The 483,887-nt window shown below is 46.6% G+C and overlaps 6 protein-coding genes, 1 long non-coding RNA gene and 1 other non-coding gene across 27 annotated transcripts; 5 read left to right on the top strand and 3 right to left on the bottom strand.

Annotated features, from left to right (window-relative positions):
* Positions 1–697: 697 nt before the first annotated feature.
* Positions 698–11,501, top strand: LOC140912915 (uncharacterized). Of its 3 annotated transcripts, XR_012159416.2 has the most exons (4): positions 698–2,418; positions 9,348–9,535; positions 10,067–10,396; positions 10,631–11,501. It is a non-coding gene; the product is annotated as an uncharacterized LOC140912915 (long non-coding RNA). The 3 variants fall into 3 exon arrangements; XR_012159415.2 differs by lacking the exon at positions 10,067–10,396 and having other exon boundaries at positions 698–2,397; XR_012159414.2 differs by lacking the exon at positions 10,067–10,396.
* CSTPP1 (centriolar satellite-associated tubulin polyglutamylase complex regulator 1) lies at positions 5,483–151,435 on the bottom strand. Of its 5 annotated transcripts, XM_073348272.2 has the most exons (12): positions 151,296–151,338; positions 134,401–134,535; positions 132,121–132,179; positions 129,135–129,237; positions 98,170–98,300; positions 62,769–62,810; positions 24,363–24,447; positions 17,959–18,044; positions 16,106–16,301; positions 12,023–12,132; positions 8,092–8,155; positions 5,483–7,310 (listed from the first exon to the last, which is right to left on the bottom strand). In XM_073348272.2, exons 4-12 carry the CDS (start codon positions 129,212–129,214, stop codon positions 7,130–7,132), a joined length of 975 nt encoding a protein of 324 aa, XP_073204373.2. In that variant the 5' UTR covers positions 129,215–129,237; positions 132,121–132,179; positions 134,401–134,535; positions 151,296–151,338; the 3' UTR covers positions 5,483–7,129. The 5 variants fall into 5 exon arrangements, with proteins under 5 accessions (XP_073204373.2, XP_073204374.2, XP_073204372.2 ...); XM_073348273.2 differs by lacking the exon at positions 134,401–134,535 and having other exon boundaries at positions 151,296–151,381; XM_073348271.2 differs by lacking the exons at positions 62,769–62,810; positions 132,121–132,179; positions 134,401–134,535 and having other exon boundaries at positions 151,296–151,435.
* A 36,919-nt stretch (positions 151,436–188,354) lies between these two features.
* LRP4 (LDL receptor related protein 4) lies at positions 188,355–293,148 on the top strand. The gene is made up of 38 exons (XM_073348230.2): positions 188,355–188,559; positions 236,641–236,787; positions 253,498–253,614; positions 255,941–256,054; positions 256,568–256,684; positions 259,048–259,176; positions 259,702–259,821; positions 259,952–260,077; positions 262,087–262,212; positions 262,679–262,813; positions 263,008–263,133; positions 264,093–264,323; positions 264,583–264,739; positions 265,361–265,578; positions 265,955–266,131; positions 267,182–267,304; positions 268,086–268,294; positions 269,027–269,108; positions 269,738–269,843; positions 270,980–271,181; positions 271,529–271,718; positions 271,963–272,094; positions 272,853–272,993; positions 274,031–274,117; positions 274,335–274,506; positions 274,606–274,768; positions 275,046–275,271; positions 276,568–276,871; positions 277,292–277,510; positions 277,904–278,038; positions 278,249–278,357; positions 278,684–278,828; positions 281,390–281,503; positions 281,835–281,958; positions 283,661–283,728; positions 284,311–284,398; positions 287,890–288,031; positions 290,003–293,148. The coding sequence occupies exons 1-38, from the start codon at positions 188,355–188,357 to the stop codon at positions 290,336–290,338; spliced, it is 5,862 nt and encodes a 1,953-aa protein (XP_073204331.1). The 3' UTR covers positions 290,339–293,148.
* Positions 293,149–299,808: 6,660 nt separating this feature from the next.
* On the top strand, positions 299,809–399,846 carry CKAP5 (cytoskeleton associated protein 5). Of its 9 annotated transcripts, none has more exons than XM_073348198.2 (44): positions 299,809–299,928; positions 313,730–313,821; positions 316,918–317,111; positions 320,616–320,822; positions 323,881–324,052; positions 325,370–325,502; positions 325,826–325,929; positions 326,292–326,405; positions 334,902–335,006; positions 343,765–343,854; positions 343,981–344,145; positions 344,743–344,871; positions 345,731–345,913; positions 347,228–347,341; positions 348,741–348,851; positions 349,927–350,019; positions 357,296–357,481; positions 357,735–357,829; positions 366,585–366,642; positions 366,723–366,848; positions 374,154–374,293; positions 374,499–374,673; positions 375,318–375,431; positions 377,392–377,520; positions 378,222–378,416; positions 378,787–378,922; positions 380,859–380,947; positions 382,190–382,315; positions 383,078–383,227; positions 383,753–383,956; positions 384,216–384,351; positions 385,404–385,597; positions 386,930–387,102; positions 388,325–388,498; positions 389,053–389,173; positions 389,953–390,132; positions 392,052–392,239; positions 393,603–393,678; positions 394,156–394,344; positions 394,425–394,562; positions 395,076–395,159; positions 395,258–395,417; positions 397,402–397,556; positions 399,061–399,846. In XM_073348198.2, exons 2-44 carry the CDS (start codon positions 313,765–313,767, stop codon positions 399,313–399,315), a joined length of 6,117 nt encoding a protein of 2,038 aa, XP_073204299.2. In that variant the 5' UTR covers positions 299,809–299,928; positions 313,730–313,764; the 3' UTR covers positions 399,316–399,846. The 9 variants fall into 9 exon arrangements, 8 of the variants coding, with proteins under 8 accessions (XP_073204299.2, XP_073204297.2, XP_073204298.2 ...); XM_073348196.2 differs by lacking the exon at positions 299,809–299,928 and adding an exon at positions 299,995–300,093; XM_073348197.2 differs by lacking the exon at positions 299,809–299,928 and adding an exon at positions 300,582–300,711.
* LOC140913962 (small nucleolar RNA SNORD67) lies at positions 389,228–389,338 on the top strand. Its single transcript, XR_012159723.1, has one exon. It is a non-coding gene; the product is annotated as a small nucleolar RNA SNORD67 (small nucleolar RNA).
* A 2,773-nt stretch (positions 399,847–402,619) lies between the features above and the next one.
* On the bottom strand, positions 402,620–416,620 carry F2 (coagulation factor II, thrombin). Of its 3 annotated transcripts, XM_073348210.2 has the most exons (14): positions 416,435–416,576; positions 415,069–415,232; positions 412,154–412,178; positions 411,908–411,958; positions 411,294–411,399; positions 411,024–411,160; positions 408,100–408,402; positions 407,533–407,634; positions 406,248–406,374; positions 405,520–405,687; positions 405,009–405,182; positions 404,600–404,778; positions 403,350–403,420; positions 402,620–402,894 (listed from the first exon to the last, which is right to left on the bottom strand). In XM_073348210.2, the coding sequence occupies exons 1-14, from the start codon at positions 416,511–416,513 to the stop codon at positions 402,751–402,753; spliced, it is 1,830 nt and encodes a 609-aa protein (XP_073204311.1). In that variant the 5' UTR covers positions 416,514–416,576; the 3' UTR covers positions 402,620–402,750. The 3 variants fall into 3 exon arrangements, with proteins under 3 accessions (XP_073204311.1, XP_073204312.1, XP_073204310.1); XM_073348211.2 differs by lacking the exon at positions 403,350–403,420 and having other exon boundaries at positions 402,734–402,894; positions 416,435–416,587; XM_073348209.2 differs by lacking the exon at positions 402,620–402,894 and having other exon boundaries at positions 402,916–403,420; positions 416,435–416,620.
* An 11,877-nt stretch (positions 416,621–428,497) lies between these two features.
* ZNF408 (zinc finger protein 408) lies at positions 428,498–433,958 on the bottom strand. The gene is made up of 4 exons (XM_073348208.2): positions 433,422–433,958; positions 432,580–432,641; positions 431,513–431,835; positions 428,498–430,536 (listed from the first exon to the last, which is right to left on the bottom strand). Exons 1-4 carry the CDS (start codon positions 433,773–433,775, stop codon positions 428,576–428,578), a joined length of 2,700 nt encoding a protein of 899 aa, XP_073204309.1. The 5' UTR covers positions 433,776–433,958; the 3' UTR covers positions 428,498–428,575.
* A 19-nt stretch (positions 433,959–433,977) lies between these two features.
* On the top strand, positions 433,978–482,529 carry ARHGAP1 (Rho GTPase activating protein 1). Of its 4 annotated transcripts, none has more exons than XM_073348207.2 (13): positions 433,978–434,107; positions 440,496–440,666; positions 441,328–441,420; positions 467,829–467,916; positions 468,254–468,385; positions 468,976–469,062; positions 469,768–469,866; positions 470,718–470,825; positions 472,295–472,371; positions 474,720–474,797; positions 475,576–475,704; positions 476,073–476,176; positions 478,480–482,529. In XM_073348207.2, exons 2-13 carry the CDS (start codon positions 440,534–440,536, stop codon positions 478,657–478,659), a joined length of 1,308 nt encoding a protein of 435 aa, XP_073204308.1. In that variant the 5' UTR covers positions 433,978–434,107; positions 440,496–440,533; the 3' UTR covers positions 478,660–482,529. The 4 variants fall into 4 exon arrangements, with proteins under 4 accessions (XP_073204308.1, XP_073204305.1, XP_073204307.1 ...); XM_073348204.2 differs by having other exon boundaries at positions 433,979–434,107; positions 440,484–440,666; XM_073348206.2 differs by lacking the exon at positions 433,978–434,107 and adding an exon at positions 434,237–434,284 and having other exon boundaries at positions 440,484–440,666.
* Positions 482,530–483,887: the final 1,358 nt, after the last annotated feature.

Genomic DNA, 483,887 nt, shown 5'->3' with positions numbered 1-483,887 from the left:
GTAGAACATACCCTTACACAAGTGTGGATGAGGAAGTCACTCTGCCTCCACCTCAGGCAGCTGGAGAGCATAGCGGGTGGAGCTTATTTTTGTGGGCTGGGATTGCCAGGGCTAAGACTAACCAGAGATAGATGCAAAACAGTTGAGCTTGTGAGGGAACAGAGATATTTCTCCGCACTCCACTGTAGCTACCCACCATGGCCACCTTAGGGAGGTGGTAGGCAGAAAAATCCCCTGAAACAGCTCCCCAAAGCAGGGGTTAGGCTGGTACTTCAGAGCCAAGCTCAGGGCCTGTGCGGAGGCAATTCTGAGCCCTGGTTTGGGGGGTGGGTGTAGTGGGTGCCAGACTTACGGCTCTTGGCAGAGTGGGTGAGGTAGGGGCTGAGGTGCCACTGGAGGTTGGAGGTGGGCTCTGCTGTGCCAACTCAGGTCCGATCAAAGTCAGGCATGGGGATGACAAACCAGCTTCGGAAAAAGGCAGAGGCCCGAGCGGCTGATCACAACAGCGAGGCACAGCTGGCCTGGCCAGCCCCGCCCCGCCCCGCGAGAGGGCCGGGAGGGAGGCGGTGGGCAAGCTCGGCGGACACCCCGATAACAGCGGGAGGCTCTGGACGCTGTGAATGGGGTTCTGGGGACTGGAGGGGGGCCCGTGGCCAATAAGCAGGGAACAGGCCATGGGGCTCAGGGGCAGGGAAAGGGGTGATGTGACGTGGGGAGAAGCCCGGCCTGGGATCCCTTCCTCTCCCCTGGGCCTTTGCAGCTTCCGCGCTGGGCCTGGTTTGTGCTGGGGGGGCCCGAGCCGGAGAGGAGCTTTTCTTCCTTCCCTCCCTCCGTGCCCGGCCGCCCCCAGCTCCCCATCGGGCCTTGGCGCGCGGCCCGCAGCGGGCTGCCTGGGGCAGAGGCGCGCGGGCGCGCACGTAGCGGTCGAACGCAACGAGAGGCTGCGGCGACAGCTGCCCCGTGCTCGCGCATGCGCCAGTAAGACTGCGGAGCCGCGTGAGTGGGCCTGCAGCGGGGGCGAGGCTGCGTGGCGGGCGGGGTGGGGCCAACAGTGCAGGGTAGCATCTCTGAGCCCCTCCCCCTCATGGGGTCAGAGCCCAGGCTCCAGCCCAAGCCTGAATGTCCACGCTGCAGTTTCGGAGCCCCCCAACCCGGGTCAGCTGGCCTGGGCCAGCCTTGGCAGTGCCCCAGTCTTTGACTGCAGTACAGACGTACCCCAAGGTACTAGTAGGGTTGTGGAATAGGTGTGTGGGGTGGGGGTGGCTACACTGCAAGGAAAGGCCAGGGTTCAAACTAAGGTGCAAACCTAATTTCCCCCACCTACCATCTATACACAGATTAAGCTAACTCAAGGCTTGGACTACTCCTGGGGGAATTCCGTGGTATGTGCAGAATTCATGTCCCCTGCAGATTTTGTTTCCATATAGAATACAGTAACTCCTTACTTAGGGTGACCAGATAGCAAGTGTAGAAAATCAGGGTGGGGGGTAATAGGTGCCTATATAAGAAAAAGCCCCCAAAATCTGGACTGTCCCTATAAAATTGGGCCATCTGGTCATTCTATTCTCTCTTAATGTCCTAGTTATGTTCTTGAAAAATGCAACTTTAAGTGAAAGGATGTTAAGCAAATCCAATTTCCCCATAAGCATTAATGTAAATAAGGGGTGGTTAGGTTCCAGGGAAATTATTTTGCCAGACAAAAGACATTATATACATATACGGTATACCTTTTAAATAATACTGTACTCACCAATGATGATTGTGACGCTTGGTTGAAGCAGGGGCGTAGCGGAGTCGGGGCACAGGGGCTTGCCCACTCCCTGGCTAGAATGCTGGGTGGGTGAAGCAGGGCAAGTCCCCGCATCCTGACCCTGCTCCCCAGCAGGAGTGCCAGGCAGGCAGAACTGGGCAAGGCCCCATTCCCTGACTCTGTCCCCAGCAGGAGTACGGGGCAGGCGGAGTTGGGGGAGCCAAACAGTGTTATAAGGGAACATTGCAGGTCTTTAAAGGTGTCTGTTCTCCAATAGGTCAGCGACCTAATAATGAAACAACGTTAACGTGGACGATGTTAAGTGACAGGTTTCAGATTAACAGCCATGTTAGTCTGTATTCGCAAAAAGAAAAGGAGTATGTGGCACCTTAGAGACTAACCAGTTTATTTGAGCATAAGCTTTCGTGAGCTATAGCTCACTTCATCTGATGAAGGTGCCACAAGTACTCCTTTTCTTTTTTTGATGTTAAGTGAGGAGTTACTGTAATATATTCTCCTGGAGTGGCACTGCAATTACACCTTTTGCCCACCAGGGGCTGCTGTGGCACCAGAAGAGTGAGCAGCTGGCTCACACACTGGAGCAGCCGGCAACGGAGAGGGAGAGAGCAGAGACTGCTTTTCTCACGGTGACATGCCTGCAGGGCCAGGTGACGGGGGGGGGCAGTATATGGGATGGATGGACAGAGTGGGGAACATAGGGCTGCTGTGGGAGTCACATAGACTAGGGTTCAGAAGGGCTAATGGGGGATAGACTGGGGTGGGGGCACAAGAGCTAGTGGGGTGATAGCATTGTGCCAGAGCTGAATGGGAGCGGGGTGTAGGGACACACGGGGGGAGGGCGGTGCAGGGAAAGTTGGGGATGGAGCAGATGTTCCTGAATGAGTGGGAGAACCAAGGGGCAACTAGGGTGTGTAAGGGGGAGGCTCCTCAATTCCCTAACAATCTTTCCCCCACCACTTCAAAGAAAAAACTATTTCATACTTCTCCCCGCAGCCACCCAACAACCTTCCAGGTTCGCTCCCAGGATTACTTCCTTCTCCCTCAGCTCCTTCGTTACCCTTGACTCCCCCAAGCCTTTGTACATCTTCTGAGGGGTGTGGGAAATATGTTTCTCTATTGTAGTTTAAATTAATTATTACTCAAAGTTCTATATTAATATGCCTAGTAAGGAATTTGTCAAAAAAACATGTCCTGAATCTTTTTTTGGTGTCTAAATTGTTACAGACAGACTTGCTGATTGGTATTTTGAAATAAATTACCAAAATAATTGAAACTGGTATGATTCTTTTGTTATTTTGACAAATAAAATATGCAGAATTTTAAAATATTGAGCACAAATGTAAAACAAAAATTTGGCACAGAATTCTCCTGGGAGTAGCTTGGAACTAGGGGTGGAGGGTCCAAGCCTGAGTCAAGTGGAGACCTAGGCTTTATGCACTATTGCTTTGCCCACTGGCCTAGTATTCTGGGAGTCAGCCAAAAGTATTCCACAAACCCACAGGCTTACTTCCTTTGTTCTCTGGACAGTCAAGTTTGGTGGCCAGTCCAGTTTTTCTCCATATCGCACCATGAGTGAAGGGTTAGAGCAGCCACATTTAGGGAGGGCACTAGAAAGTCTGGGATATGGGTGGTTGGACTCAGGTCCTCCCCATAATGCACTATAGACACTGGAACCACAGGTTGGGACTCAGAGTTCAACAATTCCTAACCTGGGGTTACAAATGAATGTAGATGCTCAAGCCTCAGGTGAACAAACTCCAGGTCTGCTAACTTCAGGTGTACTAGCCCTGGACTTACATTGCTACATAGACATAACTCCTAGTGCATGAGTTTAGGGTGGGCTGCATCTACACTGAAAAGCAAAAGGCTTGATCCCTGGGTCCTGGTTTGACTCAGGCTTGGACCCTCCATTCCCATGGGGTCCTGGGATGCTGGGTCTGAGCCCTAGCTTAGAAGAATTTGCATGTAGCTGGAAAGGGGGTTAGGCTTGGGCCCGAGTTTGAACCATAGATTTATACTGAAGTGTAAACATGCCCTAAAAAAATCTCATGGCTCTTCATTGATCTCCATCCCTGCTGTGGTAGTGGGGGGTCAGAATGCCCAGGATGGCTATTTGAAGACTTCAGTATCTGCCTCACACCAACCCTGTTGATGAAACAATGTTAAATCTCTCCCTCTACCGGCCTGAGACATCGCCTTCACCCAGCATGCCAAGGATGCAGATCATGCTGCATGAAGTGATTAATCAGAGTGCTGAAAAGAGGCAAAAGTTCAGGCCTTCCTGGGTATTGCAGCAATTGTTCCTATAGGAGCACCAATAAGTCAGGGCATTTGAAGCAAAGTAGAACTTGAGCCTGAGTTGAGAGAGAAAGCTGGACTTTGGCTGTGTGATTACTAGAGGCCTAACCTTGTGGACTAGCCTCAGTGTTACCACTAAAGACAGGGTGTCCATTCCACCCTGGCTGATTGGGTGCTAGTACTGAATAATAGTTGTAACTACACTGTCCTCTGGGGGTGTCTAGTCCCACAGTCCTTGCTACAGCTCACTAATGCAGTGATTTCTGGAAGCCTTCTGGGAACGCAGGGGAATTGTGGGAAAAGGGATTGAACTCTAGGGAAATTCCCATAATTCCCAGCGGGAAGTACATTAAGCCCTAATGTACTGGCAGCATTTCTTAGAGCTTCCTCCCTCCCCCTAAAAGGAGGCTAGAGTGAATGCTGAGCTCCTGCTTGGTGAGCGAGGTTTCCTTAGGAGCTGCTGAAAAACAGTCATGCAATATCAGAGGCAGCTGTGGTCAGGCAGTGCAGAGTGTTCTGGCAGGCCCTGTGGAGTGACAGACCAGCAGATAAGGGTGGTTTTGCTGGAATGGCCAATGCATCATAAGACAGGCTCAAAATTAGTCTTTCATTAGTGAGCACTGAATATAAACACATTGTAGACCTGTGCATAACATGAAACAAAAGGATAAGGGGCAGATTCATCCCTGCAGTGGTGGTAGGCCCACTGTAGGGACACAGGGAGTTTCCTTGATCTTTTGCCATAGAGTAATGATGAATCAGGCCTTATATGTGTCCATATCAATGACACAGCCTCCCTTAAATATGTAGTTACCAAAGCCAAGCTAACAGAAATAATACATTAAAATCAGTCTATAGGCCAGAGTTAAGGTTCTTGTGATGAACAATGCATCTCTTTGTGCTGGATAAGAATCATATGTTTATTATATGGGACGTGTAAGACCCTTAATTATTCATGCCTTTCCTTGCTTTTAACTGTGAGCAGTTTATACATGGTTGGTAAGTACATTGTTCTCAGAAACTTTACCTGGTTTTTGAAACAAAGTTTGGTATTCAGAAGTATGTTTATTGAGTGCTGTCAGTGCATTTCATCCAGTATAGAATATAGTGGAAGACATGGGGCCCTCTCTAGTATCGAGTTGACATAGAGAGAATAGTCCAAAGACTGTTCACATTGCACAGCCAGAGAATGTGGACACCCTCCCGTACTTTCTGCTCTCCTTGGGAACATGATCTCCACACCTACTGGCTCCTTTATTGCCAGTTTGCAGGTTATACACTATCACTTAGGTTAGTTGGGTGTTCTGACACCTTCCTCCATTCAGCAAACACAGTGCTGTGAGCTGCATTAGCTCATGTGTTTGGGGGTGCTGACTCCTTCAGAGATGACACAGCAAAGTGGGAGCCCCAGACTTAGTATTCATCTTGCACTAAGTGCTTTATTCCCTCGATTGTGTAGTTACTCAAAGACAGACAGGACCGTTACAGCAGTTTAAATAAAATAAATTACAATACATAAATAACTTTCCTACCAGCTCTTCTCAGCTGGGGCTGGTGCAGGGGCACAGGCTGGGGAGGATTTGAGCAAGCTTATTCTTATAACAGATCGCTCTAGGGCCAAGTCCATCCTGATGCCATTAAATGGAGCCTAACTTTTGGCTGCGTAGCATTGCCCAATTTAATCCCAAACCTCAGATGAACTGCTCCAGGTGTTCTTCACTTCACAAACCTAGGGGAAGGGGGAAAGACTCCCTGAGAATCAGGAGAGTGAAACCCTGGGGAGATAACTAGCCTATGGGGCAGACCAAGGCAAATTATGAAACGCCAAACTCCGTTTAGGCCTCCAGGGCAGTGGAGACTAAACTGCTACAGTTCCATAGTCTGATTATCCAGTAATAATGCATAAGGGAGGGGGTTCATTCTTGTAGGGGCAGAATCCAAGAGATGTTGACTCCACTGCTGCTATATTAGTGCCTGCACTCTCACAACAGATAACTGCGGTTTAGTGAAGATAACTCTGACCCTTTCTTTCCCCCTATGCACAAGACGCCATCCTATCTAACACAGTAGTTAGGACACTGTATGTTTGTGGACCACAAGGTCTGTGGCCAGGGAATTTATATGCTGTGTCATCCCAGATACTGGATTGAGGATAACAGGTACTTCTCCCTAGCTGATGTAATTATAGAGAGGGTGGTCCCAGGGAGACAGGCTCTAGAGAGAGGGCTCCGAGAGGATAACCTAATACAACAGATGAGCCATACATCTATACTATAACTACAACTTGAGTACTACAATGGTATAGTACTTATTAACTGAAACCTTGTGTCCTTTTACTTTGGTATCTCTTAGACACTCCCTCTGAGGAGAAAACACTGATGGTGTGAAGAGGACAACAGCTAGGTCTTTTCTAATTTTAGGAACTTCTCCTGCCACTGCTCTCACACAGATGCAGCTTTGCCAGGAGTAATTATAGTAGAAGCACTAGTGTGGACCAGCTGCTAACCACCAGATTGTCTACATCAGGTCTGAGCAGAGTTACACAACAAAACACCCACTGTTGCTAGAATCTGTCCAACTGCACCAGGGTGAGACCAACAGCAGGAAAATTTCCTACCACTCTCTGAGTAAGAGGAAGATTGAGTGGAGAGGTCTTCCCAGAGCATGCTTCCACTGGTTTGTCTGATTTGCCAGCAGAGGGCAGCATAACTCTACAGCTGGAATCAGAGTAACAGCTGTGTTAGTCTGTATTCGCAAAAAGAAAAGGAGTACTTGTGGCACCTTGGTTAGTCTCTAAGGTGCCAGAAGTACTCCTTTCTACAGCTGGAAGTGACCTCTGGATGAGAGATTCCTCAGCTAATTAGGGGATAGGAGAATGGTGTTGTTTTGGCTGGGATGGGATTGGTGGTCCTGGTAATGGGGAATGGTGTGGATGTACCTGCACCTAGATGCAGGTGCAGAATGGGTGGGACCCATCTTAAGAGGCAATGCCATCACCTTTCAGCATCTGGAATGAGGTGCTGTTCCCCCACATGAGCCTAGGGACAGCCAGGAGGGGGATTAGTTCTCAGAGGATTCTGTCTCGTCGGTGGAGCCATCGCTCTCTGTATCCACTTTCTGGCGGTGGTGAAGAGGTTTCCAGGGGGAGCTGATTCTGGGGGAGGTGCGGGTAGGCAGGTTCGCAATGTCCCCACTGGAGCCGGCTGGAGTGGAGATGGAGAGCCCTGAAACCTGAGATAGTCTGAAAGAGAAATGACAAACCCCAGGTGGCCTAGTCTGTCATATTCACCCCTTACTCAGCAGCAGGTCTGGAGCAAGCCCAGGATAGGATCACAGATCCAGAGCTGATCTCACAGAACTAGTCCTGTAACACAGGGAGAGATGCTTACAGCAGACCAGGGAACGCTCTGCAGTGGTACCTGGCAGATGGATCCTGTCTGGCTTTTGATTCTGTCACTCCTTCCTCATGTTTCAATAGGTCAACCCCATGCTCTCGGTGTTCCTAAATCTCTGTCAGAAGCTGGGACTGGATGGCAGGGGATGGATTACTCAATAATTGCTCTGCTCTGTTCATTTCCTCTGAAACATTTGGCACTGTCCACTGTCAGAAGACAGGATATTGGGCTAGATGGACCACTGGTCTGACCCATTATGGCCATTCTTAGGTTCCTCTCCCCAAGTCACAGCCTCTACTTCCCCAACTGTCTTGCTATTTTCACCACTGCATGAGACTTGATCCTCCACAATAAAAGGTCCTTTGCTTGGGGTTCTCCACTGCCTCTGTGTCTCCCTGCAGACAGGTCTCTTCTCTGCATTTGAAGACCATCCCAACAACTTAGTCTGCTACACCTAGGAACACTCCACAAAAGGGCCTTTGCTGCCTAGGCTGAAGGACTGCCTCATCAACTGCTCCATTGTCCTATGGCTGGGTGAGAGGAAAGGGGACAGCTCCCAACCCCAGGCTCCCATCATGCTGCCTTGGATCTGCCACCTTCCTTCCCACTCTGGACAACTGCACTTACAAGTTCTCCAATTCCTTATCCATGGGAGGGTCAAGAAGCAGGTCTCCTTTATCTGGCAGAGCCCCTGGAAAACAGCAGCAAGAAAACACTCAATGCAGAGGGTGGCCATGTGGGAACAGGCTCCATGCACAATAGAGTTCAAGGACTCTATAGCATAGAGCTATGCAGTATCAGATCTACAAAAGAGAGGAGGCCCTCCTTCCCACCTGGTCTATGGCTGTACACTGTTCACTGACACAGCCCAGCTCAGCCTGAATGTAAGGCGTTGTCCGCACTAAGGCACAGAAGTCTTTGTGACCTGTGCATGGCACACTCTGCTGATGCGACACAGCCGCCTTTTTCACAGTACAGCCATGTGTCAAATGTGTTTGCACAGTCACACTCACGAGGCTGCCTGACTCTACTGGTATCAGAGCATTCTGAGAAAATCCAGGCAGCTATCCCAGAGTGCTGCAGCAGGGGACAGAATACCCAGAGGACATGCATAGAGAGCAGTACTAGCAGTACATGGGGCATGCACTCTGGGATGTCCTACTACACACAGAGCTGGAGAAAAGAGGACGAGCCAAAAAAGTTACACAGGCACGATTGGGGGTCCCAGCCACTGTGCAAAATAACTGTACAAGGGCCTGGTCCACTGCCAAACACAGCACCCAGTTAGCAGCTATAGTCACTATCAGAGCATTGACCCTGTTCTGTGGGCACAAACCAGCTTTAGAGCAAAGTATGTCACTGACTGTTACACACTCAGGTAGCAGTTACAGCATAGACAGGGCTGAATCTCAGAGACTCAGAAATTTGTGGCTGGGAGAGCAGATTTGTCAGTGCTTGTGGCAGCTCTGAGCTCAGGCCTGGGGCTAAACCATTCCGCACCCCAGACAGCACCTCTAGTATATTCCCAGGGACAGGAAGGCTGTCAGGCCCAACCCTGGTTTTCTATGAGATCTGAGGAACTGCAGATAAGTGGATGGGCCACACTCTGTCAGCAGCTGCTGCCAGGGTGCAAGAGGGATGGGCCCAGTAGGATGGGTCAGAGATCATCTCCCCCATTTCTCACTGTAAGACCAGGATATTGACGAGGGCATGTTAACTGGGGCTGGTATATCCCTATTCAGGATGAGGCATGTGCAGTGTGGTCAGGTGACTGTGCCTGTTGATGCTTCAGGGTTCACACTGAGTTACACTGGAAAGGAGGGCAGCAGTCTGTTAGGAAGTCCCTTCTTCTAAACCTGTGGTTAACTCCCCCCTGTACACAGATCCAGGAAGGATGTGGGCCAGGCCAACACAAAGAGGATAGGAACTGCCTTGCCCTGGCCAGGACACTGCCAGAGCAAAACCCCAAGTATAAACAAGGCTTCAGAACAATTGCAGAGCTGGACCAATGGCTCAGTGGGGTGTGCTCTGCTGTGCATGAAACCTAGATGCCACAGTCAGTGTCTTTGGGGTAAGTGCTTTATACTACTATGTGGGAGATCTGGATTTGGTTAATAGCCCTGGTCTCTTGTTCCCCAAGGAGGCAGGGCCTGGGGATTCATGCACTCCTTTATAGGAGCCTTGTCAGAGGCATTCAGCTACTGCAGTGATGGGCACCAAATAAGAACCCACACCAACGACAGCTGACCCTCAATTTATTCCAGTTTGGGGGGCCCCCACAACCACCAGAGAAGCCAGATGCTCTAGTGCTCCTGTCACCATGACCGAGAAGCCCAGGAGTGCTCCAACCTGCTGCTTGCCATGGGCCTAATTAGAAGAATAAGTCAGATAAAGCCTGGGCTTGTTTCTGCATTTGCAGAACATGTAGTGAGGTCTCTGGGGCACTTGAATTACTTGGGAGAATTGGTAAATAACTCTCAAAAGGATTCATGAATCAATATTGACACTGGAGTTAGGCTGCAGATTCCAATCTGCCTGACAAACTCATCAATGGTGCCCCAGCCAGAATAAATCACTCTAATCCCCATCCCTATTCTACTAGCCCGGCAGCTTCCTGCGAGGCCCCAGTGAGACTAAAGAACACAGGGCCCTGATTGAAAGCTCCTTTGCCTCTGAAGCTCTCGCCTGGAACTGCCCTTGCTGCAGGGCATTGGGGAGCCTGTGATCCCCTGCAGCCCAAAGACTATTCAAATCATCATGCAAGAAAGCTTAAAAGACAGTAGGAGAAGAATCCTTCTTCCTTGCCAAGATGCTGCACCTGTTAGACTTGCGGCTGCTACCCCTCCCATGAGAGGCCTCAGCAGGAGGCTGGCAGGGGGCCAGAGGCCAGGGCTGTGTTAATGGAAAGGAAAACCCACAGACTTTGAACAAGGTACAATGGAAGCTGTGGGCAGGGATTTCTCAGCCCATCTGTTTTTTTTCCACCTTGCTGGAAGTGGATTTCATAGAGCTAAGGGGAAAAAGCCTTGCTTGGTGCAATCCAGGCATCACCTTCTCCAGTGAATACACTGTTTTCTAAGTCTGTTCGCAGAGGGGATTGCTGGGTTGTATTCATGTCCCTTTGATATATAATCTCTGTGTTGTTTTTTGTTTGTTTGGTAAACAGCCCTGCCTGAGAGGAGTATTCACAGGTCAAATGGTCTGTAGAGGGCGGAGGCTCAACCAGGCTCAGCTCTCTGCCAAGACACACACCTGTGAGAAGGAGCAAGCATTTCAGGAAGGGGAAGCTACTTTCCCCTGAGGCTCTTCTCTGAAGTATGGGGACTATTGGAGAATCAACCCTGGAACTAGAGGGAGAAACTGTCCAATAGGATGGAAGTCCTGTTGATTGGGTCTCATCATGTGAAGACTAAGAGGTGGAAAGCCCCAGGCATCCAGATATTCCTCCTAAGCCCTGAGACAGCCTTGGGGTTACAGGTTCAGCCTGTTAAACTCAGCCAACAAGTGACCTCTGTTCACTTTTGCGGAAGGGAAGGGGAAGCACAAGCAAGGAACAGGGGATCTGCATGGAATAAAGAGTTTGAAACCTATAAAAATGAGGCATAGGCAAGGAGCAGTCCAGTTCCCCTGCTCTTGGATAACACTGACCTGCGCATCAGAGGAATGGGACCGAGCTGTGAGAGGCCATGTGCTCTGCACCACCCAGGGCTGACACTTTACAGCCAGCCCCCTTCTTCCCCTGGGTTCCAACCCAGTCTGGTGCAGAATTCTCCAGCAGCTTCAAATATGTTCACAATGGGAGGATGTGACAACATTAAATATGACCCTGAACAAGCCAACCAATTCAGTTTCCCTTGTGCCTTTTTCTGACAATAAATTCAATGTATTTTACATAGGCCCCACATCTTTAATATTGCACAGGTTTTTGAACTGACAACATATAACTGCCTTGGAGGGGTTATTTGGGAAAGCTGGAGGCTCAGCAGTTGGGGTGGGAGACAGTTGGGAAGGTCTGGGAGGCAGTTTGGTCTTTGGCCCCAGGGAGGTATTGGGGATGAGGATGCATTTTTTTCTTCCTTTTCACTTGTAGCCAAAGATGAAGATCATTTAACATTTGGGGGAAAGGAGACTTGAACTCAGTTCCCCACCCTAGCAACTTCTGAGAACAATGAGCGGTCTTACTCGCCCCCGATGCACTACTTGTGCCTTCCAACATGAATGGATAAACACATTAAATTAGATGGATATTTCTGTTAAAATGATCAGCAAGTAAATAGTTAACAGTACTGCTATTATCGGTGTCAATGTCAACATCTCAAATCTCAATACTCCCTAGACCTATTGTTTCAGGCATTCTGCAGACTCAGACAGATGTTGCTGCATCAGACTATGTTTTCATTTGTTTCATAAGGTTTCATTTGTGACCACAAGGGAGGGAGACCTTTATTTTCAATGATAATTTAAAATCTGCTGCATGATTCTACAGAAAATTCCACAAAAAATGCAGAACGAGGAAAAACCTAGGGCCATATCCACAGGGCTCTGTTCCTCTCCTTACCTAGGGCTCTGTTGATCCCATGATGCTTTGCAAGAGCCATAAGGAATCCATAGAAGGTCAGTCTCTGTACACTGCTCAGCACCTCTTTGACAAGGGCAGATGGGGGACAGCTAGATGGAGAAGAAGAGAGAGGAAAATAAAACCTGGCATGAATCATAGAACATCTTCATCCTTCTAACTCCCTGATATCTGACCACCCTGAAGCAGCCCTAGCTGTGTTCCCTGACTATATCCTCCTGGAATGGATTGGAGGAAGTAAACTGGTACTTCCACCTGTTGCCTTTTGCTAAGCAAGACCTTCAAGCTAGGGTAGATCCCCAAAATCAGCCATAATTGCCTTCAGTCCAAGGAGAGGAGAAAGCCTTCTGGAAGGGCACATTCCATCTACCTGGACAAATAGGAATCTTAGCAGATGAGGATACAGAAATCTGTATCTGTAAGGCCTGGTGTTCTTCTATGCTGTGCTGAAGGAAGAACAGTCTTGTAGACTGGGCACCGGACTGTGACTCTGGTGATCTATGGGTGTACTGCTGCCTCTAATAGACTCCCTTGGACAAGTCACTTGTTTGTTCGGTGCCTGAACTCCTCATTAGTACAATGAGTTAATGATAGATTCAAGCTCCTGGGGCTGTTGTGAGAACAACTTTATGAATGTGCCTGGGTGCTCAGATACCAAGACAATGAGTACCACTGAAATACCTTCCATAATCAAAGCATACTTCTAACAAAAAGAAAAGGAGTACTTGTGGCACCTTAGAGACTAACAAATTTATTTGAGCATAAGCTTTCATGAGCTACAGCTCACTTCATCGGATGCATGCCGTGGAAAATACAATGGGGAGATTTATATACACAGAGAACATGAAACAATGGGTGTTACCATTCACACTGTAACAACAGTGATCAGGTAAGGTGAGCTATTACCAGAAGGAGAGCCGGGGGGGAGGGGAGGGGAACACCTTTTGTAGTGATAATCAGGGTGGGCCATTTCCAGCAGTTGACAAGAACGGGTGAGGAACAGTACGGGGGGAAATAAATATGGGAAAATAGTTTTACTTTGTGTAATGACACATCCACTCCCAGTCTTTATCCAAGCCTAAGTTAATTGTATCCACTTTGCAAATTAATTCCAATTCAGCAGTCTCTCGTTGGAGTCTGTTTTTGAAGTTTTTTTGTTGAAGAATTGCTACTTTTAGGTCTGTAATCGAGTGACCAAAGAGATTGAAGTGTTCTCCGACTGGTTTTTGAATGTTATAATTCTTGACGTCCGATTTGTGTCCATTTATTCTTTTACGTAGAAACTGTCCAGTTTGGCCAATGTACATGGCAGAGGGGCATTGCTGGCACATGATGGTGTATATCACATTGGTAGATGTGCAGGTGAACGAGCCTCTGATAGTGTGGCTGATGTGATTAGGCCCTATGATGGTGTCCCTTAAATAGATATGTGGACACAGTTGGCAACAGGCAACTTCTGGGTACTCTTCTGGCTCTGTCAATCTGTTTCTTCACTTCAGCAGGTGGGTATTGTAGTTGTAAGAACGCTTGATAGAGATCTTGTAGGTGTTTGTCTCTGTCTGAGGGGTTGGAGCAAATGCGGCTGAATCGTAGAGCTTGGCTGTAGACAATGGATCATGTGGTGTGGTCTGGATGAAAGAGCCAGAAGAGTACCCAGAAGTTACTTACTACAGGACAGGCCCAACAAAGAAAATAACAGAACGCCAGTAGCCGTCACCTTCAGCCCCCAACTAAAACCCCTCCAACGCATCATCAAGGATCTACAACCTATCCTGAAGGACGACCCATCACTCTCACAGATCTTGGGAGACAGGCCAGTCCTTGCTTACAGACAGCCCCCCAACCTGAAGCAAATACTCACCAGCAACCACACACCACACAACAAAAACACTAACCCAGGAACTTATCCTTGCAACAAAGCCCATTGCCAACTGTGTCCACATATCTATTCAGGAGACACCATCCTAGGGCCTAATCACATCAGCCACACTATCAGAGGCTCGTTCACCTGCACATCTACCAATGTGATATACACCATCATGTGCCAGCAATGCCCCTCTGCCATGTACATTGGCCAAACTGGACAGTCTCTACGTAAAAGAATAAATGGACACAAATCGGACGTCAAGAATTATAACATTCAAAAACCAGTCGGAGAACACTTCAATCTCTTTGGTCACATGATTACGACCTAAAAGTGGCAATTCTTCAACAAAAAATCTTCAAAAACAGACTCCAACGAGAGACTGCTGAATTGGAATTAATTTGCAAAGTGGATACAATTAACTTAGGCTTGAATAAAGACTGGGAATGGATGTGTCATTACACAAAGTAAAACTATTTCCCCGTGTTTATTTCCCCCCCTACTGTTCCTCACCCGTTCTTAAAAAGAAAAGGAGTACTTGTGGCACCTTAGAGACTAACCAATTTATTTGAGCATGAGCTTTCGTGAGCTACAGCGAAGTGAGCTGTAGCTCACGAAAGCTCATGCTCAAATAAATTGGTTAGTCTCTAAGGTGCCACAAGTACTCCTTTTCTTTTTGCGAATACAGACTAACACGGCTGTTACTCTGTCACCCGTTCTTGTCAACTGCTGGAAATGGCTCACCTTGATTATCACTACAAAAGGTGTTTCCCCCTGCCGCCCCCCCCACCCCGCTCTCCTGCTGGTAATAGCTCACCTTACCTGATCACTGTTGTTACAGTGTGAATGGAAACACCCATTGTTTCATGTTCTCTGTGTATATAAATCTCCCCACTGTATTTTCCATGGCATGCATCCGATGAAGTGAGCTGTAGCTCACGAAAGCTTATGCTCAAATAAATTTGTTAGTCTCTAAGGTGCCACAAGTACTCCTTTTCTTTTTGCAGATACAGACTAATATGGCTGCTACTCTGAAACTTGTCATACTTCTAACAGGCATCTTTGTGAGCCATGGCCCCTCCCTGCAGTGCTAGTTTGCTGCTGGAGCACTATGCTTGAAAGCCTTTTGCTTCCCCACAAGCTGCCTGGTGTTATACTTAGGACCCTACCAAATTCACAGTCCATATTGGTCAATTTCATGGTCATCGAATTTTTAAAATCGTAAATTTCATGATTTCAGCTATTTAAGTCTGAAGTTTCATGATGTTGTAAGGGAGGTTGCAGTACTGCTACCCTTACTTCTGCACTGCTGCTGGTGGCGATGCTGCCTTCAGAGCTGGGCAACTGGAGAGTGGCGGCTGCTGGTCGGGAGTCCAGCTCTAAAGGCAGAGCCGCTGCCAGCAGCAGCGCAGAAGTAAGGATGGTATGGTATCGTATTGCTACCCTTACGTCTGCGCTGCTGCTCGCAGGATGCTACCTTCAGAGTTGGGCGCCTGGCTAACAGCTGCCGTTCTCTGACTGCTCAGCTCCAAAGACAGCACAGAAATAAGGGTGGCAATACTTCAATCCCCTTAAAATAACCTTGTGACCCCGCCTGCAACTTCCTTTTGCATCAGGACCTCCAATTTGAGAAATGCTGGTCTCCCCCATGAACTCTGTATAGTATAGGGTAAAAGCACACACAAGACCAGATTTCATGGGGGGAGGCCAGATTTAGTTGCCCATGACGCATTTTTCATGGGCATGAATGTGGTAGGGCCCTAGTTATACTGTACACTGCATCTTAGTGACTAGCTACTGCACCTCTACAAACTTCTCTGATGCTAAGAGACCTTTCCTACCACTCCCACCTCCAGGAAGCCAACAGTGTTTTGCTCATTCCCTATTGTGAACACACTTTGCCTACTGAGCCTTTTCCATAGCCGAGGAGGTCAGGGCAGAAGGACAATCTCCAAAGGAAAGCATAGTCCCAATGCGAACCATTTACCTCGATGATCAGCTAAACCCCCTCAATGCTTATGTCTGTGAAATAATTTCTCTTTCTTTGTTAGGCCTGTTACACAGAGTTCTCTCCCTTCACACCCATTCAAGGAGGCTTAGAGGGGTCCACAGCTGATGCAAAGCCCTGTAGTTCCTCAGAGCTCCACCCTTCCTAAAACAATCTTCCAGGTACTGGCTGTGAGTCTGCCCCCACTCCTTACCTGTATTTTGACCTATCACAGAGGGACTCTAGGCAGTGGTAGAACAGAGATGCCTCCACCCCATCAAGAGGGCTGCACTCACTTGGAGCCTGGCGTGAACGGTGCTGCCCAGAGGATGATGTTGGCACAATCACAGTGTTCGGATTCTTACCAGTCAACAGATCTTGATAAATGGCAGCAACGCTCTCCAGGAACTCTGCAAAGCCAGAAGATGGCTTAGCACTCAGGGCTATAATAGGATTGACAATTAGAACATTCACCTGATCTACCAGGTTCTGGCCAGAGCTGGTACTAAACCGTCATCTGCAGCTGTATGTAAGACCGGTATGACCTCAACACATGTACAGCACTGAGGCATCCTGCCTCTTTACGTCACATACCATACAGGCCCATGTGCTGCACAGAGGCATCTTCCATATAAACTGCTAGCTTGAAGAGCTGCAAGGGGAGGTACCCAAAGTTACTGCAGGTAGCCACTCACTCTAATGTAGTTCATCTAAGGGGGAAAGGAAGCTACATGTGGGTAAAAAAGTACGGTGTGGGGGCTAATGTCAATGCCACCCTGCCAGATTAGTTTCTAAACCACAAAAATCTCCCCTCCCCTTCCATTTCCATTGAATAAAACATCACCCAAGTTAGGAACTGAATGTTAGGAATTGCAGTAGGAGCCGAGGGAGCGGGTTAGCCAGGCTCCAGTCTGCATCCCAGGCTGCCTCAGCACGTCTCCAAAGTAAATACAACATGGGATCTAAAAGAAAGGCCAGGATGGGCCAGACCTAGAGCTGGCAGAAAGCACTTTCCTCAGGCTCCCAGTACTGCCCACTGTTTACTGCAAGAGTCTAATTTTAAACAAGTTTGTTTATGGATGTGGTCAACAGTTTACAAATCTAGATTCCACTTGGAGTGGTTTGCATGTGTGTGGGTTGGTGGGAGAGTGTGCAAGCGTGTGTGTGTGCACGGGTGTGCATGTGCGAACAAAAATGGGGTGGTGTGTTTTGGGTGTGTGTATATGGGAGAGGAAATGTGTATGAAATGCATATGTGAATGAGACCATGTTGGGGGGGGCAGTGGGGTGACTTCTGAGGCTGTGTTGAGGTTCTGTAGCTCACTGTGGAAATATCTGCTGTATCAAGGAAAGTTTTTCCAACCACATGCCATTTCTCAGACTTTTCCCATCCCTGACTCAGGGCACTCCAAACCTATTTCAGTCCACCCCTCACAAAACTAGTACCCTGAGCTGCTTCACCTTTATGACATGGTCATGGATAAAGCTGGGCTCCACAGAGGGAATTCACAGCAGGACAGACCTCATCAGTTAGTTTGCAGAGAAGCAGTCTTGAGAAAGGCAGATATTTGTACTGTGGACAGGGGCTGAATCTAACTGCACAGCTTGAAATATAGGAATTGCCATACCGCATCAGACTAGCAGGCTATCTAGTTCAGTATCCTGTCTCCAGCAGGGGCCATTACCAGCTACTTCAGAAAAAGAAACCCTGCAGTAGATAGATATATGAAAATCTGCCCCCTAAGCCTGAATAGTTAGAGGTTGACATATGGCTCAAGGTTTGACAGTTTATATCCCTTATAAGGCTCTTTTAAATATAAATGTATTTACCATTATAACTCTCCATATTAATGTTTAATTTCCTTTTGAATCCTGCCAGGCTCCTGATTTCAGTGATATTCTGTGTCAGTGAGTTCCCCGGGCTGCATGTGTATTTTGTGTGAAAAGTATTTCCTTTTATTAGACTTGAAAGAGTGCAAGAGACACTTGGGGGCTGAGAAGCTGCAACAGAAAGAGACAAGCTAGGGCAGATGGTGGAGGCACCAGCCTCCCAGGAGACTGGACTCACCTGAGTAGTAAAATTGTATCTGGAAGGCAAAGAGGAAATCAGAAAAAGACATCAAGCAGTCCATGGCGTCATCCATGAGCACAATCCTGGGAGCAAGAGGAGGAGAGAGAGAATTCAGCAAACACAAGGAGCCAACACTCTGCAACCAGCTCCTTTTCCTCACAGTAGGTCAGAAAGTTCAGACCTTGGAAGAAGGTGGTCACTCAAGGGGAGCTGTGAACCCCCAAACCTAGTGGAAAGAACCCCATCACGGGGACTTGGGAACTCCCAGATCTGTGTGCGTGACCCAGGGGTGTCAGATGAGGAAAGCTTAGTAACGCAGACTCAGGGGAAGGCCCCTGTCTATTACTGCTAGTAGCTCAGCCTCAATGATTGTGAACAGGGACTTTGTCTCACAAAGCAGAACAAATACCAAGCAGCAATTGATTCAAAGTGCATAACAGTATGATGAACATGGTAGAATGCACATTGGCAGCCACACAGGTTTATAAAAATTGCAGGCCTGGTTTTGATCTGAAACTAGTGTAAATCAGGAGTAACTGAACTAAGGAAAATGAAGTTACGCTGGTGTAAAATTGGTGTAAGTGAAAGGAGAATCAGGCCCTATATGTGTAAAGGAGTGCTCCAAATTAGGCCATTTTCCATTTCATGGTGAAGATGACAACGATGAATGACTCCCACTCCCAGGTCAAGCAAATCCCATTTCTATAAAAAGGGAAATAGCATGATGTGCACCTGGCACAAGGAGCCTCCTAACTGCACTGTGTCTGAAAACCTCCTACCCTTCCTCATGCAAGAGGTTGTTTCTCCCTGAATGTCGTCATGACAGGTCTCCTGGAGACTGACCACCTCTTTGGGCAGGGACAATGTCTTCTTTCTTTCTGCAAAGCACCAGGCACAGCTATGGAGCTATATACACCACATGTTGCACCGTACATCATAAATACAGATAATATCAACCAAGGCCATGGAGGCTGTAAGGATGGGGCTGAAATGGCAGCAAAGTCAACTCCTTTTAGGGATACCTCTGTTCTGGGGGAACCTCTGGATTCCAGAGCCATGCAAGAACAAAGGCCAGCAGGGGCTCAGAGGTGAAATCCCAGGAACAATACTCTGACCACTGCTGCTATGGGAGGAGACAGAGGCCAGACTCTCAAGGAGGAAGGTAGAGGCTGAGGTCTGACAAAGGGAGAGGCACCCAGCAAAGGAAGAGGAGGGAAACCTGAGCTCCGATACCCAGGTAGGCCGGGGAGCCCTCAGAGTGTGCTAAAGGGCTCGGGGGGTTATGCTCTACCTCATGGAAGAGGCTCTAGGAAGCTCTGTGGGAAGCTAAGTTAAAAGAGCTATTGGACCCATCTGTGTGAGAGGCTTCCCTCCCTGCCACTCGGACCTACTCAACTCACTGTGGCATAACAAGCACACAGAGCAGCATGAATTAATTACCTCAAAGAAGAAACACTGGGGCTAAGAGGGTCCCCAGGAGAAAAGTTACTGTTTAAAACAAAACCCTTTGAAGATGTCAAAGTGCTTCTGATTTATTTATTATGTCCCAGAAACCTCCTCCTGTCTAGAGCAGCAGCAGCTTCAGTTCTTAATTCTCACTAATAAGCATGTTCCCAAGATTGTCAGTGGCCACATCAAGGAGATGGCTTTGAAGCTGGCAGGCAGAGCATCTTCATCTCCCAGGCAATGCAGCTCAGCCACTGGCATGTCAAACCACTCTTCAAGCACTGGAAATGCTACAGGCCACATCACTTAGAAGTGGGATTCCCTCCCTTCACATCCTGATCTTCTCGCCAGATAACCTTAACACGCCGATCCCATCGCTTTTGCCAATACAATTCTCCTTCCTGCACACGGTGGGCAATGGTAGGAGTACGCTTCTCTTGTGAAATCTAAAGCTGCAGTGTCAGTGCCTGAGCCCGTGCAGTGGCAAGACTCTCTCCCCTACGTACAGAAGAGCAGCAGGGAGTTGGTACTAGTTTGGGTATTTGCTGAGATGTTTGTAGCTGTTCAATAAGGACACAAAGCCAGGATATAAAATTCTGCTGCCTGAATCTGAAGAGGGAAGTGTCTGAGTGGAAACAGGTGCACTCTGGTGCTGGGTTACTGACTCCAGTTGTCCATGGTGTCTGCACTCCAGAGAGATTGAGAAATGTGTAAATCCAACACAATCACTTTACTGGCCTGCAGCTCTGCTATATCCCCAAACCACCAGCTGACTGCACAGCTGGGAAGGTAGGAAAGTACCATAAGCAACATGTCTGCACATCTCTCCTAAAGTGCTTGGTTAGAGGAGAATCCCAGCCACAAAGGGTCTGCAACCCAGGCAGCATGCCAAGTCTGACAGTCTGAAAAAGGGACTCCCAGGAGCTCTGTTGGGGGTTATTTTGTGGGGGATTCTTCATTCTCTCTTTCCTGTTGTCTGAACTGGACTGTAAGCTCCTCAGGGCTTTTTACATGTGTGGGTGGTACTTTGCACACTTTATAGCACTCAGGTCCAGATCCTCAGATTTTAGGTTCCTAATTCCCATTGATTTCCATGGAAGTTAGGAGCCTAAATACCTTTGTGGATCTGAACCTCAGTGAATAATAATAACCACAATAATGAAGATCAAGGGAACAAACTCTTTGGAAAGGGATGAAGAAAAGTGCTTCCAACTGAGGGACCTTGTGATGGGTGTACTAGGCTGTCAAGGTTCAAGTGGGTTTGTTGGGACTTGTTACTCTGCCAATGAAGAAACTCTCTGACCTGCTGATTGTGGCTAGGATCTCAGAAGCTCAGTCCAGCCAGTGAGGCCCCGGGAAGGGTTCTAACCCTGACTAGGGGGAAGGAGGATTCCTCTCAGTTTTGACTGTGCACTTATCTTTGCTGCTATAAAGACTAACAGACACAGTGGGTTGGTTCACATTTAGGCTCAAGCCTAACACAAAATCTACACAAAACTGTGTTAACTCAGGGCTTGGACCCAGCATTCCAGGACCCCCGGGGGGCAGAGAGTCCGAGCCTGAGTCAAGCTGGGATCCAGGGTTCAAGCCCTGTTGCTTTGCAGTGTAAATGTGTTTCCACTGGACTCGTTCCCTGGGAGTCCACCTAAAGTATATCACAATCAACTTTCTTTGTCCTCTGGACAGTCAAGTTTGGTGGACAGTCAAGTTTTCCCATACTGCACCACAAAAAAAAGGGCTAGAGCAGCCACATTTTGGAAGGGCTCTAAGAAGTCTAAGGTATGGGTGGTTGGGACTCAGGCCCGCATAATGCAGTGTAGATGCTGGAGCCCCAGGTTGGGACCCAGGGTTCAACAATTCCTAATCTGGGGTTCAAATGAATGTAGATCCTCAAGTCCTAAGTTAACAAACCCCAGGGTCTGCTAACTTGAGTTCTGATAACCCTGGGTTTAAATTGCAGGGTAGACAAACCAAGCTTCCCTAAGGCAGAGAGGGCTTGGGTCTCGTGGGGTTAGGTTTGCTTTCTGCTGTTAAGACCTTAAAATAAATAGAGCATCCTTAAAATATAAAAAAACAAAATGGAGAAACTTTTTTTTTTTAAATTAAGCATAGGATCTGGTGTCTCTCTTTTGAGAAGGCAAGTGTGGGCTCAGATTCTGTCCCTGGCTCATGATCTCAAACAAGAAAATCCCTCTTCTTCACACCTTTCTCCAAGTCAAAGACTCTGCAAACTAGACAACTCCTCTGAAGACAAAACCCTTTAACTTGCCAGTGGCTAATGCCCTGCTGAGCGCCAGTGCATCCAAGGTATCTGATGAAGGTATATAGCCACTAGTCTGGTTCTTTTGCACTGCACCTTGAACAGAGGAACTGTGTTCCTTGTGCTTTGATGCCAATAAACTGTATTGTCGTTGCCTCTGTTCTTCTGCCCTGACCTCTTTCCCTTCCAATGTTTGTTATCAGTGCATAGCAACAGCTCCTGGAAGAGCAGAGCATGCAGTGTCATGAGATCATCTCAGCCATGCAGCTATGAGGTTACCACAAGGATGTTCTCTGACTAACGGTGCCTATGATTTCACAGTCCCCAGCTTTAACAATGAATGCTGTTACTGCCACCACCACTGCTTTATTCACTCCTCTTCTCAAAGCAAAGCAATCACAGAGCTGTCGGAGTGTGCAGACTGAATGGGGGCAATCTCATAGGTCTGTCTGTGACACCCACACCCTGCATGGAATCAGTCAAATGGGATAGGAGAAATAACTCCCTGAAATTTGTATGCAGTGTAATTGTAGAAGTGTCGGTCCCAAGATATTAGAGAGCAGATAGGTGAGGTAATATCTTTTATTAGACCAACTTCTGTTGGTGAGAGAGACAAGCTTATTTAGCTGTGACACTCTGAATTAGTTTCCCAGACCTGAAGAAGAGCCCCATGTAAGCTCAAAAGCTTGTCTCTCTCACCAGGAGAAGTCGGTCCAATAAAAGGTATTGCCTCACCCACCTTGTCCCACTGAAATTTATCTTTTTAAACCGTAGACGCTAAAGGGGAGAGTGGGTAGAGCGACATAACTAGAGGGGAATTCAGACAGAGACCAAAAAAAGGGATGCGGATGTGGAGGAAAGAGGAAGTTGGTTTTAGACTTAAAACAAGGTTTATTACCCTCACTTAACTAGATTAGCGTGTAACAACAAAATAATATTAATGTGAGTGTGTAGTTCTCTAGCCAGGCAGGAAGTGAGGTCGTCCCCACCTGAGCCTAGGTGCCTCAGACAGAGATCTCATTTCTCTTGCACACCTGTTCCCAAACCCCAGTCTGTCTGTCTCTAAGACATACATGCAACAGTGCAGTTGTGGGAAGCCTGCCCCTGAATGGGGCCTCTAGTTTACAACAGCCTTGCGGATTAAATTTCTTTTAGCAAACATCATAACGTGTAGACACACTGAAATCTCACTTTTATGCCCTGTCCCAAATCCCTGCTCAGCTCAGCTGGAATCTGTGGAATACAGGCCCATGCACAGGGCAGTGCTTTTGCACCTCCATGAAAGGCAGCAGCAGCAGCAATGTCCTTGCTCTATGGTTAGTGCTCCATCATGGTCTAATGCTGAAGGTCAGGGACTTACATTCAGGGGAGCCAGAAAAACCAGGATTCCTCACCAATGAGCTAGAGGGAGCAGTGCTGCTCTACTTCTAGTTTTAACTGGACCTAACACAGCATTAACTGCACTTCAATTGCGACAGCAGCACCTGGGAGCCAGGGAGGCACTCAAAAGAGCCCAGCGGTGTGGAAATATTGGCAGATGGGAATACACATCTCTTGGTTGCTCGCTCTCACTCTCTCTCTCTCTCTCTTTTTTTATATATATATATATTTTTCATGGGAATATGATGCTGGTAAAAGGCACTAGATGACTCGTAGAGATTGCACCCCTCTTCATCCACAGACCAGAAACAAAACAGGCAGCAGCCAATGTCCTGCCAGTGTACCTATGCTCTGACCTGGAAGGGCTGGGAAGAGAGTTCAGTCTCCCTGACCTCTCTCTGTTACAACCAGCAAAGAGACCATTTATTCTTTGACCTTACTGTTGACATGTAGATATGCTCACTGGGATCTGGACTGACACGCCCACCCCATTTCACTTAGAAAGGCCATCTTTGCCATCAGATGGTTAATAAACCAACAATTTGGGCTGGATTGGAACCAGTGACTGAGAGGTGGAGGGCTCCATATCATGTTACCAATGTCCTGAGCAATCTCCCCTCTTCAAATCTTGTGTAGGATATGAAAATAAATTGTTTTAAAACAGATTGGCTAACTAACATGTTTCTAACTAACATGATTTTAAACACTATTGCAGAAAGGGTTTAGTATAATGTGTAGCTGGCTGTGATCAACCTTAGAAGGGATAGAAACACATTTTAAAAGATGTTAAATGCCATCTACAATAATGTTTAAAGTTGTGTTAGTTAAAATGTGTTAGCTACCACTGCTTTATACACAACTTGTTTTCTGAGTGTAGACAAAGCCAGAGACAGCAATGTTGATATGTTAGCATCACGCTGGTATTTCATTCCCAGCATATTATAACAACAGACCACTTCTTATTTGCTAAGGAAAGCCCCCCTTCTCAATCGCAAATCTTGGTGCCTCTCTGCCCTAAAAGCATTTCGGCCTTATCTCTAAGGGTAAGTCTACACTGTAGCTGAAGGTGTAATTTCCATCTTGGGCAGATGTACACGCGCTAGCTTAGATACAGCAAGTGTGCTAAAAATAGCAGTGTAGCTGTGGTGGCACGGGCTATCACGTATACTTCTGGTTGAGCTGGAAATTATACCTCCAGCTGCAGTGTAGACATACTCTAAATGTCCTTTCTCACATTTTAACCCTTTCAGCGCCAGGGACTAAAGCCATTGTAGGGCTGATCTACCTAACGAGAAAGAAATGGATGAAGACCCACCTTGCTGCCTTCTGAGTAAGTTCCACTGGGAAGTCAGGGCAGAGCAGCTGCAGCAGACAGTGGTACTCCTTCGCTGTAAGCAAATCTGCAGCAGAAACAGACAGGAGAGCATCAGAATCTTTTCTGAGGTTGTTCCTTCCCCTCCCTCCCTGCCCAGGCAATATGTCTGCTCTTATTCTCTTCAGGAATCAGGATTGGTAAGAGTAGCAGCCGTGTTAGTCTGTATCCGCAAAAAGAAAAGGAGTACTTCTGGCACCTTAGAGACTAACAAATTTATTTGAGCATAAGCTTTCGTGAGCTACAGCTCAATTCATCGGATGCATGACATGGTAAGATTGGTAAGGCTGGTATTAAGGACAAAAGAACTGCCATTATTTTTGTAGAGATGCCTTTTAGATGGAGATTCCAGCAAAGCAGGCAGTCAGGAAGAGGCATGGCAAAAGGAGAGAGCTATGGAAGTGAATCCAGCAGACAGAACTGGTAATTCAGGGTGAAAAGGGGTAATAAAGCAGGGGAAGCTCAAGTGTCAATTCAAGTTCATTTAACTTGAGTATAACTAGCTGGAAAAGAGAACCATTTCAAAGCTGCTTAAATTTGCTGAAATTCACTGGCATGGCAACATTCACCACAACATGCCTGAAAACCATCCACAGAACGTCTGGCAGCAGTAGGGAGGGCTATGGAGTATAAACCCACAGACATTATTATTTTGGCATCCAATAATGCAGCTGGATAGCTTCTTTTGGAATAGCATGTACAAATCCGGTCACTGTATTATAGGACACACAGAGCAAAGATCCAAAATATACAAGAAGGGCAACCAAATGATTCATGTTTTAGGGAGCTGCTTTGAGACACACTGGTCAAAAATGGCCTTTGTGGTTCAGCAGAAGGAGATTGAGAGAGGTGAATCTCAAGGAGGTTTATAGGATCCCAAGGGAATGGAAAAACAGTGATGTCAAAAAGCTCTACATGATTGTATGTTCACAGTCCAAAAGGCTGTGGACTAAAGTTAAGGAGGGGACTAGCTGAACAACAGCAATTTTACAGTATTTCTACTTACAGAAGTATGCAAAGCATGGAAGAAAGAGCCAGTGGTAGAATTAGAGCCAAGCTAGCAGTCAGGAAGGGAATCCAAAGGGCAAAGGCATGAGCACTGTAGTACAGGGCTTGGGCTCTTTTACCACCGTTAGCTGTTAGCCCTCTGTAGCCCACAAAACTTTTGATCCAAATATTCAGCCGATGCATTTTCTAATAAATGGCCTCTCCCTTATCCCTTATGATGGCCCCAAGCTCCCTCATCAAAGGCTCCGGAAAGCCTGACAGCCTCACAAGAGCAAGAGAGACAAAGGAGAAATTCTACCGATTCACTGGACATCAAAGAGGAAGATGTGGTTTCACTGCAGGGCCTCAGGCAGCTAAATGGGTGTTTTCCTATATTCAAGAATAACTAAAGACACATTGCTGGGGGACTCTCAACAAAATCAGATTCCAACCTTTTCCCTTAGCTCCCCCTTACTGGGGGTGGGGGTTTGTCCTAACAGATCTCCCATTTTTCTTCTCAATTTAAGAATCTCTTTCTTGCTGAGAAAGGCTGGCTGATGACCTGGGTCTTGGATATGTGGGTAAAGGCGCTCCAGGCTTTTCAGGAACGGCACCGTCATGGGATGGGTGAAGACTGACCTGCCTTGAAATGGAGGGTGGAACGCCGAAATGACCACAAGGTGCACCTTGACTGAAGACAGCAATAGGCCCTGGAGCTTAAGGTGCAGCAAATAGTCCAGGACTGTCTTGCAGCGGGGCCTCTTCCACACAGATGTGAAGATCCGAGGCCCAACACATGAACCACTTCGACTTTGCCACATAGGTAGCTCTGGTGGAGCGTTTCCTGCTGCCCAGCAGGACCTGCTAGACATCAGCAGAAGACCGTCATTCATCCCCACTTAGCCACGCAGCAGCCAGGCTCTCAAGTGCAGCACCGCCAGGTTCGGGTGGAGGAGATTGCCATGGTTCTGGGAGAGCAGATCCAGCCGAAGAGGCAGCTGCAGGGGGGTGGCTGCTGACAGACTCAGCAGCGTACCGAACCAGTGTTCATGAGGCCATGCTGGGGCTACAAGGATGACAGTTGCTTTGTCTTGCTTCACCTTTAGCAGGACCTTGTAGATCAATGGCACCATTGGGAAGGTGTACATCTGCGCTCCCGACCATGGAATCAGGAAGGCATCCGACAGGGAGCCCTTGTCCCTGCCCTGCAGAGAGCAGAACCTATGGCACTCCTGTTCTGCCTGCACGCAAACAGGTCCACCTGGGGAGTCCACCCCCTGTGGAAGATTAGGCTGACCGTTTCCAGATGGAGCGACCATTTGTGGCGAGACGAAAAGGTCCTGCTGAGCAATCCACAAGGACGTTCTTGATTCAGGGCAGGTGGGCAGCCACCAAATGGATGGCATGCCACACACAAAAGTCCCAGAGGCTGAGCTCTTCCTGACAAAGGGCTGAAGACCTGGTGCCGCCCTACCTGCTGATGTAATACATTGTGGCGGTATTGTCTGTCAGGACCTGCACCACCTTGCCTTTCAGGTGGAGCAAGAAAGCCTGGCAGGCCAGGCGAACTGCTTTGAGCTCCCTGACATTGATATGAAGGGCTAGGTCATGTTGTAGCCAGCGGCCCTGGGTGTTGAGCTCACCCAAGTGGGCTCCCCAGCCCTGATCTGATGCATCTGTTGCTTGTCTTTTTCGATAGCTGCAGAGATGACCAACGAGCCCGGGGGAGGGTGGATATAGAGATACACAAACCCTTTGGCCGGGACATAGTATTTTTTCTCTGCCTTCTTGGAAGTGGGAGGGATGGACGAGGGGTTTTACCATAGAGCCTTTGGCGATCTTTAAGACCCCTTCATGGACTGGCAAAGCAGGCAGGGGTGGAAGCTGAAAGGACATTAAACAACAAGTCCGTCTGCTCGGCTATTTCCTTCACTTCCAAGCCCAGATTTTCTGTCACTCTTCTGAGCAGAGCCTGATTCTCCTTCAAGTCATCTGCTGGGCTAGGTCTTGAAGGACCTGCAACCGCCTCGTCCGGGGACAACGAGGATGACTGAGTTACCGGAGGGGGTTCCGGGCCTTTGTCCACCACTGGGGAGGGAGGTTTAGGGGTAAGAACTGCTTCCTCTGCCCCAGCCTCTGAGTGATCTGCACGCACCGAGCCCAGTGCCGTTGATGCCACCAGCACTGCCAGTGCCTCCTGCTGTTGCTCTGAGGTAGCGGCCAATGATCGCTGGGAAGGGAGCATTCCCCATGAACCCCAATAAGGCCACTGGGTTAGCCACTGGGTTTGATGCCTCAGCTGCGCCATCGCAGTTGACATGGTGTCAGGCCCTAATCATGCCAGGGGACCTGGGCAAGGAGCTAAACCGTCCCTCCATGCTGGAGGAGTCCCCTTCCAGTGACCACAGAAGAGCCGTCGATGCCTGGGTGTGCCTGCTAATGGTTGCTGTTGGAGACCGGTGATTGGAGCAGGATGACTGGTGTCAGTACCGAGGCGAATGGTAGCAGCACCTGGGAGACCGCAGTCTGGATGGGGATCGTTCCCATGTGGCAAGCGATGGGGATCTTCGATAGGAAGCCAGCTGGTAATATGGAGACCGATGTCGATCATTAGGTGAACCATGCCTGGGTGGCAGTGACTGAGATCGCGGTGCTGGTGACTGGGGGTGAGCTCCAGAGGATCTGGGCTGTAGATCCGGGGTTTTGGGTACCTGGGGTGGGGAGCGCTGTCTCATCTCAGAGGATCGTTGGCGATCCACTATTTCCCCAGGTGTCACGGCGGCTGGCTTGCCCTCTGGGGGAGCCTTTGCCGCATACTGCTGCTCCTGCTGCGTTGACGGTGCCGGTGGAGGCCTCTGCTCTCTCTGCACCGGGGAGGCCTGGGCAGGTGCCGGTGCTGGCAGGAGCTTGTGTCCCTTACCAATCCCTTGAGTCAGTGATGGACCTTTCAAGGGGCTCAGAGCCCCAACAGGAGAGGCATGCACTCGTGGCTCCGGAGTGGCCAGGCGGCCCAAACTAGCTTGCTGACCCGAAGATCTAGAGCCTTTTTGCCTGGTGCCAAAGAGCTGTGCTTCCACGCCTTCTTCTTAGGCACCAGAGCTGTTGATTGGTGCCGGGCAGATTCTGGTGCCGGGGGTGTGCTACACACCAATGCCAAGGTGCTCGCTGATTCTTGGCAGGAGAGCTCGGATACCGGGTGAAGGGCCGACTCCATTAGAAGGGCTCGGAGTCGGATATCCCGCTCCTTCTGAGTTCGTGGCCGAAAGTTTTTACAAATATGGCACTTGTCTCAAGTGCTTGGGAGAATCGCATGTCAAAGAGAACTGCGTTGGGAATTGCTAACAGGCATAGGCCTATTACAGTCTGTTCAGGGCTTGAACCCAGGGGACTGGGACATGCCCCGCCTGGGGCAAAGTCCTACTGGGGTCTCTAACTACTAACTACAACTATAAGTAACTATCAAGAACAATTAAAACTATGTACAAAGCCCTAAGGCTGAACGGCTCTTAATAAGGAGAGAAAATTGCTAACCATTTGCAAGGCAAGGGAGAGAGGTGCTCAGACTAACCACCACGGGTGGTAAGAAGGAACTGAGAGGGCATAGGCTGGCAGCGCCTGATATACCGCGGCATGAGCACGGCATTTCACTGCCAACCCTAGAGATACTGCTAAGGCAAAAGTCTCCGATGACCGCGCATGTGGGCACATGCACACCTAGAATGGAATCGACATGAGCAAACACGGGAAGAAGATCTAGTTCATTCTCCTTCCTCAGTGACCAAGTCAGGAATGGTTTCTAGAGACTATTCTTCTGGGCTTGGTCCAGTCTAGTTTTAAATGACTCTAGCAAAGGAGTTCCCACCACATCTCTGGAAAGACCATTTCACAATCTAAACAGATTGCACTATCTGGAAGCTTTACCTAATATTCAACCTGAATTTCTTTTGCTTAGTTTCAAATTCCTCTCATTTACACCGTCTTATACCACTCTACATATTTTCTTTTGCCCTCTGGTGTTCCTCCCTTTCACATATTATTATAACTCCATCCTCTATCTATACACAACTTAGGTTAGCCAAGCTATTAGCTCTTTTAAGCTCTCATCCTAAATCTCTCTTTCTGGCCCCCCAATCATTTCTGTTGCCTTTTTCTGAATTCTGTTCAGTTTTTGGTACTCAGGTGCCAGAAGAGGAACACAGTATTTAAGATCTGTTCACAGCAGACATGAACATAGACATAGAGAGGATCGCCTGCCAACCTTGGATAGGATACTTATCCCCAGGCAGGCCAAAAATCTCCACTGGGGTATCAGAGCAAAGTATCCCCATTCTGTAAGTTCTATATTTTTTTACCAATTTTTTCTCAACAGTTCAAGGAATGATGGCAGCAGCAGGTTTCCTGCACAGCAGAGGAAGCTGAAATTGTCTACAGCATCAATGATCCCCAGCTGAGGCGGCCTGAGACACTGACTGAGCACTACTTACGCCTCAAGTGAACCCTCTAACTTGCAGGAGTGAATCTTCTACTGATTTTTAATAAACTCATAATTTCTGCCCCTTTTTCTCCCTAAAGCCTGATGCTGAGTGACAACAGTTTCATCATTTCTGCATCAGGAAACCATCAAGAACAAAGCATAGCAATTGTGAATCTTTGCTCAGAAGAACTCTGGGAACATGCTGGCAAAGAAACTGACCTAGAAGAGATCAGGGCCATTCTTAGAGACACCTATTCCCAATGCGAAGAAATTATATTGTTTCAGTCTAGGAGCAAGTGGTTCATCTAGGTCAGGGCTGCATGCAATGAAGAGTGCAGAGAAGCTCAGGTGCCTGAGAAGCCAAAAGACTGAATTCCCTCTGTTGCGAGACGAGGGAGTACTGCAAACCCAGTGATCAAAATGGGGACCAGTCTGAGCAGCCCCTTTTGGAATGCAATGACGCTCAGCACTGTACATCTCAGGGGACTGACTAATATAGCATATCCGTTTCACTGACTTAGATGGATATCCACTACACAGGAAAGGAATCACCACAAGCCTTAAGAGGTGTCTCCAGTTTGCTGTGATGACTGTTTTCCTAGTCACTGTAATGGGGCCACTGAGTACCATGCAGAAAAATGACACTAGCCCATGCACCCATCCTGTCTGCCAAGAGCCATTCAGAATAAACAAGGGCAGTTTTGGTCCATGACCACATTGCTCCTTCCTGTCTCCAGGGCACAAAGGCTCAAATCCAGGCCACAGCTGAGTAAATAGTCTTCATTGTTGTGCTATGAGGAAAGAGAGAGAAGATGGAAGGAAGGTACCAGTCAGAATGAATAAAAACTGGAATCCCCAAGGGCCACTTTTGGTTGGTACCACAAATTACTGTATCTAAAATTCCAGTAACAAACAAACTACATCACGGTCTTCAGTCCTGACCCCATAAACCAGGGGAGTCAGACATATGCAGTCTACCATATCCCCAAAACTGATATGGCCTCTGAAATCCCAGATACCCAGAGAGAGAACAAGAGATACTGAACTTTGTGTACTAACCATATTTAGTTACAATGGAACACAATAACATTCCAGGGCTGCAGAACCAGGGGGAGCAAAGGGGCGGGCCAGTGATCCCACAATGGAAATATTGTGGGGCTCTGGCCTCGTGTAAACCTGCGCATACCCAAGGCGGTGGGGGAGGAGATGAAAGCATGGATTGAGAAGCACTGCATGCTGGGAGAGTTTCTGCAGGCCAACTTTCTGTAGGAAATCAGCGTTGTTAACCCCAGACACTCAAAAGTCCATGTATCAAGCTCCAAAAAAATCATGAGATTGGCTTAAAGATAATGAGATATTAAAATAATAATTTAGGGTTTTTTCTTTGCCTTCTGAACCTTTAGGGTGCACTTAAGTCATGTTTTCAGCTTTATTCACAACCATGAATGCTAGAAACTTTGCTTTTTAAATGAAAGTTGAGATATTCTTGTAATCAGCTGCCTCCAGAACCTAGGGCTTCAAGAAAAGCATCAATATAATGATGCATTAATGAGAGATGGTAACACTGGCAACTCCACGTGACACATTTGGCCTGTGGGCTACTCTCTGGACACATCTGGTTCATAGGAAGGCTGTAGCATGGCCTCCCCAGCCCTCTGTAACTTTACAAATAAACAACAATATGAAAACCAAAAATTCTATGAGATTTCATGCCTTAAACTTAAAAAGCAAAACATATTTGTGTTTTTAAAAAAAGCTTTAATTTGAAAAAAGGTTAATATTAATTCCCACCCCCCAGCGCTTTATTATTTATAAAGCTTTGTGTTGAAACGTTTTATGAGCTATTAGATGACAGAACTGTTTCTGTTAGATGTGGGTTTTTTTCAAATAAGAGTTCTGAAGAAAATAAAATCATACAAGTGTTCCTTTCTGGACTAATCTGCTTTTTCCACTGACAAGAACAGTTATAAAATAAATAGAAACCAGGGCCAGAATGTGCATTTGTCTTATTTTAAAAATTGATCTTCCTCCTTTTCCAAACAAACAAAAACAGTGACAGCAGCTCACACAGTTATTCCCACCATTGAGACTGAAACTAAAAAATGAAGAATAAACATCCACAGTTCTGCCTGAAAGTGTGGATGTGTGTGTGTGTGTCAGCGTATATAAACACATGGGTCCACTCTGAACTTGATGCTCACGCATAACTCCCACAGTGACTGGAAAGTAGACCTAAGAATCTAGAGAAATGAGAAGGAAAATTGAAAAAGGGGGAGTCAAAGAGATCCCCAACTCTGGCTACATTGAGTTATGGTTGATGGAAAAACATTAGCAGTCCAACACTCTTCTGCAGTATTTCCAGAGCTGAGAAAGGAGTCTCTGCGCAGAACTTCGTGATGTCATGCAAGCAGCCCTGCTGCAAGCCACAGAACAAAACAATTCCAAGTTGCTGCTGGCAGTCGCGCAGCAGCTGAACACGGTGGAGCACTGTTTTTGGTCCCAGGAAACAAGCACTGACTAGTGGGATCGCACCATTATGCAGCTGTGGGATGACAAGCAGTAGCTGCAGAATTTTCGAATGCAGAAGGTCACTTTCCAGAAACTTTATGCAGAGCTTTCTCCGGCCCTGAAGCACAGCAACATTAAAAAGAGACCTACTTTGACAGTGGAGAAGTGAGTGGCAATCGCTCTGTGGAAGCTTGCAATGCCAGACTGCTACTGGTCAGTGAGGAATCAATTTGGAGTTGGTAAATCCACTGTGGGAGCTGTTGTGATCCAAGTGTTGAGGGCCATTAATTGACTTCTGCTAAGAAGGGCACTGACTCTGGGCAATGTGCAGGATATAGTGGATGATTTTGCCACAATGGGTTCCCTATCTGTGGGGGGGAGGGGAAGAAATAGATGGCATGTATATCTCTATCTTGGCACCAGACCACCTACCCAAAGACTACATAAACCATCAGGGATAATTTTCAATGGTATTGTAACTGGTGGATCACAGGGAGTGTTTCACCAACATCCACGTGGGATGGTCAGGAAAGATGCATGATGTGCATGCACGTCTGTAGGAACACAGGTCTGTTCAGAGAACTGCAAGCAGGGACTTTCTTTCCAGATCGCAAAATAACCATTGAAGATGTTGAAATGCCAATAGTGACCCTGGGAGACCCAGCCTACCCCTTGCTCCCATGGCTCATGAAGCTGTACACTGGCCACCCAACAGCAGTAAGGAGTGGTTCAACAATAGGCTGAGCAAGTGCAAAATGGTGGTGGAGTGTGCCTTTGGACATTTAAAGGGTCACTGGCACAGTTTGCTTACTAGGTTAGACCTCAGTGAAAGCAATATCCCCATTGTTATCGCTGGATACTGTGTGTCCCATAATATCGGTAAGGCAAAGGGAGACAAGTTTCCGCGGGGGTGGGGCATGGAGACGGATAGGTTGTCAGCTAATTTTGAGCAGCCAGATACCAGGGCAATAAGAAGAGCCCAGCAAGGAACTCTGCGTCTCTGGGAGGCTTTGAAAACCCATTTCAGTAATGAGCATCAGCAATGTGTGCTGGTTATCTGCATTGTGCCTTTCTATACCATCCTCTCGGTTGCATTAATTTCCCTGAATAACCGCCCCCCCCCAAAGTCCTCATGATTGGATTAAATTCTCGAAACATTGACTTTTATTGAACAAACATAAAGAAACTGAAAGAACAGGAAAATAATTTAACCTTGTGCAAACAGTGTGATAAAATTGGGAGGGGGGAAACCAAGTCAGCTTGTCTGTGAAAGCACAGAAGTCTTACCCATCAAAGGTTTCCAAATGGCCACCTTTTGTTCTTAGTACCCACTCCCGGTGTTGAGTGGAAGGGATACTGAACTCCGCCACCGCAACCCCTGCCTCCTGGAACATTTGAGGGGAGGGAGATTGGGAATAGGGCGATGTTTGCAGGCAATCCTGCAGGGACTGCAGAGGGAATCTAGCCTCAAGCTGCTTTTCTTGCAGCTCAACCAGATGCCTCAACATGTCTGACTGGTCCTTCATAATCCGCAGCATCTCATCCTGCGTGGCATGCTCATGCTCCTGGGATGCTCTCCTGTTCTCTATGTCCATGTCCACTTTTTCAGACAATGAAATCCTCCAGGGTCTTTGCTCCATGTCAGCTGTACCAGAGGTGTTCATTATCTCGCTGAACATGTCGTATCACATTCTTTTTTTCCACCTTCTAATCTGCAAAAGCCTCTCTGCCACTGTGGAGGATGTGCTGAAGGCCAAGCTCTCCACTGTAAGGCATGCAAAGCACGAGGCAACCATTGTCAGTGAATACCCTGGTTGCTATTTAAAAAACACTCCCCTTATTTCACTCAAGTGCAAGACAGAACATATTCAGAATCCCTAGCTATTCAACAAAACGGTTTGCTGTTCCAGCCATGGTGAGTATGATCCAGTGGCATGGGCGACGGGCCTTGTGCTGCAACTTGTGGGAAACTCATGTCGGGCGCACATATGGGCAGGAAGACAATTCCCCCTCCCCTTGGCAACATGGATGTTGCTTTGAGACCAGGGAGCAGCGTTAAGTCTCCCAAATTAGCTCTGGGGGGAAGGGGAGATGGTATGAGGCCACAAAATAACACAGGAAGCCCCCTCTTGATGCTGCTGATAATAGTTGCCCTGAATCTGAGGTCAACGCCAATCCTTGCCAACCAAACCACAGGCATGTTAGGGACAGCGTGGTTGAGGGACCTGGAAGTCACCATGTATGGTGGATCACATGCTCTATTGTTTGCAGTATGAGCACTTGTAATGAAAACTTCCACTGTCTCCCTAGGTGATCCTACGTGATATCAGTCTCCTGAGGGTAACAGAGGTGGCAAGGGAGCAGATGCTGCAAGTGTCTGGGTACAGACCGGGTCCTTATGTGTACCGCAATGAGGCCAGCAGAGTTAATACTGGAGTGGCATGGGAAAGTGTCCTATTGTGGTGGAATAAATAAGGGAGCCCTCCCCAGACACCTTCTGCAAGAATTGCAGAGTATCTCCATGAAAGTTTCCTAGAGATCGCCATGGAGAATTCCCGGGCCATCCCTGTGCACATAAACAGTCTTTACCATGGGACACCCTCTGCGTAGCTGGAACTGCCATTAGGAAGCAGATACCCCCTGCACCTCACTTTTCCTTCAAATTAAACATCAAATATAAGAGCACGTAACCCCTACAGTTTGATCGGAATTGCATACTCACCAGAGGTGCCTTCCCAGGCATCACACTCGGCCACCATGCTGTCCTGCAACCGGCTCGGCTCCAGGATTAAAAATAGTTCCTGGCTCTCAGGGAGAATGAATCCACTGCTCACTTGTCTCCCACTCTCCTCCGCCTCCTCTTTCTCATCCAGAATGTCCTCCTCATCGTTGCTTGAGGTGGCCCAGGACTCAAACTCCTGGGAGGTATCCACGCTGCATTTGGGGGTAATGGTGGGGTAGCCACCAAGAAATGCATACAGCTCATTGTAGAAGCAAAATGTCTGTGGTGCAGAACCAGAACAACTGTTCGCCTCCCTTGTCTTCTGTTATGCCTACCGAAGTTCTTTGATTTTCACGCAGCACTACTGCATATACCTGCTGTAGCCCTTCTCCCCCATGCACCGTGCAATCTTTTAATTTTAATTTAATCGATGTCTACGTTTCTTTGGCTGGATCAGAGCTATGTCTGCACAGACTCTTCTCCACACAGACCAATAAGTTCCACCACCCGCTGTGTACTCCAGGCTGGACCACCTTTGGGGCATTGAGTTGCCATGATCAGCTGGGATGGCGAGCTCTCCATGCTGATCAAACAGGAAATGGCAATCCAAAAGTTCCCAGGGCTTTAACAGGGGAGAGGCTGTTTCCTGTGTCCTTGGCTGCTGTGCAGCAGAGTTGAAAACCATCTCCAGAGTGGTCACAGCAGAGAATTGTGAGACTCCTCCTGGAGGCTAATTCAGTAGATTTACACAACGCTGCATTTACACTGCCTCTCTATCAACCAATCAACACTGAATTAAGTGCTACGCCTTTTGCGGAGGTGGAGTAATTAAGTCGACATTACAGGCGAGTTAGGTTGGCAGAAGGGATCTGGTAGTGTAGACGCATACATTATTAGGTTGACGTAAGGCATCTTTCATTGACCTAAGTTTGTAGTATAGACCAGGCCTGAGAAGTAGTTCAAAGATCTCCATAGTAACAAGCGGGCTGGGTGCAAGAGCCTAACAGTCATTATGAGCACCTGTGTGATACAACGCCTGAAAACTTAACCCACTAGTCTGGGATATTGCCTTTGACCTAGAGAGCAAACACGCACTTCAAGGGTCTTTAAAGGGCACATTAGACAGAACAACATCTTCCTTTCTAACATGAAGGATGAGTGTGAGTTAAAGTTCACAAAAGCCAGGAAACTGCAAGTTAAAGGTAGAGCCTTCGCATCATCCTGGCTCACCCTGTTGTGTCTAGGTGTCGCATCACAATCTGCAGCACAAATAATATAAGACTGCTGCCTGACAGTACTAGTCACGGACACGGTGCAGTTTTCTGGCTTTGCTAGGATTTTGCATCAGAACTTTAATGTTATTTGTTTACAGTTTTCTGGGGTTTGTTTAATCCTTGTTTCAGAATAATTGCCAGGAATACGCCAATAATAATAGACGCCTGTTTATTCTTAGGTAAACATCAGTTCTAGCCAGGATATGAATGTGAAGGCAGCTCTTTGAAGGCAGCTCCTACACACAGGGTGCTCTTCATCTTTCTCCCATATGCTGAGGTTGCTGGAAATGACCCCTCAAGTTAAATGAACATTTTCCACCAATGGATAAGCAACACATCCAAACTATCCAAGTATCCTAATTTTCCAGTGACGTGGTTTTGCCAGTCCAACAGTCAGAAGATCTGGAGTGAAGTATGTCATCTACACTGAAAATTGCATGATAGGATCCAATATTTTAAACACATTTAATCTGTCAGAGTCTCATTCAGTCACCTCCATACCTTCTTCTATGTACCTATCGATGGTATGACCTCTCTGGGCTCATCTGCAAGGCCCCTATGCTATCCATATTTAAGTTCCTCTTAATTATTCACTTCTGCTGTTCTGCATATAGTGATTCAAGTTAACTTGTATCTAAATTGCTTATTGTTATTCCTCTTCCCCTGACCTCTGTCTGCTTGTTTGTCTTAAGCCTGTGAGCACCTCAGAGAAAGGAACATCCTCCTTAAGTGCTTATTAGAATGTGCCTAACACACAGTGGACATTATCACTAATAAAATAAAAAATAATAATTACTATTTTATCATTTCTGAAAAATCACAGACTACCGAAATATAATCTTAGTCTACTTCATGCACAGATTCATAGAGTTAAGGCTAGAAGGGGCCATTAGATTATCCAGTCTGATCTCTAGTATATCACAGGCCATTAAATTTCACCCATTTAGCCCATATTGTGGCAGATATCTTGTGTTTGACTAAAGTATAATGTGAGTTTAGCTAAAGCATGTCTTCCAGAATGCATCCAATCTTGAATAGAAGACATCAAGAGCTGGAGAATCCACCACTTCCCCCGGTAGTTTGTTCCAATGGCTAATCACCTTCACTGTTAAAATTTGTGCCTAATTTCTCATTTGAATTTCTCTGGCTTCCAGCCATTTGTTCTTGTTCTGTCTTTCTCCACTAGACTAAAGAGCTCATTATTACTGAATATTTTCTCCCATGAAGGTATTTATACCCTGTAATGAGGTCACCTCTTAATCTTCTTTTTGATAAACTAAAGAGATTAAGCTCTTTAAGCCTGTCACTGTAAGGAATCTTTTCCAGCCAACAAATTATTTTTGTGGCTCTTTTATGCACCTTCTGCAACTTTTCAACATCCTTTTTAAAATGTGGGCACCAGAACTGTACACAGTATTCCAGTTACAGTCTCATCAGTGCTGTATACAGAGGTAAAATCACTCCCTACTTCTTCTGTAAATATGGTGTTGACTAGAAGCGTATTCTTTTAATTCACCATAAAATCGGAGTATTGGCCAAACATCTTTAATTAGAATTATTTACTCAGATCTTGCAGATTGCTTTGAAAATCTCAACCTAAAGTGTTCAATGACTAACAGCTGGTCTCTACCCTGCCTTTTCCAGGAATTGACAACAAAAGGGCTGTGGCAGACCAACTCCAACAGCATCCAATATCCTCAAACTCCTTGGATCCCACCCACACCTGTTTTAGACCTGAGTATGGCATGTAAACAGAATTAAGTGCAGTGATTCACCTTCAGTGTGGTTCCACACATTTTTCTCAGCCCTGGTCTCCACTAGGAGTTGAGGTCGAATTTAGCAGCGTTAAATCGATTTAAACCTGCACCCGTCCACATGATGAAGCCCTTTTTTTCTACTTAAAGGGCTCTTAAAATCTATTTCCTTACTCCACCCCCAACAAGGGGACTAGCACTGAAATCGACCTTGCTGGGTCGAATTTGGGGTACTGTGGAAGCAATTAGACGGTATTGGCCTCCGGGAGCTATCCCACAGTGCTCCATTGTGACCGCTCTGGACAGGACTCTCAACTCAGATGCATTGGCCAGGTAGACAGGAAAAGGCCCGCAAACTTTTGAATTTCAATTTCCTGTTTGGCCAGCATGGCAAGCTGCAGGTGAGTGCAGAGCTCATCAGCAGAGGTGATCATGATGGAGTCCCAGAATTGCAGAAGAGCTCCAGCATGGACCGAACGGGAGGTACGGGATCTGATCACTGTATGGGGAGAGGAATCTGTGCTATCAGAACTCTGTTCCAGTTTTCGAAATGCCAAAACATTTGTCAAAATCTCCCAGGGCATGAAGGACAGAGGCCATAACAGGGACCCGAAGCAGTACCAAGTGAAACTTAAGGAGCTGAGGCAAGCCTACCAGAAAACCAAAGAGGCGAACGGCCGCTCTGGGTCCGAGCCCCAAACATGCCACTTCTATGATGAGCTGCATGCCATTTTAGGGGGTTCAGCCACCACTACCCCAGCCATGTTGTTTGACTCCTTCAATGGAGATGGTGGCAACATGGAAGCAGGTTTTGGGGATGAGGAAGATGATGATGATGAGGTTGTAGATAGCTCACAGCAAGCAAGCGGAGAAACCATTTTTCCCGACAGCCAGGAACTGTTTCTCACCCTGGACCTGGAGCCAGTACCCACCGAATCCACCCAAGGCTGCCTCCCGGACCCACCAGGCGGAGAAGGGACCTCTGGTGAGTGTACCCTTTAAAATACTATACATGGTTTAAAAGCAAGCATGTTTTATGATTAATTTGCCCTGGCATTCGTGGCTCTCCTGGATATACTCCCAAAGCCTTTGCAAAAGGTTTCTGGGGAGGGCAGCCTTATTCCATCCGCCATGGTAGGACACTTTACCACTCCAGGCCAGTAGCACGTACTCGGGAATCATTGTAGAACAAAGCATTGCAGTGTATGTTTGCTGCCGTTCAAACAAGATCCGTTCTTTATCTCTCTGTGTTTTCCTCAGGAGAGTAATATCATTCATGGTCACCTGGTTGAAATAGGGTGCTTTTCTTAAGGGGACACTCAGAGGTGCCCGTTCCTGCTGGGCTGTTTGCCTGTGGCTGAACAGAAATGTTCCCCGCTGTTAGCCACAGGGAGGGGGGAGGGGGGAGGGGCTAGCCACGCGCTGGGGGGAGGCAAAATGCGACCTTGTAAAGAAAGAACATGTGCTATGTATGTAATGTAAACAGCAAGGTTTACCGTGAAAGAGTGTACCCATTGTACTATTAAATGTGTCTTTTTAAATACCACTGTCCCTTTATTTCTCTCCACCAGCTGTATGTGTTTCAAGGATCACAGGATCTTCTCCTTCCCAGAGGCTAGCGAAGATTAGAAGGCGAAAAAAATGCACTTGTGATTAAATGTTCTCTGAGCTCATGCTGTCCTCCCACACTGACAGAGCACAGATGAATGCATGGAGGCAGACAATGTCAGAGTGCAGGAAAGCACAAAATGACTGGGAGGAGAGGTGGCAGGCTGAAGAGAGTAAGTGGCAGGCTGAAGAGAGGGCTGAAGCTGAAAGGTGGCGGCAGCATGATGAGAGGAGGCAGGATTCAATGCTGAGGCTGCTGCAGGATCAAACCGATATGCTACAGCGTATGGTTCAGCTGCAGGAAAGACAGCAGGAGCACAGACCGCCGCTACAGCCCCTGTGTAACCAACCGCCCTCCTCCCCAAGTTCCATAGCCTCCTCACCCGGACACCCAAGAACACAGTGGGGGGGGCCTCCGGCCACCCAGCCACTCCACCCCAGAGGATTGCCCAAGCAACAGAAGGCTGGCATTCAATAAGTTTTAAAGTTTTAAACTTTTGAAGTGCTGTGTGGCCTTGTCCTTCCCTCCTCTACCACCCCCCCGGTGCTTTTCTCCTCCACCACCCCTCCGGGGCTACCTTGGTAGTTATCCCCCTATTTGTGTGATGAATGAATAAAGAATGTATGAATGTGAAGCAACAATGACTTTATTGCCTCTGCAAGCGGTGATCGAAGGGAGGAGGGGAGGGTGGTTAGCTTACAGGGAAGTAGAGTGAACCAAGGGGAGGGGGTTTCATCAAAGAGAAACAAACAGAACTTTCACACCGTAGCCTGTCCAGTCATGAAACTGGTTTTCAAAGCTTCTCTGATGCGCACTGTGCCCTCCTGTGCTCTTCTAACTGCCCTGGTGTCTGGCTGTGCGTAACCAGCAGCCAGGCGATATGCCTCAACCTCCCACCCCACCATAAACGTCTCCCCCTTACTCTCACAGAGATTGTGGAGCGCACAGCAAGCAGTAATAACAGTGAGAATATTGGTTTTGCTGAGGTCTAACCGAGTCAGTAAACTGCACCAGCGCGCTTTTAAATGTCCAAATGCACATTCTACCACCATTCTGCACTTGCTCAGCCTGTAATTGAACAGCTCCTGACTACTGTCCAAGCTGCCTGTGTATGGCTTCATGAACCATGGCATTAAGGGGTAGGCTGGGTCCCCAAGGATAACTATAGGCATTTCAACATCCCCAACGGTTATTTTCTGGTCTGGGAAGAAAGTCACTTCCTGCAGCTTTTGAAACAGACCAGAGTTCCTGAAGATGCGCACGTCATGTACCTTTCCCGGCCATCCCACGTTGATGTTGGTGAAACGTCCCTTGTGATCCACCAGTGCTTGCAGCACTATTGAAAAGTACCCCTTGCGGTTTATGTACTCGGCGGCTTGGTGCTCCGGTGCCAAGATAGGGATATGGGTTCCGTCTATGGCCCCACCACAGTTAGGGAATCCCATTGCAGCAAAGCCATCCACTATGACCTGCACATTTCCCAGGGTCACTACCCTTGATATCAGCAGATCTTTGATTGCGTTGGCTACTTGCATCACAGCAGCCCCCACAGTAGATTTGCCCACTCCGAATTGATTCCTGACTGACCGGTAGCTGTCTGCTGTTGCAAGCTTCCACAGGGCTATTGCCACTCGCGTCTCAACTTTGAGGGCTGCTCTCATCTTGGTATTCTTGCGCCTCAGGGCAGGGGAAAGCAAGTCACAAAGTTCCATGAAAGCGCCCTTACGCATGCGAAAGTTTCGCAGCCACTGGGAATCGTCCCAGACCTGCAACACTATGAGGTCCCACCAGTCTGTGCTTGTTTCCCGGGCCCAGAATCGGCGTTCCACTGCATGAACCTGCCCCATTAGCACCATGATGCCCACATTGCCAGGGCCCGTGCTTTGAGAGAAGTCTGTGTCCATGTCCTCATCACTTACATCACCGCACTCACGTCGCCTACTCGCCCAGTATCGCTGCTCCAGGTTCTGGTGCTGCATATACTGCTGGATAATGCGTGTGGTGTTTAATGTGCTCCTATTTGCCAAAGTGATCTGAGCGGGCTCCATGCTTGCTGTGGTATGGCGTCTGCACAGAAAAAAGGCGCGGAACTATTGTCTGCCTTTGCCCTGATGGTGGGAAGGGCGACTGACGACATGGATTACAGGGTTGGCTTACAGGGAATTAAAATCAACAAAGGGGGTGGCTTTGAAAGAAACTGAATGGCTCCCTCAAGAATAGAACTCAAAACCTCACGGATAGAACTCAAAACTGGATTTAGCAGGCCGTTGATTTCACAGAGGGAGGGAGGGAGGGAGGAGAAAATGAATACAAAACAAATCTGGTCTATTTCTTGTTTTGAGCTACTTCATCTATCTTTATACATCTTGCTGGCAGCAGACTGTGCAGTACGACCGCTAGCCATCGTCATCTCCTGGGTGCTCGGCAGAAGACGGTGCAGTATGACGACTAGCCATCATCTTCTGCTAGCTGCACGTTAAAAGACAGTGCACTGCCGGTAGGACTCAATCGCCACGAAACGAAACAAGGGAAATGACCTGGCTGAGTCACTCCCATGTTTGCCCAGGCGCCCGGTTAAAAGAGCACCCAGGACTACGTCGATGACGGCTACCAGTCATACTGCACTGTCTGCTGCCAAAAGGCAATAAACTGCTGCTGTGTAGCAATGCAGTACCACGTCTGCCAGCACCCAGGAGACATACGGTGACGGTTAGCTGAGCGGGCTCCATGCTTGCCGTGGTATGGCATCTGCACAGGTAACTGAAGAAAAAAGGTGCAAAACGATTGTCTGCCCTTGTTTTCACGGAGGGAGGGAGGGAAAGGAGGCCTGACAATATGTACCCAGAACCACCCGCGACCATGTTTTAGCCCCATCAGGCACTGGGATTTCTACCCAGAATTCAAGTGGGCGGCGGAGACTGCGGGAACTGTGGGATAGCCACCCACAGTGCAACACTCCGGAAGTCGACGGTTGCCTCGGTACTGTGGACACACTCCGCTGACTACATGCACTTAGAGCATTTGTGTGGGGACAAACACAATCAACTGTATAAAAACGCTTTCTAGAAAACCAACTTCCATAAATTCGACCTAATTTCGTAGTGTAGACATACCCTTAGTGCAATCCCAAAGGGTGGTGCTGGATGACTGCTCCTCTTACCCAAGGACTCTCATCTGAAGAGTCATACAGGGTTGAATCCTTGCCATAGTTATCCATGCTTTGGATACTTTGAGACTGATTCACTGCAACAAAGTCTTTCAGGGCCCAACCATGAAAGCTACTTAGAAGTCTTGGCTAGTACAAAATGAGGCTCCCCACCTTCTGGATAAGAAGGACCACCATGAGCTGATTACATCTATGGCTGCATTCTGCACTGTCTTCTGGGTGAAATTCAAGATGCTGGTTATGACCTAAATGGCCCAGGTCTTTGTTACATTAGAGATAGCCTATACATTTTTGTGCACCTCTGTTCATCTGGAATACTTCAGTTATCTGACCCAAAGGTGAACACTCTTGCAGGAGCCGGAGGCCAATTCTGTGACTAAGTCTGAACCTGATCACTTTTAGAATGAACTGAAAAATATACCTGTACAGCTTTCCCACTAGCCATGGGTACTGCAATACCAGACACCTAGCCTATTGGCCACATTTCTTCATCTTATTTTTAAACAATTAAAGTGCTGGAGCAGGGAAGGGAGAGAAATGTAGTCTATGTACTTCGTATGGGCCTCTGAATCAATAGTCAATGGCACTACTCACATGAGTAAATGTTGCAGAATCTGTCCCTATATTCAGGAAATGCTATTTGCTCTTACTACAAACCACGTAAAGTGCATTGAGATACTATGGCCCTGGTCACCTTTATATACAGGTGTAAAAAAATAGTAAGAAAGAAAACTAAACTCAGACCAAAGGAATCGAAAGTAGAACTGGATCGGGTTCTGAATGAGGAAGCTGACATAAGAGTACATTACATGACAAAACTGATGGAGGAATCATTAGTTATCTAGGAGCAAAGACTATGGAGCATGTAAGCTGTGTAGAGCAGTGGTTCCCAAAGCCGGTCCGCCGCTTGTGCAGGGAAAGGCGCTGCTGGGCCTAACCGGTTTATCTGCCGCGACGGCAGGTTTGGCTGATTGCGGCTCCCACTGGCCGCGGTTCGCCACTCCAGGCCAGTGGGGGCTGTGGGAAGTGGCGCAGGCCAAGGGACGTGCTGGCCGCCCTTCCCGCAGCCCCCATTGGCCTGGAGCGGCAAATTGCGGCCAGTAGGAGCCACGATCGGCCGAACCTGCGGACGCAGCAGGTAAACAAACCGGTCCGGTCCGGCAGGGGCTTTCCCTGCACAAGCGGCGGACCGGCTTTGAGAACCACTGGTGTAGAGAATACTTGAACCCCATTACAATATCAATGAGCTAGGGTAATGATTATAAATGACTATACACTTCAGAATTAGCCTGAGAGCACAGCAGCATGAATACTTTCACACAGAAAATAAAACAAAACAGAAACAAAGATCCAGGCAAAACTACCCCTTCTAAGGGAGTGTTTTTTGGCTAAGATTCTTTAATCTCTCTCTTGCTTTAAACTCTTATGATATTACAGTAAGTATAGTTATTGTCCTAACAAGACAGAGAAGTAAATGAGTTTTCCTTCTGCATTTCAGGACTAGGTACATTCTTTAATATAACTTTATTTATTTTTTGCAGTGAATGTCTGTGCTAATGAAAGTGAAGTGTCTAGCACTGCTTCAAGCTCCAGAGGACAATACAAGCAGCTACTCTGGACTTTCCTTTGCATTAAACCCTGAGCACAGAAAATGCTCAGATACTACCTGATGAAGGCAATATAAAAACCTGGACAGAACAGACTGCCTCCTACTCTGAAAGTAGAAAGGAATGTGCTCTGTAGGATATTTTCTTGTTGCTTCACAGAGCCTTCCTCGAGAAAGCACAGGCCATCTACTGCAGTGCAAGTGTGGAGATGGATGTCCTCCCTCTACCCCCATAGTCCTTGCTACTTCAGGCTGCAACAGATAGTATTCAGTAGTTTAATCTCTCCCCCTCACGATGAGGTGAAGATCCTGAACTGAAACTGAGGGTCTTGACTGGGAAGAATCTCAAATGACACAGAAGTGATTGGGCTGTGGTTTAACAGAATTTTCAACAAGTAACTCTTTGACCAACTATGATTAGTCTTCTGTGAGAACCCCTGTATGGATGCATTGTAGCTGGGATGCATCTCTTCAGCAGAGAGTGTCAAGTGGGACCAACGTAGGATCTTTAGAGACATGAAAGATCACCCCTCACATGAAATAAAAAATAATGGGAATCATAACACCAAAAGCTCCATTAATTCAGGGTAACGTCCAGCCCATCTACACACAGCAGCGAAACCTTGGTCTCCACCAAAAGGACCCTGTGAAACATTATTTCAGTTAATGCCTCAGCTGCAGTCCTTCTACACAACTCTGCCCATCTTTTTTCTCTGTCTGTGCAACAAGGTCATGATTCTTCAACCTCAGCCTGACAAGCAGTGTCATGGAAATGCCTACAGTACTATATGCCTGCTGTGTGGGAGGAAGGACAGGAGTTGAACTGCAGAATTGCAAAGCAGAACCCTCTCTTCCAACATCTCCACCAATTAAAGACTTGCAAAACACATGTTCAGTTCAATATTGTTTCCATTCTTTTTCTCTCAAGTGATAGAGATTAAGAACAATTCTGAAAGTCTAGTAGTGTCAATCACAGAGCTCATGTGTGGCTCAGTGGTCTAAATAGCAGGGTTAAATACCGGTATCTCAATTTAGTACTTCCTTTTCACTGAGCACCATGTGGTTTACAGTGTGACAAGGCTTTCAAACCAGACCTTAAAAGCTGAGGTCTGACCTGCTTCATGCAGACTTTAATGATCCCATGGCACTTTCCGTTAGAGTAGGGATTTGCATCCTGGTATCCTTGACCTAAATTTCCCCTATGTGCTTTGTTTAGCATGCTTCACCCCTGAAGCAGCTGCTTTTTAGGGGTGTTCTGTGTGCAGATAGTGAAGTGGTTGTTAATGGAAGGTGCTATATAAATATAAAAATAAGAGTTCTTCCACTCCTACCCCTCTCACTTTCACACAACATCCATTTTTCCAACTATCCATCTCTGAATGTGCACATGCACCACTGTCCACCAACATTCCAAATCTGCGTCACACTTCCTTGGTTTGAGTCTCCCACCAACCAGCAGGATCTGGGCCTCTGTATTTGCAAGTGATGCTCATGAAACACATAGGATTCAAGAGAATCATAGAAATGTAGGTCTGGAAAGGACCTCAAGAAGTCATAAAATCCAGCCCCCTGTGCTGTGGCAGGACCAAGTAAACCAAGACCATCCCTGACAGGTGTTTGTCCAATTTATTTTTAAAAACTTCCAAGGATGGGGATTCCACAACCTTCCTTGGAATCCTATTCCAGAGCTTAACTATCTTTATACTTAGAAAGTTTTTCCTAATATCTAATCTAAATCTCCCTTGCTGCAGATTAAGCCCATTACTTTTTGTCCAATCTTCACTGAACATGGAGAACAATTGATCACCACCCTCTTTATAACAGCCTTCAACAAGTTATCAGGTCCCCCCCTCAGTCTTCTTTTCCACTAAACATGCCCAGTTATTTTAACCTTTCCTCATAGGACAGGTTTTCTAACCTTTTATCATTTTTATTGCTCTCCTCTGGACTCTTTCCAGTTTGTCCACATCTTTCCCAAATTGTGTTGCCCAAAATTGGACACTGTACTCCAACTGGAACCTCACCATTCCCAAGTAGAGCAAGACAATTACCTCCTGTGTCTTACATACAACACTCCAGTTAATACACATCAGAATCATATTAACCTTTTTTGCAGTGGATCACATTGATGACTCATATTCAGTTTGTCATCCACTATAACTCCCAGATCTTTTTCAGCAGTGCTACCACCATCCTAGACAATTATTCCCCATTTCGTAGTTGTGCATTTGATTTTTCCTTCCTAAGTGAAGTAATTTGCACTTGTCTTGATTGAATTTTATTTTGTTGAATTCAGATCAATTCTCCAATTTGTCAAGGACATTTTGAGTTTTAAATCTGTCATCCAGAGTGCTTGCAACCCCTCCCAGCTTGGTGTCATCTACAGATTTTATAAGCATACTCTCTACTCCTTTATCAAAGTCATTAATGAAAATATTGAATAGTAAGAACATAAGAACATAAGCACAGCCATACTGGGTCAGACCAAAGGTCCATCTAGCCCAGTATTCTGTTTTCCGACAGTGGCCAATGCCAGGTGCCCCAGAAGAGATGAACAGAACAGGTAATCATCAAGTGATCCATCCCCTGTTGACCATTCCCAGCTTCTGGCAAACAGAGGCTAGGGACACCATCCCTGCCCATCCTGGCTAATAGCCACAGATGGATCTATTGTCCATGAACATATCTAGTTCTTTTTTTAACTCTGTTATAGTCTTGGCCTTCACAATATCCTCTGGCAAAGAGTTCCACAGGTTGTCTGTGCATTGTGAGAAGAAATACTTCCTTTTGTTTGTTTTAAACCTGCTGCCTATTAATTTCATTTGGTGACCCCTTAGTTTTTGTGTTTTGAGAAGAAAATAACACTTCCTTATTTACTTTCTCCACACCAGTCATGATTTTATAGACCTCTATCATATTCCCCCTTAGTCATCTTTTTTCCAAGCTGAAAAGCCCCAATCTTATTAATCTCTCCTCATATGGAAGCTGTTCCATACTCCTAATAATTTTTGTTGCCCTTTTCTGAACCTTTTGCAATTCCAATATATCTTTTTTGAGATGGGATGACCACATCTGCATGCAGTATTCAAGAAGTGGGCGTACCATGGTTTTATAGAGAGACAATACAATATTTTCTGTCTTATCATCTATCCCTTTCTTAATGATTACCAGCATTCTGTTAGCTTGTTTGACTGCCGCTGCACATTTGAGTGGATGTTTTCAGAGAACTATCCACAATGATGCCAAAATCTCTCTCGAGTGGTAACAGCTAATTTAAATCCCATCATTTTATATGTATAGTACTAGATCCAGGCTTGACCCCTGTAGGGGCACACTAGATAAGCCCTCCCAATCTGACAGCAAATCACTGAGAAGTACTCTTTGAGTACAGTGTTTCAACCACTTGTGCATCCACCTTACAATAATTCCACCTAGATCACACTTCCCTAGTTTGCTTATGAGAATGTCATGCAGAACTGTGTCAAAAACCTTACTAAAAGCAAGGTATATCACATCTACTGCTTCCCTCTATCCACTAGGATCTATCCACTATCCACCCTATCAAAAAAGGAAATTAAGTTTGTTTAGCATGATTTGTTCTTGGAAAATCCATGCTGACTATTCCATATAAATCTATTATCCTCCAGGTGCATACAAACTGATTGTTTAATAATTTGCTCCAATATCTTCCCAGGTATTGAAGTTGGTCTATAATTCCCTGTGTCCTCCTTGTTCCCCTTTTTAAAGATAGTGTTAGTAACAGATATTTGACCCTGAAAGTATGGAGAAAATATGTCCCCTCCCCCACCACCATGAGCTCTCAACAGTTCAATGAACAATTAGAACTGAAAGGAGACAGCAAAGCTATTCAGCTGTTTCACAGATACAGAAGTGATTTTCTGGGCTGGCCCACTGGGCTATAGGTTCTGACTTCCTAGACCAATGGAATGCTGAGATCCCAGGCTGATAGGCATAGGGAGCCCTGAGGCCTAAGCTGGTGGGCAATGAACACTGAGGTAACAGTGTTGCAGTCTGAGGCTGGCATCAAGGCTGCCAGTTTATCTGTACTACATGGAACACATATGGAAAGTCATTTTCTGTTTAATTAGATGTTTATCAGGAGAAAAACAGATCTTCTCATTATTTACTTCACTTTCCTTTTAGGAGGAAGCTTTCTGGGGTTTATCAATAAATAAACAGAGAGATTGAGAGGAAAGTAGGGTGAAATACTGTGCTTGTTTTCAATCTGTATACACAGCTGTGACTCTCTTGGATGTAACTAGGACAGCCTTTTGCTGTGTGGAGTCCAAAAGCAGATGAGCTTTCCCCATAGCCAAGTGGTTAAAGCACTCACCCCGGATGTGGGAGACCAAATTCAAATCCACCCTTTCTGAGTCAGAGTAAGGACTTGAACCCAAGTCTCCTAAATCACAGAAAAGTGCCTGATCCACCATGGTAGAGGGTATTCAAAGGTACAGCTATCTTTCAATGTCACCTATGGAAGATGCTCCACTTTATATAAAAGACAACTATTAACTAGAACAGGGACTGGAACCCAGGTCTCCGAGGTGAGTGTGCTAATTACTAGATTTTGGAGCTGGGGCGAGGATAGGGCAGCAGCATCATGATTTGTTGTTTTTTGCTTGTTTGTTTTTTCAAGAAAGGGCTGAACTCACTTAGGCATTTAACTCTAGGAGAGCGTTCATGGCTGTGAATCCCATGTGGAGATAGGTACCTTGCTTTAGGTTGGTGTGACGCATGACCAGAAAGGGTTAAGCGTCCTGCAGGATGAATGACTCAAATTCAACCCTTAAAGACATAGGGGAGATAATGTTTGTGTTTTTGTGTATTTACATATATATTGGTAATGGTCAACAATGTAATCAACAGTCCCTGTCTGGGCTGTATTCTGCTAATTCAGAGAGCAAAAGAACAGCTTAACATTTAAATGAACTGTAAACATAGGATGTGGCTGTATTCATCTCTCTTTGAAATGTACAGCAAATCATCTGTGAATGGTGAAAGCACAGGCAATTGCCTTATGTTAATCTGTGTGAATAATTACCGTGCCATGCTTAAGAAGTAAACCTACTTCAAAGTCACCCTGATTGCCTTTTGTTTACCCAGGACTGTATGGTCAAGTGGATGCTAGAACACTGTATAAAAGATCCTTGGGTCCTGATCCTGTCATTTCAGATCTGCTTAAGCTTCATCAGGGGAAGCTTGAGTCACAAGACTGAGATTCCAGTTAAACTGGAACACCCTGAATATGATATTGGACATTGGACTATAATATATGGACTAAATTCTAAAAGAACTCTATGCAACTACAAAGCTCACCATCTCTGCTATGAATCTGAACCTCAAGAATTGAACTTATCTCTGTATGTATATTGATCTTTTAACCATACTCTCTCGCTTTTCTTTTTAAATAAATTTTAGTTTAGTTAATATGAATTGGCTGTAAGCGTGTATTTGGGTAAGATGTGGGATATTCATTAACCTGGGAGGTAATGTGTCTTATCCTTTGGGATTGGTAAACTTTTTTATATGATGAATAAGGTTTTCATTAATTCTCATCATATCTGACTTGGGTGTCTAAGTGGAGGCCTGAGGCTGGGTTACTTTAAGAGAACTGTGTTCTTGACTTCTGGGTAACCAGTAGATAATAAAGAAACTGTTTTATGCTGGCTTGGTAAATCTAAAGATATTAGAATATCCACCAGTTTTGGGGATTATCTGCCCCATTCGTTGCAGTTCACCCTAACTGACTGACCTCAGCTGGCTCCCCTTGGGATACTGTCATACTTGGACTTAGCATATAACTCCTTTTGAGGGGCAGAATTTAGGTCCCATTCCTCTCCTCATCATTTCCTATTGGTTAGCTTAAACAGCACCAACTCACTATGCTGGCTTTTATTAATCCCATTCTTTAGATCGCTTTCCTCATGCACAGTATAGGGAGCCTGGGTGTTTAACTCAGGAATTCCATTGGTTAGCAGGGCACCTAAAATTAAGTGTTGCAATATTGAACCTAAGTCCAGGTGGAAGACAGGTAGATAACTGGTCAGCAGGTATGTGGTAGGCTGATTTATTGTTGATAAAATCTGATTTCCCTTAAATCTGTTTCCCACTTTTGTTCTAAATAAACAACATTTTGCTGTAAGGAAGCTGTTTGGTCACTGATTACCACTGTCATCACTCTCAGAGGGAACAGAACTGCAGGATCTGAGCCTAAATCAAACCTACTAAGGTAGTCCTGGTTAGTACTGGCTGACTGTGATCCAGGGCCTGATCTGAGAGTGGGAGAACTGTACAATCCTCCCCTGAGCCAGACAAAGCTAGAGGCTTTAGACCCGAGAGGGGGGATGCACTCAGCAGGACTAGGAGGGGTCAGATGTGCAGTTAGCCCAGTATCTTATTCACCCTTAGTGCCTACCCAAACTCCGCTGCCTTGCACATAGGGGGTAGAGGATGAATCTCCTCATCTTCTGACAACTTGCTCATGCATATTGTGTGTACATTCCTTTTTACCCCTCTGCACCCTAGCCAGAATTGGAGCAGGCCCTACATGGCTGAGCAGGGTGGGAATTGGAACTTACCTCCTCTTACTGCATTGCATGGCTACACAGGACCAGAGCAAAACCTTGGCCTAGTTTTTTAAAGTAAATTTTTTTAAAAGGAAACTCTCCTAAAGCAATGGACCCTAGGTCAAGTCTTGGCCTGTCAGTGTTCTCATAATTCATTTGCTCTGTGAATGACAATCTCATGGACTATTAAATGGGTCTAGACTAAACGTATTTTGTGAATTCCCACCTCTTATATGAGAAACAGACCTCTCTAGAAACTGGGAGGTTTGATTAGCTACCCTCCATTAACTAGGATACTTCACCTGTAAAAGGCAAGCAGTGAGAGATGTGTTTACACAAATATTCTAGTGTGGACATGAGGGAAGATGCACTGACTGGCTTACAAAGGTCCTGACTGTGCCAGTCTTGAGTATATGTGCATGGGATTATGATTCAGCCAACTGTTACCAAAACATTACATCAAAGCAACACACTTTACAGAAAGTGTTGTTTTGCAAGAGGTATATGCTTCTGCTTCACAGCACACCAAAGGCATGAGCCACAGGCCTGATTATGTGTTATTGCCTGTGAAGTATGAGAGATCCCTGGGGCATAACCACATAGGCAGACACACAGAACACTTCAGACACTCAGATTATGGGTTCACTCTCAAAACAGCATTGAATTATTTTCCTCTTCAGCTCTTGTGCCAATTATCATTGAAAGACTAATTGTGTGTTATCACTGACTGAACAGAGAAGAAACTATGCAATAAACTGACTGAATTCCAGTGAAGAGTTCTGAGAAAATCATAAAGCACAGACACCAGTGGAACACCAAACAAAATCTCCTTTTATTACACTGTTGAATATTCTAATTTTTAAAATATAAAGTCATACAAGTTTCTATTTCAAGAAATAGTTCAGAATAGAAAATTAGCATCCACTGGAACTGGAGCCCAATAACAACTGTATAGGAGAGCCTTTAAGTCAGAGGTGGACAAACTACGGCCCGCAGGACCCTCCTGCCTGGCCCTTGAGCGCCCGGCCTGGGAGGCTATTCCCTCTCCCCCTGCAGCCTCAGCTCACTGGGCGCAATGCTCTGGGCGGCGAGCTCCTGAGGCAGCACAGCTGCAGAGCCCAGCCTGACCCGGTGCTCTGTGCTGCGCGGCGGCATGGCTGGCTCCAGCCGGGAGGTGCGGCTGTAGCACCACCAGCCACCGGTGCTCCAGGCAGTGCGGTAAGGGGGCAGGGAGCAGGGGGAGGGCGGGTTGGATAGAGGGCGGGGAGTTCAGGTGCTGGTCAGGGGGCGGGGATAGGGGTTGGGGTGGTCAGAGGGCAGGGAGAAGGCGTGGTTGGATGGGGCAAGGGTCCCGGGGGCCCAGTCAGGAAGGAGAAGGGGGGTTGGATGGGGCGACAGGGGACAGTCAGGGGCAAGGGTCCAGGGGCAGTCAGGGGACAGGGAGAAGGGGTGGTTGGATGGGGTAGGGGTCCTGCGGGGGGCAGTCAGGAATGGGAGGAAGAGTTGGATAGGGCAACAGGGGGCAGTCGGGACAGGGGTTCCAAAGACACTCAGGGGACAGGGAGTGGGGGAGGAGGGGGTTGGATGGGGCAGGAGTCCCAGGGGGGGGCCTATCAGGGGGCAACAAGCAGCAAGGGGGGCACGCGAGTATAGGGCACAGGGGCTGGGCCATGCCTGGCTGTTTGGGAGGCACAGCCTCCCCTAACCAGCCCACCATATAATTTCTGAAACCCGATGCGGCCCTCAGGCCAAAAAGTTTGCCTGCCCCTGCTTTAAGTGATAGTGCATGATGCTACATCTAATTGTGCTCCTGTGCCACTCTGCATAATGAGTGTGGGACGAAAAACAATAGTTTTTCTTCATGTGGAGCCCAATAAGGGAAGTTCTGGGCTTGCCACACAAAACTTCTTTAATAATGCAATCTGGTGCCTTTGATTTGACGAACATGCTGAAGAATAAACAAACCTCTTGACTACAACTATTGTATCAAAATGCAAAGCTGCTTCTCTCCCACCCATTAAGTTACTTAGGGGAAAAACACAGGAATGATTTTGATGTAGGTGCTCCATCAGAACGTACTATGCAAAGAAGCATCTGTTGCCACATGAAGGCATGTGGATGCAACCCAATAGTCCCGAGATAAATACGAGCAGTGTAATGTTACCCAGTGAAGAGCAAGAGCCATTAGGCCAGTCTGTTCTCAGTTGGTGGCAGACTCAGGGCTGAGGCAGCCAGTAGTAATTTTGTTTGCTTCACATTCTCAGGGTCTTGGTTGTTTGGGGTGAGTCTGAAATGATCTGCAAGTGAACTATATGACTAGTGCCCTGGCTAACTGAGGTTATGTGTACAGTAGAACTGTAATTTTCACAATGGGCAGATATACCCACACTAGCTCTAGTTGAGCTAGTGCACTAAAAATAGCAGTGTAACTGCAGCTGCACGGGTAGCAGGATAGTCTAGCCATGCTGAATACAATTCCATCCAAGACCTGTTGTGACTACTGGGCCTACAAAATGTACCCCCTACTGTAAGCTCAAATGTAAGAAGTAAGTGAAAGTTCATAAGATGTTACTATAACCTGTAATTTTTGCCTACTTGGAAACTAACCATTAAAAATAGGTTGCATTGTTTTCAATTAATATTATAAACAGGTGCAAGAGACCCAGACAAAGAAAATGGATTAGTCGATCCAAAAAAGACCTACTGATATGACTCATGACTGATATGACTCGACGACTGCTTCCCTCTCTTTTGGCTTTTCATCGAATCCTAAAATCAATTCAACTGCATCCACTGAACCCTGCCTTGTCTAAGGAGAAAAAACCCAGCCAGATGACATCCCTAACTGGAATGTGAATCAGTTTCCAAGCAATAGCTGCTGTGGTCCACCAGCCAGCCAAAGCATCTATCCATTCACCAGCCATCCAGTCTTCCAAAGACAAAAGCTATATTTCCTCCTCTTGTTTATCCCCTCTCTCCTCCACCTTGTGTCAGTCTGCTAGAAACAGAAGTAGTATATACCCTTTACACATCAGGACTGAGAATAAAATTAGCCCTTCTTCATCACAGAAACATTGTTTTGAAAATAAGAGACACTGGTATTTTGCCTTCAAAAGGAGAGAGACTATAGGATTTGATTGACTGTTTTGAATAATCAATCAATTTCAGTTGCAATTTAAATCTTGTGGGTTTTTTTTTTTTGTTTTTTAAATCAATAAACTTCCAACTTTGGAATAAATGCTTTTGGGTGTTTTAGGAAATCAAGTGCACGAAGGTCGCTGTAAGAACACCAGACCTCTTTGTATTGCTGTTTTTATGTTGGACAGTAAAAGAGTTTAACACCTTTAACTCTTTTGACCTTTGAAACACAACCTACGCTATATGCATACTCAGGGCACCTAGCCCTCCCCACCACCTGTGCACCTGCAGCTATACTGCCATTTTTAGCATAAAAGCTCAATCAGACAAGCATGGGTATGCCTACCCGAGCTGGAAATTACACCTCTAGCTCCAATATAGACACACTCTGAGAAGCTGCCTTTTGCCCTATACCGTGCCACTGCAGTTGCAGTCAGCATAAGTGCTTTTGCTATCAGTCTCTAGATTTAAACATCTGAAACATCTGTTTTAGAAGAAACCTTGGCAGTGGAATTTGCTTTTCCCCCAGCTCACTGGTGTGGCTCAGCCCAAGTCTGCTGCTCTTGAGCACAAACTTCAAGATCCACCTCTTTTCTTAGGCTTTCATCTGTGGGTATATTTAAACATTTTGGGATGGTGTAAATATGGCTACATCCTTGGTCCCAAAAAAGCTCTTTTCCCACAGCTTAGGAAATGTATAGAGACCATAAAGTTGCCTTAACCAGCAGCTGAGGATTTCCACAGTTTGAGCTTGTGTAAAATGCATGGTACATTTTGACCAAAATCCGCCATATTCCTGTTGTAAACTTTAACATACAGCTGGTAGTTGGATGCAAATATAGACACACAATATTCCTGAGAGTTCCAATGACTGATGGCCTACTGAATTTTTTGTAATGGGCTCTTGAAATATTACATTGTTCTAGTAGTTTTGGGAAGAACAGTGAATCCATAAATTGACAAGATAAGAGTTCACATCATACAGGATTTTTTTTTTAAACTATCTGTGAACTAAGAACCGATAAGACCTTGGAACATAAATAAAGTGCAGTGAAAGTCTCCAGTTTCTGAAATTGTTTTGATTCTAGATTGCTCCTAGAGCCAGCATGCTAACTGTCTTTCTGCTTTGTAGTCTGCTTTCCCAATGTGATCAGTAGCACCTAGACAAGACAACTTCACAGTGAGCTGTCCATAATTTGTTAAATTTGTAAACAGCAGATACAAGGTTTGTGTCATTTTTCTTCGGAATGGGAAGCAATTTCTGTAGTAAGGTGGGATGCTGCTTTTTGGTTGATAATTACTTCATATCTTCTATGTTCTTGTGTTTTTAAAAATATACCAAGGATGCTCTTTGGAGTGGGGTTTATATAAGACCAAAATCACTATTCAGTGAGTTTGCCCTGACAGACTCTCTTTTTCACTACTGAATAAGTTATTTTCCCTGGAAAGTAGGCCAAATGCTTTTGCTAGCATGGGTTTGAAAGTGTGTGTCTGAGCACTGGCTTCTAAATAAATGTGTTTCTCTGTTGGTAGAAAGGGTTTTAAAGAAAAACTCCAGGACAGGGAGGCAACAACTCAACCATATTTCGGGTTTCTTTGTGGATTATGCCCAAGATTATCAGAGCATGATCTGATATTTCAATTGTTCCATTATACGTGGTAACTGTCATAGTAAAAAAAAAAAAAAAAAAAAAATCATGTGAAATACACGAATACTCTTTGCAAAAGTGTTTGGACCAGTGAAAAGCAGGAAATGTCAGTTTAACTGTCTGCTGCATCATGCAATCCTAAATCATTAAGGAGGCAGTATAGGGCAATAGTGGCAAGAGAATTAGAGGGGTAAATCATTCCCAATATGTAAGGCCCTACCAAATTCATGGTCCATTTTGTTCAATTTCACAGTCATAGGATTTTTAAAATAGTAAATTTTATGATTTCAGCTATTTAAATCTGAAATTTCACAGTGTTGTAATTGTAGGGATCCTGACCCAAAAAGGAGTTGTGTGTGTGGGGGGGGGGCGTTGCAAGGTTACTGTGGGGGGGGTGCAGTACTGCTACCCATACTTTTGCACTGCTGCTAGTGGCAGCGCTGCCTTTAGAGCTGGACAGCTGGAGAGCGGCGGCTGCTGGCTGAGAGCCCAGCTCTGAAGGCAGAGCCACCGCCAGCAGCAGCACAGAAGTAGGGATGACATGGTATGGTATTGTCACTTTTACTTCTGCATTGCTGCTGGCGGGGTGCCGCCTTCAGAGCTGGATGCCCAGCCAACAACCACCACTTTCTGACCACCCAGCTCTGAAGGAAGCACAGAAATAAGGGTGACAATACCATGACCCCCCTGCAACTCCCTTTTGGGTCAGGACCCCCAGTTTGAGAAATGCTGGTTTCCCCTGTGAAATCTGTATTGTATAGGGGAAAAGCACACAGAAGACCGGATTTCAAGAGGGGAGACCAGATTTCATGGTCTGTGATGCATTTTTCATGGCCATGAGTTTGGTAGGGCCCTACCAATATATCTAACAAAGGATCTACTGCAAGGATAAAAAACTCCTTACTGAATGAGTGCCCTATGCCTCCTATTACATAGCTAATTATGAATGAATTCAGGATCTTCTTAATTAAGGGTAAAGGAATTATCATCTTTGAATCATTCTCTTTAATAATCCACAACAAATTAACTTCTCTCTCTTTTGTAGTATCTGGAATCTGAGAATGTTTCTATTAAATAAAATAGGAATGCCCTTGGCCCCAAGCAAAAAGTCATTAGATCCAACCAGTCACACCCTGCCTCTCTGGAGCGCTTGGGTTTCTGACTCGGAGAGGCGTGTCGCCTTCAGAAGTGCCATGTCTACTTTAAAGTTTTCATTTGGAAAAATGAGTCAAAATTTTATTTTGCGTAACAGCACTATTTATTCCTTTGAAGTTCTAAGAGTTTTTTTTAAAAAGAGAGAGAATTGCTTATGATTATCAGAGAATTGAAAAAAGGCAATTAATTTTGAAATTACCAGATCCATATATCTAATGGGGTCCCACGGGGGTTCTTCCAGGGTCCAACGCTATTCAGTATTTCATTAATGACGTGGATAAAGGAGTGGAGAGTATGCTTCTAAAGTTGGTGAATGACACCAATATTGATAACTAATAATTTGCCAATAATCAATAACCAATTAATAGATAACCAGCAATACATTTTAATTGAGAATATATGTTTAGTTAAAGAGGTTCTCTCAACTGTGGATTAGCTTAATACCAAACTTGGCTAAATCAGCTTGATTGGATTTACTGATTATTAACTAGTAAAGTTAGCACATTACACAGAGAGGCAACTGTCCACAGCTGTTAAAAAAATATCTCCTTGTCGTTGTCCCTGGCAGCCTGTGTCCAGTCTACTGATGGTCTCCTCCCACTCCACAAATGCTCAGAGCAATTATGCTTTCCTTAACCCTTCTTGTTTACCATGACAATGCTTATCTACCTCCTCCTTGTGGTACTTATTACTTCTTAGGTTATTTCCTGATCTTTCTGTTTCCTCATAACTTTCTAACTATCTTAAGAGCTGGTGGTTAGTCACTGTTTATCCCCTCACTCAATTTTAGTCGTTATACATTTTGCTCATATTTTGTACTTGGTAATTTTAAAATTTACTAAAGGTTACAGCTCACTGATAATCCAACTTTAAAGAATGGAACAACTCCAAAGCATCAAGGGACTTTTGCTCCCAGCAAGTCTAAGGCCTTGTCTACACTACGGGAGTAAGTTGACCTAAGTTACACAACTCTAACTACGTGAATAATGTAGCTGGAGTCAACGTAGCTAAGGTCAATTTACTGCGCTGCGTCGACAGGAAATGATCTCCCGTCAACTTACCTTATGCTTCTCGTTCCGGTGGAGCACTAGAGTCAACGGGAGAGCGGTCTGCAGTTGATTTAGTGGGTCTTCACTAGACCCGCTAAATCAACTCCCGGTGCATCATGAATCCCTGGTAAGCGTAAACATGCCCTTAGATTCTCTCTTCCACCTGTTTAAATATCAACATCAAGCTGGGAAACGAAACATTCCAGCACTTTGGATGATAGGGTTAGAATTCAAAATTACCTTGATCAGTTAGAGAATTGGTCTGAAATCAACAAGATGAAATTGAGTAAAAGCAAGTGCAAACTGCTACACTTAGGAAGGAAAAATCAAATGTGCAAATAAACCTTAGGGAATAACTGGCTAGGCCGTAGTACTGCAGAAAAGGATATGGGGGTCATAGTGGATCACAAATTGAATATTAGTCAACATGATGTAGTTGTGAAACAGTCTAATATAATTCTGGGTGAATTAACAGGATTAGTGTGTGTAAAACACAGGAGGTAACTGTCCCACACTGCTCTGGTGAGACCTCAGCTGGAGTGCTGTAATCAGGTTTGGGAGCTACACTTTAAGAAAGATGGGAACAATTTGGAGAGAGTCCAGAGGAGAGCAACAAAAATGATAAAAGTGTTAGAAAACATCACCAGGACAGAATAAAAAAACTGAGTATGTTTAATCCTGACAAAAGACTACTTGAGGGGCACCTGATAACAGTCTTAAAATATGTTAAGTGATGTTATTAAGAGGATGGTGATTGGTTTTTTCCCATGTCCAGGGAAAGTAGAACAAGAAATAATCATCTTAATCTGCAGCAAGAGACATTTAGTTAGATATTAGGAAAAGCTTTCATACCACAAAGGACAGTTAAATACCAAAACAGGTTACCAAGAGAAAAGTTGTGGAATCCCTGTCATTGGAGGTTTTTAAAAACAGGTTCCAATGGTTCTCGACCTGCTTATCCTTGTGGGCCTCAGGCTGAGAACCACAGTGCCCCCCAAACCCTTCCCCCCAGATTCCTATGCCCAGCGCCTAAATGCCCTCTAAGCTCTGCGGCCACGCAGCAGGCTATAAAGGGCCACGCAGGTGTGCAGCCACAGGGGCCTGGTGAGGAGGGGAGCAAATTGGGGCATGCAGAGCAGCCACGGGCCTCTTCCCCCAGCCCTGGCCCCGCTGCCGGCAGGGAGAGAGGTGCCTCTCCCCCGGAGTTGCCGCTTCCAGCGGGAAGAGGGCTGTGGGGAGTCCTCTGACCCCAGCCCTGGGGCAGCCTGCACCCCAAACTCCTCATCCCCGCCATACCCCAGAGCCCGCACCCGCAGCTGGAGCCCTCACCCCACAACCCTGAGCCCCCTCCCACACTCCAAACCCCTCGGCCCCACCCCGCCACACATCACCTCCATATTAGTACACATAACAAAATTCACTCCACACTTCCATATAAAAAATTAGAGGGAACGTTGCCAGCACCCTCCCCCCCACACCCAGAGACCCCTCCACAGAGTGGGGCCAGGAACAGAGCCTCCATCGTGCTGGGACGGGCTGGGCAGCAGAACAGCCCCAACCCCACACTCTGTGTGGCCGGGCAGCAGGGCAGCCCAACCCTGCCAGACCAGGAGGCAGACCTGACCCCACGGTACAGCCAGGACCCGAGACCCCACCACGTGGGTTGGGCAGTGTTTAGCACAAAGTTTTTCCAGAGCAAAAGTTCCCTAGGGTACCTATGTTTCTGCCTCTGAGCATGTGCACTGCTGCCTCCTTCTAGGTGTCTGGACAGAGTGTGAGTGTGAATCCAGTGTTGGGCAACTCACTTGGTTGGTTGGAGACTCCAGGTCGAGTCTCCTTGCACCAGTCACTAATTATCATATATTAACCTCCTTCTAATTGTACTTCAGTATATTAGGAGCAAAAGTAATCTGAACACTGGTATCGGCCCATTACTAGAGAGAAATAGTGAAACTATCAATACTAATGCAGAACGGCAGAAGTATTAAAAAAAACTGTTCTGTATAAAAAGGAGACTGATGTATTCATATAATATGATAAAATACTTTCAATTCCAACAGTAATTCAGAAGGATGTTAAAAGAGCAGTAACTAAAAAGTTTAGACACATTTAAATTGGCAAGTCTGGATAACTTGTAGCCAAGAGTTTTAACAGAGGTAACCAAGTAGTATTCTAGACTAGTGGTTTTCAAACCATGGGTCACAACCCAGAACTGGGTCACACAACGGAAGGGACTGGGTTGCAGCGGCTCTGGTCAGCACTGCCGACCGGACTGTTAAAAGTCCTGTGGGTGGTGCTGCCCAGCTAAGACAGGCTAATCCCTACCTGTTCCAGGGTGCTGCGCGGTGTCGGAAGCAGCCAGCAGCAGGTCCAGTTGCTAGGCGGGAGGGCCATGGGGCTCCATGCATTGTCCCTGCCCCAAGCAATGGCTCCACACTCCCATTAGCCAGTTCCCGGCCAATGGGAGTGGGGGGCGGGGTGGTGCCTGCGGGCGAGAGCTGTGCAGAGTTGCTTGCGCGCCTCCACCTAGAAGCCGGACCTGCTGGTGGCCACTTCTGGGGCACAGTGCAGTCTGCAGTGCCAGGATAGACAGGAAGCCTGCCTCTGCAGCCCCACTGCGCCGCTGACCGGGAGCTGCCCAAGGTAAGCCTGCACCCCAATCCTCTGCCCCAGCCCTGAGCTCCCCCCAAACCCAGAGCCCCTTCCTGCACCCCAAACCCTGCACCTCATCCATGGCCCCAGCCCAGAGCCCTGACCCCCTCCCACACCCTGAATCCCTCATTCCCAACCCCACCCCAACCCCACAGCCCTCACTCCAACCCTCTGCCCCAGCCCTGAGCCCCTCCCACATCCCAAACCCCTCATCCCCAGCTCCGTTGGGTCACAGGCATCAACAATTTTCTTCAGCTGGGTCACCAGAAAAAAAAGTTTGAAAACCACTGTTCTAGACCATTAATGTTGATTTTCTTGGAACACAGGGGGAGACCTGCAATGGAAGAATGCTAATGGTGTGTCACTATTTAAAAAGGGAAAATGGAATGACCTGGGTAATTGTAGGCTTTCCAGCCTGACATCAATCCTAGGCAAAATAATGGAACACTGATAAAGGACTCAGAGAATTAAAGGATGGTAATATAATCAATGCCAACCAACATGGGTTTATGGAAAATAGATTTTGTCAAATTAATCTAATATTTTTGGAGAGGATTCTAAATTTGATTGATAAAGGTAACAGTGCTGACATACTAAGATTTCTATAAAGCATTTGACTTTGCACCGCATGACCTTTTGATAAAGAAACTAGAATACAAATTAAACTTGGCACACACTAAATGGATTAAAACCTGGCTAACTGATAGGCCATCACTGAGTGGGTGCATTTCTAGTGGGATCACGCAGAGATTGGTTCTTGGCCCTATGCTAGTCAGCATTTTTACAAATGACCTGCATCATGACCACATAATCATTATTGACTGAATTTGCAGATCACAAGAAGATTGGTGTAATGGTAAATAATGAAAAGGGAGGGTCACTGATACAGAGAGATATGGATCACTTGGTAAGCTGGCACTTGGCAGTACCAAACAATATGGTAAAATGTAAAGTCATATGGTTAGGAACAAAGAATGGAGGACATATTTACAGAATGGGAGACTATCCTGGGAAGCAGTAACTCTTTTACTTGTGGGTCAAGAATGACATTCAGCTGAACCTGACCTTGCAGTGCAATGCTTTGGCCAAAAGGGCTAACGAAATCCTTGGATGTATAAACAAAACAACATCCAGAAGTTATTACCTCTGTATTTGGCATTGGTATGATAACTACTGGAATATTCTATCCACAATTCAAGAAGGATATTGAGAAATTAGAAAGGATTCAGAGACGAGCCAAGAGAATGATTGGAAAACATCTCTTACAGTGATAGATTCAAGGAGTTTAATCTATTTAATTTAACAATAGAGAAGGTTAAGGGGATTTGGAAAAACTGACCTATGAGGAAAATAAGCTCTGGAATAGGCTTTTAAACGAGGTTGTGAAATCCCCATCATCGGAGATTTTTAGGAATGGGTTGTACAAACACCTGTCAGGGATGGTTTAGGTTTACTTGGACCTGCCTCACTGCAAGGGGCTGGACTTGATGACTTCTTGCAGCTTCTTCTAGCCCCACATTTCTATGATCATAGTCTATAAGGAGAACAAACATTTGATAATGGGCTCTTCAATCTAGCAGATAAAGGTGCATCATGACCCAATGGCTGGAAGCTGAAGCTAGGCAAATTCAGAGAAGAAATAAGATACACATTTTTAACAGTGAGGGTAATTAACCATTAGAACAACTCAGCAAAGGTTGTGGTGGATTCTCCATCACTGGAAAGTTTTACATCAAAAGTGGATGTTTTTCTAAAAGATATGCCGTAATTCAAAAAGGAATTAATTCAGAGAAGTCCGATGGCCTGTATAGTAAGAGATCAGACTAGATTATCCCTTCTGATTTTTAATTTATGAGTTGACAATTTTAAAAGGATGCTGAAAAATTCAGGAGGGTGCAGAACAGAGCCACAAAAAGTAATTTGAGGGCTGGAGAAAATGCCATACAGCAAGAGACTTAAAGAGCTCAATCTCTTTAGCTCATCAGAAAGAAGATTGAGAAGTAAATGTATAAGTACCTTCACAGAGGGAAAATGCTGAGTATGCAGGATTTCTGTAATCTAGTGGAGAAAGACATAAAAGGAACCAATGAGTGGAAACTGAAGCCAGACAAATTCAAGTTAGAAATGAGGCAAAACATTTTTTTACTGCGAGGGTGATTAATTATTGGAACAAACTGCCATATCTTTAGGTCTTCAGATCAAGACTGGAGGCCTTTTTGGAAGACATGCTTTAGCCAAATACAAGTTATGCTTGAGTCAAACACCAATTGTTGGACTCAATACTAACATAAGTGAGTGAAATTTAATAGGGCAAACTAGATGGTGTAACGGTCCTTTCTGGACGTAATCTCTATGAACGTGTTATCGTCTATCAGACACACAGCCCAAGTAGTACTCCCCCATGATTGGACATTGACCAAGCTGTTGTGTTTAGGGCCCATTTCACTAACTGGGCCCTGTGTACTTTCTATCTAAGCTTCTATCTGAGTAGGCTGCAACAGTCTGTTCCCTTGGGTTCTGTGGAGCATTTTCTGGGCACAGGTTTTCTGTCTGTTACTACTTCATGGAAATGAGAGCACACAGTCCAGTAGTTCAACCCGCCAGGAGCAGTGCCTTCAGATTCCCCCCAAAACTTACTCTTCAGGTAGCACAAAAATATATAGATCTAGACAGAATAAACGCACTGGTATGCACCTCCTTGCCTCAATTTCCTTACCATTCTGGAGAGTTCTTTGGGTTTAGGTCAGAGTCCTCTGAGGAGTCCAGGATCCCCCTCCTGAACGTGGTTTCTCTCCAGAATCATGGTGTTTCTCTCACTCACCTCTGCAATTGGTGCCCTTCCACTTCTCTGTTCAAGCTTCCTCTGCGTCTCTAAGTCAGCTTTAACCCCCTGCTTTGTCATTTCTATTCCTCTGTTCTACTCCTGGTTTTCCCAAGCCCCTGCAGAGAAACTTGGTTGAACTGGTTTCAGAGTAGCAGCCGTGTTTGCCTGTATTCTCAAAAAGAAAAGGAGTACTTGTGGCACCTTAGAGAAGTGCATCCAATGAAGTGAGCTGTGGCTCACGAAAGCTTATGCTCAAATAAATTGGTTAGTCTCTAAGGTGCCACAAGTACTCCTTTTCTTTTTGGTTGAACTTGTTTCCCTAGTCTTCAGCCACCCCATTGTTCCAAAGTGCTTCCATCTGAATAGGTGATCCACATCACTGTAGCTAGCTGTTCTGGGAAGGAGTGCTACAGCCCTGAAAGCAGATGGCTGACTCCACATTCACACTGAGGCATATCATGATACAATTTCATAATTTCATATCAACAGGAATCCATAAATTGTACATAGATTCACCAAATTCTCTTCTGAAGAGTTTAGAAGAAAATGTATGAATATATTGTACTATGTGAGAAACATTACATGATGAACTAATTAGAGACAGTGAGCCAAAGTCTCTCCTGGTACAAAGTATCTACCAGCACTTTCAACATTATGGTTTACTCCTTATCAGTTTGTCTATACTAGAGTTTTTACAAATTGCCAGTTAATCTGAGGTAGTTAACAGATTTATAAAGGCTCATCTGGAACTCCCCAAATGTTTGTTCCAGACTACAAATGTTTGTAATTTATCCTAGGGAGCAGCCTCAGAGAGGCTTCCTTGCCCTTATGAGAGCAGGCTGTACCATGCCTAGTAGTTTTCACAAATGTTAAACTGAAGTTTTTTCACTGCAGAACTAGGAAAGTTCATTGAAAGGGCATTCCAGCTGATCACCACAGGTGCTTTGCAGCTAACCAAAAGGTCAATAACCCAGTTGGGCCTTTTTGAACTAGCTGTTCTTTCAAAAGAAAGAAAGATAGAAAGAAAGAAAGAAGTGCTCAGCAAAGAGAACAGGTCTCAGCATGCAGTACTCCATCCTGGTCTGAACAGTTTATCCCCATTGCCTATTGGAATACATAGTCTCCATGGTCTACCCATCCATATTATAGAAAAAGTGGGGTCCTGGGTAGAATCATAGGATAGGAGCAGTTACAATAGATAATGGACAACTCTAAGGGGTATGCTTTGGTCACCCCACGGCCTTCTTCCATCTGTTGAGACAAACCCAGTAATCTGAGGACATTAGAAGCATTGCCAGGTTCTCGGATCAAGTGACAAATATTCCATTAGGCCCAGGAATTAATACTTGCTATCTATAGCAAGGTCACTAGTAAATCTACTCGCAGATACAAAAGCGCAGCACCTTTCCCAGCCAGCAGTAGCTTTTTGAGGACACTATTAATATGAATACTATGCAGCACTCTACACCATTTGAAGCTTATTTACAACCATTCTTTTCATATGCTAATGAGTGACACCAGATCTTCAAAGAGAGGGGAGAGATTTCACTCCTCTTGCCAGCATAGCCTTGGCAAACTGTCCCTTGAAACAGAAGTTTTCAGTGAGGGATTGCAGCCAAAGAGAGGGAATGCTGGAGAAGGCAGAATGATGTGAAAAGAATGTCTGCAATTTTACAGGGAGAGGGACCAAGCTGCTAGTAATTCAGAGGTGGTTACGTTTTAAACAATATGATGTTATTCCATCAAGCCAACCATAAGGGTGTCAGAAAAGTCCCAGGATAAAGAGGCAGCGCTTTCCACCTTTAACTCTGAAACCTTATCTTTTGATATTATAGCTTTAATTGCATCATTACAGTGCTTTTTTCTACAACTTAAACAGGCATAAAACAATTCTACTACTGTGTACTAATTAGTCTGTATGCCAGACAAAGCCCTGGTCTACACTAGGAGTTGAGGTCGAATTCAGCAGTGTTAGATTGATATAACCCTTCACCCATCCACATGACGAAGCCCTTTTTTTCTACTTAAAGGGCTCTTAAAATCTATTTCCTTACTCCACCCCCAACAAGGGGATTAGCACTGAAATCGGCCTTGCTGGGTCGAATTTGGGGTATTGTGGAAGCAATTAGACGGTATTGGCCTCCGGGAGCTATCCCACAGTGTTCCATTGTGACCGCTCTGGACAGGACTCTCAACTCAGATGCATTGGCCAGGTAGACAGGAAAAGGCCCGCAAACTTTTGAATTTCAATTTCCTGTTTGGCCAGCATGGCAAGCTGCAGGTGAGTGCAGAGCTCATCAGCAGAGGTGACCATGATGGAGTCCCAGAATTGCAGAAGAGCTCCAGCATGGACCGAACGGGAGGTACGGGATCTGATCACTGTATGGGGAAAGGAATCTGTGCTATCAGAACTCTGTTCCAGTTTTCGAAATGCCAAAACATTTGTCAAAATCTCCCAGGGCATGAAGGACAGAGGCCATAACAGGGACCCGAAGCAGTACCAAGTGAAACTTAAGGAGCTGAGGCAAGCCTACCAGAAAACCAAAGAGGCGAACGGCCGCTCCGGGTCCGAGCCCCAAACATGCCACTTCTATGATGAGCTGCATGCCATTTTAGGGGGTTCAGCCACCACTACCCCAGCCATGTTGTTTGACTCCTTCAATGGAGATGGAGGCAACATGGAAGCAGGTTTTGGGGACGAGGAAGATGATGATGATGAGGTTGTAGATAGCTCACAGCAAGCAAGCGGAGAAACCATTTTTCCCGACAGCCAGGAACTGTTTCTCACCCTGGACCTGGAGCCAGTACCCCCCAAACCCACCCAAGGCTGCCTCCCGGGCCCGCCAGGTGGAGAAGGGACCTCTGGTGAGTGTACCTTTTAAAATACTATACATGGTTTAAAAGCAAGCATGTTTTATGATTAATTTGCCCTGGCATTTGCGGCTCTCCTGGATGTACTCCCAAAGCCTTTGCAAAAGGTTTCTGGGGAGGGCAGCCTTATTCCATCCACCATGGTAGGACACTTTACCACTCCAGGCCAGTAGCACGTACTCGGGAATCATTGTAGAACAAAGCATTGCAGTGTATGTTTACTGGCGTTCAAACAAGATCTGTTCCTTATCTCTCTGTGTTATCCTCAGGAGAGTAATATCATTCATGGTCACCTGGTTGAAAAGGGTGCTTTTCTTAAGCGGACGTTCAGAGGTGCCCATTACTGCTGGGCTGTTTGCCTGTGGCTGAACGGAAATGTTCCCCACTGTTAGCCACGGAGAAGGGGTAGGGGGGGGAGGGGCTAGCCATGTGGTAGGGGGAGGCAAAATGCAAGCTTAGAACGAAAGCACATGTGCTATGTATGTAATGTTAACAGCAAGGTTTACCGTGAAAGAGCGTACCCATTGTTCTAGAAAATATGTCTTTTTAAATACCACTGTCCCTTTTTTTTTTCCTCCACCAGCTGCATGTGTTTCAAGGATCACAGGATCTTCTCCTTCCCAGAGGCTAGCGAAGATTAGAAGGCGAAAAAAACGCACTCGCGATGAAATGTTCTCTGAGCTCATGCTGTCCTCCCACACTGACAGAGCACAGACGAATGCATGGAGGCAGACAATGTCAGAGTGCAGGAAAGCACAAAATGACCGGGACGAGAGGTGGCAGGCTGAAGAGAGGGCTGAAGCTGAAAGGTGGCAGCAGTGTGGTGAGAGGAGGCAGGATTCAATGCTGAGGCTGTTGGAGGATCAAACTAATATGCTCCAACGTATGGTTGAGCTGCAGGAAAGGCAGCAGGAGCAGAGACCGCAGCTAAAGCCCCTGTGTAACAAACCACCCTCCTCCCCAAGTTCCATAGCCTCCTCACCCAGACGCCCAAGAACACGGTGGGGGGGCCTCCGGCCACCCAGCCACTCCACCCCAGAGGATTGCCCAAGCAACAGAAGGCTGGCATTCAATAACTTTTAAACTTTTAAAGTGCTGTGTGGCCTTGTCCTTCCCTCCTCCACCACCCCTCCCGGGCTACCTTGGCAGTTATCCCCCTATTTGTGTGATGAATTAATAAACAATGCATGAATGTGAAGCAAGAATGACTTTATTGCCTCTGCAAGCGGTGATCGAAGGGAGAAGGGGAGGATGGTTAGCTTACAAGGAAGTAGAGTGAACCAAGGGGCGGCGGATTTCATCAAGGAGAAACAAAGAGAAATTTCACACCGTAGCCTGTTCAGTTATGTAACTGGTTTTCAAAGCTTCTCTGATGCTCACCATGCCCTCCTGTGCTCTTCTAACCGCCCTGGTGACTGGCTGTGCATTATCAGCGGCCAGGTGATTTGCCTCAACCTCCCACCCAGTCATAAATGTCTCCCTCTTACTCTCACAGAGATTGTGGAGCGCACAGCAAGCAGTAATAACAGTGGGAATATTGGTTTCGCTGAGCTCTGAGTCAGTAAACTGCGCCAGCGTGCTTTTAAACGTCCAAATGCACATTCTACCACCATTCTGCACTTGCTCAGTCTGTAGTTGAACAGCTCCTGACTTCTGTCCAGGCTGCCTGTGTACGGCTTCATGAGCCATGGCATTAAGGGGTAGGCTGGGTCCCCAAGGATAACTATAGGCATTTCAACATCCCCAATGGTTATTTTCTGGTCTGGGAAGAAAGTCCCTTCCTGCAGCTTTTGAAACAGACCAGAGTTCCTGAAGATGCGCGCGTCATGTACCTTTTCCAGCCATCCCACGTTGATGTTGGTGAAACGTCCCTTGTGATCCACCAGTGCTTGCAGCACTATTGAAAAGTACCCCTTGCGGTTTATGTACTCGCTGGCTTGGTGCTCCGGTGCCAAGATGGGGATATGGATTCCATCTATGGCCCCACCACAGTTAGGGAATCCCATTGCAGCAAAGCCATCCACTCTGACCTGCACATTTCCCAGGGTCACTACCCTTGATATCAGCAGATCTTTGATTGCGTTGGCTACTTGCATCACAGCAGCCCCCACAGTAGATTTGCCCACTCCAAATTGATTCCCGACTGACCGGTAGCTGTCTGCTGTTGCAAGCTTCCACAGGGCTATTGCCACTCGCGTCTCAACTTTGAGGGCTGCTCTCATCTTGGTATTCTTGCACCTCAGGGCAAGAGAAAGCAAGTCACAAAGTTCCATGAAAGTGCCCTTACGCATGCGAAAGTTTCGCAGCCACTGGGAATTGTCCCAGACCTGCAACACTATGCGGTCCCACCAGTCTGTGCTTGTTTCCCGGGCCCAGAATCGGCGTTCCACCGCACGAACCTGCCCCTTTAGCACCATGATGCCTGCATTGCCAGGGCCCGTGCTTTGAGAGAAGTCTGTGTCCATGTCCTCATCACTCTTGTCACCGCGCTGACGTCACTTACTCGCCCGGTTTCGCTTTGCCAGATTCTGGTGCTGCATGTACTGCGGGATAATGCGTGTGGTGTTTAATGTGCTCCTAATTGCCAAAGTGATCTGAGCGGGCTCCATGCTTGCTGTGGTATGGCGTCTGCACAGAAAAAAGGCGCGGAACGATTGTCTGCCATTGCCCCGACGGAGGGAGGGGCGACTGATGACATGGCTTACAGGGTTGGCTTACAGGGAATTAAAATCAACAAAGGGGGTGGCTTTACATCAAGGAGAAACAAAAACACCTGTCACACAGAATGGCCCCCTCAAGGATTGAACTCAAACCCGTGGGTTTAGCAGGCCAATGCTCAACCCACTAAGCTATCCCTCCCTCTGGTATTTCAGGCAGGACTTCATGGAGGGAGGGAGGGAGGGGGAGCAAATGAATACAAAACAAATCTGGTCTATTTCTTGTTTTGATCCACTCCATCTATCTTTTAGATCTTTGGCTGGCAGCAGACGGTGCAGAAGGACTGCAAGCCATCCACATCTCCTGGATGCTCAGCAGAAGATGGTGCAATAGGACTGCCAGCCATCCTCATCTCCTGCCTGCCTGGCAGAAGATGGTATTATAGGACCTCTAGCCATCCACATCTCCTGCCTGCTCTCCATAAGATGGTACAATAGGACTGCCTGCAGGACTAAAGCGAATGACCTGGTCGAGTCACTCCTAATTTAGTCCCTGCACCCATATCTGCCCAGGCGCTCCTGACCGACCTTACCGAGGTGACCAGGAGCCCCTCAGATATGATGAGTATGGTTTTCAGGCCTATTGTACCATCTGCTGCCACAAGGGAATGGGTTGCTGCTGCTGTGTAGCAATGCAGTACCGCGTCTGCCAGCATCCAGGAGACATACGGTGACAGTGAGCTGAGCGGGCTCCATGCTTGCCGTGGGATGGCATCTGCACAGGTAACTCAGGAAAAAAGGCGCGAAACGATTGTCTGCTGTTGCTTTCACAGAGGGAGGGAGGGAGGGAGGGCAGGCCTCATGACATGTACCCAGAACCACCCATGACAATTTTTTTTGCCCCATCAGGCATTGGGATCTCAACCCAGAATTCCAATGGGCAACGGAGACTGCGAGAACTGTGGGATAGCTACCCACAGTGCAACACTCTGGAAGTGGACCCTAACCTCGGTACTGTGGAAGCACTCCGCTGAGTTAATGCACTTATAGCATTTTGTGTGGGGACACACACACTCGACTATATAAAAACCATTTCTAAAAAAACAACTTCTATAAATTCAATCTAATTTCATAGTGTAGACATACCCAAAGACAATCCTACATTTGATCTTAGCCAAAAGTCCAAGAAGCAACAAAGAAAATGCAAATCATTTATTTACAAAAGGACTCCTCATCCTGCGAGACACACCTGGAAGTTGGTCTCATCACCCAGGCTAAGAAACAAAACAAAAACAAAAATCTAAAATCCTGATAGGATCCAATGAGATCCAAGGAAGGTGAGCAAAGGAGCATGCTTCCCCATCTACTGCCTCTGCCCCACATCTTTACCAATTCTGCTGCATCTCTTTCAGCCCTTCCTTTCTATCTCATATTAATGGGCACTGTTTCAAAGATAATGGGTTCAATATTCTAGTTCTTCTGGGATAAAATAGGTGAGTGAGTGTGCCACAGATATACTGCAGCAAAATTTATGCACAATTGAGAAACGAATGCACAATCCATTTTATTACTGTCCTAATCTCCCCGTGGCAGGTGTTTCCTAGAGCTTCTGGCATAGAAATATGAAAGGCACAGCCTATGGTAATGGGATAAAGAAAGAGAATGGGTCCTTTATGAAAAAGATAGTAAGTTAATCAAAAGGGAAATGTTGTAGGTAGAACACCCCCCCAAAGGGCATCTGCCTTCACCATCATGTCTGGAAGAAAGCAAAATAGTTTATGCTCAAGTAATAGTTCATCCTGCCCATGTAAACCTAACAAGAAAACAATTGTAATGATATTCAAAGATGGTAAGCACCTGTAGCTCTCATTGATGTTGGTGGGGTTTGTGAATGCTCAGTGCCTTTCAGACTTAGACCACATGACGTTTTGGATAAACTCCCTCCTGATCAGCTAATCCACCAGCCTTGATTTTGCAGAAAATGGTCTGACAGACCCTGATCCAGTGTCCACAGAAGACAATGGCAGCCTTTCTATTTAATTCAACGGGGTGCTGTATCAGGGCTTTTATCCAAAAGAAATATATTCACAGCACTAATCTTTATAAATCTATGGTACACCCACACCTCGAATACTGTGTGCAGTTCTGGTTGCCCCATCTCAAAAAAAGATATTTTAGAATTGGAAAAGGTACAGAGAAGGGCAACAGAAATTATTAGGGTTTTGGAACTGCTTCCATTTGGGTAGAGATTAAAATGACTGGGACTTTTCAGCCTGGACAAGAGATTACTGTGAGTGACACTCTGTATCTCAGAGTAGCATCCTGGAACCCTCATATTCACCTCTGTAATATAATTATGATATGTTTTGTACAAAGTATGCCTTTGGACTATCATTTTAAAAGTCTTGATCTGATGAACATTAATATCCTGTTGGATTGTATGTGAGGTTATGAAGTTTTGCTCTGTATGTTACTGAAATATGTTGTGAGCACCTTTCAGGTACAACAACGGAGTAGTCAAAAAGAGGTTAATGGTTCATCAACATTCATCAAGGAAAGAATCCACTATCCCAGGAACTGTATACGATAGAGACTTCTCAGAGAGCACATGTAGACAATGGAGACTGCTTGACCAAGGGGGACTGCTGGATCCCCATGTCAGAGCAAAGGTCTTTCCAGCATGCCAGAAGAAACTATGGAAGAGTGGAAGTGACATCATCACTTAGCCTCATTCTCCACACAACACCACCTGGAAACACATCTGGAGGACAAAAGACGTTGAACTGGGAGAGGGGGGTCCTGGGCTGGAAGGCAGTTCCAGCCTGTGTATTGAAGATCTATGACCTGGTCATAGATCTGTGACAGATGTTTGTACCATCTGTTAGGGTGAGACACTGCATGATTAAAATCCTGTTTAGTTTGTAGAACTCACACTGAAAATTAATCTTTATTTGTTAAGTAAGCATTTTTGATCTCTACGCTTGCTACTTATAATTGCTTAAAATCCCTATCTTTCTGTGATTAATAAATCTGTTTTATATTTTATCTAAACAGTGTGTTTTGGTTGAAGTGCTAGGGAAATCTGCTAAGGTTACAAAGGCTAGTACACCTCCACTTTCCTTTCTAGAAGTGGAGAAATGGATAATGAACTTATGGTGGTCAAGCATCTGACCAGTGCAATATGGTACAGTTTTGGGGTGCAAGACTGGGGATCTGGGGGGCATTGGCTGGAACCTCTCTAGTGCTGGTTCATGGGTGGCTGGGGAAAGCATTCATGTAACTTAGTTAGGTGTGAACCTGCCTGTGGATGTCTGTGTAAGTGCAGTATCTGCAAGAGGTTTGTGGCTTGACACAGCATCAGAGTGAGACACCTCAGGCCCGTGGGACTGAGGGCTTAGTGGTCCCACAGCCCAGGTTGCACCCCAGGAATCCCATCACAGTGACTAAGGGGGCATATAATAAAGTTATATAAAATAATGAATGGGGTAGAGAAAAAGTGTTATTTACCCCTTCACATAACACAAAAATCTGGGGTCACCCAATGAAATTAATAGGCAGCAGGTTAAAAACAAACAAAAGGAAGTATTACTTTATATTATCCACAGTCTACCTGTGGAACTCATTGACAGGGGATGTTGAGACCAAAACTAAAACTGGGTTCAAAAAGGAATTAAGTAAATTCATTGAGGATAAGTCCATCAGTGCCTATTAGCCAAGATGATCAGGGATGCAACACCGGGCTGTAGGTGTCCTAAGCCTCTAGCTACCAGAATCTGGGAGTGGAGGACAGCGGATGGATCACTCGATAACTGCCCTGTTCTGTTCATTCACTGTCTGAAGACAGGACACTGGGCTAGATGGACCATTGATCTGACCCTGTACGGCCATTCTTATGTTCTGTGACATTTTTAGTGGAAAGAATCCAACATAGTAGCTCATTCCTTCTGAGAGTCCACCAAAAACCCAAGTCTAGGGAACTGCAGGGCACAATGACGTTTTGTTTTTTGTAAACAATGAGAATTTATATTAATTCAGCATTACAAAACAGTCAAGAAAAACATATCGCCTGATGCACAGGAGCACCCAGTGAGATGCTGTGTTCAAAAGCGCTAATGTAATCCTTGGGCTTGGTGAAGAGCCCCAAGAATGATTAAAGGATCAGAAAACATACCTTAGAACAATAGACTGAAAGAGTTCAATCTATTTATAAGTTACAAGGTTTTTTTTTTAAGTATTAATTTAAATAAAAAAAAATCAAATTTAAATATTTTTTTAAATCTTCAATTTTTATTCACTCTGACTTCCACCCATTGGATCTTGTTATACCTCGCTCTGCGAAACAGAAGAGCCCACTATCAAATTTTTATTCCCCATGTAAATACTTATAAACTATGGTCAAGTCGTCCCTTAACCTTCTCTTTGTTAAATTAAATAGATTGAGCTCCTTCAGTCTATTGCCGTAAGGTATGTTTTCAAATCCTTTAATCATTTTTGTGGCTCTTCACCAAACCTAAAGATTACATTAGTGCTTTTGGACACAGTGTCTCACTGGGAGCTCAGTTTTCTTCACATGTTCCAAGATTTTTTTTAAATAGTCTTTGTTTTGCAAACACAGAGATATTTCAGCCTAAAAATTAGTGTTTTTCAAAAATCTGTAATAACCTGAAAGTAGGTGCTTAGAAAAGATATGGTTTCATAGTTCCAGAACCACCTCTCAGTGGAGAGCAAACTCATCTCAGAAATCAGAGGTAGAAGAAACTTAATATCTCATTGAATTAATTCCCTGCCGTTCAGGATTTCCTCCTATAGCTCATTTATTGGTGCAATCTAATTTTAAACTGACCATTACTGAATGATAATGTATTTTAATATAAATACCTTTTGCCAAGTTTGACTTCTTGTGTTGCTTGCTGCCATATTACATACAAATGGAAATTCAGAGGTGCAATAAGCACTTTCCTAAGATGGACTAACTTGGCAGCATCTGAAGTGACCAATAATTTGATGTTTTTGTAAATATGATAGAGCATATTTAGCACTTACCTAAGCCCTTTTTCATGCTCAAAGCAGTTTACAAACATTAACTGATCTGTCAGCACAACATTCCTAAGAGAAGGCAGTGTGCTGAGGTCTGTACTCAGAAAAAAGTTTGCCTCTGCTTGTAACATACATGTGTTTTGATTTGTAACCTCCTTCCATCAAAACTGACCAAACCATTACAGGTTACCTTTACAGCATCACATCTCATTCACATCACCCTGATTTCCGAAGACAGGTGACAAAAAACATCCCTTGTTTCCCTTACATGCCTGGACCCAGCCCCAGCGATGACAGGTGCACTTTCTGATTGCCAGTATCAGACCTGCAAACCAGCAAGGTCTGAGACCACTCTACAGAAAAATACTCACCTTTAACATTGCATTTGTTGTGCAGGGTGCAGCAGACCATAATCACACAGACGGCATTGGCCACACTATCATCCAAACGGTTTGGTGGGCAGTGTCATCTTCCCTTCCGCCTGCCACATGCGCACTCCACTATCATCCTGCAACTTTTGAGCGTGTAACTGAACCTTGTCTTGCAAGGCCCTCTGATATCAGGGTATGGATTCATGAGCTAGGGCAGAAGTGCATAGGTGGGGTCCACCAAAACTACAGCGGACACTAACACCCCACTGATCACGTCATTAGGAGGAAATAAGGTCCTTGCTTCTCCCAGCAGGTAGACTAGATCGCCTAAGCACCGTGGCCTTGTGCACCTTGACAGTACATGTTTCACGAACCTGCTTCTGGTCGATCAAGGAGTGCAGAATCAGGGAGTACTACCCTTTGTAGTGACAATCACTTGCCCCTTCTGGCAAGCAAATTATGGGCACATGTATGCTATCAATGGCCTCAGCGTAGTTTGGAAATCTCATCCTCTGAAAACCAGCAATTATTTCAGGCACATTTTTAATGCCCACCACCCGTGGGTATCCCACAATGTTAACTGCCTCACAAATCTCCATTACCGCAACACCAACAGTTACCTTTTCAATACCAAAATGGTTTGCAGCATACCTGTAGCTGTCCAGGGCAGCCAGCTTCCAGAGTGCAATTGCAACCACATATATACTGGTAAAGCCTCCCTCAGTCGAATGTTCTGGCACCAGATGGTCAAGACAAGCAGCTCACACAGCTCCATGACGGTCTGCTTCCTTTTGTGTAAGTTTTGGAGCCACTACTGGTCTTCCCAGGTCTGTCTGATGATGTGGACCCAGCATGCTGTGCTGGTTGTCCTGCATCCTTCGCACCAGTCTACACAGAAATTGCAGTATTCATCATTGCTGTTCAGTCTGCTGTGAACCTCCATCCAAGTCCCTTCTGCATCTCAGAAAGTACTCCTGAAATGTTTCCAGCAACTTGCCTAACAGCGACTCTGGTACTCACCCACAAGCAGAAGCAGCTCATCTAGTGGATCCATGGCTTGTACCCCAGTTGAAAGAAACAGAAGTGCGGAACATGCAGAGCCAGAAGTGCCTCAGCTTAAACATAGTGGGTGTGACAGTGCACCCCATAAGGCTTTATGGAAATATGCTTATGAATGTGTGTGTGTGTGTGTGTATATATATATATGTGACATAACTGGAATATGTTTTATACTACATATGCCATGTAACATATCTATGTAAAGGTTATGATCTATTGAATATATTCATCCTATTTGTATGCATGTGTCATTATTGTATTTGAAGTTACGAATATTGGCTGTATACTTGTTTGATTTTAAATAACCTTAGTAAGGCATTTGGTCAGCTTCTTTAGAAAGGAATTTGCAAGTTAAGTGCCCAATCAAGAAGCACTTAACACACAATGGCTCTTGGAAGGCTCCAATCCACATAAGAAGTCTACATGAGGACGTTCAAGGTAGCATGTGAGCAATGGCTGCTGCCTGTAAAAACTGAGTCATGAATGGACATGTGACTTGCCCAGGTGACTCCAAAACTCCATCTTGGAGCTGGACGTTGCATAGGAGAGAGGAGGGGGGTCTCCATCCACAAGAGAAAGTCTATTTAAACCCATGGGAGACCCCCTCCGTTTGGTCTTCAGCTGGCTAAAGAGATAGCCTCTCCATCCTCAAAGATACCTGAAAGAAACTGGAACAAAGGACAGTAACTACAGGGGGTGTGAGTGATTGCTGGACCCAGACTAGAAGGAGACTAGTCTGTAAAAGGAAGCTTACTGGAATTCCTGTACAGGGTGAGGTTTTATCTGTATTCAGTTTTCTTAGACATAGACTTGTGTGTTCCATTTTATTTTGCTTGGTAATTCACTTTGTTCTGTCTGTTACTATTTGGAACCACTTAAATCCTACTTTCTGTATTTAATAAAATCACTTTTTACTTATTAACCCAGAGTATGTATTAATACCTGGGGTGGGGGCAAACAGCTGTGCATACTTCTCTATCAGTGTTATAGAGGGCGAACAATTTAGGAGTTTACCCTGGAAGCTTTATACAGGGTAAAACAGATTTATTTGGGGTTTGGACCCCATTGGGAGTTGGGCATCTGAGTGTTAAAGACAGGAACATTTCTTAAGCTGCTTTCAGTTTAAGCCTACAGCTGTTAGGGAACATGGTTCAGACCTGAGTCTGGGTTTGCAGCAGATTAGCGGGTCTGGCTCAAACCAGGCAGAGCACTGAAGTCCCAAGCTGGGAGGGCAGGGAAAGCAGGGGCAGAAATAGTCTTGGCACATCAGTTGGCAGCCCCAAACAGGTTTCTGTGATCCAACCCATCACAGCAGGCTAAAACCACTTCTGCACAGGGGTCTAGGAAGGATAAGTTCTCCCACAACACATCACAAACCAATTCCTAGAGCAATTGAAGCTGGTGAGGCACTAAGAACCCTGGGATATGCCCCCAGAAATCCAAGCATTAAATATGTATAGCTGTAATGTCACTATGAATGAGAGTATACTGTGTATGGCATATGTGGCTCTGCAGTGTGGAGTAGTGGAGGCAGGCTTGGCTAAAGCGTGACCCAGGTACACACTGCAATGCAGCGATAGCTTAAGTGACTTGCCCAAGGTCACACAGGAAGTAGCTGAAACACAGAATAGAACCTGATCTCCAAAGTTCTTGGCTACTGCCCTAACCACTGGACCATCTTTCCTTTTTCATTTCTGCTGCCAGAGCTACTCTGGATTTTAACATGTGATCTCTGACATTGTGATAGACAGTCAGGCCTCTAAGCCACCAACATTATTCTTTCCACTGGCCAACTGAATCCCTAGCAACAGCTGATTACTTCCCTCCCTTATGTATTAATTTCCTCCCGCACCTAAGTCCTACCTCTCTCTGGCTCCATCTTATAAGAGTTCAGCTTAGCCAGCCAGGACAAGTCTCTCCTTACAACACAATACATCCCCCCTCCCCAGTGATTTACTCCAGTTCTGGTAAAGTTTGCCAGGTCTCAGAGGTACGTCTACACCAGTGGTTCTCAAGCTAGGGCTGCCACTTGTTCAGGGAAAGCCCCTGGCGGGCCGGGCCAGTTTGTTTACCTACTGCGTCCGCAGGTTCGGCTGATCGCAGCTCCCACTGGCCAGTTTGCCACTCCAGGCCAACAGGGGCTGCAGGAAGGGCAGCCAGCACATCCCTTGGCCCACACCGCTTCCCGCTAATAATAAGACTGTAGCGTGGCTGCAATTTTCCTGCAGCTGAGCTGCAAGTAACAGACAAACTGTACTTTCACAATCTTTGTCTATTCTGTTTTGGTTAGTTTTGACTAAAAAAAAAAAAAAAAAAAAAACAGGATTGGACCTCAAGGACTACTATTTCTAACCGACTTTCCTTTGCCCCAAAAGTGCTTTTAATACCATCTGAATAACTTAAAATTAAGGATTTTCCCTTTAAATGACTAAACCAAAATAAATTAAGTTTTATTTATCTTTTTACATTTCAAACGCTTTAATAATTTCCCCTTGCTTTGTGTGTGTATTTAATAAAGGGTTAAAATATTTTTATGGAGGGAAGAAAGCTGAAGCTTTGTGCAAATCCCTAGCTACAACTGTTTTACGTTGTTCCAGTAAAACAGGGTTTTTATTAGCACGATTTATAGGGCAGGGGTGACCAGCCTGAGAAGAGCCAGAATTTATCAACGTACATTGCCAAAGAGCCACAGTAATAAGTCAGTAGCCCTGCATCAGCTCTCCCCCACCTCCCACCCACCGGCGGCCCCACCAATCAGTGCCTCCCAGCCCAATCAGCCGTTTCGTGGCATGCAGGGGTGGAGTGGGGGCAAGGCCTGTGGCAGAGCCAGGGGTTGAGCAGTGAGCACTCCCTGGCACATTGGAAAGTTGGCGCCCATAGCTCCAGCCCCAGAGTCAGTGCCTGTACAAGGAGCTGCATATTAACTTCTGAAGAGCCGCATGTGGCTTCGAGCCACAGGTTGGCCACCCCTTTTATAGGGCATCATTAGGTGGTTTCAGCTTCGGCATCCTGAACCAAAATTGTGGGTTCAGCGACTATCTGGTTCAATACAACAGGAAGCAAGCATCCTCCCCAGCTTACACACTGATAAGCTGACATGTCAAGTTTAAGTGGCGTGCCCAAAGCTACAGAGGGCATCAGGATTAGAATACAGGAGTTTCCAACTTCCACTCCTTTGCTCATTCCACACTTTATCATCCCATGGCCACAAAGAGAGCACAAAAGTTGACATCTTGGGCTTCTCATAAATTAAAATCTGTGTCATACACTTAGGCTCCAGCTCTCTACACTTTGTCTCACTTCAGATGGACTAATTGATCCAATTTATGTCCTTACTGAAAACAGAAATACCCATCAGAGCATGCAATCTCAAGTCCACTTTAATTTGAATTCTCTTGCACTACAACAACACGAACACAAACCACAGTGAGTTAGCAATGCAGATAACAAGCACCTTTCTTCCAATAAGGACAGGCCAAGGGAAACTAAAGGAGAATAATCCTTACTTTTTAGTGCAAATATGTACTATAGATGGACTGTTTCCCTTAGTAACCATGTCTAATTGCTGCATCTGCTAAAGCTGGTAGTGTTCATTATCTGAGAAATAGCTGGATAGCATTTAACTGGAATTTTTCCCATAACATTAGTTCTGCAGGCTTTCCGCAGATGTCTTAACTGGGCTTCCAAAGGAAATTGCTCAAGAGATTATAACTTGATCTTAACACCTCTCTACTGATGGTTTTTAACTCCTCCTGTTTAATGTGGTACAGTGGAGCATTCCCCTTTGTTTCCTCTGGTAAATTGCTATCATAAAAAACTGTAAAATGGAGGAAAGTTCACCGGGGGAAGAAAGCCATATTAGCAACGTCTCTTGCTCAAGGTTTATTCATGAAGGTTATAGGGGAATACAAAAAGAAAAGAATTTAGCATTACCAGAATGACTTTCCCTGCTTGGGGTTCAATGCAGTACTATGAATCAGGTATTCTCCACCTCCGTTTCCCAGGTAGTCATTCTTATAGACTTTCCCCGAGCACCTGTCCAAGGGGAATGGGAGCTGGAATAAGTACTTTGTTCTCCAAATTGTGTCTCTTCCTCCTGTCAGAGGCACCTTTCCAGTAATTCAGAAGAGGAGCCAACAGGAATGATACCCACAACTGCTATTTCTTAGAAGTATCAGTGCAGCTGCTCTGCAACATAATGAAAGTCTCTTTACAAAGGGCTCCAAAATCCCACCTCATCAGGCTTGAGACCCAAAGCTTGGCCTTAAATCTGCTTTTCCAAGTAAGCAGCACTGCACTTCACACCCAGTTTAGGCTCTTGGCTTTCTACATCTTGTGACTTAAGAAAAATAACTCAGAAGATGGTTATTCAGGGAATAGACCTGCTTAGGAATCCTCTCTCTAGTCCCTAATTTAAGTGAGAAACAGCAAGTGGACTGGGCCTAATGGGAGGAGAAAACAGTGTTTCATAGGGTTGTCTCTTGAGGACAGTTGTGCTTTAGTGAGAATATGCTGATTATAAGACAAGGAATATGCAAACAGAAGCATTTCACAAAAGGAACTGTTCTGGTTTTAAAATGAAGGAAGACACACAAACAGTTAGGTAGCCAAGAAGCATATATAGTACTTGCTACTTTGGGCTCCCTCAGAAAGGGGAATTTATCACCAACCTTGATAGAAGGCAGGGAGTGTACTGATCTGAGGGACCACCTTTAGGAGGCGAAACTTTATGAGTAATTTATAGAATCATACAAATGTAGGGCTGGAGAGGTCATCAAATCAAGTCCCCTCTGCTGACAAAGGATCTAGACTAGGTGTTCTCAAACTGTGGTCCACGGACCACCAGTCATCCGCAAGCTCCATTCAGGTGATCCGCAGATAGTTCCCTCTAAGGTGTGTGCCTGGGTGGCCACACACAAGAGAATGAAGGGCCACCTACCTACTTAGTGGAGCCACGCAGGCAGAGCTCCACTAATTAGGTGCCTGGACCCCGGAGAAGATGCACATGAAAGGTGAGGTGGTGGCCTTTGGGGGGGAATATGGGGTAGGTGGGAGGGGGCAGTGAGGTCAGAATAGGGGGTGGGGAAAATTTGGGATGTGCAGGGCTGCAGCAGCCAGAGAAAGAGGTGACTTTCCCCAGCTCCAGGGCTGTGGCTGCCAGGGAAAGACCCCCCCCTCCTTCCCAGCCCCAGCTCAGAGGCTGCCACGACAGGGGGTAGAGGGAACATCCAGCACATTAGAAAGGTAGACTATTGATATTAAAATATGAGTTGTGTGCTTTTATTTGTAGAATAAAAAAACATTTATGTTTGTGCTTTTATCCAAAATGCTTTACAATGGTTAGCGAACAGTACAAACAACATTTGGAAAGATCATTAAGTGATCCGCCGAGACCCTCAGCAATTTTCAAGTGGTCTGTGGAAAAAAAGTTTGAGAACCACTAACCTAGATCATCCCTGACAAGTGTTTGTCTAACACTTTAACCTGTTCTTAAAAACGTTCATTGATGTAGATTCTACAATCTCCCTTTATAACCTGTTCCAGAGCTTAAATATCCTTATAGTTATAAACTTTTTCTTAATATTGTGACAAAGTTCCTCCTCTACCTTGGTGGGTCTTGCGCTTATTGGCGGATTTGCTTGCCTTGGAGCTTCATGGCAGCCCTCAGCTTGGCCGTTTTTCTGAACCCACAGTCCAGGTCGACTCCTCCTGTGTCTGACCAGGAGTTGGGAGGTTTGGGGGAACCTGGGCCCGCCCTCTACTCCGGGTTCCAGCCCAGGGCCCTGTGGAATGCAGCTGTCTAGAGTACCTCCTGGAACAGCTGTGTGACAGCTACAACTGCCTGGGCTACTTCCCCAAGGCCTCCTCCCAACACCTTCTTTATCCTCACCACAGGACCTTCCTCCTGGTGTCTGATAATGCTTGTACTCCTCAGTCCTCCAACAGTATGCGTTCTCACTCTCAGCTCCTAGCACCTCTTTCTCCCAGCTCCTTACACGCATACCACAAACTGAAGTGAGCTCCTTTTTAAATCCAGGTGCCCTGATTAGCCTGCCTTAATTGATTCTAACAGCTTCTTGATTGGCTGCAGGTATTCTAATCAGCATGTCTGTCTTAATTGTCTCCAGAAGGTTCCTGATTATTCTGGAACCTTCCCTGTTACCTTACCCAGGGAAAAGGGACCTATTTAACCTGGGGCTAATATATCTGCCTTTAATTACTCTCTTGTAGCCATCTGGCCCGACCCTGTCACAATATCTAACCTAAATCTCCCTTGCAGATTTAACCCATTACATTTTGTCCTACCTTCAGCAGATATGGAGAACAATCTATCGCTGTCCTCTTTATAACAGCCCTTAAGATAATTGAAGACTTATCAGTCCCATCTCAATCTTTTCTCAAAGCTAAACATGCCCAGTTTAACCGCTCCCATAGGTCAGATTTTCTAATGTTTTATAATTTTTGTTGCTCTCCTCTAGACTCTATCCAACTTGCCCATATCTTTCTTAAAGTGTGGTGCCTAGAACTGGACACAGAACTCCAGGTGCCTCGGTGCTAAGCAGAACGGGACAACAACTTCCCATTTCTTACGTATGACACTCCTGTTAATACACCCTGGAATGATATTAATCTTTTTAGCAACTGCACCACATTGTTGACTCAGTCAATTTGTGATCCACTATAACCCCCAGATCCTTTTCAGCAGTATTACTGCCTAGCTAGTTATTCCCCACTTCATAGTTGTGCATTTGATTTTTCCTTCCTGTGTGTCATACTTTGCACTTGTCTTTAGTGACTTTTACCTTGTTGATTTCAGACCAATTTGTCAAGATTAGAGCTGTCAAGCAATTAAAAAAAATGGATTGCGATTAATTGCTCTGTTAAACAATAGAACACTATTTAAATATTTTGGATGTTTTCTACATTTTCAAATATATTGATTTCAACTACAACACAGATTACAAAGTGTACAGGGCTCACTTTATTTTATTACAAGTATTTGCATTATAAAAAAGAAAAGAAATAAGTGAATTGAAAAATGCTAATACAAGTACTGTAGTGCAATCTCTATCATGAAAGTTGAATTAACAAATATAGAATTATGAACAAAAAAATCTGCATTCAAAAATAAAACGATGTAAAACTTTAGAACCTACAAGTCCACTCAGTCCTACTTCTTAGTCAGCCAATCGCTCAAACAAGTTTGTTTACATTTGCAGGAGATAATGCTGCCTGTTCCTTGTTTACAATGTCATCTGAAAGTGAGAAAAGATGTTTGCATGGCACTGTTGTAGCCAGCGTCGCAAGATATTTATGTGCCAGATGAGGTAAAGATTCATATGTCCCTTCATGCTTTGCCCACCATTCCAGAATACATGCTTCCATGCTGATGAAGGGTTCTGCTCAATAACAATCCAAACCAGAACATGGGTAAAACAGAGCAGGAGACATATAATTCAGTCACAAATCTAATTTACACATTTTTTTAATGAGAATCATCAGCATGGAAGCATGTCTTCTGGAATGGTAGCCAAAGCATGAAGGCGCATACGAATGTTTAGTATATCTGGCATGTAAATAACTAGCAATCCCGGCTAAAACAGTGCCATGCGAACGCCTGTTCTCACTTTCTGGTGACATTGTAAATAAGAAGTGGGCAGCATTATCTCCCATAAAGGTAAGCAAACTTATTTGTCTTAGAGATGGGCTGAACAAGAAATAGGACTGAGTGGACTTGTAGGCTCTAAAATTTCATATTTTTTTGTTTTTGAGTGCAGTTATGTAACAAAAAAATCTACATTTGAAAGTTGTACTTTCATGATAGAGATTGCATTACAGTACTTGTATGAGGTGAATTGAAAAATACTATTTTTTATCATTTTTACAGTGCAAATATTTATAATAAAAATAATATAAAGTGAGCACTATACACTTTGCATTCTGTGTTGTAAATTGAAATAAAATATTTGAAAATGTAGAAAAACATTCAAAATATTTAATAAATTTCAATTGGTATTCTATTCTTTAACAGTGTGATTAAAACTCATTAATAGCGATTAAATTATTTTGAGTTAATTGCGATTAATCGACAGCCCTAGTCAAGAATATTTTGAATTCTAAACCTGCCCTCCAAAGTGCTTGCAACCCCTTTCAACTTGGTGTTATCTGCAAATTTTATGAGTGTACTCTCCATTCTATTATCCAAGTCATTAACAAGAATACTGAATAGTACCAGACCTAGGCCAGACCTCTGCAGAACCCCACAAGATACATCCCTCACATTTGACAGTGAACCATTGATAACTACTCCTTGAGTATAGTCTTTCAACCAGTTTTGCACTCCCTTATAGTAATTTCATCTTTACGATATTGGTGTTAGCTGATAAAGTCAATCTTGATCCAAGGCAAGAAATGGAAAGGCTTATATCACTAATCCATTGCTGCATGGTAAAGAATTCCCATATATGAGGGGCTGGGGGGGGGATGCAAAGAAGGGGAGGAGCTTTATCATTAATTTGGTACAGACTAACAATGTGGGGCTACTGGAGAGATAGCAAACAGGACAGCTATCCTGACTTGTGCCTTGTTTGGATGGTGGAGATTTTTAAAGGCCCAGCACGGCAGATGGTAAACGTGTTAGAATGTCTAAGGGACTAAAATTAGAACAGGAAAATTCTGAGTGACTTTGAGATTAGCTTTGTACAAGTTTGCTTCCTCACCAGAGCCAAAACACATATTACATCATTCTATCCAGATCACGCACAACCATCTGCAAATCTTAGTGAGCCAAGGATCACTTGAAAGCTTTTTAAAAGAAAGAAAAAGGAGTGGGCATTTAAAGTCCTTAAAATAATTTAATCTTTGCAATATTGCTTAATAGTAATGTGTGTGTTTTTCTACTTCTCTAATAGCAAAGGCAACTTACATTAGTAGGTAAAGTATGGTTTGTGGCTAAAGCACAGGACCAGAAGTCTAGAGATCTATCTTCTACTCTAGGCTTTGTGAAAAGGAGTACTTGAGCTACAGCTCATCACGAAAGCTTACGCTCAAATAAATTTGTTAGTCTCTAAGGTGCCACAAGTATTCCTTTTCTTTTTGCGAATACAGACTAACACGGCTGCTACTCTGAAATCTAGGCTTTGTGTGATCTTAAGCAAGCACTTGACTTTTTCCATGTTCCCAAACTGTAAAACAGGAATAATATTGACAGGAGTGGAGACACAGAATTCCTTAATACTTGTAAAATGGTTTGAGATTTTTGGATGGCAGATGCTAGAGAAGGAAAAAAGTGTTATTAATCAGAGTTTTGAAGTTAGAACAGGGCTCACACTTGAGATTCTTTATGATACAAATCCTCAACCCCTTTAAGCCTTAAAGATGATTACCCTGGCTTAGTCATTTCAAGGGTTTGACAAAAGACTTATTTGATCACAGCAGACAGCAAAATCAAATTATTTCAGGAAAAGACTGCAGTATTAACTATTCATTATCCTAATTATGTTGTCTAATATGTGCTTTGCATTGCAGTTTCCTACAAGAAAGAAGTGCAGTAACAAGGATTCTTGTGCAATAACAATGATTCTTCGAGAGGTGTGTCCCTATGGGTGCTCCACTGTAGGTGTGCTTGCATCCCTGCACTGCTTATGGAGGAACTTTGGTAGCAGTGTCCATTAGCCCATGCATGCACTGTCGCTCCTCGTGCCACACCACAAGGCTAGCCAGTGTGCATGGGCTAACCTCCCTCAGTTCTTTCTCTACCACAGAGTCACTGACAAGAACTCCGAAGTAGAGGGGAGGAGGTGGGCTGTGGAGCATCCATAAGAGGGACACATCTTGAAGAAGCATCATTACTGCATAGGGCGAGTAACTACTACTACTTCTGCGAGTAGCGTCCCTATTGGTGCTCACTGTAGGTGACCCCTGAGCACTATCCCTACTGGAGGGCTGGGGCTTTGGAGTCAGGTCAGTTAGAGATGACAATACTGTGGAGCCAAAGATAGCATCTGAGGTGGAGTCTCCAGTGATCGCATAAGGATCTGGAAAGATGTGGAGTGACGCCCATGTCACCACTCTACAGATTCCTGAGATAGGGACATTCTTAAAGAAGGTGACAGACTAAGAGATTGACTTTGTGGAGTGTGTGCAAATGCTATCTGGCAGGGTCATGCTGCGGATCTGATAACATTGCCTAATGGAGTTTGAAACCCACTTGGAGAGTCTCTGGGCTGATATTGCTGAGCCCTTAGATCTTCCCGCAATAAGGAGGAAAACTTTAGGAGACTTCCTGAAAACCATTGTCCTATCCAGGTAAAAGGCTAGGGCTCTCCTGACATCTAGTGTGTGTAATAGCCTCCCTGATGTCATGGTGAGGTTTGGGGTAGAAAATTGGAAGGTAAATCAATTGGTTCATGTGGAATGGAGAGGATAATTTAAGGGTAAATTTTGGATGTGGTCTGATCGTAACCTTGTCCCAAAAGAATACCGTGGGGGGGCAGGGGATGTGCCATCAGAGCCACTCTTTCACCTAGCCGAGGTGTTTGCTATCCGGACAGCCGTCTTCACGGAAAGGTGTGTAAGTAAGCAGGTGGCCATAGGTTCGAAGGGAGGTCTAGTCAGGCCTCTCAATTCCAGGTTCAGGTCCCATAAGGGAGTAGGATGTCAGGGTTGTGGGGGAAGTTTACTATACTCCTAAGGAATTGTTCTGTGATCGGTTGAGATAGCACTGAGTATCGTTCTATCTGGCAGCTATAGCAGCATTTCACTGCCAAGTGGATATGGAGGGAGCTCAGAGATAGTCCCGATTTTTTTTCTTAGAGTCGGTACATAATCTAAGATCTTTGGAAAAGCCACTGATGTCAGGGAGATTTGATGGGAAGTGCACCATATCCGAAACCCGGACTTTTTTCTTTTTTTTTTTTAGGTAAGTCCATCGTGTTGAAGACTTTTTACTGTGTAGTAGTATTTCTTGTACCTCCTTCAATCAGGAGCTCTCTATACACTGGAACCATGAAGGAGCCAAGCCTTGAAGCGAAGAAATTCCCAGGTTGGAATGTAGGGTGCATCCTTTGTTCTGCAACAGCAGTTCTGGAGTGGAGAGAGATCGGTGGGCATGTTGCGAGTTGTGACAGGTAACGGTACCAAGTCTGTGTCAGCCAAGTGGGAGCAATCAGTGTGATGTACGCGCTCTCTCTTTATTTTTAATAGGCTCTTCACCAATAGCGGGAATGGAGGTAAGGCATAGAGAAGGCCTCTGCCCCAGGGAAAGACTAGCATTGCCCAGGGAGTGTTGCCCCAGCCCTGCTCTCAAGCAGCAGCGTAAACATTTCTTGTTCAGATAAATGGTGAACAGATTTCGACTCTCACTCCAGTGAAGTGGATCTGGAATTCATAGGTGTCGAACTCAACTCTTTACAGGCCAGAGCTTTCCTACCTCAACACAGATTCCTTCCTTTGGCCACACTCAGAGACCATTCAAAACAGCCCACAAATATCAGCCAAACACTGTCTACAACTCTTGGGTCATATGGCAGCAGGCACAGTGGTAATACCACATGCCAGGTGCGATGCCACCAGATGTGGTTCTGTTAACTTTACAGACCAGACCAGAGACAGGCTAGACAACTATCTGTCACTATCCACTGTCCTTAGACTAGAGTAAAGACGCAGTAAATGTTTGCAAGGGGATCCTCTTTCCACAAACCTCCCCGTGGTTTTTTCTCACCACGAATGCATCCCTGATAGTTTGGATGGCATGCATCTAAACAATCTCACAATACAAGGCAGGTTGTCATCCACATAGATATCCTTCCACATCAACCTCCTCAAACTCAGGGCAGTCAGGAATGCCTGTGCCCATTTCCTCCTGCTGATCAAGGGATCACACATAAAGAGTCCTAACAGACAATATAATGTATATGTACTACATTAACCAACGTGGGGAGCCAACGTGGGGAGCCAGGTTGCCCTCCTTCTGTGCAGAAGTAATGAGACTGTGGAACTGGTGCATTTCCCACGATGTCACACTATCAGTGGCTTTCCTCCCGGCCACTCAAAACTCGATAGCAGATGGTCTCAATCACAAATTACAAGTGGAAGATAAATTCAGTGGTACTTCACAACCGGTCACGAGAGTTGATAGCGTCCACCACAATGGAGTTGAGTGGAGGGTAGAAGAAGAGGAATTCCATCTCCCTTGCTGCGACATAATATTTTTTTTTATTTGGACCACTTGCAGTTAGGCACCACTGATCCGGTGTTCTTCCATATGGCTTTTGTGGGGTCTAGGAGAGCCTCATTAATGGGCAGAGCTATTTTGTAAGGTGAGGAGGATTGTAATGTCAAGGAGCTTGGGATGGGTGTCCTTGACGTTTTCTAATGGTATCTGTAGAGTATCTGCCACTCTCTTTGCTAGGTCCTGGAAAATGTGGAAGTCATTGGAAGGATGGTGGCGGAGGCATGATGGCCTCATCTGGAGAGGAAGAGGATATTGTTGGTCCTTGGAGTCATTTCTTCCTCAATATCTTCCTTTTCCTCTATGATCTCTTCCGGAGGTTCTGAGGTTTGGTACACCATGGCCGAGGGGAGCGTCTTGAGGTTCTTGGGTGAGGCTAGAAGCCCAAGAAGCATGAGGACAATATGCAGCCCAAGGATCCCAGTATGGCTACTGGAGGGGTGGTATAGAGCCCGGTGGTGGTGCCCATGGTTGCCTGTACCAAGACGGTGGTCGTAGGGCCATCTGAGGGTATGTTCAGGGGCCCTGTTGGTATTGGGCAACATAGGGACCCCGGGAGGAGTACTGTAATACAGCTTCCTCTGGTTCGCTGTCTGAGTCTGCACTAGGAAGTGGGCGAGTGTGGCAGAGCAGCAGGGAAGACTCTTGTGCCAGAAGATGACTTGCACTGAGGTCCCAGCACCGAGAAGTGGAGACTCCAGTACACTGGCTATATGGAGGTCTCTCTAGTGCTGGAATTCCAGTGATATCAACCGACTTGGTGCCACTGGCGGTACCAGGGGGTTGGAGATCTTACCCAAACTGACCACTCCAGGGCTGAATGGAGCATTGATGATGGTGCTGGTGGAGCAGTGCGCACCAGTAGCGTCATCTTAGAGTGCTAGCTTCTGCCTTTGTCCTTCAGTGCCATTGACTCAGTGCCCTGCCCATTGGGTCTGTAGGCATGTCAATGGCACCTGCTGCTCCAGATCTTCATGAGCCGTGGGTACTGGGCTGGGATTATCTTGGTGCTGAGCTGTGGGTACTGGGCTGGGATTATCTTGGTGCTGAGCTGTGGGTACTGGGCTGGGATTATCTTGGTGCTGATGGTACAGAGGATACCAAGAGTGACAGAGATTGTTTATGGGTGGCTTGAGGCTCACTCTGGGGACTTCACACTATCTTTTTTGATGAGTGGTCAGTAGCTGATTTCTTCAACCCATCATCCTTGGATATTGAGGACTGTGGGGAAGACTCATGTCAGCCAGATGACTTTCGGCACAGATTCAGGGAGGATTGCCTCCATGAAAATGATCTTCTGTCTCTATTCCCTTGTCTTTGCGAGACCTGTGCCTGAGTTGCTGGCAGAGACCACACTTCTGCACTTGTAGCATATGCAGCAGGAGTACTTGCCTGCTACAGGGATAGCCTCTTTGCAGGAGAGGAACTTCTTGAAGCCTGGTGAATCAGGCATACCCTGCTGGGGTACAAAAAAGCAGGACAATAAAACCTCTCTTTTTGGAAGTGGAGGGAGAAAGTGTAAAAGAAAAACTACAACTACTACTGGGGCAACTCACGAGCAGTAGAAATATAAACAAAGGTAATGGTTGCTAATGGACTGTTAATAGTTCCATCTCTAGCCAGGGCAGTTGAGAAGGAACTGAAGGGAGTTAGCCTGCACACCCGGGCAGCCTCGTTGTGTGGCAGAAAGAGAGACAGCGCATGTGCGGGACTAACAGACACTGCTACCGAAGTTCTCCAATCAGCAGCACAGGGACACAAGCACACCTACAGTGGAGCACCCATAGGAACACTACTTGAAGAACAACTGTTCCATCTGTCATTGCTAGCAGAAATGAAAAACTACATGGTGGTCAGTAAAAAAAAAAAAACAGAAACAAGTTTCTGATGCAGACAGAGTGTCACACTAAGTTTGTTGGTGGCTTGACTTAATTACTGCTAAGATGACGTGAAAGGGGTCCTGGAGATAAAAAGGAGAGATGCGGGTGAGCAACAGAAGACATCTGAGATGGCTCAAAGGGGGAGGAGAAGACAAAGGCATGGTAGACTAACTAGCACTGTTTGAGGAAAACAAATATGTGAAGAAAAGATGACAAAAACAAATACACATGTGGAGAGAAAACCCAGAAGGATGATGTCAGGAAGAGGAGATCAAGTAATACAATAGGTACTGGGAAGCGAGTGGGTGAGGAGACAAAGAAAAATCAAAGGAGTGGGATGTACATGTCACAGGACGAAATTTGTATTTTAAGAGCAGGAGTCGGAACCAAAAAAGGAGAAAATAGTAGAAAAGCTAAAGGTTCCATTCCAACAGGCCCCACAAAAACAAGCATGCTCATACAAGCCTTCAGAGATCTCTCCACCCTTCTCCACACACTCCCATACCTCCCAACCAAATCAAATATTTCTCTTCAACCTCCCCTCATACTCAGCTGAAAGGTTGGCTCTCCTTATGAATACAGTACAATCAGCTCTCTGGCCAAGTATTTCCTTGGACCCATGGTGACTCCCCTTTCCTCCAATACTTTTCTTCCTGGCCACAACCAGCACTATGCCTCACTGTAACTACTGATATCCCACAAATTCCATTGCTGAAGGTCTGGCAGTTTGCTGAGTCTGCAGCTGTCAAAGTTTCCCCATGATTCAGGGCCTAGATCTGAGGTTTGTTTCACATTCTGGGATTTTCTAATCCAGGGAAGCCTAATAGTGGGCAAGATTTAAAAACAGTATTTAGTCCAGCAGAAACAGACAGACTTGCTGAGCCCCTGCAATAGATTTTGCTGGAGACTGCCAAAAGACAGGGAAACCAGCTAAGAGTTGAGGGAGGGAGGGAGGGTGGGCAGGGGTGGCGGCAAAGGGTGTGTTTTACTTATTCCAGGGAGATTTATACCTTAGCAAAAGTTTTCTTTGAGTTTTGTTCATACTTATTTCTACCTCAATTCTCCTGGATTTAATTTTTCAAAAAGTAAATAAATCATGTTCTGTTCTTCCTAATACACACACAGGCAAAAAGGGTGAGGTGGAAAATATCGTGCCATAATTAAATAAATCATGCAGCCCTGTAACATCATGACTTTTTTTTTTTTCCCGCAGAGAAGAAAGGAGAGCACCTACCCCACCCACCCTGGGGAGAAAGCTTCCCTAATTAAAAGTTTCATTAGCGTATAAGAATAAAGGGTTTAGATGACATAGCTCAAAGGTTTCTTGTTCAAATGTCTGAGATTTTATGTCATGCTCAGTTCCCTACTGAGGGAGACTTAAATCAATTTGTTCCACAAATAGGTTCAGAAGAACACAGAGTATATATGTCAAATTCAGAAAACTAACATATCTTATCATGCCAATTAGGGATTCCCCTCTGCCAGAGCAGAAACTGTTTTTTAAAAATTATTATTTACACCAAGTAAATTTTAGTTGACTGCTTTAGTCTGTTCAAGTTCTTCTACTACTCTCATCAACGTGGTATCTGACTGAATGCCTTCTGATTCCTAAGCAAACTTACTTCCTTAATTCTCTTTACTTTCACCTCACCTTCCACCTTCAGGGTGAAACCACTCAAGTGCACTGTAAACGCCAGTGATTCCCTTCATGCCCACACTTTGCCACTTTAGTGAATGAAATGCAGAAGTCAGAGCTGCAGATATGTACGGCTGATAGAATATCTCCCTGACTGGATTGCACTTGGGATGTAGGCTACAGATTTTAAAAAATGGATTTCAGGTAAGCACCAATTTCCTATTGAGCACCTTTAACACCAACAACTAAAGGACAATTTTGTAGCAGGCAACGGTTCCTGAAGATCTCATAGCCTACCAGGGAGGGGAATATAGTATCTTCATGTTGGAGAAAGTGGCTCTCTCTGCTCCAAATTCCTTTCCTAATTTCAACCTCTGCGGAGATTCTCTAGAATCTTGGAACAGCAGAAAACACAACTTCATTTTGTATGACATCTTCCATACAAGCTACACAAAAAGGATCTGCAGACTTAAATGATACGCCAGATAGCAATAATATACATTACAAAAGCAGGGGTGTAAGAGGGTAACAAATAAATTCAAGAGTTACATCGTAGGGGCAACAGCAAGGGAGAGAGGCACTAAGCCATCAGCATGGGGAAACACAGATTTTAAGACAAGATATGAAGAGAGATAACGATAATTCTCTCCTCAGCACTGACAGACCTGAAAAGCAGTTTAGCAGCCAAAAGATGTCTTGAAAAGGACTGAGTCTTTACAAGGGGTCCTGTTCTCTTACAACTCTTTTCAAAACGGCAAGTATAGTGAAGAAAGAACAGCTTTCATCTTTCTTCTCCTCCTCCACATCTGTTGACATGGCTGCTGCTGCAGTGCCATCAAAAAAGCATGTTGGAGTTCCATACTAATTAATGCAGCTAATTCTTCAAATAATCTCCACTGGATGGTTTCGTAAGTGCAACTAGTGTGCATATTACCCACAATGCTTTCCTACAGGTGCAGGGAAGACATCTCCTGAGAACATTCAGTGAGACTTGGAGCTTTCAGATTCACGGTACAGATTACACAACCCAGAATGCATTTTATTCCAGGGGATTTCCCCACATTTTGGATGTATTAACTCTCCAGACCACAACACAGTAATGTAATGCTGTGTCTCAGGAATCTTTAACTGAAAAATTAATTCCAATGGGGTTGAATAAGAATGTTGTCAGGAGGACTGGAAACTGGCCTAAAGACCACAAAACAAAGGGTAACAAACAGCCATTGACTGTTGGGGAAGTGCCTAGCGGAGTATCACCACAGTGATCAATGTCAGAGCTAGTCTTATTTAACAGTTTCAGTATAACTAGAAGAGGAAGTAAAGAGCACACTAATAACATTAACATGATACTAAATTGGGAAAATTGTGAATATCTGTAAGGATAGAGAAATATAAAAAACTCCAACAGAGGTTAGAAACAGGGAGAAGGGAAAAAAGTTTTGGAAGAATGCAGCTAATATACCTGGAGAAAAATAATTCAATACAAAGATATTTAATGGGAGGAAGAAACTTAGGAAGCAAGAAGAATGACACACCTAGGAGTGAGAACAGACAGTAAATTAGATACGAGTTTACAATAAGATATGGTTGCAAAGAGAGGAGGAATTTAATTTTGGGGTTGCATATGCAAAGGGATCAGATCAGATTATGGAGAAGAAACTTTCTGAGACACTGTGTTCAATTCTCTGCACTACATAACCATAAAAGCACTGATAAATTGCAGTTTGGATGAGGACATGGCCACAATGATCAATTCACCACCTCCAGACTAGATCACTGTAACACTCTACACCGATGCAATGCAGAAGCTCCAGTTTGTATAGAATGCAGCTATATACTCTTTAATGGAAGGGGCCACAGTGAACCCATAACCCCAGGCTCTGATCCCTCCACTGGCTCTCAATCTGCTTCAGTTGCTAGTTGAAGCTCTTTGTTCCGATCTTCAAAAGCCAACAATGAGTCAAAACTGAGCTACATCAATGGCCACATTTCAATCCATGCTCCACCAGGACAGCTGTATTTCTTTGGGACAATGCAGCTCACAGAGTGTGAGAGAGATGGAGATCAAGTATTCGCAGTGTGTGTGTGGGGGGGGGGGGGAGAGAGATGACACGGGTCTAGCTGTGGAATGAGCTTCCAAAAGAGATTATACTAAATCCAGAGTTTGACCACCTTTAGGGCATGTGGTAAAACCCTGCCCACAATACCTAGAGTGATATTCAAAATAAATTATAAATATAAAGCCTAAATAGATCTTCCTGTAATCAGAGAAGGGGGAGAGCAGAAGATGCCATGATATCCACTAGGGTCCTCACTATATAGCTCTAATGTAGCTAGGAAATGCCTAGAGGCTATGGTGATGGGTGTTATCAAAAACAAATTGATTAGACAAATTAGATACATAGTTCAAAGAAAGGCAATACAAATTATCATGGGACTGACTTCAGGAATCACAAAAAGCTAAATATGTATAACCTGACTAAGCAACAAATATAGGGGATACAATAACACTCCTCATGTATTTGAAGGTGGAGAGAGTGAATTTAGTTTAGTTCGCGGAGACATAGCTAGGGGTAATGGCATGAAAATAAGAAAGAAAATGTTGGCTGAACTGCAAGAAAATCTTGACAGTGAAATGTATTTGGCTATGAAAGTCTTCCCAGGAGAAGTTATTGGAGTGAGATGGTCTTTTCAATTTCTAACTTCCTCTGAATCATATGGACCTGGTGCTGCCCTAGTTTTTGTTAATATTCTAATCTTGAGGCTCTGTAGAATCAAGAAGAATGGTCCACAGCCCATACACAGCCCTTCTCCATAGGTCAGTCCATATAACAAGCTCATTATAGAGGTGATATGCTTGGTCTAGGGAGGAGAACAAAGCACCCCCCATTACAGCAATTTCAAAGGCAGTTAGGCTTCTGCCTTCCCAGCTGGAAGTAAGGAAGCATGAGGTGGGGACTACACAAAATGTGAAATCTGAAAAAATTAAAAAGGGGATATAAAATGATGATTCCTAAAGTAAAGAGATGGGCAAAAGCCCACACTGCACTTGTGTGTGCGCACACGCACATGTGTGAAAAGATGGGGGAGGGGAAGAGGACTGAACAGTAGGGGGAAAGTTACCGAAACCGGAAAACTTTTTCCTCAGGCTTGCAGCAGTTTCGTGTTTCAGTGGCTGCAATCATCTAAAGTAATCAAATTTCCCATCCTGTCTGGAATGATAGAATCCTACATCTAGTCTTGAATACCTATCTACAGGGGTATGCCTAGAGGATCGGGCAATTTCTATCTTCACTGGAGGCAATTTCACATTGCAGAGACAGCAGCTGCTGAAAAGCTCTATAAAGAATGGGAGCTCTGGAAGGAGCTCTGCACCTTTCCATGTATGTGTACTGATGGCCCTGACTGGGCCTGCCTCCTCCACACATGCTGGGCCTGAAGCAGATTCCTCAGAATAAAATGCCTTTAATTGGCTGGAGAGCATTTGAAGCAAAAATCCCTTTAATTAAAACCATAGAGAGTCAACAAAATGTGAGAGTCATGGCGGTTGGGAGAGGCATGTGCTGACCTTCTGAAACTTCACAGCAGATCTCAGCAAGGGCTGTTTATACTGAGAAAGCACAGTTTTAATTGAACAGTCCTAGAGAACAAAAACACAAGGAGTAGATTACCTAGAGTCCAAAAGCTCAATTTAAGTATATGCAGAGGAAACAAGATTCCTGGTTACTCTACCTTCCTTAATATACTGTTAATACATATTTTCTGTGTACAGTACTCAGCATTTGAGGCAGACATCCACCATGGGAGATGCTGTGTGTGTTAAACTGGCAATTTAATGGAGCTATATTGACCCCAGTACAATACTAACCATATCTGTTTGGTAAGTGCTTAAGGGAAGGAGGAACACCTGACAAGGCATAGTCTACTCGACACTCTTGATGCTGTTGCTAGATCACATACTGAAATAAACCCAGTGGTATTTCCTTTAGTGTGTGGAATGCCAGATTTATGCACACTTACATTTATAACTGCACCTCAGCAAATTTTTTTTAAAGATAGTTGGAAGTCCTATTCAAAACAAACCCCCTTTTTGTTCAGATTTAGCTGCCAGAACCTGTTCAGATGGTAACAGATGACCTGTTGCTAGCCACTCTTTCATAACACTTTAAGGAACGTGGCCCACCTAAAAGCCACCAATTCCAGAGCAAAAGGAGGTAAGGCGGCAAGGCGGCAATATAACGGACAACTGGTAGTCAGTAATGCTTTTCGTGATGACACTGAACACAAAGTAAAAGCAGCTGCTTGAGTCTAACCAACTGCACCTCTGCACAAAACCTAACAAGCCAACCAGGCAGTAAAGTCAAGAGGATAGGAAACTCAGTGAGGAGGTGGTGCCTGCAGCATTCTCCCAAGAGAAATCATCTTATTGCACCTATTTCCTGTCAATAAATATACAAAGTTGTACACAACGTTCACCTAAGTTCCAATATAAATTACTCCTAATCGATGGGAGATTTCTCCCTCACTGGAGCTACATACAGCCTTCTGAATGCATGGCTACATGTATATGCTGGCTGACCCAGGAAAGCTCAGAGTGAGGCACATGCATTCTCCAAGTGACGGCATGTTTATTGCATGACTGATAGACCAACAGCAAGTACCACTTGGGGTTTTTTTCTGTATACAGTGGGAGCTGCTGGCAGGCTGGTTAAACTCTTGATTCAGTCCTTTGCTGAGCTTCTAAAATCTCAGTGGAAACCCCACTTCCTGTACAGGGATAGCTACTGCTCTGAAATCCGAATAGAAACACAAACAAAATCTTTTTCTGATCTCAAATCTCAAACGTAGGAACTATATTATCCTACATCTATAACTTCATTCTTCTTTGCCTCACAACCTTCATTCTTCTTTGCCTCACTTTTCCATGGCGTATGTTATATATATTTTCTCATTTGTTTGTCAAGTCCACAACTGGCACAGAAGGGAGTATTATGTAGTTTCTCAGGGGCACCTACCACATTTGTGGGTGCTATAAAATAATAACCGCTTTACCCTCAAGATAGAAATTCAAAGCCTGAATGGAATGTAAAATTGAGAGCAATGATAGGCAGAAAAGAATTCACTTCCAAACAATAGCTAGACAACAGCATTGGGGACACAGAGGAAATAGGGGATGCAGTCTTGACCTAGGAAAGTCCGAGAATAGCTTGGAGGTCCTGTGCTAAGTGAGACCTAGGACAAGGCACTGAACCATAGAGTAGAGCCCTGCCCCAATAGAAATCCAGGAGAGGAAACTAAATCAAAAGACTGGAATCCCAGTCTAGATGACAAAGGACATATCCTTTCCTAATTCTGCATGTGGCATTATTGCTTAAATGAACAGGAGTTCCAAACACAAATCTAGAAGCACTTATACTTTGACCCACTCATTACAAAAGCACCAAGCCTGCACAGACAGAACCTCCCTCTGGTCTCCACCGAGTTTCCTGTCTGATTTGTGTTGTCTGTTCTTGGGGCAGGGATGGTGTCTTTCTATGATTTGTACAGCTATGAACCCAGGTGCTATGGCGATGCAGAATATGTAAACAGAGCCTGGATCTCATGGATACTGTTTAAATTGTTTCAAAAATACAAAACCTCTTCTTTAAATGTAGTTTTTGTAAGGAAGATGGTTTAAAAACTATGAATTATCTGAAAGCCCAGATCAGAACCACCACATTACTGATCACTTTAGCCATTGTACTTAAGGAACCCCTGAGTCAAAGTATCTTTTGCTCTGGGCATCACTTAAATTTCTCCGCTCTAGGTACTTGTGCCCTTTGTAGATGTTTTGTGCATTAAGTCATTGAAGGTCTTGTTTCTGGCCACTGCAATTTGCTGTTCATCTTCAATACACCTTGAGTTCCTCCTACATTCACGAAAAAGAAAAAAGAAAAATCCAATCCTAGACTATCTGTGTGCGAAGACAGCCAGTCCTTCATGCCCACTATGGTGTTTGCATGAGTTGGCCGTTTTTGATTGGTAGTTTAGACCTGATAGAGAATCAACTGGGTGATGTTCTGAACTCTCCTGTGAAACATTCATAGTGGATGCTATTTCACTGCAGATGCATAGAATGGAAATTAAAGTAAGCCGCCTAGAGAACGTTGCCAGGGGCTGTGACGTATTTTGAATTGCCTCTTTAAGGACAAGAAGTTTCTAGTAAATAGGATGGAGATGCTTGAAAACAGAGTGCTTACCTTCTATCTAAGAAAAATAGTATAAGAGCTTGGAGAATTTTTTTTTTTTTGGTAAGTTGCTGGATGAATTATTGGCAGCACATATTCCAACGTTCTGTTTCCCCCTGTGCGTCTAACAAATCCTTGTCTGTACAAAGTCCATAAAGTACACTAATAATTTGGGACTCTCAATCATGAAAAAAGTTCTTGAATTCTTTGAGGAGCACGCCTAAAGGGTACTAATGGGCACCTGAGCCTCTGCCACACATCTACTCTTGAAGCGCCACAGGATTTTATTCTCTTCCCTGATCTATTCAATATTTACATGCAGCTGCAAGGAGTAAACGTGAGACTTCATAAACTTGAATGACAACATTATTAGATAACACCACCCTGTTCTTTATAACCTACAACACCACCACTATCAAACAGCTATTCCAGTGTCTGGCGGAGATAAGCTCGTGGATATGGAACAGCTAGCAGAAGTTAAACTCCAACATGCCACTATGGTGGTGTTTTCATTGGTGGAGGATGTGTGTCCATTATACATGAAGACAGTTAGCAATTTAGGGCAGCTTTAATACTGCATGCTGACACTAGGCTCTCACAGTGATGGATTTTGGAACGCTTACCTCCATTTTTACCCACTGCTCGGAAGCATCTCCAGAAGGTCCGTAGGAAGGATGCCCTGTTGTGGGGTGTGGCTTGGATGAAGCTGAACTCTCGGAACAAAATGTGAGTTCCTTGACGCACACTGTTAAAACTGCAGAGATAAAGTCAAAATGAGAATTCGATGTAGTATTAGGAAACTGAACCCAATATGGAAGCCTGGGGCCAGCTGTTATAAACAACAATCAAATCACAGGCAAAGTTACACTTTCTGAAACAAATCTCTAAACCATATCACACTTCACATCCATCAGTTTTCTAGACAGAAGTCTAGTTGCATGAACTGGATCTCAAAATTTCAAATTTGTGATTCAAGGGCTCTTGAAACTCAGATAAATTCATTCTAAAACATCTACAGATCCCAGGTGCCCAAGAGTCACTGGAAGGTTTGAAAGACTGAATAATCCTTCTCTTTGCCCCCTGGGAAATGGGTGAGTTTTACAGTTGCCTGTCTGTTCAGAAAATACATCTCCCTCTAGCTCATTTTGAATTGCACTTCCTGTCCCATCATAATTCTCCCTGCAGCCACCCAAGATGCAACTTGATCAGTGATTTTTGGATTTTCATTTCCAGGTTATTGAAATTTGCACACATTGTGGATGTGGAATCTATTTCAGTTTTGGATGTGATGTAAGTGGCAATTCATGGAGTGACACTGACGCTAGCACTACGGAGGGAGCATTATTATATTCCACCTTTCAAGCCAGATATAAGCCTTTACATGACAGTCAGTTTCTCCTGAAGATTCTCATACTCAGGTGCAAGGCTCCAACATTTAAGTTGTAAACACTATAGGACAACATCTATTGGCTCAATTAACTATTTTCATTTGATTTTCTCCTCTTTTTTCCTTTTAGATTTTAAGAAACATTTTTATTGACCCCAGATGTTGTGAAGGTTTGGAAATACCCTTTTAAGGTGCAATGAAGATCAACATGTGAAGGAAATAGAAACAAGAATACAAATAACATTAAAACCAAAGTCACAACGATAAGGTCTCCTCTAATAAAAATTGAGTCATCCATGCATTTTGCTGTGCTTCTTACAAGCAGGGCAAAGATTTTATACACTCCAGAGAGATCATTAAGGGATTCCCCAAGGACAGCAGCTTAGTCCATCTCCCGCAGGAGAGTTAATGAAAAGATTCAAAGTTTATTCTTGATCACGGCAGAGCTTTTCCACAGGTAACTTCTCCACAAAAGCCATAATCCACTGGTCAGCAGGGAGCCTCTTAGTTATTTACCTATTTTTAAAAATGTATCCTGCATTATAACTTAATATTCAAACCACTTGATTACAGATGAAATTCCCTTCGGAGGATAGGGAAGGGTCTTTTTTGTGACATAAAGGCAGTCAGTCAGTCAACCAGACATTCAGAGCTCTTTTGTAGAACAGCAGTGGCATGTCACTTTATAAAAATTAAATATAAGAATTACATTTCTGCCATAGGAGTAGGAAGTCTCTGTTTGGGTATAGAGTAGGCTTTTACTATCATGATCTTCAGGTTAAAGTTCATTAGATTTCTTTAGATTTCCTACTTTATCAGTATAATTTTAATTAACTCTAGCAATACATCAAGTGACAATGCCATCAGGAGATTTCTGAAGGCAAGAATTAGAAGCCCTAAAAATGGAACTATATAGGCACATAAGCGGTCCAGTATGATTTTTTCATTAGTTACCTTGAACTTTGAGATTTGTCAACACTGCTAATTTTATTGCAAGTCTCACAATAGTTGGTCTCTCTCAAATGCTTTAGTTCCTGGAGGCATATGAATACATGGGAATCTTAGGTTTCACTAAAATAATAAATTAGTTTCTTATCCTCATGGTTGCAAGAAAAACCTTGAAAATGTGACTCAAGCATACTTCAAAGACTCATAAAACAGAAGGCAAATAAAAGGAACCCAAATAATCAGCTTTTGATTTTGGGGGCCTGACTCATGATTTCTGAGCTCTTAATGTTGCCAGTACTGTTTCTGCAAATACTACAGGCCTAACTATTATTACATATTTATTGAGCACTACCAGTGTGCTCAGTGCTGTACAAATTGGATGAAGACAGTCACTGCTCCAAGAAGCTTATAAGCACAACAGGCCCCTCCAAAAAGAGAGGCAATGAATCAGGGGTCTGATTCACTTATTTCACCGGACTTTGCTTCACGCTTTAGATCAGCGTTTCTCAAATGCAGCCACCAGGGGCTTTTCTTGCGGCCACAGCCTCCTGGGCAGTGACTCGAGCAGGGGCGTAAAGCAGTACCTCTCCCGCAGGGCCATCAGAAGGGGTTGGGCCCTCCCCTATTCTGAAGCCACAAACTCCAGATGAGCAAGCAGCCAGTGAGTTCCCCACCTTCCCAGGTGTGGTGAAGCCCGGGCTTCAGCCTGGGGCAGTGGGCGACAGGTTCCGGTCATGGGACTTTGGTCTCTGGCCCTGGACCCCAGCCACACAGCGGGGGATGCTGGCTCTGGGCTCACACATGCCCCCATTGGGCCTGGCCCCCGCAACCTCCTCCAGCCCCGGGCTCTGGCCATGCGGTGGCGGGCTTTGGTCCTGGACCCTGGGCTCACTGCCCGCTCCCCACCCCCATTGCCCTTGGCCCCCACTGTCTCTCTACCCACCTCTACATCAAGTGCTTAATTTGTCCCCTGGCTTCCCAGGGCTGAGTAAGTCTGCTTGATATGTGTACAGTTGTTAATATCATTTTTCACAGCCTCCCAGCTAGCTAGGAAGTCCGCTAGGAAAAGTGATATTAACAAACATACAAATATTACTTTTCGCAGCAGCAGACTTACTAGCTAGCAAGTCTTAAAAAAAAATAAGGCAAACAAACACAAAAGAAACAACAACAAATGACAAGAATGCGCAAAGCACCTTATTTGTGTTTCTATTATGTTTAGGTCTAGTAAAGAATAGAGAACTGTACACTATTTTTATTACTGAATCTGCAAAAAAACCCTACATAAATAAATAATGATTTGGACATATATATGTGCATATTTATTCGTTTTTCCTAAAGTTAATTAAGTATTTTACGAAAAACTGTCATAGCAAGAGTTGGTGGCTGCACTCTGAGGCCAGCAAAAAATTTACTGTGAGATGACTAAAGACAGATTAACGAAGTGTTACTACTCTGTTTTGATTTTAAATAATTATAAAAATACTTTGCCATCTGAGGATCTCAACATACTTTACAAATGTTAATGACATAATTGAAATTTTTATTGTGTTAGTGTCCAGCTGCCTCAGCCAAGCCAGGCCCCATTGTGCTAGACACTGTACAAACATACTAAATAGCATTCCCTTTCCCAAAGAATTTACAATTCAAAAGAAAAAAAAAAAAAGATAACAGGTGGATGAATCCAGTATGGTTGGGACAAGGTTGGAGGCATTAAGGCCAAAGGGTTTACAGTAGCAATGGTATGATAGCACTGGACAAGAGTTTTGACAGGCAGAGAGACAAGGTCAGATCTTGGAGATACTGTGAAGGAAGAAGCAGCAAGTTTTAGATAGCCTGGAGGTGTGAGTCAAAAGATCAGACCATGTCAAAGACAAAGCTGAGGTTAAGTACTTTGAGTAGGGCTCTACCAAATTCGTGGCCATGAAAAACACGTCATGGACCATGAAATCTGGTCTTGTGTGTGCTTTTACACTATACTATACTGATTTCACGGAGGAGACCAGCGTTTCTCAAATTGCGGGTCCTGACCCAAAAGGGAGTTGTGGGGGCGGGGGCGGAAGGAGTTCACAAGGTTATTTTCAGGGGGTTGCAGTATTGCCACCCTTACTTCTGTGCTGCCTTCACAGCTGGACCAGATGGAGAGCAGCGGCAGTTAGCAAGTTGGGCACCCAGCTCTGAAGGCAGCATCCCACCAGCAGCAGCACAGAAGTAAGGGTGGCAATACCATACCATGCCATCCTTACATCTGAACTGCTGTGGCAGTGGTTCTGCCTTCAGAGCTGGGCTCCCAGCTAGCAACCGCCTCTCTCAAGCTGCCCAGCTATAATCTTGTGACCTCCCCACCAACTCCTTTTTGGGTCAGGACCCTTACAATTACAACAGATTTAAATAGCTGAAATCATGAAATTTATTATTTTAAAAAATCCTATGACCGTGAAATTTACCAAAATGGACCATGAATTTGGTAGGGCGCCAGCTTGAGTACCAGGGTGGTGCTGATCATTTAAGAGACAATAGTATTTAGGCTCAAAGAGAGGGGAAGTAACTTGCTGAAAGTCACAGAGATGCCAGTGATAGAGCTGGGAATGGAACCCAGATCTTTCAGCCCCAAACCATAGCTGTAAAGTCCTTCTTCCTTTCCCAGTGCTTTGTTGCCGAATTAGGATGGCAGCCTGCTTGGAAGAAGACCCAGGCATGAATTTAATGAAGGATCTGAATGAAGAGGAGACGGATAGAAAGGAAGAAGAGAAAAGAAGGCAATATATGAGAAGGATAATGTAATCCTTAGAACGGAGGTTTAAATAGAATGAGATGCAGAAGAAAGAAGAAATGAAATGAGATGCAGCCAATTTTGTAGAGCCTTGAAAAAATCAGGATGAGAAGCTTGAACTTGATGTGGAAAAGAAGGCCTAGCTGCAAGTTGAGACAACTAGAAGCTCAGGAGCACACGGTGGTGCCACTGGAGAACAGGCAAAGGCCTGGCAGCATGTCCTGGCATAACTGGAATGCAAAGACTCAGGCATGAATTCAGTGCACTCTGATTTTATGGTAGTACACCAGATTATTACTGGGACTGAGGAGTAATAAGTCCGCTCACGAGTCACCAGTATTCTCAGCACAGGATAGATCTAAAGTCAGCAGGTAGAAAAGCATGATAACTACGCAAGCAGTAACATGACAAGGCATGGGTGCATATGTCAGAACATCAGCACACATAGGTATTACATCTGCACTACTCAGTTGGCTGACAGAATATTTCTCTCATCCCTCTCTTCTAGCAGTATGTTATCAGTTTTATAAAATGGGAGTAGTCTGTCCAACGAGCTCAAACCTGTGTGGTCATCCTGGATCCCAGCATTGAACTTTGCTACAGTTAAGATGGCTCTTTTTTAACCAGCCCATTTTATAAAGACATATATATTTTCTCATGGGAAATGTTTGCTTTGGCCTCAAGGAAAGCAATCTTCTTATCAGCTGCAGAGCTTGCCAAGCCAATCTGCAGCAGCCCCATCAGTGAAGTGAAGAGCCCAGATATGAGGGAAACCAATAGGACACTCTCTTTGCCTACAGTCACATGTGGGATACACTTGGTGGTCCCAACCGTGAAGGCTGGCTGCATGTTGACCCTGGCCCATTTGAAATAAATTCAGAAGGACCCATGAGTGGCATGAAATCAAAGTCAGGTGCATGCATGGTTGGATCAGCTATAAGAAAATGATTTTTGACAGCAGCTGCAGACCATTCTTCACACCACATTTATGTTGCAAAGCAAGTTGGCCCACACTAGGTGACTTGATGACAAACATGCTCTTTAGTACCCAAAGGGGTCTGCGTACAGTGATAGGCTCAAGTTTGCTCTGATCTTTTCAACCATTCTGGCTGTAGCTTGTTCATGACAGATGTGTGGAGGAGTGACGTTGCTTAACACAGGGAGCTACGAGACTGGTGTGGGTTGATTCTTCCCAGTTACAATGTGCATAGTTGAGTCAACCAACTTGACATGAGATGAATGGAGCCAGACAGGGGCACTGTATTTTGTTGCAGAGTAACAGAGATACTCCTGAAGATCGGAGAGTTTGAGCATTTGCTCCCCATGAAGTGTCAGCCAATTTGCTTAGAAAGTATAGTTTTCCTCAGGTGGCTAAGATAACAAGACCTGTATCTAGGGTTGCTCTAAGGAAAACCAGGTGGAATTTGTGTTTCAAGCGATGTACGTTAAGATATTCTGTTCTTGGGCTGCTCTGCCATTGTAAAGATGGAACACATTCAAAACTGTCTTGGTCATGCTTGGTTGTAAAATGTCACAGACTACAGTGTTTGGCCATCTTAATCAAGTCAGCATTTAAACAGTCATCAAGTTCTGGGAATGACCAAACTTGGACACCTAAATGTCATCTGCATATGTGAAGCTGCAGGATTGGGTAAGTGGAAGGTCTTTTGTGTACAGGCTGAAAAACATCAGTACAAGCATAGAGCCTTGGGTTAGACCATTGCTTTCTCTTTTCCACCATCTAACTCGGTCTTCCATGTACACTCCTGTTGTGGAGGAGGAGGAGGAGGTCAATGATACTGACTACCCATGCTGGAAGTGCTCTTGACAATTGTGTAAGAGCCCCATATGCTCGAATGTGTCATATGCCTCTGTCAGGTCCAGAAATATAGCTCCCATCTTCAGGGTTGTTTTTTTTTTTAAACTGTTTTTGTTGAACAATGTCAAAGCCAGTACTCGATCACAGGTCCTCTAACCTCTCCAAAAGCCTGCTTGCTCGACGCCAAGTACTGACTCTTCAGTGCATCTCCCCAGAAGTGGAATGAGATACTCCAGCACCTTGAATGGCACTGACAACAGGGATGTAGGTTGATAGCTTGCAACTTTATGTGGGTCCTTCCCCAGTTTCAGGAGAGTAACAACTTTTGACATTTGCCACACCTTTGGAAGTTGCTCTTTGTTGAGCGCTCATGTCAAGAACTGTGCCAGCCACTGATGTACACAAGTCCCGAGGTGCTTCAAGAACTCTGGCAATATATTATCATAGCCAGCAGCCAGTGCTACTCCTAATATCACTCAGAATTTTGTCTAACTCTGTGGCTGTGAATGCCCTCGGTGTACTGCTAAATGGTGTTTCTCTGATGGAACTGACGCCATTTGTCATGGACCTGATGGCTGACATGCTTCTCATTTGGGCCCACTGACACATTCAACAGATGGCTGGCAGCTTGGTTTGACACAACAGGTGATCCATTCAGGGCAGGTGCTTGCTGAGCTGCACTGAGATGATGAATCAAATTCCAGCATTTCTGGATTGAGTAAGTGACATCTAGATTCCAAGTTGTCTCTTCCTATCTAGTAGCATCCAGTGACTTGATTAGGTGATCAACAATATCTGGATCATCTTCCAGGACCAGACCTGATGCAGGTTAGGAGTGACCAAAGAAACTAGTCATCTGTTCTAGTTGTGGAATGAGGCTACCCAGGACTCAATAATCACTAATATACAAGAATGTCTACCCTTAGACAGGACCAAAGGCACTAGTGGAGAGAAACAAGAATGGTTCGGCTCCACTGTGTTTTCAAATTCCTTCATATTGGGTAAGGAAGATGGCAGTAAAGAAATAACCAGTTATTGATGTTCGTGCTGATAAGCCAGGACAGACAGGATGATTGTACATATCTGTAAGTAGACCCCTTTCCCAGTCTGGTCTACACACACAGCCCACTAGTATGAGACCACATATGTTCCCCTCCCTCAAAGAGTCTAGCTTTCTTAACCAAGACATCAACACATAGACACTGTCTCCGTGGGCGATCCAGGGCTGGAGCACCCACTGGGGAAAAAAATAGTGGGTCCTCAGCACCACCGGCAGCCCCACCAATCAGCTCCTCCCCTGCACCTCCCACCAACTGCAATCAGCTGTTCAACGACATGCAGGAGGCACTGGGAGAGAAGGGGTGGAGCTGGGACAGGAAAAGGTGGAGGAAGGGTGGGGCACGCTCAAAGGAGGGGGCAGAATGGGCAAAGCACAGGTCGAGCCCCCCTTGGGAATTCAAAGTGGGCACCTCTGCATCAACAGTAAGGTAACAAAGCTTGGTTTCTCTCCAGGTTTAGCTGCTGCTAAGGTTCCTCCCTTACTGCTCAGCCCATACCCTAGAGCAGGGGTAGTCAATACCCAGACTGAAGGCCAAATCTGGACGGCCAGATGCTTTAGAATGGACCCTGAAATCTATCTTACTTATTTTTTATTAATTATTATTATTATATTACAATTTTCTTTGGACCTTGACTATACCTTGACCAATATATTTGGACCTTAACAAAAAATATTTGACTACCCCTGCCCTAGAGTCTCCTCCATGGGACAATCCCCATCCCTTATATCCAGGTAAGTGAACAGTCAGAGCCCACTTAAGGGAATCAACACATCCTAGTAAACAAGGCTATTTCAAACGCAGTCATTTTCTCCTCAAGCAGCCAATAAGAAGAGGTTTTGGTTTACTGAAAAGCAGCAAAACAGAAAACACTATCTATTCCTTTAGCTATATGAAGTACTGCTTCTCACCTCCACTGTGTGGTGTAGCCACCTGCATGTGTGCCCTGTGGAAGAAAAAAAGAATTGTACTAACTCTATATCAGGGGTGGGCAAACTTTTTTTTGTGGCCAAGGGCCACATCGGAGTATGGAAATTGTATGGCGGGCCATGAATGCTCACAAAATTGGGGGTTGGGGTGCGGAAGGGGGTGAGGGATCCAGCCGGGGGTTTGGGATCTAGGGTGGGGCCAGAAAAGAGGAGTTCACGGTGTGGGAGGAGGCTCCAGGCTGGGGCAGGCGGTTGGAGTGTGGGCTCCGACTGGGGGTGCGGGCTCTGGGGATGAGGGGTTGGGGATGCAGAAGGGTACTCCAGGCTGAGACCAAGGTGTTCAGAGGACGGGAGGGGGATCAGGGGTAGGGCAAGGGGTTGGGGCATGGAAGGAGGGCAGGCTCTGGGGGGCACTTACCTCAAGCAGCTCCCAGCAGCAGCAGCAGCTGATCCCCCCTCCGGCTCCTACGCAGAGGTGCAGCCAGGCGGCTCTGTGCGCTGCCCCATTTGCAAGCACCACCCCTGCAACTCCCATTGGCCATGGTTCCTGGCCAATGGGAGCTGCGGGGGCAGCATGTAAAGCCCTCTGGTTGCCCCTATGTGTAGGAGACGGAGAAGGGACACATCACTGTTTCTGGGAGCTGCAGAGAGCGAGACAAGCTCCTGACCCTGCTCCCTGGAGCTGGGCAAGCCCCGGACCTCTCTTCCCAGCAGGAGCCTGAGGACCAGATTAAAACATCTGGAGGGCCGGATGCGGCCCCTGGGCCATAGTTTGCTCACCCCTGCTCTATATGCTTCAAAACCACTGATTTCAGACATGGTAAGAAGCTTAAGGTTGCTTGGTTCCCCCGCCCCCCCCCCCCCCTAAAAAAGCAGCCACCCTCACGGGAGGCAGGCAAATTAGCACATTAACTGAAGTTACCATGGATGCAATTCCTGATTTGTCTAGTTGCACCAGAAATTAAACTACAAGCCCTCATTAGTTCACTCTAATATACTGTAAGCACTTGTGCTTCACGCCAAAGTTTTGGTAGGTATATGGGTAATCCTTGCATTAGCAAAGCTGCCTTTCCCACCGCTGCAATGAGTGAACTGGGGAGAGGAGAGAAAAATAAACCCCAGGATCTTGGCTGGGTCCAGAAGTTGAGAAAGCCCTTTGCAGAGAGGACTTCAGCAGAGATCTGTGCATTTTCACTCCTTGTTCTTACATGCCCCACAGCAGCCAAGCTGCAGAAAGGAATCTCCTTAAGATGCCAGTATTGAGAATGATGGGTCTTGCAGCGCACTTGCTACACCTGTGGGATGGGCATAAGAGAGGAAGAAAGAGGGTTCAGGAGGACATGGTGATAACATAGCCAAAGCTCTCACAAAAGGCTGTGCTGGGAACTCCAGCACTCAGGTGCTGCTTTTCTGAACAGAAGCAGTTTTCAATGGGGCTTTGTCTTTTGTGTAATTACATTTCGGCATCCTGCCAGAGTTCAGAAACTTTCAAGCACTCTTTTCAAACCTTTAGCCCTCTAAATAGATTGTAAAAGTCCCAGGATGCTATGGTAACGTCCCAATAGAAACCTACCACACTGGTTACTCTCTGCCTGCTGGAAACAGGCAAAGCCAAAATGCACTAAGCAAAGAGAACCTCATGTCCTAGAGAAGGACAGAAGAGCTTGACAGGTGGCCCCCCTTTGGTTACTAATATTAAGCACTGAATTAATTCACAGGACCCCTCCCCTATCAAAAGGGAAGCATGGCAAATGGACTGTGGCTCCCTGACTCAAAGAGCATTGCATTCATTTGCACCAAGAGCACGAAGCAAAGGCAGCGAGTTCTCTCTAAAGGGAAACTCCAATGTAAGATGAAAGATTAAATCGCTACACCTAATTACAAAGCAGAGTAGATCATTAAAACAAAATTAAGAGTCAAATACAAAGAATCAGGCAGGAAGCTTCCATCTTGACGATTTGATGATGAAAAATATGACAGAACTAGCTCTGCTAATAGCAAGCATTGGAATCTTGAGGTTTCAAAACTCAGGCATGTTCTGCCATTTAAAAAAATGTGTGTATGTAGTTAACGACTGTTAACCATCCACACTGAGTGCTAAAATTACAGTGATTACCTTATGACAAACTCTGAAGCCTTCCAATTTGCAATGCTTTATAATGGCAAAGCTGGTCCTTTTCAGCCCTAGTTTTCATCACCAGACAGGACTCCTGTGGAGACACATTATTATGATGGCAGCTCCCATTGAGAGACAACATTCTTATTCACTGATGAAGGTAGTGAAATTCTCTCTCTCACACACACACAATTCTTATTTAAGGCCCCAATTCTACAGCTGCTAGTATTATATTTAGTTCTAATGATTTAAGTAGCCAAATCACTGGAATGTTCATTTACTTACCTATCCTGAAGAAAAGAGGTGGCATATTCACAACCACTCAGTAAAAAACTGCTGCATCAACTGCATTTTTTCCTTCAGCCTCCCCCATGACTTAAAGACTATGAAATCAGCCTTAGGAAAAACAAAAAAACAACGAGGAGGACTTGTGGCACCTTAGAGACTAACCAATTTATTTGAGCGTAAGCTTTCATGGGCTAAAACCCACTTCATCAGGTGCATGGAGTGGAAAATACAGTAGGAAGATATATATAACAGTACATGAAAAGATAGGAGCTGCCTTACCAAGTGGAGGGGTTGAGACAATTCATTTAGGGTGGGCTATTATCAACAGGACGAAAAAATCACTTCTGTAATGGTAATTAGAGTGGCTCATTTCAAACAGTTGACAAGAAGGTGTGAGTAACAGTAAGGGGTAATTAGCATGGGGAAATTAGTTTTTAGTTCTTGTAGTGACCCATCCACTCCCAGTCTTTATTCAGGCCTAATTTGATGGTGTCCAGTTTGCAAATTAATTCCAGTTCTGCAGTTTCTCATTGGAATCTGTTTTTGAAGTTTTTTTGTTGAAGAATTGCCACTTTTAAGTCGGTTATTGAGTGTCCAGGGAGATTGAAGTGTTCTCCGACTGGTTTTTGAATGTTATAATTCTTGACATCTGATTTGTGTCCATTTATTCTTTTGTGTAGAGAGACTGTCCAGTTTGGCCAATGTACATGGCAGAGGAGTATTGCTGGCACAGATCACTTTGGTAGATGTACAGATGAATGAGCCCCTGATGGTGTGGCTGATGTGGTTAGGTCCTATGATGGTGTCCTTGAATAGATATGTGGACAGGGTTGGCAACGGGGTTTGTTGCAAGGATAGGTTCCTGGGTCAGGAACACTGCTACCACTCTGAAGCCTAAGGAAAGAATGACATCTTCCTTTAATGCAATTAACGATAGATTTTGAGGAATTCCTCTGAAACTCTGCAATAATGTTAAGATATGAAACAGTTGCTGTGGATTTATTTCTGACAATTAGCTTTAACAAAGGAGAAATCCTTACTAAACTGTGGGTAGATGTGAGGTGATAATTAACACATTTAATATCCTGGCACGGTTGGACCACATAACACTGCAACTGCAGACATCAGGCTTCCAAAGATATTTCCTTGTCTCACCTACCCACAAAGTTTATTTCATCTGAAAAGGGACGTGGCTCAAAAAATAAAAAAAATCTTTTTCACGTTACTTGGCCTGGGCTCACGATAGGGTTTGACTCTGCAGAGAGAACATAGGTGGCATGGAGATGATCCCCAAGTAATGTTTCAAGAGGAAATGAACCAGCAGCACCTGTGACACAGCTCAGAGTAGGCAGTGAGCCAGCTTCCTGATATTGCTTTTTATCAGAGGGAGCCCTCCAAGCCAAGGTTATGCCTTCTAAAGAAGGGGAGGATTTAAAAAAAAAGTTCCCCTCCCCTTTGCCTTTCCTATACTAGGTCAGGTTTCAGAGTAGCAGCCGTGTTAGTCTGTATTCGCAAAAAGAAAAGGAGTACTTGTTAGTCTCTAAGGTGCCACAAGTACTCCTTTTCTTTATACTAGGTCAGTAATTTAACACCCTGGGCTCTCAAATCAAAGCTTGCAATGACCTTGCTGTGTTGAATTATTAGCCCAGGGTATTATAAAAAAGAAAAGAAAAAACCTCTGAAATAACAGAAGCCTTTTGATCAGAGCACCATACTGTAGCTCACTGTAACTCAAGCTGGCCATTCTTATATAGCAGGAATTAAGGACTCTCCCCCACCAGGCAGGACCCTATTAAAGGACAATAGCTGTCTGAAAAAGGATAAGCAAGCTGATATGGATATAATAGGCCACATACGGGGGACCCTTTTTACTCTGAAATAAAGCTTCTTCTAAGAGTTATATGCTGGGAAATCCAGTATTCAGGGAGATGGGAAGGGAGTATAATAGAAAAGGGTGAGTAGCCATGCAGAAATGTTTGAAGGTACTTAAGGAAAAGGGAAGGGAGCTTCAGAGAGAAGCATCAATCATTAAACATTAGTACTTTCAGACTGATCAGGTGCAATTCCAGGCCACGTGGTAATTTAGTGACAGACCAGAAGGGACTGGCTGACAGGATTTTAAAAAAATTTTAAAAGAAGAAGCAGAAGAAGCAGTAGTAGTAAGTAGCAAAGAATTGAAACTCAGTGGTAAATCATCCACTAGAAAGAGGGGGCCGCTTGGTACTGGTGCAGACAGTTTATGGTGGTCACTACAATTTACTGCCCAACTTTCCCCACAATAACTTATACTCTCCTTACTCCTCCCCAAAAAGCATCAGGCTAATAAAAACTTGCCATTGTACTGCAAACAGTGGAGGCTTCTAATCCTTACCTACCAGGTATCTGATGCTTTGTTGAATATACAGGTATGACTGGGCACAACTGGAAAGAGAAGACAGTTTCTGCTTCAGCTGTTCTGTGACTTTCACTCTGTGTGGATACTCTTGTGGTTGAGGCACAGGATTGAGAGTTGGGAGGTCCAAGTCCTTGGTGCACAACTTTGTACCTCAGTTTCTTCATCTATAAAATGAAGAGGAGACTTCCTGGCCTTGCAGGGAGTTATGAGGATGTGTTTGCAACATACTCAAACTATAATGGTGAACTCCATAAAAATGTCTATTAAAGAAAAATAAACATTACAGAATGGCTTTCTGCTTCCCTTCAGCCAGGTGACCCACGGAGAGAACTACTCCTCCCTGCATAGCATCCCCTGCTGTTCTCTGACCTAGCCTGTGAAACTCCCAGTGAGCCAAAAATAGTTCACCATTGGTAAAATGCCACCATAATGTCATTTTAAAATATAAAAAACTTTCAAAATTGAATGAATTAATCATTGGTACTGAACACTAGATTTCATCTAGAAAAGCCCAGGAAACCAAGTTCTCTCTTTTCTGTTTTTTGACTATATCACAGAAACAAAATGGTAGATTTCTTGGACTCTGGTGAACACATCTACTTTTTAGGATGCATTAATTCATGAATCCCTTGTCTTGATGCACTTCAAATTGGGAAGAAAAATTCTACCCTGGCCCCAGACATCATTTATTAATTTTTTGGCATATGACTTGCGGCTTTTAGAAAGGAGAGGTGGTACAAAAATTGCGCCTATCACAGAAACTCAATGTCACCTTTTTAGGAAGTGGCTATTGCCATGCCATAATACAATACAGCCAATTAGGTTCAAACAATATACCCAGACACTCCTGCACATTGGATAACATCAATTGGGAAGAGATTGCTGTGCAACAGAAGGAAAGAAACAACTTACAGGAACACCAGCTTTTAGATACCTAGATACTAGGGCATTTCTCAGACTACTTAGTCCTCTCCCTTCCTGCATTACAATCTGCCCTAAATCTGTAGCTGTCCTTCATTACTCTGCATTGTACACACTAGTCAGAGGAGTGCTACAAAGAATAGAGTTTGGGTTATGTTAAGAGCTTTTAAAACAGGGAGAAATTATGTTTTTAATATAGCATACTTTAAACAAAAGGATAAGATAGTTTTCAGGTCCTCTCTTTAACCCACACTGTTTTTAAACAGCACCTTAGAGTCCTGTTTTCAGGATTAGGACAGGCTCGGTCTGCCATGGAATTCTAGACGGTATACATACCAGAACTCACGGTCATCTCCTAGGGTGGGAATGCAGTGGACAGCTACTGATCACTAGGAAGGGGAAGAATGCAGCTAAATGGGGGGAAAACCACACAGCCATAAAGAAAATACATATTAATTTTTTTTTAGTAAAATTAGCTTTCAAAATAGCATTGAAGTAGCTGTGGGATTTATAATGAGCAGAGATGGCTAAGGTACCAAAACATGAATGTCTCACAGACAGAAGCAGATAGCTTGGCACAGAAAACGTAACAATGGCTGAATAACTGCATCCACTGTGAGAGCTGGCAGGGAAGAACTACCCAGCACCACTTTTTCATCCTAATAAAGGGCAAATTAATCCACAACTGCTTCATAAAAAGAAAGGGACTTTCAAAAACAATTTAAGAGAGAGTTTGCAATTTTTCAGAGACATTATTAAGGGCACAAGAGCAAACGATCCCACCGCATAGGAAAGATAGGAAGCATGGCAAGAGACCACCCTGGCTTAACCAGGAGATCTTCAATGATCTGACAACAGGACAAGAGTCCTACAAAAACTGGAAACTAGGTCAAATTCAAAGGATTAATATAAACAAATAAACACAAGTATGTAGGGACAAACTTAGAAAGGCCAAGGCACAAAACGAGATTAAACTAGCTAGAGACAAAGGAAAACTAGCTAGAGACAAGAAAATATTCTACAAATACATTTGAAGCAAGAAGAGGACCAAGAACATGGTAGGCCTGTTACTCATTGAGTGCGGGAAACCAATAAACAGAAAATGTAGAAACGGCAAAAGTGCTAAATGACTTTTGTTTCAGTTTTCACCAAAAAGTTTAGTAGTGATTGGACATCTAGCATAGTGAATATCAGTGAAAAGGAGTTAGGATCAGAGGTTAAAATAGGTAAAGAACAAATTAAAAAATATTTAAACAAGTTAGATGTCTTCAATTCACCAGGACCTGATGAAATACCACCCTAGAATACTCAAGGAGCTGACTGAGGAGATATCTGAGCCATTACTGATTATCTCCAAAAAGTCATGGAAGACTGGAAAAATTCCAGAGGACTGGAAGAGGGTAAGTATAGTGCCAATATACAAAAAAGGGGAACAAGGACAACCTGGGGAATTACAGACCAGTCAGCTTAACTTCAGTACCCAGAAAGATAATGGAGCAAATAATTAAGCAATCAATTTGCAAACATCTAGAATATAATAAGGTAATAAGTAACAGTTAGCATGGATTTGTCAAGAACAAATCATGTCAAACCAACCTAATAGCTTTCTTTGACAAGGTAACAAGTCTTGTGGATGGGGGGAAAGCAGTAGATGTGATATCTCTACATTGTAGTAAGGCTTTTGATACAGTCTTGCATGCCTTCTCATAAACAAACTACGGAAATACAGCCTAGATGGAGTTATGATGAAGTGGGTGCAGAATTGATTGTAAAACTAATCCCAGAGAGTAGTTATCAGTGATTCATAGCTGAGCTGGAAGGGGATATTAAGTGGGGTCCCGCAGGGACCAGTTCTGGGTCCGGTTCTGTTCAATATCTTCATAAATGATTTAGATAATGGCACAGAAAGTACACTTATAAAATTTGCGAACAATATGAATCTGGAAGGGGTTGCAAGTGCTTTGGACGATAGGATTAAAATTCAAAATTATCTGGACAAACTGGAGAAATGGCCTGAAGTAAACAAAGTGAAATTCAATAAGGACAACTGCAAAGTACTCCACTTAGCAAGGAACAAATCTATTGCACAAATGGAGAATGGGAAACGACTGCCTAGGAAGGAGTACTGTGGGAAGGGATCTGGGGGTCATAGTGGATTGCAAGCTAAATATGAGTCAATAGTGTAACACTGTTGCAAAAAAAGGAAACATCATTCTGGGATTTTTAACAGGAGCGTCGTAAGCAAGACAAAAAGTAGTAATTTTTCTGCTGTACTCCGCGCTGATTAGGCCTCAACTAGAGTATTGTGTCCAGTTCTGGGTGCCACATTTCAGGAAAGATGTGGACAAATTGGAGAAAGTCCAGAGAAGAACAACAAAAATGATTAAAGGTCTAGAAAACAAACTATGAGGGAAGACTGAAAAAAATTGGGTTTGGTTAGTCTGGAGAAGAGAGGACTGAAGCAGGGGACATGATAACAGTTTTCAAGTATGTAAAAGGTTGTTACAAGGAGGAAGAAGAAAAATTGTTTTTATTAACCTCTGAGGATAGGACTAGAAGCAATGGGCTTAAATTGCAGCAAGGGAGGTTTTGGCTGGACATTAGGAAAAAATTCTTAACTGTCAGGGTAGTTAAGCGCTGGAATACATTTCTTAGGGAAGTTGTGGAATCTCCATCATTGGCGATTAAGATTAGAGAAACACCTATCAGGGATGGTCTAGATAATACTTAGCCCTGCCTTGAGTACAGAGGACTGGACTAGAAGACCTCTCAAGGTCCCTTCCAGTCCTACAAGTCTATGACCTGTGTATTCCCAAGAGCAGTGACCTGTATGCTTAGTCTCATCTTGTACTGAGTTGTCTTTGTCCTCTGATAATGGGACAGAGCGTTCAAGACTGGATTGCCATGTTTTACAATTAACCACTTGTTAATCAGCATAAAACTATACCAGCATGGTTGCACCATGATTTGGATGACCTAAGCTCTACTGCAATACAAATAACCATGATGAGACAAGATAGGACCCTGTACAGACAAACATGCTGCTCCCACGCTTGCACTGTGGGTGCTACCAACCACCTGTTCAGTTACCCTGATAGGAGCCATATCACAGACAAGGCTTTATCAACTCTTGGTGTTCCCATTGTCAATTGAACGTTGCTAAAATTCCCTGGTACAGATACAGTCCTCATTGCTGATGTTAATGTTAACTCTGCACTTGGAGAAATTTATTTAGGTAAGAAGCTCTAAACTCACTACTGCTTCCTGGTTTCTGTTGTGAACTGGTTACAGTCTGTCCCATCTAGAAGGGGACACAGCAGGATTAGTTGATCAAGTTTCCTTCCAGCCACATGCAGCATGAGCAATTATTGATGGAGCCAGGAGATGGCATCTTCCTGATTTGCTATGGTTTCAGAGCACTGTAAGCAGAAAGCCTCCAGCTCTTTGGGGTTTTCAGATTTCCCAGAACTAGACAAGGAAACATGTTTAAAGAATGATACAAAACCAAAGTGAAAAATCATAAATTTTCAAGACAAGTCAGTCAGAATTACAGGACATTTCAGAAGCTTGCTATTCATGTTGTTAGGGAGACAGTCATGGAATTAAACACCTGGGATTTTCCTAGTCGTCTTAAAAGTCATATCTGGTTCTTGCAGACATTTGCTGATGTTGCACCTTCAGCACATCCACGTTTTCCAGACTTTGAAGAGATTCCAAATTCTTTGGTCCTATCCATATTGGGATCAGACCTATTAACTGCTCGGTTAAAAGTATTCCCATCAATATACTATGACTTAGCAACATTCTGCAGTTAAAGGATGAATGTCAAACTTCTTCTAAAAAGGAACAAAACCAAGAAAACCCCATAAACTGTGCCAGCATCTCTTGAGGAGCCTTCTGAGTAAGGAGAGAAATTGTCCTCAAACAACCATATTTTATTCCAACACAACACAAGCTCTAGAACCTAGAATGGCTAGAAGTGAAGGCCAATCACTCCTCACAAGTCAGCAAACTGAGCTGCTGTTTGGACGCAGCAGAACAGACTCAGGTTTAATCCAACATATCCCCTACTCTACAATATCCCAAAATGCTTTTTTAAAAATATTTTTTAAGAGCATAAGAAAGCAGGGGAACGTATAGACCAATACAGCAGCCATGAGGTATTCAACAATGGTCTCACACAGCTCTGGACAACAATTTTTTTTATGGAGAGAAAGAAAAACCCTGTCAATGCGTTCCACAATGTCTCCCTCCCAGAAAACAATAAAACACGTTCTAAAGAATCATGCAAAAGCCATCCTAAACACATGATTAAAAAAAACTATCAAATTACCTGTTGCTCCTACTTTTTCATATGTAGTGCTGCTGATTTGAATATACCTTTGGTGGCTTAATGGCAAAGTCCTTCAGAACATACATACAGATAACTGTAGAGAATCCGCTCCATATGGCATGTGAGCGAATGTGACCCAGGAATCTCTTGATGCGAACTGGCAGACAACACAGGGATGCATACACATTTACAGGGACTCCTGCATCAGTTTTGTGCATAATAATTCACTAAAAGATGACATATGAGGTCTACTGAGAGCCAGTGACACACTGGTCATCATAATCATTGTGAAATGCACGTAAGGATAATATTTAAGGGAGTTATACACCTCGACTAGAAATTACTTTCTCAAGGTCTGAGTTAAAACCGGTCACCAGAAGGTGACAAAACATGTTCCTTTCACACAGGCAGGAGGCACTTATCTATTTGGTTATATGCAACTGAGTATTGTTTACTTCACAATGGATACCTATCTGAATGCTAAACCACTAGCTAATCAAGATTAAGAAATTAACAAGACTGCAAAATCTACAGGAAAGAACACAGCAGGAAGGTGTCCAGTTTATGAGTAAAGAAAGATCAAAGGATTGTGTTGATATATCAGGGGCTGCAAAGGGTCACCCTAGTGTCTCACTTAGGAAGTAAGCTGTCAGTGGGCTTGCTTCATGAATGGAAGGTCCCAATCAAGCTTGGTTGTAATATACTGGAAGGATTTGGGGACAGTTTTTGCTCTTATGACATAATGTCCTATTAGTTAAGTTTAAGCTCTAGAATGTGTGTTATGATTTTATATCTAACCCTTTGTTTCCAGTATTCCTGCTTATCAGTTGAATATTTTTTTTTGTTAAATAAACTTATACTTGCTATCGACAAATCTTAAGTGCTGTGTGTTAAGTGAAGCTACGTTCTATCCTATAACTGGTAACCTGAACTGTTTCTTTGGGAACAGAGGATCTGTAGTTCTGTGAGCGTCCAATGGATCAGGGGTTGATCTCCAGGGAGATGCTCAAAGGACGCAGGAGTTGGAGTGTGCCTATTACTAACCTGCAGAGGAACAGCAGAGCCCATGTGGGCTGAGAGGCAAATGCTTGTGTTGCCTTTGGCTGGTGATGTCAGGAAGCTGACCCCTGGCAGGCTCAGACAAGGCTCTCATGCTAAGGGCAGGTGGTAGTGATGTGCCCTACAACTCTGGGTATCCATGGGAAGTAGCTTAGTCAGTAGGAGCCACACCCAAAATTGCTGGTTAGTTAAGTGTCACACCCTGGATACTTTTATACCAGATACTGAGAGATTAACAAGGGAGAAGATTGGAAACAAAACGCAAAAGTTTACAGTTTATTATTATCATCATCATCATCTGTTCATTCCAGATAAGGGAAACAGAACAAAAGAAGACCAGAATGAGTAAACCAAAGACAAACTAAACTTAACAGGCAATATTTAGAAAGACTGTGTACAGCTCATGGCTTGAATGCTGCAGAGAGAAATGTGGATAGGATGAGATCTCAACTCATGGGACAAACAGTCAGAAGATCTGAATGATCCATCCACAGGCCTGAGACCGAGGGAAGTGCAGACTTACAGAACCAGCCTGGTACCTATTCCAGAGAGGCAGCCATAAAGCTCAGACCGGTCAAGTTAGAGATCCAAAGGCTGCAGATAGCAGCAAGGGCCAAAAGGCTAGAAATAGTGAACAACAAACACAACGAGCATACAAAGGGAAGATCATTGCTTTACACATAGTAGTACAGATGGTGTGTCAAAGGCTGTAAAATATTCCCACCATGTCTGGTTAAGGATGTACATCTATTTACCTTTTTGCCATGTGGTTTTTCTACAGCATGACCAGATATCCCAGTTTTATAGGGACAGTCCTAATATTTAGGGCTTTGTTTTATATAGGCACCTATTACCCCCTCCCATCCACTGTCTCAATTTTTCACACTTGCTATCTGGTCATCCTATTTTTCTATGCATTCCATTAGTACAGAAGATGAGCAGAGATAAATGGCTTCACAGAATGAGCTGCCAGTATGGAGGTATGCTGCTGAGCAATGACCTCATGTGGAATGTCTTTTTTTTGCTTTGCATTAGGATGAGTTCCTCACTATACTTGTTCAGTGGAGGGAGGACAACTGAGATAGTTGCTGTTCACCATGTACGGCCCAAGAGCACCTTCACTTCTCCAACATCACAAATTGAAGGAAAGAAGAGCTCTACAGTCAAAATTGCAAGACAGAGAAAGAACCCTCCAATACACAGATCTTGAGGACCAGTAGGATATTCACAAAGACGGTAATGAAACAAACATCCAACTTAAATCTAAAAAGAGAACACAAGGTGTTAGTCTATGGAACGTTTGACTGTGTCCATCTCTGAAGTAAGTCACTACAGAGAAGTGACCACATAAACAGAACATGCGTGATCTTGTATGGAGACGTACGCTCTCGCTGCTACTTGAGAAAGCATGACAAAGCAATAAAGAGAAGACTATATCAAAGTGTTTTTGTGCCAAAACACATCCCTGTTGGACACCACTATAGTTTTCAAAGCTGTCAGATTGATCACCATCATACTGGACTGTAGCCTTCATGCCATCACTGAAGGATCGAATCAGACTGAGGAAGACTTGGGGGCAACCGATTCTCTCTAGCAAGTGGAAAAGGACCTTCCTGATGACCAGGTCAAAACCTTTATAAGAGCTATGAAGGCAATGTAGAGATGTTTTCCTTATTCTTGACACTTTTCTAGAAACTGACTAAGTGCAAAGACTATGTCAATCATTGACCTACCAGCACAGAAGTGACACTAACTCTTTGGATATATGCATTCAGCAAGAACTTGCAGTCTTTTGAGAATGATCCATGCAAATGCCTTACCAGGAACATTGAGGATGGAGATTTCTTGTAGCTGTTGCAATCACTCTGATAGTCTCTGTTCTTATATGTTATGCTGTTGACATCCTCATGTCTTCTGGTACCCGTCCTTCCCTTCAGCAAGCAAGCAAGCCATTATGCAGATGGTTAAGCACAACCGGTCCTCCTTTGTTTCAGTACTTTAGCTGGAATTCCATCTTTTCCTGTAGCCTTTCCTGGTGCTTGGGAGACAGATGCCTTTTCAAGCTCATTTATAGGCAGTTCTATATCAAGCTCCTCAACAGTCTGGAGCATGGGGACTCGCATTTACCACTGTTTCTGAAGCAGAGCTTTCACTTGAATAGAGTTTGCAATAGTGTTCCACCCAGTGTTGCGTCTGTTTTCTTCTTCAATGATGTCTCCATTAAGTGACTTGAGTGGGACAGCCTTCTTGACTGAAGAATCTATTTCTTTCTTGATTTCATCATACATACCTCTTAGATCTCCATTCTCAATGGATGTTTACACCTTCTCGTACAGATTGAGCCAATATGATTGAGCACATTGATTTGAGGTTTGTGACAATGCACTCTTAGCCAATCTGCAGTTACCACACGTATCAGGAGAAGGGTTCATGTTTGAAGCAAAATGCACAGCATATCTCCACCAACACCTGCAACCATTTCTTCAGAGTATGCTGCAAACCCATCTATCTTGTACAGAGCTTTTACCTAGAGCTAAGGTTGCAGTATGTAGATATTCATTCTGTGCATGTTCCATGATGCATCTGCATTCAATGGGGGAGACACAAATCAATGACATAGCTTTCCAGAGATTCATAATGAATTGGAGAGACCTTCCTTGGTCTTTTGTGTTGTTGCTGTTAATGCATAGGCAACAGTTTTATTTGGTATGAGAAAACCTGGATTTGTGCTGGAAATGGCCCAACCTGATGATCACTTTAGATAAGCTATTACCAGCAGGACAGTGGGGTGGGAGGAGGTATTGTTTCATATTCTCTGTGTGTATATAAAGTCTGCTGCAGTTTCCACGGTATGCATCCGATGAAGTGAGCTGTAGCTCACGAAAGCTCATGCTCAAATAAATTGGTTAGTCTCTAAGGTGCCACAAGTACTCCTTTTCTCTCTGAGAAGAAAAACAACATGAGAGACAGAGTGCATGTGCACAGACCTTTCAGCAGTTATCTTTACATAGAAAGCACAAGTTAATAAATGAGGGGTCACAGACAGATCTGGAGAACTAACCTTAGTTTTTGGACAATGACACTTGACAATCTAGCACTCCCAGTCAACAAGTCAGAATAATTTCTCTTTTTTGATTTATTTGATTACACATAGCTGGATTCATCTGGATGTTTGTTCACATATAAAATCTGCAAATAAGTGGGAAGTACCAGCCCCATTTTCCAATATTTTGTAAATATATTTTGGAAAACATAAAATCTGTACTGGAAAATTGCTGTGTGTTATTCCAATGAACATAAAGCAACCTGCCATAGACAAGGACAGTGTATTTACCTAGTTTAATAGTCCACTACTTACTGGGACACTGCTAAGGAGGAAGCAACACAAAAGTTAAATGAGGGTTTCATCACCCTGTATGTGGGATGTGGAAGTTGCTGCTATCAAACTATTCTATAGCATATGGGTCTCCATTCAGACAGCAAATCTATTCCTTGTGCCTGAAACTAGTTTAGTTTTGTCACAAAGTGAATCTGAGCTACAAGTCCCAAATCCATTTCCATGAACATTTGTATAAACCTTCACTAGGAAAAATGTTTTCAAAAAGCAGAGGTGGTAAACTGAAATTCAGTTTCTGAAGGAAGCAAATAATTGTCCCCCATCTTTAAGCAAGACAAAGATACAGTGACCTTCCCATTCCACTGCAAGTCTTCTCTCCATTGGAACCGTTGGAAGTAACATGAGTACATTGCAGAGGCGGCAACCCCTTCTCTACCATGCTCTGTGGCAAGATTTTCAAAGGGCTGAGTTAGATCCTCTCTCTCTGAGTGGCTTATTCACATGTGCTGCAATCCACCATTACTCTGACACCTTAAACACAGGAGCAGAACTGCCTGTCTTCATGTGACTATCAGCCTCTTTCCACAGATAACTGGAGAGTGAAGGAGTGGCAGATTTCTTCCAGCCAGCAGTGCCCTTAGGGAGCAGGGAACCACAGCTAACACAGCAGCAGACCTGTCAAGAATCAGCAGCACACAATTCCAGTGGAGATTTCTAGCCAAAAGGCTTGTTTCACAGTCAAGTTGGTGACAGCAGTAATTTTACATCTGTCACATGGCTCACTGCAGCCAGGCAGTCCACATGTCATAACCCTGTCATTTCCTCACTAGAGCAGAAGAGATGCAGGGACCTGGTGGGTGTTTGAGGAGCTGAGTGAATATTGTCATTTTTGCAATAGTTGGAGATTATATTTGAGTGAGAGAGAAGGAAAAACTGGGCGTATATGCTTTGGGGCTCCCTGGCATAGATCATGTGGGAGAAATTCAAGAGCCTCATCAACCCCTGAAAATGTGAATCAAAAATTTAAAACAAAGCTTCCAATCTCGCTAAATAGTTTTAATTATGACAGCAATTGGGCTGTTCAGCTCTGAGGGTTTCTCTCCCACCTAAAGTCTGGTGGATCATCAGTGCCCTGAAGATTTCCCGATGGCAGCTCCCACTGGCAGAGGTTCACCCCTCCAGGCCAATGGGGCTGTGGTAAGCGGTGCGGGCTGAGGGATGTGCTGGCCGTCGCTTCCCGCAGCCCCCATTGGCCTGGGACGGTGAACCACACCCAGTGGGAGCTGTCATCGGCTGAACTTGCAGACGTGGCAGGTAAACAAACTGTCCCAGCCTGCCAGGGGCTTTCCCTGGCAGGCTGTGTGCCAAAGGTTGCCGATCCCTGGTCTATTCCACAACTGGGAGTGTGATTGCAGCACATAGGTATACCTGAACTAGCTTTGATCTCGTTCAAGCTAGTTTGAGTAACAACAACAGTGGGCAGTACAGGCAGTGCCCACTTGAGTATTTACTCAGGATCCTGGGCAGGCATGGCTAGCCCATGCCCCCCACCCGTGCTGCCTCAGCTCCACTATTGTTGCTCAAGATAGCTTTGGTCTAGCTAGATCTAAATGAGCTTGGGTATGTCTACACATGCTGCAAACACACCTCCCAATTTCAATGTAGACATACGCTAACCGTAAACCACTGGGCACAACCTGACCTTGCCTGTATGGGGGATTCCAGAGGGCAAGGGAAGCAGGTGAGATTGGAGAACCAGAATAAGTTATTTTCCAATGATAGGCAGCTCACTACTCTGCTAATATCTAGGTCCCTCCTTCTGGTCAATTATTCTCCACTTTAAAGGAGCAATCTCCCACATTTCATATATCCTACATTGAGCACTTTCACAACTCAGAATTACTTCTTAGTCTATTTCTGTTCTGATACTGGGGCACTGAGTGTGGCTTGTGGCCTCTCCAGCCTTAGCATAAGACTGCAACAATGGCAAGTTCTACTTTAATTACCAGAGAAAAAGGGACAGAGGCATCTGATAACTGCTTCCTGTAATATGGAAATAGTCAGCAGCTCTACGGAGTATTCAACATGAACACAAAAGCGCTCTGGTATTTCATATCCCCTTTTCAGGTGTGTCAGGGAAACATGAACTCAGCTCAGGGCATCTCAATCTTACAAAGCTGCACACACTGGCAAACACTCATGTTCTACAATGGCTTCACATTTACAGGCACAAATCAGATTTGTTTGAAAATACCAAGAACCAAAAGAGTACCGTAGGCCAGGGTGGGCCAAGAGCAGAATGGGAGGAGATGAGAGGGGCTGGGCAGCAGGATCTAACATGAAGAAATACTGCATAGAAACATTCTAAGAGCAGTTTCAAAGAGGTAGGGAGGGGTTCTTTCATCGTCATTCAATTTTTAAGTTACTGATGACCAGAAGTTTAAAAAGGCCCCGAGGAGTGAACTTGAAAGGAGATGCAAACCAAATCTGCTCTGGAAGAGTGCCCGGATAATGCCAGCTGGATGTGTCATAGCCTCCTCACTCTCAACCCTAACAAAACAGAAGTCTGGTTGATAGGCGGAGGTCATAGTCTCTCTCTCTCTCTCTCTTCCTTCAAGTCCTTGCTTATTGAGAGAACTTGTTCAGAGTTGATAGGGAAGGTTAACAATCTGAACATCACTTTTCAAAGAAAGCCATATACATCAGAAACAGTATGGTGTCTCCGACCTGTATCATTTGCACAATCTGCACCTTCATTTGTCCCAATAAACTTTCTGACATGGATCCAATCATGCAATCCCCTCTTAGCAGGGGATTACTTGTGATCCAAGGACCTCTTGATGCCAACTAACAGAGGGCACAGGCATGCAGAAGGATTACAGGGATCTCCTGGGTCTGGTAGTTACATACTAGGCTGCCAAAGAGTGTTACGTAAGGTCTCTACTGAAAGCCTGTGTCACATGGATTATCAGAACCATTGTGAAATGTTTCTACAGCTAATATGTAAGGATTTGTGTGTGTGTACACTACAAACTGTGTTCTTAAAGTATGTAAGACAAGTCACCAAAAGGTGAAAAACAGATTCTGTCCAGACAAGGGATAGGAGGCACTTATCTCCCTGGCTGACCGTTGTGTGTCTTACAATGGAAATCTATTTGCATATAGAATCACCAGCTAATCAAGATTGTGAAGTCGAGGAGATCACAAAATCTACAGGAAGGAAGGAACACACAGCAGGAGGATGTCTAATTCATGACTAAGATCCAAGAAGTAGTCTGATATACCAGGAGAAGGCATGGAGACACCCAAGGTCTTCCACCTAGGAAGTGAACTGACATTGTGTTTGCATCATGAAAAATGGTTTCAGAGTGGTAGCTGTGTTAGTCTGTATCAGCAACAACAACGAGTACCACCTATGGCACCTTAGAGAGTAACAAATTTATTTGAGCATAAGCTTTCGTGGGCTAAAGCCCACTTCATCAGATGCATCACATCAGCCACACTATCAAAGGCTCGTTCACCTGCACATCTACCCATGTGATATACGCCATCATGTGCCAACAATGCCCCTCTGCCATGTACATTGGCCAAACTGGACAGTCTCTACACAAAAGAATAAATGGACACAAATCAGATGTCAAGAATTATAACATTCAAAAACCAGTTGGAGAACACTTCAACCTCCCTGGACACTCAATTACAGACCTAAAAGTCGCAATTATTCAACAACAAAAACCTTCCAAAATAGACTCCAATGAGAAATTGCAGAGTTGAAATTAATTTGCAAACTGGACACCATTAAATTAGGCCTGAATAAAGACTGGGAGTGGATGAGTCATTACACAAACTAAAAACTATTACCCCAGGCTAATTTTCCCCCTACTGTTACTCACACCTTCTTGTCAACTCTGTGAAATGGGCCATCCTGATTATGACTACAAAAGCTTTTTTTTCTTCCTGCTGATAATAGCCCAGCTTAATCTATTAGTCTCTTTAGAGTTGGTATGGCAACCCCCATTTTTTCATGTTCGTTCTCTATATATCTATCTTCCTACTGTATTTTCCACTGTATACATCATGAAAAAAAGATCACAGCCAGGCTTGGGGTGAGCTAAACTTAATGAGACAAGGGGTCTTGATAGTTAAGATTAGCCTCTAGTATGCATGCTGTGATTTCATTTTATATGTAACCTTTTGTTTCCAATATTCTTGCTTTCTATGATTTGAATCTCTGTTCTTTGTTAAATTTATACTTGTTCTCTCTATAAACAAATCTAAGGGCTGTGTGTTAATTGGAGCTATGTTCAATGGTGTAACTGGTAAGCTGTGGTGTATTGTTCCTTTGGGATAGGCAGGTCTGGTGACTGTGTGTGTCCAGTGATCAGGGTCTGGACACTGCAGCGGGAAATTCAGGGAACTCAGGGGTTGGAGAAAGTGGGACCTGCAGAGGCATAGAGGAAAGTGCTTGTGTTGCCAGTAACCAGTAAATTCAGGGAGCCGACAAGGGCCCTTCTTCACGCTAAGGGCAGGTGGTGATGAGGTGCCTCACAACCTTGGGTATCAATAGGAAGCACCACACTTCCATCAGAGCAACTTGTTCAGGACAGAGAAGTACCCATGATTGTGTTATAGGCACCCTGTATTCTTGACACTGGCTGTTCATACAGAGGGACTATTTTTAGAGTTAAACCTGGGGGGAGGGAAGGAAGCGTTAACCCCTTTCACCAAATCAAGATTCAGAATCAAGATTGGGCCTGGAGAAGGAAAAAAGTGTCCTTCAGACATCTAAGCACAACCTAGCCACACTCCCAGCAAAAAGGCCAGTGGCTCAAACTTTCATTGCTTTCTGTCAGTCAATCTGCAAGTAAGAGGCCTTCAACTAGCCACTAAAGACTTACCACCAATGAAGGAGTTGCTGGAGCTCCTGTCAAAGCAAGCAAAGGTTCCCCCCGCATCACCTCCCACTATGTACTAGTCTGAATCCAACGACAGCACCTAACAATGGATTTTAATTTCTCTTTCTCCCTCCCTTGGAGAAATCAATTTCTACAAAACATCACAATACACAAATAAGATAAAAATTCATTTTCCATTTTCGAATCAAGACAGACAACTTGAATTCAGGGTTCATGTCTTTTTTATTTTCTACACTACTGAGCACAATGCCAGAACTTGTAATGCCCCCTGGAATTGCATTTACATTAATTTTGCTTGATTTTTAAACCCAAAACCCACTGTCTTTTCCCATAATGGGGCAGAGGGAGGAGAGGCTGGCACCACTTGTTTGTTAAAACCCAGAAGGGTGAGGACCACAACACATACAAGATGTCCTTGTTGAACTTCACCTTGAAGAAGGTCTGTGCTCTGGTACCAGCTGTCTTTTAGGGATTCCACCATAACATCTTTGGTCAGCAAGAAATCAGACATTAACTGAGGCTGTAAATCCCTCCTCCAGACATTTCTTATTCTCTTCCCCACACTACTTTTAAAAACATCTTGAAATCTTCTTTCCTAGGTGTCTTTATAAATATGGAATCAACGTGACACATACTATCTTCCATGCATATCTCTTTATCCCCTTTAATCTTGCATTTTGCTACATCTCAGTTAGTTTTACTTCTATTTTTAAGAGGCTGGACTTTTAAGGATCACCTATGTTTTTATTGAATTGTATATTGTTTTTATATGTAGGCCACCTGGGTAGGGTGCTTTATAAATACCAGTAATTACTAGTAGGATGATTGCAGTGAGTGTATAATCTACCTGCAGAACTCACTGCCATTATATATCACTGAAGCTATAAGCTAAATAAAATTCCAAAAGAGGGCTGGCCGCTACACGGATAAGGAGACCATCCACAGTTATGTTACGAAAGATAATTTTATAAAGCAATATAAATCCATATGCTTCAGAGCATAAATCAACTACAAGATGATATGTGTTAGAAATAAATTTAACCTACAGGCAGGTTATTTTATAATAATCCACCATGCAGTATTTTACATTTCTATCTGAGGCATCTGGTATTGGACAATGTCTGAGACAGAGGAGCTCTGCTGTCCAAATCAATTATGTGATTTTGGTTGAGGTTTCTGAATTGACACTGATCTTGGCCAAAACAGGGAAGCTTGTAACTGCTGTCTAGCCAATCAGAACACAGTTAGCAGTGATCTATACCACCAGAACACATCAGCCTATACTACGAGGAGGCATCCCAATGAATCAAACCCACATTTGTATTGTGTTGCTGTGGGATGTATGTTCGGAGACAGTTTGTACAAAAGGTTCTCTACAGAATAAAGCTGTTACGTTTGAAAGGTGAACGTTCTACAAATGCAGAGATTTTGGTGCAGCCCCTCACCTTCCTCCTCCTAATCTGGGTTTCTGGGGTCTCTTGAGATCAGTGATCATCACCATTGTGGCTATGCTGAGCCATATATAATGGTTATTGGGTCTGGAAGAGCCAGGCAACAGCATGCCAAGCAAATAAAGGGAGCTTTACAAGAACCAGACTGTGATGGTCCTCACTTGGAGGTTGGTTGGTAGCTTTGCCTAGTGGTCGGGGTTATGCCCATGACCTGCAGGGAGGATGTTGGTAGGAGAGCCCGAGTCCACTCCATGAGGCTCCAACCCACAGCCCTTTGAGGGCTATCAGTGATTTGAGCCAGGGGCTGCTTAAGGCTGCTCTCCCTGGGCCACTTCCTATCACCCCCCTGCAACTGTCCCAAAGTCGTTATCTGGGTTAAGGTGGCATGAAGGGCATTCTCTCATCACAAGGCACCTTCTGGAGGTAGCATGTACTATGGTAGCTCTCTTCCTCTCTCAGGCAGCAACTGCCTCCTTCTGAACTATGGCCCACCCTCCTGGGCCAGCTCAGGCATAGGGATTTCCCCTGCTGGGGTAGTCCAAACAAAGTAAAGAGGAATTAACAAAACTCTGAGTCCATATGAGAGGGAGGGGGGACTGCTTCCCTCTCAGGCTGTCTCTGTAGCAGGTCATCCCCTCCCTCAGGGAGGGACCTTTGGGCAGTTGTCTTCAGGAGAGATTCTGCCTTTCCCTCAGCTCTCCTATGCTGGGGTTGCAGGTCTACTCTCTTCCCTGGTCTGCCACCAAATGAGCTGCTCCCCTGCCTTTTAACTCCTCCTCCAGTTAGAGCATTTCCTACAGATGTGGCAGGCTGGGGTTGTCTGAGCCCAGAGCAGTTCCTTAACCCCTGGCTGCCCAGAGTGGGGTTTGTATTCCCCATCACAGACACAAAAACAAAAACACAGGTTTCAGAGTAGCAGCCATGCTAGTCTGTATCCGCAAAAAGAAAAGGAGGACCTGTGGCACCTTAGAGACTAACAAATTTATGCATCTGATGAAGTGATCTGTAGCTCACGAAAGCTTACGCTCAAATAAATTTGTTAGTCTCTAAGGTGCCACAAGTCCTCCTTTTCTTTTTACAAAACAAAAAGAATAGCTGGGACAAGACTGAACAGCAAAATGGATAATTCAGAGAGAGGAGGATAAAGTGAGCACATTAGCAAGGACACTGATGTGAACCAGAGGGAGGAGGTATCACAGGGAACCAGTACTCTTACCACAGATCCATCTACTAAAGAGAGCTACTATACACAGAGACCTTGCAATATGTCCCATATCCCCTCTGCTCTGTTTGGGACTATGAAAAAGAAGAGGGCCTGGAGCCTGGCTTGGCAGCTCAGCAAGAGTCAGTCTCAAGATATTAAGATGTAACCTTCCTCTCTCTGTCCCAACCCATTTTCTTTCAGAACATCTGCCCAGTCCCACTATAGTCTTCAATGGGAAAGAGTGTACTGCTGGTACAACTAGAGACTTCCCCTTTTTCCGTGTCTGTGAATGAGAGCATGAATTAAAAAAATAAATTACTATCAAAGATAGATATTATATGATGACCCAGATACAGTAGTAAAACAGAGAATAGAAGCCCTATCTGGGCCAAATTCAGCCTCAGAATAAGTAAGCACAACTGGTGAAGCCAACAGGAGTTGCCCCGCTTTTAAATCAGGTCTGAATTTGACCCATTGTCCTGAATAAGCACGTCTCTGAAACATGCTCAGGCAGCCCTTGGCTAACCTACTCAACTCCAATATTCACTGCCACAACATAATCAGCATGTATCCAGTTCCATTCTCCATGTACCCTGCCTGCTTCCAAGAGCCTCCCCCAGGGTGGTCCTATTGGCAGACTCCTGATATACTTACTATTCAGTGAAGAATCTGGCAATGCCATACTGACTAATATCTTCTCTGTTCTCCAGCAGCTGGCTCACTGCATCCTCCATGTACGTGAGGACATGTCTCTGAGCTACAAACAAAAGAGCAAGAGAGAGATTAGAATACAAGGGACTTGCAAAGCCCAGAGCCAGGCCAGGCTATTAGTGTTCATCCTTGCCTGACTATTACCACTTGTTCTCATCACATAGAGAGAGACAAGCAGAGGTTCTCATTCTGTTAAGTATTACTCCTGAGGGCATTGTGCCAAAAAAGTAAAAGTTCTGCATAAAAAAATTAAGAATTCTGCACACAATATTTTGAGATTCTGCAAGTTTTATTTTTCAATAAATAAACGCAGAGGCTCCAGCATGACAGTGGAGCACAGGCCACTGGCTCCATGAAGAAGAGAGATCACCCTGCAGCCTCCCTACTGCCGGGACACGGACTCAGTGGTGAGGCTACACTCAACCCTGACACAGCACAAGGCCTGGGCCTGCCCCAGAAACACCCTGGGTCCCTGCCCCTCTGTGCCAAGTGCACCAAGTGTGGGGCAGGGAGGCTTAACCAGGCAGAATCCAAGTGTGGAGGGGCTCAGTGTGGCGGGATCCAGGTGTGGGGTGAGAGGATTCTGTGTGGGACAATCTGGGTGCAGGCAGCTCAGTGGGGGGGTCTAGGTGAGGGAGGATCTGGATGCACAGAGGCTCATTGGGGGGTGGGGGGTCCAGGTGCAGGGACAATGGGACTCTGCAGGCGCTTCCAGGTGAAAGTGATTGGGGCTCAGCAGAGGGGTCTGGGTGCTGGGGTCTCAGCAGGGGGAGTCCGAGTGCTGGGGAAGTGGGGCTTGGTGGGGTAGGGGTCTGAGTGCAGGGAACTCAATGGGGGGATGGTCTGGGTGCAGGGGTCCAGAGGCAGGGGGTCTGGGTGCAGGGGGCTCCAGATTAAGGGGTTGAGGTTCAATGGGGTGGGGTTTGGGTATGGAGGGCTAGGGCGGTTCTGGGTGTACAGGGTGAGGCTTGGCAGGGGTGTCTGGGTATGGGAGGTCTGGATGCGTGAGGGTTGGGTGGATGGGGGAGCAGCTGAAGAGCGGTGGGGGCAGGAAACAGGGGAAGATGCTGAGCTTCCTGCAGCTGGGGGAGGCTTCTTGAGGTGGGTCTAACACAGGCCCAATCACTCCTTGCAGGGGATGGGGAAGTCCCGTTCTCGCCTGCCTCCAGCCCAGCTGGGACTAGCAGCTGATCCTGGTTCAGTGTAGGAGCCACTGGCTGGGTGTCCACAGCCCTGCAGTGATTTTCATCTCTGCTGGCTGCTCCAGATGCCTGAAGCAATGTACCGTGCAGCTAGGGAGTGGTGTGTGACTGCTCCTGCAGCTTCCCTTTGCTTCCCTGTCAGAAAGTCATTTTTCTGCGGGGAAGCAAAGAAATAAGCGGGGGCATGAATTCTGCACACACACAGTAGCGCATAATTCCTTCAGGGGAATAAGTATGACTGGTGAAATATCTGACTTGAATGTTACTTCTCCCCTCTGGCTACACAGAGTTACTCATTTATGCACTGGTGGTCCTTCTTTAATCTTTCTAGGTTTTAGAGATGAAGGGGGCAGATGAGGGTTGCAGCATCACCAGTTTTGAAACCATGCAACATGAAATGCCTGGTAGGGACCCTCTAGAAGCCCTGAATTCCTCTTCTCTGCCCTGTATTGCAACAACCTTCCTTACACAGATTATGAATACCATACTGGTAGGAGTCTAGTAGGGTTGCTGCAGACCTTACCAAGGTCCTCCCACCTCACCTTTCAGGGACCGTGCATTGTTTTAAATGCTGGTCTGTAGAAAACATTTTCTGGAAGACACAAATCAAAGCACTTCTGTCCTCCTGAAAGCACCAAAAGGGATGTTTTCAGAATGGCAGGTAGGGAATTGGGTGCAGAGCTGGGTGATATAGTGCTGGATCTGTCATTATCTAACAAAAGAATGCTACTTGTTTGTGATAAGCACTGGGGGCAGGGACAACTTGGTGCAATACATTAACCATCTCACTGCTTCCACAAAAGGGCAGGGAGAGCACAGGCAGTGCAGATACCAAATGGAAATAGTGTGGCCTCTTTGATGTTGGCTTGAAATGAACCAAAGCAGAAAAAGTCTAGGCTGATGCTCCACTTAGCAAGTGGAAGAGTTGCCAAATCCAGGAGTTCAACAATCAGGAGACAAACCACAACAAACAAAAGAGAACCATTCCCAATCTAAAGTGCACACGAACCCTGTTCCCAGTGCATACACCCCTGTCCCAAACAAGTACATTATAGAACTACTGCAAGTAGCAGCCGGTCCTGAAAAGAGCAGGAAAATATCCTCAGGGTAGGGATGGCAGATGCTGTGCTTGCTCTTTACCATGATGCTACTTTGCTACCACTACCCTCAGAGACCCATTTCCTCCCTACTGGAACTCTAGCACCCTGCAGCTTCCAAGCAGGAGGCTTACTGGGTGGTTTTCTCCCTTCACCCCGATACTAAGTCTTTCATTGTTTGAGGGCATCACACAAGCAGTTTGGGGAAAGCATTTTAGTATCCCCAATATCCTTGGGATTGTCCCAATGACAGTTCCCATTTTTCCCTTCATCACTCTCAGGGCCCCATTGCAGCTGCCTTCCTCCTAGCAAAAAGATAGTAAGATGGGGTTTCCAGATAGAACACTGCAGACTATTCCAGACTCAATGGCATGACTCCTTTACCAGCAATCAATCTGCTTTAGAAACACATCAGAGTTCTGCAAGCCACTTAAACCCAAATTCATGCCCCATCCGTACTTGGTACATTTCATCTTGGTGTGGGGTAGGTGGAGCTCAAAAGAGGCCCGGAAAACATCCCGAATGGGCACAATGATTAAAAGTTCACACTAGCACTAATTGCTGTCAGAGGATTTCTCTGCCTATAATACTTTTCACATTCATTACAATGGCAGAATGGGTTAAGCATACCCTGAAAAATACCTTGCAGCTGATAGCAAGATGGTAAGCCAAAGGTTCAAAGTTCTTATCTGGCAATAAAAGATACAGGGCGTAACTTTATTTAATTATTTTAATGCAAAGGAACACATTTTAATTTATGTGAGTGATTAAAGAAAATAACTCTGCGCACCTGTGTCCCCTGAGGGAGGAATGAGTCCGTGCAGCTCAGTCACACTCTTAAGATAACAGCAACTGGGAAAGACTGTTTTTCATTCTATCCCATCCCATTCCTCCCTCTTCAGTATGTGGCTCATGCTATGCTCAGAGATCATCTTCTCAGACACTATCACATTTTCCCTTGTCAGAGTACCACACAAATATTAGTTAATTCCCACCGCCCACACCTAAACCCTCATGAGATTTGTAGGTATTATCAGGGCCCCTTATACTCCATGGTGCAATGAGACCAAGTTCCATAGCAAGAAGCCCTAGAGTATATGGCAACAACTTTTAAATTCCAGGTGAAAGTTGTTTCATGATGATACACTAAAAGGCCTCCCATTCCCCATCTCCTCACAAACACACAGAGCTACAAATGGCTCAATGCTGAAAACAGTCTCGGACATAAAATTAATCAACGGTTCTTTCTGGAGAGGAGATTTTTTGCTACGCTCTTCAGGCGATTTGACTCCAAGAATATTGTCTAAGTGCCCTAGCACAGCACCTTCTTCTCCCCATGTGTGCCAGGGAAGGGGATGGAGGGTGCTTGTGGTCTGTTTTTGAGATTCATCTCCCTCACACCCCAGCTGCTGTGCTTTTTTCCAGGTTACCCAGCTCACCAGCCTATGCTACCAGTTCCCACAGCTTTCCGACTGCAAACTGGACTCTAGCTCTGGCTCCCTGACCTGCTGCTGCCTGGCTCCACAGAACAATGTGGGGTGCTTGCACTGTAATCCAATTAACTCCTTCTTGTGGGGGGAAAACTGGAAAGCAAGATGCAATTGCAAGCAGGTCCTAGCAGGACAGGGAGATAAAACAAAATGCCAGGTTCCTGGAAGTAAAAATAGTGATTTCCATGGTAAAAATGCTGAATTTTCCATCTTGAAGGTTCACCAGTTTCTACAAGCACAGGATTATGGAGTCCCATGAGGCCTTGTTTGAGATGAATGAGACAGTTCACACCTCTTAGGACTGTTGTTTCAGGCTCTTTGAAAAATCAGACAGGTAATACTGCATCAATTTACACTGCTCTCATATGCAAGGTTCTCTCTGCAATCACAAGGGCTTGAAACATATTGTGATGTTACACCCCTTAATCTTCACAGAAATAGGATTATGATATGAATATGGCCTAAGATATATTTTATATAAGATGGGTCTTGTAAGGTATCACTGGAAAGGTTATGAATTACTGAATGTGATTATCCAATTTGTATGAATGTATCATTTTTGTATTTAAAGTTGTGAATATCAACTATGTAACAATTATAACTGTGTGAGTATTTGGGAGACACCCACCAGATAACCGGCCATCACAGCCTTGATAGGCCATTAGGAAAAAACTATAAGACTGTGAAGATACTAGTCTCCCTCCTTCCTAAGAGATGTAGCTGTGACACTCCAGGTCAGGTGATAAGATCACCGGGTACAAAATACCACCTTGGACACTGCTGGTACTTTTCCTCTGTAGAGGGTTGGGGATCAAACAAAGGTTTCCCACCGTAGGTAAATCCCTGTTAAGGCTGGGGAGGGGGTTAATCTGGAATCTCCTCCACTGCCTACCCAAGAAGGACTACTGAAAGTACCTGAAAGGACAAATGAATTAACCTGAGGGGAAAGGCAGAGGTGAGTCCAGACTGAGACAGGGGTCCAGTCTCTAAGAAGAAAACAGGAACTCTAAGCTACAGAAACTCTGCAACTTGCCTAAAATAACATTTAGGATGAGAAATTACTTCTTGAAACCAGTCTCTTAAAGATCTTAAGCTTAGTAAGTGTGTTTTATTTGCTCAGTAATCTGCTTTGTTCTGTTTGCTATCCCTTATAATCATTTAAAATCTGCCTTTTATAGTTAATAAATTTGTTTTGTTTATTATTAAACCCAGTTTGTGCAATTTTTAACTGGGGGAGGGGGGAGAAGTTGTGCCTATTTCTCTTCACATTGAGGGAGAGGGCAAATTTTTATGAGCTTGCACTGTGCAGCGCAAGACACTATTATTTTGGGTTTATTCACCAAAAGAGGTGAGCACATGAGTGCTAGGTGAATCCTCTCACACAGAGCTGACTTCAGTCTTCGTCTGGGTGTGGCCCTACCTGTGTGCGTGTACTGCAAGAGGCCGGAGAGCCTAATTCAGCAAAACAGGGAGAGGGAATCCAGGCTAGTGGAGCAGGAGGGGCTCAGGGAAACCCCAGTACATCAGGTGGCATCACGGGGCAGGGTTGTCCAACCTGTCACATATATATACATAATGAATAAAATTAAAAGATTCTGGAGCACAATTCTATAGCAAGGAATAGATCTGCTCTGTAGATGAAGAAACTGGAGCACAGATAGGCTTAGTATTGTAAATTCAGACAGTGAGTCAATGGCAGAGTCAGTGTTTAACGTGGCAAGGGATCACCAGATCATCTAGTTTGGTAGCCAGCTGAACTCTGAAGGATGAGCTTTTAGGAACACAAGACAAACTGAAAATGAGACAAACTGGCTGCTGAGCCTGCCCCTCTACCATCACAAGCTACCCAATCATACAATTGCATTCATAAATTTGTCCAGCTCTTCATAAATTTGTCCATATTACAATTCATATAGGCCCAGTCCACTAGAAAATGATGCTACTTTGCTACCACTACCCTCAGAGACCCATTTCCTCCCTACTGGAGCTCTAGCACCCTGCAGCTTTCAAGCAGGAGGCTTACTGGCTGGTTTTCTCCCCTCACCCCTGATACTAAGTCTTTCATTGTTTGAGGGCATCACACAAGCAGTTTGGGGAAAGCATTTTAGTATCCCCAATATCCCTGGGATTGTCCCAAAAGATAGCAAGATGGGGTTTCCAGACAGCACACTGCAGAGCAAAATGAGGCACTCTCTACACCTCTGCCTCCCAGATGCTTAATTCATTCTGCCCTGACAACCCAGGGAGCGAGACAGTGACACTGGAACAATTTGTATAATGCAGGTGCTAAGAGCCATTGTACCAAATTGTAAATCCTATATACGATGGAAACCACTTCAACCCAGAGGGTGAGGCAGCACCCGCACCCCTAGTTCCAGCACCTATGGAGAGAGATCAGGATCAGGGAATTAAACCCAACGCACAAGCTCTCTAGTTGTAACCAGCACTAAGAAAGAGCCCGCATCTTTCTTCTTTGAAAGAGACACAGTACCCACCAACACACATTCATATGCCTCAACACTCCATCATATTTTGTTATCTAGAATCTGTCTCTTTACTCCTGACAGAGTCTGGGGAGAGTTACAAATCCACTTTATTGAGAATCTGCCCACCTCCGTCTGATCCAGAAACTGAACTTAATATCCCACTTAAAAAGAGGGAGTGAATTAAGGACTAGCAGGAAGCTAAAAATATACCAGGTTGATAAGGGCCAGCAAAACAGCATCAGAGAAAAGGAGGTTATGCAGGACAACCATCACCAAATCAAAGCTATGGAACTTGGATCCCCCATTTAGACAACCATTTGACAGTTAATGGTTCAATTCCTTCCTGAAACACATCATTTAACTGCCCAAAATAAGTTTACACAACGTCCCTGTATGCTGAGCACCTGGTCACACTGACAAGCTATTGAACAGCTTTGGTGGAAAGATGAAAATTTGATGGGTCAAGGCAATTTTACACTGGAGTCTTCTGGATCCAAATATGAAATAACTGAAGTCCAGATGTTAAGCTGAGGATGTACTTATTAGCCACATTCTTGACAACTTTGCACAAATAATCTTAATAGAGACTTAATAGCTGTGTGACACTTCCACATTAATATACAATTTCTGTACAAGCATTAGCTCTATACATAATACTGCTCCTCCAAATTCAACCCTTTGTTTCTCCTCCCAAGGAGGATGGGCTTTTTATACTGAATATACTTCGTATATTGCATATGATGTCATTAGTGTCAGATTCACTTGCCTAGCCTCTACATGCCCTGGTGTGCGTGCCCCTTAGGAGGTCATGAGCAAAGACTGGCACTAATACACTTTGGCTTCTAACCAACTCAGAATTTAGCAACGGCTGTTGAACTTAGGGGTGGCCAACGGGTTACGATAGTTTGGACAGCCACAAATATAGCATTAAACTGGATTATTACAGTTAAAAAGATATGGGTTAATCCTGGTCTCTACTCCATGATGGGTTTTTAACCTGGTTATAAATAATAGCCTTTTCCAGAAAGCTCAGTTTGGCGCAGCCTAACTCTTCTCACCCACACCACCACACCTTTTTGTGCAGACAAAGGAAAGGCCTAAAAATATTGCTGTTAGAACAAATGGAAGCTGTATTTCAGTCTTAGTATGTTAGTTGTTGATGCTGAGATCTGTGGGGTTGGTTACAATTGTAAAAAGGAAATCTGATACTTGAGCAACTTGGAAAGAAAGTGATATTCAGTGCAAAAAATACATATGGTTATGAAACAGCATGACTGAGAATTTAAATGCATGAAAAAAAAAAAAGACAGGAAATTTTGAAGAATCCCACAGCACCTTTCACTTGGCCACATTGCACACATAATATTTTGTATTACTACAGACACTCAGGTACTCTGGTGATGAAGGTCATGTAAGTATCTAGACAGAGAACTGTTCAAAGTACCTTAGAATATGTTGCAAGAATTAATTTCTTCAAGTTTATGCATTTAAGTACACAACCTTCATGCTGTGTTAACAGGGAGCTTCTCTTTCTGCACTGAATTTCCCTGTTCTCAAACAAAATAAAAAACATAAAAAGTAAAAAAATGAGTCACAGACCTTTCTTGGCAGAGGGTCCGCCACTACAGCACAGCAAGGGATGCCGAGAGTCAGGAGTGAGCTGCACTGGGTTATCAAACTGATCTTTGTTCATTATTTGCCACATCATTAACTGAAGTGTTGAGAATATAAATATTTGATGCAGAGTAAGAAAACTTGCTCTATTTTTTTTTCTGTTTCAACTATCGGGAGTTAAAAGAAAAGGAGTACTTGTGGCACCTTAGAGACTAACCAATTTATTTGAGCATGAGCTTTCATGAGCTACAGCTCACTTCATCACAAAAGCTCATGCGCAAATAAATTGGTTAGTCTCTAAGGTGCCACAAGTACTCCTTTTCTTTTTGCAAATACAGACTAACACGGCTGTTGCTCTGAAACCTATCGGGAGTTAGTTAACGTTAGAAGTATTGCAAAATGGACCTTAAAATAGATAAATAAATCTCTCCAAAATAAACTAGAGATAGGAGAACATATATCTAGGAAGCAATGCTTAGACAAGCTACATTTTAGAACAAACTGCTGAGAGCATAACAAGGCTCTCTTGCACTATCACACAGAAGAGCCACAGCAATAGGAGCATGCATACACACATTTTACAGAGTACGAACAGAACTGTTTTCAGGATGGATTGGTTTAAAAATCAGTGCAATTTTAACCATTATTTAAATCACCAAAAGCATGAAATCTTGTTGTAAATAATCAATTTTTATAAATTGTGTTTTGATTTGTACTTTTTAGCTATTTTCCTAAAGAAGGATACCAACTGACAAGATTGAACCTATCAAAACATGTTGATTTGCAATTAAATACAGCCTTTATACTAAATTGGGTATTTCTGGTTAGCAACAATATACTATGTCTATACACATTTAAGCAATTATAACTTAATTTAATGTAGTCAGATTCTTAACTTTTATATTTTGTGTTATATTAGAAAATGATGACTGGTTGTATTTCTTATTTGCTAGATATTATTAATTTTTTTTACTTGTGATTTATGTTAAGCTCTATTTGGATGGAATTAAAATTCAATTAAAATGCACAAAAGCAGTATTTTTTTTTATTAATTAAAACTACCTTAAAAGTGCTGGATACATAAGAAAAAGTTTATCACAACATTTTGCATTTAAAATTAACTGATTTATTTATTTACAGTGTAGCATAGTTAGTGAATTGAGCCGATTGTTTCTAGCACGTCTTTCAAGATTTTAGACCTAGTAGATCTCACCCTTTCATGCCTGTTTTTTTCATAGACTAGAATACAAACTTCTCTGCTTTTTCAACTCACAATTGGTTTCTTCACTTTTAACAAACTAGTCATTGAAGACATTTTCCTTCTCCACCTGCAGAATAGGCTACTGCTGTCAAAAGCTGGTTTAGCACTTCTACAAACTCTATCCAGTGACTTCCACCAGTTCAATGGTTTGACTTTCTTTAAAATTGGGCAAACATGTGCTGCTTAATAGTTTTTGTATTTAATTTTAATCGTTTATAGTAAGTTTAAGCCTGAACACTGAAAATAACCTATTTTAATTAGGTCTATTTTTTAAAATAAATCTGTATTTAATTAACATAAAAAATCCAATTAAAAAATTGGGGTTTTTTTGTGTTTGATTTTTAAATCATCCTTTTTTATCCTCTGAGATTGTCTCTGTAGCTTTTCAACATCAGTAAATCATTCCAAGATATTCTTTTAACCACTTTAAACATCGCTATAGAACAGCCTAAACGAGACAGACATGCCTTAAACCAAATACTAAACCTCTGTCCTCATAGCATGCACCACTCAGAGCCCTTCATGATTTTTTTTGACAGAGTAATTTTTTTTTTTTAATTAATCCTAATAGCATTTACTGTTAAGGAACAAAGCTCCCCTACCATGTGGCACAATGTGTCAGTACAAGGGGGTCATACCACAGATAACATTACAATGCACGGCATGTGCTGCTGAAAGGCTACACAATCCAACAGTGAAATATTTTTAACACTAAGGATTTCAAAACCACTTGGGACAAACAGTCTAAATTAAGAATCAAAACTTTTCTTGGTCTTGAGAACTACTGAGAACAAACATTCTTACAATAAGACAGCATAACAATTACAGAGTACAGCATTTACTCTATTCCAAACCTGCACACAGATCGGCCTCTGTGTCTTCTTAGTTTAGTGTCTACTGCTCTCCAACAGGTCACCTCTGATGTGACAGTAGCATAGCACCTGGCAGGGGTGAGACTCCTCCGAAGTGCACTGCTATGTCAAAGCACTATCAATATTAGTCCACTCCCTCAGGAAGCAGCACATTGAAGACCATTCACTTAAATACCTGCCAGAAGAATAAACTGGAGGGGATGCTTAGTGGTACAATGGATTAATGCACCCACTGTTCAGCCCTAGAGATCTGAGATCACATGTACATCACACAAGTTTTAACATCTCAATCTAGACCCCGATAAATGTCTGTCCACAAGACAAAGCCAGTGCATAATTTGACAAAACTGACAGTTTCGCTCAAAAGAGCAAGGACTGCAAGGGGTCAGAGGTGGATACAGCCAGCAGGTAAAGCTTGGCAGGCACTGGAAAAGTTGTGGTTTAAACTTGCAGAAAGCCTGTCTGCATTCTTAATTGACTTTGGCTACTCTATGTTACCCAGTCCCTCACTTTTACAATCACATAATACTCATGACACCAATTTGTACTGCTGATTAATGTAGAGTACTAGCTGAACTGCCTCATTAATACCACTCATTCCTACAAACACACAAAATTACTGTCCAGCCTTCTACATTAACTAGCTTGGGGTGGTTTGTTTATTTTTAAAAGGGTCTCAGCCATCATAAAATCTAGCCAATTACATTTTCTTATTAAAAAACAAAATTATTTCCACATTGCTATGTGAAAATCCAGCACAAAAAGGGAAAGTCACTGATCATGCAGAGGAAACAACGGACTCTGAACAAAGTGCAGTCAAATGTATAAACAAATGGGCTGAAAAAGAGAAAAATATTTTCCTTTAACCTCGTTCATTTATAGTAACCTTAAATGTTACAAGTAGCAATGGAACATACAGTAACTCCCCGCTTAACGTTGTTTCGATCTTATGTCCCTGCTCCATTACAGAACATGTTCCATTTAAAGTTGTGCAATGCTCCACTATAACGTGGTTTGGCTACCTGCTTTGTCCACAGCTGGCAGCCCCCCTACCAAATCCCCTACGCCGCCCCCCCCAGCACCTCACGCCCACCAGCAGACCCTGTGGATCAGCGCCTTCCCCTTGCTCCCCCCTCCTCCTGCCCGTGGCAATCAGCTGGTTTGCAGCGTTCAGGAGGCGCGGGGGGGGAGGAGCAAGGACTTGGCGCGCAGGCTCCCCCTCCCTCCCCTGCCTCCTGAACACTGTGGGCAGGAGGCGGGGGAGGGGAGGAGGAGGAGCGAGGATGCAGTGTGCGGAGTAAAGGGTGGCTTGCAAATCCTGAGCGATGACTATCCTGACAAGGAACGCAGCTCCAAAGTGATTAGGGGAGTTAATTATCTAATGACTTGCTATAAAGAAATTTACCAAGAAAAAAAAGGAAAGCAAAACAATATTCAGAAAGTTCAGCAAGAACAGCAAGATGAGCAGCCAGACAATCCACCCTCTTCCACTCTGACTCCATGATGACTGTAGTATTAAATTGTTTCTTTAAAATTGTTTAAAGCTTATACCTGTATTAAATTGCTTGTTTAAAATGTATATAATGCCTTTCGTCTGGCAAAAAAAATGTCCCTGGAACCTAACCCCCCCATTTACATTAATACTTAGGGGGAAATTGGATTCGCTTAAAAGTTGCATTTTTCAGGAACATAACTACAACGTTAAGTGAGGAGTTACTGTAAATAGTTTTCATACAAACATGTGAATTTTAAGGTGACCGTGGTCATTTAACAGAAAATTCCCTCTCAGGCATCTGTCCCTAGACAGAGGTACCCCAAATTCACTGAATTAAAGGGGGGGATTTTTCTTTTTACTATGTTGCACAGTGACAGGATTTGAAAAGTAGAGGCAGAACTAAGATGATGGGAGCCTTAGAAATAAAAGTAAGCTAAATAGTTATCTAACAAAGCAGAATAATTCCAGAGTCAGGTCCTTTTGGCTTGGCCTGCTCCAGAATTCTAGCAGTGGTGCAGGAAGCAAAAAAGCCAAGACACCAGGCTTGTAACAGCATACCTAGAACATGGAAAGAGTATCAAATTGGGCTTACCTTCTCAGGGGAAGGTTTTACTTTATCAAGAAGACAGAAGGACTTCTCTTATGGTCAAACACACACGAGCATGATAGTCATATTGATGTTCACATGCGCTAAGCTGAGGAACATCTGTTTGGCTGTTATTTCTCTTTCTGTGTGGAGTTTCCTACCACTATGCTATAGAGAACTGTGTTCTAATAACATATTTCAAATGTGCCTGTCTCCTATCTATTCCGATTCAAATTGTAATGCAAGAGCTCCATTACTCTCCAGACTCCCATATTTCTCTACAAAAGGAGGATAAGTAAGGAGATAGGGCAGGCACAGGGAAAGAACTGCCCATTGAAATGCAAACATCTCTTTCTCATTCTGAAAATAAGGAACTGTTTCCATCCACTCACCCTGACCTTATTGTAGCAGCTATATTTAAGGTTCTCTTGATACCTTTCCAGCTGGGATGGTGGTTCCAGTAATACAACCACAGCTCTGAGATGAAAGATGGCTTTGTGGTTAAAGCATCGGACTGGGACTCAAGACCCAGATTCAATTCCTAACTCCATCATAGACTTCCTATGTAACATTGGGCAAGTCACTTACTCTCTTTGCATTTCAGTTCCACATCTGTAAAATGGGGATAATATTTCCTTTCTCCCACTCTTTTGTCTTTTCTATATAGAATGTGAGCTCTTCCAGGCAGGAATCATCTTTTATTATGAGTTTATACCATGAATAGTACAATTTGTCCCAATCTCATTTGAGGTCTCTAGTTGCATCTGTAACACAAATATAATTAACTAAATATTTCAGTTAAAGAAAATAAATTATATCTACATCCCCAAACCAAATACTCCAAAAACTGTGTAGAAGGGAGGTGGAGCCCTGGCTGTCAGAAAACACATCGCATAACTGCAGTTTTCCCCTGAAAAAAGTTTCAGTGCTGCAAGAGTCTGGGGGCCCTTTGGATGCCGAGAGCACAAAGATTCTCGCTCCTCATCACTTCTTGGTTCTCTTTCCTCACCACTGCTCTGTCATGAGAGCTCTGTATGTCTAGCAATAAAGAGGCCCATGTTTTACAAGGTGCAGATTCCCCCTGGCACAGGGTTCTTGTTCTCATATGTCTGCAGTTGGCTAAGGATGAAGGGAAAGAGCTTTGGGGATGGGAGAGGGAAAATGGATTAATATATAAAAATCACAAAGTGCTACAATCCATTAAATCTCCTTTATAATAGATGAGTGCCTTCCACTACAGTTTGAAGCTGCCATAGACAATATTCTAAATGCCTAATCATCTTCCTCAGACTTTGGGGCATGCTTTATCAGCTATAAACAAAGAATATTAAACAACCATCAGTTACAGAACCATAAAAGTCAGGGTTGGAAGGGACTTATTAAGACTATAGTTACCACCTCTATGGTTTCCCAGAGTGTCAGCCCTACAGAATGTCACAGAATGTTAACTACACCCAAAGGACCTGATCCCCAACTTCAAATTGCTTCTCACTGACTGCAGGATCCAGTTTTTAAAACGTCTTACTTGTTACAAAATCATCACAGACTCATTTACACTTAAACGAAAACCTCATCTCCCTAGTCTAAACCCATCCCCATTAATTGAGCTCTGACCTCCTCTGTGCAACCTCACCATCACTGGATCAAGAGCCTTACTACCATCTGCAGCTCCTGCCATCTGGGGCTGTCAGACTCACTGAACACTCTTTATTTCAAATCACTTTTCTCTATACCAAATACCTATTTTCTTTCTCCCTGTTACTTTCTATTTAACTCCGAGCAGCTATACTTCTCTTTAGGTTTAGAATATACATTTAAACTGTACTGCTCTTAGCACATGAGATAATTCTACCATGTCTATCTTCAATATGAAAAAACATTGAGACACCAAAAGACATGGCACATAATGCTGCTCTGGACACTCATCTGACCTGTCAGAATTCTGTTTGCAATGGGGGGCTTAAAGGCAGCTCACCTATCCCAGATGAGAAAAAAAGCAGAGAGCAGGCTGATCTCAGATTCTCTTCAAAGAACACCTGATTATGTTGCTCCAGGCAGCCCTGACTTCTGAATGAGATTAGAGAAACCTAATCGTGTTTGTTTTTAATCACAATTACCTGTAATCTCACAACCAGATAATGGAATTAACAAGACCCTGACACACACAATAGGGCTGGAGACAGGTTATCTTCTCTAAAGAATTAGGCTTTTACACAGCTAGGTCAATGCAAAAAAAAAAAAAAGAGAAAAAGGCTCAAAGGTGCTTTCTAAAAAGCATTATTTACTTGTACTAGGTTTCTACTAGGCAAACAAAACTCAGTCAATAGCTTTTGCGAAAAGCACATTTGGTAATTTCAGAATAATTGTGGGGTTTTTTAAGTACTATTTCATTTTCAAGTGCCCCTTAAAGGGATTCTTTACACCTTCTCCACCCCCCGCAATTTTTAATGCATGCATCCTATGTAAAAACTACACTTGTCCAACAATCACTAGCTCATTAAAAAAAATAAATTAAAGTCTGCTAACTCTTAAAAAAATCTGTTATCCAAGTTTCATCTCAGAAAATCTCTTTGGAGTAGAATTATAAATCCCCTCCAGAAGGGCTTAGATTGAAAACTTTGAATGAGACAAAAGCAAAGTGACAAACCAGCAATCCGGCTTCAGAGCACAATGAGCTTCCATGTGAGTAGGAATCTGTGTTCAGTCACTTCTTCCCACACCTGAAGAGGCTCCAAACGCTTTAGAGATAACGTGTGTACCCTAATGAAAGAAAGCACCACACATCACTCTAGTGCAGGGTAGTCAATAGGCAGGCCACAGACCAAATCCAGACCATTAGACACTTTTGAACAGACCCCAAAATATTTTTTATTTACTTTTTATTATTTTCTCTGGAATCTGGACCTTGACCAAGAAATTTGGACCTTGACAAAAATAATTGACTACCCCTGCTCTAGTGAATCCCTCTGGATGATGGACACAGGTTGTAGGAGCTACATCCATATCTCTTTGGCTGAAGAGAGGGCTTTCCTGCAGCATTAAACCTTTGAAAGGTAAGAGAACTATATCAGAAGACACCCCAAAAAAACCCCAAACAATTTATGGCACACAATTGAGCTAATCTATCTGTGCTTAAGTGCACAGCCAATAGGACTGAAATAACTAAGTACTGAAAGCTATATTCAACCGAAGTCCTGTGCCACCCATATTTGGTCCTCCAGTGCCAATAATGTATTGTTAAACTGAGGAATTAAAGAGTTTTTTTGGGTGGGGACACACTACCTTGTAAATGAGGTTACCAGAGCTAAATACAAGTGCTAATATATTTGGAAAAATTCAATGAGAAGACTTGGGTAACTATAAATCTTTTACCCTGACATCAAACCCATGCAAAATAATGGAAAAGCTGATATTGGATTCAACTGAAAAGAATTAAAGGTTAGAAATAGAATTAATGCAAGTCAAAATGATGTTACACAAAAAAGGTCTTCTCAAAGAAGACTTATTTGAGGAGATTACAAATTTGGTTGATAAAAGTAACTGTGCAGAAGTATTATTTAGACTTTTGTAGGGCATTTGACTTAGCCCTGGTCTACACTGGCGGGGTGGGGGGAAGAGGGAAAATAGATCTAAGTTACGCTACTTCAGCTACATGAATAATGTAGCTGAAGTCGACATACTTAGATCGACTTACCGTGGAGTCTCCACCACGGTGAGTCGACTGCTGCCACTCGCCCGTTGATTCTGCCTGAATCTCTCGTGGTGCTGGAGTACAGGAGTTGATGGGAGAGCACTTGGTGGTCGATTTATCATGTCTAGACTAGACACTGCCCACCGATCCAGCATGTAGCGAAGACATACCCTCAGTAACACATACCTTTCTGATTAAATAATTAGAACTACACAATGTAAATAGAGCACATATGAAATGGGTTAAGAACTGGATAGCTGACAGATCTCAAAAGAATGAGGAATCATCATGAATGGAAGTGCTTTTAATGGGATTCTGCAAGCATTGGTACTAGGCCCAGTGCTATTTGACATTTTCATCAATAATCTGGAAGTAAATTTAAAATCACCGCTGATAAATTTGCAGATGACATCAAGACTGGCTGGCAGAGTGATAAATAATGAAGAGGACAGAGGAGTCATACAGTGTGATCTGGATTGCTTGGCAAACTGGGCGCATTCAAACAAAATGTGTTGTAATACAGCCAAAGGCAAAAACAGACATCTAAGAATAAGGTATGCAGGTCATATCTACAGAATGGGGAACTGTATCTGGAAAACATTGACATGAAAAGGATTTAGGGGTCATAGTGGACAAGAAATCCAATGGTTTCAGAGTAACAGCCGTGTTAGTCTGTATTTGCAAAAAGAAAAGTAGTACTTGTGGCACCTTAGAGACTAACCAATTTATTTGAGCATAAGCTTTTGTGAGCTACAGCTCACTTCATCAGATGCATACTGTGGAAAACACAGAAGACGTTTTTATACACACAAACCATGAAAAAAATGGGTGATTATCACTACAAAAGGTTTTCTTTCCCCCCACCCCACTCTCCTGCTGGTAATAGCTTATGTAAAGTGATCACTCTCCTTACAGTGCATACGATAATCAAGGTGGGCCATTTCCAGCACAAATCCAGGGTTTAACAAGAACGTCTGAGGAAGGGGGCGGGGAGGGGGGTAGGAAAAACAAGGGGAAATAGGTTACCTTGCATAATGACTTAGCCACTCCCAGTCTCTATTCAAGCCTAAGTTAATTGTATCCAATTTGCAAATGAATTCCAATTTAGCAGTCTCTTGCTGGAGTCTGGATTTGAAGTTTTTCTGTTGTAATATTGCAACTTTCATGTCTGTAATTGCATGACCAGAGAGATTGAAGCGTTCTCCGACTGGTTTATGAATGTTATAATTCTTGACATCTGATTTGTGTCCATTTATTCTTTTACAAAGAGACTATCCAGTATGACCAATGTACATGGCAGGGGGGAATTGCTGGCACATGATGGCATACATCACATTGGTAGATGTGCAGGTGAACGAGCCTCTGATAGCGTGGCTGATGTTATTAGGCCCCGTGATGGTGTCCCCTGAATAGATATGTGGGCACAGTTGGCAACGGGCTTTGTTGCAAGGATAGGTTCCTGGGTTAGTGGTTCTGTTGTGTGGTATGTGGTTGCTGGTGAGTATTCGCTTCAGGTTGCGGGGCTGTCTGTAGGCAAGGACTGGCCTGTCTCCCAAGATTTGTGAGAGTGTTGGGTCATCCTTCAGGATAGGTTGTAGATCCTTGATAATGCGTTGGAGGGGTTTTAGTTGGGGGCTGAAGGTGACGGCTAGTGGCGTTCTGTTATTTTCTTTGTTAGGCCTGTCCTGTAGTAGGTGACTTCTGGGAAGTCACCTTGATTATCATACACATTGTAAGGAGAGTGATCACTTTAGATAAGATATTACCAACAGGAGAGTGGGGTTTTTTGGCGGGGGGGTCGGGGGGGGGAGAAAACCTGGATTTGTGCTGGAAATGGCCCACCTGGATTATCATACACATTGTAAGGAGAGTGATCACTTTACATAAGCTATTACCAGCAGAAGAGTGGGGTGGGGGGAAAGAAAACCTTTTGAAGTGATAATCACCCATTTTTTCATGGTTTGTGTGTATAAAAACGTGTTCTGTATTTTCCACAGTATGCATCCGATGAAGTGAGGTATAGCTCACAAAAGCTTATGCTCAAATAAATTGGTTAGTCTCTAAGATGCCACAAGTACTCCTTTTCTTTTAAGAAATTCAATAAGCACCTGTACAATGCTGTGGTATTAAGGGCTAAATAGATCCTTGGTTGTATAAACAGGAGAGTGACGAGTAGGGAGTGATTTTACCCCTTTATACGGCATCTGTGAGACCATAACTGGAATACTGTGTACAGTTCTGGTGTCAACATCTTAAAAAGGATGTTCAAAAATTGGAGCGGGAGCAGAAGAGCCACAAAAATTATTTGAGGGCTACAAAAGAGGTCTTACAGTGCGAGACTTAAAGAGGTCAATCAAAAAGAAGATTGAGAGATGACTTGATTACAGTGTATAAACACCTTCAAAGGAAGAAAATATCCAGTACTAAAGAACTAATTTAGTGGAGAAAAACTCAACAAGGACCAGTGACTGGACCCTGACACTTGACAAAAATTAACTTAGAAGTTAGGCACATATTTTTAACAATTGGAACAAACTACCAATGGAATTGGTAGATTCTCCATCTCTTGATGTCTTCTAATCAAGATTGGATGCCTTCTGGAAGATATGCTTTAGCCAAACACAAATTATTGGGCCCATTACATTTCTCCCAGTTGGGTCTGTAATAGCATGTGATATAAAGGAGGTCAGATTAAAGGATCTAATAGTCCCTTTTGTCTTTAAACTCTATGAGTCTATTAATTATAGATATTAAAAAACTAGAAAAGGGAGTAAATTGGCAAAATCTGGAGAAGATACAAAATTATTTAGGTTAATCAGCTGCAAAGAGGAGGAACCGTGAGGAACTTCAAAAGGACATAACCAAGCAAAGTGAAAGGGTAATACAAGCAACATACATTAGAGAGAAAAACTAGAGCTACCTTACAGGTTTCTAAATTAACTATAATTACTCAGGGAAAAGACCCGTGCATCGCTGTTGACAAAGACTGCTGCTCAACGCACAGTTGTGGTAAAAAAAAAAAATCACAAAAAGTTAGGGTACAAAAGGAATGGTTTGGTGTTTACTATGGAAAATATTTTTATATAAAATCAACGGAGCAGCCTCATCTGGAATACTGTTTTCAGTACTGGTCAGCCTAGCTCAAAAACGTCACTGCCATATTAGAGGGAGTTGAGAGACTAACAAAGAGAATGATTAGGGACATGGAAAACATTTCATATGAAAAATGATTGAAAAGATTAGAACTGTTCACTTGAGAGAGAAAATAAATAAGAAAGGACAAGGTAAAGCATACAGAATGAATGAATAGTGTTTAGAACATACATCAGGAACTTCTATTCATCCTCTTGCATAATACAAAAAGCAAAGGGACAGTCAAACTAAAAGGTGGCACATTCAAATCTGATAAAGGAAATACTTTTTCACACAATATATAATTAGACTTTGAAACTCTCAGCCACACAAAATTGTTGAGGCCAAGAAATTTGCAGGATTCAATGAAGGACTGGTTAATTATATGGGTAACAAGAACATGAAGTAATGAAAGAAAATACTAAAAAAAGTTTTGGAAGGGCTATAAAACTTCATATTTCAGGGGTTAAGTCCATCTCTTACTATTAGGGGTTAAAAAGAGATTCATCCAGGGGAAGAGGGATGTAGATTATCCCACATTTGCCTACACAGAGTTTCTTCTATCTTCCTCAAAGCATCTGGTACTGTCCACTGTTGCAAATATGATACTGTACTAGATGGACCAAGATTATCCAATCCAATATGGCAATTGATGTGCTCCTACCTAGCCTGGGGTACTCACAAGATAGCATGATATAATTTTAAGTCCAAAAAAACTTACCATCCTACTTTCCTCCCAGTTCAGTTCCAACACAATTTTAGCAGTTGCTACCTTGGGAACTGCTAGGGATAGAATCCAATCCATACTATACAAATGTTTGGCACGCTGGTGATTAGGGGGGCACAGACTACTAAATTCATGTCAGAACTGTTTTTGTGTTTGTTTTTAAATGTAAGATTGTGATGTTAAGGGCCAATACCTCGTGACTTGCCAAAGCAGGGAATATGATTATGGGTCCAGTGGTCAAAAAAAAAAAAAATCACTTGTATTCTTGCCGTTTCGTATAAAAGAAGCCTCTGTACTCTGGACAAACAAGCACAATAGCTACTTATACACAAGTTACCCTGACTTCAGAACATCCCTAACCATCTGGGGGCAGCAAGCCAAGGAGTTCTGAATGTAAAAGCTGTAAGGGATTCAAACATTAGGCAGCACTTTCCAACCTCCTTTTGTCTTTCTCATCCCAGCTTCTCTCTAATCATTAAGTGAAGTCATACATTGATTTTATTTTACCATAGTTATTTCCATTCAACACACTGATGCCAGAAACCTTTTCTCTTTAGTCCAATGAAACGTTAAGCAGTACCACAGAGTATACTAGGCTCAATCTAGAGAGGACCAACACCCACAGCTGAGGAAAGAGAAAAAGCAGTTCCTTAGAGCGTTGCTGCAGAAGATTTGTAGTCTCTGTTATATTTGACAAGGGGAGAATCACAGAAGAATGTTATTGAGTTTCATTTCAGTGGTGGATGAAAGTTTCTTTCAAGCCATGTCTGCCAACTCCTGCAGCTCCCATTTCAATGTGGAGACACTTGAACCAACAATGAGCAAAGGAAGGGAATCTGTATGCAAGTAGATAAAGAAATACAATAGGCTGTATGGATTTTATGTTCCACCTTTTCATAATATGAAAGCAGAAAAAAAATTTGTTACTTACCATACAAAATAAATAACTGAATTTAGAGAAGAATTTAGACCACATTTTCCTTAACTGTGGCCTGCAGCAGCATCCTGCCAGTAACCCAAGGGCTACACCCAAGGGCAAAGAAATGTACATACTTTTAAAAATAAACAAGAAATGCCCAGAACCACAACATCGAGTTTCTTGACTCTTCCTTGACAGATCAATACAAACTGGTGGTTTTTCTTTCCCAGCAATAAAACCTTCTGTTACTCAATCTTGTCACCCAAAAAGTGAGTATCCTACAGGGATAAAGAAATATTTGATCCTTGAGCACTCCTGGTTTCAAAGAACACTCAAGAAATGGGGACAGAGAGCCCATCTAGTTATCTAGAGTCCACTTCCATAGATAAAACAACAGTGTGCTTCAAATGCCCCCATACTTTCACATCAGTGGAGCAGCAGGCACAAGGGAGCAAGTCAGAGACTCTAGCCTTGGAGGACAAGATGGACCTTTAGAAAAATGCCAGTTACATCTACACTCAGCTTGCACACACCACAGAGTCTCCTTTCACTGGTCATTTCTTACATCTATTTTTTTTTAAATGATACTTTATGAAAAACCAATCAACAAACAAAAAACATGGTTAGCTGGAAATAAAGTTGTGACTATCAAACAAAATCTTGGGGGATTACTCATATGAGTAGCATCATTTACACATACCAAAACCACAAATACAATGTACCAAAACCACAAATACAATGTAAGAACAGCCATACTGAGTCAGACCAAAGGTCCATCTAGTTCAGTATCCTGTCTTCCGACAGTGATCAATCCCAGGTGCCCCAGAGGAAATGAACAGAACAGGTAATCACCAAGTGATCCATCCCGTCACCCATTCTCAGTTTATAGCAAACTGGATTGTCACCTGCCCATCCCGGCTAATAGCCACTGATGGACCTATCCTCCATGAATTTATCTAGTTCTTTTTGAATCCTGTTATAGCCTTGGCCTTCACAACATCCTCTGGCAAGGAGTTGCACAGTCTGACTGTCTGTCTTGTGAAGAAATACTTCCTTTTGTTTGTTTTAAACCTGATGCCTATTAATTTCATTTGGTGACCATTAGTTCGTGTGTTATGAGAAGGTGTAAATAACACTTCCTTATTCACTTTCCAGGCTACAAAGCCTGGAAGTTAGGTTACTTTCCCAAACATAAAGTGATAAACAGCTGAGGTCACCTTAACTCGGCCCCTCCAACTAGGAAGCCACAAAACAAACCCCCCCAGAACAAAGACTCCCTCTGCCCTGCCCGTTCCAGACACCCAGCGCCACCGCACCAGGCCCCCGGGAACCGAGCGCTGAAGGCAAGGCTGAGCCATGCCCGGCTAGAGCCCATCGCACGGGCACAGGGAGCCCTGCCCAGAGGCGCCGACGACGGGGTTCCCGGGGGGCCTGTGCCCGGGAGGCCGGTTCCCCGCTCTGTCCCGCAAGCTCCCCTGACACACGGGGCAGAGGCTGTAGCGCTCAGAGCCTCCCTGCTCCGCTGCCCTTACCCAGGTACTCGGGCCCCGGCAGGGAAAGGCGTTCCGGGCTCAGCATCTTCCCAGCGCGCGGCCGCTCCTTCCCGGCCTCCGTCCGTCTCCAGGACGCCAGCCGCGGTCGCGGGGGACGGGAGGAGGGGGCATGACGTGAAACTAGCCCCGGCTGGAAACAGAGCCGCACAACTCAGGTTCCGCAGGGAGGGAAAGACATCAGCGTCACACCAGGCAATCGCCCCCTCAGGGGGCCTCTCCTTGCCCCGCCCAGCGCTCTCTGCCAATCCCGGCAGCCCCGCTAGGGCGGGGCACACAGCCACAAAGGGGCTGGAGGAGCGAAGGGCGGGCTGCGCTCAGTGCCGGTTGATTGACAGGCACGAGATGTGCCCGACTGAAAGCTTTGAGCGGGGTGTCGCACGCGCGAGCCCAGTGCGGGAGACGCTGTAAGGCGGGTACAGACCTCAACGATTGTACAGCGCGCGCAGCTCTGGCCACCCCGGGGCAGCGGCAGCAGCCGCCGCCGCCAGGGCCCGAGCTAGGCGATGAGGGGAGGGAGGAGGCTGTGACTGAAGAGAATGGCACTGCGTGCCGGAGCTGGGAGGCCAATAACGGGGGCTTGATGAGGGGGTCTGTATCATCATGCCCCGTTCAGAGAGAGTAGAGCAGGAACTCTTGGTCACCCTTTCCTCATACAAGGGCAAGGAGACAGTCCCTGAGGTTGAAAGGCACATTTAAACGTGACAACATTTTTGTGGTACATTACCAGTTACCTTGTGGAACTCACTCCCCAGGACATCATTGAGGCCAGGAGCTCAGCCCAGTTTGAAAAAGGATCAGATATTTTGGATAATGAGTACATACAGAGTTGCATTAGTATGAATTAAAAGAAAACCAAAAAAAGCCAGAAATTTGGAAGGAATGCACACTCTTATGTGTAAGGACACAGGCCAGTTATCTAGTTGATGGGGGTTTGGAATATAATTTTTCCTTATGAGTAAGTTATTCCATAACTGTCCACTTTGAGGTTTCTTGCATCTTCCTCTGAACCATCTGGTACTGCCCACAATTGGAGATGGGATAGTGGGTGAAATGGACCCCTAGTCTGAGCAGATTTAGCAGTTCCTATGCTCTTAAAACTGGCAAAGATTTCGACTTTCAAGAGCAGCTAAAATGATCTACTAGAGCAAGTCAATTTAGCTACCACTGAAAAGCCAAATCTGAATGACTTGCTTCCCCTCAGCTGCCAATAAACTCAGCTAGGAGGAAACTTCCATGGGTTGTACACTGCTCCTTGGTTGGTTATTCTCTGTAAACCACAAGCTCTCTTCTGTCAACATCTGGAGCTCTCATTTATGAGAGGCCTTTTAAGTCCAGTTTTAAATGTTATGTTCTAATATTTCTCTAATTCTCTGGGATTCTTCTGCTGTTACTTTTTGGCCTCTGTGGATTCGATTTTTTTTCTTTTTTTAACTAGCTAAGGGAATAAATCTTCCTTTTGGACACTAAGAACATTTGTGGTTGTAATAATGATATGTTACAGCACGAGTGGCGCCTGACTGTTAATGACTCAAAGAAAACTAAATAAAAACAAGATGTCATTTCTGGAGCCATTCACAGAGTTTCCCTTACGTACTATCACTTGTCCCTTGTCCTGCTGGAGCCTGGCTCGGGTGACCTGCAGGACCAGCTGTAGGACTCACCTGTTCTCCCAGGCTTATCTGGTGAGGGGGGAGAGTTACTGAGATGGAGCTTGTTTTTAGGGCTGTGGATGTTTGAAGCTGGTTTGGGGTTGCAATGTCTTTGGGACCTGTTTCTTTATTATGTGATTTTAACTTTATGATGAGTTTGGAGAACTCGGATGGGCTCAAATGGAAACAAAGGTCAATAAATAAACACAAAGATCCCTCTATATTAAGCAACTATTGGGACTGTCACTTGTCACAGACATATTGAAGGAATTTGTAATGGACTCCAGTGGAGTAGCAGAAGATTAAACCATTCTGGAGAATAAACAGCCTTATAAAGAGAAATCTCTTGTGGTTCAATACTATTTTTTCTAGACACTCCACCTTCAATTCTTGTTTTTCTTTGCTGTCACTGTATTTAAGGAATTAGGAGTTATAATTTCTGTTCATTAATAACTTTGCTACACTGAAGCTAGTCCCATGCAGAGATGAGATGACAGAAAACTTCAGTGATAAGAGGATTTTGGGAGTGTAGCTTGGTTTCTATTTACAGAGTCACAAACATTAAAGGTTGAAAAGACCTATTGGGTCACACAGTCCATCTCCCATGCAGGGTAGGTGTGACATCAGGGTCCATACACACCAACGGGAGAATAGGGGTCTGAACCCCAAATGAATAAGCAATTGAATCAAGATATGTCAAGTAATGGTCATTTGGAGATATGTATACAGACTGTGGTTGTGAATTTATGTATTTGTGTAGATATAAAGCTGTGCTCAATTTGTGCTGCAACATTCAGCTCCACCTCACACCAGGAAGGTGGTCAGCCAGGCGGGGAGGGGCTGCCTCCCCAAACCGACAAGACTAGCTCCAAGAGTCTAACATTTTACAATGCAGGAAAAGACAAATGATGGACCTTTACAGTTAGTGGAAACACATTGAAACTGAAAAGAAAACCCCAGTCTTGGAAAACTAAGAAAGGGGGAAGTTTCCCCCACTCTGAATAACCATGAGTCATCCTGCCAGGAGAAAGAGGAAAAAAGAGCCAAAAAGCAGACAATTGGCTGAGTTTTATGTCTAAAACTGAAGGACAGTCTCAAAGGCAGTGAACACTGGATCCCATCTTAGGGCTGCAGGCACACTGGGAAACTGTTCAGAGGCAATAGTAACTGGTATTAGAAAAGGCAATTTGTCTAATACATAAGTGTAGAGCCTGGAGTTGTGCCTTTCTGTTTATTTTCTATCTAACTTCTATGTGTCCATTTTCCTTGCTATTTCACCTTTGAATCTGTGGTTTTTCTATTAAATAAACCCTTTGTTTATTTTTACCCCAAACAGGTCTCTGTTGTACAAACTGTGTGTCGCAAAGTGAACTGAAAACGGGTGAGCAGTGTTCACTTCTTCAGTGGTGACGATCTAGAGGGGAAAAGTCCAAGTGGCTGGTAGTCAAGAACTCAGGGTAGACAGATTTGGGGCAAGTTGGGACTGGGAGGGATGTTGAAGTCACCCTGCAAGGAGTAATGAGGCTGGTGGAAGCCAGCTGTAGGCTGGCTACAGGTGACAAGGCTCTGAGCCATAGCAATATAGCAGTAAGGCACCCAAATTTATAAAGCAGGCAGTGAAAGAACCCTTCACTGGTGTGAGAGATCCCAAAAAAACACAGTAGGATTGTTTATGACTATATTTTTTAGTGTTTTGTTCAGACTAGTTTGAATCGTCCACTGTGGTAGGATTCCATCCCTTCATTTGGGAGACTTTTACATCACACATTAGCCACTGACATATCCCAGGGAACCATTTCTGATATTCATCCTGGATTATTTCTTTCTTAATTTCATTCAGGTTCTCCTTCTGCTACTCTCCCCCTGCATCCTACCTCAATAATTCCTCTCTTCTCAATTTCTATACCCTTCAGGTATTTGTAGATTGATGTCTCCCCTGCAAGCCCATTTAATCATCTTTTAGACAAACATGAAAGCAGCTCAGACTTAACACAGATTCCTGCAATATCCCCCTATAGACTTAAACTCAGTATACTATTGTTTATCATTAGCTTTTGTTCATGATTCATTAGTCAAATGGACCATAATCCCAATTACAATATTTATAGCTAAAACAGTTTGAATTAATTTTGAGAGTAAGATTTATAAGATGCAGTATCAAATACTTCACTAAAATCCAAATGTATTTAATATCGCATCTACTGTTTTCTATTAATCCACTCATGTTTTAATCCTATTAGAAAAAGCAATCAAGTTTGTTAGGCAACATTTACTCTTTATAAATGCCCTATGCTGTTTATTGCTTGTGGTTCCATTAGCTGGTCACTGAATTTCTCCATCCCATATGTTCAACTATTTTACAAGGGATAGAAGTTAGATTTACAAGATCGTAACTGTCAGGATCACTCTTCTTCCCTTTTGTGAAAACCAGTACCACATTTACTCTTCTCCAATCTGCAAGTACCTCCCAAGCTCTTAATTACTTAAAGAAAAATTGTCAGTGGTACAGTAAACTTCTTAGCTAAAGTCATTATCCAAGTACCTAGAGTTATAAATGTTATAGATAATTTCCTTGATATCTTAGAATATGTATCCTCAATTTTATGTCAGTATTATAAATGTTTCTCAGCAAATTAATGATCAAACTTAGATCAGACTCCTTTGCTTTCATTCATTCAAACATATTTTGGGTGCACTGCTGAGTTTTCTCCTTACTGTTTCTCTCTTTGGCCTTTTGCTTGGTGTTATCAAAGCCAAAGAGAAACCTCTTTCCCTTCATTAAAGTTCTCTTAAACAGGAGCTACTCATTCAGAAAAATAGGCTGTGTGTCTTATAAAAAATAATAAATAGAAACAGATATCAAGCAAAATTTCCAAGGGAAATATCTTGGTATAAACGGGCTCCATCATTGGAAATGTTTCATCTGGCTCCCTTATCTTCCAGTTAGATTAAAACATTCTAATTGCCTAGGACTTTGGCAACTATTTCTACAATAACTACATAAACCCTGACTATGCTAGAGGGAGCAATTTAACTGAACTCCAAGGTCTGTGGAATAGTCTTGAAGCAAGAAGAGCGATAGAAACCCTCTTGCTTAAGACATTTATAACTAAGTTGTATACTCAGGTTCTTTGTACTGTGTAGGCAGTCTCCAGTCCTGCTTTGGCTCTAACTTCTATTAAATTACTGTAAACTAGGTTCACAAGACACTTTGGGAACAAGTCTCTTGCTTCTAATCTGACCTTTAAGCTCTCACTCTGATGGGCATAGCTATGGCCTCACCTCCTACACCACTTAGTTTTTGTTTAAAAAAAATGAGGAGTACTTGTGGCACCTTAGAGACTAACAAATTTATTTGGGCATACGCTTTCGTGGGCTAAAACCCACTTCATCAGATGCATGCAGTGGAAAATACAGTAGGAAGATAATATATACACACAGAGAACATGAAAAAATGGGCGTTGCCATACCAACTCTAACGAGACCAATTAATTAAGGTGGGCATTATCAGCAGGAGAAAAAAAAACTTTTGTAGTGATAATCAGGATGGCCCATTTCAAACAGTTAACAAGAAGGTGTGAGTAACGGTGTGTGTGGGGGAAATTAGCATGGGGAAATAGTTTTTACTTTGTGTAATGACCCATTCACTCCCAGTCTTTATTCAAGCCTAATTTAATGGTGTCCAGTTTGCAAATTAATTTCAACTCTGCAATTTCTCGTTGGAGTCTGTTTTGAAGGTTTTTGTTGTTGAATAATTGCGACTTTTAGGTCTGTAATTGAGTGTCCAGGGAGGTTGAAGGGTTCTCCGACTGGTTTTTGAATGTTACAATTCTTGATGTCTGATTTGTGTCCATTTATTCTTTTGCGTAGAGATTGTCTGGTTTGTACATGGCAGAGGGGCATTGCTGGCACATGATGACATATCGCATTGGTAGATGCGCAGGTGAACGAGCCTCTGATAGTGTGGCTGATGTGGTTAGGTCCTATGATGCTGATCCTTGAATAGATATGTGGACAGAGTTGGCAATGGGCTTTGTAGCAAGGATAGGTTCCTGGGTTAATGTTTTTGTTATGTGGTGTGTGGTTGCTGGTGAATATTTGCTTCAGGTTGTGGGGGCTGTCTGTAAGCAAGGACTGGCCTGTCGCCCAGCATCTGTGAGAGTGAGGGATCATCCTTCAGGATAGGTTGTAGATCCCTGATGATGCGCTGGAGAGGTTTAAGTTGGGGGCTGAAGGTGACAGCTAGTGACGTTCTGTTACTTTCTTCGTTGGGCCTGTCCTGGAGTAGGTGACTTCTGGGTATTCTTCTGGCTCTGTCAATCTATTTCTTCACTTCAGTAGGTGGGTATTGTAGTTTTTAGAATGCTTGATAGAGATCTTGTAGGTGTTTGTCTCTGTCTGAGGGATTGGAGCAAATGCGGTTGTATCTTAGCCCTGGTCTACACTAGGAGTTGAGGTCGAATTTAGCAGCATTAAATCGATTTAACCCTGCACCCATCCACATGACGAAGCCCTTTTTTTCGACTTAAAGGGCTCTTAAAATCTGTTTCCTTACTCCACCCCCAACAAGGGGACTAGCGCTGAAATCGGCCTTGCTGGGTTGAATTTGGGGTACTGTGGACGCAATTAGACGGTATTGGCCTCCGGGAGCTATCCCACAGTGCTCCATTGTGACCGCTCTGGACAGCACTCTCAACTCAGATGCACTGGCCAGGTAGACAGGAAAAGGCCCGCAAACTTTTGAATTTCAATTTCCTGTTTAGCCAGCGTGGCAAGCTGCAGGTGACCATGCAGAGCTCATCAGCAGCGGTGACCATGATGGAGTCCCAGAATCACAAAAGAGCTCCAGCATGGACCGAACGGGAGGTACGGGATCTGATCGCTGTATGGGGAGAGGAATCCGTGCTATCAGAACTACGTTCCAGTTTTCAAAATGCCAAAACATTTGTCAAAATCTCCCAGGGCATGAAGGACAGAGGTCATAACAGGGACCCAAAGCAGTGCTGTGTGAAACTTAAGGAGCTGAGGCAAGCCTACCAGAAAACCAGAGAGGCGAACGGCCGCTCCGGGTCCGAGCCCCAAACATGCCGCTTCTATGATGAGCTGCATGCCATTTTAGGGGGTTCAGCCACCACTACCCCAGCCGTGTTGTTTGACTCCTTCAATGGAGATGGAGGCAACACAGAAGCAGGTTTTGGGGATGAGGAAGATGATGAGGAGGAGGAGGTTGTAGATAGCTCACAGCAAGCAAGCGGAGAAACCGATTTTCCCAACAGCCAGGAACTGTTTCTCAAGCTGGACCTGGAGCCAGTACGCCCCGAACCCACCCAAGGCTGCCTCCCGGACCCGCTAGGTGGAGAAGGGACCTCTGGTGAGTGTACCCTTTAAAATACTATACATGGTTTAAAAGCAAGCATATTTAATGATTAATTTGCCCGGCTGGATATACTCCCAAAGCTTTTGCAAAAGGTTTCTGGAGAGGGCAGCCTTATTCTATCCACCATGGTAGGACACTTTACCACTCCAGGCCAGTAGCACGTACTCAGGAATCATTGTAGAACAAAGCATTGCAGTGTATGTTTACTGGCGTTCAAACAACATCCGTTCTTTATCTCTCTGTGTTATCCTCAGGAGAGTGATATCATTCATGGTCACCTGGTTGAAATAGGGTGCTTTTCTTAAGGAAACATTCAGAGGTGCCCGTTCCTGCTGGGCTGTTTGCCTGTGGCTGAACAGAAACGTTCCCCGCTGTTAGCCACCGGGAGGGGGGAGGGGCTAGCCACGTGCTGGTGGGAGGCAAAATGCAACCTTGGAATGAAAGCACATGTGCTATGTATGTAATGTTAACAGCAAGGTTTACCGTGAAAGAGTGTACCCATTGTTCTATAAAATGTTTCTTTTTAAATACCACTGTCCCTTTTTTTCTCTCCACCAGCTGCATGTGTTTCAAGGATCACAGGATCTTCTCCTTCCCAGAGGCTAGCGAAGATTAGAAGGCGAAAAAAACGCACTCGCGATGAAATGTTCTCTGAGCTCATGCTGTCCTCCCACACTGACAGAGCACAGACGAATGCATGGAGGCAGACAATGTCAAAGTGCAGGAAAGCACAAAATGACCGGGAGGAGAGGTGGTGGGCTGAAGAGAGTAAGTGGCGGGCTGAAGAGAGGGCTGAATCTGAAAGGTGGCAGGATTCAATGCTGAGGCTGCTGGAGGATCAAACTAATATGCTCCAGCATATGGTTGAGCTGCAGGAAAGGCAGCAGGAGCACAGACTGCTGCTACAGCCCTTGTGTAACCAACTGCCCTCCTCCCCAAGTTCCATAGCCTCCTCACCCAGACACCCAAGAACACGGTGAGGGGGCCTACGGCCACCCAGCCACTCCACCCCAGAGGATTGCCCAAGCAACAGAAGGCTGGCATTCAATAACTTTTAAAGTTTTAAACTTTTAAAGTGCTGTGTGGCCTTGTCCTTCCCTCCTCCACCTTCCTGGGCTACCTTGGCAGTTATCCCCCTATTTGTGTGATGAATGAATAAAGAATGCATGAATGTGAAGCAACAATGACTTTATTGTCTCTGCAAGCGGTGATCGAAGGGAGGAGGGGAGAGTGGTTAGCTTACAAGGAAGTACAGTGAACCAAGGAGCGGGGGGAGTGGGGTTTCATCAAGGAGAGAGAAACAGAACTTTCACACCGTAGCCTGGCCAGTCATGAAACTGGTTTTCAAAGCTTCTCTGATAGGCACCGTGCCCTCCTGTGCTCTTCTAACCACCCTGGTATCTGGCTGTGCGTAACCAGCAGCCAGGCGATTTGCCTCAACCTCCCACCCCGCCATAAACGTCTCCCCCTTGCTCTCACAGAGTGCACAGCAAGCAGTAATAACAGTGGGAATATTGGTTTCGCTGAGGTCTAACCGAGTCAGTAAACTGCGCCAGTGCACTTTTAAACATCCAAATGCACATTCTACCACCATTCCGCACTTTCTCAGCCTGTAGTTGAACAGCTCCTGACTACTGTCCAGGCTGCCTGTGTACGGCTTCATGAGCCATGGCATTAAGGGGTAGGCTGGGTCCCCAAGGATAACTATAGGCATTTCAACATCCCCAACGGTTATTTTCTGGTCTGGGAAGAAAGTCCCTTCCTGCAGCTTTTGAAACAGACCCCAGAGTTCCTGAAGGTGTGCGCGTCATGTACCTTTCCTGGCCATCCCACGTTGATGTTAGTGAAACGTCCCATGTGATCCACCAGTGCTTGCAGCACTATTGAAAAGTACCCCTTGCGATTTATGTACTCGGCGGCTTGGTGCTCCGGTGCCAAGATAGGGATATGGGTTCCGTCTATGGCCCCACCACAGTTAGGGAATCCCATTGCAGCAAAGCCATCCACTATGACCTGCACATTTCCCAGGGTCACCACCCTTGATATCAGCAGATCTTTGATTGCGTTGGCTACTTGCATCGCAGCAGCCCCCACAGTAGATTTGCCCACTCCAAATTGATTCCCGACTGACCGGTAGCTGTCTGGCGTTGCAAGCTTCCACAGGGCTATTGCCACTCGCTTCTTAACTGTGAGGGCTGCTTTCATCTTGGTATTCTTGCACCTCAGAGCAGGGGAAAGCAAGTCACAAAGTTCCATGAAAGTGCCCTTACGCATGCGAAAGTTTCGCAGCCACTGGGAATTGTCCCAGACCTGCAACACTATGCGGTCCCACCAGTCTGTGCTTGTTTCCCGGGCCCAGAATCGGCATTCCACTGCATGAGCCTGCCCCATTAGCACCATGATGCCCACATTGCCAGGGCCCATGCTTTGAGAGAAGTCTATGTCCATGTCCTCATCACTCTCGTCACCGCGCTGACTTCGCCTACTTGCCCGGTTTCACTTTGGCAGGTTCTGGTGCTGCATATACTGCTGGATAATGCGTGTGGTGTTTAATGTGCTCCTATTTGCCAAAGTGATCTGAGCGGGCTCCATGCTTGCCATGGTATGGCGTCTGCACAGAAAAAAGGCGTGGAATGATTGTCTGCCATTGCCCTGACGGAGGGAGGGGCGACTGATGACATGGCTTACAGGGTAAGCTTACAGGGAATTAAAATCAACAAAGGGGGTGGCTTTGAGAGAAACTGAATGGCCCCCTCAAGGATAGAACTCAAAACCTCACAGATAGAATTCAAAACTGGGTTTAGCAGGCCGTTGATTTCACAGAGGGAGGGAGGAGAAAATGAATACAAAACAAATCTGGTCTCTTTCTTATTTTGAGCCACTTCATCTATCTTTATACATCTTGCTGGCAGCAGACTGTGCAGTACGACCGCTAGCCATCGTCATCTCCTGGGAGCTCGGCAGAAGATGGTGCATTATGACTACTGGTCATCGTCTTCTGCTAGCTGGAGATTAAAAGACAGTGCACTGCCGGTAGGACTCAATCGCCATGAGACGAAACAAGGGAAATGACCTGCCTGAGTCACTCCCATGTTTGCCCAGGTGCCCGGTTAAAAGAGCACCCAGGACTACGTTGACGACGGCTACCAGTCATATTGCACTGTCTGCTGCCAAAAGGCAATAAACTGCTGCTGTGTAGCAATGCAGTACCACGTCTGCCAGCACCCAGGAGACATATGGTGACGGTTAGCTAAGCGGGCTCCATGCTTGCCCGTGGTATGGCGTCTGCACAGGTAACTGAAGAAAAAAGGTGCAAAACGATTGTCTGTCCTTGCTTTCACGGAGGGAGGGAGGGAAGGGGGGCCTGACGATATGTACCCAGAATCACCCGCGACCATGTTTTAGCCCCATCAGGCACTGGGATTTCTACCCAGAATTCAAGTGGGCGGCGGAGACTGCGGGAACTGTGGGATAGCCACCCACAGTGCAACACTCCGGAAGTCGACGGTTGCCTTGGTACTGTGGACACACTCCGCCGACTACATGCACTTAGAGCATTTGTGTGGGGGGACACACAATCAACTGTATAAAAATGCTTTCTACAAAACCGACTTCTATAAATTCGACCTAATTTCATAGTGTAGACATACCCTTAGAGCTTGGCTGTAGATAATAGATCGTGTCATGTGGTCTGGATGAAAGCTGGAGGCATGTCGGTAAGTATAGCGGTCAGTATAGGGTGAGGTTTATGTGGCCATCGCTTATTAGCACTGTAGTGTCCAGGAACTGGATCTCTTGTGTGGACTGGTCCAGGCTGAGGTTGACGATGGGATGGAAATTGTTGAAATCATGGTGGAATTCCTCAAGGGCTTCTTTTCTAGGAGTCCAGATGATGAAGATGTCATCAATGTAGCGTAAGTAGAGTAGGGGTGTGTAGTGAGGTCATATTGGAAAACCCGGGAGATGTTTCTAAAGGCCCCTCCCGCAGCCTAGTGGGAGGGACCACAGGGACCAAGTAAATGCAAGGGACAACTAATGAAAAACAGGATGGAGTGAAGGTCATAGGTTCAAAAACAAGGATACCAGATGGGGACACCAAGCAGAGAACCCTGGACAGCTCCCACTGCTCCTCAAAGCTGTCAAGGGAGCCAGCGGACACTGCCCAGTGGAACTCTGCCTGGATGCATGAAACTAGGGAGGAACAGAAATAGGCCCCACAGTCGCAGAGCACCCCCTCGTCCAACATCCTCCTCCTGGTATTATAGATGGAAACTTTGGCCAGGTCCAGGAGGAGGTTGACAAGGAGGTCTTGTGACTTCATGGGGCTATGGACAGGGTGTGCAAAGAGGAACAAGTGTGGGAAGAAGTGCAGCCAGAACTTCAACAAGAGGTTCTGGAGGAGCCGGAATAGGGACTGTAACCTGGCGCATTCAAGATAGGCGTGCACCAGGTTCTCCCTCACACCGCAAAAAGGGCAGGCCACAGTTAGAGGGGTGAACCGCGCCAGGTGCACACCTGTGCTCATGGCTCCATGAAGGAGCCACCAACCGATGTCCCCAGCGGGCCGTGAGACCAAGGTGGTATAAAGGCTGGCCCACCGGGGCTCCTCACCCTCTTTCGGTGGAAAATAGTCCCGCCATTTGATGTTGGGGCGGGACGCAAGGGTGAGGAAGTGCAGTGTGTGGAGCTCGAGCATGTACAGATGGTTTCTGGGCGCAGTTCGAAACCGGACCAGCTGTTGGGTATGCAGCCAGCTCGGAGTGTGAGAGCGGGGAGGCCAGGGAAGGGGGCTCGTGGAACAGGGGCCAAAGAAAAATGTCTGGAGGGCCAGGGGTAAGGGGTGGGCGGAGAGTGCCCTCTCACAGGGCTCATCACAGGAAAATGAGAGAATCGGGTGACAAGGCAGCCTTCACCTCCTGGAGTACATGCCTAGGGGTCGGAAGGGTGGAAAGCCCCATGCGTTGACTGAGCACGCGGGCGTCACCCAGTCCCCGCTGTCGTAGTCTAGGAGGTCTCCGACTCTGGTGGTTTCTGCCAGGACCAATCTCCAACACACCGAGGGAGACTCCGCCACCTGCACACGTAGATCGAGGTTGTGTAGCAGGGACACCACGAGGAGATCCACCCCCTCGGTGGCCACAAAGGACCTGGTCACCGAAAAAAGGTTCGAGATCTGGAGGAGGTCCTGGTAGAAGACTGGCAGCTCGGAGGTGTCTCGCGGAAGACCTCTCGGATAGATAAAAAAGAGCTGCCGGTCATATTAGAGCCCTCGGAGACAGTGGAGGAAGGCGTGCGCCAACGTGCTCCACGCTGGTATACCTGTACCATAAAGGAGCCTCTGCAGGGCCTGGAGACGGAAGACATGGACCTGGCTGTGCAAGCAAACCAGGCTCTGTCCTCCCTCCTCCAGGGGGAAGACTCAGGACCCCTGTGGAGACCCAGTGCAGCCCTGGCCAGAAGATCTCCAGAGCCATCCTCTGGAGCCTGGCCAGGATCCTCGGGGCTGGGGTCAGGGTGTTGAGCCGGTGCCAGAGCATGGACAGGACTAGCTGGTTCAGCACCAGCATGCTCCCTCAAAGGGAGAGGCACCAGAGTAGTCCTGTCCATTTCCAGAGCCACTCTGTCACCCTGCCCTGTAAACCATGCCAGTTCTCCGGCGGAAACGGATGCATGGCAGAAAGGTAAACGCCAAGATAGAGCAGTAGACCTGTGCTCCACTGGATGGCTTGAAGCACAGACAGGAGGGAGCTTGCCTGCCACCTGTCCCCAACCACCAGGCCAGAGCTCTTGACCCAGTTGACCCGGGCGGAGGAGGCCACTGAGTAAACGGCCTTGCAGGCCTCCACCCGTACCAGGTCATCTGGGTCCTGGACCATGAGGAGCACGTCGGCGGCATACACCGACAGGACCAGCCACAGCTCCAGCTCCCGAAGCACCAACCCCATCAACCTCTGGCGGAGGAGATGGAGGAAGGGCTCGATCAGCAGAGCATACAGCTGGCCTGAGAGGGGGCACCCTGCCGTAGTCCCCGTCCGAAGCTGGCCGGTTCAGTCATGGTTCAGTTGAGCCTGACCAGACACTCTGCGTCAGTGTACAGCACCTGGAGAAAGCCCACGAACTGGGGCCCAAAGCCGAACACCCGCAGGGTGCCTAGGAGATACCCGTGGTCCATCCTGTCGAATGCCTTCTCCTGGTCCAGGGACAGGAGGACGAACGACAGACCATCCCTACACCCAGCTCCAAGAGGTCCTGGACCAAATACAAGTTATCAAATATGGTCCAGCCTGGGACAGTGTAGGTCTGGTCGGGATGGACCACGTCCGCCAGCATGGACCCCAGCCGCAGCGAGATGGCCTTCGCTACGACCTTGTAGTCCGTGCTGAGGAGCGAGACGGGACGCCAATTCCAGAGGTCGCGGAGGTCCCCCTTCTTTGTCAATAAGGCGAACATGGCTCGCCTGCATGAGAGAGGGAGGACCCCGCTTTGCAAGGACTCGGCCCAGACGAAGACAAGGTCCGGGCCGAGGACATCCCAGAACACGCGGTAGAACTCCATGGTCAGCCCGTCCATACCCAGAGATTTATTGGTGGGCATGCGGCAGAGGGCTTCCAAGAGCTCGGCCAGTGAGAGAGGCAGCTCCAGCCAGTCTCGGTCGCCCACGCTGACCATCGGGAGTTCGGTCCAGAGCACCCTATGGGTTTTGGTGTCGGTCGGATCTGGAGAGAAAAGGTTAGCATAGAAGGCCCTGGCCCTTCCACGCATCTCCTCTGGATCTGTGAGGGGGGTACCGTCCTCTGCCAGGAGGCAGGTGACGTGCTTTTTGCCCCCCCTCCTTTTCTCCAGGGCATAGAAGAAGCGGGAGCCGCGACCATCTCCCAAAGGGGACGGATGCAGGATCGAACAAAAGCTCCCCAGGCTCGATGGTCCTCCAGGGCCTGGAGCTTCTCCTGCTTCTCCTGGTATGCTGCGCAGAGGGCTGGATCCTTGGGGCTGGAGGCCAGACACCTCTCTAGTTCTAAGACCTCCCGCTCCAACTGCCCTATCACCACATCCCTCCGCTGGTGGCGCCCCAGGTGTAGTTGCAGCAGAAGAGCTGTGCGCGCACCTTCCCCACATCCCACCACTGCCTTGCTGAGGGAAAGGCACACCACTGCCCCCGCCAGGCCAGCCAGAACTCCTGGAAGGACACCACGAAGCCCACGTCCTCCAGCAAGCTGTTGTTAAAATGCCAATAGGCCGGCCCTGGCCTCTCCAAACTGAGAGAGGCTGTCACAGTCACCATGTGGTTATCCGAGAATGGGGCCTGCCAGACGCTGGAGGCATGGGCTTGTGCCAGATGGAAACGCGAAAAATAAATGCGGTCCAACCCAGAGTGGCGCAACCGATCCTCCTCCACCCAGACATAGGTAAAGGTGACATCGTCATCCAGATGGTGGTTGTGCCAGACATCCACCAGGGAGTGATGGTCCACGATCTCCCTGAGGACGCCCGCGGCTGCCTGCGATGTCTCGACTCCTGAGTGGTCGCAGTCCTCAATTCCAGAAGTCGCGGAGGTCCCCCTTCTTTGGCAATAAGGCGAACATGGCTCGCCTGCATGAGAGAGGGAGGACCCCGCTTTGCAAGGACTCGGCCCAGACGAAGACAAGGTCCGGGCCGAGGACATCCCAGAACTCGCGGTAGAACTCCATGGTCAGCCCGTCCATACCCAGAGATTTATTGGTGGGCATGCAGCAGAGGGCTTCCAAGAGCTCGGCCAGTGAGAGAGGCAGCTCCAGCCAGTCTCGGTCGCCCACGCTGACCATCGGGAGTTCGGTCCAGAGCACCCTATGGGTTTTGGTGTCGGTCGGATCTGGAGAGAAAAGGTTAGCATAGAAGGCCCTGGCCCTTCCACGCATCTCCTCTGGATCTGTGAGGGGGGTACCGTCCTGTTGAAGTGGTGTTGAAGTCCCTGCCCAGGACCAGGCACTCGCGAGGATCCAGGGCGCTGGATGGAGGCCGACGCCTGCCGATAGAAACGCACTTGTTCCAGGCCCGCGTTCAGGGCATAGACATTGACCAGGTTTAATATCAGACCCTCCACACAGGCCCGGACGTGCAACAGATGACCCGGCACGACCTTGGCTATCCCCAGCACCTCGGGCCATAGCTCGAGGGAGAACAGGGTGGCCACCCCAGCTGAACAAGCGCCGAGGTGGTTAAAGTAAACCTCATCCCCCAACTCCAGTCACCAGCTAGCCGCAACGGCTGGAGCCATGTGGGTCTCCTGCAGGAAGATCACAGAGTACCCCCACCTCCCGAAGAAAGGGGAGCACCTGGCTCCTGCGGAGACTCATGCTACAGTCCCTGGTGTTCAATGTAGCAAAGATGGTGTCCTTCATAGGGAGGTCTGGGGCGAATCCTCAAGGGCAGGGTGATCGACTGCCTCCAGCGGGCCCTGCAATAACCGATGTTCGACCCCAAAGGTCATCAGGGAGTTGTGGAACTTGTGGGCCCGCTGGTAGGCCGCAATGCCCTGCCTCTGGCTCCCTCACCCTTCCCCCAGAAGGGCCCTCATGGCCCGGAGGATGTGATGGAAATCCCCCCAGCACTGGAGGGTGAGCTGCACCTTGCCCTTTGAGCCACGGGTGTCCAGCAGGAAACGGCGCAGCTCTTCCCTCAGTGCAGAGGGGGACGTGGCAGCCAACCCGTCCTCTGAAAGATCGTCGCGGCCTGCAGAGACGGGCAAGCAAGGGGCGGAGCCCTGGCGCAGTTGCGCTGGACAGCCCGTCCCCGTCCCCATCCCCAGCACGGGAGGGAGCGGTGGAGGAAATAGTGCAGCCCCCATAGTGTTGGGAAGAGGGGACGCGAAAACCACCCCCTGAGGGTTGTCCATGAGTAATGAGAATGAGACAACCTCGGGGGCAGCAATAGCATGGGAGGTGGCAGGGAAGGGAGCGAGCAACACTTCAGGAACAGAAATGGGATCAGAGGCGGGAACAGGGACAGGGACTAGGGCAGAATCATAGAATCATAGAATATCAGGGTTGGAAGGGACCCCAGAAGGTCATCTAGTCCAACCCCCTGCTCAAAGCAGGACCAATTCCCAGTTAAATCATCCCAGCCAGGGCTTTGTCAAGCCTGACCTTAAAAACCTCTAAGGAAGGAGATTCTACCACCTCCCTAGGTAACGCATTCCAGTGTTTCACCACCCTCTTAGTGAAAAAGTTTTTCCTAATATCCAATCTAAACCTCCCCCACTGCAACTTGAGACCATTACTCCTCGTTCTGTCATCTGCTACCATTGAGAATAGTCTAGAGCCATCCTCTTTGGAACCCCCTTTCAGGTAGTTGAAAGCAGCTATCAAATCCCCCCTCATTCTTCTCTTCTGCAGGCTAAACAATCCCAGCTCCCTCAGCCTCTCCTCATAACTCATGTGTTCCAGTCCCCTAATCATTTTTGTTGCCCTTCGCTGGACTCTCTCCAATTTATCCACATCCTTCTTGAAGTGTGGGGCCCAAAACTGGACACAGTACTCCAGATGAGGCCTCACCAATGTCGAATAGAGGGGAACGATCACGTCCCTCGATCTGCTCGCTATGCCCCTACTTATACATCCCAAAATGCCATTGGCCTTCTTGGCAACAAGGGCACACTGCTGACTCATATCCAGCTTCTCGTCCACTGTCACCCCTAGGTCCTTTTCCACAGAACTGCTGCCTAGCCATTCGGTCCCTAGTCTGTAGCTGTGCATTGGGTTCTTCCGTCCTAAGTGCAGGACCCTGCACTTATCCTTATTGAACCTCATCAGATTTCTTTTGGCCCAATCCTCCAATTTGTCTAGGTCTTTCTGTATCCTATCCCTCCCCTCCAGCGTATCTACCACTCCTCCCAGTTTAGTATCATCCGCAAATTTGCTGAGAGTGCAATCCACACCATCCTCCAGATCATTTATGAAGATATTGAACAAAACCGGCCCCAGGACCGACCCTTGGGGTACTCCACTTGATACCGGCTGCCAACTAGATATGGAGCCATTGATCACTACCCGTTGAGCCCGACAATCTAGCCAGCTTTCTACCCACCTTGTAGTGCATTCATCCAGCCCATACTTCCTTAACTTGCTGACAAGAATACTGTGGGAGACCGTGTCAAAAGCTTTGCTAAAGTCAAGAAACAATACATCCACTGCTTTCCCTTCATCCACAGAACCAGTAATCTCATCATAAAAGGCGATTAGATTAGTCAGGCATGACCTTCCCTTGGTGAATCCTTGCTCGCTGTTCCTGATCACTTTCCTCTCATGCAAGTGCTTCAGGATTGATTCTTTGAGGACCTGCTCCATGATTTTTCCAGGGACTGAAGTGAGGCTGACTGGCCTGTAGTTCCCAGGATCCTCCTTCTTCCCTTTTTTAAAGATTGGCACTACATTAGCCTTTTTCCAGTCATCCGGGACTTCCCCGGTTCGCCACGAGTTTTCAAAGATAATGGCCAATGGCCATTAAGAAGAAGGGGTGGGAACAGGGACAAGGGTTGATATTGGGACCAGGACAGGAGAGGGGTTGGGAGGAGGCATAGGAACAGGAGCGGGTTCACGGTTCCTGGCAGCCGGGCTGCCGGAATGCAGCTCCTCTCAGCCAGGATTGGGGGCCAAAGGAACAGGGGCTAGAGGGGGGCCTTCACAGACACTGGGCAAGGGAGCTGTGATAAACATGTCATCTGCAGCCACCGTGTCAGGCACTACGGAAACTTCAGTGGGGACCCCCTCCAGAGGGGAGACTAACCGCTCCGTCCAGGTGGTAGAGGGTGCGCCCACAGGCTCAGGGCCCGACCGCTCGGCATCGGCCGTCGCCTCTGGGGGCTCAGTGGCCTCGGGTGAGGTGCCATCCGCAGCCGGGCAGATAGGGAGAGCCAGGGGTGCCCCAAGGACCAGAGCGGGGGCTACAGCTGGGAGTGAGGGGCAGGGAAAAGGAGGAGGGGACAGTGGAACTGAGCCGCCACCCAGATCAAGGCCCGCTGGCGGGGGAGTCGTCCTCCCCCTGGGTGACCAGGGTCAGACCCAGGGCCTCGATCTCCTCAAATATGGATGTAAATTCAGTCCCTGCAGCTCCAGAGTCCTCCCTGCCAGTAAACGGGGCAGTAATAGCCCCGGTATCAACGGCGGCGGAGGGCACAGATGGCAAGGGGGCCGGGGGAACTCCCACAGAGGCCTCCTCATGGGGGGGGACCTCAACAAGGGGGGCGGGGGTGTCTCCGTCCGCTGCCATGGCTCCCGTGGCTAGCGCCTCCTGCCGGGCTCCTTCCGGGGGTGTGGCGGAAGATGTAGCGACGTCAGCCCCACACAGCATCTTTCGGGGGGCCTCCTCTCCCTCCTCATCAGAGGGGAGGGATCGAGCCCGCAATTTGCGTGCGCCGCGGTTCCCCTGGATGAGGACCCAGCCCTCCAAGGTGGAGGCGGAGGGCTAGTCGGCAGGGGCAGGGCTAGGGTTCTTGGGCATGGGGCAGCAAAGGCAGGACAATGCGGGGAGGGGAAACCTCCCCCTGGGGCGGACCCTCTCCCTCAGCTGGGAAAGGTCTTGCCGCCCTCTCCTCCACAGGAGGAGGGGCAGCGGCAGCCGGGTTGCCAGGGTTGCCGGTGATGACAGGGCTGGCGCCCTCCCAGGTCTCGGGGGTCCCAGATGCTCCTCCGGGCTGGGCCAGGGGGCAGTCCCTCCGGACGTGCCCCATCGCCCGGCAGAGAAAGCACTGGGCCTCCCCCGTCGAATAATGGACCCAGTAATGGGCCCCCTGGTAGGGTACCAAGAAGGACCCCTCGAGCGCCACCCCGCCACACGTTGCCGGCGGCACTTGGATCTGCACCTGCCGGCAGAAGGACAGAACGTGGCGGAGGGCAGGGTCCTTGCAGCCCAGCGGGAGAGGGCTGATGACGGAAATGGGCTCCCCAGGGCGGAGAGGGCAGGCAACAGGGCAACACTGGGCAGGAAGGGCGGGACGGAGGTCAATACCACCCATACGTCCAAGTCCTCCAGGGGTTCTAAAGGGACGAACATGCCCCCTACCGCCAGGCCCTTCTGTACTGCCTCCTGAGCGGCGGCCTCCGACACTAGGAAGAACATAACTTTACCATACATCTTGGAGGCTGCCACGACGTCTGTGGGCCCTACCACTCTCGCCAGTGCCCGTACGTACGTTTCAATGTGGGGCGAGGTGGGCACCAGGAGGCAGCGGATGCCATGCCTCCTGGTCAGCGAGGGGAAGGGATCCCGGTCACCAGGGATGGTACTGGAGGCAGCAGTTGGGGCAGATGGCACGGTGGCATGTGGAGGGGTGGTGGCCACCTGAGCATATGCTTTGGGGGCTAAGGATGGAACACTCCCAGAGCTGGTGGAGGGAACGGCTGGGGAGGAAGGGGCCATGGCAGATGTCGGGGCCGCGGTAGGGAGGGCAGCCCTGCCAATGGAACGTTTTGTTTTCCGGGTGGGGCCTTTGCCCTTTTTATTCCCCTGGCCCTTTTTGCTGGTGGAAGGGGTGACCATGGCAGTGGTGGAATCTGGGCTAGTGGTGTCCAAGAGGACATCCGCTGTGGTGGGCAGGGATGGTGGCAAGGAAGGAACCACGGGGTCAGCAGGGGCAGGGGAAGGAGCAGGAACAGGGTCCTCCTCCATGATGGCGAGAGGCAGGAGGAGGCCCCAATATGGGGGTGGGGGCAAGATGGGTAGCCGCTCCTCCCCACTAAGCAATGGGCAGGGGAGGAGGGTCCTGTGGGAGGGGCAGGGGAATGTGGCAGAAAGGGCTAACCACTCCTCCCTGTTAAGCTGTAAGCAGGGAAGAAGGGCACCCCTTGGGTGGGGGAAAGTGACCACTCCTCCCCATTATGCTGCAGGCAGGGGAGGAGGGCGCCAGCAGGGGCAGAAAAGGGGCACAGTTATGGGGCAGGGATACTGGCTCCTCCAGCTGCACTGGGAGTGGGAGGGACTACAGTTTCATCAGGAGGGCTGTGAACAGTTGGGGGGGGGGACTGAAAAGGACACAAGCGCTTATGGGGGGCACATAAGGAGAGCTGAACTGGGGGGGGGGGAAGGGAGGGCAGGGGGAAAAGGGAAAAGCTAGGCAAGTCACAAATGCTACCTACAAATAAAAGGGCGGGGCAGGCAACCAAACTAAAACCCAAAGTTTGGGGCGGGGCAGGTAGCAAACGCGGAAGGGCTGGGGCGGGAGAGGCAGAACTAACAGAAAGGGAACTTCCAGGGGAACAAAGCAAGTAGCAGGTGGGGCAGGCTGCAGGCGGGGTGGGCGAGCTAGCACAGGGGGGCTGCGGGGCACAGCAGGGAGGGGACCTCACCAGCCAAACACAACTTGTGGGACGGAAAGTCCAAGGTAAGGAGACATGTGTGCCCACATGCGCTTGTGTAGCTTAGTCTATTGCCGCTCACTGACGCAAACAGTCCCAGGTGGTGAAGGGGGGGAAAACAATCAGCCACGTCAAGGGGCAAAGAGCAGGTCCAGTTGGTATGTGGGGTGGTGGAGGGGGTGGTGGTGATGGTGGGGGTGGTGGCGGGGGAGCAGATGGGCAAGGAGAAGGGCTCCACGCCTCTCCCCCTTGCTCCCCACAGCAACAATAGTCACCACCGCCCCAGGGGCAGAGATGTCAAAAGTCACTCAGTTTGTAAATAAACCCCCTCCAAAATGTCCCTCTGTGGGAGTCCTCTTCTTCCTCCTCCTCGAGGGCAGCAGTGGTTCCCACAGCAGCAGCAGCAATCAGCTGGCCAGGCAGGAGGGACCCATAGATGGTGGCAGTGGTGATGGTGGTGGGGTCCTGGCTCCTCCCTCCCTCCTGAGTGTTCCCCCTCACTCAGCAGCAGTGGCAGCAGCAGTCCAAAGGGGGGAACTCCAGCCAGCTGGGCAGCCCGAGCAGACTGACCTCTCCCTCCTGCAGCAGGGTGGATACCTGCTCCTGCCCTGTGGGGCTTGAAATCAGCCCTGGGAGAGGGCTGTGGCTGGGACCTATTGGGTTCTGGGAAGTGGGCGGGCGGGAGCCCGCCCACTGCTTAAGGACCCGCCCCCCAGCCTAAGAGGAGGATCTAAAGGCCTGGAAACCAAATGATTCTGTGGGACAACTAATGAAATAACAGGGACGGAAGTGCAGTCAAAGGGTCAAAAGAAGGGAGCCTGACGGGGACACCGAGCAGAGAACCCCAGACAGCACCCACTGCTCCTGAAAGGTGTCAAGGGAGCCAGTGGACGCCGCTCAGAGGAACTCTGCCTGGATACGTGAAAGGACAGATGATCGGAAACAGGCCCCACAGTCACAAGAGTCTCCATTGGCCAACCTCCTCTCCCTGGTTTTATAGATGGCCGTTTTAGCCAGGGCCAGGAGGAGGTTGACCAGGAGGTCCCATGACTTTGTGGGGCCATGGATAGGGAGTACATAGAGAAGGAGGTGTGGGGAAAAGTGCAGCCAGAAATATAACAGGATATTAAGAAGCGGGAGCCGCACTCCATCTCCCGAAGGAAGCAGATGCAGGATTGAAAAAAAGCACCCCGGGCCTGATGGTCATCGAGGGCCCAGAGCTCCTCCCGCTTCTCCTGGCATGCGCTGCAAAGGGATGGATCCTCAGGGTTGGTGGCCAGACACCTCTTTAGCTCTAAGACCTCCCATTCCAACTGCTCTATTGCCGCATCCCTCCATTGGCTGTTGCCCCGGGTGTAGTCATGGCAGAAGAGCCGGGCACGCACCTTCCCCAGGTCCCACCACCGCCGCACCAAGGGAAAGGCAAGCTGCTGCCCTCGCCAGCCCAGCCAGAACTCCCGGAAGGATGCCATAAAGCCCACATCCTCCAGCAAGCTGTTGTTAAAATGCCAATAGGCTGACCCCAGCCTCCCTGCACAGAGAGAGGCCGTCACGGTGGCTAAATGATGATCGGAGAATGGGGCCGGCAGGATGCTGGAGGAGTGGGCCCGTGAAAGGTGGAAACGTGATAAGTAGATGCGGTCCAAATACGGGAGCCTCCACCCGGCCAAAGGTGAACGTTGAGACGTCGTCCGGGTGGTGGTCGTGCCAGACGTCCACCAGGGAATGATGGTCGACTATCTCCTGGAGGACATCCGTGGCGGCCGGGCACTGCTCGGTCCCCAAGTGGTCCCGCTTCTCGAGGTTAGTATTAAAGTTCCCACCCAGGACCAGGCACTCGCGAGGATCCAAGGTGCCGAGGAAGGCGGACACCTGCTGAAAGTAATGCAACCACTGCGGGCCTGATGTCGGGGCATAGACGTTAACAAGGTTGACCACGAACCCCTCCATGTGGACCCAGAGGTGCAGCAGGCGGCCTGGCACAGCCTCAGTGACCCCCAACACCTCAGGCCGTAGGTCGGGGGAGAACAGGTTTGCCACTCCAGGGGTACGAACTGTGAGATGGCTAAAGTAGACCCTGTCCCCCCACTCCAGCGGCCAGCTGTCTTGGGCGGCCGGATCCATATGGGTCTCCTGCAGGAAAACCACAGAGTACCCCTCCTCCCGAAGGAAGGAGAGCACCTGACACTTGCGGAGACCCATCCTACAGCCCCGGGTGTTCATTGTTGCAAAGGTGATAGGTGCCATGAGGAGGGCTGGGGGGAATCCTCGCAAACCGTGACCTACCCCGAAGGTGAGCAAGGAGTCACGGAAGCTGCAGGCCCAGTGGTAAGCCACGGCGCCCTGCTTCCTGGTCCTTTTACCTTCCCCCATGAGGCCCTCACGGCCTGGAAGATTTGATGAAAATCCCCACATTGCTGGAGAGCGAGCTGCACCTTATTACTGGAGCCACGGACGTCGTCTAGAAACTCCTGCAGCTCTTCTCGCAGCTGATGGGAGGGTGGGGTCACTGGCCCCGGTTGTCCTCTGGTGGGGCCCCTGGCACAGCCCCATGGCCCACTGAGATGGACAGGCAAGGGGCGGACCCTCGACATGGCACCCAACGGGCTGGCACCACATGGCCTGCCTCAGACCCCAGCTCAATGGGGGGCGGTGGAGGGAAGATAGCAGCCCCTAGTGGTTCAGGACAGGGAAACACAAATGCCGCTCCCTGGGGGTCACCCTCTGGGAAAGGGAAGGAGACAGCCCCAGGGACGGCAATGGCATCGCGGGAGGTGGAGGGGATAGGGACGGGGTCAGGAGTAGGGGCAGGGCAGGGGTCAGGAATAGGGTCAGGGAGATGGACAGAGGCAGGATCCTGGGCCCCAGTAACTGGACCGCTGGGATGTGGCTCCCCTCGGTCTGGCTCAGGGGTCTGATGGATGGGGAGGGAATCCCCAGTGATGCCAGGCTAAGGCTCAATGGCAGGTGTGATAGCCACAACATCAGGAGGTGGGCAAGTTTCAGTGGGGCCCCTGCCAGGGAAGGAAGTCAGTTGCCCCACGCCAACGGGGGATACCCCTGGTAACTCAGCTCCCGGCCGCGAGGCACTGGCTGTGACCTCAGCAGGCTCGGCCGCCGTCAGCAGAGTGCCACCTGTGACCAGGCAGGTCGAAGAGTCCAGGGAACCCTCGGAGGCGGGAGCAGAAGTAGTGGTTTTGGGGAGGGGGCATGGAGAAAGGGGGGCTGGGGTGAGGTCGCTCAGGTTGAGGCCCGCTGGCAGAGAGTCGTCCTCCCCCAGGGTGAGCGGGGTCAGACCCAGGGCCTCGATCTCCTCATAGATGGAGGGGAGATCGCCTCCCACCACCCTGGGGCCCTCCCTGCCAATGCCCGGGGCGATGCTCGCTTCGGGGCTTGCAGGGGTTTCAGATGTTAAGGGGGCAGGAGAGGCTCTATCGGAGGCCTCCGTGGGAAGGGACCCCGACGGAGAGGCGGCGCTCCTCTCTGGTGCTGCCACGTCTTCCCCCGCCAGCACCGGTGGATGGAACGCGGCCATGGGCAGGGCGGAAGGCTTAGCAGCGGTGCCCCCCTTCCTGGTTTTCCGGGGGGCCTCTGCATCGGATGGCAGGAGCGGAGCATGAGCCTTCCGCTTGCCCCGCTTTCCCTGTACTAGGGTCCAGCCCTCCATGGCATTGTCTGCGGGCTGAGTAACAGGGATTGGGGCTGGGGGCAGGGAGGATGACTCAGGGACCCGGGAAGGCAACGGTGGGGCAGCACGAGGGGAGGGGGGCAGATTCCCCCTGGGGCAGGCCCTCTCCCATGCCTGGCGATACCCCCACCACACCCTCCTCTGCAGGCCCCGCCAGAGTGCACACAGCAGAGGCGGGGCTCTCCTGCTCATCTGGGCGTACTGGGGGAGGTACCCCTAGGGCCTGAGTGAGAGCAGTGGTGGGCTGGGAAAGAGGAGGGGTGGCTCTGGGTGCCGGGCAGCCAGGGTTGTTGGGGATATATTATTGGGGATACTGTTCCTGACGGCTTGTAGTCCATCTTTGTGTGGAATGTTGGTGTAGAGGGCTTCTACATCCATAGTGGCCAGGATGGTGTTTTCTGGAAGATCACCGATGGATTGTAGTTTCCTCAGGAAGTCAGTGGTGTCTCGAAGATAGCTAGGAGTGCTAGTAGCGTAGGGCCTGAGGAGAGAGTCTACATAGCCAGACAATCCTGCTGTCAGGGTGCCAATGTCTGAAATGATGAGGCGTCCAGGATTCCCAGGTTTATGGATCTTGGGTAGCAGATAGAATACCCCTGGTCATGGTTCTAGGGTTGTGTCTGTGCAGATTTGCTCCTCTGCTTTTTCAGGGAGTTTCTTGAGCAAATGCTGTAGTTTCTTTTGGTAACCCTCAGTGGAATGAGAGGGTAACGGCCTGTGGAATGTGGTGTTAGAGAGCTGCCTAGCAGCCTCTCATTCATATTCTGACCTATTCATGACCTATTCGTATTTTTGTTGGTGGTTTCCGATCCAAATGTTGACCCAGCTCTACTTAGCATGTGAGATTTAGCTAGGTGACAGGCCAAAATGGTACAGTTGCAGGGATAAAGAAATGGTTATTTCAGGTAAACCATCAGCTAAAATCTGCCTCCTTCTGCCTTTAGTCCCCCCAGACTCAGCATTTGCCACATCAAGAAATATTTCTTCTTCTGTAATCCTTTAGAATCCCAATCAAAAGGGCTGAGCTGCCTCATAATGATCTGGATTATGAGTGATCTTGGAAGGGCATCTGGCTGCTCGTAAATGCAGATATGTAGAGCCCCAGAGCCACTGGACTGGAACATTCACAGAATGAGGGCTTTTCAGCTCTTTGATTATTTTTATTGGGTTGTTTGGGCACATACCTGTATGTTTAATATTTATTGTTATTTAAAATTATTTATTTGGATTGTTGACCCTTTGACCCAAGCAGTTAGCCAATATTTGGGGCCTTGGATTGTTTTAGTTAGGATGAGAATTTGATTACAAGAGTCAGGTATTTCACTGGTACAATCCTGTTTATTTACAAAAAATGTACATAAAGTACTGTTTCTCTAAACACAATAGGAACAAACAAATGGAGGTGGTTTCCTTGTTCAGAAATCCAAGTGTGCCTTTCCAGCGAGCACTGTGCCCAAAAAGGGTCAGTCAGTCCTCCTGTCTCTGTGTCTGCAATCAGTCCCCACAGAAACCCCTCAGCCTACATAGCTTAGCTTCTGCTCAAACCTTGCCATGCTGGTCAGTATCTTCGGCAATGGCTTGTATTGTTTCAGCTGTCGCTATGCAAAGGGGCATGTGATTGCTCCTTCTATTTACCCTGATCAAAAAGTACCTAGTACACGCAACGGCTTTAACCAGGTCTGTGACTGATGACTGCCATTAACACCATCGAGCACAACAGTATCCTGGTAGGACAGACAAGGTAACAGGCACTGTTCACACACACAAGAACACAGTCCCTGCCCCAGACAGCTTCTAGTCTAAAAAGACAAACAGACAAAGGGTGGGTAAGAGGGGTAAAATCCATTTAAAAAAATTAATTTCATGCATTGGTTATTCTTTTAGCCTTGGCAGCAGAGAGAAATCTTGAGAGGGATATGAAGCCACAGAGAATTGTGGCTTTACAAACTATTATTTATTTGTATTACAATGTGTTTATAGATAAATAGATTACGTTTTGATTACTAGTGGTCCAGTTTTAGCTGGTAATAAAATAGTGCAACAGGAGTAGTCAAGCTTGATTGCCTTTATCAATAAAGTTCCCTTTATTCTTTAAGAATAGTGCATCATAAGAACAGATGTACAATACTCAGTCCTTATAGAACCAAAACTTGCAGCTGATGATAGTCTGATCCCAGTCCTGTCTGATTCAACCAACAACTCAGACTTACAGTTATTTATAGATAGATTGTTGACAGCCTATAACTTCCTTTTTTTTTTTAAACATACAAGACAGTTATGCATACCCCTTTTGTCGGTTACATGTTGCAGATTTCCAAGCATATATTGAAATATCATCCAGACTTTCCATATGAATGTGGTTAGTGCATTTGTGGTTAACCACGCTTATTCTAATCAATAGGATATTAGACTAAACATTAAAAGTGGAAAGTTTTGTTGCTTAATAAAGGTTAAACAACTTTATATCATTATTACAAATTATTCCTAAAGATTCCGAAGGGTTTGATTCACTTAACAATAGGTCATTACTTAGCAATAATCCCTTTTGGCTTAATGGTCAGCAAGTAGTACCTAGAATGTTCAACTGAAATCAGGGTCCCATTGTTCTGTGCACTGTAGGAGTATGTACTAGCTGAGGCAGGGTGATTAATTTATGAGAGGCGTTGTGGAAATGGCCTAGAAACCCTTGTGGAATTACTGATTTAAGTATTGAAATGATAAATATGCTTACCAAATTCCCTAAGCACATTCACTACATAATAAAAAGATGAGCAAATTGACTTCATGTTAGTTAAAGGATTCAGCCAAAAACCCAGTGAAATGACTTTATGAAAATCCCTACCCTGTAGTATTAATGAGCTCTCAGGAGACAGGTTGGTTGCAGAGAAAGATTGGTACTTTTTATTAACTACTGCACTCAGCTCAGCCTGAGCCTGCTCAAGCTGCAGAAAACATCTAGAGCATGCTGGACACAACCCTTGGCTTAGTCACTCCTATGCTAGCAGTTTGATGCTACTCCTTTAATATCCCCTCGAAAGAAACCTCAACTCACTTTCTCAGGGAAAAGCCTAGGCAAACAGGTAGGCTTGCATTGTGATCTGGAGGTCAACAAACTTCAGGGGAGTCTTGGTCAGAGTTAAAGGCCTTTCACAGCCAACATCATGCCAGAAGTTATAATCTGGAGGCTATTAGCACAAGCATTTTAAGGGTTCTCAACAAATGGAAGACTTCACTATGAAAGATAGATGTCTCTGAAGCAGCCAAGTCTCACACCATAAAGTGCTTCAACTTTAACACCTGCAATTGCACCTAGAACTCTTATGACAAGTGCCTATTTCACTGCTAATGTAGCAGAAGCAAATAGAAATCTGCAATATCTTGGAAAATTTTCCATTTTTACTTATTCACCTGGATTCTTTATGGGTTGGTACGAGTTTTATTTTGTCCCCTTGGGCTGGTGAATATAAGGAACCTAAATGGAGATCTGATGTCCCCGTGAACATAGTGTTCTCATTTGGAAGTCTCTATAGGTTGCTGGAACCCTACATTCATAATGCCTTAGGTTTAATATTGTTCCCAGATCATAACACAAGAACTAGGGGTCACAAAATGAAATTAATAGGCAGCAGGTTTAAAACAAATAAAAGGAAATATTTCTTCACACAACACACAGTCAACTTGTGGAACTCCTTGCCAGAGGATGTTGTGAAGGCCAAGACCATAACAGGGTTCAAAAAAGAACTAGATAAATTCATGGAGAATAGGTCCATCAATGGCTATTAGCCAGGATGGGCAGGAATGATGTCCCTAGCCTCTGTTTGCCAGAAGCTGGGAATGAGCAACAGTTGATGATTACCTGTTCTGTTCATTCCCTCTGGGGTACCTGGCACTGGCCACTGTTGGAAGACAAGATACTGGGCTAGATGGACATTTGGTCTGACCCAGTAGGGCCATTCTTATGTTCTTATGTCCTTACATTCAAAATATAAATTGCTTTAAAAAAATTTTAAAAAAAAGTCCTGAAACATTTTTCCTTACCCCAGATCATAATATAGCTTTTAAAATCTGTGCGATCTGTTTAGGTCAAGAGGAAGCATTATATGCTGCGGAGTGTAGGTTGTGCAAGCTGCATCTTCATATCAGAGTCGAGGGTGGCTGCAAGTGGCATTATAGATCTCTAACCTACATTAAGAACAGAACCCAAATGTTGGCCATCCTTGAGTTCAAGCCTCAGCAACGAAAATTGGCTTTTTTCTGTGATAGTAAATTGGAGAATAATCTCTCAATAGTTTCTGTTCACATTATCTCTTCAGAAAGGAAAAGGCAACATCTTTAAAAGTACTTAAGTACCAAGTGAGTAACCCTTCTCTGCTGGAATGCCGCCCTGCTAATGATGCAGAGAAGAAAAACATCCATTTCTGGCAGAGTTTACAGGATATCTTATGCCAAACAAAAAAGTCTAAAACGCCTGGTAAAAATAAATATTGCTTGGAAATTCTGGCACAGGAAACATTTCTGACGGCCAAGGCTTAGCTCATCCTGGGGGGTAACCCAAGAAGGCCTGTGCTTTTCATTCTTCATTCTTGACTGTTGAATATTCCCTGTAACCCTCAGCAGCCAGGACTATGTCTATCCGCTGTGTATGTGTGTGCCTGTGCACACAAAAGAGAGATAGACAGAGTTTGAGTGTGACTGTGTATGAGAGAGATGCAGCCTCTTGGGCTGTAATCAGGCAATAATTCTGATGGATTATACAGCCTGTCATGGAAAAGAAGCCTGTTTTCTGTATTCAGAATGGAGAATATTTAATAATGTAAAAGGGACAAAGTAAGGAATGGTCATTGTCTCTCCTGCTGGTTACACAGCACCTGGGACATTTTCAAGAGTAACAATATTTGTAGTGCTATATGGAGAGAAAGTGGGAGCCATAAAGTTTTGTAGTAGTTGGGGAGCTTAGAAAAGAGAAACTCAGATGTACATGTGTGATGTTCCCCTTTTTGTTATCTGGACCGGTGATCTGCTAAATCACTCCAATTCGGAGAGCCAGCCTTACCCTGCTCCTGGTCTGTTCACGCACAGCCTCTGGCATGTAAGCTGCTCCTTGGATTGTGCAACCGAATGACACTAGCCAATATCTCTGGTCACAGACACAACCCTAGAAACCTCCATCTTGTAGTGCCCAGTTATGCCCGCTGGAAGCTGCAAACTTATGAGTTTGTCAGTTTAACAAAGAAATTGATATGTACCAGGTTTGTTATCCTAAGGGGAATCTCTGACATGTTTCAAACCAAACACACTGCTTCAGGTAGAATAAACAAATGAATTTATTAACTATAAAAATAGACTTTAAGTGATTATAAGTCAAATCATAACAAGTCGGATTTGGTCAAATGAAATAAAAGCAAAACACATTCTAAGCTGATCTTAACACTTCCAGTGCCCTTATAAACTTAGATGTTTCTCACCACAAGCTGGCTGGTTGCCCTTCAGCCAGGTTCTCCCCTTTTATCAGTGCTTCAGTCACTTGGTGGTGATGTCTGTAGTTGGAGGCGGAAGAGAGAGGAAGAGCATGCTAAACGTGTCTTCCTTTTCTCATGTCCTTTCTTCCCTCTTGGCTTTGTCTCTCTTTCCCCCCCACCTCCCGCCTTCAGAGTCAGGTGAGCATTACCTCATCATAGTCCCAAACTGACCAAAGGAAGTGGGGTGACTCACTCAAGAGTCCAACAGATCCTTTGTTGCTCCCTAGGCCAGTGTCCTTTGTTCCTGTGAGGCTGGGCTGGGTTTGTCCCATACATGCCCTGATAAGGTGTGAACTGCCCCTCTGCTCTTGGAGAATTTTGTCTGGACCTGTTTTAAGCCATGAGGACACATTTTCAGCCTCATAACTATATACATGAAATTACAACCAATAACATTACTATAAGATTTATGTAACAACAATTACTATAACAACAATGCTCAGTGCATCATGAGCCTTCTGAAGACACCCGACATGACAAACTTTGCATTGGATACCACACAATTATTTTATAAGGATGAACAAGGGGGTGTAGGGTGTTCCCACGAGGTACAGAACGTCACAACATGCAAGAAAGAAGAAGTTTTAGATAAATGAGTTAGTGAGAAGAGAAACTACAGCGAAAAGGAAGGGAACAAAAAAAAAGAGACCCTGGCAAATAATTCTAAAATGGAAGGGGGAAAAGATTTTCCAGAATGAAATAGAGAAATGTTGTTATGGCCTATTTAAAATTAAAATGAAAAATTTGGGAGATTGTATTTAAATTTCTCCTTATGGCTTGTGAAATAAACTGCACCATTAAGCTAGCTCCTAAAACACAGAAAATGAAATTGACTAGTCCAATCCCCTACCCAAATTGAGAGTGAAATACAAAATAGTAAAGAAACCTCTTTAGGGGTGAAAAGTCAATCCAAAGTTTATACGTCTTTCATTGAGTGTCGTACAGTAATAAGAACAGAGGTAAGAATTATTATTCCTTAATGAAGAGCTTGAACGTTGGGGGAAGCTCAGATCTAGATCAAAACTTTATGACTCGAGTCCATTTCTATGATTTACTGAGCATACCTGATCAGCAGTACCAGTGCTAACCCATTGGGAGCCCTAAGCAGGAATATTTTTGGCCCCCCCACCCCACATACTAATAACTAATAGGGAGGCTCCTGGAGCTACTCGGGGCTCTAAACAATTGCTTAGTTGCTTATGCCTTCCCCTGACTCTGCTGATCATATCTCTGGTGGTGTTCAAAACAGAGAAGATACTGTCTCTGCCAGGAAAGCTGATAGTTTGTATTAAGGGCTTGAACTTGTGCCCACTAAAGTCAATGGTAAAGCTTCCCCTGACTTCACTGGTTTAGGATCAGGAGCTAAATAAACAATGCAGCACACATACACTGCCTCAGATTGTCAGAATTTTAATGTATGTTTTAAATATGCAGCTTTCCCTACCACCCCCAGCCATTTCACAAAAAGGTTGTAAAAAAATATAATGGGAAGAATGATTTTTTTCCACTCTCCTCATTCTCAAAAGCACGTAAACTATTTTTGCTTCAACAATCCAGAAACTTCACCCTTGGGCAGAGACCAAATCTGGAAAATTTCAACACAAAACGTGAATATTTTGCAAGTTGATGAGTGCCTAAAACAGGGCTTTATAATGGAAACTGTTTGTATCCTTAACTATAACGGTTGATGCCTCTCCAACTTTGAGTTTCAAGTGAAAGGATTTGTGTGGATGCTGCAGAGGCCAGGCAAACTTCACTGCCACAGAGAAAATGCCAGCAACACAGAAGTGAGAGCTCAGATTAATTAGTATTACCCCTCCCCATAATAGTTTTATTGGCAATGAGATGTTTAGTCTTTCACCCCAGGTCACCAGTTCAAAGTTAGCCCATAACGGTAGTAAACAAATGTTATCATCTGTTTTCAGTGGCCTGTATGAAATGATGGGGGCAGGAAAAAAGATTCCCACTGGACTGGTAGCCCAATCACAAAATCTTACCATTACAATCAACAGTTTAGCCTTCCTGTTGCAGAGAGACAAATAACTGAATGAGACATGGAGATTGGATTTTTTCTTCCCCCATTAGAGGTGGGCCCTCTCTCTTTCAGGGTTTAGGCACACTGGCAGTGGGTAGATGTGAGAAAACATGCGGTACTGCCACTGCCTTTTCTGTGGATAAGTAGATGATTCCATCTCTAGGACTACCTAGATGGTGCCTTGCATGACCACTAAACACAAGTATAATATTTTAAATAATAATCAGATCTTTTACTATTAAAAAAACAATCCAGTGATCTAATGTTTGTGTGTAATGAAGTCCCAACTCTGCAGCGACCTGCGTGAACATATTGGTTGCAGGTATATATGGCTGGGAGGGAGGTTAGATGTGTGGGGAGGGTGGCCGACCTCAGACAGGTGTGGAGACATAGAGGGTGTGTGCAATTGTGTAACTTACCCTCATCAGTGCCTTCATGCAGCTCCAATTTAGTGCAGTCAAGAAGCAATTAGTTGGTTCCAATCTTCTCTCAGACACTTTTATCAAGAGCAAAGTAGAGAAATGGGAGAGGTATGAAGAGGAATCTCTGAGTCAGCCATCTGATAGGGAGGCAGAAGCTTGATATGCTATATCTCTATCAGACAGATCTAAGGGTTCTGTCTTTTACCTGTTGGCAGCCCTTGCCCAGCCTACATGCCAAAAAAGTAAAAGGACTGATTCATCTCCAAGAAAGCACACACCCACATATTTCTAGGTTTCAGAGGAGCAGCTGTGTTAGTCTGTATCCACAAAGAGAAAAGGAGTACTTGTGGCACCTTAGAGACTAACAAATTTATTTGAGCATAAGCTTTTGTGAGCTACAGCTCGCTTCATCTGTCTACATTTTTACATATCCCTCATCACCATAGTAGCTGAGCTCTTGATAACAAGAGACCCATCTCTCTTACTGAGCAGATTTGTGGGGCTGAGAGAATTATATGTTTGTGCCTTTCACTTCCCTTTCCTTCCCATGAGGATTTGTGGAGCAACAGCTTCCCTTTGAGACCCAATTCATACACATCAGTGTTTCAGGAATGGGGAGCCTTATCTCATCAGGCACAGGAGCACCATGTCTCAGATGCTTGCTTAGGATAAGTCAATCCCCTCCTTTCTAGGTAATGTGATGGAATTCCACCACTTGGTCACAATGTTAGGCTGAGAGGCTAACATTTACAAACTAAATCGGTAGCCTGAAATCAAAGAGACTTATAGGTGCTCAGCTCCTTAGGAAAAATCAAACTACTTTTTTAGATGCTCAACACTGGAGTTAGGAAACCAACTTTATCCTCATACATTTGAATGCATAAGTCTGGGAGGTTAGGGGCATTTGCCATCCTTTAAACTAAATTACCAGAGTGCCATTGCGAGCTCTTAAATGGACATCTCCCTTGTTTACTTTTTCCTTTTTATCAGGCACAAGGCAGTCAATTGTGATGTTCCTGAGGCTAGATTTCAGGCTACATTTGCAACTTTGGCTCTGTGAAGAGCCTGAGTAATCACCATTTCACCGCAGGGAGGAGTCTCATCAACCATGCAAGAGTGTTAGATTTAGATTATTTTTCATAAAGTATTTAAGGGAACAGGTGCTAGAAGGAGAAGAGGACCAGCCTGGAGAAGACACTCAAGAAAACTTGGTGCCTAGAAGAAAAAGCAAGAGAAGGATTTTTGTATTTGTAATAAGTCAGTCTGTTTTAGTTTAACATTCATGGTGGCCACAGGGTGAGTGGGCTGGCAGGCTGGCCCGAGCCCTATCTTTCCATACAGTAACAGAGAGGTAAATTCAAATTCATTCTATAATTTGGTTATTAAGCTACAAAGCTATGTCTATGAGAGTTTCCTATCTCAGACTGTGAATAAAGACACTTAATGTGTGTTTTGTTTTGCAAATCTGCAGTGTAAAATATAGCACTGATGGTTGAAAGCAGTATACAGGAAAGCAGTAGAGTTTAACTGACAACCATAAGCACATCTGGGTAAAGTAAAAAAACCATCTATGGTTAGAAAACTTCAGGGAAAGCAACCAAGGGAAGAGGCGAATCCACAGTATAAAGTATTCACATGAAGATGCCAGAGTCAGGTATATGAAATAAATTTCACATACTCCTGGAGATGTGGAACTGGAACGTTGGCTCTTCAACTCCAAAACCCTAGGCCACTCAAGCTACAATCTGTTTTGATCACTAGAGATGTCACAGGCAAGGGAACTGAGATGCATGTTGTAATAATGCAGTACTTATGAATAATAATGGTAATGCAGGAAATCTTGAATTTTGACTGTTCAAGAGCCATAGCACTCTCTTGACCCAACTGCCCTGTGTGGAACAACTTGTTTCTTTCCTCATAGACTATAGTCCCAGTTAATCAATGCTCCACCTCCTGAGGTTTTTTACATACTCCAATTAGTCTTTCCTTCTTCTCATCAAGGTTTCTCTGTAAAATACTTATTTATTTAACAATAATAAGCCCTCATTTCTCTGCTAGTGGCCATACCTGCTTACGCCTCTGTCCGTGCTTCCCAAGCACAGGAGCTTACCCTCTTGATCATATTTTGATCATATCTTCTCTAGTGTTTTCACCAGAGAATCTCTAAATTATTTACAAAGCAGAGTAGGGATAATTATCCCCATTGTACAAATGGGGAATCTGAGGTATGGGCAGGGGAAGTGACTTGCCCAATGTCATGCACAGAAAAAGTGACAGAATCAGGACTAGAACCCAGGTCATCTGAATCCCACAATCCTATTCTAACCATGCTACTTTTTGGTAGCTTAGTAGGTATCCTCTGCCTTTTATAGCATAACTTTGTAAACACAACACAACCAAATACAAGGGAATAATAAATTTCCCAGGAAAGCAGAGGGGACAAAAGTTACCAGGCTTATTTGTTTATTAAAGGTCATGACAAAGTATTTCTCAAAAGGATTTGGTTTCATGTACAGGAAAATGCTTCCATCTCAATCCTTAGGAAACTATTATACAGCCTTATGCATGTCACCATCAGGAAGTTCTATGTCCAATCTATGTACTTTTACCATACTCAGCACTGATGCATCTGAGCATCTTACAAACTTCTATGGACCTGATCATAGAACTCAACAGAGCTATGCTGATTTACCAGCTGAGGATCTCACCCTATAGATCCTGCAGGGAATCTAAACATAAACAAGCTTTGAGTCTGTTCTCCTTTCCACAAATAGGTAGAAGTATTTTTGTTATTGTGGGAAACAGGTCTAATTTTATTCTAAAGCTGAGTAGGTTTCATCCCATTACTCCAAGTTCTACCCCTTGTTTCACCATAAACGATACTTCTCCCTCCTTGAAGTTTATACTCTTCAAATATTTGCATACTCTTCATGTTCCCCCATTGCCTCAGATGTTGCTTAGCCACAGTAAGCAACTATCTAGCCTTTTTCATCTCTCCTCCTACATCACTTCCTCCAGCTACCTGATCATTTTTGTTGCTCTTCTTTGAATTTCCTCCAATTCATTAATATATCTCTGGTGAGGCAGTGATCAGAATTAAATTCTGTTTTCCAGGTGCAGTTGTACTAGACCCATATAGAGGGAAATGTATCCCCTACCTGCTCAGGGCTGTGTTGGCATGTGTAGTAGCCACACCATATTTAAAACTTCTGTCTGACTTCCTGCCTATCTTAGGTTTCTTCTCCCCATTGAGGCTCTGTTTCAGATTAAGTCTTTCTAGATGCATTAGTTTAATTTGACCAGAATGAATCTATTTTTTCTTTTCTCACCCATTTTCTAATAACATTCTTTCTCCTCACTGTTTTTTTTTCTCAGTTCCTTCTAATTTAGCATAATTGGCACATTTCACTGGTGTGCCAGTTACTCACTCTGGCGGATCATTAGGTCTTGATCCTTAGAAGAGCTGAGCATCTGCAGCTCCCACTGAATGCATATTAATGAAGATGTTAGGTAATACCATTTCTACGTCGGACCCAGTGGTACCAATTTGACACAACTCTCACCTCAGCCAGCAGTTCAGACCCTTTGTTTAGAGTCTCTTAACCAGTTATTCATTCACATTAATGTTTTAAAGTAAACTAAGATTGATTTTTCAACTAAAGTTTATTCTAATGTAAATCCCCAGAGTCAAAAAATCCTGTCAGGTTCAAAAAAATAATGAGATTTGCTTAAAAATTGAGTTTACAAAACAAAAGAACCCAACAGTTTATTTGCTTTCTGGTTTATGAATCTTTGGGGGGCACTTGGATCAGATTTTTAAGTGTTTCTCCACAACTGTGAGGGCTAGAAACATATGTATTTACTTTTAATGAAAGCTAAGATTTCCCCCTAATCAGCTGTCTCTAGAATCTGGGGCTTTAAGAAGAACACTGAATTGCATGAGACTCACAATAAAATAGGGAAATTAAAACATGGTATCAGATATGTCCCGTGCGGACATTGCAGCATGCACTGAGTAATGGGTCCAGGAAAGCAATGGATGGGCAAGGGCTGGGGAGGAGTATTCACCTTACAGATGGCAAAAAACTTGATGAGATGCACTAGGGGCAAAAGGGGGGATGCTCCAGGGAGAAGGGGCAGGACTTTACAAAATAGCCCAGATAGAGTGTTCAAGTGTACTATAAACTACACAGAAATCTCAAAGAATTGGAATATTGATGTACTAAGATCGGACTCTGAGGGATGGAGATATACAAGGCAATGCACTCAGAAACCAGAGATGCTGCTCTGGAGGATGGGGATTGGCCTGAGGGATGCACTTATGGAGGAGGAAAGGGAATAGGAATAAACTAGTCAGAGAGCTTTTGGGGACTGGAGATATTTCAGGAGGCTGGGGAAATGAGGATTAAGGAATGGGGGTTAGGCAGGTACAGTTGGGAGCTTCCCTGTGGGGATAAGGGTGGGTGGAGACTGCCCCAGGCTAGGGAAATGCCCTAGGTTAGGGACTAGGACATACCTCCCTCTGGGAGGTGTGATGGGGAGGTGCCGGAGGCTAAGGCCTGCTACTCTGGTGCGGGGACCAGGGCTGGCTGGGAAGTGCCCTGTTGGGAGCAATGGAACTGCCCTTTTGGTTGGATACAGGGTGATGGTAGGGGTGCTGGCGGGGTCTGGGGGCCGCACTAGGAGGGTAACGGGGACACCGGGGCGGCCCCAGTGCCATTTTCTGGGGGGATGACTGGAAGGAGCCTGGAGACAGGGTAACGGGGGCTGCCCTAGGTTCGCCGCTGCCTGGGGACTCGGGAAGTTTAAGAAGTTTCCCCAGCGCTGCAGCTCTGGGGCTCTGGTTGGGGAGAGCGGAGGCTGCCTCGGCAAGGCTCCGCCTCTAGGGGCAGGGCCTGGGCCGGGGGCGGGCTGAGCTGGGAGCCTGAGCCCGCTGCGGACTCCCTCGGCTGCGGTCGCGCTAGAGAAGGCTGGACGAGCGAAAGCACCCTGGACACCGAGCCACCCGCAGCTCTGGTGCATGGTCCCAGCGGAGCTCGGCCGGCCGGAGGTGCAGCGAGCGCTCAGCCCGTCGGAGGAGCGGCCGGTGCTGCGGAGCGACCCGGAGAACTTTCCGTGCCCCGGAGCCCGGTGCAGGGCTGGAGCTGCGGCGCGGGCTGCCAGCATGAGGCGGCTCGGGGGCTCCCTCCTGCCGCTGTTGCTGGGAGCCCTGCTCTGCGTCCGAGGTAAGCGCTTGCCTCGGGATCGTCTCTTCCCCGGGCAGCCCCTTTCCCCAGCCCCCGCCGTGCGCTGAAGGCCCCTGGCGGGGGGGCAGTAGCGGTACCGCTCCTTCAGCGCTGTCGGGGTGCGGGACTCCCCCTGCGGGGCAGCGCAGGTGCAGGACCCCACTGCCCAGCTTCTCGGGCCAAGGTAGGCTGTACTCGCCCGGCTGAGACCTGGGGGTAGCAGCTTCTCCTTCCCCCGGGCCCTGGTGCTTGGAGCCCCAGCAGCTGCTCGGACTCTTGGGCCCTTTCCCCTCCAAAGCCGCGTCCCGAGTGCGGGGTGGGTCAGGTACCGCGCACCTGGCTGGCTCTCCCGCGGGGTGGGGCGCAGAGCGCTTCCCCCCTAGCGCCGCGTGCGGGGCACCCCGGGAAGGGGGCGCGCTGGCGGAATCTGTTGATTTAGTAGTGGGCTGGAGATGGCTGAGAGTTTGCCTCGCTCTGGCGCTGGAGGCATCCCACGGGGTTAGATACCTGGGCAACCTCATTGCCTTTTCCCCAGTTGGGCTTTGTCTGCTGTGTCCTCACCCCTTCCCTCCTCGGCACTCGCTTTTTCCACTGCCCCAGAGACGGGCGAGTTGATGGTGGGGGTCTGAAGGGAGCCCTGGGATTCCTGAAGATCACTGAACAACTTTCCCTGTAGATAATGCTGCCGCAATCGGGCCAGGCCCCTTACAAAGCCACAGAAAAGGAACCCAGCTCCCTTGATCTATTCTTGTATGATTCACGGTTTTCCAAAGGGCCCCTTCTCTTCGGCTGAACATGCAGCCTCCTCTCTCTGAAGTTTGGTCTCCAGTGGATTTAGCTCTTTGTTTCTGCTGCGCCCTCTGTTTGTTTCCTCTGCTCTGTGTGTTTTGAGAGACTGTGACAGAGAGGATAAGTTCTGAGCTGGAAGGTTGTATGTGTGCAGGTTATTTCCAGCCTCTCCTGCATGTTGGGACAGCAGCCCTTCCTGAGCAGGAATGCAGCTACTCATCCAATAACACGGCCCCTTAAAGGTACAGTCCTGCTTTGGTGAAACTTCTTTTAACTTACCCCCTCTGCTTTTGAAGGAATTAAGATGTTTTTCTCCCCACATGCCTTCTTGGAACTCTCTGAGATAGAAATGTCAAGAGAGGGGAACTGCCAAAGATACTGAATACTGTGTGTAATAACCTCTTTGTAGCAAGAGGTTGTGGAACAGCTTGAGAACTAGTCATGAGAATTGTGTCCACCTATTTGCTCTGTTTAAGTCCAGTCTAGTAAACAGAAGGACAAAATTCTTATGACTAGTTCTGCCCCCTACACAGTGATATATTAAAATTTTTTTTGGGTGGTGGTGTGATAGGGAGGAAAGGGCCTCTGTTGAGCATCTTTCAATACTGTTTACAAGGGAAGTTTACGTTTTGTGAGCTGGAGGTTATGGTACCTTATTTCTCTTCCTCCACGATTGGCTGATACAATGCATTTTTCTCCATGCTGGGTTGAAGTTGTAAGGAATCTTTGCACTGATCTCCATCATTGTGCAAGCATTGCCTCTTGGGTACAATTAGGTTGTGTTTAGTTTTCAAGCAGTGTTGTTCCCTTTCTATCAAGAACACTCTTCTTATTCGCACACTCTTTTGAAGAAGGTGCTAAAATGGTTTGAAAATGCTAGGTAAACAGTGCTGTAGCTTTGTATCTCAGAGAATCTGGTATTAGTAACCAGAGGAGATAGAAGTTCCTCTGGAATTGCCGTACAGGTGTTTAACTGGAATCCAGAAGGAGTGGAAAGAATCTTATCCATAGAGATTTGTATAGGTAAAAAACTGGATGGAATTTTAATTTGGCTGTTACCAAGGTGCTCCTAGTTAATGTGTCTTGGCTATTAACGAGGGACCTGGGTGAGGGATGTTTAACTGTAAAGTGCAGGTGAATTGCTGTTTTTGCTCTAAGCGATAGTACACTGATGTTCATGGGAAGCTTTTTATGGCAGTTTGTCTGTGCCTGAGGTTCCATGACAGTGTTTGTTCTTGGGTCTCCATGTGTAGGTGAATGTTGAGGTTTATGACGGGTGGTGCCAACTGTAGTTATGGGAAACTATATCCTCTTTACTTCACGAACATAAACCAGATTTGTTTCAATAAGGAAATAATTCCCAAATATTTTGCCTCCTTTTTGGTGGGTGTCAAGGAAGGTGCAAATGCCTACTTTTCAGGTGTCTGCCCTGCTGGTTCTGTAGTCTCTTTCCAACATTGCATCTTAGCAATATCCGTGTGGAGGGTTTAGGATTGAATCATTTTATTTACAAAACATCCACACCGGAGGTGCTCAGGGTGCCACACAGTTCAAAGTACAACAGCCATTAAAACAGCACACTTACTGCTGTGTCTCAGCTCAGGGACAAGAAGAGGGGCTCTTATCCAAACAACAAGCATGTCAGATTGAACTTTGACCCACTATTAATGGAGAGGGGCTGTGGAAGCTTGTGCCAAAGAAGTGTGCGTGCATACGTTTGATTCACTAGTGGAGAGGTGAGGCACAGAGAGAGACGCTTGCAAGTTAGTGTTAATGGTGTTGGTGGGGAAGGAAGGGTTTGATGGAATGATGGTCTGTTAGAGTTTGTCTGCAAGGTCACAGAATCTTTCTGAGTGTTGTGCCTGTAGGTTTATCTTTGGGATCAGGGGCAGCTCTACCAATTTTGCTGCCCCAAGCAGTCGCTGCCAAATTGCCACTGCTGCAATAGCGGCAGAGCTGCTGCCAAATTGCTGTCGCACCCAGAAGAGTGGTGGAGCTGCCACCCAAAAGCTGCTTCGGTGCCGCCGAATTGCCACCGCGGAGCACGGACTGCCGCCCCAAGCTCCTGCTTGCAAAGCTAGTGCCTGGAGCCAGCCATGTTTGGGATCTTTATTTAAAAGTTTTACTTCTCAAACCCACTGATGACATTTTTAGAGTCCCAAACTAAAATGAAACTTTCCATTAGATGAAGTGTGGTCAGGACTGGGAGTCGGGATCCCTGGGTTCTGATCCTGGCTCTGCTACTGATTTGTGAGATCCTGGGCAAGTCACTGAACACTACTCTACCTACCTACCTCACTCACTCACAGGTTATGCTGAGGGTCCACAGGATCTCTGTTGACCGCATTACCATAGCACTGGAGGTTGCGAGGTGACCTTCCTGAGGCAAGAAAATCTGTTTATAAAGGTTGGTGTTGGACACTGGCCTGCTTCTTTCTTGTCAGAGCGATGAAGAAGTTGCAGGTCCAATGAAAATAATTCTACCCCAGATCTTTCCAAATGAAGACTAGGTGCTGCAGAAAGAAGAATGGGGGCCTTTTTTTATGTACTTCTGCCAGCAACAAAACTTGCTGACGGTAGCAAAGAAACTTACATTTCCATGATGAAATTAATATGGTTTGTCAGTTAATACAGGAGAGCACAGCCTGATTACATTAAACAAATGTTTTGAATTGGATTTAGTTTTGTGCGTTCACTAGCATTTTCTGCAATGGAGAGTCCCCCTTTCTCTGGGCTTATACCATGGAAATTAGGGTGCATATTGTAACTATATTAAAAAGTACTTTAAAGAGACTAAGTATTTTCATTTTAAAAGGGGAATTGTCAGATCAATTCAGGCCCCAAACTAGATTCTATAAAAATAAGGCGTTCCAAAACCTTAAGAGTGATGTAAGTGTTTCCATGCAATCTCTTGGACATTTAAAAAGAAAAGCATTCTCCAGTTGTGTCTGCAGCTCAAATTTGCAAACTACTAGTAAAAAAAAAAAAATCCACAAAACGGGGGAAGACTGACCGACTGTACAGGGAAAACAGTGAACCTGACTCTAATGAAAGTGACTGTCGACTACAGAAAGTAATTAGATTACAAAAATAGATAATTTGTTTCTCTAATTTCCTGTTGTCTTTTCCTAAGCTATTGCGTATAGTAGGTAAAACATTTCCAGACAGGTGTGTGTGTGGGTTTTTTTTTTTTTTTTAAAGTTGACAGCCTCCCTTTAAGTTTTAGAATCTAGAACAGGAGTTCTGGCATGCAGAAAACCCATCGCATTAATTTGCATGCTGTATTTAGTGGCTGTCTGTATTTCACAGAGACCTTTGCAAAGAACACTAATCATAGCTGCCATCCATGAATTTAATGTGCCTGACCGTAGGCTCTTAGAGTTGGGTTTGCAGTAACTTTGGTTCTTTGACACAGGTGTTATGCTAGGCGTCACTCTCCTATGGGATTTTGTTGTCTGCACTGGCCAGAGACTAGGTGCAGTAATATTTCTTTAATCCCTTCTTTTCGTCCCTTCTGCAAGGAATTGCATTTACCAATATTGAAGGCAAAAATGAAGAGAATTTGTAGGTCGGGGAATTCTTTCAATCCTGTAAGATAATGGGTTTATTCATTCTGTGAGTCTGGTGGTTCAGGGACAGTGTTATATTGAGGGTGATAGACTAATCCACCGCAAGGTGAAAATCAATATTGAGATTTTGTGCACATTCTCTCTACTTTAACCACACAGCACTACCCATTAAATGCTGAGATGCTCCAGTTTGCACGTCTAGCCTCCAAGAGCTTTGGGCCCCAGAGAATTAGTTCTGTTCTTAACAGATGACCTTTTTCAAATGTTACAAATCCAGGTGGAAGGAGGTTCCATGCCCTGGGTATGAAGAAAAGTTTTGATAGACACTTCACTAGTATCAAATGGAATTGGTGAATTTTGACAACAGTCTTGCAATATTTCAGGTGATTGAAATTCTCCAAATCTGACTGACTATTTTCTAGCAACATTAGGGTTTCTGAACTGACATGAGCCTGGCTTTTAAATGGGACATTGTGTCACAGGGCAGATACAGGCCTGCATGAGGGGTTTGAATGAGAGTGCAACCTTTGAGTTCTGATAAATAGTATTGGAAATTTTAAATGTCTGTTTCATGTAGGGTTGGCAGTTTTCAGATATTTGATGTTGTGGGCTGTATGGGTAACCAGGAGATCCACAGTCTAATGGTGTTCATTTAATGGTTAGGAGTACTTGTGGCACCTTAGAGACTAACTAATTTATTTGAGCATAAGCTTTCGTGAGCTACAGCTCACTTCAGTGGTTAACATTGTATATTTGTATTAAATGTTTGGATTGTAAATTGCAATCTAGTTGAATTAAAACGTAGATATGAACAAAGACCGTATGCTTTTGCTCCCCAAATACTGCAACATCTAAGCAGATGCATCACCTCTGATGGTAATACTCCTGGCTAAGTGAAGTGTCCAGCTATCTCACACCATGAGTTATGCAGTGGATTATTTTTGATTCCTTACTGACCTGTGGTAATAGGACATTTCCCGGAACAGGCCTCTGCTAGAAGCTGTGGTGAGGCAACAAGCTTGCATGAAACCAAATTCCAGGTGCTAGAGCAATTGACTGAGTCTTGTCCCTGAGGTTGAAGTTATCAGCAATGAGGAATGACTGGGACTGTAGGCAGTGGAGACCCCTCTCCTGTTTACTTGTGTAGTAAATTCCTTAGTATGCCCAAGCAAGGCATAATTTTCTGTGTCCTTTTGTAACTGCCTGACAGCCCCTCCTGGCTGCTGGAGCTTTCTATCCTTATTGCATTGCAGCAGTTCTTTAATCAGAAATCTTGTTAGTATTCAGGGATAATTGATCCGACTCTCTGGTAGGGGGTGGGTGCCTCCTTCTACTTGCCACCCCCACTCTGACCCCTGTTGTCTCTTTGTTTTCCTCTATTAAGTTTGTGCCAGTGATGTAGTGTGTGTGCTGTTTTTCCAAGCAGCCTGAAGTTGGCTGTAACCAAGAGCAGCAGTTAAATAGAGCCTGATTTCCCCGCTTCCTGGAGTTCAGTTGTTTGACTCCATTTTCTGGTCTTCTGTGTTTTTGATTTACTGAGAAGCAAACCTCCTTGTTGCCCCTGGGCATCTCTTAAACCCATTAAAACAAACTCCATTATTTCCCTGTGCTTAGAAATCCCCCTCTTTAGTTCCAGGATCCATCAAAATAATGTATCCTCTGTAAGGCCCTCTGAAAAATGTTTAATAGGACCGTTTCAAACTCAAGGACAGTTCCAGGTTGGAAGGGGGAGGGGAGCCAGGAGCCAGCCTAATGGAAGGTATGACTGTGACTTGCAGTGAGCCCTGACTTGGCCTGTCAGCTCTCCCTTCACCTCTGTGCAGAGGGAGCTGTGAACCGAGCAGATCCAAAACTGGGATCAAAGCTGGAAACAAAAGACCTGAGGAGAAAAATTTCCCATCTGGCCAAGAGGCAGCTACACAAAGGTGCTGTATAATGTATCAGACACGGTGTTTCTTCTGTGTGCTTCTTCTGGAAAGACAGAAAAAGTGACTCTGGTTACTTTTTAGAGGGAAAAGTGGTGGCTGCAGTCCTGCTACTGGGAGCTGGGGATGCACAAGGGAAAAAACGTATTTAAAAAGTCCAGTCTCAGTCACCCTTCTTTCCCCACTCATGCAGTCTCCTCTTGCAGGGGAAACTGCCTTCGGCGGGGAACCTACTCTTGGACCTGTCTTTGGACCTACCAGAAGAGCCAGTTTCTTTACCTTCCAGGTGTTGGCAAAGCATATGTTGTTTAAAGAAAAGGAGTACTTGTGGCACCTTAGAGACTAACCAATTTATTTGAGCATGAGCTTTCATGAGCTACAGCATCCGATGAAGTGAGCTGTAGCTCACGAAAGCTTATGCTCAAATAAATTGGTTAGTCTCTAAGGTGCCACAAGTCCTCCTTTTCTTTTTGCGAATACAGACTAACACGGCTGTTACTCTGAAACCTGTCATATGTTGTTTGGGTCTCTTGTGTATTTTTCTCACCCAGCAGATGAGGTGGAAAGTGTGGCACTGCATGATACAGAGGAAGATGCTGTGTCTGCCCCGGAGCGGTTTTGTTCTAAATTAGAGAGATGTTACAGATCAAACACATAGGATGCTGGTAGGGCAGATAAGGTCCAATATTAAAATAGCACAGCCTTCTAATTTTTCTCTGGGTTTTGGATTAATGGGAGCTGTGTTCTAGGGAGGGATTGGAATTGAAAGAGGGTGCTTAGTTGGGGAGCAAGGAGAGGGAGGGGATTCCAAGGGTAGGAGGTGGCACGGAAGATGGCACAAAGTTGAGAGTGGGAGAAGTAGATAGATGGAGGGTTTTGTTAGGAAGCAGGCTCAGGTGCAGCACAAGCAATGAGAAGAGTCCTAGGTGAGAACAAGAGTGGAGGGTGTAGGCAGGGGCCAGGATGTGTACAGTCATGAAAATGAGGGCCAGAAACTTGAGCATGATGAGGAGTGAAGTGGGTAATGAGTCAAGGAGATCCAACCTTAGGGAAGTAAAAGGCTCTGAGTAGCAGAAGGAGGAGGTGATTTAGCTACAGCATTTTGAAGGATTATATGGGAGCAAAGTTGGAGTCAGGGAGGACAAAGAAGAGGAGGTTGCAAGGTGAGAGGTGACTGAGATGTGGGTGAAGGCCCAGAAAAAGATCATCCTCGTCGACATCACGGTCCCCTTCGAGAACAGGACCCTGGCCTTCCGAGAAGCCCGAGCTCGGAAGCTGGAAAAATATGCCCCCCTGGCCGACACCCTGAGAGCAAAGGGCTACGAGGTACAGATGGATGCCCTGATCGTCGGAGCCCTGGGCGCTTGGGACCCCTGCAACGAGCGTATGCTGCAGACCTGTGGGATCGGTCGACGCTATGCACGGCTCATGCGGCGCCTCATGGTCTCGGACACCATCCGATGGTCCAGGGACATCTACATCAAACACTTCACCGGCCACCGACGGTACCAGGAGGTGTGAGCTGGTACGACATTGTGCATCCACTATGGGAAAGGGACTGAGAGGCTTTTTCCATTGGACCGTATGAACTGGAACCATAAACTCACTGAACATTAAATCCCACCAAATGAGGGTAGATCCATCCCCATCATCGTATCCGCTAATTATACTCCACACCTGAACATAGCCATTATATGGACAACATACTCCCATATCTCAATATCTGTACTTTGACTGGTTAAACTTTTACCCCCAATCGGGGAGATTACAGATTATGTATTCCTTACGCCACCAGCTCCTAACCGAATTTCGCACCCCTTGATAATCTGTACCGTATTCCCTGATAACCAGAAACTTCTATGCTTGAACTCTGTACCGTTTTCATTTTATTAGCTGCTGGGCTGGAGAGAGCGAGCCGATTTCAGCAATGCTTTAAAGGAAAAAGTGACAGAGCATGGCAACTGGGCAGAGAATGCATCTTTATACCTGTTTGTGCAGCATCTATATATGGGGGCCTCGCAGTTTCTGTTCTTGGTATCTGTTGTTCCTGTTCTTAGAATGCCTGAGTGTGCATCTTTACTGCTCTGAGGGCATCCCCCAAACCTGTTTCTCCTAGGTGTTTTTAGGGTGCCTATCACCATAGGCCCTAAGCATCAATATGATGAGAACCTAGGCTCCCCTGGCCAGGACAGAAGTGTGAACAGGTTGGGGGTAGGATAAAGGGTGTCATCCCTGGGACTAAAATCTGAAGCTTCTGATAGAAAAGTATAGACTTGGGCAAGCAGCAATGGCAACAACTGTGCATAGAGTGTGGCCAGGGATCCCAACCCAAATGCAGAATCTGTGGAACTCCTTGGAAGTGTACAGTGGGAGGTTGGGTGGTTTTTTGTGTTTTTTTTTTTTTCTTCAAGCACGAGCATTTTCTTTATTTACATATAGAAAATATTTTCCCTAAGCATCATTTACTTCAGAGGAATGAACCTAGATGGGTGGATGGCACCGATACCAGGTCTGCCGTGTTTCACTGGCTTGTAGGTGATGGAAAACTCGCCCAGGTAGTGGCCCATCATCTCGGGCTTGATTTCCACCTGGTTGAAGGTTTTGCCGTTGGTAGGTAGGAGGTTATTCAGAGTTTGAAGTGGCCCTCATTGAGCACTGGCTGACTCCTCTGGGCTGCCTGTCTGAATGAACAAGGGCACTTAGGAACACTTATCACTTGCAGACAAAAGCATCTGTGCCCTCCTCCCCATTGTTTTGGTGTTGTGCTTTGTGCCCTTTCTCTGTGTTGATTGGTGCTCACCCAGTGATCTGCTCAGGGAACAAACTCACTAAGCAAACAGTACTCACTCTGCCTGTACTTTTCAAATGCATGGGGAGAGAGGGAAATTCCCTCAAAGGGATGAGTCTTCTGATGAAGCCAGTTAATGGTCTCCCTGCTCCAAGCTTTGAACAAGCCAGGGTTTGATGGCGTGAAGAGCAGGGTTTGCACTTGAGGAAAGAGAGGAACAAGGCTGGAGCAGGAGCTGGTCTTGGCAGTGCGGAGCACGGGAGAAGTTTTTTCATTCTGCTTTTCTCTGTGTTCGTTTATTCTTTCTGCTACTTTGGGATTTGCTCTAGCTCAGAATGCTGCACCTTCCAGTCACTGTATCTCTAGAAAATGTTTACTCTCCACTCCTACCAATTTGAATGGTCCTAGCGCCAGCCATAACGCCCTAGGACTTTCATCTACAGTGCTCTTTGATATTGGAGGCATGAGTGTCCATAAGATTAGGGTAAAGTCACCAGGAAACATGATACTGACATGAGTACACACTCCTCTGGTATTAGCTGGTTCTGGTGGGGTGATGGACAGATAGTATCAGTGGTGCTAGTGCTGTGGGAGGAAGAGAGGAAGCTCAGGAGCCTTCTTGCTGAGAAATGAACCTTGACCACATCTTCTTTATGTTCCAGATGCTCATTAACAGCTATGTGTGCGTGGTGGTGGGAAAAGGGGGAATCATAACAATGGAAGATATTTGCCTGCTCTATGGATTTTAAAAAAACCTATTTGACTCTGTGTGGCTCCCAGGACTGAACCCTACCATGCTACAGAAAGAAACTGTTAGGAAATCATGGCACAACTAAATCCATGTACCAATCCATCAAACGCAGGATATGCAAACAGGTTTTCAAGCAAGGAAGGGGAGTGAGACAAGGATAACAGCTTCAGTGTGTACATCATGGCTTACTCCTCTGAGCTGAGGGCTCCTATTAAATGACTGTGACAGCTGCTAACACACCTACATTTTCTAGAAACATACTTCAGTGCATGGGTCCTAAAGGCTAACCTCGAAAAGAGAAAAGTGATATTTTTGAGAAAAAGCCCAAAACAAACTCGAGTGATATCATAGCAACACAGTCTACATCCTACGTTCCAGGACTTTAAAATAAATATGATGGGGAGCTTCAAACTGGCTATTTAAGTATTACTAGGGAAAGAAGGTCCTCTGAGCCATAAAGGAACAACTATATGAATACAACACACTGATAATCCTGTTATAGCTATTTGATAGTGTAATTCAACCCATTCCCCTGTATGAGAGTGAAGTCTGGGGTTCCAAGCTATCGACACTAACTGGGGCAAAATTCTGTATTTACACTGTTTTCCCCCCAGCACTATATGTACACAGGAATTTCCATGACAGCGGCTGCAGAACAGAACTGGGATGATTCCCCTTCCTGATGATTGCATAAAAAGAGATTTGTTTCTGGTACTACCTCAGCCAAAGCAGCAAATACTCCCACCACCTAAAAATACTTGAGGACTACAAACTAAAATTAAATGAAAAAGTAATCCGCTCCTCTTATATAAACATCACACCTGGGATTTAGCACTACTCTCCAAGTCAATGGAGCAAACAGCTTCTTCCAGAATCATACAATGCTTAATAAGACTCCAGACTAAACCTACCCTAGCTGTGAGGAACAGATCAAAACCAATAGCCACCTAGACTGTGACAAATTCTTGTATACAAAAGTCACACTGGCAAATACTTCAGCGTAGTGAAATGTGCACAACCAATTTGGGAGTCTCTTACCAGATACAGAACTGGTCATTGTCAATTGGAATAGGAAGCTGGGGGAAGCTTCATAAACCTAGCAATAAATGGCTGTGCTGCTGAAATGACAGGAGAGAGACTTTCTATTCTTGTGTTCAGAATGAGTAGGCATGAGAGAGAGAGAGATTTCCTTACCTTATCAGAAATAAGACTTTCCCCTAGTCTGGGTTCTGAACAGTGTTTCCTTATCATATTTTAATGGAGTCAGAATCAATGGCATTATGCTATGTAGCCTCCCTGTAAGCAAAACCCCAAACACATTGGAGCGCTGGCCTGGGCAGATGCTCCATGTATTGAATCTGTCTCTTGACAGAATCCCAGTGTTCTGTCTTTTATATGTGAGCAGTACTTGTATAACTTGTCATGCCAATAAAATATCTTTGAATGGAGTTTAGTGGGATGGGGGTGCAAATTCTGACACAATGTGAGAGTGTTGGTGGGGGGGATTTTGATGAGAGCTTTTTTCAAAAATTTACTGGAGGTTTTATTCTTGTCACTAGTGGCTCGTCACCTTTCTCTTGGCACCCTCCCTTCCCCAAGTCCTCTGTTTCATGGTTTATCCAACATGTTTTCCTTCTTTTAAGGAAATTTCATTTATCCTTGGAAGCCAAAACTGCTTCTCCTCTTCCCCTTAATAATGTTCCCAGTTTGTCATAATGATAACTTGTCTGTCTTCCTTCCTGTCCCCATTTCTTTCAGGGGCACAAGGAGAAATGACCTGCAGCAGATCATGAATCTCACCTGTGCTCTCCACCATCCCTGGATATTTGCCTCCTTGGACCCCCTCTCTGGTGTTGTCTTGTTAGTTACACTTTAAAAAAAGTCTAGTATATAATCTTCAAAGGGGTTTATTTTGGGGGTGGGGTTTGGTCTTTATCTCTGCAGTTGCCTAGCTCACACCTTACTGTTGCTGCTCAGGTAATTATGGAAATAAATTGCAAATGACTTGTGTGACTGCCAACAAGGGCACAAGGTCAAGCTGGAACACCACGACTGGGGTTTAGTGCAATCTAGGTTGTGGCTGATTTATTTTAAAAAAACACATCTAGAATAGCAGAAGTCCCATGTTTGGGAACCGGTGATGGGAGCACTATTGTATTTCCCCTATCACATACCTGATGTCCGTCTCTACATTTTTAAAAAGTGAATTTCTTGTGGTGAGGGTGCCAGGCTGACTTTGCTGAGAATTGTTCTTTTTATTTCTGGAATACATATAGCACTGCCAATAGCCCATGTGAATGTCCTCAACTGACAATGTGTCTCAGTCTTAACCTGAAAGGATTAGAGAGGGGGAATTCAGTCACCATAGCCTATTTAGGTGTTGGTCTTTCACTACTATTTATATATAGGAGGGGGAAAAAGCTGCTATCCTACTGATGGCATTCTCCTGTTCCTCTGCGAAATCCCGTGGACCCTTATATTTCCTTGTTTTCTGCCAGTATGTTTATTAACTTATTGGCATTGACAATTGCCAGTAATGGAGCATCCTGGCTGTGAATCCAGCTCGTTGCTAAGGTCTCTTTTCTGGCTGTAATGGCTCCGGTAGAATGGATTGTGGATGGGCAGGAAATTGAGAATGGAGGATAAACTGTCTGACTCTCTTGGTAGACTCCAAGTGTTAGACCTAACTTGGAATCTTCTGGCTTCAGCAAACTTCAAACAATAACCATTAAATGTCCCCTTCAATTCTTTTAGCATTAAACTAAGTTTCTACTTTAGAGCTCAGTAAATATGTGATTGACCTTTGCAGCCGTATTTACTCAATAACTTAAGTGTCTTTCTCTGGAATCTCTGAGGATTATCTGCACGAGACCTATTTTGAGAGTGCTCTATTTACAGATTTTTGACTTCATGGTCTTCTAGGGCTGTTGGCTCAGTGATGCTGTGAATGGGGCTTATGCTTAGATCTTCCCCAGGCTGTTTAGTCTCTTCCCTGCATACAGAGAAGCAGAAGGCTTTATTTTGGAGGATATTGGAGTTTCTCCCAGTCAGGGATAAGGAATTGTGGAGCTGAAGTTGGTTGCTTTCCTCAAAGTTCATGTACTGAAGTTGATGGTATATTCCCTGATTAGGAAGTTACATTTTTAAACATTTACTGTATTGAAGTATAGAATGAACTGATTGACAATGTTTGTTCCTCTTCACAGTAATATCCGGATGTCTTTAGTACACATGAACCCCTTTCCCCATATACACAAACACTTGGTAAACAGAATATAAGAAACAAAATAGCTCTTGAGTCGTTGCAGAAACACATCTGTGAAAGCCTGGACAGGAAATGACCCTCTGCTCCTTGTCCTTGCACTTAATTTCTGCATAAAGTGCTGCTCCCTGACAGCCCCCTTCCCCTTCTATTTAAAAACTGCATTTTTTTGTGACCTGAGAGCTGTTTTGTCACTTAGGCACATTCACATCAGTGTTATAGTTGGGGTTAAGGGAGGATATAGGGAGGTTTGTCTTGGAACAATATCTTGCACAGAAACAAAATGCTGGGATAAGGAGTAGAGGTTGTTTTTTGGCCACAGAAAATAAGTCTGCACAATTTTGGTGACTGGAGAGCTAATTTTTCTCTTATATTTGTTCAAATCCCAGTTAATTTTTCAAATTACTGAGCATTTGTACTTGGGGAGGATGAGGCGTCTGAAGTATGGGGAGTCATAACGCTGCCTGGACATCATCGTCAAGAATTAGTGTGTGTAATTTAGTATCATTTTAGTACTTGCATTTAGAAAAAATAAATACAATTTGAAGTGGGATTAAGTTACCAAATTGAGCCTATGAATAAGAAACTGGGATCAGGGGAAAATTGCTTGAGTTCAGCCAATAAGAGGGAATGTGTGCTGCAGCTTGAAGAAAGGAGCGATAACATCATCCTACCTCTGGCTGGTTTAGTGGCATCCCTTTGCTTCATTAGGTTTGACCCTGACCTCACAAGGTTCACTTCCTGCACGTCCAGCCATTGCACATGTTCTTATACAACAGAATGCACTAAACTTACCTATTCTTAGTACATTTCTATTGTGAATTAGTTTATAAATATATTGCCTTAATTAAAACCAATCACACATTTTGGGATGAGAGGAGCTGTAGTTATGTAGCACCAAAAGCACTTCACAAACTTAACAGAGATGTGAACTGCACGTAGAGGTCTCTGTACCACCATGGAAATACAGCTGCCTCTAAGTGGAACAAAACAGATTTTTTAACAGCTACATGGCAGTCTTAAGAGTGGAAGTGAAGAAGAATCCATATCCAATTGAAAAAGCAAGAAAGATTTAGAGAGACAGAATCTAATTACTGGAGTTGGAATTTTGCCAGGACATGAGAGTTAACACACCAACTAGAGTAGGGAAAAGTTCCACAGGGTCAATAATTACCACAAATCAGTTTCAGAGTAACAGCCGTGTTAGTCTGTATTCGCAAAAAGAAAAGGAGTACTTGTGGCACCTTAGAGACTAACCAATTTATTTGAGCATGAACTTTCGTGAGCTACAGCTCACTTCATCGGATGCATACCGTGGAAACTGCAGCAGACTTTATATACACACAGAGATCATAAAACAATACCTCCCCCCACCCCACTGTCCCGCTACCCCCCCCCCCCCCACAAACTCACTCTCCTGTCCAATTTATTTGAGCATGAGCTTTCGTGAGCTACAGCTCACTTCATCGGATGCATACCGACCAATTTATTTGAGCATGAGCTTTTGTGAGCTACAGCTCACTTCATCGGATGCATACATGCATGCATACATACAGCAGGAGAGTGAGTTTGTGTGGGGGGGTGGAAGGTGAGAAAACCTGGATTTGTGCTGGAAATGGCCCAACTTGATGATCACTTTAGATAAGCTATTACCAGCAGGACAGTGGGGTGGGAGGAGGTATTGTTTTATGATCTCCGTGTGTATATAAAGTCTGCTGCAGTTTCCACGGTATGCATCCGATGAAGTGAGCTGTAGCTCACGAAAGCTCATGCTCAAGTAAATTGGTTAGTCTCTAAGGTGCCACAAGTACTCCTTTTCTTTTCACAAATCAGTTTCATTTCCTTTGAAAGATGGTATGTCCAGAAGTACAGCGTCCCATAACACGGTGGTGGTGGTGGGAAAGCGGGGAGTGCCATGGGTCATTCTTGGTTCAGTGACAGGAATGCACTCTGTTAAATCACCAACACCACTTTTTGTAGCTCTTTCAGTTTCTTGAAGGCTTTCCATCTAAGTATTGACTCAGACAGACCCAGTCTAATGTGTGGGTTCTGATGGGGTTGCAGCACAAGGTGCTGGGTATGTCTGCAGCTATGGGTGAGCTTTATTTTCTCTGAAAAGGTTTGTAACTAGAAGAGGTTAAATAGTTTAATAAATGTGAAGAAACTTGGGGCTGGATCCAGTGTCCATTGCAGTTAATTGGAGTCTTAACATTGATTTAATGAGTTTTAGATTAGTCCCAGAGTTCTTTAAAAGGGAGATTTCCCCCCACAATGATATTGGCCCTCTCCATTAGGGGTGCCTGCATGCCCTTTGGTACTCAGGTTTGCAAGCTGGCGGGCTTGCTGGATACTTGGGTGCTTCTAGATTCCCATGTCGCACTTTATGGGGCTCCACTTTAAGACCTGTACCGTTCCAGTTACAAAAAGCTCTACTGGCTGCTGGTTTGGGTTCAGATGAAATCGAAGGTGTTTGATTTTAACCTGTAAAGTTCTAATCAGGTTGGATCTTATATGTCTATTTAAATGCTTACACTGTTCTCATCACAGTGTTATCCGAGGGACCTGGTCACCTTAGTCTTTCCAATTGATACTGTGGCTGTTGAGATCATCTGAGTCACTGGATTGAACATTGCCCTGATTTAATTGGGGGAAGTCTGAAGGCAGGGTATGCTTGTCCCTACTGGAGCTTAAATTGGTTGATCTTTGGGTCACCATACAAGGCCTGCCTCTCTTAGCCTTTTTCTGGGTAGGAGGGATGCTGGTTCAGAGGTTTTGTTGGAAAAATGGGACAGTTTTTCTCTTCCTTCCCCGCCCTAACCACTGCTCCTGTGTGGTGATCTGCAGTTTTAAGACTGTGCCTTGGCTCAAAGCCTTAGATGAGCACATTTTGAAACCAAACCTAAGGTGGTCTTCCCTGAACTCCTATTGAGTGTTCCAGTTACAAAAGACTGTGAAGCTTTGTCAGTATTCATGATTGATTTGCTGTATTTTACTTTGGCACAGGGTACTACTTGCTTTCCTTAAGTCATCATCTGCATCTGGTATTGTATGGGGCTGCTGGTCTATCTGTCTTCCCACTGGGGCAATGTGATGCCCCTTGAGGGTCTCTGTTGCTTTTGGAATTCACCTTCCAGGCTTGGTGCTCTTTAAGAATCTCTTGTTTGTTTCATACTGTGAGAAGAGGTCCTTCTGAAAGCAGAAGAATTAACTCTCAGCAGTGTCTGCTTGGAGGAGGAAGTGTGTTTGTGTGTACATAGAGAAGATTTAAAAGGGTTCTGCTATTGGCAAAGGAGCAGTTGTGGAATTTTTAAAGGAATATTGTTGCACTGAGTTGGCACTCGGAGGCCCTTGGGAAACAAGGGGCTGAAGAATTCCTATCTGCTTTTGCTTGATCGGAGAGGGCCTGTGCTCTCATGAGCTGCTGTGCTGTCCTTTTGAACCATTGTCTCCTCTCCCCTGCCTAAATTGCAGAATAGTCACTCTTTTTTTGTTGTTGTTTGTTAGAGAAGAGAAACATTCCAGATTTTTCGACCTTTACATTCTGTACTTTTCTCTTTTTTGTTGTGCTTCTCCCCCGTCGAGCATTGTGGGAGAATCTTCCCCTCTGCAGGGGATTGTGGGAATGGTTCTGGCCTCACTTATCACCAGTGACAAATCAATGGAAGCCTTCAGAAAGCTGGCCCCCAGGATTCCAGCTCAACCCAGCCCTGGAGCAGTGGGAGGCTTCCCTGGTGGATAAAGGACTCCTTGCAGCTCTGACTTGTTGCCTTAAATCTATCTCAGGAAACCTTTTCTCTCTCTTTAGAAGCAGCCCCCTCCGGTCTCGATTTGTCTTGAGGAAGGTGGCAGCTGGCGGGTGGGAGATACGAAGGGGGGAAACTTGAGGGGGGGCAGCGTTTGAGTTTGTAACGGTTTTTCTGTTTGTTTCCCTTTCACAATAGTCTGGCCAGTGCACACAGAGTTAGCCTGACAAAGCCTCCCTGAAGCCGCTGGAGTCCCGCAGTGCTCCTCACAGTGCATGTTTGCTGTGTGTATTTCCATCAACAATACAGCCAGGCCCAGCAACGGGCTCCAGCATTGGGCAAATATTTCTACAGCTTTTTCCTTAACTGCTCTTGGGGGGTGGGTGTGTGTGTGTGTGTGTGTGGCGGGGGGGAGGGAGGGGTGAAAGGGGGAGGAGATTTGTGTATGTGGGCAAGGGGAGAGGAGATGGTGGGGATGAGTGGAGGGGCTTATCCCTACCCTTTTGGAAAAGTGGGATTTAGTCAGCACTTGGCTTCAGTGTTGACGCTAGAGGATCTGCATTCAATGTTGATATTTGGGGAGTGGGTGAGTGAGCTTTTGGGACGTGGTGGCTCTGGGCCAGCCTGTCTCCTAGCTCTGCTAGGGTGCATTAGCTGAGATGCCCTGTGGTCTGAGCAGTTTAGGCAGAATGGTTGGGTATGCTCTAATGTCAAAGCCTGCTCTCTTGATAGAGAACCATATAAGCCTTGCTCCTACCATGCTGATGTGAGCGCAATTCTTCCAACTTTCCCGCTTCTTCTGCTCCTAGTTAAATGTCTTTCAATTCCTAGTTTTTGTTGGTCTTTGTGTCCAGGCTCCAGAGGCTGAAGAAACAGCAAAGGTGGTTATATATTTAAAGCAAATGGTTCCAGTGTGGCTGTAAACTGCTGAGGTTTATACTGTAATGTTGTATTGATACTCAGCTGCCCTGGAGTGGCTCTGGTCCATCTGAAGACAGTTCCGTGGCCTTTGTACCCTTACTCTTCCTCTACCACATTACCATATTCTTGCAATAGTCATGTAAGCACCTTCCTTCAGGTGGGGTCTGACTAACACAAATGCTTCCTGCTGGCTAGTCTGTGAATACAGACTGCCATTCCTTTATGTCCCCATCCTGAAGCTGAAACGTCTAACTGGGGTAACTGGAGACTCTTGCTCCCACAAAACCTCCATGTTAGCCCTCCTCTGCCTACCATCCCCAAAGAGGCTAATGGGGCTAACATTTGAAGCATGCCATTCCAGCCAAGCAGTAGGGTTAGTAACAAGCTGGGTATATAAATGATATTGGCCTGAATTCTCATCTTGGCTGCTCTGTATGGCATGCTCTATGAGCTGTGTATTATAGATTAAAATGTCTCTTTAAATTGTTTCTCTGAACATGGTGGGAGTGATGCAAGAAGGCTTATTTCTACTCCTGACATATCTTACCATACCTGAGCAGGAGATGCTTACAGCCTGGCCCAATGTTGGCATGTGGCTAGGGGAGAGGGTTCTGTTGCATATGGACACTTCCTCTCTAATAGGTCATTGTTGTTGATTTTCTGCCCAGGCTCTAAAAATTCTCAAATTTTCAGCATAGTAACTAAATTAAAAAACAAGCAAACCCCAAACACCTTTCTAACCCTAGATGTCTGTTCTGGTCAGCTGAACTAACATGCGTTCATACTAAGCTGATGAACACTTTAGAAATAGAGAGAGGGTGGCAGGTTGGTGACTTTGGGGCAGGCTTGAATCCCAGACCAGCAAAATGAATCTTGTCCCTGAAGCTTTGAAACCCAGGAACCCACGTGTTGTGGGATATGGGAACCCTCCTCTCTTTCCATTCCCAGAGAGCCCCAGGAATTTCTGACAAGCCGCTTGTACATAATAAGGAGTTGTGCATATGAGTGCCATGTTCCTCCATCCAGGCCCTGGGAGGTGCTTTGCAGGGAACAGTATCTGCAATTGTTTGGAGTGTAAAGTTTGATGCTTTGTGCATGTGTTGGCTGAGCTGGCGCTGATGGAGCCCTCTGGAAGAAAGTTGAGCTTGTCGTTTCAAATGGATTGGAGGGGGGAACCTGCAAGGAACATGCCTACACACTGTCTCTCTCTCTCACATACACATACCATTTCATCCTGGGGAAAATATGCTAAGGAAGCTATGACAAACAGCTTTGACAATTAATGTGTTGGAGAGTCTGAGTTTAACTGAGACTGAGCCTAAATATGAAGGGTGAGGAATATTGTATTACTTAGATTGTAAGATCCTCAGGCAGACTTTCTTTTTGTGTTTGTACAGTGCCTCACGCATTGGGGTCTGGACTATGACTGAAGTCCCTGCATGCTACCAGAGTACAAATAATACTAGAGAAATATTTTGCAGATACTCAAGTGTCCTCTCTGCCTCTTTCTCTTGGAGTGCTGTGAACAATGCATTTGTTTTTTGAGTCACTCCCATGGTCAGAAGCATGCTGCCTACCTTCTTTTATTGTGCCTCGTATTAGTCACTGAGCAAGAAGACTTGTACACCTACTGCCCTGGTTAATGATCCCCTGGGGGCAGAGAGGAGTAAATTCACTTCATTTGGTGTGGTTTAAGATGCGCTTGCAGTTTTGCTGCCAAGTTGTTCAGAAGCTTGGGTTGCTCTGTGGGATGTGAGAGGAGGCAGCCTTGGTACTTTGGTGGCTGTGCAAAATGCATTTGTCCCTCTAAGCGCTGATGTGTGCAGGTGCAGAGAGAACAGTGGTAATAGTAAGGCTGCTAGTGAAGTTTTGCCTACACCAGGTGCATCTGTGCCACTCCCTTTACAAATCTCTCCATTTATAACTGGTTTCTGTGGGGGAAGCTGCTGCCGCTGATCAGATGTGAATGCTAGGGAGAAAATAGAGATATCCCAGACAGGAAATGGATTCTGGGGAAGCCCAAATGTTGAACCTACCTATTGTGACGGGGTCAGGACAGATGGCTACAGGAGAGTTGTGTGTTTGTTTGTTTTTGTTTTTAAGAAAGAAACTGACTTTATTCTTAGGACACTGGCGTCTTTACAAGTCATGGCAGCTCATTGAGTCTCCTTGACTGGTTTTGCCTTCAAAGGCAGGACTCTGATTGGTTTTATTGTTTTTGTTTTTGTTTTTGTTTTTAAAAATGTGAGAATTTTATTAGCATTTTTGGTAATTGGAACTGCTCATTTGCCGGGAAGGATGATGCCATCGTACTTCTGCTGGAACCAACGCATGGCCTCCTCCTTCCAATTCTATGCTTGGCTCCAGTGGAGCCAGTGTTTGTTGTTGATGGGGTTTGTTTGTTTTTTTCCAAAAAAGGATTGGCTCTTTATATGGACAAGAATTATCATAACAAAACATTTGGAAGGGATATTAAATTTTGTGCTTCCACACTTAAGACAGTCTCTAGCTATTGCAGACCAGAATGAGACCTAATGTGGGGGAGAGATTATCCCATCTCTGCCTACTGTGGGGTCCTTAAATCTTCCTCTTAATCATCTGGTAGTAGTCACTGTCAAATATGTGTTACCAGATGGGCCTTTGTTCTGATCCAATATGGAAATTCGGTGCAGTAATGGTTCTAGCAGCTCTTTCTTGAAGGCAGATATATTAGTCCCAGATTAAGCAGGTCCACTTTCCCTGGGTAAGGTAACAGGGGAAGTTCCAGAACAAGAAAGAACTTGCTGGAACAAATTCAGGCAGGCAGGGGAATTAGGACATCTGGAGCCAATTAAGAAGCTGCTAGAATCAATTAGGGCAGGCTGGCTAATCAGGGCATCTGAGTTTAAAAAGGACCTCACTTCAGTGGGTGGTGCGCGTGTGAGGAGCTGGGAGCAAGATGCACTAGGAGCTGAGAGTGAGAAGGCGTACTGCTGGAGGACTGAGGAGTACAAGCATTGTCAGACACCAGGAGGAAGATCCTGTGATGAGGATAAAGAAGGTGTTGGGAGGAGGCCATAGGGAAGTAGCCCAGGGAGTTGTAGCTGTCGTGCAGCTGTTCCAGGAGGCACTCTAGACAGCTGCAGTCCACAGGGCCCTGGGCTGGAACCCAGAGTAGAGGGCAGGCCTGGGTTCCCCCCAAATCTCCCAACTCCTGGTCAGACACAGGAGGAGTTGATCTGGACTGTGGGTTCCAGCAGAGGGGAAGGTCTCTGGGCTGTTCCCTGACCCACGTGGTGGATCAGCAGAGACTGCGGGGATTGTTCTCCTTCTTTTTTCCCATGCTGGCCAGTGATGAGGTTAGCTGAGTGAAGGGCAGGTTTGAGCCACTAGCAAAAGTGGCCAAATTGAGGGCTGCTGTGAATCTCTGAGGCAAGCAAATCCGCCAATAAGCACAGGACCCACAGGACTATGTAGATTCTTTTAAGACCCTCATCATTGTAATATGAGTGCCTTACTGAGATGTGGTGAGAGCCTCCCCCTCCTTGTGACTTCCCCTAGTTATACACAGAGGCAGAACTTGCTGCAATACCTGAAGGTAAGGTTGTCTAATATTTTCTATTATAAACTCTTCTTTTCAGTTGCTTATAACTTTGGCAAACTAACCATTCAGGCTGAAATTTTACATGCTGAGTGTCTGCCTCAGTTTGAATCTTTCTGGAAAGTTTCAGCTGAAAATGGTTCAGTCATTTCTGAGAACAAGGTTAGGGGAAAATGTTATTTAGTCCATGTTAAAATCTTACAACTGTTTCATTGAGAAACTCTAGGACTTCCACGCTTTGCACCAAGGACTTGAAATAGGCAGGGGATCACCTTTAGATTAAAGAGATGGGACTTGCTGCCCTTGTGAAAATTCACACATATTTGGCCAAGTTATAAACATCTTAAAATTGCCACTTGCATTTGCTCAGTAGAAGTTTGTTTGAGGCTGGCAAAAATCTCCAGGAATTTGGTCTGCACTGAGCATGCTCCAGGCTATGGCTTCAGGGACTTTTGTGACAATTGTTCATTCAGGTAGCTAGGGGCTGCTGTGGCATTGTGTACTAGAACTGATGGTTGGGAAGCTTTCTCTCCTGTGCTGAATATTCCCCCAGCTGGCACCTACTCAGCCTAAAAGAGAAAGAGGAAACAGCCTGACTTGAATACAGAGGAGAGAGCAGTGAAGGGACACGGTATGGGCAGAGGGGATAGGAGGAGTGAAGGACAGTGACAAGGTTGGGGAAGCAGGGAAACAAGGGACAGGGCAAAAACGGGCTAGGCTGTGTGCGGTGGGTAAAAGGTGGGGTAATAAGGAACAGGTACAGAATAAGGGAGGCCAGTTCATACTCTTCAACCTCTTCCCTCTCCTCCTCTAAAGCCTCCAGGCTCTCTCCGATAGTCTGTTCCTGTTTCCCACTAGCTTCTCCAGGCTCTTCAGTCCCTCTTCATGTCCCATATCACTCTGCTTGTGCATGGAACTATGCTCGTGCCTCCTCTCGCATCTTTCCCACTGCGCTGGGGCATCCTGGGATGGGGAGGAATAAATGACCAGTTTCTTATTGGTGAGAAATATCACACACACACCTTTGTTTCCATTTTTCTTTTCTTCCTGACAAACTTGACAGCTATGCAGCATGAGATGTCTCGGGCCTGATTATTTTTTTTTCAGAGTGCTTAGCATTTTTATAGCACTCTGTATGTTCAGAGCACAGCTCCCATGCCTTCTGTTGCAGTTCTGAGTGCTCAGCGTTTGTGCAAATCATGCCCAAAGCTTCTCAAGTTGGGCACCCAGTAGTGGACACTTGGCCTTAATCCCTCTGTGCCTCAGTTCCCCATCTGTAGAATAGGGATAATAATACTTGCCTACCTCACAGGGGTATTGTGAAGATAAATCCATAGTGTTTGTAGACCATTCAGATATAGTGCTACAGAAAGCTCAGGGGAAATTTTTAATAATTTGGTATTCATTGCAAGGGTTGGGTGGTGTGCAGCAAATATGGCATAGAGCCATACATTGAATGATGAGGCTAAAAAGAAATATTCAATAGCTACTCATTCCATGAGCACCATCTGTCCTATGTACTGAATGAGGCTGGAGTGCAGTGGAAACATAATATATGATACCTTCTAATGACATAATCACATGCGTACACACACACACACGGAGGCCAATTAAGGTTGCACAGGCAACCTTAATTCTATCCCTTCTTAACTTTTGAGTTCTTGACTTTGCAGCCTTAATGTTCTTTTGTAGGTAATTTTATATACACTTTGCTATCAATAGCAGTTTGTTTAAGTTTTCTCTGAAGCATGCAATACGAGAGACCAGACTACCGGAATTATGGCTCAGTCCTGCTGTGGCAATTTCTTTGTACCAAAGAGCAGCACTTCTAATTCTCACCAATGCAAAATTATTCTAAAATCGAATGAGCTCTTTATGCAGCACTCCAAGCCTGGTAGTTTTTCTTCTGCTCGGAGAGATTGGTATTGGGGAGCCCACAACTGCTCCATAGCCAGTGATTCTTCTATGCTGTTCCCTACAGCGCCATCTCAGTGGTCTGGGTGACTAACTTACCCTGCCTGTTCTAGTGGAGCAGCGGTGGTGCCTGATTGTTACACTGACAGCTCCCATCCTGATGACTGGAGGTGGGGTGTGTTTTTCTCAGGGTCCTGTTTGATATTTTTCCTTTTCCATTTTTGAATTTTCCTGTAGTAACTGCCTCCTATTTTTGCTGCTTTGGGGTGTAGAGAATGTTCTGAATCTTCTCTTACCCTGTGTTCACCTCCTACTTCCCCTTCTCTGGCCTGAGACCTGGTGAATTAAGGGTGGGGGCTAAAGGCTACATTTCTGCACGTGAAATAAACAGAAAACATGAGTTGGGATCCACATGGATTTCCACCAGGAAACTGCTTTCTGCACTTATAGCTCCAACTTCCTAAAGAAGAAAGGGGTTTTGTCCCCTTACCCCCTTCAAACCTGGTTCTTCCTGCAGCAGGCAAACCAGGCATGCAATGGAGTAGGTCATTGGGGGCCTGAGAACTTTTGGGTTTTGTGTCTTCACTGTGCTACACTGTGGAAGGGGGACTGTTTTCTTCTCTCCAGCCCCCCCCCCCCGCCAAAAATAAATACGATTTTATTTCGTTGTATTGCTGCTGAACTGCTGTTGCTTTTCATACAAAAAAAGGTGGAAGGGGCAAGCAGGAACGAAAGAGTCTGGCGACAGGAGGAGATGAATTGCTGGAGAATGACACTGGCAGGGACTATTGTTCATTTTAACGCTGGAGCAGGGGCAGAGAGAAACGTTCACACGCCATTCTTGGGCATCCTGCTGGGCAGGCTAGGAAAGGGGCATTCCAGCTGGTCATGAGATTTGGCTAGCCGGATTGAATTGGGCTGAATAGAGTGCTGGCCGTTCATTTTATTTTTTAAAAAGCAGCTTGCTGATTAACTGCAATGGAACCTGATTAAAGGGAGACTCTGAAACTCACATAGACCATTACAGACATAAAACTGTCAGCCTACCAGCATGTGATAACCAGGCCTTAACTCTTTGCAGGCTGAGGACATTGCTATGAGAGCCAGCATTGCACAAGAGATGTGTGTCTCAGAGAGAGAGAAGGATTTACTACCATTTGGGGAAGGGGCTGCATGCACCATAGAAGACCTGTAAACAGCTTATGAAAGACAAATGACTAGGAAGTGAAAATGGGGCAAGGGGCTGCTGCACAGAATAAAGGCTTCTTTACGTCACTTGAAGGCTGCAAATCAGAACCAAACTCCCCTTGTGGTGGTGGTTGCTGAGAACTGTGCAGCAGTCTGGGCCCATATCTGTCTCCTTCTCCATAGATTCCTGAACCCTACAAATGCAAAAGGTAAGAATCCATAGACAGATTTGGAAAAAATTCCCTCTTCGGTCCCTTACAGGGGACCAATACAGGACTCCGCTCTTTATGACCTTGGATATTACCACGACATGTTTAGCATAAAAACTTAGACAGGACACATACTAGTATCTTGTAAGGGTGCCTAGTTAAATGTATGTTTGTTTGTTTTTTTCATTTGAGAACAAAGGAACAAAGCTGCATTCTAACTAAACCTACTGGTTGGGAGGGGGTGACTGCAGAAGGGCCTTTTGAAACACAGCTTCCTACCTCTGGTAACAAGTGTCTGGGCTGTCAAGGTTTGGCCTCTTCAGTGATGGGATTGTGCTCTAGGGGTATATCTACACTGCAATTAAATACCCACGGCTGGTCTGTGGCAGTTGGCTTGGGCTATGGAGCTGTTTAATTGTGTTTTAGATGTTCAGGCTTTTGGGGGAGGGTCCCAGAGGCTGGGCTCCAGCCTGAGCCCTAACATCTACACTGCAATTAAATAGCCTTGTAGTCTGAGCTCCCTGAGCTTCAATCAACTGTTTAATTGCAGTGTAGACCTACCCATGGCTCTGTACCAAGGGCTCTCCAAGCAGTTCTTTGGAACTAGATGGTATCTCTGTCCTGCCATTGCACCCTGGGGACTTCTCACTTCTGCTTGTTGAACCTTTTCCCCACTTTCGTCTGAATTCAGATAGGAAAAATTAGCCATAAGAATAGTTCTGCGGCTCTTGCTTGTCTTGTTACCCCATGAGTTACGTATTTGGTACTTCTCCCTGGTGCTGTGTCTGGAGATGTCCTGATCTGTGCCTTCTGCTCACCCTGTTGCTTGTTCAATGTCATGTTTTTTTTTATGCTGTTGAGTAGCACAGCTGATGTATTCATACAGGCTCCCAGAGCCTAGAAAGGGGTCTCTGTGCTCTGGTGTGGGGAGGGAGAGAGAGGCCATTCTTGCCTCCCATCACTGCCCAGCTTGCAGTATGGAGGAGTGGGGTGGTGGGAGATGGGAGTGTAGAAACTCTGAGTAAGTTCTCCAGCCATTTCACCTTCTCCTAGGACACCCCTGCACGTGTGTGCCCACTGGTTCGGAAATGTTTCTGTAGCAAGGTGAAAAGGAGCAAGACACAACCGGGAGGAGAACAAAGGTCTTTTGTGGACTGCTCTTGAGGAGTTGCTTTTCAGTATCCAGTGCTCCTTGCTTGGGGAGGGGATGCAGTGGATACAGTCAGGAGGGGGATGGTGGTTTCTCAAGTGGGTGCTGTTCCTGTCCCACTCCAGTTCTCCTCTTCTTCCCCCTCCCCCCCGCCCGCTTTTGCCCATGCAAAAGCAGTAATGCAGTTTGCTCCCTTGCTAGCTGGCTCCGCAGGAGGTAGCTGTCTAGCACTGAGCTTCTTTCACTGAACTTTTCTTTTAGTGGGAGAAGGAAAGAATGTCTAGAGTGGATAGAAGAAATGTCTTCCTGCCTGTCCCTCCACTTCATCCCCTTTGCTATGAGTTGGACCTGTAGAATGTGTCTTTGTCTACACTTCCTGTAGAATGTGTCTGTGTGTGCTATGGGGAGGGTCCTGGGCAGAGAGGCTCCCTTCAGCCTAGGTCAGTTCATTCAATCAGTAGGTTGGAGAATACCATGGCGAGAATATGTTCTGAGAGAGAGGGGCCTCTCATTTCCCCCCATACTTGAAAAACACTGTTCTGTATAGCTCACTGCAGGTGCACGCCAAGAGAAATTTAAACTCCAGTGAGTGAGATTGAGGAGAACAGGATCTGTCACTAGCAGCATCGCTCTATCAGAGAGACTGGGAATAACCACCCTGCTCGTGGGTGTCCAGGAGCTCGTTGTCTGCATGGTCAAGGATTCAGGAATAATACAGTTTCCTCTGACTTATGATCCGTTTTCACGGCAAGTGTGGAGAGAGGTGGTAGAGATCCATGTAGACATAGCCAGCTACAAGAGAATCTGATCTGGGAAGTCTTGATCCCCCAATGTTCCTCCTTTCTGTTCCTTTTCTTCAGTGCAGGAGACCTGCTTCTCAATCCCAATACCGAGGTCCCCCTACCTGGGAATGGCTCTTCATTTCTGATAGCGGGTTCCCTCCCCCCACCCAGTAGTCCCCTCCTGAAGCTCTGTTAACATTTAACAAATTTCCCTCCACGTTTCTTTTGGCTGTGGATCAACGCAAACACCCTAGATCCAAAACCAATTTAGGGCTCTGAGCAACAGTAGCTTTTAAGTGTTGGCTTCATGCCAGCAGGCCAGACAGCCTCTTCACTGAGAAGAAATATAATTCCAGTGTTTATTAGATCAACAATGGCTTCAGGTCTGGGCTTGCTTTAATGCTAGCCTCTTAATAATTATAAGGCTAGTATAGGAACTTGGGACCCCCAGGAGTGTGTCAAGAGCCTAACTCTGGCCTTCCTTTGGGGTGGCAGGATGTAGATCCCATTTCATTTGGATCAGAGGGCATAAGGGGAGGGGACTGGTTGCACTTCAATCGCTGAAGCAGAGCAGGAGGCTTCATTTTGATTTCTCAGATGGACTGTGTAAATCCTGTCACATCTGTATGACAGTGATTTGTTTTCTAGAGAGTTTGTGTTTTAATCATCAGTTTAGGGGCACGGACCTACATGTGGGGGATGGATGGTCTTGTGGTTAAGGCATTGGACTGGAAATCAGGAGGATCTGGGATAGTTTCCTAGTTCTGGCACAGATTCCTTGTGCATCATTGAACAAGTTGCCTAGGACTTGAGTTTCAGAGGCTTTGAGCATCTCCAGTGCTGCTCGAAGTCAATGAGAGATGTGGGTGCTCAGCAATACTAAAAATCAGGTCCTAAATCTCTTTGTCTCCATTTCCTGTCTGTAAAGTGGTGATAATACTTCCCTAACTCCCAAAGGTGTTGAGGATAGATTCATTAACATACGTGATATTACAAAGACAGGGGCCATAGAAGTATCTAGGATATAGACCCCTGGTCAAATCTGGATCTGTAACTGGGCAGCCTTTTTTCTTCCGTGGTCTCTGTTGCTGTTCTTTCCCTTCAAGTTGATGTGAAATCCAATTTCCAGGCACAGATGTGAGGTGGCCTTTTAAGAGTACCATGGTGCTCCTCAGTTAGCATTGGAAGAATCTCTGAGGTGTGAATGAGAATGAATTGGAGAGTTTTCAGGTGCGTAGACACAGAGACCCTGATCTGGGACGAGGCTGGAGAGATTTGCTTTGTGCAACCGAAGTTGAAGAATTTAATAACCCCTTTCTAAAGATTGCAAAGGAGACTGAAGCCCAGGCGCAGTGGGAGTCTCAAGATGGTAGTTTGTGAGCTGCCTAGAAAGCAGGCAAGCACTTGTGGATGGGATGAATAGGGGCTGGTATCTCTTGCTAGGAGCAGGATGTAGGGCATGGACACCCTGCTGTAGCCCCACTGCTGAGGTTCTTGTTTTTTTCTGCTGGCAGTTCTGTTGGAAAGAGCTGGTCCTATCTGAGCCCATAAAACAAATTTGTGTTTGAATATTTTTTTTTACTGGTCATGGTTTCTTTTTACTTTTAAGTTAATTTCTTCCAGTTTTCTGGTAGGCAGTAGGGTTGCTGTGATGTCTTTGTGGCTGTGAGGTACTGTTTCTGCCAGGCCAAACCCAGCTCTGCCATAGCCAACTCAGTGTGGGCAGTTAATAATTGCCCCCTTGCTGCTCACCCTCTGAGGGTCACATCATACCAAGTGTTTGCTTTTATTTATTTTTTTAAAAGCTTTATAGAGCAGCTTCTCTCCCAAGATAGCTCCGTTTATCTTGTGGTTCTTGCTTTTGAAGTCCCTCTGTCTGTGGGATTGCAAAAATGAGTTTCTGCCTCCTTTTCACCACAAAACCACACTGTGTATCCTATCCCTTCCCTAGAGAACTCTTCTGCTAAGCTGAGCCATTGTGGTTTGTGTCCAGTCTCTAGTGTGGTAGGGAGCTGGGGAGCTACACAGCTCAGATGCTCCACCACCAACATGATGGCCTCTTCAGAGAACACCAAAATAACCCCCTTGAACCAACCCTCTAAGAGAACAGTCTCTGTCCTGTCCCAGGAGCCTAGCCTAGCCTCTCTGTATCATACCATAATGATGGGAAGAGTCTGACTGCAACCCACAAAAGCCAAAATAGGCTGTTTTGGAGAGAGCCCCTGTCCCCTCCTCACCCGGTGGGGCTTGGGTATTGCAGTCCTACTGGTGTATCCCCCACTACTGAGGGGCCTGTAACACTGATCAGCTTTATTCCTGAAAAGGAGGTGTGACTCCTGTGATGTTGATTTTTTGGGGGGTATTTGTGAGGGCAGTAGAACTAGATTTAGGGCATGAATGGGGTACAACAAGCAATGAATGTTGCATATTCTGGCTGTGGGGAAAGGAGAGTCACATGTCCTGAAAGAGAAGACAGAGCCCTTTTAACAGCAAGCCCAATGCCTGGGAACACCCTCCCAAAAGAGATCAGAGAGAGACCTACCTTAACTACTGTCAGCTCACTGTAAGATCCATCTATTTCTTTTTCTTTTTTTCTTTCTCTGACTTAGCATTCACCAAGGAGCCAGTTTTCACAGATCCACGGGATCGGTGCTACACCCTCAGCTTTGGAACAGTCTCTTGGAGGAACCCCTTCAGTGTCCCAAACCCGCAAAGGGTCTCACTCTTCTTTCAGGGTAGGCCTTATCAGGGCCAACCCTAGCCATTTTGGTACCCTACGCAGCCCCTCCACGGAGGGCGTGTGTGTGTGTGTGTGTGACCCCAGGCCCCTATGGGGGAGCTGGCCTCAGGCCTCTGTGGGAGGGGGGGCAGGAGCAGGCTTGGGGGCCAGGGAGGAAACCGCCCCCCAGCATGAGCCGGCGGAGCGGGTTGGGGCCGGGTTGCTCCACTTCCTGCTGCCCGGTGATGGCAGCAGGGGGCCTGACGCTGCACTCACAGGGCGGCGGGAAGTGGAGTGACCTGGCCCCAACCTGCTCTGCTCTGCTCCCCTGGCTCCCAGCCTTGGGGCTTGGGAGGGGGCAGGTGGAACTGCCCCCCAGCACTCACTGGCGGTGTGGCTGGGAGCTGGCAGCGCAGTGCAGAGTGGGCTGGGGCCGGGTCACTCCACTTACCGCCGCCCTCAGGGGAAGGGGTGGAGTGGGAGTGTGGCTGGGGTGGAGCAGGGGTGGGGGCTTTGGGGAAGTGGGGGTGGGGCTAGGGCAGAGCAGGGGCGGGGGTCATGGGGAAGAGGCGGGGGTGGGGCTGGGGCAGCATGCAGCTGCGTAGGGCACCAGGAAATTTGGTGCACCATGCAGCTGTGTACTTTGCATATGGGTAGGGACGGCCCTGGGCCTTACTGAACGCCGGGAGGCAGTTGGGCTGCATCAGGGTAAGCCACTTGGCCTCACTGCCTCCTCAGACTGAACCTCTGGAGCTTCAGCACTCCTGCCTCACACCTTAACTCTGTTTGGCAAGTCCAGCTAAGATGGACTCCTGGTAGAGACTTGTACGCTCTCCAGGGATTAATGCACCTCAGCAAGCATTTGCAGTGACACTCAAACAGCATTGTCAAAACGTGGGGTTATTAGTCAACTGAAACAAAGCACAGGAAGTCCTTTGGTTAGCCCAGAGAAATGAAGGTTAATGCACAGCCTAGCTATAGTGAACGCCCATATTCAAGCTCAGTCTCTCTCTCAGGGCTTGTCTACGTGTGGACAACTACGGCAGGACCACTGCAGCTGTGACACTGTAGCACTTCAGTGCAGGCACTACCTATGCCAAATGGAAGGGGTCTCTCATTAGCATAGGTAATCCACCTCCCCAAGAGGCAGTAGCTAGATTAATGGAAGAATTCTCCCGTCAATCTAGCACCGTCTATACCAGACATTAGGTCAATTTAACTGCGTCACTCGGTTGTGGATTTTTCACAGGTGAGTGTCTAGGTACCTTCAGCAGTCAACTCTTATTCCCCACCTCAGACCTTCCCAGTCCTTGGTTCTCAAACTGGGATCTTTGCTCAGCTTCCCTGCTGAGACATGGGGAAATCCATCTCCCTCTGGGTCATTAGCTGCTAAGTGTCAATGTCCTGGTAACTGGATTGTCCATTGTTGTCTTGACTTTTTCATAGATGTGGGGTTGGCCTCAGGCAGTCCTTTGTTAGTGACCCATTCAGGCTCAGCCATCTAGGCAACATTCATACCTATAGGTTTCAGAGTAGCAGCCGTGTTAGTCTGTATCCGCAAAAAGAAAAGGAGTACTTGTGGCACTTCAGAGACTAACACATTTATTCGCAAAAAGAAAAGGAGTACTTGTGGCACCTTAGAGACTAACCAATTTATTTGAGCATGAGCTTTCGTGAGCTCATGCTCAAATAAATTGGTTAGTCTCTAAGGTGCCACAAGTACTCCTTTTCTTTTTGCGAATAAATGTGTTAAACACGGCTGTTACTCTGAAACATTTATTTGAGCATAAGCTTTCATGAGCTACAGATCACTTCATCAGATGCATACGTCTCCCAGCCTGCCCTGAGAGCAAACAGCCCTTAATCTCCCACTGAGTAGCCATATGAAATTTAGGGAAAGCCAAGGCATACATAGGATTCATAAAAATATTGCATAAAATTCCCACTTGGTTACACCAGTGCATCAGGAAGCTTGATAGAAAAATAACACCCCCTGCCCATATAACTTACAGATACTTTTTAAATGCAAATAGAGAAGTGTGAGGGCCTGAATACCTTAAATACAAAATGCTCTCCTCTGTTGAGGAGACCCTCAGAAATGTACCAACAAGCACTGATGGACCGGATAATGGGATGACCAGAAGAGAGTGGAGATTTGGGCAGGGGGAGAGGAAGCTGAAAGTGAGAGAAGCCTGTGAGCCTGAAGAAAATGGAACCCAAATCCTTCAGAGAATGTGTAATAAGGAACTGTCGGCAAGTGGAATGAAGGACTGAGAGGGTTGAGAATCAGCTGTGTGCTAGAAATATTAGGGTGTTCACACACCAGCAAGGAAGTCCTTTGTTACCCAAAAGGTGAATGAGCTGGTGGGATGTGACACAGAAAAAGAGCCAATTCAACCTGATAAAAGTTAAGGTAAAGAACAACTAGTCTGGCAGCACCTACATTCTCATAATAGTAGGAGATAGGCTACAAAAATATCTTCTCCAAGAACCAAATTATGTTAACAGACTTAATCCTGGCAACCCCAGTCAGAGGAGATTCCTCCAAAGGCTCAAGAGAGCTAAGAGAAACTGCAACTTTGAGCCCTGCCAGACTGAGAGAGGTGTAGAACTATTCATTCTGGGATGACAGGAACGCCTCCCAACTGCTGAACAAGGTGACTTGTGAATTCCAGAGACTGGCAGCTTGGAAAAGACATGATAGAGATTTTGGGGAAAGATTGCATTTTGGAATGTTTGTCCTCTTCTATGCCGTTAATAAGGCAAGTAGGATAAACCAGGATGGTGATAATATTGCCATTACAGGAGGAAGTTCTAGAACTGTTCTGAAAGTTAATGCCTGAGTGATTGAAACAGAGAGAGGTTGAGGCAGAAGGGGGGAGGAATTCATGCATGTAATTCAAACTGCCAGTCTCCTATGCTACTGGCATGGGTGACATCCGATGAAGTGAGCTGTAGCACATGAAAGCTTATGCTCAAATAAATTGGTTAGTCTCTAAGGTGCTACAAGTACTCCTTTTCTTTTTGCGAATACAAACTAACATGGCTGTTACTCTGAAACACATCAAAGGGTTCTAAACCTCATGCGAAACAGTGGTAGGGCAGAGCTGTAAAGTTTCCTGACTTGTGAAATAACTCTGGTTCTGAAAAGATCCAAGAAATGACTCAGTAATGGATGGAGTTGGGGAGTGACTGCTGGATATCTGTTTGGTCACGAGAAAATAGCTGCTGGTGGGAGTGGGTTTAGTCCCTAGATGGATAATGGAAAAATCAGTGAAATCCAAAAGCCAGAACCCTTTTTGGCAGTGCTATAATAAGCAAATAATTCTCCAACTGTTTGGTCTATAGTCTGTTTGACCTCCAGGGTTCTGCAGAGCCCTTTGTGAATGAAATGTTGAGACCCAAGTAGTGGGGTTTTGAGGTCTGGAAGTAGAGAGTAGTTGGGTCTGTCATAGGACTTGCCATAATTGATTAGACTAGTGGCCCATCTCATTCAATATTGAGAGTGGCCAGTGTCAAATGCTACAGAGGAAGTTTCTTCTTAACCCTGGGCAGTTAGTGGTTGGCTTATGCCCTGACTCATGAGGGTTCTCAAACTCTTCATTATGTGAACCTCTACAGAGAGATTCTTTGAGATACCTCTGGTGTCCTCTCCTCCTATAGGTGATTTCATAACCCTCCCTCCGGCAACTATAGCAATTGTTTACAGGGGGAAATAAATATTGCAATCTTTAATGTATTTTTAGCTACTAATATAGTTTGGCAGCTGGGATCTAGAAGGAGACCACACCATGTGTCTAACCAGTGGTCCACCCAACACAATAGGAGTACCATCTCACTGAAGCTGGACAGCCTATGTCCTTCATGAAGTGGTATGCACAGTTGTAAGGTTGGAGGAGTTCCTCTGCCTATGAATTGGGGAAATGTCTCTCTGAAAGGTAGATAATTGGAAAGGTCCTGGGAGTGAAACCTTGGCATCAGGAGTCCTGTAACTGGGGAAGTTGGGAAGAGAAGCATATGTGATGGAGCAAAGTGCTGCCCTTGTTCTGTTGGGATGGAATAGGAGTTGTAAAGCAGGAAGGGGGCTCCCTGTTTGAATGGTCAACAAATTTCATTCCCTAAGGAGGGTGATTAATGAAATTCATTAGGACACTCCCCACTGCAGGGAGTGAAATACATCTGAAACACCTCCTAGCTCTGGTCTTCTGTCACAGCAGCATGTTGCTCCCTTACCCAGTCATCCAGCTTGGATTTAGCAGTTGTCCAATGTCTGATAAGGTCTCCTAATAGTGTAAGTTGGAAGAATGGTTAATTATTAATTTAACTTGACTGTCTTTTCATGAGTGGGAATGAGCAGTGGGTGACTTTACTGTTTGCTGTCCCATGCTGGTTGGGAGGCTTGGGGTAAACAACATCTGAGTGGAAGAGATAGATGGTCACTGTATCACGTTGCTGAGGTGACTGGCTAACTTGCAAGGTAGTTAGTACTGGGTTAGAGTTAGGAGACATTCAGTTGTGTTTGAATTTTTAGGGATTGAATCACTTACATTCTGTCTTGCAGGTGATGTCCTGACTATGAGTTCTCTGGCTGATGTTTCCAGAGGCTGGTGGTGACAGCTCTGGACCACATTGTACAGAAGTAATCTTTTCATGTTTACCTCTTTTCAATTGGTGGCTCATGACCACTCCACTGAGACACATTAAATGGTACTGTGTGAAAGTCATTTATCATTTTGGGTGGCCATGTAAGATCTGTCCCTGAGATGTTTAGTTGCAATGCTGTGTTTGTGTGGTAGGAAATAGTTACTGGTTGCATTTCACAGGAGCTTGTAACGAAGCAAGAAAAAGCCGCTCATGGCTTAAAGTAAAAGGCATTTCTCTGCAGTATCCTTCAAGAGTCGCTGAGTGCTTTGTATGAGCTATATGTTATAAAATGGTTTATGCTTAAGAGAAGGCAAAAGCTGCAGCAAACCTAATGTCAAGACAGCAGTATGTCTATTAGCAATAGGAAGTACATTCTACATGCAGGAAACATAATTCTCTTACTCTCTGGAACTCAAAGGTTCTATGTAGGACGAAGCAAGTAGCCAACTGAGTCTGGCCTCAGTGAATGAGTGTAAATACGTGGTGATAAAAGATTGAAGAAGCTGGACCTCAGCCAGTGAGTACCTTGGAGGTACGAAACTAAATATTAAACCTGATACAGAAATTAATGGGCCCCAGTGTAAGTTTTTGAGTGATGCATTCTACGGAGAAACTGTGAGGATGTAAACTGTCTTATTCAGGATCTAATGCTATCAGAAACTCTTGAGAAGAGAGTGATGATAGTTCAGCCTTGAAGACTAGGGTATTTCAGGCATGCCAAATTCTTCTCTGAAGGATAGAGGTTCTGGTTCTAGAAAAAAGATTTGCTCATTGATATTGGGGTGGAGGGATAGCTCAGTGGTGGTGGGGGTGGGGGAGGGATAGCTCAGTGGTTTGAGCATTGGTCTGCTAAACCCAGGGTTGTGAGTTCAATCCTTGAGGGGGCCATTTAGGGATCTGGGGCAAAAATTGGGGATTGGTCCTGCTTTGAGCAGGGGGTTAGACTAGATGACCTCCTGAGGTCCCTTCCAACCCTGATATTCTATGATTGTCATTGGATTTATAACTCTCCAAACTCATGATGCTTGAAGACTGGTTTGAGAGGCTGGTATTGTGTTGGACTGCTTGGATGGAGAGTATCCCTTGGCAAGCATTTGGAGCCAGCTAACAAGACCTGGGTTAAAAGAAAAAAAAGGACTTGTGGCACCTTAGAGACTAACAAATTTATTTGAGCATAAGCTTTTGTGAGCTACAGCTCACTTCATCGGATCATCTGATGAAGTGAGCTGTAGCTCACAAAAGCTTATGCTCAAATAAATGTGTTAGTCTCTAAGGTGCCACAACAAATTTATTTGAGCATAAGCTTTTGTGAGCTACAGCTCATTTCATCAGATGATCCGATGAAGTGAGCTGTAGCTCACGGAAGCTTATGCTCAAATAAATTTGTTAGTCTCTAAGGTGCCATAAGTCCTTTTTTTTTTCTTTTTGTGGATACAGACTAACATGGCTGCTACTCTAAGACCTGGGTTGTGAGTCATGTGACATTTAGTTGTATTTGGCACAGTTAGAGTGACAGTGGAGGCCTTTTTAACTGGACCGAAGTGAGATACCTTGTTAAAACCCATATAACAATGCAAATTTTCTATCATTCAGTGGCAACTAAATGTAGAGAAAAGATCCATGAATTGTGCACTCCTACGTCAAGAGAAGTAGGGAACTAAAGAACGAAGGAGTTTCTTTTGGTTCTTTTAGACTCGTCCAGACTCTTGGATTTAGCTCTTTCCAGGCAATGTGTGGAGATGGAACTGTCTGAACTTTTGAGTGACTGACTTTATTTTCCTCTAAATAAATGGGCCTTGCCACACCAGTTATTTGGAGCAGCAGGTTCAGCTGTTGCCTAGTTGATACGGAAAACTTCTTATATTGTTTTTATATAGTCCATCCCTCTTTCACACTCCACACTTCCCTTCGAGCCGTTGCAAGGCAAGATTGTTTTCTACAGTCTCTTCTCCAGGTGCTTTGTCCAGTTTAGTCTTAAGTAGCTCAAGTAATGGGACTTCCATCCTTTCCCTAGGGAGACAATACCACAACCTAATGCATCTCACAGTCAGGAATAGGGAATGTTGCTGTTCAGCCTAAATGTTCCCTTGCTTTATTGCACTTCCTTACTCATAATTTTATCCCTGTGATCACCCTGAATAATCCCTCTCCTTTATTGGTATTAACCTCTTCAGATATTTGTAGATGGTTATTGCTATGTCTTCCCTTAGTTGTCACTTAACCCAAGCTATATACTATGTTTTTTCTCTGAAACCCCTTCAGCACTCTGATTAATTTTGTTCTAAGAATTCCCTCCACTTTCTCTACATTTTTCTGGTGCTGAGGTATCTAGAATTGAATATTTTATTTCAGATCTATTTAGGGAGGGACCTCTCAGGTCCCTGATGCCAGGCCTCTGCATATGTAGCTCATATCTATTTTCTGGCTTCAGTATTGTACTGTAAACCCATGTCTAACTTGTCCATTGTCTCGCCTTAGTTTCTCTAAGCATTGCTGCTTTCCAGATTTTTACTTCCCTCAGAGTATTTGAGAGTCTGTTTCAAATTATTTTCTACCAGATGCATTAGCTGCATTTTTTTTCTAGGTTGAATCTTAATTTCCTGCCCATATTTCTAATCTTTTCAGGTCCCTTTTGTATTACTTTTCAGTCTTCAGTGGTGTTTGCAGCAAGTCCTATTTTGGTATCAACTGCAGACTTCTTTAACGTGCCATTTATTCTCCTCCAGATCACTAATGAAGATATTAAATAAGACTTGATCTAACACTGTTCCCGATGGCATCTACTAGCACTTCCACCCCCCCCACCCCCCCAGCTTGACATGTTGCCACTTCTCATTTCCCTTTGTTTGTGGTCCTTTAGCCAGAGTTTGATCATGTGGGTTCATAACCAAGACAAGTTGAATTAGTTTTGTGAATAGGAGGACTTTATAGTGATGATGATCGACCCTTCTATAGTACCTTTCATTCAGGGATACCAAAGTACTTTACAAGCATTAAGCCTTAAGGCAGGCGTCCTGCTGAAGTAGTATATTTTACAGATGAAAAGAAATAATTTGCCCAAGATATTGCGCTGAGTCAGTGGAAGAAGTGGGACTAGAATTTAGGAGTCTTGAGTTCCAGTGTTCTCTCTCACAGGGTGTGAGTATATAACGTAAAGGGAGAAGAAAGCAACTCTAAGTCATCCCCACCTCTTGAGCATTTAGTTCTTGAGGCTTATGTTCACATTTTCCAAATATTCCCCTATCTGCTCTTTACCAATAGCTCTTTCTATAAGCTCTTCATTATTCGCTAACTGCTGGCTCTGTCTTCCACTGAAGTTGGTGGCAATTCAGTGAGAGCAGGATTGGGCCCTAAGTGTCTAGACTTATTTATTTTTAAGATCTATTTTTAAAAAGCCTCCTGTCTCTTTTCCCCTTTAGTCATTAATTCTACTCCCTCCAGTTTTTCTTATATTTGTTTACTCTTAAAAGTACTCGTAAGAATCTGTCTCCACTTCCTCTGAATCCCTTTTGTTAGCATTAACTCCTATGTTCTTTTGCTGCTCTCAAATCTTAATTGACTGCAATCTTGTTGCACCTGTCTTCCTTATATTATAACCCAGACCTGCTGAACTTGGCCCTGGATGACAGTTGTACTAAGAGTAATAGGCTGAAGATAAAAGTCGAAAAAATTAGGCAATATTTTTGATTAAATAAATAAAACAGAGTTCTGATAGTAAAGTGTGAGAGCCAGGGAAGGTGTGGAAGCCTCACTGCTGGCAGTATATAAAATTACACTTGACAAGACACCAGAAAAGTTCAGTTGAAGGTCTAAAAGGCCTTTTTCATTTCTCTGTTACAAGATCCCACAATTGCTTGACAGCTTATTTGAAGCATGGCTAGAATTCATGTTTTCAGTAAGGCTCTGGGGCAAATTCTGTAGCATGCCCCTCTACCAGTGTTTGTAGCACCTATAGGTAACTGCAGGCCTATACCAGAATAGTTTTGTAGTCGTCCCCTGTTAAGAGCTGGGCTTGGTTTTGCATCATGCAATTTGTCTCTTGAGGTTAGGGCAGTTCTCTGATCTTTGAATTGCCCTGAGCATAGTTAGGTTGGAATGAAATTCCCTTCCTGGTCTGTAGGAAGTTGTTTCCCTGAATCAGTTTCTATAGTAAATGGCTATACTTTCTTTGCTTGCCTATCTTGAGGGAGACTGAACATTTTGGATTTTTCCTCTCTTCCCCAAATAGCAGTTTTCCACTGAAGGAGAGTACAGTTAATCCAGCTTTAGAAGAGAGATTTGTTGACCATTGTTTAAACAGAGAGCTCTACTGGCAGCCAGTGGAGAAGGAACATTAAACCAACACATTCTGATGTCAGAAGGGGCATTGCTCACTGATAAAGGCCACCAAGATGTTTTAGTAGTGGGAGAAGCTGAACTAACTTTGCCTGCATGTACCCTGGCCTCCAGAGATTTGATATCTGATTAAGAAGTTTGTATAACTTTCATTCTAATGTACCACTTGTAGGGACAGGCCAATAGTTTCAAAGGCTTCAAGCACCACTGCCTCAATTTTGTGTTCTGAGGGGAGTGTCAGAGACACTCCTGCTAAAAGGATAGCTTCTCTTGTAAGGCAGGTTTTGCAGTGTCTACTTTGGGGTTTCCCAATAAGGGGTTCAGATGCTTCAAATATTTTAGCATGTTATCTCACTGTCACAGCAGTGTGACTCCTCATAGTGAGCAAAGCACTGCAGCTGCTGTGCCTCAGTTTCCCGTACTGTGTTACCAGCCCTCTCTGGTGGCTCACCCTCCAGTCAGGTCATTACAAGCGTTCAACTCCCATCCAGAGTAACAGAGTCCAAAGTCAGTCCAAAACAAATAATGAAATAAAGGACTCTTGTTCTCAGCTGGGCCTAATAATTGAACAAGGTCTTTTGATCTCTAGCCTATCAGGATCAGTGGGGTGGGGGATCTCAGCCATCACAAGTGAGGCTGGGCCTGACTCTCCTTAATGGGTCAGCTAGCCTGTAACACCCTCTCCTCCCCTCCCCCCCCCCCATTCTCCAGAGACTTTATACATATTTAGTTTTTTTCCCCTCTCCCCATAATATTTTCTTTCAGCTTCTCTCCAATTTGTTTGTGTGTTTCTAGTGATGAGATGTGTCAGACAAAAGTCAGTATGCCATTAACATTTTGCTCTAGTGCACCAAGTGAAGGTAAATGTTTTGTCCATTGTGGAGGTTGTGTGTGACACTCTGTCTTGGACCTAAAGAATGATTGTTCTTCCTAGATCCATGTGGTTCAAAACTGAATAGTTTATACAGGCAATAAACCCAGGCAGATACTGTCTTCTCTGGATTTTCAGAGCATCATATCAGTACTCTCATCCCATCTCACCAAAAATCTCTCAGATTAGCAATACTATGAAAGGTATAGATGTATGTGTACCCAGAACATAGCGATTAGCTAATTATGGGTAAATGCATCACTCCTACCCAACAAGCAAAATTGTTGTCTGCCAGTTTCTGTAGAGTCATGTTAGGTTGAAATAGATAACTAAAAAGGTGTTGTTTTTGGGGGGGTGGGAGGGAAGCAGTACCCTGCTTACTCACTTGGTCATGTGTGTCTGGGAGTAAGGAATGTGGGTACTCCTGAGGACCCACCTAGGATCCATAGCAGCATCATTACATGTGCTACCCTCAGCCCATGTCCACATGAGGCAACTTCAACCTTATTCAGGGCTTACTAGAAAATGCTACCGTTCCAGAGTGAGCTTCCACATCTTGACAAAGAGTTGATCAGCCAACTAGCTATTAACTTCAGAGGCCAGCCTCCGCAGATGGGGAACTTTTTTAAGCAACAGTCTATGGAAGATGAACCAGCAACAGATTGGAAATGAGAGTAGCCACATAATCTCTGTTGTTCTGTTCATTCCCTCTGGGGCACCTGGCATTGGCCACTGTCGGAAGACAGGATACTGGGCTAGATGGACCTTTTTTCTGACCCAGTATGGCTGTTCTTATGTTCTTGCTGAAATTGGAATTAATATCCCTACCCTTGGAAGGAAAAGGGCCATGGGAAGTTAAATGAAGCAAGACTTTTAATCTCATCTGAAAAAGGGCACCTCTAATAAAACGGGGGGCTGCAAAATCCAGTCTGGGTGATTACATTCTGAGTCCCTAAATTCCCCTGCAATGGATGTATTTTTTGTGATGGATGTGGAGCTGCTATGTAATAATCCCAGACTACTGAAATGTAATAACTTTATGAACGCTGTATGTGACCTGGTCAGTAAGGGAAAGTTATTGTATGTTGGGTTATAAGACTTTCCTCTATGAATGTATTGATCTAGCTTAATAGGGAACTGGGATGGGGAGGAGGGAAACAACCAGGAAAGCAACACAGGAGCTAGAGAAAAGCAAACCTACCAACACACATTGAGGTGTAATTACAGGACAATGGCATGCTTCCAGGCTTCAGCCTGATGTTGCACAGCTGTTTTGCCAGGCTGCGAAACTAAAGATCAACAGGACACTAAACAAGTTAAAAAGCTCTCTCAGGAGAGGAAGAGGGGATCAGTTGTCAGGGACTGTTCAAGGGGACGGGTTGACACTGAGAAGCTCTGAAGAAGTTGGTCCTGCTAGACTAACATGAGAGGAGTAGAATCATAAAACTGTAGGGCTGGCAGGGACATTGAAAAGTCAAGTCCAGCCCCCTGCTCTGAGGCAGGACCAAGTAAACCTAGACCATCCTTGACCGGCGTTTCTCCAACCTGTTTTGAAAAACCTCCAGTGATGGGGAATCCATGAGCTCTTGGAAGCCTAGTCCAGAGCTTAACTACCACTATAGTTAGATTTTCCTAATATCTAAACTAAATTTCCCTTTCTGCAGATTAAGCCAGTTACTATTTGTCCTACCTTCGGTGGAATCATAGAATATCAGGGTTGGAAGGGACCTCAGGAGGTCATCTAGTCCAACCCCCTGCTCAAAGCAGGACCAATCCCCAATTAAATCATCCCAGCCAGGGTTTTGTCAAGCCTGACCTTAAAAACTTCTAAGGAAGGAGATTCTACCACCTCCCTAGGTAATGCATGGAGAACAGTTGATCACCGTCCTCTTTATAACAGCCCTTAACATATTGGAAGACTGGAGTCAGGTCCCCAGTCGGTCGTCTTTTCTCAAGGCTAAACGTGTCCAGTTTTTTGTAACCTTCCTTCATAGGTCAGGTTTTCTAAACCTTTTATCGTTGTTGCTCTCCTCTTGACTCTCTCTCCATTTTGTCCATATATTTGCTATATGTGCCCAGAATTGGACTCAATACTTCAGCTGAGGCCTCACCAGAGCTGAGTAGAGCCTAACAATTACATTCAGTGTCTTACATATGACACTCTTGCTAATTCACCCCAGAACATTAGTCTTTTTGTAGTGCATCACGTTGTTCACTGATATTCAATTTGTAATCCTCTATAACCTCCAGATCCTTTTCAACAGTACTACCACATGGCCAGCTATTCCCCACTTTAGAATCATACAGAGGTTATCTAGTCCAGTCCCCTGGACTCATAGCAGGACTAAGTATTTAGATCGATCCCTGACAGGTGTTTGCCTAACCTGCTCTTAAAAATCTCCAATATCTGAGATTCCACCACCTCCCTAGGCAGTTTATTCCAATGCTTGACCACTCTGACAGCTAGGAAGTTTTTCTTAACGTCCAACCTAGACTGCCCTTGCTGCAATTTAAGCCTATTGCTTCTTGTCCTATCCTCAGAGGTTAACAAAAACAATTTTTCTTCCTTTTTTTTTTTAACAGTCTTTTACATACTTGAAAAATTATCATGTCCTTTCTCAGTCTTCTCTTTTCCAGACTAAACAAAAAATTTGAAATTTTTTCAATTTCCCTCATAGGTCAGGTTTTCTAGACCTGTAATCATTTTTGTTGCTCTTCTCTGGACTTTCTCAGAATTGTCCACATCTTCCCTAAAATGTGGCACCCAGAACTGGACACAATACTCCAACTGAGGCCTAATCAGCGTGGAGTAGAGTTGAAGAATTACTTCTTGTGTCTTGCTTACAACACTAATAATCCCAGAATGATGTTTCCTTTTTTTGCAACAGTGTTACACTGTTGACTCATATTTATCTTGATTTGTAGTTGTGCATTTGATTTTTCTTTCTCAAATGAAGTAAAGATAGGCACTATGTTTGCCCAGTCTTTTGGGGCCTCACCCATCTGCCAGGAGTTTTCAAAGATGATTACTAATGGTTCCAAGGTTGCTTTAGCTTGTTGCTTAAGGACCCTAGGATGAATTTCATCAAGCTCTGCCATCCTGAATACATCTAACTTATCTCAATAGTCTTTAACCTGTTCTTTCCCAATTTTGGCCTGTGTTCCTTCTTCCTTGTCATTCGTATTAATTGTGTTGAGTATCCAGTTGCTATTAACCGTTTTAGTGCAGACTGAAGCAAAATAGGCATGAAACACCTCAGCTTTATTGATATAATCAGTTATTAGCTCTCCTTCCCTGCTACATTTTCCTTCATCTTTTTCTTGCTCCTAATGTATTTAAAGAATCTCTTGTCACTGCCTTATTATGAGTTACACCTAGCAAGGGTCATGTTGTGCCTTAGGCTTTTTGATTTTGTCCCTACATGCTTGTGCTATTGTTCTGTAGTCCTTAGCAATTCATCCATGTTTCCACTTTTTGTAGAATTCCTTTTTGATTTCAGGTCATTAAAGATCTCCTGATGGAGTGCTGATGGCCTCTGTTCTTCCCAGCATTTCCTTTGCATTGGGATACTTTGCAGTGGTACCTTTTAATATTGTCTCCTTGAGAAACTGCCAGTTCTCCTGAACTCCTTTTTCCCTTAAATTTTCTTCCTATGCCACCTTATCTACCAATTCTCTGAGTTTGTTTAGTCTGCTTTTTGGATGGTAAACTCTAGGTAGATAGGTCTGCATATAGGATGGTTGATTGTTTTTTATATCTGTTTTCTCTATATAATGCTTTCATTCTAAATAAATAAAATTTTGCTTGAAGAAGGTTGCTTGATTACTGGGCACCACTATCGTTGCTCTTGGAGGGAAGAGAACTTTAGGCACTGAAAATAAGTCTGTCCTGCTGAGGACTGCAGCCCAGGTCTAAGAATGGGAAAATTGTGTGACTCTACCCCTAGAGAGGTGACCGCTTGAGGCCCAAAACCCGAGGTGGTGCTCTTAAAGAGAGCAGGAGGGGTCAAAGGTGCAGTTAGCCCACCAACTGAGTCAATATTCTTACCATCTTCCTGTAGCTAGGGGGTTTCTATGTGCTGTTAAACAGTTTCCATTTTGCTTCAGAGACAGGTGAAGTGACTCTTATGTATAGAGAGTCAATAGTGTCTGGGTCTCCTTGACAATGAAAAGTTCTAGATAAATGTTTAGCAAAGTCAAGATTGGGGATGCCAGTGTGTGTTCCTGTTGTTGTAGAGGAGTCTGCAGTAGCCCAAGTGAGTGACATTCTAATGTGGTTATAAGGGGATGTTTCTGCCTTGTTGCTTATTTAGTTGCCCGGAGGGGAGACACCCTGACTTCCGGCCCATTTCCAGATTCCTCTAGCTGATTGGGATTGAAACGTGAGACGGGTCATGTTCCACACTGATGTGCACTTGGTTAGTTTCCTATCACATATGCCCTATTTTTAGAGAGAGCACTCATCAGCAAGGAATGACGCTTCATTGAATCTCCTCACACCCACTGCACTCTTTCTACTTTTCCTCAAGGTAATTTGGTACTCTAGGGATTAGGAGACTGTTCCTCCCAGTCTTCTTGGTGTCTCCTGTTACGGGGGGAGCAGCAATAAAGTTCCGGATATGCTGTATGTGAGAGGCTAGAGCAGAGTGTTGGACATGGAGGCTGAAATCCTGCCTCATTGAAATCAAGGACAAAACTCTCATTGACTTCGGAGGGGAAGGGGGGATTTTACCTTTTGTGTTTGTAGAAGAGAGATATTGTCCATCTATCTGTGGTTAGTTCTTTTACACAAATTAATTGTGATTAGTTATGTACAAAAATTTAAGCCTATTTCTCAGTCTTGGGGGCAGGTGGTTGTTGTATCTGTACAAGGGTGCAGTGTCCTCAGCTTGCAGTGTTGTCAGGGTAAAGTGGGGTTTATAAAAGGCACTTAGCAATAACCACAAGGCCAGTAAAACAAAAGATCGCAAACCACAAAATATTAGGCCGCTGAAGATCATAAAAGGCACATGGCTCAACTATTTTTCAGTTTAGGCCAAGCAAAGCACATTTACTTGGACAATCTCTTGTCAGGGATGGTCTAGCTGTATGTTGTCCTGCCTCAGCACAGGGGGCTGGACTTGATGACTTCTCGAGGTCCCTCCCAGCCCTACATTTCTATGATTAATAGAAGAGTTTAACTTTAAAGATAATAATAAAATTGGGAATACAGCAGACTAAGTTGCAGCACACACAGTGAATTCTTAATGTTACTAGACAGTTATTCCCCTTCAGCTCTCTAAGCTCCATCACCATCTTGATATTTGGCAGCAAAACTAATGCCCCATAAAAATAAACCTCTGATTGGCCATTCATCTAAAAATAATTTGTAAAAGTTTCCCCCCAAGTTTGGGAGTTGCCTGTCTTGACGCTTTACTTGTTGTGGTTGGCAGATGCCACCTCAAATTGGCTGGCTCAAACTTGCTCTAGGCTTAGCCCTCTGTTCAATTTGTTTTTATTCTGTTTTTTTGTGGAGAAGGGGACAACACTGAAACTATAAAATCTCATCCACTTTCCTTTACCTCCCAGATTGTTGCTGTATGGGAGCAGGAAGCTGGAGGTGCTGCTGTGTCTTCCCTTAGAGCACAGTCAGAGTTCAGACTAGCTCAGATAAGTTGCCAGGTAATGTTGGGCAAAATGGTAGAATAATTGGTGCTCTGTGAAGTTGACCATAGAAAGGGGTTAGGTAAGGTCAACTTGAGAGCACAGAGACAAAATGCAATAGGTTTCTGCCTTTCTAAGTAGTGGTAGGCTGCCAGCAGAAGACGGTTTGCCCTGAATTTTCATAAGTTTCCAGTTTGAGTGTTTTTCTATCACAGTGTGGGTTGGTGAAGAGCTTTGAAGGGGGTGCTTGTTCTTGTAAACTTAATTTTGAATTGGCAAGCTGATTATTTACCCCAAATGATTATCTTCCAATAGTCAGGCAAGTTCCATGGATGACATCTTGCTTTCCTGTTTGAACACCGTCCCTGGCTTTCCCCACCTTCTGAATCATGCTCAAGTTTCTTAGCTTGGCCTCATTTTCAGGGCTCTGTAATACTCAGCTAATGCCTACATTTCTGTGTTCTTCCCCCACCCCTTTGCTCTGCTATCAATTCCCACCTCATCATTCCCTTGGTCTCCTTTTCCCACTCTCTCATCTTTGTCCCAGCGCTTTACTCTTGAAGCATTTTTTTCTTTCCTTTTTGCACCAAATGTTGACTATTTCTCTATTCTTTAAAATTCCTTCTCAGAACATGTTTCCATGAAGCCTTTTAAAAATGATGTGCAAAGGAAGCAGGGGAGGGAGGAAAAGCTTGTATGTCTTCTCTCCTCCCCACAACTCTCCTTATGGTCTATTAAAGAAGGTCTAGGAGTCTTTAATTTAAAACAGATACACTAAAAGTTCAGATCTTATCAACCCTCTTTTTTTCCTTTAAGGATTCTGTAGAGGACTAGTAGGTGTTTGACTTTAGATAGCATGGAACCCCCATTGCTGGTGTTGCTGATCAGCTCAGCGTAGGGCTGGCAACTTTTTAATCAAACAAAACTGAGCACATTTGCCCCACCCCCGCTCACTCCATCTCCCCTCCCTCTGTCACTCATGCTTCCCCACCCTCACTCACTTTCACTGGGCTGGGGCAGGGGGTTGGGGTGCAGGAGGGGGTGAGGGCTCCAGCTGGGGGTGCGGGCTTTGGAGTGAGGCCGGGGATGTGGGGTTGGGGTGCAGGAGGGCTGGGGCAGGGGGTGAGAGGTGCAGGCTCTGGGTGGCACCCACCTTAGGTGGCTCCCAGAAGCAACCGGTAGCTCCCTCTGGCTCCTAGGCACAGGGGTGGCCAGGTGGCTCCATGCGCTGCGCCTCTCTGCCAATGGGAGCTACGGAGCTGGCGCTTGGGGCGGGAGCAGTGCGTGGAGCCCCTGTGGCCACCACTGTGCCTAGGGACTGGACATGCCGGCCGCTTCCAGGAGTAGCGCGGAGCCAGGGCAGGCAGGGAGCCTGCCTAAGCCCTGCGGTGCCGCTGACTGGATTTTTAGAGGTCCACCTGGCAACCCTAGCTCCGCACTGTCTGGGTCTGATGGCCTCCTTTGTTTTCCTTCCTACTAAGTCATTCTGGAGTGCTCTGTATGTGTGAGGGGGGGCTGGGACGTCTGCTGCAAGTGTTCAGTATTGCCAGCTCATATGTTCAAAAATCATGCATCAGACCCTCAAAATTCATGAGATTAGTTTAAAAATTGAGATATTTAAAAATTAATAATCATGTTGGTTTTTGCCTCCCTTCTGATTTTTCACCTGGAAGAGAAGACCAGCCCCTTCCCCAATTTGTGCGCCATCATCTTAGGTTCAAAACTGAGCTTTAAATATACCCCCATACACAAATGCAATCCTCCCTGTTCACTGCTCAAAGGGGGCTCTGTTTATCCCCTCCTGTTGCTGAGGGGGTGGGGAACTGCCACTCTGTACCCCTCCCTAGCTTGGCTGCCCCACTTGATCTCTCTTGCCCCTCCTATACTTCCCTTCCTTTCCCCTCACAGCTTCCTACCATTCACATTCTCCTTTTCTGCCATGTTATGTTCCCTAAGCACAACCCTCTGTTGCTCGGGCTCCCCACATTCCCCTGACTCCATATAGTTTCCTGTCCCATTTCCAGTATTGCAAACCCAAATGTTCAATATCATGAGCTAGGCCCGTAGAGATCATGAGACTTTTATTTTAAAGTTTTATTTATATTTCTCTCCTGGTTTGTAAGCTCTTAGGATGCACTTGAGTCTCATGTCAACGCGTTTCTCCCCAATAGGTTAGAAACTGAGATGCTCATGTAATTGAGATGCCAGGAGGGCTTTAAGTAAAATATCAAATATTACAAGTGTAGGCAACACTCTGTTATGTAACAGATTCACCCTCCTTGCTGTCACTATAGTTTCATTCCTGCCTCCTCTGCATTCTCCTGGGAGATGGTGACCATCTTTCCTGGGGACAGTGTCACTTTCACAGGCAAAGATTAAAGGGACATGATGGCCAACTTGCTGAGGGCAGTCTGTGGTTTCATTTCCCATTATCATCAGTGAGACTGGTGGCCATTTTGGATAAGGATAAAACTTCATAAGATTGAAGGCAGAAATCAGAAAATCATGTGATTGTTTAGCACCCCGCACAATATCGCAAGACTTGGGATAAAATTGGAAGAGTTCTTAATTCACAAATCATAGAAATTAAAGATGCAAATGCCTATTAAGCCATCTTGTCCACCCATTCCTTCGGGTCTAGTCATGGAATATTCCCTATAGTCTGTTCTCTATGGCTTTTGTCTTCCCATCTCTGGTCCTAGGTTGCAGGGCTTCCACCTTATCTCTTGGAAGTTGATGCCAGAGCCTCACCCATCTCACTGTTACAGATCTTGTGGAAGATTCCACCCATGTTTACTTCTGTTCCGTTTTCTCTTAAATGGGTCCCGTGTTCTTCTCTTGTTTCCATGAGCACCACAATGAGGTGCGACAGCAAACGTCAGCAGATGAATTATAGTGCACTGTTTTAAATCCATAGAGGTCTGCTCTTAGATGAACTAGACTCAAGTAAATAACAAAGATGCACTGGTGACAAAGTGGCAATTACAATTAAATTTAAGGAAGCCCAAATATCTGCCTGCTATGCTGATCCCTAGGCCTCTTTCTGGCTGCTTGCTTTGTGGTGTTACCTCCAGATAGTGTCACTCCGGGAATCTATGCACATCATTGAGACCAAGGATAGAAGGTGTTTTTCTTTTTGCAATGGGTTGTATATGTGTTTGCACACGTGTGCATGTGTATTGTGTATGTGGAGAATAATTGTGACGTTGTTTGGAAGCTGGTGCGCTTATGTTAAAACAATGGGGTCCTTTCTCCCTCTCTCTGATCATCTGGTTATTTTCTTTCTCTCCCCGTGCAGGTGTAATAAGCAGCACTGACTGTTCCTGTGGACGCAATCACTTTACTTGTGCAGTCAGTGCCTTCGGCGAGTGCACATGCATCCCAGCTCAGTGGCAGTGTGATGGTGACAATGACTGTGGGGACCACAGTGATGAAGATGGCTGCAGTAAGGAAATAACTCCATTTGTGTGTATATGCGTGCGCGCATACTAGCAGGTATCTGCAGGCAGGAGGGGGTGTGTATGAGTGAGTGAGAGAGAGAGAAGGCTGAATATGAAGGCTTTAACTTTCCTCTACGGACCTGAGAACTCTGTGTCTGATTTACAATGAGTTCGTTATGGTTTGTTTCCCACCTGCTAACTGTCCTTTTTGACTGAGGCCTATTTCTGGAATAATAGAGAGCTATTGGTCAGGACTACATGTATAGATAGCGCAGGATGGGACTAGTGGAGGCAGCTGTAGTCAGAGTGGAAGTCAAGGAGGAGGCTTGCTCTGAACTATACCCATGTTTAGTCCCCAGCATGCTTTTTTTTTTTTTTTTTTTTTTAACTTTGATTTAATTCTGTTTGAGCTGGTGAAAATAGTTTTGAACTAAAATGTAAAACTTGTGAACAGACAGACACGCCAAACGAGCCTACTTCTCTGCTCCACCGTCCCTTCAAATCAATTGCCCTTGGGCAGTGTGTCTCCTTCACCACCTGGCTCCTTTTTAGGAGCCCCAGTGGCCCTGACTATATGAGATGCTTTTCCATTTACCATCACAACAGTTGAGGTTTACTAAGGTGCTTGAGCTGATGGTCCCCAGATTTCAGAGCTCAGGAGCTAGTAGCTGGGGGGCTCCGGACTCCGAGGCTCCCATATTCCCTGGTCTCACAGAGCCAGAATCCATTAACCTGGGGCATTGGGCAAGGCCATTCTTGCTTTTGGGACTGGTTGGGGGTCATGTGGGAGGAACTGTGTTTGTGTGAGGGGACGGGAGTGTCCTCTTCCTCATGTGAAAGGAACAGCTGCCCAGTAAATAACTGAGGTATATAGGTGGAGAAAATAAACGTGCTGTGTGAGTATGTTCTGAACTAGTGTGCACTCCCTCCATCTTGCAGGCTGCAATGTTACCCACCCTGGGTGCTCCGTGAGGGGAGGGGAAAGCAGCCCTTCTAAGCTACACTCCTGTCATTCATTCACCTGTTGCTATGGGATCCTGTGAGCAAGATCATCTGACAGCTGATGTCAGTGTCCGTTTAGCTGAGTGCACAGATGGGAACCGATGAAAAGCTGGGTTCCCAGTGGGCCTAGCAGGAAGGAAAAGAATTAGAATGCAGAAATGCTCTCCCTAAGACCACAAGGAAATGTAGCTGCTTCCTTTACTCACCTCCTGGGATTTCAGATTCCAGTGGAGGATAAAGCTCAACTTGAAAGAATTACTTTTCTTCAAATGACCTAGTATCCAAAGGGAATCCAGGCCCCTCTGTCTCTAGTGGAGGTGGGGAAATCTTTCTCCACTGAATTGTGTGTCCCTACCCAACCTCTCCTTGATTCCTGCTGTTCTGACATCTGTGCAGGAGAAAATTTCATTCCCCTTGTGCAATGGAGTATTGGAGAATCCCACTGATGTTTCTCTGCCCCCTTTTGCTTCTCTGCGTAGATGTGGGAGAATCCTGCACTGCTGGTAGGGAAGTTCCCTTCCTCCCCAACCTTGGTTCCTGCATCTCTGGACAGAATATTTAGAAACATGGGAAACTCACCGGGGGAAAATAGACCCTCAGGAAAATAAAGGGAGCAGGTCTCTGATATAAAGGTGACCAGTGGGAAGAGAACCCGAGAACCCTGTGCAGGAAGCAGGGAAATAATCTGAGACAATATTTGGAGAGTCCAAGAACAAAGGAGGAAGTGGAGCAATGGGGATGGAATCTGTCCAGACCTGCAGGACTGGGCCAAGGGAGAAAAAGCACAAAACCTCTGAGAAGAACCTTCGTGCTGTGGGGGTGGGTGACTGGGAGCCAGGGAAAGTCTCGATCCCTGAAAAAGGTGGGAGGAGAGAAACAGGAACCCACCAGTTGTCTGTCTCAGGTTGAGAATAGGGGAGTTGAGGCAGGAATATCTGATAACCAAGCACCCTGGGCTGACTTTGAAAATTGGTCTTGGTGGCCTCCAGTGCGCTTACTGAGGCAGGATGGAGATAAAAGGGAGACAGGGTCTACTTGGGCTTCACACAAGGAGTGAGGCTTCACACAAACTGGGGAGGGGTGGAAAACTGATTTGTGATCAGATTGGCTGAACTCCCTATGATTGGGAGGGAGAAGAAATAAACATGGCAGTTGCAGACAACCATGTGAGCTAGAAATCCTGGGAATATCAAGCCATCAACATGAATCAATCTGAGTGACTGACCCTTTGCACTCAGGGACAGGAGATAACACAGCTGCAAAGTGTGTGTGTGGGGGGGAGCTCTCTGGAAAACAGCAAGTCTGAGACAGGAGTGATTAGACCCCCTCCTGCCACACTATTGTGTGTAGTTCTGGTCTCCACAATTTAGAAGAAGAGAGACAAACTGCTAGAGCATACAAAGAAGGGTAACAAAACTGGTAAAATGGGAGAAGAGCTGGAAGGAGATACTTCTACCCTATATAAATGTAACTTGAGGGGAGGGGTTGGAAAACGATCTGCCTCTGTAAATACCTACAAATAAACAGGGTAGATAAAGGGAAAGAATTCTTCAGCTCACAGCTAGGGTAGGAAGGAGGGCAAAAGCAGAAGCTAGATGCTGGAGCTGAGGAGCTGGTGACTCTCACAAAGGACTTAAAAAGAACCCACCAATCCCAGGACTATGTGAGCATTCCCAGTTGCCAGGCTTAGTGAGGCACTCACAACACTTCTGCTCCATTGAGGCTGCTGAGTCATCTGAGTGGCTGTCTAGCATGCACCATGCTGTGTGATATTACCAGCCTGTTAGGGACAGGACAGCTTTGTGATGTGGGGTGCTGGTGACTGCTTTCTTTATTAATCTCCCATTCTGCCTGGCAATTATGGTGAAAGCTCCTTGTTGAAGCCAACAGTGCTGAATCCCTTTCCTAGCCTGGCTGTTAAAGTCTTCCCAGAGACTTCTGAAGGTGTTGGATCCTCACAAGCTCCTTGCAAAGCACCTTTAAGAGCACTCCCATCATGGCCTAACCCTTTCCGTCCTTCCACTTTCCCACTGTTCATCCAGCTTCTTCAAAATCCATATGTTGTCCCATTTAGAGTTGCTGCTACTGCCTCCTCCTGTTGGAACTTGTCTGCTTCCAGCTCCCCTCTCTCATTGTCTCCTATTCGGAACTTGCCCTGTTTCCTGTCTGCTCATTTTCACCATGTCTAAAACTCCTGAATTCCCAGGTAGCTTTTATAGGCATAAGTACCAGGCAGTGGAATAGGATTGCATGCTTCCCTTGCAGAAGTTAAAGGCCCAATTAAGACATCATTGAGATTCCTTGAAAACCATGGAGCTAGGAGTCAGACTGGAATGAGCCATGTGATGTGTTTTGGCCCATGAATCTAGTTCTGTGGAGCCACATGTGTGCTCCTATCTGAGACGGAGAAGAAGGTACAGGGACCAGCCTTCAGCAAGGTATGGTACTCTAGCTCCTCCTCTGGCCAATCAGTGAAGTAATGTTGATGAGCTCCTGAGAGTGCCATGCCCAACTCCCGAGAGGGAGGGGACTGTGGGGACTCTAGAACTCATAACCCCAAAGGCAAACAGTGACCCAGACCCAAAGGTCTCCGCTCTTGAGGTGGGATCTCTGACCATAAAGCGAGGTGTATGCTGGAGTAATTGAGCTAGTTAATTGCAATTAAATAATTTTACATTAGTTCCATTTGTAACTTTGAAGTGATAAGGTGCTAATTGTTGTTAAAGATCATGTGGGGAGGGCTTGAAATGGAAGGTGAACAAGAGCGCAAGACATGCAGCAATGAAAGGAGATGCGCCAGCCCAAAGCGGGTGCAGGAAGGGGATGCACAGAGGAGAACACGTCCTCCTTTAAGAGTGGGCCTTGTCTTAAGTTTTAAGCTCCGTCTAACTATGGTGGCTACCAACCACCTGTCAAATCTTCCCCCCGAGGCGGGAAATCTCACTCCCACCCCAAATCTAGGGCCTTGTCTACACTGGCAAGTTTCTGTGCAGTAAAGCAGCTTTCTGCGATGTAACGCCTGAGGTGTAACTGCCAAGCCATTTAGTGCACAGAAACGGCACAGTTGCAGCACTGTAAAAGCTCTATGCCTTTCGTCAGGGTGTTTTTTTTTTTAGTGCTGGGGCTACAGTGTCGTGGTGCCAATGTAGACACCCTGGTTGATTACAGCACTGCAGTTGGCCACCTGGAGGTGTCCCACAATGCCTGTTCTCGCCTCTTTGGTCATTGGTTTGAACTCCTACTGCCCTGCCTCAGGTGACCAACCGTGAGCCCCACCCCTTAAATTCCTTGGTAATTTTGAAAGCCCCCTTCCTGTTTGCTTGGTGATGCGTGCAGTGGTCTCAGCACATCTTTCCAGGTGGCCATGCCTGCTCCACACACCAGGCGATCCCCCACTTGGAGCAATGCCGAGCTGCTGGACCTCATCAGCATTTGGGGAGAGGAGGCTGTCCAGTCCCAGCTGTGCTCCAGCCATAGGAATTATGATACCTATGGACAGATTTCACAATGCATGACTGAAAGAGGCCGTGACTTGGACACACTGAAGTGCAGGGTCAAAGTGAAGGAGCTGCAGAACGCCTACCACAAGGTCTGGGAGGCAAACCACCGCTCCAGTGCTGCGCCCACAAGCTGCTGATTCTACAAAGAGCTGGACATGATACGTGGGGGAGACCCCACCTCCACTGTAAAGGCCACTGTGGCTATTTTGGTGGCTTGCGTGCCAGTCGAGAGTGGATCGAGCAAGGAGGAGGAGATCTCGGATGAGGATGTGGAGGGGGAGGGGCACTCAGAGAATGACTCAGAGGTCAGAGATACATGCAGCCAGGAGCTCTTCCCTACTGCAGAGGAGGCTAGCCAGTCACAGCGGTCAGAGCTTGGTGAAGCGCAAACAGGAGAGGAGGCCCCTGGTAAGTGGCTTTGATTTTGGGAATCGCTGAAGCGAGTTATTGGGGACAAGGGGGTTGCAGGAAGCAGGCTTGTGTCTCTATGATGCTCATACCACCACATGCCTAGTCTGAGCATTGGAACAGGGTGTTGATTAACTCCCTCACTTCGCAGCAATCTGCCTCCGAGATTTCCAGGAAACTCTCATGGAGATACTGGGCAATCCACTGCTGCAGGTTCTGTAGCAGAGCTGCTTTGTTTCATGCCCCATTAAGGGTAACTTTCCTGCGCCACTCTGCCGTCACTGGGGGGGGTGGGAACCGTTGCTGCACACAGGCGAGCTGCATAAGGGCCAGGGCGGAAGCTGCAGTCATGGAGAAGACCCTCCCTTGATTCCGTGCTCACCCTCAGCAGCGAGATAATGAACACAGCCTGTGGAAAATGTGGGGACAGTAGTGATTATAAGGCTCCCCCTACACTGGTGGCTCTCCCCAAAAGCCACGTGCCCAATGTACAGCAGGGACTGGGAACACTGATTTACCCTCCCCCTGTGGCTACTTACCATTTTGGGGGTCTTGTGGCTCATGTGTGCTTGCCTGGGGTCAGCCAGTTAGTGACAGGTATGTGAATAGTGGCTGTGCTTTAAATCACTGAATCAGTGGTCTGTGTGTTGCATTTTGGCTTCACAGATATGACCTTGGGAGCCCAACCTCCCTCTTTGTTATCATTGGCTGAACGGCTGCACAGAATTAGAAAGCGACCATGAAGAACTAAAGAGGACGTTCTGCGTGATGTCATGATGCACTCTGCGGCCGAAAAACAAGAATTGAAGGAGTGGCGGGACAGCGAGAAGAGGGACCGAAAGGAGAATGCGGCGCGCCAGAACAAAGCCGCAGAGCGGCTCTTAAGCGTTATGGAGCGCCAAGTGGACGTGCTCCAGGCACTATTAGCACTGCAAACCGCGCCCGCCCTCCCCTGCAGCCGCTGTCGCAAAACTCTTTCCCGTGCGCCCCCCAGACACTGCCAACGCACTGTCAACCTCCTGGCTCCAGTCTGTACATACTGCATTCCATTCCTGCCCCGTCACAGTTGACTCCCAGTACCCGCTGCACTCAACACCCGTCCCTCTGCAGTTTAGCCCTGCTGAAGAACAGTATCCTCTGCACTGTACTCCAAAGGAGAAGGTTGCATATGATACCTGAACATACACAAATCTTTAACTGTCCCAGGACCCTACCTCCTCCTGGGACCCTCCCTTCCTCCATCCCCGACAGTGCTGATGTGTTTTTTTTTTGTGTGTCTCCTCCTCCTGTTTTTTTTTTTTTTTTATATAAGAATTATTTTGGTTTGAAAGCACTCTTTATTCCATTAATTGAAAGCAAACAGAGCCCTGCAAAGCAACAGGCAATTTTCTTAAATCTTCACAGTGCATCGTCTGCACCAATCACAATCACCTCCTAGCACTACAAGCACTGCACTCCCGAGCATAGCAACAAATATTAGTGGATTTCAGCTTTAAATTGCTGCCTCAAGGCATCCCTGATCCTTATGGCCCCACGCTGCGCCCCTCTAATATCCCTGGTCTCTGGCTGTTCAAATTCAGCCTCCAGGCGCTGAGCCTCAGCGGTCCAGCCCTGAGTGAAACTTTCACCCTTCCCTTCACAAATATTATGGAGTGCACAGCACGCGGCTATAAGCATAGGAATATTGTCATCGGCCAGGTCCAGCCTCCCATATAGGCAGTGCCAGCAGGCCTTTAAACAGCCAAAAGCGCACTCAACAGTTATTTTGCACTTGCTCAGCCTGTTGTTGAACTGCTCCTTACTGCTGTCAAGGTTCCCCGTGTATGGCTTCATAAGCCACTGCATTAAGTGGGAGGCAGGGTCTCCCAGGATCAGAATGGGCATTTTCCCATTCTCCCATTTTCCCGTAGTTTCCCCTACGGTGATCTTCTGGTCGGGGAAGAAAGTCCCTACTTGCAGCTTCCTGAACTGGCTAATGTTCCAAAAGATGCGTGTGTCATGCACCTTTCCAGACTAGCCTGCGTTAATGTCTGTAAAACACCCACAGTGATCCACAAGCACCTGGAGAACCATAGAGAAATACCCCTTCAGATTAATGTACTCAGTGGCTAGATGGTCTGGTGCCAGAATTGGAATGTGCATTCCATCTATCACCCCTCCACAGTTAGGGAAGCCCATTTGTGCAAAGCCATCCACAATGTCTCACATGTTGCCCAGAGTCACAGTCTTTTGGAACAGGATGCAATTAATGGCCCTGCACACTTCTGTCAACACGAGTGCAATGGTTGACTTTCCCACTCCAAACTGGTTATTGACTCATCGGTAGCAGTCTGGAGTAGCTAGTTTCCACAGTGCAATCGCCATGCACTTCTCCAACGACAGGGCAGCTCTCTTTCTGGTGTCCTTGCACTGCAGGGCAGGGGCAAGCTCATCACATAGTCCCATGAACGTAGCTTTCCTCATCTAAAAGTTCTGCAGCCCAAACGTGCATGACAATGTGATCCCGCCACTGAGCAAAGAGGAAGGGTAACAACTGGGGAACAAAGGAAGAGTGACTGACCCAGAAACCATGCAAACTTGCTTCATAGCTGGAAATGGAAAAAAGGCTACTCCAACGCCTTTACTCACTGGAGCATTTCTTCACCTTAAATTGGAAATATAGGGGAGAAACTCCACACACACACACACACGCTTTCTCTCTCTCTTTGGGTAGGTCTACACTGGCAGTGTTACATCACTGATCAGAGAGCGCTGAAGGGAAACCGCTTCCCTAAGGACTTGCTCAGTTTTATTGCATCAGAGTAACTGGTGTATCTGACTTTGAACAGGGACTTCCCATGGCCCTGAGGATTATCAGTAATGGCCTGGGCAAGGAGAACTTACCCTCTGCCAGCATATGGGTTCTCTGCTTATCTCTCTATGGCAGGGATTGCTTCCCTCCCAAAGCTGAACCCCTGCTATTACAGGAGCCAATTAGTCCATGTCATATTTGCTTCCTGCTTTGGATCATGTTTAGAAGCCAAAGTGCTGTAGTAATCATAGTAATAAGCACCCTTGCAGCTGTCATGCCAGCTTCATAGAGTTTCTTTCGGGTGTCGGCTCTTTGGCTCCATGACAGCATCTGTTTTGGATCCACTTGCTGCTATGTGTGCCAGAGCAGCTCAGCTGCCTACACACCTTCTGCCAGCAGAGGCTGCCTGGGATTGTTGCTAACCAAAGCAGAGTGTAAGCAGAAGACTGGTCTTCATGTCTGCATTCACTTGCGAGTGCAGCCTGGCCCTTTCCCAGTCACTGGGAATATTTCTGTCTTTTTTGTACATGTGGGTCCCGCTTTGAGGCCAGGGTGGGAGGAGAACTGAGTAAATTCAGCCTCAGCCTTGACAAACTGGCTGCTCCCCAAAAGATTTCCCTTGTTTTATCCCAGCTGTCCTCTTTTCCATGGAGTCTTCCTGCTCTGATGAACATACTCCACCTGTGCATGTATTGGTCCCCTTCTGCCTTTGAACTGTCTGCTCTTTGGGACAGAGACTTGCTTGCTTGGTCCAGCATCTTGTTGTGTCACACTTTCTGGACTTAAGGAGAGTGGGGGACTGGTTATTCTTTTTGTCCTAGGTTATTGAAAATGGGATAAAAGTCCACTGCTCTGAACCCAGTAGGAAGTGTAGACAGCTTCTCTTGAGCCACGTGAGTGTGTAACTCATTTTGTTTGAGACATTTTCCTGGGCTCTGTCTCTTTTCACCTATGAGAACTGGGCTGTGTGTGAGATTACTAAACTAATCTGTCCCAGACCAAAACTGTGAGGTGATGCTAAGGGTAAAAATTCTTACAGGAGCCTTTTGCTGTAGTTAGTGTGAATAAAAAAAAAACAAACAAACAGTCCACAAACCACATAACCATTGCTCAAAAGTCAGGAATTTAAGAGTTCAGGTTAAACTTAAAAGAATCCCCAATCTTTGAAAGTCTGAAAATTCAAAGTAAAGTCCACAACCTACATTAACTCTACTCCTGAAGTGACACCAGCCCCACATCTGCCCTACTTTGGGTATTTTGACTTTGCAGTAGGCTTAATTCATATCTCCGAAATGATCAGACAAACTACATCACAGAAGATATGGTGTTCCCCGGCATTGGCCCTTGCCACTTAAGGATTGCAAAGTATTTGGTGCTGGTCGCAGATGGTCCCTTTCTATTTCTTTCTCACTTTTGCACAGCTTGTGTGGGAGTCCAGATTTTCTGACAGTACATTTGAACATCGAATTCAATGATACCACTAGAGGGAGTATTTTCTATTTTGGTTTCTGGAGAAATAGCAAAATGCAGTGGCCCCTGCTGAGCATCCTGATTTCTGCTCAAGGCTGGATTAAGAGTCTCCGCCCTCTATCTTGGGCCTGCTGCACACTCTGCTGATTTCCTTTAGCTGGTAAGCGTCAGCAATTAACACAGGCGCAGTGTTCCTGGCCTCTGTGTGTGGAGCAGATCTGTGTGATGTGCTCTCAGCTGGCACCCCAAACTCTGGGGAGGCACCACTGGGAAAGAAGGGGTGGGGAAAGTCAACTCTAATGGCATTCTCCTCCTTAGCAAATGTGTGGAGCATGATTGCTTATCACAAACACCATCTTTAGACAGAGGGACAAATATAAGACCATTTGGAAACACCCACATTCTGGACACTAGCATCTTCTTGACTATATCATCGTTAGAGCCCGTGATTGTACTGAAATCCATATTAAACAAGTCATGAAAGGTATGGATGACTGCTGGACAGATCACTGTTTGGTCAGAACAATCATGAACACGTGGCTTACACCACAACACCATAAACAACCAAAAGGAACGTGGAAGAGATTTAACATCAGGGCACTTCAAAAATCACGCTAGCCGTGAGACCCTTCATCAACGCCTCATTCAGAGGCTCTCTGACCTACCATATCCAAACACATTGGGAGGAGTTCAAGACCATTTATTCACAAAGCATGTGCTGAATTGATTGGATACTCCACTCACTGCCATCAGGATTGGTTTGATGAGAACAGCAAGGAAATTCTAGCACTGACTCAGCAGATGAGAAGCGCATTTTGCACTTGGCAATATAAATCCTCGAACCAGCAAAAACAAGAGAGTTATCAGCTTAAAGCTGTAGTTCAAAGGAGGCTGGGTGACATCAAGAATCAGTGGTGGCAAGCAAAGCCCATGAAGATCCAAAACTTCACTGATCAACATGATATGAGCAAGCTTTTTTTCAAGCAACGAAAGCCATCTATGGGGCCAAGCTCAAGCAACACAACCCCTCTGCAATCTCAGGACAGCTCCATCCTTCTTAAGGACAAGGTAGCTCTCAAGCAACATTGGAAGGAGCACTTTGAGACTCTATTAAACCATGGATCTAAAGTCTCAGCTGCCAGCATAGAGTCCATTCCCCAGCAACCAGTAATAGAACCTCTTGCTGACCCCCATCTTCTGAGGAAGTTTGGCGAGCCATCACTCAGACTAGAAACAACAAGGCACCAGGCCCAGATGGCATCCCCATGGAGGTCTTCAAAACTGGTGGAATAGCACTCGTGCACAAACTTCATCAACTTCTTGTTAGAATTTGGGTTAATGAGGAAATTCCATCTGACCTAAAGAATGCGAATACCCGTTTTTCAGAAAGGGGACAAGGCAATGTGTGGGAATTACCAAGGCATTGCCCTCCTCTTCATTGCAGGGAAGATCTTTGCTCACATCCTTTTGAACCATCTCCTCCCTCTTGCCGAAGATATCCTTCCGGAATCCCAATGTGGTTTCATACCATCTCAGGGCACCACTGACATGATTTTTGTTGCACGACAGATCCAAGAGAAGTGTAGAGAACAACACCAGCCATTGTTTATGGCATTTATTAACTTAACTAAGGCTGTTGATTCCATCAATCATGAAGCATTATGGAAGCTGCTATCTAGATTCGGTTGTCCATTTAAGTTCATTCGTGTTCTCGGGCTACTTCATGATGAGATGACTGCCACTGTCCTCTATAATGGGTTGTAGATGGACCTGTTTACCATCTGTACTGGTGTTAAGCAGGGCTGTGTTATTGCCTCAACCCTTTTTTCCATCTACCCTGCCGTGATCTTGATTCTTATTCATGACAACCTTTCTTCTGGAGTTAGGATTGAGTATCGAATGGATGGCCAGCTCTTCAACCTGTGGCGTCCTTATTCTAAAACTAAGGTCAGCAGGACTGTTATTACCAACCTTCAGTATGCTGAAGACTGTGCTATCCTTCCGCACACCAAGGCTGACTTGCAATCCACCCTAGATCTTTTCTCAGGCCTTTCATAGCCTGGGACTTTCCCTCATCTTTGGGAAGACTAAGGTGCTCCACCAGCCTGCCCCAGTGCAAGTTGCCTTCCTTATCCCACAAATTGCTATCGGTGGTGAACTCCTGGAAAACATTGAGCATTTCCCTTACTTTGGTAGCCACCTCTCCCAGACAGACAATCTTGATGTGGAGATCGAACATAGGATCCATTGTGCCAGCGCATCCTTCGGAACGTTGCTGCGTTGTGACTTTATTGACAGAGAGCTGCAGATGGAAACTAAGATCCTGGTCTGCAATGCAGTAGTCATCCCCACTATTCTTTTTTGGTGCGAGACATGGGTGACATACCGAAGCCGTCTTTAGTGGTGCCACCAGTTCTGCCTTAGGAAGCTTCTCCATATCAGATGGAAAGATCATCGCACCAATGCCAGAGTTCTCTCTGCAGCTAACATCACCAGTGTTGATGCTAAGATTATGAACCATCAGTTTTGTTGGGCTGGCCATTATGTGCAGATGGCTGATACTCTTCTTCAGAAGCAAGCCCTCTTTTCTCAGCTTAGTCATGGTAAGAGGACTTGCGGGGGAAAGAAATGCTACAAGGACATCCTGAAAGTATATCTTCAGAAGGGAGGCGTTGACCCCACGAACTGGGACAAGCTGGCCGGCGTTGCATCATACATCAAGCCTCAGCCCATTTTGAGAGAATTGCCTTGCTCGAGAGGCTGAGAAATGGCAGAGGAGGAAGGAAAGGGTACAGCATCCCAGCCAGCAGTTATGCTCTCTCCAAGCAACCACCTGTCAAATATGTGGAAAAACCTGTAGAGCACAGATTGGTCCATCTAATGTCTCAGCAATGACTTCCCCCCCCCCGCAGATAGCCATCGTCAGCTGTTCCTCGATACGAGGAGGATATCAGCTGGAGAGCAGCATGTTGAGTTGTTTGTGAGGTTCAAACCCAGCCTGGAGATAGTGTTATGAAACGTTAATGTAGATTCTGTGAAGAATATAAAAAGCAACCTCTCTTGTTCTTAGTGTCAAGCGAACAGCCCATCTGGTAAGGACTGTGAGGCACTTGCTTTCCTGGGTGCCAGGTGATTTCTGATGCAGCACTCAGCAGGGCTGGAGCATTCCAAGGACTGTGGCACATGATTCAGCCTGTTCGTCTTTCATGACTTTCCCCCCCGGACCATAAAAACCAGGGGGAAGTAGTGGATACAACAGGCCTATGGTAGACCTAGCTCTGCTGAAATCTTGGATGACTTTTAGTGTGATTGTGCAGTAGGCATAAGTACAGGGAAGTGGTCAGGAGTTCAAAGGCCTTTTTGTGTTGGTCACTGGCAGTAGGCAGAATTAGCCTGTGGAACGCATCACCACAAGGTGCCAACTGAGGCTAAGAGCTCAGGAGGATTCAAAAAAGGATTAGGCATATATCGTTAATGAGAACATCCACAGTAACATTAGAAAGGATTACAAATACAGTACATAAAATTGATGCATAAAATTAGCTGATGAGAGGTAGAAGGGAGTGAGTTTAGGAATAAGTTTACCCTCTGGGGATGCTGTTGCATAATGGCACACATGGGGGTTTCCTACATTTTCCTCTGAAGCATCTGCTACTGGCCACTGTCAGAATAGGTCCACACTGGAAAATAAAAAAGGTGTTCTTAACTGGGGTAGGTAGCTAGCTTGAGTGTTGGCTAATTCAGGTTAAAATAGCAGTGGAGATATGGTAACTCAGTTTTTAGGCTTGAACTCAAGCTGCTAACTTGAGTGAAAAGTTGAGTTGCTATGTTTTTGCTGCTGTTGTAAATCCAAGTTAGTTTATGTGGGTTAGCTAACTTTTTTTTTTTCCCCCGCTCCCAGCCCAGGGCACTGGATTAGATGGACACTAGTGGTCTGGTCTGAGCTGGAAATTCCTATGTTCTGTGAAACTTCAGCCTTCATTCATCAGCCTTGGGTTTCTTTACAGGAGGCTCTTGTGGAAGAGGCGACTCTATCTGTGTCCTGGTGTTGTCTGGGCTGGCAGACACACTTGCTGTCTGCTGGGGTGGAAATGGGGCCCTTCTTTGCATGTAGCAGTTTCTGTGTGTCATTTTCTCTTTTTTCTAGCTCCTCAAGCTTATTTTTCATATTTAAGGAGAGTATGAAATTGGCTGAACTGCTCCCTGTAGGGGTGGAATTTCATTTTGCGCAGTTACCTCATGAAGAGAAGCAGGAGTTCAGTGGGATGTTGGTATCCGCTCTGAACCAGTGCTAAAGGCCTAAACCTCTGGGAGCCTGAAAAATTCTTCCCTGGAGAGTCAGTATGCAAATTCCCTTCCAGGCAGCTCCTGCGCAGCCCTTTGGTGATTAGTCATGCTGGGGCTGGGGAGAGCAGACAGTAATGTATGTGCTATGGGGGGGATGGTTTTATCCTTGAAACTGCTGCTGAGGCCAGGAAGGGTCTGGTCTGTGTGCAGTCTACAGAGGCTGCATTGAGGGGAGAGAGGCAGAGCTATGGGCTTGGCTTGTCTCTCAAGATCCAAGAAGCTGCACTTCCTGGTTGTTTTTTCTGGGAGTAAAGTTGGGGGAGGAGAGTGTAACCCCCTCTTCCCGCCACAGGGCAGGAGGGGAATTCCAGTCTCCATGTTCAGTCAGCACTGGGATTCTCTAGGAGGAGGTTGTTGGATGTGTGCACCCACCTTGAAGCATGGTCAAAGGAAACAAACCAGCAGCTAGAAAACGTGCTCCGCTGTTGAGTCTCTGGTTGGTGAATGTAGAGATGTGTATGTGTGTGCCTTCCTCTCCATCCAGGCCTCAGACAGATGGGAGGTTACGTCTACAGAGGGAGTGGCAACCTGTGGCAGCAAGACTCAGAGCCTGGGTCAGTAGACTCAGAATTGTGCTACAGCGCTAAAAATAGCAGTGTAGACACAAGGGCTTTGAAGCCTTGGAGGGTGGTGGACATCAGTGCCCGAGCTCCGGCCTGAGCCACAATGTTTATACAATGATTTTTAATGCCATAGCATGAGCCCTGTGAGCCCGAGTCTGTTGACCAGGCTCTGAGACTTGCTGCTCTGGGCTGTGGAGATGTATCTGAAAAGGCTAGGTGTGATCTGAACACAGGTCTTTGTAGAATCCTAGGCAGTAAAAATGGAAAAGGCCTTTTGGATCCTCGACTCTGTCTCTCTGGGGCCAGTGCAGGATTCTATAGGGGTTTGTTTTAAATGCTCTGTGTGGTGGGGCTTCTGCTCCTTCCCTGGGGAGAATATCCTACACCCTGAGATACCTTATTGTCAGGAAGTTTTCCTTCATATTTGGCCTGCTTGTTCCCTCTTAATTTCAACCCGTTGCACCTACTTATATCCCTATGCATCTCTCTAAATAGGAGTGAATGAAATATCCATTGTGAAAGTTCTTTTCAACAGATGTCTTGTTTTTGAGTCCCCTAAACTTCTGTAAAGTTGTATTGTACCTATAGCCTTTGTTTAGTTACAAAGTATCTCTAAGACCAGTCAGTGGCTGTGGTGGGATTAGAGTTCAGGTCCTCTTGGCTTCCAGCCCTGAGCCTAGTCTGCTATCCCATGTGGCTTTTGCTATGATGGGAGGGGGAACTGTTCTTTTCCGTTTCCTCCATGGAATGGCGTTGTCAGCTGGAGGGGCTAGCATTGCAACAGATGGTGTTTAAGGGTGAAACTGTGTTGTAGTGAGTTAGCTCATTAAGAGAGTAAAAGTGGGACGGGAACTGGGTGTCTCGAGAGGTAGTCAAAAAAGCACACTCAGCTCTTAAATACCCTAGTGCTAGCTGCCTTCCTTAGCTAGAGAAGGGTGACAAACAGGCTGGGATGCAGAGAGGCTGTGCACTGAGGATTGGGTGGGCTGCAGAGGTGCCCTGTGTTAGGAGATGAACCCTGTCCCAGGATGCACCAAGCAGAGACAAGACCCAGCGAAAGGACCTGAAGTTGCCCTTAGGAAGGGGGAACCATGTGTCTGTGAGGCAGAGCAGGCCCTACGCCTCTTGCACCTTTGTGCTGTCAGCTTTGGAGCTGTCTGGGACAGGCGCTCGGTTCTTTGCCATTTTCCACCCAGAGTAGAGAGCCATGCGCGCTTCTGGGCTTAGGTCCCTAATATCCCTGCTGAGAAGGGAGACTATTGGGTCCTACAGAGAGGCCATTTAGGAGGGTTAGTGAAGCTGTAGGAGCTGGGGTGCAGGCACTTGCTCTGTGGGTTCTGAGAAGCTGCAGGAGGTGCTTTCCCATGCTGAGTTTAATCCTGTTACAATCCCAGGTGGGTCTGATTAAGTAAAAGAGCCCCTAGGGTTCTTCCTCCGTCTAATCTGCACTGGTGACACAGGATGTTGGCAGCAATTCTGAGCTGTTAGGGACCGGAGGGTCGAAGGGACTGGAAAACGGAAAGTGTGGCCATCCAATATGTTCTCTCTAGCCCACAGGGGATCTGCCCCTTCCCTTGTCTATTGTGTTGCTGCTGTATTCACCCCCCACCAAGAGTGGTTGGCAGGGGAGGGAGGAGTTATGAGCCTAGCAGAGCAGGACTGGCCTGGCTGGTGACAGCTGGGAGATGCTATCAGCAGGCTGGGCTGGGATGAAAGGGTTTCAGAGACCCAGCCTCTCCCTACTCTGCTCCTCTTTGTATCATTAAGGTAACATTGTTCTTTGGAGAACACACCTGTCAGGAGCAGAGCCCTGTGTAACCTCCTTCCCACAGCAGCTGGCAGCACTTGAAAGCATGAACCTCTCAGGGCTTGGAGTGTTCCTCTCATCTGTGAGGGAAGGGCAGAGCTGGGCTTATGCTCTTCCCTCAAATTCCAGCCTTTGTTCACAGGGCCCTTTGAAGCCAGAGTCCAGCAGCCCCACTTTGTTGCCACTCTATTGAATTCCTAAAGGTGTCTCCCATCCTCCTCCTCCTTCCTACAATGCCTGGATTCTGCCATATACTGTGCCTGGGGCAGGGGGTAGCATCTTCATCTGCTGCCTTAAACTCCTTCTTATGAGCCCTAGAAACAACACCTCATTGGGAGAGCCCCCCTCACACACACGGTATGGGAGGCTGGGCATGTGCCTCAGAAACCCAACAGCATCACTTCAGAGACTCTACCTGTGTAACCGACAAGGGAGGACAGGACGCACTGGGGGAGCATGCAGGGAGAGAAAGAATTTAGATATATTTTTATGTTGCTAACTCTCTTTTGAATGTCCAGAAGGACGTGAAACTACAGGGAGAGGGCTGGGAGGGGGAGAACCGCCTTGTGTCGGCGATGGGAAAGGAAGAAGAAGCTGAAGGGGGCACTGTGGCTCGGCCCCCTGTATTGGGAAGGTCGGTGCTTCTGTGGTGATGCAGCACTGCTCAGCCACAGGTTCCCAGGGTCTTTTCTCACTGATAACCCGAAACTCATCTTCATTTTCGCTAGGGGGCTAGCCCCTTGCTAGCGGGGGAGAGGGAGAAAACGGTCATTATAGGAACGCTGCTGCAGGCACATAGTGAGTTGTCTCCTTTCTCCTGTGTCCAGTGCTGCCTACTTGCTCGTCCTTGGATTTCCACTGTGACAATGGGAAGTGCATCCGTCGCTCATGGGTCTGTGATGGAGACAATGACTGTGAAGATGATTCTGATGAACAGGACTGCCGTAAGTTAACCCTTCAAGGGGAAGATGACATGCTGCTGAAAGGATGGGTGCCACACTGACTTGCTAGGCCTCTGGGAAGCTGGCACCCAAACGGTTAACCAGTGTTAACTTTGTTGACACAGGAACATGGGAGTTTTTCCACTCAGACCAATGGCCCACATAATTCTATATGCTGCAGTACCTGATGCTTCAGAGGAGGGTGACCCTCCCCCAGTGCACCTGGCCAGACAATTGTGTAGCTCTTTATTCTGGGAGAGGGGATGCTTCCTGGTCCCAGCTGGAGAACAGTTTACGTCCTGCAGCCTGCTAGTTAATGTCCCATGAAGCACTTCCCCAAGCTTCCCAGTGAGCCGTGTTTGTGTGCTCCTTGTTCATGGAAATGCCTAACCCCTGCTAAATCCCACTAAACTGTTTGTCTGGCTGGTTTCCTGTGGCCTCAGGTTCCACTGTCTGACTCCACTGCTATGTGAGGCCATCCTCAGGGTCCTCTCCCTTCAAACAGCTTCACTGAGGAGTGTTGCAGGGATATTGGCCTGGTCAGAGGCCCGGTTACTCTGAGACATGGTAACCTGGCACCACATGAGAGAGCCCAGCCACTTTTACTGTACCACAATAGTTCTGGCAGCATCTAAGGCTGTTGTCATGCCAGTAAAGTTGTCAGAATGTGAATGGAAATGTACCTGATCTCTTGCAACTCCACCCTCTTCCTTCTGTGCTGGAGACAGGGGTTACTTAGGGATGTTTTTTTGTAAGTAAAGTGATTTAAATGCCCCTCCCTGCTCTATGGTTGCCTCATTGCACCCATCTCAGTGACTGTCAGCATGTGCTAGAGAATCCGCTTTTCCTACTGCACACATCAACGACCGCTCTCTGGAGCTGCACCGGACATTAGGGCTGGTGTCAGGCTGCTGTTAGATGCTGAGATGTGTGCTGTCAGGCTGGTGCTCGGAGCAACTCAACACTCCCTTCTCCCCAGGTACGCTGAGCAATGGGGGAGGAGTGTACAGGGTGATACATGTGTATGTGCTCCTGAGCCTGCTCCCAGAGCACCTGACTTGATGCTTTCCCTGATGACCCCCTTCCACCTCCCAGACAACTGCAGAGCTTAACTCACCCCCACCTAGTGCCATTTTGTCAGTCCTCAGAATGCTCCCCATGGGACTGTAGCTATTTAATGTGGACTATCCTGATCTCTGCCTCTTATATAGACTGGGGACGGGGGTGTGTGGAATTAGGGCTCTGTGGGTTCGAGAATTTATATGACAGTTTAGCTGTCCAGCTTTCCGGTATCTTTTCCATGTCTTTCTCAATCCATAGAGCTCATTAATCAGGGCAAGCGCACATGGACATTCCTCTGGACAGAGATTGGGATGCCCATAGATTTGGGGTGCAAGTGTTTGGTCATTTACGGCAATATTCTCTGGTTCCATCCCCTATCCCACCTTGAGAGATCAGTGCAGCAAGGCATGGGGTGGTGATTTTAATGGGAACTCTGAGACCAAATCTGGTGTCACTGAGAGAGACCCTTCCTCATAACTGTTACATGGCAGCAAATCTAGGGGAAACAGGAGACCTGGCAAACCAATATTATGTGTGGGACCCAATGGCAAGCTCCTGCTCCTGTATGGGGCTAACCCACAAGAGGGACATGTTGGTGAGAAGCATCTTTATCCCCTGCAGAGCGCAGTGCTGTGGAATAGGGCAGACTTCTGTGGACCTGAAGCCAAGAGCTTGCTTGAGATTGTCTGCTGTGGGCTTTGGCGCGTACTGTTGCTAACTTGTTTAGGTCTGATCCGTGCTGACCTTTTACCCTCTGCTGAAATGCTGAGTTGGGTGTTGGAGGAGTATGGGCTGTGGATAGGCCCTTTCCAGGGGGTAGGGAAGGGGAAGGAGAGGGATTTGGAACTGTGGGAAGGAGGAGGACAAAGTTGACTACATGCGTGAGCTCCCAGAAAGTGAGGTGAGCTGCCCAGTCTGCAGTACAGGAGATTCTTGTCCCAGTTGAAACTTTCTGTTGGATCCAGTTCCTCTCAATGAAGGAAGGGTCCCCCTGAAAAGATGCTGATACTGCAGCCCTTTCTCATTGTCCTGCAAGGAAATCTCTGGGAAGGGATCTGAAGAGATGACTTGGAATCCTGGGCTGGCTTTGGCTCCCTCTAACCTCCACCCCATGTTTTGCTGTGGTGATGGGGGACGAGTTTTCCCTTCATGGTGGCACCCTCTTGGAGGACATTGTTCCAAAGGTCCCCTTTGTGCTGGGGTGAAGACTTGGCTCTGTAAGGTAAATCAGCTTGTCTTCAGTTCCCTCTCGGCTGTGTCCTTGTAGCGCCACGGGAATGCGAGGAGGACGAGTTCTCGTGCCAGAACGGATATTGCATCCGCAGCCTGTGGCACTGTGACGGTGACAACGACTGTGGTGACAACAGCGATGAGCAGTGTGGTGAGTGGCATGACCATGCGAATGCCATGAATGGGGTGCCTGCGCGGTCGGCCTAGGACAGTTGCTTACAAAAGGGCTTGCGTACAGTCCCATCCACTGGGTGCTAATCTCCTAAAGCATGGTAAGGCCACACAGTTGGATGGCCTGAGATGAGCAGCTGGGGACATGCTTACCCGGATTACTGCTTGGGATCTGTCTGTGGGGCTTCTCTTCCAACCAGCAGCCCAGCCTAGTCTCATTTGTCCATGCTGGGACCTGTTGTTTCTTGACACAGAGCTCTGAATTCTTGAGGATTCCTTTCTAATCCAACACCCAATGCTAAACAGAATGAGCACTGCTGGTGTGCCCAGGCACCAAAGGGCATGGGTGTGTTTGGGTGCCCTGGGGGATTCAGTGGGTGGCACAGGCATATGTGGGTGCTCTGGGAGACCTGGGTACAGTGGGTGGCATGGATACGTTTGGGTACCCCTGGGGGACATGTGCTCTGATTGCATTGTTGTCTCTGGCTTGCAGACATGAGGAAATGTTCGGAGAAGGAATTCCGCTGCAGCGATGGCAGCTGCATAGCCGAGCACTGGTTCTGTGATGGCGATACAGACTGCAAGGATGGCTCGGATGAGGAGAGCTGCCGTGAGTATCCTCCTTCCCTCGTAGCCTTGGGAGCTAGCTGCTTGTCCCTGCTACCAACCTGGGGCCTAATGTGCCTTCTGTAATTGATGTTGGAAATGAACTGGCCCTGGTTGTGCTAGCAGTTTTGCTGTGATCCATCGCTGGTGGTGGGGGCCATCATCAGCCCCATGGTGTAGACGAGTACTGTCTGTCTGTCTGAGTGGTAACCTGGGCTGGCTGCTTCTCCCTTCTGCTCCCAGGCTGGTGTGACCTTGAGCCAGAGCCAGGGATCCTGTGCATATCAGATGGGCCATATAATGAAGTGGGGAAGGAGAGGAAGGATTCGTCTCCCCGCCCCTCCCCCTTTGATTCCTGCAGAGAATTCTAAAGGAGCCCCTCGTGCCTGCACACCCTTTGGAGTCCCTCTGACCCACATCTCTTTACTGGGATAGTTTGTTGAAAATTTTGTCCAGTATTAGCTAAGCGGATAAAAGAGCTGGAAGCAGATCTCTGGAGTGTGGGGGAGCCAGCAGCAGCTGTCCCCATTCTACAGGCCTGTAGCAACAGGGCCAGGATCCTGTTACTCCCTCCACCCCCTTGCTCTTGAGTCTCTGAGCGGCAGTTAGTGTCTGTGGAAGTTGCAGAGCTCCCCTCCCCCACTCTGCTCTCAAGGGCATTTTGCAGAATTTGTTCTAGATAGGAGGAAACTTCAAAAGGCTCTGGGAGGGGGATCAGGGCCGCCAGCTCCTGAAGGGTGGGAGGGGTATGGAGGGGGGGAGGGTGGGGGGGGGAGGGTGAATTGTCTTTTATCTCTCCAGATAATGAGAGCTGGCAGGGAGCCAGGGCTGCAAAGATTTCTGAGCTGGGAAAGGACTCTGGGAAGAATCCAGCCTCTCTCCTTCCTTCCAGCTCCCCCTGCCTGTCCCTTCCCTGCTGGCCATGGACAGGCCCTGGGGAAGGGAGAAGGAGACACTCCAACTTCCCGCTGCATGGCAGGATGGGGTAGAAATCGTGTCCCCTCCTCTCAGGCTTGGTTTGTGTTTCCCAAAGCTTGCCTAGTCCCTTTTTCTATTCTCTAACTGTTTTGCAGATAAGCATTATATTTGGATAGCAGGGTTGGTCTCCTACCCTCTCTCCTTTTATCCCCCTCTCCTGGGCTGCCAGCTGCCCTCTTTTCCCTGAACCCCACTGCCTGCCGGTTCAGCTCTCTGGAAGAGCACCTGGAGTCAGTCAGCTGGGCTCCTCTTCAGCATCTGGATATCAGACACTGGCATGAAATAAAGCTCTTACTGGATATCTGTTGCCTTTGCCCCATGCTCCCAGCTGGAGAGGCAGTTCTGTGTGAATTCCCAGCAGTGGCAGCTTTTGGTCCAGTCCCCATCCCAAAGCCTCTCCATGACTCCAGAGATCACCAAGTTATTAGTTGGGTTCTTTAGCCTCCATGTGCTTAAATGTTGCATTTCCTTCTCTGGACAGTGTCCCACGGCTCCCTGCCCAAGGTGAGGGAGGAATTCAGTCTCCATTGCACTGAACTCTCCAAGAATTCCTTGGTGAGGGCACGTTCCTGTGCAGCACCCAGCTGTCCCAGAGCAGGGCAGCGGGCAAACTCTTGACTCTGAATGTGCCAGATCCTGCACAGGGTCAGAGTCTGCTGGGAAGGATTTCAGTGATTTGGAGCAGTTTTTTTGGCAGCATGTCAGGGGAAGCAACACTTCAAAGGCCTGGTGTAAACCTGGGCACCTTGCTGCTCCACTGCTTACCTTCCCATCACATTTCTGAGTCCTTAAAGGAACAGTCCCATACTTCAGACCTGCAGTCTGACCTATCTCAAACCTCAATGCGGTGAGGTTCATCGCACCCCAAAGGCTGACTTTATTCTAAGAGGTATAGGGTTGGGAGAGGCTTGTTGCTTTGAGTCTACCCCTTACGCCACTCCCACCCCTTGAGGTATTATATAAGCCTTTATTATAGGGCAGTATGATCTAGTGCTCTGACCACAGAATGAGGGAGTTAGCGCTCCTGGGTTCTGTCCCTGGCGTTCCCTCTGTTGCTTCACCTCTCCATGCCTCAGTTCCCCATCTGTAACTCAGAGCTAAGGTTATGGTTCTTGTGAGGGTTAATTTCCGCAGGATGGATCCCCGTGTTGTGCTGAGTGGGTTGGTTCCATTGCATGCAGCTGTCAACAGCTTTCCAGTGAAGTGTCTGTGTCCCTGTCAGTGCTGTGGACACGCTGAGGGCTGGAGGGAGGGAGCGAGCCACTTGTGTACATGCACTGCACCTGCTGCATTGCGTGTCTGCCAGGCCCCTCTTGTTCCCACAAATATAAGCATAAACTGGCTTGGTCCCTGCCCTTAGCCTTTCTTTCCCCTTGGTTTCCTTGTTAGCATCAGATGTTCCAGCCACAGCCTGTAGCCTAGAGGAGTTCCAGTGTGCCTACGGGCGCTGCATCCTGGATATCTACCACTGTGATGGGGACGATGACTGCGGGGACTGGTCTGATGAGTCCGACTGCTGTGAGTCAGCAGCAAGGGAGAGTAATCCCCTGGGTCCCCCTGGCAGCTGGCACATTGATCCAAATGGGAGGATTTGGCTGGAGCTGGGGAAGGTGTCCCTCCCCAGTGCCCTGGCTGGAATTGGTTGGGGAGGGACACTGCCTAGAGGGAAAGTTCCTATTGGTGGAGCCCAAACTGCTTTTGTTGGCTTGGGTGGCAGGGTCATTGTCTAGCTAGGAGCTCTAGATACAGGGGCTGAAGCATTCAAGAATGGGTCAATTACATAAGAACGACCATAGTGGGTCAGACCAATGGTCCATCTAGCTAGGTATCCTGTCTTCAACAGATGCCAGTATCAGAGCTTCATGGGGAGTGTACAGAACAGAGCAGCTGGAGTGATCCACCCAAGTTCCCTTCTTTGCTTCTGGCAGTCAGAGATTTAGGGTTGCACTCAGCATGGGGTTCAAGTTCATGCCAGTTCGATGTGAGGATGGCCTGGGGGGAATTGGAATGCCTTGGTACTAATGTGCTGTGCCCTCTCTGCAGCATCTCACCAGCCATGCCGCTCCGGGGAATTCATGTGCAACAGTGGCTTGTGTATCAACGCAGGCTGGCGGTGTGATGGCGACTTCGATTGTGATGACCAGTCAGATGAGAAGAACTGCAGTGAGTGTCTGGGATGCCAGGCAGAGGCTTGATCTGTGGTGATGATCTGGAGTGAAAGGGAATTCGGATATGGGGCTGGTGGGCTACATTATAATTGCTCTGTATAGTAGTTTTTCCTCTGTCTCCCCAGCCACATCCATGTGCACAGCTGACCAGTTCCGCTGTAAATCTGGGCGCTGTGTCCGTCTGTCATGGCGTTGCGATGGAGAGGACGACTGTTCTGACAACAGTGATGAGGAGAGCTGTGAGAACACAGGTAGGTCTTGGCAGGGGGCAGCCGCACTGTTTTGTTACAGCTAATGGCTCTGAATTAGACATCATAGGTGGCTAAGCACTGATTCCTCCACCTCCCCCCTTTCCCCACCCTTCAGCAACAACTTCTGGTATGGAGACTGCACTTATTGCATTAGTCAATAACATCTCTGTAGATATTGACTGAAGTTCAAGTGTCCATGCTGATCGTTTTAGAGCTATCAGCTGTTGTAGGTACCTTTGTGCAGGAGACGCTAATCCTGAAAATGCAATTACACATGTAACCACAACTACAAGGAGTATGATAACACCACTGGTCCTCACCCCAGTAATGAAAGGTATCTAAACAAAAAGTCAAAGGAATGATGACAGCCAAGAAACCAAACCAAACCTGCAGTACCCCTGAAATAAAATATCAGGGGCAGGATGAATGGATACATCCAACACTATAATAAAGCCAGCTCTCTGGAGAGTCTTCACTGAACAGCCAAGACCTACCATAAATATGGTGAAGGTCAGCTGGTAACAGTTAACTGATGGGATCCAATGCGCACACTCTGTAAAATGTCTAAGGATTTGTCTGGCCAGGAATGTTACCTAATGTTCAGTGACTTATAGTAAAGTTGACCTTTAAGAGTCCAAAGCTGGTGCTGAAATTTGGCTCAGTGGAGAATTAGTCTTACCAGCTATGAAAAAAAACATAGGACACAAGCACCTTCCAGACACGTAATTTCCAGTGAGACAAAGCTGATCAGTTGGTGTTGCTTTAGTCTGTCTAATCAGCTATTTGAAATCACAAATCCAGAAATAATATGGTATCTTTCTGTCAGTTATAATGAACAAGTTTCAGATGTTAAAATGGCTCATTTAAACTGTGGCTCTGCTCTGAAAAGTGACTCTGTAAATATATTGTTGGATTCCAGGTTTGTGTCTCTATCTGGATCTTTTATTGGTGTCCATCACCATAGTCTTTTGATTTTTCTTCTCACACATCACTTGTAATAAAGGTTCTGGAGGTCAAATTATTTCATTAGTACATCTGTAGAGCCCCATTGCCTTTCGTGGGTTTGCCCAGGTGTTACCATAACCAATTCCGCTGACGATTTACAAGAAGGAATCGGTTCCAGCTCCCTCCCTCTGAGCTAGGTTGGTTCTGCAAGACTAATAGGAGTAAACAGCAGTTACAACGTATTTTAGTAATTCGGATCATCAGATCTGACTCTGATGATAAAGATGATCCCATTTTATATAGTGACCTTTTACAGTACAAAATTAATTTCAAAAACAAATAAAAGGAGAAAGGAAGGTCCTGGATAAAACTGCACAGCGTCTGTCATCAGCAGAAACTGAAGAGTGTGGCTCACTTGTGAAATCCTCTTTCCACAGCTGATTTTTCAAGGCTTTGTATAAATCCTAGTCCAAATCCATCAAAGAGCTTTCCATCTAGAACAGGGTAAAACTCTGTTTTCGACAAATGTAAGATTGCATTGGGGTGACATCTCAGATGATGAAAGGAGGAGGAAGCGTACAGGCTAGCTCCTCAGACGCATGTTGAGAAGGGGCCCAGGACGCTTGTGGAATCTGGTATCAACAGGAATTAAACCATGATCTTGCACTCAATCTGAGAGAAATAAAATATCTGGACTTCTTCGTAGAGTAACAACACTTGGTACAGTCTGGAGGGGAATCTGAGGTCCTCTGAAGCAACACAAGGGAGGAGGCAGTAGTGGGGAGTGTAAAGTGAATTGAAGCTGCTTTCCCAGGATCCACAGAAACACAAAACAATAGGTTCAATCTAATCCCAAAAGAGAAGACTGTAATGAATGTGATGGAGATGCAGTAACCTAGCACAGCCAAGGGGTAAGGGTGCTCTTCTCTTCTCTTCTCTTTTCTCTTCTATTCTCTTCTCTTCTCTCTGCCCTGGGACTTGCCATTCTGTGCAGCAAACCTCTGCTGAGCTGTTCTTGTTTGAATCCTAGTTCTGGGTGTGTGACTTCCCTTCTGCCCCCACAGGGAGTCCCCAGTGTGCCCCTGACCAGTTCCTTTGTGGGAACGGGCGCTGTATTGGCCAGAGGAAGCTGTGCAACAGTGTGAACGACTGTGGAGATGGCAGCGATGAGAGTCCCCACCAAAACTGCCGTAAGTCTCCCCATTCCCAGTGCCTCATGGTTGAACTGGGGACGGTGGGAGTCACTGCCCGTGATGTTATTGAGAGCCATGTGCCTAGGGAAAGCGACCATAGTGATCTTAATAGGAGTTATGAGGAAGAGACCCCATCCATAGTCTCTGGGCTGATTGATGTGCAAGCTTGGGCAGGAGCAATAGGAAGATCAATCCTAGTGCTGTCAAACACCTGAATGTTTTTTCAGAGAGCGAATTCCAAAGGTTCCTGTTCTAACCGCAAATGCACAGATCTTGGGAGGAGTTGTTACCCTCTGTCTGAGCGGAGTGTTGCTGCCACCTGAGGAGATGCGGCCTTCTTCAGGACGTGTCTCCTCCCTTCTGGGTCAGCCTCCTCCACAAGGCTGCTGCTGTCTAACAGCTGAGCATAATAGCAGCTGCCTTGTCTCGTCTCTATCCTCTTTACATGTTACTGCCCCTACAGGTCCACGGACAGGTGAGGAGCACTGCAATCTCAGCAATGGGGGCTGTGCCCAGAAGTGCCAGATGGTGCGAGGGACGGTACAGTGCACCTGCCACACAGGTTACAGGCTGCTGGAGGATGCCCGATTGTGTCAGGGTGAGCCGGCAGGGTCACAGTCATTCTATTTCTCCTCACTGCGGCAATAAGGTACTTGCAGCTGGAGGTCTATGACAGGAGTGGAAGTTGGAACACGGACATAGAGATAGAGCAGCAGGGAGATGTGGACAGCTCCTGGTAGGGGTGGGAGCTTTGTGACCTAATTGTAACTTTGTTCCCTTGACCTTTTGTAGATGTGAATGAATGTGCTGAGGAGGGTTACTGCAGCCAGGGCTGCACCAACAGTGAAGGTGGCTTCCAATGCTGGTGTGAGCAAGGCTATGAGCTTCGCCCGGACAAGCGCAGCTGTAAAGCCCTGGGTAAGAAGGAACTATCAGCTCTGGCATGCACACGTGTGTGTGTGCACATGCTGGTAATTCAGTTCAGTAATACTTGGTTAACCTGGCTAGGTGGATAAGTCCTATTAATATGTAAGAGAGGTGGGGCTCTCAAGTCTGTGTCAGAGATTCACCCTCCAGGTTTACTGTCCAATGGTTGGTAGCTGTGTAGTGCCACAACTCTCCCTGCGCTAGGGTCAAGCCCAGCTCCTCTCCTTCTGGCTCCCTTGTGTCCCGGACCCTGCAGCAGAAAGAATTTCCCTGTCATGCTGGTTGCACAGTCGTGCCTCTGTGGGTTTGGACTGTGCTTTGTAACCAGAAATGGAAACAGACTCATGATCACCAATTCTGTATTGGCAAGGCTCTGCTTTATGTTTTGCATATTTCATTCTCTGAGTGTGGACACGATGTGCTTTTAAAGACACACATTGTTTTCACCTTAGCTTGGTTACTTAGCTCCCCTAATGTAGCATAGCTCAGCAAGTGCTGTTGTATACCTACTTACAAGACAAAACCAAAAAAAGAAAGAAAAAAGGCAGCCCCCTCTGCTAAGCTTGCTCTGACTGTCTAGGACTGACTGACTAACTGTTGTCTCACCTGACCTTTCAGACTGTAAGCTGTGTTGCAGAGAGGGAGGGCGGAGTACACCATATGCTTGTGATGTCAGCATACTGTGGGCAGGTGCTTGTGTCTGGTGGAATGGCTGCTGGGGCTGATGTGAGAAGCTCAGGCAGGGGATGGGGTTGATCAACTCTTGGTGCAAAGTGCTTCAAAGCTGCCCAACCCAGTGTCATTAGTGTGAACACTCACCTTGTCTCCTCTTCCCAGTGCTTTACACCCACCAGTTGGCTCTCTGGTACCAACGTAACGAAGTGATAACACTGGGCTCAGAGGCTGACCATGCCAGGTTCCCCTCATGCTCTCTTCTGTATGTCCCTCAGGGCCAGAGCCAGTGCTGCTCTTTGCCAATCGGATTGACATCCGGCAGGTGCTGCCTCACCGCTCGGAGTACACCTTGCTCCTGAACAACCTGGAGAATGCCATTGCCCTTGATTTCCACCACAGCAAGGAGCTGGTGTTCTGGTCTGATGTCACACTGGACCGCATCATGAGGGCCAACCTTAATGGCAGCAACGTAGAAGAGGTGGTGTCCACAGGGCTGGAGAGCCCAGGTGTGTGGCCAGGAATCAGAGCAAAGGCATGGGAAGCTGACCAGACCACACAATGTGGGAGTGGAGGAAGAGAGAGACAGCTGGGATGTATCCCCTGTGTATGGCTCTTGTTAGATGGGGATGGTGGAGGGTACTCTCCTCCTGGAGTTTATCTAGAGGCTGGGTCTCTAGTGGGATTGAGGGAGAAGAGGAATTGTTCCTAGCAGCATAATCTGCCCTCCTTGGTTTTGGTCTGTGATTAATTCTTCCCCTTGGCTAGGTGGACTTGCCATTGACTGGATCCATGACAAGCTGTATTGGACAGACTCTGGTACATCTCGGATTGAAGTGGCAAATCTGGATGGCACGCACAGAAAGGTGCTTCTGTGGGAGAACCTGGAGAAACCACGAGCAATCGCACTTCACCCCATGGAGGGGTGAGTAGGGGCATGGGGCTCCACTAACTCCTCTGTTGGACTCTATTGCGGGAACCCTCTAAATCAGTGCTTAATTTGTGCGAGGGCTTGCCAGGGCTGACCCCGACACCTCTAGGCTTGGAAGTTCATAGCCCCGGCATCTCTGGGCTTGCCATGTCAGTTATGAGAGTAAAAAAATTGCTTGATCCCTAGCACCTAATTGGTTGAGCCCCGGCACCTCTTTCGTTACAAATTAAGTACTGTTCCAAATACATGGGACTCAGCAGTGAGGGCCCTATCCTTGATCTAGACTTCTCCTTGTTTCGTGGCCCAGGGCTGCCTCAGTGTGCGCACAGTATTGCCTTTGATCACAGCGTTAGGGAGCCTTACGAAGCAGGAGGCTCCAGGCCAGGATGCACCCATGGAGTGTTTGCCCTTCCCTTGGGTGACTGCAAATTGAATCCAAAGAGTGGTGCATGGCAGGCTAGGGGGCTGCTCTTGGCTTCCCTGTGATCGAGATCAAGTATCCCATGGCTTGAGGTTACAGAGCCAGCTTATTCTCTCCTTGCTGTGAAGTGATGCCTGGTGCCATACTTAGGGCCTCAATTTCCTAGCCTTCAGGCCTCTCCTTCTCTCCTCTAGCACCATCTACTGGACAGATTGGGGCAACACACCTCGCATAGAATACTCCAGCATGGATGGCTCCAATCGACGTATCATTGCTGATACGCACCTCTTCTGGCCCAATGGGCTGACCATCGACTATGCTGGGCACAGGATGTACTGGGTGGACGCCAAGCACCATGTCATTGAGAGGGCTGACTTGGATGGGCGGAACAGGAAGGCTGTTATCAGCCAAGGTGAGACCGAGGCTTCAGCTGTGGGGAGAGCTATGCTGCACCAGGAAAGATACAGCAGCACAGAGTGAGCTTTGGAGCAACCTGTATGAGGGCTACTACATTTACTTTCCATTCCCTCAAATCCCTGAACACCACCATGGGGTGAGTCTGCCATACTTCTCCCATCCCTTGGGGACAGGCTCTGCCCCTCTCATCCCAGCCCTTGAAGAGAAGCACAGTTATTTTGGTGAATGCTGGATTTGGCTCTGCTGAGTCTGTTAGGGTCAGAGACCCCTGGGTGTGCAGAAGCGCCCCAGAGGGACAGGCTCAGGGGCTTTCCTCTGGTTTTCCTGGGGTCCGGATTAACCTGTATGTCTGTGCTGGACTCTTGCTGCAGGCCTCCCACACCCCTTTGCTATCACAGTGTTTGAGGATAGCCTGTACTGGACGGACTGGCACACCAAGAGCATCAATAGTGCCAACAAATTCACCGGCAAGAACCAGGAGATCATCCGCAACAAGCTCCACTTCCCCATGGACATTCACACACTGCACCCTCAGCGCCAGCCAGCAGGTAACTGCAAAGGGGGCAGGGAGACACATCTGCAGGGGGAAAGCCAACCAGCTGGGGACCTGTCACTGCCCAGCGTCTACGGCAGGGAGCATCCAGGCCTAGGGGCCTCAGGGATACTGTTCTATCCACTACTCACTGTCTCCCTTGTGAGACCCACGCATGACCCCAAGTTTACCTCTGCTACCAGAGTCCAGCACTAATTTCTCCATCCAGCAACTTTTGGTTTGATGTTATTTCAAGGCTCTCATCTCCAGTTATTGGATGGGTGTACCACAGCCTGCCCCCGCCCCCTTGCTGGCACAGGGGGACAGTTGCTTTCTGATAACGAATGTTTAGGGGAGTGATCCCCAAACTGTGGGGCGTGCCCCCCTAGGGGAGTGTGGTGGAAGGTTTGGGGGGGTGCAGTGGGGCCTGGGTCAGCCCCCATAGGGGGCAAGGAGGGAGTGCCTCCCAGCTCCACTCTGGACACGCCTCCCCCAGCCACCGGCTCCTGACTGCAGTTCCACTCCTGGCCATGGTGCCAGCTGCAGCCTGACGGCGGCCCCGACCGTGGCCCCGCTCCCGGCCACAGCTCTGCTCCCAGCCGTGGCCTCTGGCTCCCAGCCCCGAATATAGCCCTGTTCCTGGCCGCAACCTCAGCTGCAGCACTGGCGCTGCTCCCAAGCATGGCTCCCAGCCCCAACTGCAGTTCCTGGTAGGGGGATGTGGACCAGGTAAGGGGGGAACGCAACCAAAAAAGTTTGGGGACCACTAGTTTAAGGCTTGTCTAAACACAAGTTATTGTGAAATAGTTACACCACTTTAAGTTCACTCCCTACCCTATTCCAGAATAATTTCCCTATGTAGACAAGCCCTTTGTGCCCATGTCCCTGTGGGGCTGGTCTTTGTGAATGGGCAGGAGGTTCAAATAGCTACCCCAGAGTAGAACATTTCCCAGCTCTTGTGTGTGTGCCTGCGTGTTCTCTCTCTGCCCTCACCCCTGCTACATCTCTTGCTCTCTTTATTGGTTGCCTTATGCGTGGTTGTTTTTGTTTTTGGCTATTTGAGCAGGGAAAAACCGCTGTGGGGCCAACAATGGGGGCTGCACTCACCTGTGCTTGCCAAACAGCAAGGATTACACCTGTGCCTGCCCCACAGGCTTCCGCAAGACCAGCAGCCACACCTGTGCTCAGAGTAAGTGGGGTGGGATCGGAGCCTGCATGCCACAGTCCCAAATGCTCCCAGTCTCGGATGTGCTCACGCAGCCCCATGTCCCATGTGTAGAAGTGGGTCAGAAATCTGAGTAAGCAGCAGCTGTGTCACTTCCAGACACAGGGTGAGAGGGGTGCAGCAGGAAAAGCCTTTAGAAGAGAGTAGGGTAACATAAAAGGCCTGCTGTACGCTCACGTTCTCCTTTTGCACCCCCCACTCCAGCCCCACCTACTGAGCACCAGCTTGGCACAAGATGTGTGCTTGCTTTGCATGTCCACTCCAGCCTACTTACAGCTGAGGTAGTGCTGATGCCACAGTTGAATGGGTGTGTCACCTGGAAACTCCCACATAAACTACCCCCTTTGGCCTTTGTGAGGAATGAACAGCTTAATTCCAAGGACTGCAAGGGAGTTACTCCTGATTTACAGTGCGCTCAATTACAGGAGAATTAGCCCCCTTGTCTCCTGGAATCAGAGAAGATGGCAAAGCTACCTGCTGTAGGTCAGATCTGTGCCATCCTCTGAGGGCCATAGTGGGCTTGTTCTTTGCAGTGTGATCTCTCCCACCCCCAGGAAACAGCTGCCCATACTATGTTCTCCTTCCTCCCCCCACACTATTCCCAGCAGTGAGGGCCTGGTGTGTGAATCAGCATTGAGTGGTGTGTATGCAGTGGAGCTCCGATGTAACAGGAGAATTGTCTGTGTCTGTCACTATGTTGTTGAACTTAGAGAAATTAAAAGAAGACCTTTCGACCTTTGATCAGGTCTTGACAAGTTCCTGCTTTTTGCCCGAAGGATGGACATCCGTCGGATCAGCTTTGACACAGAAGACCTGTCAGATGATGTCATCCCCCTGGCTGATGTGCGCAGTGCTGTGGCTCTGGACTGGGACTCAAAGGATGACTATGTCTACTGGACAGATGTCAGCACTGACTCCATTAGCAGAGCAAAATGGGATGGCTCAGGCCAGGAGGTACAGTATTCTGTATATGTGGGGTTACTAGGCCAAGCAGCTTCTGGGGATCTCAGCCTTCTGTGTTGTGAATCTGGCTCGAGGTTTCTGTATGAACCATTGGGGCTGTATCAGCCTTCTGCGGGTCTGCTACCCTGGTCCTGTCCATGCCCACATTAGTTTTGGCTCCTGTTAATCGCTGGTGATCCGAGGTGAGCTCTTAAACCTTCGTGTGTGCTGTGTTTGCACCTCCTTGTCTGGGACTCCCTGCAGTTAGGGCAGGAGAAAACATTGATTTGTAAATACCGAGCTCCGGCTTTGATTTTTCACAGGCCGAGTTTCAATAAAACGCAAATGAACAAGGTTCTAAATCCCCTTTTCCCTGGCTCAGCAGGAACTGAGAGTGTGGCAGGGACTGTGCTTTCCCTTGAGTTACTTTCTCGGCATCCCCTTTGACTCATGCTCAGGCTGCCATTGACAGAGCTCAAGAGTTTGGCGGTTGGGGAATGAAATAAAGGTAGAAAATGGGGATGTCCAACAACCATTCTTTAAAAGTCATTTTTGAATTCTAAACTCCTCAACACTTTTTCTCATGTGGATTTTTGCTGCATGGATTTTGCTAGCCTGAGTTGTTTGTATTGCTGGCAGTGGACAGGAGGAGAGCCAGGCTCAAGGACTTTTCTCACTGGAGTTTCTTGTTTGGTGACCTTTGGAGTTTCTTGTTTGGTGACCTTTGTTTTGGTTCTTGCTCAGGTTGTGGTGGATACCAGCTTGGAAAGCCCAGCTGGACTGGCTATCGATTGGGTCACCAACAAGCTGTATTGGACTGACGCAGGTACTGGGGTCTTCTGCTCTCTACAGGCTGTAACCTTCTTCCCTGTTCATAAAAACTCAGTATTAGCTTGGCAGCCCGATCTGTTTCAGTTTTGTCTTTCTCCATTTGGCAAACATGGGTTCTCCTTTCCCATCTTTCTTATGAAGCAGGAACCAACTTGGCTTCCTGTGTTACTTCTAGTGGGGCTACAACCCCATTGCTGATGTCTGCAGGAATGTGTATGTCTGAGGACAACAGCTGCTCGTTGCAGAAGGCTTTCACTTATGTTTTCCAGCCACGTACCTCAGGACAGAATGGTTAGAATCTGGAGGATATTTCTGCCAGAGAATTAGAGTTCTGAGGTATGTCAGGAAGGTATCTCCCTAGACATCCTCTGGGGCCTTGCCAGATGCCTGTGATGGTCTGGCAGAGCACTGCCTCCCATCTGCACAAGGTTTCAGCAGTTGCTGGGGTTGGGAAGTTGAACGTGAGAGTTCTCTGCTGAGTAAGTCTGTTCCACACTCACTCTAGTCCTCCCAGGTCAGGTGAGGGGATGGCAGGCAGGGAAACGGAATCACTGTATCAATGTTTGTTTCTTCTGTCTCCTGTGGTTCTAGAGGTCTTTGATCTTTCTCTCCTGATCTCTGTAGGAACAGACCGGATAGAGGTCTCCAACACAGATGGGACCATGAGGACTGTACTGATCTGGGAGAACCTAGACAGACCACGAGATATTGTGGTGGATCCTGTTGGAGGGTGAGAACTTCTTTCCTCTGAGGATTACATGGCAATAACTTCTGTGTCTCTGAACTGTTTGGATTTGATTCATTGTGCCATTGCCCTTATATCGGACACTTTTTGGAGCTTAAGAGAGACGCACGCCTAGAAAGGCCTCCATAACAGGTCTACCAAGGACTGAAAAGAAGGGCCTGACTTGTGGATGCTGATGGCATCGACAAGACAACCAGCAGGCACTTCTAGAACAGTCAGCTCAGAGTGATAGCTCTTATTTTGGGCCTCCTCCCACTCACACAGTGTAAATCAGGAGTAACCCACTAGAGTCCATATAGTTACACTAGTGTAAAATAAGTTTGAGAAGAGAATGAGGGGTTTTATTTATTTATTTAGGGTGTTCTTCATTCCACATTGATGCTGAGCTCTTGTGAGGGCCCTGCTATCCGCTTGGCCATTAGGTTAATCTGAAGACAGAGAAGTGAATTACACTGGCATATCACCAGCTAAATTAGTGCAAACATTATAGGTCCCAAGTGAGCTGCAGAATCAGTGGGCCCAGGAATATTAAATCCAGTGAGAGTCTCCAACATTTCCCACAGAAAGAAAATCTCAAAATAGCAGGTTTGTAGGAAATGAATTGTTGTAATAAAAGCTTCTGCCTTTGAGCCACAGGACCTTGCAGAGCCAAGCATCAGACTAGGTTGGGTGGCTGGGCTCAAACCCAGCAGCTCTTGCTTCCCAAGTGCTGGAAGGCTGGAATAAATCTGCACTGTTCTCTTCTTTTGTGTTTACTGGGAGGCTGATGCAGAGCAGCTCTACTTCCATCTCATGATTGCAGGGATTTGAAAACGGTTAAGAAATATCTTCTTAAGGCAATAATAGGCCAACTTGCTTCTGCATCCTATTTCAGTCTTACCATCTCCCTCCTTCTTGCCAGGTTCTTGGCAGAGGAGGGACTATGGATTCTGGACCAGGACAATGTGTATAAAAATGTGGCAGGGCCCTAAGAAAGGAAGCACAGATCATGTTAGCCTGACACTGTTTCCCACTGGCTGCTGAAGGCACCAAGACACTTGACTTCTTTAGCTAATGGTGAGCAGCTGTGGGAGCAGGAGCAGGAGTGCAGGTGCTCACTTCCCTTTGGGCCCCGTGTTCAGGTTCATGTACTGGACTGACTGGGGAGTCAGCCCGAAGATTGAGCGTGCCGGTATGGATGCCTCCAGCCGCTTGGTGATCATCTCCTCCAATCTGACTTGGCCCAATGGGCTGGCCATTGACTACGAGTCTCAGCGCCTGTACTGGGCGGATGCTGGCATGAAGACCATTGAGTATGCTAACCTGGATGGCAGTGAGAGAAAGGTAAGAGAACCATGCCAGAGGGAAGGGGAGGCTGGGATACTGAATGCCTGTCCTACAGGGCAAAGTGCCGGCAGGAAAGAATGTCATGGGCCAAATGGAAGTAAAGTGCCCATATCAAGACATTGTCAGCTACTTGTACAGAGAGAAAAGAGCCCCCTTTTATGAGTGCAAAGTATGTGGGCAGCCACCTATCCCACACCAACCTTTCCCCACCTTGATGCTACCAGGCCATTTACATATCACCTTTGTTGTTCTCCAAGCCCCATCCAGTCTAGGGGATGACTGGAGGTGTGGGTGGAAGCACTACCATCTGATTTCCTGAGGACTTTTGTTTTGGGGGCTGACAGGTGCTGATTGGAAGCAATCTGCCCCATCCATTTGGACTTACTCTTTATGGTGAGCGGATCTACTGGACAGACTGGCAGGCCAAGAGCATCCAGAGTGCAGACAGAAGGACGGGGCAGGCTCGTGAAACGCTGCAGGATAACTTGGAGAACCTCATGGACATTCATGTTTTCCACCGGCACAGACCTACAGGTACAGAGTCAGCCTCACCCCCATGGGGAGCTCTGAACTCACCCAGGCTCTTGCTGCCCTGAATATCTGGAGTGCGTGTGTAATAAATCCCTATTGGCCTCTTAAAGAGAGTGTGCTCCCATACCCCCAGCCTGCATCTCTATAGCTGTTGCCCACTTTGATAGTGACCGTCCCTCCAGGAGCCCAAGGCTGAGCTCACGGGGGTGTGCCTGTGCCTCATGGTTTTCTCCTCTCCCCCTTCCAGTACGCACAGCATGTGGAGTTAGTAATGGTGGCTGCAGCCACCTGTGCCTCCTGGCACCTCTCCCTAAAGGTTATAGCTGTACCTGCCCCACTGGTATCAACCTCCAACCTGATGGCAAGACCTGCTCCTCTGGTAAGTTTCCTCTGTAGGGTTCCCACTGTAGTTGGATCTCAGGCCCCACGTTCCACTCCTGGCCCCTTGGCACAAGTTACTGGAACCCACTCCTCATGGGACTTGGTTGTGACTCCACCATCCTCGGCCCCTTGAGAAGCCCATGTAGTGCTTGTGCCCTCAGGACTGGTGGTAAAAGTCGATGGGTTGGCTTGGGGTGCCCTGGGAGGGATGTGGGGAGATTAAATTATCCAAAAGGAAAACTTCACCAATGTGATGCCATATGGTACATCTGTATGTCAGACTCTCCCGTAGATCTGTCTTGAGTTTGAAGTGGGCTCAGTCCCTTCCTGGAAAGGTGTTGTACTCTACAGTACAGCTGAATAGATCCTACCCCTCCTCTCACAGCCACCTTCCCTTTCAGTACCATGAAGAATCTTGGCTTCAGGCCTTTGAAGCAATAACTCTGCATGGGTCCCATCTTGTTCACCTCAGTAGGAAAACTGGTTTCCACTCCCCCACAATTAACACTTCTGTGAAGGCTTTCCCCTTCCCACCCCACAGGTAACTAGAGAACTGTTCTGTGTTACTCAGTGGAGTGGGAGAGTCTTTCCATGTATGGTATTTCAGATCTAGGACCTTCCCTTCTCCCTAAAGGTTGAAGCTGTCTCTTGGGTGGCTCAAGGATATGATTCAGCAGACGGTGCCCAAGGGACAATTGGCTTGACCTTCTCCCTGCCCTTCACTGACACTGTTGGTCTATCCTCAACTTTCTGCAGGGATGACCAGCTTCCTGATCTTTGCCAGAAGGATGGACATCCGCATGGTGTCCTTGGATATCCCGTATTTTGCAGACGTCGTTGTCTCAGTCAATGTCACTATGAAAAACACCATTGCCATTGGGGTGGATCCTCAGGAAGGTCTGAACTGCCTTGTATATCTAACCACATTCACAACTGATTATTTCAGGGCTGCAGCTCTTAATTAACGGTGTCTCTCTGCGGGAAGGCACTGCCAGTGGTTCACTCGGTGTCCATAAACGTGGACAGATGTAGGCTCCTGTTTCTCCAATGCATGCTGCATAGATTCCCTTCCTTCGCCACTGTTGTGATTCTAAGACAGGCTCCAGTTGGCTGACATGCAGGGCTAAAACCCCAACTAGCTGGAAGAAGCGGCCTTGTTCATTGAGACAGGCTCACGTAGTCTGAATTTAAATAATTTGCTCTCCTATCTAAGTCTTGTTAATGTAAAGAGAGCTGAGTTGGTGGCTGTTGGTTACACTGAGGGCTTGTGTACACTTGAAATGCTGCAGCTGCGCTGCTGTAGCATTTCAAGTATAGACACTCACTACAGTGCTGGGAAGGGTTCTCCCATTGGCGTAGGTAACCCACCTCGCTGAGAGGCAGTAGTTCAATTAACAGAAGAATTCTGTCTATGTTGCTCAGGGCTGTGGATTTTTCACACCCCTGAGCAATGTAATTGGTTTGACTTAAATTCTGAGGATTGACTTGGCCTGTGTATCTGGCATTATCTGTCTGGGTTGAACCCCATTTTGTGTGGTGGGTGAGAATGTCTGAGTCTTGTCCTCTGGGACCATCCTGAAATCCAGACATGGGTCTGATTACACTATTGGTCAGTAACATCTTAAATAATAAACTGCATCATTCTGTACAGGGACCCTTTCAAGAGCAGCCGTGAGCTCCCCAGAGGCAGTGTTCCTCACCATTCACTATGGCACCTCCCTCTGGGAGAGGCTGGAACTGGAGGAGCTGTGGCTTTTCTATCCCTTTAACTGAATTACTGTGACTCTGTGTCCTATGGCGCTGGACACTGACAGACCACTGGACTGCATGACCCTGCTGCTCTTCAGAGTAATCCAGGTGCCGATAATCTCAAGGAGGCCTGGGGCTATATAAAGGAGTTTGCTGATTTTTGATTTTTCCAATTTCCCTACCAGGAAAGGTTTACTGGTCAGATAGCACGCTGCGGAAAATCAGCAGGGCTGCCCTGAATGGCTCACAGTATGAAGACATCATCACCACAGGTGAGGGATGCTTTGCCAGAGTGCACCATATCTTTATGTGGCAGCCTGGAGCGGAATTCCTTGGGTTTCCAGCTCTAGGGGAGTCAGGGGTGAAAGTCCTATAGGTACTGTAGGGGGAGCACTCCCAGACTTGAGTGGTGAGCAGGGGCAATCCCCAGGGTTATCTGATCGGTGTTGAAGGATGAGAAGTTACCTTGGTACAATTCTGCTTTCTCAGGTCTGCTGACCACAGATGGGCTGGCAGTGGATGCTATTGGCCGCAAGGTATATTGGACAGACACGGGAACCAATCGGATTGAAGTGGGCAACCTGGATGGATCAATGAGGAAGGTTTTGGTCTGGCAGAACTTGGACAGCCCAAGGGCAATTGCACTGTACCATGAGATGGGGTTAGTGCTGGCAGGGTACTGTCTTGAGGAAGAAGGCCTGGAGGCATTAACCTCTCTGCTATTTCTCTGATGTGTTCTTGGCTTTCCCCTTTTCCCTAGATACATGTACTGGACGGACTGGGGTGAGAATGCCAAGCTGGAACGCTCTGGCATGGATGGCTCAGGACGCCTGGTGCTGATCAGCAACAACCTGGGCTGGCCCAATGGGCTGGCAGTGGATAAGGCTGGATCGCAGCTGCTCTGGGCCGATGCGCACACAGAGGTTGGTGTCTTCTCTGTAATGATTCCTATGGGATTAACATTGCAGCCTTGGTATCCTAGAGGCCGTTTCTGAAGTCCCTGGGTAAGGTGTCAGAAAAGAAAGGAACTGTGTGGAAGCACTCTGAGACTTCGTGTGGGCCTGGGCTGTTGGGGATGGTGGACCAGAGCCATGTTGCTTACTTGGACTCCAGTCCCAGCTTCACACATGCTTGTCTTTGCTCAGGACATTATCTAAGGGAAAGGACTGAACAGGGTGTTCCTTCTTGCCCCCTCTCTAGCGCATTGAGGCTGCAGACCTAAATGGTGCAAACCGCCACACCCTGCTGTCACCAGTGCAGCATCCCTATGGTCTCACCCTACTGGACTCATACATCTACTGGACTGACTGGCAAACCCGCAGCATTCACCGGGCTGACAAGGATACCGGCGCCAACGTCATCCTGGTGAGGGCAAACCTGCCCGGCCTGATGGACATTCAAGCTGTTGACAGGACACGGCCCCTTGGTGAGTTTCCAGACTGCCTTGGAGCCAGGAGTATCATCAGGCCTTGGAGCCAGGAGTATCATCTCCATATGACTAGAGGGGCCTCTGGAAGCTGTCATTGAGAGGGCTCTTCTGGTATTTCATTGGGAGATCATGCAGGGCCGAAAATAAATTCCTTCTCCAACCCCCGTCCCTACCCCAACCCCCTCCCACAGTAACTGACTGTTTCCATTATCCACCCAGGTGCACAGTCTTGGTGTCATTTTTGGCTCCTGCTTCCCCTTCTCTCCTTGCATTTAGGCTGTCACTCAGTCCAGACCATTCATAGACACAGCAAATACTCAAGCCTACTGCTGCTAAAACCCTTTTCCTCATTTGCTGCTTTCATCACATCCTCCTCCTCCTCCTCCAATGTCTCCTTGGCAGTGTAAAATTCCTTACCCTACCCTTCTGGGGTCTGCACAGCCATTCCCTGTCTCCTATTCATTTCCCATCCTCAGTGTTCCCTTGCTCTGCTGGCTTGGTTCACTGGAATGTGCCTCCTTACCTTCTCCTACAGGCAGCTCTTGGCCTCTTCTCACATGGCTGAAACATCCTCCCTAACACTGTGCACTATGCAACCTCACTCCTTCCTCAACACCTGCTGCTTTTGGTCAGCATCCCAGTCCCACTCCCTCCTGTTTGCTCCAGCCCTGACACCGCCCTTGTCCCATACCTGTTGCCTTCTCCCTTGCTTCTGCTGGACTTTCCTCCCTCACACTAAATATATATAGATTTAATAATAAAAAAAAGCCTGACTATTCCCATGATAAAACTAAATATGCATACCCACTAAGAAGCCATTTGCTTAATGTGGGCCTATGTAGCACCACTGCTACATGTGTCTAACTCAGAATGGAAACTTCTGGGCCAGACTGGCTAGGGGTGGCTTATTATGCCACTCCTGCACTCTTTCCAGCTGGGGTGGTGTTGCTGCTATTGCAAATAGCAGAGCTAAACTGGAATCACATGATCCTCAGACGGCCAGTGGAAACCAGCTGTTTGCTGTTTCTTCCATTGGGAAGTTCTAATATCAAGGAGTACAGGCCAGGGGGCTGCCCCTACTGGCCCCCCACATCCACTGATCCTGCAGAGCACAGTTGAATCTTTGGGTAAGTGTCCCTTCGTGGTGACCTACAATCTAGTCCTAGCAAGGATGCCGTTGGAATGAAATCAGCGGCCAGTGAATTATGTGTTTGTGCCCTGTAAACAGATGGAAGGCTTAGGTCTCTGGAAACATGGAGTCAGGCTGACTTTTCCTCTTCCTTTTTCCCAAAGGCTTTAACAAGTGCAGCATAAGGAATGGTGGCTGCTCCCACCTCTGCCTGCCCCACCCTGCTGGCTTCTCTTGTGCCTGCCCCACCGGCATCCAGCTGAAGAGTGATGAGCAGACCTGTGATCCCTCTCCGGAGACCTATCTGCTCTTCTCCAGCCGTGGCTCCATCCGACGCATCTCACTGGACACAAATGATCACACTGATGTGCATGTCCCTGTCCCAGAGCTGAACAATGTCATCTCTCTGGACTATGACAGTGTGGACGGCAAGATTTACTACACAGATGTCTTCCTTGATGTCATCAGGTAGGTGCCCAGGGGTAAGTGGCTGCTGGGCGCCCAGCCTCTTAGGCTGAGTTTGTCTTTGCACTGTTGGCTGCTCTTATAGATTAGTGTTTTACAGTAGGCGGAGGTGGTTCCTGCCTGAAGGGCTGGGAATGTAGTGATACTCACCGACAGCATACACAGCATCCGATGAAGTGAGCTGTAACTCACGAAAGCTTATGCTCAGATAAATTTGTTAGTCTCTAAGGTGCCACAAGTACTCCTTTTCTTCTTACAGCAGTTTGTGTTACTGAACTAATTGTTGGAGACACATGTAGCCTTCATGGGAACTGGGGGGGAAGAGCTGGTGGTCCCACTGATAGAGAAGAATGGCACAGGGAGACTTGAAGGATCATGAGGAGCCCTCTTATGCCTTATCCTGTTTGGCACTGATTTCCCCAGGCGGGCAGACCTGAATGGCAGCAGCATGGAGACCGTCATTGGTCATGGGCTGAAGACGACGGATGGCTTGGCAGTGGACTGGGTTGCCAGGAACCTGTACTGGACTGACACAGGTCGCAACACCATTGAAGTGGCCAGACTGGATGGCAGCTGCAGAAAAGTGCTTATTAATAACAGCCTGGATGAACCCCGAGCAATTGCTGCCTTTCCCAAGAAGGGGTAGGTTTAGGGCCAAGTGGAGGGGAAGATGTGGGAGGTCAGGATGTACAAGGCCAGTTCAATGGGAGGGAGATCTGGGAGGAAGGAAGGATGTGTGGTCTGAGTCTGGCAAGTTCCTGGAGACTGGGCTGCCTTTGTTTGGAGTGGGATGATGTTAGCGGCTGGGGAAGAGTTAGGTCCAGCTTGGAGTGATGCGGGCCAAGATTGGGAAAATGGGGTGTGATAAGTGAACAAAACTGGAACTTTTAGTGAAAAATGTACACTCAGCTGTTTTAGTCCACAAGTAAAGTTTTTAGTGGACTTAATAATGCAAAGTCTCATACCTGTCCTTCTGCCTCTTCCCCATCCTCTGGGAGCTTACCTGTCTCTTGCATCTGCCTTGTCTCTGTTCAGGTACCTCTTCTGGACAGACTGGGGTCACATCGCTAAAATTGAGCGGGCAAACTTGGATGGCTCTGAGCGCAAAATTCTAATCAACACTGACCTGGGCTGGCCCAATGGACTGACATTAGACTATGATACTAGAAGGTCAGTTCAAGAGTGGGAGTGATGCTGTCATACCCAGGAGAACTGAGTAAGATATGTAGTGCACCTGAGCCTTTTTAGCTCAATCCTCTGAAGAGTTTTGCCTGATCTGAGGCATCTTGGGCTAGTGAGTGACTCAGAAGTGTGACGTGTGAGTATGGGTAGAAGACTAACAGTGGGGTTTGGTCTCATCTCTTTTCCCTGTCTCTATAGGATTTACTGGGTGGATGCACATCTTGACCGTATAGAGAGTGCTGATCTCAATGGGAAGTTACGCCAGGTCCTGGTCAGCCAGGTTTCACACCCCTTTGCCCTGACACAGGTAAAAAGGAGCCTGCTGGTATTGGTGAATGCAGTGACTGCTGTACAGCCAGGCTCCACAGGGGATAGTACAGACTGCTTGGGTATATATGGGGTAGTGGGGGATCTGGTGTGTTCCTCTTTGGGTTGAGATTTACCTAAGGCTGTTTCTAGAAAAAGAGTTTGGCTGAGGGGATGCGGGAAGCTCCTGATTGACATTGAGAAGAGGGAAGTTAGGCTGGGAAGGGGATTTGTCTGGAGTCCTAAGCCCTATGAATACTCTTGTTGCAGTTCCTGTATATATGTGACCAAATGCTCTAATGCCTTTGATTTTTTCCCTCTGAGCAGCAGGACAGGTGGATCTACTGGACTGACTGGCAAACCAAATCTATCCAGCGAGTGGACAAATACTCAGGCCGAAACAAGGAGACTGTCCTGGCTAATGTTGAGGGGCTAATGGATATCATTGTGGTCTCCCCACAGAGGCAGACAGGTATATGGGGTGATCCTAATTGCTGCATCTGCTAGTTGTTGCCAAGCAGGTTGCAGGTACTCTGGCATGTTTAATGAGTGCAGTCTCTCACCAGAGAGCCCTTGCCCTCCACTCACCCCCCTTTGTGTGGCCTACAAACTGTGACTCTTCCCTCAGTCTTGGTTGGGCACGTTCTCTGCATCTCTAAGATTTCAGCTGTGGAAGCCTATGTTATAACTTCCTTATAACTGCCTGTCTTTCCTCATTCAGGAAGGGCAGGCAGGGAAAAAAGGGAGGAGTTGCATTGTACATCCAGAATATATATTCTTGTTCTGAGGTCCAAAAGGAGGTGAGAGGAAGGCCCGTTGAAAGTCTCTGGGTGAAGATAAGGAGGGGAAAAACCAGGGGCAATGTCATGGTAGGAGACTACTACAGCCTACCAAATCAGGAGGAGGATGAAGCATGTCCAGAACAAATAACAGAAATACCAAAACACAAGATCTGATAGTAATGGGAGACTTGAACTACCCTGACGTCTCTTGAAAAAGTAACACAAAATGGCCAGTAATTTCATGGAACGTGTTGGGGACAACTTCTTGTTTCAGAAGGTGGAGGAAGTAACTGGGGGACGGTCAGTTTAGACTTGTCTTACTAATGGAGAATTGTGTTGCAAATCTGAAGGTGGACAGCAACTGAGGGGAAAGTGATCATAAAATGGTAGATTTCATGAGCCTAAGGAAAGGATGTAGTGAGAGCAGCTGAATAAGGAAGATGGACTTAAAAAAAAAAAATTCTTTAACCAACTCAGAGAACTGGTAGGTAAGGTTCAATGGGAAGAAACTCTAAGGGTATGTCTTCACTACCCGCCGGATCGGCGGGCAGCAATCGATCCAGCAGGTATCGATCTATTTTGTCTAGTCTAGACACGATAAATCGACCCCCAAGCGCTCTCCTGTCGACTCCTGTACTCCACAGGCAGAGTCGACGGGGGAGCGGTAGCAGTCGACTCACCTTGGTGAAGACACCATGGTAAGTCGATCTAAGTATGTCGACTTCAGCTATGTTATTCACGTAGCTGAAGTTGCGTAACTTAGCTCGATTCCCCCCTTCAGTGTAGACCAGGGCTAAGAGAAAAAGGAGTTCTGGAGAGCTGGTTGTTTCTCAAAGAGTTTGCTGTTGCTCCTTTGATATTGTCAATCTTGATGTGAAGGAAAGATAGGAAGAATAGTAAAAGGCCAATATGACTCCATCAGGAGTTCTTTAATTACCTGAAAATAAAAAAAAAAAAGAAACCTACAAAAAGTGGAAATGTGGACAAATTGCTAAGGATGATTACAAAACAATAACACAAGCATGTAGGGACTAAGCCAGACAGGCTAAGGAACAAAAAGAGTTATACCTAACAAGTGACAAAAGGCAATAGGAAGAGGTTCTATAAACACATTAGGAGCAATGGAAAGATGAAGAAAAGTGTAGACCTCTACTTAGCAGGGAAGGAGAGCAAATAAACAATTTGAAGAAGACTGAGGGGTTTCATCCCTATTTTGCTTCAGTCTTCACTAAAAGAATTAATTATGACCAGATGCTTCACATAATTAATATTAACAACAAGGGGAAGGAAGGCAAGCCAAAATAGAGAAAGATCAGGTTAAAGAACATCTAGATAAATTAGATATATTCAAGTTGGCTGGACCGGATGAAATTTATTCTAGTGTCTGTAAGGAACTCGTAGAAGCAATTTGGAAACCATAAGCAATTATCTTTTGAGAACTCATGGAGCGGAGGGTGAATTCCCAGAGGACAGGAGAAGGCAAATATAGTATCTATCTTTAAAAAGGTGAACGAAGGACTCAGAGAATCAAAGCCAGTCAGCTTAACTTTGATACCTGGAAAATATACTGGAACAAATTATTAAACAATCAGTTTAGACTCAGACTTTAATGCCAGAAGGGACTATCATGATCATGTCGTCTGACCTCATGCACATCCCAGTCCACAGGACCTCACTCACCTGCCCTATGCCCAGTTATTGACTGGGTTATTGAAGTCCTCAAATCTTGATTTAAAGACTTCAAGTTACAGAGAATCGACCGTTTACTCTAGGTCAAACCAGCAAGTGGCCCATGCCCCATGTTGCAGAGGAAGGCCACAGGGTCGTTGCCAATCTGACCTGGGCATTCCTTCACAACCTCAAATATGGTGATCAGTTAGATCCTGAGCATGTGGGCAAGAGCCTCCAGACAGAGACCTGGGAAAGAATTCTCTGTAGTAACCACCAAGCGTCTATTCCGAAGATTTATCTGTTTGGATGCAATGGTTGGGCTCCTCTCTGCTGATTTCCAGAATATTTTAGCCCCTTTTTGACACAGTTATTGTAATCTGTTGGTGCCTGGCTCTCTCCATCATTCTCTCAGTACTGTGGGGTAGAGGGGTTGGTTCATGTGGCACAGAAGTTCCTTGGCCTTCTGAGCAGTGTATCTTGATTGAGAGGGAAGTGAGGCTCCTGCTCTTGTGTACTGAACTCCATCAAGGCCTCACCTGATCACTTGCTCCAGGTTTAATGCCTTGGTTGTCTCCTTCAGGTACGAATGCCTGTGGAGTGAATAATGGAGGCTGCACCCATCTCTGCTTTGCCAGGGTTTCTGACTTTGTTTGTGCATGTCCAGATGAACCAGATGGACGACCCTGCTCCACCGGTGAGTTCAGAGAGATTCTCTGGGGTAATAGCATCCATATGTGAACCACAGCCAGCACTCCCACCCTGGCCTTTAGCATCTCCTGTTGAGAAGCAGGGTATCTGGGAGGTCTCCAAACCTACAAAAGTCCCTACAATGTAAGTCAAGCAGCTGTGAGCTGCAAATACCTTTCCTACATTGCTTCCTGCTGGAGCAGATGGGCATTGGGTATCTGAGCTCTGTACACAAATTCTTGGTCTCACTATTTAGGAAGTGATCTGTGGTCTAGCAGACTTCTTCATCTGTCTCACAAAACCAGGCTCATATTTCTTTTTCTGTCTATATTGTTTAGTTCCTGGAATGGTCCCCCCTGTTCCTGAAACAACCAGTATGAGCGAGAGGAGCCAGACCTCACCTGGCAGATCAGGCTCTGCAACGACCAAACCCCACACATCCCTGGAAGCAACAGAAGGAAAGTGAGTGACTTTGCAGCTTGCAATCTGGACTTGAGAGTTAAATGCAGGATGTGCATGTCCCTTTCAGCTTCCACCACCTTATCACACCTCCCCAAGGTAGAGTGAGACCATACAAACTCTAGACACCCTGTAAATAGCCACAGAAGACCCTGTCTATGAAGGCAGAGGCCCGCACTAGAGCCCTGCAAATCTGTGGATAACTGAGGACCATTTTTGTAGATTGGATGGTAAATACAAATTTTGTATTCGTGCAGGGCTCTAAATATAGGATCTCAAAGGTGGGGAAGCAGCTGTCTGCAGCTCATAGCCTGTGAGGCTGCTTCCTTCCAGATCCTATATTCCCTCCCCCTGCTCCATACAGAGAAAGGGGCAGTGATAGATCAAGACAGGCAGCAAAATCCCCCAGCTCCTATTGATGCAGTTTAAGCAGCCAAGAAATTTAGGAAACTCCCGACTTCAGTATTGCTATATCAGGTCAGTTGGAGAGGGAGGCAGCTGCTTCTGCAAAGTAAGTTAGGAAGCCATATGAGCTACAGACAGCTGCCTCTTGATCTATCTCCTCTCCTTTCCTCTGTATTTGGCGGGAGGGGGGAGAAAGGGGAGAGGAATACAGGATCTAGAAGGCAAGGAAGCAGCCTCATAGGCTAGGAGCTACAGACAGCTGCTTCCCCACTTTTGAGATCCTGTATACAGTACACTTGCACACAGACACTGCTCCTAAGAGGCACTGAGAGATAGCTGGCTGCTGGTGTGGTTTGCGGATAAAAGACAGAGGGCAGATTGCGGGTCAGATACAAGTTGATTCTTTTGGATGCGGATCCACATTTTTATCTGCGCAGGGCTCTAGCCAGCACTCTTTGGAGCTGGCATGGGCTGCATAGGCCTTGCTGCCCACTTTCAAATGTGCCTGCAAGTGTGATTGGTTGTTCAAGGTGCAGGAATCCTCTTGGCCCTGCCTATGGTACCCTGTGCTTCACATGTATGACTGCTGAACTCTTAACATGGAGAATGATTTCCCATGGGATGGGGGGGTGGGAGCTCCATTGCTTTGATCATTTTAAACTATACTGGGCAGAGCCCTGGAAGCAGCCCTGCCTTGGCCCTGAAGAGATAGCTAGGATGGGACCAAACAGCATGTCTGCAGGTCTTACTTTTATGATTAAATGCATAGAAAGTATTTTCTGCCATTGTCCCTTGGCCCACTTCTCTCCCATCGCATATTGGGGTATTAACTGCAAGCAAAGACATACCTCTTTCTCTTTGCTGGGAATAAAAATCCCTGCAGAAAATTTTTTCTCTGCAGGGCTGGCTTTTCTTCTGTTCCTTTCCTAAGAGATTAGCACTATGTAGCCTCAATGTAGAGGGAAGGGGAAGAGTGACTGCTCAGCGCTAATGCCCTTTCTTGAATATGTCCCGTGAACAAGCTGTCCAAAGATCCCAGCTTCACTTGCAGTGCGACAGAAGAGTGTGGAGACTCTAAGACCTACATAGTTAGGTCCAGAGAAACCTCTTTCATCTGGGTAGAAGGGTATACTTGAGCAGGCAAAGGAATCTCTTATCATAATGCCCCTTCTCAAACCCCCAGCTTACCCTCCATTCCCAGCTGCAGCCTGCCCTATCCTGCATGGCTCCATCCATACCCAGATGATGACTGGCCGCTCTGTGCAGCGAGATGATAACTCTGTGTCTTTGTGCCCTTCAGCTGCTCTGACAAAGATATTGGCCAAGGCCTGTGCACCCGGAAGAACGAGGCAGTACTGGCAACCACAGGTGAGTTCTTCTTCCTTACTCTCTGCTAGCTGAACCTTTCTTCCAGATTATGCCAGGGCCTTTCGCTCTAAGGTGTTCAGGACTCAAATGTGACTTTCTTCAATCTCATTCTGAGCAGGACAAGGAGTATCCCAAGGATGAAAATCAGTCATGCTCTCTTTCAGCCCCAAACAGGCTCTCCCTAGGTGGCCAGAGGAGAGGATTTTAGTCTGAAGGACAGCAGAGTTCCCCAACCCCCACATTCATCACTCAGGCGGAACAAGTTTAGCTCCCAAAGGGTGCTTTCCCCCTCTAGTCTGGTTGGTGAGGAAGACTAACCCAGCCAGGGAGTAAGCTGTGAGCAGAAGGGGGTTAACTTGCCCCTATCTTTGAAAAATAATATCACCCCTACTTCAGAGGTCTTCTCCAGATTCCCTGAAGAGGAGAGAATGGGCTCAAGCTGTGCCAAGATCCACCCTAGAGTTGGGCTGCTAAACCCCAATACATAGGTGTGTACATGTATGCACACACAGCTACACTAGTTTTGAACATATTCCAGTGGCACAGAAAGGGCCTCCTCTCACCCTTGCTATTCTTTTTCAGGAGAAGGGCTGCATGTCACCTACATTATTGGAGGCCTCCTGAGTGTCTTGGTCATTCTGCTGCTTATTGCTGCTCTAATTATATACAGGTATCTGACCCCCACTTCCCATCCTGTCCCCTTCTTCCTTGTTGTTGGTGAATTGAGTCTTTTGGTTGAAGGAGACTTTCAACAAAGGTCCTTCATCGCTGGGGCTACAGGCATCTCATTATCTGGAAACAGTAATAATAACGATTTCATTTTATTTACGAAGACCCCTGGCCCACGTAGACCTTGGGGAGCAGACTGAGGTCTGTTGGGGAGCCCTAAAGTTCTCCTCCTCCTTATAAAGAGCATATGGGAAGAGCCACCCCCTGCACTTGCACCCAGCCCTCCTGCTCCCTGCTCTGCAAAACCCTGTTTAGCTTGATGTTATAGAGAGTCTGGAAAATCATATGCAGGAGCGTGATGGAATTTGTATCACCATGGCATTGGATCTCGTCTAGTACAGAAGTTCTCAAATTTCATTGTATCGCGACCCCCTTCTGACAACAAAAATTACTACATGATCCCAGGACAGGGGACTGAAGCCTGAGCCCACCCAAGCATTGCTGCCCCGGGTTTGGGGGCCAAAGCCCAAGCCTGAGCCGTACCACCAAGGGCTAGGGGGCAAAGTTGAAGCCCAGGCAAAGGGCCTGTAACCTGAGCCCCGCTGCCCATGGCTGCAGCGCTCGGGTTTCAGCTTCAGCCTGGGGCAGTGGGGCTCGGGCTTTGGCACCAGGTTCCAGCAAGTCTAACACCAGCCATGGTGACCTCATTAAAATGGGGTCATGACCCACTTTGGGGTCCCGACCCACAGTTTGAGAAACGCTGGTCTAGTAAATCTGTGCGTTCCAAACGCTTTCAGCCAGCTGCTCTCACAAGCTCTTCCAGAGCGTGACCCTCTCCTAAGGGGCACTTGTTTTGTTCTACTGATCTCTGTCTCTGTAAAGTCCATGACCTGATTCTGCTCTTATGGGTTTTACACTAATATGACTCCATTGCCTAATAGTGAAGTCACCTCTGACTTGTACTGGTGTAAGTGAGAGACAACCCGACTGCCTGGCCCTAGTGCATGGTGGCTGTACAGGCAGCTGAAGGGCACACCTGTACCTGATGAAACAGGCTCTCCTCTGGCTTGAGGGAACAAATAGATCATTGGAGCTTTCTGGTCACTAGGTTGGGGCCTTGTCTGTAGAAACAGACCTTTTGGCAGTGGGACCGTAATTCTCTACTGACAGAATCATAGAAATGTAGGGCTGGAAGGGACCTCAAGGTCATGTAGTCCAGTCCTCTGCACTGAGTCAGGACCAAGTAAACCTAGACAGTCTGTGACAGATGGTTTTTAAGAACAGGTTAGACAAACTCCAATTATGGGGATTCCACAACCTCCTTTGAAAACTTATTCCAGCGCTTAAATATTCGTATAGTTAGAAAGTTTTTCTCACATCTAGCCAAAGTCTCCCTTGCTGCAGATTAAGCCTGTTATTTCTTCACCTACCCTCTGGTCATCAGTCACAGTCCTCTTTGTAACGGCCCCTAACATATTTAAAGACTGTTATCAGGTGCCCCTCTCAGTCTTGAGCAAAGAAGACTAAACATACCCAGTTTTTTTAAACCTTTCCTCATTGGTCAGGTTTTGTAAATCATTTATCATTTTTGCTGCTGTCCTCTGGACACACTATCATCTATTCACATGTTTCTTAAAGTGTGGCTCTCAGAACTGGACACAGAACTCCAGATGAGGCCTACCAGTGCCAAGTAGAGCAGAATAATTATCCCATGTCTTACATATGAAACTCCTGTTAATATACTCCAGAAAAATTAGTGTTTTTCACAGCATATCACATTATTGGCTCATATTAAATTAGTGATCCACTATAGCCCGCCCCCTCCCCGCTTTTCAGCAGTACTATCCCCATTTTGTAGTTGTGCACTTAATTTTTCCTTCCTAAATGTAGTACTTTATACTGGTCTTTACTGAATTTCATCTTGTTGATTTCAGTCCAATTTGTCAGTCACTTTGAATTTTAATCTTGTCCTGCAAAGTGCTTGCAACCCCTTCCAGCTTGGTGTCATCCTCAAATTTTATAAGTATACTCTCCACTCCATTATGAGAGTCACTAATTAAAATATTGAATAGTACCAGACCCAGGACAATACCACCTATTTGGGACCCCATTAGATATGTCCCAATAGTCCGACAGTGAATCATTGATAACTACGATTTGAGTACGGTCTTTCAACAAGTTGTATGCTTTATAATAATTTTTATCACATTTCCTTATTTTGCTGATGGGACTATAATGTAGGACTGTGTCAAAAGCCTTACGAAAATCAAGATATATCATGAGTATTGCTTCCCCTCTATTCACTAGACAAGTAACCCTGTCAAAAAGGAAGTTAGTTTGGTTTGGCATGATTTGTTCTTGGCAAATCCATTTTAACTATTCCTTATAACCCTGTTCTCTCCTAATCCAAGTTAGGCTGACTGGTCTATAATTCTCCAGGTGCTCTGTGTTTCTCCTTTTAAAATATAGTTGCTATGTTTCCCCTTCGCCAGTCATCAGGGACCTCACCTGTTCTCCATCAGTTCTCAATGATAATTGGTAAAAGTTCCGAGATTGCTTCAGCTAGTTCCTTAAGGACACTAGGATGAATTTCATCAGGTCTAGCCAATTTGAATACATCTCACTTGTTTAAATATTCTCTAATCTGTTCTCTCTCTATTTTGGCTTGCGTTCCTTCCCCCTTGTTGTTAAATTAATTCTATTAACCTTTTTAGTGAAGACTGAAGCAAAGTAAGCAATACCTCAGCTTTCTAGAGTTCTCTGTTAGTTCTCCTTCACCACTAAGTAGAGGACCTACACTTTCATTTGTCTTTCTCTTGCTCTTAGTGTATTGATAGCTCTTCTTATTGCCTTTTATGTCCCTTGCTAGGTGTAACTCATTTTGTGTCTTAGACTTTCTGACTTTGTCTCTGCATGTTTATGCTATTCTTTTGTACTCCTCCTTGGCAGTTTGTCCATGTTTCCACTTTTTGTAGGTTTCCTTTTTGATTTTCAGGTCATTAAAGGCTCCTAATGGAGATATACTGTCCTCTTACTGGTCTTTCTATCTTTCCTTACCGTCGAGATAGTTTGCTGTTGCTGAGAATTTCTTCCCATGAGGCCTTCTCTACCAGTTCTGAGTTAGTTAAAGTCTGATTTTTTGAAGTCCATCTTCCTTATTCTGCTGTTTTCACTTCTTCCTTTCCTTATAATCGTGAAGTCCATCATTTCATGATCACTTTCACCCAAGTTGCCATACACCTTTAGATTAGCAACCAATTCCTTCCTGTTAAGTTAGCTAGTTTATACTTGATTCTATATCCTTAGTTACTGCCTCCACCTTCTGAAACAAGAAGTTGTCCCCTAACACATTCCAAGAACTTACTGGACATTTTGTGTTACCTTGCCAACAGATATCTGGGTAGTTAGTCTCCCATTACTACCAGGTCATGTGTTTTGGATATTTCTGTTGTTTGTTCTTCCACCTCCTCTTCCTGATTTCTCCTCCTACAGACACAAGAAGTCTAAGTTCACAGACCCTGGCTTGGGGAACCTGACTTACAGTAACCCGTCATACCGGACAGCTACCCAGGAGGTGAAGATCGAAACTATTCCCAAGCCGACCTTGTACAACCAGCTGTGCTATAAGAAGGAGGTAAGAGCTGCTCTTAGAGGCCTCCGGGACCAACTTCTAACTGTCCTAACATTACAAATCTATGTAAATAGTGAAAGTGAATTGTGCTTGGTTCTTGGCAGGTACCTGAACCCTGAGAACATCCCCATCCCCAGAGCTCTCCAAAATCTGTCCCAGGAAGATCCCTGGGATGGGTGAGGGCAGCTGCAGTAAGCTACCAAGCAAGACTCACAGGGCTTAACTAGCACATCTCTCAGTTCCTCATTGTTTCCCACTTGCGCAGACCTGCCTTAGGCTCCAACTTACCCCCTATTCCTGTAGTCTCCTGTGTCCCTCTTACAGTGTTGCTGGCCACCAGGCTGTTGGGTTTAAAGGGAAAATTCTACCTTTGGACCCATGTTCCTTGGCTGAGTCCTGTCCTTCCCCACTGACCCTAACACTGCCCTGGGCAGTCACGGATAGAACCAGGAAGAGTCTGGCTTGAAGGGACACAGCTCTTGTCTATGCACCATGTGGAGGGGCAGGGTGGAGAGAAGAACTGAAAATCCTGATGACTAGGACATTGGTATGGGCCCCATATAGAGCTGTATCTATTTTTATCGTGTAGCACTTAGTTTCTCCTCTTTGTTTCCTCAGCAACTTTCTCATCCCCCTGATAGCTTCTCATCTTTCTTCTTCTGATTTCTGCTCACATCCTCACGTCAGGTATCACTGCTCTGTTTGTATATGTGTGAGTGACCCCCATCTCCTTCACTCCTGCAGCACTGAAAGGCTCTAACACTGTCATGTACAAATTGCTGCTCGGCTGGCTTTCCCATGTGTCTGTGTTTGTGCCTTTGAACTAGCTCAACTAAACTCCCTGGGCTGGGGATGCACAGGGCATTTTCTCGCACTGGTCTTTTGGTTGTGCGGCTAAGGGTTTGCAGTTTATGCTACTTAAAGAAAATAACTTATCTGGGGGAGTTTATGATTCTTGTAGACCCTGGAGATGGATAAGGCCTGTTATACCATTGACTTCCTTTCCCAGGGGCCAGGATAGGATTGTTCCATATAGGACAATTTTTAGTGGTTTTGTTTGAAATGCCCCAAGAAATAGATCCCTCAATCTTTCCTCTGTATTTCACAGCCTCCAATACTCCATTGTCAGAATGGTTTCCCTGAGATTCACTCTAAACCTTTCCCATTTTTTTCTTGGTCTCATTACTTAGATATACCCACATGTGTCACACACACAATTCTTCTCTCCTCTGGGGGGGGCGGGTTTACAAACACCTATGAGATGTCTACCCCCATGCCTCTTCAGTCATCACTGAGCCAAGCTAGACAGAATTCACTCTTAATCTCTGCTCATAACTTTGTCCCTCTAGCCCTCTGATAATGTCTGTTGTTCTCTATACTTCCTCTGTTATTTTCACTGCAGTGAGGTGCTCAAACCCAACACAGTAGACCAGGTGGGCTGTCTCAAGATGTGTATAAAGGGCAACTTGCTCCTCCCTGCTCTGGGATATAAAGCCACTGTATATGCAGCTCCCAAACTGATTAACCTTTTTAGCAGCCTTGTCCCATTGCAAACTCCTACCTGATTTCCTGCCTACTTCTGCCCTTTAGTCTCTCTTGGCTGTTCCTGCTTCCCAGGTTTCTCCTTCCTATTCAGGCTCTGGTATTATTCCTGCCCCCAAATGGCATTGACTCCATTTGTCCAAGTGAAGCAGAAGAGCCATCTTCCCTCACCTTTTTCCATGGATTGAAGGAGCCTGGAGATTTGGAATGGGTATTCCTTTGGGGAGGGCTTGGGTGTGCTGGGCTGAGCATTGTGAGGGGGAAGACTAGAATGGTCTCTGCTGCCCTGATGGCAGCAGCCAGTTACTCTTTTCATTGAGGGCCATCCCTTTGCTTGCTTCTTTGCCTGTCTCATTCCAGCCGCTGCTTTGTTCTTTGGCTAGAAGTGACTGATGCTCTGTGGGTATTTTTATTCTGTTGTCTCCCCGCTAGGCTGGTCATGATCATTGCTACACCAAGGAAAAGATCAAGATTGTGGAAGGAATATGCCTCTTGTCCGGTGACGAGTCTGAGTGGGATGACCTCAAGCAGATACGGAGCTCCCGGGGAGGGATACTCCGGGACCACGTCTGCATGAAGACTGACACTGTCTCTATCCAGGCCAGCTCTGGCTCACTGGATGACACCGAAACTGAGCAGCTGCTGCAGGAGGAGCAGTCTGAGTGCAGCAGTGTCAACACGGCAGCAGCCACCCCGGAACGGCGCGGCTCACTCCCAGACACAGGTTGGAAACACCAATGCAAGCCCTCCACGGAGAGTGAGGTCTAAAGCATGCACTACCTTGGAGATGCCCAGCTCCTCCTCAGCCCCTGCTCTATATGAATGAGACAGGACTCATTTTGTCATGCAGGGAGAAGCCCAGAGACAAGCCTTCCTGTTGCAAGGAGCCCAGAGACTGACTGCCTTTCAGCAAGGAGCTGGGGCCAGACTGTTCCCTCATGGCAGGGGGGAATGGACCCCAGAGACCCTTTTGGCTCATTCTCACTGTTTTGTGGTTTATTTATATGTTCCCTTTTCCTGGAAGCTGCCATGGTAACTTCTGCAGTGACTCCTCTGGGCTGAGTCTAATTCAGATTCTGTCCCCTCTGGCAATCTGCGAGTTCTGCACTGTCAAGCTCACAATTCATGCCTCTGGGAGAGCAGAGCTCCTCCACTGCCAGCTTCTCATCAGGCTCAGCACCTCTTGCCCGATTCATTCAGAGGCCAGCTCTGCTCTCTCTACTTTGGGGAATTGGTGGAGGGCTGAAAGAGGGGACAGTGTAGCAGCAGGTCACTTCTAAGGGGATAAAGAGAGCAACCACAGCTGCTATGTTTCTTGTGATTGATGTCATTAGAATGTCACTGCCACTTTCCCCACCTTCTGGCACATCTCTACAGGAGTGGTGAAGCTTGGTGCTGGAGCACTGTGTCTGTTGCTGGCAATGGACACTGCTCCTATTCACCTTGTTGCTATCACCCACTTCAAAAAGCAACTGAATGCAGATAGGACTCTCCTAACTGCTTTCAGTGTACAGTGGAGTTAGAGCTGCCATATCGGGGGACAGAATATATTTTTACTGCTCTTAGCTTCACAGGCCTACTGCGAGGAAACTCAGCTCAGAGGGAGAGAGTCTGGAGTGTATTCCTTCTTTTACATCATCAACAAAGCTGTTTATAAAGTTCCCATCAGAAGGCCAGCCAGTTACACTTGTGCAAACCTATGGAAGACCATGGGCCTGACTAGATGTCACTGAGGATCTGTTGTGGCTGGTAGAACCTTTTTTTTACTAGTGGCGTGTGAAGTGGGATGATTGGGGAAACCATTCTATTAGTAAACTGAGCCCATTTGACATGGAATCGGAGAAATAACCATGGCGCTCTAGGGGCCATTTTTGAATAGTCACTTATCAACTAGAAGTTGTGCTTTAAGCTCCATTTTTTTTACTGGCAAATAATTCTTCTTGCAGAGGTCTCTATTCTTCCCCTTAGCTGTATGGGGACCCAGTTCTATTCTGGCTCTGCAGCCTATGAGGCCTTTCACTTATACCTGGCTCCTATACACAGTGCTTTCCTTGGGTTTTCTTGGGTGGGTTTCTTGCTGGGCCCTGGTAGCTTTGGGGTGTGCTTGGGCCTGGGTGCTGACTGGTGTCCATGCATGACATTGGCAATAGGCATCCATGTGGAATAGGGCTCATGGGAACCCAAAGACCAACCACATTTGAACTAGTCTCTGCAAATCCTCATTTTTTAGGAGGGAAGGGGAGAGCAGGGAAGGCAGGGGGTGGAAAACCCACACACCTAATTATCTGAGCTTCAAGAGAGACATCCCTGGCAGCCTTTGAAGCTTTAGCTCCTTCTGGGCCCAAAGCTCTTCTTTTAATATTCTCTTGACTTGCCACATCTAAAGGAAAAAAACCTCTTCCCCTTCCAAAAGAGGGTTTAGTCCCCACATTTCCTTCATAGGAATTTTATCTAAGGTAAAGAATAAAATCCCAAGCTAGGTGTTTGGAAACAGAACTGTCCCAAGGAGTGATCCCCTGAGATAATCCCAGCCTTGCCTCCTGCTGTGAAAAGGCCATGTGCATTCCCATCCAGGGTGTAGGGAGGACCTAGCTGGTGCTAGGGGTGCTTCATGGAGTGGTGATTTGGATTCAGTGGGGAGAAAAAGCAGCAGGAGCCAGAGCTTTGCCATTTCACTAACATGGACTTGGGCTAGCCAGGCTGCAACACACAGGGGCAAGAGCAAGGGCTCAAATGTAGGAGGAAGACCCCAGTTGGGAGGGAGCCTGTGTGTAGGGTAGTGGAAGCAGGGTGGGGAACTAGCCTGTGTGGGAAAAGGCTCTAACATCCTGGGAGAACAGCCCTACCTCTCTTCTCTCCTGATGAGTTATGTGAATGCATCACTCTGCACTACACATTAAACATCCAGGTGTGTGGGGAAGAGGGACTGGAAACACCCACCCATTCCCCTCAGTGGGGACGCAGTGGACCTATGGAAATAATAGCTGCGTGAGTTGAGAATGCAGAACAGAAGGAAAAGCTCAATCAGTCTTTCCAACAGCTACTGGTGTTCAAACTCTCTCTGAAACTATGCACATTCCTACTCTTAGGTAGGAAACCTGTACATTCCAGCCCCAAGACCATTCACAGCTACCCTCCAAACTTCCCCAGTCCCTTCCCCTCCAACCCCAACAGAGATCATATGTCTGCTACGCTGGGGAGATGAAGCAGTGAAATCTCCTACAGCCCTAGTTCAACTACTGGTGTGAGCGGACATAAGATCCCCCAATGTGAGCAAACAGCCCTTGTGAGATGCTGCCTCGGGGGTGCATTGCATTTCCCTGTTCTGGGGAGGAAAAGGCCTTACTTGCATGAGGGCTATACAGAATGTAGAAAGGGCAGAACTGGGGGATGATCTCTTGAGCACTGATTTGCTATGTAAAAAGCAAACTTCTCTCTCCTGTTTGTCCTGAGCTAATGGCAGTGATTCCCCTGCATTCTTGTGTAATGATTTTAACGTTACTCACTGGAGAGATTGGACTTTCTGGAGTTATTTAACCACTATGTTCAGTATTTTAGGAGTTGATAATTTAATATAAATTTAGCTTTTCTTAATCACTCTGCTTGGCTTTGAGTTGTGAATCATGCATGTTATACTGGCTCCCTTTGGAGAATGAGGAGCTCCAGGCCTTGTTTGCATAGAACCTCATCTCTGCTCACTGAGCACCGCAGCTGGAGGGATTGAAAAGATGAAAATGGAAGCAGTGTTCTGTGGATAATCCAGCTGACTGTGACACACACATTCTTCAGCAGTGAAGCCTGATCTAAGGCCCACTGCCAAGAAAGAGACAACTGTGGCTCAAATGCAGTGAGCTCACATTCTTCCTTCACTCTGTTTGACATGGCAACAGGGGCTAGTAGCCTAGTCTTTCTGAAGAACATTGTGACCAAATTGTTGTAAGCCATATATGGATAGTGTTGCCTTTTCTATGACTGCTGTAGGAATCCTCTCTTCAGTGGTGCCTTTGCTTAATGCAGTGTGATGCTTTAAAGTCATTCTTGGTGGTAGGGGGTGTGTAGTGGCAGAGTTGTAAACAGAATCCAAGTCTCCAGACATGTCTCCCTGCTCTAACCACGAGACAGGATTGACTCACCCACAGTTCACTGAGAGAAGTGGGATTTGGACCTTTTGATTTTAGTAATATTTTAAAACTGAAAGAGGAGGACAATCAAGCTTCTCTATGCAGAGATCCATCTCTGTATCACCCCCAATATGGTATTCAGGCAACACGAGCAGAGAAAGCTGGTCTTCCACAGCAGACCACACCAAGATAATTCAGTGTGGGCATAGCACCCGGTTGCTCCTGAGCACTCACCTTTTTATTTTTTAAATGCCGCAGTGATACTTGTGTTTGGGTATATGTGCTCCAATTTCTGAAACAAGTTATCTCTACTGCCAAGACAGAGAGCCAGGCCCAATTCAAACTCACTTCCTAATCTGGCAGGGTTTGGGAACTATGCACAGAATGTACAAACTCCTGGGAAGGGTGGGAAGACAAAACCTCCTGTCACAGGTGGAGGAGTTACTGCAGCATAAGGAAGCCTGAAAGGAGATCCACTCCTCTGACAAAAGGAGGGTAGACTCAAGGGCAGTAGAGCTAAAAGGGAGTCAACTATTCTGAAGGTACCTGACAGATGATCCTGAAAGGGGGAATACAGAAGCCACCAACTGCATAACAAAATCAATGGAGTGATGAACGGCCTGAGCTGGGACGGCCATGAAACTCCAAAACACATGCAGGGGACAGTGAGGGAGCCTGGCCCAGGAGGATTGATTTTCTCTTAAGCATAGGGTGGGAAGTAAGATTCATTCTTGGGAAGAAGGCTGAATAATTGCAACACACTGAATTCCCTTTTGTTATAACGTCAGTGAGTAACAAGTCACTTTCTATTCTGATTCAGCATATGTATGCTTTTTCCTCTGCAAAACATTCATAGAGAGTTTCAGCCCCTAGTATCTTGGACTCTGCCCTCAGAGGTTTTATTTTTTCTGTAAGTTCCCATAAGGTGGGCTGTTCAAGAGTTTGGATTTGTCCTGGGGAGACTCCAGAGGTGTATGTGTGTATCACACCTCACACATGTACTCAATTAGATCAATAGGACAAATTGCAGTCTGTTTCCTCATTTTACATTTCTATTTTCTTAGAACAAAACAAATAGGGAAGTTAAATGCAAAAATTGTAAATTAATTTAATCTTAGGGTTATGGCTTTGAACAGTAGGAAGTCATAGAAGATTAGAGTTGGAAGAGACCTCAGGAACATATCTAGTCCAATCCCCCGCTCAAAGCAGGACCAACCCCAACTAAATCGTAAAAACATAAGAATGACCATACTGGGTCAGACCAAAGGTCCACCCAGCCCAGTATCCTGTCTACCGACAGTGGCCAAGCCAGGAGCCCCAGAGGGAGTGAACCTAACAGGTAATGATCAAGTGATCTCTCCTGCCATCTATCTCCACCCTCTGACAAAGAGGCTATGGACACCATTCCTTACCCATCCTGGTTAATAGCCATTAATGGACTTAACCTCCATTAATTTATCCAGTTCTCTTCTAAACCCTGTTATAGTCCTAGCCTTCACAACCTCCTCAGGCAAGGAGTTCCACAGGTTGACTGTGTGCTGAGTGAAGAACAACTTCCTTTTATTTGTTTCAAACCTGCTGCCCATCAATTTCATTTGGTGGCCCTAGTTCTTGTATTATGGGAACAAGCAGATAACTTTTCCTTATTTACTTTCTCCACACCACTCATGATTTTATCTACGTCTATCATATTCCCCCTTAGTCTCCTCTTTTCCAAGCTGAAAAGTCCTAGCCTCTTTAATCTCTCCTCCTATGGGACCTGTTCCAAACCCCTAATCATTTTAGTTACCCTTTTCTGAACCTTTTCCAATGCCAGTATATCTTTTTTGAGATGAGGGGACCACATCTGTATGCAGTATTCAAGATGTGGGCATACCATGGATTTATATAAGGCAATAAGATATTCTCTGTCTTATTCTCTATCCCTTTTTAAATGATTCCTAACATTCCGTTTGCTTTTTTGACTACTGCTGCACACTGCATGGACATCTTCAGAGAACTATCCACGATGACTCCAAGATCTTTCTCCTAATTAGTTGTAGCTAAACTAGCCCCCATCATATTGTATATATAGTTGGGGTTATTTTTTCCAATGTGTATTACTTTACATTTATTCACACTGGAAAAAATAAAATAAATCATCCCAGCCAAGGTTTTGTCAAGCTGGGCCTTAAAAACTAAGGATGGAGGTTCCACCACCACCTCCCTAGGTAACGCATTCTGGTGCTTCACCACCCTCCTAGTGAAATAGTTTTTCCTAATATCTAACCTACCCCTCTCTCTCCCCCACTGCAACATGAGACCATTGCTCCTTGTTCTGTCATCTGCCACCACTGAGAACAGCCTAGCTCCATCCTCTTTGGAACCCCCTTCAGGTAATTGAAGGCTGCTATTAAATCCCCCCTCACTGTTCTCTTCTGTAGATTAAAATAAGACCAGTTCCCTCAGTCACGTGCCCCAGCCCCCTAATCATTTTCATTGCCCTGTGCTGGACTCTCTCCAATTTGTCCACATCCTTTCTGTAGTGGGGGGCCCAAAACTGGACACAATACTCCAGATGTGGCCTCATCGGTACCAAATAGAGGGGAATTATCACTTCCCTGGATCTGCTGGCAATGCTCCTACTAATGCAGCCCAATATGCCGTTTGCCTTCTTGGCAACAAGGGCACACTGCTGACTCATATCCAGCTTCTTGTCCACTGTAATCCCCAGGTCCTTTTCTGCAGAACTCCTGCTTACCCAGTTGGTCCACAGCCTGTAGCAGTGTATGGGATTCTTCCATCCTAAGTGCAGGACTCTGCACTTGTCCTTGTTGAACGTTATCAGATTTCTTTTGCCCCAGTCCTCCAATTTATCTAGGTCACTCTGGACCCTATCCTTACCTTCCAGCATATCTACATCTCCTCCCATCTTAGCGTCATCCATGAAGTTGATGAGGGTGCAATCCATCCTATCATCCAGATGATAGGCACCAATGACTTCTGGTGCCAGTGGGTCCTCGACCCCCCTTCTACCCCTAGCCCATTCCAACCCCTTCTCCAAAGTCCCTGCCCCAACTCCGTTCCCTCCTTGCCCCTATTGGACTCCTTCCCCCAATCCCCGGCCCCTCCCCTGAGCGCCCCATGTTCCCACTCCTCCCCCCTCCCTCCGAGAGCTTGCTACAGCTGTTTGGCGGTGGCAAGCACTGGGAGGAGGCGGAGGTGAGGTGAGGCGAGGCGGGAGGCTGGGGAGGAAGCTTGGCTGCCAGTGGGTACAGAGCACCCACTAATTTTTCCCCGTGGGTGCTCCAGCCCTAGAGCACCTATGGAGTCGGCGCCTACGATCCAGCTCATTAATGAAGATGTTGAACAAAATTGACCCCTGGGGCACTCCACTTGATACCGGCTGCCAATATTGAGATAGATATTGAGCCGTTGATCACTACCCATTGGGCCCAATGATCTAGCCAGTTTTTTATCCACCTTCTAGTCCATTCATCCAATCCATACCTTTTTAACTTGCTGGCAAGAATACTGTGGGAGACTGTATCAAAAGCTTTGCTAAAGTCAAGATATATCATGTCCACTGCTTTTCCCCATAGCCACAGTGCCAGTTATCTCATCATAGAAGGCAATCAGGTTGGTCACAGTACAGAAGGCTCATCACAATACTAACTTGTCACATTGCATAGTAGTACGTATATCTTAAGGCCTCATTTAACAGACCTAACTACTACTCAAGTATATGCTGCTCTAATATCCTCGGATAGGTACAGTAGAACCTAGACTGACTAAAAAAGAGTTTCAGTCCAAGGATGGCTGCCAGCATGAAATGTGGCCACATAAACATGTGGGGCAGTTTAGTTCCTATGGGAACATTAACTGGTGCATTTCTTGACTTAGGAACATCTAAACTCCTACCATAACCATTTCCATTAACCTAGATGTTTGCATTTAATACTGGAATGCAATTGAAAAGCCACTTCTCCTTTACAACAATATTAGGCTCCCCCATGAGACAAGAGATTGGGCCTTAGATGCCTGAACACCGCACTGTGGAGTACAGTATAAACACCTAGATCTGTTGACTTCTCTGTCTAGGAATTTATACTGTGGTTGACACAGTGATAGCTGAGCACCTCTCCTGAAAAGTAAATGCAAAAAGAAAAATCCTTTTCAACTCTGCCAACAGCAACAAGGTTAAAATTCTGTATATTTTTATATATACAAAATGTAAGGATGCTGATGTTTGAGCGGGTTGTTTTGAGAAAACTAAGTTAAAGTCCACCCTCCTTTCAGGCTTCCTTATGCTGCAGTAACTCCTTCACCTCTGACAAGAGGTTCTATCTTCCCACCCTTCCCAGGAGTTAGGTGCATTCTGTGCATAATTCCCAAAGCCTGCCAGGTTAGGAAATGAGTTTGAATTGGGCCTGGCTCTCTGTTTCGGCAGTAAAAAGAACTTGTTTCAGAAATTGGAGCCAGAGGCAAGTGCTACTGTAACATTAAAAAATAAAAAGGTGAGGACTCAGACACACCCAGCTGCCATGCCGGCACTGAATTACCTGGTTGTGGTCTGCTTTGGAAGACAAGCCTTCTCTACAGTTAGTTCCACCTGCAGCAAGGTTAGTGGTCATTCTTATTTACTCAAGCAGTAAATTCCAGTCTTGATCCATCTCCTGTGAAAGTTCTGTCTCCTGCAGACATAAGTCTTCCTCATTTGTTGACTGGTTCATTTTATAGATTTGTTTGGTTTTTGACTGTTTTCCTCATAAGTAATAGCAAAGTATGTGCATCATCACTGAACATATCACTCTGCTATCCAAGGTCAGAAATTTAAATCCCTGGCCCTTCACTACGATACTCCCTGCCATTTGCATCCCACATCTACCTTCCATGGATTCTTTTCAGTACCAGTCTCCAGGAACTGGTATGTTTAAAGGAGAGAGGAATTAGTTACTTTTTGTATTTTCCTTGCTTATGCTTCAGATGTTGTTTTCCTTATAGGCTTTGTATCTTTATTGTCTAAGCAATAATGTATTGTATGGTAGACAGACAGACCATGAGGGTTAATGAGTGGCTGGAGAAACTAAAAGCCCCAGGTGAAACTATAATTACTTTTTCATCACTTTAGATAGGAATTGCTCTACTAGTTCAGACCAAAAAGAAAAGGAGGACTTGTGGCACCTTAGAGACTAACCAATTTATTTGAGCATGAGCTTTCGTGAGCTACAGCTCACTTCATTGGATGCATGCCGTGGAAACTGCAGCAGACTTTATATACACAGAGAATATGAAAAAATACCTCCTCCCACCCCACTGTCCTGCTGGTAATAGCTTATCTAAAGTGATCATCAGGTGGGCCATTTCCAGCACAAATCCAGGTTTTCTCACCCTCCACCCCCCCCCCCCCCCCACACACACAAATTCACTCTCTTGCTGGTGATAGCCCATCCAAAGTGACAACTCTTTACACAATGTGCATGACAATCAAGTTGGGCCATTTCCTCCACAAATCCAGGTTCTCTCACCCCCTCACCCCCCTCCCAAAAACCACACACACAAACTCACTCTCCTGCTGGTAATAGCTCATCCAAAGTGACCACTCTCCCTACAATGTGCATAATTAAGGTGGGCCATTTCGACCAGTGGTCCAACAAGTCCAGTATCTTGTCTCAGTCAGAGGAAAACTTATGAAAACATGAAGTGGACAATTACAAAATTATTTTTAGTGGAAGCTTTTTCTTCACCAACCAGTTAATTAGCACCTCAGGCCCCTCCTGAAGCAGGCAGTCCATGTGTCCCCTGTGGAGGTTTATCATCTCTAATGTAACTATGGGTGTTCAGTGGTCATCGAACTAGCAAAGATTTCTTCAAGCCTGCCAAACTCCTGACGGGTTTTCGCGGCAGTGAGTTCCGCAGGCCAATCACGTGTCCGATATAAAGTATCATTTCATTAGTGTCACGTGTTGCCTTCCCGGCGCAGCGCGCAGCGCCTCCTCCTCCCTCCGTCAAGCCAGCGGCGAGAGGCGCAGCCCGGCTCCTTGTTCCCCACCCTGGCGCCTTCCTCACGTTGCCCGACTCACTCGGCTGGCGCGGGCTCCCTAGCAGGCCGCAGCCGGCAGTCCGGTACCCGCGGGTAGTCAGGCGGGCGGGGCTTTGCCCGGCACTGGCCAGAGAACGGGCCGTGGGGGCTTCTCATGCCGGATGCAGCGCCGCAGCCACCGCGGCCTGGAGCTGCCCCTTTAAAGAACAGAGACGGTACGTAGCTCTACCGGATTCAAACTACCCAATGAGTTGCCAGGTTGAGGGCATAGGCGGGGCCGGCAGCGACCAATGGGTGCTGAGGACACTGCGAGGTGCGGGGGGCGTTAGTGATTTCAAACCTCGCTGAGGAGCGGCCTGGAGTTCGCCGCACCGGCTCAGGTGAGCGTCACCAGTGTCCTCTCCCCGCCCCCGCCCCGGACTTACATGTCTAGCCGGGGGCTTCCCCGCCCGTGTCACGAGGCTCCCGCTCGCGGGTGACATTTCCCTTCTCCCGCCCAACAGGGTCCCGGGGGGGTGGGGGGGGGGGAGAAGTGAGCGGACAGTTTAACGTCCTGCTGTGGGGCGGGGCCGGCGCGGGGTCTCTAGGCCCATCCACCCAGTGAGGTGGGGGCCTGGGAAGAACAAACCCGGTCCCCTTGGGACTCTCCCGCGAGCCAGAGCTCGGGCCTTGCCAGTAGCCGCCGCTGCGGCGGTGGGGTGCGGAGCTGCCGTAGGCCGAGAACGTGCTGAGCTCCTAACCGAGCGACCCGGCCGGCAGCGACCTCTTCCCGGAGCGGCCGTGGGGCGAGTCTGCAGGGGCGCCCGTGGGGAACGTAGCGCGCCCGCATTAGGTGTCGGCCAACGCTAGGTGGGGCCAAGCGTGTGGCCTGCAGGGACCAGCGGTTCCAGCTCTGATGGCGCCGTGCTCCCTTGTACTCGCACCTCCGTGTTAGCGCAGCTGCGGGCTGGAATATGCCCTGTTTGAAAGTTGTGTTGGATGCAACGCTTGGACTTTCCGTGAGTTGTCAAGGCGGGACTCGGTTGGCCCTTTGGGCACTCCGAGCTGAGGTGTAGTGTATCGGGCTCTTGTTACCTGGCAGCATTAAAGGTACTTTTTGGGTCACTGTGCAGGTTATCAGAGACCCTCGGCATGCTGAGCTTTATTAGCACCTGACAGACTTCCTAACAACTAGTTCGGAAAATGATCACTTGAGTTTTTGCTATGGAATTTAGATCAGGCCAGACTTTCTAGGTGGAAACCAGTTTGTTTGATACATGACAATTCCTGCATCTAGAAGTGATTTGAAAAAAAACTAATGTCTTGTGAACTGAGCTCTCTCTTGAGGCATAACTCTTGGCACTCAGTTGGTTCTTTGCAGCTCTTGATACTTGGACTTAAGATATGTCTTGAATTCTGGTGATCTAGCTTCGGAATGAGTTTCCGACTGATTTTTTTGGTGGTGTGGGTCACAAGATAGCCCCTGAAAAGAATATTCTCATTTCTGTCAAATCTTTTGGTATTCTTGCTAAGTAGAAAGATGTCTTGTGACCCTTATCACAGCATCAGCAGACAGGCTAGGCTGTCTGTTACCTTTTGCAAGTTTTACTTTGGCTGAATCCGGCCGTCAGTGACAATCAGAAAATGCAGCACAGCTTTAGTACTATGCAGCAGAAGAGGATAGAGAATGTAAATTAGATTGTGTGTGCATAACAAGCTAAGACTGGATGCTACCCCTGCAAGCAAATCATTCTGCCATCTATTTCTCATAGAGTATATTTACAGTGCTAGATTGGAGCATATTTTAATCCATGTGTAGGCTGCCTTGTTATGCTGCATTCTCTCCTTTCTCGATTCTAATTTTTATTTTGTATACAGATGTGCACATAGGGTTTGAAATGGGCTGTAACTGAAGATGGTGCTCTGTTTATCTTAGAATGTGTCTTGTTTCCACAATTGCATACTCTATTCTTCAGCATTGCAAATGTTGAGCAAAACATTTTTGTTGTTAGTTATCTAATTTTCAGAAAAAAATGGAACTTTGAATTTTGGATTGTCTTCTATAGGGGAGCTTCTTCATGATAGAAAGAGAGGTCACATGGTATCACCTCTACTAACTTAATGAGGAGACTTGTCTTTGCAGGCCATGGAAATTTACCTGCCAGTGTGTCCTTTTAAATATGCATTTTGCAGTGTAGTGAATATAAGCTCTAACACTGGAGCAGCTGATCTTATAAATTCAAAAGGTGATCTAATTCTCCTATTTCTTTCCCTCCCCCTACATCCTTTCTCTTTCCACATTTGGCCTTGTTTGAGGTTTTTATCCTTTCAGCACAGGTAGTTCTCCTCTTTAAAATTTGCAAATGTTCTTTTAAAAACAAACGGAGTTGCAATGAAATTAAAACACTTGCATTGCATTCAAAGAAAGTTACATGGAGGAAAATGCCAGCAAAAGTAGCAGTCCATTGCGCTAATGTGGTTCTAAACAGAGGACCTTAAACTTGCAATTAGTCGTTTATTTGTGAGAATTATCAGCAAGATGGGAAGTTTAGAACAGTAGATGGGAGTTCCAACATAAACATGGTGTGTGTGTGAGAGATGCATGTGTGCACAAACAATTCAGGTTAAATTTGAAGAGCTGGATTTCTGACTTAGGGAAAACCAGAGAAGGTAGTCAAACTACCTTCTCTCTTCCCTGTAGAGATTCAAGAATCCCATCTTTCTTTTTTGTTGGAACAACAAGTATGCACTCCATAGAGCAACATTTTAAACTTTTTTTCATATGTACATCTCCTATTTCAAATGTTACTTATTTCCATGTTAACTTTTGCAGTCTACGTGCTGTAGCTTCATGGTCTAGGCATGTGATGTGTTTGGGAAGACCGGCTAGTTCTGTGCCTAGTGGTGGAAGAGGGAAAGCTGGCCACTTGGATGGAAGAATAGCATTCAATCCTTTGAGGTGATGAGTAGTTTAGGGTTTGGTCTTATAATGAAGAGTGGAGAATAAATAATTGCAAAAAGAAAAGGAGTACTTGTGGCACCTTAGAGACTAACAAATTTATTTGAGCATAAGCTTTTGTGAGCTACAGCTCACTTCCTTGAAAGCTTATGCTCAAATAAATTTGTTAGTTTCTAAGGTGCCACAAGTACTCATTTACTTTTGCGGATACAGACTAACATGGCTGCTACTCTGAAACCAATAAATAATTGGTTACTGTGATAACCATCTCGCAGGAGTTTTAGATTCATTGATGTATGATTAAAGAGCCATAAAGAAGTGCACCATCATATATGATTATGGAACTCAAAGTTATAGTCACAGTCTAAAATAAAGCTGTATATTACGGATAGATACGGTTGCAGCGTGCTTCTGATTTCCCCCCTCCTTTGGGGCATCATTAACAGTGGAGATTCAGGGTAGTTTTTTTTAAACTCTGAATTTCCTGTGTTCCTAACTTTATAGAATATTAGCTGTTAATTTTCTTAACTTTGAAACAACTGATGTAATATGATTCTGGTTTATGGATTTTTTTACAGGGTTGGGAGGGAAATGAGTTCCTACTAGAAGTGCTGCTGCATCCTTTAGGATTGAATGGCTGTCCTCCCTCCATAACAGAATGAAACTGATTAGGTTTGCATAATCTTTGCAGGCATTGTACAGTGTAGGAGGAACAGCACTTCTCAGGATATTTTCTCACAAGGGGAGATGGCAGTGGGTCCGGATGTGTGCTGCAGGAAAATCTAGTATGTTTGTGTCTAAATTTAACCTTGTTTGGACCATATATGAAAAGGCAATGTTACTGTGGTTGTCCGTCCAACTTAAGAAGTCTCTTGAAGTGAGTTGTTGCAAAGATTCTTGCCTTTTGAGTTAGGATTGTGAGCTTTGAAGCAAGGTATCATTGAAACAATTACTTTTGCAGCTCGTTTACAGTGAATGATAAACGTTTGACAGAAGAAAATGATGTGTGCTGTTGATGCCTCATGAGAGAGCTGTAACAGTGGAAAGGTATCTTCAGAGATTAGTTCCCTGAGCAGTTTTGATACTCCAAAGGAGACTTATTTCTTCAGGCTAGCAGAGCAGAAGGCTAAAAGGCCAGATCATGACTTGTTTCAGTACTTTTTCTCAGGAGGAAACTCTTCACCCCAGCTTCTACTGTACCAGGCTTTGTCATAAATGGCACTTAGTTATTCTAGAACAGGGGTACATTCTCAACTAGAGGTATATTTACCCCTGGGGGTATGCAGAGGTCTTCTGGGGGTACAACAAATCATCTAGATATTTGCTTAGTTTTACAACAGGCTACATAAAAAGGACTACTGAAGTCAGTACAGACTAAAATTTCATACAATTACTTGTTTATACTGTTCTATATACTGTACATTGAAATGTAAGTACAATATTTATATTCTAATTGATTTATTTTATAATTATATGATAAATGAGAAAGTAAGCATTTTTTTCAGTAATAGTGTGCTCTGACTCTTGTCTCATTTTGCAAGCAAGTAATATTTAAGTGAGGTGAAACTTGGGGGTATGCAAGACAAATTATACTACTGAAAGGGATACAGTAGTTTAGAAGGGTTGAGAGCCACTGTTTTAGAACATGCATCTCAAAATGTCAAGCAACAAATTAGACGTGTTACTGATTGATCTGCCCTACAGGATAGCTGTAATTGCATGTCTTGTTCTAGAGCAGTAGCTGAAATTATGATCTTCTCACAGGTTAGCATCTTTAATGTCCAACAGCTCCAGACCATCACTGCTACCCCTGTTCCTTCTCTATAGCCAAAGGTGAGCTCTAAATAAGGAAAGAAAACTGACTGGGAACCTGATAAGTCTTCAAGTATGTAAAAGTTGATTATAAGAGGAGGATAACAAATTATCTTCTTATCCACTGAGGACAGGGCAAGAAATTCTTAAAATCCTCCAAACACCTGTCAGGGATGTTCTAGGTCAGTGGTGCCCAATCTTATTACATAGGAGGACCATATAAACCTAAACACAACCTTGTGTTTGCCAAACAGATTCTACATACTTCCTTGAGTATATGAAGTGAGGTAAACATGATGACCAAATGCTAATGAATTGGTCATTAGTATATTGTGTTGAAGCATGTCGCGGGCCTTACGAAATACTCTGGTGGACGATGTACAGGCCGTAGATTGGGCACCCCGGTCTAGACAATATTTAGTCGTGCCTCAGGGCAGGGAACTGGACTAGATGACTGAGCAAGGTCCCTTCTAGTCCTACATTTCTTTGATTAAACTCCTCCAGTTAGTACTTGCTACAAAATCATTTTTGAGAGAGATTCTGCCTGCCATGCCTGTTAGCATTGTATGCAAGTGCTAAAAAGCTTAAATATTACAATAACTATTAGTTATTGGGCTAGGGTCCTGCAGATAAAATGCTGTGATTTGGTGTCAGAATTGAGAAGTAATGGACTAGGACCTAGGAGACCTGGCTTCTATTCGCAGCCTTGCCACTGGTCTGTTGTGACCTTGGGCAGGTCACTTCACCTCCCATTTCCATATCTGTAAAATGAGGATGATACTGCCCTCTTTTTGTGAAGTGCTTTGAGATCTACTGAGGAAAAGTACTATATAGGAACTAGGTGGCATTGTTACCCATGAAAATTATGCATCCCAAGGGCCAACCTGGTGGCTCACTGACTGCATGTTGGTGCTTATCTACTTCAGTGACTGGCTTAGAAATGCCTAAAGTGTTGCGGGGTGCCTGGCCTGCCCCGCCCCAAGCTGCTGCCAAAGGAGACAAGTGGCTTGGAGCAGCACATCCTCTCCCGCAGGAGCCAAGCCTTTGCTCTTCAACTTTGGAGCAGAGGAATCCAGGCCCTCCAAGGGGGACACCTCAGCAGGTGCCTCAGGAAGGAAATGAGTCTTGAAGGACCGAAGGAGACCTGGTGCCCCTGGGGACAGGATTGGGAACAGAAACTGGACCCCATGGGGCTGCGGGCGATTCCGCTAACCCCTGAAGACACTGGGAGAAGGGGGCATAGAATTGGCCCCGTAGGGTCCTAACTACTCTGAGCGCCTTTGTCTGACACATGGAAGGGGGAGCCTCCCTCTCAGGGGCGACGGGAGGCGGGGGCTGGTGGCGTCGGCTGCAGCGTTCTGCGCTCCGCCCTTGGAGGAGGAGGTGCCTGTTTCCTGGCCGGGGATGAAGCGCCCCGCCCGCTGTTGCAGCTGAGCCGGGCCGCGGCCGCCCGGGTAAGTGTCTGGCTTGGTCTGCGGTGGACAAGGGAAGCTGGGGGGATAATTGCCTGTCCTGGAGCGATGGCGGGGCTGTCGGGGCCTAGCGTTCGGGAGGTGGGAGGGGGCGGAGGAGACTGCGAGGATAAACAATGCCGGGCGGGCGGCCTGCTCCGCTCTATCTGGCCTCGGAGCCGAGCTTTAGGAGCTGCACGGACCCGTAGCTTTGGGCCCAGAGTCTATCCATCCGTGGAACTGTTCTGTTTTGGCTGCAGGGGGACTGCTTGTAAAATGTCTCCGAGCTGCCGCATCTGGAGGAGGTGGGGCCCTGCTGGAGAGTTTGGGAGGGAAGGCATTTGTGGCCCCGGGTGTGTTTAGGCAGGGGGAATCTGGCAGGAAAATGAGTTAGTTGTTGGCTGGGGGACGGTTAGGCCTGAGGATCCGGCAGAGTTTGAGGGGTAGCTTGCTGGAAGGCCTGGGTGAGAGGGGGGTTAAGCAAGAAGTCTAGCTGGGTGACAGTTCTAGCTGTTGGGGAAGGGTGGCTGTGTGTGAACTAGACTAGGGTTGGAGGGTGTTTCTGGCGTGGGAGGCAGCTGGTGATCATTTAGGGGTGATCCTATATGTTTGATGTGCTGGTGAAGGAGAATTCAGTTCCTCTCAGCCTAACATTTTTTAAGGTTTTCATGGCCCATAGATTTGTAAGCCCTCGGGTGGAGGAGGGGACGCAAAGCAGTCTGTAAGTTGTGACCCACCAGCATTTGGAGCTCTCATATCTAGCATTAGAATTTAGCCTACTTGTTCCAAAGTTGACCATATTTTGTCCGTCCATCCTTCCTTCCCTCCCTCTTCCTCTCCCTCCCCCCTGGTTTTATTCTTACAGCACAAGCCACTCTTGCTTTCTAAGCCATGATGAAAAGTCAGTTTGCTTTGGCTCACCTAAGTAACTTGCTGTATTCTTTCCAGAGTGCATCTAAATTGCATTCAAAGAGTACATTTAGGAAAAGTTACATTTTCTGGAATTTCTTTCAACTTTCATTCCTCAGTACATAGCAGTAATGTGATTAAATTTGCATTGCTCTGTTTTTTTTGGTGAGATCTCAGCAAAACCGATATAGAACAAAGTTATTGACTAATACAGGGGAGACTTACTAAGAACACGTTATTGCTGAACGTCTTAGGGCTTGTCTGCACTGGCACTTTACAGCACTGCAACTTTCTTGCTCAGGGGTGTGAAGAAAACCCCTCCGAGCGCTGCAAGTTTCAGCACTGTAAAGTGCTGGTGTAGACGGTGCACCAGTGCTGGGAGCTATTCCCCTCGTGGAGGTGAGATTTTTATAGCACTGAGAGACCTCTGGTGCTGTGACTACACAACCACGTTAAAGTGCTGCTGTGACAGCGTTTTAACATTGCTAGTGAAGACGTGCCCTTAGTGTATAGCTATCTTGTCGTCTTAGCTCAGAGAAACAACCTTATTCAACTGTCTTTGCCATCGTGTTTGGAGTTAATTTCTCCCTATCTGCTTTTCCTGTTTGCTTTCTTCCATTGAGGACTTGTGCTGTGGGTTTCCATAATCTTTGGGCACAGTTTCTTCAAGGTAGTTGTCATCCTGCAGATCACTTAATGAGATTCTCTTTACGCTCCCAAAACAGTACCCAGCCCTCTTCCATTGCTGAGGAATATCCAATCATTGACTTAAAGCCTGCCAGTGTTTCTCTTTAATCATCTTGAGAAATTTTTACTAAGTGACATGGTTAAAGTTCCCCTTATTTCTCATTGCTTCTCTTGCAGGTGTCAAGAGGTCAGGACTGGTAATGGACTCCAGTTTCTCACTTAGTAGTGTAGAACATGCTACACAAGCCCAAAGAGTTCTAACTAGGTATTATTTATTACTCTGGTCTGATTCAACAGACTATAGTACTTGGATTAGGGAAATCTTACAGACTCTAATTTTTCTGTTGCACCTTTGAGAGTTGTAAAATAAAAGCTGGGTATCTGCTGCTCTGATCTCTTGGGTTTTCTGAAGAACTTTTCTATCAAGCTATTTTAGTATGGTCAGATCTTTGCTTAGGTGAAACTCAAGGCTCAGATGCCATGGTGATGAAACTCACAAATATTGTAAATGTGATAAAAATTTTAATCTAGTTCAAGTAAAACTTGGCATTTTCAGAGGTAGAAATTAAACATGACTTAAAACTGCTACAAAACAAGTACATGTGGACAGATAATCCTGCCCTTCCAGAAGGGATGACCGCACACTGCATTGACAAAAGGGAACAACCTGAACTGGCAGGTCTAATCTCAGCTGGTTCATTCAACTAGTATTGTAGCTTTCTTTATAGTGGGCAAAACAGTGCCTCAACTGCAGGAGAAACTTTAGTGGGTTTAATTTTTTTTTTTTTAATACTTCAAAACGAGCCTCCTTGGAAATTGACTTGATTTGACCAATTTCTCAGAATTTAACATTTTTAAATGATCTTCTAGAAAAGTTTGCTTTAACTTGTAAGAGTAAAACCGCGTTGAAACAGTAGGTATCTACTTTTTTGGAACAGTAACTTTTTTATACTGAATTGGTGGGAAGCCATATAAGTACTGAGATAGCAACAGCAGAGGTCAGTTCCAGTAATGTGTCCATTCTGGCTTAGGACAAACTAGTCTTGTTGTTAGTATTTGCACTTGTTATGAAGAGGTCATCTGGAAGCTGAAACGGTACTACATTTGCTAAATAAGTTCTATGTTTCTAAACATTTCAAAACCAAATGTCTTCACTATTTGCATCTTCAATATTTTAAGAGCCAGATTTAGGTAACAGAACTAAGGCTTTGGCTACTCTGCAGACTTCTGCTAGCATAGTTATGTCGCTTGGGGTGTGATCCCTGACCAACATAACTGCACTGGCAAAAGTCCCTGATGTAGATGCAGCCAAACCAATCAAGTGCAGTTTTGCCATTGTAGTTGCATCCACGCTAGGAGCACTTTGGTAGTATAATATACTGGCACTCCTACTGTAGACATGGCCTAAGTTTCTAGTTAAATTTGGCAACCAACTGTTGCTCTTCAGTGTTACTCCAAACTTTGACTTGACAGCGTCTTCCTCATTATCTCACAACAAACTTTGGGCAGTTTGTCCCTAGCTTTATAATGTTCTCTCAGAACTTCCCACTTAACACTTTCTTATCTCTTGGAAGCCTTGTGCTAGTCATAGGGTCTGGTCTGTGCCCCAGCTTGTAAACAGTCTCATGGGAGACGCCCATGTAGTGTGCTGGGCCCCATGGACCCAAGAGAGTTCCACATGGGCAGGCCCGTGGTCTCCAGGACTCTGAGACTAGGCCTTTGGCACTAGCTATCCCTGTCTCTCTCCATGGCTCTCTGCAGTAAATCCAGCCAAGCCAGTCCTGCACCAGGTTTGTACTGTACCCCTTCAGGGCATGACACACTCATTGAGTATTTACAGTGAAACAGGCAGCCTTTTCAAAACAAGGTAACATATATTAGTCATGTGGCGCACACAAGCTGAAAGTCTTTAACTTCTGCCTCTCTGTGCTAATCTAAGCCATAGTCCACCCAGGTCAAACCAGTACCATGATGAGCCAGCCAAGCTGTGATAGACTATCTCTTGCTCTCCCTCTCCCCCTTATCTGTCTCCCCAGGGTGTTCTGCTGTTTGATGTTAATGGTTCAGTCATTGGACATCTTTGTCTTGCTGGTTGCTCTGATTCAAGGTCCGTTTCAGCCAGTTGTTTTATGACCCTGTTCATTCCATCCAGACAACCAGGTGACACCCTACCTCATGCCTTCTATGCTGTCTGACCAGGAGACTTAAATGTTTTTTACAATGCAAAGTGCAGAGGGAAACTGAGGCACACATAGGTTTCATAAATATTACAGACAGTTTCCCCTTTGTTACACATTTCTTCCCCTCTCTTGCCTATAAGGTCTGTAGACATATCCCTTTCCCTGGCATCCTTTATATGTCAACTGCTCCATATTATAGGAGCTTGTCCAGCCAAGAGTTGCTAGGGAGGGTTTGTCTTTCATCTCTGCAGATGAATCTGGGGATTTGCAGTTATAAATGTCGTCTTGATCAAGCCAAAACCAAACTAGTCTTGCAAAACTTTCTTCAGTTGATTAGCAGGCTTTCATTTTTTGGATAGTGCTGAATTGTAACAATTGACTGTGAAAGAACTAGAATCTGTTCTTTATTTGAACTTCTTTCATCTTATTTACTAGTGAAACTAGTAGGAAAAGTTCCAGAGATAAAATACTTCAGTCTTGCAAATCTATTAGTAATAAAGCAGTCTTAGTATAGCCTGCATTGTCACCTATGGAGCCTAATTGCTATTTAGATGTTAGAAAGTATGAGGTGGCATTCACACGCCTCTTGTGAGAAGCCTTCAGGTAATAAAAGCAGAACCTTGGCTGCAAATGAAGCCGTGGGAGTATCCTACAAGACCTGAAAAATTGGAGAGGCATGTAGAACCCATTAAAGGGTCATAAGGGTTTTTCACTTTCATTTTAAGCTATTTTCACAGAGGAAAAATTCAGACTATATAAGATGTTAAGAAGGAATATATGGGGTAATAATTAAGCCTAAAGAGAAGTGATCTTTAAGACTGCAATTCTCTAGCTGAATTCTCTAGCTGTGGACCGTTGAGTGTTTGTTGCTGATCCTCAGAGAGCTGGTTGCTTACAGGATGCTGGTTGGTTTTCATTACTTCTGTATGTGATTTGGCATCTGGAAGACAGGTTAAACTAAACTACTTTCCTATTACTTTAGTTGCCACAGATGTTATGTGATTGTGAGTGGGAGGGAAGATAGTCCACACAGGCATGATGTTGAAGAATGGGTAGGAAGGTTTCTGGGGGACTGACTTTCTGCCACATTGTGAAAAAGCTTGAGGACCCCTATTTTAGAGCTGGCATTACTTCTGGTCATGAGATGATCCCTAAAATACAAAAAGCTATGGAGTTAAACTTTGGTGGAAGGTGTAGCACTGAATTAATAACAGGCTCAAAGATAAAATATCTGGATGAAGAGAGAGGTCCACTTTGCCTAGTGTTACATTAACACTTCACTAGACAGCTATTTAACTTTCACTGTTGCTGTGTTGATCCTAATGTGAGAAGCAACTCTGATGGGGCTAGTGTGGTCACTTCTGTCCTATTCCAAACCTTTACTTTGCACTTAGCACTGGAAGATTTTGGAGAGAAGCAAAACACTTCCTTTTACTCCGGGACCAGTGTGTTCATGTTGCTGATCTCTCTTCTTGGACACAGATGGGGGTTTGCCTTGAACAGCCCCAGTGTTAAACTTTTTGTTGCAGTGCTTTTAGGACATTGCTTTCAGGTACCTTCATTTTAATACATGTCCCTGTCTCTTCTAGGCTTTCTCGAGATCTTGTGTCTGCTATTCCTTGTAGACTTCCTCAGGAACATGAAATAAACAAGTGACAGTTTCACTACTGCCCCCAGGATTCTGACTAGGAACCATAAATCTGTCCAATGTCTTATAAACTTCACACTCCTGCTGCTTGGCAAAGCTGAGTAGCAGACACTGGAGCTGTCTGCAGATTGGAGAAGACAATGCTGCATCTGTTTACATTTGGTTACCTTCACAATTATAGGTGCTAGAAACAATCCCTCACACACTTGGGTAGCTTCCCACTTGTTACTGGTAAATGTATTTTTCAAACCCTTACTTTAGTGTACACAAGCATTGTGGGAAAGGTGCGTCTTTGGGAGTGATTTGAAGGAGACCGGTGCTTTGAATGTTAATTGGGAAGCTGTTAAAAAACAGTGTTTGATGTGTGTCACTCTTTTAGGAGTAGGTGAAAGATAACAAGTAGTTTAGAGAGATTTTGGTGGAAGAGGGGGATCAGTATAAGCTGTAGGAAGAGAAGAGGTCAGATATGTAGATGCAAATTCAGTTACAGAATGCTGGTGATCTGGATTGAAACAGTGGCTCTGACACCAGAAGGTGCATTAGTGAAACTGACCTTATTGTACTACCTCTGTGGAGTGTTGGAGTGTGTGGGTGTTTGTTTTTTTTTTTTTTTTATGGTGCTTCTCCTGTGGAGTGTGTGGTATTTTTTTTTTTATGGTACCTCCTTTAACACAAACCTCAAGGGTTGAATTCTACCTTTGAGCCTTTTGTAAGTGGATATAACTCTCACAATTTAAATGGGCATTTCACCCATATACCAGAGCTTAATTTCAGCCTACTGGCCAAATTCTTCCCTTGGTACATAAGGTAGGACAAGGCATAAACTTCAACACAAAAAGGTACTCTGAATCAATTTGGCCCATAATCTAAATTAAATTGGTGAATGGAAATAGTAAACCAAGCCACTGTTGGCCTTCCCACCCTCCTATGCATAGAATCTTAGAATGATCTGGGGATGGCCTCTGTTGTTGTTATTATTATTACTTTAATGTTGTTTTAACTAAATAGGACAAGTCCCCATTTTTGTTGGCACTTGAGTTTAATTTCTGTCTCTGCTGCTGCAAAAACAAACTTGCCCTATTTTCAGTACCACTTAAGTAACTCTGCTGTTGCTGAAAAGAGAGAAAACAACTACATCAGTGTTTGAAAATGGGAATGACAAATTACATAGTTACACTTTAGAATAAGTTTGCTACTTTGATTGTACTTTCTGCAAATAAACCTAATGTTTGACTCTTTCACTGTGGAGGCTGTGTGCAGATTAGCTGGTTGTTCTCACCATGGGTGTATAAATCTTGAGCATAATCCATAGAAGCTGAGAGTATTTGAGTAGATCTTCCTGATTTTAATTAAAAAAATTCTGCCTGAGTTGATAAAGTAACTCTAGAAGATGGCCCACCTCGTATTATCTGTTGTTTTTCCTGTTCTGCACATCCTAGTTGCTATTCTGGATTTTTTGCAACCGATTCAAGTTGACCCTTTTCCAGATTCACTTCATCAGTTTGTATTCAGAGCCCTGGGAACTCTTCCCTTCCTGCTGCTGAATTTTCATTCTACTAATTTCTTCTCCCTTGTAGCACTATTCTTGGTTTATTTGCTGAGCAGTCAGGTTAGTCACATAATACATCCAAGATGGGGATTGGGTCTGGATTGTCTAATGTGACCCATTCCTATTAGATTTAAGAAACTTCTAGAATATTTAAATGGGTGTGAATTTGTAGCCCTAACTACAGTCAAAAAATTGACCTGCTGCTGACAACTGTTAGCTCTGTGTCCCTCTGAACCAGCGATAAAACTAATTTGACTGCTAGCATAAATGGGTCTGTCCCTCTTTCAGCAGTGTTCAAATGAATCATGCTTTTTTTTCAAGGTCCTAGAAATGACTGTCCTCCTTATACTAGCAAGTCAACTATTTTCAGGGTACTTGTTGCTGATAAGTATTGTCAGCAATAAGTCAGCTTTCTAGTGTAGATGGGCACCTAGTCCTTTTTTGGTGTTTTTAAAAACTTCCTACAGAACTCAGTACACTTAGTCTGACTTCTGCATGTCTTATTTCTCATTTGAAACTTTCTCAGACTGAGGCTTCAGTCCCCTGGAATGTAACAGATTACAGCATCAATGTTCTTTAACCTGTAACTGTTCAGTTGTCTGTCTTCTAAGGCTAGAAGTCTACCATGGTCTTAGTGTGGGTACCTAAATGTAATGGCTAGCTTAATTCTCTCTCCTCCACCCTACCCCCCTTGTTCCCCCTCCAGCTACAAGGATTAGAATGTTCTTATGGAATACTGGATTTTCACTTTTATTTCTGTTGGAATAATAAATTATAACTAGATGTAGCACCTTCTGAAACTACCTGGCTTGTTGGAGTTAACTATATTTTTCTCTCCCCAGGAATTACTGTAACTATAGAGAGAACCTGAGGCACAATGGGAGACGATAGCGAGTGGATTAAACTGTCCATTGACCAGAAATGTGAACACAAGGTAGGAGAACTTGTCCTTGCTCCATATACTTAGTGTGGGTGGTTCAATACGGCTCCTGTACCTATTAATTACACCAAAGTGGGTCGAGTCTGGACAATCCCATGTTAAAGCATGCAACCTTATTTGAAACTGCCTCAGTTCTGTTAACAAAAGAGGGAACTGAAATCTGAGTAGGATTTGTAGAGCAGAATTTACTTGATAGCCTCTTCTTAATAGATCAGTTGAAGTGTAGTGTCCAACGTGTTAATGTTCCACACATGAAATGGATGTCCATGTCAGCTCCTCTGCAGTTGAACTGCTGCCAGGACCCTTGAGGATTGATGGGAAGAATTGATATCAACCTGTAGTGACCATTCTTTATCAAGAAGAAAAATGGATATATTATCTCCATGTCCACCTTCAAGTACAGTAGAATCTCAGTTACGAACACCAGCATTCCTAATTGACCCATCAACCATACACCTCATTTGGAACTGGAAGTACACAATCAGGGAGCAGCAGAAATGGGGGGGGGGGCAATACAGTACAATACTATGTTAAAGGTAAACTACTAACAAAAAAGGGAAAGCAGCATGTTTCTTTACATAGTAAAGTTTCAAAGCTGTATTAATTCAATCTTCAGTTGTAAACTTTTGAAAGAACCATAATATTTTGTTCAGAGTTACGAACAATCTCCATTCCTGAGGTGTTTGAAACTCTGAGGTTATGCTGTAATGATTGAAGATAAATCTTGAGGTTGCCAACACAGCGAGGATGTCTTGATAAGTAGGAAAAATAAAACTTTCAGAATTTAAATTTTTTGGTTTACCGAATACTTTAGTCTAAGAGTTTGAGATTAGGTATCCATGTAACTTTGTGCATATGTGCATTCTGTGGATTTTATTCCCACTTCAGTCTCTGGACAAGTCTTACATGGAGGAATTGAGTCTCGTTCCAATTGGCTGGAAAGTATAACTGAGCTGGGAGGTCCTTAAGGCCAAATTGAATTGTACTCAACCTGTGAATTTAAGGAGCTTTTGCATCCTTACACTCCATCTTACTGAACAAACTGGAAGAAGGGTAACCAAACACTTATGGGCAAATACTAAAGGTGATCAACTATTTAAAAAAAAAAAAAGAATTTCCTGAAGATGCATCTTCCATGCTTTCTTAACTCTGAAAACCTTTCCTACCTTCAAGAAAAGCTGCATTGGAATATAAAATACTTTCCAAACTCTCAGTCCAGGTAAAATAGGCATAGAATCATAAATTGAAGTTGGAGAAGACCTATTAGAATCACCTCATCTCTAATTCAGGATTGGTCCCTGCAGATATGACTGTTTGTTTTTTATGTGGTACTCTTTAGAAGTTGGTTTCTCATGAATTAATGAAGTGGGAGGCATCTGTGCTTAGCCTGACATATATCAGTATAAGAATCTTGGAGATTTCCACAGCCACAAGACCTATACAAATCTATAGATCAGCAGTTCTCAAAGTTTAGCAACCCCAGGACCCCCATTTTTATTTAAATATTTTTGGGGACCCCCCCAAGCCTCCCCTGCTCAGCCCTTGCCCTGCCCTCCACTCGCCATATCCCCTCCCATCCCTCCATGGCTTGCTGTCTCCCATCCTCACTCACTTTCACAGGCTGGAACAAGGGGTTGGGTGTGGGCTCTGGGAGGGGGTTTGGGTGTGTGGGGGCGTGCAGGCTCTGGGAGGGAGTTTGTGTGCAGGCTCTGGGCTGGGGCAAAGGGTTGGAGTGCGGGAGTGGGTGATTGGTGCAGGCTCCTGCTGCCACGGAGGGATGGGAGGGGATATAGCGAGTGGGGAGCAGGGTAAGGGCTGAGCAGGGGAGGCTTGGGGGGGTCCCCAAAAATTTTTAAATAAAAATGGGGGTCCTGGGGTTGCTAAACTTTGAGAACTTCTGGTGGCTCCTTAAGTGACCGGCACATCTCCGTGGCAGTGGCTCCTAGGTGCAGGGGCCGGGGGGTCTCAGTGTGCTGCCCCTGCACGCAGGCACCACCCCCGGAGCTCCCATTGGCCGCAGTTCCTGGCCAATGGGATCTGTGGAGTGGGAGCTTAGTCTGGGGGGAGTGCACAGAAGGACCCCCCCCCCCCCCGCACAAGGACCAGGGATGTGCCAGGCAGTTCCTGGAGCAGTGTGGAGCCAGGGCAAGTAGGAAGCCTACCTTAATCCCACTGTTTTGACAGACTTTTAGTGTACAGGAGTTGAGGGGGAGGAGTTGATCAGAGGGGTCCGTGGACCCCAGTTTGAGAAATGCTGCTTTAGATGTTGTATCATCTGACTTCTTATGCTCAGCCAAAAAGGTTGTCCTGTTTTTCCCTCAATGGGAAGTTTCAAACTGCAGCTCAGACATTCTGTCTTGATGTGTCATCAAGTTACATGCATTTTATGTTGAGATCATCCTTTGAAAGAGTGCTTCAGGATTATATAGCTGCCCAGTTCATACAGATGGAGAAGTTTTAAATACTGTTCTAAAATGTTCTTGTTTAGCTTGCATATTCTAAATAATCTTGGCTGTATTCATTTAGGGTAGCAGTGTTCGTTTTTTTTAAAAAGTCATACGTGACCTAATATGTATTCTTCCGGACACACAGGCTCGGGCAGAATAAATAGTGTCTGTAACTGAATAAATGTATTAATCATAACTCTTGCCATGATCAAAATTAAACCAATTATACAATGAGAGTGCATTACATAATATTAGAATACACTTAGGACGTGAGCCTGTACAGAATTCCTATTGAGGGAAATAAGACTTCTGCACACACAGGTTGCAGGATTGAACCCTTTTTCAAACCCTCAGTGCAGTAACAAGCAATAATACCAGTGTGGGTAAAACTAACTATTACATGAACCTTATGTTTCTTTAATGGAGAATAGGCAGACTAGCTGCAGCTGATGAATCTACACAAATTTAATTCACAACTGATCTTCTATGTGCTTGCTATTCTTATCCAGTGCTTCCTTTGATCAGAGACAACCATTCAAGCTATGTACTGAGAAGGACAGATCTATACAAGAAGTTATAATGAAAGTTAAATGGCAAGCTATTTAACTAAACACAATGCCTAACTCGTGACTTCTTTTCCTAGTTGTGGAAAGCCAGAGTGAATGGCTACGAAGAAGCTCTGAAGCTTTTTCAGAAAATAGAAGATGAGAAAAGCCCTGAATGGTCCAAGTATCTGGGACTAATAAAGAAATTTGTGACAGACTCCAATGCAGTGGCTCAGTTGAAAGGATTAGAAGCAGCACTTGCCTATGTTGAAAATGCTCATGTAGCAGGAAAGTAAGTCCTTTCTCCTTCCTAATGATATGTTTTTGTGATAGTTAACGTGACCTTTCTAGGAAGAGCTAATTTGCCATGTGCAGCTGCCACTTTCAGCGTTCCTGCCATGTTGTCCATTTATTCCCTGATCTGAAGAAACTGTTTACTGGACGGCCAGTTGCTAATGTCTCTGCTGTGCTGTGACTGTAACTTCTTGTATTCGTAAGCTCTGTGACAAAACAGCATGATTAGTATTCTAAATCCTAAAAATTCTCTCCTGAACCAGGAAAGACAAGTAAAATGCAATGATGAGTAAGCAGTCTTATAACTTGAGAAGGGTAGAAGTGGAATAAAAAGTTGAAAGTGCGCACAGCAGCAGCATTCCACAGTAATGGTTTGCTTTGTCTCGGAGCAGATAAGCATGCCTGCTGTCTGAAATGGAGCTGTGAAAGGGGGTATCCGCATGCCTGCAACTGATTCAAAACAATGACCAGAGTGGTGACTTGACTTCAGGGGATTATGGGACATTTCCGGAGGCCAGTCACAGCGCAGTAATGCAACACCTCGTCCACCCAGGCGTTTCAGTCAGGGCGCAGCAAGTTTTATGCTTCTTGTGGAGGTGGATTACCAGGAGCACTCCAGCTGCAGAGTCCAGGCTCTGTACGTGCCTTGCCAGTGTGAACACCTCAGGAGTTAGAGCACCCAGGGCTGATTTTAATGTGCTCTAACTTGCAAGTGTAGCCAAGCCCTAATACATAATCTTCACAACTCAGAGATAGATGACACCTAAACTAGGTCTATTTTACAGCCTGCTGCCATGATAGGTTTTCCCTTCTAGTGAGAGAATAGTATGGTAGATCTCAAATCAATGAAGGCTACACTCAGAAAGACCTCAAGACTTTTGGAATATGCTGCTCTGACAGTTTCACTTTTGTTTCTACTGCCTGTCCCTCCCTTCTCACATTTTATCTCCAGACTTTGTCTCCTTATCCAGAGCTGTTCCGCCCCCAACAATATTCTATTCATTTAGCTTTTTGAAACTTTGCACTTTTAGAGAGAGGTACGGAACTGACTCTGTGTACACAAATTTGCAGAGAAACAATGGGATTGAGGTCTGTTGTTCCTCACCTCTATATATTAATTTATTTACAAATATTATTGCTGTTAACAAGCATGTGATCTCTGGAGACACCCGTTCTCAGTCTGAGAACTGCAAAACTAACATCTCTGATGGTATCTTCTAGACTGAGCACTGAGCAGGTAGAAAGATTAACCTAAATATCTCTATAGAAGCCCCTGGAACCCCATAAGATTGGGTCCCTAATCCATGAACTATTGGAACTCATTTACAAAACATTACATGAATATATAGTCTCATACTATAGAATTTAGAATCCCTATTCCATGATGATATCTTTGTGCTATAATGTATCTTAATTAAAACTTCAGATTTTTTCCTCAAAAAGCATTTTATAAAAAAAATCCGATTTTCCGTTAAAAATCTGATTTTTTTTTTAAAGAAATTTATTTTAAATAACTGATTTTTATCCACCCTGTCCTAGCGGCTACTAAGTTCTTATCCTGATTATTTTCTTTCCATAGAAGAAAAGTAGGCATTCATATTTAATTTATCTATCTGTTTGTTGGTTACACAATTACTTTAATCTGAGTGTATTTCACTCCTTGTGATAAGGAACTTATAGGGAATAATAGTGTGGCACATTTTAAGTTTTTTTTTTTTTTTTAATATGTAGTGAATTTTGTTAGTAGTCTAATCATTTCTAAACTTATGCTGTATGTTGCAGATAAAGTAAAACGGGGAGGGGAAGTCTTGCAATTAAATGAGTCAACTTTCAGAATTTAGCTGGAAAATTCTGTATGTTCTAGAAATGTGTAGAAATTAAACAAATGGTCTTTAGTTTTGAATTACAGATAAACAGCAACCCATTTCACCATGTTCGTTGGATGTAGCATTAGAAATCAATTAACCTTGACTCAGAACGTTAAGAAAACACAGCACACCAAGCAATTGTAGGTGATCTTCTCTTGCATACTGGAGAAATTAAAATTGTCATGCTTTTGGGAATTGCTCCATTAGGCCACAGACAGCCAGAACTACTTCTATAGTGAACAGTGATGTTCTAATATTATAGCTGTTTTTAATTAAAAAGCACAGAAGTCTTTAGAATAGACTGTCCTTCCCAACCAAAGTACAGTATTGCCAGCAGCAATGGTATCCTAGATCTTACTGTACCTTTCTCTGCTTCCATAGGCTAACGGTATATCTACATAGCAAAGAAAAACCCAGGGCTGGCCAATGCCAACCAACTCGGGCTCACGGGCCTTTGGCTGCGGGGCTGTTTCATTGCTGTGAAGACTTCCAGGCTTGGACTGGAGCCCGGGCTCTAGGACCCTCCCACCCTGAAGAGTCGTAGAGCCTAAGCTCTAGTCCGAGCCTGGAAGTCTTCACAGCAATGAAACCGCACCGCAGCCTGAGCCTTGGACCAGCTGCAGGTTTTTCTTTGCTATGTAGATGTACCCTCAGCATACAGACTTCAAGTGTTGCCCACTTTCCATTCAGCTCAATGAAGAGAGTATCCATGTTGGAAATTTTTACTCTGTAATTCAAATGATAAAATTAAAGATGCAAACTGTTAGCACCTTAGATGGGAGTTATATGAAAAGTCCTGTCAATAGTTTTCAAAACTATGGCATATGCTATAATTAACTGCTAAATTCCAGCACTGGGAATATCCATCCTGATGGTGCATACCAGCATACTTTCCCTTTATTCTCTTCCAAATCCCTCCTTCAATTAATCTTTTCTTCCTCATCCCTCAAATCCACAGTTCTGTGCAAACCTTCTATATTATCAAAAGATTTAAAAAGAAGCTAAAGGCCAGAACATGTAATTGCATAACTGCTGTATATGAACCTCCCTCTTTTCCTGGTATCTTCTTGTACTATACTTAGATTGCAAGTTTCTTGAGCATGGATTTGCATCTTTATTTTCTATGTGAAGCAGTGTATACCTATGAGGGGACAGGGTGGGTATGTGTATATATAATATATATTTCTCTCGCACACAACTTTTGGTTGGTGCCCTGGAACTGTTAAAACTAGTCTCCTCGGGTGTCCTGCTGTTCTGCATGTATTCAAAAATTAGTGTGCTTATATGTATTAGTGGTCCCCAGTGTAGTGGGTTCCACTGTGCTAGCACTGTACAGTCCCTGCCACAAAAAGCTTTACAATCTTAGACAAGATACAACAGGCACATGAAACAAGCATAGAGGTCAGGAACACTCTTTATCTAGTAAAGTGCATGTGTAGTACCCAGCTGAGTTCAGTAACATAGTGGAGTAAGTCTTTAGGGAATGTTATTGCCATGGTTAACCTAAATAGGATCTAGTTTCCAGAAGGTTAGTTATCTCAGTGTTACTATGTGTGCATATACCTCATGGGTGGTAGAACTAATTACATTCGCTGTTCTGTCTGCTGAAAACTAAATATGTCCTCTGTTTTCAGGACAACAGGAGAAGTGATTTCTGGAGTTGTAAATAAAGTGTTCAATCAACCTAAAGCCAGAGCAAAGGAGTTGGGTATAGACATATGTTTAATGTATATAGAAATTGAGAAAGGGGAGCCTGTACAAGAAGAGCTGTTAAAGGGCCTGGACAACAAGAACCCTAAGATCATAGTAGCATGTATAGAGACATTGAGGAAAGCACTGAGGTAAGTTCTCTTGTTTAAATTCCACATGCTGTTAAGTAACGGAAAATTTATGTAAGGCTGTAAGTGGCTCTGGAATTTGGTATTGCTGAATCTTCGAAATTGTAATGACTTCAGTGAACTGAACCTTTTTTAATGGCAGCATTTTCCCTGACCGGGACAGTGTGGGAATTAGTCAGATATGAGTGTTTTCTCCCTAATTACTGTTCTTGTATCTTGATCAGTTTCAGTCTTGGCAATCTGTTTGCCAGACTTTGTTTAATGAAAACATTTTCTTCAATGGTAGGAGCAGGGTTATTTCCCAGCAGAACTATTGATTCCAGGCTTGGGAACAAAGTTGTTGAATTAACGGGAACAATTGCAAATAAATATCTTTGAGTTTAAAATAAAAATGGTTTTCTGTGTCCTCCCCATAAATGCTGCCCCTACTGATTGCTAATGCTCAAAGTAATATAATCTATTAGTCCTTTCCGTGTCCCGGCCGGATGAGGTTTCCCGTCTGTGGTGTTGATGAAACAACAGTCTTCACTTGGGATATTCACAGCTTTCACTAAAGAATGTTTCAGAGTAACAGCCGTGTTAGTCTGTATTCGCAAAAAGCAAAGGAGTACTTGTGCACCTTAGAGACTAACCAATTTATTTGAGCATGAGCTTTCGTGAGCTCTACAGGATGCATCCGATGAAGTGAGCTGTAGCTCACGAAAGCTCATGCTCAAATAAATTGGTTAGTCTCTAAAGGTGCAGAAGTACTCCTTTTCTTTTTACTAAAGAATGTGATATTGTTCAGGCCATTCCTAAAGCAAATTTTAAATATTTTCAATTGCACGCACACCAAGCCAAAGAAAAGATGCGTCTTATATTGTGCAATAATTTATTTTAAAGCTAGTATTGGTGGGCAAGGGAATTTGTGTGTCTGAAATTGTCTATAACATACTACTGAAACTTCTCAGGAACCCAATCAATGTAAGTAAAAAGTTGCATTTAATTTTAGACTTACAGCACGTCTTGGGTACAAATGTCACATGAAGTGTCTTACATGTGTCAAATCTGCAAAAAAGGAGTTTTGTTTATAGCAGTTTCTGAATAGTTTTCTATATTTTTGCACTTTCAGATTTTTAATTTAGGAGTTCTGTGTCGTATCCATTACTTAGCTGTCTCCCTTGATCTGTAGACTAACTTCTAAAAATATTCCCTTGTAAGTGTCTAATTGCACCAGTATGTGGAGTTTGTCAAATCCCTGTAGTATTTGTCTTTGCTAAATGTAGGCTTCTTATCATTGTTTTCCTCTTCTCTCCTCCCCCAAGACACACTCCCCCTCCCCCCTTTTTTTCTCAGTCTAAATATCTCTAAATTTTGCAATATCTGATGATTGTGTCTGATGCATGATCCTGTCAGTATTTGGCATGTGAAATAGAAACTTTAAGCATAGAAATATCTAGAACAGATACAGATGGTCAGTATTGGGTCTTTCTGAAGAGAGCAACCCCCTAATAATCAGCTAGTTCCTGAAGCATGAGGCTAGATAGTCTTCTGTTGTCATTCCATCTACTGTTACTGCAGATATTGTTGTCCTATGTCTAAAGCCTATTTTTAATTCTAAGATATATGCCTCTGAATCCTGTAGTAGTGTCCCAGACTTAAGAGTAATTATCAATTATAAGTTGATTTATTTAATCATACCATATTGTGCTATAAAAACAGTGTAGTTGGGAATCCTGATGAGCCTTCTCTACCACTTATCACTTCTCAACTCTAGCTCCTTCTATGGTTACATTTGATTCTTTAAACTAGTCCATAAAATTATTTTATATCCTTCAGATATGAGATGGTAAAACCAAATTAATTATTCAAGGGGGAACTCACCATTGACCCGTGAGACTAGAATGTTTTTTGCATTTTTGCTGTATTAATACAAGAACAGATCTCTGCCTTTGTGGCCCATCCTGTGTATCAAGCAGGCATCTTTGAACTGTGTGCATCGATTTGTCAAGTGGTAATCAATTAGAACCCATTTGTTTTAATTATAAAATGTTCCTTCAGTGTGCATTACCTCACACTTCTCAGGTTTTAATCTATTGTTGCCCTACTAACTAGCTAAATTCTTCCATAGTTACTCTCAATCATCCGTAGTCTCTTGACATAACCATGTCGTAGGCTAATGTATGGACCAACATTGGCCCTAGTATGCTTCCCTGGGAAACTCTGGTATATATTAACCTTTCCTTCCACAGGATTGGTGACTCATTTGTATTCTATATCTTAATTCATGACTGGGATGTTCCTCCTGCAGCTAATCTGTTTCTTATAAAGCTTCTTGTAAACATCTGATAGCATAAGAGTACAATAGCACCTGAACAGTTCTTAGTAGCTGAGTACTGAAAGGGTACTGATGTGCTCCCATTCAACAGTGATTGAAAGATGAGACTTTGTGCAACAGGCACAAGGGCAACTTGCAGAATCTGGTACCAAAGGCTGGATTATGAGGTTGGGGGAAGTATGTGTCAAAGCGCACACTTTCTGTGAGATGACCGATGGCTCACTAATCTGGTCTAACAAATAGCAAAATGATTAACGCTTTTCTGCAGTGTGCCTCCAAGGGATAGTCAAAGGAGAGTCTAGTGTGATCAGAAAAATAGGTCTCACAAGCTCCAGTCTAAGGAGATTTCTTTTTCTCTGGCAAGGGGAGAGACTTAAGCAGCAGGTTGGATTACGTGCTTTGAAGTGGTTTGAAAAGCCTGGTTTTATTATTCCAAACTATGTGAAGGAGGGAAGGAATTGTGGTAGAGCAACTGTTCTTTAACACAACAAATGAGTAGCTTCAGATTGGTAGGTGATGGCAATGCATGTTAATATGTAGAACCATTGCTGATAGTGTATATTATGATGCAACCTTTTGTACAGGACACAGCCTATGAAAGGCATCAGCTTACACAAGCAGCTCTATCTAGGACCCCAGCTGTGTCAAGATAATAGCTAATTAATGTTTATGGTCTGTGGCTGAATTTCTATTGGATTTTGTCCTCTGCCATTGACACCTGTATGTATTCTTTTTAACTTTCAGTGAATTTGGTTCAAAAATAATCTCACTAAAGCCAATTATCAAAGTGTTGCCAAAACTCTTTGAGTCTCGAGAGAAGGCTGTTCGAGATGAAGCCAAACTCCTTGCTGTAGAGATTTACCGCTGGATAAGGGATGCTCTGAGACCACCATTACAGAACATAAACTCGGTTCAGGTAGGCTACAGGAAGTGTCTATCTGAGCAAAGTTTTATGAACGAAGGTTCATAAATATTCCAGTGTTCAAACTAATTCTTATAACCCCCTGCTATATACCAGTATGGGATATTTTTAGCTGAGCATGTATTTTCTTGAGCCTTTCTGTCTTACTGAAAACTGTTGCTGTCTGGTGAAAACACTCTAACTTTCTCTCTAAAACAAAATTCTTTTTTTCACTTTTGTGACTTCAAAATGGTAACTAAGCAACATTCCAGTTAAAGATGCATAGCAAATCTGTTCTCTACTTCTGCAGTGGGTGAGACGTGGGAAAAATACCATATCCAATTGTAACTAGAGGGGGAGTTTAGGTGGGCAGAATGGAATTACCTTGTTAGATTCTCCCCACCTCTTTTGGGCAACTACACTTACCATCTGCTCCCTTTAATAACTAGGTGTCAGGGTCACCATTCTCTCCTGGCAAAGAAGAGAGAACTTGCAATGTATATAACAAAAATAAATACATCTCGTAATGTCAAGGATTTGATAGGCATTGTCTATGCACAGGAAGGTCTTAATGTAATCGCATGGTGTTATGGAAACTAAATATTCAATCTTCAATGCTTTTCAAATGCCCATACATCCATCCACCGTTTAATTGAGTATTGTGGTCACATGGGAAGTTGTTGCTTTTAAACAGTAATGTAGTAACATCTGTGGTATACAGAGATATTAAAGATATTCCTTTCCCTAAAAAACTGAATTACCAGTACTGCTTTCTACAACTAGGTATTCAAAGTTGGCCTGACCCAACCCTGCTTATCTAGTGGCTTTATTAATCTCTCTGCATCTGATGGCATGGGTGTAGCATAAAGACTCATTTACTCAACAAGCCATTTTTCCTCTTTATTTAGATCATAACCTCTTCACAAAAGCCAAAAATAACCTTTTCCCACTGTTCTAACCGGTTTCTGTTTTAGTAAACATTCCCCTCACCCCTCGTAATATTTCTATGCGCTATAAAGATAACTAGTCACAATTCTAAACAGTGAGTTTACCATACCTCTGGAAGGAGGGAGGTTAGCTTTGTTGCCTCTGGCCATCTCCACAATAGGACAAATGTTGTAGGATTATAATATCATTGCAAGTGAACTGAAAGAATAGCCCACCCAGATCATAAGATTAAAACCTAAAGAAGAAAATTCCTGACAACTTGGGGGGGGATACCATTGCTTTTAATAAGGTGGAAGCTTGCCTGGAGTAATCCTGTATCAGTGGGTGGGGGAATGTTATGTTTCATGCTTAAAGCCCCAAGAATTACTCTTGTGATTTTTACAGCTAAAAGAATTGGAAGAAGAATGGGTCAATCTACCGCCAGCAGCTCCCAAACAGACCAGATTCCTGCGTTCCCAGCAAGAGCTGAAAGCCAAGTTTGAGCAGCAGCAAGCAGCTGGAGGGGATGCAGATGGAGGTAACCTATGTGATCTTGGTACTTTATTTGAAAACACATCATTATTAAAAGACCCAGTAAGAAATAGAACAGACCAAAAAGGTGCATTCAATTTAAAGGGATGTAAAGCAAGTGGGGCACACTATCCTATGAACAAGACACATCTGGGGGGGAAAATAGTATCAAATAACCTAGTATCAAAACCATTACCATTCATAGTCCACTTCCCCTCTTGTCTTTGATGAAGGGAGCATGGGAATGTGTAAAATGAAATTTGACTGACATGACAAGCCTCTATGCTAAGCTTGCATACCTCCACTAATCTTTCCAATCTTGGCCTGCAGGAGGAGATGATGGGGATGAGGTTGTCCCACAGGTGGATGCTTATGAGCTACTGGAAGCTGTGGAGATTCTTTCCAAACTTCCCAAAGACTTCTATGACAAAATAGTAAGTTTAAACCACTAACTCTGCAATATTGAGAGGTGAGGGCTGATCGACTTTAAGACTGACCTACATCCTGCAAATAGGCAGTACTGCTACATGAATAATAGGGAGCTGGTTTGCAAGATATAGGCTGTCTAATCTGCATAAATAGCTGTAAAATCAAAAAGCAAGATGGAAACTGAAATGTGAGAGTGCATTCCAATGGCTAGCTGTAACCACCAAGCTTAGCGTATACGAGGATACTAAGCGTACTTGAATTTCTTGGGACAAACTTAGGCTCTAGAGTCTACAGTCTGTCTAGAGTGAGCCTTCCTAGAGCTGTTAGGTGTCTAGTGTACACAAATGTAGAGTGCTTTGCTTTGCAGGAAGCCAAAAAGTGGCAAGAGAGGAAAGAAGCTCTGGAAGCTGTTGAGATGCTGGTGAAGAATCCCAGACTGGAAGCAGGGGACTATGCAGACTTGGTGAAAGTTCTTAAGAAGGTAAAAATAGCTGTACCAGTCATATGTATTTTGCATTGTTATATTGCAGTAGTTAACTGCTTAATGCCAGAAGATTAGATTTTAATGTCTGAAAGGCCACCACTGGTCATAAGACCAAATACTGGCACTATGCCTGTGTCCAAATTACTCTCAACATTATAACTTTGATGAACACACCCACCCAATAGGGTGGTGCTTAAATTATTTTGGCTTGTTTCTGTCTTGTTGAACATTGGGAACTGTAGTCTGTTGGATTCTCATACTATTTGAGAAGACCTTTCCTCCAATAATACATTTGGGTATGTGTCTCTTCCTGCAGGTACTTAAGAGCAGTTTAGAAAAAATGGGATGGAGAAAAATACTGAAAATATAATTATATAAATCAGTGGTATGCTCTCACCTTGAATACTGTGTTCAGTTCTGGTCACCCTTTCTCAAAAAATATAGGAGAATTAGAGCGATTTGGAGTTGTACAATGAATGATTAGTCATGGAAAACATACCAATGAAGAGTGGAAGATATTTTGGAATGTTTGTTTGCATTTGAGGCAAATAAAAGGGAATAGGATAAAGAGATTCAAAATAGCTTGGTGTAGAGAAGATAGATTGGATGCTGCTGTTGTAATACGAACAAGAGGTGCTCAGTGAAATTGAAAGATAGCAAACCTTTTTACGCGGCACACAGCCTGTAGAACACATTGCTATTTAACATCAGAGGCTAAAAGCTTAACTGGATTTGGAAAAGGATTGGATGGTTATACAAATAACAAGAATATTCAGAGTTCTTATAGTAAAGATTTAAAATAAAAATATGGAAGGGCTATAAACCGCATTCTTGAGAGAAAAAGGAGAACCTCTGATGGGGATTAGGAAGATACACTGCAGGTAGGTTATTGCACAACTTCCTACTGCAGGCTTCTTGCACCTTCCTTTGAAGCAGGTGGTGCAGCCTACTGTTGGAGATAGGAATTGCCACACTGGATCGGACCAGTGGTCTAGAACCTATGTTCCTAGCCTTTTCCACAAGTCTCCAGGGATTGGTCATATTCCTTCCACCTTCAGACCAAATGGTCTGCTTATGAAGGTGCAAAAATAGTGTTAATTTAATGCTTTCGCTTGATTGTATTACATTCTAACTTTCAAATCTGATTTTTGGGCGAGCAGCATGCAAAATCCTTTCCCTACTCAACTCTCCCTTGGGGGACTGCAGTTTTCTAGGGCTTTGGCTGCCTGTTTGGGATTTCACAAGTCCAAATAGAGAAGAATGCTACCTCCACAACCTGCAGCTCTTCTAAAAACTGCCATTTTTAGACACACAAATAGCACTACATTGTAAACGTGTAATATGTACATGCATTTAGATGTATGCTTTCAACATACCTGTTTAGCTTGCCATCCGAACACCTAGTCTTAAATTAATTCTAGTCTGTATTGATTAAAGTATAGTTCTGCAAAATGGGGAAGACTTCTCATCCAGCTCTTGACTTATTCTTCCATCAGAAATCCATATGGCTTCCTGACTGAGATTTTCAAGTTTGCCAGTAACAGTGTGCCTGACTAAATAAATCCCTTTAAAGGCTGTTCTGAAATGTACTCATTTGAGATCAATCACTACTAACACCCTGCCCCTCCACCCCCCCAGTACATACTCACAATCTGATGCACACTCAATTGGAGAGAGTAGAATCTGGTTTCTGATTGCCTTTGAGTTTGGGTCTGTCATGCACTGTGTAAAATGTACACACACCTGTGAGTGTGTATGCCCACTTCATTGAGTTTTGGGCCTGTGGTAGAAGCCACCAAATGACCCTTTTGAGTCCAGACGCAAGGCATAACTTGCACTAACATCTTAAAACTTTCTGAGCAGAAGATGGCAATCTCAAACTGTGGTACATAGCCATTTAATACTCAGGGAATTCTGCACCAAAAAATTAATTTCTGTGCACAATATTATAAAATTCTGCGTATTTTCTTTGTCAAAATAATACAATATAATCCCACCAGTTTCAATTATTTTGGTAATTTTATTTCAAAATACCTGTCAGCAAGTATGTCTGTAACAGTACAAGAGAACAAAAAAGTTTCTCCCAGGAGAAGTGTTAAACCCCTATAACAACCCAGTTCTTCAAGTGCTGTCCCTGTGGGTGCTCCACTCCAGGTGATGGTGCGTCCCACTGCTGTTGGTTGGAGATCTTTGGTAGCAGTGCCTTGTCATGACACTCGCGCTCAACTGCTGTCTCGTTAGTCTGCCTGAGCGCCCGCGTCCCGCACCCCCCTCAGTTCCTTCTCAACTGTCCTCAGCTGAAGACGGGACTCAGGGCAGTGCTGAACCTCTTCCCTGGTCACTGAAGGAAACAAGTACAAAGACACAGAAATAGTTAGAAACATCCCAGTTATTTCCCTTCCTTTAGAATAGTTACCTAGTTTAAAAAACAAACCAAAAAAACCCACTTCTTTTTCCTCAAGTTTGTCTCCTGTTGAGACACTCCCCTGACATTCCTAGTGCAATAATGCCAGGGTCTTCAGGATTTAAGAAATGTGCCTCCTGTCAAGAGTCTATACCACGGTCTGACAGACATTCATGCTGTGTGAAGTGCCGTGACGAGACAAGTCCCTGCCAAGTGTGTCCACTGTACCAGCCTGAAAACCAGGGTTTGTCTTGACAGGGACCTGCGGCTGAGAATGCTCATGATGGAGAAATCCCTACAGCCACCTATGGAGATGGGCAATAGCAAACCCTCTCCCTCACGGTCCCTGGTCAGGTCCGAACGGATTGGGAACATGGATTCACCCTCCCTGGTGAAGAGGCAGGAAGACCAACAGTCTACCCTTTTGAAAGTCTCTGCATGGAAAGGGTCTCCTTCGAGATCCTTACCCTCAGTGCTGACAGCACCGAAGGCAGGCACCTCCTGCTGTCCCAGCACCTCAGCCACGGCTCCCACGGCGCGCAGAGGCAGGGACCCGACTTCCCGTAGTGGGAAGGTCCCCTCGGCACCAAAAATAGACCCGATGCTGACAGTGCATTCTGCCCCGGTGCCAACAAGAACGTCCGCACCGAGCCTGCCTACCACTCCAGCAGCAGGAGCGGACCTCCCGCAGGGTGCCTACAAACGGCCCGCGGCACTGGCGAAAGCAAAACAGAAGTCAGTACAAGCTTCTGAGCTCAGTGGGATATCACGTTCAGCAGGATCACAGCCCAGGGAGCAGTAGCAATTCTTAAATCAGGATGACATCTCAGTGGCTCCTGAGGCTGATTCTCCGCTCCTTGACACACAGTGCTTACTCTTTGACCAGCCACTCTCCCCACCTGACTTGGCTACTTTCACTGACAGCGAGCCCGATATGCAGCAGCAGGTTGAGTTTTCCCCACCTGCCTCTCATCCTCCACTGGAACGATTTACACCTCAGGTCACAGCTCACAAGCACCAGCCTCAGTTTCCTTACTTTGCCCTCCCCCCATGGGCAAGAATCTAACTTCTCTTATCCCATGCCTTGGCCTCAGTGGTACCCTTGGCCGGCTTCTGCTGCCACTCACCCTCATGATTCTTCCACCAGACCACAAGCTTTTTCTGTGCCCCTATCTCCAGCTCCATCTACTTCTAGAGCACCTGAACCCTCCCCCCCTCCCCCACCAAAGAGGTGGGCTATGAACCATACCCTGATTCACCAACTCCTAACTCTCCATCAGCTCCAGACGGAGCCCTCATGTCTCTGCCTCCACAGAACCTGGATGACTTTAAGCAATTCTAGGAACTTTTCAAGAGGGTGGCACTCAGCCAGGACATCCCTTTAGAGGAGAAATGAAGCACTCCTAGAACCAGCTGACACCCTTTGGCAGACCCCATCCTCTATCCCACCAACTTGCAAAAAGGCTGAACGTAAATATTATGTTCCTGCTAAGGATGTAGACTTCTTCGTATTTTCCCATCCACAACTGAATTCTCTTGTGGTGGATGCAGTGGCACACAGGACGAAAGAGCTGCACTACCGGGCCACCCCACAAGACAAGGACTTCAAATGCCTTGACCTCTTGGGCTGCAAGGTCTATATCTCCTCTGCTTTGCAATTCTGAATTGCAAACATTCCATCCTACTTGCAAGCTATGATTTTGACAATTACAATAAACTCTTTGATTTTACCGCCCATATCCCAGAGGACAGGAGAGCAGACTTTAAGTCAGTCCTTGTCAAGGGCCCATTGGTCTACAGGGTAGCCCTACAAGCATCTCTGGATATGGCGGACACAGCAGCCCGCACTACTGCAACTGCAGTGTTATGCGCAGATCTTCCTGGCTGTCTGCATCCAGTGTCCCCAAAAACCTGCAGACCACAGTGGAGGACCTCCCCTTTGATAAAGATAAGCTCCCCCCCCCCAAAAAAAACAATGAAGTCCTTCATACTATGAAAGACTCCAGAGCAACCCTGGGCATCTACCCGTCCCTTCCCAGGAGACAAGGATATGAACCTGATTAGAGGCCACGCGCTCAACAATATCACCGGCCACAGCCCAGACCATGCTATATAGCCAGGAATCGCGCTAGACCTCCTAAGTGCAGACAAAATCAGGTGCAACTAGCTACCTCCCACCCATCGGGAAACAAACAACAATTTTGAAGTGTTTGAGGGTCAGTGCAATCACCCCTTGACTCCACCGCCTGTTTGGCCACCGCCTCCAGGTTTTCCACCATGCCTGGCAGCAGATCACACAAGACTGTTGGGTCTTGGTAATAGTTCAGTCTGGTTACTCCATCCCTCTTCAGGGACCCCTCACACGAGCACCTACTTCACATAGAAGTGGCTCATCTTCTGCAGCTAGATGCAGTAGAACCTGTGCTGATACAACATTTGGGGAAGTGTTCTTCTCCCACTACTTTCTGAACCAAAAGAAGAGTGGGGGATGGAGGCCTATACTAGACCTACGCCGACTAAACAAATTTGCACGTGTACAGAAATTCAAGATGGTAACATTGGGCACAATAATACCCGCGCTGGAACAAGGGAACTTGTTCACAGCCCTCGACCTACATGACGCCTACCTTTACATGTCCATTCATCCAGCACACAGACACTTCCTGCGATTCACACTCGGACATGACCATTTTCAATACAGGGTACTCCCTTTCAGACTCTCCACAGCACTGGGAGTATTCTCCAAGATCCTAGCCGTAGTCGTTGCCCACCTCTGCAGACATGGAATCATACTTTTCCCCTACCTAGACAATTGCCTCATCAAAGGCACCTCGTACGACGAGACATTACGAGCTACCCATTTCGCCGTCTCGCTCTTCCACAGCTTAGGTCTGCAAATAAAGTTCAAAAAATTCACCCTGACATCCACACAGCGGGTCAAGTTCATTGGATCTCACCTGGACTCAATTCAAGCCAGAGCCTCGCTCCCACACAACAGATTCCTCGCTATTACACATCTCATACGCACACTCTCCATTCGTCCCAGGATACAGGCAAGAATTTGCCTATAGCTCCTTGGTCACATGGCAGCCATCACTTTTGTGGTCAAGTATGCCAGGCTGCACATGAGATGTCTTCAGGGTTGGCTTAACTCCCACTACAAACCCAGCAGACACAGCTTCTGTATGATGTTAACTCCTCCAGCGAACATACTAGCTTCCCTACAATGGTGGGCAAGACCAGAGAACCTCTACATGGGAGTTCCCTTCCATCAACCCTCTCCGGCATGCATGCTCACCATGGACGCTTCCCTGATTGCTTGGGGAGCGCACCTGGGGGGACATGCAGCACAGGGCCGCTAGTCCCTGTCAGACCACATCTGCATGTAAATCTCCTAGAGCTCAGAACAGTCAGACACGCCTGCCTTCACTTTCTCCCCCTCATAAAGAACAAATCTATCCCGGTCCTAACGGACAATATACCATGTATGTTTTACATCAACAGACCGGGGGAGCATGATCGCACTCCCTATACATGGAGGCCATCCAGTTATGGAATTGGTGCATACAACACCACATAGAAATTACCACTTCATACCTACCCGGATGTCGCAACACTGCTGTCGACACACTCAGCAGACACTTCTCCAAAGAACATGCATGGGAAATACTTCCCACGATACTACGACAGCTCTTCACCCCATCGATAGACCTCTGCCACAACCCAGAATCGCAAATGCCACCTGTTTTGCTCCACAGTGGGACTTGGGACTGCATCCCTAGGAGAGACGTTCCTCATTCCGTGGAACAACTCCCTCATGTACGCCTTTCCACCAGTCCCTCTGATACACAGGGTTCTACGCAAAATCAGAGACTACAAGGCCCGGGTCATACTTATTTCCCTGGCTTGGCCAAGACAGACATGGTATCCTTATCTGCTATGCATGTCCATCCGTCCTCCACGGACTCTCCCCAACAGACCAGATCTGCTTTCTAAGGACAACGGCCAGCTTCTTCGTCCACAGCCCCAGAAACTCCAGCTGACTGTGTGGTTCCTTCATGGTTCCAAATGCATGAACTAGCCTGTTCTGAGCAAGTCCGGTATGTCCTCCTGCATAGTAGAAGAGACTCCACTCATAAGACTTTACCTGCAAAAGTGGAAACGCTTCTCTGTGTGGTGCTCCCATAAACGCTTGATGCCACACACAGTGACCCTCCCTAACATCCTAGACTACTTTTTGAAACTAAAACAGGATGGGCTCTCGCTTTTTCCATCAAAGTACACCTCGTGGCCCTCACCACGTTCCATGATTTGCTGGATGGATATTCACTCTTTGCCCACCCCACAATAAAATGCTTTCTCACGGGCCTGCAAAATCTCTATCCTGAGATTCATCTATCGGCAGCCGCCTGGAATCTCAACCTAGCTCTTCGCAGTCTTATGAAACCTCCCTTCAAGCCCTTAGCTCCCTGATCCCTTCTCCACATGTTTATGAAAGTAGCTTTCTTGGTTGCCAAAACATCAGCAAGGAGAGTAGGGGAAATAAGTCCCTTGATGGCCTACCCTCCCTACACAACCTTCTCTAAAGATAGTTACTTTGCGACCCCACCCTAAATTTCTCCCTAAGGTGGTGTCTACCTTCCACCTTAATCAACCAATATACTTACCTGCATTCTATCCCAACCCATTCTGTAAATCCCCTCGGCTATTTGTCTCCGCTACCAAGAGATGGAAGGGTGCGGCTATCTCTAAGCAACGACTTTCCAAGTGGATCTCTGACTGCATCAGATTCTGTTACTGGACTCAGAATGTCCAACCACCCAAGGGTGTCAGTACTCATTCTACTCGGCGATGTCAACATCTGTTGCCTTCCTCCATAATATACCTGTTACTGATATCTGCAAGGTAGCCATGTGGATGTCTGACCACACATTTGCCAGACATTATGCTATCACACAGGATACCATGGCAGACACCATAGTAAGTCACGCAGTACAGTCATCGCTGCTGCAACTCCAAGTCCCACCAGCCATAGTGGGTACTGCTTCATATTCACCTGGAGTGGAGCACCTACAGGGACAGCACTTGAAGAAGAGGAAGAGGTTACTCACCTTGCAGTAACTGAGGTTCTTTGAGATGTGTGTCCCTGTGGGTGCTCCTCTCCCTGCCCTCCTCCCCATTACTTTGGAATACTATTCTCACATTTCCGCGGTAGAGAAGGAACTGAGGGGGGGACTCAAGCAGACTCTAATGAGACCGCAAGAAAGCAGTTGAGTGCATGCGTCCCGATCAGGCACTGCTACCGAAGATCTCCAATCAACAGCACAGGGACACACATCTCGAAGAACCTCATTTACTGCAAGATGAGTAACCTTCTCTTCCTGTTTCTCTGTTACGCTTTTGTTGGGCGCCTCAATCTTAGTGTGCCTCACATGCCAGCTGGGCACATCTTGGGGGAGAACTCTGCCTCTCCCGTCTCAGATAGCTGCATTGAGAAACAGCCTGATGTTGGCTCCAGGGCTTGTATGGTGTTTCCTGCACACCACCTCCTTCCTTCAAGATGTACTGGGAAGTGCAGCTGCCTGGAACCCTCCAGCTCTCTCCTTTCCCTCCTCTTCCCCCCCCCCCCCCGCCCCAAATCCCCCGCTTAGTGTCTTGTATTTACAAGCTGGAGAGCTGGGCTCTGCTGGGTCCAGCGCTCTGCCGCACCAATTCCATGGGAGAAAATGAAATTCTGTACGGCTTGTTAATTCTGCATACATTCGGCATTGCACAGTGGGGCAGAACTCCCCCAGGAACTTCATTGACTGGTCAGGACTATATTGCAGTTCACTGATTTGAACGATAAATGTTGCTTCAGTGTACCAGGACAGTGATGTAATATCCTTCTGGGATTGAATGAAATTATCTGGCCCAGTTTGAGTTGGTACCCCAAGTAACTGCTTCACTCTTAACTTTGGATAAATTCACTGTTGCTGCTTGTATAACTGCTTTGGCCATCCTTTCAATGCCCGTAGCCCTCTGCCTAGACTACTTCTGATTCTCTGAAATCCGGCCTGTTTACCTGTAATGTTGTCCATCCTTTGCAGGTTGTTGGAAAGGACACAAATGTCATGTTGGTTGCTTTGGCTGCCAAATGCCTTGCTGGATTGGCTACCGGACTCAGGAAGAAATTTGGACAATATGCAGGACAAGTAAGTAGTAAATACTTCACTCTGCATTTCCTCCTTGATACATGGTGACAGTAATAAAACTGCTCTAAAAATAACTACTCCTTTTAATGACTGCCAGGGCTTGGCATTTCTCTCTTTTAAACAAAGTAAACTTGATATGCACATGTTCCTTTTACAGTTTGATTCTTGCTGGACTAAGGGGTGAAAGTTTCCAAGTATGTATGTATCTTTGGTCCTGGTATTAAGTTACAAGGTCCTTGTTTGTTTCCTGTTCTTCACTGCTAAGCATGAGCAGGGTCCAGTGTCATTGCAGGAACAATTCTTAAAATTCCATGGTGGTAATTAATTTATTCTACTGCTCTCAAATACACTTTATTCCTATTCCCTCATTACCAGAGAAACACCCACAGAAACACAGATCTGTAGCTCATAGAAGAAAATATTCACTGACCTAAAATGCTAAATGTTGGGGAAGAAAGGGAGCTTGCAGTAGACTTCAGTGGCTTATCTACCTGATTTCCCAGGCCTCAATTGATATGCTGCTCTGTAGGCCAGAGGTTCTCAGGACAAATTATTTGGTGGCCTCAGAGTGTGGCCACCAACTCTTGCTGGTGGCTGTGCTCACTTTTTTTACTAAAATACTCAAGTAGCTTTCGGAAAAACAAATATGCATATATACATGTCCAAATCATTGTAATTTATTTATTGATAGCTAGGAAATCTACTGTGAAAAGTGATATTGACAAACCTACAAGTATCACTTTTCACAGTAGACTTACTCAGCCCTAGGAAGTCTGGGGACAAAGTAAGCCTTGGATAGGGGAAGATGTCAGGGGCACTGGCCAGGGAGGGTTGCCGAGCCTGAAGCCCTGGGGCTGGAGCCCAAAGCCTCGCAACCAGATCCTGCTTTCCCACCACCACTGGGCTGAAGCCCAAATCCTGAGCCCCACCTCCCCTGGAAAGATGGGGAACTCACGGTCTGCACAACCCTTGGTGTTGGTTGCTCGGGCTTCCAGCAAGGCTGTGCATCCAGGAGCACTATGGAGGGGGTAGGGCTGCTGCTCTCCCCCCAGTTACACCACAGGAGGCTGTGGCCACAAGAAAAGCCCATGGTGGCTGCATTTGAGAAACGCTGCTCTAGGCAGTCCAGCTTGCCAGCCTAAGCTTCTGGCTCCCCTTCTCTCTGGCTGCAAGTTAAACTCCAACTTTGGCTATCTAACCCTCTGTTACTGGATTCCATGGTGCAATGCAGGAAGTATGGACTATAATTCAATTAACTCTCTTGTGGAGAACAAATGGGAGCTGCAGGTAGGGCCTAGTATAGTAGAGAGAACTGAGGTGCCTGGCTGCAGCAGAATGACCCATTCAGTTTTTAAAATGCTGAGTTCTTTACATTGGGGGAAAATGCGAAATCTTCTCTGCTGCAGAATCATTTGTGTCCAGAGGGCCTTGATGAATGGGACATTGTCCGTCTGAGCTTGTTTCAGGCGCAGACAAGCAAGCATTATTGCCTCTGTTTACGCTTGGTTTGTATTTTAAAGGTTAGCCCTTACAGCTGCAGAGATAGTATCATAATTTAAAAGAGGTGAGATTCTGCAGCTAAATTCTGATGCAAAGAATACATTCTATAGTTGTGGGATATGTGAGGTGGTGGAGTTGCTCTGAGTACTGCTCTGTTCAGTATTGTAATGGGTATCTCTGACTTGCACAAACTTAGTACACAGCCATTTGCTAGGGAACTTGGTTTGGCCAGTTTTTCTAAGAAATTGGATCTTTCCTGTGAATTGTTGGCCAATATTTTAGCATAGCATCTGTTAATCCTCCAAAGTCCCCCAAAGAATGTACACGGTATGAACTCTTCCAGAGTCAAATGCATTGACATTCTCTTGAAGCTTCGTTTAATCAGCTTGATTGTAAAGAAGTCAGTCTACATAAAAACCTGTTCTTGATCCTAGCTGGATGCATTTGAACCCAGGATTTAGCAATATGATAAACTTATCTCAAGCTAATTTATAGCCCAGCACAAATTGACTTTTCAGTTAAGCAACTCTGACTTCAGTTTGTAACAATCTCATTGCAAATACTATTGTACATTGAGCTCAGCAGGTTCCAGGAAGGTGGGTGAAAAGGAGATTTCACAAGTGAATTTCTTCTTGCTGTCTGACCAACTTCTCTGTTACTTCACCTTTAAATTTTGGGACTTTCTCATTTATGAATTGGATGGCCATACTACAATTAGCCCTTTTCCTGAGGTACCAAGAGTCCAGTAGGACTATGGAACTCCCTCTCTTTATTTCTGCTCTGTCAGTTGTTACACAGCACTCATCATTGGAGTATGAGCATTTTCTAGTAGTGCATTAAAAGTGACATGACAGACTTCTGTTACACATGGGTCATTCTCTCCCTAAGGGGAGAAGTGTGCACAGTGAAGTATCTTGTTTTGGTAGGTTTTAGATGTGTGCATTCATGCAAAATGTGTACACTTGCTTAAAGTACTGCAAAGTGTTCATGAAGGTATATCAAAGAAATACATCTTGCACTTGGAGCACCCGCTGGTGAGGTTTGTAATGGTCCTTTGTGCATTGAATTCTCCCCAGAAACTGTCTCAGGCTAGCCCCTGAGAAAGCACTATCTCCCACACAGATAGGTTTTACCTGACCATAGAGAGTTCCATTGTGCCAGTGGAGTAAAGTTGTTGACCAGTCTTCCACCTGGAGGTTTAGGTGGCCTTTTAGATATCTGGCCGTGGAGTGCCTTGAAGATAAGGACAGAGGCTTTGAACTTGATTTGGTGTTCTATGGGCAGCCAGTGTAGAGAATAGAGGATAAATTTCATGTGTTCACAAAAGCCTGCATTGCTGAAGAGAGACTTCAGAGTTCTGTACTAGCTGGAATTTCCTAAGTGGTGAAGGCTGCATGACCAGGCATACTGCATTGCTGTAGTGCAGCCAGGAAGCGGCGACAGCGTGAATAGCTGAGGCCCAGGTCGTTATCACTCAGGATGGGCTGGAGTCTATCATCCTCAAATTACTAGAAAGCATTACTCGTGAATGCTGCTATGTGAGAGCTCTGTGTCAGTGAGGGATCAGGGTAGTGCTAAGATATTGACTGAAATACTCAGTTGTGGGTGTGTGCCTTCAACTGAAGGAAACTGCACTGTGGCTGCAAGCTCTTGAATGGTTTCCTCTGCCTGTGAGCATCCTCCCTGTCCTGCTCAGGTTCAGCTTCAACTTGTTGTCCATCTGTGAGCTAATATCATGCAAGTACTGGGCCGTGTTCGTGGTAGTGGTATGGTCTTGTGATTCGAGTGATTGTTCATGTCGATTCCAATCAGGTGTGCGCGCGCTGTGTGCACGATTGTCGGAAACTTTTTTCCCTCAGCCGCTCCCGTCGGTCGGCTAGGGAGCCCCCTGGAGTGGCGCCCTCATGGTGCTCAATATATGACCCTGCCGACCCGATCCCCTTCAGTTCCTTCTTACCATCCGTAGTAGCGTTGGGACTGTTTCACTTGCTTGCAAGTGTTCCCATAGCTATTACTTAGTCCTACGCAGTTTTTGTTTTGTAGTTAGTTCATAGTTTATCTCTAGTTAGAATAGACTTGGAGAGTGGGATTTAAATCTTGCAGTGTATGCAAGAAGCCTGTGCCCAATAGTGACCCTCACGACTCATGCTTGAGGTGTCTTGGGGAGGCATGTGAGTCTGAGCGCAGCAAGATTTGTAAGGCCTTCAAGCCCAGGACTAGGAAGGAACACGACTTCTGTTGGAAGCAGCTGTTAATAGAAGCCACACTCAGTCCAGCGGCACCTGACCACCAAGTCCTAGGCCTGAGCTTGATGCAGGGTGCCCCGGCGTCAGTCTGCGAATTGGTATCGAGGAAGGACTCTGGTGCTAGAGACCCTTGGTACCGGAGATCCCCAGCCACCGGTCAACGTCCCCGATGCCCCCACAAGTGCCTCAGAGGAAGGACTTAACTTCCAAGCAGCAAGACCTTGTGCCGTCGACTCCGGCGCCCCAGTTGGCACTGTTGAGCCCGCCACTCAGTGACTCTCTGGCGGGACACTACTTGGTGGAGGAGCTGGAACCCCCCTCCTCCCCAGACACTTTCGAAGCTGACTTATACAAAGTACTGCGCCTCAGCCCCTTGCTGTTAGAGAGAAACCTCCGGCACCGCCCAGATGAGTGCCGTCTAGAGGCAAGCCCGTGATGATGAGGCCCTCTTCATTGCCGGACCAGCACCGTTCCCGGTCTACATCGCCAACATCCTCTGGCACTGGCCTGAGCACAAGATCGTCTGGCGCAGGGAGCGTGACAATCTGTGTCTCCAGCACCAATCACGGTCACCCTTTCTTGGCCAGCACCAAGACACGACACCGGAATGCAGGAGCTGTTCTCCAGCAACAGACACGCGGCACCAGTCTCAGTTGCAGGACAGCTGGCACTGATCCTCTACATGATCGTTGTGGCACCGATCCCCGACTTCCTCTTCTTGGCCCCGACTGCTGGCTCAGGAATCATCAGCACCGCCGTGGTCGTCGCCCTTGGGATCTTCCAACTCTGAGACAGACTCCTACTACTCGTGGCACAGTAGGCACAGGTCGGATAAGCGCCAGAGACACACACAGTCGACCTGGCAGCCATCGTGGCCACCCGCTGCGCAGTGGGCCTTCTGGACCCCCTGGGCTTACCATCAGGCCCAGGGTACCCCTTCCAGAGTTTCTAGTCTGTGACATCAGGGCATCATCCTGCACGGTCAGACTGATTAGACCTGCCCCTTATGCTACAGAGGTGACCCTATCCAGCCCACCCCCTCATACTACAGAGGGGACAACGGAACCTGCTCCAGACCCACCCATAGCCCAGGTCACATCTGACTGTGCTGAACCACTGGACACCAATGCTACCCAGGAGCAATATGAGCGCACGGTGTGCCATGAGGACCCTGTATCCCCACTGGCTTCCTCCTCATCCTCGCTTGATGAGGTGGTGGCAGGAGCATCACCTTCAGGTCCTCTGCCCATTGACCACAGAGCGCATCAGGACTTGCTCTGCCACATTGCCCGTAACATGGGCCTACAGGTGGAGGAAGTCCATTGAGTTAAAGGACCTGATGGTGGACATTCTCGCCCCAAAAGGCCCTTCCAGAGTGGCATTGCCGGTCATTAAAAATATTTACAACAATTGTAATACCCTGTGGCAGACTCCTGCCTCCATTCCACCCACTGCCAGGGGTGTGGAGAGAAAATACTTTTTCTTCCAAGGGATATGAATTATTATTCTCCCACCCACGTCTTTGCTCCCTGGTGGTCTCGGCAGTAAATGAGGAGTGCCAGGGGCAGCAGGTGCCGGCTCCCAAGGCTAAAGAGGGCAAACAAATGGACCTCTTTGGCAGGAAAGTTTATGCCGCAGGGGGCATACAGCTGAGGATCGCTAACAAACAAGCTATCCTCAGTGGGTATAATTTTTAACTCGTGGGACTCCCTCCAAATTCAAGGAGTTGCTCCTCACTGAGTCGAAATCTGAGTTCCCGGCTCTGGTTGAGGAGGGGAAGGCAGTGGCCAGGACATCCGTACAGGCCTTCCTTGACTTGGCTGACTGCGGCACATACTATCTCTTCTGGGGTGGTCATGAGGAGAACCGCATGGCTCCAAGCTTCTGGGTTTCCCCCGGAAGTTCAGCAGACCCTGCTGGACCTTCCCTTTTAGGCCTCAGGGCTTTTTTTTTGTGGATCAGACAGACTCAAGGCTTCACAGCCTAAAGGACTCAAGGGCAACTATGAAATCTCTGAGGATGCACACTCCTGTTACCCAGAGAAAATCCAATGGTGGGGGTTTCCCCAGGTAGACCTATACCACCAGGAGCAACAGGAAGTGTCCAATGTTTTGCTCCTTCAAAAAGCACAGTCCAGGATCTATCTCTGATGCATTCATGATACCCTGGGGGAACCATCTACTGTATGCCTTCCCTCTGATACCACTCGTCTACAGGGTTCTCCTTAAGATCCGCAGAGACAAGGCGGAGGTAATTCTGCTGCTTCCTGTGTGGTCACACCAACATTGGTATACCACGCTTCTGGAGCTGTTAGTGGACACCCCAATCGCACTGCCGCTCCTCCCAAATCTGATTACACGGGACCATGGCCGCCTGCTTCATCCAGACCTCCAGTCCCTCCTTCTCATGGCTTGAAAGCTTCATGGTTAAACCCAGTGGAGCTCCTATGCATGGAATTGGTGAGGGAGGTGCTCCTTGGTAGCAGGAAACCTTCCACCAGGGCCACTTACCTGGCCAAATGGAAAAGGTTCTCATGCTGATACGATCAGTCACGTACCCCCACTTGAAGTATCTATGCCATTCATCCTGGACTATCTACTGCATCTGAAGCAGCATGGCCTGGCTGGATCATCCATCAAAGTACACCTCGTTGCCATCACAGTGTTCCACCCGGGAGAGAGATTTGATCTTTGTGGGATTCTACAAGTGAGTGGTCTGGTGGTGGAGATGCAGTTTCCCATCACCACTCTTCAAATGTGTCCCTCCAGGAAGGGTTTAAGGCATTTTAGTGCGTTACCTGGGACTCCTGCCGCTTCTTTCAGGTGAGGCGGAAATAATTTTATAGTCAACAATATTAAATGCTGCTGAGGTCCAGAAAATGGATGTCTGACCTCTAGCTAGTGACAGTAAATTATCCGTCAGTGCAACTGAAGTGGTTTCAGTTCCGTGTCTCGTCTTGTCCTGAATCCATACTCTGCTGGGTCTAGAATATTGGCTTCAATTAGTTGAGTTTGAACTTAGCCTTAGATGAGAGAGCCTAAGAGCTTGCTCAGTAATGGGGGGGCATGATGCTAGCTAGTAGTTGGCTAAAATCGACACATGGGCAAGTTTCTTCAGTGCTGGCCAGACTATTGCTCGTTTGAAGGAGGGGAAGATTCCTTCCCTGAATGACATGTTGGCTATTTCAGCCAGGAGTGAGATCAATTGCTTATGACTTTTTCACAAGTCAGGAAGGGCATGGGTCAAGACTCTTTAGGTTGTCCAGCACTTCTTGCCGAGTTAATGTTTTGAACTCCAGGAATGCAAGCAGGTCTGTAGATTGGTAGGTATAAGTGGGGCAGATCCAGATATTTTGGGAAGCCTTCCTGAATGTGCATAATCTTTTCAGCCAAATAGGATGACCATTCTTCACAGCACTTAGCATCAGAACTGAGCATCATTGGCACTTAAGAATGAAGCAGTTTATTGCCTTTTCTTTGGGTGGTATTTAGTAGCTTTAGTGGAGGCTGATAGGAACGTTCTGTTGGCCTGTAATACAGCTGCCTGATAGGCTTGGAGGAATTCCTTGTTTTATCCTGTTTGTATCAATCAGTGTTCACTGCTGGTGCTTGAGTTTCCACCCCTTCTATTCATTTGATGCAGAGTTTCAGAAAACCAAGTGGGTCAGTATGGGTGATAGGAGGAAGGGGCCTTTAGGATACCAGTGTGTTGATGTTCTAAGCTCATATACAGTGTTTTACCAGATCTTCAATTCCTTGTCTTGAGTGCAGCTATCCTTTCATATACCTTGAAATTTGTTGGAATCAATGAGTCTTTGTGGTCGAATGTGATCATAACTCTTGTTACCTGGAAGCTGAAAGATCCCTGACTGTTATCTTAATGATGTGGTGGTCTGTTCAAGACAGTGGCTGGGTTGTGATGATCTTGATGCTGATGAGGTTCAGGGTCTGTGGGTTGGCCTGCAGATAACCTGTGAGATCGCTAGGAAGGTGAGGGAGGAGATGAGTTTGAGCTTTTACATATGCAGTCTGTCAATAGGCATGTTGAAATCTCCCAATTTTTTGTTTTGCTTTGTGCTGGCTGCTTCCAGCTCATGCTGAGGTAATAGTCTTATGCAGTGTATAGGTGTTAAATGTCTGGACTAGTTTCTTATGTCTGCTCTGCTGATTCTTTGTACAGTTCCTCCACTCTGATAATTCTATGGCCCATTCCACCGATCGGTCCAAAAGGGGAGGAACAAGTTTTATGGGTAGAAAAATGCCATAGGGAAAACAGATCTGTTGGATACCTTTTTAGCAACTGTAACTTGTTTGAATTGAGGGAGTATGTGGTGCTGGAGCAGTATGTTCCTAGAGTAGTTGTACGTATGCTGTAATCATGGTGGTATAACAGTCGAAATAATGACCATATGAGCCCAGCAAAAATGGGAGGTATTAATGGCATCAGGCATCTATTTCCTTGACATAAACTTTCTGGTATCATGATGTCCCTAATGCTCTTCTCTTCCCCTAAGCAGGTATGGAGTGGAGATAAGAGGGGTGATTAGTACTTATTTGTAGGCTGAAATACAACTGTAAAGTGGCTTTCTGATAAACAGGTGGCAGCAAAGGCTGGAAGAGCAGGACTAGGGCTCAGGGCTCCTTCCTCAGAAGGCAGAGCTCTTGGGCAGCCTTCTTCCTGGTGGTGGCCCTTTTGCTGGAGGGAGGAGTTAAGGGAAGTGTCTCAGCCTCCCTGACGTTTAGAAACTGGAGATTTTTCTAAAATTGTTATAAATGAGTGAAGGCCAGTACCCTGCTGTTTCTGGTGGTGATAATGGTGGCATTTAGGGCCAGCAGGAGCTGGTTCCTTGCCACTGCTATGCCCCTGTGGCAGTGGAGGGAGGCGAGCTGAAGAATCCTTAACTACATGCATACACTCCTGAACCATGAGGGCACGAAGTGTCACATTGGGGAGCATTTTTGTTTTTTCTGCAATTAGGTAATTGAAGTATTGTGTGTCCTTTTTAAAAACAGGTTGTCCCAACTATCCTGGAAAAGTTTAAAGAGAAGAAGCCTCAGGTCGTGCAGGCTCTGCAGGAAGCCATAGATGCAATCTTCCTTACGGTAAGGACAAGTGTTATAAACTCTGTCAGTACTGTGCTACTGAGACTCAATCATGCTGGTTGTTTCAGAGGACTTTTCTCCTATCCCTCTGCTGAAGCTAACCACCTCACATGTCCAACCTTTTAGACTACATTGCAGAACATAAGTGAGGATATTTTGGCTGTGATGGACAACAAAAACCCAACAATCAAGCAACAGACATCCCTATTCATTGCAAGAAGCTTTCGCCACTGTACACCTTCTACCCTGCCAAGGAGCCTGCTAAAACCCTTCTGTGCTGCTCTTCTTAAGGTAAAACAGGATGGATTGATACTTCTCTAGGAAGCAGTGTGTTGTGATGGACGCACTGGATTGGGTGAGGTGAGAAGCCTGTCTGAGAGGATGTAACATGTAGTGAAGTTTTGTGTATTCTGGTGCAGCAAGTAGAATAACTGGGAGGTGACATAGAATAACTTGAAGAATAACTTGTTGGGTGACAAGTAGCCTGCAGCAATGGAGGCTAGTTTCTTTTATTCCAGTGGAATAACATTCTTTGGTCCTGTTTTGTTTCCTGAATGGAAAAGGACTCTTCCCTAGAGAACAGGTGGAGTTTTAGGACAAAACTGACTTAGGAGACACTCCCAGTGACTAGGCCTACTTATGACATTATATAAGTTTTTTGTTTTTTTTTCCGCTGAACTAAACTTCTACCACTCTGTCATAAAATGAAATCGGAGGGGGCAGCAGCTTTAAGATAACTACTTGCCAGTGGACTAGATTAATATCTCCTCCCTTCATACAATCTACTCTTCACCACAAGTACTTACAGTAAAAATAGGGCATTACTATTATAATTTATAACAGTACTTAGTACTCACCTTGTTCTTTACAAATGAATCCTCTCAACAGCATATCAATGACTCTGCCCCTGAAGTTAGAGATGCTGCATTTGAAGCACTAGGCACAGCTCTGAAGGTGGCTGGAGAGAAAGCTGTGAACCCTTTCCTAGCAGATGTGGACAAACTCAAACTTGATCGGGTGAGCTTATGGATTTGGACAGAATGCTGTATATGTAGTGGCTAGTGAAGTGCTTTCATACCTCTGCAGTGTCCTAGTATGTTGTGGGTAACAAACGTCTTAAAACCCATGTAGGGAATAATCCATCTCTAACGTGTATTCTCTCAGGCTTAATGTGGACTAGTATTTAAAGGTGTGGTGGTCACTTCTTCCCTCCCTCACCTGCCAGCTGTAACTTGGTCAGTTTAGGATCGTTAAAAGCACTGACTTTTAAAACTTCTTAGTTAGCATACATTAGCTAACATCGCTCCTTAAATCCTGATCTAGGTCTGAGGCCTCTATTAGTGGTTTGGAGGTTGTGGTGTCTGTAATAGAAGTCTATCTTATCTCCTTTCTGCCAGGTGGGGTTTAGGACTCTACCATCTGGTTTGTGACCCTAGTTAAACTTCAAATCCTGCATAATACTATGTATGGACTTGTCCCTTCACCTATGTACAGATGCTGACAGTCTTGTTAAATAAGCTTTAAACTATATAGTCAGTCATTAATACCTGCTCTAAAGACTGACTTTGTTTTTAACCTCCTTATACAGTCTTCCTCTCTAGATACACATCTTCTACTTGCATTAATGGGAGTTGTATGCACACATTAAGAGACTGTACTGCATGGACTAAAATTTCAAATTGATGCCATTGTCCTGTTAGCATTGCTAAGTGCTGCTTAAATAGCATTAGCTTTTTGGCAGTAAAACAAGTTATATGATTTTCATGTCGCTCCTGGAGCTGTAGTGGCTCAGGGCTGGCTCTGGATTGGTGGCTTTGGCTGGTTAGATGCTGCAGCTGTACTTAAATGGTTTTGGTCTCTTAACATTGTTCCTTAGATTAAAGAGTGTGCTGAAAAGGTGGAGCTGGCTTATGGTAAGAACACAGGTGGAGCAGCTGACAAAAAGGAATGCAGACCTGCTGCTGGAAAGACCCCTGTTCTTTCAGGGGCTGCTGGGGACAAGGATACAAAAGACACTTCAGCAAAATCAGGACCTTTGAAAAAGGCTCCTGCTGCCAAGGTAAGTGGAATATAGCCAGACTGCATCACACATGATGGCCTGAGATAGTTACTGCTTGAAAACCCAAAGTTGGCCTGTTAAATTTCATCCAGTTGCAGCCCTCTGCAAACCTAATCTACAAGTTAATCAGAACAAATCTTTTCTTTTCCTGTTCTACCTCTTGTTCAGGAGTAGGTGGTATGCAGTAACAGGCTTTAAAAGAATGCATCCTGTACTCTTTTAGAAAGCAATCTGGTGTGGAATTGAGAATTCCACCATTTTTATCCTCTAAATGATTTCTTGCTTGTGTTTTAATGCCAAGTCCTGATGTTGTCATACTGCAGACAACCCAATGAATACTTTCAAAGGGTTCTGTAAGCAATAATGCAACTTGGCATGGCAGTGTAATACTAACACATAGGTGAAGAGAGGACACATTCAATGACAACGTGTTGCTCTTGCAATAAACATATTCTGGAATGTTGTATCTTCCTGATTATCAAATGTTGTGTAAACCACCAGTCTGGATTTAAAAAAAAAAAAAAGCCATGTGATCATTAAATGTTAAAAAGCTTTAAGCAACATATTGTTGTCTTAGCACCCTTCCGTTCCCTTTGCTTCCTCAAACAGTTGTTGAGGAATGCAGAAGTGAATATTTAAATTGGTCAAAGGTCTCAAAACACCTGTTAAGTACTGTAGTGAAAAACTTAAGTTTATTTTTCCAGACTGCCAGCCACACTATATATGCCTAACTGCAACCTCAAAGGAAATTGATTTGATTAACTTATTGTTCTCTGACCCTTTTCAAATGAACATTAATCCTTCTATTTTCATTGCCTTTAACTTCTCACTACTATTTGACCCAACTTCTGAAGTTTACTGTCCTGGAAATATGACATCTGATTGAGCTAGCCTGTTCATTGTTACCACCCAGCCTGTTGCACACTACTATGGTTAAAAGTAACAACTTGTTTGTCCAATTACATTGTTACGGAAGACTTTTAAGTCTCCTTAATGCAGGATTAATCAGTAGGCAGACTTCGGGCCAAATGCAGACTGCCAGACGCTTTTGAACCGACCACAAAATCTTTTTGTTTACTTAGTACTATCATGGTTACTGCAGTGTGAAAAATGTTTCTCCAGAGTCTGGGCCTTGACTATACCTTGACCAAGAAATTGGACCTTGACCAAAAAAATAGACTACCCCTGCCTTAATGTATCTTTTGGAAGTAGAGCATGGAATGTTGGAAAGCAAGACTCTTTGATTTTAAGTATTGATTTTGAACTCTGGTGAATTAACAGCTTGATCCTTGCTAACTCTTGTTTCCTCTGTAGTCCGGGGGCCCTCCCAAGAAAAGCAAGCCAGCTGCAGCTGCTGGTGCGGGAGGTGCTGGAACTAAAGGCAAGAAAGGATCTGAGACCAAAGAGATACTTGAACCTGAACTCTCGGTAGGTACTATACTATATTCTGAAATGAAAAGTGCAATACAGTATCATGTAAGCAGTGCTAGTTGGGTTATTCTCTTGATTTTTGTAGAATTAATGGCCCTGAAGTTGGGATTTGAAACACCTGAAGCAGGGGAAACCAATGGGTTTAAACTGTACATAACTGTTAATCTTTAATTGTGAAGCCTCTAATAAACACAATCAGGTTATCTTCTGTACAATCCATTATTCAAATATTAGTGAGGACTTCTATGAATTTGACTGTGGCCTAAGTGTGAGTCCTTTTGCCTCTCAGCTGAACTGTGCTGTTGGGAGGAGTGGGGAGGCTGAGATGTAATTTCTGTGGAAGTACTGGGTGTGTAACTAAATTGTATTCTCTGGAGTTAAAAGCCTCAGAAACCCTAGAGCTTGACTCCGAAACCTAGACTGAAATACACTAGATAGTCCAGTGATTTGCTCAAGCCTACCTATTAAAAAGCTAGTCTGCTCCTGGGCTATTCAGATTAAATTGCAAAACTCTCAAACTCATTCTGAAGTGTTTCAGACTGAGACATGTAGTTTGTAGCAGTAGTTACGTTCTGATGAAGGACAAGGAAAAAGCTAGAAACCCACAAGGAAGCTGTCTGTGTGCTGAGTGGCAATAAAAAGAAAGTCATTGTGTTTGGACTCTTGTGTAGCCTTCATACTTCAGATTTGTATGGAAAGTCCTAAAAATGAGAATTATCCTAGTCATTTGATGCTATTGGTGTAAAAATTGAACATGTCTGACAAGCAGTCAAATATGCAGCCCTTGAGGGAGATCAGGTACAAGGGAAGAACCTAGTGGGAGTGAGTGAATGAATGAGATAAGCTCCCTCCTTGTGGATAATGCACTAAAATAACCTTGCTAAGTGCTACTCATCCTCTCTCCTAGAATGGACCTGTAAAATGGCTTCTCTACTCCCCCCCCCCCCCCCCCCCACCCATTATCAGTCCTCCTGGTGATTGACTTTGTGCCTACCTGACAAATACTCATAATATTTGCAAAGCTGCACTAAAATTTGCTTAACCCTAAAATTAAGAGAAGACAGCACAAGATTACACTTTGCTCTTCTCCCAGTATGTCTAACTTTTTCTGGTAACTATGCTTAGATTGATCTCCTCTATCACAATGCACTAGTATCCTTTCTCATAACTTAAATGCCTCCTGAGTACCACTTCCACAAGACCTATATCCACATCAGTCATCTCAACTAATGAAAAAATTGTTTCTCCTCTCGATCTCCAGTGTGGATCTCCTACATTGTAAGTTCCTTGGGGCATGGTTATCTCTCTGCCCTCCTGCACTTTAATAATCAGACTACTGACTGGTATACAAGAGAGCATGTGGTACGGTGTTAACCTTGTTGTATTCTGTCTTCAGATAGAGGTGTGTGAAGAGAGAGCTTCAGCTGTCCTCCCAGCCTCTTGCATACAGCAGTTAGATAGTGGTAACTGGAAGGAGAGACTTGCCTGCATGGAGGAGTTTCAGAAGGTAAGTATTGTGCAACGGACAGTAAGAGGATGACTTTTTTAGAAGGCAGCATAAAAAAACTGGAATTAATGACTTTCTGCTGCCAGTTAGTCTCAATCTGTTACTCTGACTACTGCAAGTGTCTGCCACAATCTACCAAAATCCCTGCTGGCTCCACACTAGGCAGCAATTAAAATACAAAATGCTGGCTGTCAAACTTCTAGTTTTGAATGCCAGCTGATTGCATCCTATTACATCAGCCTTTACAGCTGGGAATATGAGGGATCTCCATTGTCTCCTCTGGAAGGACACAAACTAAGCATTATGAGTTACAGACACTGCTCTATTTAGTGTGGAGCTGGCTTTCTTCCCTAAAAGCATCCCTACCATGTGATGCTTTTGGACTAAGTCTTACTTTAAAAGGCAGCTACTGCACATCTGCAAATATTTCATATCCTATTGCAACTGCTATTGAGCTTCAATATTTGGCATAAAAACAGGCTTAAGTGTAGTGGCATAGCCCTTTTACTGCAAAGGCTGGCACTTCATAGTCCAGTGGGGTCTGGAGCAGCATCTAGCCTCTGCCTAATCATTAAGCATTCAAGTTTTCACTGGGATGCAACTTCCCCTCTTGGAATGAATTAAAGAGCAGCTTTAAAAGCTACAAAGTAGACTCTTAAGTCCAAGATATCTAGACTCCATTCTTATGAGGAGTTGTCTGGTGCAATCTCTGTTTTAAGTTGAAATGGTACTGGGTATGTGATGCAGCTGTCAATAGTTATTGGATTTTTTTTTTTGGAGTGTGCTGTGTTGTTTGTCCAAGACAATATTGCCATTTACATGTCTGCTCATGTGTTTGGAGTTTTGTATGGGCGCACATTAAATAAAACCAAGGAAATAAATACAAATGCATTAAAAAGGCCTCTTGTCTAAAGGACATAACAGCTCATGTTTCCCCATTGGTGTAAAATGAAATCCAGACTAATCCTCCTAACTTGCAGAGAAGCCTAAATTGCAAATCTCACTGCCAATAGTTTTCTTGGATTTTGTTTTGCATATTTTGGACCTAATGGTTAATTTGATTTTGACCCTTTAGGCTGTAGAACTGATGGAGAGAAGTGAAATGCCTTGCCAAGCTCTGGTGAGGATGCTGGCCAAGAAACCTGGGTGGAAGGAAACCAACTTTCAGGTAAACCTCTATCTTTTGCTATATATAATTGATTGCAGTCTCTTGCTACAGCAATAGTTTGTTACTCCATTGTATACCCTCTTACCTGCTAAAAGAAATACAGATCTTAGACTATAAAAACGCAACTGCTGGTGGTCAGTTACTTCATTGCTTAGTGAATAAATACACTCTGATTTGAACGTGTCAGTTTCTGCTTTAGGATTTTTAGTGGGGCACTTCATTCCAAGTAACTTGTTTTTCTTCATGCCTTTGTAATAGGGGAGCAATCTAAAGGCATTCATATTTAGAGACCACCTTTAAAGAAACACTGTGGGCTTCATTTAGGCCTGAACTTGGGCTTTTGTAGAAAATATTTTTGATACCCAATATAAATAGAATTTATTTTCAGTTGATTTCAGTTAAAATGTTCTGGGGATTTTAACATAGCTATAGCATAATGCTCCTATATCAGATAAAACAGTGTTTGAAGGCCCAAGAGTTTTTGGTGTAAATAGTGATAGAAGGACTTCAGTTTTGATAGTAGTTCTAGAAGTCCTTTTGTCCGTCCATTCTTGGGTAAAATATGAACAGCTGTATTTCTGCAGCTTTGTCAGCAAAAGAAGAAAATTGAGTTCTTCCAGTGCTTGCTCATGCCCATTTCATATTAGGTGTGTGTGCTCGCCACATGCACTGTGCCAGAAGTTTTTCCCTCAGCACTAGGAGACAGGCTCCGATGCCCTCTGGAGTGGCACCCACATGGCGCAGTATAAGGGGTGCTGCTGGCTCCCTGACCCTCAGTTCCTTCTTTCTGCAAGTGATGGTGCTAGAATGTCTGCTGCTTCGGCTAGCATTGATTCCTTCTTTGTTCTTGTGAACTTTGAAATCCTGCAAAATAGTTATACATAGTAGTTCTCTTAGTTAGTCAATAGTTTTCTTAGTCCCGAACGGAACCCAGTTGGGGCATGCCCCAGTCCCTAGGCTTTAAGCCCTGTGATTGCTGACAGGCATAGGCCGTTTGCAGTGATCTACACACCAGCTGCCTAAGGTGCTTAAGCGAGGGGCACATAAATGACAAGTGCTGTATCTGCAAGTCCTTCAAACCTAGGACAAAGAAGGAGTGCGGTATCTGTCTGAGTGCTCCTAATGGAGTCAACGCTCACTCCAACACCAGAGCAGCAGTCCAACTCTGCACCGAGCACCGTGGCCTCCATGCACAGTACTCCTCCAGTGCTGTCCACGAGCAGTACTGGTCGGTCTCCCTCCGCGGCTCCGGTCAAGAAGCTAAAAAAGACTGAGAGGAGAAGATCTCCTACCTCTTACAATGGAAAGGAGAGGGCAGGGGCAAGCCAAGACCCATGTCAGGCAGATCAACATCCCCCTTGGGAAGTCGGGCCCCAGCTCAAGTCAAGTGGTGCAGCCCATCCCATGCCTTGCCTGTGACTCTGGATAGCAGTGCAGGCCCCGGCCAGCTTCAAGTGCCATAGACACCCAAAGCCCTTCAATCAGCTCAAGAGAACCTGAATCTCCCGGTGCCGCTGTCACCATCTCCTGTGGTACCCTGGTCTCGGGGAAAACCTGTGTTGGGACCTATGCATGTGTCCCTGCCTCAGCAGTACCGTTCCCCATTGAGAGGGATGTCCCGCCAGTGTTCGCCCACCCGCAGCTGTCCTGCCTCAGGACGGGAGAGGCAGGCTCAGCGGAGCCTTCTTCGGTCCCCGCACTGGGGGCACTGATTGAGGGACTAGAGGTGTACCTTGCCAGTAGATTGGTGCAGACCCTCTAAGGCGTGCACCACCCAGCAAGAGCTCCAGGACCAGCCCCGACCCTGGGCCAATCCCGGGACCAATCAGGTACAAGAGATCACCAGGTCATCATCACCTGTCTCCAAAAGGAAGGTCGCCCTACTCAGGACGATCCTCCCGGCAACTGGCTCACAGTAGCCCCCAATCCCATTTGACTTCCCAGTACCAGTCGAGTAGTGTGAGGTGTAGATCGCGGGGTAGCCAATGCAGATCCTCCAAAGATCAACAGTCTTGCTTGTACAGGTCAGCTTCAGGATACTGCGACCGGCAAGTTGGACAAGAGCCACTACTCAGCCCAATTCTGGTTGCCCAGGACCAACCGCTCCATTGGTGGCTCCAGCTTGGAATGCGGTTCCCTGACTGCGGGACAAGACCCAGTACTGATGGTGCCGTCTACATTATCAGCACCAAAACCTGTCCTATGGCCCCAAGTGCAGCGGCTGGCGCCGTGGTACCTGTGGAACCCTTGGGGGCTCACCCAGCTGTCTGAGGCTGTTCACTCAGTGTTGGGAGCCTCGGAGAGGCCAGTGGCCTCTGTATCCCATCCCCCCTCTTGTGCTGGAGACTGCGATGGTAAGACCTTGCAGGTTCAGGAGGACCTAGGGGAGCAGCTGCTGGACCACCAATGGACATGGAGGTTCCCGCAGCACCGGCATCAGCCTCATCTGGCGACGACGAGGACATCATGGGACCCCCTCGCCCAGTTCCTCAGGATGATGCCAAGGCATATCAGGAACTTCTGAAGAGGGTCGCTTCTAACCTGGGGCTTCAGGCGGAGGATTTGAAAGAGCACTTGGACTCTGTTTGCCATTCTCTGTTCCTACCAGGGTGGCTCTATCCCTTCATGAAGGGGTTTCTAAGATCACTAATACCCTGTGGCAGACCCCTTTTTCCCTGACTCCTATCTTTAGAAGGGCTGAACGCAAGTACTTGGTGCCAGCCAAAGGGCATAAGAACTTATACTCCCACCCAGCCCCCAATTCCCTTGTGGTCAAGGCAGTTAGTCACAAGGAGAGGCAGGGACAACCCAGGGCCACCCCCAGAAATAAAGACTCAAGGAGGCTGGGTCTTTTCAGATGAAAGGTTTATTCGTCTTCCAGCCTTCAGCTGAAAGTGGCCAACTGCCATGGCCAAGTTCAAAGCGTCGCTCCAAGGCTTCCAAGAAAGAGTTCTGAGCAATCCTCAATGAGGGCACAACCGTGGCCAGGGCAGCCCTCCAGGCGGCGTTGGACGCTACTGCCCACACTATGGTTTCCGCTATCTCGATGTGGCGAGCCTTTTGGCTGCTCCTCTCTGGGTTGCCCAGCAGTCAATGCAGGACTTGCCCTTCAATGGCCAGGCCCTATTTGTGGAACAGACAGACAGCAAATTGCGTGGCCTCAAGGACTCCCACACCACCCTAAAAACCCTGGGTCTCTATGCCCCTGCCCCAGTGCGTAAGTGGTTCAAACCACAGCAGGGCCAGGGGAGTCAGCCTTGGCAGGACCAGCCCCATAAATGAGCCAAGGGCTGAGTTCTGCCCGAGCCACCCGCCTCCACCTTCTGCCCAGTTGGGCTCAACCTGTAAAGCAGGGGGCCAAACGGTCATTTTGAGGGTGCGCCCGAGGGCGACCTACCAGATTATTCATGGGATCCATCCTTTTCCCTGGGTTCTCCATCTGCCTTTTTCTCTTCCTCCCTACCTGGACAGCTATAACCTCTGACCAATGGGCCCTCAGCCTAGGGGAACTGGGTTATACCCTCCAGTTCCTTTCTATACCCCCTTCCCACCTGCCTTCCCTGTCTCTCTTCAGGGACCCCTCTCACGAGAGTCTCCTCACGCAGGAGGTAAAGGGGTTACTACAGCTGGGTGCGGTGGAAGAAGTTCCTCGCGAGTACAGGAGCCAAGGGGGTTCTGTTCCTGGTACTTTTTAATCCCAAAGGCCAAAGGCAGTCTATGGCCCATCCTGAACCTGCAAGACCTCAACAAGTAGCTAAAGAAAAAGTGCCGCCTGTTTTTTCTGGCTTCTGTTATCCCCTCTCTGGATCTGGGAGACTGGTATGCCGCCCTTGACTTGGACTCATACTTCCACATAGCAATCTTTCACAGACGCTTCCTCCGTTTTACAGTGGGGCCCCACCACTACCAGTTTGCAGTCCTCCCGTTTGGCCTAGTGACAGCACCGAGAGTGTTTGCAAGTGCATGTCAGTGGTAGCGGCTTATTACCGGCGCTGGGGTATTCAGATCTACCTATACCTTGATGACTGGCTCTTCAAGGGCAGCTCCAGGTCTCCAGTCCAAAAGGATTGTGCGGTGCTTCAGGCCACGTGCTGCTCTCTGGGCCTGCTGTGAAATGACACAAAGTTGACATTGGTGCTGGTGCAGAGGATAGAATTAATCGGAGCAGTCCTCAATTTAGACCTGCCGAACCTCATTATGGAAGTCTCCATGTTCCCTCTGACTATATCCAGGATCTGTTTGCGCCTCCTGGGTCACATGGTAGCATGCATTTTCGTAGTCCGCCATGCCAGGCTCCAGATGCATCCCCTGCAACAATGGCTATTCCCAGTCCAGAGGACTCCCTGGAAAAGATGGATACCATACTGCAGGACAGTCCTGGAGTATGGTATCCATCCCCCGCGCCACTCCATCAAGTTGGTGTCGGATGCCTTGGACCTCGGCTGAGGTGTGCATCACATAAACGTCAAAGAGCTCTGAGCAGTCCAGCTGGTGTGCGGAGTCGTCTTGCTCCACCTGTCGGGCAAGGTAGTAGGAGTCCTGACTGACAACACAGTTTCTGTGTTCTACATCAACAGGCAAGGGGGAGCGCGCTCACCGACTTTGTCAAGAGGCACTCCATCTATGGGACTTCTGCATCAGCCACGAAATGCACCTGGAAGCTTGTCAAGAATACACTGGTGGACCAGATCAGCAGGGATTTCTCTCATCATAAGTGGCTGCTCCATCCAGGGGTAGACTGCATGATCTTCCAAAGGTGGGGAACTCCCCAAATGGACTGTTCGCTATTAGACAAAATATGAAATGTCCCCGGTTTTGCTCTTGGCAAGTGCTCCCTCTCTGATACCTTCCTCTCATGGTCAGGGAGACTGATGTACACTCCCTCCAATTCTACTCATTGGCAGGGTCCTGGCAAAGATCAAGAGACAAAGCACAGGTTGTCATGATCACCCTGGCATGACCTTGCCAACATTGGTTTGGCACGCTCATGAGCTTCTCAGCAGCCACTCCCTGTCCCCTGCCCAAATGCCTGGACCTGTTGTCACAGGACCACGGCTGGCTCCTACACCCCAACCTCGAGTCCTTCTACCTCTTGGCATGGATGCTGCATGGCTGAACCCGGAGGAACAGACCTGTTCGAAAGAAATCCAACAGGTCCTCCTGGGGAGTAGGAAGCCCTCAACCGACTGACTTACCTGGCCAAGTGGACGAGATTTTCCCGCTGGGTGTCCGAGCGTGGCATCTCTCCCTCGTGTTCTTCCATATAGGCTGTCCTGGACTACCTGCTCCATTTGAGGAACCAGGGCCTGGTGCATACTTCCATTAGAGTGCATCTAATGGCCATCTCCGCTTTTCATCCACCGATCCAAGGACAGACGGTGTTTTCCCATGACATGACGGTCAGATTCTTGAGAGGGCTCATGAGACTCTTCCTGCAGGTACGGACTCCTGTCCTGCAGTGGGATCTTAACTTGGTCCTCTCTAGGCTCACCGGCCCACCCTTTGAACTGTGGGTTCCTGCTCCCTTTCCCACCAGTCATGGAAGGTTGCGTGTCTCGTGGCGGTGATGTCGGCAAGACAGGTCTCTGAAATTTAAGCCTTTACCTCAGAACCACCGTACAGGGTCTTCTACAAAGATAAGATTCAGTTACAGCCCCACACAGCCTTCCTGCCAAAGGTGGTCTCCACCTTCCATATCAGCCAGGACATCTTCCTTCTAGTATTTTGTCCCAAACCGTACAAGACTGGTGAGGAGAGGCATCTTTATGCGCTGGACATCTGGAGGGCCTTGGCTTTTTCTTAGAATGTACCAAGCCTTTCTGAAAATCGATTCAACTCCATCACTAAAGCGGATAGGACAAAGGGTCGCCCAGTGTCCTTGCAGAGGATTTCCAATTGGATTACCTTGTGCATAAGGACCTGTTACAACCTGGCGGGGGTTTCGCTGTTGCTGGTTGTCAGACCCCACTTGATGAGAGCGCAGGTATCTTCAGCCTTCCTGGCATACATCCCTATCCAGGAGATCTGTAGAGCTGCAACGTGGTCCTCTGTTCACACGTTTACCGCTCACTATGCCATCACTCAGCAGGCCAGAGACGACACTGGGTTTGGCAGAGTGGTGTTGCAATCTACACGACCATGAACTCCTACCCACCTCAAGGGGTACTGCTTTGGAGTCACCTAATATGGAATGGATATGAGCAAGTACTTGAAGAAAAGACAGTTACCTTTTCCATAACTGGTGTTCTTCGATGTGTTGCACACGTCCATTCCACAACCCGCCCTCCTTTCACGCTGTCGGAGTTTCCAGCAGGAAGGAACGGGGGGGTGTCACTGGCAACGCCCCTTATACCATGGCCGGTCCCCTATGGATATTGCTGGGGGAAAAACTTATGGCACCGGTGCATGTGGCAAGCACATATACTTAATATGCAATGGACACACGCAACACCTCTCGAAGAACACCAGTTACGGAAAAGGTAACTGTCTTTTTTTTTGCCTGCATAACAATGAGATGATCCATGTAACTTGAAAATATGGGTCGAAGGATGTATGTGGATTTTAAATAGTTATGTTCCATGAAAAGAATCCTGTACAACACTCTGGAAGATGATCACACTTTTGTTTGAGCTGTATTTTCTCACCTCTAAGATCCGCTTTGGAGTTTGAATATCCGTTTTAATGATGGAGCACCTTTTTTCACAACAGTGGCATGGCTAAATTTTTTTAAAGCCTTTAACAGTGAAACCCCAGGACTTGCAGTAAATTATGCTTTCTAATAAGTTTGAATAAGACGTGGCAGTCCAGTAGGTAGAGCACGAGACAGGAAGTCAGCAGACATGATGCTGCTATTGACTTGCGATATGACTGCTGGTAAGTTAGCCTCCCTGTACGTTTCTGCCTCCATCCTTCTTTGTAAAGCACTTTTAAATATATTGATGAAAATTGTTAAAAACTTGTTCCAGAAAGTGAATCTGACAGTCTTCCTGTCCAAGCTAAGTGATTTACAAAATCTTAATATGGTGGGTTGTAAGATTTTAAAACACTTGCAGTGTTACTGTAAGATGTTGCTCTAGTTACTAGTGTCCTACTAGTTACAAATAACCATAATGTCTGTAAACCTTCTCTTTATTCTATTTGTACTGGGGTCTTCTGAGATGGTTTGACAGTACTTCAGGCTAATTTGAGCTGCATTGTAGTCCAGGCGAGAACATATAGCAGCACACAAGTCTATTTACTTTCCTACTGTTATGGCTATGCTGTTTGTCCCTCTCAGGTAATGCAAATGAAGCTTCATATAGTTGCCCTGATTGCTCAGAAGGGGAACTTTTCCAAAACATCAGCCCAAGTTGTGCTGGATGGTCTCGTGGACAAGATTGGTGATGTGAAATGTGGGAGTAATGCAAAAGAAGCAATGACAGCAATAGCAGAAGCGTGTCTGTTGCCATGGACTGCTGAACAGGTCAGTGAGGAATGAATGGAGATTGCCTCTGGCCGCCTAGTGTAGCTCCTAACTGTCTCCTCTTCAGATATATACCTCATTGCAACCACCCTCTACTTACAGTAGATTATTAATCTGTTGTGCATATATCCCTATTTATCATGGTTTAACAGCACTGCAAAGTCTTAGCAGATGCCAACACTCTTCTGTTATGAGGGTGTTATCTCTGATCCATCAGTGACCATAAAGATTTGAATTTTCCTTTCTATTCCAGGTTATGTCCATGGCCTTCTCGCAAAAGAATCCTAAAAACCAGTCGGAAACCCTGAACTGGCTCTCAAATGCAATTAAAGAGTTTGGCTTTTCTGGGTAAGTCTTAGAATAAGGTATTGAATAGAAAAATTGGGATGCAAGTTTTCATTGTAGGAAAAACTGAGATTCTGCTTCTCCACAGAAGTCAGTGTGGAATCTGTGCTGTTCTTTGAAAGACTGCTGAGACAAGTGCACCTAAGCATTTGTTCGCAGAACTCTCAGATATTAGCATTTAACTACGAGCTTCAAAAAGCATTTACTCATGTAAATGAGTGCATCTGGCACTGACAACCTGCCAAGAAGAATACTGGCCCATTCTCCTCTTAGAACCCCAAAGGGTGTACTAGGCATTTCACAGCAAGAAAGCTGGCAACCTAAATTTAGATGTAAGGTGAGTGAGTACAAGATTAACAGCAATACAATATCCGTTATTCAGTCATATGGATGTCTTCGTAGGTCAGGTTAAGTGTTTAATATATCCTTATAGTAAAAAATAAGGAAGTCATGAGTGAATACTGATTAGTTTCTTTGAGTAGTGTTCCTAAGGATGCTCCACTGTAGGTGTGTCTGCATCCCCGTACTGCTGATTAGAGAACTTCAGTAGCAGTGTCTGTTGGGCCCACATATGAACTCTTTCCTCAGACTGCAAGACTTGTACTTCCATGTAGCCATCCACCAAACGCACAGGAAGTGCCTGTGTTTCCTAGTGGATCATATCACTATCAGTAAAAGGTACTGGCACTTCTACAGAAGGTTTTAATGAAATGCCTAAAAGTGGTAGCAACTGATCGGAGGAGATAAGACATTCATATCTACCCCCGCTTGGATGACTGGTTGCTCTAAGGTGAAACACTGGATCAGTAAGAAGGTCCTAGTACCAGATTGTCAGTGCTCAACTGGCTTGGTTGTTGGAACCCACAAACATCCCCTTTCATGACAGACACTAACCACAGATGTGTCAGGAACAGGTTGTGGAGCTCATCTGAACCATCTACAGATGACATGGGGCTACATACAAATGTCCTAGAGCTCCAAGCCATCAGATTGGACTGTATAGGACAGGTATAGCACTTCAAAATTTGGACAGGTACAGCACCATACAGATTTGCAGTATTTACCTGATAGCTTCCAGGTGGGGGAAGCTCCTAGCTTCTTTGTGTAGTGCATGGCTATCAACTTCTGGAATTGGTGACTTTAGAATAAGGTAACACTGATAGTCCTTCAACTCCTGGGAGTGTGCAAAAACTTAGCAGACTTCCTGAGCAGGCAGACAGAATGTTCCTTGCACAGATCTGTCATGGAAGTGATACTCTATATCAGTAGGGATCCTCCATGAGAAACTTGTTTAGCACCAAGAAAAATGCAAACTGTTGATTTCTGTTCTAAAGGAGGCCTGAGTCCAGAGTCTCTACCCAATGTCTTCCTTCTGCAGTAGAATAGAGGCTTACTTTATGCCTTTCCACCAATTCCCTGACTCCCAGGGTGACTTCCAAAATCGAGACCAAAACCATGATCACTCTGGTGGCTCCAGGCTTTCTGAGAGAGTTCTGATTTACAGATGTCCAATCGGCTCTCAGACTCTTTATGCCATCACTGCCAGATCAGGTCCAAAGTTCTTCATCCAGACCCAAAGTCACTGTATTCGATGATGTGGTGGTGAAGTGGCTAAGCATCATAGACAGGGATTTCCCCCTGCAGATCCAGGAAATCCTGATACAAGACAGGAAAACTTTTGCCAGAACATATTATTCAGAAAAGAGGTTCTTGATATGGGCAGCCCATAAAGGCCTGAACCCAGTGCAGGTCTCAGTACCACAGAACCTTGATTATATTGTACCTCAGACAGGCCAGTCTTTAGCTCAGCTCTATTAAAGTCCGCTTTGCCATTTCAGCTTGTTGCCTGCTTTACATTCATGTTTGGTCTTCTTTCACCCCACAGTACTGGCTCTTCTTAAAGGGCTGCTACTCACTTACCCACCAGTCAGAGAACCCACTCCTGCATGGGACTTCTGTATACTCCTATTCAGGGTGGATTTGATTTAAATCAAATTGATTTAAATCACTACTCAGGAAGACTCAATTTAATCATGGATTTCTACATAAAAGTGAATTCTTGTTGATTGTTATAACCTTAATACATAGTCTTCGCAACTCAGAGATAGATGAGACCCAAACTGGGTCTCTTTTATGGCTTGCTGCCGTTATAGGTTTTCCCTTCTAGTGAGAGAATGGTATGGTAGATCTCAAATCAATGAAGGCTGCACTCAGAAAGACCTCCAGGCTTTTGGAATATGCTGCTCAAACAGTTTCACTTTTGTTTCTACTGCGTGTTCCTCCCTTTTCACATTTATCTCCAGACTTTGTCTCCTTGTCCAGATCTATTGCGCCCCCAACAATCTTCTATTCATTGAACTTTTTGAGCTAAGACCTCACCTGAACTTCATCCCCAGGAAGGCCTCAGAATATCATCTAAACTAATCCATTAATTTACCTGTCTCTTTCCAAAGATCACATTCAATACCGAGTGGGCTGGGGAATTGCACACATTAGATGTATCCAGGACACTGGTTTTATTCTAATATAAAGCGGACCATTGCCCTGTCTATTTCTGAATAGAGCTGGGCATTCTAAAGGTCAGACTGGATCACATGATGTATCTGTTACCAATTCATGAGTGAACCTGTCTCACAAAACATAAAGGCTTGCTGCACCAGGGTTGAAGTAATGTCTTCTGCCTGCTTCAGATGTGCTCACATCAGATCTGCAAGGTGATGACGTGGAGTAAACCACTGACCTATGTCAAACATATCTTGGACATAGCTGCCAGAGGAGATGCCAAGTTCAGGAGAGTAATACTACAATCACTGCTGGACTAATGTAGCTGAAACTCCTCATTCACATCATCTAATGAGGATAGTGCTTGCCAGTCACCTACAGGGATCCACACTGACACACTAAGTATTAACCGTTCTTCCTTACTTGAGCGTATGTCCCTATAGGCACACCATCATAGAATGTGCGTGCACCTGTGCTGTCTTGATCAGAGACTGCAAAGTAGTGCTTGAGGTCCCGGGCCTTCACAGAACATTTCATGCTCTGAACAAGGGGATATAGGGAGGTGCGAGCCTGCCAACAAGTTCCTTCTCAACCTCCTGCAGCTCAAAATGGAGTCTATTATTGTTAGCTCTTTTAGCTTCCTGCCTTTCTTTCACCTCATGAAAACCTTTATTCATTATTTTTCTTTCTTATTTATTTACTTTTTTTAAAAAAATTGTGTGGTCCTGAAGGGTTTTTTCCCCCCTCCTACTTCTAGATCTTTGTGCTGGAGCACATTCTTATGCCTAAGACCCCAGGGTTTAAACCCTGCCAGACCTGCAAGGTCTTTCCCTTGCAGTGACAGAGATTCAAGTTGCCTGCAGTGTTTAGGGGACTTCCATATGCCGTCAAAGCACAAGGTCTGTGTGGGATTTTAGAGCAAGCCCAAAAAGATAGGCAGGCTAAACTAAAACTCCTAATGCAACATGCCTTCGCTCTGGAGGGTCCACTTCCCCCTGCCTGTACATCAGCCTCAACATTGCAGGCTGATCAACGGGCATGAAGACCTCTTAGAGGAAGAAGCATGCCTCCCCATCCAGAGAAATGAAGAGGTAGGTCACCCCATGAAGACCTCCTCTTGGGATACCTCACATCCCTTAAAGGGTAATTTAGAGGCTTGACTGAGTCCGGTGCTGACACATTGGTACTGTCAGAAGTCTCGTCTACAGACAACTTACCACAATGGCACCACCTGATCCTCTATGGCACCATGATACACATCACTCGGTACTGACTACTTACATAAGCTTTGAAGTAAGACAGGACCTTGTGTCCACCTCAGTACATCAGCAGCCTCCATCTCAGACTTCACCTTTGTTACTGATTCAAGACTCCACTATAGGCTGTCACAACCCTTCAGCTCCTTCCAGGTTTCTGTTACCTGAAGATTTCACTTCAGATGAGCCTGAATCTCCAGTGCTATGGAGATCTGTTAGTCCCCTTACTGATACCACCCAGGCACTTGCAGGCTGAATCCTCATATCCCCACCCCACCCCACCCCCAACCCCCGGAGTCGGTGCTTTTTTGTCACCTCTGCCACGGGTATCAATCAGCCCAGTTCACTGGATTCCGTTTTGGCAATTTTTCTCTCTTTGGAGATTGGATGTTCCACTACATACCTTCCTGGGAAATCCTTACCTCAGACAGGTTAATACTGTAAGCCAGAGAGAGTTACCCTATCCACTTTCACTCTACCCCTCCATGTCCCTCTTCAAGGACCTTCTCATGGAAACCTCTTAGGGCAAGAGGTCCTATCCCTCTTCTCTACTGTCCCCAGAAGGCTGGTTCCAACAGAGTTCATTAGGAAAGGATTCTAGTCAACCTGCTTCCTAGTTCCCAAGAAAGATGGAGGGTGAGGCCTAATTCGCAGCCTTAGGAACTTGAACAACTACGTTCTAGCTCAGTACTTCAGAATGTTGACACCAGCTACTATTCTCCCATCCTTGGATCCAAGAGACTGGTTTGTTGCCCTTTACATACAGGATGTTTACTTTCTAGTAGTTATCCACCCATCACACAAGCGCTTCCTGTGCTTTGTAATAGAAACAGACCACAATCAATATGAGTTCTTCCCTTCAGACTCTCCATAACTCAGTGTGTTTACAAAGGACTTTTCGGTAGTAACAGCTCACCTCAGTCGATGGGTGAATCTCTGTATTCTCATATTTGGAGGACTAGTTGATCAGGAGTCGATCACACTGAGAGGTCTAGTCAGCTATGACCAAGGCGTTAACCTTGTTCCAATCACTAGGACATCTCATCAATCTCACAAAATCTATACCAGCTCCAATACAAAGGATAAACTTTGTAAGCCATTTTGGACTCCATGACAGCAAGAGCCTATTTATACAGGGAAAGATTCTTCCACCACCTACAGCCTAATCTGAGCACTGCAGTTCAGCCCACAATCTGCTGTGAGAGCTTGCCTCTTCAGCTCTTTGGGTCATACATCTGTCTCTATGTTCATGACTCCTTATGCAGAATTACACCTCATATGTTTTCAGACGTGGTTAAGAATCGAATATAACCCAAACCAGACACAACCTCTTCAAATGGGTCACAGTGCCTCAAATGGTGTTGGATTCCCTTATGTGGTGGTAGAACCCACAGAGGGGCTGTGTGGGGAACCCCATTCTTATGTCCCACACTGTCAATCCTCAGCCACTTCTCCATTAGGATGGGGAGCCCAGTTGCAGGAAAATACAGCTCAGGACAAATGGTCTCTATAACAGGGGTGGGCAAATCTTTTGGCCCAAGGGCCACATCTAGGAATAGAAATTGTATGGCAGGCCATGAATGCTCAGAAAATTGGGGTTGGGGTACAGGAGGGGATGAGGGCTCTGGTTGGGGGTGCAAGTTCTGGGATGGGGCCAGAAATGAGGAATTCAGGATGCGGGAGGGGGCAGCGGGCTCTGGGGTGGGGCTGGAGATGAGGAGTCTGGGATGTAGGAAGCTGCTCTGGGTTGGGACTGAGGGGTTTGGAGGGCTGGAGTGGGATCAGGGCTGGGGCAGGGGGTTGGGATGGAGGCTCTGACTGGTGGTGTGGGCTCTGGGGTGGGCCTGGGGATGAAGGATTTGGGGTGCAGGCAGGTGCTCTGGGCTGGGATTGAGGGGTTTGGAGGGTGGGAGGGGGATCAGGGTTGGGCCATGGGGAAAGGCTCAAGGGTGCAGGCTCTGTGCAGCGCTTACCTCAAGCAGCTCCTAGAAGCAGCAGCATGTCCCTTCTCCGGCTCCTGCGCAGAGGCACAGCCAGGTGGTTCTGCACGCTGCCCCACCCGCAGGTGCCGCCTCTGCAGCTCTGGTATGCCGGAGCGGGGCCATGCCATTGTTTCCAGGAGCCGCGTGGAGCTGCCCCCGACCCTGCTCCCCAGCTGGAGCGGTGGAAGGGGCATGTGTGGCTGCTTTGGGGAGTCACGGGGAGCAGCCCCCGACCCTTCTCTCCAGCTGGAGCACTGGAGCGGGGCAAGCCCCAGAGCCCATTCCCCAGCGGGAGCTCGAGGGCTGGCTCAAAACGGCTGGCAGGCCAGATGTGGCCCCCAAGCCATAGTTTGCCCATCCCTGCTCTGCAAGAATTGCTGTTTCACGTCAACGTTCTGGAGCTCAGAGCAGTTTGATAAGCTTTCCAGTACTTCCTCCATCATATACAAGGTCACTTGGTCAGAGTAATGCTAAACAGGACAGTGGTGATGTATATCAACCACCAAGACAAAACAAGATCCCAATCTTTATGTGCAGAGTTGCTAAGACTCTGGAACTGGTGTATTTGCTAATATACCTATTCACTGGGAATATGTCTACCAGGTCTTCAGAATACAACTGCAAATTCCCTGAGCAGATGCTTTTGGCAAGACCATGATTGGGAGCTCAAACTCTTTTTCAGTATCTGCCAGACCTGGGGTCTGCCACAGGTAGATCTCTTCGCCACCCTGAACAACTCCAAATGTCACCTGTTTTTGCTCCAAGGGAGGTTACACCTTCAGGCCCTGCTTTATGCTTATCCACCGATACCATTATTCCTCAAGACTCTCTTCTCAAGTTATGCATGGAAAGAGAGTGCTATTTGCATAGCAGCAGTCTGGCCAAGACAGGTGTAGTACTCAAACTTCATCCACCTCTTGGAGGTGGCACCCCTGTGATTACCACTGAGGAACTATAGACACATGACTTGGGGTCCTCATCCACCCCAACCGTTCCTTTCTGAACCTCAGGACATGGCTCCTGAATGGCTCTCATCCATGGAATTGACCTATTCAGATGCAGTTAAGTTGGTTCTTTTGTCCAGTAGAAAGCCCGGTACCCAAAAGACTTCCAGAAGTGGAAATGCTTTCATTCTGGTGCTCTCTTCCATCTTCCCAAGCCTCAGAAGTTCCACTTCCCAAGGTACTGAACTACCTATTAGAATTAAAAGTGAGAGGCATCTCAGTGAAGGTACAGTTGGCTGCTATCACAGCTTTCCACCCGCCTATCCAGGGGTTCTTGGTTTTTGCCCACCCTGTCACAGCCAGATTCCTCAAAGGTCTATACAATTTATATCCTCCTGTCTGGCACCGAGCCCCAAAGTGGGACCTCAGCCTGGTTCTTAATGCTCTAAGTAGAGCCCCCTTTAAACCAATGGCTACCTGCTCTCTCTCCTCCATCTCTCCTTTAAAACTTAATTCCTGGTCACCATTACTTTAGCAACAACAGTGGGAGAGCTGGGGGCACTCATGGCTGAACCACCATACATCTTTTATAGGGACACTGTTGTACTGTACCCTCATTCCCGTTTTCTTCCTAAGGTCTCATCAGCATATCCCATTAACCAAGAGATTTGCCTTCCTGTATTCAATCCAAAATCTCATTCCTCTAGAGAGGAATCAAGCCTTCATTCACTGAATGTTAGACCTTGTCTTCTATTTAGACAGAATTAAATCCTTTAGGACCTCTCCAGGATTATTTTTATCATTTTGCAGAAAGAATGAAGGGCCACCTTATTTTAAAGCAGAGGTTATTTAAGTGGGTTTTGGGTTGTATTTTTACCTGTTATGAAAGAACTGAGGTACAGCCTCTCCACAGACTGACAGCACATCCCATTAGAGCTCAGTCCATGTCTGTGGCTCTACTAAAAGACGTTCCTATAGCAGAAATCTTCAGGACTGTGACTTTGGTCTTCTAGTCATACCTTTGCCAAGCATTATACCATCTGACCTGCTTCCAGAGATGGCACTATTTTTGGTGTTGCAGTTGTCCACACAGTTCTTGACCTACCTCCCCAGCACTCACCTTCTCTTTTCAATTACTGCTTGAGAGTCTCCTATGGTGGAGCACCCATGGGGGCATATACTCAAAGGGGAAGTTACTTACTGAAACTAGAGTTTTTAATGTTTTTGTTCCTATGGGTGCTCCACCTCCCACCCTCCTTCCCGTCTTCTGTGAAGTTTCTGGCTTCATGGCCATGAAGGAACTGAGTGGCAACAAGCTTGCTCCTGCCTATATCCCCTCATTTGGAATACGAGGTGCTGTTCTGCACAGGCCTGTGAGCATTATTTACAGTCTCTAAGAGTGCACAAACATATGCACATCCTACAGTGGAGCAGCAGTACGGACAAAAACATGTTGAACTCACATTACTGTAAGGTAAGTAACCTCTCCTTTAACTACACTGCCTGTAGTTCTTCCATATGTTGTCAGTGTGGATCCCATGTCCCCACTTTTCAGAGTTCTTCACTACCAAGAGCTTCAAATTCTGAAGGAACTTAAGGGGGGGTCACAACCACTCTTTATGCCCTCACACAGGATCACATGGAGGTCCATGGTACATTGCTATTCAAAAAAATTTAGTCTTGTGTATGGGGAATGTGTGCACCTACAGTGGGATCCATACTGAAAACATCTAGAATAATTGTTGTTGCAATATATGTAACCATTTTTTCTTCATGGACTAGCTTTTCAGGCAATAAGAGGGCTGCCTTCATATTTATAGTAAACTGGTCTTGGGCAGTATTTCACTGAAAAAGATTATATAACTTTGGAAATAGCTTTCTGTTATCTCACTACTTTTAGGTTTATCTACAAATATAAATGTCTGATGGTTTGGGGAGTTTTGTTGGTAGTTAATTTAAACTTGTTAGATTATAACTTCCATAACTAACTGTAGCTGCCTTGTCTCTTACTGATGCCTCCTGCGTGTTGACCTGTGGGCTATCTTGATTTCATGATATTCATATTCTCTCTCAGGTTGAATGTTAAGGCTTTCATCAGCAACGTAAAGACAGCTCTTGCTGCCACTAACCCAGTGAGTAAATGTAAATTAATTTTGGAACTTCAACACTGTCTAGTTTGAAGTCTAAAGTGCTTTCTGTTCTGTTTTGGCAGGCTGTAAGGACTGCTGCTATTACCTTGTTGGGCGTCATGTATCTCTATGTTGGACCCCCTTTGCGAATGTTCTTTGAGGATGAGAAGCCAGCTCTTCTCTCCCAGATAGATGTAGAATTTGAAAAGGTAAGACCTCTTCACGCCTTAGTTCTCTTAGTAAACAGCTGGAAGTGCTAACTTCAATATAGTGCCATTTGCATGGGGTTTAGAACTCTAAGTAGGCTGGTTCTTCACTGATATTTCTGGATGACTGATTTAGTAGTGTGCAAGACCACTCTTTGGAGTGATGTAGCCACACAAGTGGGGGTCTTGGATGTTTTGTCTTTGAATAAGGAGTAGTTCTTCTTTGAGCGATGGCATAGACGCCGACTTCCCCTATACCCAATGGGTGCTCGATGTGCGTCCCGTCCCTGGCCCCACCTCTTCCCGCCCCTGCACTGCCTTCCCCCGATCTTCCTTCCCCCAAGTCCCCACCCCTGCTCTGTCGCCTCCTCCCCTGAGCACACCGCGTCCCCGTTCCTCCCCATCCCTCCCGGAAAGTCTTAAGTGCTGCCAAACAGTTGGGTGGGGGAGGAGCAGGGACATGGTGTGGGGGGGAGGGTAGAGGATGTGAGGAGGGAGGAGCGTGGCTGCTGGTGGTTTTGGAGCACCCACTAATTTTTCCCTATGAAAAATAGGGCCTATGAGTGATGGTCCCTACGTGTAACCTGCATGTGCGATACATGTGTGCACCATGTGGCTAAGTCCATAATTTTCCTGCAGGCAGTGTCTGGCCGTAGCTGTCCTCGGGCTCCCACCCAAGGGCAGAAAGGGTGGTGCAGGCCAACTCCTCTCCAGTTCTTTCTTGTCGCGTCGTGGTCTGAGTTGGAATCTTTGGTGTCCTCATCTCCTTTTTTAGTGTCACTCCTATAAGAATTGGTTTTAGTAGTTATTACAGCAGAGTATAGCATAGATAGTTAGATGGAATTTTTTCCCAGCCCTGGGGATTTTCCTCTGAGAAGTCTGGGATTAATGCAAGGATCCCAGGATTCAAAAGCTGTTACTTACCTTTGCTGCTTTTCTGTGACCGAGGAGCATTAATGCTAGCTCTACTGGATGAGGCTCGCATTTCTGCCAAGTGCAGCATCTGCTGCTCTTTTTACTCTTGTGGGGTGGGTACTGAGTCTCAGAAAATACCTTATGGAGAAGGCAATGAAGTCCCAATCAGATCTAGGCTGGGGGACTACCCCTTTACATCAACCTGAACAAGTGGGCAGCACCCCTCTGAGCATGAGCTCAGGAGTGGAGGCTAAGTCTGTTAAGCTTAAGAGAAGGATTCACAAGAGTATGAAGCACTCTCATGGACATAAGGATAAGTCTGTCTCCTTGTCATAAAAAGAAGGGATCCCTCCATGACCCCCCTCAGTCATGAGAGCTAACACACACGAGCTCTGAGTTCTTAAACCAGACTAAATCTTCTTGGAAAGAGGAAGGCATGCAAATGTATGGATCCAACAGTTCTGACACTGGCTCTGGTGGTGGAGACATGGGGTTAGCTCCTTGTGCTTTTATCCACTTTGGCAACTGAGATGGTATCGGTAAATAAACAGCCCCAGAGAGATCAGACAGCCACGGTGACCAGCTCCACCAATGGACTCGCCCTTGTACTCTGGAACAGTTAGGGACATATGTCTCCCCCGATGATGTCTTTGCTCTCCTCTGTCAGCATTCACTGCTCCTATCAGATCTGTCATTCCAGGATGTTACTCTGGAGGAGGAGTCTATCACAAGGAGATAGTCGTTCCACCTGCCAGCTTTGAAGTGCAGCCATCAGTTCCACCAGGGATCCGGCCTTCTATTCTGATGAGTCAGAGGCTCCACAGGTGTCTGCAGCACTGAGGAGAGGTGGCCTCTAACAGAAGCCCTAGGAGGTCAGGGTTCCAACCTCCAACCAGACATGATTGGCCATGGGACAGGTGGTAACCCATGCCATCCTCCTCCAGTGAATCCATCTTACTGGCAATATTAGGAGCCCTACGCTGGATACCCAGGATCAGTGCAGGAGTCCTATTTGCCATTGTCTGTCTGTATGCAACCAACTCTGTCTGAGTATTTGGAGGAGGAAGGTGAGCTGGATCTTACCATGACTAGATTGCTCCCAGAACAGTAACTGGATCAGGTGGTCACTCCATATTCAGTCTCTACCGGATGACTAAACTATACCAAGAGTTTATGCACAAGGTAGTGGCAGAGCTACAAATTCACCTGGAAGAAGTTCAAGAATCTCAGCACAGCTTGCTAGACATTCTGCAGCTCTCCAGTCCCAATAAAGTGGCCCTCCCCATCAATGAGGGACATCATGGACCCAACAAAGGCAGTTTTGTACACCCCTGCTGCTTGTTCTCCCACCCCTAGAAGGGCCAAGTAGTGCGACTTTGTCCCATCCAAGGTGGGAGTTCTTGGTGGCTAGGCAGCTACAGAGCAATCCAAGCAACAGCACCCAAAGGCTGCTTCCTCTGATAAGGGTACACAAGACTTGACCTTCTGGAAAGAAAGGTCTTCTCTTTCACCTCCCTCCAGTTCAGCGTATCTAATCATCAGGCCCTCTTGGCCAAATATTATATCAATTATGCTAGATCTCTAGAGTTTAAGGACAAGTTCCATGAGGAGGATAGAGCCGGCTTTCAGACCTTACTGAATGAGGGCAAATTGGTGGCCAAAACTTCACACTAAGTCACAGGGGACATGGCAGATACCTCCATAGAGGGGTATGGTTATGGCAGTTGTCATGAGGAGACACTTGTTGCAATCCTCAAGTTTCCCTAAAAAGGTGCAAGTATGATCCAAGATCTGCCCTAATGCACAGGAAAACAGATGAGTGTCTCCATCCCCTCAAAGACTTAAGAACAACACTTTGCTTGCTGGGCATCTATACCTCTGCTCCCAAGAGGAAACAACATAGACCAGGATATGTGGCAAGACCACCTCCTCAGCCCTTTTATTATCAACATCCTCAGGAGCCACCACATAAGAAACAGAGGTATATAGACCCAGGACCCAGCCTCTGCAACATCCACCATTACTTCGTATTGTAACCCCCAGGCGAAGAGGTTCTTCTGATGGGACTGTCGAGACCCACCTCCCTTTATTGATGCCTTACCCAATTTATCAAAAACTGGAGGGCCCTAACTACAGACGAATCAGTATTAGAGGTTATCCAGGGTGGCTATCTGATAATTTGACGACAACTTCCCGGCTCCTCTTCAGGGACCACTCACAAAGTAGTTTTAAGACAGGAGGTGAACTCTCTGTCCCTCAGAGGAGCCATAGAAAATGTTACACCTCAATACCATGGGAAGGGGGTCTAATCTCTTTACTACTTGATCCCCAGGTAAAATGGAAGATGGAGGCCAATTCTTGATCTGTCATTTAATCAAGTTTATCCAAAAACTAAAATTTTGTATGGTATCGTTGGCATCAATAATTCCCTTATTGGAGGAGAGCACACGGTTTGCGGCTCTTAACGTGAGATGCGTATTTTCTTCTAGATATCCGTCCAGTCCATAAGTAGTTCCTCAGGGTCCTATTTGGCCAAAACCATTTCTCATCCAGAGTCTTCCCTTTTTGATCTGGCCCCAGCACCCAGGGTGTTTACAAAAGTTTTTTTTCAGTAGTAGCTGCTTGGATGAGAAGAGAAGGATTTACAGTCTTCCCATACTTTGACAACTGGCTTTTCACGGGGAACTACTACGACATGGTCAACAGAGCAACCCATATTCTGCTCAGCCTTTTACCTTCCCTAGGTGTCGGTGTCAATCGTGAAAAATCCATGTTGATCTCCACAATGTGCATAGACTTCGTATGGGGACGTTAAACTCTACTACAGGAAGAGCATTATCTACCCCTCGAAAGGTTTCAAGCCATGAGTGTTGCCTCTGACAATGACCTGGTCTATGACAAGTTCTGACTAAAGTCCTGTATTTCTGTCCTTGGCAACATGGCTTCATACACACAACATTATTTGCCAAGCTATATCTATGATGCCTACAAGCCTGACTTCTTGGTTTACTTCGCAGCATAAATGAAAAGGTCACAATTCTGCCCAAGGTATTAAGCTGTCTTGTGTGGTGGACAAAACTGGAGACGGTTTGGGTAGGTAGCCCTTTCCACACACCAAACCCCCAAAGCAAACCATTGTTACCAACGCCTGCCTATTGGATTGGGGTGTGCGATCATATGGCACAGGGTAATCTGGAATGTCCAGAAGTGCCAGAATGCACATCAACTTAATAGAACTCAGGGTGGTTTCTTGGGCCTGCAGTGCCTTCCTCCCACTCATCCAATCCAAATATGTTTGGATCATGTCCGACAATAACAGTATTTTATATAAAGAAGTAAAGGAAAACAAGTTCCTCTCTGTGCATAGAGGCAGTCATCCTCTGCATTTGGTGCATCAAATGTCACAACCCTATCGGCAGCATACTTACAAGGGGCACAAAATTCCCTTGTGGATTGCTTGAGCAGACACTGTTCCATGAATCACAAATGGGAGATTCAAGATTTGGTTCTCAGTGACATCTTTGGGGAGTGCCATCTTGGGACCATTTTGCCTCATAGGTGAACAAGAAGCATCCTTAGTACTGCTCTAGGGCAGCCCTGGGCAAATATTTATTGGAAGATGCCCTCCTGCTTGTTGTGGAAGGGTTGCCTGAGGTATCCATTCTCTCTCGTTCCTTTAATACCACAGTTTGTAATGGAAGATCTGTTGAATCACACCCAACTGGCCATGATGGTTCTGATTCACTGATCTGTTGAAGCTGTCCGTGCAACCACCATGAATATCTCCATGTTGCCGGACCTAACGCAGCACAGCGGCAAGGTCGCATGTCCCAATCCGACACCTCTGCAGCTCAGAGCCTGGCATTTGGATGCAAGTCAGAGATTAGAACACATTCCTAGAAGGTGCAGTCCATCCTTAACCGAAGTAGGAAAAGATTCTACGAGAAGCTGTTCAGCTAAATGGAAGCGTTCCTCTGCTTGAGCTCATCAACGTAGTTTGTCTCCAGACTCCACCAGAGGCACTGTTACATTAGAGTGGCTACTTATGGAGATAAGTTTTCAGATCTTGCATTCATGTCCGTGCGGATGCATTTAGCAGCAATCCATGCTTTCCATCCTCCAGGGATAACCCTATGATCTTCACACATTCTATCACTAGTTTTTGTTTTTGTTGGTTTTTTTTAAGGGGATTTTCAGATCCTCCTCCAGTGGTGAAATTCACACCTCAGTGAGACCTCATTTTTGTTCTATCGTCTCTCACTAAGACTCACTTTGAACTGCTGGGCACATGCTCTGCGAACCATCTGTACTTGAAGGTGGCCTTTTTGAATGGCTATAATGTCAGCCACAAGAGTCAGTGAACTGGGAGCACTTGTGGCAGGTCCACCATATACTACCTTCTATAAAGAAAAGGTTTCTCTACTCCCCAACTCCAGATTCATACCCACTGTAGTCTGGGTTTCATGTGGGTCAGATTATCCACTTATCTCTCTTCTCCCCTCCCCCCCCCCCCCCCCCAAAAAAAAACTACATGTCTGGGAAGAGGAGAGAAGACTGTATCCTGTGGCTTTGTCCTTTTATCTTCAAAGGTTAGGTGTCTTTTTAATGTCCTTTGTTCTATTTGTTTTCTATAGCAGGTCCAAGAGGTCAACCTACAGTAACTCCTCACTTAAAGTCGTCCTGGTTAACCTTTTGTGATGTTGCTGATCAATTAGGGAATATGCTCATTTAAAGTTGTGCAGTGCTCCACTCTTACGTTGTTTGGCTGTCTGCTTTCTCCACAGCTGGCAGCCTCCGTACCCGCCCCTCCCCATAGCACCTCCCGCCCGCTGGCAGACCCCACGGATCAGCACCTTCCCTCTCCTCCCCCTGCCCATGGCAATCAGCTGGTTTGCGGCATTTTAGAGGGAGGAGCAAGGACTTGGCGTGTAGGCTCCCCCTCCCTCTCTTGCCTCCTGAATGTGGCAAGCCAGCTGATTGCCCCGGGGGGGGGGGGGAAGGAGAGCGAGGACTCAGCAGCACATCTCCCCTGCCTCCTGCCCATGGCAATCAGCTGGTTTGCAGCCTTCAAGGGAGGGGGGAGGAGCAAGTGTGCAAAGTAAAGGGGGGGGAGAAGAGGCAGGTCAAGGATGGGGGTTTGGGGGAAGGGGGGGAGTGGGCAGGCTGAGGGTTGAGCCCTCCTGCCCGTCCCTCGTGCTTGCAGAGTAGGGGAAGCTGCCGCTGCTGCGCAAAGGCCTTCTCGTAGCCTACAATACCTTCACCCTCCTTGCCTGCCTCATCTCCAGTGCCAGTGTAGGGTGCCCCTGCCTTACCTCCTCTGTTTAAAACTTGTGTTAAATTGCTTGTTTAAAATGTATATACTGCCTTTTGTCTGGCGCAAAAAAAAAAAAATTCCCTGGAACCTAATCCCCCCCCCCGCCCACACAAACATTAATTCTTATGGGGAAATTGGATTCACTTAACATAGTTTCACTTAAAGTTGCATTTTTCAGGAACATAACTACAACGTTAAGTGAGGAGTTACTGTACATTGGTGCAGAGACTTTTGAAAGGGATCTCTGGTTATATTACCTTTTATTACCATCTAGCTGGCATCTTCTCCCTCCTGCTCCCAGAAAGGGTAAAGGCTCATGCCATCAGGGGGCAACCTACTTCAGCTGTATCTCTGAGAGATATACCCATACTAGAGATATTTAGGGCAGCTACTTGAAGCTCTCTGCATACCTTCACCAGATGTTACGCTCTTGTACAATTGTGAACTGTGGATACAGCAGGACTAAAGTCAGTTATCACTTCAGTATTCCCACATCCACCCCCTGTTTGACTACTGCTTGTTAATCTCCCACCTGTGGAATACACATAGAGATTATCACGCAAAGAAATGGAGGGTACTCACCTGTAACTGGATGTTCTTTGAAATGTGTGGTCCCTATCTATGTTCCACTACCTGCCCTCTGTCCCCCCTCTGCTGTGGATTCGTTACATTGCGGTAAGAATGGAAAACTAGAGAGGCATCAGCCTGCACTGCCCTTCATGCCCTTGGTTTGGAGCCTGAGGAGAGCTGCGGCACACGTGCAGGGCAATGGACACTGCTTGCAAGAAATTCCAGACTCAGGCATACAGTGCACATGCGTATTCCATGTGTGGAATACAGATAGGGACCCCATACCTTGAAGAACCTCCAGTTACAGGTAAGTAACATCCATTTCTGGTTTTATGATGAACTTCAGAAGCTACTGCTTTTTGGAGCAATGCTGTGTTGAAAAGGCATTGTTCTGGGCCACATGACAATTGAGAGATGGAGGTGTGTGAACAGCCCCACATGTAAGATTCTTAAACATCTAACTTCTTCCATATGCATTCATCTGACTTTTATGTGTGCCATGTTTGCAGATGCAAGGGCAGACTGCACCTGCTCCAACTCGAGGCACTTCCAGACACAGTGGTGGCAGTGGGGATGACGGTGAGGAAAGAGATGAGCAAGAGGATATAGGGAATGATGTTGTGGATCTTCTGCCAAGAACAGACATCAGGTGGGTTTAGATTCAACAAACTAAGGATTGACACTCTGCTGCTGCATATGAGCAACTTTGTATCCTAAGTCCTTTTCTCTGTTTTGGTGCACTATGGCCTTTGAAGGGCATTCACAGAGGAGTGTCTGGTTCATATGTTGTGCTCCTATAATACAAAATGATACTGGATGTCAGGGATTGTGGGTTTTTGTTGTTGTTTTTACAGTGATAAGATCACAGCTGAATTGGTGTCTAAGATTGGGGACAAAAACTGGAAGATCCGAAAGGAGGGTCTGGATGAAGTGACAAGCATCATTAATGATGCCAAATTCATACAGCCAAATATAGGAGAACTTCCAGCTGCCTTGAAGTGTCGTCTCAATGACTCCAATAAAATCTTGGTATGCTACTAGAAATCCTAATGTCTGAAGCAAATTCCTGATGTAGTCACTTTAGATTATTAATCAGCCTGTTTCAGTTCCTTCAGTGTGGGGGCTTGAAAAGTAAATTAGTGTTTCATCCATGAAAGAAAGTCTTTTTTTTTACTAAAGTCTGTATACTAGAGCATTAAAATAGACATCTAGTCAGTTAATGAAGTGGGTGATTCCAGGGCCTCTGTCTGCCACTTCCCAATTTCTTAGATTTTTTTTCTTCCCACTGGTGTGTAAAAGACCCCATGAACTGGAAGGATGATGCAGCTGTCTGTATAAATAAACGAATATTTTATTTTCAATAATTCATAATAATAAATGCAACACCAGGAGATTAAAAGTCACTTCTTCCTGAAAACGGTTTTTAAATTGGTGTCCCTTTAAATCTACATGAGACACAGCAATAACTTCACCTGTGCATGGCCTAAACTATCTCTTGCTATCAAATGAAAGTAAATGCAGGAATAGGCATGTTCTCACAGCCCTTCAAGAGATAAAGTCTAGATATGCCGTAATAGCAACATGATGTTGCTACTCAGTTCGTTTGTAGTGGGGGCCTTGAGCACAGAGCACCTAATAATTAGTTCATTAAAACACTTTCCTTTCTCATCCAGGTTCAACAAACACTGAGCATCCTCCAGCAGTTAGCCATGGCAATGGGCCCAAACATCAGGCAACATGTGAAAAACCTGGGCATTCCGATCATCACAGTTCTGGGGGACAGTAAGGTAGGCTATCATGTCTTGTATTTTCTTTTTGGAATGAAGGGTCATCCTCTGTATACTTCCAGATACACTGGGAGCAATCTTCAGTGTTTGACTTAAATTAGCCTAGATGTTTAGAGGCAGGTGAGTGTTCAGACTAGTTTCAGAAGCTTTCTGAATGCTACTCAGAGCTCTGTCTTCCAAATGACTGCAGATTTACTATCTGCAGATATGAATACTGTCTGTGCTGTGGTTAAGCTGGTGGCTTTCAATGTCCAGGATGTACAATACAGCCCATTTATGCACAGTGTCCAGCTCTTCATCTTAAACTGATTTTTTATAAACTTTGCTTCTCAATGTAGAAGATACAGTCCAGGTTAGCAGTACTAGGGCAGCAAGTTGGTTTGCTGTGCGGGGATCAGTGCCAGGCCTAGCTCTATGGGTAGAGTGAGCACTTACGCTACTTCAGTGACTACCCACAGGTGATGCATAGCTTTCTGTCCAGCCTTTAGCTGTAAAGAATCCTGCTAACATGGGCCCTCTCAGAATGTCTATCTGAACATAAGATATCTTGGCAGTCCTAAACATGATTCTATTGGAGGACTATCACAAAAGAGATTTGATTTTTTTTTTTGTTGGGTTGGAGTTTGTTTAAATTCTATTTTGCTTAGTGTGATAGGTGCATTGAATAGATTGAAGTAAATAAGATCTATGTAGTCAGAACTTAATAGAGATGTTACATTGTCTATAAAACTCTATTCATGTAGCCTGGCATCCTAGAACAGGGGTGTAAATTAGCTGCTTCAGAGCAGGCTGTTGCCTTTCCCTTTTTAGGTGTCACTTGGAAGCATTGGGTCATGCTGTGAGTGTGTAGGAGTAAGAGAGAGCATTCTTCTTGACCTCAGCTGATGATCATTTCATGCCCTGAAGTAGAAGTACCTGGGTTTTGGCAGTTCATAGAAATGTAGGGCTGGAAGGGACCTCCGGAGGTCCTCTAGTCCAGCCTCCTGTGCTGAGGTGGGACCAAGTAAACTTAGACTATTCCTGACAGGTATTTGTATAACCTGTTCTTAAAAACCTCCAATTATTGTGATTTCACTGTCTTCCTTGGAAGCCTAGTCCAGTGCTTAACTATCTTCATAGTTAGGAAAATCTTTCTAAGTAGTCCTTGCTGCAAATTAAGTCCATTACCACTTTCTACCTTCAGTGGACATGGAGAACAATCGATCATTGTCCTCTTTATAACAACCCTTAACATATTTGAAGACAAGTAATTGGGTACCCTCTGAGTCCTCTTTTTCTCAAAACTAAATATACCTAGTGTTTTAACTTTCCTTTATAGGTCAGGTTTTCTAAATTGTTGTTGCTGTCCTCTCTTCAGCTTGTCCATATCTATCTTAAAGTCTGCCACCCAGAACTGGACACAGTGCTCCAGCTGAGGCCTCACCAGTGCTGAGTAGAACAGGACAGTTACCTCCCATGTCACTCGTTTTTAGTACACCCCAGAATACTAGCCTTTTTTTCATAACTGCATCACATTGTTGGCTCATATTCAATTTGTGATCCACAATAAACTGGGTTACTGAAAAGGAGCTGGAGGTATCTCCTGATCCTGCCTGGATTCATAAACATGCTAAACCTGTTTTAACCTTCATTTAACTAAGTAACCTCAATCTCTAGCCCTCTTGGCGAGTTTTGGATTTGAGATTATCCTTTCATTAGGGAGGGGCAGCAGACAAAATTCTTTCAAAGATGCTCCCATTCCTTTTCTGTGTCAGGCTTTTACCTAAACTTGTCTGACTAGTGTATTATGCCTACTTTTCAGAGACTTCTCCATCTCTGGTAGAATGAGTTGCATTTTGTGATGCTGGGACTTGGGTTTCCCAGCAGTGAACAAAAATGTGAGTCCTTGGTGCGGGATGATTTAATTTGTAATGGAAAGGGTGATCCCAGAACCTCCCCAGTTTTTGTTGTCTTGTTACAGAACAATGTACGTGCTGCTGCCCTGGCTACTGTGAATGTCTGGACAGAACAGACTGGCATGAAAGAATGGTTGGAAGGAGAGGACCTGTCTGAGGAGCTCAAAAAAGAAAACCCTTTCTTAAGACAAGAGGTAAAGATTGGTACTGTGTACATGAGTTTGTTCCTTATACCTTTTGAATTGCAGCTTAGCCATAGTTTGAGCACAACTATAGAAATAAAGGGGTGAGGCTAGTGCAGACTGCAGTAACTGAGCACTGTATCCTGAGGGTAAGAAATGTGTAATGCAGTTTGTGTACTGACTTGTAACAGTAAAAAATAAAATTGTTCAAGAATGGTATTCAGTTGCTCTCACTTGTGGTGCTGAAATTCAAACTTCAGTGTTGCTCATATGAAACCAAACTAAATAAATGGTGCTGCTTCCCTCAAATGAGCCTTCCTTTATGCACAGGTGCTTAAGAGCAGAGCTGAGGTTTTGGGATGTTGCTTGAGCCAGGGATGCCCAAAGTGCAACTTACTGACCAAGAGTAATGCACAACTCTGAAATGCTGCCCTCATCTTTAACTTGGAGTAGTAGCCATAATGGAGCCTGGCCACTTGAATCAAATTACTTGTATACTGGGATCTGTAGTCTCAGAGGGCTGCACTTTATTGTTGAAGGTCAGGATGGTTGCAAATGGTGAACATCTGAGTTGAGTTTGGTCCCCTCAACTAATTCACACAACTAATTCTGCTCCTATTGAGACTGCTGGTGACTCCTTACCACAATGCATATTTCAGACATCAGTTATCCTATTCTGAAGGGCAAAGCTAACCTGTGCTATCTCCTTCCAGCTTTTGGGCTGGTTGGCTGACAAGCTGCCTACCCTCCGTTCTGTTCCTTCTGACTTGCTTTTGTGTGTGCCTCACCTGTACTCCTGCCTGGAGGATCGAAATGGAGACGTGCGTAAAAAAGCACAGGATGCCCTGCCATTCTTTATGATGCATCTCGGTTTTGAGAAGATGGCCAAAGCTACTGGCAAGCTGAAGGTATTGTTGTTAGACTCTTACCTGAGGAAGAAGGCAGCGTATGAATGAGCATGGGTGAAAGTGAGTGTAATGTCTATGGCAAATGTCTAACTCTTACTAGAAAGTGAACTTGTGAATGTTGTTTTTGAGCCATGTAAACTCTCAGGAATCACTGCCGACTTCAGGTGTGAAATACTTGACCTTCAATGGGTGTGGTTGAAAGTGGTTACATGTTTTAACCACATTATAACTTCTAATTCTCAAAGCACTGTCCCTTTGGCTAAACTATCTTCCATTTAGCCTCTTGCACACTGCACTTTTAAACTGCAGCCATTTATCCCATGTTCATAGACTATGGCATATCTCTCTGTATGTGCATCTTTCTCTTCAGCCAACTTCCAAAGATCAGGTACTGGCCATGCTCGAAAAAGCCAAAGCCATCATGCCAGCCAAACCAGCTGTTCCTGCTAAGGCATCTTCCAAAGTGGTAGGAGGAGCAGCTCCAGCCAAATTCCAGTCTGCATCAGGTAATCTATCTTGTAATGCTGGGAAATGTATGGGAAAGAATTTCCTCAGAAAAGACTAATTTGAAGGGAAACACTAAATTTTAATGTTCAGTCATGCTAGCATGAAAAGCTGGTGTGTGTCTAAGACACAGACCCTTTGGGGAAGGCCTTGTTTACAGAAGCAGGGTATAGGGAATAAGAACCACTCTGTAATGTCTCCTGTCAAGATAGTACAGTAGGCTGAATGTCTGTGGAAGACCAGTTTCATTTGGGTGTGGAAGGGTTTCATTGGAATAGAGAGGCAAGCCAGTTAATCACAGGGTCTTGGTGTGGTACTGGTAAATCACAGGGAAGTCAAGTCATTAAGATATACTACTGTGGAATTAGTCACTCCATAGTCTGAAAAGCTTTTAAGGATACCTATAGAAACTCCACTCTGTGGGCTGGAGCTGCAGGTTCCCAGGGTTTTGGTGTGTCTAGCTTAATATGCAAATATTCTCATATGTGGAGAATCTCTCTGGTCTGTAGAACGTGACTGTTGGATTAATCAAACCCACAGGAATACAGAGGCAAAGTTCTTTGTGCTTGAAAAATTGCCGTATGTCAGCCTCGAAAAGGTGCCACCACCCTTCTCTGCTGCCTCTGACTTAGCACTCTGAGCAGCTTTGCTCTGAGTTTTTTGTGGAGGCTGCAGATTGTTGGGTCGTCTTGATGTGTCATCGGTTTGTGTGTTCCATCTCCCCCCAGCCTTTGCTGCTCCTCCTCCTTGGAACTTCCAAACTAAGGTAGAGGAGAAGTTACGTGCAGTCAGTTTTGAGAACTGCTGTGAACCAGCAATGGTAACCTCTGACGGTGCACTGGCTTCATCCTGCCGTCTTGTCCCATTCTTCTAGCACCAACTTGGGAAGTCACGCCGTCTGAGTGATTGGGTTTATGCCTGCCCCTCTCTAGAGCAGTGGTTTTCAAACTTTTTTCTTCTGGCGACCCAGCTGAAGAAAATTGTTGATGCCCATGACCCAACAGAGCTGGGGATGAGGGGTTTGGGGGGGCTCAGGGCAGGGGTTTGGGGTGCGAGGTTGGGACATGGGCTTACCTTGGGCGGATCCCGGTCAGCGATGCAGCAGGGGTGCTAAGAGGTGCTAAGACAGGCTTCCTGCCTATCCTGGCACCATGGACCGTACTGCACCCTGGAAGCAGCCACCAACAGGTCCAGCTCCTAGGTGGAGGCATGCAAGTGGCTCTGCATGGCCCCCAGCTCCCATTGGCCGGTTCTCGGCCAGTGGGAGTGCGGAGCCAGTGCTTGGGGTGGGGGCAGTGCGTGGAGCCCCGTGACCACGCCCCCCGCCTAAGACCCGGACCAGTTGCCCACTTCCGGGGTGCAGCACAGTGTCAGACTAGCCTGCCTTAGCTGGGTAGCACTGCCGATGGGACTTTTAATGGCCCGGTTGGTGGTGCTGACCAGAGCTGCAACAACCCCATGCCTTACATTCCGCGACCCAGTACTGGGTCTTGACCCGCAGTTTGAAAACCACTGCTCTAGAGTGCCTGCATGGCAAAGCTGTTGAGGGACCTGAACCTACTTTTCAGCTGCCCCTATGTAAACAGTAAGGAACAATCCCAGTTAAGCTTGCTATCTAAGACCAGAAACATACTAAGATCAAGGAAAGAGGAAGATTAAAATGTGCAAATTTTTATATACATTTAGATACGAGGGTTAGTTTCTTGGTGTTGACATAGTCTGTAAGTACCTGACTGTTAACACACAGTGTAAGAGCTGAGCAAGCTTCCTTTGTGCTTCTGAAATCCCTGCCTCTCCTTGTGATTAAGAGTTTTGTTGTCATTATGAGCAGCTCCCTTTCTCTGCAGTCAGACTGAAGAACAGTGGTGAACTGAATGTGCTGTTCGTGAATGGACTCATTTTCACAAAATATGTTTGAAATAATCTCTTGTTTCCAAGCACCCGCTGAAGATTCGGGGTCCAGCACCATGGAGCCTAAGCCTGACCCCAAAAAGGCGAAAGCAGGAGGAGCTGCCTCTAAAGCTAAGGTACAGTGACGCCACCATGCAAGACTAATGAGCTGGGTTCCGGTTGGGGAGTATAGTAACTTGTTAATGCAACCCTTGACGCTTTTACGGAGGTGGTCTGTGCAAGCCTATGGGAGTATCCAGACTCTTAAGTGAAAGATGCCCTTCATACCTGTTGTGCTGCTATCATTGTTTTTGCTCAGTCGTACTTAATAGGCTTGCCACTGTCTAAAATTCAGATCACTGGGTCTTTAACTTCCCTTAACTGTAAACCTCTTTTGCTTTTTAATCTAATATGGTCTGTATTTAAAATGTATCTTGATAAACTCAATCTTGTATTCAGCTCTAATATTATAAAATCTAGTTTTGAACAGTAATTCTGAATCCACATGCCAGAGAAATTCCTGACTTTAGTCCACTGCATCCAAGGGTGTATCTCTCAGCACAGTGCACAAAGAAGATGCTTAAGGATGCAATGGTAGCTACAGCTGGCTGTACGTGAACTGTAGAGTTTGTTGTACTCCCATTAGTGTCTGTTTTTTATATTCTGTTACTTAGCTATTGAAGTTACAGGTAAGTGGGGCAAAAATGTCACAAGTGCTGCTCCACGTGTTGGGTGCCACTGCAACTATAGCAGTCCACCCTGCCACAGATTTGGAACAGGAAAAACATCAGAGGTTAAGGTGTCTTTGTAAACCAGCCTGCAGCCACTGTATTCCTTCATCTAAACTCTTTCAATAAACTAGAATTAACGCTGTTGAGTGCACAGCAGGTTTGGGGGCTCCAGGGTCTAAAGGGAGTGATTTAGAGGTACATATTGAGTTGTCTAACCACCAAGCCTTTTCTGTGGCCTATTGCAGCAGTCTGATGGTAACAACAGTATGTCCAAGGACAATACCAGCCTGTCCAAAGCTAATACAAGCCTTACCAAAGGCAATACCAGTCTGACAAAGAACAAATCCATCAAACAGGTACCAACTTAGGGTTAGACACCCCTAGGTGACTGGTGCACTGGCCAAGTCTGAAGAGTCCTATCTCCAAAAATCTGAAGAGTCCTATCTATTGCACACTTTGCCGTGGGTTTTGCTTCCACACCACCAGAGCATGTACCTGAGGATTCTAACCACTGTTGTCAGCTTCTACCTGGTTCTCATACACTTGGTCAGCATGAGCTCAGGGGTTGGTGTCTGGCATCACTTAGAATGAAGGGTTGTATATAGGTTTTGCAGTGCTTTCTGCTCAGTACCACTTTTGCTTTTTCAGGGTGCACAAGGGAAGAAGATACCAAGTAAGCCAAACCTGAAGGAAGATGATGACAAATCAGGTCCTATTTTTATCATAGTCCCAAATGGGAAAGAGCAGAGAATGAAAGATGAGAAAGGATTGAAGGTGAGAGAGAACTTAAGAGCGTACTCAATTTCAGAGCTTTAGGTACTAAAGGAAGTACATTCTATTACCTGTGAGCTTAGTGTTGCACCTTGTGTCGCATGGGAATCCAGTCTTCATTTGATGTCTTGATACTTCAAAGCAAAGGTCCATCTCTTATAGGCTGTTTACAAGGTCTTCGGTCCCCATAGCATGTGTAAGAAAGCAAAAATTTTCTAAGAAGTGGCAGACGCCTCATTGCTTTAGGACACTCTTGAAACTAGATTGGACCAAACAATAGAAAAAGTATAATACGTAACAAGCCTGGCCAAGCTTCTTCCATCTCTAAGTACTAGGATTCTGAGAGAATCCATAGGTTTTTTATTCTAACAAGCACCTGTTGCCAAACTTGGCTCTCATAACAAATCTGAATTTGCAGGCTCCTCTTACTTTGAAACCTACACTTTTTTGGTCATCTGATAATGTTTGGACCCCCAGGTAGTTAAATGTGCACATATCTGTAGACACGGTTTAAAGATGAGGTGTTTGTCTTAGATATGACCTGTGTTAACACTAGCATACTAGCAAATATACTGAAGTATTGCTGCTTGCATTCTTAAGGATGCAGACCTCTAAACCTGTGCATTTTTTGGTGGCAGGAGGGAGTTTGCTATTCTCTGAGCTCCTTCTGTTGTGCACTGTGGCTCTTGGGTATCAGCTCAGTAACAAGTAGTATGTTGCTGTCCTTGAGTTATGAGAGTTCTGTTTTTGTTTCTTGTTTTGAAGGTGCTGAAATGGAACTTTACTACTCCCCGTGATGAATATATCGAGCAGCTAAAGACTCAGATGTCCAGCTGTGTTGCCAGATGGGTACAAGATGAGATGTTTCATACAGACTTTCAGCACCACAACAAGGCACTGGCTGTGATGGTAGAGGTGAGTTAGGAACCTTATGGCAAACAACAATGGAATGTGGGATGTCCAAATACTGCAGCAGTGAAATATCAAGTTAGGAGTTCTTCCTAAGTGGGCAGTAGGTTAGGAGGCTTCACAATACTAGCTTGGGCACACAGTTCTTAAGTTATAGGCCTAAGTGAGCACTTTCAGAGGAACAATACAATTAGTATTAATCTCTTTTGCTGAGGGAGGGGAATGCTTTGTTTACTCAAGTTTGGATACTGCTCTGAATTTTATTAGTGAAATTTAGTAGTAGGTGCCAGCTGCTACCATGCAATGTGGGACAGTGTGTAATAGTTGAGGGGTCTCACTAAGGCTTAAAACCCAAGAATCTGTTTTATGAATCTACAACAGGAAGCCACCACCTATAATAAATGCATTTTACGGGAACAGACATGGCTTTTGATTTATACTTTGCCCTTCATCACTTTTGTTTCCGTGGACCATACCATTTATATATTTGATCCTGCACAACCTGATGCTTTTCCTCCCCTTCATCTCAAGCACTTGGAGAGCGAAAAAGATGGAGTCATCAGCTGTCTGGATCTGATCTTGAAGTGGCTCACCCTACGGTTCTTTGATACCAACACAAGTGTTCTGATGAAGGCCCTTGAATACCTTAAATTGCTTTTCACCTTGCTGAGCCAGGAGGAGTATCACCTTACTGAGAATGAGGCATCCTCTTTCATCCCATATCTTATCCTGAAGGTACCACATACTGAGGGAAATTAGTATAATGACATGCTCCTGGACACTATCAGGACACCAGCTAATGCTGTTCTGTTCTGTTCCGTACTTTTTTGCTGCAGTTGCCTTTGAATAGTGTGGGTGGGTGGTGTAGTTGGATTTTTTGAATGGAAGCCTGGCATCATGCAGACTGGCAAAGTACACTGATGGTGTAGAGTATTTAAAAGTATCTGTCCTGCTTTCTTTTCTCTCTCTGATCATCATCTCCTCCACCCCCCAGGTTGGGGAATCGAAAGATGTTATCCGCAAGGATGTGCGTGCCATTCTGAATAGGATGTGCTTAATCTATCCAGCCAGCAAGATGTTCACTTTCATCATGGAGGGGACAAAGTCCAAAAATTCCAAACAGCGGGCAGGTAGGAAATAGTACTATTGGCTGGAGAACTTTGATGTACCATTGTACACACCCCAAAGTCATTTCAGAATGCACTGTGGATCAGGATATGCTGGCCATAGCATTTTCTGAAAACTGAGTTTTGCCTATCATTATGCATTTGGGGAAAATGTCACCCAAGTTGGTGATAAGGAGAAGATTGTAAAGAAGAAATATCAAGCCTCCTTGTCATCTCTCACATGCACACATGCTCTCTGCCTGAGCCACAAACATTATGCCTCAAGCAGCTTCCCAGTCGTTTGGGAAGGGCCTGCTCTGGAATAAGAGTGATTAGGCAGAAAGTGTTAGAAGTCAGTTTTGTCTAACCCAACATCTCACATGCACAAATGGTTAACCATTCAGCTCTCATTGATTTACCCACCTCCCATCCGCCAGTTGCACTATTCCTGTCCTGATGTATAGAAGGCTCAGTTGTTTTCCATACTACTGCAGAACTGCCTCAGTTCAACCCCTCCCCCACCACAGAACCATGCATTGGATTTGAAGCTTCACTTAAAGATTTTTAGCTCTATGGTACTGAAGAGAAAAAGTTTCAGAATATAACTAATGCAAGGTTGTGTTTCAGAGTCTGTCAATAGCCTGAAACAGCTGTGTGAACTGTTCGTATTTATCTGTGGGGATTAACTAATTATATTCTAGTTAAATGTTGGCATGAATTATTTCACTGCCGCTTGTTTTAGCAGAAACACTAAGCTAATGTGCTTATGGATGGCAATATTTGGGTTGGGGACTGTGGGGCAACTAGCTACTGTCAAGGGTTGCTGGATGGCAAATTTAAAAATTCAAGCCTCCTTCAAAACTAAGTCACCTCTAACCCTGCCCACCAGGTGAAGGGAATTTCCTGTTTATCACCAAATTGAGCACTAGAATGCCACAGACACCAGAGGCATTAGCACAGAATATAGATTCAGATAACTGCAGAGTATATTGGAGTGGGGCACTTGTCTGTTTAACAATCTTGGTTGAGTTTCAGTTAAAAAAAAAAAAAAAAAAAATCTGTTTCTGATCCCGTAGAGTGCCTGGAAGAGCTGGGGTGTCTTGTTGAGTCCTACGGCATGAATGTGTGCCAGCCAACTCCTGGCAAAGCATTAAAGGAGATGGCAATTCACATTGGCGACAGAGACAACACTGTCCGCAATGCTGCACTCAACACCATCGTGACTGTCTACAATGTGCATGGGGACCAGGTGTTCAAGCTGATTGGAAATGTGAGTGATTGAAAATGGGAGGAGGTAGCCTGAACCAGGTTTTAATCTCGTGTAAGGGAATCATTCACACTGAAGTGATCAATCGTGGCACGTCCTGCTGCTGATAGTGGGATAGATGCCAAGAGCTCTGTTTATGGTGTCAGAGTTAATCTACCATGACACATCCTTTAGAAGTTAATTGGTTAATTCCAGATTATGGGACCTCTAATCGCCAGTAACCATAGGTGACAAACTAGAATACTGAAGGAATAAGTAAATGCTGACTTGTGATCCCGTCATAGGGGACTGTATTGTTTGTAAATAGTGACTTGTTTTAGAATGATGTTGTGACGCCTCTAGTGATTTCGGAGGAAACTTGGATGAAGTTCTAAACCAGCGGTGGGCAAACTACGGCCTTTGGGCCACGTCCGGCCAGTGGGATTGCCAGCCACGGGGTGCAGTGAGACTAAGGCAGGCTCCCTGCCTGCTCTGGCCCTGCACCACTCCTGGAAGCAGCTGGCACCAAGTCCCCCTGCTGCCCCTGTGGGAGGGGGAGGGCAGAGGGCTCTGTGCGCTGCCCTACTGCAGGCACCGCCTCCCGCAGCTCCCATTGGCCGGGAACGGGAACCACAGTATTTATATCACCTCCCAGCTGGTATTTATAGAGTTGTTAAAACATGGAGTTTATAGTGTACACGTTTGTGTCTGCACTGCTTAGTTGTGAAATACAGCATTCCTCAGAGTGTGCACAAGTGTTTGGAGGTCCGACATGAAGAATGTTATGAGGTGGGAACCAAGGCTCTTGTTACCTTGTCCCTTTTCCCCCCCTTCAAGGAAATAATAGAAGTTATTGGAATGAATTTATTTTGCTTCAGTCGCTTATTCCTGGTAGTTTTGCTCCCTATGTGAAGCAGTCATAAGAATGGCCCATCTAGCCCAGTATCCTGTCTTCTGATAGTGGCCAGTGCCAGGTGCCCCAGAGGGAATGAACAGAACAGGTAATCAAGTGCTCCTTCCCCTGTTGCTCATTCCCAGCTTCTGGCAAACAGAGGCTAGGGTTACCATTCATGCCCATCCTGGCTAATAGGTCCATCAATGGCTATCTTCTATGAATTTATTTAGTTCTTTTTTGAACCATGTTATGGTCTTGGCCTTCGCAACATCCTCTGGCAAGGAGTTCCACAGGTTGACTGCGTTGTGTGAAGAAATTCTTCCTTTTATTTGTTTTAAACCTGCTGCCTATTAATTTCATTTGGTGACCCCTAGTTCTTGTGTTATGAGAAGTAGTAAACACTTCCTTATCTACTTTCTCTACATCAGTCATGATTTTATAGAGTTGTCTGTCTCTCACAGCTTTCTGAGAAAGACATGAGCATGCTGGAGGAGAGAATAAAACGGGCTGCTAAGAGACCCGCTGCTGCTCCAGCAAGGCAGGCAGAAGAGAAACCTCAGCGTGCTCAGAGCACAAATGCTAATGCTAGCATGCTGAGGAAGGGACCAGCTGAGGACATGTCTTCCAAACTCAAGTATGTAATGGAAAAAGTTATGATCTTCTATGGCTTCTGCAGTGTACGTGCTAAGAACATGTTCTGCAGTGTTACCTTTAGTTCTTGTAGTCATTGTCTTTGCATGTTCTGAAAACTGTCTGTCTGGGCAAATATTGTAAAACAAAATGTTTGAATCTCTCTTCATTGTTTTGTCTTGTCTTGTCTATCTGCCTCTTGAATCCTTTCTAAATGGTCTTGTGCCTTCTTTCACTGCTTCTCCATGGACAGAATTATGTATCGCACTTATAGGATGTAAGTACTGTCCACTAACTCCTTGGTAGCAGGGCTCTTGTATCTTTCTAACTCCTGCCTTAATCATTCCCTCTGAGAGTGACTGACTTTTATGCTGACCAGTTCTAGGTATTTGTAAATAACGTAGACTAAAATTACAAGAATAGAGGGCCTCTACCAAGAGCAACTACAACCCAAACTGCTAGCAGACATGGCAATTCCATGCTGGGCAGCTGCTGGAAATATTAGGAGAATTCATTCCTGTGTGTTGCATTAAACTTGGTATTGATTGGAATCCATTCTTAATTTGATAGGGCCAGTGTACAGAGGCCAGCCGGATGAGCATTTAGAATCTGAGCTTGGAGATACCCATACCACAAACAAAGCTTAGTAACTATACCTTGCACCACATGTCAATGTATTTTAGATCATTCTGATATTTGGAGAAAAGACCCCTGGTGAAACTTCTGTAACAGAATGTTCCACTTAAAGGGAATCTAATCTCTAACATGCAAGTGTCTCAGGACCCTATGGGAGTCCTGGATCCTGACTGGCTTGTCAGGTTACTAATTCAGTTAGTGTACCTTCTCTTAGCCATGAGAGAGAAGACCTGAGCTTCAATAAGATGTCCCATCAATGTCATCTTTGGTGGTGCTGGATCTCAGTCATAGGCAGAGCAGTGCATGCCTGTCACAACTTCAGTGTGGCTTATAGTGGGCTGTAGGGGTAACCCAGCAGCTTCTCAGGTGAACTATGAAAGCAAGTAATTGGCAGCTACTCTCCTGGCTTGCATAAGTCTTTACTGCTAATAGCTGGGGGAACTGTAAAGGGTTCAATTAGAGGACTGAATAAAATCAGATCTACAAAATCACAATCTCGATATGAGAGCTTAGGACTACCACTGGATGTTAGTGTTACCATGCCATCTTAGTGTGTATAGACATGAACACCTTTCTTCTGGTTTCCATAGCCAAGCCCGCAACATGAGTGGCCATTCTGAGACAACACATACAGTTCCACGGGAATTCCAGCTGGATCTAGATGAAATTGAGAATGACAATGGCACAGTTCGATGCGAGATGCCAGCACTTGTACAACACAAACTAGATGACATCTTTGAGCCAGTCCTGATCCCGGAACCCAAGTGAGTTTAGATGTATTCCTGCTTAGGTGAAAGCCAATTGAAACTGTCTAAAACCATCGTGAGCAGGTGCATATAGACACTAGCATGTGTAAGTAAAGCTTTGTCCAAGAAGTTAAGACCTGCATTAGTGTGAAAAGTCAAGACAATCAAGGTAGTGGTCTGTTGATGGTTAGGCTATGGGATATGAGTGGGAAGAGGTGTGTTGGTAGACTGTAATAAAAAATTCATTATTATCTGGGGGGGAGAGATGCTGAAGGGGGGCTGTCCATGAGCTTACCACACAAGAAAAGGAAGCCTGGTCTCATGGGTAACACGTGGTCTGAGTGAGATTAGGTTGTACTTAGTTCTGTCCCAGGTGGTTTATGTGATTGACACATCACTGAACATCTCTTTTTCCCTCTGTAAATGAGAATGAAACTCTCCTCACAGGGATGTCTGTGAGGATGAATCCCGTTTTCTGTCTTTGAAATCTGACTGGAAGGCACCAGTCAAGTTCAGGTTGGAACTATTTTTTCATGGAGAGTCATAAGACCTTTCCCTTCCCAACTGTCTAGGATCCGTGCTGTGTCCCCACACTTTGATGACATGCACAGTAATACAGCTTCCACCATCAACTTTGTCATCTCCCAGGTAGCCAGTGGTGACATAAATACTAGTATCCAGGCTCTGGCACAGGTAAGTGGAATTTTTAGTTGGCAGCTACACTGCATTGAGCTAAGGCCAGTGGTCTGCGAGAGTGATGAGTTGCACACTGGTGGTGTTGCCATGTCAGGTGATGTGGGCACCACTCAGAATGTTGCTGATGACACAGCCAAGTGCACAGGGGCCATCTGACTCGCTAATTCCATAGCAGTTTTCCATCAGACAGAATGTAGGACATATTCTGTAGGTGGGGACTTGTACTAGATCATCATCCCTATAGACTCCAGCTCTGAGCTGGTGACAGCTGTCAGTGATGATGAGATGGTGGTGTCTTAAGACTGTTCCTATTTCAACTTTGCTTTTACCCTGACATAAGTTCAGGTTACTAGATGTCTCACCTCCATGTTGTGCCAGGGAGGGTTGGTTTTTGATGAAACTGACTTGCAAATCCCAAGTGTAGGAGTTGCATGCCCTGACTCATAACCCTTGAACCATTCTGTTAGGGAGCACAATGCCCAGAAAACTACACAAGACCGATAATTACAGAATCCATAATATAAGCTCTTGAACACTCAAAATTTTGTACGAGTTCCTTGAGTACAGGATACAAGTCATAGCTAATCAAGGAATCACTAATGCCACTGAATGTACTGGATTAGTTGTAGAAGTGCAAAGTCACTAATTGTTGAAGTTTTAGAAAGCAGACGACTTGACTAATGGAATAGTAAGTATGGGGGAAGCAAAGTTAAACGTTCTTCCTGTGCTGTTTGCAGAGGATCAACTTTAATGTGTCTTGGGTGTTTTGCTCTTAGATTGATGAGGTCCTCAGACAGGAGGACAAAGCAGAAGCCATGTCTGGCCACATTGACCAGTTCCTAATAGCTACGTTCATGCAGCTCCGACTGATCTACAACACGCACATGGCAGATGAGAAACTGGACAAGGATGAGATAGTCAAGCTCTACAGCTGCATCATTGGGAACATGATCTCGGTAAGACAGAGAGGAAAGGGAACAAGCCTTGTACAAATGGATGGGTGGAGATGAGAATATGTCCTCTACAGGTCTTGTCTTCTAGTATATTTTGTTTAAGAAGGCTTCTTTCTAGCTATTCTCTAAAATGGCTCTTTTGGAGCTAGTCTAGAAACAGCCCTGTGCAGGAAATCAAATTTGATGCAAAGTACATGAGGTATAGGGGGAGTGAGTGCTTCATGTCTGTCTCCAAACAATGCTCAGATTGGCTGCAAGCATCCTGGGACAGTAGGGGTTAGGGAATCTTATTCCAAAAAGGAATATAGTGAGAGACACCCTCTGGATGAGTTGGTGTGAGATATAGATTGAGCTTTGTGTCTAGGGCTGTACAGAACATATGTAACCTCATTATTTTATGAAGCTTGCTGATAAATCGTAGCCCATTTCAAACATTATTTATACATGAGATGTCGATTGAATGGGGAACTTTCATTCTGTCATGAATACCGTGTCTTAAATTGCTGAAAGTTTCTAGACTTTGTTTCTGTTGGAGGATAACTTTTTTTTTAACTTTCTAACATGGCACAGCTATCTGAAATGAGGCAGTGGCAAGGGGGAAGTACTTTCCCTGTTGTAAGGGCTTGTGACCACCCTGAACAACTCTAGTGCTGAAATTGAGCAGGGATGAGGCCTTGCCTAACGGAAGTACCATTGACTGTTGAAAATGGCTTGTAGTATCCCTAGTCAGGGGATTGGGAAATGTATTTTTGTTTCAGCATTTTTAAGGCCAGAAATGACCATTATGATTTAGTCTGACTTCCTGCATAACACAGAATGTAGAATTTGCGCATCAAGCCCAGTAACTTGTGGCTGAACTAGAGCATGAGGTATGGTACAGTCTGTATGTTAAACAGCCTTCCAAACATCCTAAATGAAAGACGGCGGAGTTGTATAGGTCTGCCTGACTTCAGTGTATGGTGGAGGAGGAAGAGACTGTGCTACCGTAATTCAGTTCCCTTGTGCATATGCATTATGATCACTAGTTTTTTTGTTTGTTTGTTTTTTCCCCCATCCAAACCCATTAACTTGAGGCAGATAGCTGGTATGGAAAACTTCAGCCAAAACAGGTAAAATTTGGCAAAGGTGCAACTGAAAACGAGGTCTTATAGCAGGAAGTATTGGAAAACCTTAAGTGTTGGTACCAGGCCCACCTACGACTTTTTTTTTCTAGATTCTCTGGCATGCATGGTAATGCTTCATGTGTATCTAAGGTTGAAGGAAAAATAGCATATTGCAGTATCTGAAAAATAATGTAATAACAGTCTCTTAATGCATACACATAAGGAAACACAATTAAAATGCAGTTCTGTCTTAGCTGGTGCTGTCTGTCAGTTTCTTGCATCACCACCAACAATCAAGGTCTGCAAGTCAAATTAGCTCCTCAGGGTCCAGTGCAACCTCTCCCTCCCTCCCCTCCCCCCCCATGGGTTTGCACAGGTAATAGGGTTGCTTTATTTTAACCATTGTTGACCCAAATGAAGCAGTAGAATCTTGCTTCTCCCTCTGAGCTGGGTTGGCTCAGGAGGACCAAGAGTAGGAAATGTAGTCAATCTCCATTTTATTCATTGAAATCAGTAGCTCTGACCAATACAAACATGGGGAGTAGATCTTTGTGGGGTAAGAAACCATTTTTTACATATTCTGTTTTCAAAATAAAACCAACTAACATTTACATGTACAGCCTTAACTTCAGTATTTCCTGCCTCTGAATGCTTAACTCTATAACCTTATTGTTCTTCCCATACGTTTTAATAGAATATATAAACACTTTATGAAAGAGGCGCATATTTAAAGAGGGAGTTGCAAGTAGAATCGCAGATGAGTCCCAAAACTAAATGATGCATGCTGAAGAAATTTCTAATCCTGGCTTTTATCGACAGCTATTCCAGATGGAGAGCCTGGCCCGGGAGGCCTCCACAGGAGTGCTGAAAGACTTAATGCATGGCCTCATTACATTAATGCTGGATTCACGGGTTGAAGACCTCGAGGAAGGGCAGCAGGTCATCCGATCAGTCAACCTTTTGGTGGTGAAGGTTCTGGAGAAGTCTGACCAGACGAACATCTTGAGGTAAGTTACTCTTTGTTAGAATCAGAGAAGACCGAAGTTCTCTCCCTCTACAACAGTCTCGTACCACAGATGAAATACCACTTCACTGTTCGTGTATGTGATTTCAGAGAATATGGCTCTCTAGTCTGCCCTTACCGTTTGTTAGTCACTGTCGCATTGAGTCTTTTTGCAAGACAATGGCCTGTTAACTAAAGTGGTGAGCAAAGCTGGCTGTAGAATAGTTCAGCTGGCTACTGAAAAAAACAAGCATATCAGGACAGTAACTTTAAGGAAATGTCTACATAGTTGCTGGGAGTGTGCTTCGCAGTGCAGGTAGCCATGCTAAAAATAGCAAGTGTGGCTACAGCCGCTCAGACTAGCCACCTGAATACAAACCTGCCTGACTCCCTTGGGTACATACTTGGGTGGCTAGCTTGAGTTGCCACCTGTACTGCTACAGCCATGCTGCTGTCTGTGCATGCTAGCTCAAGCAGAGCCTGAGAGGGTCTCTACTCTTGCTGGGAAGCATGCTCTCAGCTGCTGTGTAGATATATCTAAAGGGGCACAGTTATAACTAAATCACTATCCAATCTATATCATTGGGGTAAAGCAGGGGAGGGCAAACTTTTTGGCCCAAGGGCAATGTCGGAGTTGCGAAACTGTATGAGGGCCGGGTAGGGAAGGCTGTGCCCCCTCTCACTTCCTGCCCTGTTCCCCCCCCACCCCCATCCAACCTGTCCCCTGACTGCCCTGACCCCTATTCACACCCCTGTCCCCTGACAGGCCCCCAGGGACTCCCACACCTATCCAACTGCTCCCTGTCCCCGGCTGCCCCCCGGGACTCCCTGGCCCTTATCAAACCCTCCTACTCCCCGCCCCCTTACCATGCTGCTCAGAGCACCAGGACTGGAAGCCGCACCACTGTGCAGTCTAGAGCACCGGGGCAGGCTGGCGGCTCTCGCAGCCGTGCTGCCTGTCAGGAGCTCGCAGCTCCGCCACCCAGAGCACTGGTGGCATGGCAAGCTGAGTCTGCGGGGGAGGGGGCAGAAGCTCAAGGGTCCAGTGGGCCAGATGTGGCCCACGGGCTGTAGTTTGCCCACCTCTGGGGTAAAGCTTTACGATGAACCATTCTACAACCTAAACTTGTAGTCTGTGTCATTGGATTGTCAGTTGACCAGTATTGACATGGTATGTTCTGCAGAGATTCAGCTCTCCATTTTTATGGAGGTGATAGTAAGATATTGGAGCCAGGCAGGAGGTGCAGAGGATTGTGTGAAAGTTGAACTAGTTGTGGTCTGTAGCCACTAGTGTGGTGTTCAATAGGGCTGTGCTTTTCCATTTCCTTTATAGCATTTGTCCATCTAATGCTACTTGTTCTCTCCAGTGCCCTGCTTGTTCTGCTCCAAGACAGTCTGCTAGCAACAGCCAGCTCTCCCAAGTTCTCAGAGCTTGTCATGAAGGTGAGCCTATAATGGGGATTGTGTACTCACTTGGTCCTTCTTTGAAGTGTCTGTTCCTAATCCACAGTGTTGGTTTCAAGAGAAACAAGGTGCTTTAAGACCAAGTTGGTGAACATAACTTTAAATGCTACTCTAGCACCTAGTCTAGACATAATATGTTAAGATATAACTTGTCTCATCTACACTAAGGTTCTAGTTAAAACGTTGATGTGTTAAACGCCCCTTATCCTAGGTTAGACATACCCTTAATGAGATTAGAAGCATCCAGCAGGGCCAGAGCATTGTGTGAAGCTCATGGTAGTATACATACACTAATAACTCAGTCAATCTCCTGCTAACGGTAATGGAATCAACAGCAGCACTTATTCTTCTGGGCATCTAGCTCCAGATACTAAGACCCTGGATACAGCAAAACTTGCAGCAGGAACTCCCCTCTGACTTGAGCAGTTGGTTTCATAAACTTTTCTTTCTCTCCAGTGTCTGTGGAGAATGGTGCGGCTTCTTCCTGAAACCATCAATAGCATCAACCTGGATCGAATCCTGCTAGACATCCACATTTTCATGAAGGTGTTTCCCAAGGAGAAGCTGAAGCAGTGTAAAAGTGAATTCCCCATAAGGACACTTAAGACTCTGCTTCACACCCTGTGCAAGCTGAAAGGGCCCAAGGTTAGAGCAGAGACCAGCTATGTGCTTTAATTTAAGTTGCTCAAGCTGTCTTTAAAGTTCTTTTATTATGTCTTTCTCAGATCTTGGACCATTTAACAATGATAGAAAACAAGAATGAATCTGAGCTGGAGGCTCACCTGTGTCGAGTAATGAAGCACTCCATGGACCAAACTGGAAGCAAGACTGATAAAGAGACAGAAAAGGGGGCTTCTCGTATAGTAAGTAACGTGAAGTTAACGGTGGAGGGAGAAGTGGCAAATGGACTGTTCCAAGACACAAGTGCCTAACTAGCTCCAGACAGATGTGAAGTTAGGCTGCCCACTGGAACATGTGATCAGTGTCTGAAATTGGTCCCTCTAATGCTGTGCCTCTGAGATGCATTAAGACTCAATAAGTACCCCTCTTGCTTGCTGAACATGAGCTCTGATAATGGCTGGTCCACTAAACTTCAACTGTGGCCAGAACAGCCTTTAAATGCAGGTCTCCCAAGATGACACTTCTAGTCCAATGTGTCATCCGTTGTACCTGACGTCTGTATAAACCCCCGTATTGTAAAAGACGGTTCTTTTGACTCAGCTAGCCTGTGCTGTTGTCTGTCTGTCCCTGAAGCTCCACAGGCAGCTGGTAGGTCCTTGGCACTTGAATGTATTGTAAATTGTTTAGCTGAGTACCTCTAATTTTTTGGGGATGCCCCTTTAAATCTTGTTGAGGAGTCTCCATGTCTTTCTTAGGATGAAAAGTCTTCAAAGGCCAAAGTAAATGATTTTTTAGCAGAGATATTTAAGAAGATTGGCTCCAAGGAGAACACTAAAGAGGTGAGTGCTTTCTTATCATAGGAAGAACGGGAAGGTTACACCACCTCATGTGCCTACTGCAGTTTAGGTAACACATGAAAACTTTCCTCCTTCCCCAGGGTCTGGCAGAGCTGTATGAATATAAAAAGAAGTATTCTGATGCAGACATTGAGCCCTTCCTGAAAAACTCCTCTCAGTTCTTCCAGAGCTATGTGGAACGAGGCCTCCGGCTTATTGAGATGGAAAGGGAGGGCAAAGGACGCATTCCTTCATCTACAGGTACAGAACTTCTTGGCAACACAAGTGAATTGGCCTGGGGATGTGGCATGCTGAATTTAGTTATAATGGGGCAACTGTAGCTGCTCCCCTTAAGTGCCACTATGTTTGAGACCCTTATGGGCTGCCAAAATGACCTCCTTATTCTCTGAGCACTTGTTAGTGGCACATTCATGAAGTCACTATGGCACCTCTTGCAAAGACCACTCATGCTTTGCCACTCACAGGGAATGTGCTGTGGTTACCTTACCGAACTAGGTGGGAAGAGATAGAGGTAAAGATTTGAAAGGACTTCAGGGCACATCATTCTGGTCATGGTTAGAGAAGTGCCCCTCTAAAAGAAAATTAAAGAACTTTTACTCTGTCTAATGGGGTGCAGTGCATTGGAGTCCTATGTTGAAGGCCTGGCAAGCAAGCAATTCTTGTTGCAGTAACTTACTCTGAAGTTCTCCTTATCCTAAGCTAGGCTTCCTTGGTGAAGCATACTATCAGGACATCAGAGTGGCAGCTGCAAAATTCTCTCTCTCCTTATTTTAGGACCTCTAAAATAGTGTCATAGAATCTTTGCATGAAACTGTCAGATTGAAGCAAGGCATAAACTTCGTAGATTTCACATCAACACAGCAGACATAAGATATAGCTTTTCTTCTAATGTCCCCAGTCTTGGCTAGGAATAGTCTGGCAACCCTTAATAGGAGCAGTCTATATCAGGTAAGCTGTTAAGTCACCCTGTAAATGTCCCAGGAAGCCAGGGGATAGTCACAGTTCTCCATTCAGATCTGTCAACACAGAGGCCTGCTTAACAGGCTATCTTGTTTACTAGATCCTTGTTCCCATAAATTCTGAATTTCAGATGTCTCAACTTGCTCAGTGAAGTGTTTCAGTAGAACAGAACTCGGAAATTTGTCCGTAAGCACACTCCAGTAATTAAGAAAATGCAATATAATAAAACTACAGATCCCATTAGGAAATCATGAAACATAGCAGTAGAATAGCTATTTATAGTAAAGGACACATACTATGCTTGTCCTTCTGCTCCTAGAAGATCCAACACTGTGCCCATTGAAGTCTTTCCCCTTAACTCCCCCTTCCCCCAAAGTAATTTGGCAGTAGGAGTGACTGAGTCTCTCAGAACCTCCTAAATGCTGCTGGTAATGCAGAACTAACTTCTGTCCCCACTTTGAAAAATCTGCACAGTCAAAAGATGAAGTGCTAGCTAGCACCTCAGCAATGTAGCCTTCCAAACTGCATTAATCATATTGCTTTGCTTCATTTAAAGACTAAAAGAAATATATCAGGACTCAGTTATTTCCTGTGGGTGGAGAGTGTCTATCTGTCTGTCTCTCCCTCAACTTTAAAGATCCAAGGCAACTTTCTGCCTCAGTCTCTCTTCTTAGTTTCTCCATTCCATGAAGAGAGAGAGAGCTCTTTTCATTAATTTGATAAAGCCTGTCTGATATGTGGAGACTAGAGGGAAAGGGGATCTTTGGAGGCTCTTTCACCACTCTCAATTACATGAAGAGGAATTGGGAGAAGCAGTGCCCTTAAGTTTCCTGCACAAGAACCCTGGGTGGGTTTAGGTCAATAGAGGAATACCTCAGTCCTCTGTGTTCCTCTAACTCAGCTTGCTGCACTGAAGGGCAAAGGATAAACTTAAAAGCCTTTCCCTCATGTAATGTCAATTTACCATTTGGTTTTAATGGCTACTCATGACCCACAATAGCCTCTTCAGTTGTTCCAATTAATGGCCAGAACATGTTGGCTTTTGGGGCTGCTTTGCTGCTCGCTTATGGTGGCTTGACTTCTTTCAAGAAATGGGCTAATCATTGTCAACCCTCTCAAACCCATTGCCCTACCTGTAAATATAATTGATTAATGGGATTTCCAAGAGCACAGTGTGGGTCAATGTAGTCTCAAGATCTAGATTGTTCTGTTGGATACTACATGAGGCTAAGAGGCTTAAACGTGTTCTTTTTCCCTTTCCTAGGAATTTCTCCTCAGACGGAGGTAACGTGTCTCCCCACTTCCACCAACACAGTGTCTTCATCCATAGGAAACACAAATGGGGAGGAGGTGGGGCCTTCAGTCTACCTGGAAAGGCTAAAAATCCTCAGGCAGCGTTGTGGCCTTGACAATGCAAAGGTATTGTACTTCTAAAGACCCCCTATAAATTCCACAAGGGAAGTGGCCCACTTAGGCTGAGGCCACTCATTTGGAGATCTGCTGTACAGTGCCCAGACTCTGATCCCAGTGAGTTCTTCTGCATGTCATCTTTCCTGGTGTAAATGGCTTTAAAGCTGTTACCTGGCTGAGTAAACTCTTAGTGCTTCAACTTCCTTTTCTCTGCTGCACTGATGTAGACACCACTAGCTGCTAGACTCCAGAGTTGTATCTTCTCTTGCCAGGTAGTTAACTGATAGTTTCTGGGAAAGGCTAAATGACTTACCTTTAGTTACTGGCCTCTAAAAGGTAATACCTATATTAAGCTATACTCCTGGGTCACATGACTGTGTTTTCTAAACTTCTGTACCCTCCCACTCTACAACAACTAAAAGCATGAATGGAGGGCTGTGTGGCCGGGGCACATGGGATTTTGAGACCGCAATAATGCTGAATGTGCTCAGTATGTTACATTGGAACCTGTGGAATGGATCAAACCTTCAATACATCCAGTGCTTTCTGTTTGGGAATCTTAGTTACTCATTGAAAGATGGTTACTGCCAGCCATTTTAGACATACTGGTGACTCCAGGAATAGCTGCAAGGCTTAGGTGGTATAGATATAGGTAGAACACTACCCTGACCTTTTAAAATAGGACATGCACATCAGTTTACTGCTGAGTGCAAAATGGCATGTGGTGCTGATGTAAACTCAACTCTGTCACTGACTTTTGAAGCTGCAGATGCCCAGAAGAGCAGTGACTTGACTCTGAAGCATCTGATGGCAGAAGAATCCTGTCAGGCAATTCCAAGTTTTTTCTTTCTACTCAGTTACTTCAGAATTCCTCACTCTGTCCTCATGATGCCATACCTGGGAGCAGCCTCTGTCTACACTGAGAGTTTAAAAACAGTGGGAGTCCAGCAGGTTCGCAGTGGGCCTTCCCAATGAAATGGGAATTGATTGTTGTTTTCTCTAAAGAGAATGAGAGCTGGTGTGTGAGGATGGGCTTTGCTTTAGATCCTAAGTAGTACTCAATAGTGCAGACCTTTGGCTCCTTTAGTTAATTGAGATGAGAAGCAGAGAGCGATAACCAAATGTGACGAGTGTGAGTAAGCAAAGATTTAGGCTCTAAGGTAGGTAAGCCCAAGCAATGTGGAAAACTTGTCACACATACAGGTAATTCAGAAAACTTGTGCTTAATGCAAGTGATCATGAGAAGCATACAATTCACTCTGGTCACCACTAACCGAAAATAGAGACCACCTGGTTCCAAGTAGCTAATGCACTGTGGCAATAACTTACATACCTGTCCTGGAAATGGAGGAGTTGGAATGTATACACTGTACTAATGTTGGACTGCTCCTTTTCTTCCTTTGTTCAGCATGTTCCCCATGAGCATGAGGAGCCATCCATTATGGTGTGGATTTCTTGCACAGCTTTTACCTTCCACTGTCTTAAATAACCTCTCCTTTTCCCCACCCTATAGCAGGAAGACAGACCACCATTGACTTCACTGCTCTCCAAACCAGCCACCCCTACAGTTGCATCCTCCACGGATATGCTGCACAGTAAGCTCTCTCAGCTCCGTGAGTCACGGGAGCACTACCAGCATTTGGACCTGGACTCCAATCAGACTCACTCCTCTGGCATTGGAACCACCACCTCTTCCTCCTCTTCCACAGCAGCCAATATTGATGACTTGAAAAAAAGACTGGAGAGAATAAAAAGCAGTCGCAAATGAAGCTGTTTGAGACAGAGCGTGCGCACGAGCATGGCCGCTGCTTAGCTGTCTTCAGCTTTAGTTTACTAAACTAGAAGTCTTCATAGTTAAAGGGGCCTCATTTAGGCCTAGTGTATACAAACTGGTTTATGTATAATACAGTGGATTTTGGGGGATGATCTGAGTCATTGTGGCACAAGTATTTGTACATACTCTGCTTCTCAGTGAGCATCTCTTGACAATAGAAGATTGTCTGTGTATTAGGTGTAGTGTACAGACCTGTAAACAGCTGTCCTCCTGCTCAGACTAGCTTCTCATAACTTGGTTTTTTATTTGTAAAATTGTCTTAAGATCTTTTCCTAGCTCTTAACTCTTAGAAGCTCTTTAGTGGTTTCACTTTTAATTTTGTGAATTCTTCTCCATGTAATCCTTGAACTGTTGATTTCTGTATGGACGCATGGCATGGAGTAACTAATTTAAGTGTCTTTTGTAAATAAAGTTTGCATTAATTATACCAGTCCCTGTAGGAGCAGCAGTGACTGTCCATGGAAACAGTAGCCACTGTGTATTCTTGGATGCTAGTGAATGGGTATTGCTGAGCTGAATAGAGCAATGGACTGCCCTGAGCTGCTGCTGTTACTATTCATGGAAGGGAACCCTGGACTTTTCAGCCTTTTATTTCTACCAGCAGTATTGTTGCTGTTAATATGGCTGCCTTTCAACTTCTTCCTAAGAACATTGAGGAAGCAGAAAGGAATTGACTTAGACTAACAAATGTCTAGCAACTTCAATTTACAGGCCCCTGTGAAGTCAGTACCAAGAGCAAGCCTAGTCCCCATTGTGAAGAAGTGCAGTGATACATTTGCCCCCTTCAAGAGAGGTTACTGAGGGATAGAAATGGTCTTACAGAATAGGTAAGCGGCATCCCAAGTTCAAAATACTCTTAGCTAGGAGTCAAAGTTCATGTGATTTTTTCCTCAGGTAGCTGTGCAAATCCAAGTGGATCCCAGCCTACAGAACCACCATTGCAATTATGAGAATCTGCTTAGGGTGATGACACGGTAAAATCAAAATGTCTGCACGTCCTGTGGTAATACTAGTTTTTGAAGATGGTTGCTATTGGTTGTGATTAGTAGGGGGACATTTCCTCTGGCTACTACTTTCCAAAAAAAATCCTTGGGCGTAAAATTGAGACCCATGTTGCATTGCCTGCTTACTATTTAATGTAATAGTTGTCTTCAGCAAACTTGTTATGGAATATGACTTGCATACATGTTTTGGAGCTGTATCCTGTGATACTCATGGCACGGAGGGTTTCTGTAGTATATTCCTGCTTCTAGGTTCATCACTGCTCCCTGAAAAGCTGCTGCTTCATGATCTATTCTCTAAGCCAGCAGTTCCTACCCCAGGGCTGGCACTGAACTAATCTTGGCTGAATTTTAAGGCATCTCTGAAGAATATAGTTTAAATCATTACCTTCTGTGCTGCAGCTTCTGCAATTCTCTCCTACAGAAATGATAGGGCTGGAGTTCTAGTGAGGCAGTAATCTGCTACATGGTGCCTGTAGTGAGTCTGTGTAGTATGGAAGGAATCCCCATCTTATGTAAGTGGCCAGCTGGTGTCAGTCATTTCCCACCCCTATTCTATTCCTGCCAGGCTTTTTGTCCAGTTCTTCTGAAAACAATTCTAGGCATAGGGTGGCCTCATACCCTTTTCAGTGGAATAGAGCTATGACAGAGTCCTCAGACAACCTGCAGCTGGGGCTATGTGTTGACAAGGGTCTAGCTGGATAGTTTGTGTTTGCTGGCATGGGAGCCACTGCTGTTATCACTCAATCAGTGCTCTGTTGCAATGATAAATTGCCAGTTACTTTCTGGGTTATGGTTTGCCTTTTGCACAAAGTTTCTGGAAGTAGCTGACTGAGTTCCGCTGTTACATTACTATATGTTGTAAAATGCTGCATCCTTTGTTTGTAATTGCTAATTGGTGCAGTAGTGAGTGAAGTAAAAGGAATGCCTGTAAACTTGTACAACACTAACTTAACATTTCAAGTTACTTTGGAAGTTCAGAAGCAATTAAGTATCAGTGGTAGAAACCAGTATTACCTAAGGTTTTTGCCCAACGTTGCTTCTGCAGTATAGCTTATTCTTGTCTAATGGTGTATGGTTGGCCCAGGAATTACTTGATAGGTAAAATTTAGACTGTTTAATTAAAAAACACACATCAGCCTATTGCAAATATTTCCATCCTATTAGTTAAATTTTGTTTTGAAAACAAGTGTGTAACAAGTCAGCCTTTAAAGTGACTATACCAGACATGAAACTAGTCTATTTTTTCCTCATTTTCCTACTGTTAGACTAAGTACATTAGAATTGACAACTGTTTTCATAGTCAGGACAATTACTCTAGACTCTTGTATCAGAGGCCATTAAATATATAAAACAAGCACCTGATAACCCTCTAAGTTTTTTGTGGAACTTGACCATTTTACAGTGTTCCCTTATTCCATATGGTGCTGCTCTCAGCCATCTATACTGCTCTAGGAATGACTTTTCGATTACCTAGTGGGGGAGCAGGAGACTAGCATACTAATGTGATAGTTGTCAGCACTATCATTGTTCTGATGGGTTTAATTACATCCCAGCAGTTCAGAAAAACTAACCTTTTTCTTAACCTACCACCTAATCCCTTTTCAAATATGCAGTCTTTCCCTTGCAGCACAACCAACTATTTACATTGTCAACTCAGGATGGTCAGTCAGTGAAGAGAACAGGCCATTTTGGAGTAGTGGGGTGCAAAATTTCTAAAGCAGATAGTTTCTCTAGCCAAGAGCCCCAGCCACCTAACTAGCAAAACGTTTATTCAAAGATGAACACTTGTGAGTATTTGTTTAGGGGGCTTCCCCTGTCTTCCACTCATAAAATACCCTTTCCTTGCAGGGACAGGGTTGTAGGTGGACAGCTGCCCCTTGCCTTCCTCTTGCTGAGGGGGAGGTGTTTTTGTAGCATTTTAACTGCTCCCCCCCCCCCCCGTAGCAGTTTAGTGTTTCCTTTTCTATAGGCTCAGTTTAGGTGCTGATGCTCTACAAGTGACAAGGAGCACATAATCAAGTTTCTTGGTTTGTACCTTGAGGCATTATCCCAGTTTGAGAGGTGATGTGACTTGCTTATCTCCAGGGCTAGGGCCAAATCTTGATGTGTTTTGAACAAGTCAGCTTACCATGTACTACTTAATGCTCTGGTGCTAGGGGCACAAATTACATAGATAAGAGTTAGTTGGAACCAAGTCCTGATCTTACCACTGCCAATATACAAAGCAAGCACAATCCTTGCTATAACCATTTTATTGGCAATGTTGCCAGAGAATGCTTCTAGCCATTTTACTTCAGGTTCCTTAGTGTTCATATTGCTACAAATTAAAGCAGCTGTAAGAGTTGAGATGTGACAGATGCTTTCTTTATTGCCCATATTTGTTGATGGTTTTTAGCATCCATTTCTTCAAGCGGAATACATGTGTATAAAATCCGTATTTATCATCACGATCACAGCCTTCTCCCCATGAGACAATCCCCACCTGATACCAGCGGTTATCTGTTGGGCTCTGACAGAGAGGAAAATAAATTAGTGCTCTACACACAGTGCTACTAGGGGTAAGATTTTTGTGCCCTAGACATCTTAGGCCTCCAGCTGCCCTAGGTAGAGGTTCAACAGTGATAGCTGTAGCCTAGTTCTATGGGAGCACTAACAATCACCTGTTGATATGCTCAGGCAAGCTTACATCAGGTGTGTATCCAGCTGTCACTCCCTTAAACTCTTTATGCATTGAGCCTACTGGTAAAGCTAGATCAATATAGAATGTGGCCTGATTATTTCAGGATTTCTCTCTTCAGTTGTTCAAAACCAGAAATGGATCTGCTGTTTAACTGTAGCTGCAGCCATTTGAGAGAAGTACCTCCCCACTGTCACTTCAGCCCTCTTAACATTATAAGGCTTGTGCTGTGACCTCCCAAAGTCTCCCCTGAGCAAAGGCACTGCTCTGGTGCTTATTGCACATACCTTCATGACAAAAGGGCCCCCACTGTCCCCCTCACAAGCATCCCCTCTCTTGGCATCTTCAGGACTGTACCCTACAGGAGAAAAGGCAAAGGGTATCTGATAAGAGGAAAAGGGCTGTTCTCTTCTTCATTTGTATCTTTAATGTTACACTGATGCTAAGTCTGGGAAAGGTACTAACCGTAGGGCCCTTCCAAACACCCCCTCACTGAACTGTGTGTGTTGTCATAAAGCGACAGGTTTACTTGATTTAATGTCTTTATAATGAAAAGCTCAAATAAAGGTGCTTCCTTATAGCCACCCCCACCTTCTGTTTCCCTCCATTATCTTTCTCATGCTGCCTTAATTCCATCTCCTCTCCCCTGGGTTAGTACAGTGTCCCAGACTTCCATCTACTGTGATTCCCCTTCTTCACAGCTTTGGTCTGGGATATTGTAGGTCCCTCCTTCAAGCAGAATCCAGTCAGTCTTCTCACATACATTTAACCCCCTCCCCTATTTAGTACAGGATCCAGTTGCCCTTATTTAAGATCATCCCTAGCATTGCTGTACTTTTAGGGGGAATAAAGATGCTTTTGCTTTTGCTTTTCTCACCTGATTTCTTCCTATAGCAGGGTGGGCAAAATATGGCCTTCCAGCCCTCAAGCTCCCATTGGGGAATGGGGTCTAGGGCAACCAGGAACCATGGCCAATGGGAGCTGTAGGGGCGCTACCTGCAGACAGGGCAGACTACCTGGCCACACTTCTGCGTCAGAGCCGGGACATGCTGCTGGTGTTATTTAACGCTAAGGTTTTCAGCAATGCAAATTGAATGAAGCACCATGTAAAACAGTACTGTAGCGTAAGCTGGCTCTGACAGTCACTCCCTCACATTCAGTATCCTAGGTGTTGACCAATACTACAGCCAAGCCCTCAAAATCCCCTAATGCTGAACTCTGCTAATTATGTATGTTTACAGGAGCGAGGGGAGAATTCCAAGCCCCATTCTATCTCATTTCTCACAACCAGCTGATGCCCAAGAGCCTTATTCATGGCCCTAAGTTCTTCACCCCCTACATAGGCTGGGAAGTCCAGAGGTTCATTCATGCCCTGGGCATACTATTTCTTCAGGACAGATAGAAGTTTACTGGGCAGTAATTAAGCTAAGTGAGCCCTTGCATTATGGCACATGGTACCAAGAGCAACTTTGCCCCTGACCCATCCATCACTGTCCCCATGTGTAGCAGTTAGCTCTGCACACCCAGCAGCACTTACCTGCACAGAACATGTTGTCAGTGAGTCTGATATTAGTGGATGCCTTGCAGGTAGCCTGGTTGACTATGGGGAGGTTCACCTGTTGCAGAACTGAAGGCAGGGCGACTGTGCCAGAGCCCCAGGTCTCATACAGATTACCCCATCCAGATACCCGCCCTTTGAATCCTGTCAGCATCAGACTGGGGGAAGAAGCAAGGTTAAAACACATGGAAATAGTACATGCCACCCCTATAGCCTAGCACTGCCCAGACTCTGGAGGGGCACCTCACCAACTGGCTCCCCTATTGCAAACCAGCACAAAAGATGCATCCTGCTTTTTGCCAGGGCTTTCCTGATCCTTCATGTAGACCCAAAGGAGACATTTTCAGCCCTTCTCTCTGGGGTTGCTTTCACCCTCCAGCCTCCTCACCTCTGCACCAGCTCCCTGGTGGGCAGGCAGACAGGGTGGATGCGGTCGCTGAAGGCTATGGGTTTCTTCAGGAGTATCAGTGCAATGTCTCGGTCCAGGTTCTCTCTCCAGTTGTACTTGGGATGGATGATGATTTTATCCAGCATGGAGATTTTTTCTATGTGCCGCTCGTACCTGAAATGATTCCAACAGAGGGAGAGAAGTGACTGTGCAGCAGCAGCTGTGAGCTCTGGGGGCTGCTGGCCCTCTGGCTGGCTTGCAGCACCATCCCTCTCACAAGGAAGAATGGCCATGGGAGGGGTGCAAACTGCCCTCCCTTTCACTTTAGACTCTGGGATCAGTAGAGCCTCAGTGAGTAGCATCTCCATGGGAACCCACATGACAGTCTGGTTCACCATGGGGGTTCCCATAAGGCCAGATGACATCCTTTCTAGACCCCAGCTTTATTCTCCCATTGCATTCGTGGGAGACTCCCATCTGCTTCCCTTCCCTCCCCCATTCAAGTTCTTACTTTGTTCTCTCGTGCTTCCCAATCCGCACCAAGATGTCATCTGTGGTGAAGTTCTTGTCCCAGGGTGGGTAAAAGAGGCAGTGGGCAGCAGTAAGGATCCAGCGGTCGCTGATGAGGCTGGCACCACACACCAACTCCTGTGGACTCTTCCGGAAAAGCATCACCTGCCTGGGATGGGAAGAGAGGGTGAGAGAGTTACCCAGGGCACTGGCTCAGCTGGCTGCGTGTTCTTACATGCCTTGCAGGGACAGCAGTTCGGCGTGACCAGGGAAAGCTGCCTTCACTGCCCCAGGAGACCATGACAGCACTCCTCTGGCATGAGTCAGGTCTAGTCCTTAGGACCCTGGGAGCTGGAACTGAGGATGAGTATTCTCCTTGCAGTCCTATCTGAAGGGTACTTTTCCCCTGCCACTTTCCCCATCTAAATTAGCCTTCCAATCCCTGCCATGGCCACCAACAGAGACATGTGCCTGCAGAACTGGAACAAGTAGGATAAGGGTGTAACACAAAGCCTGCAGAGTGCTTCCCTTTCCATGGCAACCATGCACTTGGCTCCAAAAGGAGAGAGGGAGTCTCTGTCCAGCTGTAGTAAGTACTGTCAAGTCAGCCCCCAGAAGGGGCTATGAGTAGAGATGGTGCTGGGTGAATACTCCATGCCAGCCGACGAGACTTCTGATTTCCCCTGGTCTAAAAGGAAAGACTAAAGAAACTGCAGCAACAGTACTTACCAGGGGGCACTTCCAACTTCTGCATTTTCCCCCTTTACAATCCGGCCCCCAATGTAGGAGTCCAACAGCTCCTGCTCACTCTTATCAGAAATCTTTTTCTTCTCAAACAGGGGACGGATGCCACAATCTGAAAAACCAGGCAGCCTGTCTCTGTTACTCTACCTGATTTGCAATGCAGGGGACCTGCTCTACAGACAATATGCTTGACTGGGAGTAATTGGTAGCTGCATGCTCAGCCATTGTTCTTGCCTCATTTTTAGAGTTACCACCTGGCTGGTATTTGACTGGCCTGGCTGTTTTTTTTATGAATTTGCCAGGTACCAGAAAAATAAATGTAATCTGCCTGGTTTCTTCCATATGGGTCTAAAGATTTAGATTATCACCACAATACACTGGGATATCTAATGTTAAAAGTTTGTGTGTCCAGCTAACAATGCTGCAGTGTTCCCACTTCCACAGTTTAAGCAATAACAGATCAAAAGTGTTGAAAATATAACCACTGCCTGCCCCCCAACATGCAAGCACACTGCACGTGTGAGAGAGAGGGTTTGAGTCATGCAGGAGTGAGGAGACGTGCAAGGTATATTAAATAATGGAAGATCAGGGCGATGGTGTGAGTGATCCTACTACTCCCCTCTTCCCCACCCCCAAATAATGATAATAAGAAGAAAGCTCACATCAGAAACTGCACATTCAATGATAACCGGCTAAACGAAACAGACTAAAGGCTGACTGGCAAAATGTGCTGATAAAACAAACTCCCATTTGTTATCGATGATGTTCTCTCTCTACATACTATAAGCGGCTGTTGAAGGCGGGGGTTGCGGAATTGCTTTGTGGCTGGGGTTGTGGCAGGCTTGCTTTGAGGTGGGGGGGGAAGTGCTGGGTTTTTTGCATTTCAAAAGGTGGTAACCCTACTCATTCTTTATTGTGCTCTTTGCTGGGAGAGGCTGGGACTGGAAGATCTCCCAAAGCCAGCAGTCTTGCACCTTCTCCTACAGCACTTCTTGCTCTGAACCAGGGCTGAAGTAGCAGGGATCTCCCTATGGCACCTCCTGCTGGGGAAAGCTGGGACTGTAAGGGCTGGAAGCTCCTTCACAACTGGAGGCTAGCTTTGGATGAGCTTTTTAGACAGAACCTAAAGTAGTTTTAACATCCACTTCTGCTTTCAGCAGTAGGCATTTAACAGGCTGGTTTTTCTGAGAAGCAATGCATTGTAGGAAGGAGCCGCAGCTTCTGCAGCACTTTTGGTGCTATATTTGAGCCTCCTGGGTCCTTTGCTCACCTGTTTCACCTGAACCAAAAGTCTTAACATCAAAGAAGGTTTGGTGCTGTTGGGTAATGGTCCGCCCTGCTATTACGTCATCCATCTCATCCAGGGGCCTCGCTGAGAGAGACAGACAGAGATGTTGAGAGGCAAAGCTCCAGCGTTTTACATAGGACTTCAGAAGTGGCACCATCCCTTCCCACACGTAGTGGAGTTGGTGGAAGTATTGCTTTTTTAAGGAAGACTATTGGTTCAATTCTCCTTCCCAACCTCTGGCCAGCAGGTGAACTAATAAGCAGCATCCAGTTAGCTGGAATATGGGGGCAGATTTTGAGGTGGTGTGGGGGGTTGGGGTTGTCAGTCAATAAAGAGCCTCTCAAGCCTCAGGCATAGTCTTACATGTGTACACATACACCATGTGACCCACACTTGCACAACTTCATGTAAAAACATGAATTCCATACACGTTGCCTACCATGAGGCTGAGGCCCACCATTCCTCACCACAGTACTGTATCCTCCTGGCTACTGTGAATTTCTCCCACCCTGCAGGCCCAAGATCCCCATACCCATTGACGCGCCTCACCACAGTAGTGCAGGTCACAGTACTCAAAGGTTGTATTTGGATGATCCACATAACACCAGACACCTTCATCATCCCCATCAGGATTCCGGCAATAATTCTCCACCAGCTTCACTTCTGGGAGAAAAGTAGTTCCATGGGACAGCTCCTTTGCCTTGTCTGAGGCCCATGGCAAACACTTGGCCCCAGAGACGGTGACAGAAAGAGTCCCACTAAAATGTAGCCCTTTGTCCGTTTCACATGGCTGCTGTGTTTTGTCCAGTGGAGGGTCCCGGGGAATAAATGGAACTGTGGTCTTGTCCTGACCTGAAAGATAAGGAGCAAGACAGCCGTTATCAGACTCATGGCCCTGCAGTGGGAAGTGCTGGTGTCTGGCTACAGCCCAGATTCCAGCAGGCCCCAGAACACTTCACTATGTCCCATCACTCCACTGGACACGCCACCATGTCTGGGAGTCCCCATCCTGAATCCCATGGGGTACCCCACAGAGCCCAGGAGCCCCCTCCTCACCAGTGAGGCACCTGGAAGTGCTGCTTCACTCAGAGTAAAATGAAGCAGACCTTCATCCCACTTTTCCCAGGTATTAATGGAACTTCAGTGTGTTTGCCTTTTCAGGGGAAGGCTCTCTATATTGATGGCCCAGGCTCCCTCGCTCTCACACACACACACGCAACTCTCTGCAGTCCTACACTCATGCAGCAGCCTGGCAGTCTCAAGGAGGCCTCAGGGGCATCTTTGTTAACAAGCTTATGGAGGGTTACCCAAGAAACCACCTACAGTTCTGAGCTAGAGCTACCACTGCCCTCCACTCCTTTGAGCACATGGGGAGATAGCCCTTCACAGCGTCCAAACCACAGGCCTCCCCAAAACATTTCTGCCTCAGTCAATGAGACAAAATATTCTTCACAGCCCCAACGTCTATTAGTTCTATAACCTTCCTCTCACAGGTCTCGCCTGACGACAAGCCGTGGGGAGCAGGGCTCCAATTTCCTGGGCAAGCAGGCAGACACCAGGAGAGATACTGTGCAGCTGTACCTTGGCCTCACCCTCCTTTCATTCTCCTTGTGTTGGCAGCTGCTGTGACAACAGCAGGCACATCTGTGATAGTGTAGCTACCTAAGCGAGCAGCAGCAGGGTCAATCTTAGCTTCCAAGAAGCTGCCCCTCGGCGTAGCCAATTCTTACCCTGCATGAGCAACCAGGGCACCATCCATGAAGGGAAAATGATGCCTCTCTAATGTGCTAGTCTCTCAGCATGTAAGCAAAATGATGGCTAAGGGAGAGTCAGCTGGTAAAATCCTCTGCCATGGGTCAGAAACTGGCCAAGGTGCAGAGACCAGCACAGGGACATGTGGCTAAGTCTCCCCTGGCAAAAGGGAGTCAGTGGCACTTACTGACTTCACTATATTTGGGTCATTTAAAAAATAATGTATTCACATGCTCTTATTCCTACTTTCAGCCTTGAAAGCTCCCCTATTAGGAGGGCTGCCATCGCCTACTGTCAGCAGGGCTAACGCCTGGCACAATGGCTGCCATTTCCTGAGAGACTCCTGCATGTGGACGTGAGGCTGCTCCAAGCGAGATGGCTACCACATCCCATTATGTTCCATGAGACTGAGGCCAGGCTGCTCTCAAGGAAGATGGCTGCCACTCTAGAGGGAGCTAGAGAGGACACGGGGGAGTGGGGCTGAGCTAATGAGGTGTAGGGGAGACTAAGTGGCTGTCTAGGGGGTGCAGCAGCCTGTGGGAAAGCAGGGTGCAGAGCACAAGGGGGAGGGGGCAGCTGCCAAGCCTGCCAAGTGAGGGAGGGACAGGGAGGGGGAAGGACACAGCGCTGTCAAGGCTGGAGAATGCTTCATGCATCACCTGCCTTTGGCCAGGGCTGGAGTCCTTCTGCCAACCCCTCTCATGTTTCAGCTCTGCCTGAGGTAAAACTCTCTCTGATTGGCTGCCTGCCCCACCTCCTGGGGAAGCCCAGCCAGCCAGGGCTGCAGCAGGAAGCGGGACACGCCCCCAGGACCCGCCCCCAGTCTCACAGGAGGGGAGGAGGGAGCAGTTCTGGATAGCTCTGCTCCCCTCCTGTGAGCAGTGGGAACAGCAGGGATTCCTCTGCTCCTTCCCCCTCCACTCTCCCTCCCTACAACACCTGGCCATGGAAGAGGGGGGGCCGAGGAAACCCTGGAGTTGCAGGAACAGATGTGAGGCTGAGAGCTCCTGCAGCGGGATGCCAAAAATCACCTTAATCAATTTGGGACTATTGGTACCACCGATTGTCACCCCCCACACTGGAGGGGGCAGAAATTTTTTAAAAATAACCCAAAGCTATGTTTTGTTTTGGTCTCTGTCTAACATGATTTTGTAACCTTTGGGGCTGGCAATATTGAGAATGGCAGTTCCCCACCCCCTCAGTGATGAGAGGATAAGCGGAGGTCAAGCAGTGAGACCTGTATTTTTGTGTGTGTGTGTGTAAGGCTGAAATTTGAAACCTGAGAGGATCACACACAAATTGGGGAGGGATGATTTTGCCATAAAGGTTACTTAAACAAACAAACAAACAGAAAGTAGGCAAAAAAATGCAATTTATTCATTCCTGATTTACGAATGCCTGAGGCTGGCAGCAGTGATGCAGCTGCTGAAGGCTCTAGAGAGCACAACATTATTGACTGTAGCAAAGAACAGTAAAGACTGAGCACTTCAAAGGGACCTAAGCAAGCTAGGTGAATGGGCAGCGCAATGGGGAGCCCTCTCCAGCTCAGTGTACCTTCGCCTTCCAAGCCATAGCTTCTCCACCCGTTCCCACAGGACTCCTCCCTCCCACACCCGCTCTCCACAGACCCTCCCCTTTCTTGAGGTCCTTAGTATCAGCATTAGAGTAAATTCTTCCCTCCCAGGGAGCAGGGTATCTCAGGGCCCAGTGTCGAGGCTCACCACACACTGGAACAGCACACTCCTCCCGTCGCACTGCTGGGTCTCGAGTGTAGCACCAGGGGCCATTTGGGTTGTCGTCTGGGTTCCTGCAGTAATTCTTGGTGAGATTGGCATTTGGATGGGTGGTGGTGTTAAACCTATGAGAAAGGAGTGATGAGGTAGCTAGCAGCCTAGCGAACCCTTCCAGTCAGGGTTGTGGTCTTCCCCACAACCTGGCTCCTCCAACCAGAGCTGGGATTTAGTGTGTGCGGAAGAGGGTTATGGACTTACTCAGGTCTGTGAGGGAATTTGCTTGTCCAGAACTGACATTCAATCCCTGACTTGGTGACAGAAACTGTCCCCCGATAGTTCTGCCCGCTGCCTGCGACACAGTTTCCTGCCAAAGTCCCAACAGAGGGCAAGTCAGACCCAGAAGGAAATCAGAGGCACTATTTTCACTGAGTCCATAGGTACCAGCCTACAAATCCCCGACTTCGGTTCTCACATACATGGAGAGACCCACCTTAAACAAATTTTACCACCAGATCATCTGGATGGACTTCACTTCTGTATCTCAGTGCCTTGATCTGCAGCTGGAGGTAGCTGGGAATAGTGGTGAGGAACTGGCTCCTCACTGGAGCTGACGGCAGCTGGGCATCTATCCTATGCTATTCCAAGGGGGACTCCAGGGTTTTTAGGATGTTAATGAAAAGTGTTTGTGGGGGATCAGTATGGCAGGGAAGTCTAAGGGGCTCTGCCTCCCCCTCTAAGGGCTGTTGCTCCCCAATATTGCCCATCTGATGACCTCCCTGCTTCTTTAGAATTTCCTCCCAAATTGTGCTGGGAGCAGGTTTCCAGGAACTCACCATCTCCAGTAGCTCATGAGGTCTCCAAGCCTCTCTTACCTGTCAGACACTCATCCAAAACTGTCCTGAGGTTCCTCTGGGATTCACACACTAACAAACAAGAGCAAGAAACCTGTCAGGTCAAAGGGACTGCAATAAGCACTGCATCTCAAGTCAGCATAACATATGAGGGGATAGAGCCCTGGGGAGTGGGCCCTGCTAATGGAGCAAGGGAGCCAGCTCTCTGGGGTACAGCTGTACAGCCTGTGGGACATCAAAGCATTTGCAGGACTTGAACCAACTTACCGCTGTATTTCCTCCAGAATTCATTCTGCAAAACAAATGCAAACACTTAGGAGCCGAGTAATGGAGCCTCAGCCCTGCCTTAACTTCTGCAATTCAAACCAAAGCTAGACACTGTCTCAGTAAGAGAATGTCCCTTCTTGGCAAACAGGGAGCAAACTCTGGCCCTGCTGAGATCAAAGATACTGGAGCACAACAGAGAGAAAGTGACACTGAGTCACATGCTTTCCTGTCAAATTCTGGGGCTACCTCTCCTATCACAGCCCTGCCCCAAATGGAGGCTGTTTGAAAGGAGCCCATTTCACTTCTGGCTGACCTATCTCAGCAGCACGACAGTTTCCAGCTGTCAAACCCTCTTCAAGCAGAATGCTGCCTTGAGAACTACCCCACTTGGGGAGTAGTAGGGGACTGGAGACAAAGCAATTCGGGGGGGTGGGGACAGGGGACGGGACACTGGCAGTAATGGCCTTTCCTGTGGTCAGCTGCCTTCCCTCTTCATTCTGAGCTTGGGGTCCCTAAGTTTACATCAGCCAGCCACAAACGCCTCTCTCCTTCCATCCCTGCAAGGTCAGGCACCAGTGGCAAGCATTATCTCTATGATTTATATTACAGTAGTATCCCAAATGTGCTGGGTGCTGTCTAGACATATAGTAAGGGACAATCCCTGGTGCAAAGACCTCCTAAACTGGAAAGACAAATAATTGACAAGATTGCTACCAATCAGCCCCTCACTCCTTTGCTTATGATGTATCCGTGGGGGCAAGGGATACATCATAAGCAAAGGAGTGAGGGGCTGATTGGTAGCAATCTTGTACAGAACTTATCTGCAGGGTACGTTTGTCCTCACTAGAAGGGTATACATTCCAGTGCACACTAGCATGTTGCAACTAACTGGCTTGTGTGGACCCTGCTTGTGTGTACTAAGAGTGTGCATAGGGTTGCCAGATGTCCAGTTTTCAACCCAAACACCTGGTCGAAAAGGGATCCTGGTGGCTCCGGTCAGCACAGCTGACTGGGGCGTTAAAAGTCCGGTCGGCGGCACAGCGTGGCTAAGGCGGGCTCCCTGCCTGCCCTGGCTCCATGCAGCTCCTGGAAGCGGCTGGCATTTCTCTCCAGCTCCGAGGTGGAGGTGCAGCCACATGGGCTCTGTGCGCTGCCCCCGCCCTAAGTGCCTGCTCCGTAGCTCCCATTGGCTGGGAACCATGACGAATGGGAGCTGTAGGGGCAGCACCTGCGGCCTGGGGCAGCACCTGCAGAGCCCCCATAGCCATGCCTCCATCTAGGAGCCGGACATGCTGGTCACTTCTGGGAGCCACCTGAGATAAGCGCTGCCTGGAGGCTGCATCCCTCACTCCTTACTGCACACCAACCCCTTGCCTGCATCCAATTCCCTCCCAGAGCCTGCACCCCCTCCTGCCCTCCAAACCCCTTAGCCTCAGCCCCAAACCTTCTCCTGCATCCCAAACTCCTCATCTCTGGCCCCACACCAGAGCCCGCACCCCCAGCAGGAACCCTCACCCCCCCCCACAGCTCAACCCCCAGCCTGGAGCACACACAAACCCTGAACCCCTCATTTCTGGCCCATCCCCCTGTCCCAGCCCACACCCCCAGCCAGAGCCCTCACCCTATCTCGCACACCAAAACCCTGCCCAGCCCAGTGAAAATGAGCAAGCGAGTGAGGGTGGGGGACAGCGAGTGACGGAGGGTAGGGAGGATGGAGTGAGCGGGGGTGGGGCCTCAGGAAGGGGTGGGACAGGGGGCAGGGCAAGGATGTTCGGTTTTCTGCAATCAGAAAGTTGGTAACCCTAAATGCACATTAATATAGTCCTGTTTCAAAGGTGCACTAGAGAACTTTAGTGCACACCATCATGGGCCAGCTAATGTGTTACACGCTAGTTTGCACTAGAATTTACACCCTTCAGGTGTAGACTAATGCACCTTGTAGGCAAGCCTGCAGTTTCACTTATTTTAAATATATATATAAACCATTCTTAGCTATGGCATAACTAGACATTTTCAGGCCTGTTTTGTTCCACTGAATGCCCTTGCTAGTCACAATTTAAAAGCAAATGAAAGACAATTGACCAACCTTAGTTTAACTGGCCTAAAAATTGAAAGTAGGCCCAGATCCCCACGACATGCACGTGCTCAGCAGGTGCTGAGACACAAGCATGTGCCATGTTTGCAGGATGGGGGCTATAGCTGTTTGGAAGTCTTGCTTTTGTATTAACCCTTACTTGCTTAGTTAGTTAGATTTTTAAAATCTTTGCCTTTTTGTATTTGAGGTCCCCATCCTGCAATCAGACCTAATAACTCCAACCCCTGGGGCTCTGCACAGATTGTACTTTAACCTAGGCCTAATTCCTGTGCGCTCTTACCTGTTTTAAATTAATTTTTCATTTTTAGAATATTTGGCTCTTCCCTGTATCAACTAAGATTTAGTTTCCTTGTACAGACCTTTCCCAGCTGTCTTGCACCTCGTCCCCAGCACACACTGATTTACACGCTTTGTGATGTTTATTTTTTCCCAAATAGAACAAAATATACCTAATTTCCCCTCAAACCTCTTACCTCCACCAAGCTGCATCCCCCCAGTAATCAGGATGGGGCTTGTCAGGTACCTGCCTAGAGTTTTCTCTTTCCCTCTGTCAGACAAGACAGCTCCCAGGACTGCAAGGGTGCTGCCACCAGAACCTCTCTGACCTTTCAGGAGGGAAAGGTAGTTCCTGCCCCACTTAGGAAATATGCTGTAGAGCCAAAGTCATTCCTTGAAGGGGGTCTGGGATCTCCTTAGGGAACAAACTGCACCTCACCTTGACAGCCCCTTGATGAACCCTTTAGAAGCTATGATTCTCGACTATCTGGTCTCTCCTCACACTACACACGAGGGAACATTTCCTGGGAGTGGCTGTACATACCGTGCGAACAGTGGACTCGAGGGCTTCAAAGGCCTCCTCATAGCTACATATCTCCTCTAGACACTCCCGTTCCAGGTTGCCTTTGAGCATCTCTTCCAGGAATCCCTTGTTGGCACGTCGCGGGCGCTTGAGCAGGGAAAGGGCTTCCTGCTGCCCAAGGAAAACTACCAAACCAGAACACCGACCAGTCACTCGACACAGAGCTTGGAGAGAACCATTTCCTTTGCAGGCTCTGCATGTCTGCTCATGGGTCTGAATCAGTAAACACACACAGCCAGCGAGCCTCTCCTACTGCCTGACCTCTAGTGGAAAACAGGGGATGAAAGAGGCCCAGCAGGCCCTATCCAGTTCACCCTGAGTCCACGTGCAGGATTAACCTCCCTGCAATCTATGAGCTACGGTTGTGACCAGTCCTAGATGCCCCAATAGCTGCGGCCTCCACCCCTTCCCTGTACATTTCCTTCGGCTGGGCCAAACCCTGTCTGCTTGGAGCATCAGCTCTCACTGTCTTTGTACTGCCACATACTGGCAGCTGTTTCTCTCACTTTAGTGTGGGTCTTTTTGCAACCCCAGCTCAGTGGGATATGCTGGAAATCACTTCCATCTGCCTGTTCAGAGACCCTGACTTCCAACCTAGCTTCAGCCTTCTCCCATTCCTCTACATAGCAGTGGGACAGAAGAGACAGTCAGAAGGTCCTGTCTGACGGGACCCTGGCCCCACATCATGGAGAGACAGGAACGAGGGAGCAGAAGCCCTAGGGGGGAACAAAGGAGGAGCACCAGGCACAGGGACACAGTATACTGCATATGCCTGGGAGTGAAATAGGGCCTAGCCTGTACTACATGTATTGCTCTGACAGCCAGAGGGGCAAAGTGGAGAACAACAGCCCCCCTCCCCCGCCATAAATAAAGCAGGTCACCAAGAGAAAGTCTGTGGCCCAGGAAATGCCACATGTGGCCAGCACAAGGTGCAGGACTGATTAAGATACCCCTTCCCTCCCCCAGGTTCATTCATGCTCCAAGACAGGGGGCTTTGAAATATACAGTCAGAATAACCCAACACAATCCACTGAACTGTAGTAGCCAGCCACTCTCCCCACCCCATCCAGCTCTTTCCCCAGAACCTGGGGATTGCTACTTCTCCCTACACAGCAATAGGGAAGCCCTGTGCACTCTCGCCCCACTTCTTAGCAAGTTAACTCTTGCTGTCTAGCTGGAACAAAGCCCTGGCCACTCCAGGGACTGTCAGCTCTTCATACAGGCTTCCCCTTCCAGCTGCAGCTTGGGAATGAACAGTCCCATTTGTTTTCCTCAGCCTCCCATCACCCCTGCCCTAGCCTTCCCACCATACCCAATGAGCCCTTACCCCTGTCATGGCTCAGCACGAGGTGCTGGAGGCAGAAAAGGAGCAGGCTGCCCAGCACTCTGACTCTGCTGTGCCTCATGGTATATGCCTCAGCTGGAGGGGAAATGAAGAGGGAGCAGGACAAGAGAAGTGCTAGCCCCGCCTGGGTTAATGTTGAACCAACATGAAGAAATAGGACCCAGGAGGTCACCGTGTGTGGTGTGTCAGGGACAGTGGGGCTGAGGCTCCTGCTGTCCCTCCTCCGCTTGGCTTCTCTCCCTCCCCTTCACGCATTTGCACTTTCAACCATTTTACTGGTCTGAGCAGCACAATAAAACAACAACAATTATACTACCTAGCTCTGATATAGGACTGTCATAACCACCATCACACTGGGCAGGTCAAACACTTCAAAGAGGAGTGACTGCAGCCTCACAACTGCCAGGAGATCACAGATGGGGAAATGGAAGCCGGTGGAAAGAGAAGGATGCTCCCGGGCACCCAGTGAGCCAGCAGCAGAGCCAGGAGAGCCCAGCCCACCTTGGTGAGGTCACTGCTAGCTCAACATAGCTGAAACAATTTCTCCCAAGTCATCTTTGCTCCCTCCTTGCCCCATTGCTGTTGGCCCCACCACCTCCCTGTCACATGGGCTATGTCTACACTGAGCTACATGTGTGATTCCCAGCTCTCTTACCCATACTCACGCTAGCTGATGAGAGCTAGTGCGAGTATAAATAGCAGGGTAGCTATGGTAGCACGGGTAGCGGTTGCCTGGCTCAGACATGCTGAGAACTTCCCCACAGGGTTCAGATAGTTTGTATTCAGCACGGCTGAGCCTCGTGTATGTGATCTGGGAATCACCTACCTACCCCATAGTGTAGACATAACCCTAGACTCATTTTTGACTCCTCCCCTCACATCCAGGCTGGCTCCCTGTTCTTTCCTTTCTGCCCGTCACACATTTGTCAATGCCCTGGTCATCTGTGATTGCTGCAGCCTCCTCTTTCCTGGCCTCCCCAATACTCACCCCCACTTCCACTCCATCGAAAATGCAACTGCAAGGATTCTCTCCTTTATTCACCAGTCCCAAATGCATCCCTCCCCTCTGAGGGTCCTTCCATTAGCTCCCCTTTGCCCATCACATCCAGTTTAAACTTCTCATTTTTGCCTTCAATGCCCTACACAGCTCCAGCATGGTCTTCACTCTGACTCATTTCTTAGGGTCTCCTCTTAGCCCCTTGCTTCACCAAGGATGCCAACACCACCACTCCCTTCATTTCCTGGGCCCACGCTCACTCTCCTCCATGTGGCCCCTTACACACGAAGCAATCTCCCAGTCTGTGTGTGCCAGCCCCCCAGCTCTCCTTCCCCAAACCCCTCCCAAAGACTCACTGTGGTCACAAAGAGCAAGGTCAGGATGAAGACGACCTACCCCATGCTTGCCCTCTCCTCTGAGCTTGATGGGCACTGCATCTTGATCTCCTCAGAGCAGGGATTGATCCCTCTAGAAATGTAACACATAATGCTTTAAGGAAGTGAACTTTCTCTCAGCCCTGCCCCATGGCTTAGCCACAAGCCTCCCATTCAGGATTCAACCATTTTTTCTTCTCTCTGAGCACCATAGCCAGTGGTCTGCCAGAGAACCAGCTGCTGCTACAGCCCATTGGAGTTCTTTCCAGTTAAGTTTAATAAAGCAATTCCTGATACAACCCCCTTCGGGGGGTAGGGGGTAGTGCTGGAGGCCCCTTTTATCCCACACGAGTGGGAGAGTGGGCATGTACTAAAGGGAGCCCAAAAAAGAGAGGAGATGAAAAGATTCTGCCAAGCAAGAAACTAGTCAGGTGGACAGATAAGCCCTGGAGATGCAGGGGAGGAATCTGCTGAGAACAGGAAGGCAGGATTAACCTGAGAGCTTTGAAGTCAAAATGAATAATGAACCCCCAAAAGATCTAGTGCTTCATACAGCGTGTTAAAGAATAGCAATGTGGCCATTACCATTGTGAGCTTCCTCAGAGCAGGGCCTGTAAAAGTAACATGGGAAAGGTTCAGAGCACAGAAAACGGGGCTGCCAGAGCCTGGGGGACAGTGGCTCAATACGAAGCTCTTTGTTATATCCCTCTGCACTCATGGAGTATTTTTCCGGTCTGTGCATTAGATACATCTTCTAACTAGTGTTTACCTCCATGGGGGGAGTGTAAATATTAGTATTAGGGCAGCCAGAGAAATGACTCTTCAGCCAGGGGTACAAAGAGCAGTTATGTAGGCTCCCTCCCCTACCTGAGAACAGGGGTTCTGGGGAGAAGTGAGTCACATGCTGAGGCATTTGGAGAAATCCCCAAGGACTCCCTTAGGAAAGAGCTGAGATGCCCTGGGTCTCAGGGAGGTTGTATGATGGATCAGAGATCAAGCTGGAAACAACCTGTGTTACCTAGAGAGCATGAGCAAATCATCCCAAGAGAGAGAGCAAAAGACATGCAGAGGGGCTGGGGAAGGGAGGAGGGTGAAGGCGAAGGAGCATATGCACCATTGGGACAGCTGGGGAAATAAGGCCATGTGCTGCAGCCAGAGCCTCTCTGCACAGGGGGAGGTGTCAAGAACATTAGCACACAGTACTTTCCAAGTTCCAGGTGGGGACAGGAGGGTCTTGCCCAGCTGATTAACTGCTTGCAGGGAGGGAGAGGGGGCAGAGGCTACTGGTAGGGCTTGGGCTCTGTCCTGGTGCTCTTTCCCCATCACTATAAGTCCGTTGAATTTTTGGGCCTGAGCTCCAGGACTGCAGTGACCTGAGGGCCCCTTTCACGGAGGCAGGATGGCCTCGCCTGACTGGGTGGGAAAGCAGAGCCCCCAGGCTATCACCTCACACCAAAGCATTGGAGGAAGGCTAAGGTGTCTCTATATTACAGCTAGGACATTCACAGTTGTCTTGCTTATTCTCTCCTGTCTTCCCAGAAGAAAGGAGGCAGCTTGGGGTCAGTGCAGGGAGTAAGAGACTGAACAGCAGGGAAAAGGAGATTGCAATTTGCAGGCACCCCTGCAACTGTGCCTCACTCCCTAGGAACCGTGGCAGAGGACAGATGCCTGGATTGCACATGGTGATCTCTGTGTTTTTAAGGTCACTTTGCAACTGTGTCAATATTTGACAAATGCAGAGAGCTGGGCCAGTCACCTGAAATTAGAGGAGCAGGAACATACTAAATGTACTAATCATTCTAGCTTCAAAAACAACCTCCACCCACACAGCTTAGCAGCAGCACTGCGCCCAGCTGCACCCTATTTACATTAAAATTACCGAATAAAGGTGCACCCAGCAGTGACAAGATGCCAGCAAAGCATTTGAGATAGGCTCTCCTATCATCTTATTCAACATTAATTCAAACTGGCTTGGATCTGGGACCATCGCCTGGCCTAAAAACTGGCTAAAAGGCCCTAAACTGAGGGGAATGATCCGTAACAACAGAATAAGGTATGGGAAAGGGGGAGCCATAAGAAGCAGAAGCAACAGTCTGGTCCTCCTACTGCTTTAATAAGATTCCAGAATGGGGAATAAAAACACTAATGACACTCCCAGGTGATAAGAAAAATAGGGAGGAGCTGGATTCCTATGACAGACGAATAATCCTAAGGGCCTTTAAATGGGTGGGCCCACCTGCTGGCCAAGCGTGGCTCCGTGGCACTTGGTCTCAGATTTCCTTTACTGTCCACAGGCACTTGTGTCCAATAACAAACCCTCTTGCTGGGGTCTGGTTTAACATAAACCAAAGGCACAGTAAGGACTCTTCCACCTGTCTCCCACTGGCCACAGACCCCTATCTATAAGGTCCACCTAGCACCAACCTCTTTGCTAGGTACAGTTATCCATCTTTACCAGGCTCTACTCAGTCTCTGCCCTGGAAGTCAAGGGGCTGTGCTGGTCCCCTCGTTAGCCTGCATTTGCTGGATTCTCAGGCTGCTTCTCCAGGAACTCCCCTAGCAGTTTACTTCCTGAGTCTTCTCGGAAGCTCTGTCTCAGCTCTCCCAGCAACTTCCCCAGTTGCCTTCCCTTAAGTGGTAACAAATCACAGGTGTACTGGACCCTGCTTTCCCCAGGAGACTCAATCTGGGGAAAAATCAATCAAACAGGTCCTCAGAGAGGAGGAAATCGGGCAGCAAGGATGGCTGAGGCTTTAGAGGCAGCCAATGAGACAGGCATTTGCAATGAGATAAGTCAAACAAGCCAGTGGAGGTTTTGGCCCTATACACAGAGACATTGAGTCCTACAGCAGGGAAGGGATGGTCCCTGCTCTAAAACACTGGTTAAGCTGGCACCTAGAATTGGATGTTTCCCTACCAGGAGGTGACTGACAAACCTGAGTGTGTTCAGAGAAAAATCAAAAATGAGGAGGATACTAGAAGGACTGACTTTGTAAGAACAATTATCCAAGTGATACATATACCTATTCTAAGGCCTGGCCTACACTACAAAGTTGGGTTGTGGAGAGCTGCCTTGCATTGACCTAGTTGTGCATGTGTCTATGTTTAAATTTGTCTCCTACTGAGGTAAGTGCCCAGTTACAGCAACGCAGTAACCGCCTCCCTTAGTGGCCTTGGACGGTGTCCTGAGGTCAACGCAGCACAAGTTTAGACACTATGTCAACTCTAACAGTCCTCCCAAAATGCCTGACACTGACCACTCTGCTCATAATTGTGAACTCCACTGCCCAGGGTCATGCAGACAGGAGGGCCTCCTCCCCTTTAAAGCCCTGCAAATTTTTGAAACGCCTTTTCCTGATTGTCCAGCTTGGCAAACACACCTAGCAGCTCCCGCTGTCGTGTGCAACTGCACAAGTCACCATGCCGGCTTCATGCTTCAGTCATGCTCCACCCTGGAGTACAGGAGACATTGGGTCTCCTGAGTCTGTGGGAAGAGGCTGCACAAGCACAGCTACGGACCAGCCGTAGAAACGTCAACATCTATGAGCAGATTGCATGGGGGATGCAGGAGAAAGGGCATGACAAAGGGATCAGCAACAGCGTCACATGAAAGTGAACGGATTGCATCAGGCATATCAGAAGGCCAGGGAGGCCAACCGTTAGTTTGGTGCCAAGCCACAGACCCGTCACTTTTACAAAGAGCTGCATGGCATATCTGGCAGAGACCCCACTCGCACCCCTACTTTTCACCATGGATACCTCCAAGAAGCCCAAGCCCCAGACTCCTGGCATAAACAGCAAGAACGAGGAGGAGGATGGGGGACAGGAAACTGGGGGGTGGGAATCCAGCTACACTGTGAGCCAGGACCTGTGTGAGACTCCAGCGCAGTCCAGTCAGTCGAGCATGGGCAAGCCTGACGCAGGGAAAGGAATCTCAGGTAAGCGTGTAAACGTATTTCCCATTACAATGATGTACTGATAGCACCCCCAACTTAACAGGACACAACTATTGACTTTTCATTAATTTACTCATACTAGAAGAGGTAGCGGGACAATGAAGAGAGAGAGCATTGTTATGGGATTTTCACTTCCCTGTAGATGTAGGCAGGGGGAGCCATGCTGAGCAGTTTGTTTATGTACACCGCGATGGGCTTTGAATCCTCCTGAGATTTTGATGAAACTGTCATGGAGGTACTCTGCAAAGTTCTCCTGGAGCTTTCTAGGAATGGTGGCCTCATTTCTTCCTCTGCAGTAGGACACTTTTGCACACCAGTCAGTGATAATTTGGCAGGCACCGTGCAGTACACAGACTAGCAGCATAGGGGCCCAGATGGCTTTGGGACACCACCACCAGCAGTTGTGCTCTCTGTGCCTTTGTTACCCTCAGGAGTGAGATCTCAGCTACAATCACCACTGCCTCCAGAAAATGGTGCCAGTACTCAGTGCCATTGCCCTACACTCAGGGTATGTCTACACTACCCACTGGATCTGTGGGCAGCGATCGATCCAACGGGGGTTGATTTATCGTGTCTAGTCTAGACGTGATAAATCGACCTCCGCACGCTCTCCCATCGACTCCTGTACTCTACCGCCATGAGAGGCGCAGATGGAGTCGACGGGGGAGTTGACTCACCGCAGTGAAGACACCACATTAAGTCGATCTAAGTACGTCGACTTCAGCTACGTTATTCACGTAGCTGAACTGGTGTAACTTGGATCGATCCCCTCCCCCACCCCAGTGTAGACCAGGGCTAAGTTTCATGCAACTGAGCAGTTCCTTCCTCATTTCCCTCACCCCTGCAGCTCACACTCACTGTGGCTGGTGCTGAGTGATGCCATGCACAGGCACTCCCAAGCAGAAGTGTCAATGAGCACGTCTTGTTTAAAGGTTATGGGGAGCAAGGGAACGGAGTTCTGAATCTTAAGTTTTTCCTTCTTTTGTGACTAAACTGACAATGGTACCTCTGTGTGTTTTATCTGCAGCTGCTGCGGCCTTTAAGGGGTCCCTCTCCACACTTGCAGAAAACCTGAGCCAAATGAGAAAGAAGAGGACTCGGTATAACATGTTAAATGAGATCCTGCAACGCAGTGCTGCATCGCACCATCAGCACTGGGCCTGGAGGGTGATCACTGCAGGCAGCCTGGAGAAGGAAACAGCAGACAGGAGAAAGGCCCAGGAGTCCCAGCAGGAAAAGGAGAGGGAGATGCACCAGGACTTAATAGAGCTTCTCTGGCAGCAAACAGATGCTGCCGATTGTTGCGGACTTACAGGTTCAACAACCATGGGATCTTCTCCCTTTCCAGTCCCTGGAGAACTCCAATACAGCACCTCCCTTCACACACCTCCCAGCATTCCACATGGTAGTAGGGGGAACATTCCTACCCCTGCCATTCAACCCCATGGGCATTAAGAATCAGTGGTTTCCCCAGGAATTGAAATTAGGGAGGGGTGTTCGAATTTACAGGGGGGTGTCAGAGCCAATGAGGGGTGAGACTGTGAGGGTGAAGGTGGGCTGTAGTAAAACCTCGCTGCTACTGCAGGCTGGGCCGTCTCTTCCACAGCAGCACTGTCCCCACAGCAGGACTAAGCACTTAGACCTGATTATCAGTGATTTCAGCTGTAGTGGCCACTTAACAAAACAAAGACTATCTATGGAGCCTAATCAGCTGTCTTTAAACACTGGAGAGGGGCAGGTTAAATGGTACTTGTGACTCAGACAGACCATCAAGCAAAATACCTGTCCCCACCCTCTCTCGATGCCCTCAGTCAACACAGGCTAAGTACAGTTCTACTGCCCTTTACTCATACAATAAGAGCAACAACATTTAATTCCTCCCTCTCCCCCCGCATTCAAGTGATTTGGCTGAACCCCAGCCAAAACTCTATCACTTGGGCAACACAGCTCTGTTTGCTGGATACCTAGGTAGATTAGGTGTGAATGTAAATAAAATCTGGTCCTGAAGCCTTTCCCCCAAGCCCCCAGCTCATCATTAGCTGTTAGGGAGAGCTCATTTAGACTTTGCTTGCAAATCATAATTTGAAATGATTAGGTTGGCCAACATCACCGAAATGAATGCACTGACATTGTCATAAAAAACAACAGCTGTACAAGTAAGCTCTATGTTCATACTTTTAAAATCTATTATACTTTTTCAGATACACGTATTTTATCATACACACTTTAAAAGCATATAAAGTGTATTAATGGACATGAATGTTCTTTCTCCTTAAGTTCTGTTCTATTAATTTAGTAAATTTTTGATGTATTTGCTTTTAAAGTTACACAGATTTTTCTGTGCACTGGTTTTGTTAGAGTAAAATTATTTGGAAAATAATTAATCTTTATTCGTTCACAACATATGCTGTAGAGTGCCTTGCAGTTATGAAAACACACATTTACTTGTCACCATACTACAGCATAACACAGCTCATCAGATCAGTGACAAAGTGTAACAATCATAAACAAACACCAAGCACTGCAAAATTAATAGGTGCACTGACAGTGTTCTACTCAGAGGTGTATATCAAGCACCACACAATTCCTAATGACCCCAAAACATCAAGGGCAGGTACAGCACAGTACACCACAGTACACACACTGTGGCTCACTGTTAAAGTGCTCTTTCCAAGCCTCCCTGAGCCACATAGCCCTGTGCTGAGCTCTTTTAACAGCCCTTGTGTCTGGCTGCTCAAACTCCGCTGACAGCTGCTCCACTCCTGCCCTACAGCCCCGTGGCAATTTCCCCCCCTTTTGACAGGTTTCAGAGGGGTAGCAGTGTTAGTCTGTATCAGCAAAAACAATGAGGAGTCCTTGTGGCACCTTAGAGACTAACATTTGTTTGGGCATAAGCTTATGTGGCCTAAAACCCACTTCATCAGATGCATGGAGTGGAAAATACAGTAGAGAGGTAATAAATAGGTACAAATACACAGCATATGAAAAGATGGGAGTTGCCTTACCAAGTGGGGGGGTCAGTGCTAATGAGCCAATTCAATTAAGGTGGAAGTGGGCTATTCTCAACAGTTCACAAGAAGGGAGGAAAAATCACTTTTGTAGTGCTAATGAGTTCAATGTAATCAAGGTGTCCCATTTCAAACAGTTGACAAGGTGTATCAGCAGGGGGAAAAAATAGTTTTTGTAGTTTTCCACTCCATGCATCTGATGAAGTGGGTTTTAGCCCACGAAAGCTTATGCCCAAATAAATTTGTTAGTTTCTGAGGTGCCACAAGGACTCCTCGTTGTGCCCCCCCCCCCCTTGGCTTCACAGATCTTATGCAAGACACAGCAGGCTGCTATAACTATTAGGATTTTTTTCACTGAGATACAATTTTTGTAAGTAAACAATGCCAGCATCCCTTCCATCTTCCAAAAGCACATTCAACCATCATTCTGTACCTGCTTGGGCGCTAGTTCCTTGGTGCTGTTGAGGTGGCTAGTGTATGGCTTCAAGAAGCAAGGGAGCAGGGGAGGCTGGGTCTTCCCCAAACCTAATAGCACTTCAACATTGCCAATGGTAATTCGCCAGTTATAGCTTTCTGAAAAGTCCTGTGTTCTTAAACATGCACCTTCCTTGAGCAGCCAACATTGATGTTGGTGAAGCATCCCCCGTGAGCCACCAATGCTTGCATAACCATAGAAAAGTAGCCCTCTCTGCTGATCTACTCTGTGGCAAAGTGGCCAGGTGCAAAAATAGGGATATGAATGCCATCTATTCCTCCACCGCAGTTCGGGAACCCCATTGCTGCAAATCCATCCTCTAGGTCTTGCACATTGCTGAGAGTCACAGTCCTGGATAACAGGAGATGATTAATGGCCCTGCACACTTGCATGACAAAGGCCCCTGCAGTGGATTTTCCAACTCCAAAATGATTTCCCACTGACTGGTAGCAATCTGGCATTGTAAGTTTCCTCAGTGTGATTGCCACTTACTTTTCCACTGTCAGTGAAGTTCTCTTTTTTTGTTGCCCTGCGCTGGAGGGCTTGGGTGAGCTTGGTGCACAGATCCAGGAATGTGGCCTTGTACATCCAAAAGTTCTGCAGCCACTGCTCATCATACCAAGCTTGCATTATGATTAGATCCCACCCGTCAGCGCTCATTTCTCAAACCTAGAAGCAGAGCTCCACGATATGCAGCTGCTCTGAGACCACCACCAGAAACCTTGAATGAGTTCTCATTGTCCCACAGCAATCTGTCCTGCAAGAAGCTGTCATGTTCCCCACTGATGCAGTTCTTCTTATGGCTCCTCAAATACCAGAGGATAGTGCGTCCTGTGCTTGCAATGTTTATGACAATAGTGCAGAGCTGTGCAGGCTCCATGCTTCGGTCAGAGATAGTGGACTGAGAGGACTGCATGGGTATGTGGGCTTTTTAACAAAAGTGTGAAAATTATGGGGCACAGATGACATTATCGGATGGAGACAGTTGCACACCGTGAACCTGATCTTTTGCACCCAGTCACCCCTGCACAACCTGTTTCTACCCCACCATGCCTTGCCAAAACTTCTCGAAACACTGTGCTGGATGGTGGCAGATTGCACACTGGGATACCTACTCATGGTGCATTGCCCCAAGCACTTCTGGCGACTACGCACAGCACAGGTGCAAGGAGCCACATATGCACGAGCAATATACTATCTGTGGCAGCTTTATGGCGACGTAATTTGAGATAACCAAAGTGTTGTAGTGTAGATGTGGTCTAAGTAACATTCATCAACGGGCATGAAAGGGAGCATGCTCCAGTCAGAGAGGGAGATGACGCCAATGGGGTAGAACAAAGGAATGGGATGGATTCAAAGAGAGAAACATTGTCCAAATACACGAAAAATTATCCTGAGAGTAAAGCGTATGAAGCTGTGGAATCCTCTCTCCAGGAAACGGCTAGGAGCCCCATCACTGGGGACAGTTAGAATGAGACAAGACTATTCTGTCCCTGCCCTGGCTCCAGGAATGAGGCTGGAAGAAACCTATTACAACTTTTTCATATCTAAGACTCTATACCCCCTAGCGCTGAGTGCAGCCAGTGCAGGAGGATGGACAGCAAAGATCATCACTGATGGGAATAAACACAGAGATCCAGTGACGACCAATATGCCTTTACTGAAAAAGGCTCTGCCCTGCCGTGAGCACCTAACAGCAACTAATGAAGACTGGCTTCCAGAAGCTCTTTGCCCTCAGTTCACCTCACAGCAAAGGGATGCGGGAACAATTCAGTAACAGCCAAGTCCAAGGCTGAACTCTTGCCTTCTGCGAGGGCACAAGCGTGGCCTCTTCCTGGATTTGAGGCTGGGACTGCACAATCCCTTTTCTAGCTAAGTAAGACCCCCTTGTTCACAGGTGCCAGGAGTTTCAAAACTAGATTCATCAGCATGGCTTTGGCTCAGCTGAAATGAAGCCACATCACCCTGGGGAAGAGCCCATTTATAGCTGTCTTTCACTGGTAGAAATCTTGGTGTAAAGCCATGGGAGACCCCAAGACCTTGGTTCTCCCATGAGCGACTGGGAGGGAGACCCAAAGCCTTTACGTAGCAAAGGGAAAAGGAGCCGCTCCAAGATCAGAACCCTTTAATGAAGAGAGGAACTGCACAGCGCATTCAAACTACCCTTACTGGGGCAGAAGAGATTCAGTCCATGGAAACTGAAGACAGTGTTCGGTGTCCCATTTGCAATGCAGTGCTGACCCATTCACTACTGTAGGTGCCGAAGGAAGTGCTGAAGCAGAGCCTGCAGGGAAGAGGTCAAGAGGGAAATCCCAGGGAGCAGCTACTGTCATGCCCTTGAATTATTATATAAGGCTAAACACAGGCAGAACACAGACCATATGGAGGAGAAGCATCTTGCCCGGGCCTCTAGTGGAGAATGGGATGGAGCTTTGCTTGATTTAATTGTAAAGAGTAATCTTTAAATCAAAAGAACTTTGTAAACCCCTTACTAACTGGCTCAGCATCTCTTCAGCTGTGCCTCATCCTACGATCACCCTAAGCGGACGAAAGGGGAAAAAATAATTGAAATAAAGCAGTGAAACTGTGGAATGAAACCAAAACAAAGAGAGGAAGGGGGGTTACAATTGATTCAATAGCTGCTTGTTTGCGCTCACCCTTGCCTTCACCACAGGTCACTACAGAGCAATGGTGCTCATCTAACCCTTAAGCAGTCTGGGGACAGGACAGCAGCGGCACTGTCTTTTGCATTAGTTATGAGTGGGATTTCCTCTGCAACGAGGTTTTCACCCCATTAGCCAGAGTGTTCCTTTCACGAGGCCCAGCACACACTCCCTATAGATTTCCAACAGAGGGGCAGCTGCCAGAGACCTGGCTTAGTGATATTTAGGGCTTGTCTACACTTAAAACACTGCAGTGGCGCAGCTGTAGCTCTTCAGTGAAGACTCTAACTATGCCAATGGGAGGGGTTCTCCCATTAATGTACGTAATCCACCTCCCTGAGAGATGGTGGCTAGGTCAACAGGAGAATTCTCCCGTCAACCTAGCGCTGACTATGCTGGATTTTTCACACCTCTGAGCGACGTAGTTACACCAACCTAATTTCCTAGTGTAAACCAGGTCTTATGTCATGCCCTCCTGACCTCGCCACAAACAGGTGCGAAGCACTGCTGGCCACTCATCCTGCTTGGTAGGGCCTGGTCTCCCAGCAACATAGACACAACACACACAAAAGTTAGAAAATAGATTTTATATTCTGTATAGATGTGGAGAAGTCAAACAGGTCAGGCACGGGTTGGGAAGAGGCTGGGTGTCAGGTCCCCGTCTCTACCTCCACCACCTCTGCTACAGCACCAAAACCGACGCCCTCCTGGATGATGACCACGTCACTGGGGGAGCCTTCGTCCTGCATGATGATACATTTGTGCTCGTGCTCAGAGATAGTGATCTCAATGATGTCATTGTTCATTTCCAGGTGCCCAGCAGGGGACGCGCTGCCCAGCATCCTGCACGCCCCGGGCTCAGGGGGGCTGCCTGGGGGCTGGTAAGTAGCAATGTAATGCCCGTTAGCAGTTATCATAAGCTCTGCTTCTTTTATTGGTGCTGGCATCTCCACTGACTGCACCATGAGCACCGTAGGCTCCTCAGTACCCCCATCCTGAGGGACCTTCCTCTTGACCCTCTTCCTTGCAGCCTTTGGCACATCCATGCCCAGCAAGACCGCAGCCTCCACCAGCTTAATGGAGTCTCTTGCCCCCTTGTGGGTGACCTTGTGGCGCTTGAGGCTCTGCAGGAGGGTGTAGCCCATGCCACAGACATCACACTTGTAAGGCATGTCCTCCAGGTGGGATTTCTGGTGCCGGCGCAGCTTGGTGGCCAGCGTGTAGGCTTTGCCACACTGCTCGCACTTGAAAGGGCGCTCGCCGGTATGGAGGCGCTCATGGGCCCGCAGCGTGTGGGGGTCCTTCAGCGCCTTGCCACATACTGTGCACAGGTGGGCCTCCCCAGTGTGGGAGATGAGGTGCCGCCGCAGCTCCGGCAGCTGGGGAAAGGCGTCCCCACAGAAACGACACTTGTAGGGCTTCTCGCCGGTGTGGAGCCGCAGGTGGCCGCGCAGGTTGCCCTGCTGCCGGAAGTCCTTGCCACAGTAGGGGCAGATGTAGGGTTTCTCCCCGGTGTGCAGGCGCATGTGGTTGCGGAGGGAGCCAGGGTTGGCCAGGTAACGCTCACAGATGGCACACTTGCAAACCTTGGGGTTGGCTAGGTTGAGCTCCTTCATGAGGTGGATCTTCCTGTGGATGCGGAGGGAGGGCCGGCGGGCGAATGTTTTGCCGCACTCCTCGCAGGCAAAGGGCCGCTCGCCGGTGTGCAGCACCTCGTGCTCCCTCAGGTCCCGCTTGGTGCCATAGGCCTTGTCGCACTGCTTGCACTGGAAGGGACGCACACCCCGATGGAAGAGCACATGGGCCTTGAAGCTCTCCTCAGAGCTGTAGCTCTTGCCACATTCAGTGCACAGGAAAGGCTTGTAGCCAGTGTGGGTGAACCTGTGTTTCTTGAGGTGGCAGAGCTGGAGGAAGGCCTTGCCGCATTCCCCACAGCGATACCTGCGCTCGCCAGCTTCATCTCCGTGTGGCAGGGACTTTTGCTGAGATACACCCAGGCTCCCAGAAGACTCCTCCTCCAGTGCAATACTGACCTCCACCTCTGGGTACTTGTCCGGCTCATCAGGATCATCAGATAGGCCCTTCTTCCTTTGCTCCAGGGGCTCCAGTTTGGAATGGTTTTTGGAAACTTGCCCCACTTTCTTGCGCGTCTCTGCACCACCTCCCTCGGAAGTGCTTGGCCTCTTGGCCTCCTGCCCAGACACCCTAGCATTGTGCGCCTGCAGGCACTGGCCCGTCAGTGCATGCACCTTGCGCGGCTTCCCAGCTAAGCGAGCGCTGAGTCGAACCCCGTTTGGGGGAGACAATGGCAGATGGAGCTTCCCACAACATGCCTCTTTTAGCTCCCCATCTGCTCTCTTGGCTTTGGGTTGGGGGTCCATCTCCTTGACTGAGTCCTCTTTGCATCTGCTGTTAGCCTTAGCTGCTGAGGTGCTCTCATGGTGCTGGTTCTCTTTCCTCTGCACCTTGGCTTCCCCAAACTCATGTCTAGGGGTCATGCTTTCCTCCTCCTTCCTGCTGTTGTCTTGCAGCCTGTGGGAACGTTTGGCTGGCTGCCTCCTGCCTTCGGCTCTAGTTTCATTCTCCATCACCTTGGAGTTATCAGGATCCCCTGCACAGACACACAACACGGGGAAAATCAACACTGGCTATTGGAGGACAACAGGCTTGTGTTGTCCGGAACAGAGAAAATGGAGAAACTCAGAGACAGACACTCCACCCTACCAAGGGACATCAAGCATCTGGCTCCTTGATGCCTCTCTCCAAACAGGGGAGGAATTTCAACCTCAACACATCCAGGCAGGACTTTGGGGAGCTGTGCCATGGCTGGTAAGGCTAGGAACTGCAACATTCTCCATTCTGCATTGCTACTTCCTGAAGTGACGTAGGGTCAGGGTATCAGTCACAGGGCCCGGGGGACTGCAGGGCCAGACTGTTGGCCACTGAGCCCCAGCTGCTAGTATGTCTTCTGGACGCCTCAAAAATGGATAGTTCTATACAAACACCAACCCAGGGGGATATTCAGAGTAGTAGGAGGAGAATACAGCTGTGATTAGAGCCATGAGGAGTTACTTCTGTGTGGTATGTAGTTACAGCCACTTCACAGACAGCAGCCCACCTGGGTATTTGACCAGCAACAAAATAGGCAACTCCCCATTACACCTCCATAATGCTCACTATGGAGATAGGCTAAATATCCCACAACCAAGGCAGAGTCTTCCTCTTTCCAAGCACACTACACAGTATCCTCCTCCCCATACCATACTACACCCTCCTCTTCTGAAAGAGCGGGGAAGGCAAGGCAGCATTACTTCCCCATTCCCAAGGGAAGGGAACTCAATCCCTACAACAATGGTGTGGGAGGAATCTCTTATTGAATTTATAGGCCCCTCCAAATTCACTCCCCCAGGGGTTCGCAATCCCTAGAGCCTGCCTTATTCTGGAACTGCACCAATGCTCCAAACTCTGAAGACACGCTGGTTAACGGGTCCCCAGAATCACGTAGTGATCTCTGCTTAACAGCGCTGTAGTCATGGCCTTTTCATAAGAGGAAAACAAGGTTTGCATGTCCTAAGAAAGGAACGTACCTGCAAAGGGTTCTGATGCATTCCCACATGGGGAGGCTCCTTCCCTTTGCACCACAGCCTCTGCCTCTGGAGTTGCTGTCTCTGTCACAGCTGCCACTGCCAGCTGCCCCTTTGGCTTCTTCTCATCAAAAACAGCTATCCCCTCCGATGCACTCTCCAGCATTCTCCTCTCCACTTGGGCAGGACCAGCTTGGGCCTCTGTAGGCCAGTACAGCAACTCGGTTCCTGCAGCGATAAGACGCCGCACTCGGATGTGGAGCCTTCCACTGATCCACACCAAAGCCACGTTTGCCTCATCATCCCCCCGGCCTCGCTTCACCAATCTGCAAGACACCAAGCTCAATGTCAGCACCCACCGGGGCACATGGAGATCTTATTGCCTTCAGTGGGAGCTCCAAGCTCTGAAGGATCAAACTTTAGCCAACTGAGAAGAGTCCTCCTAGGAAATAAGCCCTTTAACTGGCTAAAAGAGGCCCCCAATGTCTTGATAAGAACACGTTCTGAATTCTTGGGCTGCATGTAGCTACAAACTAGCTCCAGAATAAAGCTCTCTCTGACTCCTTAAAACACCCTTCACTATCCCAGGTCTCTCTGTCACTTTAAACTTTCCAGATAGGTCACTTGGAGGCCCTCCTACAGAAACAAACTTTCTCCACAAAGAGAGCCAAGAATCTGTCATTCCCCTTACATACAAAAGGAAAGAGTGAGATCATATTTACACAGCATTTTTCATCCCAAAGAAACCCTTATGCAGCCAGGGAGTATTTCACCCACCCCTGAAATGCAGCCAACTGTGGGGTAGAACATGGAAGATGGCACCTTCCAGTAACGCAACATTCCACTAGGGCACAGAACCAATAACTGAAAAATACCCCATGATGAGTGATCGACACCATATTCTGAAGCACCTGGGCTATTTCTTGGAAGTCTGCCATCCATGTATTGGCCAAGCCTGACACTGCCTAGTGAGACCACCCCACAGTGTTACAGTGGCTATAGATTCTCTCTTTACACTTACAGTATGTCCCAAAGGAAACCCCCATGTTGTTTCATATACAGCTACTCACTTCCTCCAGCTGGGGCTCCTCTCACAAATGGATTCATCACTGCAGCAGCCAGACTGAATTGCCTGAAAAACAAAATGAATTCAGAACAGACGTACAAGTTCGGTGTCTGCCCCTTAATTGGGAGCTGGCTGATGCACCTGGCACTTCCTGTAATCAGTCTCCATCCTGATCATCACTACAAAAGTTTTTTTTTTCTCCTGCTAATAGCCTATCTTAATTGATTGGTCTTGTTAAGAGTTGGTTTAGCAACCCCCATTTTTTCCATGTTCTCTGTAAATCTATCTATCTATCTTCCTACTGTATTTTCTACTGCATGCATCTGATGAAGTGGGCTTTAGCCCATGAAAGCTTATGCTCAAATAAATTTGCTAGTCTCTAAGGTACCACAAGTACCCCTCATTCTTCCTGCTGATACAGACTAACACTGCTACCACTCTGAAACCTATAGTGACTCAGGCACTCAGATCCCATAGTGATGGGCAGACAATCAGGACCCGAATAAAAGTGAGACCTGATACCTAGTGTTGGGTGCTTGCAGACTTCCCCTGCCACACTGGAAATGCCGAGGCAAGTGCCGCACATGGGAGCCAGGCACTGGGCAGTAGAGAACAAAGAGCTTCAGCAGACGGTACAGAGCTGGACACCTGGGTTCTCGAGCATGGCAGAGCCAGGCTTTGCACCTGGCTGGGACCTTAGTCTCTCCCCCTTCCCCTTCTTTCATGATAAGCCTCTGTGGTGGACAGGGAGTCCTGCCGCCCCCACTCAGCTGGGTGCTACTGGCTTGCCCGCGAGCTGGAGCTGCTCCGGGGCTTGCTTGTCAGGCCCCCCCGGCCCAACCGTACCTCCGAGGGCGCTCTCTCTGCCGCACAGCCCAGCTCCTCCTCCGCCCGCGGCCCGAGGAGCGCTCCCGGCGGCAGGGCTCTCCCCACGCACCAGACGCCCATGCCCGGTTCCTGGGCGAGGGAGGGCCCCAGGGCCAGTCCCGGAGGGAGGCTCCGCAGGGCTCCGCAGGACGCGCCCGGCTGCGCGGGCAGGTCTCGGATCCGCCCCGGGTGGCCGCGGACGGGGCGCTGCTCACGGCCTGCGGGGCGACAGGGGAGCGACGGCGTTACACGGGGGGCGCAGGCCCCGGGGCACGCTCCCGCCGGGCGCCCGCTCGCAGCCCCCACTTTCCCGGCCAGCTGGCTCCGCTCCATGCCGGCCCGGGGCGGAGGCTCCGGCTCCGCGACCCCCGGCCGGATCCTGCCGCCGCACGGCAGAGGCGCGCGCCGACCCGGTTCCGGTCGGGAGCGGCCGGAGCCGAGAACAGGGTCCCCGCTGCCGGCTGCCCCGTTGGGGGTGGAACCATCCGCAGAGCCAGCGGCCGCGTCCGGACGACTTTCGCTCGGACCCAGAAGGCGCCAGGGACCGGAAGTGGAGAATGGGGGCGGGCCGCTGTTTCCATGGAGAGGGGAATCCCTCTTCCGGTTCGGAGGCGGATGTTTGTGAGCGGGTTTGACAGGCGGGACCCTCTGGGAGCGGGCGACGGGTGAGGGCGGCGAAAGCGGCGGTCGCGGTGTCGGGTGGGGGTCGGTATTTCGGGGCGACGCCGGCCTGCGGGGCTCGGGTCCAGGCGGCGAGCGCGGCCTGGCGGTCGGAGCGGGCCACTGGCCGCCCGGACTCTCGGGTTCTCCCCGTGGCTTGGGCCGGGGCCGCGCTGCCCGCGGTCAGTGGCGCGGTGTCGGGGCGGGGGATGAGAGGATCGCGGTTCTCGCTCCCCGCGCGGGGAGACGGGGGGTCAGGGGGCTGACGCCTGCCAAGCAGCCGGCGAGGGGGAGCGGCGCGGAGATGCCGAGGGGTTGATGATGATGATGATGGCGGGGCTGTCGATAGGTAGATTGGGGGTAGGAGGGTGGGGGATGCCTGTGTCTTGGAAGGGGCTTGACTGAGGAGCCCGGGTTGCTCGGGGAGAACTGGGCCGTGTGTGGGGCTTGGCAGGCCGGGAGTCCAGCTACGGAGCTGTCTGCTAGTTTTCTTTTTAAAAATAAGAAAATTCCCAGACAAAAAAGTTGTTCACGCTGCAAATAGAGATCCCCCTAGTTTGCATTTCTAGTCTTAGCATGTCTTGTTTTATATATATTAAACAACGTTTAGAAGTTCGGCAGGTTTGGCAGTAAGCGGTCAGCTCCAAGCAGAAACCACTCTTTGTACCCTTTGGATGGGGTGTACTCAAAATATGCACTGGGCACCGCTTTTTTAGAGGGACGAGACCAGAAAATTATTTTTCTATCGTTCCTTTGGCTACTCAGACATTGTGCGTTTCTCTGGCTTCCTTTCCCTTTCAAAGTTTAAGTGTCAAGGCGTCCTTTCTAGAACACCACTCCCACTTGAGGAAAGCTGTAAATAGGGTTGGGAAGAGCAGGGTTAGAGCCTAGCCCTGTGGGTTTGTATTGGAAGAGGGTGGAGAGTGCATACAGAATGGGAGCAGAACTAGTTCAGATAAGGCAATCCACACTTACAACGCTCAGGGCCCCAAGGCTGGCTAATGCCCAGGTTTACAGTGCTAAAGGGAATACAAGGCCTTTGAATGGATCATTTATGAACTCTTGGATTCAGGAGAGTTTCCTGAGGCTTGGGCAGTGATAGACCAAAACCCACTATGTAACAGCTAGGATGCAAGCAGGTGAGTGTAGACCAGTGAGCCTAGAGGGCAGAAGAAGTTCTAGAACCCCAGTCTGATGGCGGGGGAGTCAGACAGGCTGGGTAGGGGAGTTCAGGTTTAGTGCTGGAGCTCTGTAAGTAGAAGACTGTTTCTCTGTAGGAAGAAGCAAAGATCAGGAACTATAATATGCTTCAGTTTTCCCCAAAGTATTTGTCAAAGATCCACATTCACAATTAACATTTGGGACATTAGATAGACTAGGGCATTGGGGAGACAAAAGGAGATTAAGGGACCCTGCGAGGGAAATGTCTTTTCTTGGACAGGTCCCCCATAGGTCACTTTATACTGTTGTTCATATCATATATGGGATTTGAAAACTGGGGATCAAATGCAACCCTGGATCAGGCTGCTCTGTTGAAATCGGTGAAGATACACTGCCTTCTGTCATGATGAATTTGGAACATAGGCGTTGTCATATTGAAGCAGAGCCAAGGTCCATTTAGTCCAATATTCTGTCTCCAGCAGTGGCCAGGACTAAATGCTTCAGATGCAAATGTAAGAACTCTGCCGTAGGCAGATGTGGTACAATATCCACCTTCTCTCCCCCCCCGCCCAATTAGGTCTCATCCTGAACTCTAATGGTTAGATTTTTCTTAAGCTGTGAAGCATGAGGTTTAATATCCTTCCCAAATTTTTGTTAGCATTAACAGTTAAAATTCCTGATATTCTTGTTTTTCATATAAATGTCCAGTCCCTTTTTGAATCTTGCTGTCTGAATCTTTAGTTTGGCTCAAGGTATCCAGGTTTGCAGAGGAGGCTGAGCTACAAGGGGGTATGCCAGAAGGAACTGGGTTTGTGGCTGGCAAGAAAGATATGTTGCCGTTTCGAGATTGTCACATGACTCCAGTTCCTTAGAAATTCAGCAAAACGCCTTGTGTGGTGGGTGGGGCCAGAGGAGAACAGATAAGCAACCTGTGCAGCTTGTGGTGGGACTCCAAGGGAGAAACCTGAGCTCCGCTTTTCTACTTTCTTCCTGGATCTCTGCTAGGTTACAGGTTGTCTGCCACACTCCCCTGATCGTGATCGCTAGTTGGGTAGGTTTGCAGTGGCTACGGTGCCTGGCTTTTGGCAAAGCATTTGAGGTTGGAAATGGAATTCCATTAGATTCAGCTTTTACTGAAGCACTGGAGAACCAAGGTGTAGCAACAAGAAGCAGTGTATCCATATCGAGTTAGCGGGGTCATTAATGACCTGGAAGAAGGAAGTTTGGCTCTTGATGTCTCTCTCTCAGGGTGATACCTCTGCAGGTGCAGCCAGCTGAGACATTTGAGCTAACAGCTCCCAAACTTCGGGGGTGGGGTGGGGTTGGGCAGGATATTGTCACTGGAGGTTGGGCATTGTGGATTCTGGAACTCATGCTTGCAGTGCCTGAGTTGGTTGGTTTCAAGGCATATCTGTTTTTCCAGGCTCTTTCTGAGAGACTGGGTTAGTGCAGTGGTGAGTTATAAGTCCTGGTGTGCTCAATGGGCTTTGAGGGTGGTGTTGATGCTGAACTGGGTAAAAAAAAAATCTGTGTATATTTGTATAAAAATTGGTAACATCTGAGGCCAAAGTAATGGGTTAGGGACCTTCTCTAACTTGTAAGGCAAAATAATTATGTGTGCAGCAGACGCTAAACTGGCGGAAGCTGCGAGCAAGGACAGAGAAATAACTCAAAGGGCCCTAGAATTTTTATCCATGTTGGGTCTGGCAGTTGCTGATTAATATGAGAAGTGATTGAGGAAGGGGAATTGCTTCTTTGCTTGATGATATATTTCTTCTTTAATGTATTTAAATATATGTCAAAGGCAGTTGGCGATGCGGATGAGCGTTCTTTGGTGTAGAGTATTACGTCTAAATAAATAATGCAGATGGGAGGAAAATGACCAAACCCCAGACTCAGTTGGAGGAGGAAGCCTGGGGAGCAAAAATAGCTGAGAACCTGGTGCGGGAGGCAGCAAATGAGACAAGTTCATGATGTAATAGTGCTGCAAAAAAGTCTGTGTCAGTTAGAGGCTACGTGTGCAGAGACTTCATATGAACAGAGAGGATTTATTCCTTGGGGAGACCCCATGGGGATCCTGCATTAAGTTCTGGGCTCCTCAGTCCCAGAGCCCTCCCATTCCAAAGCAAGGAGAGGGGTGGGGCGCACTGCTTTGGGAAGACATCCCTTGGGGTACTGCACTCAGCTCTGGGTACCTAAGTATTGGAAGGGATCCTGAAAAGCTTCTTAGAAATTCTCAGGGGCAAGAGGGACTAACTCACAAAGAGGTGATGCAAGCTCAATCTGCTACTCCTTGCATATGCATGGCACGGGTTTCTCTGTCATGTGGAGCCTGAACCCACTCTCAGGATTTGGGGAGCTGCCTGCATGTGTAAGGGGCTGGGAAGTTCAACCTCTGGAGCGAAGGCTGGGGAGGAAACATCTTCTTGGGTGGAAACATCAGGTGTCACACAGGGCACTGAGGCACTCTTTTACTGCAGAACTATAAGGAACCTGGAGACTAGTGCACTCTATGCCACGTGGTGCCAGCATTGGAGACCCTACCAGTGAGAGGAGCCTGCTAATGTGGAATCCACTTGATGCTGGCTTTTAAACCAATAACTTGGGCCTCTGGCTCAGTACTGCAAGCTGTTCCTGAAGCCAGGCTGTGGCACTTCCTGTGGTGAGGACTAAGGGAACCCAACTCCATGCTGCCCCTGGGCCAGCACCACCTCTGCCTGGTAGAATTTGGACTTAGTCCCTAAGCACTTCAGGACACTGCTTTGCAAGCTGCTGCTGGTGAGCAGCAATGACAGTCAGATGTAGAGGACTCCTATCAAAGGCTTCCCACTGATCGAGGGGGTGGCAGCAGTTAAGACTGAACCTGAATTCCCTCCATTCCTATTGAAGTTGCTGTGTGTTAAGACAGCACCTTGCAGGAATCTAGGGTCTGAGATGGGACCAGCTAAGGACAGTTTGCATGCAACCTCCAGGGTTATCAGACTTCACATCTGAGTGTCTGCTGGATTATTGGGGAAATTATACTGGTGCTGGGGATTCTATAATCAGACTAAATCACTGCAAATACTGGCTACAGTTGCCATAGAAACTGAATCTGTTGTTGCTAGGTGTGGGGAGCTGGTTGTCACTTGGCTACAGCTGCTGCATAATTCCAACATTAGCTCATGGTCCAGAGGAGCGTAGTGTCCTGCTCCATGACCCTACTGAGATCCAAGAGAAGTTCAGGCAGCTCTTCTAGCTCTCAGGAGGGGGGCAGGGAACAGTTTTGCTTGGCTCTCTAGCTGACTGCAGATCTGTCAGGCCCTGCATAGTTTCTGATTTGCCTCGAAGATCCTCTGCCCATATATGTCTGTCTCACTGTGGTTATGGGAATCTGACTTGACTTGAAATAACTCCCAGACATCCGGGAGCCAAGGACGAGTTAAAGATTGTGTCTGAGTTGCTGGGGAAGAGATAAGGAAGGGTCAGAGCCCCCAGCACCTCCTACCAAAGGGAGGGGACAAACTCTCAAAGTTCTAACTAATGCTCTGGCAAAATCCCCACCCCAAACCTGGCAATTGGTGTAGCCCCAAGCATATGAGCAAGACTCTCTAGAGTTTGGAATGTCACCCTGATCACACTAACTGTTCATAGGCTCCTTGCATTCTTGGATCTCACAAGCAGCTATAGGAACTCAGAATTCGAAACACCAAGCTACTCCACCTTCCTGCACTCCAGGAAAAAGCCACTTTGGGTCTAGAACCATAGCTTCCTTAGTTAGTTAGTTAGTTCCTTTGTTAGTTTTCAGGCAAGACCATGTGTTCTGCTGCTGTTTAGTTCCCAGTCACTGCAGTCCTCTTCTGGGCATTCACACGCAAACAAGACTCTGTCCCATCCCAGAGCCCTTCCTTCTACAGCCTGCACATGCCTGCGTTCCCCTCTGAACTACTCCCAGGATGCGTGCATCCCTGTGAATGACAGATGCCTCACTGGCTGCAGCACTACAAAGCCACCTCAGCCCCCACCCGTGGCCTTAACAGTGGTGTCATCATTGGCCTTATTTCGTTATAGCTCCCTTTGGGATGCAGCCTGCTGGCTGCAAAGTTCCCATCTTCATGGTCCTGCTAATATTAGTTCCTGAGAGCAGGGTCTATACCTCGGTCCCATCCATCAGCCTCCTGCATATCACCAGGGCATCAGCATTAAACTCAATCAGCTGTTTCTTAGAGGGCTCCCTTAAGAAATGGGAACCTCCTGAAGATCTGCTGCTTTAGTTCAGTTTTGGGGTCGCACCCACATTTTACCACAGGTGAGATTGAGGAAAAACTCTCAGCAGCAGCGAATGAATCTCATGCCCTGGAATCTCTAAACTCCCTAGCCTCCTCAGTGTCGTGGCACAGCTTATGCAGTGCTGCCTGCATCGGGTTATTGTGCTATGGAAATAACATGGGGTGTATCCTAGCCTCTTGCCCTATGTGTTGGGATGGGAGAGAAGGATTTTGCTATTGTGATGCTAAACTGAGAATGCTTGTGGGGGGGCAAAGGGGGTTGGCGTTCTCCCTGCATTTTAGTCCAGTCAGTGAAATTTTGCTAGAGATGCGTCAAGCTGTCCCCAACAGGATTTTGTTTCTAATGCACTGAAGCACCCATGTGTGCCAGTGCAGATAACTGTTAAGAGCCCCCTGACCCTCCCTGATAGCTGGGGGATATGAAATCTGGGAAAGCTTCCAGAGCAGAGCCCTGCTGTGCAAGCAGCTGGGCCCAATGCCAGCTCCACTGGGGCAGGAAGGGGCGTGTTGTGTGGAAATAATGGCTGGTACAGTCAGTGTGTCAGGCAGGGACTGGGATAGCCTGTTATCTTCCCTTGTATCTCAGTGTCTCTCCCAAATTGAGTTCTCTGGGAGGGAGAACCATCAGGCCACAGCTGGGCTCAGGGCAGAGACTCACTGGAAGGGTTAGCTAGGGCTCTTTCCCCCTCCCAACAGGAGGTAGAAGGGAAGGGTCTGCTGTTCAGGGTGCCCATTGCTGCAAGTAGAAGGGGTATCTGGGTGGGCTTTGGGGGAGAGAAAGTTTCTGGGTAGGGTAAAGTGTGAGCAGTCTTTGGGGAAGTCAGGAAAAGGGGTAAGAAGTCAGTGGATGGGCTGAGTGTGGAGGGGAGGGGAAGGAAAGGGAGAGCCTCTGGATAGGCTGTGAGAGTGGAGTTGTGTGATCTGTATGTGTCTGACTTAAGAATCTCTGTAGTTTTCCTTCTAGGCTCTTCGGGCAAGCAGCTGAGTTTGGGGGCCATAGCCATGGACCCACTCTCGGAGTTGCAGGATGACCTGACCCTGGAGGACACCAACCAGTCCCTGAGCCAGCTCAAACTGGCTTCCTTCGATGATAAGAACTGGCCAGCAGATGAAGTGCCTGTTTTTCCCAAGTCAGGTGGGCATCTCTGCTGGGGCCAGCAGACATTTGGGTGCAGGGCTGACTTTGAGGCCAAGAGGTATTCCAGGACACCTTGTGCCTTGGCCTGTTGCAGGGAACTGTGACCCTCTCACACTCTAACTCAGTCCCATCTGGGATGTGAGGGTTGGGAAATGGAGATGTGTGAATTGTTTTGTGCCCGAAGCCCACAGTGTAGTACCTGGCTGGGCTCTTGCAGGCTCTGATACCCAGAGAGACCAGGTGATTTGGCAAAGCATGCAGGGTAGGCAGCAGGGTATGTGCAGAAGCACCTGTGCTGTGAGCAGCCCTGACAATACCCTTGGCTCCTTTCCTCTCATACATGTTGGGTGAATTTCCATGCTCAGGAGAGTCCTGAGCAGAAACTGACTGACTAGACACTGTTCTGAGTTGTGGGGTTTGGGACACGCACAGTTGCCTTCCAGGGACAAGGCTGAGACTTGACAAAACTTGCTTGTCCTGTGACAAAATCAAGATTTCAAAACAGGTGTTCAGGAAGGCCAGGCTAGTACATTAACTTCTCCCCGTGTCACTGAGCCTCCGGTTCTCATCCCTGTGTTTCCAGGCCCCTCCCAGAGCTGCTCCAGGTCCGTTTCTGCTTTCATGCTAATTGCTGGTTTCCTGTTTTTTTTGTGTGCAGAGGACACCAACTGCTCCCCTGAGCCCATCACTCACCTGCGCTGGGATGATCCATACTACGATATTGCTAGGCACCAGATCGTGGAAGTAGCAGGTAATGACCCACTCTCCCCACTCCTTCCAGTGTTGCCTCTTCAGTGGGATCAGATGTGGGCTTGTTAATTGGAGTGGAAAGGGGCCCGCCCTGTGCCAACCACCAGTGGCAGACAACAGGGACAGCTGACATTTTCGGGGATGGGAGCCCCAAACCTTTGGGATGTCTGTGGCAGTTCTTATTTTCCATTGTTCTCGGTTTGACTCAGATTAATTCCCAGATCTCACTGTCTCTGAAGTGATTAGAGTGAGGACTGGTCACTTCTGCTTAGGTGCATTCATTGGAGCCCCACCATGTCCCAAGGCATGCTGCAGCACCTTCTAGCTGATTATACCAGAATTGCCACCTCCCCCTGGTTCTTCAGGGCGGTAGCTAATATCTAAGTTGTCTGAGAAATTGGCACATTAACTGGTGGGGGACCATGCAGTTTGCATAGTCAAAGCTTGTGGCCTTTACTGTAGCTGGACTGTGGGGACAGCCTTTGCTGGATGTGTCTGCTACAGGGAGCAGATGGGAAAGGGTTAACATTGTTGCTACTTCAGTGACAATTAGGCTGCAGCACTAACATTCCTGATTCCCTCCCTGTTTCACAAACATCCTTTAAAATATATTAACTCTTGGAGCACTGCAAACACCCTATGCCAGTTACAGCTGAGACCTGTGACTGGAATTTTTAGAAGGTGCTGGGAGTGGGGATACAGGTCAGGATTTTGCTCTGGAACTATTTCCAGCTTGCCCAGCTCTCTTGCTGCCAGAAACCCTCCCCAGTCCCCCACAACTTGATTCTCCCACTTCTTCAGCTTGCATTATCCATGCACCCCTCCACTAGCCCTGCACCCTGGTTTGTGTTCCACGAGTGAAGAGAAATCTTGGGCGGAGGGGAGGAGGAAAGAATCCCAGGCTTATCAGATCTCATGGTGAAATGAAAGTTGCACTGGTATAATCCCCTTCTCTGGGTGGTTTGGGACATTTGGCTGGAATATGGCTCCTTTCTCCACTTCAGTGATGCCACTCCAGCTTTTTGGACATTATCACTATTGTTGTGTGTCCCTAAAACTATGGCTTTTTCCAGGCTACTTTGTGTCTAGAGAGCCTTGGGCGCTCAAGATTAGTGCAATAATTCAGTCCCTGGCCAAAGGGTCTCTAAGGGTATGTCTACACTGTGATAAAAGATCCACAGCACAGCCGCAGCTGGCCTGGGTCAGTTGATGTGGGCTCAGGCTGCGGGGCTATAAAATTTCAGAATAGGTGTTCAGGCTCAGGCTGGAGCCTGTTCTCTGAGACCTTGCTAGGGAGGAGGATCCCAGAGCCCAGGCTACACCCTGAGCCCAACATCTGCACTACAGTTCTATAGCCCTGTAGCCTGACCTCCACAAGCCCAAGTCAGCTGACATGGGCCAGCCACGTGTATTTTATTGTAGTGTAGACATACCCATACATTCTTGTCCACAGTGTACTGGTTTGCCAGATTCCTGATCCTGCTTCCAGGGTTAAAATTCCCAGCATTATAGTTGTCCCAGATCACCACCCTGTTCTCCATAATGCTGTGGTTGGGTTGGAGGAGTGCAGGTTTGTGCCATTTAATGCTTCAGTGACAGAAACTCAGATATTTGCTCAGGCAGGTGTTTCTAAACACCAGGAATTTAAGAGTTAAATGACACTCTCATTCACCTCAGACAAAGCCCACAGTGCTTAACGGAGTGGTTAGATCAGAACCAACAAGAACCACGGAGTGATGGGCCCAAACCTAGGATGTCCTCTGCCATGTGTTGTGTGCTGATATAATCTCCAGTGTTTCTGTAGAGCTTTTATCCCAAGGGATCCCAAGCTTTTATCCCAAAATGCATGAATAGGCATCACTGAAATCCAGCCAGCTCAGAGGCGGGGCACAACAACTCTACATAACTGTGTAGGGTACAAAGTGAAAAATTCCATATCTTACTGAAATGGTAGGTGGGATTTCAGGAGGTTCTCATCTGGCAGGATGGCTGACTGGAATGTGCGCTGGGATTGTGGAAGAAATCTCCTCCCCCACTATTGGGGTAATTTTTATCCATCGTAATTTCTAACTGCCCGTCCCTGTGATCTTTGTGTGGTTGGAAAGCCTTCCTCTGAAGCCTGTGCCAGTGACTGCTGTTGGAGTTGGGTTGCTGATGGCCTGCTACATTTGTCTAGTTCCTGTGTTCTGTGATCATCTCAAGTCCAACTTGGAGGGCATTGACTTGCCTTATTCCAGGCTGGTGATTTCCTCCCCCTGCAAATAGTTCTCTGCTTGCCACTCTCTCACCCAGCAACCGTGTGCCCTGGGCATGCTCAGTGCCTGCCACTCAGCTTTGAATGCCATCAGCTGATATCTTGGAACTATGTTGAGTAGATTCAGAGCTGATCGCTGAAGACCCAGGAAACGCAGTGTGACTCCCTGTGTTTCTAGGTTCCAGGAGGGAGACCACAGCAGTTGCAGAACCAGTCTATGAATGGAAGGCGGGCAGGCTAGTGCTCCGTTCAAGGGGAGATGGCTACAGATATCACTACACCCACCAGCAGAGATGGCACGAATTAGCTTGCTGTTGGCAATTTCAGTGGAGAGGCCCAGGACTGAATGTAGCATGGAAACGGGATTCCCTGTTGACCCCTAAAAGGGGGACAGGTCTCTTTAGGGCTGGGCTGAAGCACGTTGGCAGCTGCTGGTGGGGGAAAGATCACCCTGCTCCTGCCCAGGCTGAACTTGTTCTGAGAATGGAGGCCCTAAGCCAGGGGCGGGCCCGAGGGCCACATCTGGGTATGGAAATTGTATGGTGGGCCACAAATGCTCACGAAATTGGGAGTTGGAGTGCGGGAGGGGGTGAGGGCTCTGGCTGGGGGTGCGGGCCCTGGGGTGGGGCCAGAAATGAGGAGTTCAGAGTACGGGAGGGGGCTCAGGGCTGGGGCAGGGGGTTGGGATGTGGGAGGGGTTGAGAGCTCCAGCTGGAGGTGCAGGCTCTGTAGTGGAGCCTGGGATGAGGGTTTTGGGGTGCAGGAGGGAGCTGTGGGCTGGGCATGGAGCAGAGGGGTTCAGCGTATGGGAGGGGGCTGTGGGCTGAGGCAAGGGGTTGGGGTGTGGGAGGGGGTATGGGCTCTGTGCTGGGGGGCGGTTTTCCAGGGTGGGGACAGAAATGAGGGGTTCAGGGTGTGGGAGGGGGCTCTGGGCTGGGTCAGGAGGTTGGGATGCGGGGGATGGGGTTCTGGGCTGGGGCTGAGGGGTTTGGAGTGTGGGAGGGTGCTCCAGGCTCAGGGCGGGGGTATGAGGGCTCCAGCCGGGTGTGCGGGGGAGGGGGTGGGGCTGAGGATGAGGGGTTTGGGGTGCAGGAGGGCGCTCCAGGCTGGGACCGAGGGGTTTGGAGGGCAGGAGGGGGATCAGGGTTGGGGTAGGGGGTTGGGGCGTGGGAGGAGGTCAGGGGTTCGGGCTCCAGGTGGCACTTACCTCAAGCAGCTCCCGGAAGCAGTAGCATGTCTCCCCTCTGGCTTCTAGGTGGAGGCGCAGCACTGGCCAGGTGGCTCTGTGCACTGCCCCATCCGCAGGCGCTGCCCCTGCAGCTCCCGTTGGGCACAGTTCCTGGCCAATAGGAGCTGTAGAGCTGGCGCTTGGGGTGGGGACAGCATGTGGAGCCCCCTGGCTGCTCCTACTTGTAGGAGCCGGAGGGGGGACATGCTGCTGCTTCCAGGAGCCGTGCGGAGCCACAGCATGTGCGGAGCAGGGCAAGCCTCCCATGCCGCTCCCTAGCGGGAGCTCGAGGATCAGATTAAAAGGTCTGATGGGCCGGTTGCGGCCTGTGGGCCATAGTTTGCCTACCCCTGCTCTAGATCACCAGAGATGTCAGTCTGGGATGCTTCACCAGCAACCAGTTTTTCAGAACTGATGACACCCTTCCCAGCAGTGGGGAGTTGGCAGTGCAGCTCCCGTTAGCAAGTTAATGGAGATGTAGTCCAGAGGCTCCCTGACGTGTTCAGCTCCTGGCAGCAGGCACTGTTGCTCAGAGGGGCTGCCTGAGTCACACTCTGGGCTCCGTGACAAGGCTGTTTATTTAGCCTCTTAGTCAATTATTAATAAAGTAACTGAAACAATATTCAACATGTCAAACCACAGCCCAGACCTTGGAATCACAGGGTCACATTCCCAGGACATGTTTAATCCAGGAGGGTCTAAACTGGTGCTGTGGGAGCAGGGCCCCCATTAATGGTGGAGAGCACATGGTGTCAGTGCTGGAAAGAAGCACTAAGGGAATTTCTTACAGACTAGGAAGAAACTGATTAGAAAATAGTCTTTGGCCTCCAAAACCTGGAGAACTAATGCTGAGCTGCCTTTGGCTCACTAGACAAGCTGCTGATCTGCACTTAAACCTTCTCCATGCAGTGACAGCTCACTATGGCCAGCCCCTGCCTCATTTCTCTTGTAATCATTACCAAAGGGTTGCAGAGATAGAGGTTTTGCCCATCCTGCTGCTTCAATAGATTCCTTCTGTGGCTTTGCTTAGCCATCCATGCCCTGTCCTGCACATCAGGGCAGAGGGCATGTGGCTAATTCTGTCCATCTTTTCCTGAAGAGCATTCTGGGGCACTATTCTGAGACATTTCAAGGAAATAGAAGCAGGAGGCTGGTTCTCATCCTCAGGCTGAGCTTGTTGCATCCAGGGCTGTCATGTGAGATTAGCACAGAGGTTCCTTGTTGATGGAAGGATGCATAATGTTTGTACAACACAGTTTAATATTATAAAAACAATTAATGCTACTCAAAAATTGGGACAATCATTATCTTGCTGGTACTAATTTGTGATCCAGGTTGTCCTGTGGAGTCCCAAGCTGTCTGGGCCCTAAGGGGAAGGATTTGAACTCTAAGAAGTGTGGAGTAGAACTGGTTGGAAAATAGTCTTTTGATGGTTGTTCTCCACTGCTCCCCCTGGAAATTTTGGCTTTTCGGTGAAATATCAAAAACCAAAATATTTTGATCCACAGTGATTCCAAGTTTCCCCATGAGAGTTGTACTTGAGGGACAGTATGCTCCCATTCTCCTCTGTGGGTCATGCTCTCTGGAAGGAATATGTCTTCTCCTTTGATGCACCGTTTCACCCTCCTTGATAAAGCAAGGATATGTGTTTGAGGAGTCCCTGGCTGTAGTGCATCATGGGAGATGTAGTTCTGCTAGAGAGCCTAGCTCAGAGAGAGGAATAGAGGTGTAAGGCATCTGACTACAAATCCCATGAGGCATTGTGGCACCCTTTTGAATCAGAATATTTTAGATTTTGGCTAAATTATTTTGTTTTCTGGATGTTTAATTTTTTTTGATGAAACATTGACATTTTCCATGGAAAACAAACATATATTTTGTGAAAAAAACTGTTTCTTCAAATTTTGTTTGTCAGATTTGTTGACAGAATTTTTGACCAGGCCAAGGGTAGAGATCTCTGGTGCATCCTGTGTGCATTTCTTGTTTGTGGGTTCCTCTTCTTCTTGGCAGTGGAATTACTGCTCTGTAGCAGTTAAACTCCTTTTGCAGAAACTCGTGCAAAGGCTGCTCAGCACCTCAGCAACAACTTCTGCAATGTGAGATTTGTGAGAAACCACAACATGCAACATCTGGAGAAAAGCCTGCTAGCCCATGCTCTGAGGGCCTTGTTGGAACCACTCCAGACTCAGGCTCACCCCGGGCCTCCTCTCCAGAGATCTGTATTTTGTTAGTAACGTCTAAAAGTTTTAGTAGTCATTTCTGACACCTTGGGATCAAAGCCAAACTGCGGTACAGTATAATCCTGACCCCAAATCACAGATGAGATTAGCAAACGTGGCTAATGGTTAGGGGCCATTAAAATTGGTGAGAGTAGGATCCAGAGAATGCAAATCCCACTGGAATTTGGGGAAAGCAAAGAATCTTAGAGCTGCTATAAGGCAGTGAATTTCCACTGATCCTCCTGCCCAGTGGGACTGCATTCCAGAGCCCAGGTAATGGTGAAGGAGACAAGGGAGCTGCCTTTACCCCTTTAGTGCCTGTCTCTCAAACCTGCAGCTGTGAGATGCATTATAATCTCTGCTTTCCCCCAAATAATTGGCTTCCCCTCACCTGGCACAGGGAAATTAGAAACCAGTATGTGATCTCCTGTGAATAATCTGTAGCCCCTGTCCAATAGGCCCCTTCCCAATCCCTGAAATTTGACGCTTGTTTCTGTTTGTTATGCATGAGAAGCAGTAGATTTCAAGCACTTATTGGTAGCTTTTTGGGCTGCCCTGGCAGAACAGGCCTTGTGTTGATGTGTAGCACAGCCTGCTGTAGCAGTGGAGAGCTGCCATCTCTGCAAAGGGAGAGGAATTCCAGTCCTCCTGCAGGCATGGCAAAAGGCAGAGTATTGGGTGTTGCTATATCTTACTGTGTTGTACTTTGATGACAGATCCAGGGGCGACATTGACTCTATCTGACTTTTGAACACATCTCTGAGTTCTTGCAGCTGCCATTTCAAGGGGTTACTAGAGTAAAGGCAGTGACTGTCTGCAGAGCTTGCACTGGAGCTGTGTGTTGCAATGGGTTGTGCTGGTGAAGAGCTGTGCTCAGCAGGGCCCCTGCGCTGCCTTCCCTCAGAGATAACACTGGTCCTTTCCCCTTTAGTGCAATGTGTTTTCATTGCTCTTATTTGGACAGGAATCCCTTCCCGTCTGCACTCAGTTGTATTTATCTGCTGGCTTTGGTGACATTCCTTTGGGACATTGACATGGTGCAAATAATTGATATTTGTGATGTGCCGAGGAAGGCCTGTTTCCTGCCCCAAAATTTGACGTGTGACTGTGGCATGTGAGGTTGAGAGGATGGGGTGGCTTCTAAGGGTAGCTGTGCTCTGGCCAACCCCCTAATGCAGGCTTAGTATCCGTGTTGGAACCTGCCCTCTGAACAAGAGAAATGGAAATGGGTGGGAGTGGCATGGGATCTTTCAGAGATACAGATCCCCACCTAGGGGTATGTCTACACTACGAAATTAGGTCGAATTTATAGAAGTCGGTTTTTTAGAAATCGGTTTTATATATTCGAGTGTGTGTGTCCCCACAAAAAATGCTCTAAGTGCATTAAGTGAATTAACTCGGCGGAGTGCTTCCACAGTACCGAGGCAAGCGTCGACTTCCGGAGTGTTGCACTGTGGGTAACTATCCCACAGTTCCCGCAGTCTGTGCTGCCCATTGGAATTCTGGGTTGAGATCCCAATGCCTGATGGGGCTAAAACATTGTCGCGGGTGGTTCTGGGTACATATTGTCAGGCCCCCCGTTCCCTCCCTCCCTCCGTGAAAGCAAGGGCAGACAATCATTTCGTGTCTTTTTTCCTGAGTTACCTGTGCAGACGCCATACCACGGCAAGCATGGAGCCCGCTCAGGTAACCGTCACCGTATGTCTCCTGGGTGCTGGCAGACGCGGTACTGCATTGCTACACAGTAGCAGCAACCCATTGCCTCGTGGCAGCAGATGGTGCAATAGGACTGGTAGCTGTCATCGTCCTGTCCGAGGTGTTCCTGGCTGCGTTGGCCGGGAGCGCCTGGACAGACATGGGCGCAGGTACTAAATTTGGAGTGACTTGATCAAGTCATTCTCTTTAGTCCTACAGTCAGTCCTATTGAACCATCTTATGGTGATCAGGCAGACGATATGGATCGGTAGCAGTCGTATTGTACCGTCTTCTGCCAGGCAGGCAAGAGATGAGGATGGCTAGCAGTCGTATTGTACCATCTTCTGCTGAGCAGCCCTGAGATGTGGATGGCATGCAGTCCTTCTCCACCGTCTGCTGCCAGCCAAAGATGTAAAAGATAGATGGAGTGTATCAAAACAAGAAATAGACGAGATTTGTTTTGTACTCATTTGCTTCTCCTCCCCCCTCCCCGTCTAGGGGACTCATTCCTGTAGGTCACACTGCAGTCACTTACAGGGAAGGTGCAGCGAGGTAAATCTAGCCATGTATCAATCAGAGGCCAGACTAACTTCCTTGTTCCAATAAGAACAATAAGTTAGGTGCACCATTTCTTATTGGAACCCTCCGTGAAGTCCTGCCTGAAATACTCCTTGATGTAAAGCCACCCCCTTTGTTGATTTTAGCTCCCTGAAGCCAACCATGTAAGCCGTGTCGTCAGTCGCCCCTCCCTCCGTCAGAGCAACGGCAGACGCCTTTTTTCCGCGCCTTTTTTCTGAGCGGACGCCATACCAAAGGCAAGCATGGAGGCCGCTCAGCTCACTTTGGCAATTAGGAGCACATTAAACACCATACGCATTATCCAGCAGTATATGTAGCACCAGAACCTGGCAGAGCGATACCGGGCGAGTAGGCGATGTCAGCGACGTCAGCGCAGGGACAAGAGTGATGAGGACATGGACACAGACTTCTCTGAAAGCATGGGCCCTGGCAATGTGGGCATCATGGTGCTAATGGGGCAGGTTCATGCCGTGGAATGCTGATTCTGGGCCTGGGAAACAAGCACAGACTGGTGGGACCGCACAGTGTTGCAGGTTTGGGACGATTCCCAGTGGCTGTGAAACTTTTGCCTGCATAAGGGCGCTTTCATGGAACTTTGTGACTTGCTTTTCCCTGCCCTGAGGCGCAAGAATACCAAGATGAGAGCATCCCTCAAAGTTGAGACGTGAGTGGCAATAGCCCTGTGGAAGCTTGCAACAGCAGACAGCTACCGGTCAGTCGGGAATCAATTTGGAGTGGGCAAATCTACTGTGGGGGCTGCTGTGATGCAAGTAGCCAACGCAATCAAAGATCTGCTGATATCAAGGGTAGTGACCCTGGGAAATGTGCAGGTCATAGTGGATGGCTTTGCTGCAATGGGATTCCCTAACTGTGGTGGGGCCATAGACGGAACCCATATCCCTATCTTGGCACCGGAGCACCAAGCCGCCGAGTACATAAACCGCAAGGGGTACTTTTCAATAGTGCTGCAAGCTCTGGTGGATCACAAGGGACATTTCACCAACATCAGCGTGGAATGGCCAGGAAAGGTATATGACGCTCTCATCTTCAGGAACTCTGGTCTGTTTCAAAAGCTGCAGGAAGGGACTTTCTTCCCAGACCAGAAAATAACTGTTGGGGATGTTGAAATGCCTATAGTTATCCTTGGGGACCCAGCCTACCCCTTAATGCCATGGCTCATGAAGCCATACACAGGCAGTCTGGACAGTAGTCAGGAGCTGTTCAACTACAGGCTGAGCAAGTGCAGAATGGTGGTAGAATGTGCATTTGGACGTTTAAAGGTGCGCTGGCGCAGTTTACTGACTCGCTTAGACCTCAGCGAAACCAATATTCCCACTGTTATTACTGCTTGCTGTGTGCTCCACAATATCTGTGAGAGTAAGGGGGAGACGTTTATGGCAGGGTGGGAGGTTGAGGCAAATCGCCTGGCTGCTGGTTACGCGCAGCCAGACACCAGGGCGGTTAGAAGAGTACAGGAGGGCGCGGTACGCATCAGAGAAGCTTTGAAAACCAGTTTCATGACTGGCCAGGCTACGGTGTGAAAGTTCTGTTGGTTTCTCCTTGATGAAACCCCCCGCCCCTTGGTTCACTCTACTTCCCTTTAAGCTAACCACCCTCCGCTCCTCCCTTCGATCACCGCTTGCAGAGGCAATAAAGTCATTGTTGCTTCACATTCATGCATTCTTTATTCATTCATCACACAAATAGGGGGATGACTACCAAGGTAGCCCAGGAGGGGTGGTGGAGGAGGGAAGGAAAATGCCACACAGCACTTTAAGCACAGCACTTCAAAAGTTTACAACTTTAAAATTTATTGAATGCCAGCCTTCTTTTTTTGGGGCAATCCTCTGTGGTGGAGTGGCTGGTTGGCCGGTGGCCCCCCCATCGCGTTCTTGGGCGTCTGGGTGTGGAGGCTATGGAACTTGGGGAGGAGGGCGGTTGGTTACAGAGGGGCTGCAGTGGCAGTCTGTGCTCCAGCTGCCTTTGCTGCAGCTCAACCATACACTGGAGCATACTGGTTTGGTCCTGCAGCAGCCTCAGCATTGAATCCTGCCTCCTCTCATCACGCTGCCGCCACATTTGAGCTTCAGCCCTCTCTTCAGCCCACCACTTACTCTCTTCAGCCTGCCACCTCTCCTCCGGGTCATTTTGTGCTTTCCTGCACTCTGACATTATTTGCTTCCATGCATTCGTCTGTGCTCTGTCAGTGTGGGAGGACAGCATGAGCTCAGAGAACATTTCATCACGAGTGTGTTTTTTTTCTTTCTAATCTTCACTAGCGTCTGGGAAGGAGAAGATCCTGTGATCATTGAAACACATGCAGCTGGTGGAGGAAAAAAAAAGGGACAGCGGTATTTAAAAAGACACATTTTATAAAACAGTGGCTACAGTCTTTCAGGGTAAACCTTGCTGTTAACATTACATACATAGCACATGTGCTTTCGTTACAAGGTCGCATTTTGCCTCCCCACACCACGTGGCTACCCCCTCAACCCTCCCTCCTCCCCGTGGCTAACACCGGGGAACATTTCTGTTCAGCTGCAGGCAAACAGCCGAACAGGAACGGGCTCCTCTGAGTGTCCCCTGAAGAAAAGCACCCTATTTCAACCAGGTGACCATGAATGATATCTCACTCTCCTGAGGATAACACAGAGAGATAAAGAACAGATGTTGTTTGAACGCCAGCAAACGTACACTGCAATGCTTTGTTGTACAATGATTCCCGAGTACGTGTTACTGGCCTGGAGTGGTAAAGTGTCCTACCATGAAGGACGCAATAAGGCTGCCCTCCCCAGAAACCTTTTGCAAAGGCTTTGGGAGTACATCCAGGAGAGCCACGAGTGCCAGGGCAAATTAATCCTTTCACATGCTTGCTTTTAAACCATGTATAGTATTTTAAAAGGTACACTCACCGGCGGTCCCTTCTCCACCTGCCGGGTCCAGGAGGCAGGCTTGGGTGGGTTCGGGGGGTACTGGCTCCAGGTCCAGGGTGAGAAACAGTTCCTGGCTGTCGGGAAAACCCGTTTCTCCACTTGCTTGCTGTGAGCTATCTACAACCTCGTCGTCATCATCATCTTCTTTGTCCCCAAAACCTGCTTCCGTGTTGCCTACATCTCCATTGAAGGAGTCAAACAACACGGCTGGGGTAGTGGTGGCTGAGCCCCCTAAAATGGCATGCAGCTCATCATAGAAGCGGCATGTTTAGGGCTCTGACCCGGAGCGGCCGTTCGCCCCTCTGGTTTTCTGGTAGGCTTGCCTCAGCGCCTTAAGTTTCACGTGGCACTGCTTCGGATCCCTGTTATGGCCTCTGTCCTTCATGCCCTGGGAGATTTTGACAAAGGTTTTGGCATTTCGAAAACTGGAACGTAGTTCTGATAGCACGGATTCCTCTCCCCAGACAGCGATCAGATCCCGTACCTCCCGTTCGGTCCAAGCTGGAGCTCTTTTGCGATTCTGGGACTCCATCATGGTCACCTCTGCTGATGAGCTCTGCATGGTCACCTCTGCTGATGAGCTCCGCACTCACCTGCAGCTTGCCACATTGGCCAAACAGGAAATGAGATTCAAAAGTTCGCAGTTCTTTTCCTGTCTAGCTGGCCAGTGCATCTGAGTTGAGAGTGCTGTCCAGAGCGGTCACAATGTAGCACTCTGGGATAGCTCCCGGAGGCCAATACCATCGAATTGTGTCCACAGTATCCCAAATTTGACCCAGCAACGCAGATTTAAGCGCTAATCCACTTGTCAGGGGTGGAGTACAGAAATCGATTTTAAGAGCCCTTTAAGTCGCAATAAAGGGCTTCATCGTGTGGATGGGTGCAGGTTTACATTGATTTAACGCTGCTAAATTCGACCTAAAGTCCTAGTGTAGACCTGGGCTATGAGCTGCTCTTTTTCACTTATTGGTAGGCAATAATATTAAGGGTTCACAAAATATCATGGAAGCATCTGGAGTATAATAGTCCCCATCTGCTGCTTTATAAGTGAGATCTGGCTTATTGCAAAGTGGGCTCACTCTCTACTAATTATATTGATCCATATTGTAAGGCACATCCTCCATCTATCTCTAAACCCCTCTCAGTCAGAGGTTTCTGACACTTTGAACAAGAGTCACTTCACCCTAATGTGTAGGGGAGTGCTGTTATCCCAGTTTTACAGATGGGAAAACTGAAGTACATAGCAGGGAAGTGAGTCAACCAAGGTTACACACTGAGTTAGTGAAACACCCAGGGAAAGGTGCAGGAGGATTCCCAGTCCTCTCCTTGAACCACTAGATGACCTTGGTTTTGATAGGAACATAGGGGAAGAGAGAGACCCCTAGGGGGTGTGTGTGTGTGATTGTGATTGCCAGTACAGACGGCTTGTTGTAACTTTGTTTCTGTTCCTCCAGACCAGGGTGCACTTGATGGGGCCCAGACAGGTAGGTAGAGTGACTGGTTCTCATGTCATTGGCATTCGATACTCTGGATCATGGTATTCCTTTAACATGATTGTGGCCTGTAGCTGGGTTATCTCAGGGGAGCCCAAACTTTGCCCAGCCTAGGACTGTGTTGGCAACTTGCCAGAAGTGTGAAGGCTGCATGTAATGTGCACTAAACCAAGTAAATTGCAGCCACCCTCCTCCTCTTAAATGTGGAGGTGCAACCAGCTGGGACTGTCCTCTCTGTGCACCTCACCTCCATGTTAGACATGGCAGAACTCTCTGAGCTGAGTTTAGCCTGCAGACTTCATGCTGGGCACCCTTGGGTTCTCAGGTGTTGGCATGAGTTCTGTTCCTCCTCTTGGGTGGTGATGCTTTCTTTGGGCCAGGTTAGCTTGAATCTAGCTTCATCTTATTGTGGTGTATGCTTCAGGCATCCGTGCTGAGACTGCTTCCCTCCCTCTCATCCACTGTTGTAATCAGGAAATAGACTTGCTGTGCAGCTGGCACTCTGATTGGCCGTTCTTCCATGAGCTCCTTCAGGGGCAATTTTTTCTGCTGCCAGCTGCTAGTGGGACATCATATTACGGTGGTGTGTTCTCCATGCTAGCCTGAAGCTGTGCTACGTGGCCCAATGTGCTTGCTGAGGAAGATGATCACGTTTGTTAACATTCTCTGGAGTCCATCCCCAAATGTCAGGAGCTTGGCTGTTATAATGCCATTGGATTTGTCAATGCAAATGAGCTCTCTTCTGGTGCTAGGAGTTCTTTCCATTATCTTTGAACTTTCTGCTGGCTGAGCCCTTTGCTCAGGCCCTGGAATTGCTGATAAATGCCACTGTTTTTCACAGAGACAAGATGGGTGAGGTAATATCTTTTATTGGACCTCCTTCTGTTGGCGAAAGAGACAAGCTTTTAAGCTTACACAGAGTTCTTCTGGTTTGTTTTTTTACAGCTGCCTTTGTGCAATTCTTTCTGTGTGGGTGTTCCCCCACTGCCTTATCTCTTCCTGTTCCCCAGTCTGCCATGCCCTCAGCATATTCCTCCCATTTTACATTTTTTACCTTCTCCCTCTGCAATAGTTTAATAGTTTAAGTACAAATAAAGCATTAAATAGGTATGATATATTTGTCCTTCATCCTGGAGTCAGCTGGTTCCTAATGCAACCTTGAAAAACTGCATCTTGCCAACTTAAACTCCATCTCCCTAGCTTCCGCAGATACCCTCTCTTGGTTCTCCCCAAAACCCATTAAGGATGAAGGCTCTGGTCTCTTCATATGGCTTTTGTCATAAATATAAAGGGAAGGGTAAACCCCTTTGAAATCCCTCCTGGCCAGGGGAAAGCTCCTCTCACCTGTAAAGGGTTAAGAAGCTAAACGTAACCTCGCTGGCACCTGACCAAAATGACCAATGAGGAGACAAGATACTTTCAAAAGCTGGGAGGAGGGAGAGAAACAAAGGGTCTGTGTGTCTGTCTACATTCTGTCTTGGCCAGGGATAGACCAGGAATGGAGTCTTAGAACTTTTAGTAAGTAATCTAGCTAGGTACGTGTTAGATTATGATTTCTTTAAATGGCTGAGAAAAGAACTGTGCTGAATAGAATAACTATTTCTGTCTGTGTATCTTTTTTGTAACTTAAGGTTTTGCCTAGAGGGGTTCTCTATGTTTTGAATCTAATTACCCTGTAAGGTATCTACCATCCTGATTTTACAGGGTGGATTTCTTTATTTCTATTTACTTCTATTTTTATTAAAAGTCTTCTTGTAAGAAAACGGAATGCTTTTTCATTGTTGTCAGATCCAAGGGTTTGGGTCTGTGGTCACCTATGCAAATTGGTGAGGCTTTTTATCCAACATTTCCCAGGAAAGGGGGTGTGCAAATGTTGGGAGGATTGTTCATTGTTCTTAAGATCCAAGGGTCTGGGTCTATAGTCACCTAGGCAAATTGGTGAGGCTTTTTACCAAACCTTGTCCAGGAAGTGGGGTGCAAGGTTTTGGGAAGTATTTTGGGGGGAAAGACGCGTCCAAACAGCTCTTCCCCAGTAACCAGTATTAGTTTGGTGGTGGTAGCGGCCAATCCAAGGACAAAGGGTGGAATATTTTGTACCTTGGGGAAGTTTTGACCTAAGGTGGTAAAGATAAGCTTAGGAGGTTTTTCATGCAGGTCCCCACATCTGTTCAGAGTTCAGAATCGGGGAGGAACCTTGACATGGTGGCATAGTGGTGGGATTAACCTGAAATCATTTTGAGGTCCAGTTGAGATTTTTTGAACTAGAAATACAGATTTTAAAAAAGGAAATGTTTTTCCTTTGGAAAGGAAGTCCAGAAAGCAGCTGAAACTGAAAGCAGCTTGTTTTTCTCTGCTTTGTGGCCAAGCAGAGACAAAAGGGGATTATCTTTGTGAATTGCAGGTTTTCTTTGCCTGGAGGCAGGGTACTTAACTCCTGCAGGGAAATTCAGTCTTCCAACCCAGAGTTTTTTTCTCCCTAAAAGTAAATAGGGAGGGGGGTGTCCTACCCATTTGCCTGGAGACAAAAGTGGCAGGGTTTTTTTTTTAGGATTTTGATTTTTTTTGTTTTACAAGGAGCACAGGTTTGAAAAGGAATTTTTTTTTTCCGTTGGGCTGCTGGTAAGCAGGTTTCCAAGTAGTTGGAGGTTTTTTGCTTTGATTTGGGCCCAGAGCAGAGACAAGGGAATTGTCTTTTTCTGTAGGCTGACAGTCACTATCAGAGAATAGGTATTCTATTCCAGCACAGCAAAATTTTACAGCCAAGTTTTGTTTATTTCTAAACCTTGGGTGTAAAGTTAGTTAAAACAGAGAGGTTAGAATGACAAAATCCACGGCTCGACACAAGCTGGAATTAGCCAGATTTCAGGCTGCGGAAAGACGAAGGGAACATGAAAGACAGATAGAACTCATGCGGCTGAAGAAGGAACAAGCAAGAGTGGCAGAACAACACCAAGCGGCTGCTCACAGGAGAGCTATGGAAGAAGGGACAAGGAACTGGAGGAGAAGGAAAAAGAGAGGAAGTATGTGGAGGAGATGGAGAAGATAAAGGCTCAGCAGAATATCCCAACAAACCCTAGTAATCCTTCTCCAAGTACCACTTCCCATCCCAGAAAGTTCCCCACCTACAAGGCAGGCGATGATACTGAGGCCTTCCTAGAAAACTTCGAAAGGGCCTGCCTTGGGTACAACATCTCTACTGACCAATACATGGTAGAGCTGAGGCCGCAGCTCAGTGGGCCCTTAGCTGAGGTGGCAGCTGAAATGCCTAAAGAACACATGAACAAGTATGAACTGTTTAAATCCAAGACGAGAGTCAGAATGGGGATAACACCCGAGCAGTCTCGTCGGAGGTTCAGAGCCCTAAGGTGGAGACCAGACATGTCATTTACCCGACATGCCTACCACACTGTGAAACATTGGGATGCCTGGATATCAGGAGCAAGTGGTGAGTCTCCAGTAAATTTGCCCTTCCTAATGCAAATGGAACAATTCTTAGAGGGTGTTCCTGAGGAAATAGAAAAATACATCCTAGATGGGAAGCCCAAAACCGTAATCGAGGCAGGAGAGATTGGAGCCAGATGGGTGGAGGTGGCAGAGAAGAAGAAAACTTGTCACAGTTGGAGTGGAGACCAGAAGGGACAACCCCAGACCACACCCTATTACCGGGGGCTGCCCAAAGCCCCACCTACCTCCCAAAGAACCCTCCAGACCCCTTATCGTCCCACTACCCCATTCTCCAGCAACCCACCTCGCCCCAGTGACCCGTCAGCTGGACGACGTTTTAAATGTAACGAGCTGGGGCATGTAAAGGCCAACTGCCCCAAGAACCCCAACAGATTACAGTTCATTGCACCGGAATCACACCAGAGGTCCGCAGGCCCAGATACCTCCCAGATACCCTTGGAGCGGAGGGAAACTGTGAGAGTGGGTGGGAAGAAGGTCACTGCGTGGAGGGACACCGGAGCACAAGTGTCAGCTATCCATGCTTCCTTAGTGGACCCCAATTTAATCAACCCAGAGATCCAAGTGACGATTCAACCCTTCAAGTCCAACTCTTTCAATTTGCCTACAGCCAAGTTGCCTGTCCAGTACAAGGGCTGGTCAGGAACATGGACTTTTGCAGTCTATGATGATTATCCCATCCCCATGCTGTTGGGGGAAGACTTGGTCAATCATGTGAAGCAGGCCAAGAGGGTGGGAACGGAAACTTCTACCAGGACCCGGTCAGAGGTGATAGACCCGGACCCCAGGCCAATGTCTGCAACAGCAGTAGTGGATCCAGTCCCAGAGACCCAGACGGAACCAGTCCCAGAACTGGAACCAGCCAAACAACCAACACCAGACCCAGTGTCAGCACTGAATCCAGTACTTGCAACCTCAACACCAGAGGGCCCCACCAAACCTGAACTGGCAGCAGCCGATAACCCTACTCAAGAGGCTCAGCCGGAGCCTGAATCCCAACATAGTGCACCAGCGGAGAGCGGTTCACAGTCAACAGAAACAGCTCCATCCCCTATATCGCTTCCAGAGGGACCAAGCCTAGGTCCACAATCCCATGAGGAACTGATGTCTCCAACATCAAGGGAACAGTTCCAGACCAAACAGGAAGCAGATGAAAGCCTCCAGAGAGCTTGGACGGCGGCACGGAGCAACCCACCGCCTCTCAGCTCTTCTAATCGATCCAGGTTTGTTGTAGAAAGAGGACTTTTATACAAGGAAACTCTTTCTGGGGGACACCAGGAAGACTGGCATCCTCAGAGACCGTTGGTAGTTCCAACTAAATACCGGGCCAAGCTCTTGAGCTTTGCCCATGATCACCCTAGTGGCCATGCTGGGGTGAACAGGACCAAAGACCGTTTGCGGGGGTCATTCCACTGGGAGGGAATGGGCAAGGATATTTCTACCTATGTCCAGTCTTGTGAGGTGTGCCAAAGAGTGGGAAAACCCCAAGACCAGGTCAAAGCCCCTCTCCAGCCACTCCCCATCATTGAAGTTCCATTTCAGCGAGTAGCTGTGGATATTCTGGGTCCTTTTCCGAAAAAGACACCCAGAGAAAAGCAGTACATACTGACTTTCATGGATTTTGCCACCCGATGGTCGGAAGCAGTAGCTCTAAGCAACACCAGGGCTAAAAGTGTGTGCCAGGCACTAGCAGACATTTTTGCCAGGGTAGGTTGGCCCTCCGACATCCTCACAGATGCAGGGACTAATTTCCTGGCAGGAACTATGAAAAACCTTTGGGAAGCTCATGGGGTAAATCATTTGGTTGCCACTCCTTACCACCATCAAACAAATGGCATGGTGGAGAAGTTTAATGGAACTTTGGGGGCCATGATACGTAAATGCGTAAATGAGCACTCCAATGATTGGGACCTAGTGTTGCAGCAGTTGCTCTTTGCCTACAGAGCTGTACCACACCCCAGTTTAGGGTTTTCCCCATTTGAACTTGTATATGGCCGTGAGGTTAAGGGGCCATTGCAGTTGGTGAAGCAGCAATGGGAGGGATTTACACCTTCTCCAGGAACTAACATTCTGGACTTTGTAACCAACCTACAAAACACCCTCCGAACCTCTTTAGCCCTTGCTAAAGAAAACTTACAGGATGCTCAAAAAGAGCAAAAAGCCTGGTATGATAAACATGCCACAGAGCGTTCCTTCAAAGTAGGGGACCAGGTCATGGTCTTAAAGGTGCTCCAAGCCCATAAAATGGAAGCATCGTGGGAAGGGCCATTCACGGTCCAGGAGCGCCTGGGAGCTGTTAATTATCTCATAGCATTCCCCACCTCCAACCGAAAGCCTAAGGTGTACCATATTAATTCTCTAAAGCCCTTTTATTCCAGAGAATTAAAGGTTTGTCAGTTTACAGCCCAGGGAGGAGACGACACTGAGTGGCCTGAAGGTGTCTACTACGATGGGAAATGTGGTAGTGGTGTGGAAGAGGTGAACCTCTCCATGACCCTTGGGCGTATGCAGCGACAGCAGATCAAGGAGCTGTGCACTAGCTACGCGCCGATGTTCTCAGCCACCCCAGGACTGACTGAACGGGCATACCACTCCGTTGACACAGGTAATGCTCACCCAATTAAAGTCCAACCTTACCGGGTGTCTCCTCAAGCTAAAACTGCTATAGAATGGGAGATCCAGGATATGTTACAGATGGGTGTAATCCGCCCCTCTGAAAGTGCATGGGCATCTCCAGTGGTTCTAGTTCCCAAACCAGATGGGGAAATACGTTTTTGCGTGGACTACCGTAAGCTAAATGCTGTAACTCGCCCAGACAACTATCCAATGCCACGCACAGATGAACTATGAGAGAAACTGAGACGGGCCCAGTTCATCTCTACCTTGGACTTAACCAAGGGGTACTGGCAGGTACCGCTAGATGAATCTGCCAAGAAAAGGTCAGCCTTCACCACACATCTCGGGCTGTATGAATTTAATGTACTCCCTTTCGGGCTGCGAAATGCACCCGCCACCTTCCAAAGACTTGTAGATGGTCTCCTAGCGGGATTAGGAGAATATGCAGTTGCCTACCTTGATGATGTGGCCATATTTTTGGATTCCTGGGCAGACCACCTGGAACATCTACAAAAAGTCCTTCAGCGCATAAGGGAGGCAGGACTAACTGTTAAGGCTAAGAAGTGTCAAATAGGCCTAAACAGAGTGACTTACCTTGGACACCAGGTGGGTCAAGGAACTATCAGCCCCCTACAGGCCAAAGTGGATGCTATCCAAAAGTGGCCTGTCCCAAAGTCAAAGAAACAGGTTCAATCCTTCTTAGGCTTGGCCGGTTATTACAGACAATTTGTACCGCACTACAGCCAAATCGCCGCCCCACTGACAGACCTAACCAAAAAGAAACAGCCAAATGCTGTTCAGTGGACCGAAAAGTGTCAGAAGGCCTTTAACAAGCTTAAAGCGACACTCATGTCTGACCCTGTACTAAGGGCCCCAGACTTTGACAAACCGTTCCTAGTAGCCACAGATGCGTCCAAGTGTGGTGTGGGAGCAGTTTTAATGCAGAAAGGACCTGATCAAGAATTCCACCCTGTAGTGTTTCTCGGCAAAAAACTGTCTGAGAGGGAAAGCAACTGGTCAGTCACTGAAAAAGAATGTTACGCCATTGTCTACGCTCTGGAAAAGCTACGCCCATATGTTTGGGGACGGCGTTTCCACCTGCAAACCGACCATGCTGCACTGAAGTGGCTTCACACCATCAAAGAAACTAACAAAAAACTTCTTCGGTGGAGTTTAGCTCTCCAAGATTTTGATTTTGACATCCAACACATCTCAGGAGCTTCTAACAAAGTGGCTGATGCACTCTCCCATGAAAGTTTCCCAGAATCAACTGGTTAAAATCGTCCTTGAGATGTAGAAAATATTGTTAGTCTTTATGTACTTGGTAGTATATTTAGAGATGCATGTGTCTTATTAACTCTGTTTTTCCTAGAGCTCCAGGAAGAAATCCCAGCCAGTGTTTCACCCTAGCTGAGATTTGGGGAGCGTGTCATAAATATAAAGGGAAGGGTAAACCCCTTTGAAATCCCTCCTGGCCAGGGGAAAGCTCCTCTCACCTGTAAAGGGTTAAGAAGCTAAACGTAACCTCGCTGGCACCTGACCAAAATGACCAATGAGGAGACAAGATACTTTCAAAAGCTGGGAGGAGGGAGAGAAACAAAGGGTCTGTGTGTCTGTCTACATTCTGTCTTGGCCAGGGATAGACCAGGAATGGAGTCTTAGAACTTTTAGTAAGTAATCTAGCTAGGTACGTGTTAGATTATGATTTCTTTAAATGGCTGAGAAAAGAACTGTGCTGAATAGAATAACTATTTCTGTCTGTGTATCTTTTTTGTAACTTAAGGTTTTGCCTAGAGGGGTTCTCTATATTTTGAATCTAATTACCCTGTAAGGTATCTACCATCCTGATTTTTACAGGGTGGATTTCTTTATTTCTATTTACTTCTATTTTTATTAAAAGTCTTCTTGTAAGAAAACGGAATGCTTTTTCATTGTTGTCAGATCCAAGGGTTTGGGTCTGTGGTCACCTATGCAAATTGGTGAGGCTTTTTATCCAACATTTCCCAGGAAAGGGGGTGTGCAAGTGTTGGGAGGATTGTTCATTGTTCTTAAGATCCAAGGGTCTGGGTCTATAGTCATCTAGGCAAATTGGTGAGGCTTTTTACCAAACCTTGTCCAGGAAGTGGGGTGCAAGGTTTTGGGAAGTATTTTGGGGGGAAAGACGCGTCCAAACAGCTCTTCCCCAGTAACCAGTATTAGTTTGGTGGTGGTAGCGGCCAATCCAAGGACAAAGGGTGGAATATTTTGTACCTTGGGGAAGTTTTGACCTAAGGTGGTAAAGATAAGCTTAGGAGGTTTTTCATGCAGGTCCCCACATCTGTACCCTAGAGTTCAGAGTCGGGGAGGAACCTTGACAGCTTTATAATTCTGGTAGTGGTCAGGTACCTTGGTGATGGGTGTGGAAGAAATACCTAGATAAAGAGAGACTGGGTGCTAGGACACCTAGTAACTATGCCTGCAAATTGTAGGATTTGCTTCCTGTCTGCATGAAATGCTCAGTCTGCTTCTGCATTGAAGTGAAACTAAAATATGTCAGAGATATCTGACCCTTCCCAGCTGTGTCACCAACTTGCCTGGAGCCTGAAATTGCATGAAATAGAATAGTTTGTTTCTGGCTTCTGCTCCAATAAAGGTACCAGCATGCAGTGCTCCAGGTTGATCAGGCAGTCTTGCATTCTGAACCTGTAGTGTCTGTGAACCTCAAGTGTGGCTGAGGGCCAGATCTTTGAGTTTTGCTACTTCGTATACTCATCCCTGAATGTTGTAGCTTTGGAATATTTTGTAACATTGGCTCTTTGGTGGCAGACCCTATCTAACTGCATTCGGATGATATCTAAATACTAGGATATTTCCCACTTGAGATTTGCATAGAAATTGGATACCCATCTGATTGTACATACAGAGATTAAGAATAGTCAGGGTACCTGGACTGGTTCTAGTTAACTGTCCTAATCATGCAACAGACTCAAATCAGGGCATAGATCTCAAGTAGCCTGAGCAGTGTTTCCCCAGGTGAAACACACCAGGAAATGTTTAGGGAGTTTTGCAGACAGTTAAGCAAATAGTTCCCTTAATGGGTTTATGGTTCCATTTAATGCAGAGTGGTCTTATCAGGACTATATTATAGTTCTGATACACCTTGTGCTTCTGACACAGCCAGCACATCTCAGGCTGTGATCTCACACATTTGAGTGGCAGCACTCTAAGAAAAAGCAAGGGATTGTGTTGACGATTTAGAAGGTATCATAATTCTTGTTGCCCCAATGCCCCAGTGTGGTATTTGGAAGTGTATTGTGCTGCTGGAGGTGCTCCCCTCTGCATGAGGGAGAAAACTGAGGTGCTGACCACTTGGTCCTTAAAAACACCATGTACTTTTCAGGGTGTTTACCTTGGGTCCTGGTCAGATTCCAGTTTGAGTAGTTATGTTGGATCTCCCTAAATTCACACTAGTTTCAGTCCTCAAGGGTGTTGAAAAATTAGAGAGGGCTCAGAGAAGAGCCACGAGAATGATTAAAGGATTAGAAAACCTGCCTTACAGTGGTAGACTCAAGAAGCTCAATCTACTTCGCTTCAAAATGGAAACGTTAAGGGGTGATTTGATTAGTCTGTAAGTACCTACCTGGGGAGCAAATATTTAATAGTGGGCTTTTCAGTCTAGCAGAGAAGGTAGAACATGATACAAGAGCTGGAAGTTGAAGCTAGACAAATTCAGGCTGGAAATAATGTATAAAATCTTAACAGTGAGGGTAATTAACCACTGGAACAATTTACCAAGGGTCGTGGGGCTTCTTCATCACTGGCAATTTTGAAAGCAAGATTAGATGTCTTTCTAAAAGCTCTGCTCTGGAAATTATTTTGGGGCAATTCTATGGCTTGAGTTATATAGGCGGTCACAATGGTCCCTTCTGGCCTTGGAAGCTATGAAATGAATATAATACTATTCTTTGCATACCATTGTGCATTGTTGCTATGTTCCACTCCAAAGGTAGCTACACTTCGGTGTTGGATGAAGTGATTCCTTGTGTGTCTGGACATCTACGTGTGATGTTTGTTGTGTGCTTTGGACTCTGGGTGCTGTATAATCACTTATTGCTGGTTGTTTGCTAATTGAGTTATTGCTGAACATACCCCATTTGGGAGAGGAGGGGAACAAACGAACAGTGGAGTCATTAGTTCAAGGTCTGTGGTTGTGCTTAGTGGGAGCAATAGCTGTTTGCACTGCAAAGAAGTGGCTAAAATTTAGAGACTTAGAAATAAGATTAACTTTGCATTTTCAAAACCAAACAGTACAAGGAGTGGAACATCTGTCCGAGATCAAACATGATCTGCTCTCTCCAAGGCAGAGCGGTCAGCTGGAGGCAGTTTCCTCAGCTAGCCAAAAGCTTGTAGAATTGGCTGCAGTTTCTCATTTATAAATTGGAACCATTGGTGATTCAAACCCCCCTGAATGCTTGGGAGCTGGCTTTGCCTTGTCTGGAAAGACCAGTCTGATCTGAGATGGCAGATGGAAATGGGATATGAAGCAGTTCGTTTCAGGTGATTTATAAGTTAGCGGACTGAGCTCAGTACAGGGAGCTAAGGAGAAGCCCTGGCACTGGTGGTATGTTGGTCTCAGTATAGTTCTCCAGCTACCTTCCCTAAATGCCCTTAAACAATGTACTATCCTGATTTGGAAGGCAAATCTGGCCATGTTTCTGGAGCTCTCTGAGGGATTAGATGCCCCTTTCTGTTTACTTTCTTCTGGCAAGTATCCAAGAGAATTTGCCTTCCTCTCTAAGGCTGGTCCAGGATCCATAGATTCTAAGGCCGGAAGGGACCATTGTGATCATCTCGTGTGACCTCCTGTATAACACAGGCCGCAGAACTGACAACACCAGGCATTCTCAGCAGGACTCTGTACCAGTCGCGGTTACAGGCACTGCCTTCTGGGCCCTAAGTGTTGTCTTTCATGTTGCTCCAGTGGCAGGTGTCTTGGTATTGGAGTTTGATTTGCCCTTAAGGGCTATGTGCTTCAGCTGGTCCATGTCTAGTGATTTGCCAGGCTCAGAAATCAGTTTCTCAAGGACCTCAGCACAGAACTCTGCTGTGGATATTGCATCAGTGCAGAGCATTCACAACAAAGGCATGAACTTGGCCATGCTTGGGCTCTACTCCTGGCTTCTGTTGCACAAACTAGCCTTGCTTGAAAGACAGTTAAATATGGACCATGTGGCTATTAATCTGGAGGGGTGGCCAGGAGAGAGTGCTGTTCCCAACATATAGCGCCTTTTCACACTGCGTACTGAGACCTGGAGTGTCTCTGTATTCTTATCTGAGACCCCATCATCACAATGCGTGAGAGCATCACAAACATAAACAGATTTATACTCCCAACACCCTGTGAAGTCAGGAAGTATCCCCGTTGTACAGATGAGGAACTGAGGCAGAGAGGCTGAATGACCTGTCCACATGGGGAAGCTGTAATAGTGCCTTATCCACAAGCCCATGACTTTGCAGGCTACTCTTCCATTTTCAATATAAGGGCAGCTGCAATGTACCCATTTATGCTCAGTGGGTGTATGGCAAGCTGTCAAGAAGCTTCTTGGTTAGACGGAGTTTGGGCGCCCATGGGATAATCTGTTTGATGTTGGTCTTGTGGCCTGGCTGTGGCTGTGTACAGTTGTTCCCAATGGTCTCCACATCACCCTCTCCAGGTCTTGTGTATCTGCTGGGTACCATGTCCTCTCTCAGTGCCTTTTACCCCAGCATGCCACTGTTGTGTTCATGTGATGGTTGATCACTCCCTCATGGCCTGTACCTTGAGCTGTCCCCTATTGCTTCAGTTGTCTCCCTAACTTTTGTACAGGGACCAGTTTGTTTATATTGGTGAACTCCATATTCTCTTGTATTGTCTGGTGAGTTACAATAAAATATCAGTGGAAAGGGAAAATGAGAGTGACAGACTGGAGAGGAAATCTGTTCTCACAGCCTGGACTGCGTGGATGGGGTTGAGGACTGTTGGCCCCTGAGAGGTAATGCTTTCTTGGGTGTTGTGGCCATGCTCACACACATGCGGACCTGCGGCTGCTCTTGGCATCAACAAGCACTTGCCTTAGCGCAGGCAGGCTTTATTTCTGCAAACTTTGGAATTGGCCCTTGTTTATTAGACATGATAACCTGCTCTCTTTTGACTAAAGATCTCAGTTGCTGGGCATTGATTGTAATAAAGGGGCAGTTGGGGTCCAAGATCCCAGTGCAGGGATGTGAAGAGAAGTGGCTGCATGCCCTGTGGGAGGTGAGTTTAAATGTGGAACCGGAGAAGTGATTGTGGTGGTGAATGATACCGGGCAACTCTGCAGTTTGAAATGGGGAAAAGTTTCTGCTTCTTCTCCATGCGACAGCCTTTGTGGCATTGTTGGTGCAACTTAGAACAGTCTGTACTCCCCCTTCTCTCACTGGGCAGGACACGCTGCATTGGCTCACCAGGAAACTGAGGCTCTCGGGACAAGTTTTGCTCTTCATTGTCCTCTAGGGAAGCTGTTCCCACCCCTTCTTGGTATTTGAAAATAAGCCACCCTGATGGAAATAGATGGGGGCTCCTTCATGCAGGTGATATATCTGTTCATGCTGCACTGAAGCTCTGTGTACCCACGTGCTTAGTGAATCAGTACAAAGGAGAAAAGCTCAGAATCAGATAGGGTGCAATTCCCTCTATCCGCTCACTGAACTCTCCCCTCATCTCCCTACTAGGGCTTCATTCATGGGGCCACATTCTCTGTTGGCAGAAGTCCACTGAAATCATAAGAGTTATGTCAGGTGAGAATCTGGCCCAAGATCTGTGAAACCACAGGAGAGGATCAGGGACCATGTCCCTAGGGTGGAGTTCTTCGGGTGTGATGAGAGCTGTTCTTTGCTGGGCTTTGAGTTGGGTAGGGTTGTCCCCATGCTAAGTTTGATAGAATCACACTGGATTTGCCAGGTGATCTCTCCAGAACAGTTTTAGGGTATGTCTACTCAGCAACTAGACACCCATGGCTGGCCCATGTCAGCCGACTCGGGCTGAGACTGTTTCATTGCAGTGTAGACATCTGGGCTTGGGCTGGAGCTCGGGCTGGGACTGGATGAGAGGGTTATGGGCCAGCCATGGGCTTTTCTTGGTTGTGTAGACATACCCTTAGGCTGCATCAGATGATGAAGCCAGTAAACAAGATTGTTCTGCAAAACACTTCGGAGGCTCATGGTACCAATTCCTACTTCTCTAGGATAGGCTCTGGGGAGGAGCGGGAGTAGTGGAGCCTGCCCCTCATCACCTGGCTCTGCTCTGCTCCATCCTGCCCAGAGTCAGCCTGTCCTTTGTGCAGCTTTACCCTCTCCCTTAGGGTGTGGTCTGATTTCACTGTGCATGTAGGAGCAAACTTCAGCCGAAGCAAGAGCAAATATGCCAGGAGAGAAGCACATACCCTGGGCCCGCGCTCTGAAGCTTCTGCGTCTGCGAGGGGAAGGTCTTCCCTCTACTAGGGGTACTTACATCTCTGTAGCAATGCACACAGCCACAGTGCTGCAGGTGCCCAACTCTGAGCAATCTCTGTTTCAGTGTTGCTACCTGAGGCCACTGTGTGGGGAACAGTTCCTGCATGCCTCAGGACATCTGAGTCCCACATCCTGCCCTTTCCTGCTGGCTATGTGGCATATACTCCACACTGGCTCCAGACATCTTTCACATTACTTGCCCTTAGGGCCCTGCGTGCTCTCAGATCACTGCCTTCCCCCACCTATGGACGAGGTGGGCTCTGCTGAGGCAGAGGTCAGGCAAGCTGTATTGGTTACTGTGAAATCCCAGGCTTCTGCCCTGTGGTGGAGGGACAGGGACTCCTGCTGCATTGCACATATGCTGGTGGGAGCCCAGTGTTGTCCCTGAATCTCCCTGTGATCTCTGGCATTTCATTCCCAGGTGATGACAACTATGGACGGAAAGTCATTTTGTTCAGTGCCTGCCGGATGCCACCCTGCCATCAACTTGACCATGTGAAACTGCTGCAGTGAGTACTGCCTTGGGGGCCCACTGCTCCCATGACAGCCTGGATCTGAGACAGTCCCCGAGTCCTAGGGGGCAGATCTACAGGCAGCAGCTGCTCTGGCTGGATATGTGCCCTCTGTTATAATCTCCAACTAGGTGTGGGCTGCACCCCACATCCAGCCAACCCCCGGCCAGGAATTGCCCTCCTGTATGCTCCTCTCCTTCCTCTCCCAGGGCACAAGTGCCTCCGTTTCTGCAGTGTGGCAAAATTTTCCTTATGCCAACTGTGGCCAATAGGGAGCAAGTTTATACACATGCCAGTGCATACTGCGAGCTCAGAAGTTCCTGTGTCTTCCCAGGTATCTTAAGTTCACACTGGACCAGTATGTGGAGAGTGACTACACATTGGTGTATCTGCACCATGGCCTCACCAGTGAGAACAAGCCGTCCCTGAGCTGGCTGCGGGATGCCTACCGGGAATTTGACCGCAAGTGAGTAGGTGTGGCCAATGGGACAGGACTCCTGAGTTCTCTTCTACAGTCTGACTCCCTGTGTGGTCCTCTTTGGAGCTAAAGCATGTCCTAGGCAAGTCCTTTCCCCATTTGTAACATGGGGATCATGATCCCGCCCACATCTCTACCTGCTGGGAGGTGGTGGGGGTGAACTGATGTTTGTCAAATGCTATGAAGATAGAAAGTTCTATAGACAGAGTGAGGGGTACAAACCGCTCTTGTGGAAAGTTCTCCGGGTCAGCAGGGGGCTAGCAAAGGCAAGAGTCAACGCAAGTGTCCAGGCCATTTGGCAGCTCCTCCCCTTATGGGGCAATGCCTCATGAGTGGAGTCGTGGGGTGGCAAAGAGCAGGCGTTGAGGTTGCTGGGTGGTTGAGGGCTAGGAAATGAGGGGAGAGTGGTGTTATAGAAGGCTGGGGAATTGGGTTAACACACGGGGCCCCAGGGAGGGGCACAGTGCACTGAGAGTGTGGAGGGTGGGACTTAGAGCCCCAGGGAGCCATTTGGGCTGCTGCTCAGCCCAGCTCCCCAGCCCAGGCAGAGCTCTCCCTCACTCGGCTTCCTTTGGCAGGTACAAGAAGAACATCAAAGCGCTGTACATCGTGCACCCAACGATGTTCATCAAGACTCTGCTGATTCTCTTCAAGCCTCTGATCAGGTAGGGGGCAGCGGAGGCTGGCTCAAGCTCCCTGGGTGCAGGGGGATGTGCAGCATTCCTCAGCAGGCCAGGAGGGGAGCACAGGCTCCTAGCTCCTCCTGTGCTGGCACTGGTGACTCCTCCTGCATTAACCTCTCGGGGGATATGCCTCCCATTATTTCTGAAAGATCCAGGCAAAACAAGAGCCCCTCTGCTGGGGCCTGGGGAGCTCAGCCCCTGCAAAGGCCACATGTCCCAGGCGTTAGCACCAGGACAGAAGGGGAGGAGGAGAATGAAACCCAGAGGGGCACTGAGTTCAGCGTGTCACCAGTGAAACCGCCAGCCTCCTGGGCCAAAAATGAAAAGAGGAGCGGACTCTGGCCTGCTGCAGAGCCCAGGGAGGGGCAGTGCTGTGCTGTGCAGAGCCCATCTTTGCCAGGCTTTGAGCCAGGCTGTGGAGGAGCCTTAGCAGTGCCTCACGGAATATGGGGGTTGAGAGAGAGCTGCGTGGTGTGGTGCCCCTACTGCTGAACCTCTGCTGCCTCCAGCACTGCCAAGGCCCCTCAGTTCTGCCCCGCAGGCCCCATGATCTTCCAGCTCTTGCTCCCCCAGACAGCTCTGCTAACAGCCCCTCATTCCTGCTGCTCTTGCCCTGGGCTTCCCCCAGTTCTGCTGATGTTAGTCCCTCCGGATCCCTCATGGGGCTGCTTGTCCTCTGTTTTGCAGTTTCAAGTTTGGACGGAAGATTTTTTATGCAAACTTCCTGAGCGAGCTGGAGGAGCATGTGAAGCTGGAGCAGCTGGGGATCCCAAGCCAGGTGCTAAAGTGAGAGCATGCGGCCTGCCTGCCTGCTTACCCATGGCTCCGGGAGAGGAGGGAAGATGCAGGGTGGGGAAACAGTGGCAAGGGGGAAGGAAGCAATGGGGAGGGGCCTTGTTTTGCTCCGAAGTGATGGTTCATCCGAGGTAGCAGTGCCAGGGTGCCTCAGAGAGGGGGCTCTTCCTAGCTCCCCTTCCTGCCTGTCTTCAGCGTCAATGCCTGGCTCAGGCTCACTTGGCCCCTTTGCTGCCTCTGTCTCTTCTGCCTCTTGGTCTCCTCTCAGGCAAGTGACTTTACCCCCAGGCATCTTTCTGCTGTCCCTCCCTGTCTGCTGCTGCCTGTACATCCACTTTGCTCAAAAGCTCAGTGGAGCCTTCTCACTTCAGCTTTCCTCTGTGGTCTCCCAAAGGTGCTTCAACTGCACCTCCAGCCTGTTCAGATCCCTGTGGCTCTACCTCTCTCCCATGCACACGCACACCCCATCAACCCTTGTCTTCCAGCAAACTTGCCCTGACTTCCTAGGTGCACGGTCCTTTGCCCCGTCTTTTCCCTATTCATCCCAGCAAGCTCCTCTCTTTGTACAGACCCCCGCCTCCCCCCTTGCTCCCTCTTCTCCGCTGGAGACTGAGCCCTTTGGTCTTGCTGCCCCAGCACTCCTGAGCTGCCTGTCCTTGGGGTCAGCAAGTACTAGGCTAGAGCTGTCTTTGGGGCAGTTCCCAGTGGATCAGCAAGAGGGGCTGGGTTGGTTGCATCCACAAAGCAGTAGGGTGGGTGCCGGGTGTGAGGTGGTAGGCACTGGTTGGTGGTCCCTGTGTGAGATGGGCTGGTTCCCTACCAATCTGTCTCTCTCACTACAGATATGACGAGTACCTGAAATCACTGCAGAAACCCTCTCAAGTGCCCCAGAAGCTGACCCCACCGCGCCCACCCCTGCCAAACCAGCAGTTTGGGGTCTCTCTGCAGCAGTGAGTATCTTAGAGTTGCGTAGCTTTGGCTGCTGGGCCAGCTAATGCCAGAGCCCTGTGTATAATGCAATATAGTGCAGTTGCAGAAATGGCCTTGAAATTGCTGCAGAATCTGAGTTGTCATTTAGAAAAACTCAATTCTCTAGCCCAGATCCTGAGCTACCCTCTGCCCACCTCAAATTGTGGCTTGCCTGATTGCTGGGCTGGTTCTTGGTGTAAACTAGAGGCGCTGCAGGGCTTCTCTAACATGCTAACAGCCCACAAGGGGTTGTTTCAGTAACTGAGGATTCACTGGAGTGCCAGGACACCCCAGCTACATGCCTGTGTGCGTGGGGCTAGGAGTGGGAAGGGCTGGAGTACAAGCCATGATGGCACTTTTCTGCCATATGAGGATTCCTTGAGTGGGAGGATTCCTCAAGGGGCCGGCTAAAATGGCATTAGGCCTGTGTTGTTTTGCTGGAGCAGGGCAGAGGACCTGACCCTCAACTTTTTCCATAGCTTCAATGCTGTTTTAATAGAGGGTTTCTCAGGGACACATCCCCTCCCATTCACCCTTGCCTCTGCTTCCCCACACTTTCCTGGTCACATCACATCCCTGAGGCAGCTTCAGAATTGCTGACATGGGAAAGTGACGTCAGCAAAGTATTATTTAATGTATTTTTAGCTTTTAATGCAATTTGGCCAGTGGAAATGAGGAGAAACCAGCTCCATGTGCTCAGGCAGTTGTCCCTGAGGCAGTTTGGGAAGTGATTTTCTAGCCCTTCTGGCTGCAGTGAAAGCCTTCCAAACGTGAGCTCAGTGTAACCAGCACAGTGACTGCTGGCTGAGCTTGCAGGCGTCCTGAACCGATCTCTCAGAGAGAGGTGACTTGGCCCATTCTTTGCAATGGGGGTTTGACTCCGAAGCCAAATGATGGTGATGTACATGTCCACATTAGATATTACATTACTGATCATCTGAACTGAACCATCTGGCATTTGTCATTGCGGGATGTAATGGCAGATGTTGGAGAGTAATACACAGCAGCTAGCTGCTGTCTAGGTGGATTCCTGTCCTTCGCTCCCCTACATTTAAACTCCCCTCTGCTCTTGCCTAAAGCGAAGAAAGAAAAAGGAGTTGCATCCCACAGAGCCACCTCAGTTGTTTCCTGGCCCCTTCCCAGCAACCAAAGCCTCCAGCTTGGGCCCCTGACGCTGGCTGTAATGCAGTCGCTGCTCCTCAACACAGACCAGCAGTAGGAGGCAGCGTAACATATGTGTATTGTAGTATCAAAAACATGTGGGATGCTGCCCTGGTTGGACTGGGATGGGGAGAGGGAGGGGGAGCAGGCTGAGGGGCAAAGAGTGGGACAGGACTAGGCGGGGAGAGGGATCCCGCAGAGGTCCCTGCTACGTACATATGTCAGATGTGATGAGCTGCATGCGGGCAAGAGGTAACTGGCAACCTCTAACCTTCTGTTCTTCCCACAGCCTAAGGGAAAAGAGCTCTGATCAGGCCCCCATCCCACTGGTGGTCAGGGAAACCATTGCCTATCTGCGGGAGCATGGTGAGTGCGTAAATGAAACCCTCAACCCAATTCAATACCATGCCGGTGCCTTCTCCCCTTCCTAATGCCAATCAGATCTTTATGAAACAGAAGGAAAATGACCACAGAACAATATGGAGCCCAAATATGATTGATGGAGCCAAGAAGAGAGATCCTGCCATGCCCTCCTTCCTGCACAGTGTCTGGGTCTGACATTCCCCTCTGGTGTTATCTGGACTGGTGATCTGCTAGGTCACTCCAGTCCTTGACTCTGGGAGCCAGCCTTACCCTGCTCTGCTGTGAGAACCCCCACTCCTGGGCTGTTCGTGCACAGCCTCCGGCATGTAAGCTGCTCCTTGGATTGTATAACCGAATGACGCTAGCCAATATCTCCGGTCCCAGACACAACCCTAGGAACCTCTGTCTTGCAGTTTCTAGTTATGCCCGCTGGACACTACAAGCTTATATGAGTTCGTCAATTTAACCAAGAAATTGATACGTACCAGGCTTGTTATCCCAAGGGGAGCCTCTGACACACTTCAAACCAAAGGCACTGCTTCAGGTAGAATAAACAAACAGATTTATTAACTATAAAGATAGATTTTAAGTTATTATTAGTCAAAGCATAACAAGTCGGATTTGGTCAAATGAAATAAAAGCAAAACGCATTTTAAGCTGATCTTAACACTTTCAGTGCCCTTACAAATTTAGATGCTTCTCACCACAGGCTGGCTGGTTGCTCTTCAGCCAGGCTTTCCCCTTTGATCAGCACTTCAGTCCCTCGGTGCGGTGTCTGTAGATTAGGGGTGGGCAAACTTTTTGGCCTGAGAGCCTCATTGGGTTTCTGAAATTGTATGGAGGGCCGGTTAGGGCAGGCTGTGCCTCCCCAAACAGCCAGGCATGGCACGGCACGGCCCCCGCCCCCATCTGACCCTCCCTGCTTCTCACCCCCTGACAGCCCCCCGGTGACTCTGGACCCCCTGCCCCATCCAACCATCCCTTCTCCCTGACTGGCCCCGGACCCACCACCCCTAACTACCCCCGCCACCCCATCCAACCCCCCCCACCTTTCTGACTGCCCCCCCCAGGAGCCCTGCCCCATCCAACCACCCCTTCTCCCTTACCGGCCCCAGACCCACCGCCCCATCCAACATCCCCTCTCCTTCCTGACTGCCCCCCTGGGACACCCTGCCCCATCCACCCCACCCTGCTCCCTGTCCCCTGACTGTCCCCGGAACCCCTGCCCCTGACTGTCCCCCCCGGGACCCCTGCTCCCATTCAATCCCCATGTTCCCCGCCCTCCAACAGCCCCAACCCCTATCCGCACCCCTGGCCCCTGATCACCACCCGAACTCCCCTGCCCTTTATCCAACCCCCGCTCCCTGCCCCCTTACCGGTGGCTGGCGGTGTGGCTGCACCAGGTCAGGCAGCCGCGCCGCGCAGCACAGAGCACCAGGTCAGGCCGGGCTCTGCAGCTGCGCTGCCCTAGGAGCTCACTGCTCTGCCGCCCAGAGCATGTGCCAGCAGTGCAGTGAGCTGAGGCTGTGGGGGGAGAGGGAATAGCTGGGGAGGGGAGGAGAGGAGAGGGGGCTAGCCTCCCGGGCCGGGCAGGACGGTCCCGTGGGCCGGATGTGACCCGCAGGCCGTAGTTTGCTCACCTCTGCTGTAGATGTAGGTGGAAGAGAGAGAGAGCATGGCAGATATGTCTCCCTTTTATCATGCCCTTTCTTTCCTCTTGGCATTACCCGCCCAGCCTCCCCCTCAATTTCGGAGTTAGGTGAACATTATCTCATCACGGTTCCAAACTGACCAAAGGAAGGGGGGGACTCCCTTGAGAGTCTAACAGATTATTTTGTTGCTGCCTAGGCCAGCGTCCTTTGTTCCTGTGAGGCTGGGCTGGGTTTGTCCCATACCTGCCCTGACGTGGTGTGAACTGCCTCTCTGTTCTTGGAGAGTTTTTGCCTGGGCTTGCTTTAAGCCATGAGGTTACATTTTCAGCCCCATAATTATATACATGAAATTATACCCTTACTGTAACAATTACTATAACATCACTGGAACAACCATGCTCAGTGCATCATGAGCCTTCTGAAGACACCTGACACGACAAACTTTGCATCGGATACCATGCAATCATTTTACAAGGATGAACATGGGGGTGGTGAGTGTTCCACCGAGGTACAGAGCACAGTGGGCATGGGCAGTGCTCTCTCCACAGTTGTGTGCAGAGGTTTCCTGTGCACATGGGAGAAGCTGGTGCTTTGACAGCCTTGCTGTGTGCTGTGGCTCGCCGGGAAGGGTCAGAGAGCTCCGGTGTGACAGGCCTGGTCTGAGCTCTCCCTTTCCTTCTGCTCGCTCGCTCTCCCCAGCTCTGACCAAAGAGGGGATTTTCCGGAGATCAGCTTCCACACAGATTGTCAAAGAGGTCCAACAAAAATACAACATGGGTAAGTGTCCCTCCTCAGGAGAACCTTGCGCCGTGACCCCTCCACCTCACCCAACACCCACCTCCAAGTTAGAGTTCTCTGGTCCTCACCAGTCCTGACCCTCAGACTCTGCTCCTCTGCACTGTTCCTGTTCTGGGGCTCTGCTCTCATCATGCTTCTTGCTCTGCACCCAGTGCTGGGGAATATGAGCTCCATCTAGAACTACACAGGAGTGTGTGGATGAGTACCTCTTTAGCTCTAGGCTGGGATCAACTCATTCCACTGTGATCTGAAAGCCTATTTGAATGCTGCTCTCCATCCTGCTGGCCAAGGGGGACTGAACTTTGCCTGTAATCTGCCAGAGGATTTGTGTTTGAGCAGTACAAAATGCGCACCCCCCATTCCTGTTTCAGGAGAGGCTCGTCTCCCTCTCTCCACCTGCTCCCTGAGGAGCCCCTTCTGTTTCCCAGGGCTGGGCATGCTACCTTCCCATTGCTGCCCTGGAGAATGAGACCAAGACCAGAATAGACTCCTGTTTGGGGGGATGAGCCTTGGGGACATTGGACTGGAATTGGCAGAGCTGTTGCTTCTGTCTTGTGGGCAAGTAAGTTGCCTCCATCTCAAGTGAGTCTGGCCTCATGCTTGTCCCCAGGGAGCTTTTGCTCCAGAGCTGGACTTTGACCCTGTGCTCTGCTCTATTGATCTGGAGGGAGTTCTGCCCCTTGCCCCTCTCCGTTAGGCAGTGTGCTCATGCTCTGATAGATGGGCTTCTGAGCCTGTGTCTCCTCTCTGTCCTCAGGGATACCGATGGATTTCCAGCAATATGAGGACATTCACCTTGCTGCTGTGATCCTCAAGACATTCCTGCGGGAGCTGCCAGAGCCCCTGCTGACCTTTAGCCTCTACAACCACGTTGTCAACTTCCAGAGTGAGTTGGGGGCAAGAGGGTACAACCAATCGAAGTCTAAACTCCCTGAGGGCAGGGATCTCCTCCAGGCTACCTCAGACATACAGCTATGCTCTCTGATCCTAGCTTGTGGCTCTGGTGCCTTTCCAAGGAATCCAGGCGGTATGGATGGGCCCCCATTGCCAAGGGAGTATGCATGGGATGGGGAGGAGAGGGAGTCCTGCCTGGGGTACCCATGCATTGTGAGCTGGGCTCCTATCAGAGGAGTCTCCCAGTGTGAGTCAGGGTCACCCTGTTGCCTGGTGGGAGCTGGAGGTTCTCCCCCTTCACTGGCTGGTGCGAGCTAGGGTCTTGCTCACCTACTCACGTGCCGCATGTTTCCCTTTCAGATGTGGAGGAGTCGAATCGTGTGGATGTTGTTCGCAAAACCCTCCAGACCCTGCCCGAGGAAAACTACCAAGTGCTCTGTTTCCTGATGGCCTTCCTGGCAGAGGTTTGCTGCTCCACTTGGTGCTAAGGCGGTCTCCTCTTAGTTCACTGCACCTGGGCCAAGCTCCATTACTGCCCATTCACCTCCCTCCCCAACACACGCTGCCCAGCTGAGAGAGAGCGCGGCTTCGGCTAGGAAACCAAGCTTCTTTATCCCTCCGTCCCCCTTCCCCAAGGGTTGGAACCGACTCTAACGTGTCAGGCTCAGGTAGTTCCTCCCATTGGGGCTGGGGGTCGGGGGCAAAGGGCAGGACAGCAGCTGAGACGGGGTGAAACTCCTGTTGGTGCAGGTTGTAACAAGGCTGGTTCTGGTGGGACCCAACGGAGAGTGCCAGTTCAGGACAAATTGCTTCAAGCAGGGCAGTTACAGCCCAAGGCTGGGGTTTCTATGCACATCAAGGCAAACCAAACCAGCCAAACAGAGCAGACTTTGGTCTCACCCCACTGGCTAACCACAAGTCACACAAGCAATTCCCTTAGACACTCCAGTTTCCCAGTATCACCACCAGTGCCACTCATTATGGGGATGAATGGTTATGAAAACCAATACCCCAGTAAAAGAAAAAGGGTTCTCTCGATCCCAAAGGACCAAGCCCCAGACCCAGGTCAATATACAAATCAGATCTTACCCACAAATCATGCTGTTGCCAATCCTTTAGAATCTAAAATCTAAAGGTTTATTCATAAAAGGAAAAAGATATAGATGAGAGCTAGAACTGGTTAAATGGAATCAATTACATAGAATAATGGCAAAGTTCTTGGTTCAGGCTTGCAGCAGCGATGGAATAAACTGCGGGTTCAAATCAAATCTCTGGAGTACATCCACAGCTGGGATGGGTCTTTCAGTCCTTTGTTCAGAGCTTCAGTGTAGCCAAGTCCCTCCAGAGGTATGACGCAGGATTGAAGACCAGATGGAGGAGTTGCAGCAGCTTTTTATAGTCTCTTGCCATGTGGTCTTTCTTTGTTCCAAAGACAAGCTGTCCATCACATGGCCTGGAAAAACCTCAGAGTTCTGTCCATAGGCAGGTCCCTGCATAACTTGCTCTGTCCCAAGGTATGTCTGCCGTCTCTCAGTGGGTCAGTTGTATGGCTGATGGCCCTTAATGGGCCATCAAGCAGGCTAGGCAGAGCTGACACCAACTTGTCTGAGGCGTCACCCGAAAGCATAGCATAAGTTTGAAATACAGACCATATAGAGCCAATATTCATAACGTCAACTATAAAAATGATACACATCTACAGATAGCATAATCATAACCAGCAAACCATAACCTTGTCTTAAACACCTCATTTGACCCCCCGATTTGGTGCCACTACAGGACCTTGGTTGCAACAATGATCTATATGGTCCCAGTTCAAGTCAATAACGTCACACAGGTAAAGACCAGAAGCAGGTGTGCAGTGAGAACGGGATAGAAAATGAGCTCCAGATCCTGCCCTACTGGACTTGCAGGGAGCTTCCCACTGCTGTGGAAGCTGCTCAACTGAGCCAAGTCTATCCCCAGCAAAAGGGGCAGAAACAACCAGCTCCTAGTGCTTTGGGCATGTTGGATGACAGCACCTGCTGGGTCAAGGTGTCTGTGTGGCCTGCCAGCTGGTGCAGAATATGTCAGGGTGTCACTTGCCATCCCAAAAGCCCTGCAGGTTTTGCGCCCTGTATATCACCCTAGCCATCCCTCCCTGACAGTTCCTGGGGGTCAGGGCGGGACCCTGGACTCTATTCCCTGCTTTCCCCACCCCTTCCAGGCCTATCAGTCCCCTCCAGCTTTTCCAGAGTTGGGGAAGGTTGGGGTAATTTAGGGTCACATCCACGTTGCTCTTCAGTTTGCAGCTAAATTAGAGGGTGGTTAGAGCAGAGGCCTGGGCTCATGGCTGCTGGAATCTCTCCTGCTCTGCCTTTGTCATCGTCTGTATTGCAGCGCCCCCTAGAGAGCCAGGCTCAGGGCCCAGCGAGAGAGGTCCCTGCCTTGGAGACAAGACCGAGTGAGAAAGGAAGGACTGTCATCCCTATTCACTGGTGGGGAATGGACACGCAGAGAGACCAAGTGACTTGCCTGGAGTCTCACAGGCAGTCTGTGACAGAGTTGGGAATTGAACCCAGGTCCCCTGAGGCCCAGTCAAGTGTCTTCAGCGCAAGCCTGCCTCTCCTTCCCGGGTGCATTGTATTGCTTCATGTGCCTCAGTTTCCCCCTCTAGGTTAGGCGCCTGAGACCCCACCGAGGGGTTGTGAGGCACCAGGGAGGGCAGAGTGCTGATACTGTTGTTGCTGCCCTGAGTCATTAGGGGTCCTCTCTCCCTCCCACACAGGTCTCCTCTCACAGTGACGTAAACAAGATGACGAACACCAACCTGGCCGTGGTTTTCGGCCCAAACCTGCTGTGGGATAAGGATGTAGCCATCACCCTCAAGGCCATCAAGCCCATCAACACCTTTACCAAGTTCCTGCTGGACTACCAGGGGGTGCTGTTCCAAGACATGGAGGCCTGAGCCGGGGCCAGCCCACATTAGCACACTGTGCCCACCTTCCCCCTCCCTCTTCCTACCTTGTCGTGGAGCCGTGGCCAGGAGCCTCCAGCACAGAGGGTCCATTGGAGCTGCAGGCGCTGAGCTGAATGAGGGCTGTGGAGATGATGTGAGAGTGAGTGAGCAGGCAACCATTTGCCAGAGGTCGGGGAGGGGAGCTGGTTTCCCCATTCCTGGGAGTGGAGTCTTGTCCCCATGGCCATTCTGTGCAGCTCATCCCTGGCCATGCTGCCCTACTGGGGGCTGTTTCTTCCTTCCTTCCCCTCACGGGCTTCTTTCTGCCCTCCTCTCCTCCCCGCAGCAACCCCTCTTCTGTGCAATGCCCCAAGATCCCAGCTCATTCCTCCTGCCTGCATCACCTGGGCAGGACTGGGCTCGAGTTGTTTGGCAGGGGGCTCCCTGTGCCAGCCCTTCCTCTCAGGAGCTGAGTGCAGATTCCTGGCTCCCGCCCTCACCCAGAGCAGGTCAGGTAAGCCTTGTGCTTCAGGTGTTAGTGAGGACAGCACCAGCTGCTCCTGGGCTAACACCGACCCTCCCCTTGGCTCGCAGCAGGCGTGTGAAGGAGAAACTGACTCTCGGGGGGCTGGGCCATTGGGCCCTGCCAGAGACTCTGTGACTGAGGGGAGTTGGCTTAGCCCCACCCCCTGCCGGCACTACTACTCCGAGGAGCCAGTAATGCCTCTCCAAGGGGCGCTAGCATCCTCTGTGGGTGCTGTTCACCTTCACTAACAGGGCTGTGATGGGCATGGGGTGTGTGGCGGGTGGTAGCCCAGGACTACTCTGCGTTGGCTCTAATGGTCCCCTTGGCTTTGTCCTCAGCTCTTGGTGGGAGGGTTTTACTCCAGACCCGGCCTCAGTGGGCATGCGCTGCATGGGGATGCGGGGTCCCCTTTGTAATGCTCTGTGATCAGTGAGCTTGTTGGTATCATGCAGGGAGCAAGTGCCCTGGTGGCACTTGACTTCCCACTGCCAAACCCCGCAATTGACACTGCCCTTCCTCATGGCTGTAGCACAGGGACACTCCTGGGTCCCCTGTTTATCTGCTGGCCAGCCCCTGAGCCCAGCTGCTTTTTGACGTCGGGGTGAGTGGAATTTTATCGAGCAAAAATGTAAGTGAGAATATGGCCTGAAGGGCAGGGCCTGTGCACTGAGGCCAAACTTTAGCCAGAGTGTGAGAGGCCTGGGTCGCAGGAACCTGCCCAGGTGCTGAGCTCTCACATGCCAAAGCATACAGCATGCCCCTAGCTCAGCTCCTCACTACTCCATATATCTGTTCCACCCCTTCAGGGGAGCTACTTTGATACACCCCTTATATGCTAGGTAAGGAGGGAGGGAGATGGCTCTCTACAGGCCAGGCTCAGGAACAGAGCAGCTCCTGTGAGAGAGGAGCTTTCACACTGGAGCGAGACTCTCAGTTTCTAGCCTCACTCCCCAAGACCCATAATTCTTGTGCCCTGCTCCGCCTGGCCAGTCCTGCTCCCAGCTGCACCACAGCCGTGGGGAAACATTGGGACCAAGCAGAGCTCATTTTATAAAGTGGCAGTTGATCTGCTTTTAATAGGATTTTAACCTGCCCTCGAAACTGACCAAAGGCTGATACCCTGGTTTAAAAACAGACAAACTTCTGATGAGCACCAACAACAGGAATGGGGTCTCCTCTGCCAAGCCTAGGAGCAGGGACCCAGGATTGGCAAGAATTCTGTCCTGCAATGGAGCCCAGGCCCAGCTCGGCAACTCTAGCTATTGCCGATTGATTGGCTGCTCTTGGGGTGACCCACAAAAGGGTGAGATGGGCAAGTGGAGGAGCAGAGAATTCTGAGGGCTGGAGAACAGATTGTGCAGGGCTTGGGGCCACCCTGGGTACTGAGTGAATCTCTCTCTGGGAGGCTGAAGAGCCCGTGGAGGGGAGGGACCAGGCCTGGATCTGGACGTGCTGCTGTGTGAGTTGAATTTCTGCCTGTTGGGCTGGGCCACAAATGCCCTTTGCTGTGAATAAGTCCATAGTGATGGTTTGGGTGGGTGACAGAGGGCTTCTAGTTCACCTTGACTTCTGGTAGATCCAGCATGGAGAGTAGCTCTGCCATGGAGGTTTCTTGGGAAAGCTGGAGGGACTCAGTGCTCCTACTGAAGTGGGGGGGAGGAGGGCAGTGTAGGAAGAGCCCTACACTTGCCCCATGAGTTTTGTTAGGCCATGCTCCGTGGGACACTCTGGAAAGGGGTGTTGTCTGCGTGACCCCATATCACATCTTCTGTCTCCCCCTCTCAAGGGAGTATCCCCACCTGCATGTATTTCAGAGCCAAGCTAGGCTGGGCTTGCTGACGTTATCTGGGCCACAGCTAAATGGTTGTTGGCTTAGATCTGCCCAGAGGAAAGGAAAAACCTGCTGGTGTCCTAGGGAACAACCAGAATCTTAAGCCCAGTAGCCTAGAACAGAAATTCCCCATGGGCTGGGGCACAAGGACCTGGCTGCAGGCTCATCCGCTGCTCTCTGCAGTGACTTCCAGCTGGGAACACTGAATCCTGACCTGCTCGGTGTTGAGAAAAGCTGGGCTGGGCTGCAGCAGGGGCAGGCTGAGGCTGCACTTGGGGCAGGTATTTCCTTAGCTTCCCAGAGACACTTTTAAAAAATATTCTATATAGTTAAAACTCCTGAGTTTATGGCTTTCCTATTGAGCGTAACGGGACCTGCTGCAAATCCCTGTGCTAGGGGATGACCCTGCTCCTGGGGCAGAGCCCTGCATGGGGAAGGGAGCAGACTTGGAGCAAGGTCAGGCTCTTGGTACTGCAGATGGTGGGAATGGGCTCGCAAGGTCTTGGGAGCACTCCAGTGTAAATATTCCCATTCCTTTACCCAACCCCTGCCTGCTTCCCCCGAGCTGCCAAGAGGCTTGGAACAGGCACATCAGCGCTGGCTACTTTGCTACTGCAATTTATTCTTCGGGATGCCTTTTATGAAAATACTACTCTTGTGGCTTGTATGTGAAGCTGTGGCCTGGGCCTGACTGCAGTCCTTGGCTCCCCATGCCGGGTGGCAGGTGGGCAACCGAGTCCACGTCTCTGCCAACTAACTCAGGACTGAATTGCCTTCCTAGTCTGGGTGCCTCCTTGGGTGTACAGCCTGAGGCAGAGCTGGGAGGGAGGCAACATGCAGGTAGCTGGAGTGGCTAGAGGACCAAGCTTGGCCCACGAGACTAGGTTCTAGTCCCTGGTGCCTGTAAGAGGTGGTTGGTAGCAGGTTAGGGGCCCATGGTTACTCTGTATTTGTCTCCCATAGTGTGTCCTCCTCCTAAGTACAGCTGCCCAAGGGCCCCTTCCCCAGCGTGGCTTCCATACTAAATATTGGCCACAGCGGCCCTGTGAGGGTGATGTGTTTTGTCTCCTCTCTGTGCCCTGCTCTGCGGCACCCAACTTCCCTCCCACCCTCATTCCAGTGGTGTCTGAGCAGCCTGTGAACACACACTCCACAACCGGCCCCAGCTGTCAGCTCTCTGCCTCTCTCTTCTGCAGCCAGAGCCTGTGGGTGATGCAGCTGAAGGCAAGGTCGATTTGATGCCTTATGGTGACCTCTCTGCTGACTCAGCAGAGACCTCTGAGGGCCAGACTAGCCCCTGGTTGCTCTTTCAAGCAGTGGGGCTCTAGTGCAATTTACAGCTTTGCTTTTTGTTGCTGGTGTTCCCTGCCTTCTCTCCAGTTGATGTTCAGTAGGCACAGGGCTGGGGTTTTTACTGAGACATTAATTCACGTCCATGTTTATTTCCTTCTACACTGCACCAATCCTGTATTTCACAGTTTGCACTTTTTTGTATTTCAATAAAAACCAAAACTCAGCCCCAGAGCATGGTGTATTTCTCCAAAATGCAGCCTCTGGGGCTGATCTACAAGAGAAAGCAGAATGGCTGGTTATTCACCCAGCTACAACTGTGAGCAGAGCTGTGCATGGTCCATCCTCCTTGTGCCTCTCCAGGGCGTGTACACACACGTAGGGACAGCACTGCTTCCCCCACTCAAGGGGCAGGAGCCATGTGCTAGATCCACAAAGGGGACTCAGGCACTGCACCACCTAACGTTAGGCACCCTACTGCCCCCTGGAATCCAGAAGTCCAGGTTAGGTGCCAGATTCCCTATGTTGTGCAGTGGGAGAGTTCAGTGCCTAAGAACAGGATTCACAAAGGCCAGAGAGCTGGGCGGAGAACTGCCTAAGCTAACCAGGAGGAATTATCATCAAGGAGAGAGGTGGGGCCTCAAAAGGTAGTTCTGTGCCTTCTTCCACTTGGGACTCAGAGCTGGGCCCCCTTTCCTGGTGCTAGAGCTGATCTGGTCCACGCGATCTTGCCAAAAAAAAAGGGGGGGGCCCTGCTGCAGCCCCCCCTTTATTCCAGTAGCCCAGTGCTAAGAGCACTGCCGCCCCCCAGGCTTCCTGAACCTGAGCGGGAAGGGAAGGGGAGCAGCTTTATAATCCAGCTGCAGTGACTCAGACGTTGGATTCTTTTCCCTTCTCACCTCAGCAGGTGAGGAGCTCAGAATAGCATCTGCCCAAACCGCATGGGCTGGTGCCCGTGGAAGGGGGTGATTAAACAAGGGCTAGTGAAGGGATCTAGAAATGCCCCTCATTTGCCATGTACAGATTCACCCCCTGTGCAGCACATCTTCCTGTTTGAGTCACCAGCAGAGTTGTTTACAGGGAGAGAAAGGTGCGTTTTCTGCCCCTGGCATGCCTATGGAGCAATCTCTACAGCCTGTAGAACACCACGCTCGAAGCTATTCGACTTGGCACACCATGAATGCAATTGCCAGCACTGCTCTGATTGCAGGATCTGTGGGGCTGCTGGTGACAGAGGAAGCAGGCTAAACCCAGCTGGATTTTCTGCTCCTAGCTGAAGCTTGAAGTGCTGCCAGTCAAGCTTTTGTTTATGGAGAAGTCACAGCTAGAGAAGCAAGATAACATTTTGGTGCCCAGAGCCAGCCTGGGAATTAATTATTCAAGTGTAAGCATGTCACTAAAAGGGATTTACAAGCGTTAGGGGCCCTCTTCCAAGCAGCCCTTTGTCTGGGTCTAGCTCTAGATTTCTGTTCACCTGTTCTACCCTGAGTTGTGCAACATGGGATGAAGCTGGCACCAGGACAATGTTTGTTCACGCTGGCCCAACAACCAGTGCAGTCTGTACAAGACAGGATGCTGTGTCATTGCACA

Source organism: Lepidochelys kempii, chromosome 6 (genome assembly GCF_965140285.1).
Source record: "Lepidochelys kempii isolate rLepKem1 chromosome 6, rLepKem1.hap1, whole genome shotgun sequence".
In the NCBI taxonomy this organism is placed as follows: domain Eukaryota; kingdom Metazoa; phylum Chordata; order Testudines; family Cheloniidae; genus Lepidochelys; species Lepidochelys kempii.
This window is presented reverse-complemented; position numbering and strand designations above follow the sequence as displayed.

Bases quoted from the DNA above. Each gene is read 5' to 3' on its own strand.
- CSTPP1 (XM_073348271.2), bottom strand. From the start codon at position 151,341: ATGCTGAGCCCGGAACGCCTTTCCCTGCCGGGGCCCGAGTACCTGG. The intron at 18,045-24,362 runs GTGGGTCTTCAT...TCTTGCTCCCAG, and splicing joins CTTACTCAGAAGGCAGCAAG to GATTGTGCTCATGGATGACG. The intron at 7,311-8,091 runs GTAAGTGCAGTT...TTTCTCTTTCAG, and splicing joins GATAAGGAATTGGAGAACTT to ACTATCTCAGGTTTCAGGGC.
- LRP4 (XM_073348230.2), top strand. From the start codon at position 188,355: ATGGTCCCAGCGGAGCTCGGCCGGCCGGAGGTGCAGCGAGCGCTCAGC. The intron at 275,272-276,567 runs GTGAGTTTCCAG...TTTTTCCCAAAG, and splicing joins TGACAGGACACGGCCCCTTG to GCTTTAACAAGTGCAGCATA. The intron at 276,872-277,291 runs GTAGGTGCCCAG...TGATTTCCCCAG, and splicing joins GTCTTCCTTGATGTCATCAG to GCGGGCAGACCTGAATGGCA.
- CKAP5 (XM_073348198.2), top strand. From the start codon at position 313,765: ATGGGAGACGATAGCGAGTGGATTAAACTGTCCATTGACCAGAAATGT. The intron at 320,823-323,880 runs GTAAGTTCTCTT...TTTAACTTTCAG, and splicing joins ACATTGAGGAAAGCACTGAG to TGAATTTGGTTCAAAAATAA. The intron at 383,228-383,752 runs GTGAGTTAGGAA...CTTCATCTCAAG, and splicing joins CACTGGCTGTGATGGTAGAG to CACTTGGAGAGCGAAAAAGA.
- F2 (XM_073348209.2), bottom strand. From the start codon at position 416,513: ATGAGGCACAGCAGAGTCAGAGTGCTGGGCAGCCTGCTCCTTTTCTGC. The intron at 415,233-416,434 runs GTAAGGGCTCAT...CTGGTTTGGTAG, and splicing joins CGTGCTGAGCCATGACAGGG to TTTTCCTTGGGCAGCAGGAA. The intron at 406,375-407,532 runs GTGAGCAAAGGA...CTGGTTTTTCAG, and splicing joins TTTTGGTTCAGGTGAAACAG to ATTGTGGCATCCGTCCCCTG.
- ZNF408 (XM_073348208.2), bottom strand. From the start codon at position 433,775: ATGGAGCGGAGCCAGCTGGCCGGGAAAGTGGGGGCTGCGAGCGGGCGC. The intron at 432,642-433,421 runs GTACGGTTGGGC...TTTGTTTTTCAG, and splicing joins CAGAGAGAGCGCCCTCGGAG to GCAATTCAGTCTGGCTGCTG. The intron at 431,836-432,579 runs GTGAGTAGCTGT...GGTGTCTTGCAG, and splicing joins AGGAGCCCCAGCTGGAGGAA to ATTGGTGAAGCGAGGCCGGG.
- ARHGAP1 (XM_073348203.2), top strand. From the start codon at position 456,854: ATGGAGAAGATAAAGGCTCAGCAGAATATCCCAACAAACCCTAGTAAT.